We start from the raw sequence: 491,493 nt of genomic DNA on the forward strand, positions 1-491,493 counted from the left end.
TAACCTTGGTTGACAGTTGTTATTTTTCAGGACTTGGAATACATCACTCCATGCTTTTAAAATTCATGTTGAGTAATCTGCTGTAATCCTGATGGGCTTGCCTTTGTAGGTAACTTGATTGTTTTCTCTGACTGCTTTCAATATTTTGTCTTTGGTTTGTGTGTTTGGTAGTTTGATTATAATATGGCAAGGAGAGGTTCTTTCCAGGTTTTGTCTGGCTGGTGTTCTAAAGGATTCCTGTATCTGCATCAGCACCTCTTTCACAATTTGGGGGAAGTTTTCTTCTAGGATTTTTTTTTTTAATTCCTACTATGCCTTTGATGTGAAATTCTTCTCCTTCTACTATGCCCTGAATTCTTATGTTTGATCTTTTCATTGTGTCCCAAATATCTTGAAATTCCCACTCATACTTTTCTATTAGTTTGTCTTTCTCTTTGTTGGCTTGTATTAGATCTGCCAGCTGGTCTTCTAGCTTAGATATTCTGTCCTCTCCTTCATCCATTCTACTGGTGAGATTTTCTACAGAGTTTTTTATTTCATTAACTGTGTTCTTCATTGCTAGTAATTCTGACTGGTTTTTCTTTATTATTTCTATTTCCTTATTTATGTCTAGTATTGACCTCTTTATTTCATTAAGTTGGTTTCCTGTGTTTTCTTTGGTTCCTTTGATTTCCTCTTTCATTCCTTTAATTTCTTCTTTGACTTCTTTGAACATATTTATAATCATTCTTTTGAAATCTTTCTCAGGGATTTCCTCTAACTCATTCTCACTGGAGGTCATTTCTGATGTATTGATACTTTTTGCTGGATTTATGTTGTCTTGATTTTTGGCGTTTCTTGTGTTATAATGTATATATTTTTGCATCCTGGCTTATGTAATGATTGGATTTTCTAGTTAGCTGGGTATTATTAGATGTATCAGACAATGTGATGTTATATAACTTCAGGGTAGGAGCTTAAGGTGTTAGGTGTGGCTCTCAAGATTCTCAATGTATTTATCCAAGAGCAGGTATTATGACAACCAGATCCTTTAACTGTCCCTTAGGGTGTGTGGTGCCCCATCCACACCCTTAATCCTGACAACAAGGATTCTGATCTGTTGAGGGTTCCAAGTAAGCTTGTGACCGGGTGAGACCCTTCCCTGGTGTAATCCCAGTTACCTCTGCTCCTCCTTAGGTCCCGCTATCAGCTCAAGTTGGCATGGCCGGTTTCCGGACCGCTGCTCTGTTCGCTGGAGCTGGACACTGGTGGGGGGGGGGAGGGGAAGCTGCCACAGCTGCTCTGGTTCTCTCGCTGCTCCACGTGTTCTTCTACCTTGTGGTCTGCTCCTTCGTTGTTCACTGCCGCTCTCCCTTCACATTTCCTGAGTTGCGGAGAGCGCCGGTGTGAGTGGAAAATCCCGCACCTGGCTTTTCCTGAGGCTCAAGCCGAGCCTGGCGGCTTTCTGGTGCGCCGCCGCCGCCGCCATGGTTGGCGGATCTGCTGGAGCTGCTTCGGCCGGCCTGGGCGGGCTCTGGATGCTCTGGATCTCTTCTACTTCTCCACTGCTGTTTCAATTTCCTATACACCTCACTTTTTAGTAAAAGTGTGTATTTTGCTGAGGGTTTTTCTGGCTTTTTCTCCCCTAGGCTGCTTTGGCATGGTACCTACGCCGCCATCTTAATCGGAAGTCTCCTCCTTATTTATTTGAGAGCCAGAAAGAAATAGAGGCAGATAGGAAGAGAGAGAGAATGGCCTTGCCGGGGCCCCTATCCGCTGCAAATGAATTGCATGAACTCCAGATGCATGCATCACCTTGTGCATCTGGCTTACATGGGTCCTGGAGAATCAAACCTGGGTTCTTTGGCTTTGTAGGCAAGCACCTTAACCTCATTTCTCCAGTCTGCATCTGGCTTTATGTGAGTGAGTACTGGAAGACCCTACCTTGAAAAAAAAAAAAAAAACCCTACCTCGGGAAAAAAAAAAATCTCTTTAACCTGATTCAAAATCACCAGTCTATTGTTTATTACCAGAGACCCAGTTTTATTGCACCCTTGCCAATGTTCAGGGTCAGTTTTATTTTTTGGTTTTTCGAGGTAGGGTCTCACTCTAGCTCAGGCTGACCTGGAATTCACTATGTAGTCTCAGGGTGGCCTTGAACTCACGACAATCCTCCTACCTCTGCCTCCCGAGTGCTGGGATTAAAGGCGTGCGCCACCACGCCCAGCTTTCAATGTTGGTTTTTACTTCTGGTGAATCTGACCAAAAGGTCTCTGTGTGGATGTAAATTGGTTTTCCTCAGAACTGGTGTGATGTTGAACACCTGTTCATGGTCCTACTTGCATGTGTTTATCTCAACCCTTTGGGAAGTGTCCTGTTTTGCTCTTGTTTTAATTACAGTACTTACTTTAATAATAATCTGTTTAGAAGATTCTTTATGGTGTAGATACTGCCTGTAGGCTTTCTCACATACACACACAAATAATCGTCAAAATAAATTTGCATACTCCCTTTAACCCAAGCTGCTCTCACTCTTGTTTAGAAAATTTGCTTTATTTTACAGATAGCAGAGAAAAATAAAGGAGAACCAAGATCCATAAAAAAAAAAAAAAATACAAGAAGATAGCCTGTTGCCCACCAGGAGATGTGCCACCTCTTCTACATCTGCCAGGGCCCAGGAGAAATTGCAGGGAAGTGTGACATGAACACTGCTCTTAAGGCTAGCCTGACCACCAGTTTGTTGTGCTTTGATTCAGGTGTTCCCCATAAACTTAGGTGGTCTGAATACTAGGTTCCCAGCTGATGGAGATTTGGGAATTAACACCTCCTGGAAGGAGTGTATTGTTGGGGGCGGGCTTATGGGTGTTATAGCCAGTCTCCCCATGCCAGTGTTAAGCACACTCTCCTGTTGTTATTGTCTACCATATGTTGGCCAGGGGGTGATGTCCACCCTCTGCTCATGCCAGCGTTTACCCCTGTCATCATGGAGCTTCCCCTCAAGCCTGTAAGTCAAAATAAACCTCTTTTTCCCACAAGCTGCTCTTGGTTGGGCAAAAAGCACTGGACTGCAACAGTAAAGTGGTACTGAGGAGTGGGATTGCTGCTAGATACCTAACTGTGTGGCTTTGGCCTTTTGGAGCTGATTTTCAAGAGGATTTGAAACCTTGGCCTAAGAGATGTCTTGCAGTGCTGTAAGTACAGCTTGATGGACTATTCTGGTCAAAGTCGAAAGACCTGCATGTAGTAAGAACTATGCACTGTGAGGTTTGGCTTATGAGAGTGAGAAAGAGCTTTGCCTGGCCTGGGCTAGCAGCTTGTGTGGGAAGCTTGCTGTTATGCCCGTGTCCTGAGAAGTTGTGCAGGGTTGTTTTGTGTAGAAATGAACTGGTATGAGCAGAGGGATATGGCACAGAAAAAATGAAGTCTTTGGGCCTAAACTGATGCCCATTCACATGCAAATTGTTTGAGAGATTACAACCTTTGAGACTGGGCCAACTGACCTGCACTGAGGCAACAGGAAGAATTTAGGCTCTTTTGAAGTGGCCTGAGTGCTCAAGGAGTGTCCTGTTCTTCAAAGTCGGCTTTATTCCCCCCCCCCCATTAACAAATTGGCACCCTACCTGGTATTGTGGAGTATAAGAAATGCAGGAAAGAGTGGGTCATTGAGTTTTCAACATGGTCTTGTGTTTTGGAAATGGCCATGAGCAGTGTAAAGCAGGTTTGCTGGATGCCTTCATGGTGACCCCATGGGGCCATGAGGATGAACCGTGGCTTGCAGTGGAGACCCAGTGGAGATGCCGGGACCATGAGATGGCTGCTAAGGAAAGCTGCTGGCCCCGATGAAGTTTTCCAGGACTGTGAGTAGCCTAGCTGGAGGGGTGGAATTGGAATGCCAGAGACTTGTTGTTGGTTAGAATTATCAGATGAACTTGGAGGTTTGTCACTGGCTAGAGCTGTTGGACTTGGAGTTACAGTGTGATGTTTGCCCTGGTTGTTTTAAATCTTGTGTTGGCTGAGTGTTTCTTTGCTATGCCCAATGTCATCTTCTGCAATGTGAATGTTTATTTTGTGCCATTATGGTTTTTTTGAGGTTATTTTTTGGTATTATGGCTCAGTTAAAAGACCTTGGACAGTGGGGATGTTTGAACATCATTGGAACTGATAAAAAGTATGGGGACTTTTAAAGTTGGACTGAATGCATTGTATTTTACATCATGTATGGACATAAGTTTATGGGGGCCTAGGGCGGAATGCGGTTTGATCCAGGTGTCCCCCATAAACTTAGATGTTCTGAATGCTAGGTTCCCAGCTGATGGAGATTTGGGAATTAACACCTTGAGGGAGTGTATTGTTGGGGGCGGGCTTACGGGTGTTAGAGCCAGCCTCCCCATGCCAGTGTTTGGCACACTCTCCTGTTGCTATTGTCCACCTTATGTTGGCCAGGGGGTGATGTCCACCCTCTGCTCATGCCATCATTTTCCCCTGCCATCATGGAGCTTCCCCTCAAGCCTGTAAGCCAAAATAAACCTCTTTTTCCCACAAGCTGCTCTTGGTTGGGTGATTTCTACCAGCAATGCAAACCTGACTGCAACACAGTTCCAGGTGACAGATATGGTGATCACTCAAAACCTATCAAAGTAGAAATCCAGAGGCTACTAAGAACTCAATGGTAAATCAGACTGCCATCAGGCCTGCCATGGCTCAAGAAACACTGTGGAAGAGGCAGAAAGATTCTAAGAGCCACAGAGTGGGTAGGACTACCCTGAGGCACTACCCTACAGGGACTGACTAAGGCCTTCATGACCCCACAGTGAATACCAAAACCCTCCTGAGGGTCTCCAGGGTAAGAGGAGCTGGGGCAAGGGAATAGAAGAGTATAGAAAAAAAAAATAAATTAAGAGCCAGGCGTGGTGGCACACGCCTTTAATCCCAGCACTCAGGAGGCACAGGTAGGAAGATCACTGTGAGTTCAAGGCCAGCCTAAGACTACATAGTGAATTCCAGGTTAGCCTGGGCTATAGTGAGACGCTACCTCAAAAAACTGAAAAATAAATTAATTAATCTTAAAAAAGAATACTATAGCAGGGGTGGAGAAATGGGTCAGCAGCCTTAATCACTGAGCCATCTCTCCAGCCCTAGTTTATCTTTCTACCTCACAAAGTGAATTTAAAAGAATCAAAACTTTAATTTTTTCTGACTTATTTTTATTTATTCATTAGAGACAGCAAGAAGGAGAGAGAGGGAGGAAGAGGAAGAGAGAGAGAGCGGGTACACCAGGGCCTCTAGCCACTGCAAACTCCAGACACATGTGCCACCTTGTGCATCTGGCTTGCATGGATCCTGGAGAATTGAACCTGGGTCCTTAGACTTCACAGGCAAGCGCCTTAACCTCTAAACCACCTCTCCAGCCCACAAAACTTTTATTTATTTATTTATTTATTTATTTATTTATTTATTTATTTATTTATTTTGAGACAGGATCTTCCTGTGTAACCTAGGATAGCTTCAAACTTGGGTTCCTCCTGCCTTGGCCTCATAAGTGCTGGGACTACGGGCATGAGTCACCACACTTCATGAAACCTAATTTACTCATCTGTTACTTTATGGCCAATGCTTTTCATGTCATGATCACAAGCTGTTGACCTAGCTCCAGGTCATGATGATTTCCTTCTCCTAAAGCCTTTATAGTATCATGTTACACATTTAGATCTATGATCCATTTTGAGGTAACCTTAGTATACGACATGAGGTTTAGTTGAAGGTTCTTTTTCTTTCTTTCTTTTCTATTTTTATTTTATTTTATTTTTTTTTGGTTTTACAAGGTAGGGTCTCACTCTGGTCCAGGCTGACCTGGAATTAACTCTGTAGTCTCAGGGTGGCCTTGAACTCATGGTGATCCTCCTACCACTGCCTCTGGAGTACTGGAATTAAAGGCATGTACCACCACACCTGGCTTGGAGGTTCACTTTTTAAATTTTGCATATGGATGACCCATTGACAACATGAATTCCTAAGCACCTTTGTATAAGGCTAAGCAGGCAGATTAGTTAGTGTGTATTTTTAATTAAAAAAATATATTTTATTTATTTAAGAGGGATAAAGAGGAATATGGATGTGCCAGGGCCTCTTACCACTGCAAGTGAACTCCAGATGCATGTGCCACTTTGTGCATCTGGCTTTCTGTGGCTACTAGGAAATCAAACTCAGACTGTCAGGCTTTGCAAACAAGTGCCTTTAACCACTGAGTCATCTCCCCCACCCCAGTGTGAGTCTTTGTCCAGAATCTATTGCATTTATCTTCTCCCTACCCTGTCCTGACTTAGAATTGTGTGGGATGGTCTTCTGGGTTGTCATTCTTCAAAATTGTCTTCACTGTTCCATTTCCTCTGTCCTTCTATGTAAACATCATATCTAACCTCTCACAGCTATAAAATTTTTCCCTGAATCTTTTTTTCTCTTCCTTTCTTTTTTTTTTTTTAATTTTTTAGGTAGGTTGTCACTCTGGCCCAGGCTGACCTGGAATTCACTATGTAGTCTCAGAGTGGCCTCAAACTCACAGCGATCCTCCTACCTCTACCTCTCAAATGCTGGGATTAAAGGTGTGAGCCACCATGCCCAGCTCTGAAAAAAATTCTTTGTGTGTGTGAGAGAGACAAAGCTGGCGCACCAGGGCCTCCAGCCACTGTAATCAAACTCCAGGTGTGTGCGCCACCTTGTGCACATGTGCAGCCTTATGCATGCACCACCTTGTGCATCTGGCTTACATGGGATCTGGGGAGTTGAACATGGGTCTTTATGCTTTGTAGGCAAGCACCTTAGCCACTAAGCCATCTCTCCAGCCCCAGCCCTGGAATTTTGATTAGTGTTATGCTGCACCCAGTGAGTTTGATGCTAAGTGTCTGCAAAGAAAAATGAGTCCATGTCCATCCCGTGAGCCTTGTCCTGTATCTCTTCATCTCTGTCCCTTGTAATGTCCAACAAGTAAGTGTTTCCTGAGTCCTGATTGCTGCTCTAGCAAATTAACCAAACCAAGGCAGGGTCATAGGAGCCTCAGTTTATAACCAGTTACTCAGAAGCTCAGGGAAAAACAACCCAGGGCATTCAAAGTTGGAAGGGGGCAGCCCACCGCAGCCAAGCAGGCCCATGTACACTGTCGCTGTACTGCTAGACCCCACCTCAGGGCTCAGTGTCATTTCTTTCTGGTTGCTTTGTGATTTCATGTTTGCTTGTAGTTATCAGCAGTTTTATTTATTTATTTATTTATTTTTTGTTTTTTTGAGGTAGGGTCTCACTCTGGCCCAGGCTGACCTGGAATTCACTATGTAGTCTCAGGGTGGCCTCAAACTCATGGCGATCCTCCTACCTCTGCCTCCTAAGTGCTGGGATTAAAGGTGCGCACCACCACGCCTGGTTCAGCAGCTTGATTATTATGTATCTAGGTGTGGATTTATTTTACTTTACCCTGTTTAAGGTTGCCTAGCCTCTTGAATCTGGAAGTTCCTCTCTTTCAGTAAACTTAAGATGTTTCAATCTTGATATTTTTAAACTATTCTATTTTTGTTTTTATAAACAAATAAAAAATAAATATTTTTAAAATATTTTTTAAAATATAAAATAAAATATTTATTTGAGAGGGGGAAAGAGGCAGAGTAAGTGAAAGAGAGACAGAGAATGGGTACCCCAGGGCCTCTAGCCACTGCAAACAAACTCCAGATGCATGCATCACCTTGTGCATCTGGTTTATGTGGTTACAGATGAATCAAACTGAGATCCTTTGATTTTGCAGGCAAGCGCCTTAACTGCTAAGCCATCTCTCCAGCCTTTGATTATTTTTTTTTATGATAAAGAGAGAGAGAGAACTGGTGCATCAGGGCCTCCAGCCACTGCAATCGAACTCTAGATGCGTGCACCACCTTCTGCATGTTATCTCGTGCGTCTGGCTTACACGGGACCTGGAGAGTAGAACATAGGTCCTTAGGCTTTGCAGGCAAGCACCTTAACCCCTAAGCTGTCTCTTCAGCCCTCAAATATATATGTTTTTAGTTTTTTGAAGTAGGATCTTGCCCTAGCCCACGCTGACCTGGAATTCACTATGTAGTCTCAGGGTGGCCTCAAACTCTGGGTAATCCTCCTACCTCTGCCTCCCAAATGTTGGGATTAAAGGCGTGCACCACCACACCCAGCCTTTGATTTCAAATATTTTTTGCAATATCACTTTTCCCTTCTGCTGTGATGTCTACAACAACACAATTCTACTGCCCCAAGGCTCCACAGGCTGGACTCATTTACTTTGAAGCCTGTTTCAGTTGTTCAAATGAAAGCATTCCCCCACTCCCACCCCTGGGCTCATCTCCAATCTCATGGCTCCTCTCTCTGTGCATCTAGATTCTTCTGTTGAGTCTGTCTAGTGAGACTCTTACACTTTACTTGATTTTCCAATTTTAGTTATTTTTTCAGCTCTATGCACTTTTTTTTCCCCCAAGGTAGGGTCTCCCTGTAGCTCAGGCTGACCTGAAATTCACTACTCAGTCTCAGGCTGGCCTTGAACTCACAACGATCCTCCTACCTCTGCCAACCAAGTGCTGGGATGTGTACACTACCATACCTGGCTGTTATTTATGTTTGTTTTTTTTTTTAATTTATGCTGGGTGTGGTGGTGCATGCCTTTAATCCCAACACTCAGGAGGCAGAGGTAGGAGAATCACCATGAGCTCGAGGCTACCCTGAGACTACGTAGGCAATTCCAGTTCAGCCTGAGCTGCAGTGAGATCCTACCTTGAGAAAAAAAAAATTCTTGGATTGGAAGAATCAATATTGTGAAAATGGCAATCTTACCAAAGCAATCTACACATTTAATGCAATCCCTATCAAAATTCCAAAAGCATTCTTCATGGAAATAGAAAAAAAATCCAAAAATTCATTTGGAATCACAAAAAATCCTCGAATATCTAAAATCATACTGAGCAACAAAAAAGAGGCTGGTGGCATCACCATACCTGATTTTAACCTATACTACAGAGCCATAGTAACAAAAACAGCATGGTACTGGCACAAAAACAGACATGTAGATCAGTGGAACAGAATAGAGGACCCAGATGTAAGCCCAAGTAGCTATAGCCACCTGATATTCGATAAAAATACCAAAAATACTCATTGGAGAAAAGACAGCCTCTTCAACAAATGGTGTTTTGAAAACTGGATATATATCTGCTGAAGGATGAAAATAGATTCTTCTCTCTCACCATGCACAACAATTAAGTCCAGATGGATTAAAGACCTTAACATCAGACCTGAAACTCTGAAATTGTTGGAGGAAAAAGTAGGGGAAACCCTCCAACATATTGGTCTTGGCAGAGACTTTCTGAATACAACCCCAATTGCTCAGGCAATAAAACCACAGATTAATCACTGGGACCTCATGAAATTACAAAGATTTTGTACTGCAAAGGACACAGTGAAAAAAGCAAAGAGGCAACCTACAGAATGGGAAAAAATATTCGCCAGCTATATATCTGATAGAGGATTAATATCTAGGATATACAAAGAACTCAAAAAGTTAACTAATAAGGAATCAAACAAGCCAATCAAAAAATGGGCTATGGAGCTAAATAGAGCATTCTCAAAGGAAGAAATACAAATGGCATATAAGCATCTAAAAAAAGTTCTAGTCATCAGGGAAATGCAGATTAAAACTACATTGAGATTCCATCTCACTCCTGTCAGATTGGCCACCATCATGAAAACAAATGATCATAAATGTTGGTGGGGATGTGGAAAAAGAGGAACCCTTCTGCACTGCTGGTGGGAATGCAATCTGGTCCAGCCGTTGTGGAAATCAGTGTGGAGGTTCCTAAAACAGCTAAAGATTGATCTACCATATGACCCAGCTATAGCACTCCTAGGCATATATCCTAAGGAATCATCTCCTTAGAAGTGCGTGCTCAACCATGTTTATTGCTGCTCAATTTATAATAGCTGGGAAATGGAACCAGCCTAAATGTACCTCAACTGATGAGTGGATAATGAAGATGTGGCACATTTATACAATGGAGTTCTACTCAGCAGTAAAGAAAAATGAAGTTATGAAATTTGCAGAAAAATGGATGGACCTGGAAAGGATTATACTAAGTGAGGTAACCCAGGCCCAGAAAGCCAAGCGCCACATGTTCTCTCTCATATGTGGATCCTAGCTACAGATGACTGGGCTTCTGCGTGAGAATGAAAATACTTAGTAGAAGAGGCCAGTAAGTTATAAAGGAGACATAAAGGGAAGAGAAAGGAAGGGAGGAGGGTACTTAATAGGTTGATATTGTATATATGTAAGTACAATGATTGTGATGGGGAGGTAATATGATGGAGAATGGAATTTCAAAGGGGAAAGTGTGGGGGTGGGGAGGGAGGGAATTAACATGGGATTTTTTTTATAATCATGGAAAGTGCTAATAAAAATTAATATATATATATATAATTAGAGAGAGAGGGAGTGAGGAAGAGAGAGAGAGGGAGGGAGAGAGAATGGGCACATCAGGATCTCTAGCATCTACAAACGAACTCTAAATGCATACATCACTGTGGAGGTTTGATCCAGGTGTCCCCCATAAACTTAGGTGTTCTGAATGCTAGGTTCCAGATGATAGAGATTTAAGTATTAATGTCTCCTGGAGTTAGAGTATTGTTGGGGGGTGGGCTTATGGGTATTATAGCCAGTTTTCCCTTGCCAGTGTTTGGCACACTCTCCTTTTTTTTTTTGTACACCTGATGTTGGCCAGGAGGTGATGTCCGCCCTCTGCTTGTGCCATCGTTTTCCCTGCCATCATGGAGCTTCCTCTTGAGTCTGTAAGCCAAAATAAACCATTCCCTCCACCCCAATAAGCTGTTCTTGGTTGGGTGTTTTCTGCCAGCAATGTGAACCTGACTGCAACAACCACCTTGTGTATCTGGCTTACGTTCTACTGGAGAATCAAACTCGGGTCCTTAGGCTTCGCAGGCAAGCACCTTAATTGCTAAGTCATCTCTCCAGCCCCTTGTTTTTGCTTTTATTATTATTTTATTTTTGAAAGAGGGAGAGAGAGAAAGAGACAGGGAGAGAGAGAAAGAGACAGGGAGAGAGAGAGTGGGCACACCAGGGCCTTTCAGCCACCATGAATGAACTCCAGGTACATACACCCCTTGTGCAACATTGTTTGCCTGCATCACTATGGATCTGGCTACATGGGTCCTAGAGATTCACACACGTGTTCTTAGGCTTAGCAGGCAAACACTTTAACCGCTAAGCCACCTCCAGCCCCGATTTTGTTTTTTAAAAATACTTTCATTGGTTTATTTGCAAGCAAAAGGGGGGAGGGTGAAGAGAGAGAGAATGGGCACACCAGGGCCTCTTTTTGCTGCAAGCAGACTCCAGATGTATGTGCATCTTTGTGCATCTGGCTTTACGTGAGTACTGGGGAACTGAACCCAGGCAGGCATTCTATATGCAAGTGCTTTTAACACCGAGCCATCTCTCTAGCCCTCCATGTGGTTTTTGTATCATCTATTTCTTTTAAAATCTTTTTATTATTTGTAGGTGTGTATATGTATTGGGGGGGGCGGGTGGCACACCAGGGTCTTTTGCTACTGCAAACAAATGCCAGATGCTTGTGCCATGATTTTTGCATATGGTTTTATATGGGTGCTAGGGAATTGAACCCAGGCTGGCAGGACTTCAGCCATTGAGCCATGAAGTCCATGTCTAATTTCATCACTGGTATGTCTATTCCAGTATTTTGAACATTTCTGTAATACCTGCTTAGCAGCTTTGGTTGAATGAGCCCCCATACCCGTGTTTTCTTGGTGTCTTAGCCTTTCCCCTATCAGTCAAGACTTTTCACCATTCTTTTCTCATCTTCACTTTGGGCTTGTTTTGAGGCAAGGTCTCACTCTAACCAAGGCCGACCTTTAACTCCCTCTGTAGTACAGGCTAGCCTTGAACTCCCCGTGATCCTCTAACCTCAGCCTCCTGCAGTGCCAGATTCTAGGTGTGAGCCACCACACCCGCCTGGCCTTCTCATGGTCTTAGTCTTAAAATCTATTTGAGCTGGAATGCAAACTCCAGATGCATGTGCCACTTTGTGCATCTGGCTTCATGTGGGCACTGGGACATTGAACCTGGGCTGATAGGCTTTGCAAGCACCTTTAACCACTGAGCCACCTCCCCAACCTCACCCCTGTGATTCTCTAGAAATTGAATAATTCTGGTCTGCAGTTACTATGAATTTTACTTTTCAAGACTGTGGGTCTTGCTTCTGATGAAGAGAGAGAGAGAACACTAATGTTCAGTTTCAGTCCTCAGTGGGCTGTAGGTTGAAGGTATCTTTCTCCAATCTTCAGGGTCAGCCCCACAGTGGGGGTCTAGGGACCACAACTCAGATCAGGTGTGAGTTAGGGACATACACCTGGAAGAGGGGCAGATTAGCTTTTTTTTTTGATTTTTGAGGTAGGGTCTCACTTTAGCTCAGGCTGAATTCACTATGGAATTCACTATGTAGTCTCAGGGTGGCCTTGAACTCACAATGATCCTTCTACCTCTGCCTGCCAAGTGCTGGGATTACAGGCATGCGCCACCATGCCCGATATAGCTTTTTTTTTTTTAATCGACAACTTCCATAATTGTAAACAATATCCCACGGTAATTTCCTTCCTGCCTCCACTTTCCCCTTTGAAACTCCTCTCCACCTCTCAATCAGTCTTTTATTTTGATGTCACGATCTTTTCCTCCTATTATGATGGTCTTGTGTAGGTCAGGGTAGCTTTTTGATACCTTCCAGCTTCCCCATCCCGAGTCTCCGCCCTCATGTAAGCCAGTTGGAAGCAGCAAAGGACACAGAGGTGGCAGGTCCAGCAAGTGGAAGAGCTGCTGAACGGACCCCCTGGCCTGTGGGTGCTGGGACAGAGGCTGGAGTCACCTGGGCACATCTTGCCATCCATAGTAGTAAGTTCTCAGTCCTCTGTCCTGCCAAGTAAGAGCCTTCATGTAGGCAAGTCTTCACATTTATTTTAAGCACAGGGTAAGATAAGAGCCACACCTTATCATGGCCTCCATTCTTCCACCTGGGATGCCCCAGGTGGGTCCTCCCAAGGGTGCGGGCCCTGCTTGGGGGGAGCATGTCAAGCAAAGGGGATATCCACCTACAGAAGTGTGGATAAGCCTAGCAAAGATGGCTAGGGCGTCTGTCCAGACTTGAGAGTGTGAGGCCAGCATCAAGCAGCACCAAATGTGTGTGGGAGAGAAGGGGTGCTAGGCAACTTCTGCCCCGCGGTTCCAAACCCTTCTGGACGATTAGGAAGGCACACGCAACGTCACTTGCTCACTTCAAGCAGGTGGCGTTCAGGCCTCTGTCGGGCATGGCCATGCTTCCTCTGCATTGATAAGCCTTTTGAACAGTCCTTCACCTGTGAGACCTGGCTGCACCCTGCAGCTCTAGAGTGCCAGTTTTTCAAGCAGAACCACCTCGGCCACCATCGGACACAGCTGTGGCTACTTACAAGCGACTGGGCCTGTTGCCATTCCCTTATAGAAAGAGGGGGTGGGAGTTAATTGGACCCTCATCTGGGATCTCAGCGACTCCCTCCTGAGCCTCCCATCCAGCTGCACAGAGTTCTGCCCCCACAGCACATGATCTCAGGAGGCGACAGACGATGGTGTGTGGAGAGGAAACTGAACTCCATCCATCTATGCAGCTCTGGGGAGGTCACCATGCATGCTGGGGGGAGACTTTCCGTTGACAGGGCTGCCTGAGGGCTGTGCTCATGTAACCCCTCCCCCGTGCTCCTTAAGTAAGCCCATCAAACTCTTTGGCCCACCATGCTGCGACTCTGGCGTAATCATACTTGGGTGCCAATGGACCCATCTGGAGGGTGGAAGCAGATGTTTATTTTCAGGAAAAATTGACACCCCTGCCTACCGGGCCTTGCATGGACAGTGGAATAGTGGCCTCTCCTCGGGTGTCACAAGAAGGCAGCTAGCTGGCTTGGAACTGATCAACTGTATTTACACAGGTGTTAACAGATCACCCCAAGAAAGTCCTCACCAGCATAGGGGGGATGATGTCCTTCACCCTTGCCAAGCTGAGGTCACTCAGAGCCCCGCCCCCTGCTGCCTGTGTTAGCTTTCTTTCACAGGACTCAGCCGTCCCCCATGGCTTTACTAAAAGTTAACTTCCCCTGCATTGTCTCTTCGGGTCTTGGTTCATGTTTCTCTGTTGGATTGTCTTCCTCTTATAATCCTACACAAGAGCTGTACAAATTAAGGCTAATAAGATGGACCTGACAGTGCAGGCTCATTAGACAGGACTGTAATTTCAAGGCCAGTGTGGGTTACAAAATGAGTTCGAGGCCAGTTTGGACAGCCCAGTAAATAAGACCTTGTCTCAAAGTAGTTATTTATTTGTTTTTAAATGTTTAATTTATTTATTTGTTGATTTAAGAGAGAAAGAAGCAGAGAGAGGGGGATGTAGATAGAAGTGTGCGAGGGCCTCCAGCCACTGCAAATGAACTCCAGACACATGAGCCCCCTTGTGCATCTGGTCCTGGGGAATCAAACCTTGGTCCTTTGGCTTTGCAGGCAAGTGCCTTAACCACTAAGCCATCTCTCCAGCCCCTCCTTTTTTCTGAGGTAGGGTTTCACTCTAGTCCAGGTTGACCTGGAATTCACCATGTAGTTTCAGGGTGGCCTCAAACTCACCGTGATCCTCCTACCTCTGCCTCCTGAGTGCTGGGATTAAAAGCATACACCACCATGCCAGGATTCAAGGTAGTGTTTTTAAAAAGAGGCTGGCTTGGTGGCAGAGTGCTTACTTAGCATGTGCAAGGCCTTAGGTCCAATCCCACTTATACACACACAAACTTTTTTTTCCCTTTAGTTTTTTGAAGTAGGGTCTTGCTCTAGGTAAGGCTGACCTGAAATTCAATATGTAGTCTCAGGCTGGGCTTAAACTCACAGCAATCCTCCTACCTCAGCCTCCCAAATGCTGGGATTAAAAGCATGTGCCACTATGCCTGGCAGAGAGGGAGAAAATGGGCACACCAGGGCTTTTTGCTGCAAACAAACTCCAAATGCATGCACCACTTTGTGCATCTGGCTTTATGTGGGTACTGGAAAATTGAACTCAGGTCGTCAGGCTTTATGGGCAAGTGCCTTAACCACTGAGCAATCTCTCCAGCTCAAGACATTCTTAATCTTTTGCATATGTTGCAACTGTTTTTGGTGGCTGCCTGTTTTTTTGTTTATTTTTATTTTTTATTTTTAGTCAGAGTTTCACACTAGCCCAGGCTGACCTAAAACTCACCTGCACCTCCCCTCACCCCCATCTGGCTCATACTGAACACAGAGTGATCCTCCTACCTCAGCCTCCCAAGTGCTGGGACTAATGGAGTAAGCCACCATGCCTGGCTTACCTGTTTATTTTGGTTGAGGCAGTTGGGTGGATGAAGATGCTTCAGAGAGGCCCAAAGACATGGGCACCTATTTCCATGCCTTTGCCCAAACACAAGTCTGGCAATCTCTTCACTATCCTACACTTGGCCCAAATTAGGCCCTGGATGCCTTCTGGATTTTGGTCTCTCTCTCTCTCTCTCTCTTTTTTTTTTTTTTTTGGTTTTTCAAGGTAGGGTCTTACTCTACCTCAGGCTGACCTGAAATTCACTATGTAGTCTCAGGTAGGCCTCGAACTCACAGCGATCCTCCCCCCTCTGCTTCCTGAGTGCTGGGATTAAAGGCATGCGCCACAACGTCTGGCTTGGTGTCTCTTTGTTAACGCTTCACCTTGGTGACTGTGGGTGGGAGGAAGGAAACCCTGTGGAACGTTCTTGAGACCCTGTACTGCTCCAGTCAATCCTCAGGGCTATGGGCAGTAACCTTTGCTGCCATGGCCACCCCCAGCCGTAGCCCGCACAACCTCTCAGGCCAAGTGTCTGAGTGCTCCGGGGCTAAACTCAGTATTACGGATGACATCTAAATGGATCTTGTCAATGCTGCCCTGCTGTGGAGAGAGAGGACTGCCCCCGTGGCCTGCGCAGCAGCTGAGTCATGCAGACGCCAGGCAGCAGCCTCATCTCAAGAACCACGTGTACAGAAGAGAGGATCCCATGTGAGAGAGGGTGAGCGTGGGCAGCTGGAAAAGTGAAAGTATAGAGACATTTGATATCTAACCTAAACTTCTAAGACTGTTCACGTTGGCACCCAAACCTTGCCTCCCCCAAGGCCTTGTCTGGAGTGCCGTGGTGGCAGCTGCTCAGTAAGGCAGTTCCTAGTGTGGTAGAAAAGAAGCCAAAAGTTGAACTGATTCACTGAGTTACTGTAGGAGTTAATTACTGAGGAGCTAAAACTTATCTTGGTCAGTAGACTGAAAAATCCCAAAGAAGGAACTGTCCAGAAAGGGCACAAAGGGATGATAAGGACAGTTTAGGCTGAAACGAAGTAAAATGGAGTCCACTATTAGGGTGGCCTGACTATAGAAACGATTGATATGCAAATTGTCACATCTTTGTTCACTGACCTCCCCCTCACTTTGGCTATGAAAACTATGAAATGGAAATAAAATTTCCGCTCGCTCGGGGCCAAAGCTGCTTTGGAGGGCTACCTCAAGCTTTTGGTCCCTGGGTAATAAACTCTACTCTCATTCATACTGGTGATGGAGTGATCTTTCTAGAGAATTTCTACAGCACTAACCTGGCCTCAGGCCTGCCAGGCTTGGTCCATGTCATGCACTGTTCTCCCAGCCCTGGGCACTCGCAGGCACAAGCTGCCTTAACCACTGCCACTGAGCAGCCACCATGTAGCTAGGCCTGGCTGTAATTTGGACACTGGGGATGGCTGTGGACACACCTCAGGCCACCTGCACAGGGCGAGCTTAAAGGGGTGGACAACCTTCTTTCCCATGCTCATGGGTGAGGACAGAGATGGGGATGAAATCCTGCTCAGCCCTTTCCCAGGACCACAGTCCCTTGGTCCCCAGACTGTTGGGACGATAGACATTTGGAGAGTCTCTTGACTTATCCTCCCGTGGTATATGCCCTGAAGGGTAGTTGCTGGCTCACACCCTGCCCAGGCCCATGCGTTTGGGGCCATGCAGTAGTGACATCAGGCTGACATGTTCACACAGGGCACCAAGTGAGGAGACCCACGCAGCAGCCGCAGCAGAGGGTCAGGTTTAATGGTCACTTTAAGGGATATCGTACATTGTTGTGAGCCCAGTCCCCACTCCCCTTGGCCAGGGGCACAGCCAGGTGCCCTCAGACCTCAGGCTCTGCAAAAGGGGGACCTGCCCCCAAGCTCCAACTATATACAAGAGAGCCCACCAGGCTGGACCCTGGGCAAGGCTGTGAGGGCAATCATGGGGTCCTCACAGTTCACCAGCTACACGGCTCTTAGGCCTGGGAAAAGAGATCCAGGCCCCCACTGTAGTGCTGGCAAGGCTTTTGCTTTCCAGGACCCACCCCCCACTGGGCCCCCCTTCCCCCCGCCAAGCCCCTAGGCCTCTGCGCTGGGACACTGCCTCCAGGTTGAGGCTGGCAAAAGCTGAACTCAACAGCAGTAAGGGAGACGGGTAGGCTTGGAGAGGTGGGGAGCAGATGGCAACCCAGCGCCTCTTCTGGGAGGGAAGGCTAGGCCCTTCCCTCCTGCTGCCCAGGTTGCCCCTTGCCAGGCTGAGGTCAGAGTGAGCAAGGGGTGGCAAGAGGGGTAAAAGCTGACAGATTTGGCCGGTGCAGACTGGGCCAGGCTAGGCAGTCTGGCAGCTCCGGCCCCACACAGACAGGCCACCCTGGTGCTGGTGATCAAATACGGCAGGGCTGAGGGGCTGGGGGACAGAAGGACCTGAACATACACTGGGCCAGGTTGTCTACACTGTAACTAGTAGCATAGTGCTTAACTAGTCAACTAGTAATGCTGCTTCCCTTCAAATTGTTTCAGGGGTGTAAAAAAATTGCACTTATTTCTATGAACCCCGTGGAGGGGATTCCCAACGCTGCAGCCTCCAGGCGAGGCATGGCAGGTCAGTGCCTGGCCGCCAAGAGTCCACTGGCTATGGGGCGAGGCTCCTCCCAGGCCCCCAGGACTGTGGCCTCTGTGGCCCGTGGGTGCAGCGAGGACCAGACCCCACGAGAACCTGAGCAACGTCTGAGGGTCCCTGAAGTGGCTGTGGGCAAGACCAGGGCCATGTGGTCCTGGGTGCAAGAGGCAGCCCAGCCCCAGGTTCCTGGTCCAGAGGAAGTGGCCTGGTGGTGACTGGGCGTGGCCCATGCCCCTCACAGGACGTCGTCAAAGTCCAGCAGCTTCGAGTGCTGGCGGCTCTTCCACAGGCGGTACAGCCGGAAGTCAAAGTAGGTCTCGATCATCTGCTTCCCTGAGCAGGAGAGGGTGAAGCCAAGAGGCTCGGGCCTGAGTAGGCCCCTGAAAGGTCAAACCCACCTCAGCTCTCTTGTTATGAACCTTCTAACTCACCTTGAGCAGATAGCTCCAGGGGTGACTCAAAGGTAACCCTGTAAGGAGTCATGAGGGTCCTGAGGTTCTGGAACAGCTGCAAAAAGGGCAGGACCATGAGTCTGGGGTCAACAGCAGGGTTCACCCTCCTTGCTTAGGACCCCAGGTATAGGGATTTCCCTGGGAGGACTACATCAGAAGGAAGGGAAGAGGACAAGCAGAGGCCCCACCTTCCCATCTTGGAGGTCCAGGGTTCCATTACCTTCTCCCCATTGGGGTTCCCCAGAATGTAGCAGCCCATAATGTGGATGACATTCGGCTCTGGGTTTACTTTGCTCATTAGGCGGCTCAACCTCTTCCAGAAGCTGGTGAAGGGAGGGATAGATGACACATGACCTCAGACCCGACGGCTGAGCTCCACCGGGAGAAACGCGGTGGAGGAGGCTGGATGGGGGTGGGGAGGGGAAACTGGGCCCATGACTGCCTCCTCCCTAACCCAGGGTACCCTCCCCTCTCACTGGATCATGTCCTCTTCCTTCTCCACTTTGGCAAAGGTGGCCACCTTGTTCTTGAGCAAATAAAGATGTCCAGGACCACCCTGGAAGAGGCCACCGTCAAGTCTCAGGGTACCATGAGGCTGGCATGAGATGTCTATGTGCCACTCCACACACAGGCACACACCCACACTAACAGCCACATGTACATGTGCAGTAAACCTTGGGTTCTTCCGTCCCACTGCTCCAGCCTCCTCTGGGCAGGAAGGGAAGGGCTGGGCCCTACCTGGCAGAAAATCAGCATCTTCCAGATCTTGGCCCCCTTGTGATAGATATTCAGTTTCTTCTCGATCTCCTCTGTGGACAGAGGGCTGTGAGCACTGCCCTTGCCCATGCAGCGCCATCCTCCCTGCTAGCCACCAGAAGGGGTCAGCAGGATACATACCCAGGATGTCCTCAAATGTTGCATGCTCATGGTCCTAGGGACAGACAGACCACATATCAGAGTCCTCGCTGGCTCCCCACTAGGCTGAGCCGCGTGAAGTGAGAGGCGCACCCCTGGGATTCACTTGGATGCCAGGAGTTGATGGGGGCCACTCACATAGAGGATGGGGATGATGGATGGGTCGTCCCTGCGGATGATGGTGGGGATGTACTCAGCTTTCGGCACCTTGGAGGAGATCAGCTGGCAGTACAGGAGAGCCCCAGTGAGAAGTGCTCCCACAAAGAATGGTGGAGCACTTAGGATGCCCTTCCCACTCCCTTGAAGCCAAGGGTGGGCTTCCTAAAGCTCCTCCGGGTAGCTGAGGCTGAAGACCCTTTGACCTCCCCCCCCCTCGCCTCCCATAATTATAAAGCCTAGAGACTCCCCCCGTCCACCATGGCCAAGGGCAGATCCCAGGTACAGTAGAAGAGGGTCATAGGACAGGGCTGTGCTTCACCCAGGTGGCACGGAGGTGTACCCAGGGACAGGCCTTACCATGACCTTGGGTGGCAAGAAGCCCTCAGCGTCACAGGCCACCGCCTCCAGGCCCTTCTCTGTGTCCCAGTCCAGGTCCTCACAAACCTCATCCAGCGTGCAGTGCGAGCTCTGTAGGTCACTGCCTAGGAAGCAGGAGGTGTCACAAGGTCAGTGACCTGCCACCTGCAGAGCCCAAGTCATGTCCTGGAGGGTTTTGGGGTACACGGGAGGGCCATGTAAGGTCATGACCAACCCTGCAGAACAGGGCCACGGACACCAGTGGAAAGCAGGCTCCCGTGGGAAGAGGGGAGACTGATGCGAAGCTAAGACCCAGCAAGAGTGTCACCTGTGGGGCCAAGTATGCCCTGAGAGGCAGTGAGCACAGCCCTACACAGGTGCCCGGGCCAGGCACTGCTTAGCCATTAGTTAACCCCTCCTTAGAGATAGGAGATGCCAGGCACCCCCATCTCCTACACTGGTCAACTAAGGCTCGGAGAGCAAAGCGCAGAAGCCTAGCGGTGCTGGCATGGGACCCCTGGCAGGGATGTGGACCTAGGGCAGCCTATGGGGGTGGGGGGCCAGCCCTGCACCTGGACACCTACTGTCTCGGGAGTCGTGGGAGGTGTCGGCTTTCATGGGGGTGGGGTCGCTCCAGGACCGGCTGAAGCTCCGCTCACGCCGCTCAGCAAACGCTGCAGTGACAGCAAAACCCCCATTAGCCAGAGGGGGCAGGGACAGAGCGGACTGTGGACTCTCAGCCAGGGTGACTGAGGGGTGTGGCAAGAGGCTGAAATGAAGGTGGCCCGGCTGGGATCACATAAAGTAGACCAGGACACAGGATAGGGTGGGTGCAGGAGAACAGGACACCAAGAGCAGGATCTGGGAAGCTGGGGGACGCCAGGGAGGGGACAAGGGGAGCGATGGGGGTGGAGTCCAAAGACTGCTGAGTGATAGTCAGGGGCACTATCTGGGCTACGTGGTACACTGGGTTGGCAGGGAGAGCACTGGGGTGGGGCAAAACAAGGGGCAAAACACTGGGAAGAGATGGAGCCTGGGTGAGGCAGGGGTGGGGTCTGGACAAAGCAAGGGGGAGGTAGTGCCTATAGGTGGGGCTAGAGCGCAGCGAGAGAGGTAGGGCTTCCTGGCGCTGGCTGCACGCAAAGCCCCAGCCTGCCAAGCACAGAGCTGCCAACCTCCCCTGCACCAAGGTCTTACTCTGGGCCTTCACCCGCCGGCTGCCAACCATGCGCAGATGTTTGCGGAAGTTCCTAGAGAAGGAAGTGCGGGGCGGTGAGGACCCCGAGAGTGGTGGACTAGCAGCCCGTGCCCAGCTAGCGTGAGGCTGTCTGGACATAGTGGGTCCTCTTATGGCCCCTCATACAGACAAATCCTCCCCTACCTCCTTCCGAGACCCACCCAAATCTCCCTAGCAGAGGCATGCCGCACCACCCCTTTCATGCCAGTTTTGCTGCTCGCTGACGTCACACAAGCACCGTCTCTGCTGCAGAGCCTTCTGAATATCGTCTCCCTGAACCCACACCCACAAGTTCGTCCGGGGCCCAAGGGTACCCGGGGAAGGGGACGGTTTCCCTTTTCCTCAAAATTCTGTGCCTTGCCAAGGACCCACGTCCAGGATGGACAAACAAGTTTCCCAGGCACACCTCCAAGGTTGGTGGGAGTGAGGGAGGGTACGCGGTGCCACTGGCAGCAGCTCTGGACTTCAGGGCTAGACAGACGCGAATGGGCCAACTGGCTGCAGTCTGACTACCAATGTCCCCTCAAAGTACATATCTAGGGGCTGAAACTCAGCCTGGCCACATGGCTTCCCCTGCCTGCCACGTCCCCAGGGCAGGGCCAGGCCAGTGGTCGCCACCACCCTTCCCCCATCAGGTCTGCCAGGGCCAGAAGGGCCCTGGCCAGACCAGTGCAGACTAGAGACAGACCCTGGTGGCGAGTGGCTGGCAGGCCCTACCTCTGGATTACAGACGCGGAATCATTCTCCCGTTTCCGGCGCTTCCTCTCCGCGTAGCCCCTGAACACCCTGAGAAACCGCCGCAAGTCAGCACTGCTCTTGGCCACAGGCAGGAGGGACACTGACGTGGGGACAGAGGTGCAAGCACAGGGACCCAGTGGGGCATCCCAGGCCTGGCTCTTGGCAGGCCCTACTGAGGCCTGGCCGTCCACTGGGAAACTGGGCTTATGGGGGCTCAGCACTCCTCACTTTCCAGGCCCAAGGTCCCTGTCCTTCATCAGTCTACCTGGGGGTGGGAGGATTCCCCAGAACACCAGCTGTGCCCCTAGGTGCACACTGCATGGGGGGGGGGTACTTACGAGATGCTGAAGCCATAGCGGGAAAGGGCAGCGAGAAAGAGAAGACTCAGTGAGCACAGATTCCTGTCTCCCCTCAGCCCCGGAGGGCCCTTGAGGCTAGTTTCCCACCACCCCAAGCAGGAAGCTGGGGGCCAGCTCTCAAAAGAAACTGGAGTCTGAGTGGATGGTCCACATCACCAGGTGCGGAGCCCTGGGCAGGAGAGGCTGGGGGTCAGTACTACAGAGCCCCAACTGCCCTGCTCTCCTTGGTACAGCAGCCGGGGGTGGAGTGGAGCTGCTTTGGTGCGGGGACCTTGCTGTAACAGTACCTCCTTGGGAGGAGAACCCAGGTGCATATCAGGTAAAAAGGAATGGACCCCCAATAATCCTCTGGCAACACATCACCTGCCACACAAGAAGCAGAGGCTGCAGCTTGGGACTGCTTTGAGGACACGAACACCCCCACCCTAAAGTCCCTCCTCCCTGTGATGGTACCATCAGCTGCTGGGCTGGGCCCCCCAAAGATAGGAGAATAGACCACACGGACTGTGAGAGTTATGTGAGAGCCATTAAGGAAGGCAAGTAAGGAATAGGGCCCGGAGGGGTGGAGGTGGAGGTAGGACACAGACTGAGGGAGCAAGTGGTCTCCTGGGACTCACAGCCTCAGTCTGGCACAGTGTTACACACGAGGCTGTTCCGAAAAAGTCCCCAGCAGGGACCAGAGGTCAAGAAAGGGTTGTCAGTATTCCCGGAGCACCAGGAAGAGGCAGCCCAGCCCAGGGCCCTTGTGGTAGACACTTGACTCACGCTTGCATAGTTGTGGTAGCTGTTTGGAAGCTGAAAAGGTTCTCCTTGGGGAACCAGGTGCGGATGGGGACGTCATCTGGAAGAAAGGACAGGCTGTGGCTGACAAGGACAGAAGTCCTGAAGCCTGATCCCCCTCCCTCTTGAGAAGGGGCTGGCCCAAGTCCAGACAGCAGGGCGCCCAGCACACTCCAGGGGGAAGAAACTGACTGAGTATGGGGTCCCCAAGAAGAGCTCCACCTCAGAACATCCCTGACCCGAAGCTTTAATTCTCTCTTTAACTCTTTCTTTAGCCGTAGAAAGTAGGAGCAGCATTTTATGATCCCCTATGATCAACCTCTGTCTCTGGGCTGTTATAATGTGTTTCCTTTGGGCCCAAGGAAGCCCTACTCAGGTATTAGCTATCCATTCTCTTCCTTATTTCCCCCTAGGAAGGTGAGGTCAAGACCACCTTGTGAAGGGTTGTCCCTTTCCTCGGGTTCTGTACAGCCCTTCCCTAACGTGTAGCCCCGAGGCTGCTGGTATATCCCAAGAAGATAACTTTGTGAGGAGGCCTCTAGGGCTTTCCAGCCTGACAATCTCCAGGCCCAGACAGCTCCCTTTCCCTGTACTTCCTGAAGGCAGCCTGATCTTCCAATTAAGGTGTGATTTCTGCCTATATATCCTTCAAGCTCCTCCCAGGACCCCTCCCCTAGGAAGTGCTCCTTGATTCACTGGGTGTTGGGAAGGACAAAGCTGACTATGGGGCCTTGGTAGATTTGCTGAGGAACTTAGGGAGGGCACAGCTCACAAGATGGGAGAGTGGCAGCAGAAGCCCAAGGAATGTCACCCACAACTGCCTCATGCTATACCATGGGTACCCTCCACCTAGTCCCAGTCTCACGGTGCTTGCCACTGTGGGAGACCAGTATGCTAACCCAAACTTGCCCGCTGCCCAGACATACGGCTCCTCACCAGACACTCGATCAACGCTGTACATCCTTTCCAGCTTCTTGCGGTGTCCAGAGGCCTCAGGTAGAGGCGGCTGTTCCAGCCCAAAGGCCCGAGGGGAGGGCCCAGGGGCCAGCTGGGCACATCCAGGGCATTCCTTGGAGCCCTGGCGGCTACCTGCCCAACTCTGGCAGGGCCTGCTGATGTCTTCACGGCTGCTGCCTGGGCTGGCACGCAGGGGCTGGCTGTGGTGGTGAACATGCCTCTCCCTCTGCCGCCGCCCCTTTACCACCGCTAGCTCGATGGCCTCAGCTTCAGGACTGGGCAGCAGGGCTGGCTCTCCCGAGATGGTGTACACTCGGGGCTGGGGTCCCTCTGTAGCCGGTTTCCCACTGATGGCCTCATCGGAGAGGCTGCCCTCATAGCGGCCATTGGAGACAAGGGAGAGGCGGCGCTTGTTCTGGGGGGCGGGCTGCATCTCGGGGGACCCGTCGTGGCCAGAGTAGGCGTCAGCCAGCAGGTGGTCTGGGGGAGAGGGAACAGGTGAGCCTGCTGCCTGCTACTCTGCCCTCCCATTCTACTGGTACACAGAGGGTAACAAACAGTGGACACCCAGCCTGATGGGGGGGGGGGGGGCTCTGGTGGCCAGGAAAGGTGTTTCTAAGTCTCCCGCTCTTCTTCCTAGCTGGGCCTGAAGCCCTGTGTGAACGTGGGCTGGGGTGACAGGCCTTGCTACCTGTGTGCGATCCCGGGAGGTAAGAACACGCAGCCCCCCCCCCATCTGCAGATGCACCCATTTGCCTGGTGCCAACTTCTCCCTTCCCCCCCCCCACCAGCTGGTCCCCAGAGACAGTGGTGCCAGCCCTGGGGGGTGCCAGGAGGCCTGTTGCCATGCCAACAGCCCAGGCTGGGAGGGTACCATGGTGATGAGTGACTGGAGCCCCTCTTGGGGCTGGGCCCAGGAGGGTAGAGGGTGTGAGCAAGACAGCCTAGTAGGGCACCTGGGCTGAATCACTCCATCCCTGCTGCGTCTGGCTTGGGACTAGTGGACCTCGGACCCACCCGGCACCTCCCGACCATCTCTTGAGCTCCTACCTGCACCGTTGCTATTCTCAGGGTGACTCTGGGACAGGTACTCTCCAAACGCTCGAGCTGCTCTGCACGATGGCAAGAAGGCACCTTCAGTGCAGCGAGACCCTCCCCAGCCGCCCCACCACCACGCAGGCCCTGTGAACCAACAAGAGAGGGGGCGGGTGGTCCCCTCCCACCCGTGGGTCCTGGCGGATCTGGGCCCGTGCAGGCCACGGCCCCTCCGTCTTTTCTTTTCTTTCGGGGTGGCCCCCCCACACCGTCAGCCGGTGGGCGTCGGGTTGCGAGACCCGCCTTCCCCCTGGCCAGGCGGAGGCGCCCTCCCGCCGGGAGAGCAGGGCTGCAGGGGCCCGCCGCACTCACCGCACTTTGGCCGCCACCGAGGACATGGCCTCGCTCCTCAGCGCCCTCCTCCTGGAGGCGGCGGCACCCATGGTCGTGGAGGCCGCGCATCCCCCGGGCCTCAGAGCGCGCCCCGCGCCCGCCGCCTCCGCCGGGGGAGCCGCGCCGCGCCCGAGATCGCGCTGGCTCTCGGCTTCGGGGTCACGGTCAGGGTCAGGGTCGCGCTCGGACCCGGGCCCCGCATGGCCGCACCGGACGCCTCGCGCGTCCAGCCGCCCGAGCAGACCGCGGCTGGACCCGGGGGCGGCGCTCCGCCCCGTGACGCCACGCCTGGGGCGGGGCTCGCCACGGCACCGCCCCCAAGGCGACGGGCCTGGTGGGGGGGGATAGAGGGAGGCTCCGCCCCTTTGTCACGTGCCTGAGCGGGGCTGGGGCTCACGACTCTGGAGGCCAAGGAGGGGGGTGTTCCTCACTGCAACTCCTCTGGGAAGTGGCATGAAGGCTTCCCACTTGGGACAGCACCTACGTGTCTATGTCTGCCCAGGGGTGAGGAAGACCTGATGTATCCCAGGGGCTCGCCTTGGTCAGGAGAGGGGAGACCCCAGCAAAAAAGATTCTGAGAGAGAGGGAGGGAGGAAGGGAAGAGGAGAGGGGGAGGGGAAGGGGGAGGGGAAGAGGGGAGAGGGGAGAGAGGAGATTGAGGCGGTTAGGGTGACTACTCCCCCCCCCCCCCATTCACCGAAAGTAAAGGCAGGAATGTCTTTGGGTCTACCCTTGCAATCTCCACTTTACAAGAGATCAAAGAATGACCAGACTTCTCTTACCTAAAGGAGTCCCTAGACCTGTTTTTCCATGCATAACCTGAGCCCCTCCCTGGGAGGGAGGTCCCCTCTTCCTAGAATGTAAATCTGATCCTGACGTTGGGGTTGGTTAAATTCAGTCCCCCAATGTGGGGTCATGGCTGGCCTCTCCTTGAGCCAGCCCCCAGCCCAGATCAGTCAGCCCTCACTCTGGCTCACCTGAGCCTGAAGGTGAAGCCCACCACAGTAAGGTCATAAACAGACCCTTATGGGGGTGGGAGGGTGGGGAGCAAGGTCTCTAGACCTCCCACCTGTTCTTCACTTCTGAACCTCCAGGTCCTGGCAAGTCTTCCTCATCACCCCCTCGCCTACTCGCACAGCCTCCCTCAAGGTAGGCGCTCCCTGTACCTCCTCCTCTTTCCTGCTCTTAATCTAACAGTCTTTCTACACCTTACCTTCTGGTCAATGGATTTTAATTCTTTAATAAGACAAGACTCCGGGGTATCCTAAATTTATTGGTGCTTTGGCTATTGGTGTGTTGGCAAGGAACCCCAAAATTCCCTTTCAAGATCACCACGCCCCAGGGACCAGATGGACCTCAGATTATAGAGACTTCTACAAAGGACAAAGAATCCACACAATCAGGACTTTATTAACATGCCAATCCAGTGCTCCCACACTTTGCTGAGGCTTCAGAGCCTCCCAGTATTGCTATGGGGTACAAGGTGTACCAGCAAGGCAATGTGGCCCAAGGCTCTCCTGAACCAGCCTACACCAACCCACTGGCAGGCTGGCCACTTCCTCCTGGTCTTGCTCTCAGGCAGGAGTAACCTCCTAGAAGGGGGTGGAGCCTCAACCTCCAGGTCAGCCCAAGGGGAGAGGCTGAATTAAGAGGGTCAAGAGGGGCATTAAGGCTGAGGTCCCTGCTCATCCTGTTCAGGGAGCCTGGAGTAGGTATCCTGGGGTGATGGTTCTGGGGAAGCCAGGCTAGGGTGTCCACTCCATAGCGTGGGCTCATCCTCCTGGAAACAAACCATACATGGTCAAGATGCATGGAACTGCCAGACCCCAGTGGGCAGACCCCTGGGCTGCATTGCTTTAAATGCAACACCCACAGGTAGGAGAGCAGCCGGCCCAGAACCAGGGACCCTCAGGGTGGGCTCAGCCAAAGGGCATTGGTGGGACTTAGCCCAACATCTCACTGATTCAGAGTCCACTTCCGTCCCAGTGCTCTGGAAGTCAGCGTATGCGTCCTTGGGGACTTCTGGCAGTTCCTCCTCGTACTCAGTCTGGTAGTCAGATTCATCTGGAGCACAGGGGAAGACCACATCGGTTCCTTCTCCAAGGACAGTGGTCAGTGGTTGTGCCCAGCACAGCTAAAGCTGAGGCAGAATAGTCACAGACCCTCCATGCCTACCCCCATGGTTGTACAGGTTCCCACACATAGCCACCCACTCAGTCCCAGGGCTGACGAGAAGTCATAGATAACCTCGTTACACATCACATCTGACTTGTCCACCTCACCCCACAGTCCAACACAGGATGGATCTTCCACAGAGGTGTGGAGCAAGCTGACTTCCAGTTATGCACAAGGGGCCTGGGCTCCCTGACCATGTCTCCACAAGTAAAGGCCAGCACATAGGCAGCTCAGTGCCTGGGGCTCTTTGACTCTGGGCAGCCCAAGAGCATCTTCCTCCCTCTTTTTTTGTTCATTTTTTATTTATTTACTTATTTGAGAGCGACAGACACAGAGAGAAAGACAGATAGAGGGAGAGAGAGAGAATGGGCGCGCCAGGGCTTCCAGCCACTGCAAACGAACTCCAGACGTGTGCGCCCCCTTGTGCATCTGGCTAACGTGGGACCTGGGGAAGCGAGCCTCGAACCGGGGTCCTTAGGCTTCACAGGCAAGCGCTTAACCGCTAAGCCATCTCTCCAGCCCTTCCTCCCTCTTTTAAGATAGGGAATGTTGTTCTGTTGCAAGGAGGGCACTGGCCCCACCACAGGACCACATTACAGAAAGCACAGCTGGTTTGGGGTCTGTAGGTGGGTGGTCCTGCTAGCAGGTCATCTTCACTTATGTCTCTTGATGAGTTTGGTGGTCTGGGAGGCTAGTGAGGTGGTGTGGTTAGGGTATCATATGGGGTGAGGAAAGGAGAGGCCTGAATGACCTAAGAGATCATCCCATTGCCATGGGACTCTTCAGCTGGACTGAGGATCTTGGGGTCCTGATAGAATGGGGCAGCACTGGTTGAAGTTCCTGGCCAGTGGAGTCCAAGTGTGGGTGACCTCTCCAAGAACAAAGGTAAGGGCTTGTAGGAGGAGTTCTGGGGCTCAGCTCTCCAAACTCCTCTATGTGTTCCTGGGCATTCAACTCACCATCCACGGCAACCCCCTTGGCTGGCTCAATGCGTGACACCATCTCAGCAAGGTCCGTGAAGGAGGCATTGGGGCAGGTGAGGACCTGGAGCCAGGGGGCAGATGGCACAGCTGCTCAGCACAAAAGCCACCCCATGGGCAGGGTGAACACACAGAACACTACCAGTTCTCACCCCACAGGCCTTCCTCTTGCTTGTCCCCTGATGGTCCTGTAGCATCTTCTCCAGCACACCACTCCGAACCCAGATGTCAAACACTGTCCGCCCGTGCTGATATCCAACTTCCTGCACACACAGCAGAGCCCATCAGGAAATGTGGGAAGCCCCACCTCCTGAAATTCTCAGAAGGTTGGAGAGGAGGTAGCCACCAGAGCTGACCCCCAATTCCTCAGCCTCTGCGGCCAACGGCTAACACTCACACAGATCTCGTCAAACTTGCTGAATTCCAGGGTGCCGTAGTTGTCAATGGGGGGCCTCAGGTACTCACAGTAGTCGCTGTTCTTTACCATCTCTAGCTGCCGAACACAGCATACGTAGGCCAGGCGTGTCTGAATCTCAGCCATGTTCAACACCTGCCAAGACAAGCCTGAGTCTCCGGCCATGGCCCTCTCTTGCAATTTCTCCCAGTCTAGGAGCAGAACAGGCTCTGAGCCAGTGTCCTGAAGAAATGATCTGGTCCTGCCCACCCCTTGTCCAAGAGTTGGTCCCAGGGCTTGGGCAGCAGTGCGAGCAAGTGATTCATACCTGCTGGACTCATAGTCTGGGAGGCGCTGCAGGGCAGAGTGCATTGCGGCTGCAGGCATAAGCCCCAAGGAGGCCACCCAGTTCACCTGGTATCTCTCTCACCTTGACTTTTGTGGCCAAGGGGTTCCAGCGTTTCCAAAGCAGCCACCACCCAGACAGGGCATCACCATAGTTGGTAAGGTCTGTCTCGTCCCGGCTGCCCACGTCAATGGCGATCACCACCTTTGCCCCCATGGATCTGGCCACATCCGCTGTGGAGAAGGAGGCAGTCTGGTCACTACACGGGTCAGGAATGCAAAACAAGGATCTGGGGTAGCACCCCAAGATAGCTGAGTGGAACTCAGGTGGGGGTGCAGATCCTCCCTCATTAAGCTTTAAGGGGACCCTGCTCTTCCTGAGGCTCAGTCTGAGGGTCATGATGGAATGGATACCCCAGCTGGTGGCCAGCCATGTGTACAAGAACTGTGATCTTGGCCCTTCTGAGCATGGATCCAACAGGTAGAGGTGTGGCCTCACTCAGAGCACACCTAACACCTGCAGGCTGTTAGCTCCCGACTGTGGGCGCAGATGGAAATCAATTGCTCCTGGTTTGTCTCCTTGGCCTTTGTTCTGTCGCCGCTGTGCTCACAGGCAGAGCCATATGCTGGGAGCATGCTGTGCGCATGTGCACATGCATGTGTGCATTCTCTGTGCTCTGATGCCAGCCTGACATTTTCCTTGGCACACTCCAAGGAAAACGTGTACCACCCAGCCTTCCTGGTGTGGAGGCGGCCATGGCAGGCAGCCACAGGGCGGAATGACCAAAGAGCCACATACCAGCAGGCAGGCACTCTGCCACCCTCTATGGTACCTGGGAGATTGTTGATGTAACCTCCATCCATCAGCAGGTGTCCATCCTTGGGGTCACAGAGCGGGGGCATGTAGCCTGACAGGGACATGCTGGCACGAACATATCTCCACAGGGAGCCTAGGGGGTCCAGAGGGTCTGATAGAAGAGGGACCAGCGAGGGGCCTTTCCTGCTCTCTATAGATCTCTGTCCTGAACTGGAAAATCAGGGTCTTGTCTCCGTCAGTCAAAGGATACCAGATTTAGCAGACAGACCACCACTGGACCCCTCATTCCTGAAGGAGCCTGTCCCCAAAAGGGAGGGCAATGAGGATTCTGGAGGTCTCTACACATCCCACTTTGCCCACACAAAGGCCCTTGTTCCAAAGTGTGCCTTTCACTCTATTCCTCCCCCAGGGGCCCTTCCATCCCCCTGGATATCTGTACTCTGGACTATCCCATTCTTCCTGGGGTGCTTGTGACAAAGATCCCATCTGCCCTCCCTATGCACACATGCCTGTGACTCTGCTTCCTCTGTGAGACCCTCAGTGCCCTCAACAACTCATGGAGCCATCTGCCCATGCCCCCATGCCTGGTGAGCCACCCCCGTGATGCTTTTGGCTCTTACCATCTGTGTGGACCCGCATGGCAGAGGCTGTGATGTCAGTGGTGATGGCAAAGTAGGGGAGCCAGAGGTCCTGTGGGGAGGCCAGGGCTCAGAGGGACTTCCTCCTGCACTGTTCCCTGTCCTGCACTGGCAGGGCCAACCTAGGGCCAGATGAGCAGGGAGAGAGCAGGAGGATGACCATAGATCCTGAGGCTATGCCTGAGGGGACGCACCTCAATCTGCCGGTCTCCAAAGACGCTGCTGATGCCATTGTTGAAGCCAGCTCCGGAGAACATGGATGTGATTGGGTAGGTCAAGTCCAGCATGGTTTTTACCATCGAGGTCATATTCTGGAGACATGGGAGACCTCTACTGAGGGACTCACACTCTAGCCTGTGGGACCCTGCTGGAGCAGGACAGAGGCACACCCATACTTTCTACCACAGGTCACAGGTATCTAGGAGCACTGCAGGCCCAACTGCCTGGAGCCTCAGGAGAAGATATTGTGGGCTTGAGCCTCAGCATACACACAGAGGCCACCAGAAGGCCCCTGAGCCTGGAAACTGGGGCATGGTGTCACACATCTCAGGCTAGCCTGGCCAATTGAGCCACTGGAGGCTCTAGGGCACCCTTGTGCCCTGGACTCCAGATTTGCCTCTGGGACAGGGAGTCCTGGGCTGGTAGAGCCACCAGCACTGGGAGCACAGACATTAAGAAGGGCCAAGGGCTGGGAAGTTTTGTGGCGTGAAGAACCTTCCTTGAGGGCTAGAGAGATGGCTTAGCGGTTAAGCGCTTGCCTGTGAAGCCTAAGGACCCCAGTTCGAGGCTTGATTCCCCAGGACCCACGTTAGCCAGATGCACAAGGGCACACACGTGTCTGGAGCTCGTTTGTAGTGGCTGGAGGTCCTGGAACACCCATTCTCTCTCTCTCTCTCTGTCACTTTCAAATAAATAAATAAAAATAAAAAATTTTTAAAAATTAAAAAAAAAAAAAGAATCTTCCTTGAGACAAGTGAGACGCAATAGGGAAAGGGATAGCTCGGGATTCTGCCCAGGCCCAGAGCTGCTCCAGAGGAAGTCACTGCCCACTATCAAATACCCCAATGCTACCCGGGTATCTCTTCAGCATGGCTGGTAGGTGGGTAAGTGCACCCATGGCTCCATCCCCAATATGCCTAGCAATAGTTCCTATAGGGTGACCACCCCAGCAGGGTCCTATAGCCCAGTACACACTCAGGATGACAAAAGAACCACCTCAAAGTGTCTTGACCCCTTCCTATGAATGGAGGGGGCCTCCCACAGTCCCTGGACTGGCCTCCTGTGACTGTACTAATACTAAGCTATCCTCTGTCTGATGGACACACTGTTCCCTGTGGTCACTGCCCTTAGAGGCACCCCTAGTGACTGCTGTCACGTCACTAAGGACACACTTTTTTGGTGGCCCCACTGAGAGGTGAGGGAGGACTCACATGGAAGGACTATTTCTGGACAAAGCCCTGCAGCCCTGTCCTCAGCTCTGTGAGCGCAGCCGATAGCCCACCCCTCAGCTTCTTCAGGCAGGAGCACTAATTTTCTTTACTTTTCAAAAGGAAAGCGCAGGGGCTTTTGATCCCACGCATGGCTTCGGCAGCTCCATTTGTTCCATGGGCACAAGGCAGCCCCGAGAGGGCCATGTGCCGCCCGCTGAGGAGCCGGCGTGCAGGAGCCTGTTCTCCTCCTCTGATGCTGTGTTTGATGTTTTGTTTCTTGTGTCCATTTGTGACAAGGCCAGACTAACAGCAGAGAAGTTTCATCTCCCGTGCGGCCTTGAGCCCATGCTGAGCCCCTCCCTGGTTTGAGTCACATCAAGCTAACACTCCCCTTCCCTAAATCACCTAGGGCTAGGTACCAGGCAACCAGGGATGCCCCCCCAGTCCTGTTGGAATGAACCATATTAACCAATCCAAGCTACGCTGCTTGTCTTGCCTCTGCTGAAGTAACCCCCCGGCACGTGCACCTTTCTGCTTGCGACTGGCCCTAGTCCGCTCCTGCCTCCCTGCACCCCTGTGGCTCTGGTGCAGCTATGCCTCTTATTCCCCGGGACTGTGGGTAACCTCCAGTTCTCACTCCAGTGACACTGGGCCTCCATGTTGTCACTCAGAAAACTCCAGACTGGAACACAAACCAGAACACAGACCTCAGACTATCCCTCACCAACAACCAGAACACATTCCACTACCTACCTCAGACCACCTCCCATCACCTACCTCAGGCCACAGATCACTCACCCAATCCTTTACTTCATGGTGTCCCCCTCTGCCCCACAGGCCATGCGCTGAGACCTGAAAGGCAGTCTCCTTAAGACCAGAGCCCTCCTGAGGGTGGAGGATGCCTGCTCACCTCTGCCCACTGCTTGGCCCGGATCCGCATCTGGCTGTAGCTCCGCTCCTCAGAGAACAGGGCACCCATGAAAGACCCGATGGATGTCCCTCCAACCATGTCCACGGGGATGCCGCACTCCGCCAAGGCCCTAAGAATACCTACTTGGGCACAGCCCCTATGCCAGCGGGAACAGAGAGGAAGGAAGCGCCACTGTCAGACATGCCCAGGAGCTGCACCCCAGAACACAGCCCCTTGCTCCCCCTCCTTAGTGTCAACTTCTGCATAGTCACAGATGACGAGACAAAGATACTGACTCAGGGTAGGGAGGTCTAGATGTAATTTCAGATCTCTCTCTGCAGATACTGAGGGACTCTGGGTCCTGAGGTGGGGGAGGAAGGAGGCTTACTGAGGAGAGCCAGTACGTGGCCTAGAAACACCAGAATCACGGAAGCTAGGAAGCTGAACAGGCTTTTGCCACACTTGTGAGTGGGAGAAAGAGGAAATAAGGGCCCTCTGGAAAAAGGAAGTCCTGGTAAACCCTGAGGGCCACCCTGAGGGTCAGTGAAATGGAAATGGACCACCCTCACACAAATCAGAAAGCCAGCACCCATGGCTTCAAACCCAGACTAAAGTTACTACCCACAGACTCAAAATATTGCTATCACTTTCATGCCAAATTTCAGACTACCAAAAATTTCTAGTCACATGAACAGAAAATACCAAATGACCCTAGGACAAGAGGAAAAAAAAAAAAAAACAGACAAGAAAAGTGGACCCACAAGCTACAGATGTAGTTCAGTGGTAAAGTGCTTGCCTAGCATGTACAAGGCCCTGGATGGGATGCCCAGACACATACATAAACCAGGTTGAAACAGAGGGGAGTCCAGGCAACGGACAGCAGACATGGGCTTTAGAATGACAACACGAAAAGTGCCTAAAGACCAAAAGGACTGTCAGCATCCAACAACAGAAGAACACGTGAACAAAGTGCTGAATGGACAGCCATAGTTTATGCATTAGTGTGCTCAGTCAAGAAGGCAGATATAGGCCAGGCGTGGTGGCACATGCCTTTAATGCCAGCACTTGGGAGGCAGAGGTAGGAGGATTTCTGTGAGTTTAAGGCCATCTTGAGGCTATATAGTCAAGTTTAGGTCAGCCTGGGCAAGACCTTATCTCAAAAAAAAAAAAAAAGAAAAAGAAAAAGAAAAAGAAAAAAGAAACAAAGACAGATATAAAAGGGCAAATATTTTATGATCCCAGTTATAGGAGGGACTTAAAATAGGCACATTCATGAGGATAGAAAGTATGCCAGGTGTGGTGGCACATGCCTTTAATCCCAGCACTCAGGAGGCAGAGGTAGGAGGAACACTGTGAGTTCGAAGCCACCCTGAGACTACACAGTGAATTCCAGGTCAGCGTGGGCTAGAATGTGACCCTACCTTGAAAAAAAAAAAATGAAAGAAAGAGTAAAATAATAAGCCAGGCGAGGTGGCACATGTCTTTAATCTCAGCAATCAGGGGACTGAGGTAGGAAGGTTGCTATTGAGCTCAAGGCCAGCCTGAGACCACAGAGTGAGTTCCAAGTCAGCCTGGGTTAAAATCACATCCTACCTCAAGAAAAAAAAGATAGATAAATACTTACCAGAGGTTGAGGAGCTGGGGAATGGGAGTTCATGTAGAATAGGTACAGAGCTTGTTTGGGATGATGAAAACTTAGTTGTACAATTAAAATTGTAATTAAATTAAGTAAATAGGGGCTGGAGATATAGCTTAGTAGTTAAGACGCTTGCATGCAAAGCCTAATGAGCCAGGTTCGATTCCCCAGTACCCACATAAAGCCAGATGTGCATGTGTCTGGAGTTTGTTTGCAGTAGCTACAGGCCCTGGCACACCCATTCTCTCTCTCAAATAAATTTAAAAAATTTAAGTAAGAGCCAATCATGGTGGCTCATGCCTTTAATCCCAGCACTCAGGAGGCAGAGGTAGGAGGATAGCTCAAGGCTGCCCTGAGACTACATAGTGAATTCCAGGTCAGCCTGGGCTAGCGTGAGACCCTCCCTCACAAAAAAAAAGTTAAGTAGTATAATGCTAAGTGTTGAAAGAATTTAAAACAGAGGGGTGGAGAGATGGCTCAGTGGTTAAAGCTATTTGCTTGAAAGCCTGACAGCCTGGTTTCAATTCCTCAGAACCCATGTAGTGCCCAGATGCACAAAGTGGTACTTGTATCTGGATTTGGTTTCCAGGGGCAAGAGGCCCTGACGTACTCATTCTCACTATCTCCCCCCTTGCAAATGAATGAAATATTAAAACAACAACAACAAAAAGAATTCAAGGGGCTAGAGATGGCTTAGTGGCTTGCCTGCAAAACCAAAGAACCCAAGTTTGATTCCCCAGTACCTACAAAAAAGCCAGATGCACAATGTGGCACATGCGTCTGGAGTTCATTTCAGTGGCTGGAGGTCTTGGTGTGCCCATTCTCTCCCCCTCCCTTTCTCCTTCCCTCTTTCTCTCTCTCTCTCTCTTTTTTTTTTTTTTGAAATATAAGTTATTTATTAATCAATCCTCTCTCTCTCTTTCATAAATGAAAATAATTTTTTGAAAATTTTTTAAAAAGAATTCAAGACAGAATAAACAACTGTGGCATAGAATGGTAACAAAGCCTAATCAAGTAGAAATTGTAGAAATTAAAAATATAGCTGCAGGCTGGAGAGATTGCTTAGCAGTTAAGGTGCTTGCCTGTGAAGCCTAAGGACCCAGGTTTATTCCCCAGGACCCATATAAGCCAGATGTACAAAGTGGCACATGCATCTGGAGTTCATTTGCAGTGGCTAGAGGCCCTGGTGCACCCATTCTCTCTATCTGCCTCTTTCTCTCTGTCAAATAAATAAGTGAATGTAAAAAAATATATAATTGGGGGCTGGAGGGATGGCTTAGTGGTTAAGTGCTTGCCGGTGAAGCCTAAGGATCCCGGTTTGAGGCTCGATTCCCCAGGACCCACATTAGCCAGATGCACAAGGGGGCATACATGTCTGGAGTTCATTTGCAGTGGCTGGAGGCCCTGGCACACCTATTCTCTCTCTGTCTCTCTCTCTGCCTCTTTCTCCCTCTGTCTGTTGCTCTCAAATAAATAAATAAAATAAACAAAAAACATAGCTGGGATAAAGACGCCAATGAATAAATTAATAGGAGATTAGACACAGCTGAAGACAGATATGGTAAGATAGAAAACAGGATAGCAGATACTGTGGAACTCTGTCCTGCAGGCATAAATATGTCCATTGTCATCTTGAAATCGGAGCAGCTATGGTATGCTGATAAGCCAGCCTTACTAACACTCCCTCACGGGAAGGAAGGCTCTCAAGAGGCTGAGCAGAGAGCTCATAAGGCCCACAAGGCCCATCCCTCCCCAGCAGATATGGACGCTGCCAGCAAGTGCTAGGAGGCAGACTCTCTTCAGCTGTGCAGCCACCTGTCATTTAAACATGATCTTTTAGATAACCCCATTAAATCCATGGGTTCACCGTGCTGGACATGAGTGGAATTGTTCTTTGGTCTAGCATTGGTGCCCTGTCTGCACCATCTGAAGAGACACTTGTTCATTGTTCATTGTCCCAGGATATCATATGACAGAAGAAGCTCACTGAACTATAAAACATCAAAAGGATGGCATATGTAAAGTGTATTTTTATAAAATAGATTATGAACTTAGGAAACATGGGGTCTGATACAAAGGGTTAATTTACATATAACTAAAGCATAGGAAACAGAAGGGTGGGCAAGATCTGAAAAGAAAATTGCTTGATTTTTCTGAGACAAGGTCATATTCTATAGGTCAAGCTGACTTGGAACTCACTGTACAGTCCATGTGGGCCTCAAACTCAAGGCAATCTTCCTGCCTCACCAAACTAGCTTGGTATTTTTTAGAACTGATGACTAAAATTTAGATATACTCCTGTAATCCCAGCACTAAGGAGGTAGAGGTAGAAAGACCAGATGTTTAAGGTCATCCTCAGGTACATAGTGAGTTCAAAGCCAGCCTGGGATACATGAGACCTTTTTAAAAAATAGACCCAGGGACTGGAGAAATGGCTTTAGCGATTAAGGTGCTTACCTACAAAGCCTAAGGACCCAGGTTTGATTTCCAAGTACCCATGTAAGCCAAATGTCCAAGGTGGCACATGTGTCTGGAGTTTGTTTGCAATGGCTAGAGGCTCTGGTGTGCCCATTCTATCTCTCTCTCAAATTAAAAAAAAAAAATCATTTTTTTAAAAAAGAACTGATGACCAGTATCAAGCCTAAGATTCAAGAAACATCATAAACTCTTAAGTATGGATAAATAAACAAAACAAACATTTTTTAAGGTAGGGTCTCACTCTAGCCCAGTCTGACCAGGAATTCAGTATGTAGTCTCAGGGTAGCCATGAACTCATGGCAATCCTCCTACCTCTGCCTTCCAAGTGCTGGGATTAAAGGCATGTGCCACCATACCTAGCAAAAACAAAACAAAACAACAACAACAACAAAACACCTATTCTTGTACTGTGAAAATTCAAAGCAAAGATTTTTTTTTTAAAGGAAGGGCTGGAAAGATGGCTTAGTGGTTAAGGCACTTGCCTGTGAAGCCTAAGAACCTAGGCTTGATTCCCCATTAACCACATAAGTCAGATGCACAAGATAGCCCATGCGTCTAGAGTTCATTTGCAGTGGCTAGAGGCCCTGGTGTTCTCTCTCTTAAATAGATAAATTAATCAATTAAATATTTTAAAAAGCAGAAAGATGGGCTGGGGAGATGGCTTAGTGGTTAAGGGGTTTGCCTTCAAAGCCTAAGTAATCTGGTTCAATTCCTCAGGACCCACTGCAGGGGAGACCCCTACTGCACTACAGCAGAGACCCCTACCGCACTAGAGCGGAGACCCCTACCGCACTGCAGCGGAGGCCCCTACAGCACTGCAGCGGAGACCCCTACAGCACTACAGCGGAGACCCCTACAGCACTGCAGCGGAGACCCCTAGAGCACTGCAGCGGAGACCCCTACAGCACTACAGCGGAGACCCCTACAGCACTGCAGCGGAGACCCCTACAGCACTGCAGCGGAGACCCCTACAGCACTGCAGCGGAGACCCCTACAGCACTGCAGCGGAGACCCCTACAGCACTGCAGCGGAGACCCCTACTGCACTGCAGCGGAGACCCCTACAGCACTGCAGCGGAGACCCCTACAGCACTGCAGCGGAGACCCCTACAGCACTGCAGCGGAGACCCCTACAGCACTGCAGCGGAGACCCCTACAGCACTGCAGCGGAGACCCCTACTGCACTGCAGCGGAGACCCCTACAGCACTGCAGCGGAGACCCCTACAGCACTGCAGCGGAGACCCCTACTGCACTACAGCGGAGACCCCTACAGCACTGCAGCGGAGACCCCTACAGCACTGCAGCGGAGACCCCTACTGCACTGCAGCGGAGACCCCTACAGCACTACAGCGGAGACCCCTACAGCACTGCAGTGGAGACCCCTACAGCACTGCAGCGGAGACCCCTACTGCACTACAGCGGAGACGCCTACAGCACTGCAGCGGAGACCCCTACAGCACTGCAGCAGAGACCCCTACAGCACTGCAGCGGAGACCCCTACAGCACTGCAGCGGAGACCCCTACAGCACTGCATCGGAGGCCCCTACACACTGCTTCTACTCATGAGAAGGCAAGTGGGGGTAAAACCCACCAAGAGACCCAAATAGGGGTCATTTATAGGTTCTGAATGGGGGCTGAGCTAACCATCCCTAATGCTAAGTTTTGGGGCTGACCTAACCAACCACAATGCCAAGTTCAGGTTTAATTCTTCCAGGAATTTTTTTCTTTAATTATTTTTAATTAAACCAGTCATGGTGGAGCACACCTTTAATCCCAGCACTCAGGAGGCAGAGGTAGGAGGATTGTCATGAGTTTGAGGCCATTCTGAAACTACCTAGTGAATTCCAGGTCAGCCTGGGATACAGCGAGACCCTGCCTGGGAAAACCAAAAAATATATATTTTGTGTATATGTATGTGCATATTTATTTATTTATTGAGAGATAGAAAGAGGCAGGTGGGTGAGGGAGAGAGAGAATGGACGCACCAAGGCCTCTAGCACTGCAAACATACTCCAGATACACCAGCCACCTTATATATCTGGCTTACATGGGTCCTGGGGAATTGAACTTAGTCTCTTTGGCTTTGCAGACAAACACCTTAACTGCTAAGTCATCTCTCCAGCTCCTTACAGGAATCTTAATTCTAGGAAAGGGGAACTCTTTCCTAGGGGGGGACTCAGGTTGGTTATGGAAAAACAGATCTAGGAAACCTTTTAGGCAAGAGATAATGAGAAGTCAGATCCTTCTCCAACCTCTAGCAAAATGAATGGTGCAAGGACATGCTCAAGGACATTTCCTGCTTTTACTTTTGGGGTCCAGTTACCCTAGATGGCCTCAATCCCTCCTCTGAAGAAGCAGCCCTAAGTGCCACAGAGACTGATCTGTCTTCTTCGAGCTGTCCCACTCATCTCTTAAGGACATTTCTAGACAGAGGAATGCATGAGATTCAGGAACTGGACTCAGGAGAGAAACAAAAGCAGTTTCCAGGACAACACTGAACAAAATTCCAACATAGCATCCCAGAAGCAGGCTGGAGAGCAATGAGCAGCAGCGATGAGGGGACTGGCAGCCTGGTGACCGCACAACCTGGTCTACCTGAACCTGCTAAGAGGACACAATGTTTCCAGCAGTGTCTGTGGGCGCACTGATGTCATCTAGAAACTAAGCATCTGCAAACCAAACAGTAACTCCAGGGAAGCAATTGTGACCATGGAGCCCCATGCAATGGGACTTAGTCCTGAGTCTCATCACAGTGAGCTCTGGCTGTGCTAGTGATGGGACTTCATGAGGATCATGAGAGGGAGGGAGGGACACACAGTGACTGTCAGAGAGCTAGGAAGTCAATAAGTGACCAATGAAGAAACCATACAATTAGTTGAACAGGAATACTACTTAGAATACAAACAGCCAAAAAAAAAAAAAAAGTAGTTATATCTAGCATATCTCTGGCTTTGTTGTCTACCTTACAGAACCACATGGTCTCTAAGTCGCCTTATAAACAGAGGTGAGTTCACTGAGAACGCCTGCCTGCTCTAAGCCTCCACTATCCAGACCCACAGGAGGACCCAGGCCTCTCCCCTGGCTGACAAATGCAAACCATCACCACACTGCTCTGGGCCACTTCCCCAGGATCTCCAATAAAAATGAGCACAGTGCTGCGTGTGGTGGCACATGCCTTTAATCCCAGCACTCAGGAGCCAGAGGTAGGAGGATTGCCATGAGTTCAAGGCCACCCTGACACTACATAGTTAATTCCAGGTCGGCCTGGGCTAGAGTGAGACCCTACCTCGAAAAACCAAAAAGAGAGAGAGAGAGAGAGAGAGAGAGAGAGTCCAGTGCTGTCACCTTACCAGTAGGTCAAGCAGGGACAGCACAGAGAGGGCTACCCACTGGCTGCCCCTCTTCCTGGGGAGGTGTGGGCTCTGGCCCTGTTCCTTCATAGACATCTGGGTCACTGGAAGAAGAGCCTCCGTTCCTCTTTCAGCTCAGGAGGGTCAGGTGACAACTCAGGGCAGGGATTATTTGGGCTAAAAATCCTCTAAGGACCCCAGAGCCCAAAGAACTAAAGAATTCTTCTCTAGTTCGTGAGCAGCTCAGGTCATTACTCCACAGAGTGGATATTAAACTGGAAAGAACCACACAGGGAGCCCATAGCATTGGCACAGGACAAGAGCAGAGAATTTTCAAAGAGAAGACACATGGCTAACTGAGCAAATGCTTCAAAGCAGAGACAATCAGACGATATCTTCTATGAAAATGGCAGCAGTGAAACCCAGCCAGTCTGACCTACACACGCCCATGAACCAGGCACTTTGACATGCCAGTCACACCCTTGCTGTCCACGGGGACATGCCCTCCTGAGAATGGTTGAGGGTCTCTTCATCTGGGGCATTACACCACACTCCTCCCACCACCCTGCACAGAGCTGTGGGCGTGACTACTATCCACACATGAGGCACACACCTGGGTGAGGGCTTACCTTGCTCCACCCCCTCCAAGCACTAAGGCAATGGCATTGCCTGTCAGCACTCGTGCCAGGCGTGAGAAGTCTGAGTGCCGGTCAGGAGGCCGCTGGAAAACGCGCGTGTACATCTCCACCTGAGAGGAGCCAATGGAAGACAGGCTAGTGCGTGACACCAGCTGGCAGGATGTAGGCTCACCTGGGGGGTGCCGTCAGAGGGCAAGTGAACCCAGAGGAAGCTGCTGGGCTGCCCAAGACACAGAACTCCTAAGGCTATAATCACAGGAGTCCCCTCATTGGCCCTTTAGGCAGACAGTGCTAAAGCATGCAGGGTCCTGTGTGGAGATGCAGTTTTCACGCCACTGTCCACAAAGCTCTGGGGACTGAGTATGGCACGTGGGTAGCCTCAGTGCTTCCCACTCCTTGCTCCCCTGTGGGTTCAAAAGATCTAAGGATAGCCAGGCATGGTAGCACATGCCTTTAATCCCAGTACTTGGGCGGTAGAGGTAGGAAGATCACTATGAGTTCAAGGCCACCCTGAGACTACATAGTGAATTCCAGGACAGTCTGGGCCAGAATGAGACCCTACATTGGAAAACAAAACAACAACAACAACAAAAAAAAAAGAGCTAATGATCCTGGAGGAAGATATATGTCAGAACTTATGTCTGCTTCTACCCAGAGGTGGGAGTAGTGAGACTTGGCCATGAGAGCTCTTTGGGGCCTCAGCTGAATGTGAGACTCTCAGGCTTGGTCCTTGGGTGCCCTTTCCCCATCAGGCCCATCTTCGTGGGTTCACTGGTCCCCAGTTCCCAGTGGCCTCTCTTGTGCCTTCACCATGCTGAGCCTCCCTTTAACTACAAGCCAGGGGTACTGCATGGTGGACCAAGAATCTCAAAAGCCAGAGTTGAGAAGAAGCGGCAATTCTAACCGGGGCTCATGAGCCCTGACACTGTACACAGTGAGGAGACAGCTCTGCGTGCGTAGGAGCAGGTCAGGGGAGGCTGAGATCAGGGCTCCCAAGTCGCGCTAGGCCAGACTGCCAGGCCTCACCAGCTTGGGTAAGCTCCTCTTGGAGAAGACGCGACGTGGGCAGCAGAGGTGCAGGTGGCCGGAGCACCAGCTCCGCATGTTGAGCCACTCTACAGTGCGGGCCGGCCCTGGGCCGTCCTCCCTGTGCAGTAAGATCAGTTGTTTCTGGGCACGTACGGCTGTGTTCTCCAGCATCCGCTCCAGCTGGGGAGGGAAGGGCCTAGTCAGCAAGCTCAGGTAAGCCTGAGTGCCGACAGCAGGACAAACCAAGGATGAGAACAGGGCTGCCACCAAAATCTGCAATGGAAACTGACCTGATAAGGGCTCCACATGACAGAAGGCTGTGACGGCCTGACAAATTGCCTGTCCTGGGACTACTAACATGCTAACCACCTGTTCTATCCAGGTATGCATTCCGGGTGGTTAGCATGGCTATCAGGCAAGAGAGCAGTGTCTCCTCCTGTATCTTTTATTTAATATTATTTATTAATTTGAGAGAGAGAGAAAGAGGCAGGGAGAGAGGGCTCCAGTACTGCAAATGAACTCTAGACTCAGGTGCCACCTTATGCCTCTGGCTTACATAGGTACTGTGGAACTGAACCTAGGTTCTCAAGCTCAGCAGGCAAGGACCTTAACTGCTATACCATCCCTTCAGTCTTCCTCCTGTGTCTTCAACACTGCCTCATGAATGCACACTGTGATCTTTGCAAATGATGCATTTTGTAGGTAATCACCCTTGTGGGATAGCATTGCAGAGTGGGAACACACACCAAAGAGGGTGAATTTCAGCTGCCCTAGGATTAGACAGACCAGGCAGAAACTTGAGACGAGAACACAGCTGTGGAGCAGAGCCAGGAGGTGGAAGCACTAGTTGGAATGAAGAGAATGCTGGAATGTGTCGACACCATGGCATAGTGCATCTCAGGACCATATCTAGACCAGCTAAGTGAGGGGGTGAAGGTTGGTTAGACTTCTTCACTTGGGACTGCAAGGGGGCTGGAGGTATACATACTCTCGCACTACAATGTTAAGCGAAGCAAACAGACTGACAGTGCCCAGTGCAGAAAAGGACATGGAGCCCTTTGGCCCAACTTGTAGCTATGTACAAAGGAAAACTGTGGGAGCAACCAGGAAATCAATTTGGCAACATCTGGTAAGCCTGCAGATACATCCTCTGGCATCAACAATTGTAGATACCTGAAGGCACCTTGCACGTGGCTGCTCCCTATGAAGTAGCTTCATAGTCCACTGGCCGAGAAAGAATGCGCAGGTGTGAAGATCACAAATGGACAGTCAAAAGCCATAAAAAATGGGGGAAACAAATCTGGGCATGGCTCACACCCTTAACCCTAGTACTCAGGAGGCTGAGGTGGAAGGGTCATCATGAGTTTGAGGCCAGCCTGGTCTACAGAGTGAGTTCCTACGTCAACATGAGACCCTGCCCCAAAAATAAACAAACAAGGGCTGGAGAGATGGCTTAATGGTTAAGCACTTGCCTGTGAAGCCTAAGGACCCTGGTTCTAGGCTCCATTCCCCAGGACTCACATAAGCCAGATGCACATGGGGCACACACATCTGGAGTTCGTCAGCAGTGGCTGGAGGCCTTGGTGCACCCATTCTCTCCTTCTCCCTCTCTCTCTCTCACTCTTTCTCTCTCTGTCACTCTCAACTAAATAAATGAACAAGATAAATAAATAAATAAACAAACAAAAGAATAGGGTGGGAGAAATAGCTTGGCAGTTAAAGGCACTTGCTTACAAAGCCTGCCAGCCTGGGTTCTATTCCCCAGTACCCATGTAAAGCTAGATGCACAAAGTGGCACATGTGTTGAGTTCATTTGCAGTGGCAGAAGGCCCTGGTGTGCCCATACATACACACACACACACTCTCTCTCTCTCTCAAATACATACGAGATATATATATATATATATATATATATATATATATATATATATATACACACACACACACACACACACACATATACACATACCTATATATACATATGTGTATATATATATACATATATATATAAATAAATAGTAAATATATATATGTGGGTTTTTTTTGGTTTTTAGAGATAGGGTCTCACTCTAGCCAAGGTTGATCTGGAATTCACTATGTAGTCTCAGGGTGGCCTCAAACTCATGGTGATCCTCCTACCTCTTCCTCCCAAGTGCTGGGATTAAAGGCGTGCGCCACCACGCCCAGCTCCATATGCAATATTTTTAATGAAAAATTTACGTTATTTACTTATTTGAGAGAGAAAAAGACAAAGAGGTAGAGAGAGAGAGAGAAAGAAAATGGAGAATGGGCACACCAGGGTCTCTAGCCATTGCAAATGAACTCCAGACGCATGTGACACCTTGTGCATGCAGCTTTACATGAGTACTAGGGAATCAGACCTGGGTCCTTTGGCTTTGCTGGCAAATGCTTTAACTGCTAATCCATCTCCCCAGCCCAATAATACTAAAAAAAAAAGCTAGCCGGGTGTGGTGGCGCATGCTTTTAATCCCAGCACTTGGGAGGCAGAGGTAGAAGGATCACCGTGAGTTCAAGGCCACCCTGAGACTACAAAGTTAATTCCAGGTCAGCCTGGACCAGAGTGAGACCCTACCTCAAAAAACCAAAAAAAAAAAAAGCTAAAATTACCTGGGCCTGGAGAGATGGCTTAGCAATTAAAGCATTTGCCAGCAAAGCCAAAGGACCCAGGTCCGATTCCCCAGAACCCATGTTAAGACAGATGCACATGGTGTCACATGCTTCTGGAGTTCATTTGTAGTGGCTAGAGGCCCTGGCGTGCCCATTCTCTCTCTAGTAAATAAATGTTTTGTGCTGGAGAGATTGCTTATTGGTTAAGGTGCTTGCCTGAAAAGCCTTAAAGACCACATTCAACTCTCCAGATCCCATGTAAGCCAGACACACAAGGTGACAAAAGCGCAAGGTCACATATGTGTACAAGGTAGGGCACACGTCTTGAGTTCAACTGCATTGGCTGGAGGCCCTGGCATGCCAATTCTCATTTTCTGTCTCTCTCCACAAGTAATTGTTTTTTTAAAAAAAACCTCAAACCCTAACTATAGAGGAGAAAGGAAATTTCAGAATGATATAAAATAGAGCACTATTTCTACACAATCTCCACCAGAAATGAACACAGCAAAAGGTATCCAAAGAATGGATGACAGATATCTGGGTCCTCTTCTGAGTTCTTAAAATGTTTCACAGGAGATAAAAATAGGATTCAGAGGAGGAGGGCTCCCCTGAACACTCACCTCGCCCACTGTTGGCTCTTGCTCACCCAGGCCCACGATAAGGATGCAGTCAGCCTGGCGGATACAGCGCTGGGTCCAGGGCGTGAGTGTGCTATCTGCTTGGTAGAGCACAATCCGGTGGATATCCTCCTGCTGCCCCAGCCAGCTGGACAGCCGGTACTCATGGATACTGTGAACCAGAAGGTGTACCTCACCTTCTGTTGAGGCTCCCAAAGGCCCCTCCTCAGAGTGTTGGCATTTTTATAGCATCCCCCTCCCAGAGTAACACAGAGGGCTGAGGCCTGGGCAGCTGAGCAGAGTCTATGGCTAGGTCTAGAGGTTGGAGGCCCAAGAGGGTAGGGTGCAGAGCTGCCTGCATGATAAGCAGGGGTCTGGTGATACCCTGGGAGCTATGATGGTGCCTCATGTGTGTTGAGTGCGGAGTGGTTGGACAAGGAGCATGCTGGAATGTGTCGACACCATGGCATAGTGCATCTCAGGACCATATCTAGACCAGCTAAGTGAGGGGGTGAAGGTTGGTTAGACTTCTTCACTTGGGACTGCAAGGGGGCTGGAGGTATACATACCTGTCCAGGGCAGCAGAGCCAAGGCGCTGTTTGATGTTGTCACTAGTCAGCAGCAGGACAGGACCTGAGGGACAATCATCAGGTTCAGAAGTCTGTCCTGGCAGCCACCTCTAAGGATAATCAAGGGACCAGAGTGTTCAGTGTTGAGGTCAGCTCCCTGAAAGGAACTGCTAGCTGGGCTGTGTCAAGCTGAGGCTGCCTCTCCAAACCTCCCGCTGACACGGGAGCTGAGTCTTTGTAATCCTACCTGGTGTGTAGGCACACATGCTAAGGTGAAAAGGGACCTAGCAGGTATATGCCAACTGTGGACAAGCCAGTGATTATGTATAAGGAGGCTGATCGTTTTAAACAAGTTCTTCAAAGATCATGTAATTAAGAGGTAATAATCCAGGGCTGGAGAGATGGCTTAGCAGTTAAGGTACTTGCCTGTGAAACCAAAGGACCCAGGTTCAATTCCCTAGTACCCATGTAAAGCCAGATGTGCAAGGTGGTGCATGCATATGGAGTTGTTTGCAGTGGCTAGAGGCCCCGGTGCTCCCATTCTCTCTCTGTGTCTACCTCTTTCTTGCTCTCTCCCCTACCTCAGCCTCATGAGGGCTGGGATGCCTGGCTCAAATTAACTACTTTTCAAAAAGCTAATCCATATGGAATCTCTCCTTTTTTTTTTTTTTTTTTGCAGTAGGGTCTTGCTGTGTTGCCTAGGTTGGCTTTGAACTCCTGGGCTCAAGCAGTCCATCTGCTTCTGTTTTCTTGGTAGATGGGACTATAGGCAAGCACCACTGTGCCTGGCAATTGAATGACATTTTAAAAAACTATTTTTCTTAGCTGGGTGTGGTGGCGCACGCCTTTAATTCCAGCACTTCGGAGGCAGAGGTAGGAGGATCGCCATGAGTTTGAGGCCACCCTGAGACTACATAGTGAATTCCCGGTCAGCCTGGACTAGAGTGAAACCCTACCTTGACCCCCCCCCCAAAAAAAAAGCCTTTATTTATTTGCAAGCAGAGAGGTACAAACACAGAGAGAGAGGCAGAGAGAAGAAGATAGTATGGGAGCACCAGGGCTTCCAGCCACTGCAAATGAACTCCATATACATGTACCACCTTGAGCAATGGGCTTATGTGGATACTGGGGAATCAAACCCAGGTTGTTAGGCTCTGGAGGCAAGCACCTTAACCACTGAGCAATCTCTCCAGCCCCTGAATCACATTTTAACTGGCAGCTGTTTCGCAGGGTCACACCATATAAGGGTATCATTAGAGTTGGGAGGGCCACTGGAATATAGCTATCGTAGCTCCACGTTAAATTGACATAACAGGCTAAGCAAGTATATAATTATGTCCCTCTAAGGAGGTAAATGGCATAGGGCAATAGGTTTTCTAGGCACCTCCAGACTGGTGCTTCTTCAACCTGGACAGTAGCAGGAGGGGGATAGCACATCTTCTCCACCTCTTCATGCTAGGAGGCCATCCGGCCAAGACAGAGAGACGGTGTCTGGTTTCAGAAACATGTAGATGCTGACCCTGGCTGCAATCCCAGGCTGGACCCCCACCCCTCAAGGTATACTCATTGCTCTAGGCTCCTCTGCTTAGATTTGAGGATTATGAGAGAGAAGTCAGGGGAGTGCAGAGGACCCCAGGGGAAGTACTCTAGGATGGACAGCCCAGGCTCCATCTGCTGCCATCAAAACTATGCTAACTAGGGCTGGAGGGATTGCTTAGCGGTTAAGGCACTTGTCCACAAAGCCAAAGGTCTCAGGTTCGATTCTCCAGGACCCACGTAAGCCAGATGCACAACGGGGCACACACATCTGGAGTTCGTTTACAGTGGCTGGAGGCCCTGGCACGCCCATTCTCTCCCTCCCTCCCCCCCACCCGCCTCTGTGTCTTTCAAATAAGTAAATAATAAAAAATACAAATTTTTAAAAAAAAATTTTAAAAACTATGCTACCTACCTGTCAGTCTTCCAGAGGATCTGAGTTCTGTATGCAGAGAATGGGGTGAGCAGAGGGTGATCTGCCCTCCACTGAGTCTAGGCTTCCAAAAGACAGGATGGCTCTCAGGTACTACCTATCTATACTCTGTGGGGTATGGCAGAAGCCAGCAAACAGCCAGGCTGTTGTCTGGGTCTGCTGATCTGGACAGTACTGCCACCTGGCTGCCTAACAACTTCTTTCTCAGATAATGAGGACCAGAGAAGCTAGAGGACAAGAGACTGACTATACCTTCAGCCCTGGAAGACCTCACAGCCCAGAATCTTCACAAGCAAAGACCCTCTTGAAAGCTGGGCACAGTGGTGCATGTCTTTAATCCCAGCACTCAGGAAGCTGAGGTAGGAGGATTGCTATGAATTCCTGGCTAGCCTGGGACTATAGAGTGAGTTCCAGGTCAGTCTGAGCTGGAGAGAGACCCTGCCTTGAAAATAAAAACAAACAAACAAACAAACAAAAACACTTCTGGGGCTGAAGAGATTGCTTAGTAGTTACAGAACTTGCCAGCAAAGCCAAAGGACCCAGGTTTAATTTCCTAGTACACATGCATGGCTGGATGCACAAGGTGACACATGTGTCTGGAGTTTGCAGTGGCTAGAGGCCCTGGCGTGCCCATTCTCTCTCCCCCTCCCTCTCTGCTTCTTTATATCAAATAAATAAGTAAAATATTAAAATAAAACTACTTCTAGATGTGGAAGGGACATACCAAAGTAGCCACCTGACTCAAGGCAAAGGTGGGCACAGCATGGCCTTTCTAAATGAGGGTGCTGAGTCAGATGAATACTGAATAACTACTCTCCAGGTGGCCTTGGGCTCACCTGATCTTCCTTTCCTACTCATCATGAGATGCGCTGGCGCCTGAGACAGAGAAGAACCATTTGGAAGAACCGCTTGACTCCTGCCCCTAGACATAGGATGTCCTCCAATACTTTGGCCCAATGAGTCATGTTCTCTGGGGTATAAGACCCAAGACAGTCTGCTTTCCAGGTTCCTAAACAGCCTTTCTAAGACCTGGGGACAGGCCGACAATGAGTCCAATGCTCCTATTGTCTCTTGATGCCCACTCCAAGTAATAAACCTGCTTTGTGTTCCATGTAAGTGTTCTCTTTCACCAGATTCAGACCAGCTGGTAACCAGAACACAGTGAATCTGCTCTACACCTGTCTCTAAGACAAAACCGAATCTGCAAGCCGGGCGTGGTGGCGCACGCCTTTAATCCCAGCACTCGGGAGGCAGAGGTAAGAGGATCACCGTGAGTTCAAGGCCACCCTGAAACTACACAGAGAACTCCAGGTCAGCCTGGGCTAGAATAAGACTCTACCTTGAAAAAAAAAAAAAAACACCAAACAAAAAACAAAAATGAAGCTGGGTATGGTGGTGCATGCCTTTAATCCCAGCACTCGGGAGGCAGAGGTAGGAGGATTGCCGTGAGTTCAAGGCCACCCTGAGATGACATAGTGAATTCCAGGTCAGGGCTACAGTGAGACCCTACCTTGAAAAACCAAAAAAAAAAAAATCTTCTACCTACCTTATATTATAACCAACATCAATCCCAGGAGACCATAAATTTAAAATGAAATGTAGGACTGGAGAGATGGCTCAGTGGTTAAGATGCTTGCCTTCAGAGTCATTTGCAGTGGCTGGAGGCCCTGGCACACACATTCTCTCTGCTTGCAAATAAATAAATATAAATACTTTTTAAAGGAAATGTAAAAAAACAAAGTTTTCCTAGAAGATCTTCATGATTTCTAGGCAAGATGACATTGCTTTAAGAAAACACAAAAACAGGGCTGGAGAGATGGCTCAGTGGTTAAGGTGCTTGCCTGCAAAGCTAAACGACCCAGGTTCAACTCCCCAGGACCCACAAAAGCCAGATGTGCAAAGTGGCACATACATCTGGAGTTCATTTTCAGTGGCTGGAGGCCCTGACACGCCCATTCTCTCTCTCTCTTCCTCCCTCTTTCTCTTTCTCACCCTCCCTCTCTCAAATAAACAAATAAAAATATTAAAATAATAAAACACAAAAACATTAACTATATAGGAAGAAGTTGGTCTATATGAAACAGAACCTCTGCTTATCAAATGACTGGATTAAAAGACTAAAAATGTAAAAAACACATCCAGAAATAAACCCATATAAATACATTCACTGGATCTGCGACAACAGAGCAAAAGAATAGGATACAGAAGAGATATGGACACAGACCTCTAACCTTCATCAAAATGAGCTCAGATGGACCACAAAGCTAAACATAAAACACTGAATTGGGGGCTAAGTAGATGGTTCAGTGGTTAAAAGTGCTTGCTCTACAAGCCTGCACATCAGAGTTCTGATTCCCAGATGGATGCATAGAGGTTCATGGGTGTGTGATCCCAATGGGAGGTGGAGTCAGGAGAGCCCTGAAGCCTGTAGACCAGCTAGTCTGGTGTCTAAGTGGCAAGCAACAGCAAGAGAGACCCTACCTTAAACCAGGTGAAAGGAGAGGACAATATTTATAGGACATATCTAATAAAGGATTGTTACCCAATATATAAAAAGAACTCTTATTGAATTTTTTTTTGAGACAAAGACTCATGTATCCTGGGCTTGATATGTAGCTGAGAATGACCCTGAACTTCTGTTCTTCCTGCATCCACCTCCCAACTGCTGGGATTACAGGTGTGCAGTATCACGTCCAGTTTACGTGGTGGTAGAGGTTGAACTAGGGCTTTGTATATGCTACATAAAAACTCTGCCAAATAGCTGGGAGTGGTGGCACATGTTTTTAGTCCCAGCATTCAGGAGAAAGAGGTAGGAGGAGCACCATGAGTTCAAGGCCACACTGAGACTACAGAGTGAATTCCAGGTTAGCCTGAGCTAGAGTGAGACCCTACCTAACAAAAAAAAAAAAAAAAAAAAGAAAAAAAAAAAAGAAAAACCACCTCTGCCAACTGAACTACTACATCCCCAACCCCCAAAAGAACTATTTTTTTTTTTTTTTGGTCTTGCTGTAGCCCAGGCTGGCCTTGAACTCACAGTGATCCACCTACCTCTGCCTCCCAAGTGCTGGGATTAAAGGTATGTGCCACCATGCCTGGCCTAAAAGAACTCTTACTGAAACAATTAGAAGACAACTGAACTAAGGTGAAAAGACAACTAGCCAAAGTTGAGATACAGATGGAAAATAAAGACATGAAAAAATGTCTCACATCTTATGTCATTAAGAAAAGCAACTTAAAACAAGATACCACTACACACTACTAGAATGGCCCAATTGGAACAGCACATGACCAAACACTAGGGAGGGGGAAGGGAGGGGCGGGGACATAAAATAACAGGAACGCTCAGTTTCTGGTGGCTAACTGGCATAGCCACTTAAAATATGCCAGATACCATATGCCATATGATCCAGCAACCACATTCCTTGGTATTTATTCCAAGGAGCTGAAAACAAGTCCACATAAAAACTCGCTCACAGTTGTCCATAGCTGCTTTAGTTAACACTGCCAAAACTGGAAGAGACCAATATGTCCTTTGGGAGTTGGACAGATAAGCAAACCATGATCTATCCAGACAACCAAATACTATTCATCTCTAAAAATAAAGTAAAAAGGGGAAAAAGTGAGCCATCAAAAGATTTAACTTTCCGTTGGCAAAACCTCAATGTCTTATTCACTCAAATCTTTCTAGTTCAACAACAAACATCATCTTTTCTGAGCTCTGAAGTTTGTTTTGCCTGGGGGTATATACTAGATATCCAGATTAAGATTCTGATTTTTTTTTAAAAAAAGCATTATGCCAAGGGTACCCTAATTTCAAAATATTGAATCCTAAAAGGTGAGCAGATTTAAGAAGCCCTTCCTTCCTTCCTTCCTTCCTTCCTTCCTTCCTTCCTTCCTTCCTTCCTTCCTTCCTTCCTTCCTTCCTTCCTTCCTGATACAGGGTGTCATTCTTACTATGTAGCTATGGCTGTCCTGGAACTCTCTCTGCAGACCAAGCTGGCCGTGATCTTGCAGCAATCTTCCCACTTCTGCCTACTGAAAGTTGGGGTTACGTATATGAACTACCACACCTAGCTTTATTTATTTATTTATTTATTTGCAAGGAGAAAGAGAGAATGGACACACCAGAAGCTCTTGCCATTGCAAATGAACTCCAGATACATGTGCCATTTTGTGCATCTGGCTTCACAAGGGTACTGGAGAATTAAACCTGGGCAGGCCAATTTTGCAAGCAAGCACCTTTGACCACTGTTCCACCTCCTCAGACCCCACACCTGGCTTTTTAAAAAAGCATTTTTTAGGGCTGGAGGGATGGCTTAAAGGTTAAGGCATTTGCCTACAAAGCCAAAGGACCCAGGTTCAATTCCCCAGGACCCACATTAGCCAGATGCACAAGCGGGTGCATGCATCTGGAGTTCGTTTGCAGTGGCTCTCACTCTCTCTCTCTCTGTAGCCCTCTTTCTCTGTCAAATAAATAAAAATAAAATATTTAAAAAAGCAGCATTTTTTAACTGGGCATGGTGGTACATGCCTCCAATCCCAACACTAGGGAGGCAGAGGTAGGAGGATTGCAACGAGTTCAAGGCCAGCATGAGACTAAAGTGAATTTCAGTTCAGCCTGGGCTATAGTGAGACCCTACCTCAAAAAGGGGGAATCAAGCCAGACTTCATGGCACACGCCTTTAATCCCAGTACTCAGGAGGCAGAGGTAGGAGGATTGCTGTGAGTTCGAGGCCACCCTGAGACTCCATAGTGAATTCCAGATCAGCCTGGGCTAGAGTGAGACCCTACCTCAAAAAAAAGGGGGGGAGGGGAGCAAGTTAAAATTAGGACATGCTATCTCTATACACCTATTAGAATGGGTAAAATAAAAAGTAGTGACAATACAGAATACTAGCCTGGAAAAATGGGTCCTCTACATATTGCTGTGGGGAAAAATAGATTAGCTACCATGGCAATAGCTTGGCAGTTTCCAATTAGGCTGAATAGAGTCTCACCATACTTAGAAAAACGAAAACTTACCTGTAAAGTGTACAAATACCACATTCTTGGTCTTTTTTTGTTTTATTATTTTTTATTTTTTGTTTTTTTGAGGTAGAGCCTCACTGTAGCCCAGGATGACTTAAAATTCACTGTGTAGTCTCAGAGTGGCCTCAAACTCTCAGCGATCCTCCTACCTCTGCCTCTTGAGTGCTGGGCTTAAAGGTGTGTGCCACCATGCCTGGCTATATTCTTTTTAAAAAATTTTTTTTAATTAATTAATTTATTTATTTGAGAGTGGCAGACACAGACAGAAAGACTGATAGAGGGAGAGAGAGAATGGGCGCGCCAGGGCTTCCAGCCTCTGCAAACGAACTTCAGACGCGTGCGCCCCCTTGTGCATCTGGCTAACGTGGGACCTGGGGGGACCTCGAACCAGGGTCCTTAGGCTTCACAGGCAAGCGCTTAACCGCTAAGCCATCTCTCCAGCCCTGGCTATATTTTTGGTCTTAATAAGATAACATAGTGTTACCAATGGTATTTTGGGGGAAGGGTACAGGGGTTCCTAATATTTTGCAATTTCCTGTGATCTTATAATTATTTTAGAATAAAAACATTTTAACCACAGAACTTGATACTGTCCCTATATGCAACCTAAGTGATCTGACCAATGTCACTACACATTCTTGCAATACAGGTTGTAAAGACTATCTTACAAGGCTGTTCACGTTTTATGTAATTAGAAATTAATTTAAGGGGCTGAAGAGATGTATGTAAAAGTATGTAAAAGTGCTTGTCATACAAGTTCATGCTGACCTGGAATTCACTATGTAGTCTGAGGGTGGTCTTGAACTCGGTGATCCTCCTACCTCTGCCTCCCAGGTGCTGGGATTAAAGGCATGTGCCTCTACGCCTGGCTTGAGTTGGGAATCTTTAAGGGTTTTCATTTCCTGTTCTTGAACACCAAAATTTAACAGCTGTCAAGAATTTGCTTTTTTCTGATGGCCAATCAGCCATGAGCTCTTCTGGGAATGGTGTCCTCTCACTGCTGGCCCAGAAGTGGATTCATCCTAACCCCTGCTGCCTAGCCCACCTGGTTCTCACTGAGGGCATTCTCCATCAGGTCAGTCAGCTCCCTGGTGACCCACTGCAGCACCCCTTCCAGGCCCTGCAGGAGGTCTGTGACCCACCAACAATCCCTGCGTACTCCCCACCCTAAGGCTTTCCAGCACATCAGCTGCTCCTACACTGAGGTGCCCATGTAGACCGTAGAGTCTGAGAGTTCTCCAGTGTGAAGGGATCCCTTGCAGCAAGGCCTCTCCACCTCAAGATCTGTCCTCAGGGTAAAAGGCGGCCCCCGATTCCTGGGAAGCCCATGAGGATCTGTCACTCATGCCCACAGGCCCTCTGTGCAGACTTACCGATGGCACTGAGGGCATGCTGGAGCTCCAGGGCGAAAGCAGTGAGGGGCACATCTTCAGACACAGGCATTGCTGCCACCGTGGATAAGTTGCTGGCTGTATTCCCCGAGTCCCACTTGCTGTTTGCTGCATGAAGCCCAAGTTGGTGACCTGCGGAGCAGACACAGAGCCAGGCGTGAGGCTGGGAGGTTGAGGCCACACGGCCAGGAAAGCTTCTCCATTTCCAGATGACACAGGGTACCAGCCAGTGGGACCAGGGCCTGCTATTGGTCTCAAAATGGTGAGAACACCACCTCTGCCTCCTCCATGCCAAGATGAGGTAGGTGTTCCCAGTACTGGCCCAGGCATGAACTCCCCCTGTCCCCTCTGGAGCTTCATGATTCACATTACAATGAAAGCTGGAAAAAATTTTGCCCTATGAGAAGCCTCACCTTTTGACCCAAATCTTCACAGAGTTTTCTACCACTCACTCCAGAAATAGTCTAAGCTTAGATCAACCGACATGTCTTTATCACCTCTTCTCTCCAGAAATGAAGAATGGGTACACAGCTAAGAAAGAGCATGCTGGATTGGGGGCCTTCCTGGGGAGATACCAGCAGAGCTGCCTTTGGGAGAGACTGGGGCAGGTACAGCCTCCCTCTCCTTAAGACCATGGGCACCATGGGTACCACAAAGCCTCATCTAGACCTTCTCCTTGGGCCCCATTTGACTGCAAGGGCTGAGAGGCCAAGCGCCAGGCCAGAGACACCTGGGTCCACAGTTTGCCAGCCTGTAACAGAGGATACTGGCACAGTCTTCCAACCAAGTCCCTTCTTGGTCAGTGCTTCCTGCTTCCATGTAGGTGGCTGAGCATTGCTGACTATACCTGCCAGGCCTGCTCCCTCTCGGCCAGGGTCTCTCATGGTACTGGTGTGCCATGGCTTCGACCTCCGGTGCCCTCTGCTGTCTTCAGTCAGAAGGCTCAGCTTTCCTGTGTAGTGCCCTCCCCCGCTGGCTCAGTGCTGCCAGCACAGCTTCGCCTCCACTTTGACACAGACAGAGCCGTACTCTGACCTGGGCCCGCATCTCCCTGAAGGGCAGGACCAAAGGTTTGACTCCTTTAATGGCTTCTTGCTCCTGAAGAGATAGTTTCCAGAAACTACCAGGCAGATGGTTCCACTTGGTTTGGGGGAGGCAGTACATACCAAACCACACATTCACATAGATGTTCTTTGCAACATTGTTTATGAGAGCACAGGGCAATCTAGGTGCCTGGCAATGAGAAAACAGCTAAACAAATAAACACATAGTGATAAGAAGCACAACACGTCTTTATGTATTGAGGGCTGGAGCGCGGGCCTAGCAGTTAAGCACTTGCCTGTGAAGCCTAAGGACCCCAGTTCAAGGCTCAGTTCCCCAGGACCCACATAAGCCAGATGCACAAAGGGGTACATGCATCTGGAGTTCGTTTGCAGTGGCTGGAGGCCCTGGTGTGCCCATTCTTTCTCTCTCTGCCTCTTTCTCTATTGCTCTCAAATAAACAAATAAAAATAAACAAAAGAAGAAGAGAATGACATAGTGAAAGGAAGATATAACTGGCCAGGGATGGTAGCTCACACCTTTAATCTCAGCAGTTGGGAGGAGGATTCCTGACAGTTCAAGGCCAGCCTGGGACTACAGAGTGAGTTCCAGGTCAGCCTGTGCTACAGTAAGACCCTACCTTAAAAAAAAAACCCTATGGGCTGGAGAGATGGCTTAGCGGTTAAGCGCTTGCCTATGAAGCCTAAGGACCCCGGTTCGAGGCTCGGTTCCCCAGGTCCCACGTTAGCCAGATGCACAAGGGGGCGCACGCGTCTGGAGTTCGTTTGCAGAGGCTGGAAGCCCTGGCGCGCCCATTCTCTCTCTCTCCCTCTATCTGTCTTTCTCTCTGTGTCTGTCTCTCTCAAATAAATAAATAAATAAATAAATAAATTTAAAAAAAAACCCTATAATTTATAAAAATAATTCCATTATGAAATAAACATCCAAAACTTTCCAAAACAAAAGTACTTGTATCTCTACAGAAATAAATAGATGTGGCCTTCTCAGCATGTCTACTCGATGTCCCCCCCAAACATTTGCTCTGGACTTGGCCCTCAGTATTCTCTGCTTGAGCTCCTTGGTGCTCCTGACACCACACCCTGCTCACACTCCTCTTAGTCCCATGAAATGGCCCTGGGCCTCCAGCACCCAGCCTCCATTTCTTCAGTCCGACCGGAGGATGAACCAGGCTCCTCTTTGGTGCTAAGTCCTCCAGCGCCCTCTTCTGGCTCAAGATGAGCCAATGTTCTCAAGTGCCTGTGAGGCCCAACAACCTGTGTAGATCTGTGGTCCCAAGAGCCTCAAGCATTCCACAAGACACCCCTCCTCACCTGGCTCCCTGTTTGTCCCCCCAGATCATAACCTCCTCGCAGGCCTGCAAGGGGACTTCTTTCCTCATTTCACATATGTCCTGGATTCAACCCAGGAGAGGGTGCTCGGCTTCTACCTGAGCACGGTGTTCAGCTGGCAGCAACTGCTTCCCATCAAAGTCAAGAATGGAGGCTACAAAAGGATCACTGACATCTGAGGGGTGTGGTGGCGCACACCTTTAGTCCCAGCACTTGGGAGGCAGAGGTAGGAGGATCACCATGAGTTCAAGACCACCCTGAGACTATACAGTGAATTCCAGGTCAGCCTGGGTGTAGTGGTTTGATTCAGGTGTCTCCCATAAACTTAGGTGTTCTGTATGCTAGGTTCCCAGTTGATGGAGATTTGGGAATTAACGCCTCCTGGAGGGAGTGTACTGTTGGGGGTGAGCTTATGGGTGTTATAGCTACTTTCCCCTTGCTAATGTTTGGCACACTCTCCTGTTCCCATTGTATGACCATGGTATATTATCTATATGTATAGAAGTTGTTAATAAACAGTTTAAAAGAAGGGCAGAACTCAAGCTGTGGATAGAAGATTTAAACAGAAACATCACATTTCAAATATACAGTATAGTCTGAATTACCAAGTGCACTGAGAGCAAGAAAAATCTTATTTAGAGTGGGAAAAGTCAGTCACTCGACAAAATCGACAAGATGGCACAGAGGCCAGAATTCCTTTACAGGAAGCAACGAATGAAGCAGCTGCCACACCCAGCCACAAGCAGCAATCATGAACATTCCTGACTCAAATGAAGAACAGAAGCTTTAGCAAAGACAAAGAACCAAAACATGACAGCAAATTAAAACAGCTCTGGGGCTGGGCGTAGTGGCACTTTAATCCCAGCAGAGATAGGAGAATCACCAAAACCCCACTGAGGGTCTCCAGGGTAACAGGAGCTAGGGCAAGGGAATAAAAGAGTATACAAAAAATAATTTAAGAGCCGGGCTTGGTGGCACACGCCTTAATCCCAGCACTTGGGAGGCAGAGGTAGAAGGTTGGCTGAGTTTGAGGCCACTCTGAGACTACAGAGTGAATTCCAGGTCAGGCTGAGCTGGAGTGAGACCCTACCTCGAAAAAACAAATATATATATATATCAAGGCAGGGCCTGCTGGTACAAGCTTGCCAGCCTAGCACTGAGGAGGGTGAGAATGGCAACTTCCGGGGCAGCTTGGGCTACATAGCAAGACCCTGTCTCAAAAAAATAATAACAAAAAACTCTCTGGATGGCCCTAATAGGAGAATCAGGTGACAGGAAAGGGGAAGTAATACTGAACACAGATCAAATGAAACTATTATATTTAAACATCAGAGAGAGGAAAAGATATAAAAATGAAAAGTGTCCCAGATACCTTTAGGACAATAACAAAAGGTCTTGTGTTTGTGTCATTTTGTTTCCAAAAGAAAAGAATACAATGTTGAAAGAGTATGTGAATAAAGAAATTTTTGCAATTTGTTAAAAGATATAAACCTCCAGATTTAAACTGAACTAACCCCAAACCACACAAATCCAAAGAATTTGTGCTAAGATATTTTGAAATAAAATTTCTTACAACTAAATATGAAGAAAAAAAATAGTCACAATCAGGAGTGATGGTTCACACTTTTAATCCCACCACTTGGGAGATTGAAGTAGGAGGACTGCCATGAGTTTGAGATAGCTTGAATGTAACAGTTTATATGGACCCATAGACTCAGGCGTTTTTTTTTTTTAAGACTCACACAGTTTTAAAATATTTTATTTGTTTATTTGAGAGAGAAAATTGGGCATATCATGGCCTCTACCACTGCAAACAAACTCCAGATACACGTTCCATCTTGTGCATTTGTCTTTACCTGGATACTGGGGGAATCTAATCCAGGTCCTTAGGCTTTGCAGGAAAGTGCCTTAACTGCTGAACTTCTTTCTAGCCATACACTTGGGCTTTTTTTTTTAACTTTATTTTTATTTATGTATTAGAGAGAGAGAGAGAATGGGCACCCCAGGGCCTTCAGCCTCTGCAAACGAACTCCAGATGCATGCGCCCCTTTGTGCATCTGGCTTGTATGGGTCCTGGAGAGTCGAACAGAGATCCTTTGGCTTTGCAGGCAAATGCCTTTAACCGCTGAGACATCTCTCCAGCCCCACTCAGGCACTTTTGATTAACTTATTACTTGAGCCCCTAGCAGGCAATTTCCTGCTGGGGGGGGGCATGTCTCTGGGGTAAATCTTATTGTCCATCCCCACAGTGTGTTTGGGGGTGGATCTGAATTCCAGCCCAAAGGTATGGAGGAGAGAGCAGTTTGAGCTCTGGCGGTTCATACTAGCTTATGGTGCTGGCTGTTTGGTGGTTTCGGTCTGCTTGGATCTATGAAAGGCATTCAGGGCAGAAAGAATGTAAGAGCCAAAGGAAGAGTAGGACTCCTTATAACATGCTCCTCCAGACACAAATGGCCTGAATGTCCATGACCTCACAGTGCCTGACACTACCTACACAAGACCATCATAATAGGAGGAAAAGATGATGACATCAAAATAAAAGAGAGACTGATTGAGAGGGGAAGAGGATATGATAGAGAATGGAATTTCAAGGGAAAAGTGGGGAGGAGGGAATTACCATGGTATATTATTTACAATCATGGAAGTTGTCAATAAAAATATTCCAATAAATGAATAAATAAATGAAAGAAGGAAAGAAAGAAAGGAAGAAAGAGAGAAAGGCATTCAGCTTCTTCCACCATTGATGGAACTTCTCCTGGATCTGTAAACCTGAAATAAATTGTTTCTCCCATAAACTGCATCTGCTTAGATGTTCATTCCAGCAATGTGGAGCTTACTACAACCCCAAGGCTAGCCTGGAACTTACTCTGTAGCCCAGGCTGGCTACAATAGATGTTAATGGTCTAACCAGATGATGAAATAAAAGGTAAAGATTGTCATAAGAGATGATAAAAACATGACCCAGATGCTTTAAGAAACCAAACATGGGCTGGACAGAAGGCTCAGCAGTTAAGGAATTTGCCTAAAAGCCTAAAGATCTGGGTTCACTTTCCCAGTATTCATGTAAAGCCAGATGCACAAAGTGGCACATGTATCTAGAGTTCATCCAGAGTGTAGAAGGAAGCCCTGGTGAACCTATTCTTTCTGTCTCCTCTTCTCTTCTCTCCTTTCCTCTCCTCTCCAGTGATTCCCCAGTACCCACGTAAAGCCAGATGCACAAAGTGGTACATGCATCTGAAGTCATTTGCAGCTGCTGGAAGCCCTGGTGCACCCATTCCTTCTGTCTCCTATCTCTTTGTCTGCTTGCAGATAAATAATTTTTTTAAGGGGGCTAGAGAAAGGGCTTATAGGTTAAGGCACTTGCCTGAATAGCCTAACAACTTGGGTTTAATTCCCCAGTATCCACGTAAAGCCAGGTGCACAAAGTGACATATGCATCTGGAGTTCATTTGCAGGGACTGTAGGCCCTGGTGCACCCATTCTGTCTGTCTCTCTTCTATCTCTCTCTGCTTGCAAATAAATAAATTTTAAAAAGAAAAAGATATCAAAGATAATGATACAGATAGGTCAAAAGCAAAATAAAAAGGGTATAATGTGTCAAACAGTGTGGTGTCTCCCCTAAAGTTCATGTCCACTCAGAACTTCAGAATGTGACCTTCTGGGGAAATAAGAGCCTTGCAGAAGCTCAGTCTCCACCTAGCTGTATCCACAACCCAAACACATTGGCATTCTGCTGGAGTACAAGACTTTTTTATAAGAGAAGGAGAGAAAGAGAGAGAGAAAATTAGCGCACCAGGGCCTCCAGCCACTATAATCAAACTCCAGATGCTTGTGCCACCTTGTGCGCATGTCATGTGTGACCTTGCGCACTTGCATCACCTTGGACATCTGACTTATTTGGGACCTGGAGAGTCCAGAATAGGTCCTTAGGCTTTGCAGATAAGCGCCTTAATCACTAAGCCATCTGTCCAGCCCTAGAGTAAAAGATTTAAGAGGGAACACAATACTCAAAAGAAAGATTGTGACCAGGTGTACTGAGAACCAAGAGCCAGACAACAGCATAGCTGCCCAGGGAGCCATCACTTCAGTAAGCATGTAGCACAGGGCACCAGTGTCAGCTGTGAAAACACACAGACTCCTGTCCTGGCACAGATCACATGTCAGTTCAGAGACAGGCCACAAATATGCTAGGGAGAACTGATGGGAAATGAAGCAAAAGATGAAATTGGGGCTGAGATCACCAGGGTGGATGGGAAGGTTATGGAGGTTGCGCTGAGAAGGGGACACAGGCATGTGGAAGGGTGGTGCAGGCAGGGGGTAGGAAAGAGCCGTGGGCATGGTTGGCCACAGAAAAGCAAAGAGCCAAGCTCCAACAGCACAGTTGTTATAAATCTGGGATCCAGAAAAAGAGGACAGCCCTACAACACAGAGCTCCCAAAGAAGGGACACACTCTGAGCTAAAAGAAAACAAATATGCTGGGAGAGATTTTTAATTCCTGAAACCCTAGAATGTTTCTTCGTCTTTTCACACTTGGCACAGGACAGACAACAGCAGCCTCCAACTATCCCACTCTCCGGGAGCTTCAGCCTCTCAGCCTCTGCTTCCTTTTGCTAATCACTTGACAAAAATAGGAGGGAGCTATATCACATTTCTTTTCTCACATAGTAGAGCTTGTCTTGGTACTGCCCACATTGAGACATATCTTAGCAAAATCTTCTGGCACTGCCAAAATCTAAGCTGTCCCTTAACCCTATCCTGCCAAGAGTTTCCCCTGGTGGGAGCTCTGGGTTGTAGTCAAGTGTCAGGCAGTCCAGCACCCAATACTGCCCAGAGGCTGGGGCTGGCCTCTGTACCTTCTCTTCCCTCCCATCCAAGAGGGGTACAGGCAGGGTTCCAATGTAAAGGTAAGACTCACCTGTCGCGGATCCCTGCTGTAGGCTGCCCAGGATCTTTTCACCCAAAAGGTGAATCAACCGAGTCACCACCTTGGGGCAGAGAAAGAAGAGAAACACAAAACCACAGATTTATTCATTCATTCATCTATTTTGCTTTTTCAAGATAGGGCCTCACTACTCTAGCTCAGGCTGACCTGGAATTCACTACATAGTCTCAGGGTAGGCTCAAACTCACAGTGATCCTCCTACCTCTGTCTCCCAAGTACTGGGATTAAAGGCATGTGCCACCACGCCTGTGACAGGTACCAAAGGCCTCATAGTGATGCTCAAACAGGACATTTGGGCCACTTTTTTCAAATCCGCCAGTGAGTGGAAAACACTGTAGGTTACAAATGACAAGGGCCTGTATACAACCTTCTGGTTGACAGGGAAATGAAACGACTCTGAAGGGTGAGGTGGTTGTTCAGTCCCAGGGGGTGGCTATGGTGGACAGCAGGCATGGAAGTGCACACACTGTGATCAAGTCTGCTGTAAGCTATCATACTTACTCCAAGGCAGGTGACCATGAAAGCTGCTCACAATACCTAAGTAGGGCAAAGATAGTCTCACAGGGCCAAGGCCTCATCTCTACTAGAGGTCCCCTACCCATGAGTAGCATCATCTAAGGGGTACCTGGGCCACTTCCAGCAAGCTAACTTAGGGATCTTTACTTGCCCCAGGATGTTGCAGTCAGAGACCCACTAAAGACTTAATTGAAACATTCCAATTTTTGGATATAAGACAAAAAAAAAAAAATAGTCTCAGCAGAGAAGTCTTAAAGAGAAGCTAGAAAGCATAGTGTTTTAAGATGCAGCCAATCCAGCACCAACTGTTAATTAAGCTATTTTTTGTATTTTTAATATTTTATTTATTATATGTTTAATTAATTTATTTGAGAAACAGTGTGTGAGAGAAAGAGAAAGAGGAAGAGGCACATAGAGACAGAGAGAGAGAATGGGCATACCAGGGCCTCCATCCAGTGCAAACAAACTCCAGAAGAATGTGCCACCTTGTACATTGGGATTATGTGGGTACTGGGGAAATTGAACCTAGGTCCTTAAGTTTCTTAGGCAAACACTTAACTGCTTAAACCATCTCTCCACAGCCATAAAAATATTTTATTATTTATTTATTAGAGAAAGAGAGAGAGAATGGGTACACCAGGACCTCTGGACACTACAAATGGACTCCAGACACACGTGACACATGCAAGTGGGGTACTAGGGAGTTAAACCTTGGTCCTAGGCTTTGCAGGTAAGCACCTTAACCATTAAGCCAACGCTCCTTTTTGTATTTTTTTTAAAGAATTTTTTAAAATTAATTTATTTATTTGAGAGCGACAGACACAGAGAGAAAGACAGATAGAGGGAGAGAGAGAGAATGGGCGCGCCAGGGCTTCCAGCCTCTGCAAACAAACTCCAGACGCGTGCGCCCCCTTGTGCATCTGGCTAACGTGGGACCTGGGGAACCGAGCCTCGAACCGGGGTCCTTAGGCTTCACAGGCAAGCGCTTAACCGCTAAGCCATCTCTCCAGCCCTCCTTTTTGTATTTTTTAAATTTATTTTTATTTTTATTTAATTATTTGAGAGAGGGAAAGAGCCAGAGAGAGAATGGGTGCACCAGGGCTTTCAGCCACCACAAACAGACCCTAGTTGGATGCACCACCTTGAGCATCTGGCTTACGTGGGTCCTGGGGAATCGAACTGAGGTCCTTTGGCTTTGTAGGCAAGCACTTTAACCACTAAGCCATCTCTCCAGCACCCCTCCTTTTTGTATTTTTTTGGGGGGATTCTAAGGTAGGGTCTCACTCTAGCTCAGGCTGACCTGGAATTCACTATGTATTCTCAGGGTGGCCTCAAACTCTCAGCGATCCTCCTACCTCTGCCTCCCAAGTGCTGGGATTAAAGGCGTGTGCCACCACGCCCGGTTTCCTTTTTGTATTTTTTCAAAGTGGGGTCTCACACTAGGCCAGAATGACTTAGAACTCACTCTGTAGTCCCAGGCTAGACTCAATCCATGACAATTCTCCTACCTCTACCTTAAGCTATTTTTAAAATATTTTATTTATTTGCACATACACACACCCCAGAAAGAAGAGACAGAGAGAAAGGCACTCATCAGGGCCTCTAGCCACCACAAATGAACTCCAGATGCATGCAGCACTTTGTGCATCTGGCTTTACATAGGTACTGGAACCCAGAATGTTAGGCTTTACAGGCAAGCACCTTAACACTGATCCATCTCCCTTATGCTATTGTTAGTTAGTTAGTTAGTTAGTTGGTTAGTTTTTTGAGGAAGGGTCTCACTCTAGCCCAGGCTGACCTGGAATTCACTATGTAGTCTCAGGGTGGCCTCAAACTCATGATGATTCTCTTACCTCTGCCTCTTGAGTGCTGGGATTAAAGGAGTGTGTCACTATGCCTAGCTTATTTTTTATTCTATTTATTTGAAAGAGGAAGAAAGATAAAGATAAGAGAGAATGGGCATGCCAGGGCCTCTAGCCACTGCAAATGAACTCCAGATACATGTGCCACCTTGTGCAACTGGCTTTATGTGGGTACTAGGGAATGGAACCTTGGCCCTTTGGCTTTTCAGACAAGTGCCTGAACTGCTAAGCCATCTCTCCATCCAAGCATTTTTTGTAGTTTTTTAAAATATATTTTTCATTTTTTCTTTAGGCTTCACAGGCAAGTTCCTTAATTGCTAGGCCACCTATCCAGCCCTCCATCTTACTTTTTTAAGACAAGGTCTTGCACTGAATCTAGAGGTCACCAATTTGACCATCTCCCTAGCCACATGCTTACTAATGTATAATTGTGACAAATTTACTTATTTATTTATTTAATTTGAGGCATTGGAAACTCAATCCAGGGCCTTGTATATGCTAGCTAATCACTCTACTCTGAACTATATCCCTAGCCCTTTTACATTTTATTTGCGACAGGGTCTTGCTTAATTCCCTAGGCAGGCCTGGACTCACCATGTAGACCAAGTGAGCCTCAAACTTGAGATCCTTATGCATCAGTCTCCCAGTGCTGGGATTAAAAGTGTACAGTAACACACCTGGCTAATTACTGTTACTTTTAAAGGCCATTATTCTTTAGAGAAATATTCAGATTTTAATGGATAGAACACAGTGTTTGGCTTTATAACTTTCAGGGTGTGTGTGTGAAATGATACAACCCAGGTGAATGGAGGCCATAGAATTCCCTATCTCTGCTTTTTATGTGCTTTCCATAATAGAATGCATTATTAAAAAAAAGCTTGAGGGGTGGAGAGATGGCTTAGCAGTTAAGATGCCTGCCTGCAAAGCCTAAAGACTCATGTTCTACTCTCCAGATCCCCCATAGCTACATACACAAAGGTGAGGCAAGCACAGGTTGCACATGCCCACTAGGTGGCGCAAGTGTCTGGAGTTTTATTGGAGTGGCTGAGGCCCTGGTGTGGATTCTCTCTCTCTCCTTCTCTCTAAAATAAAAAAAGTAAGGTGGAGAGCAGCTGAGGACAACATCTCCCATTGACTTCTGGCTTCTACGTGCACCTGCACACACATGCACCTCCACATGTGTGCTCATACACACTACACACACATATATATGCAAAACAAATGAATTTAAAGTGAAGGGTAATTTAAAAAATATTTCTACATCAAGAGGCAAAGGTTTGAAATTGTACAATACGTGAATAAAAAGGTACCTGATAGCTTTCAAAATTGGGAAAACACAAATTTACTGTGAGCATGGCTGATGTTGAGAGGCTGCTGTGTGCTGGCCTTGTGTGGACCGTGGCCTTGAGGAGCACGTCACACGGCATGAAACAGTATAGCTGCTTTGGAGACCTGTCTGCAGTTTCTAAATCACACATGACCCAGCAACTTGACAAGGGAAGTACATCATTTGTCTGTAACACCACTTGTCAAAAATGTGCTCACCAGCCAATTCCCAAGAGTCCCAAACTGAAAATCACCAGAACACCACCCAGAGAACAGACAGATGGACTGTGGTGCACAGTGGGACACAGCTCGTCAATGAAACAAGTCACACACAAAATGCCACATTCTGTACTAGTTCACTTACACACAATGAAATAACAGCTGGTGTCTAGCTCAGGGTAAGTAAGTAAATAAATGACAGAAACTGGAAAGCAAGGGCAGGGTGCTGACTGGGAGCACCCACCATGGGGCTCCCTGGGGAACTCCTCCAGATGAAGCAAGTGCTCCTTGCTCCGCAGCCGCAGGCCTCTGGCCCCCATTGCTCTCTTTGAGTTGCTGTCCTGTGCTGCATAAGTTGAAGAGCTCCTCCCCGAAGTCTTGGCTTCATGCCTCACTTTTCTCACTCCATGCTAGCTGACTGCTCCACACTGTGTCCATCTGCACTTGACTGAACCATCACCTGCCCCAGAGGTGCAGCTGGGAAAGGGGCCCTTCGTCACCCTTACCTTACCTGTGGGTACCTGCGCTTGATGGATGTCAGGGCTCCTGCTGGCAGCTTGGCTAGTTCTGAATCCCGGACAGCATGCACTGTGGTCGCCCTGCCCTGGTGGGTCAGTGTCTCCACCTGAGGAAGAGGATCAAAATGCTGGGACTGCACAGATCAGCTCAGGGGCCCAGGTAGGCCAGGTTGGCCATACCTGGAGCCCAGCCCAGCACAAGTGCTGATCAGGTAGATAGCAGGCTACAGGAGAGCCACTCTCAACACTCCCTTAGACACAAGTGCCTTTAGAAGAGCCACACCATCCACAAGGGGCCCACATCAGATATATCCCTCAGAACCTGCAGAAGCCCTGTGAGAAACATAAATGCACCTGCTCCAACATCTGGCCAGCTGCGCAAGCTCCTACCTGGAGAATGGTGGCTGGACCAACACACCACACAGTGCGGCCACCCTAAGGCCAGGGCCAGATGAACATCAAGAAACCCCAGACTCTGACAAGGAAGACCCACAGCCAGGCAGAGCTCAGAAAGAACAAGGCAGGGGCTATGCTGACATGGGGGCTATGCAGCAAAAAATGACCACTAGCACATCTGCCTAGTCATCATGAGCATCTGGGAGAATGCCCCAGAACCCTGTCTCCAGATAATAAAGAGCTCCTGGACTACTTCTTGGGCTTTCTCATACATGGTTTAAAAGCAGAAGACAGCCAGGCAGGGTGGCACACACCTTTAATCCCAGCACTCGGGAGGCAGAGGTAGGAGGATCACCATGAGTTCGAGGCCACCCTGAGACTACATATAGAGAATTCCAAGTCAGCCTGGGCTGAAGTGAGACCCTACCTCGAAAAATAAAAAAATAAATAAAAAGCAGGCATGGTGGCTCACACCTGTTACCTCAGCACTTGGGAAGCTGAGGCAAGCGGATTACTAGTGAGAGTCCAGCATGGGGTACACAGTGAAACGCTGCCTCAAAAAAAAAAAAAACGACAGACAGACTCAGTCAACTGAGGTGGCTCACACCTGTAATCTCAGTACTTGGGAGGCTGAAGCAGGAGTATCGCCAAGTCCAGCCTGGGGTGAATAGTGAGACTTCTGCAAATTTTTAAAAGGCAGACCCAGCTGGATGTGGTGGCTCATTGTAATCCCAGCACTCAAGAGGCTGAGGCAAGAAGACTGCCACAAATTCAAGGCCAGCTTGGACTACATTGTGCATTTCAGGACTGCTTGGGCTATAGGGAGACTGTTTCAAAGAAAAGGCAGCAGAAACACCAAGAAACCCAGATTGGAATGGGAGCTCCACAAACCCAGCATCACGAAGTCCTGGGTCGATCAGTGCAGCTCAGAACAAAGAAGCGACTGGTGCCAGGCAGCACCGAGAGGCCTGGGCGGGCTGCCAGTCACCCTCACTAGAGGCTATCAGGCCACTACTTACCAGTACCCCAGCACTTGTTAGGGACAAGTGAGCAGCCAGAAAGAAGAAATGAGTACACTGGGCTTCCCAGGAGGCCTAGTAGCTCACCCAAGATGAGTCACCTGACAGAAGGCAGGGCCTCTGTGACTCAGCTTAGGAGGGTCACCTTCCTGCCAGTCACTCATGCCCTCTCCCCCATTCCAGGTAACTAGCCAAGCCAGTTACAGTGTGTCACAAAAATCATAGGAGGAGGCAGCACCTACCACACCAACAAGGTCCCCACGGCCATATTCCCCTGCCAGGCGCTTTTTCCCATCGTCCTTCCGGATCACAGAACGCAGCCGGCCGCTAAGGACGATATATGTGCAATCGGACTTGTCTCCCTGCCTGTAGAGACACACAGGCCCTCAGCTTATCCGTCTTGGTGGACCTCAAGGTCAGCTTCTCAACAGCAAACCATACACCAGAACACAAATAAACAAAATAAGTGTGTGTGTATATATACATATATATATATGTGTGTGTGTGTGTGTGTGTGCGTGCGCGCGCGTCTGTGTGTGTGTATATACACACATACATACATACAGTCTTCTCAGTAAGGCTTTTTGTTTGGAAAGTAGTTCTTTTCATTTATAAAATACTTGTTCTGGGGGCTGGGGTAAGGCTTAGTTGGTAAAGCGCTTGCTGCACAAGCATGAGGTCCTGAGTTCAGAGGTGAACACCTATGGAAAAGCTGAGTGTGGCAGCGTGTACAGGGAATTCCAGCACTGGGAAGGCTGAGACAAGAGGATCCCAGGAACTTGCTAGCTAGCTAGTCTAGCCAAATCAGTGAGCTCCAGGGTCAGTGTGAGATCCTGTCTCAAAAAATTGGGTGAAAGCCGGGTATGGTGGTGCATGCCTTTAATCCCAGCACTTGGGAGGCAGAGGTAGGAGGATTGCCGTGAGTTCGAGGCCACCCTGAGACTCCATAGTGAATTCCAGGTCAGCCTGGGCTAGAGTAAGACCCTACCTCAAAAAAAAAAAAAAAATTGGGTGAGGGGCTGGAGTAATGGCTTAGCTGTTAAAGCACTTGCCTGCAAAGCCTAAAAACCTGAGTTTGATTCCCCAGTACCCATGTAAGCCAGCTGCTCTAGGGGGCGCATGTGTCTGGAGTTCATTTGCAGTGGCTGGAGGCATGCCCATTCTCTCTCTCAAATAAGCAAATAAATAAAATATATTTTTAAAAATAGATAAAATATCCAGGCATGGTGGCACATGCCTTTAATCCCAGCACTCAGGAGTCAGAGGTAGGAGGATTACTGTGAGTTCAAGGCCACCCTAAGACGACATGGTAAATTCCAGGTCAGCCTGGGCTAGAGTGAGATCATGCCTTGAAAAAACGGGAAAAAAAAAAAAAGATAAAATAAAAAATAAGGTGGAGAATGACTGAGAAGACACTGATGTCAACCTCTGGCCACCACACCCATATCCATACATGGGCACCTTCACATGCACGTGTGTCCAGCCCCTTTAGCAATTTCCGCAAGAATGGAACTTTGTCTATCAGCTATATGGAGGACAATAGGGACACTCAGATATGGAGACACTGCAGGCCTCTCTACAAGCAATCTTTAACAGCTGAGCCATCTTCCTATCTGTTGTCCTCTCTGGTGCACACTTGTCGGTCTCTCTGTATGCTGCACACCTGCAGACCTTCCTGATTGTTACACACTTGTGAGCCTCACCTGTATATGGCACGCCCGGCCTCCACCTCCATCCAGTCTAACGCGAAGTCAATCTGCCTCACGAAGGATGACATTCTCTTCACAACAGTGTGGGCCACACCCAGGACGATGGCTGGCTGTTTCCGCATGATCCTGCCATGCAACCTCAAGTCACTACCCTCCCGTTCCCCCACCTCCCTGTCTTAACCCCGACCCCTCCAGATCCCCCCCACCCGCCTTCACTCAGTGTCATAGCAATTGAGAACAGGCAGGACCTACCTATACCCCACCTACCAAATAGGAGTCTTGATACCTTCTTTGAGGCAACCAGATGCTGAGGGTTAAGATAGGATGGTGTTTGGGGGCTATCTGCTCTCAACTGCACAGGGCCAGTGACTTTAGGGAGGAAGAAAAGCCCACCCCCAGGACTATCCACTCCATGAAGGCCCCTTGAACACAGGCCACACGTGACGCTCAGGTCCTGCAAGTGAGATCACACGCACCACACTCAGCTCACAAGTGTGGGAGGCAGCAGGTACTGTGAGGTGTGCCAGTTGTCTTAAGGGACTTGAGTCTGAAGGGCATGAAGTCGGCCCCGTGTGGGTGCAGAGTGTCCGGGACTCTAGGACTCTGACCTAGAAACACCATCATCTCCCTGATGGTTCCAGAAGCGGGGGGGGGGGGGGGGGGGAGGGGTTCTGTTCATGGGCAGCTACTCCTATGTACTGGGTAGGGGGAACCAAGGCTGAGGGACTCCAGGCCTTGGCTAAGAGGAAATGGAGCTGCTTCTTGCTAAGGAACAAGAAATCAGAGCCCTGCCTTGTACAGCAGAATTGGTGGAAACCTCTTCACCACCCCAGTGCAATAAGACAGCCACTAGTTGGATGCTTCTGTCCCTGGGTTGGATGAGACCTCCCAGGGCACTGGCTGGACCATGAGTATAGTGTGAAGTGCCTGTATCAGAGGCCCTTACACCACGCACAGACATGTGCATTCAAACAGACAATGAAACTCACACACACACACATGTGGACAAACACAAACAAAGATATGTAGACACATGCACACACAAAGACTAAGAGTAACAGAGAAACACGTGAGCAATGATACACAGACACACACGGGACACAGATATGGACACATACAGAAACACACAAACGTGTAGATAAGGACACACGCAGATAGCACAGATACCTGGACATGCAGTATCACAGACAGACATGTGCATTGGCACAGAGGGATCAGACCATGTCAAGGCCAAGCGATGAAAAAGAAAACAGGGTTGCTGGGCGTGGTGGCGCACACCTTTAATCCCAGCACTCGGGAGGCAGAGGTAGGAAGATTTCCATGAGTTTGAGGCCACCCTGAGACTCCTTAGTGAATTCCAGGTCAGCCTGGGCTACTGTGAGACCCTACCTCGAAAAACCAAAAAGAAAAAGAAAACAGGGCCATGGATCCTGATGATCACAGTGGGCACTTCCTGCTCAAACTCCTGACTATCCTTCCTGAGCCTCCCCTGTGGAAAAGGGCAGGAGATGGGGCTAGGAGCACGTTCTGCATCTCTGAGATGGACAGGTCCATACAGCTCAGAAGGAAGATGAACCCACGTCAGCATACTGAAGACAGCAAAGAGTGCATCAGTGGATGCCAGGCCATGGGCATTTAGGCTAGTCTTAGGGGAGGGAAGCCACACAGGAAAGAGGAGCCCTTTTTTCACTACTCCAAGGCTCTGGCACTGCACTCCTGTAAGGCAGGAGCAGAGCACATATTGCTCAGCTGAGACTGCCACCTCCTAGACAGCTGGCACGTGACTCAGGAAGGCCTGGCTGGAACACGGTGTGTAAGCAGTCGTGCTTCCACTGCCTTTGGACCCTCTCAGTCTCATCATCCACCCAGCCCTCAGACAGGAGAGCTCCAAGATCACTGTGAGCTCCAAGCCTGGGGGAGGAAGAGTACGGAGAGGTGGATGCCAACTGGCATGGACGGATATGGGTAGAGGAGGCTGAATGGCACTTTAGGCTCAGGAAAATTCTGGATCCTGATGGACCAAAGGCCCCTGCAAAGAGTAAATGATAGCAGTTTTTAATCTGGTACCCTGGGACCCTCAGAGACAAAAAGGAGACCAAAGAAGGCTACAGCCGGGGGTCTCTAAAGCAGGCAGAGGACATCTCTAGGGCTGAAGGACATAATTGGCAGAGAGGGAGACAAAAGTGTCCAGTCCGATGGTGGCCTGACACCAGCCCACAATGACCTAAGGAGGAAGGGGAGTAAGCAGTGATCCTCCTCATCTAGCACCCTGCCTTTCTATCCAAAACTAACTGAAGAACACGTGAACCAATCCCTGACACCAGCTCTGTCCTGCAATATGTGTGGTCATAGCAGGGACCCAAAGAGGCACAACTGAGTCAGTGGTATATGCCCACCTAGCAGTGGCAGGCACTCAAAGAACCAGGTGAGTACAGCAGAGGGCCTGTACCTGAGAGTCGTCAGGGAAAGAGGACTCGGGACATAGACAGACAGGCAGGAGAAATAGCAGGATCCCAAGAAGTGACCCCAGACCACAGAGTGGGTCGGGGCGGAGCAGCATGACTTACTCATAGAAGTGGGCCTTGGAGATGGATAAGAAGCTGCATTCCCTGTTGGCTCTGATGGTGAACATGAGTGGCTCACCAGTGAGCACTGCCAGCTGGCCCACCATTTCCCCAGGGTGGGTGAGGAACAGGCAGGTATCCTCCTGGCTGTCAATCTTCCGCTGGTACACGTGCAGCAGCCCCGAGACCACAAACAAGATGTTGACGTCCTGACAAAACCAGACGAGGTCGGCCTCAGGGAGATGCATGTGGCGGTGGCTTGGAATGTCTCACGAGCTCAGAACCCAAGGAGGATGCCCACTGGGGCTTGGCCAAGTCCCAGAGAGCCGCACATGCTCCAAGCAGCAGCTTCTTTATGCATAACCTCACTCTGGGCACAAACTCCTGCTAACACTATTATAACTGTCCCATGGCTTTATTATTTAGTTGAACAGTACCTGTAAGTTTTTATTTTTATTTATCATACACACAAAATCTACTCATTTAGGGGCTGGGGAAATGGCTTAGAGGTTAAGGTGTTTGCCTGCGAAGCCTAAGGACCCTGGTTTGATTCCCCAGGACTCATGTAAGCCAGATGCACAAGGTGATGCATGCGTCTGAAGTTCATCTGCAGTGATTAGAGGCTCTGGCATGCCCTTTCTCTCTTTCTATCTACCTTTTCTTCTTTCTCTCTCTCAAATAAATAAATAAAATATTAAAAGAACAAAAATATTTTAATCTACTTATTCAAATCTCAGATGCATACACGTTCTCTCTCCCTCCCCTTCCCCTACTCTTCCACATAAACAAGAACATGTCAGGCCGGCCTTTCAACAGAAGTGAAGGCGAAGCTAATTCCTTGGAAGTCCATGGTGAGGCCTGTAAAGCCACATCTTTGTCACCCTGCGCATGTTCAAATGCTGCGTGAAATCATCTGGGGTCCAATCCCATCTTCTTTGTATCTACCATGGGGCACTTCTCAAACATGCTCTCACCTTGCGCCAGACTCTCAGATTCCATAAAAAGGGCCACACATGGGGTAGCCTGGCACCTGGTTCTGGACTGCCCAGACAGCCACCTTCGGAGACAGTGTCCACAGACCCAGCAGTCTGGTGCTTGAACAACTCCCCAACCACTGTGTCCAATTGCCCTCATCCTGATCTGCCAGGCTGGGCAGTCCCTGCGACCACAGCCCTTCACTCACCTGATCTCCCTGTTTTGACACTACGGTGCCTGCAGGGACGTGGAGCAATGTCACCCGGCCATCCAACAGAGATGGGTCCTAAAATATAGAACAGTTTTCAAGAAGGGACAAGAAGAAGTGATTAAGTGGAGGCACGATGAATGTGACCATACAGGACAGGCCAGAGGCACCCAGCAACATGGGTATGGCTATAGCATATGGTCCTCCAAGGACTGGTCCACTAACGAGGACATCAGAGCACTATGCACAGAGGATCAGTGGAATACAGCAGAAAAAAAAAAACAAACAAACAGAGATAGAGAGCAATATGTTTGTGAACTTATGTAAGACAGAAAGGGGATTTCATCTCACTAAGAAAGGGGAGGATCATGAGGAAACAGCCAGCCATCGTCCTGGATGTGGCACACACTGTTGTGAAGAGAATGTCATCCTTCGTGAGGCAGACTGATTTCGCATTACACTGGATGGAGGTGGAGGCCGGGCGTGCCATATACAGGTGAGGCTCATAGGTGTGTGACAATCAGGAAGGTCTGCAGGTGTGCAGCATACAGAGAGACCAACAGTAATACGAAGGGATGACAACTAGCTGGACAGCCTTCTGCTCTCCATGTGGTGCACATGTGCAATACTTCAGAGGCAGAAGCAAGAGAAGACAGAAGACTGACAAACAGAGAGAATGGGCGCTCCAGGGCCTCCAGCTGCTGAAAACAAATTCCAGGTGCATGTGCCCCTTTGTGCATCTGGCTTTATGTGGGTAGTGAGGAATCAAACCCTGGTTGTTAGGCTTTGCAGGCCAGCGCCTTAACTCCTAAGCCATCTCTCAAGCCCTAAATATATATTTTTTTAATTTTCTAAAACTACCGGGTGTGGTGGCACACGCTTTTAATCCCAGCACTTGGGAGGCTGAGGATCGCCATGAGTTCGTAACCACCCTGAGATTACATAGTGAATTCCAGGTCAGCTTGAGCTACAGCGAGACCCTGCCTTGAAAACCAAAAAAAAATTCTGGGGCTGGAGGGATGGCTTGGCAGTTAAGGCGTTTGCCTACAGAGCCAAAGGACCTTGGTTCAATTCCCTAGGACCCATATAAACCAGATGCACAAGGGGGTGCATGCGTCTGGAGTTCTCTCTCCCTCTCTCTGCCTCTTTCTCTCTCTCAAATAATAAAAATAAAGTAAAAACAAAATTCTAAAACTATGGGATAAGTTGGGTATGCTGGAACATTCCTGTTAATTCCAGTACTTGGAAGGCTAAGGCATGAGGCAAGAGTTCTAGGACAGCCTGGGCTATATGCAAGACTCTGTCTCAAAAAATTAAATAAATAAATAAATTGGGACAAAAAAAATCTAAATAAAAACACGTATGTGAGGAAGACTTAGTCCTGAGTGCCCAGATGATTCTAACAATCCATAGACACATTGGTCTTGACCAAGAACAACCCCGCAGGACTCAAGGAGGAAGGGAACCATGTGCAGGTCACAGATAGGCCAAGACTCACTGACCAGAGGGACGTACTGAGCAAGCAGATGGAAGGCTGAAGCAGGTACAGGGGGTTTCTCACTCACATCCAGCTGCATCAGGGTTAGCAGGTCCTTCTTGGCAGCTCTGAAGATGGCATCCGTCTTACTGCTGGCCCCAGACTCATCCCAGGGACTCTCCGAATAATGGAAGACAACAGAGGGGATCTCTGCAACTACCACATTTTTCTTGGACTTGAGAAGAACAAAGATACCAGCCATCAGATGAGATATTAAGGAGAATGTGAGCTCAGCCCAATGACTCAGTGCAAGCCACAACCCTCAAAGCAATAGCAGGTGGGGGAGCAGACAGGGACCCCCATGGAGAAGGTACAGAGGAGAGGCAGGGACCAACCTTACTGGCCACAAAGCTCCCAGAGTGCTCGTCTGAGTATGGCAAGACTCTGGCGCGATCATATGCCATTCCCAGGTCTGAGGGGGCTGCCCCTTGGGTTTCTATGAACAAAGAGGAGATTCCGCTCACTGACCACCCTGCCGCCCACACGGAGAACAGGCTGAGTGAAAACATAATGGTACAAATTTCATAAATGTGACTTACATCTCTAGATAGCAAGGCTACTTTGCCAGTGTTCCTCAGTCTACTTTGTGTTGGTAAGCAGAATACCTCACGCTGAAGCTTTATGAAGCAAGGAAGGTTATTCAGCTCACTGTTTCAGAAAGTGAAAGACCAAGACTGGCTGGCCCTATGAGGTTAGCCTTCTGTAAGCGCTCTCTGGTTACAACTCAGCAAGGCAAGGCAGCAGAAAAGGGAACAGTCCCAAGCAGACAGAACCAAATGCATGGAGTGGCCTTGTTTCATAACAGCCTGCTCTCGTGAAAGCAAGTTCAGTTACATGAGACCTGCACTACTCCAGGAGATGGGCATCAATCCATTCATGAATGTGGAAGACTCATGACCTAAACACCTAAACATTAGGCCGTGTGTGTGTGTGTGTGTGTGTGTGTGTGTACACACTCATGCATGCGCATGTATGCACTACTAGGGACTGAGTCCAGGTTAAACTTCTCATATACTTAGCAAGCATTCTGTCACTGAGCTAAACTCGAGCCCCAAGCCCCCGCTGCTTAAAGCTTCCACTATTTAGCTAGGCATGGTGGCACATGCCTTTAATGCCCCCAGTCTGGAGGCAGAAGTAGATATGAGGCCCTTTGAGACTACATAGTGAATTCCAGGTCAGCCTGGGATAGAGCAAGACTCTACCTTGAAAAACAAACAAAAGAAAAAACACCCGAGTTGTTCTCTGACCTTCACACACCTGAATTCACACACACACACTTAAAATTTTTTTAGAAAAGAACATTCATGGGGCTAGAGAGATGGCTTAGTGGTTAAAGTGCTTGTCTGAAAAGCCTAAGGACCCAGGTTTGATTCCCCAGAGCCCATGTAAATCAGATGCACAAGGTGGCACATAAGTCTGGAGTTTATTTGCAGTGGCTGGAGGCCCTAGCACATGCCTGGCAGTAAAATATTTTTAATAAAAAGAATGTTGAAACATTTTGCTGGAGAGATGACTTAGAAGTTGAGGTGCATGCCTGCAAAGCCAAAAGACCCAGGTTTGATTCCCCAGGACCCAAGTAAGCCAGATGCACAATGTGGCGCATGAATCTAGAGTTCGTTTGCAGCAGCTGAAAGTCCTGGAATGCCTACTCTTTGTTTATCTGCCTCTTTCTCCCTCCCTGTCTCAAATAAATAAAGTAAAATTTTAAAAAATAAAATAGTTTAAAAAAAAATGTTGGAGCTGGGCATAGTGGCACATGTCTTTAATCCCAGCCCTCAGGAGGCAGAGGTAGGAAAATCACCGAGAGTTCAAGGCCACCCTGAGACTACATACTGAGTTCCAGGTCAGCCTGAGCTAGAGCGAAACCCTACCTCAAACAAACAAAAAAAAAATATTATTTTATTTTTAAATTTTTAAATTTTAATTTTAATTTTTAATTTTTAGTCAGGTATGGTGGCACACACCTTTAATCCCAGCACTCGGGAGTCAGAGGTAGGAGGATCACCATAAGTTTGAGGCCACCCTGAGACTGAAACTACATAGTTAATTCCAGGTCAGCCTGGGCCAGAGTGAGACCCAACCTCAAACAAAACAAAGACAAAACAATAACAACAACAAAAACCCACAACAAACAAGCAAAAAAAGTTAACAGGGCTGGAGAGATGGCTTAGCGGTTAAGCGCTTGCCTGTGAAGCCTAAGGACCCTGGTTCGAGGCTCAATTCCCCAGGTCCCACGTTAGCCAGATGCACAAGGGGGCACATGCGTCTGGAGTTCGTTTGCAGAGGCTGGAAGCCCTGGCGCGCCCATTCTCTCTCTCTCCCTCTATCTGTCTTTCTCTCTGTGTCTGTCGCTCACAAATAAATAAATTAAAAAAAAAAAAAGTTAACAGTTACGTCAAGAACTGGACCAGGAACCAGGAAGTGTGAACAGAACAGTGGGTAGAAAGGGGTCAGACAGGACTGACGGTGCTATCACATGCACTTCATGAACAGAGCTCTGACACAAACATGCATGTGCATTTTCAGTAGATGAGAATGTGTGAACACTGCCACACACAATGAAGCTCCCATACATGATGCTGTATAATCCAAAACTAAATAAACAACTTGGCATGGTGGTGCATACCTTTAATACCAGCACTTGGGAGGCAGAGGTAGGAAGATCCCCATGAGTTAGTTCAAGGCCAGCCTAGGACTAGAGTGAATTTCAGGTCAGCTTAGGATAGAGCAAAACCCTACCTGAAAAAATAAATAAAAAAGTGTAAAACTGGGGCTGGAGAGATGGCTTAGCGGTTAAGCACTTGCCTGTGAGGCCTACGGACCCCGGTTCGAGGCTCGGTTCCCCAGGTCCCACGTTAGCCAGATGCACAATGGGGCGCACGCGTCTGGAGTTCGTTTGCAGAGGCTAGAAGCCCTGGCGCGCCCATTCTCTATCTCTCCCTCTATCTGTCTTTCTCTCTGTGTCTGTCTCTCTCAAATAAATAAATAAATATTAAAAAAAAAAAAGTGTAAAACTGATGCTGCACAAGAGGAACCAATTCAAACAGGTACATACCACATGGCACTAGCCCAGGCCAACCTGGATTCACTATGTCATCTCAGGGTTCCCTTATACTAACAGTGATCCTGCCTCCACCTCCCAAGAGCTGGTATTAAAGGTGCGCGCCACCACGCCCAACTTGTTTTGTTTTTGAGATGGGCATCTCACTCTGTAGCCTAGGTAGCCTAGAACTCATGGCAATTCTCCTGCCTCAGTCTCGCAAGTGCTGGGATTACTGGTGTGTACTACTGCACCCAGAAAATGGCTGATTTTCAATAGAAGAACATCAAGATTCCTATTGAGACTCAGGAGCCATAGATTGTTGCTAGAAAATTTTCAGTGCCAGGGATGGGACACCATCCAGTGAGTTGTTGGCCAGAGAGGTCCCTGATGCCCCTAAAACATTATAGGCCATTGCCGAGGTCCTTGGTTTCCCACCAGGAATCGATGGTAAGACCCTATTGCTGAAGGCTCCATATACTTGGGCTGCAAGGCCACTGAGAAATCCTGCTGGAACTGAACTGATAAACTTCTCCCTGTAGACCAGCTGGCAGAAGCCATTCTACATACAGTTCAATGGAAGAAAGAGATACCACCAGTGAAGATGCTCAACAGTGGACACTGCAAGCCTTATAATTAGTCAGCCAGGCCAAATGAGCCAACAGGTGCAATAATGGCATGTCTGTCATGGTGGAAACCATTTGACCTCTAATTGGACTAGAGGCCCACTCCATGGGAGGGAATACATCCCTGATACTGAAAACTTAAAACAGGGGAAGTCATGAGCCCTAGAGGTATAACATCCGCTGCTGTCTGGCTAAAAGTATACACTATGCTTATCAAACTGCCCAGTAAGCGCTTCTCTTAATATTCATACCCTTATATTAATGGTACTCTCACTTTTGGTAGAGAATCTTCTCTTTTCAGATGGAAGTAACCTTAGGATGACTCAAAAGGTATCATGGTGTTGGGAAGAAGTGACCTCAGTGCTCAGTACTCTAATATCTCTATCACACCTTCCAGGGCTCAGGGTTTAATGTGGAAGAGGTGGCAGAAAGAATGTAAGGGCCAAAAGAAGGGTAGGACTCCTTCCAGACGTAAAATGGCCTGGATATCCATGACCTCACAGTGCCTGACACTACCTACACAAGACCATCATAAGAGGAGGAAAAGATCATGACATCAAAATAAAACAGAGCCTGATTGAGATGGGGAGGGGATATGAAGGAGAATGGAGTTTCAAAGGGGAAAGTGGGGGGGGGGGTTATTACCATGGGATATTTCTTATAATCATGGACATTGTTAATAAAAATTTGAAAAAAAAAAAAAAGGTTCCTGTTGAGTGCAGAGAGGACCTGGGCTGAGTTTTCTGAAAGATGGAGACAAGAAAGGATCTGTGGCAATTAAGACTAAAAAGAGGAAATGGGGGCTGGAGCAATGGCTCAGCAGTTAAGGTGCTTGCCTTTAGAGCCTAATGATCCAAGTATGATTTCCCAGTACTCACATAAAGCCAGATGCACAAAGTGGCACATGCATCTGGGGTTCATTTGCAGTGGCTGGAGGCACTAGTGTACCCATTATCTCTGTCTCTCTTCTATCTCTCTGAGCTTACAAATAAATAAAAATATATTTTGAAAAATACTAAAAAGGGGGCTGGATAGATTGCTCAGTGGTTAAAGGCACTGGCTTGCAAAGCCTAACATACTTTAAACATTCTGACATCCATGTAAAGTCAGAAGCAGGATAGCATCTGGAGTTTGTCTACAGCGGCAGGAGACTTGTCTCACCCATACTCCCTCTCTCTGTCTAACAATTTCTCTGTCTCTCTCAAATAAATGAATAAAAACATCCAAAAAATACTTAAAAGGGATGGAGAGATGACTTAGCTGTTAAGATGCTTGCCTACAAAGCCAAAGGACCCAGGTCCCAAGAACCCATGTAAGCCAGAAGCACAACATGGTACATGTGTCTGGAGTACATTTGCAGTGGCTAGATGCCCTGGCACACACATATATCCCCCCCCCCAGATAAATAAAAATAAAATCTTTTTAAAAATACTAAAAAGAAGCCAGATGTAGCGGTGCATGCCTTTAATCCCAGCACTCGGGAGGCAAAGGTAAGAGGATTGCTGTGAGTTCGAGGCCACTCTGAGGCTACACAATGAATTCCAAGTCAGCCTGGACTAGAAAGAAAAACCCTACCTCAAAGAAAATATGCTAAAAAAGGAAACCATGCATGGTGATGTACACCTATAATTCCAGCATGCAGAAGGCCACCAGCTTGGGTTACACAGCAAGACACTGTCTTTAAAAAAAAAAAAAGGAAAGACAGACAGACTGACTGATTTAGGAGGGATCTTCAACAGTACACATCAAGAACCAATGCTTGGGCTGTAGAGATGGCTTGGTGGTGAAAGCACTTGCCTGAGAAGCCTACAGACCCATGTTCAATCTCTCTCCAGATCCCACATAAGGCAGACGCACAAAAGTGACACAAGCACAAGGTTACACACGTGCACTATGTGGCACAAGTGTCTGGAGTTTGCTTGCAGTGGCTTAGGCCCTGGCACACCAATCTAAAAAAATAAAATAACATAAAATAAACCTATGCAAATCAACAAACAAGCTCCAAAAACCCTGCACAACACAAATGCCATCAGCCAGTTTTGACAACAGGTCATCTGACTGCTTTACTTACCTATCTATGTATGTTAGAGAGAGAAGGGAATACAAAGAGTATGTGCATGCCAGTGCCTCTTGCTGCTACAAACTCCAGACACATGTGCCACTTCTAGCTTTACACAGGTACTGAGGAACTGAATCCCAGGCCAGCAAACTTTGCAAGCAAGCACCTTCAACCGCTGAGCCCTCTCCCCAGCCCTTGAGTGCTTTGAAACTAGCCACGAGGCCATGGAGCTGTCCATTATCCATGAATAACAAACAAAAAATTAGAGAGGAGCCAGCTGGGGCAGGAGAGTGGCTGCAGTGCACTGTGTGGCTGGACAGACTGCCCTCAGGCTGGCAGCACAACTATGGTCTGTACACCTGTGTGCTGGGTGTAGGCCACAAAAAGCAAAGGTTTTGGACTCCACCGCTCTGCTCCGCTGTTTTTTCTGGCTCTGCTCCTCAGCTCGACCTCTCTTCTCTGGGCCACAGGAACACACGTGGGTCTAGCTTCCCCCTCACACAGCCTGGCTGGGTGGGTGGGAGGAGAACATAAAACTGTTTCTTGGTCTGGGAGAACTTTTCTGCTTGCCTCTGCTTTATAGTTTGGGGTGATTTTCTCATTTTGATTACATGCATGATTTTCCTCTGGTTTATGAATCTATGGTGTGTATTTTTCTTACACTCCAGATCGACCATGTGGGTGCTCTCACCAACTCTAGGCTGCTACCTGTGTAAAATTTCTTTAAACTCGGGGTAACCATAGGTGTAACTCTTTTTGGTGGGGGAGGTTTTTGAGGTAGGGTCTCACTCTAACTCAGGCTGACTTGGAATTCACTATGTAGTCTCAGGGTGGCCTCGAACTCATGGCGATCCTCCTACCTCTGCCTCCTGAGTGCTGGGATGTACCACCTCACCTGGATCCAGATTTTTTTTTTTCATTCATTTATTTGAAAGAGAGAGAGAATAAATGTGCCAGGGCTTCTAGCCACTGCAAATGAACTCCAGATTCATGTGCTACCTTGTGCATCTGGCTTACATGGGTACTGGGGAATCAAACCTGGGTCCTTAGGCTTCACAGGTAAGTGTCTTAACTGCTAAGCCATCTTTCCAACCTACCCTCCACCTTCTGTGGTTCTTCAAGGTAGGGTCCCGTCTAGCCCAGACTAACCTAGAGTTCAATATGTAGTTTCAGGGTGGCCCATGGCCATCCTCCTACCTCTGCCTCGTGAGTGCAGGGATTAAAGGCATGTGCCACAATGCCCAGCCCCAGGCCCTTTTTAAAAATATTTTATTTATTTATTTGAGATAGACTAACTCTGTTTATTACTCATTTCTCCTCTGAATCTCTTGGTCTCTGCTTTGATATTTCCCCTCTCATTTTTTTTCCTTGAGCCTCACCGTTTGTCCTAACTTCTGTAAAAACATAGCAGATGCCATGCCAATTTCTCCTAAGTCTCCCAACACAAACTCCGAGGTTCCTACATCCCACACGTTTATGACTCTGTGGACTGCATGAGATCCAACACGCCAAACAGATCAAGGTGGAAAACAGCAGGAGCAGGAGACTGCGCACAGGAGAGGACCAATGGGACGCTGAGCGAGCACGTTAGTTTGCGGTAGGAACCCCGGTGGAGGTGAGTCTGATACTGAAGAAGGGGTCAGGAGTGGTGGCAGAAGGGAGGGGTGAGAGGATGCAGGGCTGCAGCAGCAGAAGTGTAATGCCCAGGGCTGGCGGAAGGGGGCAGTATGCAGCACTCAGTAGGCACAACCAAAGCAGCAAGATACAAACCCCCAGGGAGAGGGCAGGCACAGACTGCGCAGAGCTTCAGCCTCCTGTTCAACTAGGTCACCAAACTCAGGGTGCCCACCTCTTGGGCCTAGACAACATGACACTAGGGTAGGTGGTAACTTGTCACATCCCTATGATACACAGAGCTTATCAGCAGAGCCAGGTACAGCAGTGGGGGACCTTTACCTTGGGGGAATGAAGGGTCAGGGCCACCCATCTGGGACTGCCCAAGTTCATCTGCGATCTCCCTGTGGATGGAAGGCAGAGGGACGGAGCAGCTCCTCTTCAGCAGAGGCCCAGAGACTGCCAGGCGGCTGCCCCCATGATCTGGGGGAGATAGGAATGAGCTACCCAGTCCCACATGGTCCCAGTGTCTGGCTCCAGCTCTTGCAGACAGCTCAGGGAGCAGGGGCCCCCAATAGTACACAACCCAGGAACGCCCTCCTCAGTACCCTGTGCACCTGCAGATAAAACTCAACAGGGCCCTCAGGCTACCTCACTGTTGGGACTTGCCTGGGGAGTGACTCTGGGCTGGTCTTACTCGGCTCTCTTCAACCCCATATCCCTCCTGACCCCCGCCCCTCCACAGGCCTCCTGAACTGACTGAGTTCTGCTGCTGCCCAAGTGCCTTAAAGGTAAACCTTGTGCCAGAGGAAGCTGCCAGTCACCCGTTCCCCATGGCCTTCTTCTGCAGAAGTGACCATAAGCACGTGGGACAAACCACTGCTTCAAGGTTCCATCTGAGCTTCAGCAGACCCTGATCTTCCCCACTGCAGAAGATGTTGTTTGCATCAGGCTCTGCTTCTAAAGAGGCCTGTGCACCTCCTCAACCCCGGTCTCTGCTGTGACCCAACCCAGGACAGGTGCTCTAAATCAAGCACCCTCAGGAGGACAAGCCACAAGGCTCCATCACTTAATACCAACCAAAAAAGACTTAAATGACACACATTCTCAAGTATGTTTCTGGAGACTGTATCAGCCAGAGATGTTTCAAGGTCATGCAAGTCCAAAGCCTCATCCTAGGTGTGATCAAATGGGCAGAGGAATGAGGACAGGCCCTGGCCTCATGGAGTTCCTATAGTGCATGTGAGGGAACATCGATGTTCTGGTCCACTTTTACCCCAAGGTTGTTTCAGTTAATTTCATACACTTTGGATAGCCTAGAATCCTTTTCAGAATGATGGGCTATGGAGACTCTGAGGGCCTATCTTCTACCTCTCAGGGGAGTGCTATGGGAATAATGCAGCATGGATCGCCTGCAGGTGACTGATGTGGCTCAATGTTATTGTGGTTATTCCCCTATCTAAGCTACTCTTCTTTTTTGTTGTTGTTGTTTTTCTAGAGTATCACTCTAGTACAGGCTGACCTGAATTCACTATGTGGTCTCAGGGTGGCCTTGAACTCATGGTGATCCTCCTACCTCTGTCTCCCGAGTGTGGGGATTAAAGGCGTGCGCCACCACACTTTTTTTTATGGTAGGGTCTTCTTGCTTTAGCCCAGGCTGACCTGGAATTCACTGTGTAGTCCCAGAGCCTCAGGGTGGCCTCATACTCATGCTGACCCTCCCACGTGCTGTAACTAAAGGTGTGCGCCACCACGCCCAGCTAAGCTACTCTTGATAGGTTTCAGCTAACAAGAAGCAGTATAGTTGGAGGACAAGAGCTGAAAAACTGAACAGGATTTCCCTTGGGCAAGTCCCTTACCAGGAAGCACAGGGCATCCACCAAAACACAGCAAGGAGATTCCTGGACAGAGGCAACATGACCTGGGCACATTAGGTGACCTAAGGGCAGATGGGGTAACCTAGGGCCATGTGTGGAAACATGGGAGCATGTGAGGGGACCTGAGGGCAAGTGAGCATAAATGGGGCCATGTGAGGAGGTCTGGGAGCACAAGGAGAGCCAGGGGGCAGGTAAGAAGATTGGAACCACATAAGGAGACCTAGGAGCAGCTGAGGAGACCAGGTCTCCTACCTGAAGAGTGGGGGAGAGAAGGATCTGCGCTGGGACAGTACCTGAGTCACTGGACTCTGAAGGCCGGGGGAGCCTCTCAAGCCGCTCCTCTGGGCCACTGGACATCAGCCTCTTGGCCCGTCCAGCTGCCACACTGGCTACTGACAAGAGAGGGATGGCTTGGCTCTCCTGGGGGATGAAAATAAATATCAGATATGTTCCAGGAGTTCCCTGGATCCCCTGAAGGACATTATCAGGAGACTTCAACTGAGTTTCAAATAGTAAGAGGCCACAAGGCTGCAGAGACGACTTAGCCATTAAGGTGTTTACCTATAAAGCCAAAAGACCAAGGTTAAATTCCCCAGAACCCATGTAAGCCAGATGCATAAAGTGGCGTATGCTTCTGGAATTCATTTGCAATGGCTAGAGGCCCTGGCACACCCATTCTCTGTCTCTCTTTCTCTCTCTCCCTCCCTCTTTCCCTCTCTCATTCTCTCAAATAAATATTTTTTAAAAAAAAATAAAACTAAAAAAAGAGGCCAATAATGGCTATAAAGTCCAGGAGGACCAATGAGGCTTTTAAGGCTCAGCCTGCTCTTCTGTTAAGCTCTGGCCTCCAAATCTTCATCTAGCTGAAATAATGGCCCCTGTGGTCAGAAACCATGAAACTCTTCATTATGAGGAAAAAAATAATGTAAAACACAGAGACAGTCCCTGCTAGCAACTGGGGATGACAAGCCCTAAAATATCAAAACTAGGAAAGATCTTGCTCACAGTTTGGGGGCACTGAGCACTTACCACATCAGGAGCTCTGTGGAGACTTCATTCATTCACCACTGCTCCACAGTAACTTCCTATGCCCTCTACCTTTTAAGTATTGAGCCTTGTTTTAGGTACAGGGACCAGGCAGACAGTGAAGCCATCGGTTCAGTTCTCAAAGAGCCCACCTATGTGAGAACTAGTCTTATCCAATTTCATAGAGTGTGTGTGGCCAGGGTCACATCACAAGGAGTGAAAGGCGGGACTTGAGGCCCTTGCACCCTTGGCAATGTCCCACTCCCTCCCAATAGGTCACAGCTTGGTATCAGCTCAGTGTTTAGTCAAGGCCAGGACACAAGAGCCTGAGGAAGCTGAGAGAGAAAGGAGTAATGGCCCTGCCCATGACTGCAGTTCCTAGGCAAGGGGAGAGTCCCAGGGCACCAGCCTCAAAGGCACAACAGGGCTACTGGTAAACAACTAGCAGGATGAGCTCTAATTCACAAGCTCATTTACCACCCCCCACCCCCGGCGCTGACTCCCAGGAGAGTTCCTCACCACCCCACCATGTGTCTGATGAAGCAGAAAAATAAAACCAGCCCACCATCGCCTCCCAATGTCCTGACAAGCAACAACTATGGCAGTTGCAGAGCAGCTGGGCACAGACAGACAAGGGTGGCCGGGAGAAAACTGATGCCACCCTGAAGGCTGAGACAGGGTCAGCTATGTGGGTGGCCTGCACTCACAGGGTTGAAGAGCTCAGTGGTCAGACCTAGGTAGTTGTGCAGAGCCATGAAGGTCACGCGTTGCAGCCTCACCATGATTATCTGCAAGAGATGGCAAAGCACAGCTCAGGCCTCCACCAGCAAGGCCTCCGGGAATACCCACCCTCTTCAGAGACCCACACGGGCCATGTGGGAACTCTGCGGTGTTTTTTCTATAAATCTAAACTTACTGAAATAATGGGCTGGAAAGATGGTTTAGTGGTTAAAGGCAACTGCTTGCAAAGCCTGCAAGTTCAGGTTCAATTCCCAAGTACCCAAGTAAAGGCAGATGCACAAAATGGATTTGTTTTGGATAATCATCTAGGGTTCATGTGCAGTAGCCAGAGGCTCTGGTACACCCATGATCTTTCTGTCTCTGTCACTTAAATAAATGTCAGGGCCTCTGGCCACTGCAAACAAACTTCAGACACATGCTCCACATTGTGTATCTTCAGGCTTTATGTGGGTACTGAGGAGTCAAACCTAAGCCTTCAAGCTTTGCAAGCAAGTGCCTTTAACTACTGAACCATCTCCCCACCCTGGAAATTTTTTGTTGTTTTTCTTTCTTTATTTTTCTTTTTGTTTTTTGTTTTTCAAGGTAGGGTCTCACTCTGGTCCAGGCTGACCTGGAATTCACTATGTAGTCTCAGGATGGCCTTGAACTCATGGCGATCCTCCTACCTCTGCCTCCCGAGTGCTGGGATTAAAGTCATGTGCCACCATGCCCGGCACTCTTTCTTTTTAAATTTATTTATTTATTTATGAGAGAGAGGAGGAATAGGCACTCCAGGGCCTCTATCCACTGCAAACTTCAGATGCATATGCTACCTTATGCATCTGGCTTACATGGGTCCTGGGGACTCAAACCTGGGTCCTTTGGCTTTGCAGGAAAGTGCCCTAACTGCTAAGCCATCTCTCTCTTCCAAGGCTATCTTAAAAAGAGACAAAGAGGGCTGGAGAGATGGTTTAGCAATTAAGGCACTTGTCTGCAAAACCAAAGGACCCAGGTTTGATTCCCCACATAAACCAGATGCACAAGGTGGCGCAGGTGTTTAGAGTTTGTTTGCAATGGTTAGAGGCCCTGGCGCGCCAATTCTCATCCCCAATCTCTCTCACTCTTGCTCTCTCTTCCTCTTTATCTCTCTCAAATAAATAAATAAAAATAAAATATTTTTTAATTTTTTTTGTTCATTTTTTATTTATTTATTTGAGAGCGACAGACATAGAGAGAAAGACAGATAGAGGGAGAGAGAGAGAATGGGCGCGCCAGGGCCTCCAGCCACTGCAAACGAACTCCAGACGCGTGCGCCCCCTTGTGCATCTGGCTAACGTGGGACCTGGGGAACCGAGCCTCGAACTGGGATCCTTAGGCTTCACAGGCAAGCGCTTAACCACTAAGCCATCTCTCCAGCCCAAAAATAAAATATTTTTAAAAAGAGACGGTCTTGTTTTGTAGCTCTAGTTGGCTATCACCCACTAAGTAGCCTAGGCTGGCCTTGGACTCAAAGCAATCCTCCTGTCTCTGCCTACCAAGTGCTGGGATTACAGGCATGTGCTACCACACCCAGGTTAATATTAATTTCTATTGTAAAATATAAGATTAAAAAAATTAGCTGAGCATTGTGGCTCATGCCTGTAATCCCAGCACTCGGGAGGCAGAGGGAGGAGGATCGCCATGAGTTCAAGGCTACCCTGACACTACAGAGTGAATTTCAGGTCAGCCTGGGCTACAGTGAGACCGTACCTCACAAAACAAACAAGGGCTGGAGGGATGGCTTAGTGGTTAAGTGCTTGCCTGTGAAGCCTAAGGACACCAGTTCAAGGCTCAATTCCCCAGGACCCATGTTAGCCAGATGTATAAGGAGGCCCACACGTCTGGAGTTCGTTTGCAGTGGCTGGACGCCCTGGCATACCCATTCTCTCTCTCTTTCTCTCTCTCTCTCTCTCTCTCTCTCTCTCTCTCTCTCTCTCTGCCTCTTTTTCTCTCTGTCTCTCAAATAAGTAAATAAAAATAAACAAAACAAATTTTTTTAAAAATTAAAATAGCATAGAATCCCAGAATCCACATCCTTAGCAGGAAGACCTGCCAGCTAAGCCAGTTCCATATTCCCTGGGTTACCCTCAAGGCTGAGTTCACCAGGTGATCCCTAATGGGCTCCCATATCAGTTCCCAGACCTGGTGCTGACAGTGGCTCATGGCAGCAGAAAAGCTGACTAAAATGCAACTCACCTGCACTACCCTCACAAGGGTTTCAGGGTACTTCTCAAAAACTCCTTCAAAAGCAGCTGCAGGAAGCCGAAGGATGGTGGACGAAGCAGCTGCGCGGGCGGAGACGGTTTTATAGGGTGCAGTATGACCCTATAACAACAACAATTTGGTCAGTCCCGTGCCAAGGACCCATGAAGTTCCCAGATCATTGGCATAGCCTATAGAGCCCTCAGGAGACCATACTTGGCTCCCACTCACACAGCCATGTTGTGGGCTGGTAAGACTGGTGCGACCATGTTCCTGGATTGTCGCAGCAAAGGTCTGGCTTGAGTGTCAGGCCCAGACATCACCAGTCCCCAGGTGATCTCGGAGATTCAAGCCTGTCTCTCCAAAGTCTCACCCTAGTCTCTGTCAAAGCTGTCTGTAGCCTCTTGCCAAAAGGGTGCATAAGACCCAACCCATGTGGGCTTCCTGAAAAGGTTAATGAGAGCAGAAGTCACCAACATCAAATCACCAAATAACAGTGTGTCCAGCCCTCAGCAGGTCCACAGTGTGCATACCTGGTCCCTAATGAGGGGCTAGGCTGTTTCCAGGATGTGGCAATCATAAAGCTGCTATAAATACACATGTATATGGATGGAGAGATGGCTTAACAGTGAAGACACTTACCTGTGAAGTCTAAAGACCCAGGTTCAATTCCCAGTACCAATATAAGCCAGATGCACAAGGTGACACATGCATCTGGAGTTCCTTTGTAGTGGCTGGAGGCCCTGGCATGCCTATGCTCTCTATCTAGCTCTCTCTCTCAAAATAAGTAAATAAATAAAATATTTAAATATACATATATAGTTTTCACATTTCTCTTGCTAAGTACCTGGGGATAAGATTCCTAGATTACATGGTATATGTATCCTTAACTTTGTAAGCACAGATGCATGCACACACCACACTGTCTTCCACTGTGGCTGCACCTTTCTGCCTTTTTTTTTTTTTTTTTTTTTTTTTGGTTTTTTGAGGTAGGTTCTCACTCTGGTCCAGGCTGACCTGGAATTAACTATGTAGACTTGGGGTGGTGGCCTCAAACTCACGACAATCCTCCTACCTCTGCCTCCCAAGTGCTGGAATTAAAGGCGTGCGCCACCACGTCCAGTTCCTTTCTGCCTTTTCAGCAGCATTGCATGTGAGTTCCTTCTGCTCCATGCCCTCACCCACGCTTGCTACTGTCAGGGTTATACAGTTCAGTTGTCTCTGTTCCTGGTTCCTGGGGACTCAGCATTTCCGGTATGACTGAAGTCTGCTCCACATGGTAGTAAACCACATTTGAATTTGTACTAGCAGGCAACATGACAGTGGGACCCAAAATAGTGTCAGGATGGGGTGGCTACTCTGGGGAGACCCCCATTTGAGTAGAGCAAAGGACATTAGGCCAAACCTCTACCTCCAGGAGGGAGGGAAGCTGGAGGTTAGGCTCTACCATGAAGCCAAAGTTAACCAATTGTAGCCGGGTATGCTAGTGCACACCTTGAATCTCAGCATCCAGGAGGTAGAGATAGGAGGATCACTGTGAGTTGGAGGCCAGCTTGAGACTACATAGTGAATTCTAGCACAGCCTGGGCTAGAGTGAGACCCTTCTTGGAAAAAAAAGAGGAAGGAAAGAAGGGAGGGGGGAAAGGAAGAAGAGAGGAAGAGAGGGGACTGGAGAGATGGATTAGCAGTTGAGGCATTTGCCTGTAAAGCCTAATGACCCAGTTCGATTTCCTAGTGCCCACGTAAAGCCAGATGCACAAGGTGGCACATGCAACAATTCATCAATTCATTTACTTGTCAAACTAGACTGGGTAGAGCATATTGGCTCACACCTATAATCCCAGCTAAGGTAGTAGGATCACCATGAGTTTGAGGCCAGCCTGGGCTACAGAGTAAAGTCTAGGTCAACCTGGGCTAAAGACAGACACTATCTCAATTTTAAAAATATTAAAAATAAAAAAAAAATTAAGCCCGGCATGGTAGTGCACACCTTTAATCTCATCACTCAAGAGGCAGAGGTAGGAGGATCATCATGAGTTTGAGGCCATCCTGAGACTACATAGTAAATTCCAGGTCAACCTGAGCTAGAGAGAGACCCTACTTCAAAAAAAAAAAAGGAAAGAAAAGAAAATTAAAAGTCAGAGATTTCCCTGTTGACTGGAGATATAAGATGGAAAAGTCCTACAATGTCATAAGCAGAGTGTAGCAGACAGCTTCAGGTTTGCTGAGATGAACTTCCAGACCAGACACAGTTATGGAGGAAGAGATATTTATTGAAGCTTACAGATCCAGATGAAGTTCCATAAATGGCAGAAGAAGCTGGCCTGCCTTCACAGGTCCAAGCAGAGAGAGAGAAGCACAAGCCAAAAAGCCAAAAGCCACACAGCACAGCACACTTCAGCAACTCCAGCTAGGCACACTTTGCATATCTTCAGATTGAAATCTGAAACTCACCACCACACCTTAAGATCCCCCCAGTGACACCGCCTCCAGGTGGTGCAGGTGCAAACTAGAAAGTAATGAAACACTGAATATATTGGGGGCCATCTATTCAAAAACTACCACACAGAGCTTGTTGGACAATTCTGGTGGGAGCTCAGGAGACTATAATACCAACAGGAATACACATAAAAAAGATTGGTCAGGAAGTTTTAGATAGGATCAAGGACTGTTGGGAGTTAGACTAGTGGATATTCTGTTACCTTTTGTCAGAAACTCACATATATTTTGTTTGTTTCTTGAAGCTAAGTTTAAAGGTGATGGACTAAGTAATATGTTGGAGAAAATTTCAAGGTATTATGATGGTTAATACTGTCAACAGATCTAGAATCACCTACAAGACAGATCCCTAAGCATATCTATGGAGGAGTTTCTAGATTAGGCTAAATGAAGCAGGAAGAAATACCCTAACTGTGGGGACAGCACTCCATGGGCTGGGGCCCCAGGCTAAGCGAAATGGAGAGAACAAGCTGGGCAGCAGCCGTCACCGTCCCCTGCTTCCTCACTGTGGACTGAATACAGCCTGTTTCATGCTCCTGCCACCAATCCTTCATGCCTGCCATGACGATCTGTAGCCCTTGAACTGCAAGTCAGAATAACCCTCCCTTCTTACGCTGCTTCTTGTCAGGTATCCTGTCACAACAAGGAAAGTAACTAACACATGAAATATATACACTCAGGATTATACAATCTTCTTGATGAGTGATGCTCTTTTAAAAAATATTTTTTATTAGCCAGGCATGGTGGTGCACGCCTTTAATCCCAGCACTCGGGAGGCAGAGGTAGGAGGATCACTGTGAGTTCGAGGCCACCCTGAGACTACATAGTGAATTCCAGGTCAGCCTGAGCTAGGGAGACCCTACCTCAAAAAAAAAAAAAAATTATTTATGAGAGACAGAGAGAGGGAGAATGGGTATACCAGTTCTTCTAGCCACTGCAAACGAACTCCAGACACAAGTGCCACCTTGTGCATCTGGTTTTACATGGGTTAAGGAACTAAACTCAGATCCTTAGGTTTTGCAGGCAAGTACTTTAACTGCTAAGCAATCTCTCCAGCCAATGATGGCTATTTTATTTAAAAAAATATATTTTATTTATTTATTTGAAAGAAAGGAGGAGAGAGAGAGAGAATGGGCACTCCAGGGCCTCCAGCCACTGCAACTGAACTACAGATGCATGTGCCACCTTGTGCATCTGGTTTACATTATATGGGTCCTGGGGAATCGAACCGAGGTCCTTTGGCTTTACAGGCAAGTGCCTTAACTGCTAAGCCATCTCTCCAGCCCTCTTTTGTTTTTTTTTAAGGCAAGCTCTACAGATTTTAAATATTTTAAAATATTTATTATTTGACAGAGAAAGAGGGAGAGAGAGACAATGGGCACACCAGAGCCTCCAGCCACCGCAAACAAACTCCAGATGCATGCACCCCATTATGCATCTGGCTAACATGGGTCCTGGGGAATTGAACCTGGGTCCTTTGGCTTTGCAGACAAATATCTTAACCACTAAACCATCCCTCCAGCCCCCTTTATTTTTATTTATTTATTTTGTTTTTGTTTTTGAAGGTAAGGTCTCACCCTATCCCAGGCTGACCTAGAATTCACTATGTAGTCTCAGGCTGGCCTCAAACTCAAGTGATCCTACTACCTCTGCCTCCCAAGTGCTGGGATGAAAAGTATAGGCCACAAGGGCTCAGCAAATTAGCCTTTTTATGCAAATGAATGAGGCAGAGAGAGAGAGAATTGTGGGCCAGGGCCTCCAGCCACTGTAATCAAACTCCGGACATGTGCTTCTTCGTGCACATGTGTGACCTTGCATGCTTGCATCATCTTGTGCATCTGGCTCACGTGACACCTGGAAAGTTGAACATGGGTACTTAGGCTTCGCAGGCAAGCACTTTAACTACTAAGTCATGTCTCCAGACCCCATGATGCCTCTTTTTATCCCAGGTGATATACCTTGATGTCCTTGACACTAATACAGCCACTACAGTTTTCTTTTGATTGGGGTTTTCATGATATCTTCTTCAAGTCCTTTGTTTTTATACTTAGTCTTTTTAGATTTACAGTGGGATTCCAGGTAGCAAATAATTCAATCTTTTTGTTGTTTTTTTTTTGTTTTGTTTTATTTTCTGAGGTAGGGTCTCACTCTAGCTCAGGCTGACTGGGAATTCACTATGTAGTCTCAGGGTGGCCTCAAACTCTCAGTGATCCTCCTACCTCTGCCTCCCAAGTTCTGGGATTAAAAGCATGTGCCACCACACCCAGCTTAATATTTCAGTCTTGGGCTGGAGAGATGGCTTAGTGGTTAAGCGCTTGCCTGTGAAGCCTAAGGACCCCAGTTCAAGGCTCCATGCCCCAGGACCCACATTAGCCAGATGCACAAGGAGGCACACGCATCTGGACTTCGTTGCAGTGGCTGGAGGCCCTGGTGCACCCATTTTCTCTCCCTCTCTCTCTCTCTCTCTCCCTCTCTCTCTCTCTCTCTCTCTCTCTCTCCCTTTCTCTTGCCTCTTTTTCTCTCTCCGTCTGTCGCTCTCAAATAAATAAATAAATAAATAAACAAAATATTTCAGTCTTGAATCTCTATCCAGTCTATTGTGGAATGCTGCCCTCCAAATAGAACAGTCATTATCATCTTAATGAGAGATATGGTCACCTCTAAGACACTCTCAACAAGGTCAGGCCTGTTGACATTCCCTCATAAAACTGGGGATGGGCATGTGAAGAGATGGATTAGTGGTTAAGACGCTTGCCTGCAAAACCTAAGGACCCAGGTTTGAATCCCCAGGAACCACATAAGCCAGATGCACAAGGGGGCGACTGTGTCTGGAGTTCATTTGAAGTGTCTAGAGGCCTAGTGAGCCCATCCTGTCTCTATCTGCCTCTTTCTCTCTAATAAATAACTAAAAAAAATTTTTTTAAAAGGGGGGGATGGAGAGTGTCCTTAGAGCCTCACCTGAGATTCTAGCCACTCCCTTTCCTCCACACTCCTCCTAGCTGTATGTAAACTCTGCCCCAGCTGCCCACGGTCTTGGGAGGAGCTACAGCACAGAGGTGACAGGCTAACTGAAGGAGTCTCCATTTACGCAACTCTTGGGAAACTGTCATCAATGTTAGAATAGGAATTTTTAGTGATGTAGCCGTTTCAGGGTGATTCATGTTCCTAAAAATAAGCTCAATAAACTCATTAGCTCACCAGGTTAGATTTGGGTGCAATCTTTACTTTGTCATTGGTGCCCTATTTTTGTTCGCATCTCCCTAGGAAAACTTAACACAGTGTTGATAATCTATATTTATGAATTTTTCTAACTACTTGAGAGGGAGGGAGGGAGACTGGCTGACTGAGAAAAAGAGGGAAGGAGGGAAGAAGGAAGAGTGGGCACACCAGGGCCCTGCAAATGAATTCCAGATGCAAGAACTTCTTGTGCATCTTGACGTATGTGAGTACTGGGGAATTGAACCCAGGCCAACAAGCTTTTCAAGCAAGAACCTTGTTTATTTCTTTTGAGGTAGGGTCTCACTCTAGGCCAGGATGACCTGAAATTCACTATATATAGTCTCAGGGTGGCCTTGAACTCACAGCAATCCTCCTACCCCTGCCTCCCAAGTGCTGGAATTAAAAGCATGCACCACCACACCTAGCTCAAGCAAGCACCTTTAACTGCTGAGCCATCTCTCCAGTCCAAATTTAGAGCTTTCATGTCCAATGTTATCACTGATATGGCTAGGTATGGGTGCAATTTTCTGAGAAAGGTATTTTTGGTGGTGGTGTAGAATATCAACCTGGATAGGTTCAGACCACAGTATGTGCCTATGGAAGTGGACTTCAATGCCTCCATTTCCAAAGCCTGATCCTGCCCACTTTGCTCTGCCCTGAACATACCACTCAGGGGTTAAATTGGAGAATCTTAATCCAGCTTTGCAGTGCTGCTTGGGGCTCACCCTGAGACTTAATACCAGTTCATGGCCAGGACCAGTTGGATCCACTTGTCCAGCACTCTCCCTAATGAGCCACCCAACCACCAAGGCCTAGTCCTCTTTGCAGGACTCAACCGGGGCACAATGAGCTCCGTGCCTCGTCTGTGGTCAAGGTAGAGCCACAGATGAAAGGAAAAGGCAAGAGCTCATCCCCTGGTGGTGGTGGTGCTTGTTCGCCTGTTGCAGCCAGCTGGATTTATTTCCAGAATCTTCAGTAACTGCTTTTTGAATTTCATCTCGTTTCTAACAGTGACAACAGGACAAAGGCCGTGGTGGCAAGTTTTCTGCAGTATAACTGGGGTTTTCCTGCTTTGTTGGTATTAGAATCTTTTTTTATTTTTGGTTTTTCAAGTTGGGTCTCATTCTAGCTCAGGCTGACCTGGAATTCACTCTGCATTCCCAGGGTGGCCTTGAACTCACGGCGATCCTCCTACCTCTGCCTCCCGAGTGCTGGGATTAAAGGCGTGAGCCACCACGCCCGGTTTGTATTAGAATCTTAATTTCCTTCTTTGTCAGAATACAGAAACCTGGCCAGTGGCCACAGACGTTAGTCACCTGTAGTCACCTTCATGGGTGATGTCATGTGGTTGCTGCTGTTGCTCAATGTAGCGGCTCACTTTTTTTTTTCCTTAAAAATATTTTATTTATTTATTTGCAAGCAGAAAGAGAGAAAAACAGAGACATAGAGGGCACAAGGGCCTCTTGCCACTGCAAACAAACTCCAGACACATGCACCACTTTGTGCATGTGGCTTTACAGGGGTCCTGGGGAATCAAATTCTGGTCCTTAGGCTTTGCAGGCAAGTGCCTTAACTGCTGCTGGCTTACTTTTTATGCTTTCCACAAACACAAGGACTTGAGCAAGATGAAGCCCAACAATATTGTATTATATAAGACAAAACTGGGTAGTATGTTACTCCCATGCCCACATCAAGAGCACAGCTTTTGGGGATTGGAAAGATGGTTCAGTGGTTAAAGGCACTTGTTTGCAAAGTTCTGATGGCCCCGGTTTGATTCCCCAGGACCCATGTAGAGCCAAACACAAAGTGGCATATATGTCTGGAGTTTGTTTGCAGCATCAAGAGACCCTGGCACACACATACCAGCATGTATGCACAAATGTATATGTACATACACACACACACACACACACACACACACACACACATGCACACACAAAATAAATAAGTAAGCCAGGTGTGGTGGCGCACGCCTTTAATCCCAACACTTGGAAAGCAAAAGTAGGAGGATCACGATGAGTTCAAGGCCACTTGAGACTCATGATGAATTCCAGGTCAGTCTGGGCTAGAGTGAGACCCTACCTTGAAAAACCAAAAATAAATAAATAAAAATTTAAAAAATAACATAGCTTTCAGATTTTAGGGATTTCTGGTTGAGCTTTGAAACTCAGCATATGTTTTCACATGTAACTCTGTTCGACTCATCTTAAAACCCTCTATGTAGAGAAAGGTAACCTCTTAGACCTACAACAACACCTTAAGAAACATAAGCAGTTAGTCACCCACCAACCCCCGCATTCAGGTGGAAGAATCAAAATCATAGCCCGCTCCAGACCTGCTCAGGGGCCCATGTGGCCACTTGCCAGCAAGTTGAGCAGACAGGGTATACAAAGGAGATTCTGGTAGAAAAACGGGAAGGTGATCAAGAAATCCCAGCAAATGGGCAGTTTCCATCTCTGCTCTGGAACCAACCTGAAAAGCATGTGTGGGGGCGGGGGAGCAAGTGAGGAAAGGGAATTTGCAGGGAATTGGGGAGATAGCTCATTGGGTAAACTGCCTGCCACATAAGCATGAGGACCTGAGTTCAGATTCCCAGCACCCACAAACACCTGGATGCAAAGTGGCATACATGTCTGAAATCCCAGTGTATCTATGGCAATGGGAGAAGAATCTGGAAGCTCACAAGCAAAATGAAGTTAAAAAAAATATTTTATTTACAGGGTTGAGACATGGCCCAATAGTTAAGGTACTTGACGGCAAAGGCTAACAACCCAAGTTTAATTCCCCAGTGCCCAAGTAAAGCCAGATGTGCAAAGTTGAACATCTACCTGGAGTCCGTTTGCAGTGGTTAGAGGCCCTGGCATGACCAATCTCTCTGTCTCTCTTCTATCTTTCTCTGAGTGCAAATAAATAAATAAATACAACATTTAAAAAATATATATTTTTATGTATTTGAGAGAGAGAGATACAGAAATAGGCAGAGAGAGAGAGATAATGGGCATTCCAGGACCTCCAGCCACTGCAAACGAACTCCAGATGCGTGTGCCCCCTTGGGCATCTAGGTGGGTCCTGGGTAGTAGAACCTGGGTCCTTTGGCTTTGCAGGCAAGCGCCATAACCGCTAAGCAATCTCTCCAGCCCCATAAATACAATATTTTTAAAAATATTTTTAAAGGACTGGGGAGATTGCTTAGTGGTTAAGGCCCTTGTCTATAAAGCCTAAGGACCCATGTTCAATCTCTCTCCAGATCCCACATAAGCCAGATGCACAAAAGGTGAGGCAAAAAAAAAAAATAGGTCACACATGCCCACTAGGTGGCACAAGTGTCTGGAGTTTGAATGCAGCAGCTGAGGCCATGGCACAGAAATTCTCTCTCATGTTCTCTAAAAAATATATAATTTAAAAAAATTAAAAAGGGTGCAAGAGGAGAAAAATCACTCAAGGTTGTCCTCTGACCTCCACACTCTTACACCCTGGCAAGCACATGCCATACACACATATACATGCTCATATACATACACGTCAATAATAACAATAGAAAAAAGGGAATAGAGCCGGACGTGGTGGCACACACCTTTAATCCCAGCACCTGGGAGGCAGAGGTGGGAGGATTTCCATGAGTCCAAGGCCATCCTGAGAGTACATAGTAAATTCCAGGTCAGCCCAGGAAGATGTTCAGTGGTTAAAGGTGCTTACTTGCAAAGCCTGCTGACTCAGATACAATTCCCCAAGTCCTACATAAAGCCAGATGCAGAGCCAGGCATGGTGGTGCACGCCTTTAATCCCAGCACTCGGGAGGCAGAGGTAGGAAGATGACTGTGTGTTCGAGGCTACTCTGAGAATACATAGTGAATTCTAGGTCAGCCTGGGCTAGAGTGAGACCTTACCTCAAAACAAAACAAAACAAAACAAAACAAAAAATAATAATAAAGCCAGATGCACAAAGCAGTGCATGCATTTGCAGTTCCTTTGCAATAACAAGAGGCCCTGATGCACCCATTCTCATTCATTCTCTCTCTCCCCCCTCACAGATAAAAATGTTTTTTTAAGTCAGTAGAAGATTTAGAAAACTAACCCAAAGATACAAAGATAATGTAAGTTGAGGGAAACTCCTAGTAACTGCAGTAATCGCAAAAAGAAAAAGTAGTAAAATTCTAGATTTGTAAGGTTTGAAAAGGATACCTTCCTTTCAACTTCTTTGGGACACTAATAGAAAATTTGCTCCAACAAAACAAGAAAAGAGACTAGGAGGGGGAAACAAGAGCCTCGCACCCTGAGTGCAGGGAGCACAGGACACGAGAGAATGGCAGGCTGGAGAAGGTCAGATTGGGACAAGAGGGTAAGGCTCCAAGTGGGAGGTTTTCCCAGATAAAAGTCCCACTCATGCAGTCCAGGCCAGGGTAAACATCAGTAATGGGTGTACAGAGAAGAAAAGACACTAAGCAGGCTAAAAGTGAAGGAACTGTTAGTTCCAAGAAAAAAAAAAAGTTTTTTGACAAGAAAGAGAATGTAGTTCTAGGACATTACATGACTCAGCCATGAATAAAATTAGCATTAATTTGTCTTGGGTTTGACACCCTCCCCATGGGTGAAAACGTGGAGCTTGGGAGCAGAACCACGGGCAGTCACAAGAGGCTTGTCTCCATCCTCCAGACAGGAAGCCAATGCATGTACAATGCAGAAATTATAAAACAAGGCAAACAGGTGCTTAGAAAGAATCTGAGAGTTGGAAGGCTAGAGCAGAACAGACAACTGCCATTTATAAAAACATCAAGTACATCTTAAAAATCTGTACACATGGGGTCGGGCATGGTGCTGCATGCTTTTAATCCCAGCACTTGAGAGACAGAGATAGGAGAATCAATCGCCATGAGTTTGAGGCTATCTTGAGACTACATAGTGAATTCCAGGTCAGCCTGGGCTAGAGTGAGACCCTACCTCAAAAAAAAAAACAACAGAGCCGTGGTAGCGCATGCCTTTAATCCCAGCACTCGGGAGGCAGAGGTAGGAGGATCGCTGTGAGTTCAAGGCCACCCTGAGACTACAGAGTTAATTCTAGGTCAGCCTGGACCTAAGTGAGACCCTACCTTGAAAAAAAAAAACAAAAAACAAAAAACATCTGGGCATGGTGGCTCATACCTTTAATCCCAGCACTTGGGAGGCAGAGGTAAGAGGATCACTGTGAGTTCAAGGCCACCCTGAGACTACCTAGTGAATTCCAGGTCAGCCTGGACCAGAGTAAGACCCTACCTCAAAAAAACCAAAAACAAAGCCAGGAGTGATGGTGCATGCCTTTAATCCCAGCACTTGGGAGGCAGAGGTAGGATGATTACCGTGAGTTCTAGGCCACCCTGAGACTCCATAGTGAATTCCAGGTCAGCCTGGGCTAGAGTGAGACTCTACCTTGAAAAATCAAAAAAAAAAAAAACAACAAACAACTAAAAAATATAAACAAATAAACAAACAACAACAAAAAATCTGTACCTGCCATTTTGTAAAAAATTTAAATTTAAGTATATAATAAACATAAATGTTTAGAATTGTTTGTTCTCAAATGTTATTCCTCATTTTCTTTTTTGTTTTTTTTTAATTTTTTGTTTATTTTTATTTATTTGAGAGCGACAGACAGAGAGAGAAAGAGAGAATGGGTGGGCCAGGGCCTCCAGCTACTACAAGCAAAACTCCAGGCACATGCGCCCCCTTGTGCATCTGGCTAATGTGGGTCCTGGGAAACTGAACTTTGAACCAGGGTCCTCAGGCTTCATGGGCAAGCGCTTAACCACTAAGCCATCTCTCCAGCCCTTGTTTTTTGTTTCTCCAGGTAGGGTCTCACTGAATCCCAGGCAGACCTGGAATTCACTACGTAGTCTCAGGATAGCTTTGAACATAGGTAGGCAATCCTCTCACCTCTGCCTTCTGAGTGCTGGGATTTAAAGCCCAGCTCATTCACCACCATGCCCAGCTCATTCCTCATTTTCTATCCCCATCAAATAAAGGACATGCTATCCAGCAAGACAGGAAGAACAAGCCTCAAGGGCTAACCCAGAGATGCCCAGCACCTGTGGTGGGTAGGGGTGGATACTCACAGTGATCACGTCCAGAATGCTGAGGAGGCTGTGGACACTGTCTCCTGGCAGAACCTCTTTGACCACCACCTCGGTGCCATCCTGTGCTTGGAGAACAGAGCAAACAGTCAGATCTGGGGTGTCTACTGCTAAGGAGGCCCAGGCAGCACCCAAGACAGTTGGACACACAAGCCTCCATCTCCAAGTTGCCATCAACAAAATGGGCACCTCAGATGAGAAGAAGAGGACTGGCTGGAGTCAGTAGGATTAAGAGATACTATAAGCTTGGAACAAGAGGACAGAGAAAAAATGAAGAGGAGAGAGACAAATGAAGAAGCCATACGTAACCTAATTGTAGTCCCTAATCCCACGATTCATCCAGACTGGGGGAGTCAGGGTAAAATTTTACAAAACCTAACCTGACTTACTGGACTAACTCCAAGGGTTCTGAGGTCAAAATTTAATTGCTATCAGTAAAAATTTACAGTTTTGGTGTTTTGAGACCAGGTTTCATGTAGCACAGGCTGACCTCAAACTGTGTGGCAGAGGCTGGCCTTCAACTCCTGATCCTCCTGCTTCTAACTCCAAATGCTGGGATTATAGAATAACTGTAATGTAATTTATTAGATGAAATGAGAAAGAAAACCAGGAAATTTGGTGAGCTAATATAGTCTCATTTTGACCCAGGAAATCCCTTTTGAAGTTGTCCAAATCCTGTCCTTGTCACCTTCCATGAGCCCCTCCCACCCAAGTCAGAGGTTAGAGACACTGGGCTGGAGAGATGCGAAGCCTAAGGACCCATGTTCAACTCTCCAGATCCCATGTAAGCCAGACACACAAAGGTGAGGCAAACGCAAGGTCACACATGCCTACTAGGTAGCACAAGCATCTGGAGTTCAACTTCAGTAACTGAGGCCCTGGTGTACCAATTCTCTGTCTAAAAAATAAAAAAGTAAAAATATTTTTAAAAAGGAGATTAGATAAGCAGCTCCAGACCTTCCAGGAGATGGTTCACATGCCAGACTAAGAGTCTATTTACCAACTGTGTAGCCACATGCCCTAGATACTGCTGGCTCTGAATGCTCAACACCTGATGAACTAAAGTCCTATCCTGTCTTAGCCATCGACCAAGCTACAAGCGTGAGAATCGACAAGTCCACCCAGAGATACCTTTGGTCTAGAAACCTGGCAAAACATTGCAGGAACCATCTTGGTATGATCAGCCCATTCTCAAGATAAGCACAAACAGAAACTTCTGAGGTTGCAAGATTAGGGGCAGCTATCATGTAAGTACTAGTAAGTACTGCTCTGAACAGTGCAATAGGAAGCCTAGGTCACACACTGCCAGGAGAGATAAACTGGTAAAACCCTTCAGAAAGCAATGTTCCACCAAAAAGAGCCTGGTAGGGTTTAACCCAGCAGTTCCACCTCAATTACACTGTAAGCCAAAAGGCATATCCTAATGTAAGCAGGAAGCATGTTTAGCTCTTCAGTAAATTAACATTTTCTTTACTTTTCTTACTTTCTTCCTTTCCTTCCTTCTTTTCATTCCTTCCCTCCTTCCCTTCCTTCCTTCATTTTTGGTTTTTCTAGGTAGGGTCTTGCTCTCCAGCCTAGGCTGACCTGGAATTCACTTTGTAGTCTCAGGGTAGCCTCAAACTCACAGTGATCTACCTACCTCTGCCTCTGAGTGCTGGGGTTAAAGGCATGCACCACCATGCCTGGATTAACACTTTATTGTCTTAAAATTAAAATTACTTATGGCGGGGGGGATGGAGAGATGGTTCAGCAGTTAAGATGCTTGCCTATGGAGCCTAATGACCTGAGTTTGATTTCCTAGTGCTTACGTAAAGCCAAATGCATATGATGCATGTCTCAAGTTTGTGTGAAGCAGCTAGAGACCCTGACACACCCATTCTCTCTCTCTCCTATCTCTTTCTGCTCTCAAATAAATAAATAAAAATATTTTAAAAAATTATTTATAGAGGCTGGGAAGTTGGCTCAGCAGTTAAAAGCACTTGCCTATAAAACCTGACAAGCCAGGTTCAATTCCCAAGCCACCCATGTAAGCTGGATGCAAAAAGTAGGCAAGGGGCTGAGGAGATGACTCAGCAGTTAAAGACACTTAGTTAAATTCCTCAGCCACCCACACAGAGCTGAAAAGGCATTTGCAGTGGTAAGAGATCCTGGTGCTTGCATACACACCAGGGGGAAGGGGGGACATGCATGCACACACAAATCAATAAATTTTAAAAATAAAATTACTTGTAATCATAAACATTAAAATAGGGAAGAGTTCAACTGATTATGACAAATCACACTTAACAAGACTGAGGACTTTTGTTTTTTTTCTTTTGCTAATACAAGCTGACCTGGAATTCACTATGTAGTTCCAGACTGGCCTCGAACTCATGGCAATCCTACCTCTGCCTCCCAAGTGCTGGAATTAAAGGCATGCACCACCACACCAGGCTCCAAGGACTTCTTTATTTGCACGTGTGTATGGGGTGTGCCAAGGTCTCTTGCCACTGCCACTGCAAAGGAATGCCAGATGCTTGTGTCACTTTTTGAGTCTGACTGGGAAATTGGACCCAGGTAGGTAAGCTTTGCAAGCAAGCACCTTTTACCACTGAGCCATCTCTCCTACTCCTGAACACTTCTAAGCAACATTTTGAGCATATGGATGTGGCATGCATGCAGGTGTGCACACACAAATATATGCATGTAAAGGCCAGAAATTGACATCAGATGTCTTTTTTTATATTTTTTAAATATTTAATTAATTTATTTACAAGCAGAGAGAGACAGAGAGAGAGAATGGACATGCCAGGCCCTCTAGCTGCTGCAAATGAACTGCAGATGCATGTACCACTTTGTGCATCAGGCTTTATGTAGGTACTAGGAAATCAAACCTGGGTCATTAGGTTTTGCAGGCAAATGCCTTAACTGCTGAGCTATCATCTCTCCAACCCTCAGATGTCTTTATTTTTTTCTTTTCTTTTTTTGCTTTGAATTTCAAGGTAGGGCCTCACTCTAGCCCAGGCTGACCTAGAATTCATTATGTAGTCTCAAGATGGCCTCAAACTCATGGCAATCCTCCTACCTCTTTCTCCAGTGTCCTGAGATTAAAGGTGTGCGCCACAACACTCACCATGCTCTCTATTTTTTTTTTTTTTTTTTTTGTGACAGGGTCTCTCAATTAATCTAAAGCTCAGCAAATGAGCTAGCCTAGTTAACCCCAGTGAGCCCCAGGGATTATCTTTCTCCACCTCCACATACTACCATGCCTGGCATTTTCCATTGGTACTGGGGATCCAAACTCAGATCTTCATACTTATGCAGCAAGCACTTTACCCATTGAGCCATCTCCAATGAAGAAATGCTTTTAAGCTGAGCGTGGTGATGCACACCTATAATCCCAGCATTCAGGAGGCCAAGGTAGGAGAATCACCATAAATTCAAGGCCAATCTAAGACTGCACAGTGAATTCAAGGATCTGCCTGGGCTAGAACAAGATCCTTCCTTGAACCACCCCCCAAAGAAAATATTTTTTAAAGTTTAAAATAACAGAGGCAGGGCTGGAGAGATGGCTTAGCAGTTAAGGTGCTTGCCTGCAAAGCCTAAGAACTCATGTTCAAATCTCCACATCTCATGTAAGACAGATGCACAGTGACGCAAGCACACAATGTCACACATATACACGGGGGTTCACAGGTCTAGAGTTCGTTTGCAGTGGCTGAAGGCCCTGGAACAACCATTTCTCTCTCTCCCAAATTAAAAAACAAAATTAAGGGCTGGAGAGATGGCTTAGCGGTTAAGCGCTTGCCTGTGAAGCCTAAGGACCCCGGTTCGAGGCTCGGTTCCCCAGGTCCCACGTTAGCCAGATGCACAAGGGGGCGCACGCGTCTGGAGTTCGTTTGCAGAGGCTGGAAGCCCTGGCACGCCCATTCTCTCTCTCTTCCTCTATCTGTCTTTCTCTCTGTGTCTGTCGCTCTCAAATAAATTAAAAAAAAAAAAAAAAATTAAGTCGGGCATGATGGCACACACCTTTAATCCCAGCACTTGGGAGGCAGACTTAGAAGGATTAGTGTGAGTTCAAGGCCACCTTGAGACTACATAGTGAATTCCAGATCAGCCTGGGCTACAGCAAGACCCTACCTCAGAAAACAAAACAAGACAAAAATTTAAAACATAATAAATAAACAAAATAACAAGGACAGGGACTGGAGAGATGTCTCAGAGGTTAAGGTATTGTCTGCAAAGCTTAATGACCCAGGTTTAATTCCCCAGTACCCACATAAAGCCAGATGCACAAAGTGGCACATGCATCTGGAGTTTGTCTGCAGTGGCTAAAGACCCTGGACTGTCCATTCTCTCGTGCCCTCTCCTGCCCCCAATAAATAAAAGAATAAAATAAATAACAGGGGCAGCTGCATGTGGTGGTACAGTCCTTTAATCCCAGCACTCAAGAGGCAGACATAGGAGGATCACTGTTAATTCAAGGGCACCTTGAGACTACATAGAGAATTCCACGTTAACCTGTGCTAGAGGGAGATCCTCCCTTGAAACAAAATATAATAAAATTACAAGGGCCTAAGAGGATGGTTCAGTGGGAAGAGGTGCTTGCTTGAAAGCCTGCCTGCTCAAGCTCAACTCCTTAACACCCATGTAAAGCCAGACACAAAGTGGTCCATGTGTCTGAGATCCCAACTTGACCAAAACAGAGGGGGTTGGGCCAGAAGAATTCAAAGCTAGCTAGAAGAGGAGCAAGGCACTTCAGGGTTGTCCTCTGATCTCCACACACACGCTGTCGCATGTATGAGCCCAGATACATTCATACATATGCAGACACAGACACAAGGCCAGCCTGAAACTACATAGTGAATTCTAGGTCAACCTGGACAAGAACGAGACCCTACCTTGAAAAAAAAAAGGTTAAAATAATAGGTTAGAGATATAGCTCAGTGTCAAGACTGCTTGGCCTCACATGACGCTGGGTTTAAAGTCCCCAATACTGTCAAAAGAAAGTAAAACAAAACAAAAACAAAGTTAAAAATAGGGGCTGGAAACAGGGAGTCTTAGCAGACTCCTTTAATTCCAACACTCAGGAGGCAGAAGGATCACCATAAATTCGTGGCTATCCTGAGGCTACACAGTGAATTCCACATCAGCTTGGGCTACAGCCAAACCCTACCTCAAAAAATAAAAAAATAAAATAGGGGCTGGAGAGATGTCTTACCAGTTAAGGCGTTGGGTGGAAAAGCCAAAGGACCCAGGTTAGATTCCCCAGGACCCACATAAAGCCAAATACACAAGGTGACTCATGCATCTGAGTGTGTTTGCAGTGGCTAAAGGCCCTGGCATGCCCATTCTTCTCTTTCTCTATCTGCCACTTTCTCTCAAATAAATAAATTAAAGAAACATTTTTTTATTATTTTATTTTATTTTTATTTATTTATCTATTTGAGAGACAGAAAGAAGCAGGGAATGGGTGTGCCAGGACCTCTAGCCACTGCAAACAAATTCCAGATGCATGTGCTATCTTGTGCATCTGGCTTACATGGGTCCTGGGGAATTGAACCTGGGTCCTTTGGCTTTGCAGGTAAATGCCTTAACTACTAAGACATCTCTCCAGCCCTAAAACATTTTTTGTTTTTGTGTTTTTTTGAGGTAGGGGTCTCACTCTAGCCCAGGCTGACCTGGAATTCATTCTGTATTCTCAGGGTGGCTTCGAACACATGGCAATCCTCCTACTTCTGCCTCCTAAGTGCTGGGATTAAAGGTGTGTGCCATCATGGCCAGCTAAATATTGTTTAAGTTTAAGATATATCAGGGGACAGGAGGTGGAGGTAGGAGGATCAGGATTAAGCTGGCCTCAGCCACATAATTGAGTACCAGGCCATCCTGGGTTATGTGAGACCCGATTTCCAAAAAAATAATAATAACAACAACAAAACAAAGAAAGTGAGGTATAAAATAAGTGTCACTTTTAAACCCACCTTAAACAACAGGTATACATGTGCCTAACAGTAAAGATAATGTGCCAGCCAGATATGTTGGCTCATGTCTATAATCCCAGCACTGAGAAGGCTGAAGCAGGACTGACATCAATTCAAAGACAGCCTAAGCTACAGAATAATGCAGTGTCTAAAAAGAAAAATGTGTCTTATCGCCTGGCGTGGTGGCGCACACCTTTAATCGGGAGGCAGAGGTAGGAGGATCGCTGTGAGTTCAAGGCCACCCTGAGACTACAGAGTTAATTCCAGGTCAGCCTGGACCAGAGTGAGACCCTACCTTGAAAAAAAAAATGTGTCAAAGGGCTGGAGAGATGGCTTAGCCGTTAAGGCACTTGCCTGCCAAGCCTAATGATAAGAGTTCAATTCCCCAGAATCCACATAAAGCCATTTGCACAAAGTGGCGTAGGTGTCTGGACTTCATTTGCAGAAGTTAGAGGCCCTGGTGCACCCGTTCTCATCCTCTTATTCTCTCATATTCTCTCTTCCACCACCCCCCCTTAAAAATAAATAAATACAAATATTTTTCAAAGCTTTAAAAAAAAGTGTTAAAATCAAACCAGCAGTTGAACACTGAGATAAGGGTGGTCTTTTTCCCTGAACAACTGTTTAAAATTCTGCACTAACTTTTTTTTTTTTTTTTTGGTTTTTTTAAAGGTAGTTGTTTTCACTCTACCTCAGGCTGACCTGGAATTCACTAAGTAGTCTCAGTGTGGCCTTGAATTTACGGCGATCCTCCTACCTCTGCCTCATGAGTGCTGGGATGTGCCACCATGCCCGGCTCTGCACTAACATTTTTTTTAAATATTTTATTTTTATTTATTTATTTGAGAGTGACTGAGAGAGAAAGAGGGAGAGTGAGAGAGAGAGAGAATGTGCGCGCCAGGGCCTATCTCCAGCCCTGCACTAACATTTTGATGAAAAGTTTTTCAAAGCTTTAAGATGACAAATGAGCAAGTGAGAACATGGTCGCCCCAACCCTTGTCCCACCCAGGCCTCTGGACCCTGACTCACAGTGTCCTGGATGCAGACCTCCAGTCGCCCATCCTGTACCACATAGATGCTGGTGTCTGGCTCACCAGGCCGGAAGACATGCTCCCCCTCCTGCAGCTGCACAAAGACCATGTGTTTGCAAAGCTCCAGAAACAGTGGCTTCTCAAAGTGGCCCAGGACCCTGCAACAACAGAATATATTCTAGGACAGGTTCCCAACTAAGGAAGCATGAGGAACATGAGTCCCATCAGTACCACAGCCTGGGCAGCAGATCCATATGGCAGACTCATTTGCCATCACCATCACATTTTTTTTTTTTTAAAGATGGCATGAAAGCTTTTATTTTGGCTGACACTCTCCAGGGTAGTTCGTTGACAGCAGGGGACAGTATGGCATGAGCAAGAGGTTGGTCATCACCTTCTTGCCCTAGAAAGTGGAAAATTTTAGCAGGACAGTGAGCCAAATTCTAGCAAGGAGGAGCTGACTATACCACTATAATCCCATTCCCCCAACAACACCCATCCTCCAGGAAGGATCCACCTCCCAAATTGCCATCACCTGGGAATCAAGCGTTCAGAACACACGAGTTTATGAGGGACATCTGAGTCAAACCGCCACGTGCCATCAAGTCTAGCTCTAGTAGTCCAGTAGGATTTTTGAGTGGGTGTGAACAGAAGAGCAAGTTATGAAATGACTGAAGTTTATGGGATGACTGCACCATTAGAACAGGATAGGAGATGGACGGTAGGTGGAAGATATGACTTGTTTTTAAAATAAAGTTGGAGATAATGGCCTGCAGACCTAGCTATAGCTGAGTATAGCTTCTATCTGAAATGGTAACATAGCAGGACCAGGTCTCGAGAAAACACACAGGGGCTGGGGAGATGGCTCAGGGAGTAAAGCACTTCCACACAAATGTGAGGACCTGAGTTTGGAGCTCCAGAACCCTTCTTAGTGCATGTCTGTAATGCCATTTTGCCATTGAAAATGGGAGTTGGAGAAGCCCCAGAAGCTCCCATGCAAACTAGCATGGTTGTATGCAGCCATGGACAAAAGACTGTCTCAAAACAAGGTGGAAGGCAAGGATCCTCTTGAGTTAGAGGCTGCTCTGTACTACAGTATTGAGACCCTGTCTCAAACAAGTCCAGCTGGGCATGGTGGCTCAAACCTTTAATCCCAGCACTCAAGAGGCAGAGGTAGAAGGATTGCTATGAGTCTGAGGCCACCCTGAGACTGCACAGTAAATTCCAGGTCAGCCTACCTCAAAAAACAACAGCAATAAACAAGCCCAGGGCTACCATCACATTTTTTTGAGACAAGGTTCTGTGGCCCAGGCTAGCCTCAAACTCACTGTGTACCCAAGGATGACCTTGAATTTCTGATCCTTCTGCCTCCACCACCCTGATACTGTCGCTACTCCAGTTCATGTGACATTGGGAATGGAATCCAGGGTGGGCAATCTACCCACTGAACTATATCCCAGGCCCCAGAAATCTTTTCACATATGTATATGTGTGTGTGCATATTAATACAGGCATAGGCACATGTGTCAGTGCATTTGCACACATGTGCATATGCATATGGAGGCCAGAGATCAATGTTGGGAATCTTTCTCAATGCTCTCTAGTTTATTGACACAGGTTCTCACAGTGAACCCAGAGCTCACCAACTTGGCTAGTCTAGCTGGACAACTTGTCCTGGAGATCTGCCTGTCTCTCCCTCCCAAGTGTTGAGATCACACAGAATTCTATGTGGGTGCTGGGTATCTGAGCTCAGGCTCTCACACTTGCATAGCAAGTGCTTTACTTACTAAGCCACCATTCCAGCCCCTCAATCAGAATATCGAACTTCTGAGACAGTCACATGGTAAGTCAGACACAAAAATGGCAACAGGCCACAGTGCCCTGGGATGACTCACTGGTATCAGAAAAAGAAAATAGGGAGCCGGGCGTGGTGACACACGCCTTTAATCCCAGCACTTGGGATGCGGAGGTAAAAGGATCATGGTGAGTTCAAGGCCGCCCTGAGACTACATAGCGAATTCCAGGAGAGCTTGAACTACAGTGAAACCCTACCTTGAAAAAAATGAAAAGAAAAGAAAAAGGAAAGGGGGGGCTGGTGAGATGGCTTAGCAGTTAAGGCATTTGTCTATGACGCCTAACAACCCATGTTTAACTCTCCAGATCCCATATAAGCCAGACACTCAAGGTGACATAAGCATGCAAGATTGCACATATGTACAAGGTGGCACACACATCTAGAGTTTGATCACAGTGGCTGTAGGCACTGATGTGCCAATTCTCTCTCACACTAAAATAAAGGCAGGGTTGGAGAGATGACTTAGTGATTAAAGTGCATGCCTATGAAGCCTAAGGACCCAAGTTCGATTCCCCAGTACCCACATAAGCCAGATGCACAAGGTGGTGCATGCATCTGGAGTTTGTTTGCAGTGGCTAGAGAGCCTGGCGTGCCCATTCTCTCCCATCCCCCCCCCTCCTTCTCTCTTTCACTAATAAATAAAAAATAAATCCTTTGTTTTAGAGGAAAAAAAAAAAAAGGCCAGTCTATTGGGCTTGCCTCAGTAAAGTTCCACAGCCAGGTGTGGTGGCGCACACCTTATATCCCAGCACTCGGGAGGCAGAGGTAGGAGGATCACTGTGAGTTCAATGGCTCCCTGAGAATACAGAGTGAATTACAGGTCAGCCTGGGTGAGAGTGAGAGCCTACCTTGAAAAACCAAAAAAAAGGGCTCCACAAGCCAGACATTGTGGCACATGCCTTCAATTCCAGCACTTGCACTTGCGAGGCAGAGGAAGGAGGATCGCTGTGAGTTCAAGGCCATCCTGAGACTACGTAGTGAATTCCAGGTCAATCTGGGCTGGAATGATACCCTCCCTCAAAAAAGAAGAAGAAAAGCTCCACAGAACTTGAAGCATCCTGACCCTGCCAAGCACTCCAGCCACCACAGAGCAAAGGCCGGCAGTCCCGAGGTGGAAAAACACGGGCCTTGCCACCACCCGCCACCCAAGCCACAAATGGTCCAGGCGCTGAGACACCTCCCCCTACACACACCCTCGCCCATCCACTCACTACTTTACCGAACATTTTTCAGCATGTACAAAACTTCTGAAGGCAAGTGAGAATTCTTCACATCAAACTCCGTGAGGTCAGCTTCCAACAGGGAGGGTGGGGGCTCTTTCGGCTGCAGGGTGGGGTATTCTTTCTTGAAACGCAGAATCCTACAAAGCAAGAACAACCAAAACCCTTGCTGTGGGCTGCAAAGAATAGCTCAGTGATTAAGTGAGTTCTTGAGCAAGCATGAGGGCTTGACAGGGTTTGAGACAGTCTGAGTTCAAATCTCCAAATCCCACATAAGACAGCTGGAACCCCAATCCAGCAGGGGAGCTCTAGAATCAGTAAAAGGAAACTCCAGTTCAAACACAAACAACCAGGAGGGTGATGAAACAGGACACTTCCGGCAGTGACCTCCACAGTAAGCAAGCATGTGGGGCACAGCAAGGGCACATAGAAATGCATACACCACACACACACATAAACAAAATCAAAAGTAATAATAGTTGGGCGTGGTGGCACACACATGACTTTAATCCCAGCATTTGGGAGGCAGAGGTAGGAGGTCACCCTGAAATTACACAGTGAAATCCAGGTCAGCGTGGACTAGAGCGAGACCTTACCTTAAAAATCAAAAAAAAAAAGCCAGGCATGGTAGTGCATGTCTTTAATCCCAGCACTCAGGAGGCAGAGGTAGGAGAATCACTTACAGTTCAAGGCCACCCTGAGATTACATAGTGAACTCCAGGTCAACTGGGGCTAGAGTGAGACCCTACCTTGAAAAACCAAAATAATAATAATAATAATAATAATAATAATAATAATAATAATAGTAGTAGTAGTAGTAGTAGTAGTAACAGTAGCAGCAAAATATATATATATAAATGAATGAATAAGTAAACCGCTAGCCAGGTGTGGTGGCGCATTCCTTTAGTCCCAGCACTCAGGAGGCAGAGGTAGGAGGATCACCGTGAGTTCAAGGTCACCCTGAGAATACATAGTCAGCCTGGGCTAGAGTGGGACTCTACCTCAAAAAAACAAATAATAATAATAAATAAAACACTGCTGTGAGTATTCCAAAGCCCCAGGAAGCCCTATCCTTGGTGTACCCTGAGATTGAAGGAGCTATAGCAGTGGCCAGGACCTTTTGACCTCAGGATGCCCACCGAGGAAGAAACTCTGAGTACCTCTTGGCCAAAGATAGCACCTTGGTCCTCTTCCTGACCCGCTGCCGGGGTGCAGCTGTGTTTCCAACAAGCGTGTGAGGGAGTGTGGTCACCTGCAGACCCAAGGGGGAAGCTGAGTTACTCACTGTTACAGTCTAGTTCACATTGCTGGCAGAAATCACCCAACTAAGAGCAGCTTGTGGGAAAAAGAGGTTTATTTTGGTTTACAGGCTTGAGGGGAAGCTCCATGATGGCAGGGGAAATGATGCCATGAGCAGAGAGTGGACATCACCTCCTGGTCAACACAGGTAGACAATAGCAACAGAAGAGTGTGCCAAACACTCTCCAAACACTGGCAAGGGGACACTGGCTATAATACCCATAAGCCCTCCCCCAACAGTACACTGCCTCCAGGAAGCATTAATTCCCAAATCTCCATTGGCTAGGAACCTAGCATTCAGAACGCCTAAGTTTATGGGGGACACCTGAATCAAACCACCTCACTAATCCTGTCACTGACAAGCCCAAGGTCTCAGCCTTAGGGTCTGTCCCAGCTACTACCTTCCTGACCTCAACTCTCAGGGGCTGGCCACACCCACCCACATCTGCTTGACTCCTTAAAGAGAATGTTGCTGCCAAGGACACGGGGCACACCAGAGAGCCCCCACATCCACAGTATGATCCTCACTGTCCTCAAGTACACAAACCTGTGGCGCTCTGTGGCTCCATGCCTGAGGGGAGTAGGATAAGACAGGAGCGACTTGCTGTCGAATAGCCTCCAATTCCTGAACCTCGATGCAGGAGGATCAGGGATTTAGGATCCACAAGAACCACCAACAGAAAAGTTGGCTATACAAAGCCGGGCGTGGTGGTGCACACCTTTAATCCCAGCACTTGGGAGCCAGAGGTAGGAGGATTGCTGTGAGTTCGAGGCCAACCTAAGACTACATGATGAATTCCAGGTCAGCCTGGGCTAGAGTGAGACCCTACCTCCAAAAACAAAAACAACAAACAGAAAAGTTGGCCAGACAGCTTTTACCTCAGGATGAACACATGGTCATCAGGGAGCAGCAATCTTCCCCCCAACCCCCCCCCTCACGGACAGGCTCCATCCTTGGCTCAGCCTTCTAAAACTGACAGTGACCACGCATCTCTGATACCTGGCCCATCACCAAAGACGTATCTGGAAAGTGGTTGCTTGTCCTATTTTCTTGTCAACACAAACCTGCATGTCAGAGAGCCAGAAGCCCCTGTCATTGCAACTGCCAAAGCAGTTCAGGTGCTTCAAGCCAGACCCCCACCCTCCTGATGGACCTGCACCATGTCCTCTCTAGCCACCCTACAGGCCAGGGAAAGTATTTCCAGGTAAAATGAACTGAGTTCAGCTGCATGCCCCATAACTCACACATCCCATAAACCCTGTACCGTTGGCAGGGACCAAGAAGCCGAGAAGAGGGCAGCTCACACCTGGAGCCTCGTGGACCAGGGACTTGGGAGCCTGACAAGCAGTAGGCCCCTATCCCACAGGGACCTGCTCAGGAGTGCAAAGCAGGACCTGCACACAAGTTACCTTCCTCATGATCTTCCGGCCATAAAACATCACTTTGTCCCTCTTCCGGAACCTGTACTGAGGAGTAGGCTCTGCTTGTCCTGTGAGAAGACAAGGGGGGACTGTGAGATAGCAAGGTTCTGGGGCACAGTCCTGAGTATCTGGGCTGTGAATGTACCTGGAGCTAAAATAAAGTACAAGCATGGCCAGTCCTTGAAATTGTAGATACAGACAATAAACCATACTCCTGGCTGTCCTGTCTCTAGCTACTCATCAGACAGCAAGGGAAAGCAGCAGTGTAGGAGACTCATCTAAAAGAGACAGGAATCTCATCTCTTCTCACTGGATCCTTGCTTGGCAAAGGGGCAGAAAAAGATATGGGCAGGGTATGGTGGCATGTGTCTTTAATCTCAGCAGAGGTAAAAGGATTGCTATGAGTTCAAGGCCACCCTGAGACTACCTAGTAAATTCCAAGTCAGCCTAGATTAGAGTGAGACCCTTTCTTGAAAAACCAAAAAAGAAAAAGAAAAGAAAAAAAAAAAGGCTATGGGCCAGGCGTGGTTGCGCACACCTTTAATCCCAGTACTTGGGAGGCAGAGGTAAGAGGATCGCTGTGAGTTTGAGGCCAGCCTGAGACGACATAGCAAATTCCAAATCAACCTGGGCTAGAGTGAGACTCTACTTAAAAAAAAAAAAAAAAAAAAAACTTCACTTTGGGCTGGAGAGATTGCTTAGTGGTTAAGGCCTAAGGACCCAGGTTTGATTCTCCAGGTCCCAAGTTAGCCAGATGCACATCATGGTGCTTGCATCTGGAGTTTGTTTGCAGGGACTAGAGGCCCTGGTACGTACATTCTCTCTCTCTCTCCTTCTCTAACAAATGAAAAAATAATTTTTAAAGGCTGGGGAAATGGCTTAACGGTTAAAGGCATTGCCTGGGAAGCCTACGGACCTTGGTTGGATTCTCCAGGACCCACATAAGCCAGATGTACAAGGGGGTGCACGCGTCTAGAGTTCATTTGCAGTGGCTGGAGGCGCTGGTGTGCCCATTCTCTCTTTTTCTCTGCCTCTTCCTCTCTCTCTCAAAATAAATAAATAAATAAACAAAAATTTTAAAAAAAAAAAAACTTTTTTTGAGGTATGGCTTCACTCTAGCTCAGGCTGACCTGGAATTTACTATGGTAAAATATAATTAAAAAAAATTTTTTTTGTTCATTTTTATTTATTTATTTGAGAGCAACAGACAGAGAGAGAAAGAGGCAGTTAGAGAGAGAGAGAGAATGGGCGCGCCAGTGCTTCCAGACACTGCAGACGAATTCCAGATGCATGCGCCCCCTTGTGCATCTGGCTAACGTGGGTCCTGGGGAATCGAGCCTCAAACCGGGGTCCTTAGGCTTCACAGGCAAGCGCTTAACCGCTAAGCCATCTCTCCAGCCCAAATAAAAAAAAAATGTTAAAGGCTATGGGCAGACTGGGAACTTTAGCCTAAGTCTGGACAGGGCAGCAGAATCCAACAAGACTTTGAGGGAAGTGCTCAGGAGCTCCAAATGCCTCAGAAGACATAAACGCAACAACCCCACCACCCCTTAGCCAGCCAGCCAAAGTCCAAAACAAGATACTCACTCAATGCGTTAAACCTTCTGTACACAAAAAAGATGGCAATACCAACAAAGGTCAGTGCTGGGAGGACTCCAATTGCAATTCCCATTAGCTGGGGAGGACAGGAGACAGCAGGCATGTCAGCAAGGCAAAACACAGATATAGGCCCACTGGGGCCCCCACCCTGAGGGAAGCCCATGGTGGTTACCATAGTGGACTGTGAATGCTCCTCCATGAAAGGAAGCCGCCAAGAGCTCAGGGTAGAGCCCAGACAGAAACCAGCCTGAGGAGAGAGCAACAGACAGGGTGGGCAGGTGGGGTGCCCAGTTTTCAATCTCAAATTTCGTTAGGGAACAAGAGTGAAGTCACGAGGCAAGGAGAATGTCAATGGTCCTGAGGATTTCAAACAAGTGATCATTCCAGGGGTGTGGAGGTCCTTTGAGCTCACATGCAAGGACATGCAAACAATAACCTGTCTTCCTCTGGCACTGTCATATGCAAACATAGTGGTCGTGCTGCAGCCAAATGCCACGCACATCATTAAAGAACGAGTCCTGGACACTCCAGTCCTTGGGATGCAAACCTAGGGGAGACCAAGGCCATCTCTTGGTGTCCTCTAGACACCAACAGAATCAGGGTTGCCAACCCCAGGGTCCACACAAGTCCACCCAGAAGCAGTACTCAGCAACACTCAGGAGTGTGTGAGGTTACTGAATCTGCATTCAATTTAGTCCCAGCTGCCTGCAACGATGAAGCAGGAGGGTCACTTGAACTCAAAAGTTTAAGGCCAGCCTGGGGTACTAATGAGACATGCTTAAAAAACAAAAACAGGGTAAAAGAGAGACTGATTGAGATGGGGAGGGGGTATAATGGAGAGTGGCGTTTCAAAGGGGTAAGTGGGGGGGGAGGGTATCACCATGGGGTATTTTTTTTTCTCTTTTCTTTTTTTTTTTTAAAGCTTTTTTTTATTGACAACTTCCATAAGTATAAGCAATATACCATAATCAAAATCCCTTCACCATGAGGTATTTTTTATAATCATAGAAGTTGTTAATAAAAAAAAACAAAAAAAACAGGGGTGTGGGCTGGTAGGAATTCCCTGAGGAAGTGGAGGCGGGAGGATCATAAGTTCCGCGTGCTGCTGGGACCCGTCAGCAGTGACCAGCAGACGCCGGAACCGCCCACAGCCCGGCCATGGTCTTGCTGTGTGTAAGCCATACCTGGCTACATTTTTGGAGCAATCAAAACAGCCCTGGAGTGTGAGGAGAAAAGAGCCTGGAATAATATACTCAGCAAACTTTGGCAAATATAGCAAATCTGCAAAAGACTTGCAATCTCCAAAAGCATCCAAAAATGTTGGCATCCATATTCAAGAGATGCCTTACAAATATAAAGAATGTAGAAAAGATTTTATCAGTGACTCATTCTCAAACCAACATCAGCAGGCTGATAAAACAGATAAGTCCTACAGATGTAAAGAATGTGGCGAAGATTTTAAATATCACTCAGTCTTAAATATATACCAAGTGGTTCATACTGGAGCAAAACCATACAAATGTGAAGAATGTGGCAAAAGCTTCAAAACTGATGGGAACCTTAAACACCACCTAATTCATACAGGAGAGAGACCGTACAAATGTGACCAGTGTGGCAAAGGCTTTAGTAGGCCTATAAAACTTAAAGAACATCACCTCATTCACACCGGAGAGAGACCGCACAAATGCCAGGAATGTGACAAAGCTTTCAGGAGTAACATAAAACTTAATCAACATCATAACACTTACTAGACACCTAACAGTCCATAGTGGAGAGGGACCTACAATCCAGTCATGCCTCCTCTCCCAGAACAGCCAAAGGATATACATGAAGTCCTTTTACACAGTACAGAAGTTTGAAAAGTTGAAACTCCGCTCTTAATATATATGAAATAATTTGTTCACAAGTGAAACCCCATAGCTACATACAGAATGTCAAAGCACTGAACTGCTTATAATATACACATCATTAGTTAATAAGGTTGAAAGAACTAGAATGTGATAGTTCTTAGATATCTCTTGAAGGATCCTCCTACTGTTTTCTTAACAGATCATAGAATACATTTTAAAATACTGTGCATATTTTGTGTGAACTTTCTTTAATTAATAAAAGAGAATAAGTTTAACAAAAAAAAAAAAAAAAAGCAGGACTAGAGAGATGGCTTAGCAGCTAAGGTTCTTGTCTGCAAAGCCTAAGGACCCAGGTTTGATTGCCCAGAACCCATGTAAGCCAGATGCACAAGGTGGTGCATATGTCTGGAGTTCATTTGCAATGGCTGGAGGCCCTGGAACACCCATCTTCCCTCCCTCTTTCCTTCTCTCCCTCCCTCCCTCCCTCTCTCTCTTTCTCTGCCTATTTGTGTATCTCTCAAATAAATTCCCCCCCCCTCTACCTGCCTATTTCTGTATCTCTATCAAATAAATAAATAAAAATTTTAAAAGGGGGGAAGGGCAACAGGGGAGGAGAAAACCAAAACTTCCGAGGTCCTGCTTTTTTTCTTAAAAGTACTTTAAGAGGAAAATTTATTTGTATTTTTTATTTACATTTTATATTTTTGTACATATTGTTAGGGGTCAGCCATTTTTCATGATAACGGATGACTAGACCAGCCTTCAGAGCGTTCTCTGTCCTACTTCTGACTTTACTTGTGGTGTGACCATATTCATTATAATCTCAAAGGAGAAAAAAAAAACAACCTTGTAAAAAAAAAACAATCTTATTCCAAGCATTCCAGTAACTTTTTTTGTGTATGTACCTAGCTGTACTATAAGTAGTTGGTTTGTATGAGATGATTAAAAAGGCCAAAGATAAAAGGTTTCTTTTTTTCCTTTTTTGTCTATGAAGTTGCTGTTTATTTTTTTTGGCCTGTTTGATGTATGTGTGAAACAATGTCCAACAATAAACCGGAATTTTATTTTGCTGAGTTGTTCTAAAAAAAAGGGGGGGGGGAAGGGGCTGGAGAGATGGCTTAGCAATTAAGGCAGTTGCCTGAAAAGCCAAAGGACCTCGGTTTGATTCCCCAGTACCCATGTCAGTCAGAGGCACAAGGTGCTGCATGCATCTGGAGTTTGATTGCAGTGGCTGGGAGCTCTGGTGCACCCATTCTCATTCTCTCTCTCTCTCTCTCTTTTTTCTCTCTGCCTCTTTCCCTCTCTCAAATGAATAAATTAAAATATTTAAGAAAGAAAGAAAAATAAACGAAAAAACAAAACTTCAAGGGAAGATCCATCTGGAGTTAAAAATATCCAATATCAGTTCACATGCCAAAGAAGAAATAGCAGAGAAGGCTCTGTCCCTGCCCACCGCTGTTCCAGGAAGACACTGGCAGGACTTCAGCAGTCCATGGACAAGATCCATAGGAGAGAAGGAGGAAGGGGAGGGCTCAGGGCAAAAAGGCGAGTGCGTGACCACCAAGGGAAGCCAGCCTATTCCCTAGAAACTAAAGACAAAAAAGAAACCATCCGGAGCTGCAGCTGTTCTCCACTCCCCCCACATCCATCCTTTCTCCCAAGCAATGGAGAACTGGATGGAGCAATGGAGAACACTTGCTAACCCTTTGCAATTTCTATGCAAATACCAAACTTTATAGGCAACAATCTATGCCAGAAAACCCAAGGAGAGCTGAAGGGCACTTGGGAAAGAACTGTAACACAGATACAGTTCTGCATTGTGATAGTGAGTCTCTCCCCCCACCACCATCACCAAAAAAACTCAAACCTGTAAACTTAGCTCTGGGGGCAAACAGAGTTAAACAAGCCCTTAAGGATGAGGCGCACGCTCTGAGAAGTGTGTTCTCAGGTGATTTCAACATTGTGTGTCACAAGGTACACTCACACAAACCCTAGTACCTCACCACCAGGAGTTACTATCTATGGGCCCACTGTTGCCCGTGTGGTCTGTTGGCAGTGCATGGTGTGGCTATACAACGTGTGGGCTTTTTGCTTCAGAACCTAGGAACTCAGCCTCCTTCCATCTCCCCGGTGGCTCAGCTCTCAAGATGGTATCAGTTGAGGCACACAGAACTACTCCAACCACACCCTCCATTTTCCCTGAACTAGTGAAGAGTCACCTTACCCAGAGAAAAATCTACTTGCACGGGTCTTCAAGCCATTTTAGCCATTTCTCTGTTCTAATGGCTCCACCCTTCTGGTTTAGAAACAAAGGCCTTTTGCATGTGGCTACAGTGCTGGACTGAGAAAAAGGCTCTTAGCAAAGAAAACACCAAAGTCCTGAGAAAACAGGAAGTAACAACTGTGACATCAAGGGATGAAAGAAGGCCTCAAACAACACTCTACAGTCAGGTCCCACTGTCCAGTCCCATTGTCTACACTGAGAAGCAGAGCTGTCTAGCAACAAGTGTCAAGAGCTCTGACAAGGGTCTCCCTGGGGTTTCAAGAAGCCCTGGTAGAGAGGGAAGGCAGAGGATCCTTCTCTTCGTCCACAAATGCCCAGCGCAGGAGTTGAACGTACCTCCGGGCAGACATCTTCCTCTTCCTGCATGACTGAAAGCAGACAGAGCTCAGTCTGAAAAGATAACAGACTGAGGCAAACTGCTCTGGCAGGACCGTTCACAGCAGGACAGCTGTGGTTCCCGCCTGGCCAGTTCCTGTCCCAGTTAAACGCTCTTAACGGAAAGGGACTCCCGCAGAACCGTGCGCTCTGGGAGAAGCTGTCGTGCAGAAGTGTCAGCTCCGGTCTCCAGTAAACAGCCCTCACGTGGTCCGAGGGGAACCCGCGACAGCAGCCCGGCCACTCACTGGCTCCTCGCCCAGCAGGTCAGCGGAGGGGAGGGCAGCGCAGCCACAGCTGCAGTGGTCCAGACTGCAAACTGGAGTGTAAGGGGGGGGGGGGGCAAGTTCAGGAAAGGTCACCGCTGGAGCGGGGCTAAGGGTGGCTCAGGGGAAGCTAAGGGGGTAGCAGGGAAAGGGGGTGCAGTGAGGAAAGGTGGGATGACTGACGTGCGGGGTGGAGGGAGGCCTCGGCCCGGAGGGGAGAGGCGGGGAGGAAAGTGTTGAGAATGGGTCACAGCCAGGAAGGGGTCGAGGAAGGAGAGGGGTGGGGATGAGGAGGGGGTTCACAGAGGGCGGGGGGGTCTCGGCAAGGAGGGTGTGCCGGTCTGGGAGGGGTCTCAGCGAGGAGGGGGTAAACGGCAAGGAGAAAGTGTCGGGTGGAGAAAGGTCACGGAGGGGACGGAGGGAGGTGTCTCAGAGAAGGAAAGGTGAGGTTTGGGGGTGACGGCTGGAAGGAAGAAGAGGGGTCACGGCTGCTAGGCGTGTAGATAGGCAGAGAGCACGAGCACGGTGGGAGTGTTGGGACCAAAGATAAACTTGGGGACCATGAGCTGCCCAGTGTCCCCCACCAAAAAAAAAAAAAAAACAAAAAACCCACACCAAGTCTGGGCGTGGCGTAAACTCCCCAGCGCTGCACGACAGTCCCCGAAGCTACGGTTCGGCAGAGATCGAGATGGTACGCCAGCCCTGGGCCCTCTGAGGTCTCCGGGCGACCGTGCCCTCCCCTCGGGGCGGAGCCGGTGACGGCCGCGGCTGGCCCCCGCAGCCTCCCTTTAGGGCGCAGCGGTTGTGCACGTCCCGCCGCGAGCTGTGCGGGGCAGACCTCTCCTCCGGCCCGACACACACCGCCACCTAGCGGCGCGCGGCGGCACTCCGCCCGCTCCCGCGCTCCCGACGCCCCGCCCTGGGGCTGCGCGGTTGGCTGGGTATTATCTGACCACGCCCCCGCCGCGGGGCTGAGGCTGCGCATTGGACGCAGTGGCGACCAATCGGAGCGGCTCTTGCTGCGGCGTGTCCTGCCCGCGACCGGCCGGAAACGCGGCTAGGTTCCACCCCGGGTCGTGGGACGGCGGCCTGGTGTTGCTTCGGGCGGTGGGATATAGGTAAGGGATCGGCGCCCGAGCTGTTGCACGCAGAAAGGGGCGCACCGGGCTGCGGACCGAGCTCGGGAGCTATCGGCCCATATCGGTTGGTGTGTTTCCAGTTGGTGCCGTCGGGGCGGGGTACTCGGGGCTCCTCCCCACCTGTGGGATCCAGGGTCATCCTTGTCCGCGTCGGCCCGGGGTCCCCAGTGTCGAGTACGTCAAGCCCCGATAGGTCCCTTTTCAAACATCTTCCTCTCGCAGGGTGCAGTATGGGCTTCTTGACTGCAGTAACTCACGGCCTGGTGCGGGGAGCGGACCGGATGAGCAAGTGGACAAGTAAGCGGGGACCCCGCACTTTCTACAAGAGCCGGGGTGCCAAGAGAACGGGCGTCTACGCCCCTGGTCGGAGATTCGTGCAGATCAAGGAAATGGTCCCAGAATTTGTCGTCCCGGATTTGACTGGCTTCAAGCTCAAACCCTACGTGAATTACCGAGTCCCCGAAGGCGTAGACACGCCCCTGACGGCCAAGGCACTCTTCCTGGAAGCGGTTGCACCGGCTATTGAGAAGGACTTTAAAGAAGGTACGTTCAAAGCTGACAACCTGGAGAAGTATGGCTTCGAACCCACGCAGGAAGGCAAGCTCTTCCAGTTGTATCCCAAGAACTTCCCACGCTAGAAAAGTTGAGTGGCCACAGACCTACCTACAAACTGGACCACCCCGCCGACCCAACCTCACATCGTAAGGGTGGCTTCCTTATGCACATCTATTAAAGGCCTTTGCTTTCCTGTAATGTGTTTGGAATCAGGTCATTGAAGGCGTGCAGCAGAACACGGCAGTAGCTAAGCTGAGGCCCAACCAGATTCTGACCACAAACGCACCTTTCAGCGCATACAAACCAAAGAACAGTGATAGTTCATTACCCAAAGCAACAATCACTATGGCCCCTATGGGCTCGAGGCTGAGGCCGAGATGGTTTTGGTCAGGTGAAAGTAAGTACCCCCTGGGAAAACTATATGAAGCCACAAGGGCAGTTAGTGCCAAACTTTTTGACCAGTCTGCTTTTCCGTAGTCCCTCTGACCTTGTGGTCCCTTCTTAGCTGGCTCATATATTTTCCCTTAACTAACTGGTTAACATGTTTTAATTTATTTGCAAGGAGAGAGAAGGGGTATGCCAGGGCTTCCTGCCACAGCAAATGAACTCGATGTATACATCACCTTGTACATCTGGCCTTATGTGGGTATTGGGGAATCAAACCTGAGCCTTTAGGCTTTGTGAGCAAAGTGCCTAAACCACTGAGCCATCTCTCCAGCCCTAACATGTACTTTTTTATTTTTATGAATGAGAGAGTGAGCGTATCAGGGCCTCTAGCCACTGCAAGTGAGCTGCAGACACATGGCTTACAGGGACTCTGGGGAATCAAACCTGGGTCCTTAGGCTTCTCAGGCAAGGACCTCAATCACTAAATCATCTCTCTGGCCCCCTAACATGTTTTATTTTGGAGTAAATGGCATTTGACCTGCAGTGTCATGTTGTATCATCATTAGAAGATAACAGGGCATCAAAGTGGAAGTGTGCACCTATGAGCCCAACACTTGGGATGCTGAGGATTGTAAGTCCAGGCCAGCCTGGACTACATAGCAAGACCCTGCCTTTATATGTAATTTTATTTGAGAGAATCAGAGAGCAAATGGGCATGGTAGGGCCTTCAGCTGCTGCAAACAAAATTTAGACACATGCTCCACCTTGTGCATCTCTCTTGTGTTGTGTCCTGGGGAATGGAACCTGGGCCCTTTGGCTTTACAGGCAAGTACATTAACCACTAAGTCATTTCTCCAGCCCTAGATCCTGCTTTTTTAATTTTATTTTGTTGTTGTTGTTGTTTGGGTTTTTTCATTGTTTTGTTTTGGTTTTTGAGGTAGGGTCTCTAATTCAGGCTTAGAATTCATCTTGTAATGCTAGGCTGGTGAGCCTCCTACCTCTGCCTCCCAAGTGATGGGATTAAAGGCATGTGTCAACATGCTCAGTTTAAGACCCTGCTTTTTTAAAATTTTTTTTTAATTTTTATTTGTTTATTTGATAGTGACAGAGAAAGAGGCAGCAGGGAGAGGAGAGAGAATGGGCGCGCCAGGGCCTGCAGCCACTGCAAATGAACTCCAGACCCGTGCGCCCCCTTGTGCATCTGGCTAAGGTGGGTCCTGGGGAATGGAGCCTCAAACCGGGGTCCTTAGGCTTCACAGGCAAGCGCTTAACCGCTAAGCCATCTCTCCAGCCCAAGACCCTGCTTTTTATTTACATGTGTACATGTGTCACAGTATACACGTGAAGTTCAGAGGCTTACCAGTGAGGTATGGTCCTCTCCTACCTTCAGACAGGGTGTCTAGCCACTAGGAAGGTCAGTCTAGCTGGGCCTTTTAGGACTTAACTGTATCTCATTGCTGTAGGCATGTGTGCCATTTTGCATCTGGCTTTATGTGGGTGCTAGATCTGAACTCTGATTTGCAGGCTTGCACAGCTGAGCCATCCCCTTGAAATGGGAATTTTGAGGTTCCTTGCCAATACAGTAACACACCAATTAAAGAGTACCCCAATTCTTGTCTTAGGAATTTAAAGAATTAAAATCCATAGACCCGAGGGTAAGATTTAGAAAAACTTTATTAGATTAAGAGGAAGAAAGTGCAGAGAGAGCTTCTGCCATGGGGCAGAAGGAGGTAGAGAGCCTAAGTGGGGGTAAGGAGGGGGTCTCCCCTCATCTCACCCAAGTGGGCCAAGATAAAGAACCAGCCAAGACAGCATGTCCCCTGGTGCACATCTACTTGTAATCCTAATTGTAGTGGGCTTCGCCTTCAGGCTCAGGTGAACCTGAGAGATTGGTCTGAGCTAGAGGCCACGTCAGGAAAAGGCCAGCCATGATACCAAATTCTGGGGGCCAAGCTTGATCAACCATGTCAGGATTAGATTTAAATTCTAGGAGAGGGAGCTTCAGGTTGTTTGTGGAAAATACACCTCGGGAACTTCTTTAGGCAAGAGATAAGATGTCATATCATTCTTTGATCACTAACAAAGTGGGCAGGCTCAAAAACATTCCTGCCTTCACTTTTGGGTGCCCAGTCACCCTAACTGCCTCATTAGACCTCACCTCTCTCTTTCCCTAGAAGGCTACAACCAACCCTTCTCAGCAGGAAGTCAACCCCCCACAGCCTTCGTCTCTTTCCCTTCTGGCCCAATTTCCTATATCCCTTCAGAGTCTGAATATGAAGGACTCTCCTCTGGCCACAAAAGAAAAACAGAGTCTCCTTGAATTCAGATTCATGAACAAACACTGACTTAAGCCATCCATCAATCACAGAGAATCAATCCATATCCTGACCCACAAACAACTCCTAACCGCATTGAAACCTACAGGGCGTTACACCTCAGAAATCTTACACCCCAAATCACTTCTTAGGAAATACCTGCAATAGCCCCCTAGACTCCCACCCATACTTGTTCCTTTGATTTCTTCGTAAGTTTCACTTCAGCTCAAGTGAGACATAGAGAGGGTACAGAGGTCTCTGGCCCTCACTGTTTATCATGTCTGCAATAAATGGTTTCCTTCTGTGGCAGTTTGAGTCTTGTCTTTCTCTTCAACTTTCCTTACAAGGTCCATTCTCAATAGCTAGCAGAAAGGGCCAACATTCCCCAAGTCACACCTCATGTGGCTGGGAAGATGTTGCAGCGTCAGCTTAGTTCGCCCCCCACTTCCAGAGATGGAGAACATGGTCATAAAAAGAGCAGGTGGCCAGGAGGATATTGTCAGAGTCTGTCCCTCCTGGATAGAGGATGGGGTCACAGGCCTTGGCTGTGGGGGGCAACTGGCTTCTCATGTCCTCTGTGAGTGGCAGGAAAGAAGCCTTCAGTTCCACTCTGTTGCGCTCTTCAGCAGGGCCCTCCTCACTGTGGTCCGATATTCGTTCAAGAGAGGGTGCTGGTGACTCCTCTGCAACCTTCAGATGATACTGGTCTGCTGTGGGAGCTTCCACACCATTTGGAGCAAAGGACCAGGAGGAGCTGGGCCTCGTGGGACTGTACCAGGACCAGTCAGCACCATATACTAGTGAGTGAGGCAATGTTTGGGATGCTAAGACTGTCACTTCCTGCTTCTCTAGAAAGACAGAGAACAGAAACCAGCATTAAAGTTGATCACCCCTACTCAGAACCTCTGTCCACCTCCAACAGCAGCACCAGCTTGCACTCACTGAGCAGCTAACACATCTGTAGAGGAGTCATGAGGCTATGAACAGGTGGGAACTGAAGAAACCAGATCTTAGAGTGTGTACCACCATGTCTCAAAAAATCGTCAAAGTAACAAAACCACAAGGAAGGCATGCTTAAAGCGGGAAGACTTGACAAAAGCTTCTCATATATCTTAGTTACGACTAGAAAACAAAGGACGCAGGAGTCAGCCAGATAGGAGAAAAAGGACAGAAAACTGAGACCAAATGCACTGTATAGGAGCTAAGCGTGGGCTGGAGAGAGAGCTCAGCAGTTAGAGGCACTGGATCACAAAGCCTGACAGCCCAGGTTTGATTCCCCAGTTCCTAAGTATAGGCAGATAAGACATACTAAGTAGCACATACAGCTAGAATTTGTCTGCAGTGGCAGGAGGCCCTGGCACCCCCAGACTCTCTCTCAGATGAATAAAACATTTAAAAGAAAAAAAAAAAAAGGAGCTAAAGAGATGGCTTAGCTGTTAAGGCACGTGCCTGAAAAGCCAAACATCCTGCGTTTGATTCCCCAGTACCCACTAAAACAGATGCAGAAAGTGGTACAGGCATCTGGAGTGCCTTTGCAGCAGCTGGAGACCCTGGTGCACCCATTCTCTGTCTCTCTTCTATGCCTTTCTGCTTGCTAATAAAAATACATTAAAAAAAGGAGGGGGGGGCAGAAGTCAACTGGGCATGGTGGCGCACACCTTTAATCCCAGAACTGAGGAGGATCACTATGAATTTGAGGCCAGCCTGAAATACAGAGTGAGTGAGTTGTAGGTCAGCCAGGGCTAGAGTTAACACCCTGCTTCAAAACACACACACACACAGAAGAATGGGCAGAAGACTGATGGAGGGGAACACTAGACATTCCTCCCTGGCCACCACAGGCGAGTGCACAGGGTGCCACGTGGGTACATACATGCACCTACGAGTGCAAACAAAAAACCTGTAACCAGAGTGGACATAGTGGCACACACCTATAATTCCAGAATTTCAGCACTCAGAGACTGAAGCAAAAGGATCTGCCTGTGCTTCATAGTGAGATATATCACAATGGGGGGGGAGGGGGGGCTGGAGAGATGGCTCAGCAGTTAAGATGCTTGTCTGCAAAACCTAAAGACCAGAGTTCAGTGCCCCAGTACCCATGTAAAGCAAGATGCACAAAGTGGCACATGCATCTGAAGTTCATTTTTATTAGCTAGAGGCCCTGGTGCACCCAATCTCCTCCCCCCCCCCACACACACACCGTCTCTCTCTCTCTCTTCCTTTCTGTCTCTGCTTGAAAATAAAATCGAAACCTTTAGAACATGGGCTGGAGAGATGACTCAGTGGTTAAGAGCACTTCCTGTGCAACATGAAGGCCTGAGGTTTGCAACCTGACAGACCGCTTGTGCTCTATCCCAACGAGCTGGGTGTGGAAAAGCCGGGTTGGCGTGGTGGCACGCCTTTAATCCCAGCACTCAGGAGGCAGAGGTGGTAGGATCACTAGAATACAGAGTGTATTACAGGTCAGTCTAGACTAGAGTGAAACCCTACCTCAAAAACCAAAAAACAAATAAATAAACAGGGCTGAAGAGATGGCTTAGCAGTTAAGGTGCTTGCCTGCAAAGCCAAAGGACCTAGATCTGCTCCCCCAGGACCCACATAAACTCTCTCTGCTTCTTTCTCTCTCTCTCTCAAATAAATAAATATTAAAAACAAAGCTGGGCATGGTAGTATACACCTTTAATCCCAGCACTTAGGAGGCAGAGGTATGAGGACTGCGAGCTCAAGGCCAGCCTGAGAGTACAGAGTAAATTATAAATCAGCCTGGGCTAAAGCAAGACCCTACCTAGGAAAAAAAAAAAAAAAAAAAAAACCAGGCATGGTGGTATATGCTCCCTCAAAAAAAAGAAAAAAAAATTAAAATGCCAGAACCAAAAAGGTATAAGGAAATATATAGACACAAAGGAAAAACTGATGAGGTAGGAAAAGAAAGCATCACAGCTGTAGTCAAAACAGAATTCTAGCTGGGCATGGTGGCGCACACTCTTAATCCCCAGCACTTGAGAGGCGGAGGTGGGAGGATCTCTGTAAATTCAAGGCCACCCTGAGACTTCATAGAGAATTCCAGGTCAGTCTGAGCTAGAGTGAGACCCTACCTCGAACAACCAAAATAATAAAAAATAAAATAAATTATACATTTTATAAAATAAATATTTTTTTATTTTTTATAATTGTTTTCAAATATTTTATTTGTATTTACTTCTTTATTTATTTGACAGAGAAAGAGGGAAGAAGGAAGGGGGAGAGAATGGGTGTGCCAGGGCCTCCAGCCACTGCAGGCAAACTCCAGATGCATGCACCCTCTTGTGCATCTGGCTAACCAGGGTCCTGGGGAATCAAACCTGGGTCCTTTGGCTTTGCAGGCAAACACCTTAACACCTAAGCCATCCCTCCAGCCCAATTCTTTTTCTTTCAGTACACCAAGGCTTTGCAACATGCCAGGCAAGTGCTATATGACTAAGCTACCTCCTCAACCCTGAAATGTACTTCTTGAAACCAAGAGACAAGCCTAATGAAGGAAATCAAGAGAATACAAACATACAAAATTAAACATAAGGAACCACAGACCAAATCTTTTTTTTTAATTAATTTATTTACTGGGGTGGGGGGCTGATAGAATAGGCACACCAGGGCCTCCAGCCACTGCATATAAACTCCAGATGGCATGTGCCACTTTGTGCATCTGGCTAACATGAGTACTGGGGAATCAAACCTGTGTCCTTAATCTTAGCCATCTCACCAGCCCCCAAATCTTCTAAAGAAATCATAAGCAGGGCTGGAGAGATAACTAGTGGTTAAAGATACTTACTTGCAAAGTCTCACTCCTCTTATTGCACATAAAAAAATAGATAAAGAGGTCAAATACTGTGGCAGTGCAAACCTTTAATGCCAGCACTCAGGAAGCAGAGGTAGGAGGATCGCTGCCTGAGTTCAACACCAGCCTGAGACTATATAGGAAATTCCAGGTCAGCTTGGGCTACAGTGAGACCCTACCTCAAAAAAAAAACAAAATAAAGAAAGGAAGGAAGGAAGGTAGGTAGGTACGTAGGTCTGGGGATGTAGCTCAGTGCCAGAGTGCCTGCCTAATCCAAGGCCCTGGATACAAGTTCTTTTTGTTTTGTTTTGTGGAGGTAGGCTCTGCCTCAAGAATGTAAGAGAGCAAGGGGGCAACAGTACACATGGACACATGGGAGATGGAGCCATCAGAGCCCAAGGTATTCATAGACAACAATAACAGAGAAGGGAGTTACAAAGGACAGCCATGAGCAACAAATGGCAACCTTCCATGACAGGGTTGCAGTGGGGTCAGGGAACTACCAAAATGTAGGAGGAACCATTCTGACTAAGCCAGGCAGAGAAAATGAGAAGAGAGTAGGTTCATGAAACTGAGCTCCAATGCTGTAGAAAGGGGCAGAAGCAAAGTCAGTGTGGCCTGGGAGTATGCAGGCTGGGGAGAAGCTTCACTGACTCACGGTCCTGAGGCTGGCTGTGTGCCCCCACTTACCAGTGGCCTTCTGACAGTTAAGGATCTTGAAGCCACCATGCATGCAGGCTGCCAGGAGTAGGTGGTGGTAGACCGGGTGCCACTTGAGCCTCCACACACCGCCCTGTGCTGGTGTGTCTGCGAATGGTTGCTTCATGTTCCGAGTGTCCCACAGCAGTACATGCTCATCATAGCTGGAACCATTCAACCATTAGCATGCAGGAACGCCCATGTTCACTCCTTCCCCAAGACCCCTCGGTGGCAGCGGATACTTCAAAGGAGACCTGTTCTACTACCCACCCTTAGGACACTGGTAGGACTTCTCTGGACAGATACCTGCATTATGGGTGAAAAGCTGTAGACATTATCCAAATCCACTGGGAGACAGGATGAGAGATACACAGATTGGTAGCAAACCCACTTCAGGGACTCACCTTCCAGTAGCCAGGACGTGCTCCTGATGGGGGCTGCTCTGGATGCTGCACACACCCATGGTGTGTCTGTAGGAAGAGGACAGCTTCTGAGCACAAGCCAGACAGGACACGGGAGGTCCTGGGGCATCAAGGGTCCATGCTCAAGCTGTCCCCAGGGCTCATTACCTCTTGCTGGTGAAGATAGCTGTGCCAAGCATCCTGGTGTCCCAGCCTTTGAGAAGCCCATCATCTCCCCCTGTGGGAACACACAGCAATGACACTGACAATAGGAATCTCGATGGCTAAAATTCTGCGACTTTTAGGTTGCCATCTGTCAGGAGAGCCCCAGAGAGAACATCAGAAAGAGCCACTATTGTACACTATCTTCTGACTAAGGGGGCCTGGAGAAAATGGAAGACCAGTGAGCTACATATGAAGAAATAAAAGGAGGGGAAAAAGAAGAAAAAACAAAAAAGAAACAGCTGGATATGTCAGGTGTCTTAATTGTGACAGGGATTGCTAAGTCACGCCTGAACACACTGTCCTTTAGGAGTGTTCCAGTATCAGAGTTCCTTAGTTGCCCAGGGCCAGAGTGGTCACATCCAAGATCCCTAGGAGGAACAATTGGCAGGAAGCAACAGACATGAGGACCGGAAGGTTCTGGAACCTTTAGCATAGTCCCATGGTCTATAAAGGGAATAAAGGGAAATACTCTTTTTTTTAAAAACATTCATCCTGAAGTTATTATTTTTTTATTATTTTTATTTTTGTAGTCAGTGAATACAGAAAAATATGGAACTTTTCATGAATTTGCATGTCATCCTTGCATAGGGGCCATGCTAATCTTCTCTGTATTGTTCCAATTTTAGTATATGTGCTGCTGAAGCAAGCACGGGAAATACTCTTTTTTAAAAAAAATTATTGGGCTGGAGAGATGGCTTAGTGGTTAAGGCATTTGCCTGCAAAGCCAAAGAACCCAGGTTCAATTCCTCAGGACCCATATAAGCCAGATAAGCAAGGTGGCACATGCATCTGGAGCTCATTTGCAGTGGCTGGAGATCCTAGCACACCCATTTTCTCTCTCTTTCTCACTCAAATAAAAATAAATTTTAAAAATATATACATATAAATTTATTTATTTGTAAGCAGGGGGAGGGGGAGAATGGGCACACTAGGCTCCTGAGGCTGCAAATGAACTTCATACTACACATGTGCTTGCTTTTTTTTTTTTTTTTTTGGTTTTTCAAGGTAGGGTTTCAATCTAGCCCAGGCTGAATTCACTATGTAGTATCAGGGTGACCTTAAACTCACAGCAGTCCTAACTCTGCCTCCCAAGTGCACCACCACACCAGGCTTGGAGTTCCTTTTTATATATATTTTTAATTGGGGGGGGGGATTTTCAAGGTAGGTTTTCCTCTAGCCCAGGCTAACCTAGAATTCACTATGTAGTCTCAAGATGGCCTTGAACTCACAGCAATCCTCCTACCTCTGCCTCGCAAGTGCTAGGAATTAAAATCATGCAACACCACACCCAGCTCACATAGGCTATTTTTTAAATTATTTTAAATTTGTTTTTATTTATTTATTTGAGAGCAATAGAGTGAGAAAGAGGCAGAGATAGGAAGAGAGAGAGAATGGGCGCATCAGGGCCTCCAGCCACTGCAAACAAACTCCAGACACATGTGCCCCCTTGTGCATCTGGCTTACGTGGGTACTACAGAATCGAGCCTCAAACCAGGATCCTTAGGCTTCACAGGCATGCACTTAACCGCTAGGCCATCTCTCCAGCTCCTCACATGTGATATTTTGTGCATTTGGCTTTATGTGGACACTGGGGAATCAAACCCAGGACAGCAGGCTTTGATAGCAAGTGCCTTTATCTGCTGAACTAGCTCCCCAGCCCAGGAAATTCTCTTTGTAACCTCACCATAAAATAGACCCGTGATGGCTCAGTGGTTAAGGTGCTTGCGTGCAAAGCCTAACAACCCAGGTTTGATTCCCCAGTATCCACATAAAGCCAGATGCATAAAGTGGCGTGTGCATCTGGGGTTTGTTTGCAAATGCGCTCGCTTGCTCTCTTTCTCTCTCTGATTGCAAATGCACAAGTGAGTGCATGCACGTGGAGTTTGCACTGGCTAGAGGCCCTGATGCACCCATTCTCTTTTTCTGCCTCTCTCTCTCTCACTCTCAAATAAATAAATTAAATATAAAGCCAGGTGTGGTGGTGCATGCCTTTAATCCTAGCACTTAGGAGGCAGAGGCAGGATTGCCATGAGTTCAAGGCTACCCTGAGACTACATAGTGAATTCCAGGTCAGCCTGGGCTAGAGTGAGACCCTACCTTGAAAAACCAAAAAAATAAAATAAATAAACAGCTGAAGTCCTGAGCCACAACTAGTCTTCAAAGAAAAGCGACACCAAGACATAGAGTAGTGACGGGGGCAGACAAGGCTCACATGGAGGGTGACGAAGGGCAAAGGGAAAACGCCAACTGTCCTCTACCGCACGCACCTACCATCTCCCATCTACCCATCTAGCATCCATCCAACATCTATCCGTCCATCTGCCATCTCACATCTATCCACAACTTTTCCATCACTCACTCATCACTTACCATCCCACCCACCCACAATCCATCTACCCAGCCAATAGGTATTTACTAAATAAACACTATGAACTCCTATAGTAGACATAAGGGATGTGGGGTAAGCACTTATAATAAAGGAGGTCGTCTGAGCTAGACATGGAGTACACAGAACAGGAGCTGAGACTCCACACTGACAGCACCATGGATACAGGGCAGCTTGGCAGGGACCCTGCTCCTTGCGGCCTTCATTAGCCCCACCAAAAACTTTAGGTGAGGCCAATTGTGCCCACTTCCTGAGGAATGGGGAGTGCTGCTACCAGCTGATGGCCAAAGGAAGTACCCTGCACCAAAAGTCCTCAGGCTCTCACACACCCTGTAGTGGCTTGATTCAGGTGATCCCCATAAGCTTAGGTATACTTGGACTGGAGGGATGACTTAGCAGTTAAGACATTTGCCGGCAAAGCCAAAGGATCCAGGTTCAATTCCCCAGGACCCACATTAGCCAGATGCACAAGGTGGCGCATGTGTCTGGAGTTCATTTGCAGTAGCTGGAGGCCCTGGCGCACCCATGCTCTCTCTTTCTCTCTCCCTCTCTTTCTCTCCCCCTCCCCTTCTCTTTGTCAAATAAATAAATAAATAAATAAATAAATAAATAAATAAATAAATAAATAAATAAATAAATAAATAAAAACAGGTATACTGAATGCTAGTCTCCACAGCTGATGGCAACTGAAAATTAACACCTCCTGGAGACAGTATTGTTAGGGGCAGACTTATGGGTACTGTAGCCAGTATCCCCTTACCACTGTTTGGCACACTCTCCTATTCCTGTTGTCCATCTGATGTTGGCCAGGGGATGATGTCCACCCTCTGCTCATGCCATCATTTTCCCCTGCCATCATGAAGCTTCTCCCTTGAGTCTGTAAGCCAAAATAAACCCTTTTTTTCCAACAAAGCTGCACTTGGGTGATTTCTGCCAGCAATGCGAACCTGACTGCAACACTCCCTTAATCAAGCCTTGGCCCAGTTCCATTCTCTCCTCCCTCCATCCCTTGCAAGTCCATTGGAAGTGACTATGCAGACATACAGGAATACTAACCTGAATATAGTAGTTCAGTTTGCCAGTAATTGAAAGCAGTAATCCAGGCCTCATAGTGATGGGCTGGCCATGAAGCCACTGGCTGCAGTTCAGCTGTCGTCTCATTCACCATCAGGAGGTGCAACTGTCCCTTAGAGTCACTGCTAATGATTTTCAAGGGCTGGTTTCTGGCCCTAGAAAAAGGGAGCCAATGGAGAACATGTTGAACTCTATTCGTTCCTCTCATTTTTTTTTTTTTTTTTTTTTTGGTAAGGTCTCACTCTAGCCCAAGCTGACCTGGAATGCACTCTGTAGTCCCGGGCTGGCCTCAAGCTCACAGTGATCCTCCCACCTCTGCTTCCCAGGTGCTGGGATTAAACGTATGCACCACCACAGCTAGACGTTTTTGGCTTTTTAAAAAAAAAACTGTTACATTGATTTATTTAATAGAGAGAAAGAAAAGGACAGGTAGAGCGAGAATGGGTACACTAGAGCCTCTAGCCACTGCAAACAAACTTCAGACACGTGCTACTTAGTGCACCTGGCTTTAGGTGGGTACTGGGTAATCAAACCTAGGTCATTTGGCTTTGTAGGCAAGTGCCTTAACCACTAAGCCATCTCTCCAGCCCTTTTTTTTTTTTTTTGAGACAGCATCTCAGTAACCCAGGCTGGCTCTGAAATCTCTGTCTTAGCCTCCAGGACCTGGCAAAGGATGAACCTACCCCTTACTCTGTCACAGACACAAATGTTGGCTTCTCTGACTCTCCTTTCTTTTTATTTTAAGGCGTACACCACCACACCTGGCCTTTTTATTTATTTGAGAGAGAGACACATGGAGAGAATGGGCATGCCAGGGCCTCCAGCTACTGCAAAAGAACTTGATACATGCACCACATTGTGCATCTGGCCTACATGGGTACTGGGAAATAGAACCTAGGTCTTTATACTTTGCAGACAAGTACCTTAACAACTAAGCCATCTCTCCAGCCCTTGTTTTTTTGAAGCAAGGACTCACTGTAGCCCAGGCTGACCTGGAACTCACTCTGTAGTCCAAGCTAACCTCAAACTCACAGTGATCCTCCTATGTCAGCCTCTAGGGTGCTTGGATTAAAGGCATGCAGCCACACCTGGCCAGTGCTAGTTTCTCTTGATGAAAAAAATCACTAAGGACTAGCAGCACTGGTGGCTTTAATCCTCTCTAGTGTGAAAACACGAACTGGTTGTCAGAGGCGACATAGCCCCCAAAAACCCTGGCCCTTACCTTTCAGGTTTCCCAGTAGACCAATCCAAGGACAAGGACAGACAATTCTCCTCCAGGGTAAGGCTGGATATTGGCTGCAGTATGTAACTGCTCTTCTAGTGGAGAGAAGGGATTCCCTTATCCAAGCAAGCCTGTTTCCTCAGCTGCTCCCCACATGAGCAAAGCGCACTAGCCACTGACTCACTTTTGTTTAATTTTTTTATTATTATTTTTGAGGTAGGGTCTCACTCTAGCACAAGCTGGAATTCACTATGTAGTCTCAAGATGGCCTTGAACATAGGTAGACAATCCTCCTACCTCTGCCTCCCAAGTGCTGGGATTAAAGGCATGTGCCACCACACCAGGCCTATTTTATTTATTAATTTTTTTTTTTTTTTTAAGTAGGGTCTCGCTCTAGCCCAGGCTGACCTGGAATTTACTACGTAGTTTCAGGCTAGCCTTGAACTCACAGCGATTCTCCTACCTCTTGAGTACTGGGACTCAAGGCACGTGCCACAATATCTATTTGGTTTATATTTTGAAATAGAGTCTTGCTATGCTGCCCAAGCCATCTTTAATTTTTATATTTACTTTTAAATTTTATTTATTTATTTGAGAGCAACAGACAGAGAAAGGCACCAGGACACACCAGGGCCTCCAGCCACTGCAACAAACTCCAGATGCATGGGTCCTAGGGAATCAAACCGAGGTCCTTTGGCTTTGCAGGCAAATGCCTTAACCGTTAAGCCATCTCTCCAGCTCCCTATCTTTAACTTTTAAGTTTAAGAAGTTCCTCTCACCTCAACCTCATGAGTAGGTGAAAGTACAGACACATACTAGCTCATCTAGCTTTTTATTTTTTATGTATGTATGTATTTAGTACTGGAGATGGAACTCAAACTTCCTGCATGCTCTTCCAGTGGACTGCACCCTTGAATTTCTCAACTTTGCCTCCATGCCCTCCTAGCCACATCAGCTACCAATGCAGGCTACATAAACTTCTGCTGGCACCTGTTCTGTACCACCTTAGGCCTCCAGGGTCTTGGCACATTGGGGACAGTAGGAATTTTCCACTAGTTTCCATTTCAGCAGCCACAATCACCATTAAAATGCTACTGCTCTTGACTAGGATCTGAAGGTTGTTTTTTTTTCCCCCTAATATTTCTATTTATTTATTTGTGAGCAAAGAAAGAGTGAGTATGGGCATACCAGGGTCCCTTGCCTCTGCAAAGGAACTGCAGATGCATGAGCCACTCTGTGCATCTGGCTTTACATGGGCACTAAGGAATCAAACCCATTATGGCAAGCTTTGCAAGCAAGTGCCTTTAATGAGCATCTCTCCAGTCCCCAAACATGTTCTTTCTTTCTTTTTATCTTTGTTTGGGTTTTGTTGTTGTTGTTGTTGTTTTGTTTTGTTTTGTTTTTCATGGTAGGGTCTCACTCTAGCCCAGGCTGACCTGGAATTCACTATGTCGTCTCAGGGTGGCCTTGAACTCACGGTGATCCTACCTCTTGCCTCCCAAGTGCTGGGATTAAAGGCATGCACCACCATGTCTGGCTGATTTTGGTTTTTTGAGATAGGTCTTGCTCTAGCCTGGAATTAGGGCCACATTAGCCTTGAGCTCAGAGATCCTCCTACCTCAGCCTCCAGTGCTGGGATTAAAGGTGTGCACCACCACACCTCGCCCCAAAGTCATTTCTTGAATATCTGTGCTCCTGCCTTGAAACCTGGTCCTTGCACTCAGTCCTTTATTTCCACATTTCTAGAATAGGGCTACCACTTTGAGCAGGCCCAGGCCTGAAGCAAAACTCTTTCCACACAGGATCCAGCTACCATGTATCACCACCTATTGTACCTATGTTCTGGCCCCACTACAGACCTCCTCGACGGGGCCATCTGTGGGCTGTTAAGTCAGTCTACCACAAGACACACTTGCACTCTTCCCTCCCACAACAATCATATGAAGTTGTTTTACAGAAGCTTAGCTCTAGCACTTGGGAGGTAGAGGTAGGTAGATCTCCAAGAGTTTGAGGATAGCCTGGGCCTACAGTGAGTCTTGGTCTAGAGTGAGACCCTATCTTGAAAATAACCCAAAAAAGGGGCTGGAGAGATTGCTTAGTGGTTAAGGTGTTTGCCTGCAAAGCCAAAGGGTCCCAGTTCAACTCTCCAGGACCCACGTAAGCCAGATGCACAAAGGGGCATATGCATCTGGAGTTCGTTTGCAGTGGCTGGAGGCCCTGGCGTGTCCATATTCTCTCTCTCTCTCTGCCTCTTTCTCATAAATAAATACATAAAAATATTTTTAAAAGGCGGGCATGGTGGCGCATACCTTTAATCCCAGCACTTGGGAGGCAGAGGTAGGAGGATGGCTGTAAGTTCAAGCCCATCCTGAGACCACATAGTTAATTCCTGGTTAACCTGAGCTAGAGTGATACCCTACCTGGAAAAACAAAAACAAAAAGTCAATGCAATTACAAGACAAACACCCTGAGGTTGTCCTCTGATCTAACACAACACAGTACATGTACCCATATACACAAACATATAAATTAAAAAAGGGGGGAGTGCTGGAGAGATGGCTTGGTAAGGAGTTTGCCTACAAAGCCAAAGGAGCTCGGTTCAGTGTCCCAAGACCCATGTAAGCCAGGTATACAAGGTGGTACAAGGGTCTGCAGTGGCTGGAAGTCCTGCCACGCCCATTCTTTCTCTCTCTCTCTGTCTGCTTCTTTCTCTCTCCCTCTCTCTCAACATTAAAAAAAAAAAAGATCAGGTGTGGCAGCACACACCTTTCATCCCAGCACAAGTACTACAGAGTTCCAGGTCAGCCTGTACTAGAGTGAGACCCTACCTCAAAAAATGAAATATAATAAGGGAGGAGAATAGACTAGTTCTGTGGAAAGGGATAAAGATCAGGGTTCACTGTACTTATTGAATGGAAGTTGTGAATAAAAAGTTCAAAGCAAAAAAAAATTTTTTTTTAAATGGGCTGGCGAGATGGCTTAGCAGTTAAATGTTTGCCTGTTAAGCCTAAGGACCCCAGTTCAAGGCTTGACTCCCCAGGACCCACGTTAGCCAGATGAACAAGGAAGCCCTGGCACACCCATTCTCTCTCTCTCTGCCTCTTTCCCGCCCCCCTCTTTCTGTCACTCTCAAATAAATAAATAAAAAAAGAGCAACAAAAAAAATTTTTTTAAATAAGATAAAAAGTTAAAAGGGGGGACTGGAAAGACAGCTCAGTGGTTAAGGTGCTTGCCTGCAAAGCCTAACGACTAGGGTTCAACTTCCTAGTACCTATGTAAAGCCAGATGCACAGTGGCACAGCATCTGGAGTTCATTTGCAGCGTGTGGAGGCCCTGGTATACCTATTCTCTCTCTCTCTCTCTCTCTGTCTGCAAATAAATAAATCATTTTTTTAAAAAGCCATTTCACAGAATCACTGTGAAACACTTGGAAAAAAAAAGAAATCACATAGAAATCATCTGCTCTCTCAATTCTCATGGGAAATAACATTTTATTTATTTGCTTGCATGCATAGAGAGAAACAGAAAGAAAAAGAGAACGAGAATGGGTGCACCAGGGCCTCCTGCTATTGCAAACAAACTCCAGTTGTATGTGCCACTTTATGCATCTGGCTCTTGTGGGTAATGGGGAATCAAACCAGAGTCCTTGGGCTTTGCAGGTAAGCACCTTAACCGTGGAGCCGTCTTATCATCCCAGAAATAATATTTTCATGTGAGAATATACTGCTAATTCCTACAATCAGTATCAGCCCAAGACATGCTTGTCCTGCTTTCTTTACAGAGCCCTCAGGTCTACCAACAGATTATGACTGAACAGCCTGGCACTTCATCCCTTCTGCTGGGACTGCAAAATGTCCTCTTCTCACCAATTCAACATAAAACAGACTCAGTGTTTTCATAGAACATGAAATAATATGACAAGGTCTATCACTGAAGAGACCATTCTAGGAATATGTCTGGGTCAGCACACTCAGGTCCTTTTCGCACTAGGGCCTGGCCCATCACTGACCTCAGATTGCACCAGGCGGAGCAGCTCTATAGATCCACTGGCATTTGCCAAGCCTAAAAGAGCATGGCTAGCCACTGGGATGTGGCACCTGAGGAGAGAACACACATCAGAACACAGTATGCTCCTGAATATAGTATCTCAGTGAATTATTAAATTTCAATTCCAAAACCAGGTTAGAGCCCTCAGTTTTGTTCTCAAACAAAGGGACCTCCAGCTTAAAGGTCTGCTTCCCTGACTAATCCAGACTCAGGCTGGGAAACTGACCAGGGACAGGTGAACCGCCCTCCACCTGCTAACAGATGGGACCCAGACTTCAGGTTTTTTTCCCCGTCTTATAGGGATTCAGAATATCAAACCACGTTAGGTTATTAAAGCCATACCATTTCATGTCCAGGATGGCATCAGTATCTCTTCTTTGGACCTCGGCCAGAGGATCAGCAGCGTTGTCACTGAAACTGTACAGGTAGAGACGACCTAGTCGAACTTGAGGCCCATCAGCATTCAGTCCAGCCTACAAAAGGCCCATATTCCCTGATTACCTTAGCAGAAGCTGCAGAGTGGTTCTTTGCCTGGACGCAGAACCCTTCGGTGTCTAAGCACTTAAAACATCAATGAGCAGGTGAGCTCTCCCAGACCCAGCAAGGCTTCTAAACGGCCAACAGGGCCAGCACGGTGCCTGAGCGGTCCTGAGCTGACCCCGGTTCCTGGATCCAAGCTCCGTCTTAAGTATCCGGCTTCGGATGCGCACCGATGCCTTTCCAGAGGACGGGTGTGGCCCTGAGAGGTCCCACTCTGCCCTCACGGTACACCCACACATTCTGGGCTGTAACCCCGGAGCCAGCGACCTATCTGCGCCCGCCCGGGCCTCACCCTCCTCAACGCGCACCTGGTCCTCGGCTGCACGTAGCTGGTAGGTACCGCAAGCCAGCAGACGCCGGCAGCCCTCCAGCGGGCACCACTCCACGGAGTCCACGGTGAGCTCCGTGTCCACAGCCTGCAGGCCGCACAGCACCCGCGAGCAGTTGCCCGCCATCTGCCCTGATGCGAAGGACGCTTGCAGCACACTCAAACCGCCACCTCTAGACCACCAACCCCGACGCAGCGGCAGGACTTCCGGTTGAGTCAGGATGCAGCGTTGCTGCGCCCCCTGTCGGCAAGCGGACTGCATAAGGCACTACTTACCTAAGTGATTGCTAAGAAATGAGAACGTGATCCTCCTGTCAGTGGACACAGGGACCCTCAAAAAACTCTGCGTGCCTGGATGGCAAGGTCACTGAGAAATCAAGCTGGGGCTGAGCTGAAAACCTCCTCCCTGTAGACCAGCCAACTGAAAGCTGGAAAAAGCTGCACTGCATGCAGCCCTATGGGAGGCACAAGTCATCAACGTTGAAAACAGTGGGCACTGGAAGCCTCAAATTTGGCCAGATAGGCCAAATGACAGAACGGGTGCAATAGAGGAATGTCTGCTCTGCGGAAAACCAACTGCTCTCTAATTGGAGTGGAGGCCCGTTCTATGAGAGGGAATACATGCCTGGTACTGAAAGCCTAACCAAAAGCCTATGGCAGGGGAAGTCATGAGCCTTAGGGGTGTAAAGCCTGCCCTCATCTGGCTAAATGCATATTATGCTCACTGGACGGCCCTGAAAACACTACACTTAATGTTCATATTCATATAATAATGCTACTTTCACTTCTGGTTAGAGAAGCTCTTTTCAGATGGCAGTGACCACTGGGATGATCCAAAAGGCAACATAGTGCTAAGTGACAAAGGAGTGTCCAGCACTGAAACATCCCTATCACACCCTCCAAGGCTCAGGGTCCACTGCAGAAGAGATGGTGGAAAGAATGTAAGAGCCAAAGGAAGTTGTAGGACTCCTTAAAATGCAACTGTCGAGTCGGGCGTGGTGGAGCACGCCTTTAATCCCAGCACTCGGGAGGCAAAGGTAGGAGGATCACCGTGAGTTTGAGGAGACCCTAAGACTACGTAGTGAATTCCAGGTCAGCATGAGCTAGAGTGAGACCCTACCTGGGAAAAAAAAAAAACAAAAAACTGTCTAGATAGAAATTGGCCTTGATACCCACGACTTCACAGTGCCTAGCAATACCTTCACAAGACCCTCATAAGAGAAAGACAATGACACCAAAGTAAGAGATACATCAAACTGCCCACTAAGCACTTCTCAATGCTCATACCCTTATATTAATGCTACTCTCACTTTTGGTAGGAAACCTTCTCTTATCAGATGGCAGTGATCTTGGGATGACTCAGAAGGCATCATGATGCTGGGAAGAAGTGACCGCAGTGCTCAACACTGCAATATGTATATCGCACCTTCCAAGGATCAGGGACCACTATGGAAGAGGTGGCAGAAAAAATGTAAGAGCCAAAGGAAGGGTAGGACTCCTTACAATGTGCTCCTTCAGACACAAAATGGCCTGGATATCCATGACCTCACATGCTTGACACTACCCACACAAGACTATTATAGTAGAAGGGAAAAAATAAAAAGAAAAAAATAGGAGGAAAAGATACCAAAATAAAAGACTGATTGAGAGGGGGAGGGGATATGATGGAAAGTGGAGTTTCAAAGGGGAGAGTGGGGGAGGGAGGGCATTACCATGGGGTATTGCTTATAATCATGGAAGCTGTTAGTGAAAAATAATTAAAAATAAGAGACAAATGGAGGGGATATGACAGAAAGTGGAGTTGTGAAGGTGAAAGTGGGGGAAGCCATGGTTTATTGTCTAGAAGTATAGAAGTTGTCAATAAAAATATATATACATTAAAAGAAGGACTGGAATCTTACCAAAAGCAATCTACACATTTAATGCAATCGCCATCAAAATTCCAAAGGCATTCTTCATGGAAATAGAAAAACAATCCAAAAATTCATTTGGAATCACAAAAAAACCTCAAATATCTAAAATAATACTGAGCAACAAAAATAAGTCTGGTGATATCACCATACCTGATTTTAACCTATACTACAGAGCCATAGTAACAAAAACTGTGTGGTACTGGCACAAAAGCAGACATGTAGATCAATGGAACAGAATAGAGGACCCAGATGTAAGTCCAGGTAGCTACAGCACCTGATATTCGATAAAAATGCCAAAAAAATACTCATTGGAGAAAAGACAGCCACCTCAGCAAATGGTGTTGGGAAAACTGAATATGTATCTGTAGAAGGATGAAAATAGATCCTTTTATCTCTCCATGCACAAGAATTAAGTCCAGATGGATTAAAGACCTTAACATCAGACCGGAAACTCTAAAACTGCTAGAGGAAAAAGTAGGGGAAACCCTTCGACATATTGGTCTTGGCAAAGACTTTCTGAATACAACCCCAATTGCTCAGGCAATAAAACCACAGATTAACCACTGGGACCTCATGAAATTACAAAGATTTTGCACTGCAAAGGGCACAGTGAAAAAAGCAAAGAGGCAACCTACAGAATGGAAAAAAATCTTCGCCAGCTCTATATCTGATAGAGGATTAATATCTAGGATATACAAAGAACTCAAAAAGTTAACTAATAAGGAATCAAACAGGCCAATCAAAAAATGGGGGCTGGAGAGATGGCTTAGCGGTTAAGCGCTTGCCTGTGAAGCCTAAGGACCCCGGTTCGAGGCTCGGTTCCCCAGGTCCCACGTTAGCCAGATGCACAAGGGGGCGCACGTGTCTGGAGTTCGTTTGCAGGGGCTGGAAGCCCTGGCGCGCCCATTCTCTCCCTCTTCCTCTTTCTTTCTCTGTCTGTCGCTCTCAAATAAATAAATAAAAAATGAACAAAAAAAAATTTTTAAAAATGGGCTATGGAGCTAAACAGAGTTCTCAAAGGAAGAAATACGAATGGCATATAAGCATCTAAGAAAATGTTCTACATCACTAGTCATCAGGGAAATGCAGATTAAAACTACATTGAGATTCCATCTCACTCCTGTCAGATTGGCTACCATCATGAAAACAAATGATCATAAAATGTTGGCAGGAATGTGGAAAAAGAGGAACCCTTCTATACTGTTGGTGGGAATGCAATCTGGTCCAGCCATGTGGAAATTAGTGTGGAGGTTCTTCAAACAGCTAAAGATTGATCTACCATATGACCCAGCTATAGCACTCCTAGGCATATATCCTAAGGACTCATCTCATTCCCTTAGATGTGCTCAACCATGTTTATTGCTGCTCAATTTATAATAGCTGGGAAATGGAACCAGCCTAGATGTCCCTCAACTGATGAGTGGATAATGAAGATGTGGCACATTTATACAATGGAGTTCTACTCAGCGGTAAAGAAAAATGAAGTGATGAAATTTGCAGAACAATGGATGGATGTGGGAAGGATTATACTAAGTAACCCAGGCCCAGAAAGCCAAGTGACACATGTTCTCCCTCATTTGTGGATCCTAGCTACAGATGATTTGGCTTCTGCATGAGAAGGAAAAAAACTCAGTAGCAGAGGCCAGTAAGTTAAAAAGTAGATATAAAGGGAAGAGCAAGGAAGGGAGGAGGGTACTTAATAGGTTGGTATTTTATATATGTAACTACAATGATTGAGATGGGGAGGTAATAGGATGGAGAATGGAATTTCAAAGGGGAAATTGGGTTGGGAGGGTATTACCATGGGATATTTTTTATAATCATAGAAAATGTTAATAAAAATTGAGGAAAAAAAATAAATGGGCTGGAGAGATGGCTTAGCAGTTAAGGTGCATTCCTGTGAAGCCACTACTTGGCAAGGTAGCAACAGGTGTCACATTGAACCTTCTAAATATTTTTCTCAACCAGGCATGTTAGTGCAGCAGAAGTAGGAAGATTGATGATTTCGAGGCTATCCTGAGACTGCATAGTAAATTCACAGCACAGCCTAAAGCCAAAACCCTTAAAAAAAAAAAAAAAAAAAAAAAAAAAAAAACTTGTTGGGCATGGTGGCATACACCTTTAATCCTGACACTTGAGAAACAGAGGTAGGAGGGTCACCATGTGTTCAAGGCCATCCTGAGACTACATAGTGAATATTAGGTCAGCCTGGGTTACAGCAAGACCCTACCTAGGAAAAACCAAAAGAAAAACTCATAGAGGTAAGGATTATGAGAAAGGGAGATCTTAAAATGGTATCAGGTGTGGGAGCAGGGAAGCAAATGAAAAGTGGCCCACGGGGTGCTCTTGCCTGCACAGCAGCATCTGTACCAGCCAGGAAGGAAACTTGGCAGAACTGAGATAGGGAACCCATAGGCAAGCCTAGAACCTTTATCTTCATTAACACAGACCTCATTGATCCTGGGAGCTTCTCTTTAAGTGTGACACTAATGAAAGGTTAGTGGCAGTGTAAATTAATCCCTAATGGTCAGGACACAAGCTCAAATGCCAAACTTCTGGTAACTCCCCTAATGATACAAGCAAACGTTAGCCAGGCAGGGAGGTACATGCCTTTAATCCCAGCATTTGGGAGACACGGAGGTATCATCATGAGTTTGAGACCAGCCTGGGCTAGGTCAAGACCTTGCCAAAAAATTACATATATATATAAATATGACTGCAGTCTATTTGCCTCATCCCCAGTGCCTGTTTGAAAGCAGGCCACCTAGAGGAAGTACCCAGACCCATACCTGAAGACTAACAAAAGAACCAAAATGCCAACACCACCTCTTCCATCCCCACCAGCCTGGCCACAACTATACACTGAAAGCCAGGTTACTGGAGTCCTGGTTCAAACAAGAGCTTGACCCACTGCTATCTGTAGTAACCATATCACAAGACACAAATATCTCCCCTCCCCAATAGGTTCCTGAGCCTTCCCTGCTAGACTTGGAGATCCCATCTACCCCTCTCCAAAATAACTGTGGCCTTCAGAACCACCAAGGGGAAGAGGGCTTCTTGGTACAGGCCTGATGTGGCCATGTGATCTCCAAGCTCTAGGAAGTCACTCAGGAGTCAGTGCTGCCCTGACAGCTCCAACTGTCTCTTTTCTAGGCCACAGCAGTTCTGCCAAGGATAGCAGCAAGCACAAATAAGAACTTCTGGCAGAATGCTTCAAGTCAGTGCAGCAGGAGCCTGATGACAAATAGCAGGTCAGAGGTAGCCCAAGCCAGTCAGGCAGGAGGGCCTACTAAGGCTAGAGAATAGGCAAGATCCCATTCATAGATGGCCAATTTCCCCCATGATGCTGACAGGTCCTCAGGCACTTGTAGCTTCCAAAGACAGGGCTGCTCTGGGGGAGACGAGAGAAGGCACACCAATGGAATGGATAAGGGGCATTTGTCCCATTCTGGTTGCCCAGCACTCATTCCCATCTACTCCAAACTACAAGTGAGACCTTAGTTGCCTACTGGATATATCCTAATTCTCTTGAGCAGAGGCTCTCACTGCTCTGTGTCTGTGCTTAAAATGAGATTTCACCAATGCACTTTAGCCACTCAACCGTGGTCAGCTCTCTTGCATTCTTGTCCACTGTTCCTCAGTGGACATTCTGTAGTGAGAGTAAGTCATCCTACTCCACAGCAGGTTCCTCTTAAAAATAAGGTTGAGGAGACTGGAGAGATGTAAGTGGTTATTACCTGCAAAGCCAAAGGACCTCGGTTCAATTCCCCAGGACCCGCGAAAGCCAGATGCACAAGGAGGCACACGAGTCTGGAGTTTGTTTGCAGTAGCTGGAGTCCCTGGTGCACCCATTCTCTCTCAAATAAATAAATAAAAATAAAACAAGGCTGAGGGGCTGGAGAGATGGCTTAGCAGTTAAAGTGCTTTTCTGGGAAGCCTAAGGACCCAGGTTTGATTCTCCAGGACCCACATTAGCCAGATGTAGAAGATAGCACATGCACATGGAGTTCATTTGCAGTGGCTAGAAGCCCTGGCATACCCATTCTCTCTTATCTACTTCTTCCTCCCTCTCTCTCAAATAAAATATATTTTTTAATTGGGCTAAGGGGCTGGAGAGATGGCTTAGTGGTTAAGACGTTTGCCTTCAAAGCCAAAGGATCCAGGTTCCACTCTCCAGGACCCACATAAGCCAGATGCACAAGGGGGCACATGCATCTGGAGTTCTATTGCAGTATTTGGACGCCCTGACGCACCCATTCTCATCTCTCTCAAGTAAATAAAATGTATTTAAAAAAAAAATAGGGCTAAGGGTCTGGAGATGGCTCAGAAGCACTTGCCTGCAAAGCCTAAAGACTCCAGTTCGATTCCTCAATACTCTCAAAGCCAGATGCACAAAGTGGTGTATATGTCTAGCGTTCATTTGTAGCAGCTAGAGGCCCTGGTGTGACCATTCTCTCTTCTATCTCTCTGCTTGCAAAGAAGTAAAACTATGTATGTGTTATGTGTTTATAATGTTTTTAAGGCTGAGGCCAGGCATGGTGGTGCATCCCTTTAATCCCAGCACTCAGGAAACAGAGGCAGGATTGCTGTGAATTTGAGACCAGCCTGAGATTACATAAGGAATTCCAGGTCTGCCTGGGCTACAGCAAGATCCTACCTCAAAAAACTAAAAGGCGGGCTGGAGAGATGGCTTAGCAGTTGAGCGCTTGCCTGTGAAGCCTAAGGACCCCGGTTCGGGGCTCGGTTCCCCAGGTCCCACGTTAGCCAGATGCACAAGGGGGCGCACGCGTCTGGAGTTCGTTTGCAGAGGCTGGAAGCCCTGGCGCGCCCATTCTCTCTCTCTCTCTCTCTCCCTCTATCTGTCTTTCTCTCTGTGTCTGTCGCTGTCAAATAAATAAATAAATTAAAAAAAAAAAAAGTAAGTGTTTAAAAAAAAAAAAACTAAAAGGCTGGGCTAGAGAGATGGTTTAGCAGTTAAGGTACTTGCCTGAAAAGGCAAAGGACCCAGGTTCAATTCCCTAGGACCCATTTAAGCCATATGTACAAAGTGGCATGTTTCTGGTGTCTGGAGTTTGTTTGCAGCAGTTTAAGACCCTGGTACACCCATTCTCTCTCTCTCAAATAAATAAATATTAAAATTTACAAAGGCTAAACAGCAGTGATTGAGGAGCATAGACTGGCCACAACAAGGATGATTCCACCCTTTTACTCTGCCCTTTCAGACATGACTCTGTGCAGGGCTCTCCATGGGGCCCCACAATTGGCTACATGAGTCTCTAGCCATGTGGTCAACCCGTTGCCATTTGAGGAATACAACAAATGATTCTATTTTAAGTTTCTAACCCTCCCCTTGCCTCCCAGCCACCCCCCCCAAAAAAAAAAAACTGTACATGAGTTTACAAACATATTAACATATAAATAATGAGAAAGGTCCTGGGGAGCCTCCCCATTGTCTCTGCTGGAGATGAACACTGGAGGGGCACTGTCCCCACAAGCTGCATGTGCTATGGGGTCTCATGGCAGCTGTTCGGGATCCACCACTGGCTTCTTTGGCACCTCCAGGTTCAACTGCCAGTCTATCTTCCGCTGTGCCCATGGAAGAGCTGGAATCCTTGAACCTGCAGCAGTGGCAGCAATTCTGCCCGTCATCGCTCTGGCTCAAGCTCATGCTGGAAGGGACGCTTCCTCTCCCGACAGTGCTTCTTGTGGGCAGGCCAGTCCTTCTGCTGACACTGGGAGCCACAGTACCGGGCCACCTGGCAGCGCCCACAGATATTGAATTCCCGAAGCTGAAACACAGAACATTGGCTTCAGTATCACACTGGAAAAGCATTGTGTGGCAGAAGCCTTATTTCAGTACTTGAAAGGACCCAAAAAGACCCTATGCATCATGCTGTGGGTATTGCTCAGTAGTGGGTACCTTTGTCTTACATGTACTGGACTTGATCCCCAATCACTGTAAAAAATTAATAAAAAGCCAGACTTACTTCGGTAATCCCGGCATTTAGGAAGAATGAGGAAGAACTGTAGGATTACAGGCCTGCCTGGGATACACAGTGAATTCCAGGCCTCACATATACACAAAAAAGAAAAAAAAAAAACAAAAAAACTAGGCACTGTGGTGACTGAAGAGCCTTAGGCTTGAGCCTGGGCAGGTACAAAGCAAAGTAAGAACTACTCTGATTGGTACCCAATAGCTTCCAGGCCACACTCAAGACTTCTGGGCAGAGGTGGCCAGGAGCCAATGCCTCAGTGCAGCATACCATACCTGCTTCTCGATCACCGTACAGGGAGGATAGTGACACTCATAGTAGGTGCAGGAATTCTCCTCCTCTTCTACCACATCCCCATTGGCATTATAGTACCGGGTCACATTCAGGACAGGAAACTGCTCTTCTATGGGGTCTGTGGGAAGCTGCTGGATTGCAAGCCAGTATAAGCTTTGCTCCCTAAAAGAAAGCAGAGGCTTCAGTACACTATGTATGGCCCGACTAAGTCAGCACAAGACGGTATGTGACTCCAGGACTAGGGTGCCCTGCCCAAGACATCCTGTCCCAGTTTTGTTCTAATTAACTTGAGTTTTGTTTACCATCTTCACTGAGTGGACTTATTACTCTGTGATATTCAAAATTCAGCATACCACTAAAAACAAGCCTCCTGTGTCATTCTGACACCTGGGGTTGACAGGCACATAGCAGCATGGAGCTTGGCAAACCTGGACCCTGGGTGGGGCAAGAAGCCAACAATCATTCCTTTCCCTTGACCCTGAGAAGCACCCACTACAACCCTGCCAGCCTACTTCCCTTTGATGCTGTGAGCTAACCAGCCCTTCTGAAAGGCCCTCCTACAGAAGTGAGCCAAAAGAATTTGAATTACACTGTGGCGTAAGGCACCTGCTGTGCAAAAAAGGCCCCAACAGGTCTGCTGACTGTTCAGAAGTGAGTGCAGCAGACCCAGCAATTAAGGCCTAGCAGAAGCCAGTGTCCTGCTCCTAACCTGACAAAGACAGGGTGAACACACCATAAATATAATGTACCAATCCAGCAGAGTGTGGTGGCACATGACTTTAAACCCAGAACTTGGGACAGAGGTAGAAGGACTGCTATGAGTTCAAGGCCAAAATGACACTACACAGTGAAATCCAGGTCAGCCTGGCACACACCTTTAATCCCAGCACACAGGAGGCAGAGGTAGGAGGATCACCATGAGTTCAAGGTCACCCTGGACCAGAGAGAGACCCTACCTCGAAAAACAACAAACAAAAAAAAAAAGAGATAGAGAAGAGGGGAGGGTGGCTGCAGAGATGGTTCAGTAGTTAAGGAGCTTGTCTATAAAGCCTAACAACCCAGGTTAGATTCCTCAGTACACATGTAAGCCAGATACACAAAGTGGTGCATCCACCTGGGTCAATCCCTGCCCACTTGCACAAGAAAGAGCCTGTAGAGCTGTCTTAGCCAGGCTCATCCTACAAGCAGCCTTAGACAACTGGCTGAGGAAAGGCCAACAGGCCAGCTGACCAAAAATCTCAACTCTCTGCCTCCAGGGTTTTAACTATCCTTTTCCAACTGCTGTTATCTCATCACCACGTAGTGAGCAGGTTTGGCATTGGTGGCCACTCCATCACCCCAGAGAAGCCTCCAGGGACAACACACTCCTCTGGCTCTTCCCATTCCAGTCAGGGGCAATAAGCACCCTATTTTTACATCAGCCAAACTGAGCTAATTTCTTTCACTTGCAACCAAGTCCAAACCAACACAATCCCCAAAAGGAAACATATTGAACAGAATATTCTGAGCCCTGTCCTGTCTCACAAACCACCTATGTGTATAGGAAGAGGCATTAGCTTGCAACTCACTCCATCGTATCAGCTCAAATGCTCCTAGAGCCAATTATTGAAAGATCAACTCCAAAAAATAACCAATATTCTTCCTCTCCCATTGGAGGGCTGGAGAGATAGCTCAGCTGTCAAAGCACTTGCCTGCAAAGCCAAAGGACCCAGGTTCAATTCTCCAGAACCCACATAAGCCAGCTGCCCAAGGTGGTGCACAAATCTGGAATTTGTTTATAGCAGCTGGAAGCCCTGGCAACCCCCCCCCCAAAAAAAAACCACATTGGAACCAGGAGTGATGTGCACATCTTTAATCCCAACATTCAGAAGGCAGAGAAAGGAGGACTGCTGTGAGTTCAAGGTCACCCTGAAACTATATAGTGAATTCCAGTTCAGTCTGGATTAGAGTGAAACCCTACCTTGAAAAATCAAACACATTAGGGAAAAATGATCCAGGTCCCCAACCCAGTGGATTGAGCAGGAATATGGATGGTCCTTTAGATACCTGGAACCTGGGGCAGATCCAGGATAGGGAATACCCACCTCTGTTTGCTAGAGGTCTCTTCGGCTTTGGGACGCCAGCCCCATGGCACCAGCTGCAGGTTGTCTAGGCGATTGTCCACAGTCACAGCATTGAGATGTACCACCTGAAAGCCAGGAGCTACACCTCCCCTGTGCCGCTCCCTAAGGAAAGAAAACTTTCTCAATTGCTGCCTCCAACCCCACCACAGGTACTTTTTGCTTTAAGCATGCAAGTCCAACCAGACTGAAAAATCATCCACATGAATTGAATTGGGCTCTCATTCTGTTAAGGGGCATACGCAGGGAAGGCTGGAGAGGAAGCCAAGCACATCATCATCAATCTGCAGCATATACAGATAGGTACCACAAGTAATGATTCTGCCCCTGGAGCTTAACAGGCTTGACTCAAAAGAGACAGAACCAAGTTGGAGAGATGCCTTAACAGTTAAGGCACTTGCCTGCAAAGCCAAAGGATCCAGGTTCAATTCTCCAGGACCCACATAAGTCAGATGCAAAGGTGGTACATGTGTCTGGAGTTCATTTGCAGCAACTAGAGGCCCTGGCGCACCCATTCTCTCTCAAATAAACGAAAATTTTAAAGAGAGAGAGAGACAGAACTCTAAAGCCACCAAAACAGCCTACCTAAAGAAAAGATCCCTATCTGGATGGTCCCAACATTTCAGTCTCCACCTTATACAATGAGGAGCAATGGTCTATTTCCCAAAAAGATATCATAGGCTAAGAAAACAGGACTTTTCCCTTCCTCTAGGTGGCCCTGCCCCAACAGAATCTCACTAGGTGTTTTAAAGTAAATGACATGCATATTTGTTAGGGTTAGTGACAAAGATTAATTCCCACCAGAAGTGCTGATGCGTGCCTTTAATCCCAGCACTTGGGAGGCTGAGGTAGGGGGATCACTGTGAGTTGAAGACAAGCCTGAGACTACATAGTGAATTCCAGGTCAGCCTGGGCTTGAGTGAGACCTGACCTTAAAAAAACAAAAAATAGTAAGAATTATTCCCAGATTCTGGGAAGGTAAAAATGAACCTGACTCCACTGGACTCTCCTGCCACTGGGCATCCTGTGTACCTTACAGTTCACACAGGACTCAGCTGGGAGACAAGCCTGACGTAAAATACCCACCACAGCAGCTCATGAAGAAGCCTGCCTGAGCCCCTTCCTCGGTTTTTGTCGAAGGCATATGCAAATATCTTAGCACCATTTCCATCAGCATCTACTTCCATTCGAGCCTGAGAAGGAACACAGATCTGTTAGAAAGATTCCAATACCCAGCAGCACTTCAAATCTCACTTAGAAAATACCCAAGGAAGCCAGGCATGGTGCACACCTTTAATTCCAGCACTGGGGAGGCTGAAGTAGAAGGATCACTTTGAATTCCTCGTCAGCCTGGACTACAGCAAGACCTTACCTCAAAAAAGAGAGTAGCAAAGTGTGATGGTGCACACCTTTAATTCCAGCACTCCAGTGGAAGAGGTAAGAGGATCACTATGACTCCAAAGCCAGGCTGAGACTACAAAGTGAGTTCCAGGTCAGCCTGGACTAGAATGAGATCCTAACTCAAAAAAATAAGAATAAAATAAAGTCAGGCACAGTGGTGCAAGTCTTTATTCCCAGCACTCAGAAGGCAGAGGTAGGAAGACCCCATGAATCTGAGGCCACTTTGAGGCTACATAGTGAATTCCAGGTCAGCCTGTGCTAAAGTGAGATGTTACCTTGAAAAACTAAAATAAATATCCCACAAGAGGCTGGGGAGATGGTTTAGCAGTCAAAGGCATTTGCTTGCAAACCCTGCTGGCTCAACTCCCCAGTACCCACATAAAACCAGATGCACGAAGTAGTGAAAGAATCTGGAGTTTACTTGCACTGGCAAGAGGCCCTAGTATGTCCATTATTTATATTCTCTCTCCCCACCTCAAATAAATATTTAAAAAAAAAAAAAAAGAAGAACTGGAGAGATGGCTTAAAGGTTAAGGTGCTTGCCTGCAAAACCAAGGGACCCAGGTTCAATTCCCCAGGACACAGTTAAGTTAAATGCACAAGGTAGCACAGGTGTCTGCAGTTCATTTGCAGTGGCTGGAGGCCTTAGCATGCCTATTCTCTGCCTCTTTATCTCTCTCAAATAAACGAATAATAATTTTTTTAAAACTTTAGCTGGGTGTGGTGACACAAGCCTTTAATCCCAGCACTTGGAAGGCAGAGGTAGAAAAATCCTATGAGTTCAAAAAGAATAAAAAAACAAAACAAACAAATAAATAAATAAATCCTATGAGTTTGAGGCCACCCTGAGACTACATAGTGAATTCCAGGTCAGCCTGGGGTAGAGTGAAACCCTACCTCAAAAAAAAAAAAAAAAAAATTAGGGCTAGAGAGATGGCTTAGCAGTTAAGGTACTTGCCTGCAAAGCCTAAGGACCCAGGTTCAATTCCCCAGTACCCATGTAAACCAGATGCACAAGGTGGCATATGCGTCTGGAGTTTGTTTGCAGTGGCTTAGAAGCCCTGGCATGCCCATTCTCTCTCTCTACCTCTTTCTCCTTTAAAGAAATAAAAATAAATTTTAAAACTTGTTTTAATTAATAAGTAAAAATTTAAATACCCATAAAACCAGGGGTTGTAGGACATACCTGTAATCCCAGCTATCAGGAGAGACAGGAAATGAGTGTTCATAGTCAGTGTAAGCTACATAGTGAGACCACATTTTTAAAAATATTTTATTTATTTATTATTTATTTGAGGGAAAGGGGAGGAAGAGAGATATGGAGGAAAAAGTAGATAGCCTTTAGCCACTGGAAATGAACTCCAGACACATGTGCCTACCTTGGGCATCTGACCTTACACAGGTCCTGGGGAATCAAACCTGGGTCATTTGGCTTCTCAGGCAAGTACCCTAACAGCTAAGCCATCTCTCCAGCCCCAAGACAGTTTTTTTTCCTGTTTATTCTAACTTATTTATTTGAGAGTGACGGAGAGAGAGAGAAAGAGGCAGATAGAAAGAGAATGGGCGCGCCAGGGCCTCTAGCCACTGCAAACGAACTCGATGTGTACGCCCTCTTGTGCATCTGGCTAACGTGGGTCCTGGGGAATCGTGCCTTGAACCGGGGTCCTTAGCTTCACAGGCAAGCATTTAACAGCCCCCAAGACCGACCACATTTTAAGGGGAAGGAAGGAACTGGGGAAAAGGCTCAGTTGGAGGGCATCTATGACCAGCCACACTAACCTAATTGGCTGGCTCCAGGCCAGTGAGAGATGCTGTCTCAAAAAAAAAAAAAAGGATGCAGACTGGGAAATAGCTTAGTGGTTAAGGTATTTGCCTGCCAAAGCCAAAGGATCCCAGTTGGATTCTCCAGGACTCACATAAGCCAGCTGCACAAGGGGGTGCATGCATCTGGAGTTTGGTTGCAGTGGCTGGAGGCCCTGCCACACCCATTCTCTCCCCCTATCTCTCTGCTTCTTTCTCTCAAATAAATTAATTTTATGTGTGTGTGTGTGTGTGTGTATTTTTTTTTTAAAGTCATGAAGTTAAAACGATGGCTTTAAAAGGAGGGGCTGGAGAGATGGCTTAGCTGTAAAGGTGCTTGCCTGCAAAGCCGAAGGACCCAGGTGTGATTCTCCAGGACCCAGATAAGCCAGATGCACAAGGTGGCACATGCGTCTGGAGTTTGACTGCAGTGGCTGTATGCTCTAGTGTGCCCATTCTCCCTATCTCTGTCTAATAATAAACAAACAAACAAGCAAATAAATATGCAAGCCAGATGACACCCATTCTCTCTATATATAGTGTACACACACACACATATCTTCCCCACTCTCTCAAATAAATAAAAATATTTTTTTTAAAAAAGTTGGATGACATTCCTGAGGGAGACACCAGAAGGTGTCTCCAGTGCTCCACATACACACCCATATAAACATCCACCAGTACTCACACAGAAACACATGCACCCACAAACATATTTTTAATTATTACTTTTTTATTTTTTGGTTTTTCAAGGTAGGATCTTACTAGCTCAGGCTGACTTGGAATTCACTATGTAGTCTCAGGGTGGCTTCAAACTCATGGCAATCTGCCTATCTCTGCTTCACGAGTGCTGGAATTTTATAAAGGCATATGCCACCATGCCCAGCTGCACACATTTTTTTTTTCTTTATTTATTTGAGAGTGACAGACAGAGAGAGAAAGAGGCAGAGGGAGAGAGAGAATGGGCACGCCAGGGCTTCCAGCCACTGCAAATGAACTCCAGATGTGTGCCCCCCCCCCCCCGGGCAACTGGCTAACGTGAGCCCTGGGGAATCAAGCCTTGAACCGGGGTCCTCAGGCTTCAAAGGCAAGCGCTTAACAGCTAAGCCATCTCTCCAGCCCTGCACACATTTTTTAAAATGTATTTTATTTACTTAATTGAGAGAAAGAGGCAGAGAGAAAGAAAGAATGGGCACACCAGGGCCTCCAGCCACTGCAAACGAACTCCAGATGCATGTGCCCCCTTGTGCATCTGGCTTAGGTGGGTCCTGGAGAGTAGAGGAGGAGTCCTTTGGCTTTACAGGCAAAGGCCTTAACTACTAAGCCATCTCTCCAGTCCTGCACACATTTTTTTAATGCCACAATCAGTACTGGGGAGAAGGCTCAGTAGTTAAAGGTGCTTGCTTACAGACCAGGTTTAATTCCCCAGTGCCCACATGAAGTCAGATAACAAAGTTGCACATGCATGTGGACTTCATTTACAGTGACAACAGGCCCTGGGTCACCCATTCTCTCCCTTCCTCCTTTCTGCATGCAAATAAATTTAAAAAAAAAAAAAAAGCTGGGGCAAGAAAGATGGCTTAGCAGTTAAGGCACTTGCCTGCAAAGCCTAAGGACCCAGGTTCAATTCCCCAGTACCCATGTAAGCCACAAGCACAAGGTAGCATGTGTGTCTGGACTTCATTTGTCCTAGCATGCCCATCTGCTCTCTATCTACCTGACCCCTTCCCTCTCTGAAATATTTTTTGTTAAAAAGCCAATCCAGGTAGGCATATTGATGCACATCTTTAATCCCAACACTGAGAAGACAGAGGTAGAAGGATCACCTCAAGTTTGAGGCCAGCCTAGGACTACATAGTGAATTCTAGGTCAGGTCACCCTGAGCTACAGTAAGACCCTACCTTGGAGGGGAGGGAGAGCCAATCCACGGAAGACAACTTCCTGAACATGTACCAGCTATGGAAGTACAAGGTGCCCAAGATGGAGGTATGGGGTGGTGGAACTGTCTGCTGGAGAGGAGACAGCAGCAGATGAACAGCAGGAACTTAAGTTCCTCACTGAGAATGCTGGAAGGCAGGATGGTCTCCCATCAGAGTACAGAGGCTAGATAAGATCTACTCATTTAATTTTTTAACAGACATTCTATCATAAACACACGTGGTGTATTTAGAAGATGAGGCAGCTGTCAAGCTGAAGACAGATAAGACTCCTGTCAGAGGTCTCACAGGGCTTCTGGGCTACACTGGGCAGTAGTGGCTAGGTTTGTAAAACCTAGTTTTGGACATGGGGATGCAGAAAGCTGACAGACAGCAGTAGTCATCCCAGTGCCAGAAGAGAAATTTATTCCTCATGACACTTCCCAGACACTGTCCGAAAAGCAAAGTGGGAGGACTTACCTCAAAGGAGTAGCTCTCCACCAATGGGATGTCTTGCTCATCTATCAGTGTGTATTTGGTCTGAAAATTAACCACAGTATACTCATAAGAACAGTTCCATCATATGCAGTAACAATGGAAACCAGCAGTGAGGTAGTGAGATAGAAAGTAACCACATGGCTTTTCAGACTGACATTAGTAAGTGAGGGACCTTGCTAAACCTCCTTTGGCAGAGCCTGTGCCAAAAGTGCAGTTGGAGACACGCCTTTAATCCCAGCACTTAGGAGGTAGAGGTAGGAGGATCGCCCTGAGTTTGAGGCCACCCTGGGCCTACATAGTGAACTCCAGGTCAGCCTGAGCTAGATCAAGACCCTACCTCAAAAAGAGGGGGGGGGGGAGAGAGAGAAAGAAAGTGAGCAAGCAGTTGGAGGGCTGGAGAGATGTCTTAGAGGTTAAGGTGCTTCCCTGCAAAGCCAAACAACCCAGGTTCCATTGCCTAAGACCCACGTAAGCCAGATGCACCAACTGGCACATGGAGTTCATTTGCAGCAGCTGAAAGCCCTGTCACACCAATATTCTCTCTCTCTCTCTCTCTCTCTCTCAAATAAATTAAATAAAATAAAATGGACAGGTTCACATTGTTTTGCACTGAAGGGGCTGTTATGAGGTTTCAGTGCCATCCACATAAGACCAACCCTGACCAAGGACCGTGAGTTTGTAATGTACCAAGAAACCTATTCCCAAGAGTTTCAGCAGAATGAGGGAGTGGGACTGAGGACACTCAAGTCCCAACTAATGCAAGCTGGGCAGTAAGCGCAAGTGCTAGATGACCCTCCCCAACCTTCTGTCTTAAAGTTTCTGAAGCTGGGCATGGTGGCACATGCCTTTAATCCCAGCATTAGGGAGGCAGAGGTAGGAGGATCGCCGTTGAGTTCGAGGCCACCCTGAGCCTACATAGTGAATTTCAGGTCAGCCTGGGCTAGAGTGAAACCCTACCTCGAAAAACAAAAACAAACCAAAAAAAGGAGTTTCTGAAGCCAGGTGTGGCACACGCCTTTAATCCCAGCACTCGGGAGGCCACCCTGAGACTCCATAGTGAATTCCCGGTCAGCCTGGACTACAGCGAGACCCTACCTCGAAAATCCCCACCCCCCCCAAAAGAAAAAAGTTTCTTCAATCAATGACTGAGTTGGAAAGGGTCTGACTCCCTAGTCAGAAAACGCCGACAGTCCCTGCCTGAACTGATGCAAAAAAAAAGTCCTCAAGATGGGCAGTCTTGCTCTCCTAAACGTTTCTACGACCTGAGCTAGCTTACCTGCCTCGGATTTCTTACGGCCCGTTCCCCTCTCCCACCATCAACGGCAGCCAGTAGTGGGAGGGGAGTAAGACTAGGTCCCCGGCCGGAACTTGGCCTCCAACACGCGGTGGGCGGGGGCCGGGCCAAGGAGGGTAGCGGGAGCCCGGAGCGTAGTAGCAGCATCAGGGCCCCGGCTCCTAGTCCTGCTCCAGGGAAGCCTGAGGCTCGAGTGGACGAACGTGGACGGCCCAGGGCAGTGTTAAACCGCACCTCTGCGCAGCCCTCGTGCGGACCGGCGGGCACCGAGCAGCCCGTCGCGGTGGGAGGCCGCGGTTAGGGCGCCGGGTTTAAAACCGTGTGGCCGCAGGTGCAGCCGCGTCGCCAGGCCCGCCGGAGTGAACGGTGCTGGCCGCCTCCGCCCCGCCGCCCGCCTAGCACGAGAGTCCCGAGCTCGAGGGGCGCGTCCCCGGCCACGGGGAGGGCTGCGCGGGGAAGGCGGCGCCCAGACCGAGCCGGCCCGCGCGCGCACCCGCCCGACCCGCTGCCCCACCGTCCCGGCCCGCGCAGGCCTGACCGCGGTCGGCTCCGCGCCACTCACCTTGCCGGCCACCCGGCCGAGCCGCACGATGCCCAATTTGAAGTCGGTCATGGCCGGGCCTGCGCTCTCGGCCGGCGGCGCCGCTCCCTCGAGAGGCGCCGGGCCAAGCCGGACAGGGACGTAGACCGGCCGCGCTTCGGAGCGGACCGGGGCCGGGGTCTGGAGATCGGGGTCAGGCCGGGCGGGCCCCAGGCGGACGAGGCTGGGCCGGGCTCGGGCCGCCGCCACCGTCGCCTCGCGCCCGCCGGACCTGCCACGCGCCGCCGCCACCACCACACCACCACCACCGCCGCCGCCGCCGCCGCCACCGCCGCCGCGCGCACCTCAGCGAGCGGAGCCGAGGGCGGAGCGCGGCCAGGGACACACACACCCCCCCACCGCCGCCGCCGGCCGACCTATCGAGGGGCGCGCCCTCCGTCGGTCAGCGCGCGCCGCGGCCCGACGGCCAATGAGAGTAGGAAGAGGGCGCAGGCGCGTCAGGAGCCGGCCGAGAGCGGGGGAGGGGCGAGCCGGGGGCGGCGCCTGCGCGGCGGCCGGCGCAACGTCAGTTTCGCGGGAAGCTTTGTGCGCGCGGCAGCGGCGGGAGTCGGCCCACGGGGTGCCCGGCTTCCCGCGGCCTGCCTAGGCGGGGACCTGGAACGTCCGTCCTTGCCCAGTGGCCACTGGCAAGCAGGACCTCCCTACACACGGGGCGCACGTCCCAGATCTCCGAACCAAAGTGGTCGTCCTGTGAGGCGGCGTTAGGTGCCCTGAGAAGGCTGAGACATGCCCGGGAAGGAGCTAGGCGGTCGGGATGGGCGTGTGTCTGACAGGAAAGCCGGGAAGGCCTTGTGCTCAAGATTTCCAGGGGCAGGCGCCACTTGCTTCAAGGTGACCCCAGGCACCTGAGGTTCTGCACAGGTTTCTGGCTCTCTTGGTTCTGTTTTATTTCTTTTCTTTTTTTGGGGGGGGGGGAATTGTCGAAGTACGGTCTCACTCTAGCCCAGGCTGACCTGGAGTTCACTATGGAGTCTCAGGGTGGCCTCGCACTCACGGTGATCCACCTACTTCTGCTTCCCGAGTGCTGGGATTAAAGGTGTGCGCCACCACACCCAGCACCTTTGGTTCCGTTTTGGAGACGATGACCAAGAGGAGGAAATCTGTGAAGGGTTGTTACAAGGGAGGCCGGGAAGTCTTACCTCTCAGCCTCTGGGACTTATCCCCAAACGCAGACGTAGACAGAGACATTCGCTGGCCTGCGAATCGTGACGAAACAGGTTCGATTCCCCAGTACCCCCATAAGCCAGATGCACAAACTGGTGCATGCGCCTGAATTTAGTTTGTAGAGGCTGAAGGCCCTGTCAAGCCCATTCTCTCTGACTTTGTTTTGTTTTTTTTTTTTAAATATTTTTTGTTCATTTTTTAGTTATTTATTTATTTGAGAGCGACAGACACAGGGAGAAAGACAGATAGAGGGAGAGAGAGAGAATGGGCGTGCCAGGGCTTCCAGCCACTGCAAACGAACTCCAGACGCGTGCGCCCTCTTGTGCATCTGGCTAACGTGAGACCTGGGGAACCCAGCCTTGAACTGGGGTCCTTAGGCTTCACAGGCAAGCCCTTAACCGCTAAGCCATCTCTCCAGCCCTGTTTTGGTTTTTTGAGGTAAAGTCTCACTCTAGCCCAGGCTGACCTGGGATTCACTATGTAGTCTCAGGCTGGCCTTGAACTTTTTTTTTTTTTCTTTTTAATGCGACAGTGAGAGAGAGAATTGCCAGGCCAGGGCCTCCAGTCACTGGAAGCAAACTCTAGGCTCATGCACCTTGGACCCATGTGCAACCTTGTGTGCTTGCGTCACTGTGTGTCTGGTTTATATGCGACTTGGAGAAGTCAATCATGAGTCCTTAGGCTTTTCAGGCAACTAAACTGCTAAGCCATATATCTTCATCCCTAAATAAATTTAAAAAAAGGGAAGGGGGGCTGCATCAGGCAAAGCTAAATGTGTGCTCTTATAGGCAATAAAAGCCCTTCATGTAGGAGCTGGAGAAAGGGCTTAACAATTAAGGCCTTTGCATGCAAAGCCAAAGAACCCAGGTTCAATTCCCCAGAACCTATGTAAACCAGAAGCACAAGGTGGCTCATGGGTCTGGAGTTTATTTATAGCTGCTGAAGGCCCTGGCACACCCATTCTCTTTCTCTCTCCTTTCTTTCTCTCTCTCACATATTTAAAATTAAAATTTTACAAAAGCTCTTCATGCATGTTCTCTCAGAAATGGTGATTCAAGCCACATGCCTTCAAAGAAGAACCCAGGAAAACAATCAGTTGACGTGGCAGCATACAACAGAGAAAGGAGTTGCTATGCCAGAGACAGTATAGAGGTAGTCAAGACACTTTCCTAAGAGTCTGGAGAGCTAACCACTCACACCCTCCCCACCCTGCTGTCTGTCATCTGCGTGAGAGAGACAGTGCCTGGGAAGTCTGCTTTTCTTGTCTCCTCAGCCACAAAAGCCTGCAGGTGGTGAAGAGCAAGACAAGATGCTATGCAGCTGGTTTGGATTGAGGCACCTGTTTTGCGTTCCATTCTTCCTTAAAGACCTAATTTAAACCAAGCACACTCTCAGGGTCCTTTGGGGGAAATCAAGACTATGATCAGTGCTTTCTCTCCAATATATACGCTTCCATTCACAAAGGTCATGGTAATACCTCTAATTCCACTCTGCAGGTTGTGGCAAGCTTTCCTACAAAGCTTTGTACTACCGTCAGGATACCATCACACTAAGAAGCTAGCTGAAACAGGTGCCTTTTGAGGATTCGAAGCCAGCCTGGACTACATAGTGAGATTCTGTCTCCAAAACAGAAACAAAAAAAAATCTACCAAAATAAATAAATAAAAACTGGGTGTGGTGGCCCATTCCTTTAATCCCAGCACTCAGGAGGTAAAGGTAGGAGGATTGCCCTGAGTTCAAGGCCACCCTAAGACTACATAGTGAATTCCAGGTCAGCCTGAAATAGAGCAAGACCCTACCTCGAAAAAAAAAAAAAAATCCCTTGACTTCAGCTGCCTTCCAGCTACTGCCTCACCTTCTTTCTGCTACCTACCATCAAGTTCTTGAGAGCTGTCTGTATGTGCCTGCTTGTCTCCTCTTCCTACCTAGAAAACTAGTGCAGTTTGTTTACTATTAATTCTTACTACTCTACTACAAATATATAACATAAAAATACAAACTTAAGCTGGGCATAGCGGCACACGCCTTTAATCCCAGCACTCAGGAGACAGATGTATGATGATCGCTGTGAGTTCAAGGCCAATCTAAAACTACATAGTGAATTCCAGGACTAGAGGGAGACCCTAGCTCAAAAAAACCACCAAAAATTTATTTCATGGCTCTGTGGGTTAGAAGTTCAGGTCACAAGGCTGAAATCAAGTAATTGACAGGCCTGAGCTCTTAACACAAAGAGCCATCAGTAGGCTCAACTGGGACTGTTTTCTGGCACTCAGCCAGGGATCATTCTCAGCTTCTGGAAGTCACCTGCATTTTCCATCTCTGGCCTCTTCATGACAAGCCAACAAGTGGGGCTGAAGAGATGGCTCCAGATAAGCCAGATGTGTAAGGAGCACAGGCATCTGGAGTTCATTTGCAGTGGCTAGAGGCTCTGGTGTGCCCATTCTCTGTCTGTCTGCAGCAAGTCCTTCTTGCATACTCTTTTTTCCCATCCTAAGGATCAAAACCGTGGCCTTCATCCTGAGAGTACATAGTAAACTCCAGGTCAGCCTGGGCTAGAGTGAGACCCTACCTCAAAGAACCAAAAAAAAAAAAAAAAAAAATTTAAATTTATAATCTTAAATGGGTTTTTTGTTGTTGTTAACGTAAACACTACACAAAGTGAAAAACATTTTTTCATAAGCGGCACAAATTTATTAACTTTTTCATTTGCTCAGTATTTTTAATATATTGCACTACAGAATCACTCCTCTGGGGAAAAATAATCATTTATTTATCATACTAGAGATAATTTCTATAGTAATCTTTAAAACACAACACCAAGCAAAATGCCATTTATAAGATACTATTTGAAACAAAGGTTTTTGTAAGTAATTTGTTTCATTTTTATAATAAAGACAACTAAAAAAATTTTTTTAATGTGGCCTTGTGCTTGTGAGGAGACCATTCTACCATTCAGCCACATCCTCAGCTTTTGGACTTGTTTTGTGTTGTTTTTCAAGGTAGGATCTCACTAGCCCAGGCTGCCCTGGAATTCACTATGAGTCTCAGGGTGACCTAGAACTCATTATGGACCTCCTACTCTAGCTCAGGCTGGCCTGGAACTCACTCCATAGTCCAAAGTGGCCTTGATCTCACAATCCTGTCTTAGCTTCTCAAGCGCTGGGGTTGCAGATGTGTAGTACTGTGCCTGGCTCCTCATAGTTCTGATCTTTCTGGCCTATATTTCCCCCTTATTTCTACCATCTTCAGCTGGAGAAAGTTTTCTGGTTTTTGTTGTTGCTGTTGTTTGTTGTTGTTGTTATTTTAACTTATTTGCCAGCACAAGAATTAAGTCTAAATGGATTAAAGACCTTAACATCAGATTTGAATCTCTGAAACTGCTAGAGGAAAATTTAGGGGAAACCCTTCAACATATTGGTCTTGGCAAAGACTTTCTGAATATAACCCCAATTGCTCAGGCAATAAAATCACAGATTAATCACTGGGACCTCATGAAATTACAAAGATTTTGCACTGCAAAGGACACAATGGAAAAAGCTAAGAGGCAACCTACAGAATGGGAAAAAATCTTCGCCAGTGATATATCTGATAGAGCATTAATATCTAGGATATACAAAGAACTCAAAAAGTTAAATAATAAAGAATCAAACAAGCCAATCAAAAAATGGGCTATGGAGCTAAACAGAGCATTCTCAAAGGAAGAAATACAAATGGCATATAAGCATCTAAAAAATGTTCTACGTCACTAGTCATCAGGGAAATGCAGATTAAAACTACACTGAGATTCCATCTCACTCCTGTCAGATTGGCTACCATCATGAAAACAAATGATCATAAATGCTGGCGGGGAAGTGGAAAAAGAGGAACCCTTTTACACTGCTGGTGGGAATGCAATCTGGTTCAGCCATTGTGGAAATCAGTGTGGAGGTTCCTAAGACAGCTAAAGATTGATCTACCATATGACCCAGCTATAGCACTCCTAGGCATATATCCTAAGGACTCATCTCATCTCCTTAGAAGTACGTGCTCAACCATGTTTATTGCTGCTCAATTTATAACAGCTAAGAAATGGAACCAGCCTAGATGTCCCTCAACTGATGAGTGGATAATGAAGATGTGGCATATTTATACAATGGAGTTCTACTCAGTAAAGAAAAGTGAAGTTATGAAATTTGCAGAAAAGTGGATGGATCTGGAAAGGATTATACTAAGTGAGGTAACCCAGGCCCAGAAAGCCAAGCGCCACATGTTCTCCCTCATATGTGGATCCTAGCTACAGATGATTGGGCTTCTGTGTGAGAAGGAAAATACTTAGTAGCAGAGGCCAGTAAGTTAAAAAGGAGATATAAAGGGAAGAGCAAGGAAGGGAGGAGGGTACTTAATAAGTTGGTATTTTATATATGTAACTACAATGATTGAGATGGGGAGGTAATAGGATGGAGAATGGAATTTCAAAGGGGAAAGTGCAGGAGGGAGGGGCGGAGGGAGGGTATTACCATGGGATATTTTTTATAATCATGGAAAATGTTAATAAAAATTGTGAAAAGAAAAAAAAAGAAAGACTTGGGCTGGAGAGATGGCTTAATGGTTAAGGTGTTTGCCTGCAAAGCCTAAAAAATAAAAATAAAAAAAATAATGGCAGGGGGGCTGGAGGGATGGCTTAGCCATTAAGGTGCTTGCCTGCAAAGCCTAAGGACCTAGGTTTGACTCTCCAGATCCCATGTAAGTCAGATGCACATGGTGACGCATGTGTTTTTTAGTTCGTTTGCAGTGGTTAGAGGCCCTGGTGAGCCTATTCCCTCTCTGTCTCAAATAAAAATAAATTTTTAAAAAATGGCAGGACTGGAGAGATGGCTTAGTGGTTAAAGTGCTTGCCTTCAAAGCCTAAAGACCCATGTTCAATTCCTCAGTACGCATGTAGGCCAGATGCACAAGGTGGTACATGCATCTGGAGTTTGTTTGCAGTGGCTGGAGGCCCTGGTGTGCCCATCCTCCCTCCCTCCCTCCCTCCCTCCCTCTCTCTCTCTGCCTCTTTCTCTTTCTCAAATAAATAAATAAATAAATCATCTAAAAAAAATTATTTGCAAGCAGAGAGAGAGAGAGGAGAGAGAGAGCAGAAAGTAGGTGCACCAGGGCTTCTAGCCACTACAAACTTCAGATGCATGAGCCACTTTGTGCGTCTAGCTTTAGGTGAGTATTGGAAAATGGGACCTGGGTCCTTTGACTTTTCAGACAAGTGCCTTAACCACTAAGCTATCTCTCTAGCCCTCTGTTGGTTTTGCTTGCTTGTTTGTTTACAAGCAGAGAGAGATAGACAAGATACAGAAGAATAGGTGCACCAAGGCCTCCAGCCACTGCAAACGAGCTCCAGATGCATGTGCCACTTTGTGCATCTGGCTTTATGTAGGTACTGGGGAACTGAACTCTAATTCTTAGGCTTTGCATCTCCCCAGCCCTTTAAAGAAAAATTATGTTCAAGCAAAGAAAGATAGAAGAGAAAGAGAAAGAAAGAATGGGTACACCAGGGCCTCCAACCCCTACAAACAAACTCCAGGAGCATGTGCCACCTTGTGCATCTGGATACTAGAGAATTGATCCCAAGTTGTTAGCTTTGCAGGCAAGCACGTTAACTGCTGAGCCATCTCTCCAGCCCAGTTTTATGTTTTTAAAGATTCCTGGAATTGCCAGGTCTGGATGCACATTCCTTTAATGCCAGCACTTGGTAGGCTAAGGTAGGAGGAACACCATGAGTTTGAAGCCAGCCTAAGCTACAGAGTGAGTTCCATGTTAGCCTGGGATAGAGTAAGAACCAGATTCAAAAACAACAGGACTAGAGAGACTGCTTAGCAGTTTAGGCACTTGCCTGCAAAGCACAGGACCCCAGTTAAATTCCTCAGTACCCACATAAAGCCAGATGCACAAAGTGGTACATGAACCTAGAGTCCCTTTGCAGTGGCTAGAAGCCCTGGTGCACCTATTCTTTGTCTCTTTTCTATCTCTCTCTGCTTGCAAATAAATAAATAAAGTATGTTTAAAAAAAAAAAAAGGGCTGGAGAGATGGCTTAGCGATTAAGCGCTTGCCTGTGAAGCCTAAGGACTCCAGTTCGAGGCTCGGTTCCCCAGGTCCCACGTTAGCCAGATGCACAAGGGGGCGCACGCGTCTGGAGTTCGTTTGCAGAGGCTGGAAGCCCTGGCGCGCCCATTCCCTCTCTCTCCCTCTATCTGTCTTTCTCTCTGTGTCTGTCGCTCTCAAATAAATAAATAAATAATTAATTAAAAAAAAAAGTTTCCTGGGTTGCCGGACATGGTGGTGCATGCCTTTAATCCCAGCACTTGGAAGGCAGAGGTAGGAGAATCGCCATGAGTTCAAGTCTACCATGAGACTACATAGTGAATTCCAGGAATTACAGGTCAGCCTGAGCTAAAGTGAGGCCTTACCTCAGAAAGCCAAAAAAGAAAAAAAAAAAAGAAAAAGGTTCCTGGGGTTGCCATGTGTGATGGTACATGCCTGTAATCAAGGAGGTAGAGACAGGAAGGTAAGGATTTCAACTTAGACTACAGAAGACTCTGTCTTAAAAAAATAAAGTGTTGGGGGAGGGTGTATGGACTAGAGAGATGGCTTTAGCTGTTAAGCCCTTGCCTGTGAAGCCTAAGGATCCCCGTTCAAGGCTCAATTCTTCAGTACCCATGTAAGCCAGATGCACTCATGCATCTGGAGTTCGTTTGCAGTGGCTGGAGGACCTGATGTGTCCATTCTCTGCCTCTCTCTCTGGCTGTATGTCACTCTCAAGTAAGTAATTTTTTTAACAAAAAGGTGGGGGGATGTGGTGGCACACGCCTTTAATCCCCACACTTGGGAGGCAGAGGTAGGAGGATTGCTGTGAATTTGAAATCACCCTGAGACTAGGTCAGCCTGAGCTCAAGCAAGACCCTACCTCAAAAAACTAAAATAAAAAAAAATAAAAAAAAAAAAAGATATCTGGAATTAGATTGGGTCCACCCAAATATCTCAGTACAATTTCTCCATTTTAAGGTTAATAATTAGTAACCTATTTGTCCCAGCAAAGTCCTTTTTGTCATGTAAAGCAATTATGGGTTACAGTAATGAAAGTGTGACATCTTTGGGGTATTCTGTTTACTACCCAAGCCTCCCACCAACCCATTCAGGCTATATTTTACCCATCCCACATTCTGAAACTGCTTTATACCAGTAAACAAGACATTAAAACCCTGCTCACAGCCGGGCATGGTGGCACACACCTTTAATCCCAGAACTCAGGAGGCAGAGGTAGGAAAATATATAATGAATTCCAGGTCAACTTGATCCTACCTTGAAAAACAAACAAAAAAACAAAAAACCTCGGGCTGGAGAGATGGCTTAGTGGTTAAGCACTTGTCTGTGAAACCTAAGGACCCCAGTTTGAGGCTCGATTCTCCAGGACCCACGTTAGCCAGATGCACAAGGGGGCACATGCGTGTGGAGTTTGTTTGCAGTGGCTGGAAGCCCTGGCGCGTCCATTTTCTCTCTTTATCTACCTCTTTCTCTGTTACTCTCAAATAAATAAAAATGAACAAAAAAAATTTAAAAACCTCACATTCCTAAGAGAGACATAAAATATGCAAATACACCGATCAATAAACATATGCCACATTAGGAAATGATATAGGGAATACTATGGGAAATGCCATAGGGAAAATAAGCAAATTTACATGGGAGAGGTTGAGGATTCTAGTGAAGAAATTTGAATAAACACTGGAACAAGGTAAGGGAGTGAGCCCTGTGGGTATACAGGTAAAGGATGTTCTTGCAGAGGACACAGACAGTGCAAAGGATGTAAACTGGTAATGCATCTGACCTGGGAATACTAGCTTGTAGGAGGCAAGTGAAAGTCTTTTTAGGCAATGATAAACTACTTTCCCTGTGACTAGTTTGCTCTCAAGCTGCATGTTAAGGTGACAAGGTAGACGAATCTGTGCTTATAAACTAAGGAGTAAGGCTGAAGAGATGGCTTAGCAGTTAAGGTGCTCGACAGTGAAGCCAAAGGACCCAGGTTCAATTCTCCAGGACCCACATAAGCCAGATACACTAAGTGGTACATGCAGCTGGAGTTTGTTTGCAGTGGCTAGAGGCCCTGGTGTGACCATTCTCTATCTGCCCCCCCATCTCAAATAAATAAATAAACTAGTACTTGGGATGCAGAGGTAGGAAAATTGCTATGAGTTCAAGGCCTACCTGAGACTACATAATGAAGTCCAGGTCAGCCTGGACTAAAGCAAAACCCTACCTCAAAAAAAAAAAAAAAAAGGCAAAGCATGGTGGCGCACGCCTTTAATCCCAGCTCTCAGGAGGCAGAGGCAGGAGGATTGCCTTGAGTTCGAGGCCACCCTGAGACTCCATAGTGAATTTCAGGTAAGCCTGGGATAGAGCAAGTCCCTACTGCAACAAACCAAAAAAAAGAAAAAAAAATGGCTGGGCATTGTGGTGCATTCCTTTAATCCCAGCAGTTGGGAGACAGAGGTAGGAAGATTACAGTGAGTTCAAGGCTACCCTGAGACTCTATAGTGAGTTCCAGGTCAGCCTGGGCTATAGCAAGACCCTACCTTGAAAAAAAATTGTGTGTATGTATATATATATAGATAGATAGATATAATTTATATATATAATTTATTAAAATACTATATATACACACATATATGGGGGGCAAAGAGATGGCTCAGTGGTTAAAGGCACTTGCTTATAAAACCTGTTGACCTGAGAGCAATTCCCCAGAACCCATATAAACACAAATGCACAAAATGGTGTATGCATCTGGAGTTCATTTGCAGTGACAAGAGGCCTTGGTGTCCTCTCTCTGTCTCAGATAAATAAAAAATGTATACGTGTGTGTGTGTGTGTGTGTGTGTGTGTGTGTGTGTATATATGTGTATATATATATATGTATGTATGTATGTATGTATGTATGTATGTATATTCAAAAAGGAGACTAGCATCCTATGGTCAATAATACATAGCAGTTTTAAAAATCCAGTCAGAATGGAACACTCAGGAGCCATAGATCATTGTTAGAAAGTTTTCAGTACCAGGGATGGGATACCTCCAGTGAGTTGTTGGCCAGGGAGGTCTCTGATGCCCCCAAATCATTATAGGCCATTGCCGAGGCCCTTGGTTTCCCACTAGGAATAGATGGTAAGACCCTATTGCTGAAGACTCCACATAGTTGGGCTGCAAGGCCACTGAGAAATCCTGCTGGAACTGAGCTGATAACCTCCTCCATGTAGACAAGCTGACAGAAAGCTGGAAGAAGCCATTCTACATGTAGTTCAATGGGAGAAAGATACCACCAGTGAAGATACTCAACAGTGGACACTGCAAGCCTTATCATTGGCCAGCCTGGCCAAATGAGCCAACGGGTGCAATAGTAGCACATCTGTCATGGTGGAAACCAACTGCCCTCCAATTGGACTGGAGGCCCACTCCTTGGCGGGGGGTGGGGGGGTGAACACATCCTTGATACTGAAAACCTACAACAGGGGTAGTCATGAGCCCCAGGGGTGTAACATCTGCTGATGTCTGGCCAAATGTATATACTATGCTTATCAAACTGCTCAATAAGCACTTCTCTTAATATTTATACCCTTATATTAATGCTATTCTCACTTTGGGTAGAGAATCTTCTCTTTTCAGATGGCAGTGACCTTGGGATGACTCAGAAGGTATCACAGTGCTGGAAAGAAGTGACTGGAGTACTGAGTAACATCTCGATCATACCATCTGAGGCTCAGGGTCTAATGCGGAAGAGGTGATGGAAAGAATGTAAGAGCCAAAGAAAGGGTAAGACTCCTTACAACATGCTCCCTCCAGACATAAAATGGCCTGGATATCCCTGACCTCATAGTGCCTGACGCTACCTACACAAGACCATCATAAGAGGAGGAAAAGATCATAACATCAAAATAAAAGAGAGACTGATTGAGATAGGGAGGGGATATGATGGAGAATGGAATTTCAAAGGGGAAAGTGGGGGGGAGGGTATTACCATGGGATATTTTTTATAATCATGGAAAATATTAATAAAAATTGAGAAAAAAAATAAAAAAGAAGAAAAAATAATAAAATTGAAATCCAGTCAGGGCTGGAGAGATGGCTTAGCATTTGTGGTAGTTTGTATAGCTGTCCCCCAATATATTCAGTGTTTTATTACTTTGTAGTTTACATCTGCTGTCACCTGGCTGGAGGTAGTGTCACTAGGCGGATCTTAAGGTGTGGTGGGGGGGTTGAGGTTTCAATCTAAAGATATGCAAAGTGTGCCTAGCTGGAGTTCCTGGAGTGTGCTGTGCTGTGTGGCTTTTGGCTTTTAGACTTGTGCTTCTCCCTCTGTGTTTGGTTCTGTGAAACCAGGCCAGCTTCTTCTGCCATTATGGAATTTCCCCTGGATCTGTAAGTTTCAATAAATCCCTTCCTCCATAATTGTGCCTGGTCTGGAAGTCATCTCACCGAACCTGAGGCTGCTGGCTACAGAGGTTAAGGTGCTTGTCTGCAAAGCCAAAGGACCTTGGTTCCATTTCCCAGGACCCATGTAAGCCAGATGCACAGGGTGGCATATGCATCTGGAGTTTGTTTACAAGTGTTTGGAGGCCCTGGAGTGCCCATTCTCTATCTCTCTCTCCCTCTCAAATAAATAAAACTAAGGTTGGGCATGGTGGCACTGACCTTTAATCCTACCATTTGGGAGGCAGAGGCAAAGGTTAGGAGGATCACTGTGAGTTCAAGGACAGCCTGGGACTACACAATGGGTCCCAGGTCAGCCTGGGGTAGAATGATATCCTACCTTGAAAAAAAAAAAACAGCACAAAAAAATAATTGGCCTGGTATGGTAGCGCACACCTTTAATCCCAGCACTGGAGAGGCAGAGATGGGAGGATCACTGTAAATTTGAGGCCACCTTGAGACTACATGGTGAATTCCAGATCAGTCTGAGCTAGAGTGAGACCGTACCTCAGAAAAACAAAAAACAAAAGTAGGGAGCTGTTGAGATGGTTCAGTAGTTAAAGGCACTTGCCTGGAAAGCCTGCTGGTCTGGGTTCAATTCCCAGGAACCACAGAGAGTCAGATGCAAAGTGGCACATGGACTGTGTGTGGAAGCGTATGCTTATAGTCTTAGCACTGGATCACTGTGAGTTTGAGGCCAGCCTGACACTACATAGTGAATTCCATGTCAGCCTGGGCTACAGTAAGACCTTATGTCAAAAAAAAAAAAAAAAAAAAAAAGTGGCACACAGGCTAAAGAGATGGCTCGACGGTTAAAGACACTTGCTTGCAAAGCCTGGCAACCAGGGATTGATTTCCCAGTGCCCATATAAAGCCAAATGCACAAAGCGGCACATGTACCTAGAGTTCTTTTGCAGTGGTAGAGGGCATCTGTGCCCATTCCCTCCCTATTTCTCTCTCTCTCTCTTTCTCACTCTCTCTGCTTGCAAATAAATATATAAATAGGGCAGGAGAGATGGCTTAGAGATTAAGGCACTTGCCTGTGAAGCCTAAGGACCCAGGTTCGATTTCCCATAACCCAGGCAAGCCAGATGCACATGGTAGAACATGTATCTGGAGTTCGTTTGCAGTGGCTAGAGACCCTGACACGCCCATTCTCATTCTCTTACTCTCTGTTTCATCATAAATAAATAATTTTAAATTATTTTATTTTATTTTATTTATTTGAGAGAGAAAAAGAGGCAGAGAGAATGGGCACACCAGGGCCTTCAGCCACTGAAGACAAACTCCAGATGCATGTACCACTTTATGAATCTGGCTTATATGGGTACTGAGGAATTGAACTTGGGTCTTTAGGCTTCAAAAGGCAAGCACCTTAACGACTAATCCATCTCTCTAGCCAAAATTTAATTTTTTTAAAAAAGTGGCACATGTATCTGGAGTTTGCAGTGTCAAGAGTACCTGGCATGGCTGCACTCAAGCTATCTATCTCCCTGTATGTATGTATGTGTGTGTATGTGTGTGTGTGTGCCTATATGTATGTGTATGTGTATATATATATACATATATATACACATACACACATATATACATATATATATAAAATGTGTGTGTATATATATATATACACACACATATATATAAAAAATGTGTGTATGTTTTATATATATATATATATAAAGTGTGTATACATACACACACATATATGGAGAGAGAGAGAGACAGAGAAATAGAGAAAAGTGGGGGGGAGCACCAGGCATGGTGGCTCACGCCTTTAATCCTAGCACTCAGGAGGCAGATATAGGATTGCTGTGAGTGCAAGGTCAGCCTGGGACTACAGAGTGAGAGTGAGTGCCAGGTCAGCCTGGTCTTGAGTAAGACGATACCTGGAAAAAAAAAAAAAACAAGGGAGGGAGAGATGGTTCAGCAGTTAAAGTGCTTGCCTACAAAGCCTAAGGACCCAGGTTCAATTCCCCAGGACCCATATAAGCCAGGTGCACAAGGTGGCCCATGTGTCTGGAATTCCTTTACAAGGGCTGGAAGCCCCAGAGTACCAATCTCTCTCTCTCAAATAAATATTAAAAAAAATAAAACAAGATATTAAGCCGGATGTAGTGGTACATGCTTTTAATCCCAGCACTTGGGAGGCAGAGGTAGGAGGACTGCTGAGAATTTGAGTATACCCCGAGACTACATTACAGTGAATTCCAGGTCAGCCTGAGCTAAGTGAGACCCTACCTTGAAACCCCCTCAAAAAAACTATTATACACACACACACACACACACACACACACACACACACACATGTATGTACATATATTTGTATGTTTTGAAATTTTTTATTTATCTACTTGCAAGTAGCGAGAGAGAGAGCGTGCGTATGGGCATGCCAGGGCTTCCTGCTGCTGCAAAGGAACTCCAGACACATGTGCCACTTTGTGCATCTGGATTTACTTGAGTACTGAGGGAATGAAACCCAGGTTGTCAAGATTTTCAACCAAGTGCCTTTAAACTCTGAGCCATCTCCCCAGCCCTGTCTGTTTGTGTTTTGAGTCAGGGTCTCACTCTAGCCCATGCTTACCTGAAACTAGCTTTGTAGCCCCAAGATTGCCTCCAACTCACTGTTGTCCTCCTACCTTACCCTGAATGCTAGAATTACAAATTTGAGCCACACCATGTCTGGCTAATGTCACATCTTTTCTTTCTTTCTTTCTTTTTTTTTTTTTTTTTTTTTTTTTTTGAGTTAGGGTCTCCTCTAGCCCAGGCTGACCTGGAGCTCACTCTGTAGCCCCAGGCTGGCCTTGAACTCACAATGACCCTCCTATCTCTGCCTCCCAAGTGCTGAGATTAAATGTGTACACCACCATGCCTGGCAAATGCCACTTCTTTTGGGATCATTTGCTGGGTAGAGAAGCTGGGAGTAAGAAAAATTATCATTTAATTTATTTCATTATTTAAAATATTTATTTAACAGAGAGAGATTGGGGTCACCAGGGCCTCCTGCTTCTGTAAATGAACTCGACATTTCCCACTTCCTGGGGAATTGAACCTAGGCCAAGTGCCTTTAACCACTGAGCCATCTTTCCTGCCCCCTTTCTATTTATTTACATATGTGCACAAGAGAAAGAGAGAGAATGAACATGGGAATGCCAAGGCCTCTAACCACTGTCAACAAACTCCAGATGTACATGCACTTTTTTGGGCGTTACTTTGTACTGGGGAATAGACCTTGGCTCACAGGCTTTGTAAGCAAGCACTTTTAACAACTGAGCCATCTCTCCAGCCTGAAAAATATGTTTATTTTCCACCTCATCAAAGCCTAGGTTCTCTACTATTGTAGTCAGGTTTGTATTGCTGGCAGAAATCACCCAACCAAGAACAGCTTTTGAAAAAAAAGGGGGGGGGTTATTTTGGCTTACAGACTTGAGGGGATGCTCCATGATGGCAGGGAAAACGATGGCATGAACAGAGGGTGGACATCACCTCCTGGCCAACATAAGGTGGACAATGGCAACAGCAGTGTGTGCCCAACACTGGCAAGGAGACACTGGGCTATAATAACCATAAGCCCGCCCCAGCAATACATTGCCTCCAGGAGGCATTAATTCCCAAATCTCCACCAACTGGGAGCCTAAATTTATGGGGGACACCTGAATCAACCTTCTTCTTGAAAATAGAATGGCCTTCTCTAATTAATCTCTCCCTACCCCTCCCTTTTTTTTCTTTTGGTTTTTCAAGGGAGGGTCTCACTCTCTAGCTCAGACTGACTTGGAATTCTGTATGTAGTCTCAGGCTGGCCTCGAATTCACAGCAATCCTTTTACCTCTGCCTCCCAAGTGCTGAAATCAAAGGCGTGCACCACCACACCAGGCTCCTTTTCCTTTCTTTCTTTCTTTTTTTTTTTTTTTTTGATTTTTCGAGGTGGGGTTTCACTCTAGTCTAGGCTGACCTGAAATTCACTCTGTAGTCTCAGGGTGGCCTTGAACTCCTGGCGATCCTTGGGAGGCATAATTATAAAAAATATCCCTCCATGGGATATTTATAATTATGGAAAATGTTAATAAAAATTAAATTAAAAATAGAAAGAAAGAATGTAAGAGCCAAAGGAAGGGCAGGACTCCTTACAACGTGCTCCCTCAAGACATAAAATGGCCTGGATATCCATGACCTCACAGTGCCTGACACTACCTGCATAAGACCATCATAAGAGGAGGAAAAGATCATGATATCAAAATAAAAGAGAGACTGATTGAGATGGGGAGAGGATATGATGGAGAATGGAGTTTCAAAGGGGAGAGCGGGGGGAGGGAGGGTATTACCATGAGATATTTTTTATAGTCATGGAATGTTAATAAAAAATAATAATTGAGAAAAAAAAAGGGCTGGGGAGATGGCTTAGTGTTTAAACGCTTGTCTGTGAAGCCTAAAGACCCTGGTTCGAGGCTTGATTCCCCAGGACCCACGTTAGCCAGATGCACAAGGGAGTGCACACGTCTGGAGTTCATTTGCAGTGGCTGGAAGCCCTGGAGTGCCCATTCTCTCTCTCTCTCTCTCTCTCTCTGTCTCTTCCTCTCTCAAATAAATAAATAAAATGATTTTTAAAAGTTGAGAAAAAAAAGAGGGGGAAAAGATCAAGACAACAAAAGTAAAAGAGAGACTGATGGAGATGGGAGGGGTATGATGGAGAGTGGAGTTTCAAAGAGGTAAGTGGGGGAAGGGAGTGTATTACCATGGGGTATTTTTTATAATCATGGAAGTTGTTAATAAAAAATTATTTACTTACTTATTTCACAAGAGAGACAGACACAGAGAGAATGGGCATGGCAGGGCCTCTAGCCACTGCAAACTAACTGTATTCACTGCTTTGTACATCTGGCTTTTTACATAGGTGCTTAGGAACTGAACTGTGGTTTAGGCATTTCAGGCAAGAGTGTTAATGCTGAACCATCTCTCTAGTCACATTTATTATTATTATTATTATTATTATTATTATTATTATTTATTTCAGAGAGAAAGAGAGAGAGGGGCATACAGACAGAAAGAATAGGCACGCACAGGCCTCCAGCCACTGCGAACGAACTGCAGATGCATGTACCCCCTAGAGTATCTGACTTATGTGGGTCCTGAGGAATCAAACCAGAGTTCTGAGCCTTTGCAAGTAAACACCTTAACAGCTAAGCCATTTTTCCAGGCCCCAATTTTTTAAAAAAAAAAAACTTATTTGTTTATTTGAGAGCAACAGACAGAGAAAGAGGCAGATAGAGAGAATGGGGACACCAGGGCCTCTAGCCACTGCAAACGAACTCTAGATGAGTGCACCCCTTGTGCATCTGGCTAACGTGGGTCCTGGGGAAGTGAGCCTCGAACCGGGGTCCTTAGGCTTTACAGGAAAGCACTTAACCACTAAGCCATCTCTCTAGCCCTCTATTCCCCCAATTGTTTAAAGGTAGAGTCACTATGAGGTCCCAGGTTGGCCTTGAATTCACAGCAACCGTACCTCTGTTTCTGGATAGCTGGAACTAAAGGCATAAGCCACCACACATGCCTTTCTTTTCTTTTCTTTTCTTTTTTTTTTTTTTTTTTTTGGTTTTTCGAGGTAGGGTCTCACTCTAGCCCAGGCTGATCTGGAATTCACTATGGAGTCTCAGGGTGGTCTCGAACTCACAGTGATCCTCCTACCTCTGCCTCACGAGTGCTGGGATTAAAGGCATGCGTCCCCACGCCTGGTGTGCCTTTCATTTGTCTTTTTCTTGTTTTTTTGAGACCAGGTTTATAGCCCAGGCTGGCCTGAATTTTTGGAGATCCTCCTGCCTCAACCTGGAGTACTGGGATTATGGCTGTACACCACCACCAGCCCAGGCTGAGCTGGAACTCACTCTGTAGTTCCCAGGCTGGCGCCCAGCTCATGACAATCTCTGCCTCCTGAGTGCTGAGATTAAAGGCAAGCAACACCATGCCCCACCCAGCAGGGTTTGCCCCCTCCCCCCCACCCAAGGTATCACTATGTAATCTCAGGATAGCCTCACGTCCTACCTCTGCCTCCCAAGTGTTGGGATTAAAGGCATGCGCCACCACGCCCAGCCCAGCAGGTTTTGTTTTGTTTTTATTTTTTAAATATTATTTGCAAAGAGAGAGAGAATGAATGGGTGCACCAGGGCTTTCAGCCACTGCAAACAGACTCCAGATGCATGTACCACTGTGCATCTAGCTTTTATGTGGGTGCTGAGAAGCTGAACCTCGGTCATTAGGCTTTGTAGGCAAGCACCTTAACCAGTGAGCAATCTCTCCATTCCTTCATTCCTTTTTTTTTTATTCCTCTAGGTTATTCTGTAGCTCCATGCTTGCCTCAAATTCATGGTGATTCTCCTACCTCAGACTCCTGAGTGCTTGGAATAAAGGCATTAGTCACAACACTTGGTTTTGACTCATCAATTTTTTTTTGTTTCTTTTGTTTTTTGAAGGTAGGGTCTCACTCTAGCCCAGGATAAGGTAGAATTCACTATGTAGTCTCAGGTTGGTCTCGAACTCATAGTGATCCTTCTACCTCTGCCTCCCAAGTGCTGGAATGAAAGGCTTGTGCCACCACGCCCTGCTCACCCAGCAGTTGTATGACTAGTAGACAACATTCTTGGAATGTGTATTAATTTTGAAGTCCTGGGCTTCCACCAGCCCTAAAGCTAAAACTGTGATAACATCTGAACTCTGTAAAAAGCTTCCTCAACCTTGTTAAAGATAACATCAGAATAGTATGAACATTTCCTGCCACCTGTGATGTCTATGCTTATAATCCCAGCACTCTAGAATACTGAGGCAGGTGGTCCACCACAAATCTAGCCTGTTCTTCATAGTGAGTACAGGACAGTCTGAGCTAGGGTGAGACCCTATCTCAAAAAACAACAGCTAGAGACCAGGCATGGTGATGCATGCCTTTAATCCCAGCACTCAGGAGGCAGAGGTAGGAGGATTGCCAGTGGCAAGAGGCCCTGCTGTGCCTATTCTTTCACGTGTGTGTTCTCTCTCTCTCTCTCTCTCTTTCTCCCTCCCTCCCTCTCTCCCTCTCTCTCTCTCTCTCAAATAAATATAATAAAAATATTAAAACATGGGCTGGAGAGATGGCTTAGTGGTTAAGCGCTTGCCTGTGAAGCCTAAGGATCCCAGTTTAAGGCTCAATTCCCCAGGTCCCATGTTAGCCAGATGCACAAGGGGACGCACGCATCTGGAGTTTGTTCGCAGTAGCTAGAAGCCCTAGGGCACCCATTCTCTCTCTCTTGCTTTTCCTCTCTCTCTCTCTCACTCTCTCTGTCGCTCTCAAATAAAAATGAAACAAAAAATATTAAAACAAAGCCAGGCGTGGTGGCGCACGCCTTTAATCCCAGCACTCGGGAGGCAGAGGTAGGAGGATCTTCATGAGTTCAAGGACAGCCTGAGACTACATAGTGATTTCCAGGTCAGCCTGAGCTACAGTGAGACCCTACATCAAAAAACAAATTTATATATATACATACATACATACATACATACATACACATATATATATATATGTGTATGTGTGTGTGTATATATATATATTTGTGTGTGAGTGTGTGTGCGCGCACTACCATGTCCGGCTATTTTATTTTTTTATATGAGAGAGAGAAAGGAGAAAGAGAGAGCATGAGCAAGCCACAGCCTCTTGTCCCTGCGAATGAACTCCAGACACATGCACCACTTTGTGCATCTGGCCTTATGTGGGTACTGGGGAACTGAACTAAGGCTGGTAAGCTTTGCAGTTAAAGCATTTTGCTGAGCTGTCTCTCCAGCCCTGTAACCCTTTCTTTGTTTTGTTTTGTTTTTTGAGGTAGGGTCTCTAGCCCAGTCTGACCTGGAATTCACTATGTAGTCTCAGGGTGGCCTTGCCTCTGCCTCCCGAGTGCTGGGATTAAAGGCGTGCGCCACCACGCCCGGCCCTGTAACCTCTCTTAAAGAGGAGCTCCTGATAAATTAAGTTTGTTCATGGAGCATGGCTAAAATTGGCTCAGAATAAACTTTTCTCCTCCTCCTCTTCTTTTTGTGTTTTATTTTTCTCAAGATAGGGTCTCATTCTAACCCAGGCTGACCTGGCACTCACTCTATAGTCCCGCCTGGACTCACAGCTATTCTCCTCCTACCTCTGCCTACCAAATGCTGGGATTAAAGGTGTGCATACCATGCCAGACTTTTCTTTCTTTCTTTCTTTTTGATTTTTCTAGGTAGGGTCTTTCTCTAGTCTAAACTAACCTGGAATTTACTCTGTAGTCCCAGGGAGGCTTCACACTCATGGCAATTCCGTTACCTCTGCTGGAATTCACTATATAGTCTCAGGGTGGCCTGGAACTTATGGCAATCTTCCTACCTCTGCCTCCCCAGTGCTGGGATTAAAGTTGTGTGCCACCATGCCAGGCTTGGTTTTTATTCTTTTTTTTTTTTTTTTTTTTTTTTGAGAGGGAAGGAGGAAGATAAATGTAGACAGAATGGTGTACGAAGGCCTCTAGTTACTGCAAATGAACTCCAGATGCATGTACCACAGTGTGCACCTGGATTTATGTGGCCCCTGGGGAATTAAACCCAGGCCCTTTGGCTTTGCACTTAAGCACCTTAACCACTAAGTCACCACTTTTTATTTATTTTATTTTTGTTCATTTTTATTTATTTAGTTGAGAGCAACAGAGAGACAGAGAGGCAGATAGAGAGAGAATGGGCACACCAGGGCCTCCAGCCTCTGCAAATGAATTCCAGACATTTGTGCCCCCGTGTGCATCTGGCTAACGTGGGTCCTGGGGAATCGAGCCTTGAACCCGGGTCTTTAGGCTTCACAGGGAAACACTTAACTGCTAAGCCATTTCTCCAGCCCTGCCACACATATTTAAATGGTTTTTATTTATTTATTTTTGTTTATTTATTAGAGACAGAGAGAGGGAGAGAAAGTGAGAGAATGGGTGCGCCAGGGCCTCTAACCACTGAAAATGAACTCCAGAGGCATGTGCCAATATGTGCATCTGGCTTACATGGGACTTGGAGAACCGAACCTGAGTCCTTAGGCTTTGAAGCCAAGTGCCTTAACTGCTAAGCCATCTCTCCAGACCCCCCCTTTTTTTTTCAAGGTAGGGTCTTGCTCTGGCCCAAGCTGACTTGGAATTCACTATGTAGTCTCAGGGTAGCCTTGAACTCACGGTGATCCTCCTACCTCTGCCTTCCAAGTGTCGGGATTAAAGGCGTGCGCCACCATGCCCAGCAGTCCTCCAACTTTTTCAATCAGCCTCCTGGGATTACAGATGTGTGCCAATGGGTCTGGAGAGATGGCTCAGCAATTAAGGCACTTGCCTGCAAAACCTAATGACATAACTTGTTGGCTACCACACTGTAGGAGTTAACTACTGAGGTTAGGTAGAACAGATTCTCTTTTTTTTTTTTTTTTTGGTTTTTCGAAGTAGGGTCTCACACTAGCCCAGGCTGATCTGGAATTCACTATGTAGTCTCTGGGTTGCCTTGAACTCACAGAGATCCTCCTACCTCTGCCTCCTGAGTGCTGGGATTAAAGGCATGCGCCACCACACCTGACTTAAACTTTTTTTTATGAGAGAGAATTGGTATGCCAGGGCCTCCAGCCACTGCACTCAAACTTCAGACACGTGTGCCATCTTCTGTATGTGTGTGCAACCTTGCATACTTTTGTCACCTTGTGAGTCTGGCTTACATGGGACCTGGAGAGTACAGCATAGGTCCATAGGCTTTGCAGGCAAGTGCCTTAACTGTTAAGCCATCTCTCTAACCCTCTGGGTTTTTTTCCTCAATTTTTATTAACATTTTCCATGATTAGAAAAAATATCCTATGATAATACCCTCCCCCCACTTTTCCCTTTGAAATTCCATTCTCCATTGATATCCCCTCCCCATCTCAATCAGTCTTTTATTTTGATGTCATGATCTTTTCCTCCCCTTATGATAGTCTTGTGCAGGTTTTGTTGTTGTTGTTGTTGTTGTTGTTGTTGTTTGTTTTTCGAGATAGGGTCTCACTCTAGCCCAGGCTGTTCTGGAATTCACTATGGAGTCTCAGGGTGGCCTCAAACTCATTGCGATCCTCCTACCTCTGCCTCCCAAGTGCTGGGATTAAAGGCATGAACCACCACACCCAGCTTGGTTTTTTTTTTTTTAATTATTTATTTATTTATTTGAGAGCGACAGACACAGAGAGAAAGACAGATAGAGGGAGAGAGAGGGAATGGGCGCGCCAGGCTTCCAGCCTCTGCAAACGAACTCCAGATGCGTGCGCCCCCTTGTGCATCTGGCTAATGTGGGACCTGGGGAACCGAGCCTCGAACTGGGGTCCTTAGGCTTCACAGGCAAGCGCTTAACCACTAAGCCATCTCTCCAGCCTTTTTTTCTTTTTTTGAGATAGGATCTCATGCTAGCCCAGGCTGATCTGGCACTCACTCTGTAGTGCCAGGCTGATCTTGAACTCATGGGAGTCCTGCTCCTTCTGCCTACCGAGTGCTGGAAAGAAAGAGAGAGAATGATGCTGAATGAGGTGCTAAACACCAGGAATTGGGAGGCTTGACCAGAGTTTGGAACTGAACAGCAACAGAAATGGTAGGTCAATATTCCTAGATCACAAGAAATAGAGCTGAGAGCTGCATGTAGTAATAAGGACCCAACATGCCTCCAGTCCCAGGTACAGAGGCTGGGAAAGGAAACATCTATCCTTTTAAAGCTATCCCTGATGGAAGCCAGGGTTCCATAGATGGAGGAACAGAGAGGAGACTGAAGACAGGGCAGTTTTGCTGAGGCAGGATACAAAAGAGCATGGCATGGCTGGAGGTAGGATCAGAATAAACAATGTGGGAGGCCTGTAGTGAAGTTCACCTAGGTCTGCCCTGTTATTCTACCTCAGCACTGTCCAACACAACCAACACAACCCTTCTTCCCCTGGAATTACTATGTAGTTCCAGACTGGCCTTGAATTCACAGTGATCCTCCTACCTCTGCCTCCCCATTGCTGGGATTAAAGGCATGCACCACCAAGCTCAGCTCTTATTTTTAATTTTTGTTGACAGTTTCTATAAGCATGGACAATAAACCATGATAATTCCCTCCCTGCACTCCCATTCTCCCCCTCAAATCTACCCACCATCGAATTCCTTCCCTTTTCCAATTAGTGTCTCTCTCTCTCTCTCTCTTTGGTTTTTCAAGGTAGGGTCTTGCTCTAGCCCAGGTTGACCTAGAATTCGCTGTGTAGTCTCAGGGTGACCTCAGACTCATGGCGGGTCTCCTACCCTCTGCTTCCCCAATGCTAAGACTCAAGGCATGTGCTGCCACCACCGCTTAGTCTCTCTTATTTTGATGTCATCCTCTTTTTCCTTCTATTATGAAGGTCTTATGTAGGTAGTTGCAGGCACTGTGAAGTCATGAATATCCAGACCATTTTGTGTCTGGAATATGACATTATAAGCAGTCCTACCCTTCCTCTGGCTCTTAAATTCTTTCTGCCACCTCTTTTGCAATGGACCCTGAGCCCTTGGAAAGGTGTAATAGAGATGTCTTAGTGCTGACTACCACTTAAATAGACCTATAACAAGTATGGAGATCCAAGCAGTTATCAAAAATATCCCAAGTAAAAACAGTCCAGGCACAGAGCTGGGCGTGGTGGCGCACGCCTTTAATCCCAGCACTTGGGAGGCAGAGGTAGGAGGATTGCCATGAGTTCGAGGCCACCCTGAGACTCCATAGTGAATTCCAGGTCAGCCTGGGCTAGAGTGAAACCCTACGTCGAAAAACCAAAAAAAAAAAAAAAAAAAAGTCCAGGCCCAGATGGATTCACTGGTGAATTTTACCAGACTTTCATGGAAGACCTAACACCACTGCTTCTCAAACTTTTCCATAAAGTACAAAAGGAAGGAATACTACCAAATTCCTTCTATGAAGCTAGCATCACCCTGATACCAAAGCCAGGCAAAGATAGAACAAAAAAAATAAAATTACAGGCTAATCTCCCTCATGAACATAGTTGTAAAAATTCTCAACAAAATTGGTTGTGGTGGTGCACCCTTTAATCCCAGCACTCGGGAAGCAGAGGTAGGAGGATTGCTGAGAGTTCAAGGGCACCCTGAGACTGCATAGTGAATTCCAGGTCAGCCTGAGCTACAGTGTGACCCTACCTTGAAAAACAAAAACAAACAAACAAACAAAAATTCTCAACAAAATATTGGCAAACAGAATACAAGAACATATCAGAAAGATCTTTCTCCCTGACCAAGTAGGCTTTATCCCAGAGATGCAGGGATGGTTCAAAATATACAATTCAATAAATGTAATACATTATATAAATGGACTGAAGAACAAAAGTCACATGATCATCTCTTTAGATGCAGAAAAAGCATTTGACAAAATCCAACATCCCTTCATGATAAAAGTCCTACAGAAACTGGGAATAGAAGGAACATATCTCAACATAATAAAGGCTATTTATGACAAACCTACAGCCAACATAATACTAAGTGGAGAAAAACTTGAAGCTTTTCCACTAAAATCAGGAACAAGATAAGGGTGTCCACTGTCCCCGCTTTTATTTATATAGTACTGGAAGTATTAGACATAGCAATAAGGCAAGAGATGCACATAAAAGGGATACAGATTGGAAAGGAAGGGATCAAGTTATCATTATTTGCATATGATATGATTCTATACATAATAGACCCTAAAAACTCTACCAGAGAACTGTTAGAGTTGATAAACACATATAACAATGTAGCAGGATACAAACTAAACACACAGAAATCAGTAGCCTTCCTATATACTAACAACAAACACACAGAGGATGAAATCAGAGAATCATTCCCATTCACAATTGCATAAAATAAAATAACCTTGGAATAAACCTAACCAAGGAAGTGAAGGATCTCTACGATGAAAACTTTAAAACACTCAAGACAAAAAATACATAAGACACTAGAAAGGGGAAGACATCACTTGTTCTTTTTATTACTTATTTTTATTTTTATTTATTTGACAGAGAAAGTGGGAGGAAGAGAGAGAGAGAAAGTTGGCATGCCAGGCCCTCCAACCACTGCAGATGAAGTCCAGATGTGTGCACCCCCTGTACATTTGGCTAATATGGGTCCTGGGGAATCAAACCTGGGTACTTTCGCTTTGCAGGCAAATGCCTTAACCACTAAGCCATCCCTCCAGCCCAACATCCTTTATCTTGGATTGAAAGAATCAAAACTGTGAAAATGACAATCTTACCAAAAGCAATCTACAAATTCAATGAAATTTCCCTCAAAATTCCAATGGCAAAGTTGGGCATGGTGGCACATGCCTTTAATCCCAGCACTCCAGAGGCAGAAGTAGGAGAATCGCCATGTGTTTGAGGCTACCCTGAGACTACCTAGTGAATTCCAGGTCAGCCTGAGCTAGAGTGAGACCCTACATCGAAAAATCAAAAAAACAAAACAAACAAAAACTTCCAATGGCATTCTTCAAGGAAATAGAAAAAAAAAATCCTAAAATTCATTTGGAAGCACAAAAAAACCTCAAACATCTAAAACAATTTCGAGCAACAAAAATAAGGCTGGTGGTATCACCATACCTAATTTTAACCTATATCACACAGCCATAGTAACAAAAACAGCATGGTAGTGGCACAAAAACAGACATGCAGATCAATGGAACAAAATAGAGGACACATTTAAGTCCAGGTAGCTACAGCCACCTGATCATTGACAAAAAATAGTCACTGGAGAAAACACAGCCTCTTCAGCAAATGGTACTGGGAAAACTGGATATGTATCTGTAGAAGAATGAAAATAGATCCTTATCTCCCTCCCCGCACAAGAATTAAATCCAAGCAGGGTGTGGTGGTGCACGCCTTTAATCCCAGCATTCAGGAGGCAGAGGTAGGAGGATCACTGTGAATTCAAGGCCATCCTAAGACTACATAGTGAATTCTAGGTCAGCCTGGGCCAGAGTGAGGCCCTACCTCGAAAAACAAAAACAAAACAACAAAAAAAAATTAAATCCAAATGGATCAATATCAGATCCGAAACTCTGAAACTGCTAGAGGAAAAAGTAGGGGAAATTCTTCAACATATTGGTATTGGCAAAGACTTTTCTGAATATAACTCCATTTGCTCAGGAAATAGAACCACTGATCAACCCCGGGACCTCATGAAATTACAAAGCTTTTGTATGGCAAAGGACACTGTGAATAGAGGAAAAAGGCAGCCTACAGATTGGCAGAAAATCTTTGCCAACTATTCATCTGACAGAGGATTAATATCCAGGATATACAAAGAACTCAAAAAAAAAAAAAAACAAACTAGAGCCGGGCGTGGTGGCGCATGCCTTTAATCCCAGCACTCGGGAGGCAGAGGTGGGATTGTGAGTTCGAGGCCACCCTGAGACTCCATAGTGAATTCCAGGTCAGCCTGGGCTACAGTGAGACCCTACCTTGAAAAACCAAAAAAAAAAAAAAAAAAAAAAAACCTAACTAAATAATAAGAAATAAAACAACCCAACTAAAAAATGGGCTATGGAACTAAATAGAGAGTTTTCAAAAGAAGACTAAAGATGGCATATAAGCATCTAAAGAAAAGTTCTACATCTCTAGCCATTAGGGAATTGCAAATTAAAACTACTTTGAGATTCCATCTCACTCCTGTCAGAATGGCTATCATCATGAAAACAAATGCCAATAAATGCTAGTGAGGATGTGAAAAAAGAAGAACCCTTCTACATTGCTGGTAGGAATGCAATCTGGTCCAGCCATTGTGGAAACCAGTGTGGAGGTTCCTGAGACAGCTAAAAATAGATTTACCATATGACCCAGGTATACCACTCCTAGGCATATATCCTGAGGACCCACCTCATTACCTTAGAGATACCTGCTCAACCAGGTTTACTGCCACTCTATTCATAATAGCTAGGAAATGGAACCAGCCTAGGTGTCCTTCAACTGATAAGTGGATAATGAAGATGTGGTACATTTATGCAGTGGAGTTCTACTCAGCAGTAAATAAAAATGAAATTGGGCTGGAGAGATGGCTTAGCATTTAAGCACTTGCCTATCAAGCCTAAGGACCCTGGTTTGAGGCTTGATTCCCCAGTAGCTACATAAGCCATATGCACAAGGTGGCGCATGCATCTGGAGTTCGCTTGCAATGGCTGTAGGCCCTGGTGCGCCCATATACTTTCTCTCAGTCTATCTCTCACTCTCCCTCTTTCTCTCTCTTAAAGAAATTAATTTAAAAAAGAAAATTGAAATTATAAAATTTGTAGGAAAATGAATGGATCTGGAAAGGATTGTCCTTAGTGAGGTAACCCAGGCCTAGAAAGCCAAACATCACATGTACTCTCTCATATGTGGATCCCAGCTAGAAATGATTGGACTTCTATGTGAATTGGAATAAAACTCAGTAGCAGAGGCCAGTGAGCTAGAAAGGAGATATAAAGGAAATAGAAAAGGAGGGTGGGGAGAGGACTTAATAGGATGGTATTGTATATAAGTAAGTAGAATAGATAAATGGGGGTGGAAAGGCCTAAGTGAGAACAGGGGCAGAGACTGAGTAAAGGAAAGGTGGGGGGAGGGCTAATCAAAATCTAAAAGGGTAAGAATAAGTCATAATGAAACCCACTTTTTTAGACAATAGAATAACCCGAAGTTGTAGATTGTTACTAGAAAATTTTCAGTGCTAGGGATGGGATACTTTCCAGTAAGTTGTTGGCCAGGGAGGTCCCTGATACCCCCAAAACATTACAGGTTATTGCTGAGGCCCTTGGTTTCCCACCAGGAATAGATGGTAAGACCCTGTTGCTGAAGACTCCACATACTTGGGCTGCAGGGTCACTGAGAAACCCTGCTGGAGCTGAGCTGAAAACCTCTTCCATGTAGACCAGCTGACAGAAAGCTGGAAAAAGCCATGCTGCATGCAGTTCAATGGGAGAGAGAGAGAAATCACCAGTGAAGATACCCAACAGTGGACACTGCAAGCCTTAAATTTGGCCAGCCAGGCCAAATGAGCCAGTGGGTGCAATAGTGGCATATCTGTTATGGGGGAAACCAACTGCCCTCTAATTTGACTGGAGGCCCGCTCCATGGGAGGTAATACATCCCTGATATTGAAAACCTACAACAGGGGTAGTCATGAGTCCTAGGAGTGTAACATCTACTGCTATCTGGCTAAATGTATATCCTATGCTCACCAAGCTGTCCAGTAAGCACTTTTCTTTTCTTTTTTTGGGGGGGGGCGGGGTGGTGGAGAAAGGGTTTATTTTGGCTCATAGACTTGAGGGGAAGCTCCATGATGGCAGGGAAAATGACAACATAAGCAGAGGGTGGGCATCACCCCCCAGCCAACATAAGGTGGACAATAACAACAGGAGAGTGTGCTATAATACCCACAAGTTTGCCCGCAACAGTACATTGCCTCCAGGAGGCATTAATTCCCAAATCTCCATCATCTGGGAACCTAGCATTCAGAACACCTAAGTTTATGGGGGATACCTGAATCAAACCACATTTTGCCCCACAAACTGATAACCATACATGACATAAAATACAATGCATTCATTTCAACTTTAGAAGTCCTCATAATTTTATCAATCCCAATGATGTTCAAACATCCCCACAATCCAAGGTCTTTTATTTTCTTCTCAATTTTTATTAACATTTTCCATGATTATAAAAAGTATCCCATTGTAAAACCCTCCCACTCCCCCCGCCCACTTTCCATTTGAAATTCCATTCTCCATCATATCCCCTCCCCATCTCAATCAGTCTCTTTTATTTTGATGTCATGGTCTTTTCCTCCTCTTGTGATGGTCTTGTGTTGGTAGTGTCAGGCACTATGAGTCATGGATATCCTGGCCATTTTATGCAGTAAGCACTTTTCTTAATGTTCATACCCATATATTAGTGCTACTCTCACTTTTGGTTACAGAAGCTTCTCTTTTCAGATGATGGTGACCTTGGGATGACTCAGAAGGCACCATGGTGCTGAGAAGAAGTGACAGAGGAGTGCTCAGCACTGAAATACTTATATCACAGATTCCAAGGCCCAGGGCCCATTGTGAAAGAGGTGGAAGAAAGAACGTAAGAGCCAAAGGAAAGGTGTGGTGGTTTGACTCAGGTGTCCCCCATAAACTTAGGTGTTCTAAATGCTAGGTTCCCAGCTGATGGCTATTTGGGAACTAACACCTCCTCAAGGTAGTGTATTGTTGGGGGCATGCTTATGGGCATTATAGTCAGCTTCCCCTTGCCAGTGCTTGGCACACTCTCCTGTTGCTATTGTCCACCCAATGTTGTCCAGGAAGTGATGTCCACCCTCTGCTCATGTCATCATTTTCCCCTACCATCATGGAGCTTCCCCTCAAGTCTGTAAGCCAACATACTTTTTTTTAAATTAGAGTCAGAGAGGGAAGGAGGAAGGGAGAGAGAGAGAATGGACATACCAGTGCTTTCAGCCACTTCAAATGAATTCCAGACATGTGCACCCTGTTGTGCATCTGGCTAAAGTGAGTCCTGGGGAATTGAACCTGGGTCCTTTGGCTTTGCAGGCAAGTTCCTTAACTGCTAATCCACCCCTCCAGCCCCCAAATAAGCATTTTTTTCCCACAAGCTGTTCTTTGTTAGGTGATTCTGCCAGCAATGCGAACCTGACTGCAACAGCAAGTTTGGTACCAAGAGTGGGGTTACTGCTAGACACCTGACTGTGTGGCTTTGGCCTTTTGGATTTTCAAGAGGAATGACTTTAAACCTTGCCCTAAGACAAACCTTGCAGTGCTATAAGTACAGCTTGATGGACTATTATTGTTAGAGTTGAAAGACCTGAATGCTGTAAGAACTATGGACTGTGAGATTTGGCTTGTGAGGGTGAGAAAGAGCTTTGCCTGGTCTGGGATAGAAGCAGTTTATGTGAGAGGCTTGCTGTTATGTTTGGGTCCTGAGAACTTATGCAGGGTTGCTTTGTGTAGAAACAGACTGATGTGAGCACAGGGATCTGGCAAAGATGAAATCTTTGGGCTGAAACTTTTGCTCATTCGGGTGCAATTATATGAGAGATTATAAGCTTTGAGATTTAGCCAGTTGACCTGCAATAGGAAGAATGTAGACTCTTTTGAAGGGGCCTGAGTGTTCAAGGATTGTCCTATTCTTCAAAGTCTGTTTTATTCCCACCTGAATAAACAAATTGGCACCCTACTGGTATTATGAAGTATCAGAAATGGAGGAAAGAGAGGGTCATTGAATTTGCAACACAGTCTTGTGTTTTTGGAAATAGCCATAGGCAGTGTGAAGCAGGTTTGCTGGATGCCTGCAGGGAGACCAGAAGAAGCCATGGGATGGACCATGGTTTGCAGTGGAGACCCAGTGGAGATGCTGGAACCACAAGTTGGCTGCTAAGGAGAGCTTCCAACCCCAAGAGAAGTTTTCCAGGACTCTGAGTAGCCTAGCTGGAGGAGTAGAATTGGAATTCCATAGACTTGTTTCTGGTTAGAATTATTGGAGTTGGAGATTTGTCAGTGGCTATAGTTGTTGGACTTGGAGCTACAGAGTTTGACATTTGCCCTGGTTGTTTCAAATTTTGTATTGGTTGAATACTTCTTTGCTATGCCCAATGCCATCTTTTGCAGTGTATTTACTCTGTGCCATTAAGGTTTTTTTGTTTGTTTGTTTGTTTTGTTTTTTTAGTTTTTTATTTTGGTATTATGGCTCAGTTAAAAGATCTTGAACTATGGGAACATTTGAACATCATTAGAATTGATAAAAATTATGGGGACTTTTTGGGCTGGAGAGATGGCTTAGCGGTTAAAGTGTTTACCTGTGAAGCCAAAGGACCCAGGTTTGATTCCCCAGGACCCATGTAAGCAACACATGCATCTGGAGTTCATTTTCAGTGGCTAGAGGCCTTGGTGTGCCCATTCTTTTCCTATCTCTCTCCTCTCTCTCTCTCTCTCTCTCTCTCTCTCTCTCTCTCTCTCTCTCTCTGCTTGCAAGTAAATGAAATTATGGGGACTTTTAGCCAGGCATGGTGGGGCACGCTTTTAATCCCAGCACTCAGGAGGCAGAGGTAGGAGGACCACCATGATTTTGAGGCCACTCTGAGACTGCATAGTGAATTCCAGGTCAGCCTGCATTCGAGTGAAACCCTACCTTGCAAAACAAAAACAAACAAAAATTATGGGGACTTTTAAAGATGGATTGAATGCATTGCATTTCACATCATGATGGTTATCAGGTTATGGGGGCCAGTGGTGGTTTGATTCAGGTGTCCCTCATAAACTTAGGTGTTCTGAATGTTAGGTTCCCAGCTGACAGAGATTTGGGAATTAATGCCTCTTGAAGACAGTGTATTGTTGGGTGGGCTTATGGGTAGTATAGTTTTCCCTTGCCAGTGTTTGGCACACTCTCCTGTTGCTATTGTCCTCCTAATGTTGGCCAGGAAGCGATGTCCACCCTCTGTTTATGCCATCATTTTCCCCTGCCATGGAGCTTCCCCTCCAGTCTATAAGCCAAAACAAACCTCCTCCCGCCCCACAAGTTGCTCTTGTTTGGGTGATTTCTGCCAGCAGTGCAAACCTGACTACAACAAAAGGACAGGACTCCTTATAATGCACTCCCAGACACAAAACGTCCTGGTATTCATGACCTTGCAGTGCCTGACACTATGTACATAAGACCATCATAAAAGGAGGAAAAGATGGGCTGGAGAGATGGCTTAGCGGTTAAGTGTTTGCCTGTGAAGCCTAAGGACCCCGGTTCAAGGCTCAGTTCCCCAGGTCCCACGTTAGCCAGATGCACAAGGGGGCGCACGCGTCTGGAGTTCATTTGCAGAGGCTGGAAGCCCTGGCGCGCCCATTCTCTCTCTCCCCCTCTATCTGTCTTTCTCTCTGTGTCTGTCGCTCTCAAATAAATAAATAAATAAATAATTTTAAAAAAAGGAGGAAAAGATGATGACATCAAAATAAAAGAGTGAGGCTGGAGAGATGGTTTAGTGGTTAAGGCACATGTATGTAAAGCCTAAGTACCCAGGTTCAATTCTCCAGGTCCCATGATGCTGCATGTGACTGGAGTTCATTTGCGGTGGCTAGAGGCCCTGGTACACTCCCTCTCACTTACCCTCTATCTCTCTCTCCCTTTCTCTGTCTCCAATAAATAAATAAAAATAAATCTTTAAAAAAAAATACAGTGATTGGGAGGGGGAAATATATGATGGAGAGTGAAATTGCAAAGGGGAAAAGGGAGGAGGGAAGGAATTACCATGGTTCATTGTCTGTAATTATGGAAACCGTCAATAAAAAAAGAAAAATAAATAAATAAATAGATATCTTTATTTCTTCTTTCACTTCTTTTCAGCTCTGTGGTAATTTCATTTATTCATTTATTTGCAAGCAGAAAAAGAGAGAGAAAGGGAGGGATGGAGGGAGAGAAATTGGGCATGCTAGGGCCTCTAACCACTGAAAACTCCAGAAATATACATCACTTTGAGCATCAGGCTTTATGTGGGTACTGGGGATTTGAATCTCAGGCCATCAGGCTTTGTAGGCAATCGCCTTAACCATGGAGGCCTCTCTCCAGCCCCCTATAGTATCTTTTCTTTTTTTCTCAATGTAGGGTCTTGCTGTAGCCCAGGCTGATATGGAATTAGTTTCACAGTGGTCTTGAACTCTCTGTGATCCTACCTTTGCCTCCCAAGTGCAGGGATTAAAGGCGTCTGCCACCCCGCCTGGCTATGGTTACTTTTGAGTTACCCCAGTGGCCACTGCCACCTGAAAAGAGAGACTTCTCTAACCAAAAGTGAGAGTGGCATTAATATATGGGTATAAACATTTAAAAAATGCTTACAGGGCAATTTGCTGGGCATAAGAAGTGCATTTAGCCAGACAACAGTAGGTGTTACTCCTCTAGGGCTCATGACCTCCCCAGCCATAGGCTTTTGGCTAAATTTTCAGTACCAGGTATTTATTCCCTCCCATAGAGTGGGCCTCCAGTCCAATTAGAGACCAGTTAGTTTCCCCCATAACATATTGTGCCACTTGTTACATTTCCCCGGGCTGGCCAATCTTTTTTTCTTTTCCAAGGTAGGGTCTCACTCTAGCCCAGGCTGACCCTGGAATTCACTATGGAGTCTCAGGATGGCCTTGAGCTCATGGCGATCCTCCTACCTCTGCCTCCCGAGTCCTGGGATTAAAGGTGTGCGCCACCACGCCCGGCCTAGGGCTGGCCAATCTTAAGGCTTGCAGGGTCTACTGCTGTTTAACAACGTTGATGACTTCCCTCCCAAAGCGCTGCATGCTACATAGCTCTTTCCAGCATCCTGGCAGTTAGTCAACAGGGAGGAGGTTTCCAGTCCAGCCTCAGCTTGATTTCTTAGTGACCTGCAGCCCAAGCATGTGGACTCTTCAGCAACAGGGTCTTACCATCTATTCCTGGTGGGAAGCCAAGAGCCTTGGCAATGGCCTATAATGTTTTGAAGGACTCAGTGACCTCCATGGCCAACAACTCACTGGAAGGTATCCCACCCCTGGCACTGAAATTTTTCTAGTGGCAATCTATGTCTTCTGGGTACACCATCATCCAAAGAAGTAGGTTTCCATATAGCTTATTCATAACATCCTCCTCCTTATTTTGTATGTTTTTGTTGTTGTTGTTTTCCAAGTACAGTCTCATTCTAGTCCAGGCTACCCAGAATTCATTATGTAGTCCTAGGCTGTCATCGAATTCACAGTGATCCTCCTACCTCTGCCTTCTGAGTGTGCCACCTCACCGGGCTTATTGAAGCACTCCCCTCCTTTTTTTTTAAACTTTTTTTTTTTTCCAAGTCTCCTTCTAGCCCAGGTTGACTTGGAATTCACTATGTAGTCTCAGGGTGGCCTCAAATTCTTGGCCACCCTCTAACCTCTGCCTCCCAAGTACTAGGATTAAAGGTGTGTGCCACCATGCCTGGCTCAAAACATTTTTTTTTTTTAATGCATGTGCAAGAGAAAATTAGCATGCCAGGGCCTCCAGCCACTGCAATCAAACTCCAGACACGTGAGCCACCTTGAACACATATGTGCTTTTGTCACCGTGTGTATCTGGAGAGTTGAACATGGGTCCTTAGGCTTTGCAGGCAAGTGCCTTAACTGCTACACCATCTCTCCAGCAAAAAAAAACATTTTTTTTTTTTTTTTTTTTGGTTTTGGTTTTTGTTTTTCGAGGAAGGGTTTCATTCTAGCTCAGGCTGCCCTGGAATTCACTATGCAGTCTCAGGGTAGCCTCAAGCTCATGGCGATCCTCTTACCTTTGCCTCTCAAGTGCTGGGAGTGTGCCACCATGCCTGGCTCAAAACTTTTTTTTTTTTTTAATGCGAGTGAGACAGCACACGTGTGTGGGAGGTAGAATTGGCATGCTAGGACTTCCAGCCACTGCAATCAAACTGCAGACATGTGTGCCACCTTGTGCACATGCGAGACCTTGTGTGCTTGCATCACCTTGTGCATCTGGCTTACATAGGATCTGGAGAGTTGAACATGGGTCCTTAGGCTTTGCAGGCAAGTGCCTTAACTGTTGCATCTCTCCAGCACAAAATTTTTTATTTTTTATTTTTTCAAGGTAGGGTTTCATTCTAATCCAGGCTGACCTAGAATTCACTATGTAGTCTCAGGGTAGCCTCAAGTAGCCTCAAACACGGTGATCCTCCTACCTCTGCTTCCCCCTAGTGCTGGGATTAAAGACATGTGCCACCTTGCCCCACCTAAAACATTTTTTTAATAACTCTACTTTGCAAATAGTAAGTCAGGGCTAATAGGTGTCAGAGTTGGGAATATGATCCAGAACTTAATCTGATTCTCTTCAACAAAAGGAGGGGGGGGCTGGAGAGATGGCTTAACGGTTAAAACACTTGTCTACAAAGTCTAACTACCAGAGTTCAATTCCCTCATACTCACCTAAAGCCAGATGCACAAAGTGGTAAATGCATCTGGAGTCAGTCTTGAGTGGCAAGAGTCCCTGGCACGCCCATTCTGTCTGTAGCCAGAGGTGGTGGTACATGCCTTCAATCCCAGCATTTGGAGGCAGAGGTAGGAGGATCACTGTGAGTTCAAGGCCAGTTTGAGACTACAGAGTGACACTTGCCTGCAAAGCCTTAGGATTGGGGTTCCATTCCCCAGTACCCATGTAAAGCCAGATGAACAAGGTGGTGCATACCTCTGAAGTTCGTTCCTTGCCATGGCAAAAGGCCTTGACATGCCCATTTTCTCTCTCCCCCTACCATATATATCTGCCTTTTTCACTCTCAAATAAAATATTTCTTTTAAAAAGTTTTTTTTTTTTTTTAAAAAAAGGTCTTAGTGGCTAAGGCTCTTGCCTGCAGAGCCTAATAACCCAGGTTTGATTCCCTCATAACCAAATAAAGCCAGCTGCACAAAGTGACACACGTGTCTGGAGTTCATTTGTAGTGGCTATAGGTGCATCCATCCATTCTCTCAAATAAATAAAATAAGAATCATATTTTTAAAAAAGCCAGGCATAGTGGAAAAGGTAGGAAGAATGTCCTGAGTTCGAGGCCACTCTGAGAATACATAATGAATTCCTGGTCAGCTTGGGCTAGAGGGAGACCCTACCTCATTTAAAAGAAAAAAAAAGAAAAGGAAAAGAGTTGGTGACATTAGTATTTAAGCCCCTCCCCCACGGCTCACAGTCCATAAAAGGACCATTTAAAAGAAGGTGATTCTTTGCCGGGCATGGAAGCGCACACCTTTAATCCCAGCATTCGGAAGGCAAAGGTAGGAGGATCGCTGTGAGTTCGAGGCCACTCTGAGAATACGTAGTGATTTCCTGGTTGGCCTGGGCTACAGTGAGACCCTACCTCGAAAAAATAAATAAATAAAAGAAAGTGAATCAGAATTTGTTCGTTCCCCTTGGCTGTTGGCGTAGTCTCTCTCCAGCCCTGCCATGCGCCCCACGCCGACCTCAGTCTACCTGCATCCTGGAATAGCGGTGCGCTCCGCAGAGCTGGGCTGGGGATGGGCAGCACCTGCGCGCCGAGCACCGCGCCCGCTCTCCAGGCCCCACGTGACATTTTTTCCTAGAGGTCACCGAGGTGCTTGAGCCCTAGGGTGGGACAGAGGTAAGGGAAGGGACCCCGCCAGGCAGAGCCCAGTGAGGAAGGCGCTTGTTTGGGTGCACTGGGCGCGTCCTCACCGGTGGAAGCGAGGCGCCCGAGCTTCCTCCCTGCCGACACGACAGGTGAGCGGACTTCATCCCTAAGCCGCAGCGACCTCGGGGTCCGCGGGTTATTGGGCACAGCGCAGCCTACCGTCTCCAGCGGGACCGGCTCCGGAGGGTCCTCGTTGGCTTCGAACCCCGGGGGAGGCGGCTCTTGGGGCAGGGGCATGCTGTATGGGCGGGTCCTTGGGTGCGAGTGAACGGTCCGGGCTGTGCTCTAGGGGCGGGTCCTCGGGCCAGGAACCAGTCCTGGGGAGAGTGGGTCTATGGAAAGAGGCGTGTCCTCGGCCTGGTGGGTGGGCCTTTGTGTAGGGGGCGGGCCTCGAACCGGGCACCAGTTCCAGTGAGGGTGGGTCTTTGGGAAGAGGCGTGTCTTTGGCTAGAGGGAGGGCACTGAGTAGGGGGCGGGCCTCGAACCGGGCACCAGTTCCAGTGAGGGTGGGTCTTTGGGAAGAGGCGTGTCTTTGGCTGGAGGGAGGGCACTGAGTAGGGGGCGGGCCTCGAACCGGGCACCAGTCTCACGGGGGCGTGCCTTGCAAAGGGGGCGTGTCCCAGGGCTCTGGCTGATTCTCAAGCACAGGCGGGTCCTGCGGTCGGGGCGGGTCCTTGAGCCGGAGGCGGGCCTGGGAGCAGCTGCCTGGGCAGGCGTCAGTGCGCGGCTCGCGAGGCCGCGGTATGGGGCGGGTGCAGCTCTTCGAGATCCGTCTGAGCCACGGCCGCGTCGTCTACAGCCCGGGCGAACCGCTGTCCGGTGCGGTGTACGTGCGCCTGGGAGCGCCGCTGCCCTTCCGAGGTGGGTGGCGAGTCTGCCTAGTGGGAGAGGGTGGCCGCGTCGCGTCAGCACCTGAGATGGGGTCGGGTTCCCGGAAGCTGAGAGACAGATCGATGGGCTCCCGGCCTGGGTCCGCAGTCTCTCGGGAGCCCCCAGATCGCGGGAGGGCTGGGCGGGGCCGCGGGCGCTGCAGACTTGCGGTGGCGGTGGGAAGCCAGCGGAGGCCCCGGGCGCGGCGGGCAGCTCGGTGGTGGCCCAGTCCTTCCGCATCTACCCCATCCTGTCTTCTCCGCCTAGGGGCGGTCAGAGTACCGACGAGGGCCTAGGCGCCTGAACATCATGCCCAGGCGACCCTGACGTGAGCACACGCAGGCCTCCGACTTTCCCTGTCCAGGTGTCCACCAGCTCCGCTGCGCTCCGCACCTGCTGGTCCCTCACCTGGAACTTAACTCGCGTTAGGTCACTTCTTTTTCGCCACCTGGCTCCTGAGCAGGGGCCTCCTGATTCAAAGAAAGTCCTTGCCCGGGCGTGCAGGTTCCCAGCGGTGTACACCCAGGCACCTCCTCGCTTTTCCGCCTAACGTTTATGGTTGCCGCTGGCAGTAGGGTGGCTTGTCCCAGCATCCACTCGCTCCCACACAGGGGGGCCTCCGGGAGTTGAACTGAGCCCTCTGCTGATGCAGACTTCTGGCACTCTGGATCCTAGGATCAGGTTGCTGTCTTGCCATCGACAGGACACTTGTGGGTGCAGCCTACTCTGTGCTGGGTGTGACTGTCTCCCATGAATAGAGAGCTCTGTGTGCTATTTAGTAGCCAAGACCCCATGGTCGGGTGGGCACTTCGGTAACCTCTGCTGGCCCTTGGCTTTAAGGGGAATAGTGTGTAAATATCCCTGCTGGGTTCTCCTCCACTTTTGCCTCCTGTGAGAGCTCCCTGGCTGCTTGCCCAAAACCACAGTTGCCCACTTCCGTTGGACCTGACCCTTGGACCTTAGCGTTGTTGGGTTGGTAACTCTGATGTCTCCTGAGGATGAATAGCCATCATTATCCTCTTAGCCACCCTGTGCTCTGTAGAGGTTCTGATTCTGGCCCCAGGGCAGTTAGAGGTTATCCAGGTCTAGGAGAAAGCTCAGTTGTTGGTACCTCCATCAGGTGCTGATACTGTTGAGGCTCCTAATATCTCATTGCCTCATTTCCTGTGTCCCCACTTGGGGTTTGGTGTTTGGGTGGGGGTGTGCCATGAAACATTTTCTCTGGGGAAATTCAGGCTCGCATCTATTCATCCTGGATAGCCACAGACTACAATCGAAGCACAATTGCCACCAAAATCCAATTTTGATGAACTAATGAGTTTATTGGAGTTACTTACACTATATGGGGTCACTGAAAGGCAGCTGAATCATTGCAGAGTCCCATCCCAACCTGGAGATGATAACCTCATGGAAACTGCTCTAAGGGCTCCCTCTTCTAGCTAACTTTCTAACTCCTTTATAATCTAGCTTTCTCCAAGCTTTGGGAAAGGCGCAGGAGGGGACAAATGCTATAATTCAAAATGAAGGTCTTGGCCAGGTGCGGTGGCACACACCTTTAATCCCAGCACTTGGGAGGTACAGTTAGGAGGATTGCTATGAATTTGAAGTCACCCTGAGATGACTACATAATGAATTCCAGGTCAACCTGGGCTAGACCTTACCTTAAAAAAAACCAAAGCAGGGATGGAGAGATGGCTTAGCAGTTAAGGTGCTTGCTTGCAAAGCCCAAAGACCCATGTTCTACTCTCCAGATCCCACATAAGCCAAATGCACAAAGGTGAGGCAAGTGCAAGGTTGCACATGCCCACTAGGTGGCGCAAGTGTCTGGAGTTCAATAGCAGTGACAGAGGCCCTGATATTCTCTCTCTGTCTCTGTCTCTGTCTCTGTCTCTCTCTTTCTCTGTCTCTCTCTGACACACACACACACACACCACACACTCACTCTCTCTAAAACAAAACAAAACAAGATGAGGGTTTTCTGACCTTCCCCTCCATTTACTAGGGAATTGCCAAAAACTCCATTACCATCATTATAGACCTTGTATCGCAGTACTGTTGTGCTCCAAAGTTGCCAAAGCTATCAGGCCAAAACATCCTTTACCTCAAGATGGCATCATATTATGCCTGGAGGAAAACACCACACAACAGGTATGTCTATTGCAGGAGCTACAGCAGTGATAAGTCAGCTCCCCATGGACCTAAGGAAAATATGAGTGATGAGAGAACATCCATACTTGGCTGAGGGGCGAATGTGATGCCCATCTCAGCCATAAGGGTTGGGGGGAGCACACAGAGAGGAGAGACTCTATGTAGCGTTGTCCACCTGGCTCTTCCTTTCTGTCACTCCTTTTTTTTTTTTTTTGGAGGGGGGCATTTCGAGGTAGGGTCTTGCTCTAGCCCAGGCTGACCTGAAATTCACTATGTAGTCTCAGGGTAGCCTCGAACTCATGGTGATCCTCCTACCTTTGCCTCCCAAGTGCCAGGATGAAAGGCGTGTGCCACCATGCCCAGCCTGTCCACTCCTATTCTGGATGGGCTGGTGAACAGGCTGTTGCTTACCAGGGTCACAGTATGGGCCAAATCCTCTGGCCTCCTGAGGCAGGTAGGGGGTGAGTGAATGGACAGTTTGACCTACAGTGGAAAAAGGAACTCCAGTTAATGGTCCCAATTATAAAAAAGCTGAGAGATCATGGGCTGAGCTGGAGGGTGGATTATTCAGGTTGCCTGTGTATAGGTGTGTGTGTAAGGGAGGGGCACTCAACAAGCTTCCACCATCTCTACCTGGATGGAAAAGAAGGAAGAAAGGACCATGGTTCTTTTTTTTCCCCTCCGTTCAAGGGATGCTAGGAGGTGCAGCAGAGAAGTCACTGCACTGTACAAAAGGACTGCTCTGGAGTTCCCAGTCTTGCTCACTGAACACTTGTCTGATGTTTGACAGTCATGGTCAGCATCCAGCCATGAGGATATTAGCTGCCTCAGAGGTGATATGGAGGAAAGTTGAAGAAGACAATTTTCTGACCTTGGGGGACAACAGACTATATTCTGCTCTTATGGCTTGCTCTGCTCTATTGTGGGTCAGATGGCAGTTTCCCCACTTGCTTTTCTCTTTTCTCTCTCTGTCTTTTATTTATTTATTTATTTGAAAGCGACAGCGACAAAGAGAGAGAGAGAGAGAATGGGTGCACCAGGGCCTCCAGCCACTGCAAATGAACTCTAGACGCGTGCGTTCCCTTGTGCATCTGGCTAACTGGGTCCTGAGGAATCGAGCCTTGAACCACAGTCTTTTGGCTTCACAGGCAAGCATTTAACCACTAAGCCATCTCTCCAGCACCCCCTTTTCTAAAGATTTATTTGTTTGCAAGCAGAGAGACAGACAGGGACAGAGAAAGGGAGAGGCAAAGAGACATACTCTAGATGTATGCACCATTTTGTGAAACTGTTTTTTTTTTCTATATTTTGTTTTTATTTATTTATTTATTTGATAGAGAAAGAGGGAGAGAAAGAGAGAGAGAGAACAGGCATATCAGGGCCTCCAGCCACTGCAAGCAAACTCCAGATGCTGTGGCCCCTTGTGCATCTGGCTAACCTGGGTCCTGGGGAATTGAACCAGGATCCTTTGGCTTTGCAGGAAAACACCTTAACCAATAAGCCATCCCTCCAGCCCCCGCATCTGGTTTTTTATGTGGGTACACAGAAATAGAACTAGGGTCGTTAGACTTTGCAAGCAAGTGCCTTAACCACTGAGCAATCTCTCCAGCCCCTCTTTGTCTTTTTTGTTGTTGTTGTTTGCTAGTTAGTTTGAAAGAACATCTCACTATGTAGCCCAGGCTGGCCTCAAACATAAGATCTTTCTGCCTCAACCTCAGAAGTGCTGAGAGGATATTGTGTCCCACCACTCCCAACTAGGTCTCCTCACTTTGTGTTGACCTGTTCTGTTCTCATAGCATCCTGAGAAGTAGCCACTCCTGTTACACTCATGATACATTTGGAAGTAGGACAAGCAAAAATTTAGTGGGGGTGTGTAGTAAAGGCTGCCTCCCTTCCTGTTTTGTGGGAAATGGTGGGAGTGGGTCAGGTTCAAGACCTTTGGGGGATCAGGAAAGGAATGAGTAAAGAGGTCTCCATCATCTTGGTGCAAGGGAGGAACCTGGTAGACAGATGAGAGTGTCCATGTGAGAAGAAAGTTCCAGATGTCTCTGTAGAACACAGGATGATTCTCTTTTAGAGAACCAGAGCAGCCCCAACCTCCAGTGTCCAATGTCATTAGGCACCTGTCATTTTGGTGCCTACCTTTTTAAACGGGTGTGTACGCTGTTAGGAGATTCTTTGTCTTAAACCTGGATACATTATTCTCCAGGCTGCCACTGCAGTGGAGGTCTTGCTAGAACACACCAGTCCTTGCCCCATGTCCTTGCTTCAGGATACATGCTGGTGGGAAAAGAAAGGGAGTAATGTCCACAGTGCCTCTCCAACATCAAGGAGATCTCCTAGCTGTGCACAGCTCCCTCATTCTCTGGCAGAACTACATCATGCCATATCCAGTGAATTTGTTTGTTTTGTTTTGTTTGCGGTAAGGTCTCTAGCTCAGGCTAACCTGGATTTCACTATGTAGTTTCAGGGTGACCTCGAACTCATTGTGATCCTCCTACCTCTGCCTCCTGAGTGCTGGGATTAAAGGAATGTACCACCATACCTGTCTCGAATTTTTAAAAATTAATGAATTTATCTGAGAGAGCAAGAAAGAGAAAGAGGATGGCCTCCATCAGGGCCTCCAGCCACTGCAAACAAACTCCAAACACATTTGCCACCTTGTGCATCTGGTTTACGTGGGTCCTGGGGAGTTGAACCGAGGTCCTTTGGCTTTGCAGGAGAATGCCTAACCACTAAGGCATCTCTCCAGCCTTTTTTTTTTTTTTGGTCTTTCAAGGGAGGGTCTCATTCTTGCCCAGGCTGACCTGGAATTCACTCTTTAGTCTCAGAGTGGCCTTGAATTCATGGTGATCCTCCACCTCTGCCTCTGTTGGGATTAAAGTTCTGTGTCACCACACTCAGCATGATAGTAATTTGAGAAGGAAATACCTCAGCCATTGTCACTGGTCTTGATCATTGAACATGAGCTCCTTGGGGAATTCTCACCTGCAACCCTACTGAAGCCAAGGAGCAGCTTTAGGTGTTTTTCTTTTTTATATTATTTATTTATTTTGTATTTATTTATTTGACAGAGAAAGAAGGAAAGAGAGAGAGAATATGAGTGCTTCAGGGCTTCCAGCCACTGTAAAGAACTCCAGACGCTTGCACCCCCTTGTGCATCTGGCTAACGTGGGTCCTGGAGAATCAAACCTGGGTCCTTTGGCTTTGCAGGCAAATGCCTTAACCACTAAGCCATCTCTCCAGCCCTTATTTATTTATTTATTTGAGAGAGAAAGGGGCAGATAGAAGAGAGAGAATGGATGCACCAGGGTCTCCAGCCACTGCAAATGAACTTTAGACACATGTGCCAACTTATGCATCTGGCTTATGTGGGTACTGGGGAATCCAACCTGGGTCCTTAGAGTTCGCAGGCAAGTGCCTTAACCACTAAACCATCTCTCCAGTGCTCAGCTTCAGGTATTTTGACAAGGAAGCAGCAGACACACTGCAAACCCTTTGCCTCCGTTACCTGTGATGAGAGTAGGTGGCTCAAGGCACCTTTGCCTCTGATGTTGGGTGGAGGCTGTGCACACTGGCAGGGTCCTCACAGGATACCTGGTGTTGGCAACATCACAGAGCCTGAGCCACTTGGCTTGGATGCTGTTTGTTTTTTTTGGGGGGGAGGGGTCTGGTGACCCCGTGTTCTTTTGCCTGAGTTAGTGTTGCTGCCACAAGCAGTGCAATGAGAGATTCCTCATAAAATAGTGTGAGGAACTTTGAGGAGAGGCACTGGGTGTCCTGGTACGTGGAAGTGCAAACAGTGGGTCTGCCCTGTGTCAGCCTGCGATTGGCAGTATAAGGCGTGTCCGATTTGCCATCTCCCCAACACAGGTCAAAGTACTTAATATTTGCCAGTCTGACAAACTAACATGTAAGTCATCTGGGGTTTTCCTGGTTTCTAGTGAGGCTGGGTATCTGTTCTATATCTGTTTGATTTACCGATTTACCACTCTGCTACAGCAGGGTCAGTCGGGTAACTACCCCTAAACTGAATTCACAGCTAAAGCAGTCATGTTGTTACAGCTTTACGACATCGAGGGTTAGGAATTTAGCTAGCATTTTGCCATCAACGGGGGGGGGGGGGGGGGGGGGCGGGGGGAGGGCGGGGGCGGGGGGAGGGCGGGGGGGTGGCTGGCAGCGCTCAGGCAGCACCCGCACCAGGCGGGGAGCCCCGCGCTCCTTGTACTCTAGCTGGGGCCCGGCATCCTCAGGTGTTTCCTCTCCACAGCACCTTGAGTCGACCAGTGAATCTCTGCTCTAACTTTGCCCCTACCACCTTGAGGGCTATCTGTTGACCTGTAGGTGCCATTGGTGTCCAGATCCCAGGGTAGGAATAGTTCGTGGTCTGGTCTAAGAGGGCATGGCGAAACCAGGATGAAAGGTAGTGTGGTGATGCCGGGCGTGGTGGCGCACGCCTTTAATCCCAGCACTTCGGAGGCAGAGGTAGGAGGATTGCCGTAAGTTCAAGGCCACCCTGAGACTCCATAGTGAATTCCAGGTCAGCCTGGAGCAGAGTGAGACCCTACCTCAAAAAAAAAAAAAAAAAAAAAGTAGTGTGATGAGGTTGGGCTGCCATGGACGTTGAGGGCTATCCCTGGCAGTGCCAAGGGGAAGAGAGAGAGGTACAGCAGGAAGTCATGGCCCTCTGAAGGGTGGCGGACTGGCATCAGTCATGGGAGGGCAATGCATGTGGAGAACCACTTGGATTGAGGATGAGTCAGAAATTTATAAGAGGAAGCACTGTGTTTTCTGGGTGACTAACAGGAGGCCTGAGCCATGAAGTGGGGAGACTATAGGTGAACCAGGTATGACCACCCCCTAGATACTTGGGATAGCTTTGTTCCTCCTGCCTGGTGGCTTCATCACAAAGATGTTAGAGTCTTGAGTAATTTTCCCCTCACATGACCCTGTCGTGTTTGGGAGAAGTCAGGAAGCCATGACCAGGACTACAGGGACAAGGACGGAGGTGGAAGTGCAGGTCTCTTCCTCTAGTGTGATTCTCTTGGGTCTCCTCCCTTGTGATATACTTGCTTCATGCAGCTGGGCTTCCTTGTCCAGCCATAATTACTCAACCACATTGGGCCCAGGAAAGCCTGTTGGATTAAGGAATTTGAGCTCTTCCTCTGGTGGTTCCTGTTCTGGGTACTTCGCCCTGTTGGAGGAGGACCAGCTTTCTTATGGTGCAGAAAGTCAGCCTCCCAGGGCACTGTTGCCCAGGAAGTCAGGGCTGGACTTCCAGTGCCAGACTTTTGATGTGCTCAGACAGGTCTGACCACATTCTTGGCTGGCAGTTAGCTTCCTGGAGACTGCAGGGGCACCTACAGGCCTCACTGACTTGCATGGTGAAGGTAGGGGGCTGGGTTTTCATAGGTCTGACTAGGGGCCAAGGTAACCAATTTGTGGAGTGACCCATTGTCCTCGCTGCACTGTGTCTGCAAGACAGATGAAACACTGTCAGTTTCCTTGCCAGCATGGCTCCCTAGGGGAACCCCAAGACCAAGGATGGCTAGGGAGGTGTTCTTGGTGAGGTGACAGGCTGCTTGCTCCTTGGCCTTCCCAAGACCCTTGGCCTGTGGGTTCTGTCAGCGCTGCCTGAATCTCTGTGTTGGGGACAAGGAAGAGCCTAGGCTATTGGTTGTCTGGGGCTCATGCCACCTTTCCCTTTGCAGCTATCCGGGTGACCTGCACAGGATCCTGTGGGGTCTCCAACAAGGCCAATTATGGGGCATGGGTGGTGGAGGAGAGCTACTTCAACAGCTCCCTGTCACTGGCTGACAAGGGTAAGTCTGGGAGCTAGTGGTAATTGCTGGGACTACCCTTGCCTGTAATGGAATAATGGAACCTGACTGTCCATGTCCCTCCCAACAACTCTAGCTTGGTTTCTTGCACTGTCCTACCTTCTGGTATTGGGTCTGGGTGGCCCTGACCCTTGCTGTGGCTGTTACACTTCTATCCCCCAACCCCCAAACATACTCCTGTATGTGTGTGTGTGTGTGTGTGTGTGTGTGTGTGTGTGTGTATGTATGTGTATATATATATAATATAATAATATATATTAATATAATAGAATAATTAATATATTAATATAATATATATTAATGTAATATATTATATATAATATATTCTATATATATAAATATATATAACTAATTTATTTGAGAGAAAGGCAGAGAGATAAAGAGAGGGAATGGGCACGCCAGGGTCTCCAGCCACTGTGAATAAACTCCAGATGCATGTGCCACCTGTGCATCTGGCTTGTGTGGGTCCTGGGGAATCGAACCTGAGTCCTTTGGCTTTGCAGAAAAACACCTTAACTGCTAAGCCATCTCTCCAGCCCCACCCTCCTTGTTTAAGCGAGCTCCTCTCTGCAATCCTCAGCTCCCACCATGGCCATGCTGCTGGGAAACAGGCAATGTGGGCTAGTGACTTTAGTGCCCATTGCTGCCTGTCCTGGTGCTGTGGCCACCATGGGTTTCCTCAGGCTTGCCCCCGCCTCCTTATCTCTGCAGGGAGTCTGCCAGCTGGAGAACACAACTTTCCCTTCCAGTTCCTGCTTCCTGGTGAGTAGAAAGCTTATGGCCCTGGGACCACGGGCTGCATAGGTGGCCAATGCCAGGGACCAATCCCTGCTTTCTCCCCAGCCACAGCACCTACATCCTTCGAGGGACCTTTTGGGAAGATTGTGCACCAGGTGCAGGCAACCATCGACACCCCGCGTTTTTCCAAGGATCATAAGTGCAGCCTTGTGTTCTATATTCTGAGCCCCCTGAACCTGAATAGCATCCCAGACATTGAGGTAAGGATGGAGCTGGGGCCTCCTTGATGAACCGTCAGCCCTCTGGGGTAAGGGGAGCTGGGCCTCAGTGCCCTTTCCCCATGCCATGGGAACGTAGCCTATGCTCACTTGCTGAGTCCCTCCTCCTCCACCCCTCAAGCAACCCAACGTGGCCTCTGCCACCAAGAAGTTCTCCTACAAGCTGGTGAAGACGGGCAGTGTGGTCCTCACGGCTAGCACCGACCTCCGTGGCTATGTGGTGGGGCAAGTTCTGAGGCTGCAGGCTGACATCGACAATCAGTCAGGCAAGGACACCAGCCCCGTGGTGGCGAGCCTGCTGCAGGTCAGAACCCTCCAGCTGCCTGGGCCTGTCCCCAATGGGAAAGAAGGGATGGTGGGTTGATGGCCTGCCCGTGCCCACAGGGCTGATCTTTTCACAGAAAGTGTCGTACAAGGCCAAGCGCTGGATCTATGATGTGCGCACCATTGCAGAAGTGGAGGGCGCGGGTGTCAAGGCCTGGAAGCGCGCTCAGTGGCAAGAGCAGATCCTGGTGCCTGCCCTGCCCCAGTCAGCCCTGCCTGGCTGCAGCCTCATCCACATCGACTATTACCTGCAGGTTTGGTGTGGCCTGGGGCTGGGTACCCTGAGGCAGGGTGGCCTTAACCCCGGACCCTCACCACCTGCATTCTCCCCAGGTCTCCATGAAGGCACCTGAAGCCACCGTGACCCTCCCACTGTTCGTTGGCAATATTGCTGTGAACCATGCCCCACTGAGCCCCTGTCTAGGCCCAGGGTCTCCTTTTGCGGCCTTGCCCCCCGTGGTACCTTCTGCGCCACCCCAGGAAGAGGCTATGGCTAGTGGTCCCCACTTCTCCGACCCGGTCTCCCTCTCTACCAAGAGCCACTCCCAGCAACAGCTACCATCTGCCACCTTGGGCTCAACGCCTGTCGCCACAGAGTCATGTGCTCAGGACAGCAGCTCGGCCCCAGACTCTCTGCACCCTCCCTTGTGTGTCTCTATAGGTGCCACTGTCCCCTACTTTTCAGAGGGCTCCGGGGGTCCAGTGCCCACCACTAGCGCCTTGATTCTCCCCCCAGAGTATAGTTCATGGGGCTACCCCTATGGTAAGTGGAAAGGACAGGGACTGGTTGCCAGGGGAGGGGGGTTTGTGTGGATGTCTGGAGACCCTTGTAGATCCTGCTCTCTCCCTGCAGAGGCCCCGCCATCCTATGAGCAGAGCTGCAGTGGTACTGACCCTGGCCTGACCCCTGGGAGCTGACCCTGGAATGCTAACCCTCTGCTGCCTTCTCCGGCTGGCCTGGTTTCTGCCCTGGGATGGGGTACCCAGGACCTTGTGCCTTTGCTCTCTGCCCAGCCCAGCCACTCAGGACCTGCGGCTGCCTACCTCTTGCAGACCAGACTCTGCCTGGCTCCCCTTGAAGTCAGTCAGCCCTTTTCTCCTGGGGCTGGGGTGGGGCGGCTGGAAACTTAAGACCTGGAGAAACTGTAAATAAAAGCGCTTTATTTGTAGAGCTGGGTAGACCTGGCCTTCACGCCCTGCAGCCTTACCTCAAGGTGGACCCATTCCGCCCACACTCAGGTTTGGCCCACTGTCCTGGTCCTGCCCCAACAGATGCAGTCTGGCGACCTCCTCCCTCTGCCCTGCCCCAACCTGGCACAGGCTCTTACTTCATGGCTGTTTCTTCCTCACACATTTGGTACCTCACCCTTGGGCTCTTTTCTTGCATTCTGGGACACCGCAGCTCAGATAGAGCTGCACCGGCCTCTCTTCGGACTGCAATCTGTTGTTGGGAACACACTCCTCTCCCATTTGATAGTACACTCTGGCCAGCACCCTAACCATTGTTCCTTGTGGCGCAGTTTGGACACCTAGCCACAGAAGAAACTTGTGGGGCAGATTCATAGCTACTGTAAACCTCCCTGCCCTTTGGCTGTGAGTATTGTGCCCCTTCATACCCTAGCTGGGCACACAAGCCCTCAGGACTGCCCTCTAGGCCCTGTTGGCAAGCTTAAAAGGCAGGTTTTGTTTGTTTGTTTTGGTTTTCCTGAGGTAAGGCCCAGGCTGACCTGGAATTCACTATGGAGTCTCAGGGTGGCCTCGAACACATGCTGATCTGCCTACCTCTCCCTCCTGAGTGCTGGGATTAAAGGCATGTGCCACCATGCCTGGCTAAGGCAGGGTTTTGTGAGGTGGTATTTCTTGGAGAGGTACCTTACAGGCAGGCAGGCATCTTGGTTGAGAGGAAAGCACTCGCCCTGCTAGCCATGAGGAGATACACACTGGAAGTGATTATGGTGGACTTGGCCAAATTCTAGCCCCGATGAGTGGGGGGAGGCTTTGCTAAATATGATAGTCACCTTGATTGTGTGTATATAACCGGATCACAGACTTACTAAAGGAGAACAGATTCCAAGCTGTGCAAACATGCCAAAACTGTGGCTTCCACCTTGAGCCCAAGGTGGTTGTCCAGTTTCCACATCAGCCAGCCAATTAGACCTGCACACCAGTGGCAAACAGGCAGAGAAAGCTGGGCTTAGTGGCACACGCCTTTAATCCCGGCACTTGGGAGGGAGGCAGAGGTAGGAGGATCACCATGAGTTCAAGGCCATCCTGAAGTCTACATAGCCTGAGCTAGGCTGAGACCCTACCTCTATAACCCCTCACCCCCCCCAAAAAAAATGAAGAGAAGGTCAGGAGAGATGGCTTAGCAGTTAAGGTGCTTGTCTATGAAGCCAAAGGACCCAGGTTCAATTTCCCAAGAGCCACATAAGGTGGCACACACATCTGAAGTTCATTTGCAGCAGCTGGAGGCCCTGGCATATCTCTCTTGCTCTCTCTCACTCTCTCTCTCCCCCTCCCTCCCTCTTTCTCAAATAAATAAATAAAATTTTAAAAAACGAACAGAGAAGTGGGTGATGTCTCTTGCACACGTGCCATTTTCTACTCCTTGTTGGCAACATGCTCTTGCATGGACAGCCATATACCTGTATAGGAGGAAGGTGGGTCCTGGAGAAAAACAGAAAGTGGGCCAAGGGTACAATTGTGTAAACCAATGCTGGAAGCAGTGCATCCTTGGAATCCCACCTCTGTCTCTAGCTGGTTGCATATGCTTGCAGGCATTCAACTCCCTCACTTTGGTTCACTCATGTGAATGTGGACGGGAACAGCGCCTGCCTGTAGAACTGATGTGAATGTGAACACACCTCACCTGCGGGTAGGCAGACACCTCAGCCGCTGGCTGCGGGGAAGGGGGTTGTGGGTCAGTGGCAATTCAAGTGTAGAACCGTTCAGGTCAGCAGGTCTGGCTGGCTGCAAAGTGGAAATGGAAGGCCCTCCTGTAGCCTACTTCTGGAAATTTTTTTTTCAAGGTAAGGGTCTCTAGCCCAGGCTGGTCTGAAACTCACAGCGATCCTCCTACTGCTGCCTCCTGAGTGCTGGGATTAGAGGTGTGTGCCACCATGCCGGGTTTACTTATGACATTTTTTTATTTATCGAGGTAGGGTCTCACTAACCCAGGCTGAGCAGGAATTCACTATGTAGTCTCAGGGTGGCCTTGAACTCATGCAATACTCCTACCTCTGCCTCTCAAGTACTGGAATTAAAGGCATGTGCCACCACACCTGGCTACTTCTGACTTTTTTTTTTTTTTTCAAAGATGGAAGTTTTTATTCAGGAAAACATGAGCTGCCAGGACTGACTCTCAAGAGAGGAGCAGTCAATTTGGGATTACAGATAGTGGGCTTTATAGAGCTCTTCAGCTGGGGGAAGGTGAGGAAGGGGGAAATGAAAGGTTTCTTTAGGGGAAATCTAAGATAGCCAGGGTATGACACCAGAACAGTAACCTGGTATCCTGAGAGAGAAGGGGGAGGACACCTAGACCTGGGGCATTGTTAGGCAAGGAAGGGATAATGGCTGGGCAGTTTTTTGAGGAATGTGGATGACCCACTTCCTTGTATCTGTTGCCATCTTGCTGTCATTGGTGATTCCATTTTGGGGAAGCCCATCTTGACCTAACATTCCAACTTTTTGTTAATGATAAGAGTCACAGATTAATTTTTTTTATGTTGACCCTAAGGGGCGATGAGTTCTTATGCTCAGAGAGACTGGATAATGCAGTCGATGGGTCTCTTTTCAGGGCAGGTGATGAGGACGCAGTTTCATGGTGGCTAGAGGTGGCAGAGTGGTGAGATCAACAGCGCCAGTGTAGAATGTTGCTGTCTTCTCTCATACCATCCCTGTATTGAGTTGCCCTCATGGCAGTCGCTGGCAGACACCTGTTATAGAGAAGGTGAGGGAGATGGACTCTGTGAACCCGTGAGAAGACAGAAGGGAGAATAAAGGAGCTTGTTATTTTTGTCAAAATGCCAGATGTAAAGGGAGGATGAGCATTCAGAGGCTAGAGGTGGAGGGCTTCTGGCAAGAGAGAGGAGGCAAAGGGGCATTTTGGGATCAGGGGAAGATACGAGGATGATAAGCAGGCAAGCTATGCAGATCTCTGGAATAAAAGATTTCAGGGAAGGGATAAAGGAGGCTCCATCCAGGTTAGGAGTTGAGATGGAGATGTGGTTATGGGGGAAGTTGGCTTGGGTTGGGCCACAGGCCACAGGACAGTAGACTGCTTTCTGGGCTTTCTAGGAGGGATCAGGTTGCTAGGGTGTCATAAGCTGCCTTGGGCGCTGACAGACAGTTGAGCTGTCTAAATAAACCTGGGATGGTGCTGAGGGCTGTCCATTTCCTTCTCTGTGTGTATGCACCCCCTAGCGCCAGACAGTCATTTTCCACCACTGTCTGTCTTCTTATGAGACTGAGCAGGGACTGGCTTTTAAGATTCGGGAGTGACTTTTTGATCAATGAGACCTCATTTTCACTCCTGCTTCTTTCTCAAGTCCTAGGGATAAGAGAGACAGGATTGGCAAAAGAGATCAAATAACCTAAAATGGATCACCTGGTGCCAGGTTTGCTGGCCAGTTCAGGCTGCTTAGTCTGCAGAAAAAGGCTTTTTACCATGTACATGGCAAGTGTGTACCTAGCAGAGCATGGGAAAATAGGGACAACCCACCTCCCAAATGGAGTGCCTCTAGTTAGCATCTACCTAGGGAGCCTTCCCAGTCAGGACAAATTTTTTTTCTTTATATTTTTGAGGTTGATGTGTTTATTTATTTTTTTTATTATTTTTTTTTAAATTTATTTATTTGAGAGCAACAGATGCAGAGAGAAAGACAGTAGAGGGAGAGAGAGAGAATGGGCGCGCCAGGGCTTCCACCCACTGCAAACGAACTCCAGACGCGTGTGCCCCCTTGTGCATCTGGCTAACGTGGGACCTGGGGAACCGAGCCTCGAACAGGGGTCCTTAGGCTTCACAGGCAAGCGCTTAACCGCTAAGCCATCTCTCCAGCCCTGATGTGTTTATTTTTTATTAATTTTTTTTATTAGCAACTTCCCCACTTACTCCTTTGAAACTCCACTCTCCATCATATTCCCTCTCCATCTCAATCAGTCTCTCTTTTACTTGTGATGTCTTGATCTTTTCCTCCTCTTATGATGGTCTTATGCAGGTAGTTTCAGGCACTGTGAGGCCATGGACATCCAGGCCATTTTGTGTCTGGAGGGAGCATGTTGTATGGAGTCCTGCCCTTCCTTTGCCTCTTACATTCTTTCTTTCTATTTTTAATTTAATTTTTATTAACATTTTCCATAATTATAAAAAATATCCCATGGTAGTACCTCCCCCCCACATTTTCCCCTTTGAAATTCCATTCTCCATCATATTACCTCCCCATCTCATTCTACTTACATATATACCATACCAACCTATTAAGTTCCCTCCTCCCTTCCTTTCTCTTCCCTTTATATCTCCGTTTTAGCTTACTGGCCTCTGCTACTAAGTATTTTCCTACTCACGCAGAAGCCTAATCATCTGTAGCTAGGATCCACATAAGAGGAAGAACATGTGGTGCTTGGCTTTCTGGGCCTGGGTTACCTCACTTAGTATAATACTTTCCAGGTCCATCCATTTTTCTGCAAATTTCATAAGTTCATTTTTCTTTACCGCTGAGTAGAACTCCATTGTATAAATGTGCTATCCATTCATCAGTTGAGGGACATCTAGGCTGGTTCCATTTCCCAGCTATTATAAATTGAGCAGCAATAAACATGATTGAGCACGTACTTCTAAAGAAATGACATGAGTCCTTAGGATATATGCCTAGGAGTGCTATAGCTGGGTCATATGGCAGATCAATCTTTAGCTGTTTTAGGAACCTCCACACTGATTTCCACATGGCTGGACCAGATTGCATTCCCACAAGCAGTGTAGAAGGGTTTCTCTTTTTCCACATTCCTGCCAACATTTATGATCATTTGTTTTCATGATGGTGGCCAATCTGACAGGAGTAAGATGGAATCTCAATGTAGTTTTAATCTGCATTTCTCTGATGACTAGTGACGTAGAACATTTTTTTAGATGCTTATATGCCATTCGTATTTCTTCCTTTGAGAATGCTCTATTTAGCTCCAAAGCCCATTTTTTGATTGGCTTGTTTGATTCCTTATTATTTAACTTTTTGAGTTCTTTGTATATCCTAGATACTAATCCTCTATCAGATATATAGCAGGTGAAGATTTTTTTCCCATTCCGTAGGTTGCCTTTTTGCTTTTTTCACTGTGCCCTTTGCAGTGCAAAATCTTTGTAATTTCATGAGGTCCCAGTGATTAATCTGTGGTTTTATTGCCTGAGCAATTGGGGTTGTATTCAGAAAGTCTTTGCCAAGACCAATATGTTGAAGGGTTTCCCCTACTTTTTCCTCTAGGAGTTTCAGAGTTTTAGGTCTGTTGTTAAGGTCTTTAATCCATTTGGACTTGATTCTTATGCATGGTGGGAGAGAAGAATCTATTTTCAACCTTCTGCAGATATATATCCAGTTTTCCCAACACCATTTACTGAAGAGGCTGTCTTTTCTCCAATGAATATTTTTGGTATTTTTATCGAATATCAGGTGGCTATAGCTACCAGGGCTTACATATGGGTCCTCTATTCTGTTCCACTGATCTACATGTCTGTTTTTGTGCCAGTACCACACTGTTTTTGTTACTATGGCTCTGTAGTATAGGTTAAAATCAGGTATGGTGATATCACCAGCCTTATTTTTGTTGCTCAGTATTATTTTAGATATTCGAGGTATTTTATGATTCCAAATGAATTTTTGGATTGTTTTTTCTATTTCTGTGAAGAATGCCTTTGGAATTTTGATGGGGATTGCATTAAATGTGTAGCTTGCTTTTGGTGAGATTGCCATTTTCACAATATTGATTCTTCCAATCCAGGAACAAGGGATGTTTCTCCGCTTTCTAGTGTCTTCTGCAATTTCTCACTTGAGTGTTTTAAAGTTCTCATTGTAGAGATTCTTTACTTCCTTGGTTAGGTTTAATCCAAGGTACTTTATTTATTTATTTATTTTTGATGCAATTGTGAATGGGAGTGATTCTCTGATTTCATCCTCTGTGTGTTGTTAGCATATATGAAAGCTACTGATTTCTGTGTCTTTATTTTGTATCCTGCTACATGGTTACAGGTTTTGATCAGCTCTAACAGTTTGCTAGTAGAGTCTTTAGGGTCCTTTATGTGTAGAATCATGTCATCTGCAAATAATGATAACTTGATCTCTTCCTTTCCAATTTGTACCCCTTTTATGTGTGTCTCTTGCCTTATTGCTATGGCTAAGACTCCAAAACTATGTTAAATAAAAGTGGGGACGGTGGACACCCTTGTCTTGTTCCTGATTTTAGTGGAAAACCTTCCAGTTTTTCCCCATTTAGTAATATGTTGGCTGTAGGCTTGTCATAAATAGCCTTTATTATATTGAGATATGTTCCTTCTATTCCCAGTCTCTGTAGGACTTTTATCATGAAGGGATGTTGGATTTTGTCAAATGCTTTCTCTGTGTCTAATGAGATGATCATGTGATTTTTGTCCTTCAACCCATTTATATAATGTATTACATTTATAGATTTGTGTATATTGAACCATCCCTGCATCTCTGGGATAAAGCCTACTTGGTCTGGGTGAATGATCTTTCTGATATATTTTTGTATTGTTTGCCAATATTTTGTTGAGAATTTTTGCATCTATGTTCATGAGGGAGATTGGTCTGTAATTTTCTTTTTTTGTTCTATCTTTGCCTGGTTTTGGTATCAGGGTGATGCTGGCCTCATAGAAGGAGTTTGGTAGAATTCCTTCCTTTTCTATTTCCTGGAAAAGCTTAAGAAACAATGGTGTTAGCTCTTCCTTAAAGGTCTGGTAAAATTCAGCAGTGAATCCATCTGGGCCTGGGCTTTTTTTAGTTGGGAGATTTTTGATAACTGTATGGATATCCATGTTTGTTATAGGTGTATTTAAGTGATTAATCTCATTTTGATTTAATTTAGGTAGGTCATATAAATCAAGGAAATCTTCCATTTCTTTCAGATTTTCATACTTCGTGGAGTATATGCTTTTATAATATGTCCCTATGATTTTTTAAATTTCTCTGGAATCTGTTGTGATGTTACCTTTTTCATCTCTGATTTTAATAATTTGTGTCTCTTCTCTCTTTTGGTCAGAGTTGCTAAGGGTTTATTAATCTTGTTTATCCTTTCAAAGAACCAACTCTTTGTTTCATTAATTCTTTGGATTTTTTTTGTTTCTATTTCATTAATTCCTGCCCTAATCTTTATTATTTCTTCCCGTCTACTGATTTTTGATTTGCCTTGTTCTTCTTTTTCCAAGGCTTTAAGGTGAAGCATTAGGTTGTTTACTTGCGACCTTTCTAATTTCTTAATATAGGCACTTAAGGCTATAAATTTACCCCTTAGAACTGCCTTCATTGTGTCCCAGAGATTTTGGCATGTTGTATTCTCATTATTGTTTGACTCTATAAATTTTTTGATTTACTTCTTGATTTCTTCATTGACCCATTCATCATTAAGTAGTGTATAGTTTCATTTCCATGATTTTGTGTATGCTCTATAGACTTTCTTGCTACTGATTTGTAGTTTAATTCCATTGTGGTCAGATAGACTGCAAGGAATTATTTCAATTTTCCTGTATTTGTTAAGATTTGCTTGGTGTCCTAATATATGGTCTATTTTAGAGAATGTTCCATGTGCTGCTGAAAAGAATGTATATTCTGCAGCCTTTGGATGAAATGTCCTTTATATATCTGTTAGGTCCATTCCTTCTATGACCTCATTTAGTCCAGATGCCTCTCTGTTTATTTTTTCCCAGGATGACCTGTCAATTGATGAGAGTGGGGTGTTAAAGTCACCCACTACCACTGTGTTTGGTGTTATCTGTGACATTAGTTCTAATAGTGTTTGTTTGATGAATTTGGGAGCCCCCATGTTAGGTGCATACATGTTTAGGATTGTAATGTCCTCCTGTTGGAGTGTGCCCTTAATCAATATAGTGACCTTCCTTATCTTTCTTGACCAACGTTGGACTGAAGTCTACCTTGTCAGATATTAGGATAGCAACCCCTGCTTGTTTCTAGGCCCATTTGCTTGAAACACCGTTTTCCAACCTTTCACCCTAAGATAATGTCTATCCTTTGTAGAAAGGTGAGTTTCTTGGAGACAACAAATTGTAGGATCCTGCTTTTTAACCCAGTCTGCAAACCTTTGTCTTTTGGTTGGGGAATTGAAGTTGTTGATATTAAGAGATATTATTGAGGGCTGGAGAGATGGCTTAATGGTTAAGCGCTTGCCTGTGAAGCCTAAGAACCCCGGTTCGAGGCTCGGTTCCCCAGGTCCCACATTAGCCAGATGCACAAGGGGGTGCACGCGTCTGGAGTTCGTTTGCAGAGGCTGGAAGCCCTGGCGCGCCCGCCCATTCTCTCTCTCTCTCTCCCTCTATCTGTCTTTCTGTCTGTGTCTGTCGCTCTCAAATAAATAAATAAATAAATAAATAAATAAATAAATAAAAAGTCCTCCTTATTCTGTGGACACTAAGCTCCTGGAACGGTCTGCCGTCTAGGTGCCCACACTGTACTCAGACACCAACATTAAAAAAAAAAGAGATATTATTGAAAGGTGTGTATTTATGTTTGCTTTTTTTTTTTTTTTTTTTGTGGTTCTGGTTCTACCTTTGCTTTCTTGTGTTAACTAGTATTTCAGTGTTTCTTGTTTTTTCCAGGTTCCTTATATGTGTGCTTTTCCTTTTCTTCAGCATGGAGGATCCTATCAAGTATTTTCTGTAGAGCTGGTTTTGTCTTCAAATACTTCTTTAGCCTGCTTTTGTCATGGAATGTCCTTATTTCTCCGTTTATTTGAATGCATAGCTTTGCAGGATAAAGTAACTATGGTTGACAGTTGTTATCCTTCAGAACTTGGAATACGAACTCTCCAAGCCCTTCTGGCTTTTAAAGTTTGTGTTGAATAATCTGCTGTAATCCTGATGAGCTTGCCTTTGTAGGTAACCTGATTTTTCTCTCTAACTGCTTTCAATATTTTTTCCTTGGTTTGTGTGTTTGGTAGTTTGACTATAATATGACGAGGAGAGCTTTTTCCAGGTTTTGTCTGGCTGGGGTTCTAAAGGCTTCCTGTATCTGCATTGGCACATCTTTCCCAATTTGGGGGAAGTTTTCTTGTATGATTTTGTTGATGATGCCTACTATGCCTTTGGAGTGGAATTCTTCTCTTTCTACTATGCCCTGAATTCTTATATTTGATCTTTTCATAGTGTCCCGAATATCTTGAAATTCCCACTCATACTTTTCTATAAGTTTGTCTTTCTCTTTGTTGGCCTGTATTAGTTCTGCCACCTGGTCTTCTAGCTTAGATATTCTGTCCTCTCCTTCATCCATCCTACTGGTGAGATTTTCTACAGAGTTTTTTATTTCATTAACTGTGTTCTTCATTGCTAGTAATTCTGACTGGTTTTTCTTTATTATTTGTATTTCCTTATTTATGTCTTGTATTACCTTCTTTATTTCATGAAATTGGTGTCCTGTGTCTTCTTCATTTCCTTTGATTTCCTCTTTGAGTTCCTCTTTGACTCCTTTGATTTGTTCTCTGACTTCTTTGAACATATTTACAATCATTCTTTTGAAACCTTCTCAGGCATTTCCTCTAACTCATTCTCACTGGAGGTCATTTCTGATGCATTAATACTGTTAGGTGGATTTATATTGTCTTGATTTTTAGTGTTTCTTGTGTTACAATGTATATATTTTTGCATCTTGGATTAAGTTAATGCTTGGATTTTCTAGCTAGCTATGTATTCTTAGCTGTATCAATGGATTTGATGTTATATATCTTCAGGAAAGGAGCTTAGGTGTGGCTCTTAAGGCTCTCAGAGTATCTACAAAGGTGTTCCTAGGGGTTGAGTTTCCCTGCTATGGGAGTATTCAAGTAGGCTGAATGGAATAAAATACAGGTAGATTCTAAAATTTAACTAAGCTGGGCTGGAGAGATGGCTTAGCGGTTAAGCACTTGCCTGTGAAGCCTAAGGACCCTGGTTTGAGGCTCGGTTCCCCAGGTCCCACGTTAGCCAGATGCACAAGGGGGTGCACACATCTGGAGTTCGTTTGCAGAGGCTGGAGGCCCTGGCGCGCCCCCTTCTCTCTCTCTCCCTTTATCTGTCTTTCTCTCTGTGTCTGTCGCTCTCAAATAAATAAATAAAAAATGAACAAAAAAAATTAAAAAAAAATAAAATTTAACTAAGCACTGTACATATTTAATCAAAAACAGCACCGAATATTTATGCAAGAGTAGTTATTATTACAACCAGATCCTCTAGTAATATAGAGGTTAAGATTTCTGGTCTGTTGAGGGATCCAGGTCAGCTTTGACCAAGTGAGACCCTTCCCTGGTGCAATTAATCCCAGTTACCTTTGTGGATGATTTTGGTCTCAGTCAAGTTGCTGGCTGGGTTGTTGGGCTGCTGTTCTGATTTCTGGAGCTGGGCACTGGCTTTTCCTGCGGGGCAAACCGAGCCTGGCAACTGTGGCCCTGCAGATCGGCATCCCCGCTGCTGGAACTGCCACTGTGCTGCCCCTGAAGCTGCCGCTGCTGGATCTGTCGCCGCTGCTGCTAAAGCTGCAGCTGTTGGGTCTGTCACCTTTGCTGGGTCCACCGCTGCTGCTGCCGCTGCTGCTGCTGCTTTAGCTGCCACTGTTGGATCCTCTGCTGCTGCTACTGGATCTGCCGCTGCTGGGGCCGCTGCTGCTGGGGCCGGAGCCGCTGATGTTGCTGCGGGTCCCTGCTCCTGCTTGGGTCCCACTGTTTGCTCAAGTTGGTGTGGCCAGGTCCTGGGACCACTGCTCTGTTTGCTGGAGCTGGGCACAGGCAGTGGGGGGGAGGGGAGGGAGTCGCAGCTGCTCTCATTCTCTCACTGTTCCACATGTACTTCTACCTTGTGATCTGCTCCTCCGTTGCTCACTGCCGCTCTTCCTTCACATTTCCTGAACTGTGGAGAGCTCCGGTGTGAGTGGAAGTTTCCCCTACCTGGCTTTTCCTGCAGCTCGAGCTGAGCCTGGCAGGATTCCAGTGCGCTGCTGCCGCTGTGGTCGGTGGACCTGCCGGGGCCGCTTTTGCCGGCTTGTGTGGGCTCTGGATCTCTTCTACTTCTCCATTGCCATTTCAATTTCCTATACACCTCACTTTTTAGTAAAAGTGTGTATTTTGCTGAGTTTTTTGGTCTTTCCCCCTGCCCCCAGGGTGCTTTGGTGTGGTACCTAAGCCGCCATCTTAACCAGAAGTTCTCTTACATTCTTTCCACCACCTCTTCCACATTAGACCCTGAGCCTTGGAAGGTATGATAGAGGTTGTAGTACTGAGCACTACGGTCATTTCTTTCCATCACCATGATACCTTCTGAGTCATCCCAAGGTCACTGCCATCTGAAAAGAGAAGATTCTCTACCAAAAGTGAGAATAGCATTAATATAAGGGTGTGAACATGAACAGAAGTGCTTACTGGGCAGTTTGATAAGCATAGTATATACATTTGGCCAGACAACAGCAGATGTTACACCTCTAGGGCTCATGACTACCCCTGTTTTAAGTTTTCAGTATCAGGGATGTATTCTCTTCACATGGAGCCTCCTGAGTGCTGGGATTAAAGGCATGCGCCACCACACCTGGCTTTTTCTTTTTAATCAGAGAGAGAGCAAGAGAGAGAGAATTGGTGTACCAGGTCCTCCAGCCACAGTAATCGAACTACAGACTTGTGTTCCATTTCATGTATATGTGTGATCTTGTACACTGGTGTCACCTTGGGTTTTGGACTTACTTGGGGCATGGAGAGTCAAACATGGATCCTTAGGCTTCACAGGCAAGCACCTACCACTAAGCTGTCTCTCCAGCCCTGGAGCACCTTTCTTTAAATCAGGTATATCCCATCCCATTAGCAAAGCAAGCCCTCCAAGGACTTTCCCCTGTTGAAGCAGTCTCAGAGATGCAGCTCAGAGTGTCTACTTGCTTTCAAAACCAAGAAAGTCAAAATATGTCTCAGAGGGGCTGGAGGTTAAGCACTTGCCTGTGAAGCCTCAGGACCCTGGTTTGAGGCTTGATCACCCAGGATCCACGTAAGCCAGATGCCGCAAGGTACCACATGCATCTGGAGTTCATTTGCAATGGCTAGAGGCCCTAGGATGCCCATTCTCTATTTGTCTGCCTCTTTCTCTCTCTCTATCTGTCAGTCTCAAATAAAAATGAACAAAAAGGGCTGGAGCGATGGCTTAGTGGTTAAGCGCTTGCCTGTGAAGCCTAAGGACCCCGGTTCGAGGCTCGGTTCCCCAGGTCCCACGTAAGCCAGATGCACAAGGGGGCGCACGTGTCTGGAGTTCGTTTGCAGAGGCTGGAAGCCCTGGCGCTCCCACTCTCTCTCTCCCCCTCTATCTGTCTTTCTCTCTGTGTCTGTCGCTCTCAAATAAATAAATAAATAATTTTAAAAAATGAACATAAAATTGTTCACTTTTATTTATTTATTTGAGAGCAACAGAAAGAGAAAGAGGCAGAGAGAGAGAGAGAGTGGGCATGCCAGGGCTTCCAGCCACTGCAAACAAACTCCAGACGTGTGTGCCCCCTTGTGCATCTGGCTTACGTGGATCTTGGGGAATCAAGCCTTGAACTGGGGTCCTTAGGCTTCACAGGCAAGTGCTTAACTGCTAAGCCATCTCTCCAGCCCAAACAAACAAACAAACAAAATTAAATATGTCTGAAATTAGAGGTCAGGACTCAAAGCCTTGGGTTCTTCACATCTCAGGCTGACTAGAACCCCAGTTTCAAACAAGAAGTTACAGTAGTTCCCCTCATCAGCAGGAGTTATATTCTAAGACCTTCACCAGAGGCCTGAAACTGCACACAGCGCAGAGTTCCGTACGTGTTTTTTCTTGCACGTATGATAAAATTTACAAATTAGGCATAAGAAGCAATTAGCAAAACCGACAACAGAAAAATAATACTATGCTGGAATTAGATGAATGTGGTGTCTCACTCTCAAACTAGCCTCACTATTCTGTGCTCACCCGTGTGATGATGTGAGGTCTATGTGAGGACATGAAGAAAGGTGAATGGCATAGACATTGTGATGTGACACAATACTAGTTTATTATTGACCTAGCAATATGTCAGGAGGATCAGCTGCTCTGAATGACTGAGTCATGACTGTTCATGGTTATAACAGATGACACAAATGGCTTGGGTTTCTCCCTCACCCTTTAATCTGAGCACTTAGAAGGCTGGGGTAGAAGATCACTGTGAGCTCAAGGCCAGCCTACACTCCAGTGAGTTCCAAGTTAGCCTGGGCTCTACCTTGAAAAAAGGAAACAAAAAATATTGTAATTCGAAGTTGTCTCTCTCTCTCTCCCCCTCCTGCCCCTAAGGTAGGATTTCACTGTAGCCCAGGCTAACTTTGAATTCGCTATGTAGTTTCAGGGTGGCCTTGAACTTGTGGCTATTTGGCAATCCTCCAACCTCTGCCTTCCAAGTGCTGGGATTAAAAGTTTGTGCTACCACGCCAGCTTGAGCCTCTTTAAAAATAAATAAATATGGGCTGGAGAGATGGCTTAGCGGTTAAGCGCTTTCCTGTGAAGCCTAAGGACCCCGGTTCGAGGCTCGGTTCCCCAGGTCCCACGTTAGCCAGATGCACAAGGGGGCGCACGCATCTGGAGTTCTTTTGCAGAGGCTGGAAGCCCTGGCGCGCCCATTCCCTCTCTCTCCCTCTATCTGCCTTTCTCTCTGTGTCTGTCGCTCTCAAATAAATAAATAAAAAATTAAAAAAAAAATAAATATAAAAAAAACATAAAACCAAAAAAAAAAAATCCCTTATTTTATTTGACAGAGAGAAGCAAAGAAGCAAATTGAGGGAGGAAGGAAGAGAGAATGGGAGCACCAGGGCCTCCAGCCATTGCAAATAAGTTCCAGAAGTATGTATCGCCTCGTGCAGCTCGCTTACATGAGTACTGGGGAATTGAACCTGGGTCCTTAGGTTTCACAGGCAACCCCCTTAACCACTAAGCCATCTCTCTAGCCCAAAAGAATGTAGGTGCTTTTCCTCTACCACCCTCACCCCGCCAGCTGACCTGGCACTCACTCTGTAGTCCCAGGCTGGTCTTGAATTTATAGTGATCCTCCTCTCTCTGCCTCTAGCGTGCTAGGATTAAAGGCGTGTGCCACCAAGCCCGGCCCAGCCCAGATTTTTCATTTTTTAAAATTCGGCTTGGGGAGAAGTCAGACACATGCTGGGTCAGGCTGACCCTGCCGATGCTCTCAACTGCTGCCAGATGAACTGTTCTGACTTAGGTGGCTGCTGTTCACTTGTTTGTGGTTTGGGGGACAGTCGGAGAAGGCTGTAGAGCTCCTGTAAGTAACCCCTACCTCATCTCATCTGTGCTCTGTAACTAACCGAAATCAACTCATTGCTGTTTTGCAAAACTGGGAAACAAAAATTCAGCTTGGGGACTGGAGAGATGGCTCAGTAAGTAAGAGGGCTTGCCATGCAAGCATGAGAAGGTTTGAGACTCCCTGAGTTTGATCCCTAGCACCCATAGGTCCTGTAAACCCAGTACTGTGTGTGTGGGGGGGTAGAGACTGGAGTATCGCTGGAGCTCTCTGGTCAATGAATCTGACAGATGAAATGGCAGCTTTGGGTTCAGTGAAGCACACAGTTGAGCAATAGAAGAGGACAGCTGGTATTTTCTGGGCTCCACACCCGTGTGCATGAGGCATGTGCATCTCACAAACATGTGCATCTGCTCATACATGTGAACACTACACATGCACACATACAAAAAAAAAAAATTCAGCTGGGGGCTTGAGAGATGACTTACCAGTTAAGGCACTTATGTGCAAAGCCTAATGTACCGGGTTCGATTCCCCAGTACCCATATAAAGCTACATGCTCAGAGTGATGCATGCATCTGGAGTTCATTTGGAGTGGCTGGATGCCCTGGCGTGCCCATTCTCTCTTTCTCTCAAAGAAATAAAAATATTTTTTTAGCTGGGTGTGGTGGCACATGCCTTTAATCCCAACACCCAGGAGGCAGAGGTAGGAGGATTGCTGTGAGTTTCAGGCCAGCCTGGAACTACAGAATGAGTTATGAGTTCCAGGTCAGTTTGGGTTAGAAGGAGACTACCTCAAAAAAAAAAAAAAAAAAAAGTGTAAAAAGAGCTGAGGAGGGGCTGGAGAGATGGCTCAGCAGTTTAAGATAATTGCTTGCAAAGTCTGACAGCCTGGGAAAGATTCTCCAGTACCCCTGTACAGCCAGATGCACAAAGTGGTGCAGGTATCTGGAGTTCATTTGCAGTGGCAAGAAAGCTTGGTGCACTCAGACTCATTCTCTCTGCCTGTCTGCCTGTTTCTCTCCTAAATAAACAAATAAACATTTTTTGGTTTTTCAAAGTAGGGTCTCACTCTAGCTCAGGCTGACCTGGAATTCACTATGTAGTCTCAGGGTGGCCTCGAACTCACACCAATCCTCCTACCTCTGCCTCCCAAGTGCTGGGATTAAAGGTGTGCTCCACCATACCTGTAAATTTTTTTTTTTTTTAATCGCCAAGGATGTAGTTTACTGGCAAAGTACTTGCCTAGTTTGTGAGGTATTGGGTTTAATTCTTAGTATTAAGGGTTAGTACTTAGTTTCATAGCTAGTGCTGGGATTAGAGTTGTGTGCCACTATGCCTGGCTATACAGATAACTAATGCTTTGTTCCATCTGAGGATCATATCTATTAATTTTGTTTTGTTTTGTTTTTGGTTTTTGAGGCAGGGTTTCACTCTAGCTCAGACTCTCCTGGAATTCACTATGTAGTCTCAGGGTGGCCTCGAACTCGCTGTGATTCTCCTACCTCTGCCTCCTGAGTGCTGGGATTAAAGGCATGTGCCACCACACAGGGCTGCTCTTTTTTTTTTTTTTAATTTTTTTATTATTTATTTATTTGAGAGCGACAGACACAAAGAAAAAGACAGATAGAGGGAGAGAGAGAGAATGGGCGCGCCAGGGCTTCCAGCCTCTGCAAACGAACTCCAGACGCGTGCGCCCCCTTGTGCATCTGGCTAACGTGGGACCTGGGGAACCGAGCCTCGAACCGGGGTCCTTAGGCTTCACAGGCAAGCGCTTAACCGCTAAGCCATCTCTCCAGCCCAGGGCTGCTCTTTTTTAAAATTAAATTTTATTTATATATTTAATTGAGAGAGAGAGAGAGAATGGGTGCGTCAAGGCCTCTAGCCACTGCAAATGAACTCCAGATACATGCGCCCCCCTTGTGCATCTGGTTTATGTAAGTCCTGGAAAATTGAACTAGGATCCTTTGGCTTTGCAGGCAAAATGCCTTCATTGCTAAGCCATCTTTCCAGCCCCAAATTTTTTCTTTTTCTTTCTTTTTTTCTTTTTCTTTCTTTCTTTCTTTCTTTCTTTCTTTTTTTTTTCAAGGTAGGGTCTCACTCTGGTCCAGGCTGACCTGGAATTAACTATGTAGTCTCAGGGTGGCCTCAAACTCATGGAGATCCTCCTATCTCTGCCTCCCACACCTGGCTCTTTTCTTTCTTTTTAACATTTGTTTTCACTTATTTTTTTATTTGACAGAGAAAGAGGGAGAGAGAGAGAGAATGGGCGCGCCATGGCCTACAGCCACTGCAAACGAACTCCAGATGCATGCACCACCTTGTGCACCTGGCTTATGTGTGTCCTGGGGTATCGAACCTGGGTCCTTTGGCTTTTCAGACAAACACCTTAACCGCTAAGGGTCTCACTTTGGCCCAGGCTGACCTGGAATTCACTATGTAGTCTCAGGGTGGCCTCAAATTCATGGTGATCCTCCTACCTCTGCCGCCTGAGTGCGTGTGCCACCACGTCCGCTCCTTTTTTTCTTTTTAAAAATTTTTTATTTTTATTTATTTGAGAGTGACAGACACAGAGAGAAAGACAGATAGAGGGAAAGAGAGAATGGGCGCGCCAGGGTTTCCAGCCTCTGCAAACGAACTCCAGATGTGTGCGCCCCCTTGTGCATCTGGCTTACGCAGGTACTGGGGAACCGAGCCTCGAACCGGGGTCCTTAGGCTTCACAGGCAAGTGCTTAACCGCTAAGCCATCTCTCCAGCCCCCCCTTTTTTTTTCTTTTTATAGATTTTATTTATTTATTTGAAAGAGGAAGATTGAGAGAGAGAGAGAGAGAGAGAGAATGGGTGAAGTAGGACTGCTAGCCACTGCAAATGAATGAACTCCAGATGCATGCGCCATCTTGTGTATCTGGCTTTACCTGGGCCCTAGGGAATTGAACCTGAGTCCTTTGGCTTTGCAGGCAAGTAACTTAACCACTAAGCCATCTCTCCAGCCCCTATCCCCTCCAGTAATTCTTGTTTTTATTTATTTGGTTTTTCAAGGTAGGGTCTCACTGTAGCCCAGGCTGACCTGGAATTCACTATATAATCCCAGAAAGGCCTCAAACTCCCAGCAACACTTTCACCTCTGCCTTGCCCTGGCTAAAGCTAACTTCTTTCCATGTTAACTAAGCACTTATGCCCTGTTGCAGTCAGGTTTGCATTGCTGGCAGAAATCACCCATCTAAGAGCAGCTTGTGTGGAAAAAAAAGGTTTATTTTAGCTTACAGGCTTGAGGGGAAAGCTCCATGATGGCAGGAGAAAATGACGACATGAGCAGAGGTTGGACATCACCCCCTGGCCAATGTAAGGTGGACAATAGCAACAGGAGAGTGTGCCAAACACTGGCTTAGGGAAATTGGCTGTAACACCCATAAGCCCACTCCCAACAATATATATATATATATATACACTCCCTCCAGGAGGCGTTAATTCCCAAATCTCCATCAGCTGGGAACCTAGCATTTCAGAATACCTGTTTATGGGGGATACCTGAATCAAATCACCACATACCCTAAGGCAGTATTTTTTGTAGAACTAGCACACAATTCTTTTTCTTTTCCCAAGGTAGTGTCTTTCTCTAGCCCAGTCTGACCTGGAATTTACTCTGTAGTCTCAGGGTGGCCATGAATTTACTGAGATCCTTGCATCTTTGCTTCCCAACTGCTGGGATTAAAGCTGCCACCATGGCTGGCTTTTTATTTTTATTTATTTATTTGAGAGAGAGACAGAGATAGAGAAAGAGAGAGACAGAGAGAGAGAATAGGTGCATCAGAGCTTCTAGTCTCTGCAAACAATTCCAGATGCATGTGCTACTATGTGCATTTGGTTTATATTGGTACTAGGACAAATCAAACCTGGTAAGTGCCTTAACCATAAGCCATCTTTCCAGCCCTCTTTAAATAAAAAGTCTAGTTATTTATTTATTATTATTATTTATTTATTTAACTGAGAGAGAAAAAGAAGCAGAAAGAGAGAGAGAGAGAATGGGCATGCCAGGGCCTCCAGCCACCGCAAAAGAATTCCAGACTTATGTGCCCCCTTGTGCATCTGGCTTATGCAGGTACTGGAGAATCTAACCAGGATCCTTTGGCTTTGCAGGCAAATGCCTTAACTGCTAAGCCATCTCACCAGCCCCCTCTTTAATTTTTTTTTGGTTTTGCAAGGTAGGGTTTCACTCTAGCTCAGGCTGATCTTGAATTCTCTATGGAGTGGCCTTGAACTCACAATTCTCAGGGTGGCCTTGAACTCACAGCGGTCCTCCTACCTCTGCCTCCTGAGTGCTAGGATTAAAGGCCTGCGCCATGCCCAGCTTCTCTTTAAAATTTATAAAAATATTTTTATTGCTTGCAAAGCTAAAGGACCCAGGTTCAATTCTCCCTTCTTTTTTTTTTTTTTTTTTTTTCTCGAGGTAGGGTCTCACTCTAGCTTAGGCTGACCTGGATTTCACTATGTATTCTCAGGCTGGCATTGAAGGCATCAAACTAAGCAATCCTCCTACCTCTGCCTCCCCAGTGCTGGGATTAAAGATGTGCATCACCATGCCCAGCTATTTAATTCTTTTGTTTATGTATTTGCAAACAGAAATAGAAAAGAGAATGAGAATGGGCATGCCTTCCCACTTTCTTTTATTGCTTTTCTCTTTTTAAAATTTAATTACTTTATTATTTATTTATATGACAGAGAAAGAGGAAGGGAGGAAGAGAGAGAGAGAATGGGTCCACTAAGGCCTCCAGTTACTGCAAACGAACTCCAGACGAATATGCCTCCTGGTGCATCTGGCTAACGTGGGTCCTGAGGAATCAAACCTGGCTTTGCAGGCAAACACCTTAACTGCTAAGCCATAACTTAACTTATTTATTTGAGAGATGGAGAGACAGAAGAAGAGGCAGAGAGAGAGAATGGGCGTACCAGGGCATCCAGCCACTGTAAATGAACTCCAGACATATGTGCCACCTTGTGCATCTGGGTTATGTGGGTCCTGGAGAATTGAACCTGGGTCCTTTGGCTTTGCAGACAAGCACCTTAATGGCTAAGCCATCTCTCCAGCCTTTTTTTTTTTCTCTTTGGTTTTTCAATGTAGGGTCTCTGACCTGAAATTCACCATGTAGTTTCAATCTGGCCTAGAACATCCTCCTACCTCTGCCTCCTGAGTGCTGGGATTAAAGGCCTGTATCAACCCACACACACTGCTTTTTTTTTTTGTTGTTGTTCTAGCTCAGGCTGACCTGTAATTCACTATGTAGTCTCAGGATGGCCTTGAACTCACCATCCTCCTACCTGTTTCCCAAGTGCTGGGATTAAAGGTGTGAGCCACCATGCTCAGATTTTCTAAGAATTTATTTATTTATTTATTAGGGAGAGATAGAGAAGCAGGTAGAGAGAGAGAATGGGTGCACCAGGGCCTCTAGTCACTGCAAATGAACTCCAGACATGTACCATCTGTGTGTTTCTTTTTTTATTTATTTAATTTTAATTTTTTATTTTTTGGTTTTTCGAGGTAGGGTTTCACTTATTTAATTTTAAGATTTTTATTTACTTTTATTTATTTATCTCAGAGCGACAGAGAGAGAAAGAGGCAGAGAGAAAAAGAAAGAGAGAGAGAGAGAAAATGGACATACCAATGACTCCAGCCACTGCAAATGAACTCCAGATGCATGTGCCACCTTGTGCATCTGGTTTACATGGGTACTGGGGAATCAAGCCTTGAAATGGTGTCCTTAGGCTTCATAGGCAAGTACTTAATTGCTGTTGGTGATCCTCCTACCTCTGCCTCCTGCGTGCTGGGATTCTCTCTTTTGTTTTAAAATTATATATATGTGTGTGTGTGTGTGCATGTATGTGTGTGTGCACGCATGCCAAGGTCTCTTGCCACTGGAAATGAACTCCAAACACCATGATCCACTTTGCATCTAGTACTGTGGACTAAATCCTGGCTGGCAGGCTTTGCAAGAAAGTGCTTTTAGCCTCTGAGCCATCTCCCAGCCCTCCTCCATACTTTCATGGAATGTGGGTTATTAATGTTGGTCTTCACAGCTTCCTCACATGTCTTTTTTGGTGGTGCAGGAGGAGTGTTCAGGCAGTGTATTACTCTTGCCCAGCCTGAGTGTAGCCCTGGTTGGTCTACCTTTGACTCCTGAGTGCTGTAATTATAGGCCTGAAGCACTATGGCCAGTTAACAGTATTTTTACTGTTTTTTTTTTTTTTTGGTTTTTCGAGGTAGGGTCTCACTTTAGCCCAGTATGACCTGGAATTCACTGTGTAGTCTCAGGGTGGTCTTGAACTCAGGACAATCCTCCTACCTCTGTGTCCTGAGTGAGTGCTGAGATTAAAGGCATGCACCACCATGCTCGGCTTACTTATTATTGTTAATTTTTTTTTAAAAGTATGTTCCTGCCAGGACCTCCTGCCAATGTAAAGGAACTTCAAATGCATGTGCCACTTTGTGCATCTGGCTTTACGAGGTAACTGGGGAATCGACCAGAGGCCTCAGGCTCTGCAGGGATGTTCCTTTACTGGCTCAGCTATCTCTGCAGCCCCTCCCCCTTCTGTTTTTGGTTATTTTTGTTTTTCTTAGGTAGTGTCTCTGTCTAGTCCAGGCTGACCTAGGTTTTCTTTTTTAATTATTAGTGAAAGAGAGAGAGAGAGAGAATGGGTGTGCCAGGGCCTCTAGCTGCTGCAAACGAACTCTAGACTCATGTGCCACTTTGTGCATGTGATTTACATGGGTACTGGGAAATCAAACCTTGGTCCTTTGGCTTTGCAGGCAAAGTACCTCAATAGCTAAGCCCCCCTTCCTCCCTCCCCCCTCTCCCTCTCTCTCTCTCTCTCTCTATATATATATGTATATATATATTTTTTAAATATATTTTATTTTTATTTATTTGTCAGAGAAAGAAAGAGAGAGAGGGAGGGAGAGAATGGGCGCAACAGGGTCTCCAACCATTGCGAACGAACTCCAGACGCATGTGCCCCAATGTGCATCTGGCTGACATGGGTTCTGGGGAATCGAACCTGGGTCCTCTGGTTTTGCAGGCAAGCGCCTTAACCGCTAAGCCATCCCAACAGCCCCCCCCTTTTTTTTGAGGTAGGGTCTCACTCTGGCCCAGGCTGACCTGGAATTCCCTGTGTAGTCTCCGGGTGGCCTCGAACTCACGGCGCTCCTCCTACCTCTGCTTCCTGATCCTACTTCTGCTTCCCGAGTGCTGGGATTAAAGGCATGCGCCACCATGCCTGGTATGTATTTTCTTTCTTTCTTTCTTTCTTTCTTTCTTTCTTTCTTTCTTTCTTTCTTTCTTTCTTTCTTTCTTTCTTTTTTTTTTTTGGTTTTGCAAGGTAGGGTCTCACTCTGGTCCAGGCTGACCTGGAATTAACTGTCATCTCAGGGTGGCCTTGAACTCATGGCGATCCTCCTACCTCTGCCTCCCGAGTGCTGGTATTAAAGGCGTGTGCCACCACGCCCGGCTTTATTTCTTAATTACTTATTTTAACTCATGAACTCTTTGGTTTCACTTTTATTTATTTATTTAGGCTTTTCGAGGTAGGGTCTCTCCTCCCAAGCGCTGGGATTAAAAGCGTGCGCCAACAAGCCTGGCTTCTATTACTTCCTCTTTTTTCTTTTCTTTTTTTTTTTTTTTTTTGAGGTAGGGTTTCACTCTAGCTCAGGCTCACTATGTAGTCTCAGGGTGGCCTCGAACTCACTGTGATCCTCCTACTTCTGCCTCCCAAGTGCTGGGATTAAAGGCGTGCGCCACCACGCCCGGCTTTCTATTACTTTCTCAAAAGTCACGAACTCAGCGTTTCAATGGAATCCCTTTATAGATCTCTAGAATTTCGGAGTCACATCCCGGTGCCTTGGGGCGCTAAAGCAGGAGGGTTACTGGAACTTCAGAAGTGGGCCAGAGTGAAAACCCAGCTGGCTGCTGATATGCAACAAGCCCCGAGCGTGTACAGCGCGGACACGTTGGACAATGGGGTGATTGACAACCCAAGCAGAGCCAAGCAAGACGCTGATTTCATCGGCTACTCAGAACGACACGACCTCCCACTGAAAACCTGATATTAGTTTGTTTCTGGAAGTTCCCAGATTAAAATTTGTGAGACACGCGGGTAACTCAGAGGAAGACAACACTATGGAAAAGATGAGAAGTTACACTCCCTAACCCAGGGTCGAATTCTGTTGGTCCACTCATTGCTACTTCTCTACCCACCCAGCGGGGAGTTTTTTTTTTTTAACCCTAAATTGTACTCCAGTGCGCATGCACTCCCCGGCCCCGCCCCAGTGCGCAGGCGCCGCACGGCCCCGTCTTGAAGCGCAGCCGCGGATTCGCGCGCAGGCGCACGTGCGGGCGGAGCCAGCCCCGCCCCGGTCTTAGGCCGCGAGGCGCGGGCGGGGCGATGGCGCGCGGGAGGGGCGGGGCCACGCTGCGGGCCCGGGCCATGGCCGCCGCGGATGCTGAGGTGAGGCGCGGGTCTGGCGGGCGGCGAGGGGACTGAGAGCGGTGGCAGGGACGACGGCGGGCAGTACGGGGGCGGAGAAACCAGGCTTGCAGCGGGCTGGGTGCGAGCGCGCGGTCCTCGTCGTGTCAGTCTATTGCCGGGCCGAGGGCCCCGGCGTCCGGCCCGCGCGCTCCGCCGGCGCGCTTTGTGCACGAAAGGGCCCCGGGCGGCGGTGTCGGCGGCGTCGGAGACTCGGCGGGCGGTGGGCGGCCGCCGACCCGAACCCAGAAGCCGCGTGCTTCACCGCCGGCGTGGGGCCGACGAGACAAAAGGGAAAGTGGAACCGGCCAAGTTGGCGCGCGGCGGAGAGGCGAGGCCGGCCTGCGCCCGCTGCCCCGCGCCGTGACCTTTCACTCGCCGCGAGAGCGTGGCACCATCTTTAAGGAAAAGTTGGCCGGTCCCGCGTGCCTCCCGCGCACAAAGCCGCGGCCGCGGGGCTGGCGGCGGGGCAGCCCGCTCGGCGGCCCACGGGCGCCTGCCTTACCCAAGTTTCTGTGTGTACACCTACGGCGGGCGGTGGACCGGGCGACGGCGACTTCGGGTTCTTTTGTTCGCGTGCAGTGGCCTTTCCCCGGGCTCTTTTCTGTGGGATAGTTTGCTTCCTGGTTTGTGGCGCCGTAGATGTTACACCCCCTCCTTCCCCTCGAGAAGGTGGGGGGGGGGTTCCGATCGCTTCGCCAGCAGGTCGGGTCGGAGGCCCGTAAGAATGTTCAGGCAGTGTGCTGCGAATGCTGAAGTAGGGGGTACTGATACGGGGTAAGGGGAGGGGGAACTGTAACCTAGCAGTTTTCTTCCGAATTTAGCCGCGGGAGTAGTTGAGCTGTTGGGACTTCCAGACCTCACAAAGTGAAGATGTATCGAGGAGCTCATACATGCCCTGGTGCATACGCTTTACAGGTTCAGCAGTATATTTACCTTAGGTAATGTGTGGTCGTTAGGTTATTGTAGTTGCTATTTTTCTTGCATTTTCGATGAGTGTTGTTGATGTTAGTAAGCTGGGAGTTTTCAAATGAAGAGTTTTCAAAACGAGTGTAGTCTTCGTAGAATATCCGCATCATTCAGGGACTGAGTTCGGCGCTGGGAACAAAAATATACATGAGAAAAATTCCATTTCACTTAGACGCTCGGAGCAGAGAAGATGAGTAGTGATTATAAGATGTTTTGAGTACTTGCTGTGCACCAGGAGTTGTTCAGAGAAGTTACCTCGTACGGATTTCTTCTTTCTCCTTCTCCTCCTCGTCTTTTTTTTTTTTTTTTTAACCCGTCTGGTCCAGCAGATACTGTTATTTCCTATTTATCAGGTGAGGAAAAGAAGACTGGGCAAAGGTTAAGTAATTTAGTCTGGTCATTTGTGAGCCTAACTTTTATTCAGTGTTAGGCTCATAGTAGTTGTTTAATAAATGATGGAGGTAACTGGGTGTGTTGATACATGCCTACAATCCTAGCTCAAGTTGAGGCAGGAGGATTGCATGTTCAGAAGCTAGCCAGGGTTACATAGTAAGACTTAATTTCGCACTTCTCCTTCCCACCAAAAAACATTGTGGTAAAATGAATGGCTTTCAATATCTTTGATTCCACAGGCAGCTTATTACATATGATGGCCTGTGTTCATTGAGGATGTTCTAGGGCCTAGACTCTTTGAAGAGCTTTGTGCACAATTTCTTATATAAGCTGATAGCAGTTTTCTTTAATAGATTATGTTGTAACCCATTTACAGGTGTGGCAGCAGACACAGTGAGGCCCAGATTGCAGAGCTTGTGTGGAAAAGCAGATACATGTGGATGTTATGGAGCCCATGCTTCCTAAATATCTAAACATCCTTTTTTTGGGTTTCTGCAGGTAGGGTCTCACCTTAGCCCAGGATGACCTGGAATTCACTATGTAGTCTCAGGCCTCAGGCTGGCCTCCAATTTAGGGCTGTCCTCCTACCTCTGCCTACCAAATGCTAGGATTAAAGGCATGCACCACCATGCCTATCTTAAAATGTGTTGCCCAGGCTGCCTCTGTCTCTTCAGCAATTTCCGACTGCTGTACACCAACACAACCTGGGCTAAACATCTTGTACTGATGGTAGATCTCTCTTTAGGTTTATGATTCTAGGTGTTTGTCATGGAGGTACACTGTTGGCCTCTTGGAATCTGGAAAGCATGGACTCATCCTCATGGAATCTAGGTAGTGGTTTCTAGTGAGTGTTCACTGATTGCCAAGTGACTAACTTATCACAGCTGATACTTGAAACTTATCTAACTGCATATTTGTATCCTGCCTCCCCCCAAATAGTCAACACATCTTCACACACTGAGGTAGTGCAATAATACATCTCCTATCCCCTATTTTATAGATTGGTGTGAGCTCCTCCCTTGGGTTTAAATGTATATCCAGATCTTTGAGGAGCAGAGGCCAGTGTGCACAAGGGTTTTGTCCAAACAAAATGTCCCTTTTTAGCTGGTGAGTGCCTGCTTTATATTTCATCCTTTTTTTTGGGGGGGGATGCTTTTGTGTTCTTATGTGTGTGTATGGTACACACATGCATTCATGCATGTGTAGATCAGAGGTTGTCCTTTACCTCGTTCCACTTTTATTCTTCCTTCCTTTTTTGTTTCTTCAAGGAAGGGTCTCACTCTAGCCTAGGCTGATGTGGAATTCACTGTGTAGTCTCAGGGTGGTCTCAAACTCATTGTGATCCTCCTACCCCTCTGCCTCCCAAGTGCTGGGATTAAAGGTGTGCGCCACCACACCTGACTTTTTTTTTTTTTTTTTTTTTTTTGAGGTAGGGTCTTACTGTAACCCCAAGCTGACCTAGAATTCACTATGTAGTCTCAGTCTGTCTTCAAACTCACAGTGCCTACTACCTTGGCCTCCTGAGTGCTGGGACTAAAGGTGTGTGCCGCCACATCCAGCTCTAACCTTCATTTGATATTCTATCCTTTCATTGATTATTTTATCTTTAAATTATTCATTAATTTATTTGCATGCAGAGAGAGACAGAGACAGTGAATGGTTGTGCCAGAGCCTCCAGCCACTTCAAACAAACTCCAGATGCATGTGCCACTTTGGGCATCTGGCTTATGAGATTACTGGGCAATTGAACCCAGGTCCTTAGGCTTTGCAGGCCAGTGCCTTAACTGCAGAGCCTTCTCCAGCCTATTTTATTTTTTGAAAAATGTTTAGCTGTTGGGGCTGAAGAGATGGCTTAGTGGTTAAGGTGTTTGCCTCTGATGCTTAAGGACCTGGGTTCGATTTCCCAGTAACCCCTTAAGCTAGATGCATAAGGTGGCACATGTGTCTGGAGTTTGTTTTCAGCAGCTGGAGGCCCTGGTGTGCCCATTTTCACTCTTACCTGCTTCTTTCTCTTTCTCTCAAATTAAATAAATAATATAAACTTAAAAAGTTAGTTTTTCTTTCTTTATTTATTTGAGAGAGAAGGAGGCTGAGAGAACAGGTGCGCCAGACCTTCCATCCACTGCAAACAAACTCCAGACACATGCGCCCCCTTGTGTATCTGGCTTACTTGGGTCCTGGGGAATGGAACCAGGGTCCTTAGGCTTCGCAGGCAAACACTTTAACCACTAAGTCATTTCCCCAGCCCTAGTTTTTCTTTTTTCAATGTAGGGTCTCACTCTGCCTTGTTCAAGTTGACCTGAAGCTAATTCTTAGCTTCAGGCTGGCCTCAAACTCATGGCAATCCTCCTACCTAAGTGCTGGGATTAAACCATACCAAGCAGGGCAGAGAGGGAGAGAGAGAAGGGGAGGAAGGGAGGGAGGAAAGTAAGTAGGAAATAGGGTCGGACCAGGGCCTCTAGCTGATGCAAACAAACTCCAGACACATGCGCCACTTTGTATATCTGGATTTACATGGGTACTGAAGAATCAAACTAGGGTTGTTGGGCTTTACTGTCAAGCACCTTAACTGCTGAGCCATCTTTCCAGCTCCCAGTTTATCCTTTGTGTGATGTGTTGAATGTCAAATGTTCTCCATAGCCTTATGTATGAATACTTAAAACCTATTTGTTGGTGCTATTCTGGAAGGTTGTGGAACCTTTAGTCATGGAGCATTACTGGAGGAAGTGTCACTGCGGGAGGAGGGCTTTGAAGTGTTACAATCTAGTCTTACCTGTAGTTTTCCCCACCCCTTTTCCTTCTCCTTCCTTTCCCCTTGTAGATATAAGACATGTAACACTGGTTTCCTGCTCCTGCCATGCCTTCCCCTCCTTGAAACTGTAAGATGGTAATAAATTCTTTCTTTTTTAAAAAAATACTTGAGAGAGAAAGAGATAGTGAGAGAGAGTGCGTGGGGCCTCTAGTTATTGCAGATTAACTCCAGATGCATGCGCCCCCTTGTGCAGCTCTCCTACATGGGTCCTGGAGAATTGAACCGGGATCCTTTGGCTTTGCAGGCAAATGCCTTAACCAATAAGCCATCTCTCTAGCCCAATTTTTTCTCTTTTAATTTTAATTTAATTTATTTTATTTTTGGTTTTTCGAGATAGGGTCTCGTTCTAGCCGAGGCTGACCTAGATGTCACCTTGTAGTCTCAAGGTGGCCTTGAAATCTCAGCAGTCCTTCCACCTCTGCCTCCCAGGTGCTGGGATTAAAGGTGTGTGCCACCACGTCTGGCTAATTTTTATTTTTATTTTATTTTATTTTATGTTTTTGGTTTATTTTTATTTATTTACTTGAAAGTGACAGAGAAAGAAAGAGGCATATATATATATAGAGAGAATGAAAATGGGCATGCCAGGGCCTCCAGCCACTGCAAACGAATCGAGCCTTGAACTGGGGTCTGTAGTCTTCACAGTCAAGCACTTAACCGCTAAGCCATCTCTCCAGCCCTAATTTTTATTTTTAAAATATTCATTTGAGAGAAAAAAAAAACCGATTAAAAAAAGAGAGAAAGAGAAAGGGAGATAGAACGGATATACCAGGGCCTCTAGCCACTGCAAATGAACTCCAGACATATGTGTCACCTTGTGCATTTGCTTTACGTGGGTACTGGGAATTGAACCTAGCTAGGTCTTTAGGCTTTGCTTGCACATGCCTTTAAGCACTGAAGGGTTCTTGCTATTGTAAACAAACTCTAGATGCATGTGCCACTTTGTGCATCTGGCTTTATATGGGTAGTGGAAAATTGAACCAAAACCATCAGGCTTGTTTGCAAGTGCCTTTAACCGCTGAGCCATCTCCCCAATCCCAATTTTCTTTTTTTTTTCTTTTCCCCAGCTCCATTTTTTTTCCTCACTTCCCACTTCCTCCTTCCCCTCCCCCTTCATCTTACACTAGTCCAGGCTGGCTTTGAACTTGTGGCACTCCTGCTGTCGCAAATGCTGAGATTGATTATAGGAGTGAGCTATCACACCTATCTCAACATTGAAAAATTACGAATTGAAACATTGTAGTTTGGGTACCTTCTGAATAACCCAGTTAAAATGGTAGGAGAAGAGGTGGGGGAAGAACCTTTTATTTATTTATTTATTTGGATTTTCAAGGTAGGGTCTCACTCTAGCTCAGGCTAACCTGGAATTCACTATGTACTCTCAGGGTGTCCTTGAACTCCAGGTGATCCTCCTACCTGTGCCTCCCGAGTGCTGGGATTAAAAGTATGCACCACCATGGCTAGCAGAACTATTTATTTATTTAGGAGGTAGGGCTTCACTCTAGCCCAGGCTGACATGGAATTAGTCTCAGGGTGGCCTTGAATTCAGGACGATCCTCCTACCTCTGCCTCCCAAGTGCTGGAATTAAAGGTGTGTGCCACCATGCCCTGCTTAGAACCTTTTATTTAGAATGTACGTTTTGCCTGATATGCTAGTTTCTCACGGAGGGGCTGACTCCGGCTTTTGTGCTTTTCTGTCTCGAAGTCAGGTGCATTTTTGGTGAAATTTTCTTTTTTAAAAATACTTATTTGAGAGGAAGAGAGACACACAGATAGAGAATGGGTGCACCAGCATCTCCAGCCATTGCACACTCCTGATGCATGTGCCACCTTGTGCATCTGGCTTTATGTGGGTACGTGGCAATCAAACTTGGGTTTTTAGGTTTTGCAGGCAAGCACTGTAACTGCTGAGCCATCACTCCTGTCCTAAATATTATTTATTTAATAGTGGAAGACTGGGGCTGGAGAAAATGAATGGATGAATGAGTGTTCCAGGACCAATTGCTGCTATAGACAAACTCCATATGTATGTTTATCTGGCTTTATGTGGGTACTGGGGAAATAAAACCTGGGCTGACAGGCTTTGTAGGCAATTACAATTAAAAGCTAAGCCATTTCTTTAGCTGCTTCCCCCTTTTGTTATTTATTTATTTTATGAGGGAGAAAGGCAGATAGAGAAAAGGATTTGTCAAGGCCTCTAGCCATTGCAAATGATCACCAGACATGTGCATCACCATGTGCATCTGGCTTATGTAGGTACTGGAGAATTGAACATGGGTCCTTAGGCTTCACAGGCAAGTGCTTTACTAAGCCACTTCTCCAGTCCCCTCTATTTTATTTTATTTTTAATTTTTACTTATTTATTTATTAGAGACAGGGAGAGAGTGTGCGTGAGTGAGAATGGGTACGCCAGGGCCTCTAGCCACTGCAAATGAACTCCAGACTTGCGCCACATGTGCATTTACTTGGGACCTGGAGAATTGAGCCTGGGTTCTTTGTTTTTTGTAGGCAAGCACCTTAACCACTAAGCCATCTCTCCAGCCCTTTTTTTTTTTTTTAATTTTTAAAGATTTTATTTTTATTTATTAATTAGAGACAGAGAGAGGAAGAGAGAGAGAGTATGTGTGAGAATGGAAATGTCAGGCCTCTAGGCACTGCAAATGAACTCCAGATGCACGCGCCATCATGTGCACCTGGCTTACATGGGACCTGGAGAATCGAACCGGGGCCCTTAGGCTTCACAGGCATGTGCCTTAACCACTAAGCCATCTCTCCAGCCCTCTCCAGCCCTTTTTTAAAAAAATCTATTGATAAGTTCCATAAATACAATATAACATGATCACTATTCCCTTTCACAACTTTCCCTTTTTTCCCTCCCAATCCCCCTCTTCAGTGAATCCCTTCTTTCCAGCCAGTCCCCCTTTCACCTTGGTGCCATTCATTTTTTCTCTCCTATTATGCAGGTCTTGCATAGGTAGCATCAGCCGCTGCAAGATTGTAAATATCAAAGCCACTTTGTGTGTGGAAGAGAGTATTATAAGCACTCCTTCCCTTCCATTCTTCCACCACCTCTAAAGCAATGACTGCTGAGTCTTGAAATGTTTGCTCAATAAAGTTAGTGCTGATAACTCTTAATATTCTACTGCTACTTAGAAGTTTGGTGAGTCCTTCCCCCCTGAATTTTTTCAAGGTACGGTCTCACTCTAGCCCAGATTGACCTGGAACTCATTATGTAATCTTAGGGTTGTCTTAAAACTCATGGCGATCCTTTTACCTTTTACCTCTGCCTCCCAAGTGCCAGGATTAAAGGCATGCGCCATCACACCTGGCTTGTGGTCACTGCCATCTGAAAAGAGAAGCTTCTTTAGCTCAAAGTAAGAGTAGCATTAATAATGGGCACAGCCGGGCGTCGTGGTGCTCAACTTTAATCCCAGCACTTGGGAGGCAGAGGTAGGAGGATCACCATGAATGCAAGGCCACCCTGAGACTACATAGTTAATTCCAGGTCAGCCTGAGCTAGAGTGAGACCCTACCTCGGGGGGCGGGGGGGGGGGAGGGCATAAACATGAATATTTGATAGAGGGCATAATATAATATTTGCATTTAGCCAGACAACAGCAGGTGTTATTCCCCTAGGGCTTATGACTTCCCCAGTCATAGGCTTTTTGACTAGATTTTTCAGTACCAGGCTTGTATTCTATCCCATGGTACAGGCCCCCAGTCCAATCAGAGAGCAGTTAGTTTGCCTAATAACAGACATGACACTATTCTATCACTTGGCACATTTGGCCTGGCTGGCCAACTGTAAGGCTTGCAGGCTCCACTGCTGTTTAATGCAGATGACTTCTCTCTCCCAGAAGGCTTGCATGCTGCATAGCTCTTTCCAGCATTCTGATAGCTAGTCAACAGGGAGGAGGTTTCCAACTTTGGTCCAGCTTGATTTCTCAGTGACCTGTAGCCCAAGCATGTGGTATCTTAGTAATAGGGTCTTACCATCTAGTTCTGGTGGGCAACGAAGAGTCTTAGCAGCTTGCAATGTTTTGGGGGCATCAGGAATTTCCCTTGGTCAACAACTCACTGGAATATATTCACCTTCTGGCCCTGAAAAATTTCTAACAATCTATGACCAGATCCCAACACTTGGGAGGCAGAGGATTGCTGTGAGTTCAAGGTCACCCTGAGACAACATAGTGAATTCCAGGTCAGCCTGGGCTAGAGTAAGACCCAACCTTGAAAAATCAAAACCAAAAAATATCAGACTGGAGAGATGGCTTAGTGGTTTGGTGCTTGCCTGAGAACCCTAAGGACTCATGTTTGACTCTACATTTTCCATGTAAGCCAGACGTGCACAAAGTGATGCACACAAGGGCATACATGCGCACAAAGTGGTGTGCCCATCTGGTGTTTGCATGCAGTTGGCTGAAGGAACTGGCATTCCAATTCTCTCACTCTTGCATAAAAAAAGGCCAGTCTTTTGTGTTTGCCAAAAAAAAAAAATTATTAAAGAAATAAACAAAAAACAATTGGTGGGTGTGGTGGCACAGGCCTTTGATCTCAGCATGCTGGAGGCAGAGGTAGGGGGATTTGGGCCACCCTGAGACTACTTAGTGAATTCCAGGTCAGCCTGAGCTAGAGTGAAACCCTACCCCCCAAAAAAACCTAAAACAACAAGAAGAATCCAATCTATGGCTTATGGGCATACCATTATCCACGATCATAGTTCTCACTAGCACAGCAGAGTGTACAGGGCTGCTTGTCTGGGGAGGGGTTTACTGTGTCTTCTGTGATGTGAATGTTTGGAGACCTAAGAAAAGCCAGCGGGGCTGCTTGTTCCTTGTCCTTTATGCCATAGGAAATAGGAGGGTAGTTTAATTGTCTGAGTCCACATGTGGTCATTGCTAGAATTGGGGTTAGTATCCTGGTTTCCTGCTTCTGCCTCTTGTCATTCGTTTTACTTGACCACATTTTATTGAGTTTGCCTTTGGTTTAAAACAATTTAGATTAAAAGAAAATTTTTGTTAATTTATATATTTGAGAGAGAGAAAAAGAGGCATAGACAGAATGGGCACACAAGGGACTTGAGACACTGCAAATGAACTCCAGGTGGATCACCTTGTACATCTCGTTTACTGGGAATCAAACCTGTGTTCTTAGGCTTTGCAGGCAAGTGCTTTAGCTGCTAAGCCATCTCTCCAACCCCTGACAATTTAGCTTTTAAGAGCTCTTTTTTTTTTTTTTTTAATGGGGAGGGGTTTGAGATACTTGTTGTGTTTTAGCTTTTTGTTTTGTTTTGCTTTTTTTTTGTGTTAGGGTCTTGCTCTAGCCCTGACCTGGGATTTACTATGTAGTCTTGGTGTCCTCCAACTCAAAGTGATTCTCCTACCTCCGCATCCTAAGTGCTGGGGTTAAAAGCGTGTGTCACCATGCCTGCCTAAAACTATTTTCACTTGGTTATTTGCAAGCAGAGGGAGAGACACATAGAAAGAGAGAGAATATTAATGTGTGTGTGCCAGGACCTCTAACTGCTGCAAATGAACTCCAGATGCATTCACCACTTTTTGACCTGGCTTTATGTGGGTACTAGGGACTTGAATCAGTTTATAGGCTTTGTAGGCATGCCCGTTAACCACTGAATCATCTATTGCTGAGCCAGCTATTGCTGTGTTTTCCTGCTTGTCCTTTGAACTCATTATATAGACAAGGCTATCTTGAATTTACAGTGATACTTTTGCCTCTGCCTCCCAAGTGCTGGGATTTCACATGTGCTGCCTGTCTAATCTTGGCATTATTATTATTATTACTTTTTTGTTGTTGTTTTTTCGAGGTAGGGTTTCACTGTAGTCCAGGCCGATCTGGAATTAATTTCGTATTCTCAGGGTGACCTCTAACTCATAGTGATCCTCCTACTTCTGCCTTCCAATTGCTAGGATTAAAGGCGTGTGCCACCACGCCAGGAGTTTTTATTATTACTTTTTTTTTTCCCGAGGTAGGGTCTCACTCTAGCCCAGGCTGACCTGGAATTCACTATGGAGTCTCAGGGTGGCCTCAAACTCACGGCAATCCTCCTTCCTCTGCCTCCTGAGTGCTGGGATTAAAGGAGTGCTGGGATTACAGGTGTGCACCACCACACCCAGCTATTATTACTTTTTTTTTGAAGTAGGGTCTCACTCTGGTCCAGGCCGACCTGGAATTCACTATGGAGTCTCAGGGTGGCCTCGAACTCACGGCAATCCTCCTACCTCTGCCTCCCGAGTGCTAGGATTAAAGGCGTGCTGGGATTATAGGCGTGCACCACCACACCCAGCTATTACTACTATTTTTTTTTTTGAGGTAGGGTCTCACTCTGCTCCAGGCTGACCTGGAATTCACTAGGTAGTCTCAGGGTGGCCTCGAACTCATGGCTATCCTCCTACCTCTGCCTCCTGAGTGCTGGGATTAAAGGTGTGCGCCACCACGCCCAGTTTATTATTACTTTTGAAAGGAACTTTATATTCTTTGTCATTTCATTGTTTGATGGCTGCTTCACCCTAAGATGAATCTGCAATCTGGTCTGTGCTTAGTTGATCTCTGAGCCAGCCCCATAGAGTGAAGCTAATTTGGCTTCTTGCAAATATATGAAAGGCATCAGTTCTAGAAGTGAGAAGTTCCCTGCTTACTGTTTTATTTTTCTTTCCCTCTTTCTGTTAAAATTTATTATTTCTTGAGACAAGGTGTTTCTTTGTAGTTTAGGATGGCCTATAATTGCTTATTGCCAAGCTTGGCTTCAAGTGTACAATTCTTCCTCAACTTTCCAAGTATTGGGATTGTAAGCATGTACCACTGTATAACTTTTTGTTGTATTGTGTGGTATTGTATTAATATTGAATTTTTCCGAGTTGGGGGTCTCATGTAGCCCAGGTTAACCTCAGATTGGTTATGTAGCTTCAGATGACCTTGAACTCCCCCCCCCCCCCCAGGTACACTCACAAGCTGACCTGGAATGCATTCTATAATCCCAAGGTAGCCTCACACTCACAGTGATCTTCCTACCTCAGCCTCCCCCAATGCTGGGATTAAAGGCTTGTGCCACAAGGCCCAGACTGACCTTGAACTTTTGATCCTGTCATGCCTCAGTCTCCTAAATGCTGGGATTACTGGTATTAGCCACCTCATCTGTTTTTTTTTTTTTTTTCCCCCAAGGTAGGGTCTTGCAGTAGCCCAGGCTAAACCTGGATTCACTACAGTAGTCTCAGGCTGGCCTTGAACTCACGGCCATCCTCCTGCCTCTTCCTTCGGAGTGCTGGGAGTAAAGGCATGGGCCACCACGCCCAGCAAATATTTTTATTTATTTGAGAGAGACAGAGAAGGAAGGAGAGAGAATATGAGAATGAGCATGCTAGGGCCTCCAGCTGCTGCAAATGAACTCCAGAAGCATGCATCACCTTTGTGCATTTGGCTTATGTGGGTCCTGAGGAATTGAACCTAGGTCCTTTGGCTTTTCAGGCAAGCACCTTAACCACTAAGCAATTTCTCCAGCCATAGTCTGGCTTTGTTTGTTTGTTTCCTCCTTCCTTCTTTTTGTTTATTTGAGAGAGAGAATTGGCCTGCCAGGGCCACTGCAAATGAACTTAAGATGCATGGGCCACCTTGTGAATCTGGCATGATGTGAGTACTGGAGAATTGAATTTGGTTCCTTTGGCTTTGCAGGCAAGTAGCTTAACTGCTAAGCCATCTCTCTCTCCAAACCCCATATCTGTTCATTTATTTTTATTTTAAATATTTTATTTATTTTTATTAACAACTTTCATGATTATAAACAATATCCCGTGGTAATGCCCTCCCTGAAACTTCATTCTTCATCATATCCCCTCCCCCCTCAATCAGTCTTGCTTTTATTTTGATGTCATGATCTTTTCCTCCTATTATGATAGTCTTGTGTAGGTAGTGTCAGGCACTGGATATCCAGGCCATTTTGTGTCTGAGGGGATTACCATGTCTGTGTTTTGAGGTAAGGTCCTACTCTTGCCCAGGCTGACCTGGAATTCACTATGTATATAGTCTCAGGGTGGATTCAAACTCATGGCAATCCTTCTACTTCTGCTTCCTGAATGCTGGGGTTAAAAGTATGCACCATAACACCTGGCTGTAGCATTTGGTTTAATAAATTTTTTAAAAATTTTGACTTTAAAAATATTTATTTATTTGAGAGAGGGAGGGGAGGAGGGAGGGAGGAAGAGAATGAATGAGAATGGATACGCCAGGGCCTCCAGCACTGCAAACAAGCTCCAAACACACCTACCACCTTGTGCATCTGGCTTATGTAGGTCCTGGGGAATTGAACCTTGGTCCTTTGGCTTTGCAGGCAAGCACTTTAACCACTAAGCCATCTCCAGCCCATTTTGGCTTTTCTATCTTTTAATTTTTTTTTTTTTTTTTGGTTTTCGAGGTAGGGTTTCACTCTGGCCAGGGCTGACTTGGAATTCACTATGTAGTCTCAAGGTGGCTTCCAACTCACAGTGATCCTCCCACCTCTGACTTCTGAGTGCTGAGATTAAAGGCGTGTGTCACCATGCCAGGTTTATTTTGGCTTTTTAGGGTAGTGTCTCACTAGACTGGCTTGTTTGGAATTCACTGTAGTCTCAAGCTGGTCTTCAACTCAGAGCTATCCTCCTACTTTAGCCTCCCAAGTGCTGGGATTAATGTTATATACCACCATACCTGGCTTTAATTTTTTTTTTTTTTTTGTATTTGAGATAGGGTCTCACTCTAGTCCAGGCTGACCTGAAATTCACTCAGACTGTCCTCGAACTCACAATGATCCTTCTGTCTCTGCCTCCTGAGTGTTAAGATTAAAGGCGTGCACCACCATGTCTGGGTTTAATTAATTTTTAAAAATATTTATTTGAAAATAGAGAGAACAAACTGAGTTCCAAGTAATCCTGTATAAGAACGAGATCCTTCCTTGGAAAAACAACAACAACAAAATTTACTGGGCTGGAGATATGGCTAAATAGTTAAGGTGCTCGTATGTAAAGCCTAGTGACCTGGCCAGGTTCAGTTTCCCAGTACCCACGTAAAGCCACTTGCACAAAGTGGCATGTGCATCTGGAATTCAGTTGCAGTGACTGGAGGCCCATTCTCTGTCTCTCTCATAGTGAATTCTAGGTCAGCCTGGGCTGGAATGAGACCCTACCTCGAAAAACCAAGGAAAAAAAATTATTTAACTGGGCATGGTGGCTCATGCTTTTAATCCCAGCCCTTAGGAGGCTGAGGAGGAAGAATGCCATTAGTTCGAGGCCATCCTGGGGCTACAGAGTTTGTTCAAGGACAGCTGGGTTAGAGTGAGATCCTGCCTCATTAAACAACAAAAAAATTGTGTTTATTTACGTGTATGTATATGGATGTGCCAGGTCTCTTTTTGCTGCAGTTGAATGCTTATCTGGCCTTATGTGAGTGGTTAAGAATTGAACCCAGGCAGACAGGCTTTGCAAGGAAGTACTTTTAACTGCTGAGCCATCTCCCCTAATCCCCCTTTTTGAAGCAGTGTCTCTAGCCAAGGTTGACCTGGAACTCACTCTGCAGCTCCAGGCAGGCCTAGAAAGCACGGTGACCCTCCCTCCTACTTACACCACCCAAGTGCTGGGTTTATAGCATGAGGCAGTATATGTTTGGAAGTTCATTTTTTTTTTAAATTGTTGGTTACATGTTGAAATACAATATTTTGGCTATATTGGGTAAAATAAGTATTAAATACAATTTTATGTGTTTCTAGTCACTCTCATTTGTTTCAGACAGAATCTTGTCACTTAGTTCAGGTTAGCCTTTAATTTTTCAAGCTTACAAACTCAGCCTCCCCTTTGGTGATCACATCTGGCTGAATCATTCAGCACTCCTCCCTTCCCCCCAAAAAACAAACACACATTGTCTTACTCTTGCCCTGGCTGACTGTGAACTCACTTTGTAGCTTCAGTGACCTGGAATTCATTGCAATGGATCTTCCTACCTTAGCTTCCCAAATTCTAGGATTAAAGTGTCACCACTCCTGCCTTAATCATTCTTTTAATGTAGTTCCTAGAAAATTTAAAATTGCATGTATGGAGCTGGGGGAGATAGCTCAGTTGTAGTCATAGGTGTAGGGAAGGACAGATGCTTGGTATTATATGGAAATCAATGGAGTTTTTTTTCAAGTTAGGGTCTCACTCTAGCTTAGGCTGACCTGGACTTCACTATGTAGTCTCAGGATGGCCTCAAACTCACGGTGATCCTCCTACCTCTGCCTACCCTACCATGCCCAGCTTTTTTTTTTTTTTTGAAAAATTAGAATTTTAAGAAAAAGAAAGAAATAAAAAATTCCATTGAGCCAGGTATGGTGACGCATGCCTTTAATCCCAGCACTCAGAAGGCAGAGGTAGGATCACCGAGTTCGAGGCCACCCTGAGACTGCATAGTCCAGGTCAGCCTGAGCTAGAGTGAGACCCTACATTGGAAAACAAAAACAAAAACAAACAAACAAAAAAATTAATGAGAGAAGGAATTGGCATGCCAGGGTCTCTAGCCACTACAGTCCATATCCAGATGCATGGGCCACCTTGTGCATATGTGGGCCTTGTGCACATGCTTATGTGGGTTCTGAGGAGTAGAATCTGAGTCCTTAGGCATTGCATGCAAGCCCCTTAACTGCTAAGCCATTTCTGCAGCACATAAATTTTTTATTATTTATTTATTTATTTTTAGAAAAAGAGAGGCAGATAGAGAGAATGGGTGCGCCAGAGCCTCTAGCTAATGCAAATGAACTCCGGGCGTGTGCGCCCCCTTGTGTATCTGGCTAATGTGGGTCCTGGGGAATTGAACTTGGGTCCTTTGGCTTTGCAGGCAAATGCCTTAACCACTAAGTCATTCCTCTAGCCATCTCTCTCTCTCTCTCTTTTTTTAGGTAGGGTTTTACTCTAGTCCAGGCTGACCTAGAATTTACTATGAAGTCTCAGGGTGGTCTTGAATTCACAGCAGTTATGCATCTGGCTTATGTAGGTCCTGGGGGATCGAACCCGAGTCATTACGCTTTGCAGGCAGAGGCCCTAACCACTAAGCAATCGCTCCACTCCTTCCTTCTTTCCTTCCTTCCTTATTTTTTTGCTTATTCTTTTGAGATAGAGGAGGCAGATAGAAGATTGGGTGTGCGAGGACCTGTAGCCTATGCAAACAAACTTCAGAAGCAGCCCTCTTTTTTATTTTTATTTATTTATTTGAGAGAGAGGGGAAATGGGCATCCTAGGGCCTTCAGCTGCAGCAGATGAACTCCATACACATGCAGCACACTGTACATGTGGTTTATGTGGGTCCTGGGGAATCTGACCTGGGTCCTTTGGCCTTGCAGGCAAACACCTTAACTGCTAAGCCATCTCTCCAGCCCCTTCTTTTCTTTCTTTCTTTCTTTTTTTTTTTTAAGGTAGGTTCTCATTCTAGCCCAGGCTGACCTGGGATTCACTATTGAGTCTCAGGGTGACCTCAAACTCATGGCAGTCCTCCTACCTCTGCCTCCCACATACTGGGATTAAAGGCGTGTGCCACCACGCCCGGTTCTCCTTTTCTTTTTTGAGAGAGGATCTCAAACTGGATAGGTATCTGAGGATGGTTTAGAACTTCTTTGATTTTTTTTGAGGTAGGGTCTCACTAGCCCAGGCTGACCTGGAATTCACTATTAGTCTCAGGGTGGCCTCAATCTCATGGTGATCCTCCTACCTCTGCCTCCTGAGTGCTGAGATTAAAGGCATGCTCCATCACACCCAGCTGCTGCTGCTGCTGCTTTTTTTTTTTTTAAAGATTTTATTTTTATTTATTTATTAAAGACAGACAGTGAAAGAGTGAGAATGACTGCAGGGCTTCCAGCTACTGCAAACGAACTCCAGATGCAGATGCTACTGTGTGCATGTGGCTTATATGGGACCTGGAGAATCAAACCTGGATTCTTAGGTTTCACAGGCATGCACTTTCCTGCCCCTACCTCCTGAGTGCTGGGACCAAAGGCATGTGCCACCATGTCTGATTTTATGCAATGCTGAGAATTGAATCAAGGGTTCTGTGTATGACAGGCATTCTGCCAACCAGCCACATGTCCAGCTCCTTATAACTGATTAAAAAAAAATTTGTTTTTAAAGGTAGGCTTTCTCTTTAGCCCAGGCTCACCTAGAACTCTTGTAGCCCTGGCTGACTCCTATCTCAGCTTCCCTAGTGCTGAGATTAAAGGTGTATACCACTATAGCTGGCTGTACATTGAGTTTGTATCTTGTAGCTTTTCATTGTTTGTTTATGAGCCCTAGTACTGTATATTTGTGGACTCCTTGGGATTTTCATTATTAAAGATTGGGCTGGAGAGATGGCTTAGCTGTTAAGGCACATGCCTGCAAAGTCTAAGGACCCTGGTTTGATTCTCCAGGTCCCATGTAAGCCAGGTACTACCTGTTTGCAGTGGCTAGAGGCCCTGGCATGCCCATTCTCTCTCTCCCTCTAACAAATAAAATAAAAATTAAAAAAATTATGGTATCTGGTAATAAAAAAGCTTTATTTTTCTTTTGAAATTTGAGCATTTTGTATTATTTTTTCTCCTTCTAAATGGCCCTGGCTGGAGCCTCTAGCAAAATGTCAGATGGGCCAGGCTTGGTGGCATACACCTTTAGTCTCAGCACTTAGGAGGCAAAGGTAGGAAGGAGGATTGAGACCACCCTGAGAGCACATAGTGAATTCCAGGTCATCCTGGGCTAGAGAGAGAGAGACCCTAAAAAAAAAGAAAAAAGTCTGGAGGGATGGCTTAGCGGTTAAGGCGTTTGCCTGCAAAACCAAAGGACCCTAGTTCAGTTCCCCAAGACCCTTGTTAGCCAGATGCACAAGGGCATGCATGTATCTGGAATTTGTTTGCAGTGCTGGAGGCCCTGGCACACCTCTCTCCCTCCCTCCTCTCTCGCTCCCTCTTCTCTGTCTCCCTCTTTCTCTGTCAAGTAAATAAAATATTAAAAAAAAAAGATGTGAAAAATTCTTTTCTTAGGAGAAAGTCTTCACCCTTAAGTATGCTATAGGTTTTTCATCACTTACACTATCAGGTTAGGGAAATCCCCTCACACCCCATTATTTCTTAAATTGATGTATTTTGTGTGTGTGTTTTGGGGAGGGTTGCACCAGGGCTTCTTGTTACTTCATCTTTGTGCATCTGTCTCACTTGGGTACTGGGACTTGAACCCAGGTTGTTATGCTTTGCAGGCAAGCACCTTAACTGCTGAGCCATCTCTCCAGACCCATGATTTTTTTTTTTAACCCCTTTCCACCTCCTCCTTTTTTTTGAATTTTTTGCAGTGGGTTTCACTCTAGCCCAGGCTGACCTGTAATTCACTATATAGTCTGAGGTTGGCCTTGAACTCACAGAGATCTTCTAATCTCAACCTCCTCAGTATTGGGATTAAAGGTGTTCACCACCATGCTCTGCTTCCTCACCCCCCGTTTGTGGTGCTCAGGACTAAACTAGGGCTTCATGCTTGCTGAGCTTGTGCTTTGCCATTGAATTCCATCCCTTGCCTCCTCTTTGGTAATGTGGTGTGTCACGTTGGCTTTCTTATGTTGAAACAGCTCTGCATTTCTGCAGTAAATCCGAGACAGGATAGAATGATAGAGAAAATTAAGGAAAGGAAATAAGCCCCTCACTCAGAATGTTAAAATAACAAGGAAAAATACTTAAAACCTAAGCATAGGGATTGGAGAGATGGCTCAGCAGTTAAAGGTGCTGGCTTGCTAAACCTGATGGCCCACATAAGCTAGTACCTACATAAAGCTAGATGCACAAAGTGGCACATGAGTCTGAAGTTTGCAGTGGAAGGAGGCCTTGATACGTCCCTACTCACTCACTCAACTCTCTCTTTCTGCCTTTCTATATCTCAACTATGTAAATAAAATTAATAAAAAAGGAATTAAGCATATATGGCTTTCCTCCTTTCCTACATGGGAACCTGAAATTTTCTCAGATTGTGTTACAACCAGGATTATTAGCTTTTGTTTATTATAAAACATCTTGTAGTGTTCCCTCAGGAACAGCCCTATAATCTCATTAAATTCCTTAAGAATTCTTTGGTTTGTAACTTGAGAAGCTGGCAAAGCCCAGCATATGGACTTAAGAACCCATACTTTGGTGTGTCTTATTGTTTCCCTGAGTACTTCTTCTTTGGGGGGTTTTCTCACATTAAAAAAAATATATTTTATTTTTATTTATTTGAGAGAGAAAGAATGGGCGTAACAGGCCCTCCAGCCACTGCAAATGAACTCCAGATATGTGCATCCCTTGTGCATCTGGCTTTCATGGGTCCTGAGGAGTCGAACCAGGGTCCTTTGGCTTTGCAGGCAAGCATCGAAACTGCTAAGCTATCTCTCTAGCCCCTTTCTCACATTTTTGTGTGCTTAGACTTGTTAACTTCCACTTTTTTTTTTTTTTTTTCAAGGTAGGGTCTCACTGCAGCCCAGTCTGACCTGAAATTCACTTTGTAGTCTCAAGGTGGCCTTGAGCTGTTGGTGATCCTACCTCTGCCTCCCGAGTGTTGAGACTAAAGGCATGCACTACCACCACAAGGTAAGGTTTCACTCTAGCTGAGGCTGATCTGGAACTCACTATGTAATCTTAGGGTGGCCTCAAATTCATGGTGAATACCTCTGCCACCAAAGTGCTGGGATTAAAGGCATGAACCACCATGTCTGGCTTTTTAATATTTTTATGTATTTATTTGAGAGAGGCAGGCAGACAGAAAGAAAATAAGTGTGGGGGTGCCAGGGCCTCTTGTCACTGCAAAGGAGCTCTAGACTTGTGCTCCCCCTTGTGCATTGGCTTTATGTGGTTACGCCCGGCTTGTCCCCCACCCTTAAAAAAATATTTTTAGCCGGGTGTGGTGGTGCACGCCTTCAATCCCAGCACTCGGGAGGCAGAGGTAGGAGGATTGCCGAGAGTTCGAGGCCATCCTGAGACTACATAGTGAATTCCAGGTCAGCCTGAGCCAGAGTGAGACCCTACCTTAGAAAACAAAAAAAAAAAAAAAAAAAAAAAAATTATTTATGAGAGAGAGAGAGGAGGGGGGAACTCCAGCTGCTGCAGACGTACTCCAGACGCATGTAGCTTACATGGATCCTGGGTACTCTAACTTAGGTCCTTTGGCTGTGCAGACAAGTGCTTTAACCGCCCTCATCTGTCTATCATCTATCTATCTATCTATCTATCTATCTATCTATCTATCTATCTATCTGTCATCTATCTATCTGTCTGTCTATCTCCCTCCCTCCCTCCCTCTCTCTATCTCTCTATCTCTGTCTCTCTCTGGTGTTTCAAGGTAGGGTCTCACTCTAGCTCAGGCTGACCTGGAATTCAATATGTAGTCTCAGGGTGGCCTTGAACTCATGGTGATCCTCCTACCTCTGCCTCCCAAGTGCTGGGATTAAAGACGTACTTTCATGCCCAGCTTCCTTGTCTCCTTTTTTTGAGATATGGTGTCATGTAGTCTGGGTTGGTCTGGAAGTCAGGATTGCAGGAGTTGTATACCACCACACTTGGTTTATATGATGGTGGAGATGAGCCCAGGGTCTCATACATGCTAGGCTAACATTTTGTGAACTGAGGCAATTTCCTGTTCCTTAATATACCTGTGTGTGTGGTGTATGCATGTGTGTGTATAGATGTGCTTGTGTGGAAGCTAGTGGAGAATGTCAGGTGTCCCCCCTCCATTGATATTTGTATATATTTTTTTGTTTTTGAGGTAGGGTATCACTCTAGTTCAGGCTGACCTGGAATTCACTATGTAATCTCAGAGTAGGCTTGAATTCACAGGGATCCTCTTTAATTCTGCCTCTGTGCCCCAATGCCTGGCTTTGTTTTCTTCATCTTTTTTTTTTTTTAATGTATGTTTTCTTGAGAAAGAGTCTTGCTTATTTTTCATACTTACTATTTTCAAGAATCACAGCAATTCTCTGGTCTCTGCTCCTCATAAGAGTGGGGCTACAAGCCTGGTGTGGTGGTGCATGCCTTTAATCCCAGGCAGAGGTAGGAGGATCACTGAGTTTGAGAGCAACCCTAGACTATGTAGTGAATTCCAGGTCAGCCTGGGCTAGAGTGAAACTCTATCTTGGAATCTGCCCCCCAAAAGTGGGGCTATAGATAGTCATGGCTAACTACATACACGTAGTTACTTAGATGGTTGCTGGAGAATGGAACTCAAGTGGTTTCAGGCTCTCATGCTCTCATGTTTGCATGGGAATCACTTTTACCTGTTGAGCCATCAGTCCAGGGCTTACTATCTCTTCTTCATAAACCCCAGCTTTTTCATACTGACTAATCCTGAGATTCCTTTCTGCAGTGAAATGAAGAATCCAGTTTTTGGGCTGGAGAAATGGTTTAGCAGTTAAGATGCTTGCCTATGAAGCCTAAGGACCCAGGTTCACTGCTCCAGAACCCATGTAAATCAGATGTTCATGGTGGCCCAACCATATTGTTTGCAATGATTAGAGGCCCTTGTATGTATACCTAGTCTCTCTCTCATGAAGGAAGGAATCCAATTTTCCTCCAAATAGGTGTCTCTGAAAAGAACTCATGCTATTCTGGGTAGCAGTGGGGAGCTATGTCTCCAGCTCCCTTTTATATTTTGCTTAATTTAGTTAGCTAATATTTTTTCTTCTTAAAATTTTATTATTATTATTATTTTGTTTGTTTATTTTTGAGGTAGGGTCTCACTCTAGCCCAGGCTTACCAGTAATTCACTATATCATCTCAGGGTGGCCTCGAACTCATGGTGATCCTCCTACCTCTGCCTCCAAAAGTGCTGGGATTAAAGGCATGCACCACCATGCCTGGCTTTCTTTTTTTTTTTTTAATTTTTATTTTTATTTCTTAATTTTTTAATTTTTATTAGCATTTTCCATGATTACAAAAAAAGTCCCATGTTAATTCCCTCCCTTCCCCCCACACTTTCGCCTTTGAAATTCCATTCTCCATCATATTACCTCCACATCACAATCATTGTACTTACATATATACAATATCAACCTATTAAGTACCCTCCTCCCTTCCTTTCTCTTCCCTTTATGTCTCCATTTTAACTTACTGGCCTCTGCTACTAAGTATTTTCATTCTCACGCAGAAGCCCAGTCATCTGTAGCTAGGATCCACATATGAGAGAGAACATGTGGCGCTTGGCTTTCTGGGCCTGAGTTACCTCACTTGGTATAATCCTTTCCAGGTCCATCCATTTTTCTGCAAATTTCATCACTTCAGTTTTCTTTACCATTGAGTAGAACTCCATTGTATAAATGTGCCACATCTTCATTATCCACTCATCTGTTGAGGGACATCTAGGCTGGTTCCATTTCCCAGCTATTATAAATTGAGCAGCAATAAACATGGTTGAGCACGTACTTCTAAGGAAATGTGATGAGTCTTTTGGATATATGCCTAGGAGTGCTATAGCTGGGTCATATGGTAGATCAATCTCTAGCTGTTTTAGGAACCTCCACACTGTTTTCCACAATGGCTGGACCAGATTGCATTCCCACCAGCAGTGCAGAAGGGTTCCTTTTTTTCCACATCCCCGCCAACATTTATGATCATTTGTTTTCATGATGGTGGCCAATCTGACAGGAGTGAGATGGAATCTCAATGTAGTTTTAATCTGCATTTCCCTGATGACTAGTGACGTAGAACATTTTTTTAGATGCTTATATGCCATTCGTATTTCTTCCTTTGAGAACTCTATGTTTAGCTCCATAGCCCATTTTTTGATTGGCTTGTTTGATTCCTTATTATTTAACTTTTTGAGTTCTTTGTATATCCTAGATATTAATCCTGTATCAGATATATAGCTGGCAAAGATTTTTTCCCATTCTGTAGGTTGCCTCTTTGCTTTTTCCACTGTGTCCTTTGCAGTGCAAAATCTTTGTAATTTCATGAGGTCCTAGTGATTAATCTGTGGTTTTATTGCCTGAGCAATTGGGGTTGTATTCAGAAAGTCTTTGCCAAGACCAATATGTTGAAGGGTTTCCCCTACTTTTTCCTCTAGCAGTTTCAGAGTTTCAGGTCTGATTAAGTAAGGTCTTTAATCCATTTGGACTTAATTCTTGAGCATGGAGAGAGAGAAGAATCTATTTTCATCCTTCAGCAGATATATGTCCAGTTTTCCCAACACCATTTGCTGAAGAGGCTGTCTTTTCTCCAATGAGTATTTTTTGGCATTTTTATCGAATATCAGGTGGCTATAGCTACTTGGGCTAACATCGGGGTCTTCTGTTCTGTTCCACTGATCTACATGTCTGTTTTTGTGCCAGTACCATGCTGTTTTTGTTACTATGGCTCTGTAGTATAGGTTAAAATCAGGTATGGTGATACCACCAGCCTTATTTTTGTTGCTCAGTATTATTTTAGATATTCGAGGTTTTTTGTGATTCCAAATGAATTTTTGGATTTTTTTTTCTATTTCCATGAAGAATGCTTTTGGAATTTTGATAGGGATTGCATTAAATGTGTAGATTGCTTTAGGTAAGATTGCCATTTTCACAATATTGATTCTTCCAATCCAGGAACAAGGGATGTTTCTCCACTTTCTAGTGTCTTCTGCAAATCTCGCTTGAGTGTTTTAAAGTTCTCATTGTAGAGATTCTTTACTTCCTTGGTTAGGTTTATTCCAAGGTACTTTATTTTTTTTTTGATGCAACTGTGAATGGGAGCGATTCTTTGATTTCATCCTCTGTGTGTTTGTTGTTAGCATATATGAAGGCTAATGATTCTAATGATTATTTATATTGTATCCTGCTACATGGCTGTAGGTTTTGATCAGCTCTAACAGTTTGCTAGTAGAGTTTTTAGGGTCCTTTATGTATAGCATCATGTCATCTGCAAATAATGATAACTTGATTTCTTCCTTTCCAATTTGTATCCCTTTTATGTGTGTCTCTTGCCTTATTGCTATGGCTAAGACTTGCAAAACTGTATTAAACAAGACAGTGGACACCCTTGTCTTGTTCCTGATTTTAGTAGAAAAGCTTCCAGTTTTTCCCCATTTAGTAATATGTTGGCTGTAGGCTTGTCATAAATAGCTTTTATTATATTGAGATATTTTCCTTCTATTCCCAGTCTCTGTAGGACTTTTATCATGAAGGGATGTTGGATTTTGTCAAATGCTTTCTCTTGTCCAATGAGATGATCATGTGATTTTTGTCCTTCAACCCATTTATATAATGTGTTACATTAATAGATTTGCGTATATTGAACCATCCCTGCATCTCTGGTTTAAAGCCTACTTGGTCAGGGTGAATGATCTTTTTGATATACTCTTGTATTCTGTTTGCCAGTATTTTGTTGAGAATTTTTGCATCTATGTTCATGAGGGAGATTGGTCTGTAATTTTCTTTTTTTGTTCTATGTTTGCCTGGTTTTGGTATCAGGGTGCTGCTGGCTTCATAGAAGGAGTTTGGTAGAATTCCTTCCTTTTCTATTTCCTGGAAAAGCTTAAGAAGCAATGGTGTTAGCTCTTCTTTAAAGGACTGGTAAAATTCAGCAGTGATTCTTTTTTTTTTTTAATATTATTATTATATTTAATTTTTATTAGCATTTTCCATGATTATAAAAAAATATCCCATGGTAATTCCCTCCCTCATCCCCAAAATATTATTTTTTATATGAGACAGTCAGAAGGGGAAGGGAGTGAGAGGGGGAAGAAGGGAGGGGGGAGGGAATGAATGGGCTCGTCAGGGCCCCTAGCCACTGCAAATGAACTCCAGATACATGTACCACTTTGTGTATCTGGCTTACGTGGTACCTGGAGAATTGAACTTGGGTCCTTAGGTTTTACAGGCAAATACCTTAATCATTAAGTCATCTATCTCTCCAGCCCTGTTCTTTCTTTTTTTCTTTTTTTTTTAAAGTTAATTCATTTTTAAAAAGTTTTTATTAGCATTTTCCATGATTATAAGAAAAAAACCATGTTAATCCCCCCCCACATTTTCCCCTTTGAAATTCCATTCTCCATCATATTACCTCCACATCACAATCATTGTACTTACATATATGCAATATCAACCTATTACGTACCCTCCTCCCTTCCTTTCTCTTCCCTTTATGTCTCCTTTTTAACTTACTGGCCTCTGCTACTAAGTATTTTCATTCTCACGCAAAAGCCCAGTCATCTGTAGCTAGGATCCACATATGAGAGAGAACATGTGGCGCTTGGTTTCCTGGGCCTGGGTTACCTCACTTGGTATAATCCTTTCCAGGTCCATCCATTTTTCTGCAAATTTCATATAAGTTAATTAATTTTTTTTAAAAATTTTTATTAACATTTTCCATGATTACAAAATATATCCCATGGTAATTCCCTCCCCCCACACACACTTTCCCATTTGAAATTCCATTCTCCATCATATTGCCTCCCCATTATAATCATTGTAATTACATATATACAATATCAGTCTATTAAGTATCCTCCTCCCTTCCTTTCTCTTCCCTTTATGTCTCCTTTTCAACTTACTGGCCTCTGCTACTAAGTATTTTCATTCTCAAACACAGAAGCCCAATCATCTGTAGCTAGGATCCACATATGAGAGAGAACATGTGGCGCTTGGCTTTCTGGGCCTGGGTTACCTCACTTAGTATAATCCTTTCCAGGTCCATCCATTTTTCTGGAAATTTCATATAATTTAATTAATTTTTTATTAACAAGTTCCATGATTGTAAACAATATCCTTCTGGTAATGCCCCCCTCCACTTCCCCCTTTGAAACTCCAGTCTATATCATACCCCTCCTCTTCTCAAATCAGTCTCTCTCTCTCTCTCTCTTTTTTTTTTTTTAATGTCATGATCTTTTCCTCCTATTATGATGGTCTTGTGTAGATAGTGCAAGGTGCTGTGAGGTCATGGATATCCAGGCCATTTTGTGACTGGAGGAGCACATTGTAAGGAGTCCTACCCTTCCTTTGGCTCTTACATTCTTTCTACCACCTCTTCCACAATGGACCCTGAGCCTTGAAAGATGTGATAGAGATATTGCAGTGCTGAGCACTCTTTTGTCATTTCTTCCCAGCACCATGATGCCTTCTGAGTCATCCCAAGGTCACTGCCATCTGAAAATAAGGTTTTTCTAATGAAAAAGTGAGGGTAGCATTAATATATGGATATGAACATTAAGAGAAGTGCTTACTGGGCAGTTTGATGACCATAGTATATATAGTTAGCCAGACAGGAGCAGATGTTACACCCCTAGGGCTCAAGACTAGCCTGTTGTAGGTTTTCTGTATCAGGGATGTATTTCCTCCCATGGAGTGGGCCTCCAGTCCTATTAGAGGGCAGTTGGTTTCCACCATGAGAGATGTGCCTCCATTGTACCTGTTGGCTCATTTGTCTTGGCTGGCCAAATACAAGGCTTGCTGTGTCTACTGTTTAGTATCTTCACTGGTGATTTCTCTCCCATGGAACTGCATGCAGAATGGCTTCTTCCAGCTTTCTGTCAGCTCCTTCCTTTCTTCCTTTCGTCCCTCCCCTGGGTCTTCCCTACTGCCCTTGAATTTGATTCGTAACTGAGGCTCCTATACCTTACCCTCTTCTTTATCTCCCAAGTGCCGGGGTTAAAGTCGTGCATCACCATGCCTGGCTACTTGAATTTAGTTTTTAAAATACTTTATTTATTTGTAAGGACAGAGAGAGAGAGAGAGAGAGAGAGAGAGAGAGAGAGAGAAAGAGAGAGACAGATACAGAGACAGAGACAGAGACACAGAGAGGAGGAGAGAGAATGGGTGTTCCAGGGCCTTTTGCCATTGCAAATGAACTCCAGATGCATGTGCCACCTTGTCCATCTGGCTTACATGGGTACTGGGGAATCAAAACTGGATGCTTAGGCTTCACAGGAAGCACTTTAATTGCTAATCTATCTCTCTAGCTCACTGCCTAGCCTTCCATGTCTTCTCCAGAGGTAGTGTCTCTCTCTAGCCCAGACTGACCTGGAATTCACTATGTAGTCTCAGGCTGACCTAAAACTCTTTTTTTTTCCCTCAATTTTTATTAACATTTTCCATGATTATAAAAATTATCCCATGGTAATGCCCTGCCCCCCCCCCCACTTTCGCCTTTGAAATTCCATTCTCCATCATATCCCCTCCTCATCTCAATCAGTCTGTCTTTTATTTTGGTGTCATGATCTTTTCCTCCTCTTATGATGGTTTTGTGCAGGTAGTGTCAGGCACTATGAGGTCATGGATATCCAGGCCATTTTATGTCTGGAGGGAGCATATTTTAAGGAGTCCTGCCCTTCTTTTGGCTCTTAAATTCTTTCCGCCACCTCTTCCGCATTAGACCCTGAGCTTTGGAAGGTGTGATAGAGATGTTACTCAGTACTCCAGTCACTTCTTTACAGCACTATGTTACCTTCGGGGTCATCCCAAGGTCACTGCCATCTGAAAAGAGAAGATTCTCTACCCAAAGTGAGAGTAGCATTAATATAAGGGTATGAATATTAAGAGAAGTGCTTACTGGGCAGTTTGATGAGCATAGTATATACATTTTTCCAGACATCAGCAGATGTTACACCCCTAGGGCTCATGACTATACCTGTTTTATTTATTTATTATTTTCTCAATTTTTATTAACATTTCCCATGATTATAAAAGGTATCCCATGGTAATACCCCCCCCCCCACTTTCGCCTTTGAAATTCCATTCTCCATCATATCCCCTCCCCCTCTCAATCAGTCTCTCTTTAATTTTGATGTCATGGTGTTTTCCTCCTCTTATGATGGTCTTGTGTAGGTAGTGTCAGGCACTATGAGGTCATGGATATCCAGGCCATTTTTTGTCTGGAGGGAGCACGTTGTAAGGAGTCCTACCCTTCTTTTGGCTCTTACATTCTTTCTACCACCTCTTCCCCATTAGACCCTGAGCCTTGGAAGGTTTGTTCGAGATGTTACTCAGTACTCCAGTCACTTCTTTCCAGCACTGTGATACCTTCTGAGTCATCTCAAAGTCACTGCCATCTGAAAAGAGAAGATTCTCTACCCAAAGTGAGAGTAGCGTTAATATAAGGGTATAAATATTAAGAGAAGTGCTGTCTGGGCAGCTTGATAAGCATAGTATATACATTTTTCCAGATATCAGCAGATGTTACACCTCTAGGGCTCATGACTACCCCTGTTTTAAGTTTTCAGTATCAGGGATGTGTTTTCCCCCATGGAGTGGGCCTCCAGTCTAATTGGAAGGCAGTTGGTTTCCACCATGACAGACATGCCACTATTGCATCCATTGGCTCATTTGGGATGGCTGGCCAATTATAAGGCTTGCAGTGTCAAGTGTTGAGTATCTTCACTGGTGGTATCTTTCTCCCCTGACCTCAAACTCTTGGCGATCCTCTTACCTCAGCCTTCTGAGTGTTGGGAGTAAAGGCCTGTGTCACCATGCCCAGCTTTTTTTTTTTTTTTGTAATTTTATTTATTTGAGAGAGAGGGAGGGAGAATATGGGCATGCCATGCCTCTGTCCACTGCAAATGAACTCCAGACACATGTGCCAGCTTGTGTATCTGGCTTTATTGGGTACTGGGGAATTGAACCTGGTTCCTTAGGCTTTGCAGGCAAGCAGTTTAACTACTGAGCCATCTCTTCAGTCCTCTGCCGAGCTTCATATGTGGATGCTACAGGTCCTTATTCTTGTCTAGCAAGTGCTCTTACTCATTGAGCCATCTCCCCAGCACTTCCCTTTGTTTTCTTTTTTTCATTTATTTATTTGAGAGAGAGGGAGAGAAGGAAAGAGAAAAAAGGATGGAGAGAGAGTGGCCCTGCCAGGGTCTCTAGCCACTGCAAACAAACTCCAGATACACGCACCACTTTGTGCACTGGCTTACGTGGGCCCTGAGGAATTGGACCTGGGTGTTTTGGCTTTTCAGGCAAGTCCTTTAACCGCTAAGCTGTTTTTCTAGTCCTTCCCTCCCCTTTCTTCTCCTTTCTTCCCCTTTACCCCTTCTCTCCTCCCTCCCTTCATAGGGTCTCGCTCTAGCCCAGGCTGACCTGGAATTCACTATATACCTCAAATTATCGATGATCTTCCTACCTCTGCCTCCCGAGTGCTGGGATTAAAGGTGTGTGCCACCACATCCAGCATGAACACTTAAAAAATATTTTAGGGCTGGAGAGAGATGGCTTAGTGGTTAAGCGCCTGCCTGTGAAGCCTAAGGACCTTGGTTTGAGGCTCGGTTCCCCAGGTCCCACGTTAGCCGGATGCACAAGGGGGTGCATGCATCTGGAGTTCGTTTGCAGTGGCTGGAAGCCCTGGTGCACCCATTCTCTCTGTGTCTGTCGCTCTCAAATAAAAAAAAAATAAATAAAATGTGAACAAAAAAAATATTTTAAAACTATTTGCCTTTTACCCAATCTAGAATGCCACTGCAGGTAAATGCAAAGCTTTGTCTATGATCCAGTGGAAGTAGTCACAGAGTGATTAACTGGATTGGAGTTGGTTTTGGAAAGCCACCTTTTCTTCTTTGCCTACTTTGACCAGATGAGTGTACCTTACCCACAGTAATAATCAGGGTTTCTGCTGCAGTATGGTGATTTTAGTGCAGTGGACTGTGTCTGCATGTTGACAATTCCACACATGGATAGTGCAGTTTCTTGGCTGTCTTGTAGCACAGAAGCAGCTGTGGATACTACATTAAGACATCAAAACAAAGTACATTGGTATGACACAATAGGCACATGCCAATCGGTAGACTGTAATCCACCACAGATTTCTTTTTTCTTTTAATTATTTTATTAATTTATTTGAGAGAGACAGAAACAATTGACACACCACGGCCTTCAGCCACTTCAGATAAACTCCAGACAGATATTACCTTGTGCATCTGGCTTATGCGGGTCCTGGGGAATTGAACCTGGGTCCTTTGGCTTTGCAGGCAAATGTCTTAATTGCTAAGCCCTCTCTCCAGCCAGAATTACCATATTTTCTTTCTGTCTTTTTTATTTTTTATTTGTGTTCATTCATTATTCATTTATTTGAGAGCGACAGAGAGAAAGAGGCACATAGAGAGAGAGAGAGAGAATGGGTGTGCCAGGGCCTCCAGCCATTGCAAACGAACTTCAGATGCATGTGCTCCCATATGCATCTGCCAACGTGGGTCCTGGGGAATTGAGCCTCGAACCGGCATCCCCAGGCTTCACAGGCAAGTGTTTAACCTCTAAGCCATCTCTCCAGCCTCACATTGTCTTTTCTTTTCTTTTTTTTTTAAGATAGGTCTCACTCTAGCCAAGGCTAACTTGGAATTTACTATGTAGTCTCAGGGTGACCTCGAATTTACAGCGATCCTTCTACCTCTGTGTCCTGAGTGCTGGGATTAAATGCGTGTGCCACCACATCTGGGCTTCTGTTTTGTTGTGTGTGTGTGTGTGTGTGTGTGTGTGTGTGTGTGTGTATATATATATATTTTTTTTTTTTTTGATATAATCTGGTTGTAGCCCAGGATGATCTGGCATTCCGAATACTATGTAGTTTTAGGCTGGCCTTGAACTCACAGCGGTCCTCCTACTTCTGCCTCCTAAGTGCTAGGATTAAAGGAGTATACCACCACACCCAGCCCACCACTAAACAGTTTGGAAACAAAGCATTTTTTTTTCTTTTGAGCAAGGTTTTATATAAGATGCTATGCTAATAAAATTTCATGTGTGGTTATTGGAGCTTAAACTTCTTATAAATAACTTATTTGTGTGTGTGTGTATGTGTGTGTGTGTATATACACACACACACACACACACACACACACACATATATATATATATATATATATATATATATATATATTTATTTATTTGAGAGAGAGAGAGATGAAGAGTCAGATAGAGTGAGAATGGCCATGCCAGGGCCACTAGCTGCTGCAAATGAACTCCTGGCACATGTGCCATCTTGTGCATCTGGCTTTTTGTGTGGGTACTAGGGAATTGAACCTGTATATATGCTCTGTATATATGTATCTTAAAATTAGTTAATTAGGGCTGAAGAGCTGGCTCAGCAGTTAAGGCACTTGCCTGCAAAGCCAAAGACCCAGGTTCATTTCCGGTTCAATTCTCCAGTACCCATGTAAGCCAGATACACAAGGTGGCACATATGTCTGGAGTTCATTTGCAGCCACTGGAGGCCCTGGCAGGCTCATTCTCTTTCTGTCTGCCTCTCTGTCTTGCTTCCTTCCTTCCCCTCTCTCTCTCTCTCTCTCTCTCTCTCTCTCTCTCTCTCTCTCTCTCAAGTAAATAAATAAAAGCATTAAAAAAATAAAATTAGTTAAATTTATTTGAGAGAGAGATTGTGAATGGGTGCACCTGGGCCTTGTGCTTCTGCAAATGAACTTGAGACTCAACTGCCACTTTGTGCATCTGTCTTTACGTCGGTACTGGCAGTAGAACCCAGGCCACCAAGCTTTGTAAGTAAGTGCCTTTAATTGCTTTAATTGGGGTTTTTCTACCCCAAGGTAGTGTCTCACTGTAGCCTAGGCTGACCTGAAACTTACTGTTCTCCTAAACTGGCCTGGAAGTAATAGTGGTCCTCCTATCTCACACTCCTGACATGCAGGGATTGAAGGCCTGATGCACCACATCTGTCTAGAATTATTTATTTAGTTTTCTTATGTCCTTAGTTGTCCAGGGGTTATTTGTTTGGAATTAACTTGCTTTTCAATGTAGACAAACTGCTTGTGTCATGTGTTTCTTATCTATTTCTGTACTTCTCATCAGAATTTGGCATACAGTTCAGGAAAATAGGCATAGTTGGTTTTCTTCATTGCTTCTACCATACCTCACTCTTCTTGTTTTACCTATCCCATTAAAACTCCATCCTATTTATTGGGACCATGCTGTTCTTGATCTCACCGTAGTTAAATACTCCTATTTATGGGACTGTGCTACTACTTCTATCTCAATAGTTAAATACTCCAGGGCCAAGTCTCCCTGTCTCTCTGTCTTTAGTTCAAGTGATCCAATGCTTTGTGAATCTCATCCTTGTGCTCCACCCTGATTTTTGCCCTGACCTCCATGTATGGGGGACATTTTGATTGAATGCTAGACCAGTAGGTCCTTTGGCCCAGTAGGACACATGAGCACTTTTTCTTAACCTGAGCCCGTTCCTGTTATTTGGGGCAGAGACTGATGCTGTTGCTGATGATGTTTCCAGAAGATGGAGTTGATCTGCCTTTGCAGTGCATCTTCTGCCCTGCTAGTGTTGCGGTGGTCAGATCCACCTGCTTTCTAATGTCTACTGGGCACTCTGCCTTGTGAGCCACTTTCTTGTACAGCCTCTGGTCTTTGCCTGCCTCGGATCGCTTTTCTGTCTCCTCTTGGCTTACTCAGTTTCTAGTAAGGTAGCCACCTTCCTGTTTCAGATGATCCTAACTGCTGTCTTGGAAGACTCCTAGTACTTCAGTAGCCCAGACCTTTCTGTTCAGGTTTGCTTATCTCTGGGGCCACTTTAGGTTGCATCTATGATGTCACCTTTTCTGCACCCCCCCACTTTGCATTTGCTGTGTGCTGGGAAACTAAGTCACTGAGCTTGGTAAACCTGTTCATGTGCTAGTATTGCTGGAGACTTCAGCCTGTCCCTGGGGACTTTGCTCTTGGGTCCTGCCAGTGAATCTTATTTGCCTAGGACCTTGACATGTTTGCCTTTTGGCTGGAGGCTGTATCCTAAGGCTCACTGCTGTGCTAGTTTTACACTCTGGTTTTGTGTATTGTTTTCATTAAAAATTTCTTTAAAGTGGGCTGGAAAGATGGCTTAGCTGTTAAGCGCTTGCCTGTGAAGTAAGTCTAAGGATCCCGGTTTGAGGCTCGACTCCCCAGGACCCATGTTAGCCAGATGCACAAGGGGGCACACGCGTCTGGAGTTCCTTTGCAGTGGCTGGAGGCCCTGGCGCGCCCATTCTCTCTCTGTCTGCCTCTTTCTTTCGTTGCCACTCTCAAGTAAATAAAAAAAAAATAAAAAAAAATTTCTTTAAAGTTACATATATGTTTTTTGGTTTGTAGAGTTTCACTCTAGCTCAGGCTGACCTGGAATTCACTATGTATTCTCAGGGTGGCCTCAAACTCATGATGATCCTTGAACCTCTGCCTCCCGAGTACTAGCTTTAAAGGTGTGCATCACCATGCCTGGCTTTAAAAATTTTTATTTTACTATTATTTATTTATTTATTTGAGAGACAGAGGGAGAGGTAAAGAATGGGCACCCCAGAGCTTCCAGCTGTTGAAAACAAACTCCAGATGCATGTGCCGCCTTGTGCCTTGGTCCTGGGGCATTGAATCTTTTGGCTTTGCTGGCAAGTGCCTAAACTGCTAAACCAGTCCTCCAGCCCTTCTTTTAAACATTTCTGGCCTGATTCCTACATAACAGAGAAAGATTAAAGGCTGCTTGCCTTTAACCCCAGTATTCATGAGACAGAGGTAGGAAGATCGTAGTGAGAAGAGGGTCACAGTGAGTTAGTTCAAGGCCACCCTGAGACTACTAGTGAATTCCAGGTTAGGTGGGCTAGAGTGAAACCCTACCTTGAAAAACTAAAAGAAAAACAAAAACAAAAACCCCAAACAACAACAACAACAACAAAAACCCAGAAACCTCAGAAAGATATAATTAATCCTCCCCCCCCCCCCATTGGGAGTATGGAGTGTATTAGTTACATTCTCATTGTTGAGAGAAAATACTTGACAAAAATCAGTTTACATTTTCAGGTTGTAGTCCATTTTGGTGAGGAAGGCACAGCAGCAGGATCTTGAGGCACTTGGTCAAAATCAGCACAGTGAGGAAGCAGGGGAGAACAATGAATGTTTGTGCTCAGCCCGCTTTCTTTTTATCCAGCCCAGGACCCCCAGCAGCTCATGGAATGACATCACTTACAGTTAAGATGGTTTGTTTTTTCACCTCAGTTTATCTAATGTAGAAAATATGTGGCCTCATATTTACGTGCTACAAGATTAGTTTTCAAAGTATCAGTGCCCTGTCCTTGCTCTTAAATTTTTTGGGTTTTTTTGGGTTTTGGCTTTTCAAGATATGGTCTTGCTCTAGTCTAGGGTGACCTGGAACTCACTCTGTAGTCCCAGGATGGCCTCAAATTCCTGGCAATCCTTCTACCTCTGCCTCCCAAGTGCCATGATTAAAGATGTGTGACATCACACCAGTCTTTTAACACACACTTTAAAATAGATTCCTATGGGCTGGAGAAATAGCTTAGTGGTTAAGTGCTTGCCTGTGAAGCCTAAGGACCGTGGTTCGAGGCTCGATTCCCCAGGACCCATGTTAGCCATATGCACAAGGGGGCGCACCCATCTGGAGTTTGTTTGCAGTGGCTGGAGGCCCTGGTGCGCCCATTCTTTATCTGCTTCTTCCTCTCTCTGTCTGTCACTCTCAAATAAGTAAATAATAAAAAAAAATTAAAAAAATATTTCTGTCAGCAGTATTTAAAAAAAATAGATTCCTGGGCTGGAGAGATGGCTTAGCGGTTAAGCGCTCGCCTGTGAAGCCTAAGGACCCCGGTTCGAGGCTCGGTTCCCCAGGTCCCATGTTAGCCAGATGCACAAGGGGGCGCACGCGTCTGGAGTTCATTTGCAGAGGCTGGAAGCCCTGGCGCGCCCATTCTCTCTCTCTCTCTTTCTCTATCTGTCTTTCTCTCTGTGTCTGTCGCTCTCAAATAAATAAATAAAAATTTAAAAAAAAGATAAAAAAAATAGATTCCTAGGGGCTGGAGAGATGGTTTTGTGGTTAAAGTGTTTGCCTACAGAGCCTAACAACTGAAGTTTGATTCCCCAGTACGCTTATAAAGCCAGGTAGATGTACTTAGTGATGCATTGATCTGTAGTGCATTTGGACAGGTTGGAGGCCCTAGCACACATGTTTTGTGTCTCTCTCTGCTTACAAATATAAATACAAATATATATATATAAATTTTTATTTTTTAAATTTTTATTAGCATTTTCCATGATTATAAAAAAATCCCATGTTAATTCCCTCCCCCCCCCACACTTTCTCCTTTGTATATATATATTTTTAATTGCAGGGCATGGTGTTATACACCTTTCATCCCAGCACTCTGGAGGCAGAGGTAGGAGGATCCCAGTGAATTCGAGGCCAGTCTGAGATTACATAGTAAATTCCAGGTCATCCTGGGACCCTACCTTGAAAAACAAAAAACAAACCAAAAAAAAAAAAAAAAAAAAAAAATTCAATTAAAAAAATAGATTTCTATGGCTGGAGATAAGTGTTTAAGGTGCTTGCCTGCAAAGCCAGGTTTAATTCCCCAGGTCCCATGTTAAGCCAGGTGCACAAGTTGGTGCATGTGTCTGGAGTTTGTTTGCAGCAGAGGCCCAGGCATACTCCCCTGCCTCTTTCTCTCTCTCTCAAATAAATCAAAACAAAACAAGAAAATAGATTTCTAAAGATATCGCCAGGTCACAGAGATGCTAATTTTGAGCTTCAGTAGATGTGGAATCACTGCATCAGGAAGGTAGATTCCAACTATAGTATAGTGGTTACTTAGGAAAAGAGTAAGAAAAAGTGGCTTTGAGCCTGGTGCAAGCTTTTAATCCCAGCACTCAGGAGGCGGAGGTAGGGGATCGCCCGTGAGTTCCAGGCCACCCTGAGACTACAGAGTGAATTCCAGGTCAGCCTGAGCTAGAGTGAGACCCTACCTCGAAAAATAAAAGAGAGAAAGAAAGAAAGAAAGAAAGAAAGAAAGAAAGAAAGAAAGAAAGAAAAGTGGCTTTGAGGCCTGAATGATGGCCCAGAGTTTAAGATGTGTGCTTGTAAAGCCCAATGGCCTGGGTTTGATTTCCCAGTGCCCTCATAAAGCCAGACACACAAGTTGATATGTGCACCTGAAGTTCGTTTGCAGCTGCAAGAGTCCATTCTGTCTTCCTTTCTTTGCAAATAAATAAATAAATAAATAAGTAAATAAAGCTTTGAATTTATTTATTGATTTGAGAGGAGGAGGCATGTGGGGGGTGGGGAGGAATGGGTGCGGTGTGCCCAGGGCCTCCAGCCATTGCAAATGAACTCCAGACGCATGTGTCCCTTGTGCATCTATGGCTTATGTGTGTCCTGGGGAATCAAAATGGGATCCTTTCGTTTTGCAGGCAAATGCCTTAACCACTAAGCCATTTCTCCACACCTTTTAAATTTTTTCCCCGTATTTTGTATATTTTAAAAATATTTGCCAGGCTGGACATGGTAGCACGTCTTTAATCTCAGTACTCGGAGGCAGAGATAGGAGGATTACCATGAATTTGAGGCCACCTGAGACTACATAGTGAATTCCCGGTCAGCCTGGATTGCAGTGAGACCCTACCTTAAAAAACAAAAACAAACAAACAAAGCCAGGTGTAGTGGCATATATTTTTAATCCCAGCACTGGAGAGGCAGAGGTAGTAGTATTGCTGTGAGTTGGAGGCCAACCTGAGACTACAGAGTAAAATCCAGGTCAACCTGGATAGAGGAAACTACATAGAAAAAGCTAAAAATAAAAAAATTATTTATGGGGCTGGAGAGATGGCTTAGCGGTTAAGTGCTTGCCTGTGAAGCCTAAGGACCCCGGTTTGAGGCTTGATTCCCCAGGACCCACATTAGCCAGATGCACAAGGGGGTGCACTCGTCTGGAGTTCGTTTGCATTGGCTGCAGGCCCTAGAGTGCCCATTCTCTTTCTCTCTCTCTCTGCCTCTTTCTCTCTGTGTGTCCGTTGCTTTCAAATAAATAAAAAATAAAAAGCAAAAAAAAATTACAAAAATTATTTATGTTTACACATACACACACTGTAAATTTTTTTTAGCTGGGCATGGTGGTGCATGCCTTTAGTTACAGCAGTCAGAAGGCAAAGGTAGGTGGATCGCCATGAGTTTGAGGCCACCCTGAGACTATATCATGAATTCCAGGTCAGTTTGAGCTAGTGTGAGATCCTACCTCACCCCCTCCCAATAAATAATGTATTTTGAGGGGGAGAGAATGGGTGTTCCAGGGTCTTCAGCCACTGCAAATAAACTTCAGACATGTGTGCCACCTGTGCATCTGGCTAATGTGGGTCCTGGGGAATCGAAGCTGGGTTCCTTGGCTTTGTAAGCAAGGGTCTTAACTGCTTTTTATTTTTGTTTATTTTTAGTTATTTATTTCAGAGCAACAGGGGGGGGGGGAGAGGGAAGAGGCAGATAGAGAATGGGCACGCCAGGGCCTCCAGCCACTGCAAACGAACTCCAGACGCATGTGCCTCCTTGTGCATCTGACTTACGTCGGTTCTGGGGAATCAAGCCTCGAACTGAGGTCCTTAGGCTTCACAGGAAAATGCTTTATCACAAAGCCATCTCCCCAGCCTATTAACTGTTTTTGGTTTGTTTGTTTTCCGAGGTCAGGTCTCGCTCTGGCTCAGGCTGACCTGGAATTCACTATGTAGTCTCAGGGTGGCCTCCAACTCACAGCAGTCCTCCTACCTCTGCCTCTCAAGTGCTGGGATTAAAGACATGGGTCACCATGCCCGCCCTGGGCCTTAACTGTTAAGCCATGTCTCCTCCAGCCCTAAATTGGTGTTTAAACAGCTATTCTGAGTAACCCAAAGAAGAGCAGTTGCTTTGTTATCTCAGCTGAATTGATGGATTCCATGTAGTGACCCTTCTTCCTATTGAGGGTGAAAATAATACATACAGGTCCAGTCAGAGGGCTTGGTAATGCTGGTTAGCCTGAGGCTGAGGAGGCCTGAACTGCCTGGACTGTCCACATGCATGACTGCCTGGGCAGCCTCCATTTCAGGGAAGGACTGAGATGCAGAGCATGGTTTGAGCATGCCCAGTGAGGAAGGAGCTTTGCAGGGAGGCATAGTTGAGCTAACTGTAATTTCTCTGCAGTTGGCCGCAGTAAACAGCTGTGCTAAGACAGGAGAAGGGAGGAGATTGGTAGAGGTATATGGTATGGACCATTCTTTTTCTCCTCTTCATGACTCTTAAGTTTCGGCTGATGTCAGAGCCCTTAGATAAGGGATGTAATTTTGAGGTCACCTTCTTGTCCCTTTTGCCTTCTCCCTCTTAACAGTATTTTGATGTCTGGCCTCCTGATGTATGTACTTTCTTGGGAGTAGAGTGGGAGATTACTCCCAGCTGAGCAGTTTGAAAGACCCTTGGAACTGATTGTATTTTCTGTATGTCAGAAAGAAGCTCATGATTTTGTTACTTATGCCTATGACAAGCCAGTGGTTTCTCTTGTTCAAATGAATCCCTTTGCTTAAATAGTGACTTCTGTTTCCTTCTGTGTTTCCATGGCAGCCTCTGTGGTGAGTGAGGCTGATTTGACAGGTAAACTAGCCTCAGGGACTGGGCTGGGTATGGTTTGTGTAGTGGCTCCTTTCAGGTCAAGCTGCTGGGGGGAGCATCTGTTTGCTTTTGGCATAGGAATGGCACTGATCACTCATAGGAGCTGTAGGGTCAGCAGCCCAGAGCCCATTCAGTCCATGTGTTTATGCCTCCAGTTTCCTTAGAGTGACGCAGAAGGCATGATGTGGCGAGATCAGAAACCCAATGCAGCAGGGTTACCTGGATTTTTTTAAGCAATTCCATGGAAGTCAGCTGACACAGTCAAGCACTGGAAGTTTCTTGGGAAGACTGGGATTTTATCCTGTATATTGTTTTATTGCATTTCATAGTCTGTCTATTCTAGAGCATATTCTTGGAACAAAAGAGTGGGGGAGGGCAGGTTGCTCTCCCACATCTGAGGAAACTCCAATCTAGCACATAGCTCAGTAATGAGGAAGCTGGACAATAGGGATGATTCTTTTGTGTCTGCCCTTGAAAAGAAGTGTGGAGGCCATTGGTAAGCCACCACATGTGTTCCCAGCAGTGGTAATGTCTAGGGAATACTGTGCACTGGAAAATGAGTTTTGGGTAGCAGTTTTGAGAAGGACAGTTCAATGATGTGTGCAGATATGCCAATGCTAGAACTTTAAAAAAATACCCACGTCATAAAATTTACAGGTTGTTAGTGCGAGCAGTGAAATCATTAAGGGGTAATACATTCTAATATTTTCTGAGTCAAGAATGTTGTACTTCTTGGAGAGACATTTTCCTAGGCATAGTGAAGCTGCGCTTTCTGTACTTGGTTCTGCTCCTTCCATATCTAGGGGAATTCCTCTGTGGGGAGGTGGCTCAAAGGAGTAGCAGGTGCATGAGTATAGTTTTGGAAGTATAGAGGTTGGGCACATGACGAAGCAGGCTGGGCAGTCTGCATTTCAGGCAGAGATGTGCTTTCTGTTTCAAGAGAATTACAAATATGGAGGGATCCTGACAGGTTTTGATGTTAGAGATCCTTCTGGTTTAAGCACTATGACTCAACCGTAGATCATGGCGTCACGACAAAAGCACATCTTATGAAAGTGAAAAACTTCTTTTCAGCAAAAATTGTAGTGATATTAAAAAATTTGAGCTGGAGGGATGGCTTAGTGGTTAAGGTGCCTGTAAAGCCAAAGAACCCAGGTTCAATTCCCCAGGACCCACGGAAGCCAGATGCACAATGTGGCACATGCTTCTGTAGTTTGTTGCAGCGGCTGGGTGCACCTATTCTGTCTGTGTCTGCCCCCCCCCCATAAATAAGAATGAAAAAAATATTGCTGTCAAACAGTTACACTTTCTCTTTAGAGGAACAGGTAAGGTAGGAAAGGTATATAGCTATGCAATAGTCTGAGCCTTTTGGTATCTGAAATCTTGTAGGAATTTGTCTTATTTAAAGTGTATGTAGCTTAATTGATTTCATAGAATCTAGAATCCAGAAAAGAGCCTTCAGGATAGGTCATCTTTTGAAATTGCAATATGGGATCTACTAGAAAGCATGTGCTTTTTTCTTTAAAAACATCTTTTAAGAATTTTATTTATTATTACAGAGACAGGGAGGGAGAGAGTGAGAGAGAGAGAATGGGTATGCATGAGCCACCATGTGCATCTGGCTTATTTGGGTTCCGGGGTGTTTAACCTAGGTCCTTAGGCTTTGCAGGCAAGTGCTTTAGCTGCTAAGCCATCTCTCCAACCCCTTTAAAAATATTTTATTTATATACTTTTTTTTTTTTCAAGGTAGGGTCTCACTCTAGGCAGACCTGGAATTCACTTATGTAGTCTCAGGGTGGCCTCGAACTCATGACGATCCTCTTACCTCTGCCTCCCAAGTGCTGGGATTAAAGGTGTGTGCCACCATGCTCAGCTTTTTTATTATTTACTTTTTTTTTGTTTATTTTTATTTATTTGAGAGTGTCAGAGAGAGAGGCAGAGAGGGTGTGTGTGTGAGAGAATGAATGAGTGGTCACATCAGGACCGCCAGCAGCTGCAAACAAACTCCAGCTTATGCATCTGGCTTACATGGGTTATAGGGAATTGGGCCTCAAACCAGGGTTCTTAGGCTTCACAGACAAATGCTTAAATGCTAAGCCATCCCTCCAGACCTATTTACTTAAAAATTATTATCATTATTATTATTGTTTTTTTTTTTTGAGGTAGGGTTTCACTGCAACCCAGGCTGACCGGGAATTCACTATGTAGTCTCAGGGTGGCCTCGAACTCATAGCAATCCTCCTACCTCTGCCTCCTGAGTGCTAGGATTAAAGGCATGTGATACCACACCCAGCTTTTTATTTATTTAGTTGACAGAAAGAAAGAGGAAAAGGAGGGAGTTAGGAAGGGAGGGAGGGAGGGAAAGAAAGAAAGGAAATAAGGAAGGAAGGAAGGAAGGGTAGGTGGGCGGGTGGGCAGGCATGCATTCCAGGGCCTCTAGTCACTATAAAGGAACTCCAGACGCATGCTCCATCTTGTGCATCTGGCTAACATGGGTCCTGGGGAATTGAACCTGGGTCCTTTGGCTTTGCAGGCAAATGCTATAACCACTAAGCTGTCCCTCCAGCCCTATTTATTTACTTTTTTTGGAGCGACAGGCAGATAGAATGGACATGCCAGGGCCTCTAGCCGCTGCAGACGAGTATCTGGTTTACATGAGTACTGGGGAATTGAACCTGGGTCCTTTGGCTTTGCTGGCAAGTGCCTTAACTGCTAAACCATTTTTCTAGCCCTTTAAAATTTTTTTTGGTTTCTTTTTATTTATTCATTGATTTGAGAGTGACAGACACACAGAGAGAAAGAGAGAGAGAGGAGAGGGAGGGAGAGAAAATGGGTGCACCAGGGCTTCTAGCCGCTGCAAATGAACTCCAGATGTGTGTGCCTCCTTGTACATCTGGCTAATGTGGCTCCTGGGGGATCAAGTCTCAAACTGGGGTCCTTAGGCTTCACAGGCAAGTGCTTAACCACTAAGCCATTTCTCCAGCCCATCCTTTTTTAATGAGTATTACATGGTAGAGCTCATGTCTACTTACTTTATTTATTTATTTACTTACTAACTTTTGGCTTATTTATTTATTTTTCTCAATTTTTATTAACATTTTCCATGATTATAAAAAATATCCCATGGTGATACCCTCTCCCTCCCCACTTTCCCCTTTGAAATTCCATTCTCCATCATATTCCCTCCCCATCTCAATCATTCTACTTACATATATACAGTACCAACCTATTAAGTACCCTTTTCCCTTCCTTTCTCTTCCCTTTATATCTCCTTTTTAACTTTCTGGCCTCTGCTACTGAGTTTTTTCTTTCTCATGCAGAAGCCCAATCATCTGTAGCTAGGATCCACATATGAGAGAGAACATGTGGCACTTGGCTTTCTGGGCCTGGGTTACCTCACTTAGTATAATCCTTTCCAGATCCATCCATTTTTCTGCAAATTTCATAACTTCATTTTTCTTTACCACTGAGTAGAACTCCATTGTATAAATGTGCCACATCTTCATTATCCACTTGTCAGTTGAGGGACATCTAGGCTGGTTCCATTTCCCAGATATTATAAATTGAGCAGCAGTTAACATGGTTGAGCACATACTTGTAAGGGAATGAGATGAGTCCTTAGGATATATGCCTAAGAGTGCTATAGCTGGGTCATATGGCAGATCAATCTTTAGCTGTTTTAGGAACTTCCACACTGATTTCCACAATGGCTGGACCAGATTGCATTCCCACTAGCAGTGTAGAAGGGTTCCTCTTTTTCCACATCCCCGCCAACATTTATGATCATTTGTTTTCATGATGGTGGCCAATCTGACAGGAGTGAGATGGAATCTCAATGTAGTTTTTTTTAAAAATTTTTTTTTTTTTATTTATTTGAGAGCGACAGACAGAGAGAAAGACAGACAGAGGGAGAGAGAGAGAATGGGCGCGCCAGGGCTTCCAGCCTCTGCAAACGAACTCCAGACGCGTGCGCCCCCTTGTGCATCTGGCTAACGTGGGACCTGGGGAACCGAGCCTCAAACCGGGGTCCTTAGGCTTCACAGGCAAGCGCTTAACCGCTAAGCCATCTCTTCAGCCCTCAATGTAGTTTTAATCTGCATTTCCCTGATGACTAGAGACGTAGAACTTTTTTTTAGATGCTTATATGCCATTCGTATTTCTTCCATTGAGAACCTTTCTTTAGCTCCATAGCCCATTTTTTTGTCCCTTTTTTTTCCTTTGGTTTTCTAAGGTAGGGTCTCACTCTAGCTCAGGCTGACCTGGAATTCACTATGTATTCTCAGGGTGGCCTCAAACTCTCGGCGATCCTCCTACCTCTGCCTCCCAGTGCTGGGATTAAAGGCATGCGCCACCACACCCGGCTTCTTCTTATTTAACTTTTTGAGTTCTTTGTATATCCTATATACTAATCCTCTATCAGATATATAGCTGGCAAAGATTTTTTTTTCCCATTCTGTAGGTTGCCTCTTTGCTTTATTCACATTGTCCTTTGCAGTGCAAAATCTTTGTAATTTCATGAGGTCCCAGTGGTTAATCTGTGGTTTTATTGCCTGAGCAATTGGGGTTGTATTCAGAAAGTCTTTGCCAAGACACTTTTGGCTTTTTGAGGTAGTGTATCACTCTGGCTCAGGCCGACCTGGAATCTTGAATTCACTAAGTAATCTAGGGTGGTCTTGAACTCACAGCTATCCTCCTACTGTAAGGTTCAGCAATGACCAAGACCATACAGACCACTCTGAGGCAAACATGGAAGCTTTTATTGCAGGGGGTCAGAGAGGACAGGAGCTGCCAGGACACTCAAGAGCAGAGCAGTCAGTTTGGGGTTACAGATAAGTGGGCTTTATCGGCTCTTCAGTTGGCGGATGGTGAGGAAGGGAGGGAACTCTTGTTCTTTACATTTGCTGTAGGGTGTGAGACCAGAAGTGACCAGGTGGGAGGGGCAGGGAACCTAGACCCCTGAGCCATTGTTATAGGCAAGGAAGGGATAATGGCTGGGTGTTTCCTTGAGGAATGTGGATGTCCCAGCCCCTGGTATCTGTCACTCTTCTGTCCTTGGTGACTTCATTTTGTCCTGGGATTAAAGGTTCCACCACCACACCTGGTTTCACATGTCTGCTTTATAGAACTTTGCAGAATACGTCTATTTTGCAGAACTATTGGGAAGACAACAAAGAAAGAAAGGGAATGATAGTGTTTTTGGGTGCCATCCCTAAGGAGACTGATTGATCTTGGGACTTCCAGACTCCTTCCTCAAGAGGATTGTGTCCCTCCTTTTATCCTTCTTTCCTTCCCTGTATTTTCCTTCTTTCTCCTTCCTCCTTCCACACACCCTGTCTTTGAGAAGGTCTTGCTCTAACCCAGGCTGCCTTGGAAATCGCTATGTAGTCTCAGGCTGTCCTGGAACTCACAGTGATCCTTCTACCTCTGCCTCCCAAGTGCTAGGATTAAAGGCATGTGTTACTACGCCTGGCTGTCTTCCTTCCCTCCTTCCCATTATCAATTTATTTGAGAGAGGCAGAGAGAGTGGGTATGGGCACGCTAGGGCCTCCTGGCACTGAATATAAACTCCAGACACACGTGTCACTTTGTGCATATGGTTTTACGTGCGTACTGGGGAGTAGAATCCAGGCCATCAAGCTTTGCAAGCAAGTACCAACATGTTTGCACATACATATGGAACCAAGAGGTCAAAATCAGGTGTCTTTCTCAATTATTATATACCTTATTACTATTATTTTTTTCCATGTTGTTTATCTGCCTTACCTAGGTACTAGGGAATTGAAAACATTACCCTATCATTTTTTCATATTTATTTATTTGCAAGCAGAGAGGCAGGGGAGGGAGTTGTATCAGAGCCTCTTGCTATTGTAAATGAACTCCAGGTGTGTCTGCCACTTTGTGCATCTGGCTTTACATGGATATTGGCAAATTGAACCTGGGTCATCAGGCCTTTTATTTTATTTTTATTTTTTGGTTTTTCTAGGTAGGGTCTTGTAGCCTAGGCTGACCTGGAATTCACTGTGTAGTCTCAGGGTAGCCTTGAACTCATGGGAATCCTTCTACCTCTGCTTCTTGATTGGTGGGATTAATGGAGTGAGCCATCATGCCTGGTTCACACCTTACTTTCTGATACAATGTCTCATTATAATTGGAACTCACAGGTTTGGCTACTCTAGCTGTCTATTAAGCCCCAAGGAATCCACCTGCCTCCATCTTTTTTTTTTCGAAGGTAGGGTCTCACTGTAATCCAGGCTGATGTGTATTTCACTATGTAGTCTCAGGATGGTCTCAAATTCTCAGTGATTCTCCTACCTCTGTCTCCCTAGTGCTGAAATTAAAGTCGTGCACCACTACACCTGACTAATAAAGCCTTTTTTTTTTTAAAGTTTTTTTTAATTAACATCTTCCATGATTATAAACAATATGCCATGGTAATGCCCTCCCTCCCCCGACTTTTCCCTTGAAACTCCATTCTGCATCATGTCCTCTCTTCCTCTCAATCAGTCTTTTATTTTGATGTCATCATCTTTTCCTCCTATTATGATGGTATTGTGTAGGTGGTGCCAAGCACTGTGAGGTCATGGATATCCAGGTCATTTTGTGTGTGGAGGAGCATGTTGTAAGGAGTCCTAACCTTCCTTTGGCTCTTACATTCTGTCTGCCATCTCTTCTACAATGGACCCTAAGCCTTGGAAGATATGATAGAGATATTGCAGTACTGAGCACTCCTGTCACTTCTTCCAACACCATGATGCCTTCTGAGTCATCCCAAGGTCACTGCCATCTGAAAAGAGAAGATTTTCTACCAAAAGTGAGAATAGCATTAATATATAGAAAGTCTGTCTTAAAAATAAATTATTTGGGGCTGGAGAGATGGCTTAGCGGTTAAGCACTTGCCTGTGAAGCCTAAGGACCCCGGTTTGAGGCTCGGTTCCCCAGGTCCCACGTTAGCCAGATGCACAAGGGGGCGCACGCGTCTGGAGTTCGTTTGCAGAGGCTGGAAGCCCTGGCGCGCCCATTCTCTCTCTCTCCCTCTATCTGTCTTTCTCTCTGTGTCTGTCGCTCTCAAATAAATAAATAAAAAATTAAAAAAAAATAAAAAAATAATAAATTATTTACTTATTTTGTGAGAGGAGACATAGAGAGAAAATGAGCATCTGGCTGCTGCAGATAAACTCAAGACACATGTGCATCTGGCTTTACATGGATACTAGGGAATTGAGCCCAGACTGGCATGCTTTGCAAGTGCCTTTAACCACTGAGCCATCTTCCCAGCCTGATTTCTGTGGTTTTTTTTTTGTTACTGTTGTTGTTTTGGTTTTGGATTTTTGTTGTCTGAGGGTTGCCTTGTTGTCATTGTGATCCTACCTCTGCTTCCCAAGTGCTGAGATTAAAGGTGTGTGCCAACATGCTTTGCTTTTTCTGTTTCTTGCAGTGCCTGTGTTGTAATCGGAGATAAGTTTCATGTTTTTGTGTAACAAGCTTCAAAATGTCCAGCTGCTTTTGTTTTACCTCCTTTTCTATGCTCAGTCTGTTTTTCTTTTTTCTTGAGGTAAAGGCCTTACTGTAGTCCACGCTGACCTAGAACTCAATCTAGTCCTAACTTGACCTCTAATTTGCAGCAGTCCTCCTATCTTTGTCTCCCCATTGCTGGGATTAAGGGCATTCACTACCATGCCTGGCATGCTTGGACTTTTTTTTTTTCTTCAAGGTAAGGTCCCACTCTAGTCCAGGCTGACCTGGAATTTACTATGTAGTCTCAGGATGCCCTCAAACTCAACGGTGATCCTCCTACCTCTGCCTCCCAAGTGCTGGGATTAAAGGCATGTGCCACCATGCCCAGCTGCCTGGACTTTTTATAAGTATTAGACTGTGAATGAAATTGATCTAAAGTTATTTCTTCTTCTTTTTTTTTTTTTTCAAGGTAGGGTCTTGCTCTAGCCCAGGCTGACTAGGTATTCATTATGTTGTTTCATGGTGGCCTCAAACTCATGGCAACCCTCATTCATACCTCTGCCTTCTGAGTGCTGGGATTAAAGGCGTGTGCTACCACATCCAGTCTGTTTTTTTAATTAATTTATTCATTTATTTGTGAGAACAAAGGGCGGGGGAGGCAGACAGAATGGGCATGCCAGGGCCTCTAGCCACTGCAAATGAACTCCAGATGCATTTGTCACCTTGTGCATCTGGCTTTTGTGGGTATTGGGGAATCAAACTTGGGTCCTTATGCTTTGCAGGCAAGTTCCTTAACTGCTAAGCCATCTCTCCAGTCCTTTTTTTTTTTTTTTTTTTTTTTGAGGTGGGATCTCACTCTAGCCCAGCCTGATCTGGAATTCTCTATGTAGTCTCATGCTGGCCTTGAACTTTTACAGAGCCTCTTAAGTCAGCCAGCACACATGGCAAGAGTGGATACACCAGGTCCTCTAGACATTGCATACGTATTGCAGCCGTATATGCCACTTTATGCATCTGGGTTTTTGTGGGTTCTGGGGAATCAAACTCAGGTCATTAGGTTTTATGTGCAAGTGCTTTAGCTACTGAGTTACCTCTCCAGCCCTTTTCTTAGTTAATTGACATATTTCTGTGGTCTTGTGTAGCCTGCACTTGCAGATTTAACCACAAGATGGTGGCCTTGTTCCAGTAGGTAAGGCTGACTCAGTTTGGAGCTTTTACAGGAAACCGGGATTGCAGTTTCATGTGGACTGCCTTAAAACAAAAACAAAACAAAACAAAAACAACAACAACAAAAAAAAACAACATAAGATGGCTTGTTAATGATACAGTGCTCAGTAATGTACTCTTATCTTCCTTCCAGGTAAGTAAGACCTCATCTATATAGGGTTCTTTCTACAGATGTTTTGAGCCCCTGCTACTTGTTTGCTAGTGCCTGGATGGATGTTCTTTGGTGAACAGTGCAACTCTCTGGGGAATCACAGTTGATCATTCCTGAATTGCTGCCTCTATGTTCTTCTTTTGCTCTAGAAAGGGGAGAGTGGGCTTCTCTTTCTTCTTTGTGTGTAATTCATGTAGTTCTGATTTCTTTCTGTGTTTGGAAAACAGTGCCCTGGATGGAGATGGTGTGCACATGGCTACACTGCAATTGTGAGCATTGCTGGGGCTGTGCTAGTGGTGATCTTGTGTCCCTCCTGTAGACTGATGCTCATACCATGAGATCTCTTTACAAAACAAATTGTGCTGCTGCTGTGCCAGCAGCTAAAGGCTCCTCAGTTCAGATAAGCCCTGCTCTTTGGAAGGCTGTGCTTGGAGTTGCCAGTGTCATATCAAAAAAAGCAAAGGCTCTTCCTCTCCTGGGGTTTTCTCTCTCTCTTTCTCTCATCTATTTATATGAGGGTTGCAGTCAGGTTCACATTGCTGGTAGAAATCGCCCAACCAAGAGCAGCTTGTGGAAAAAAAGAGGATTAATTTGGCTTACAGGCTCAAGAGGGAAGCTCCATGATGGTAGGGAAAACGATGGCATGAGTAGAGGGTGGACATCACCCCTAGCCAACATAAGGTAGACAACAGCAACAGGAGAGTGTGCCAAGAACTGGCATGGGGAAACTGGCTATAACACCCATAGATACACTGACTGTAGGAGGTGTTAATTCTCAAATCTCTATCAGCTGGGAACCTAGCTTTCATTAGTGTTCACCTAAGTTTATGGGGGACACCTGAATCAATCCACCACATTCCACCCCTGGCCCCCATAAACTGATAAACACACATGATGTAAAATGCAATATATTCATTCAACTTTAAAAGTCCCCATAGTTTTGTGTTGTTTTTTTTTTTAAATCAATTTCAATGCTGTTCAAACATCCCCATAGTCCAAGATCTTTTAACTGAGCCATAATACCAAAAAATCCCCCAAACACCCGTAATGGCACAGAATAAAACATTCACACTACAAAAGATGGCATTGGGCATAGCAAAGAAATATTCAACCAATACAAGATTTAAAACAACCAGGGTAAACATCAAACTCTGTAGCTTTTTGTCTAACAACTCTAGTTAGTGACAAATCTCCAAGTCTGATAATTCTAACCAGCAACAAGTCTTTGGCATTCCAATTCTGTCCCTCTAACTAGGCTACTCACAGTCCTGGAAAATTTCACTGGGGCCAGCAGCTCTCCTTAGCAGCCGTCTCGTGGTCCTGGCGTCTCTACTGGGTCTGCACTGCAACCCAGGGTTCATCATGGCCCCATGGGGTCTCCATGCAGGCACCCAGCAAACCCGCTTCACACTGCCCATGGCCATTTCCAAAACACAAGACCATGTTGCAAACTCAATGACTCTTTTCTGCATTTCCTCTTTTTTTTTTTTTTTTTTTTTTTGGTTTTTTAAGGTAGGGTCTCACTCTAGCCCAGGCTGACCTGGAATTCACTATGTAGTCTCAGGGTGGCCTTGAACTCTTGGCAATCCTCCTACCTCTGCCTCCCAAGTGCTGGAATTAAAGGCGTGTGCCACCACACCTGGCTGTTTTCTGCATTTCTTATATTCCACAATACCAGGTAGAGTCCCAATTTCTTAATTCAGGGGGAAATAAAGCTTTGAAAACCAGGACACTCCTTGAGCACTCAGTCCCCTTCAAGAGAGTCTGCATTCTTCCTGTTGACTCAGTACAGGTCAGCTGGCCCAGTCTCAATGGTTGTAATCTCTCAAATAATTTGCAGGTGAATGGGCAGCAGTTTAGGCCCATAGATTTCATTTTTTTCTGTGCCATATCCCTCTGCTCACAGCAATTTGTTTCTATGCAAAGCAACCTTGCACAACTTCTTAGGACACAGGCATAACAGCAGGCATCATCTCACAAACTGCTAGCCCAGTCCAGGCAAAGCTCTTTCTCACACTCATAAGCCAAACCTCATAGACCATAGTTCTTAGTGCATTCAGGTCTTTCAACTCTGACCAGATTAGTCCATCAAGCTGTACTTACAGCACTGCAAGGCATTTCTTAGGCCAAGGTTTCAAATCCCTCTACTTTCCTCTTGAAAATCAGCTCCAAAAGGCTAGAGCCACACAGTTAGGTGTCAAGCAGCAATGCCACTCCTCAGTACCACTTTACTGTTGTAGTCTGTTGCTTTTTGCTGGTAGAAATCACCCAGCCAAGAGCAGCTTGTGGGATAAAGAGGTTTATTTTGGCTTACAGACTCAAGGGGAAGCTCCACGATGGCAGGGAAAAACAGTGGCATGAGCAGAGGGTAGACATCACCCCCTGACCAACATAAGGTGGACAATAGATAGCAACAGGAGAGTGTGCCAAATACTGGCATGGGCAAACTGGCTATAACACCCATAAGCCTGCACCCAACAATACACTGACTGCAGGAGGTGTTAATTCCCATATCTCTATGAGCTGGGAACCTAGCATTCAGAACACCTAAGTTTATCAAACCATCACAGTGAGAAAGAGGCAGTTAGATAGAGAATGGGTGTGCCAAGTCATTGCAAATGAACTCCAGATGCGTGTGCCACCTTGTGCTTACATGGGTACTGGAAATCAAACCTGGGTCCCTTAGGCTTTGCAGGCAAATGACTTGACTACTAATCCATCTCTCCAGCCCTTCTGAGAGTAATTGTGTGAAAGTAATGCACTGATTGGAAAGATAGGAAATGTCAAAAACTAACCATGAAGGCATGTATCATGGTATGCTCATAGCCCGAGTATTTAGGAGGCTGAGACTAGAAGATTGAATTTGAGGACAGCCTGTACTACATTAACAGCTGAATTTAGTGTTTTTTATTTATCTTATTTTTTGAGGTAGGATTTCATACTAGCTGTCAGGCTGGCTTCAAACTCACGATGATCCTCCTACCTCTGCCTCTCAAGTGCTGGGATTGGAGGCGGGTGTCACCATAGGTAAGCACCTTAACTGCTGAGCCATTTCTTCAGCCCCTCACATTATTATTATTTTTAATCTTTTTAATTAATTAATTAATTAATTTATTTGAGAGAGAAAGAGCCAGAGAGGAGAGACAGAGAGAGAATGGGCATGCCAGGGCCTCCAGACGCATGTGTCCCCTTGTGCATCTGGATAACATGGGTCCTGGGGAATTGAACCAGGGTCCTTGGTCTCTGCAGGCAAACACCTTAACTACTAAGCCATCTCTCCAGCCCCACATTATTAATATTTTTAATTGTTTATTTGAGAGAGGGGTAAAGAGGCAGATAGAGAGAATGGGCACACCATGGCCTCCTGCCCCTACAAACAAACTCCAGGTGCATATGCCACCTTATGTATCTGGCTTTATATGAGTATTGGAGAATCAAATCTGGGTCCTTAGGCTTTTCATGCAAACATTTAACTACTAAGCCATCACTCTAGCCCTCACATTATTGTTTGAGGCAGGATCTCTCACTGAACCTGGAGTTTACTACTAATTTGGCCATCAAATCTTGCCTCTGACTCCCGGCGCTGAGACTACTAGTGCATTCCTTTGCACCTAGCTTTTGATATTTACTGGAGAATTCCTATCTTTTTTAAAATTAATTTATTTTTTTTAAAAATTTTTTTCAATTATTTATTTATTTATTTGAGAGCAACAGACACAGAGAGAAAGACAGATAGAGGGAGAGAGAGAGGATGGGCGAGCCAGGGCTTCCAGCCTTTGCAAATGAACTCCAGACGCGTGCGCCCCCTTGTGCATCTGGCTAACGTGGGACCTGGGGAACCGAGCCTCAAACCGGGGTTCTTAGGCTTCACAGGCAAGCGCTTAACCGCTAAGCCATCTCTCCAGCCCCAGAGTTCCTATCTTAAGAATACTGTCTTTGCCACCGAGGTGGTGTACACCTTTAATCCCAGCACTTGGGAGGTAGAGGTAGGAGGATCACCATGAGTTCGAGGCCACCCTGAGACTACACAATGAATTCCAGATCAGCCTGGGCTAGATCGAGACCTTATCTTAAAAAGCAAACAACAGCAACAACAAAAAAAAACCCTGTCTTTGATTCTTCTTCTTAGAATGTATATTAGTTACTTTTTTGTTTTGTGAGGTGGGGGGGGGGGTCTCACTCTTGCTCAGGCTGACTTGGAATTCATCCTGTAGTCTCAGGGTGGCCTTGAACTCATGGTAATTCTCCTGCCTCTGCCTCATGAGTGCTGAGATTAAAGGCGTGGACCACCACACCTGGCTTTAGTTACTTTTTTTGTTGCTACGACAAAATACCTTACAAAGAGCAACTTATGGGAGAAGGGGTTTATTTCAAGGTTTGCAGTTTGAGGTAATATCATGGAAGTGAGGGAAGTGAAGGCATGGTATCAGGAGCATAGGACAGATAATCACATGCAGTCAGCTGTTGGGAAGCACAGTGTGTGCTCTCTCCCTCTCCCCCCCTCTTTTTTCTTACTATTTTATTTGTTTATTTTGAGAGAAAGAGAAAAAGAGGCCTATAGATAAAGAAAGAATGGGTATGCCAGTGCCTCTAGCCACTGCAAATGAACTCTAGACTCACACACCACCTTGTGTATCTGGCTTTATGTGGGTACTGGGGAATTGTACTTGGGTCCATTGGCTTTGTAGGGCAAGCACCTTAACTATTAACCTATCTCTCCAGCCCCACATTTTCTTTTTACAAAATCAATTAACTAATTTGCTTGAGAGATAGATAGACAGCATGGGTGTGCCAGGGCCTCTTGCCACTACAAGTGAACTCCAGAAGCATCCACCACTTTGTGCATTTTGAACAGCTAAGTCATCTCCCCAGCTGAACATTTTCTTTTTTTTTATAGTTATTTTATTATTTTTTTAATTAACAACTTCCATGATTATAAAAAATACCCCGTGGTAATACCCTCCCTCCCCCCACTTACCTCTTTGAAACTCCATTCTCCATCATACCCCCTCCCCATCTTAATCAGTCTCTCTTTTATTTTGATGTCATGATCTTTTCCTCCTCTTATGATGGTCTTATGCAGGTAGTGTCAGGCACTGTGAGGCCATGGATATCCAGGCCATTTTGTGTCTGAAGGGAGCATGTTGTATGGAGTCCTGCCCTTCCTTTGGCTCTTACATTCTTTCCGCCACCTCTTCCGCATTAGACCCTGAGCCTTGGAAGGTGTGATAGAGGTATTGCAGTACTGAGCACTGCGGTCATTTCTTTCCATCGCCATAATACCTTCTGAGTCGTCCCAAGGTCACTGCCATCTGAAAAGAGAGGATTCTCAACCAAAAGTGAGAGTAGCATTAATATAAGGGTGTGAACATTAACAGAAGTGCTTACTGGGCAGTTTGATAAGCATAGTGTATACATTTAGCCAGACAACAGCAAACGTTACACTACTAGGGCTCATTTTCTTTGTTACTGCATTCTGCCTCCAGATTTTCTCTTTCGTATCCCCTCTCCTCCCCTCCTATCCCCTCTCCTCCCCTCTCCTCCTCTTTCTTCTCTGTCCTTTCTTCAAGGTAAGCTCTTGGTCTAGCCTAAGCTGACCTGGAATTTTCTGTGTAGTCCCAGGGTGGTTTGTTAAAGTGAGTGCTAGGATCATGCAAGTATTTAGGGAGCAGCAACCCTGTGCAGAGAGGCTAAAATAGAAGAACATAATGTTTAATTTATTTAATATTTTCTTTTTATTTATTTATTTGAGAGCAAAAGAGAGGAATAGGCAGGTAGAGAATGTGCGCTATGGCCTCCAGCCACTGCAAATGAACTCCAGATGCATGTGCCATCTTTTGCATCTGGCTTACATGGGTACCTGGGAATCAAATCTGGGTCCTTGGCTTTTGCAGGCAAGTGCATTAACTTCTAAGTCATCTCTTCAGCACCACCCCCTCTTCCTTTTTTTCCTGAGGTAGGGTCTTTCTAGCCCAGGCTTATTTGGAATTCACCATGTTGTCTTAGGCTGGCATTGAACTCACAGTAATCCTCTTGCCTCTGCCTCCCAAGTGCTGGTATTAAAGGTGTGTGCCACCACGCCTAACTTGAAATACTTTATTATGAGCTTGCTATGTACCCTTCCAGAGTTTGTTTGTTTATTTATTTATTTCTGTGAGAGAGATGCATGTGCCACCTTGAGCATCTGGTTTATGTGGGTACTGGGGACTAGAACTTGGGTTTTTAGATTTTGCAGGCAAGCACCTTAACTACTAAGCTATCTGTCCAGCCCCCCCATATTACTTTTTTAAAAAAATATTTTTATTTATTTATTTTTGAGAGCGGGAAAGAGGCAGGCAGGCAGGCAGAGAGAGAGAGAGAGAGAGAGAGGGAGAGGGAGAGGGAGAGGGAGGAAGAGAGGGAGAGAGGGAGGGAGAATGAGTGTGCCAGGGCCTCCAGCCGCTGCAAACAAACTCCAGATGCAGGTGCCCCCTTGTGCATCTGGCTTACATGGGTACTGGGGAACCAAACCGGGATCCTTTGGCTTTGCAGGCAAGCACTTTAACCACTAAGCCATCTCTCCAGCCCCCATATTACCTTTTAATGTGATGAAATCATCCTGTGTACTTTGAAATTTCAATACAAAATGGGGAAGGTGAGAGCTGAACTACCCTGCACTTGGGGAAGTGCTTTAGGGAGGAACAACCCTAAGGCATGGGTCATAGTGCACCTAGGCACTTAGACAGGGTGGGGTAGGGGACCACTGCCATTTTAGAGTTATGGCAACCAGAAGAGGAACCAGAAGAGGGTAGGATTTTGCTGGCTCTTGGAAAGAGTTTGGCTTTTATCCAGAACAAGATGGGAAGCAATTAGAATGTTTTAAGCTGAGGAACAGCGTGTGACCTGACAGAATTTAATGGATTGCTATGGGTGTTGTGTTGAGACTGAAGGTGTCTGGGGAGAGTTGAGAATATATGAGGGCCATAGATGAGGCAGTATGGTGGTGAGAAGTGCTGGTGTCCTGTCGCAGTGCCTGGCTTTGCTGAGGTTGTGATGAATAATCTGGATGTATAGAACCAAAGGTGTTCTTGTGCAGTGCTCTTTGGTTTTATACTTAAGTATATCTTGGTTCTTCCTCGTCATTGTGTAGAAGATTGTATCAGTGACTATTGTGCTTGGAGTGGAAGACATTTTGGCATTCTGTGGTCAGTTGTCTGTTTTGTAGTTATAATAGTGTTACTGCAGGGTTGCCTTTGGTTTCTACGTGTATCTACTTATGAATTTTTCCAAGGGAACATTCTGAGGTAAAGTTGCTGTGTTATGCACCATGTGCTCAATTAAAAAATATTCCAGGGGGGTTTGGTGCTGGATGGATGGCTTAGTGGTTAAGGTGTTTGCCTGAAAAGCCACAGGACCCAAGTTTGATTCCCCAGGACCCATATTAGCCAGATGTACAAGGGGCTACAAGCATCTGGAGTTTGTTTGCAGTGGCTGGAGGCCCTGGTGCACCGATTTTCTCCCTCTGTCTTTCTACCACTTTCTCTGTTAAATTAAAAAAAATATATGTTCTAGGGGCTAGAGAAATGGCTTAGTGGTTAAGGTGAAGGCAAAGGACCCAGGTTCAATTCCCCAGTATCCACATGAATCAGATGCACAAGGTAGTGCCAGCATTTAGAGTTTGTTTGCAGTGGCTGAAGGCCCTGGCACATCCATTCTCTCTCTCTCTGCCAGTTTCTCTCTTTCAAATTAATAAATAAAAATGAACTATTAAAAATATTCTAGGGCTGGAGAGATAGCTTAGTGGTTAATGCACTTGCTTGCAAAGCCAAAGGACCTCAGATCTATTCCTCAGTGCCCACGTAAGCCAGATGCACAAGGTGGCACATGCATCTGGAGTTCTTTTGCAGTGTCTGGAAGCCCTGGTGCGCCCATTGTCTGTCTTTCTCTCTCTCTGCCTCTTTCCTTCTCTCAAATAAAATTAAAAATAAAATATTAAAAATATTCTAAGATGGGTGTGGTGGCACATTCCTAAAATCCTAGCACTCAAGATGGAAGCAGGAGCCGGTTATGGTGGTTCATGCATTTAATCCCAGCACTCAGGAGGCAGAGGAAGGAGAATTGCCCTTAGTTAGCGGCTGTTCTAAGACTACATAGTGAATTCCTGGTCAGCCTAGGCCAGGGTGAGACCCTATCCAGAAAAACTTAAAAAAATTTTTTTCCCCTTCCCAGATCTGCTTTTAGTTGCTGGATCTTTTGGCAATTCCTTTTTCCTCCAGTCTCCTACCTGCTCTAGCCCTAGCAGTCTGTTGGGTATAGAGGGCAGTCAGTGGCAGGGGGGCCACATTTTGCTTTCACATATGGCAGTGATAGGCCAGGGAATTTCTGGTAATTCTATATTTATTTATTTATTTTGAAGAACTGCCGAATTGTTTTGTGCATCAATTTCTGTTCTTATCAGCACTGGGCAAGAGCTCCAGCTTATACTTACTATTGTCCATCTTTGTAATTATAGCTCTCCTAATGGGTTTGAAGTGGTGTTGCATTGTGCTATGGGGATTGGCTTGCTCTTAGTTTCGGCCACCCTATCCTCTTTTGGACCACAACACTGTGCTTCCTGGCTCTCATTGTTTTTGTTCTCTTTCTTCTTGAATTCAGAAGCTTTAAAAATTGTTCTCTTCCCTAAAATATAAATGGACTGCAGTTTAATAAGCATTCACAGGAAGTTGCTGATTCTATTGAAGTGCAAAATAGGCAGAACTAATTGAAAATTGTTTAGTCTCTAAAAAATTGGAAATGGCATAAAATGAGAATCATACCAAGCACTAGTGATACTGCTCCAGGTGCCATGGTATAGTCAGGGAAGGGGCTCTACTAGCATTTGGGAAGTATATTTACATGAACCTTTGAGTATTTGTAGGGCTTTTTTTTTTTTTTTTTTTTTGTCATTACATTGTCCCGTCTCTTCCAGTCATCTTATTCTTTTTATTCTTTCTCCTTGATAAAAGTTCTTAAAATTGTCAAAGTGAAGAAACATTCTTCTCAGTAAAAGCAAATGTTACTCACTGGGAGGAACCAGGAAAGACTAGGGTGGTCTCAGTAAAAGCAAATGTTACTCACTGGGAGGAACCAGGAAAGACTAGGGTGGTGTCTTTTTTTATTCCACTAGCTTATGTCTGTTAGAGAGCATTGAGTAATACTCAGGCTTGTTTTGGGGTTTTGGCCAAGTGGCCAAGACCCAGTGTACTATGTTCACTGCTCCTAAGGCCTTTGTGAAATTCGACCACACCAGACCACACTGAGGCTGCAGTGTGTGGGGCTGACATCAGAGGTGGCTGATGAGAGAACACACACAGGTAGGCAAGGCCACCTTTCAGGAAAAAGGGACCTGGTATGTTTAGAAACATGTAAAGCCTTAACAAAAGCCACAATCTGAGGGTCTCAGATGGATGTGTCCAGAGAAATTGTCCTTTGTCTTTGGTATTAGAATTGACTGGGTCTATCTCTCAATCTGCCCACCTGCCCAGGTATACCTTTAGGGTACAGGAATCCAACAACTTAAAAAAAATAATATTTTATTTATTTGCAAGGAGGGAGAGAGAGAGAGAAAGAGAGAGAGAGAGAGTGTGTGTGTGTGTGTAAGGGAGCAGTATGAACATGCCCCAGCGGCCTCTTGCCACTGTGAAAGAACTCCAGATACATGCACTACTTTGTGCATCTGGCTCATGGGATAAATGAGCCCAGGTCTTTGGTTTTGCAGGCAAGGACTTTAACTGCTGAACATTCTCTCCAGCCTCAGCACATCCAACGGATTTTAAAAAAATTTTTCCCCTTCTAGGTAGGCTCTCCCTTTTGCCCAGGTTGACCTGAAATTCACTATGTAGTCTCAGGCTGTCCTCAGACTCAGAACGATCCTCCTACTTCAGCCTCCTGAGTGCTGGGATTAAAGGTGTGTGCCACCAAGCCCAGCGCCAACAGCTTTTTTTTGTTGTTGTTTTTGTTTTTCCAAGGTAGGGTCTCACTCTAGTTTATGCTGACCTGGAATTCACTATGCAGTCTCTCAGGGTGACTTTGAACTCACTGCCTACCTCTGCCTCCTTGAGTGCTGGGATTAAAGGCGTTTGTCACCACGTCTGGTGTAATATAGCACTTACAGATTTTTTCCCCCCTTCCTTCCCTTTCTTTCCTTCTTAGAAGGAAACAGTGGCTGGGCCTGGTGGTGTATTACTGTAGTACCACAATTGGGGAAGCTGAGGTGGGAGGATTGTTTTAGTTTATGAGTTTGAGACCAGCCTGAGCATCATAGTGAGAATACCATCTCAATAAATAAATACAAATGAAAGGAATATAGTGAAGAAGATACATGGAAAGAAGAATTTAATGGTAGAGAGAGTCTATCTGTTCTATTCATTTTGGGGAAATAATGATGAGGATCACATTGCAAAGTGAGGCCAGACTCCAGAGATGACTTGTTTTTAGATGGCAGCCTATTGACACCTGTGTATCACACACTGGCGGTAGGAGCTGACCTCGTGCTGACATGGTGACTAGGCAGAATGCCCCAAGCCATGATAACATAGTGGCTCTGTTGGGAAGAAAGCTTCAGTTTGGCAGGTCCAGAAACTTGGAGTTTGTCCGTAAACCACATCTGGTCATTGTAGTATTTTGACCCAAAAGTTTTTTACTTGGTGGAATAGGCCTGTAATTACAGCTATTCAGGAGGCTGAGGCAGGGGGATCACAAATTTAAGGCAAGCCTGGACAACTTGGTGTGAGTGCCTCAAAAATTAAAATAGAGCTAGGCGTGGTACACACCTTTAATCCCAACACTTGAGAGGCAGAGGTAGGAGGATTGCTGTGAGTTCAAGGTCATCCTGAGACCAAGTGAATTCCAGGTCAGCTTGGACTAGAGTGAGAACATACCTCAAAAAACCAAAATGAAGTAAAATAAAAAAAAGTAAAAAGAAGCCAGGCTAAACTCTTGATCCTCTTGGTTCAGCTTCTTTCCCTGCTGGGAATTACAGGCCTGCATCACCACATCCATGTTACTTGTTTTTATTCTCCCATAGAAGACCTGCAAGGATCTGGGGAGTGGAAACTAGAGGATTACAGTGGGTAGGGCTGCAGCCTGTGCTCTCTTGCCTTGCTTGTCTTTCCCCTCCTCATTTTTTTTTGGGGGGGGGGGGATTGACGTAGGTTCTTCTATTCCAGGCTGACCAGGAATTGATTCTTTCAGGGTGGCCATGATGAACTCATCCCAGTCTTTCTTCCTTGGCCTTCCGAGTGCTGGGAATAAAGGTGTGCACCACACATCCAGCATGTGCCTGCCCTTTTTAGCATGTGGTTTGTTTGTAGTGGCCAGTGTGAATGCTCACATTCTCGGTTGGCTCATCCTTTCTGTAGGTTGTATTCCTTGTGAGTATAATCCAGGACTGTTTATCCAGGGCATTAGTGGCTGGTATACATGGCATTTGGATTTCTGAGTGAGTTCTGAGTGCTAGACCTTTTCTAGCAGCACAGATAGCTGCCCTCTTCTGTAGTAGCATCCGATAGGCTTAGATAAAGAAGGTAGAAAAGGAAGGTTGTTCTGTAATATCCTATTCTGTGATTTATTTAGTGTCTGAAACAATAATTATCAGAGAGAAGTGTATGAGTGGCAAATGTTGGGCCGAGCTTACCTGAAGTCTTACATATATATCTGTGGTGCAGCTTTGCTGTTGGGTGGAGCACTGTGTCCTTCTGTGTAGTCTGGGCTTCTCACATGTGGTCGCCAGACAGTATTGAGGGTGTCAGTATTGGCCAAGCATTTCTTAGGCCATGATTTGTCTCTGGTGTCATGGAGTATCATCTCACCATGCTCTGTCAGGGTAGACAGTCATGAAGCCTACCCATATAAAGGTGAGAGAACATAAGACCCTGCCTGGGTGGAGGAGTGTTGGCATCAGCATTGCTAGGGCACAACAATAGGTGGGCTTATTTCAGTCCTGCCTTCTTTGGGAAAACGCAGTGGCTGAAGGTGCTCTTGGGAGAGGCAGCAGTGTTGGAGAGTTCTCTATTTTCTTTGCAGAGAGCCCTGGTGAAGGGTTAAGTAGCAGATGGAAAAGGAATCTGTTCTGAATTTTGAAATCCCTTTAATGTAATTTCTGAGCTACTTTTGGATATTAATTGTATTTTCCAAATTTAGGAATGAAGTATTTTTCTACCAAGAGAAAAAACAAAAAGACAAAAGAGGGAAAAGAAAATCTCTGTGATATTGAAAGTATTCATGTTTTTTTTTTTTCTCTCTACCTCTTTGATAGTTAGCTGGTGAAGCTGGAATATGAAGACTTAGGTATAGGTAGATAAGGCTGTATGTCTCTGTGGCTGCAGGGTGGAGTGCTCCTGTCTTTGAAAACTGTTTACATTTTGTGTTTTCTTGGCACCCTCATAGTTCCTGAGAAGGAGGTCACTTTTCCTCTGGGGTCCATCTTTCCTTAAGCAGGAAGGAGTCAGGCAGACTAGACTTTTTTTTTTTTTTTCTTATTTTGGCTAGAACCAGAGAGTGTATTTTTAAGTAGAAAAGGTGATCTTTACCCCTGTGTGTGGATGCTGAGGGATGAAAGAAAGCCAGTTGGCCACATATTCCATGTTTCTGTTTTATTTTAGGCTCAGCCATGGAGACCTGAGATTAAGTTTAGAGTGCAGGGAGATTCCCTTCATTTACTTAAAGTCTTGTCACCCTGGGGACAGTCTTTGCAAGCAAGTACCTTTAACTGCTGAATTTCTCTCTCCAGTCCCCAACTGGACTTCTTTTAAACAAGGCTTAAGGCTCAAGGCTGTATTTGCATGAGCCATGAGTTCTGTAACTAGATGTGGTAGAGGTGGTAAGGCTTCTTCTGCACCTAGGGCTAGAGGGTCTAGCTTGTCACAGGTCACAGTGTCAGAAGGGAACATGGAGTCTATGATCTTGTCCAGACTTGTCTGCGAGTTCTACCACTTACTGGAAAGCTCTAGTCATTGGCATTAGATTCCAGTGCAAATACTGGAGTTGGCTCCATGTAAACAACAGAATTGATAGCTCATGTGCCAACTCATCTATCTCTATGGGTTTACAGGACAGACACTCCTGGTGAATGCTTGTTTTGAAGGGGTCTGTGTCTTCCCTTTGGGCTGAGCTGGCTTATCTTTTTTAAAAAATATATTTTATTTATTTGAGAGAAAAAGGGGGTGAGGGAAGGAGGGAGAAGGAGAGAATGGGCGCACCAGGGCCTCCAGCCCTGCCAAAATATGGACTCAGTTCATAGGCAGGGAATACAGTAGAAAATTTAAACATTGACTAGAACTAAAATGACTGCTTGTGAGGTAACTCTTCAGATGTGTTGCTGCAGGTGTTATAAACTGCCACATAGTCTTTGGCTCCTGCAGACTGGTGATGACAGATTATAAACTTCCATGGCTATCTTCAGTAAACTGGGATCATTCTATCTTTTCAGCCAGCCTTGAAGGAGTTTCAAAGCTGGTGGAGGTGGAGTTCAGTAATGTTATTCCAAGGTTGGGCAGCCAGGGCGGTGCTGTCTTGAGGGGACAGGTACAATTGGGCAGGGTCCTTTCACCTACCTGGCTTGCCCCATTTTGGTGTCAGGTTCTCTAGAAGCTGTGGAGCAGTTGTCTTTGGGACATACAGAAGGCCAGTGTTCTGCCCAGTTTAGAGCTGAAACAGTTCCATTGATCCTTTCATGAGTCTTTAACATTTCAGTTTAGAAATTAACCAGGTATGGTAGGATTCACCTATAAATGTAGCACTTGGCAAACTGAGGCAATAGGCTTGCAACTTCAAACCAGCTTAGACTACTTAGTGAGACTGTCTCAAACAAAAGGGGCAAAACGTTATTTAAAAATTAAATGCTAAGCCAGGTGGTGGCGTATGCCTTTAATCTCAGCACCTGGGAGGTGGAGGTAGGAGGATCATCACGAGTTTGGGGCCACCCTGAGACTACATAGTGAATTCCAGGTCAGCCTGAGCTAGAGTGAGATCCTAACTCGAAAAACAAAACAACAACAAAAAAAAAAAAAAACCAAAAAAATTTTTAATACTTTCATGCACTTGTCTTTAAATAATATGTTTTTGCACATATGTGTATTCATATATATGGGGATGCACGTGTGCATGGTCAGAAGTTGATGTTGGGTGTTTTCTCTAATTGCTGTCTACCTTATTTTATTTTTACTTATTTTTTTTGGGTTTTCAAGGTAGGCTGACCTGGAATTCACTATGTAGTGTTGGGGTAGCCTTGAACAGCTAGTTGCTGTAAATGGACTTCAGGGACATGTGCCACTTTGTGTATCTGGCTTTATGTGGGTCCTGGGATATCAAATTCAGGTTGTTCGGCTTTGTAGGCAAGCATTTTAACAGCTGAGCCATCTCTCTAGCCCTACCTTATATTTTATTTTGAGTAAGGCAAAGGAGATTTATTGAGGCAAAGGTGGAAACCTCCCCTAAGTGTTAGGGTAAGCATATTTAGGATTTCAGCCAGCATGCAAAGAAGGGCGGGGGGGGGGGGGCAGTAGCTACGCTTTTGGAGTTACAACTCAAAAAGCAGAATGGTTTAGCAGTGAGTCTGAGCAGTTGTCTCTACTTTATTATTATTTTGGTTGTTTTGAGGTAGGGTTTCACTCTAGCCCAGGAAGACCTGGAATTCTTTGTAGTCTCAGGGTGGCCTTGAACTCATGGAGATCCTCCTACCCCAGCCTCCCAAGTGCTGGGATTAAAGGCTTGAGCCACTACTCCTGGCTCTACATTATTTTTTTTTCTTTCAAATTTTTATTAACAACTTCCATGATTATAAAAAATACCCCATGGTAATACCCTCCCGACCCCACACTTTCCTCTTTGAAACTCCATTCGTCATCATGTCCCCTCCCCATCTCAATCAGTCTCTCTTTTAATGTTGATGTCATGATCTTTTCTTCCTCTTATGATGGTTTTGCACAGGTGGTGTCAGGCACTGTGAGGCTAAGGGTATCCAGGCAATTTTGTGTCTGGAGGGAGCATGTTTTATGGAGTCCTGCCCTTCCTTTGGCTCTTCCATTCTTTGTGCCACCTCTTCTGCATTAGATCCTGAGCCTTGGAAGGTGTGATAGAGATATTGCAGTACTAAGCACTGTGTCTACCTCATTTTTTGAGACAAACACTGATTTAGCTAGACTAGCTGCTTACTCAACCCCAGGGATTCTCCTGTCTTCCACAGTTCTGGGATCACAGGTGAATACTGATACCATGCCTGGCTTCTGTGTGAGTTTTGGGGATCTGAACTCAGATCCTTATGTTGTTGTAGCAGGTGTTTTACTGATTGAGCCATCTCTTTGACCCCTTGCATACTTATGTATGCTTATTATATATGTTTGTGTTTAAGGGGAAGGACATACTAGTAAAGCAATGGTACTGTAAAAACTTGTGGATAGATGGGTATGGTGGCACACACCCTAATCCCAGCATTTGGGAGTTAGGAGGATTGCCATGAGTTTGAGGCTACCTTGAGACTACATAGTGAATTCCAGGTCAGTCTGGGCTAGAGTGAAACCTTTCCTTGAAAAACCAAAAAAAAAAAAAAAACAAAAACAAAAAAACAAAACAAAAAAAAAAAGACTTGTGGATTTTAAAAAAATCTTAGTTATTATGAAAATTTAGGGGCTGGAGTGATGGCTCAGTGGTTAAGATGCTTGCCTGCAAAGCCTATGGACACATGTTCAACTCTCCAGATCCCACTTAAGTCAGATGCACAAGGTGATGCAAGCACATAAGGTCACACATGTGCACAAGGTGGCACACACATCTGGAAGTCAACTGCAGTGGGTGGAGGTCCTAGTGTGGCAATTCTCTTGCAAGCTCTCATTTAAAAACAAAAACAAAACCAAGCCAGGCGTGGTAGCGCACACCTTTAATGTCAGCACTCAGGGAGGCAGAGGTAGGAGGATTGCCATGAGTTTGAGGCCACCCTGAGACTCCACAGTGAATTCCAGGTCAGCCTGGGCTAGAGTAAGACCCTACCTTGAAAAACCAAAAAAAAGAAAGAAAGAAAGAAATTTTAGATTAGAAAATAGAATGGATGCTGTGTGGCAGAAAAATTTTATGAGCTCCCTCAAGTGGATGTACACTTGCCAGCACTCACCTAGAGAAGTTGTGCTATGCCCATGGGTTCTTTGCTTATTATGTCCTGTGTCTTGTGACAGTTTGCCTCATGTTTGCCCTAGGAACTGGATACCTTTGATCTCATTTATCCAGCTCAGTGTCACCTTCTAGAAAACTTTATAGCTGAGTTTTCATGTAGATTTATACCTACCAATTTGCCTCAAAGGAAGAATGCTTCTTGAATTCAAGCCGCCTCAGTATCTCAATGTGTTAAAATGGATGTTCAAAGAAGAGAATTTTGTTCCCTAGGAGAACTTTGGAGTGTACCTCTGGCATGTTAAGTGTGCAGAAGTGAGCTCTATTATTCTGTTCTTTTCTCAAAGGGTTTGTTACTGTCATTTATAACTCATGCTCATCATGTACTGGATGGATTTTGTGATTGCATTGGCATGGCCCTCCCCCATCCTGTCAGTTACATACTGTTGTGACTGGAAGTATATGTAGGCTATGAAGCTGACTGAGACTGAACAGGCTAGCTAAAGAGGTGCTACTGCCACCATTCAGGAATGACAGATCTGTTTTGTTTTCTCTGTCTACAGTGGCTAGAATGGCAGTGCCTGAGCCTCGCTGCAAAGGAGGCAGGAAAGATCTACCCCACTCAGGACTTGTAAAAAAGGACTGGGTCTCTATTTCGGAGATATTTACAAAGAAACATGGACACATAAATAGCTTATTGTTCCCTTCCCCTCCCCTCCCCTTCTTTCCCCTCTCCTTCTGGATCTCACTCTAGTTCCACACTAGCCTCAAACTCACAGCGATCCTCCTTCCTCTGCCTTCTAAATGCTAGGATTAAAGGCATACACCACCACACCTATCCTTTTTTTTTCTCTTCTTTTTGAAAATCCTATTTAAGAAAAAAAAAAAGTTTTGGGCTGGAGAGATGGCTTAGCAGTTAAGGCACTTGCTAGCAAAGCCAAAGGACCAGGTTCCATTCCCCAGTGCCCACATAAAGTCAGATATACAAGATGGTACATGTGTTTGGAGTTCATTTTCAGTGACCGGAGGCCCTGGTGTGCCCCTCCCTCTATTCCTCCCTCCAATAAATAAATAAATAAATATATTTTTTAAAAATAGAAAAACAGTTTTAGGACTAGGATGATCTCTTTTTTCTTAAAAAAAAATTTATTTATTTGTGGGAGGGAGAGAGAGAGAGAGAGAGAATGGGTGTGCCAGGGCTTCTAGCCACTGCAGATGAACTCCAGACACATGTACCCCCTTGTGCATCTGGCTTATGTGGGTCTTGGAGAATCGAACCAGGATCCTTTGGCTTTGCAGGCAAATGCCTTAACCACAAAGCCATCTCTCCAGTCCTGATCTCTCTCTCTTTTTTTAATATGTTTATTTATTTGAGAGAGAGAGGGAGAGAATGGGCATGCCAGGGTCTCCAGCCACTGCATACAAACTCCAGATGCATGTGCCCTCTTGTACATTTGGCTTATTTGGGTCCTGGAGAGTCGAGCCAGGATCCTTTGGCTTTGTAGGCAAATACCTTAACTGCTAAGCCATCTCTCCAGCCCTAGAATGATCTCTTTTTCTACTAGGAGAAGGGTGTCCTTGTACATTTCTGGCTGGCTGCCCCAGTGCCAATCTTTCAGTTTACAAAAACATTTGTGTTAGTGTATTTTGTAAGGAGAGAGAGAAAAAAAATATATATGTATATGAATGACTGGGTATATACCAGGACCTCCTGCCATTGCAAATGAACTCCAGATGCAGGCTTTATGTAGGTACTGGGGAATTGAACCTGCGCCAGCAGGCTTTGCAAAGAAGCATCTTTAACCACAGAGCCATCTCTCTAGAACCTACAAAAATCTTTCTTATTGCTGCTTGCTGACCTCACTCCTTTTACATGCTCACTTTTCCCCTTCTTTTTTCTTTCTTAGCGCTTAGTGTGTAAAAGGCTTTGATTGACAGATACTTCTGAGTTTCTTGAAATTTCAGGCTTTTGGCTGGCTTTGCATTTACAATATAGCTGAGAATGACTTGAACTTCTGATCCTCCTGTATGCACCTAGATACTGATTATTTTTATTTATTTATTTATTTAAGAGAGAGAGAATATGGGCATAGTAGGGCCTCCAGCCACTGCAAATGAACTCCAGATGCATGTACCAACTTGTGCATCTGGTTTACGTAAGTCCTGGGGAATTGAACTTGGGTCCTTTGGCTTTTCAGGAAAGTGCCTTAACTTCTAAGCCATTTATCCAGCCCTGGATACCGATTTTAAGTATGCATCACCATCCCTGGTTTTTGGGAATTCTTTTTTTCACCTTGGGTTTAGAAGGCCTTGGGATTGTATGACATTTGTGTACATGTGTATGGAGACTAGAGTTCAATGTTGGTGTCCTCAATCATTTTCCACTTTTTTTTTTTTTTTTTTTTCCTGAGGTAAGGTCTCAGTCTAGTCCAGGCTGATCTGGAATTCCCAGTGTAGTCTCAGGGTGGCCTTAACTCATGGTGATCCTCCTACCTCTACCTCCCAAGTGCTGGGATTAAAGTAGACTTAGTTATGGATTGCCTAGAAAGGCATAGATACATGCTATCTAGCATGAGAGGGTCTTTGTAATGTCAAGATTTGATTTATCCATCCTGAGCTGGCAACATCAAGGCTCAAAATCTCTGCCAACAGGTTGGTCTGGTTCTGCCTGTGAGTACACGTTTGAAAAACATGTATAATGACAAAGACTGGGGTGGGGTTTTAGTTTGGGTTCACATCCATCCATGAGCCTTTCCTGGCTTCATACCCACCAACAGCAGGAGTTGTAATCATTTTATCCATCTCTGGTTTGTCTGTCTCTTTTCTGTCCTCTCCCCTCCCTCCCTCCCTCCCTTCCTCCCTCTCTTTCTTTTGTTTTTTCAAGGTTGGGTCTTATTGTAGCTCAGGCTGACCTGGAATTCACTATGTAGTCTCAGGGTGGCCTTGAACTCACAGTGATCCTCCTACCTCTGCCTCCAGAGTGCTAGGATTAAAGGCGTGCACTACCATGCCTGGCCCGTCACTGGTCTTTCTACACAGCCAATGAGAGCCATGTTCCCTCTTAGTATATAACATGAGTTCAGCTATAGCACATTAGAATTTTGAAATCAACAGGGTTTCTGTTCTAACTCTGGTCTTGGGCTAAGCTTAGTCACTTGACTTTCCTTTGATATTCCTGACATTGGCCTCTTGTGTGTCCTCCCCCACAAGGATCCCAGAATTACTGTAGCTTGACCTTCCTTGACCATTAATGGGCAGTGATCTGAGGTATTTCTAGAATGGCCATTGGATCCATCCCATGAAACACATGTAAGTTGAGATAGAAGCTTATGGGGCACTTCTGCTGACTCTTGGGATGGCTTGCCTGTTGCTTTCTCTTCTTCCATATTGGCACTGTGGATATGCTTGGTGTCATGACTTGAATGTAAGTGTATATCTGCCATAACCTGAGGCATTTAAAAATATTTATTTAAGAGTCAAAAAGAGACAGAGTGAGAATGTATGGGTACACTAAGGTTTCCTGCCATTACAAACTTCAGTTGCATGTGCTACTGTGTGCATCTGGTTTTACATGGGTACTGGGGAATTGAACCTGGGCTGTAAGGCGTTGCATGCAAATGTCTTAACCACTGAGCCATCTCTCCAGCCCAAGGTTCTTAATAAGAATGTGTTCATGGGCTGGAGAGATGGCTTAGTGGTTAAGGTACTTGGCTGCAAAGCCAAAGGACCCAGGCTCGATTCCCCAGGACCTACGTAAGTCAGATGCACATGCTGGTGCATGCTTCTGGAATTTGTTTGCTGTGGCTGGAGGCCCTGGCGTGCCCATTCTCTCTCCCTCCCTATCTCCCTGTACCCCCTCAAATAAATAAGTAAAAAACACAAAAAAAGAGCCTTGCCAAGAGCTGTACATTAGGCATGTGACTCTGGACCTTTCTCTGAGTTCCATTCCTTCTTCCTATGTGTTACTGTGTTGTCCACCAGTGAATAAACCCTATGTGAATATATATGATAATGAGTTTTTTAAGTTTTATTTTATTGTATTTTTATTTGTTTATTTGAGAGCAACAGACAGAGAAAGAGGGAGGGAGGGAGGATATGAATGGGTGCGCCAGGGCTTCCAGCCACTGCAAACGAACTCCAGATATGTGCGGCCCCTTGTGCATCTGGCTAACGTGGGTCCTGGGGAATCAAGCCTCAAATCGGGGTCCTTAGGCTTCATAGGCACACGCTTAACTGCTAAGCCATCTCTCCAGCCCAAGTTTTATTTTTATTTATTTATTTATTTATTTGAGAGAGAGAGAGAGAGGGAGGGAGATAGGGAGAGAGAATGGGCACACCAGGGCCTCCAGCCACTGCAAACAAACCCCAGATGCATGCACCACCTTGTGCATCTGGCTTATGTGAGTCCTAGGGAATCAAACTGGGGTCCTTTGGCTTTGTAGGCAAATGCCTTAACTGCTAGGCCATCTCTCTAGCCCAATTGTGAATTTTTAAAACTAATTTAGTTTGGAGAAGTCTGTTCCTGATGTTCATCTTGATCATTTTTTCCCCCCACGCAGTCAGTTCCGGCCAAGGGGGAGACCAAGCAGGATTGCTGCATGAAAACCGAGCTGCTGAGGGAAGGTAAGTGCTGGTTCACTGGTTGGGATGAAGGACTTGGTTGCCTGCATTCTTCCTGTCAGCTGTCCCAGGCCTCTGACTTTCTTGGTTTTACCTAGAGTTACAGAGTAATGTTTAATTTCTCCCGTTCCCAGACAGACACGTGTGCACACACATTCACACAGAAGCACACAAAAAAGATCTTCTAGAGAAGGAAAAAACCAAGTATGAAAAGCAAACACCCAGCATGCCCTTGTGTTAGAGTGCACCCAGAAAATGAAAAGTGAGTAATCACGTAAATGTATGTATTATGAAAGCTGGAACCTACCCAGGCTTGTTTGATAATACAGAATAAACAAACTGTGATACACATGTGTGGTGGATGGTAGATAAAACAGCACAATTTATGAAACAATAGAGATGAAGATTAAATGTGTTTTGGCAAATGGAAAAAGCCAGACCTAAAGGCCATGTGCTTTGTGATTCCATTTATATGGCATTCTGGACAAAGTGAACTGTAAACTTGTAGGACATAAAAGAGGTGCCAGGAGCCTGAGGGACATGTTGAATGGCCAATGTGAGAGATTTGAGAAGGCACGTGACTTTGTAATAAATGGGAGTGAATACAACTTCATGTGACTCAGGTATATTAATACATAATTTTATTCCCAACATATTGGTAACAGGAGTGGCTCAGGTCCAGAGCCTATGGGAAGATTCTCTACAGGTCTGTTTTCCATCAGAAAACTAGGCTGTGGTCCCTGCTTGCATCCTGCCCTCATCCTGGATGACCTCTGTGTTCCTATGGGGACCTCAGCTAGCCCTCTGGCCTTGTTGATTACTTGTTCCTGAGGCTATTTACAGTGACTCCTGTTTGTGGGACTTTTTTTGAGGCCTCATCTGTTTACTTTTCTTTCTTTTATTTTTTAAAATATATTTTATTTATTTATTTATTTATGAATGAGAGGTGGGGGTGAGAGAGAGAGAATGGGCGCGCTAGGGCCTCCAGCCACTGCAAACGAACAGCAGATGCATGAGATCCTTATGCATCTGGCTTACGTGGGTCCTGGTGCTTGCCTGCGAAGCCTAAAGAGGTTCAATTCCCCAGGACCTACATAAGCCAGATGCACAATGTGGCACATGCATATGGAGTTAGTTTTCAGTGTTTGGAGGCCCTGGTGTGTCCATTCTCTCTTTCTTTGGCAAACAAATAAGTAACTACATACATACATACATACAAACATACAATTTAATTTATTTATTTGAGAGAGGGAGAGAGAAAAAGGGAGATCGAATGAGATAGATAGAGAGAGAGAGAGAGAGAGAATGGGCTTTCCAGAGCTTCCAGTAGCTGCAGAAGAACTCAAGATGTATGCGCCACCTTGTGCATCTGGCTTATATGGGTCCTGGAGAATTGAAACTGGGTCCTTTGGCTTTGTAGGCAAGCACTTTGACTGATAAGCCATCTTTCCAGCTCAAGATTTTTTTAAAAATAAATTTAATTATTTATTTGCAAGCAGGAGATAGAAGAGAGACAAAGAATGGGCAGTGTCCTAGGGTCTGTAGCCACTGCAAATGAACTCCATATGCACATGTCATTTTGTGCATCTGGTTTTATGTGGGTTCCAGTCCTTAACTACTGAACCATCTCTCCAGCCCTCCTTACAGGATTTAATTTTTTTTTTGTTTGTTTGTTTTTCGAGGTAGGATCTCGCTCTAGCCCATGCTGATCTGGAATTCATTATGTAGTCTCAGGGTGGTCTTGAACTCATGGCGATCCTCCTACCTTTGCCTCCTGAGTGCTGGGATTAAAAGCGTGCACCACCCCGCCCAGCTAATAATTTATAATTCTGATTCGTTCAGATTTTCCATTTTCTTGCTGTGATTTATTCTTTAAAAACAGTGATCCTCCTACCTCTGCCTTTCAAGTGCTGGGATTTAAGGCGTATTACAGTACCCAGCACCTTACAGGATTTTTAATTCTAGAAAAGGGGACTCATTTCTAGGGAGAGACTCAGGTTGAGGTTAAGGAAAACAGATCTAGGGAGCTCCTTTAAGCACCAGGAGATAAGGAGAAGCCATTAGTTTTAATACTCTTATTTTTCTTTTTTCAAGGTTTTTTGAGATAGGGTCTCACTCTATCCCAGGCTGACCTGGAATTCACTATGTAGCCTCAGGGTAGCCTTGAACTCATGGTGATCCTCCTACCTTTGCCTCCCAAGTGCTGGGATTAAAAGTGTGCACCACCTTGTCCAGCTAATAATTTATAAGTTTGATATATTCAGATTTTCCATTTTCTTGCTGTGATTTGTTCTTTAAAAATTTTATTATTTGTTTATTTGCAAGCATAGGGGAGAAGGGAGGGGGATAGGAAGAGGCCAAGGAAACAAGCTCCTGCAACAGAGAATGATAGAGAAAGAGAAACAGAAAAAGAAAGAGAAAGGAAGAAAATGGGTACATTAGGGCCTCTAGCCACTGCAAGTGAACTCCAGCTGTATGCTCCAATTTGTGCTTCTGGGTTCACATGGGTACTAGGGTACCCAACTCAGGTTGTTAGGCTCTGAAGGCAAGCACCGTAACTGCTGAGCTATCTCTCCATCCTTGATTCATTCTTTTTGATATTTTATGAATTTCCTGTTTTTGGACCACAAGTTGGTTCTAATTTTTTTTCTCTCTCAACTGTGTGGTTCAGATCACCCAGGACAGTATTTCTCAACACTTAACAGGCTTACTGAGACCTGCCTGTATGGACTGTAGCCTTGAGCTGCATCCAGCAAGTCTATGGGGTAACATCCTTAGCACTCATCCTCGACCATCTGCCTTCCCCCTGTCCCCAGGCAGGGTTTCAATTTAGCCCAGACTGACCAGGAACTCACTCTGTAGCCCAGGCTCTTCTCTAAATTCATAGCCATACTCCTATGTCAGGGTGGAGTGCTGGACCGTTTTGTTTTTTAATTTTCTTTCTTGCCCCTCCCTCCCTCCTCTTCCTCCTCTCCCCCTTTTTTGTCATTTCCTTTCCCCTCCCACTACCCTCCCCTCTTCTCCCTTCTCTTCCCTTCCCCTTCCCTCCTTTCTTCTCTTCTTTCTGGGGGGCAGGGCAGATCATCAGGGTTTCTTGCCACTTGAGATGAACTCTGGACACATGCCACTTTTTTGTGTATCTAGATTTACATGGGTACTGGGAAATTGAACCCAGGCCAATAAGCTTGAAACCAAGCACTTTAAAACACTCAGCTGAGATCTCTGCAGCCCTCAAAGTCTTGTTTCTGACTATCCTGGACAAGACTGTTTGAGTGGCTAATGGATTCGATAAGAGAAGCATGCAAAGGATGTACTAAGTCTGATCCTCTCTACAACCAGTTTCTGTTTTGCTTTGTGGCTTTTCTAGGTAAGGTCCCTCTGTAGCCCAAACTGACCTGGACCTCTGTGTCCTCAGGGTGTCCTCAAACCCATGGTGATCCTCCCAAGTGCTGAGACTAAAGGTGTGCTCCATATGCCCAGTTCACAACAGGTTTCTTGTTGGCTCCTGTGAAGCTGCTTGTAGTCCTTGTTTTATTTCTTTAAAAAATTTATTTATTTATTTATTTATTTGAGAAAGGGTACACCAGGGTTGCTAGCCATTGCAAACGGGCTTCAGATCATGTGCTACCTTGTATATCTGGCTTACGTGGGTCCTGGGGAATTGAACCTAGGTTCTTTTTTTATTTTTATTTTTTGTTTATTTTTATTGACAGTGACAAAGAGAGAAAGAGGCAGAGAGAGAAGAGAGAGATAAAGAATGGGCATGCTAGGGCCTCTAGCCACTACAAACGAACTCCTTACGTGCGCCCCCTTGTGCATCTGGCTAATGTGGGTCCTGGAGAATCGAGCCTAGAACCAGGGTCCTTAGGCTTCACAGGCAAGCACTTAACTGCTAAGCCATCTCTCCAGCCCGAACCTAGGTTCTTTGGCTTTGCAGGCAAGTGCCTTAACTGCTAAGCCATCTTTCTAGGCCCCCTCCCTTGTTTTATTTATAACCACACTTAGGCTTTTTTTTTTTTTTTTTTTTGACAGGGTGACTTCTCAAACCATTGCTTAAAAAAGTATTTAGGGCTGAAGAGATGGCTTAGCAGTTAAGGACCCACGTAAGCCAGATGCACAAGGTGGCGCATGCACCTGGAGTTTGTTAGCAGTGGCTGGATGCCCTGGTGCACCCATTCTCCCTCTCTCTGCTCCCCTTACTCAGATAAATAAATAAGTAAATAAAGTATTAAAAACTAATTTATTTGAACTTAAGTGTTGGTTTTTAGACTTAAAATTTTTTTAATTTATTTATTTTTTTGGTTTTCTGAGGTAGGGTCTTACTCTAGTTCAGGTGACCAGAAATTCATTATGTAGTTTCAGGGTGGCCTTGAACTCAAGGTGATCTCCCTACCTCTGCCTCTTGAGTGCTGGGATAAAAGGTTTGCACCACCACACCTGGCTCCTTTTTTAAGATTTTTATTTATTTACTTATTATTTTGGTGCTGGGATGGAACCTGGTGCCTTGAACATGCTAGCCAAGTGCTTTACCACTGAACTAGACTCTAGCCCTGTAGATAGCTGTATATATGTATTCTAGCCAAAGGAATTATAACTTGTGGTCATGGGAGAGGTTGCTTGGAACAGTGGGTGACAGCAGCTTGTGACATACCTTTCTCTGTTCACAGATATACCTATGGCTGCTGATGAAGGTTCCACAGAGAAACAGTCAGGAGATACCCCTGTGGCTACAGATGGTGAAACCAATGGGTCTTGTGAAAAGAGTGTTGACACAAGTCACCCAAACACAGCCAAACATACTCAGGAGAGCACAAGAGCCAGCCCACAGGAAAGTACCAACAGAGCATCCCGGGTGGCAGAAAACGGGGTTTCAGAAAGAGACACAGAGTTGGGGAAGCAAAATCATGTCACAGCTGACGACTTCATTCAGACTTCTGTCATCGGCAGCAATGGATACTTCTTAAATAAAACAACCCTGCAGGGGCAACCTTTGAGAACTCCTAACACGTTGGCCTCTTCGCTTCCTGGCCATGCTGCAAAAACCCTTCCTGGTGGGGCCAGTAAAGGCAGGACTCCAAGTGCGCTTCCTCAGACGCCAGCCACAGCACCTGCTGTGCCTGGGGAAGGGAGTATGGACACTGAGGACAGGAAGCCTGCAGCCTCTGGCACTGATGTCAGGGTTCACAGGGCTCGCAAGACCATGCCGAAGTCCATCCTGGGCCTGGTAATTTTGTGTCTTCTTTTCTATCCTTCTTTTATATTGTTTTAATTAAAGCAATAAAGAAATATCCAGTGAATGTCAGCGGTCATCTGATAGGTGGTTTCTTTTAGTGCATAAGTAACAAAGCGAGGTGACAGTATATTGGACTTCTTTCTCTTGCTCTGTGAAGACAGATAAGGCTCTGTAAGTGAGACTACTTTATCTTTTGCCATGGCTCAAAGGCTGCATTCCAGTTCACTGAGAAGGACATGGACATGAAGTTGGTCAGGGCCATGGTATAACAATATGGGAACCAGGAACTGACTATATCAGCATGCCAGGCATAGTGTTACTACAAGGAGAATGAGTCCTGCACCCTAGCCTTGAGTTGAGGCAGTGCATCCCTTTATCACATGGCCCTGTGCTTTTGTGTCTCATATGGTTTGTACATGATGTGTGCTTTGAAAATGTCTAGTGCAGTTACGTTGTTTTCTGATGCGAATTTGGCATTCTGTATACAGTATATGATTATCCATCTTTTCCCCATATAGCTACTTATAGGTGGGCACTGGATCTCCTATCTCCTTGGTTCCACTTTCTCCTGTTTAGCCTTTCATATTCTGTTTATTCTATATATTGACATCCTTTATTTTAACATTTTTTCATACTCACTATCTCAGTTCTATATCAAATTTCTTTTTTAAAGTTTGTAATATTTTATTTATTTATTTGAGAAAGGAGAGAGAGAGAGAATGAATAAATGAATGAATATGGGCATGCTAGACCCTCTAGCCACTGCACACTCCAGATGCATGCACCACCTTGTGCATCTAGCTTATGTGAGTAATGGGGAATTGAACCTGGGTTCTTAGGCTTCGCAGGCAAGCACCTTAACTGTTAAGCTATCATTCTAGCACTCTCTTTTTCTTTTTTACAAAGATTTTATGTATCCCCTCCCCCCAAATTTTTATTCTATTTATTTGGGAGAAAGAGTAAAATAAAGGCAGATAAAAAGAATGAACATGTAGGGCCTTTAGCTACTGCAAATGAACTTCAGAAGCATAGCCACCCTGTGCATCTGGCCCACTTGGGTTCCTTGGCCCCACAGGCCAGCGCTCCAACCACCAAGCTATCCCTCTAGCCCTTCTCTCTCTCTTTTTTTAAATTTTATTTTATAAAATTTTTATCTAGGGCTGGAGAGATGGCTTAGTGGTTAAGGCATATGCCTGTGAAGACTAAGGACCCCGGTTTGATTCTCCAGGTCCCATGTAAGCCAGATGCACATGGTGGTGCATGCATCTGGGGTTCATTTGCAGTACCTAGAGGCCCTGACATGTCCATTCTCAATACACACACTCTCTCTCTTCCTCTCTCTGCCTCTAATTAATAAATAAAAATAAAATCTTTAAAAAAATTCTATTTATTTATTTATTTGATGGGGGAGGGTTAATATGAATGAGAATGGGCGTGCTAGGGCCTCTAGCCACTGTAAACAAACTCCAGACATATGTACAACTTTGTGCATCAAGCTAACATGGGTCCTTGGGAATTGAGTCTGGGTTCTTTGGCTTTGCAGGCAAATGCCTTAAGTGCTAAGCCATCCCTCCAGCCCTCTTTTGTTTTGATATCATCTTTTTCTCCTATTGTAAAGGTCTTGTGTAGGTAGGGTAGTGTCAGGTCATGAATATCAAGGGCATTATGTGTGTGGAAGATTGCATTGTAAGCAGTCTTTTGGCTCTTACATTCTTTCTACCACCTCACAATGGACCCTGAGCCTTGAAGGGTGTGATAGAGATGTCTCAGTGCTGTATAGATAGTTCTCGTTCATTCCATGGTTGGTTCTTCTCATCACCATGGTCACTTTGTCACCCTGTTGATCACCACCATCTGAAAAGATAAGCTTTTCTCACTTAGTATAATCCAGATCCATTCATTTGCCTGCAAATTTCATTTTTGTTTACCTCTGAATAGAACTCTGTTGTATAAATGTACCACATTTTCTTTATCCATTCATCAGTTGAAAGGTATCTGGGCTGTTCCATTTCAGTTTTCCACCCCCTCTTTCACAACAGTCCCTGAGCCTTGGCAGATGTATTATCAGTTGGTGTTGACTTCTCTGTAGCCTTTGTATTTCTGTTATGGATCTATTTTGGTTTACCACAGTGTTTATTGCTGTTTTCCTGGATCTGTATGTTGGGATACTATTGGGAACAATATTCATGTTGCTGCTTCCTCTCCAGTTTCTTGTGGACCCTGGTAAAAGTGGTAGAAGTGGCACATCTTGTTGCTAGCATTGAGTAGTCTTCTTCCCAGGCTGACAAGGAATTCATTATGTAGTCTCAGGGTGGTCTCAAACTCTTGGCAATCCTACCTCTGCCTCCCGAGTGCTGGGTTTAAAGGCGTAAGCCACCATGTCAGGGCAGGTGTCTTTTTGTATTGCTGAATCTTGGATCTTCCCAGGCCTCTTTGCCATCTTTAAGATAAAATAGATTCTCCAGCCAAGGATGAGAGCACCTTCGATTAAAGGGGATATACCGAGGAGCTTGAGAGACATTTTGATGTGGTTTTCCACTCGACTTATGCAGGAAACACTGGTGGCTTCTCCCTGGGCAATGTGATTTTCCTGACCATGGGATGCTGACTTAGTTCCCTGTACCAGTTATGTGTTCTCTCCCACTGAACGGGCCTCACGTCCAATCAGAGGGCAGTTGGTTACCCATAAAGTCTATGTGCCACTGTTGCACAAGTGTGTACTTCTTTTCTACCTGGTAAATTGCATGGCTTGCAGAATCTGCTACTTGTTCGTTCATGCAGTGGCTCCCATAGCACTTTCTAGCACCATGATTGTCCTGTCATGGCTGTCTTCAGTTCCCATGTTCTCTCTCAGTGTTCAGAGATGGCAGCCTGTGGTGTCTTTAGCAATAGTGTCTTACCTTTTAGCTCTATTGGTAACCAAGTGCTTTGGAAAGGACTGCATTTTTTTTTCCTTTTTTGGAATCACACAAATCACCCTACCCCACTATTTATGTGGGGGTTAACCCAGAGCTGACCTTGGGATTAAGCTTTCTCAACCTTCTAATGGGCATTATGGTCTGGTCCTTTTACCTCCCTTAATATGGGGTTCTGTCTCATACTGATTTCTAGGAGGAAGGTTCCTATTGTACCAGTCTTTGGATTTGTATAGTTCCCTTCCCTTCTCTGCCCTCCCACCCTATTCTTCCCCTGTACTTGTTTGTCTGATAACCCCTCCTCTCCTCTGTCCTTGATTCCTCTTTTTCTTGGTCTCATTCTAATTCGCATAGTCTTAATGTTTACTTCCTTTTAGGCTTCTCTTCCATTGATCCAGGTTAGAGCCAGAGCCACATAAGAGAAAACATGCCGCATTTGTCTTTCTTAGACTGTGTGATCTCGCGTAGGATCATATTTTCCAAGACCATCCATTTTCCTGTGAATTTCATTATTTCATTTGTGTAGATGTACCACATCTTCAATATCCATTCTTCAGGTAACTGGGTTGATTCCAATTCCTTAGGTATTATGAATAGTGTGTCAAACCCAAAAGACTGGACTTTTTTTTTTTTTTTTTAATGCATGCTTATGTGTGTGGGTGTGTGTGGGGGGGGCAGAGATTATTGGTGTGCCTGGGCCTCCAGCCCTGCATTCAAACTCCAGACATGTGTACCTCCTTGTGTGCATGTGTGGCATTACACACTTGTGTCACTGTGTGTCTGGCTTACGTGGGACCCAGAGAGTGAGAACATGAATCTTTAGACTTCACAGGCAAGTGCCTTAACTGCTAAGCCAGCTCTACAGTTTGTCTTTCAATTTGTTGATGATTGTCATACTGACTGGAGTAAGATGGAACATTAAAGTTGTTTTAATTTGTATTTTTCTTATGGGTAGGGATGTTGAGTATTTCTTTAAAATGAATGGCCATTTGTATTTCTTTGAGAATTCTCTGTTCAGTTCTCTGCTCCATTTTTTTGAGTGGATTATTTGATTTTTTTTTTTTTTTTTTGGTTTTTCGAGGTAGGGTTTCACTCTGGTCCAGGGTGACCTGGAATTAACTCTGTCATCTCAGGGTGGCTTTGAACTCATGGCAATCCTCCTACCTCTGCCTCCCGAATGCTGGGATTAAAGGCGTGCGCCACCACGCCCGGCTGATTGTTTGATTTTTTAAAAATATTTTTTTTTTTATTTAATAGTTTTTTTTTTTTAAAAGCAGGTTTCTTTTTTTTTAAATTTAATTTTTATTTATTTATTTGAGAGCGACAGACAGAGAGAAAGACAGATAGAGGGAGAGAGAGAATGGGCGCTCCAGGGCTTTCAGCCTCTGCAAACGAACTCCAGACGCGTGTGCCCCCTTGTGCATCTGGCTAACATGGGACCTGGGGAACCAAGCCTCGAACCAGGGTCCTTAGGCTTCACAGGCAAGCGCTTAACCGCTAAGCCATCTCTCCAGCCCGACTTTCTTTTTTGTTTGATTAAATTGGCCAGGGGTTTATCAATCTGATTTATTTATTTATTTATTATTATTACTACTTTTTGAGGTAGGGTCTCACTCTGGCCCAGGCTGACCTGGAGTTAACTATGTAGTCTCAGGGTGGCCTCAAACTCACTGTGATCCTCTTACCTCTGCCTCCTGAGTGCTGGGATTAAAGGCATGAACAACTATGTACGGCTTTATTTATTTATTTATTTGGTTTTTTGAGGCTTTGTCTCACTCTACCCGAGACTGACAAGGAATTCACTATCATGGATCCACCTACCTCTGCCTCCCAATTGCTGGGATTAGAGCCTGCACCACCTTGCCTAGCTTTTTTTTATTCATTTTTTAAAATTATTTTTTCTTTACTTGAGCAAGAGAAAGTGGCATACACAAACACACACTGGGAGAGATAGTGTGTTAGTGTGTTTGTGCGTGTGTGTGTGTGACAGGAAGACAGACTGAGAATGGGATAGCCATGGCAAAAAAAACTATGAAACCTAAAGACCTATGTTTGACTCTCCAGATCCCATGTTTGCCAGATACACAAAGGTGAGGCAAGCACAAGGTCGCATATAACCACTAGTGGCACAAGCTTCTGGAGTTTAATTGCAGTGGCTGAAGCCCTGGCATGCCAGTTGTCTATCTCTCCTCTCTCTATTTTTCTTTCACTCTCTCTAAAAAAATAAATACACACACACACACACACACACACATTTATCATTTATTTATTAGAGAGAGAGAAAGAAGGAGAATGGGCATGCTAAGGCCAATAGCCACTGCAAATGGAACTCCAGACACATGTGTCATCTTGTGCATCTGGCTTACGTGGGTCCTGGGGAATTGAACCTGGTTCCTTAGGCAAGTGCCTTAACTACTAAGCAATCTCTGCAGCTCCAACTCTTTTTTAATTGCAACTCCCATAATTATAAGCAATAACAATAAACCATGATAATTTCCTCTCCCCTTTCCCCATCACAAATCTACCATTCATATCTCCCCCAAATTGGTCTCTTTTTTATTTTGATATCATCATCTTTTTCTCCTATTATGATGGTCAGTCATACCAGACACTATGAAGTCATGAATATCCAGGTTATTTTGTGCCAGTAGAGTGCATTGTAAGGAGTCCTGTCCTTTCTTTGGCTCATAATTTCTTTCTGCCACCTCTTCCACAATGGACCCTGAGCCTTGGAAGGTAAGATAGAGATATTGTAGTGCTGAGCACTCCTGTCACCACTTCTCAGTACCATGGTGCCTTCTGAGTCATCCCAAGGTCACTGCCATCTGAAAAGAGAAAGTTCTCTTAACGAAAAAGTGAGAGTAGCATTAATATATGGGTATGAACAACGAGAAGGGCTTACTGGGCAGTTTGATGAGCATAGTATATATATTTAGCCAGATAGCAGCAGACGTTATACCCCTAGGGCTCATGACTACCCCTGTTTTAAGCTTTCAGGTTATCAGGGATTTATTCCCTCCACGGAGTGGGCCTCCAGTCCAATTAGAGGGCAGTTGGTTTCCACCATGACAGATGTGTCACTATTACATCCGTTGGCTTATTTGTCCTGGTTGGCCAAATATAAGGCTTGCAGTGTCTACTGTTGAGTATCTTCACTGGTGATTTCTCTTTCCCATTGGATTGCATGCACAGTGGCTTCTTCCACCTTTCTGTCAGCTGGCCTACATGAAGGAAGTTACTAGCTCAGTTCCAGCCGGATTTCTCAGTGGCCTTGCAGCCCAAGTATGTAGAGTGTTCATCAATAGTGTCTTACCATCTCTTCCTGGTGGGAAACCAAGGGCCTTGGCAGTTGCCTGTAATGTTTTGCGGTCATCAGGGAACTTCCTGGCCAACAACTTCCTGTTTGGTATCCCCACTGTGGCTCTGAAAATTTTCTAGTAATAATCTATGGCTCCTGAGTGTTCCACTGTCCAAAAAAGTAGGCTTCCATATGATTTATTTATATCCTCTTAGATTTTGATTAGCCCTCCCTCCACTTTTGCTTTACTCAGTCTATTTCCCCTGATCTCACTTAAGCCTTTTCACCCTCATTAATCTATTCTTTTTTTTTTTTTTGGTTTTTCGAGGTAGGGTCTCACTCTAGCCCAGGCTGACCTGGAATTCACTATGGAGTCTCAGGGTGGCCTTGAACTCACGGCGCTCCTCCTACCTTTGCCTCCTGAGTGTTGGGATTAAAGGCATACGCCACCATGCCCGGCTTCATTAATCTGTTCTTTTACTTACAATACAATACCATCCTATTAAATACCACCTTCCCTTCATTTCATATCTTTTTTCTTGCTTATTGTCCTCTGCTACTGAGTTTTCTTCCTACTCACTCCAAAGTCTAATCATCTAGAGGTAGGATCCACATATGAGAGGACATGTGACATTTGACTTTCTGGGTCTCACTTAGTATAATCCTTTTCAGATCCATTCATTTTCCTGCAAATTTCATAACTTTATTTTTCTTTTCCGCTGAGTAGAACTCCATTGTGTAAATGTGCCATATCTTAATTATCCACACATCAGTTGAGGGACATCTAGGCTGGTTCCATTTCCTAGCTGTTATCAATTGAGTGGCAGTAAACATGGTTGAGCAGTATCTCTGAGGTAATGATATGAGTTCGTAGGATATATGCCTAGGAGTGTTATAGCTGGGTCATATGGTAGATCTGTTTTCAGGTATCTTACGAACCTCCACAATGACTTCCACAAGGGCTGGACCAGATTGCATTCCCACAAACAGTGTAAAAGGGTTCCTCTTTTTCGACATCCTCACCAACATTTATGGTCATTTGTTTTCATGATGGTGGCCAATTTGACAGGAGTGAGATGGAATCTCAACGTAGTTTTAATCTGTATTTCCCTGATGACTAGGGATGTAGGACTTCTTTTTAGTTGTTTATATGCCATCTGTTTTCTTCTTTTGAGATCTATTTAGTTCTGTGGTCTTTTTTTTTTTTTTTTTTTTTTTTTTTTTAATTTTCCACCGAGGTAGGGTTTTACTCAACTCAGGCTGACCTGGAATTCACTGTGCAGTCTCAGGTTGGCCTCAAACTCATGACGATCCTCCTACCTCTGCCTCCTGAGTGCTGGGATTAAAGGCGTGTGCCACCCTGCCTGGCCCCATAGTCCATTTTTAAACTGGCTTGTTTGATTTCTTATTTAAAATTTTTTTTCAGTTCTTTGTATATCCTAGACATTAATCCTCTATCAGGTGTATAGGGGGCAAAAGTTTTTCCCCATTCTGTAGGTTGTGTCTTTGCTTTATTCACAGTGCCCTTTGCTGTGCAAAATCTTTGTAATTTCATGAGGTCCCAGCGGTCAGCCTGTGGTTTTATTGCCTGAGCATTTGGGGTTATATTCAGAAAGTCTTTGCCAAGACCAATATGTTGAAGGTTTTCCCCTAGCAACTCCCAAGTTTCAGGTCTGATATTAAAGTCTTTAATCCATTTGGACTTAATTCTCTTGTGCATGGAGAGAAACATCTATTTTCATCCTTCTACAAATATATGCCCAGCTTTCCCACCACCATTTGCTGAAGAGGCTGTCTTTTCTCCAATGAGTATTTTTGTGATTTTTGTTGACTATCAGGTGGCTATAGTGACCTGGACTTACATCTGGGTCCTCTATTCTGTTCCATTGATTTACATGACTCTTTTTTGCCAGTACCATGCTGTTTTTGTTACTGTGACTCTGTAATATAGTTTAAAAATCAGGTATGGCAATAACCACTAGCCTTATTTTTGTTGCTCAGTATTGATTTAGATATTTGAGATTTTTTTGTGCTTACAAATGAATTTTTGGATTGTTTTTTCTATTTCCGTGCAGAATGCCATCAGAATTTTGATGGGGATTGCATTAAATGTGTAGGTTGCTTTTGGTAAGATTGCCATTTTTACAATATTGATTCTTTTGATCCAAGAAGAAGGGATGTCTTTCCACTTCCTAGTGTCTTCTGCAGTTGCTCAATTGAGTGTTTTAAAGTTTTTATTGTAGAGTTCCTTCACTTCCTTAGTTAGGTTTGTTCCAAGGTACTTTTTTCTTTCTTTCTTTCTTTCTTTATTTATTTGGGGGGGGAGGGGAGAGAGAGAGAGAATATGGGTGTGCCAGGTCCTCCAGCCACTGTAAATGAACACCAGCTGCGTGCACCACCTTGTGCATCTGGTTTACGTAGTTCTTCCATGGGTCCTGGGGAATCAACCCTCATACCTGGGTCCTTAGGCTTCACAGGCAAGTGCTCAACCGCCAAGCCCTCTCTCCAGTCTGCAAGGTATTTTAATTTTTTTTGATCCTATTGTGAATGGGAGTGCTTCTCTTGATTTCATCCTCTGTGTGTTTTTTGTTAGCATATAGGGAGGCTACTGATTTCTATGTATTTATTTTGTATCCTGCTACATGGCTATAGGTGTTTATCAGCTCTACCAGTTTGCTGGTAGAGTCTTTAGGATCTTTTATGTGTAGAATCATGTCATCTGCAAATAATGATAACTTGATCTCTTCCTTTCCAATTTGTACCCATTTTATGTGCATCCCTTGCCTTATTGCTATGGTTAAGACTTCCAGTACTATATTAAATAAAAGTGGGGACAGTGGACACTCTTGTCTTGTTCCTGATTTTAGTGAAAAAGCTTCCAGTTTTTCCCCATTTAGCATTATGTTGGCTGTAGACTTGTCATAAATAGCCTTTATTATATTGAGATATGTTCCTTCTATTCCCAATCTCTGTAGGACTTTTCTCATGATGGATTTTGTCAAATGCTTTTTCTGCAGCTAATGAAATGTTCATGTGATTTTTGTCTTTAAGTCCATTTATACAATGTATTACATTTATTGATTTTTGTATGTTGAACCATCTCTGCATCTCTGGGATAAAGCCTACTTGGTCAGGGTGAGTGATCTTTCTGATATATTTTTGTATTCTGTTTGCCAATATTTTGTTGAGAATTTTTGCATCTATGTTCATGAGGGAGATTGGTCTGTAATTTTCTTTTTTTGTTCTATGTTTGCCTGGTTTTGGTATCAGGTTGATGCTGGCTTTGTAGAAGGAGTTTGGTAGGATTCCTTCTTTTTCTATTTTATGGAAAAGCTTAATAAGCAATGGTGTTATTTTTTCCCTGAAGGTCTGGTAAAATTCAGCAGTGAATCTCTCTGGGCATGGCCTTTTTTTTTAGTTGGGAGATTTTTGATAACTGCTTGGATCTCCATACTTGTTATAGGTCTGCTTAACTGATTAGTCTCATCTTGATTTAATTTAGGTTAGGTAGGTCATATAAATCAAGGAAATCATCCATTTCTTTCAGATGTTCATACTTAGTGGAATATATGTTTTTATAGTATGTCCCTATGATTTTTTGAATTTCTCAGGTATCTGTTGTGATGGTGCCTTTTTCATCTCTAATTTTATTGTGTCTCTTATCTCTTTCTTTTGATCAGATTTGCCAAGGGTTTATCAATCTTGTTTATCCTTTCAAGTAACCAACTCTTTGTTTCATTGATTCTTTGGATTTTTTTTTTTTCCGAGGAAGGGTCTCACTCTGGCCCAGGCTGACCTGAAATTCACTCTGTAGTCTCAGGGTGGCCTCGAACACACGGTGATCCTCCTACCTCTGCCTCCCAAGTGCTGGGATTAAAGGCATGTGCCACCACACCTGGCAGGATTGGTTTTTTTGTTTGTTTGTTTCTAGTTCATTAATTTCTGCCCTAATCTTTATTATTTCTTCCCGTCTATTGATTTTTGGTGTGCCTTGTTCTTCTTTTTCTAAGGCTTTAAGGTGAAGTGCTAGGTCATTTACTTGCGACCTTTCTAATTTCTTAATATAGGCACTTAAAGTTATAAATTTACCTCTTAGGACTGCCTTCATTGTGTCCCAAAGGTTTTGGTATGTTGTATTCTCATTATCATTTGACCCCATGAATTTATTGATTTCCTTCTTGATTTCTTCATTGACCTGTTCAACATTTATTAGTGTATTGTTTAGTTTCCATGATTTTGTGTATGCTCTGTAGCTTTTTTTTTTTTTTTTTCCTCTGTAGCTTTTCTTGCTATTGATTTGTAGTTTGATTCCATTGTGGTCGGGTAGAATGCAAGGAATTATTTCAATTTTCCTGTACTTGTTAAGATTTGGTTTGTGTCCTAACATGTGGTCTATTTTTGAGAATGATTCATGTGCTGCTGAAAAGAATGTATATTTTGCAGCATTTAATGAAATGTCCTGTATATATCTGTTAGTCCATTTCCTCTATGACATCCTTTAATCCAGATGTCTCTCTGATTATTTTTTCCCAGGATGATTTTTCAATTGATGAGAGTGGGGTGTTGAAGTCACCCACTATAACTGTGTTTGGTTTTACCTGTGACCGTAGTTCTAATAACATTTGTTTGATGAATTTGGGAGCCCCCATGTTAGGTGCATATATGTTTAGGATTGTAATGTCCTCCTGTTGGAGTGTGCCTTTAATCAATAGAAAGTGACTTTCCTTACCTTTGTTTTCTTTTTTCTTTTTTTTGGTTTTTCGAGGTAGGGTCTCTGTCGCAGGCTGACCTGGAATTCGCTATGTAGTCTCAGGGTGGCCTCAAACTCACAGTCCTACCTCTGCCTCCCAAATGCTGGGATTAAAGGCTTCCTTATCTTTCTTAACTAATAATGGACTGAAGTCTACCTTGTCAGATATTAGGATAGCGATCCCTGCTTGTTTTCTATGCCCATTTTCTTAAAACACCATTTTCCAACCTTTCACCCTAAGATAGTGCCCATCCTTTGTAGAAAGGTGAGTTTCTTGGAGGCAACAAATTGAAGGATTCTGCTTTTTAACCCAGTCTGCAAACCTGTCTTCTGGTTGGGGCATTGAGGTCATTGATGTTAAAGGATAGTATTGAAAGGCGTGTATTTATTTTTACCATTTTTTTTTTTGTCGTTCTTTCCGTTTTTACCTTTGCTCTCTTTTGTTAATTGGTATTTGAATATTGTTTGTTTTTTTCCAGGTTCCTTATATGTGTGCTTTTCCTTCTCTTTAGCATGGAGGATTCTTTCAAGTATTTTCTGTAGAGCTGTTTTTGTCTTCAAATATTCCTTTAGCCTGCTTTTGTTGTGTAATGTCCTTATTTCTCTATTTCTATTTGAATGGATAGCTTTGCAGGATAAAGTAACCTTGATTGACAGTTGTTGTCTTCCTGATCCTGGAATACATCACTCCAAGCCCTTCTGGCATTTAAATTTTTTGTTGAGTAATCTGCTGTTATTCTGAGTGGCTTGCCTTTGTAGTAACTTGATTTTTATTTCTAACCACTTTCAATACTTTTTCTTTGGTTTGTATGTTTGGTAGTTTAATTATAATATGGCAAGGAGAGGTTCTTTCCAGGTTTTGTCTGGTGGTCCAAAGGATTCATATATCTGCATTGGCACCTCTTTCCCAATTTGGGGGAAGTTGTCTTCTGTGATTTTGTTGAAAACACTTTCTGTGTCTTTGGAGTGAAATTCTTGTCCTTCTGTTATACCCTGAATTCTTACGTTTGATCTTTTCGTAGTGTCCCGAGTATCTTGAAATTCCCATTTATATTTTCCTATTAGTTTTTCTTTCTCTTTGTTGTACTGTATTAGATCTGCCACCTGGTCTTCTAATTTAGATATTCTGTCCTCTCCTTCATCCATTGTACTGGTGAGATTTTCTGAAGAGTTTTTATTTCATTGAGTGTGTTCTTCATTGCTAGTAATTCTGACTGCTTTTTCTTTGTTATTTCTATTTCCATATTTATGTCTTGTATTGACTTCTTTATTTCATTAAGTTGGTTTCCTGTGTTTTCTTTGATTCCTTTTTGATTTCCTCTTTGACTTCTTTGATCATATTTATAATCATTCTGTTGACATCTTTCTCAGGTGTTTTCTCTAACTCATTCTCACTGGAGGTAATTTCTGATTCATTAGTACTTTTTGGTGAATTTATGTTGTTTTGATTTTTGGTGTTTCTTGTGTTATAATGTACATATTTTTGCATCTTGGATTAATTTAATGCTTGGGTTTTATAGTTAGCTGCAGTATTATTAGATATATCAATAAATGTGATGTTATATATCTTCAGGGTAGGAGCTTAAGGTGCTAGGTGTGGCTCTTAAGACATTCAGAGTATCTATAAAAGTGACCCTAGATGTTGGGTTTGCTTGCTATGTGAGTATAAAATACAGGCAGATTCTAAAATTTAGCTAAACAGTGTACATATTCAATGAAAAACAGCATAGAGTATTTATGGAAGTGTTAAGTATTATGACATCCAGATCCTGTAATAAAGTCACAGTCCCTTAGGATGTGTGTTGCCCCACACCCTTAATCCTGTGAACATGGAGGTTAAGATTTCTGGTCTGTTGAGTGTTTCAAGTCAGCTTTTTACCAAGTGAGACCCATCCCTTTTTGTTTGATTTTGGTCTTAGTCATGCTGTCTTCCTGGTTGGGTCCCGTTTTGCTGCACTATGGGTTCAGGTAGGCTGACTGGGTTGCTGGATTCCTACTCAGATGGCTGATGCTGGTTGCTCTGAGTTCCTTTACCCAGGTCTCTGATGCTTGCTGGTGCTTGGCTTGTGCTTGTGCTGCTGCCATAGGCTTTTGATTAGATTTTTAGTATGAGGCATTCATTCCCTCCAGTGGAGCAGGCCTCCATTCCAAGTAGAAAGTAGATTTCCCTGTAATAGACATGTAATTATTGCACCCATTAATTTCTTCCACTACCTCTGCCTCTTGTGTGCTGGGACTGAAGGCATACGCCATCATGCCCAGCTTCCACAACCCATTCATTATTTAATAGTCTTCAGGTGCTGGTGTATTTTCTGTTGTTTCTCTTACTGTTCATTTCTTGCTTCAACTCATTGTGATCCAATATGATGCAGCAGGTTATGTTAATTTCCCTGAATTTATGGAGACATGATTTATGCCTTAATATATGATCTGTTTTGGAGAGGGTTCCATGGCCTGCCGAGAAAGAGTATGTATTCTGTAGAATTGGGGTTGAATGTTTTGTGGGTGTCTATTAGATGTAGTTGGTCTGTGGTGTTGTTAGGCCCTATTATTTGTCTGTGGATTTTCTGTTAGGATGATCTGTTATTAAAGACAGTGTTTTTTTTCCTTCCTTCCTTCCTTCCTTCCTTCCTTCCTTCCTTCCTTCCTTCCTTCCTTCCTTCCTTCCTTCCTTCCCTCCTTCCCTCCTTCCCTCCTTCCCTCCTTCCCTCCTTCCCTCCCTCCCTCCCTCCCTCCCTCCCTCCCTCCCTCCCACTTTCCTTTCTCTTTCTCCTCCTTGTTTTTTCTCCTCTTTCTCCTCCCTCTTCCTCTCTTTCTCCCTTTTCCTCCACCTCATGTTCCTCCCTCTTCCTCCTCCTCCCTCCTTCCTCTTCCTCCTCTTCCTTCCTTCTTTCCTCCTTCCTTCCTCCTCCTCTTCTTCCTTCTTCCTTCCTCTTTCTTCTTCTTCCCCCTCCTTCCTCCTCCTCTTTATTCCTCTTCCTTCCTCCTCCATCTTCCTCCTTCTCTTCCTTCTTCCTCCTCCTTCTTCATGCTCCTTCTTTCTTCCTCCTTCCTTCTTCCTCCTCTTCCTTCTTCTTCTTCCTCTTTCCTTTTTCCTCCTTCTTCTCCTCTTCCTCCCACCTCCTTCTTCCCCCTCCTTCTTTCTCCTCCCTTCTCCTCCTTACTCCTCCTCTTCCTTCTTCTCCCCCACACCCCAAGGTCAGGTCTCTTGCTCTAGCCCAGGCTGACCTGGAATTCCCTGTGTATTGTCATGGTGGCCATGAACTCATGGTGATCCTCCTACCTCTGCCTTCCAAGTGCCGGGATTAAAGGCATATGCCACCATGCCTGGTGATAGTGGGATTTATTTCTGGTTTGTTGTCAAGTAAGTTTTTGTAATATAAAATGTGGTGCACCTGTATTTGGCGCATATAGATTTATGAATGTGATGACCTTTTGTTAGTTTGTTCTCTTGATTAGTAAAAAAGTAGCCTTCTTTGACCTTTTTGATTACTTTTGGCTTGAAGTCAGATATTAATATAGCCATACCTGCTTGTTTCTTATTTCCCTTTGCTTGGAAAATAATTTCTATCCTTTGGAGGAGTTGTCTGTCCTTAGTGGTGAGGTGGGTTTCTTGAAGATAGTAGATAGAAGAGTCCCTTTTTCTGATCCCCCTTGTTAACTTGTGTCTCTGGCTAGGTGAGTTAAGACCATTCATATTTAACGTTATAGTTGTGAAGTTTTATTCAATCTCTGATGTGTTGGAATCTATATGGGGTTTGGTGCTTTCTTGGCCTTTGTACTTTTTTGTGCCTCTTCTAGTTTTGGTTATTGTGGTCTTCCTCTTGTAGGCTCTTGAGATTGGTTGAGCTCATCAGTGTGGCATATTCCATGAAGTATTATCTGTAGGTTTAGCTTTGTTTTACTATAATTATTGAGCTGGCTTTTATCATAGAAAGTTTTTCTTTCACCATCGATTATGAGGTATTCTTTTACTGGGTATTGTTTTCGTTGGAAGCCATACTTCTTTTTTCAGACTTTGAAGAGTTCTATTCCAGGTCCTTCATGCTTTCAGAGTTTCCATTGAGAAATCTGGGGTAGTACTGTTGGGAGTGCCTTTGTATGTTGTGAGTTGTTTCTGTCTTTGGTGCTTTTATCACTGTCTTTGTTTTCCTTGTTTAGAGTTTGACCTATGAAGTGCCTTTGAGAGTTCCTTCTTTGGCTTAGTCTTTTTGGTGTTTGTGAGCTTCTTGTGTCTTGATAAGTCACTCTTTTGAGAGGGTAGAAATGTTTTCTTCACTTATTTTGTTCTCCATGCCTTTGGCCTGAATTTCTTTCCCTTATGGTATACCCATGATCTGTAGGTTTGTTTATTTTGGGGTATCCTATAATTCATTCATACTCTGTTCACATGATTGTTGTATGAATTTATGAGCATTTTTGGACTTCCAACCAATTTCTTGTATCTTATCTTCCAGATCTGAGGTTCTGTCCTCCACATGATTAATTATATTATAGAGTTTATCTAGAGAGGTTTATACAAGCTCTACTTGATTTTTATTTTCTCTTGCTTTTTTCTGCATTGTATCCATCCCTCTGTCTAATTCCAATTTCAGTTCATGGTTTGATTTTCTTTAAAAATTTTTTTTATTTTTTATTATTTTTTTAAATTTTGTTGTTCACTTTTATTTATTCGAGAGTGACAGAGAGAGAAAGAGGCAGATAGAGAGAGAGAGAGAATGGGCACACCAGGGCTTCCAGCCACTGCAAAGGAACTCCAGACACGTGTGTCCCCTTGTGCATCTGGCTAACGTGGGTCCTGGAGAATCAAGCCTTGAACCGGGGTCCTTAGGCTTCACAGGCAAGCGCTTAACCGCTAAGCCATATCTCCAGCCCCTTGTTTATTTTTACTTATTTATTTGAGAGCGATAGAGAGAGAGAGAGAGAGGGAGGGAGAGAGAGAGAGAGGGAGGGGGAGAGGGAGAGAGAATGGGCACGCCAGGGCCTCCAGCCACACTGCAAATAAACTCCAGACATGTGCGCCCCCTTGTTCATCTGGCTAACATGAGTCCTGGGGAATCGAGCCTCAAACCGGGGTCTTTAGGCTTCACAGGCAAGCACTTAACTGCTAAGCCATCTCTCCAGCCCTGGTTTGATTTTCTTGATGCTTCTTGGAATTCATTCTTGGATTTAATCTTGTCTTCATTAAGATTAACCAGGTAATCACCTGGCTATCCTCTATTTTGTGACTCAACTTCAGTTCATTTAATCTCTCTTTCGAAGTCTTTCTGGTTTTCCTCAGGTGAGTTAAGCCTAGTGACAACAACTATGTGCTGTAAGAGATGATTATGTTACATTACATTTTACTTAACGCAGGGTCCACTGCTATTTTAACACCATTGATGACTACTCTCTCCCAAAAGGCCACATGCTACATAGCTCTTTCCAGCATTCTGACAGCTAGTCAACAAGGAGCTTACAAGTATAGCACCAGTTTGATTTTTCAGTGACCTGCAGTACCAAGCAAGTCTTTACCAACAAGGTATTACTATCCAGTTCTGGTGGATAACCATGAGCCTTTGCAATGTCCTATAATGTTTTGGGGGCATCAGGAACCTCCCTGGCCCCTAACATTATCCTGACCGTGACACTGAAATTTTTCCTTTTTAAAAATTACTATTATTATTTTATTTATTTTTATTTTTTTGTTCATTTTAATTTATTTATTGAGAGCGACCGAGAGAGAAAGAGGTATGGGGGGATGGTGGTGAGAGAATGGGCACGCCAGGGCCTCCAGCCAGTGCAAATGAACTCCTGATGCGTGCGCCCCCTTGTGCATCTGGCTAACATGGGTACTGGAGAATTGAGCCTCGAACCGTGGTCTTTAGGTTTCACAGGCAAGCGCTTAACTGCCCTATTATTTTATTTTCGAGAGAGAATGAGAATGGGCACATCAGGGCCTTTCAGCCGCTGTGATGGATGCACCCCTTTGTGTGCATTTGTAGCATTGCACACTTGTGTCACTGTGAGTCTGGCAATGTGGGACCTGGAAACTCAAATGTGCATTCTCAGGCATAATAGGCAAGCACTTTAACTGCTAAGCCATCTCTCCATCCTGACACTGAAATTTTTCTAACAATCTATGTCTTCTGGGCAAACCATTATCTGCATTGATAGGATACTTCTGCCCATTTTTATTCTTTCTCTCTAATTATTTTAGTTGTTTTGAGGTAGGGTCTCCTGCTAGCCTAGGCTGACCTGGATCTCACTCTGTAGTCCCAGGCTCCAACCATGGCGATAACTCCTAACACTTCCTTGAGTGCTGGGATTAAAGGTGTGTACCACCACACCTTTTTTTTTCCTTCAATATTTTATTTATTTTTGAAATTTATTTGAGAGAGAGAAAGAAAGAATTGCATGCCAGGGCCTCCAGCCACTGCAAATGAACCCCAGATGCATGTGCCACTGTGGGCATCTGGCTTTTGTGTGTCCTGAGGAATTGAACGGAGGTTCTTTGGCTTTGCAGGCAAATGCATTAACTGCTAAACCATCTCTCCAGCCTGACACACCTGACTTTTTTTATTTTAACATATAGTTTTGGCTAGCAAGGAAGTAGATTTCCATGTAACTTATTTGTATATCTTATCTTATTATTATTTTTTTTTTTCGAGGTAGGGTCTCACTCTGGCCCAGGCTGACCTGGAATTCACTATGTAGTCTCAGGGTGGCTTTGAACTCACAGTGATCCTCCTACCTCTGCCTTCCGAGTGCTAGGATTAAAGGCATGTGCCACCACGCCCGGCTATCTTAAATTTTTATTAAGCCTCCTCTCACTCTTCCTTTCCCACCCATCCCAGATCCCACAGACCATATGACTCCTCAGTAATCTGACCCTCTACTTACATATTCATAATATCCTTTCTTTAAGCCCTTTCTTCCCTTTTCTCCCTCATGGCCCATTTCCAGCTTTCTGGCCTCTACTACTGATTTTACTACAGTTCACATATAAATCTAAACATTTATAGCCACGATTCACATATGAGAGAGAACTTGTGGCATTTGACTTTCTGAACCTGGATTACCTCAGTATAATTCTTTCCAGCTCCATTCATTTTCCTACAAGCTTTCTTTTTCTTTTTCTTTTTTTTAGCTTTATTTTTCTTGATTGCTGAATATCTTCTTTATCTATTCATCAGTTGAAGGGAATCTAGATTGGTTTCATTTCCTAGCTATTATGCATAGAGCAGCAATAAGTATGAATGAGCAAGTATCTCTAATGAGTAGAGTCCTTAGGATATATGCCAAGGAGTGATATAACTGGATCATAGGGTAAATCTATTTTGGCTCAGTAACCTCCATACTGGAAAAACTGGCACTGCCAGTTTACATTCTCAACAACAATGCACAGGGGTTTATCTTTTTCCACATCCTCTGTAAAATTTATTGTCATATGTTTTTGTTTTTTTTTAAATTAAAAATTTTTATTAACATTTTCCATGACTGTAAAATATATCCCATGGTAATTCCCTCCCTCCCCACCCCCACACTTTCCCATTTGAAATTCCATTCTCCATCATATTACCTCCCCATTACAATCATTGTAATTACATATATACAATATCAACCTATTAAGTATCCTCCTCCCTTCCTTTCTCTACCCTTATGTCTCCTTTTTACCTTATTGGCCTATGCTACTAAGTATTTTCATTCTCACGCAGAAGCCAAATCATCTGTAGCTAGGATCCACATATGAGAGAGAACATGTGGCACTTGGCTTTCTGGGCCTGGGTTACCTCACTTAGTATAATACTTTCCAGGTCCATCCATTTTTCTGCAAATTTCATAACTTCATTTTTCTTTACCGCTGAGTAGAACTCCATTGTATAAATGTGCCACATCTTCATTATCCACTCATCTGTTGAGGGACATCTAGGCTGGTTCCATTTCCCAGCTATTATAAATTGAGCAGCAATAAACATGGTTGAGCATGTACTTCTAAGGAAATGAGATGAGTCCTTTGGATATATGCCTAGGAGTGCTATAGCTGGGTCATATGGTAGATCAATATTTAGCTGTTTTAGGAACCTCCACACTGTTTTCCACAATGGCTGGACCAGATTGCATTCCCACCAGCAGTGTAGAAGGGTTCCTTTTTTTCCACATCCCTGCCAACATTTATGATCATTTGTTTTCATGATGGTGGCCAATCTGACAGGAGTGAGATGGAATCTCAGTGTAGTTTTAATCTGCATTTCCCTGATGACTAGTGACGTAGAACATTCTTTTAGATGCTTATATGCCATTTGTATTTCTTCCTTTGAGAATGGTCTATTTAGCTCCAAAGCCCATTTTTTGATTGGCTTGTTTGATTCCTTATTATTTAACTTTTTGAGTTCTTTGTATATCTTAGATATTAATCCTCTATCAGATATATAGCTGGCGAAGATTTTTTCCCATTCTGTGGGTTGCCTCTTTGCTTTTTTCACTGTGTCTTTTGCAGTGCAAAATCTTTGTAATTTCATGAGGTCCCAGTGATTAATCTGTGGTTTTATTGCCTGAGCAATTGGGGTTGTATTCAGAAAGTCTTTGCCAAGACCAATATGTTGAAGGGTTTCCCCTACTTTTTCCTCTAGCAGTTTCAGGTCTGATATTAAGGTCTTTAATCCATTTGGACTTAATTCTTGTGCATGGCGAGAGAGAAGAATCTATTTTCATCCTTCTGCAGATATATATCCAGTTTTCAAAACACCATTTGCTGAAGAGGCTGTCTTTTCTCCAATGAGTATTTTTGGCATTTTTATCGAATATCAGGTGGCTATAGCTACTTGGGCTTACATCTGGGTCCTCTATTCTGTTCCACTGATCTACATGTCTGTTTTTGTGCCAGTACCATGCTGTTTTTGTTACTATGGCTCTGTAGTATAGGTTAAAATCAGGTATGGTGATACCACCAGCCTCTTTTTTTGTTGCTCAGTATTATTTTAGATATTCGAGGTTTTTTGTGATTCCAAATGAATTTTTGGATTGATTTTCTATTTCCATGAAGAAAGCCTTTGGAATTTTGATAGGGATTGCATTAAATGTGTAGATTGCTTTAGGTGTCATTTGTTTTTAATTTTAAGTTTTAATTTTAATTTTAATTTTTTGGTTCTTGGAGGTAGGGTCTCACTCTGGTCCAGGCTGACCTGGAATTAACTCTGTAGTCTCAGGGTGGCCTTGAACTCATGGCGATTCTCCTACCTCTGCCTCCCGAGTGCTGGGATTAAAGGCGTGTGCCACCACGCCCGGCTTATTTTTACTTTTAAGAGAGAGAGAATTGGCATGCCAGGGCCTCACCCACTACAGTTGAACTCCAGATGCTTGCACCACCTGGTGGGCATGTGTAATCTTGCACTTGCCTCACCTTTGTGTGTCTGGCTTATGTGGGATCTGGAGAGTTAAACATGGGTCCTTAGGCTTTGCAGGTAAGTGCCCTAACCACTAAGCCATCTCTCCAACCCTCATTTGTTTTCTCTTTCTCTCTTTCTCTCTCTCTCTCTCTCTCTCCCTCTCCCTTTCCCCCTCCCTCCCTCTCTCCCTCCGTCCCTCTGTCCGTCCGTCACTCCCTCCCTCTCTCCCTCCCTCCCCCCCCCCCCCCTTTCTTTCTTTCTTTTCACCCAGGCTGACCTGAATTTCACTATGTAGTCTCAGGGTGGCCTTGAACTCACAGTGATCCTTCTACCTCTGCCTCTCAAGTGCTAGGATTAAAGGCATGTACCACCACATCCAGCTTGTTTTCTTTTCTTTTAAAAAATATTTTTATTTATTTGATAAAGAGAAAGAAGCACAGAGAGGGAGGGAGGGAAGGAAAGGGAATGCACGCCACCAGGGCCTCCAGTCATTGCAAACAAACTGACACATGGGCCCTTTGTGCATCTGGCTTATGTGGGTCCTGAGGCCTGCAGAATTGAACCTAGGTCCTTTGGCTTTGCAGACAAGTTTCTTAACTGCTTAGCCATCCCTCCAACCCTCATTCTTTTCTTTTTTTTTTAAAAATTATTTATTTATTTATTTGAGAGCGACAGACACAGAGAGAAAGACAGATAGAGGGAGAGAGAGAGAATGGGTGCGCCAGGGCTTCCAGCCTCTGCAAATGAACTCCAGACGCATGCGTCCCCTTGTGCATCTGGCTAATGTGGGACCTGGGGAACCGAGCCTCGAACCGGGGTCCTTAGGCTTCACAGGCAAGCGCATAACCGCTAAGCCATCTCTCCAGCCCTCTATTTCTTTTTTGAGAACTGTTTACTGTTCCACAACCCACACACGTGTGTGTGTGTGTGTATGTGTGTGTGTGTGGTATATATTAAAAGGCTACTGATTTCTCTGTGTTAATTTTGTGTCCTGCTACTTTGCTCAAAGTGTTTATGAGCTCTAACAATTTTCTGGTAGACTCTTTAGGATCCCTAATATATAGAATGGTATCATCTGTAAATAATGATATTTTGACCTCTTCCTGTCCAACTTGTATCCCCCTTTAAAAATTTTATTTATTTGAGAGAGAGAGCGGGAGAGAGAGACCGACTGGGTGTGCCAGGGCCACCAGCCATTGCAAATGAACTCCAGATGCATGTGCCACCTTATGAATCTGGCTTATATGGATCCTGGGGTGTCAAACCTAGGTCCTTTGGCTTTGCAGGGAAGCACCTTAAACCACTATGCCTTTTATTTGCTGCCCTGGCCAGTGGGGAGTTAAACAAGGACCCAAGGGGAAATTAACCTGGATGAGAGACAAGAGATACAAAGAAGGAGACCAAGTATAGAGTCTGATCAAGGTCTCAAATTTATTCAGGCAAGCACAAGCTTATATACAGAAAATAAAACTTTCTAGACATTGTCTACGTGCCTAAAGTCTGCTCCACAAATGCCTCTGTGACTGCAGACTGTTTACCAAGGCCATATGATAAGGCCTCTGTGCCTGGAGATCCAAGACCAGCTGCAGTTCTCATGGTCAAAGTGCAGCTACAACTCCCAACAATTTGCACCTCTTGTCTTACTGCTATACCTTAAGACTTCCATAAGTATATTAAATAAAAGTGTGGGCAGTGTACACCCTTGTCTTATTCCTGATTTTAGTGGAAATGCTTTTTAGTGGACTTTTCCCCCATTTATTATAATATTTTCTGTAGGTTTGTCAGAAATAACCTTTATTATGTTAAATTATGTTCCTTCTCTTCCCAGTTTCTTTAAGACATTTTTAATGAGTGGATGCTCTGTTCTTTTTCCAATTCTTTTCTTTTCTTTTTTTTTTTTTAAATTTTTTATTTATTTATTTGAGAGCAACAGACACAGAGAGAAAGACAGAGGGAGTGAGAGAGAATGGGCGTGCCAGGGCTTCCAGCCTCTGCAAACGAACTCCAGACGCGTGCGCCCCCTTGTGCATCTGGCTAACATGGGACCTGGGGAACCGAGCCTTGAACCGGCGTCCTTAGGCTTCACAGGCAAGCGCTTAACTGCTAAGCCATCTCTCCAGCCCTCCAATTCTTTTCTTTAACTATTGATATGAACATGTGACTTTTATCCTTCAGTCCATTTATATTGTGTATTGCATTTATTGATTTGAATGTATTGAACCATCCCTGCATCTCTGGCATAAAACCTACCTGGTTGGCCAGTGTTTTTTTTTTTTTTAAAGAATTTTTTTCAATCTATATTCATGAGGGTGATTGGTGTATGATCTCCTTTCTTCCTCCAGTTTAATTCTGGCCTAGCAAAAGAAGTTTGGTAGTATTCCTTTTCTATTTTGAGAAGCATTGGTGTTAATTCTTCTGTGAAGGTTTGGTAAAATTTGCCAGTGAATCTATCTGGGCCTGGACTTTATTTGAGAGATTTTTTTTAAAATAACTGTTTTCCTCTTAGTGCTTGTCTTCCCATCCCTCTGCCCCCTAAGGTGGGGTCTCACTCTAGCTTAGCCTGACCTGGAACTCCCTTTGTAGTCCTAAGTTGGCTTAGAATTCACAGTTGATCCTCCTACGTCTACCTCACAAGTGCTGGGATAAAGGGTTCTGCCATCAGGTCTGGCTTCAGTGCTTTTATTGGTATGTTTAAATAGTTTACCTCATCTTGCTTTAATTTAGGTTAGTCATATATATCTAGAAAATCATTCATTTCTTTCAGATTTTCAAACTTAGTAGAGCATACATTCTTAAGGTATGTCCCTATGATGTTTTGAATTTCATTGGTATCTGTTGTAATGGTGTCCTTTTCACCTCTAATTTTATTAATTTGGTTCTCTTCTCACTTTTTGGTTTTTCGAGGTAGGGTCTGGTTCTAGCCCAGGTCCTGGACTTCACTATGCAGTGTCAGGGTGACCTCAAACTCATGGCAATCCTACCACTGCCTCCTGAGTGCTGTGATTAAAGGTGTGTGCCACCACACCTAGCTCTTCTCACTTTCTAAAAGTTATTTTTATTTATTTATTGGAGAGAGAGAGGCAGATAGAGAGTGGGTATGTCAGGATCTCCAGTCATAGCAAACAAACTCCCGACCCATGTGCCATCTGTGTATCTGGCTTATATGGGTCCTGGGGAATCGAACCTGGGTTCTTGGGTTTCCCGATGAAGTACCTTAACCATTAAGCTATCTCTCCAGCCCTCTCTCCTCACTTTCTTATGGTCAGTTGTTGTAAGGGTTTATCAATCTTGTTTATCCTTTTAAAAAACTGACTCTTGAGCTGGGCATGGTGGCCCACAGCTTTAATCTCAGCACTTGAGAGGCAGAAGTAGGAGGATGGCTGTGAGTTAGAGGCCACCCTGAGACTACATGCCAAGGCTTAGTGTCACTACAAATGAACTCCAGATGCATCTACCACTTTATGCATCTGACTTTATGTGAGTACTGAGGAATCAAACCCAGGTGTTTATACTTTGTAGGCAAGTGCCTTAACTACTGAGCCATCTCTCTAACCCCTAGCCTGTTTATATCATGGAAAGTTCTTGTTTCTCCTTAAATTATGATGGATAGCTTTGATGGATTTATAATCTTGGTTGACAGTTGTCTTTCATAACTTGGAATACATCATTCCCAGCATTTCTCGCTTTTAATGTTTGTTTTGAGTAATCTGCAGTTATCCTGATGGACTTGGTTTTATATGTGACCAGGTGCTTCTCTCTCTTCCTGTTTTCAAAGGTCTTTGTTTTCAGTATTTTAATTACAATATGGTGAGGAGAAGTTTTCTGATCTTGTTTGTTTGGTGTTCTAAATGTCTCTCCTGTATCTTTTTTTTTTTTTTTTTGAGGTAGGGTCTCACTCTAGCCCAGGCTGACCTGGAATTCACTATGGGGTCTCAGGGTGGTCTCGAACTCATGGCAAGCCTCCTACCTCTACCTCCCGAGTGCTGGGATTAAAGGTGTGCACCACCACCCCCGGCTTTCTCCTGTATCTTTATTGGCATATCCTCTCCCATTTTGGGGAAATTTTCTTCTATGAGTTTGTTGAGCCATACCTTTAGAGTGAAATTCTACTTCTCTACCCTGAATTCATAAGTTTGATTTCTTCATAGTGTCCTGAATGTCTTGAAATTCCTTCTTATAACCTCCTATTAGTTTGTCTTTCTCTTTGAATGTTCTAGATCTTCCATCTTGTCTTCTAGCTCAAATATTCTGTCTTCTCTAATCAATTCTGTTGATGAGGCTTTTTACAGAATTTTTTTTTAAATTTTTTATTTATTTATTTGAGAGCGACAGACACAGAGAGAAAGACAGATAGAGGGAGAGAGAGAGAATGGGCACGCCAGGGCTTCCAGCCTCTGCAAACGAACTCCAGATGCGTGTGCCCCCTTGTGCATCTGGCTAACGTGGGACCTGGGGAACCGAGCCTCGAACCGGGGTCCTTAGGCTTCACAGGCAAGCGCTTAACCACTAAGCCATCTCTCCAGCCCTTTTTACAGAATTTTTTATTTGACTTACTGCATTTTCTCTTCTTTTAAAAATGATTTGCTTATTTGAGAGCAATAGGAGAGGTACAACAGGGCCTCTAGCCATGCAAATGAACTGCAGACACCTGTACTACCATGTGCATCTGACTTATGTAGGTACTGGGGAATCGAACATGGGTCCTTCTGCTTCACAGGTAAGCATGCCTTATCCACTAAGCCTTCTCTCTAGTCCTTTTTTCCCTTCATTTCTGGTAATTATGAATGATACTTTTTAAATATTTCTATTTCTTTACTCATCTCTTGTATCAACCGCCTAATTTTGTTAAATTGGTTTCCTGTGTTCCCCTTTAGGAGTTCATTTCTTGTTTGATTCCTTTGATTTCTTCAAACATACTTACAATCATTATTTTGCCTGGCATTTAATCTAATGCAGTGTCACTGAACGTTATATCTGTGCCAGATGCACAAAGTGATGCATGAATCTGGAGTTTGTTTGCAGTGGCAGGAGGCTCTGGTGTACTCATATTCATTCATTCCCTCCCCCTCCCCCTCCCTTCCCCTCCCCTCCCTCCCCCCTCCCCCTCCCCTCCCTCCCCCTCCCTCCTCCCCCTCCCTCCTCCCTCCTTCCCTTCCCCCCTCCCTCCTTCCCCTCCCCCCTCCCCCTCCCTCCCCCCCTCTCTCTATACACACACACACACACACACACACACACACACACACACACACACACACGGTAGGTATATAGTTTGTTTTTGTTTTTGTTTTTGTTTTTCGAGGCAGGGTTTCACTGTAGTTCAGGCTGATCTAGAATTCACTATGTAGTCTCAGGGTGGCCTCGAACTCACAGTGATCCTCCTACCTCTGCCTCCCAAGTGCTGGGATTAAAGGCATGCACCACCATTATATTTTATTTATGTATATATATGAAAAAATGGAAAACTGAGAGGGATAATTATTAAATTACTTTATTTATTGAGGGAAGGAGAGCCAAGGAAAGGCACCTGTGTGGCTAGAGACCCCACTAGAAGGCCTGGGGGAAAAAGCGTGGAAAGAAAAAAGAAAGTTCAAGGAGCTCCTGCCATGTGGGTAGCTGGAGGAGATAAAGAACCCATGTGAGGGCTAGGGGTCCTCCTCGCTGGGCCTGGGCCAAACCAGCCCAGGTCCAGACGAGGGAAAAACTCACCTGTAGCTGGAAATTCCCAAGAGATGAGGGAGGGAGGGAGGAGAGGGAGGGAGGGAGAGGAGAGAGAGAGAGAGGGAGGGAGAGGGAGAGAGGGAGGGAGGGAGGGAGGGAGGGAGGGAGGGAACATGAACGTGAGCCTGCACTCTCCTTGCAAAGGTATTTATAACCTTAGGGTGGTGGGCTGTCTTCTGATCCAGGTGAACCAGAAGGCCACCTGGTTGGTTAGGGCTAGGGGCTATCTCAGGAAGAGATTAGCTCTGGCACCAAGTACTGGGGACTGCTGAACTTGACGAACCACAATGTTTAAATTCTATGAATGACCTCCCTCCCAAGAGGGGTTCAAAATAGGTCTGGGGCACTAGGCAAGAGATAAGAAGTCAGATCATCTTGGATTTCTAGTAAGTGCAAACTTTGCTGCACTTTTCACCTCCAGAGTCACTCTAACTCTATCCTCATCTCAATATCCTATGGCTTTGATTACTTTGAATTAGGAGCAGTGTAGGATGAATTTGTTGAGGGCCACTATTAACCTTGTAAAATGATAGAGGTTGGGTACTGTACATTTCTACAGATAGTAGAAGTTGTTGAGTCTATGGAAGGTTTTAGTTATGGAAAATAAGGAAAGGAAAAGGAGGACAGGATATGGAAAAAGGGGTTGGGAAAAGAGGGAAAGTAAACAAGTTGTGAATTGTAATAGTTGTAGAAAGATTACACTAATGACCTGGGTGGAGCAAAATACAGAACAATTGTAAAATCCAATTGAGCAATTAGCACATATACACAAAACAAACAGGCAGACTAATAAAGTCAAATGCCCCAACCTGACAGCAGGTGTTGGATCACACCCTTAATGCTGTCAACTTGGGAGGATGAGGTTCTTGATCTTCAAGGGATTCTAGGTCAAACTGGGTCCAAGTAAAACTCTACCCTAAGAAAGACAAAAGAAAAAAAAAAAAGGCACCATAGAAATATGAAAAGCTCTGGGTGTGGTGGTACATTCCTTTAATCTCAGCCCCTGGGAGGTAAAGGTAGGAGGATCACTATGTATTCAAGGCTAGCCTGGAATTACAGACAAATCAACAAACAGATATATCAAAAGTGACAAATATTAACTCCAAAAACCCTACTTATTTAAGAATGGCAAAGTCAACTAAAAAGTATGTCAATTAAATCTAACATATCAGTATTTTTGTCTTAGTGGGCTGGGTTTTAAAATCTTTTCCCTCTCTGGGATTCTTATTTAGCAACCTGCTCTGATGCAGTTAGCCCTTTCAGTGCAGGTCTGTATATACCAGCTTTAACACCTGCTTCCAGCTGGGGACTAGGATTCAGAACACATAAGTTTATGGGGGACACTTGAATCAAACCATTTCATTCCGCCCTGGCCCCCATAAACTGATAACCATACATGATGTAAAATGCAGTGTATTCAGTCCAACTTTAAAAGTCCCCATAGCTTTTATCAATCCCAATGATGTTCAAACATCCCCATAGTCCAAGGCCTTTTAACTGAGCCACAGCCAAAATACCAGTCAGGATGGAGGAATGGCTTAGTGGTCAAGGCACTTGCCTGCAAAGCCAAAGGACCCAGGTTTGATTCCACAGGACCCATGTAAGCCAGATGCACAAGGTGGCTCATGTATCTGGAGTTCGTTTATAGTGGCTGGAGGCCTTGGCATGCCAATTCTCTCCCTCCCTCCCCCCTCCCCCCCCTCTCTTTCTCTCATAAATAAGTAAAAAATAATTTAAAAAAAAAAACAACCCATAATGGCACAGAATAAACATTCACACTATAAAAGATGGCATTGGGCACAGGAAAGAAATATTCAACCAGTACAAAATTTAAAACAGGGCCAGGTGTGGTGGCACACATCTTTAATCTCAGCACTTGGGAGTCAGAGGTAGGAGGATCACAATGAGTTTGAGGCCAGCCTGATACAACAGAGTGAATTCCAGGTCAGCCTAGGCTAGAGTGAGACCCTACCTCAGGGGGAAGAAAAAATCCAAAACAAACAAACAAAACATCAAAATAAAATATCAAAATACTTAAAACAAACAGAGCAACATCCAACTCTGTAGCTACAAGTCTGACAACTCTAACTAGTGACAAGTTTCCAAGTCTGATAATAAGTCTCTGGAGTTCTAATTCCACTTTTCCATCTAAGCTACTCACAGTCCTGATAAACTTCATCCAGTGCCGCAGCTCTCTTTGGAAGCCATCCCATAGTCCTGGCATCTCCATTAGGTTTCCATTGCAACCCTTGCTTCATTCTCATAGCTCCATTGGGCCTTTACACAGGTTATCCAATAAGCCTGCTTCGCTTTGCACATGATTATTTCCAGAAACAAGACCAAGTTGCAAATTCAGTGTCCTCTCTTTCCTGCATTTGCTGTACTCCATAGTACCAGGTGGGCTACCAGTTTGTTAATACAGGGTTGTGTGTGGTGGGAGGGATAAAGCAGACTTTGAAGAGCAGGACACCCCTTCAGCATTCAGGCCCCTTACTTCAAAAGACTCTCTATTCTTCCTGTTGTCCCAATGCAGATCAGCTGGCCCAATCTCAGTGGTTGTAATCTCTCAAATGATTGCAGCTGAATGGGCAGCATTTTCCACCCAAAGATTTTATTTCTTTCTGTGTCATATCCCTGTGCTCACACAGTCCATTTCTATGCAATATAACCCTGCACAAGTTCTCAGGGCATGGGCATAACAGCCAGCCTCTTATACAAATGCTTCTAGCCCAGTCCAGGCAAAGCTCTTTCTTCTTCATATAAGCCAAACCTCATAGTCTGTAATTCTTACTGTGCTCAGGTTTTTCAACTCTAATCAGAATAGTCCACCAAGCTGTACTTAACATGCCCTGCAAGGTGTTTTTTAGGCCAATATTTCACATTCATCCACATTCCTCCTACAAAGCAGTTTGAAAAGATTAAAGCTACAGAATCAGGTTTCTAGCAGCAATGACCGCACTCTCATTACCAATTTTATACTGTTAACAGTCAGCTTAATGTTGCTGGCAGAAAACACCTGACCAAGAGCAGCTTATGGGAGGAGAAGGATTATTTTGGCTTATAGACTCGAAGCTAAGCTCCATGATGGCAGGGGAAAATGATAGCATGAACAGAGGGTGGCCATCATCATTTGGCCAACATTAGATGGGCAAAATCAACAGGAGAATATGTCAAACACTGGCAAGGGGAAGCTGGCTATATCACTCATGACCCACCCCCCAACGATACACTGCCTCCAGGAGGCTCCAGTTGCCAAGTTGCTTCCAGCTTGGGACTTAGCATCCAGAACACATAACTATGGGAGATACCTGAATCAAGCTACCATAGTTGGACTACATAAGGTTCTAGATTCTGCATGTCTGAGGGACTCACCAAATGCCCTTGTTACTGTTTTTCCATTGTTAATCCTCTTCAGTGTAACACTAGCAAATACAAGCCTGGCATGGTGGCACATTCTTAATAATACCATAACATATACTCAGGGGACTTAGGCAGGAGCGGTGCAAATTGAGGCCTGCCTGGGCTATAGAGTGAGTTCAATGTCAGCTTGTTACCTTGAACAACTAACTTAGTGAGACCTTGTCTCAGTGAGGGTAGTGGGTGTGGGGAAGTCTAACATTATCATTCAGTGGTGTATAGCATTTGTTTAGTGTGCATGAGGCCCTAGGTTCAATCCCAGATACCACCGAAAAAGTAGATCTTCTGTCTAATGAGTTAGTATATGCATGTAAATTTTTATCATTCTAGGTTATGCATTAAAGAGTGTAATTGCTGTTTATATGACTCTTGGCCTCTGCCTACTGAGTGTTGATATTACAGTTGTTTGTCATTGTAGATGGCCCTGATTTTTCTTTTTTGCTTCATTTGACGAAGTCAAGTTAATCACTTTTCTTTTCTCAGCAGTATTCGTGGTTAAATTTTGTTATAACTATTTCTTCAATTTCTTTTTTGTTAGTGTAGTGTGTACTTTAGGGGTTGTCAGCAGTGACCTCAACTCTCTCCTCTAGGCCTGTTTCTGCACCCCACTCCTTCTACATGTGCCAGCTGCTCTAGGAGCAGGTTGGGAGATGGCTCTGCCATTCTGCTATGTGGGAGAGGATAGCTGTTATCAGTGCTGAGTTGTTTCTTCAGTGTATTTAGTTCTCAGAGCTCACACTGCTGACCAGGGTTTGTCCAGGCAGAGGCTTCCCAGTGACTGCCGGGAAGAACAGCAGGGAGAGTGCAGAGGGTTCTATTCTATTTCATTCTTTTATATATGAATATTCTGTTTTCTCAGTACTGAATGTCAAAGGAATTCTGGTCTTTAACACTTTTCATTATGTATGATAATTATTTGTGTACACAGTGAAATTTCATTTGGTTTTTCAAGGTAGGATCTCACTTTAGCTCAAGTTGACCTGGAATTCACTATGTAGTCTCAGGGTAGCATTGAACTCAAGGCAATCCTCCTACCTTTGCCTCCCGAGTGCTGGGATTAAAGGTGTGCGCCACCACGCCTGGTGTAAAATTTCATTTTAACTGGCTTGTATGTGCTTTAAACTGAAGAGGAAATGTTTAAGGTATAGGTGAGTTTATGGATGCAGACAGAGGAAGCATTTAGTTAGGTTCAGTGTTATCCCGGTAGTATTGAATGAAGGCTAGGGTGTTGTTGTGTCTTTTGAGGGTTTGTTAATATCACTGATAACTCCTTTTCAGGAAGGTGGCATCTTGGAAGGCTGAGACTGAAATGAGGTTTAAGAGATCAGTAAGACTGACCATGAGGATGTACTGTGTGATGCTTTGATGACAGGCATGCTCTACAGACTTGTGAACTTTCTACCCTTCTCCATCATAGCTTATCTTCCAGTTGATAGAATTAACTGGGAAAAGAGCCATGATTTTGGTTGGATGTAATTTTGGTGACCATCTGCCTGTGCATAGTCATCATTATTGTCTTTGTTTTGAAGCATGCGGCCAGCAAAGACCACAGAGAAGTTCGAGACCATAAGGAACCAAAAGAGGAAATCAACAGAAACATTTCTGAATGTGGACGACAGCAGCTTTTACCCCCTTTCCCAGCCCTCCACCAGTCGCTACCTCAGAACCAATGCTACATGGCCACCACAAAGTCACAGACAGGTAAAGGTAGACCAGCAACTGTTTTTCGTTTTGAACATATATCTTAAACCTGTGGCTTACAGATGGCACTTGATGGTATTAGAGGACACTGCTGGATATGTGACAATTCTGCAACACTAGGCAGGTCTCTGCTCTAAAGCCTTTGTGATAATTAGCTTTGCTCTCATAGTTGAACTTCAGTCTCTAGGTAAACATTGTTTTCTATTGAGGTATGAGTGGAGGGCTCTGACTTTGAGACACTTCCAGCTCTATTTGGTGCTGCTACAAGCATTTCAGGGTGCAGAGTACTGTCCTTGGGCTCGAATTTTGTCATCAGGTCCTTTTTCTGTTAACATCTCTCCTTATTCTTTTTTCCTCATTTTATTTTATTATTTATTTTTAAAACAAGCCCAACAAGCTGCCTCCCCCCCTTTAATGCATGAGAGGGAGGGAAGGGAAGAGGGAGAGAAAGACAATATATATGAACTGGTGCTCCAGGGCCTCCAGTCACTGTAATTGAACTTCAGACGTGTGTTCCACCTTGTGTACATGTGCAGCCTTGCAACTTGTGTCACCTTGTGCATCTGGCTTACGTGGATCCTGGGGAATCAAACCTGGGTCCTTTGACTTTGCAGGCAAGCGCCTTAACTGCTAAGCCATCTCTCCAGCCCTTTTCTTTTCAATTTTTTTTTTAAATTAACAACTTCCATGATTATAAAAAATATCCCATATGCCCTCCCTTCCCCCACCTTTGCCTTTGAAACTCCATTCTCCATCATATTTCCTTCCCATCTCAATCAGTCTCTCTTTTATTTTGATGTCATCATCTTTTCCTATTAGATGGTCTTGTGTAGGTAGTGTCAGGCATTGTGAGGTCATGTTTATCCAGGCCATTTTGTGTCTCGGGCGAGCATGTTGTAAGGAGTCCTACCGTTCCTTTGGCTGTTACATTCTTTCTGCCACCTCTTCCGCACTAGACCCTGAGCCTTGGAAGGTGTGATAGAGATATTGCAGTACTGAGCATGCCTGTCACTTCTTTCAGCACCATGATGCCTTCTGAGTCATCTCAGGGTCACTGCCATCTGAAAAGACAAGATTCTCAACCAAAAGTGAGAGTAGCGTTAATATAAGGGTGTGAACATTAACAGAAGTGCTTACTGGGCAGTTTGATAAGCATAGTGTATACATTTAGCCAGATAACAGCAGACGTTACACTGCTAGGGCTCAATTTCTTTGTTACTGCATTTGCCTCCAGATTTTCTCTTTCGTATCCCCTCCCTTTCCCTTCCCTTCCCCTCCCTTCTTCTTTCTTCTCTGTCCTTTCTTCAAGGTAAGCTCTTGGTCTAGCCTAAGCTGACCTGGAATTTACTGTGTAGTCCCAGGGTGGCCTGTAAAAGTGAGTGCTAGGATCATGCAGCAAGTATTTATTTTATATATATATATATATTTAGGTTTTTCGAGGTAGGGTCTCACTCTGGTCCAGGCTGACCTGGAATTAATTCTGTAGGCTCAGGGTGGCCTTGAACTCATGGCAATCCTCCTACCTCTGCCTCTCAAGTGCTGGGATTAAAGGAGTGCACCACCATGACCGGCTATATTTTATATATTTTATATTTATATTTTATTTATATATATACCTATTTTTAGTCCAACTCACACACAAGTTGGAACATTTGTAACTAGGATCCACATAGGAGAGCAACCATGATATTTGGCTTTCTGGGCTTGGGTTACCTTACTTAGTATAATCCTTTCCAGATCCATCCATTTCCCTGCAAATTTCATTTCATTTTTCTTTATTGCTCAAAAGAACTCCATTGTGTAAATGTACCACATCTTTATTATCCATCTGGTGAGGAATTTCTAGGCTGGTTACATTTCCTAGCTATTATGAATAGATCAGCATTAAACATTGCTGTGCAAGTATCTCTAAAGTAGTGAGAAAAGTCCTTAGGATAGATGCCTAGGAGTACTATAGCATAGCTATATGGTCATATGGTAAATCTACTTTTAGCTGTCTCAGGATCCTCCACACTGATTTCCACAATGGCTGTACCAGACAGCATTCCCACCAATAGTGTAGAAGGGTTCCCCTTTTTCTGCATCCTCACCAACATTTATTGTCATTTTTTTCCTTGATAGCCATTTTGACAGGAATCAGATAAAGTCTCAAATTAGTTTTAATTTGCATTTTCCTCTTGGCTAAGGATGTAGAACACTTTTTTTTTTTTTTTTGGTTTTTCAAGGTAGGGTTTCCCTTTAGCCCAGGCTGACATGAGATTCACCATGGAGTCTCAGGGTGGCCTTGAACTCACGGCAATCCTCTTACCTCTGCCTCCTGAGTGCTGGGATTAAAGGTGTGCACCACCACGCCCGGCCCTAGAACACTTTTTTAGATGTTTATATGTCATCTATAGTTCTTTTGAGACCTCTCTATTTAGTTCTATAGTCTAATTTTTTTTTTTTTGTTTATTTTTTAAGGTAGGGTATCTCTCTAGCCCAGACTGACCTGGAATTCACTATGGAGTCGCAGGGTGGCCTTGAACTCACAGCGCTCCTCCTACTCCTGCCTCCCAAGTACTGGGATTAAAGGTGTTTGCCACCGTGCCCGGCTGCCCAATTTTTAATTGGGTGGTTTGATTTCTTTTATTTTTCAAATTTTCTTTTATTTAAATATTCCATTTTTATTTATTCATTTTTTTCTTTTCAATTTTTTTTTGTTTTTGTTTTTTGAGTTATGGTTTCACTCTAGCCCAGGCTGACCTGGAATTTACTATGTAGTCTCAGGGTGGCCTTGAACTCAAGGCGATCCTCCTACCTCTGCCTCCCAAGTGCTGGGATTAAAGGTGTGCGTCACCACGCCTGGCTATCTTTTTAATTTTTTTATTAACAACTTCTATGATTATAAAAATATCCCATGGTAATACCCTCCCTCCCCCCACTTTCTCCTTTGAAACTCCATTCTCCATCATATCTCCTCCCCTCTCAATCAGTCTCTCTTATTTTGATTTCATGATTTTCTCCTCCTATTATGATGGTCTTGTGTAGGTAGTGTTAGGCACTGTGAGGTCATGAATATCCAGGCCATTTTGTGTCTGGGGGGGTTGTTTGATTTCTTATTGTTTTGTTTTTTGAGTTTTTTGTATATTCTGGATATTAATCCTCTGTCAGAGAGGTAGCTGGCAAAGATTTTCTCCCATTCTCTAGTTTGTCTCTTTGCTCTATTCACAGTGTCCTTTGCTAAAGAAAAGCTTTGGAATTTTATGAGACCTCAGTGGTTGATTAGTGGTTTTATTTCTGAGCAACTAGGGTTATATTCAGAAAGGCATTGCCTATGCCAATATGTTGAAGGGTTTCTCCATACTTTTTTCTCTAGGAATGTCAGCATTTCAGGTTTACTGTTAAGGTCCCTGATCAATTTGGACTTGATTCTTATTCATGGTGAGAGACAGGAGTCAATTTCTTCCTTCTGTATATAGATAGCCAGTTTTCCCAGCACTACTTGTTGAAGAGGCTGCCTTTTCTCGATGAACATTTTTGCCATTTTTGTCGAAAATTAGATGGCTATAGTTGCTTGGATTAACATCTGGGTCCTCTGTTCTGTTCCATTTGTCTATGTGTCTGTTTTTATGCCAGTACCATGCTGTTTTTGTTAGTATGTTTTTGTAATATAGCTTAAAATTGGGTATGGTGATACCACTGGCCTTATTTTTGTTGGTCAAAGTTGTTTTGGCTATTCGATGTTTTTTGTGCTTCCAAATGAATTTTAGGATTGTTTTTTTCTATTTCTGTGAAGAATGCCTTTGGAATTTTAATGGGAGTTGTATTTAAATGTATAGCTTATTTTTGGTAAGATTGACATTTTCAGAATATTGATTCTTCCAATCCAAGAACATGGGATGTCTTTGCATTTCCTAGTGTCTTCTACAATTTCTTGTTTGAGTGTTTTAAAGTTTTCATTGTAGAGATTCTTCACTTCCTTGGTTAGATTTATTCCAAGGTCCTTTATTGATTTATTTTTTTTGAGGCAGTTATGAATGGGGTGATTTCCATATTTCATCCTCCATATGTTTGTTAGTATATAGGAAAGCTACTGATTTCTGTGTATTTATTTTGTATCCTGCTACATTGCTGTGTTTACCAGTGCTAATAGTTTGCTGTTGGTAGAGTCTTTAGGGTCCTTTATGTATAGAATCATATCATCTGGAAATAATGATATTTTGATATCTTCCTTTCCACTTTGTATCCATTTCATGAGTGTCTCTTGTCTTATTGCTATAGCTAAGAATTCCAGTACTATTTTAAATAAGAGTGGGGACAGTCTCCAGCCCATCTTTACACTGTTGCTGAGTTAAGAGTTTCTAAGATTGCACAATTTTGGGGGCATAAAACAGAAAATTCTTAGCTGGGTGTGGTGGATCATGCCTTTAATTCCAGCACTTGGGAGGTAGGAGGATCGTCGCGAGTTCAAGGTCACCCTGAGACTACATAGTGAGTTCCAGGTCAGCCTGGGCTGTGCTAGAGTGAGACCCTACCTCAAAAAGCAAAAACAAAAACAACCAAAAATACCCCAGAAAATTCTTTAATAATCAGTCAGTGAAAACAAAATGCAAATGTAGAACAGAAAGCTGTGTGTTCAGGGGTGCTTTTACCCATTGTTTGGTCTTATAAGATATCTGATTGATCCAAGATGTGACAGTTGTGCTGGGTCCTGACAAGAATAGGACAAAGTTGTTTACATCCTTTTCAGCTTAGAATCTGACGTATTTATAAAACACTGCTCAGCACAGAAAAGGGGAGCTTTAGTTTGATGGAAATCTGTACCACATAGATAGATAGACAGACAGACAACACACATACACACGCATGCACGTGCGCGTGCACACACACATGTATATATATGTGTATGTGTGTGTGTGTGTGTGTGTGTGTGTGTGTGTATGGTATCACTACAGATGTTAACCCTTTGATATCCTGGGAGGAATGTTTGGAATTTTACTTGGCTATCATATTGACAATATATGCTCCAAACAGAAGTGTCATAATGAACATCAGGATGGGGCCAGCAAATGGAAGAAGCCAGGATCCTTACACCAACAGCACCTGCAACATCAGCAAGCATGAAAAGCCAGAGTTCCAAATTATTTTTAAAAGTTTTTATTATTGAAAACTTCCATTATATAGACAATAAACCATGATAATTCCAATCCTCACTTTCTCCTTCTCTCCATCATATCCTTTCAATTAGTCTTTTATTTTGATGTCATCATCTTTTCCTTCTTTTATACTGGTCTTGTGTAGGTAGTGCCAGGAACTGCAAGGTCATGAATATCCAGGCTATTTTGTGTCTGGAGGAGTGCATTGTAAAGGAGTCCTGTCCTTCCTTTGGCTCTTATATTCTTCCTGCCACCTCTTCCATAAGGGACCCTGAGGCTTGGAAGGTGTGATGGAGATGTTTTAATGCTGAACACTCCTCTGTCATTTCTCAGTACTATGGTGCCTTTTGAGTCATCCCAGAGGTCACTGCCATCTGAAAAGAGAAGTTTCTCTAGCAAAAACTGAGAGTACCAATAATATATGGGTATGAACATTAAGGGAAGTGCTTACTGGGCAGTTTTGTGAGCATAATGAATGCATTTAGCCATATACCAGCATGCGTTACACCCGTAGGGCTCGTAACTTCCCTTGTCATAGGTTTTGAGTATCAGGCATGTATTCCCTCCTGTGGAACAGACCTCCAGTCTAATTGGAGTGTGTTTGTGGTTGGTTTCTTCCATAATAGACTTGCCACTGTTGTGCACCTGTTGGCTCATTTGGTCTGGCTGGCCCACCTTAAGGCTGCTGTGTCCACTATCATTTATCTCTACTGATGACATTTCTTCCCTATGGAGCTGCATGCAGCATAGCTTTTTTTTTTTTTTTTTTTTTTTTTCCCTGTCACCTGGTCTACTGGGAGGAGGTTTTCATCTCAGATCCAGTAGGATTTCTCAGTGACCTTGAAGCCTAAGCATGTGGTGTCTTTTGCAGTAGGGTCTTACCATCTATTCCTTGTGGGAAACCAAGATCCTTAGCAATGGCCTGTAATGTTTTGGGGGCATCAGAGACTTCCCTGGTCAAAAACTTACTGGAAGGTATCCCATCCCTGGCACTGAAAAATTTCTAGTAACAATCTATGGCTTCTGGATGTGCCATTTTCCAACAAAGAAGGTTTCTATATGATTTATCCCCCTACTCTCTTAAATTTTGATTAACTCTGCCCCTACCCTTCCTTTACTCAATCTCTTCCCCTGACCTCACTTAGGCCTTTCCACCAGGAGTAGGTCCGTCCAAATTATTTTTATACATCTTAGGGCTGGCTTCCAGATTTACCCCAACTACAACTTAGGGTTGGACTCTAAGATCTGTCTGCAGTGATAACACCTCCTCCTTGGTAGGGCTTTATCCATTAGAAAAGATTTAAGCCTGATTTTGTGGGGCCACACATGTAAATTATTACATTTTGTTGTATGGCACCAATAGACTCAATGACCACCTCATAATGTAAATTGTATTTGTTCAAACTGCCTCATAACCTTTACCAACTGTAATATTATTTTCAATCCCAAGTTTTATCTGAGATTTATAACTGTAAGCCTTGTAAAATTAAAACAAGATATATATATTTTCGAGGTAGGGTCTCGCTCTAGCCCAGGCTGACCTGGGATTCACTCTGTATTCTCAGGGTGGCCTTGAACTCACAGCGATCCTCCTACCTCTGCCTCCCAAGTGCTGGGATTAAAAGCGTGCAGCACCACACCCAGCTCAGAGTAAACATTTCTATTGTAATAAGATATAACAAGGTGACTGTGGACCAGTATACATCATTAACCATTAGTTAAACATAACCAGTGAGGACAATTTCTGGATTTTTTTTTCTTTTTTAGAGGTAGGGTCTTTCTGTAGCCCAGGCTGATTTGGAATTCACTATACAGTCTCAGGGTGGCCTCAAACTCACAGCAATCCTCCTATTTCTGCCTCCCAAGTGCTGGGACTAAAGTCATGTGCTATACCATGTCTGGCTTGGACTCAGAAATTTTATTCATTCATTTGTTCATTTATTTATGTGCAAAGTGAGAGAGAATATGATTGAGAATGAGAATGTGCATGCCAGGACCTTTAGCCACTGTAAACAAATTACATATGCATGTGATACTTTGTGCATCTGGATTTATGTGGTACAGGGAAATCAAACTGGGGTTGTTACGTTTTTCAGGCAAATGCCTTTACTTCTGAGTCATCTTTCTAGTCCTTGGATTTTATTTATTTATTTATTTCTGAGAGAGAAAGGCAGAGAGAGGGAGAGAGAGAATTGGCATGCCAGGGAATTCAGCTACTGCAAATGAACTCCAGAAGCATGTGCCGCCTTGTGCATCTGGCTTATGTAGATCCTAGGAAATTGAACCTGAGTCCTTTAGCTTTGCAGGCAAGTACCTTAATCGCTAAGCTACCCTTCTAGCCACCTCCAACCATGGATTTTTTTTTTTTTTTAATAATTTAAAGGCAAACAGTGGCTGACTAATCAGTTCCAGGCAGAGGCAGAAGAATGCATGAGTTAATGTAAGAGCTTAATAATGTATGCCAGCATTAGACAGAGGGACCTATTAGCTTTAATCTTTGTTTATATTGTAATATTTTGTGGTTATATTCTCTTACTGTGTATGTTAAGTCCATGCAGGCAGCTAAAATTAATAATGCATTGTGTTTTTAGGGGTCAGTAATGGCTCTGTAGGAGAGACGTTTTGGGGGCCTGTGAAGAGCTCTCTGACTTCAGCATTGTGTCATCTGCTAGGATAAGTCAAGGCTGTGTTGACCATATAGCTTCTTTTAGAAGCATTTGTTGTGACTCTCCCTTTTTAGATACAATGACTTGGAGTCCGTCTTTCCATCTCTGTGTCCCCTGTGATTAAGAAGGCAAGTAACTTATCAGAGGTTAGAAGCTAGAAGTGCCTTTTTTTAAAAAAATATTTGTTTGTATATTTTTTTGATAAACAAAAGAGGGAGGAAGGGAGAATGGATGCACCAGGGCCTCTCTAGTCACTGCAAACGAACTCCAGACATGTGTTCCACCTTGTCTATTTGGCTTTACGTGGATTCTAGGAAATTAAGCTCAGGTCCATAAGCTTTGCAGGCCAGTTCCTTAACTGCTGAGCCATCTTTTCAGCCCCATAAAAGTTGAAAATCATTCTAATTAACATTTTAAGTTTAGTTGTCAAGTGACAGTGTAAGCCATATCTGGAACATAGAAAGCAGATGCATGTTTATGCTTTAAGCATTTGTCAGTTTCAAGTACAGACAGAACATATCAGCAGCCCTGGAAACAATATTTTACCAACAAGTTCAAAAGATTAATTAATTCATTTATTTGAGAGACAGGGAGAGAGAGATAAGGGTGAGAATGGGTGTGCCACGGCTTCTAGCCACTGCAGAGGAACTGGAGACATATGTGCCACCTGTTCATCTGGCTTTATGTGGGTACTGGGGAATTGAACTAGGTCTTTAGGCTCTGTAGGCAAGCACCTTAACCACTGGGCCATCTCTCCAGTCCACCAACTACTTTAACTCACTTGATTTGGCCTAGCATTTGTATGTCAGGAAAAGACAAGACAGTATAATATCTTGGCATCTGCACTTGAAAACATATTGTGTTAGTCTGTATACCTATTACCCTGAGAAAGCTGGGGCAGCATAACAGCAGAGTTTTAAGGTCCTTTTTCTTCACTGCAGATCATTTGAACATTATTTTATATCCTAGAGCATGGAACATATCTTAAGAATCAATATTTCTCAATCAATCTTAAGAATCAATATTTCTCTAAGCAATAAACTTAAGTAACACCTTGACTGATACTAATTATATACAGTTTAAGAATAGAGCAAAACCTGGTCAGTGTTACATTAAACCAGCCTGATGTAATCATACATTAGAGACATTTTGACAGTCATAAAGTAATTTTGTAAGCAAGCACCTTTAACCATTGAGTCATTTTATAACAACATAAGGGAGTATTTGTGACTATTAGAATACATAAAGCTTAGATAAACTATACTACCATTATTTGTATATAGCAGATTTTCCTAGGACATTTCTTTCCTCAATTCCTCTAAGAGTCACAATGATTATATCACTTTAAAAAATATTTTATTTATTTGCAAGGAGAGAGAGAGAGAGAGAGAGAGAGAGAGACTATGAATGAATGAATATGGGTGCACCAGTGCTTCTAGCTGTTGCAAACAAACTCCAGGCAAGTGCTTTAACCTCTGAGCCATCTCTTCAGTCCGACTAAATTACTTTTTTTTGACTTAACATAACCTCAGTGATAATCACCCAGCAGAATCAGCATGAGGAAGACAGAAACCATTGCAAAGTTACAATATTTTTAGACACAATAACCTTATAATAGAATATTCAGTACTAGTGATTAAACCTTAATTGTAAGGCTCGGTTTTTTCAGTGGTTAATAGATTGACAGAGTAACATAACTAACTTGGTTGGGCACTTTAAAGTTAGTCATTTACAACAGTTATCATGAACAAATTAACATCAATGAGTTTAAAATTTTAATTTAACCTTGGTATTTTAAGGCATGGTTACATAGATTCACAGTCTGAATGCTACCACATCCTGTAACCAGCCAGGATCATCCTTTCTTTGCCTGAATTAAGCCCTAGGCAAGTCTAATAGTCAATTTACTTAACCCAAGGAGTCTGCAATCTAATCAAGCACTTTAATACTCAGTTTATCTATCTTTTACTTTTGTTTCTAAAGTAAAATGTTATCTGACAGAAGTGTCTCCAGGCTACACAAAATATAGATCTTTGTGTTTTTAAAGTCTTGTTACTGTTTAAATTTGTTCCTTTTTGTATTATTTGTATGTATCTTTAAACCTTCTGTTTAAACTTATTTCTAAAGCAGCACTCTTCCTGAACAGAATAAACATGGGGACTTTATTCTGGGGGCCTATATATATTTAAGGGTGTGCCAATTCCTAAGCATGCTATGTTTAAGGCCATAATTAATTAGCTTATTGATTCAGTAGAGAGAAAGAGGGAGAGAATGGGTACATCAGTGTCTCTGCTGGTAGCAAACACCAGCCTCATGTGCATCTGGATTTACATGGGTACTGTGGACTCAAGCCTGGGGCATCTATCTTTGCAACCAAGTACCTTTAAATCACTGAGCCATCTCTCCAGCCCATAAAATTATAATTTAAATAGTGAAGATAAAGCCGGGCGTGGTGGCGCACACCTTTAATCGGGAGGCAGAGGTAGGAGGATCGCCGTGAGTTCGAGGCCACCCTGAGACTCCATAGTGAATTCCAGGTCAGCCTGGGCTAGAGTGAGACCCTACCTCGAAAAATCAAAAAACCAAAAAAAAAAAAAATAAATAAAAAGTGAAGATAGTGTTTAGCTTAGAGTATACATGTAAAAAATTCAAGTGATGGAATTCCCTGTAGTCCTGTCCATCTTGTATGATGAAGTTTTAGCCGAAAATAAAGGAAAGCATATTTTAAGTGGTATTAACACAGCAGTGTGTCCCTGGATGTTCTTGCCTTGGTTAGTCACTAACTCTGTTGTCCTTTTGAAGGATTCGTCCTTAATGATCTCAAGTCTGCCCCCTGGGCCCCATAAAGGCTCACCACCTCTCAATAGAACCATGCTAGTGAACAAGCCTTTAACACATAGTCTGTGGATATTCGGATCTAAACTATAGCTGGGCGTGGTGGTGCAAACCTTTAATCCCAGCATATAGTGAATTCCAGGTCAGCCTGGACTAGACTGAAACCCTACTTAGAAAAAAACAATCCCGACTACAAGCTAGATGTGATAGTGCAAGTTCTCTGATCCCAGCACTCATGAGATTGAAGCGTGTTCTTGGCCATCTTGGTCAATATAATGAGGCATTATCTTAAAAACAGCGAAAATTAAAAAGAAAGATCAAACCATTGCAACTCAGAAACTCTTACTTGAGTCTTAGAGCCATAGTCTTACTATCATTATTTATTATTTCACTGTTTGAATCATCCCAGGTTTGGTCAATATGGGGTGGAGATGAGGAAGGGTTCAACTAGTGGACTTTGGGTATGCTTCTTCACTTCCTAAAGACCTTGTAGCTGGATTGGGTGGCCCAGGCTCATCTTGTTCTTTTTTGTCAATGGCTGGAATTGGCCATGTCTGGCCCTTTTAATTGGTATGTGGTGGTTGGTAAGCAAAGTCAGTTGTTATCTTTTAATGTTGTTTTTTTTTTTAAATTTTTATTTATTTATTTATTTATTTGAGAGCGACAGACACAGAGAGAAAGACCAATAGAGGGAGACAGAGAGAATGGGCGCGCCAGGGCTTCCAGCCTCTGCAAACGAACTCCAGACGCGTGCGCCCCCTTGTGCATCTGGCTAACGTGGGACCTGGGGAACCGAGCCTAGAACCGGGATCCTGAGGCTTCACAGGCAAGCGCTTAACCGCTAAGCCATCTCTCCAGCCCTCAGTTGTTATCTTTTTATCTCACACATCTACTTTGTGGCTGTTTTTCTGTATTACAGTCAGGTTCACATTGCTGAACACCTAGCCTAAAGCAGGTTATAGGAGGAAAGGGTTTATTTCAGGCTTACAAATTCTAGGGGAACACCCCATCAGTGGCAGAAGAAATTGGCTCACTTCCATAGATGCAAGCAGAGAGATACCACCAAACAGCCAGCACTCCAAACTGCTCTTTTCACACCTTAGGGCTGGACTACCAGATTTGCCCCCAGTGACATGCTTCTCCCCCAGAAGCTCTGTCCACTGGAGGCTCAAGTTGTAAGCTTAATCTTAATAAAAATACCTCAGTCTGGGCTGGAGGGGTGGCTTAGTGGTTAAGGCGTTTGCCTGCAAAGCCAAAGGACCCAGGTTTGATTCCGCAGAACCCACGTTAGCCAGATGCACAGGAGGTGCACATGTCTGGAGTTCGTTTTCAGTGGCTGGAGGCCCTGGCACACCCATTCCCTCTCACTTTCTGTGTTTCTCTCCCTCCCTTTTCCTCTGTTAAATAAATAAAGTATTAAAAAAAACCCTTAGTCTATGAGGCTACGTTCAAACAACTACACTCAGTATTATTTATTTCAAATAGTGAAATAATGAATTGCCATTTGTATACTCCTAGGTAAGCAGTAGTTTATCACCACTAGACTTGCCCTTCAAGAAATGCTTAAAGGCACATACCTTTAATCCCAGCACTCAGGAGGCACAGATAGGAGGATTGCCATGAATTTGAGGCTACATAGTGAGTTCCAGGTCAGCCTGGGGTAGAGTGAGACCCTACCTTGAACCACTCCCTCCCCCAAAAAAGAAAGAAATGCTTAAAGGGACCTGGGGAATTTAGATACAGAGCATGTGAAATCTCCTAAGTTGAACCTCAAGCATCCCCCCCCCATCCAAATTCTTAGTAAAGGTACACAAATGGCAATTATGAAAACCACTATTATTTTATTTATTCTTTGGTTTTATTTTTTAAGTTTTATTTATTTGAGAGAGTCAGAGAGAGAGAGAGGGAAGGAGGGAGGGAGGGGAGGGAGAGAATAGGTGCACCAGGGCCTCTAGCCACTGCAGATGAACTCTAGATACATGTGTCTCCTTGTGCATCTTGCTTACATGGGTCCTGGGGAATTGAACCAGGGTCCTTTGGCCTTGCAGGCAAGTGCCTTAACCGCTAAGCCATCCCTCCAGCTCTATTTTTTTTTTTTTTTCCTGAGGTAGGGTTTCACTCTAGCCCAGGCTGACCTGGAATTCACTATGTAGTCTCAGGCTGGCCTTGAACTCAGGCCAGTTTCCTTCCTCTGCCTCCTGAGTGCTGGGATTAAAAATATGTGCTACCATGCCTTGCTAAAAATCGACTATTATCTTAATTGGTTCATAATTCCATTTTTTGTTTTCTTCAAGATGTTAGCAGTATAGACAAGTTGTAATACAATTTTACTTTGTAAGTTCTGATTTATTTAACTTAAAAGACTAATTCATATAGAAGACTTATTAGTTGTTTGGGACCATACAGTATATAAGATAAAATTTTGTGACAACTGAAAGGGATAGTATGAGGACTGTCACTGAAGTTAATTTGGTATAATGAGTTGTTAATGGTGTCACAGTCCCAGCACTGAAGGCTGAGACAGGTTTTGCCTCTAATTTGAGGCCAGCCTGGGCTACAGAAGGGGAGACTATTCCTCCATCTTAAAAACAAAACCAATCTCTCTCTCTTCTTTTTTTGGGTGGGGGTGTTCTGATGTAGGGCTCTCTCTAGCTCAGGGTGGCCTTGAACCCTTGGTGATCCTCCTACCTCTGCCTCCCAAGTGTTGGGATTAAAGGCATGCATCACCATGCCCAGCTCTCACTCTCTTTTTAATATTATTTTATTTATTTACTTATTTGAGAGAGAGAGAGAGAGAGAGAATGAGAAAGAATGAATATGAATGGGCACGCCAGGTCCTCTAGCCACTGCAGATGAACTTCAGATGCATGCACCACTATATGCGTCTGGCTTACATGGGTACTGGGAAATTGAACCTGTCTTTTGGTTTTGCTGGTAGATGTCTGCTAAGTCATCTCTCTGTCCCTCCTACTCCCCCCACCCCCGTCATACTCACAAAAAGAACAAACAAATGCATAGAAAAAAAACAAACAAAAACCCAAAGAACCATCCAGAAAACAGGTTCTTGTTCCTTAAGTGTGAGCTGCACACAGTGACTATATTACTTATTTTTCTTGTTGCTGTGACCAAATACCTAACAGGAATTAGCTTCAGGAAAGAACTTATTTTGTCTTATAGCTCCAGGAAGTGTAGTCCATCATGGTCAGGAAGATGTGGTAGGAGTGGAAGGCCAGCTGGTCCTGTTGCATCTTTATTCATTTGTTTGCAAGTATGGAGGGAGGAATAGGAAGAAGGAGAAGAGAAGAAAGAGAATGGGTGCAGCAGGGCCTCCAGCTGCTGCAAATCTGTCTTTACATGGGTATTGAGGAATTTAACCCAGGTTGTTAGGCTTTGCATGCAAGCACCTTAGCCAGAGCCATCTCTCCGTCCCCATGTTGCATCTTTAGTCAGGAGGCAGAAGATCAGTAGAAAGTGAGTTGGGACATAAAACCTCAAGCCTCGGCTGGGCATGGTGGCACATGTCTTTAGTCCCAGCACTTGGGAGGCAAAGGTAGGAGGAGCTCCGGGAGTTCAAGGTCACCCTGAGACTACATAGTGAATTCCAGGTCAGCCTTCACTAGAGCGAGACCCTACCTCAAAAAACAAACAAACAAAAAACCCTCAAGCCTCACCTTATAGCTGTGCCTAGCTTCCAGTCTGCTCTCTGTTTCCTGGTCTGCCCAGATGTGAGCAAGCCACTGCATACTCTCACCACCATGGTATTGCCTGCTGATATGCCTTCTCAGCCCTGATGAATGTGTCTTCAAACTGTGAGCCAAAATAAACTCTTCTTTCCTTAAGCTGCTTCTTGTCAGATATTTGGTCACAGTGACAAGAAAAGTAACATACTGTATTTTAGTACAAGTTTTACTATAGAATGAAGATCAGGCAGTTATACACATTCATGTACCTAATGATATACCACCTGAATACATGAAGCAAAAATGGACAGTTGAGAAAGCAGTTTTACATTATTTGGTGGTGTTAGTGCTTGCTCTCAGTTATAGAGTGGTGGGCCAAAAATGAGCAAAGAAACAGGGTACTTAGCACTATAAACCAACTATGCAAACATATTACAGAGTATATGCTGCCAGCAGCAGCAGAAGCATACCATCCTCTCAGGTGCACACTGGACATTTTCCAGACTAGACTGTTTTAGACCACACGTTAAATCTCACTAGATTTGAGATGAAACTCAAAACATACTAAAAATTCATAGTAGTCAGAGCAGTGTGGTACTGGCATAAAGACACAAATGGACCAATAGAACAGACTAGGGAGCTCAAATATAAACTCTTACATGTGTGATCAGTTAATTTCTCTTTTGAGATAAATTAAACTTAAATTTCCCAGGTTGTATCAAACTCGTGATCCCCCAGCTTCAACCTCTTAAGTAGTTGGGATTATTGGTGTATGCCTCTTCACCTTGCCTGGCAAATTAAGTTATTTTTAAAATTCTTTTTTCTTATTTATTTGAGAGGACGTAGAGAATGGGCATGCCAAGGCCTCCAACCACTGCAGGTGAACTCCAGGTGCATGTGCCACCTTGTGCATCTGGCTTATGTGTGTATTGTGGGTTTTCTAAGCCATCTTTCTAGCTCTAAAGTAAGGTTGTTTTTTGTTTTGTTTTGTGTTTTTTTTTTTTGTTTTTTTTTAGGTAAGTTCTCACTCTAGCTCAGGCTGACCTGGAATTCACTATGTAGTCTCAGAGCATCCTTGAATTCATGGTGATCCTCCTGCCTCTTCCTCCCGAGTGCTGTGATTAATGGCATGTGCCACCACTCCCAGCCTAAATTAAGTTTTGACAAGATTGCTAAGACTCTTCTGTGTGAAAAAAGACACCTTAATAGCAAATAGTGTTGATGAAACTGGATGTCCACATACAGAAGATGGTATAGGATGCCAACGTCATACCATGTACAAAAGTTAATTCAAGATGGATCAGTGCTGTAAATTTAAGACCTAAAGCTAAAACTCTTTGAAGAAAATGGAAGGTGAAGTTTCACACCATTGGATTTGGCATCAAAAGCACAGGTAGCCCTTCTTCCCACTAAAATGAATTTTGAGACTCGAAAAGGTTTGTACATCAGGAAGCTGCGGATGAAACCTGGTTGCCAGAGTTTACTTAGCATACACAAAGCCCTGTGTTCCATTTCTAGCACTTCCTGGGCCTGTGGTGCTGATCTTTAATTCCAGTACTTAGGAGATGGAGGTAGGAGGTTCAAGAGGTCAAGGTCATTGTCTTCTACATAGTGAGTTTGAGGCCAGCTTGGAATACATGAGCCTTGTCTTGGGGTGGGAGGAGTCCACAGAATAGAACAAAAGTATTTGCAAATTGTTTCCCCCACCCCCAGAGTTTCTCTCTAGCTCAGACTGTCCTGGAACTCACTTTTAATTCCAGGCTGGCCTTGATTCCTCCTACCTCAGCTTTTTTATTTGGATTGAGGGTACCACCATGTCTAGCCTAGAAATGTTTTTTTTTACTTTTTTTTTTTTTAATTTGAAAGCAACAGAGAGAAAGAGGCAGAGAGAGAGAGGGAGGGAGAGAGAGAGAGAGGAGGAGGAAGGGAGGGAGGGAGGAAAGGAGGGAAGAAGAGGAAGAGGGAGAAAATGGGTGCACCAGGGCCTCCAGCCACTGCAAATAACCTCCAGATGCGTGCGACCCCTTGTGCATCTGGGTAACGTGGGTCCTGGGGAATCAAGCCTCAAACCGGGGTCCTTAGGCTTCACAGGCAAGCACTTAACTGCTAAGCCATCTCTCCAGCCCCCCCCCCCCTTTTTAAATTGAGATAGGGTCTCACTCTAGCCCAGGCTGACCTGGAATTCAGGGTGGCCTTGAACTCACTGTGATCTTACCCAAATGCTGGGATTAAAGGCATCCACCACCATACCCTGCGGAGGGAAGATCTTTTTGAGGTAGGGTCTTACTGTAGTCCAGGCTGACCTGGAACTCATTCCGTAGTTCCTGGTTGGCCTTCAGCGCACAGTGATCCTTCCACCTCTGCTTCCTAAGTTCTAGAAAACTGACACACACACACACACACACACTCTCTCTCTCTCTCTCTCTCTCTCTCTCTCTCTCTCTCTCTCTCTGTGTGTGTGTGTGTGTGTGTGTGTGTATGTGTGTGTGTAGGTTGTTTGAGGTATGGTCTTGCTCTAGCCTAGGCTGGCCTGAAATTCACTATGTGGTCTCAGGCTGTCCTTGATCTTCCTACCTCAGCCTCCCAAGTGCTGGGATTAAAGATGTACACCGCCACGCTGGGCTGGAAATCTTGTTTTTTTTATTTAACAAAAGATCAGCCTCTAGATCATTTAAAGAAATCCTAGAACACAACAAAAAGCAAAACAACCTGATTCAAAAATGGGCAAAGGATGTGAATAGAATTTTCTTAGATGCTATACAATCACCGAGATGAAAAGATGTCCACTATGACTAATAGTGAGGAAAATGCAATTCAAGACTAAAATGAGGGCTGGAAAGAAGCCTTAGTGGTTAAGGCACTGTGAAGCCTAAGGACCGAGGTTCAGTTCTCCAGGTCCCACATAAGCCAGATGCACAAGGTGGTGCAGGTGGTGCATGTGTGTGTCTGGAGTTCGTATGCATTGGCTTAGGTGCCTTAGTGTGCCCATTCTCTCTGTATCTTGCTCTCTCTTTCTCTCTTTCTGTCTCAAATAAATAAAAATAAAATTTAAAAAAAGGTGAAAATGAGATACCCTCTTATATCCATTACAATGTTGGAGAAGAGTCAACTGGTACTTGATAGAGATGCTGTGGTAAACAGGGTAATAAGTTCTCCTGTAATTTCCCTCTGTATATACCTAAAACAGTGGAAAACAGGGACTCAGTGATAGTTACATCCACAATTATAGCAGCATTATCACAGTAATCAAGAGGTGGAAGCAACCTGAGTGTTCACTGATGGATGGATGGGTGGTGTAGCAGACAGATTCAGGTTCGCTGAGATGAACTTTCAGACCAGACACAGTTATGGAGGAAGGGATTTATTGAAGCTTACAGATCCAGGGGAAGTTCCATAATGGCAGAAGAAGCTGGCCTGCCTTCACTGGACCAAGCAGAGAGAGAGAAGCACAAGCCTAAAAGCCAAAAGCCACAGCATACTTCAGGAACTCCAGCTAGGCACACTCTGCATAACTTTAGATTGAAATCTGAAACCCACCACCACACCTTAAGATCACCCAGTGACATTGCCTACAGCAGGTGGCTACAGATGCAAACTACAAACAAACAACTGAATGTATTGGGGGCCACCTATTCTATTAAAACCACCACAGGTGGGTAAGCAAATGCAGCCCATACATACAGTAGGAAATTCTGTAGTGTGGCACAGGGAAGATCTTCAGTATATTAAATTAAATAAGCCAGACATCACAGGACATGATTCTGTTTATGTGAAGTCTCTAGAGTGGTCAAACTCACAGAGACAGAATAGAATAGTGGTGCTATTGGCTGGGGGAATGAGGAATGGAGAATTAGTGTTTCATGGGGACAGTGAGTTTTGCAAGATGTGAAGAGCTGTGGAGATGGATATAGGTATGATTGTTCAACATTATGAGTACACTTAATATCAATGAATTGTATAGTTAATGACTAATGTAGTAAGTTATGTTACAGGCATTCTCACACAGAGACAGATAGCCAGGTACACACATAATTCAGAGATCAGCTTGAGTGAGCCTTATAGATTGCTGAATCCAGCCCTTAGGGTGGAACTCCCTATACCTTGTGGCCAGTTACCCCTGGTTACTCCTAGATGAGAGGCACTCTGCATTTAAGTGTCTGGACCCTGGAAGTCTCCTTGGGTTTGTCAAACAGGCAAGAAGGTGTCTCTTACAGGGTACTGGCTTGTAGATTCTATTCAATCAGCTTTGTCTGCTCTCTGGAGCCTGCTGCTTTTTTTCCTGAACTAAACAGAGTATACCTCAGTACCCTAACCTTTCTTTAGAGCAGCTGGAAGTTGTCTCTCCCCTCCCTTGGGCTGTTCTTACTGGCATGTACTTAAGACTTCTAGAACACTCTGGGGATGCTGGTAGTACCATGTGTTCTTTCCCGGGTTTCTTGTCTGCTTGGTTGGCCTTTTTTTTCTTTTGAGGTCTAGATGAGTCCTCGTCTCCAGGAGGGTCTTAAACTTCTAAACTGCTAGCCTTCCTTTAGCCTCCCCCCGGCCTGACCACTCTGGATTCCAGTCATCTGGCATGGGCCTGGATCCTCTATATGGATACTGTGGAGGACTCTCTCATAATTATGCTTCTTGTTCAATATTTGTATGCTTAATAGATCCTATATTTCCTCAAGTCACTCAGGCATTTCTTGGCTGTTCTGTCCCATGGTGAGTTGGTACTGCTATAGCATGGTGTTTCTGTTGTATAACTAGTTAACCTAATAAGAAAGACCATGAAAACATCCTACTGTGCATTATTTCTGCCAATTTACATACATACCCTACTCCCAGGTGCTTTGTTTTCACTCTGTAGGTCATTATGGGAGCCAGCAAATTCTGTTTTGAGACAGACAGGTAGGAAATAATCCCAGCCATTTCAAGCTATGAGGTCTTTGATCCAACTTTCCATGTTGTAGTAGGACAGTAGCCTCAAGACTGTTTGAAGAATGGCATGATTCTATAAGACAGAACTGTGGGCTGTGGAGATGATGCTGCACGCATAGTCACACAGCACACTTATTGTGAGTGGCCCATGCTTGTGCATGCTTTTCAAACTTTTTTCTTTATTGTAGAACAAAATATTACATATCTTTCCAGCCCTTTATTTACACTATTCATGTTAAAATAATGATATTAGATCTTTCATCCTAGAATAAATAAATAAATAAAAACACTGCAGAAAATCTTCACCCTGATGATGCTTTTGTTTCAATGGCTCTGGAGTTCCTCAGGCTCCCTCTTAATTGCTGCTCCTTGCTTGAAACCAGTGTACCAAGTCCCCAGAATTTTCTGTGATAGTGAGCTGGATGGTACTTCAAGGACCTTCTTTCTCCTGAGTGCTTGGATGGTTGGGGAAAAGGTCTCATTGGGTCACAGAGCTTTGGAAAATAGATAAACTGGTACTTACATCGTACTGTGGATGAGAGTTCCATATCCTACAAAGACTGCTTGGTCTGTCCCTAAAGTGGGTGACAAGGCTAGGCTCTTCTTTCTTAGGCTTGCATACTTCTTAATGTCCATGATGCTCCTTTTGAATGTGTGATGGAGGGAGAGAATGCCTTACCTCAGAGCTTTATTTATTCAAGGCCATAGAGGCTCTTAAGTGTCTGCAGAACTTGTATCTGAGGGCTTGTGCTTCCTGCCTGCAAAGTGGGATAATGATGTTGGCTTAAACAAAATATGATGTGATGTTTTTCAGCTTTCTTTTCAATTTGTACCAAATAGGGATTGCTTGCCACCCTTGTGTTGATTTATGGTCACAGAAGGGTGTCTTTTGAGTTGGGGATTGGTGATCGGATTTTATAAACTATCTTCTGCCTCTAAAAACATTTGAATGGTGTTTCTTTTCCTTTCTTGTCCCCCTTTGAATTTTTTTTTTTTTTAGCTTGCTTGCCTTTTGTTTTAGCAGCTGCAGTATCTCGGAAGAAAAAACGAAGAATGGGAACCTATAGCCTAGTTCCCAAGAAAAAGACCAAAGTATTAAAGCAGAGGACGGTGATTGAGATGTTTAAGAGCATAACTCATTCCACTGTGGGCCCCAAGGTAAGAGGTGTTGGGTGTTGTTTCCCATGTGTGCTTGGAAGCATGGTTTCTGGTTCCAGGATCTCTTTGGCCTGAAGAATATCCTGTTGAGGCCATTAGTAATTTGGATGACCTTGATCCTTGTGGAAGGAAGCACAGCTATAGAGTTTTTCTGCTTTCGGGCATAGTCTTCTTGTCCAGGTGGCTTGTTGGCTACCTTTTGCTCTCACCCCAGCAACCCTTCGTGCTGGGCTCTTTTCCAGGTGGTGGGTGCTGTCATTGTGCCCTTTGCACTGGCAGACCCTTATACCTTCTATTGTTTGAGCTCACAGTGAGTTCATAGGTTTCTTGATGCCAGACACTGGTCTTTCTGAGAGCTGTGCACTGCCATGTTCTAGGGTGAGAAGGCCTTGGGTGACAGCACTCTGCATGTGAATGGGGAGAGCTTGGAGATGGACTCAGAAGAGGATGATTCAGATGAGCTGGAGGAGGATGAGGACCATGGCACTGAGCAGGCTGCTGCATTTCCCACTGAGGACAGCAGGACTTCTAAAGAGAGCATGTCTGAAACTGATCATGCCACAAAGGTAGGATCATGCTTTCCCAAGATGTTGGCCTCCTTGATGAAATCATGAAGTTGACTATGGGTCCTGGGAGGTAGTGCTTTTTTAAACAAGATGAGCCAGTGAAGTTAGAGAAGGTAGAATAGTTAGCCACTACCATGACCTTCCAAACTCCAGTGAAAGGATTACACAGGAAGGAACAAGGTTACTTGAAAAGGTAATGTCTGACAATTGTACATTTGACAGGGAGGAAGAAAACACTGGTTGAAATCCCAAGGAAAAGGGAGAACAATGCATAATAACCAACACATTACAAATGAGTAGAAAGCACTAGAGATTGATATAGCTGAACCTGTGAGAAGTAGGCAGAGGAAGCAGTTAAGGCCCTTGCCATACAAAGCCTAATGATCTGGGTTACCCGGTACCCACATAAAGCCAGATGCACAGTGCGGCATGCATCTGGGTTTTTTTTGGGGGGGGGGGGCAGCAACTGGAGGTCCTTGCACACCCATTCTCTCTGTCTGTCTTCTCTGTATCTCTCTTTGCTTGCAAAAATAAATAAATAAATAATCATTCTGAGAAGAGACAGAAAAAGTGCTCTGGGGTCTGGGGAGATGGCCTTGCCCCCAAAGTGTTTGCCTAGCAAGCATGAGGACCAGAGTTTGGTTCCCTAGCCCCCATATAAACAAGTCCACACACACAAACACACAATTCAAGAAGGGAAAGTACTGTGGGAGCTGGGGTAAGATAGCTCAGTAGGTAAGAACATTTGGTGTACAAGTATGGTGGCGTGTGAGGGCCTGATTTTCCTTGAGCTCATTCCCTAGCACCCATGTAAATAGTTGAGTGTGGCCATGCATGTCTGTAACTCCAGCCCTGCAGAGAGGGCCAGAGACCTGAGAAGCCCTGGGGCTCTTTGGTCAGTCATTCTGACCAAAAAGAGCAATTTCAGGTTGAGCAATAGAAGAAGACACTTAACTGTTCTTGGGTACGTGCACACGTGTGCATGGGGTTTATACATCTGCACGCACACACATCACCCACACATACTACACACAATGGAAAAATAGAAATTAAGGGCTGGGGAGATGGCTTAGTGGTTAAGGTGCTTGCCTAAGGGACCCAGGTTTGATTCTCCAGTTTCCACATAAGCCAGATGCACATGGTGGTGCATGCATCTGGAGTTCATTTGCAGTGGCTAGAGGCCCTAATGTGCCCATTCTCTCTTTCTCTCTCTCACATAAATAAAAATAAGAACTTCAAAAATATTTTTTATTTTTATTTATTTATTTGACAGAGAAAGAAGGAGGGAGAAACAGAGAGAGAGAGAGAGAAGGAGGGAGAGGGAGGGAGAGAGATAATGGGCGTGCCAGGGCATTCAGCCACTGCAAATGAACTCCAGATGCTTGCCCCTTCCCCCCTGCACATCTGGCTAACATAGGTCTTGAGGGATTGAACCTGGGTCCTTTGGCTTTGCAGGCAAACACCTTAACTGCTAATCTAATCCTCCAGCCCCCCCTCCCCCCCCCATATTTAAGGGCAGATGGCTTAATAGTTAAGGTACTTACCTACTATTTGGGGGAATGATCACTTGAACCCAGGGTTTTAAAACTAGCTAGAATAGCATATTGAGATTCCCTCTCAAACTAAGTAGGGGGCATCTTACAGAGTTTCTTTTTGCTCTTTAAATCTGGAGGACTGGGCTGGAGAGATGGCTTAGTGGTTAAGTGCTTGCTTGTGAAGCCTAAGGACCCTGGTTTGAGGCTTGATTCCCCAGGACCCACATTAGCCAGATGCACAAGGGGGCACATGCATCTGGAGTTTGTTTACAGTGGCTGGAGACCCTGTCGTGTCCATTCCCACCCTCCCTTCCTTCCTCACTCTTTCTCTGTCATTCTCAAATAAATAAAAATAAATAAATTTGGAAGACCACTTTATAGTGGTTCATATGACAGAATGTTGTCCTTGGGCTGGAGAGGTAGCTCAGTGGTTAAAGGTGTTAGCGTGTAAAGCCTGTTTGCCTACCTCTGTCTTCCAAGTGCTGAGATTAAAGGCATGTGCCACCACACCCAGCTCTCTTTCTAAGTTTTGTTTGTTTGAGGTAGGGTCTTACTCTAGCCCAGGCTGACCTAAAATTCACTGTGTAGTCTCAGGTTGGCCTCAAATTTACACAATCCTCATGAGTGGTGAGATTAAAGGCATGAGCCACCATGCCCAGCTAAAATATTGTTATTTATTTATTTACAAGGGAGGCAGGGTCTATGGGTGCCAGGGTCTCTTGCCACTTCACACGAACTCCAGACACATGTACCACTTTGTGTATCTAGCTTTACATGAGTACTGGGGAATTGAACTCAGGCTGTCAGGCTTTTCAAGCAAGCACCTTCAACTGCCAAGCCATCTCTCCAGCCCCTAGTTTTCATTCTTGAGGAAGTGAGGTGGGTTGGGAAATCTCTGACATACTTGAAAGAGATGTACAAAAACTGTCAATATAATATGCTAAGATGTTGTCTGTCTCTCACTCTCCTTTGTGGGAGTTGTCTGTGTTTTTATCTTTGCATTGGTGCCTAATTGATGGTACCCTTGTAATTTGAACATTGTTAGTGTGAAATACTGCTTCAGTAAATGTTAGTAGATAAATTAATAAAAGCTCTATAAAATTCTCGCTAATTCTTTTAGTGAGTATAGTATGTTTGTGAAATGCCTTGATACAGTGTTCCTTTGTGGGACCGTATCCCAAGTAAGGTGTCCTTCCACTCTGTGAGCATTTAGATTGTCCACAGGGCTGTTAGAGGGGACAATGCCAAAAGCATTCTGTGCATGGGCGATTCCTTGGCTGTTGGGAGTGGTTCATCATGTTTGTTAATTCACAAGATACTGCCAGTCAGGTTTGCAGGGGGCTCTATCAGTTTACATTTCTGCCAGCTGCCTCTGAGCATCCCATCTGCTATGCTGTCTAGCTAGTCTTGCCAGGCTTGCCACTGCCCATTCCACTGAGTGGAGAGTGCTACTACATGTTAGCTTAAGTTTGTATTTCTCTGTTTTCTAAGATTAGATACAGTTTTATGCATTTACTTTCCATTTTGTTACTTTTTTGTGACATGCCTGATAACAATTCTCAATCATCTATTGGGTTGCCCCTTTAGTATTCATTTTGCAGTTCTTTTTAAATTTTTCTTATTTTTTAAAAAAATATATATATATATATATATATATGTATGTATGTATGTATGTATGTATGTATATATATATATTTTTTTAAGAAAGAGAGAGAAAATGGACATGCCAGGGTCTTCAGAGACTGCAAATGAACTCCAGACACATGCACCACCCTGTACATCTGGCTTTACATGGGTACTGGGGAACTGTAGTTGTTTATTTTTGTAATATTTATTTATTTATTTGAGAGAGAAAGAGCATGTCAGGGCCTCTAGCCACTGCAAACACACTCCAGATGCATGTGCCCCTTGTGCATCTGGCTAATGTGGGTCCTGGGGAATTGAACCGGGGTTCTTAAGGCTTCACAGGCAAACACTTTAACCACTAAGCCATTTTCCCAGCCCCTGCAGTTCGTTTTTTTAAAGGAGTTCTTAAATCTAGAGATGAGCCTTATTGTATACATAGTTATCACAATGACATGGACTACTTATGGCTTGGTTTTTCATGAAAAACTGATGTCCTTGTCTAGACATGTAGATTAGAAGGTAATTGAGAGACTGTGATAGCTCACCACAGCTGCCATTCTGGGTCTTGGCTAGGGAAGAGCTTGGTCCTTACTACTTAGCTAGAAGCTGGGTCTGGTGACAAGTTAACTGGGTGTAGGTCTCTCAGATACTAGCTAACACTCAGGTGAGGACAGCTTTTCAATTTCCTGCCATCCACTCTTGTCCAAGACAGGTGCAGAAGCTGTTAGCTTCCTTTGCCTACTTTACACAGGTTCAGCTATATCCAAACTCCAGTGCATTCTTCTCATTTATAATGTGTTGGCTGTTACGCATTGCTCTCCCTTTTCCTTGGGATTTCAATTTGTGCTTTTTTCCTCATACCTGTCAGATGTACAGTTGTCAAACATCACCTTTTCAGGTAACCTTGTTCCTTCCTGTGTAGTCTTTTTTTACTGGAGTTTGGAACGAAATGGGGTTAACTATGTTGTTAATCTACCTTCTCTAACTCCATTGCCTCATCGTGTTTAAAAGAATTAAAAGAAAATTTGGGATTAAATAAAACTGACAGTGTCAGAGTCCTACAGTGAAAATTCAAAGCATTTCTATTATCAGACATAAAATGAGGGCGAGATTGCTGCTTTTATCTCTACATGACTGTTCTGGCTGATGTTGGAAGAGATGAGCCTGAAAGAAACATTAATACTTAAAAGGACAGGGGAGAAGAGTGCTGAGAATATATATAGTCATCCATCTGAAAATCAAGGAGAATCAGCCAAAAAACTTTTACTGCTATTGAATTGAACGTATGATCAAGAGACACATTAGTTGTTTTCTTGTGTAGCTACAGTAAGCAATTAGGTGAATATGCTCTCAGCCTCAGCAAATCTGTAATGCCTAGGAATTTCTTAAACTTTACATAGAAAAGTATGGCAGACAAATAACAGTATCCTGTGTCCAGTTCTGTCTATGCTCAGGTTATCTCAGGACAAATGTCATTGAGGATCTATAAAAGACTGGGAGTCTTAAAGACACATTGCCAATCAAATCTAAAATATGAGCTATACTTGTCAGTATCCCCAGAGCACCTACGAGTAAATTCAACAGAAATTTCTTGTAAGAAAAAAGTGGTAAAAATTTGCTGAAAGAGGTTGCAAAAAGACCCGTCGTTTGTCCTAATGATAAGATACATTGTTTGGTCCACAAGTAAGTTCAGAACAGTTTCCATCAAAATCCAGAAATAGAACTTTTGATAAAACTTCTGGTTCTGAAAGAATAGACTGTAGGGATATGAGAGCAGTTGTGGGAATCATGTGTGAGAATGCAAGGGACACATCAGTGGTGCTAGGAAGGAGCACTTTTGGGAGTTGGGCTCCTCGTCTGTCCGTGTCTGCCTTTTTTTTCTTGGAGGAACACAGCTTTACTTTGAACCCCATAGGTTTGTTGACCTGGAAGTGTAAAGAGAAGTGGGGTACCCTATAGTGTATTCCATAGGGAGTCAGACCACAATATAATGGATAGCATTTCCCTGCCTCTGGAATAGGTGAGTGTGGAACAAGTGAATACTCATGTCCATGCATTGCCAGTGTAGATAGAAAAAGATAAATTATAGCAGGGAAAACAAGGTGCCTTTGTTGTTGTGCTGTGGAGAGAATTCCAAAACATGTTTGCAACTAGAAGACAATAAATTCACAAGTGTGTCCAGTACCTTCCATTTGTACCAACAGGGAAGCAAGCTTAGATGTAGGCCCAGTGTGGCTGGACGTTTGCTGGAAGGGGCCAGGCAACACAGCAGTGATGGCTCTGGGGACTGGACTGTCTTGGGTGGGTAGGGGTAAGTTTGGTTGTGTATTATTTTGTAGCCTTTGAGAATATACTTGCTGTGTATTTGTTTTCACATTTTACTGATGTCTGTTATGCCGTGAGTGTACAGTAACTCCCAGGGTTCAGTTGGTAAATTTGAGTCAACAAAATGTTTACCTTCCTGTCATAGTATGGGATTGCCAAGAAGTGGGCCCATTTGGGATGGGAGGAAGTCTTCACAGGGAGTAGGATTGAAAACCCAGCGTGTCTTGTTCTCTGCTTGAGCATTTCCTGGCCAGAGCCAGGCAAACAGCTTCTCTGTACAAGAGGGCAGATGATAAAGAATCCCTCCTATATGCATCTACCCATGTGCTTTAAAACATTTGCTTGGGATCCATCCATCTTCCACTAAAGGATCTAATTATTTTTGGTTTTGATTTGATTTTTCTCTTGGCTGTGTGACTTGATCAGATGGATGGCGAGTCTGAGGAGGAGCAGGAGTCCGCTGACACAGGGGAGGACGAAGACTGCGGAGACGAGTCTGATCTGGTAATCTCACATGAATTCTCATGCCCTCACAGTGCAAGAGCTGCGGGTGATGCCAGTTACCCTACTCATGTGTTGAGAATCACAGGTGGGCAGGGATTCTGCCTGAGGAAGAGTGGTGAAGAGGCCATACAGAGTTGTGGCTCAGGCTAGGTAGGCCATGTTGACCTGATGTGAGGTAAGGGTGTGGTCTCACATTTTGTTTGTTGGTTACAAGTGGCAAGTGATGAGAGTGGAATTTGTAGTTCGGCTGTAGTAGGTGTTAAGAAGTAAGTGCTAAAGATGAGGAACTTTGAGGTGGATTGGAGGATGTATGGTCCTGCTCAATGCATGCCATCATCTGTAGTGCTGGCAGGTACCTGATGGACAGGGACAGAGCTTGATGGTCTGTGAGAGTCAGGGAGGTTAGAAATTGAAATAGTTACTGGAATAAAGCCTGAGGAATACCAGACATGTGATCATTGAGTAAAGGAGATGAGAAGCTTGTGAGCTTGAGGAGGAAGTTTTGGTGCTGTGGAGAGAAAACACAGGGTTTCAGGTTATGTGACCCACAAACTATTGAGGGAGACAATAGTTCATGGTGTCAAGCTGCTATGACAGAGAAGATGCTATGACAAGGGACCCTTGGGTTTGGTGAGGAAGCATTGTTTCCTGGGGCAGTGTAGATTGAGGCAATGGAAAACTCTACTTTAGTGCTTGCAGAGGCTTTTCTGTATGAAAGCTCAGGATGAAGGGAGGTGTTGTTCATAGGGAGCAATGTGTACAGTGCAGGTATGTGTGGTGAAGATGGTTCCTCCACACCATATGTCCTTGGGGTAACTGGCCCTGCCCCAGGCACCCAGTCCGCGGCTTGTGCAAGTAGCCATGGCAGGATATGCTTCAGTACATTGAGACGGCGCTCATGCTCTGCGGTGCAGCTGTTCCTGTGTATCAGTATATTGTCCTCAGTGTCTGCATAAGTTCTGAGGAATCAGAATTGAGAGACCTCTGTTCCTTTCCAGTGTTGCCAATGCTACAGTTGGTACTGTGATTTGTGGTAGTTAGATGCCCTTTCCACACCTGCATTGCAGGGACAAATGTGTGACATGTATTATTACTATACATTGATTATATCCTATTCTCCATGTAATGAGTTCATGCAGCATTGTTTATTCCTATTCTGATATGTGTGGTGAAAAGCAGATTACTTACTGAGATTACTTACTTAGTCTGAGTAGACTTTTCCTGTGTGCCAATTTCAAAGAGTTACAAATTCTTTTTTAATTTTCTTGTCTTTCTTGCCTATAAAAGGGCTGAGTTTAGAGAAATGTTTAGGGAACAGTATGGGTATCTTTAGAATGTAACCCAGAAAAATGTCTAAAAGTGAAATGACTTTTGAGAAAGAATCAAGAAATAGCAAGTATTTTATTTTGGAGGCCACAACTCCTAGTCTTTTTTGTTCTCAGGAGCTACTCCTGCTTTGCATCTCACATACCTGCCTGTTGGTCTTCCAGAGTTCTGAATCCAGTATCAAGAAGAAATTTCTCAAGAGGAGAGGGAAGACTGACAGCCCCTGGATCAAGCCTGCTCGGAAAAGGAGGCGGAGAAGTAGAAAGAAGCCAAGTGGTGGGCTTGGTGAGCAAAGTGGAGCCATGGCCTTTGCACATGGTGTGGGGTGTCTCAGCAGGAGGCTGGTCTGGCCCTGAGCTTCTGTATAGGATTTCACTTGAAAAGAGGGTCTCTGTTACCAAAAAAGTTTGAAAAAAATTTAGAGGAAATTGAATAATCTTCAAGTGTTTTCTTTCTCTTATGTCTTGTTAATCTGGTTCATTACTAAGAACTGAACTAAAGGTGAAATGTCTGTCACTTGCCCTGGGCAGGCAACTAGCAACCTGTGTATTTCCCGCCTGCATTGAAAGGAGGAGGCCTGTGATCATCTGGCTGCCTCTGTAACAGAGTAGTTTATGTATCATCCACAGGTCTTGATCTGGCAACTACTGTCACGTATTTTATTTTATTTTATTTTACTTTATTTTATTTTATTTTTTAGTTGACTGTAGGGAGGTGATGTCTCCTAGATCAGAGGGGGAGAACGTTAGTGAGCATTGGCATTAAGTGAAACATACAGACAAAATGTAGTCTGAAGATCTGACATATATAGCCAAGGTCCTCACTAGTCTCCCTACCCTGCTGCCATTCCTTTGTGGGAACTAAAGTGTTCAGTGTGTATTCTTTCTCCTCTGGCTTCTTTGGGGGTAATTGTTTAGAGTTTCCTTCTGTTGAAAGTGCCCATAGCAATTTGTCTTATCCGTTGTTGAGAAGTGCTCCACTCCACTGTATGGCATACATGATTATTCATCATTCTCCTGTGGCTAGACTCTGAGCTGTCAGAAAGGAAGCTGTTGCAGATGTCAGCATGTAGCCTTCATTGTACAGGTGTTCTATGTCTCTGTGGACAGCCAGGGGTTATATGGCTGAATCTTGTGCTATGGAAATGGCCAACATGTTCCAAAGCAAGGGTTCCATTTTACATCCCTGCCATAGCAGCCAGGGTTAAGATCCTCTTTGTCCTCTCCAGTGGGATTGATTCAGTGGTTCCATAAGATGTATAGTGGTGTAACTAGGTAGTTTCAGTTTGCTTTTACCTGATAAGTAATGCAGTTGAACCTCTTAGTTGGACTATTTCCATGTGTGAAGTGTATCTTTTGTTCCCTTATTCAGGCCATTTGTCTTCTCACTGAGTTATATTCTGGATGCATGTTTAATCAAGGGATGTTTTGCATATTTTTTAAAATTTAGTCTGCCTTGCTTTTTCTATTTTCCAAGCAGTATGTTTAGGTAAGAAAGAACAACAGTTAAGTTTCACTGGAGGCCAGTCATAGTGGCACACACCTTTAGTCCCAGCACTTGGGAGGCAAAGGTAGGAGTATCGCTATGAGTTGGAGGCCACCTGAGACTACAGAGTGAATTCCAGGTCAGCCTGGGCTAGAGTAAGACTCTACCTTTAAAAACAAAAAAGTTTCACTGAAGACTTTTTTTTTTAAATGATTTTTCTTTTTTATTTCATGGGGTATGTAGGTTTGTATTCTAAGAAATCTCTGGACAACTCAAGTGAACAGGGTTCCTTCACATTTTCTTTTGAAGTTTTATAGAGCTCCCAAGTGAACTTTGAGGCAATGTTTAATGTGTGAGGAAGAGCCTGCTCCCTATTGTCAGTGTACAGTTGATCCACCACCATGGGTTGGTCTGACTTCTTTCCTTGGGACTTTTGTTAACCGTCACTGTGTGGGCAGCTTCTGAGTTTGCTGGTATAGTCCATTTGCTTTTCCTCAGGAGACTAAGCTTGCTTTTCTTCCTTATTGCAGAGGTTCTTAGCTTTCTTGACAGAGGGAGGTGGCCTCTTGAGATGGGAGAGGCCACAGAGACTTCTGGGGGTTGGTTGATGTGGACTTGGACATCTCCCTGTTTGCCTCCTCTACCCATTCAGTCTTGCTTCCTTTTCTCTTCACCTCAGATTACCCTTTAAGATCAAAATGTCCATGTGGTTTTCATTATGGACACAGAAATGTTTGTAGATTCAAGACCAAAAGTTGTTTGAGGAGTAGTGATTTTGTTTATGTTATCTTGGCTTTAATGTGTTTCGATTGGATGCTTAAATATTTACTCAGGAGCCTGGATTTTAGTTTGTTTTTTTTTTAAGATTTTTTAATTTTTTTTATTTATTAATTAGAGACAGAGGGAGAAAAAAAACAGAGTGAGAATGGGCATGCCAGTGCCTCTAGCCACTGCAGATGAACTTCAGATACATGTGCCACCATGTGCATCTGGCTTATGTGGGACCTGGAGAATTGAACCTGGGTCCTTAGGTTTTGCATGCATGCACCTTAACTGCTAAACCATTTCTCCAGCCCTGGATTTTAGTTTTTTATGTAAAATACTTAAAATTCTACATAGGCTACCTCATGTTTTTGAAATTGTTGATGATTTTTTAAAGCTAGTTAACTGTTTTTTGGTTTTTTTTGTTAGTTTTTCTGTCCCGTCTCCCCCGCCCCCCCCCCCCCAAGGTAGGGTCTCGTCCCAAGCTGACCTGGAATTCACTGTGTAGTCTCACAGTAGCCTTGAAATCTTGGCAATCCTCCGACCTCTGCCTCCCAAGTGCTGGGATTAAAGGCATGTGCCACCACACCTGCCTGACTTTTCTTATCTAAGATCTAGATGCAGAATATGGTTTGAACTAAAAGATATGGTTACTGTACTTCTCTGTATCAATGGCTTATTTATTTCCAGGCATTGGCATAATACTAAATACCAATATTTAGAAGATTGGCCATAAAACACAGTCATTTGCCTTTTGCTGATATTGGATATTATATGATATAAATGCATTTTTTCATAGGCCTCTTTATGAAGTGCCTTTACAGTTGCAAATACTCAACTTTGTACACATCTCTCAGACTCACCTGTGAAATGTGGACATGCTGGCCTACTGCTACTGCTATCCTTTGTCCCTGAGGATGAGAGGCTGTAGAAGCCCACCTTGGAGCTAGCCTCAGCATATTTAAATTTTTTATTGCCCTTTAGTGAGTGGTGTACTGCATAGTTGAGGTGGATGCTGATCTTTTCCCACATGTGTGCCAGGTTAGTATCATGTTGGCCTCATTGCAGATGGGGATTTCCCAGCCATTCTGCATGTACAGGCCATAACTACTTTTTACTTTCTTGGTTATTTGACCCACTTTTATTTAACAAGTATAGTTATAGAGAAAGATACTTGCTCGTGCTGACTTTTTGTTGTTATTTGCTTCTTTTTTAATCTGTACCACAGGCTTGCCTGGAATTCACAATGTAGCCCAGGTTGGTCTTAAACTTGAGGCAGTCGTCATGCCTCAGCCTCCTCAGTGCTGACCATAGAAACATGAGCCACGTGCCTGGCTAGTTTTTCTTGATGCAGCCCCTTCCTATCATATTGGGCAGACAGGAAAACTGGAGAGGCCCAGGGAATTGCTTTTTCATTTAGCGTTTAGAATGGTTTATTAGAATTAGTCTCTTTCATGGGAACTGGCCTCCCTGGGGCGTTCTGGATGTATGTTCTGAACGCATGTGTCTGTCAGTCAGTTTTCATAGTGTGTGCATTCTGTGTGTAGGTTCCGAGGCTTGTAAGTCACCTCCAGGAAGCACCGAGCAGACAGCTCCAGGAGACAGCATGGGGTATATGGAAGTTTCTCTGGACTCATTGGATCTCCGTGTCAGAGGGATTCTGTCCTCCCAGGAGGAAAATGAAGGTTGGTGTTGGAGTTATGACCGCACCATTTTGCTGTTTGCTGGCTTATTCTTCCGTTAGCATGATGCCCCCTGGTGGATGTTAATAGAGTTTGATTAAGTGCATCACTTGAAGGTGACTGAACATGTATAACCCAAAATGCATTTGCTAGTCACTGAGATGGAGAAGCAGAAAGTATGGAAGCCCTGCAAGAGCACGGTAGCAGATGCTTCATGCCAAAACATGCTGCTAATTATTGTGTTCTCACAGAGTTTTCCCAACTGTGTGCAGATTCCCTGACAGAAAGATGCCATTCTTCTCTAGTATCTCAGGACCTAACGGGCTACGTATTTTGCATAGTGTACCTTGAGTGATTTCTGATTCTAGCTCTGATTGTTGCTGCATGGCTCCTGGCTGATGTAGAGCTGAGGGCTATCATGGGTGTTTGTAGTTGAGTAAAGCCCACATGCTACTCCCTTGGGTCTTCACAAGTGCACCAGCAACTCCAAACAGAAGTTCTATGCCTGAATCAAAGAGGCTTGTTCTATCTTCTCTGCTCTCTTTAAATCACTTAAGAACCTTCTAACAATGAAAAGTAACTGTTAGATGATTTTAGAAAACATATGAAACAAAACATAGAGGGGAAACATAAAACCTGGAACTATACCCACATGGATTTTCTAAGTGATGGTATGGATTACTGTAGGTGTTTAATGCACCATTAAAAAAATTTTTTTTGAGCAGGGCGTGGTGGTACACGCCTTTAATCCCAGCACTCGGGAGGCAGAGGTAGGAGGATGGCTATGAGTTTGAGGCCACCCTGAGACTCCATAGTGAATTCCAGGTCAGCCTGGGCTAGAGTGAGACCCTCCCTCAAATAACAAAAAAAAAAAAAAAAAAAAAATTTTTTTTTTTTTTGAAGCCCTGCATGGTAGGTAGTTCATGCCTTTAATCCCAGCACTCAGGAGGCAGAGGTAGGAGAATCACCATGAGTTGGAGGCCAGCCTGAGACTACATAGTGAATTCCAGGTCAGCGTGGGCTAGAGTGAGACCCTACCTTGAAAAACAAAACAAAACAAAACAAAAATAAAAATTAAAAAATTTTTTTAAATGAATTTTTTTGCAAGTTGGAAGGGTAGGGGGGATTCTAACCAAGCTTTTAGTCTTGGGAGGTAGAGATCTTGTTAAATATTTATTTCGAGAGAAGCAGATAGATGGGCATACCAGGGCCTCTAGCCACTGCAGATGAACATCAGATGCATGTGTCATCTTGTACATCTGGCATTAATTGGGTACTGGGGAATTGAACTTGGGTCGTTTGGCTTTGCAGGCAAGTGCCTTAACTGCTAAGCTGCTTCTCCAGCCTGGGAAAGATGTAAGCAGGAAATAGTACTGTGTTATGCAGCAGAAACCTGGCCTACTGCTGATGAGTGAATGAGAAATTGCTGTGATACATAGGGGCTGTGTATCACTTCTGTCTTTGATGGGATTAAGAGCCAGAAGTGGGCAAAGTAACTGCACAGACCCAAGAGTAGGAAAAACAGGGACAAGAATGGTGAGGGCCAGGTCTGAGAAGTGGGGAAAAAGTCAACTTAAGAGACTTCACTGGGTTCCATTGTACTTCATAAACTGGTTTCCCAAGATTTACCTATCTATGATTGATCAGTCAGATTGTTTTATATTGCTTTTGATTTAGAGAATTAAATCTTGTAGAAGCAAGCGTTGCTCATTTGTGTTGATGTTTAAGGTATGAAGTTGGGACATCTGAGGGGAGGTAATGGCAGAGCTGGTACTCAGGTAGGAAAATTTTGGGAATCTTCTGAGCCTGGTCAGTGTGTACAAGTGGCTCTTTCAGTCTTTTTTTTTCAAGGTAGTTGAGGCTTGTTGAGCTGTGTACCTAGGAGAATATTTGTTTTGTTTTTATTTTTTTTATTGTTTCTTTTAGGAGAATATTTGTGCTGAAGACAGAATTCTTGCTTGCAATATCTTTTTTCCCCTCCTGTTTCTTTGCTTGTTGATAGGAGGAGGTGAACTGAGTGATATGATCCTAGCTGATAATGGGAAGCAGAGGACTTGAGCTTGGGAGAAGTACAGTGGCCTTGGGGGTGGTCAGGAGAGGCCAAGCTCAGAGGAGAGGGTTTTTGAGAGAGGGGGCAGGGGCAGAAACAAATCACAGAGAGAGAGTGGGGAGGGAGGAGGGATGGAAAGAATAAGAATGGGCACACCAGGGCCCCCAGCCACTGCACATGAACTCCAGACGCTTGTGCTACCTTGTGTACCTGGCTTATATGAGTCCTTGGGAATCGAACCTGGGTCCTTTGGCTTTTTCCGCCCTTAACCACTAAAGTCATCTCTTCAGCCCCAGAGGAGAAATTTTGTGCTTGAGAATTGTGTCAGTCATTTCTCTTGATGTCCTTGCTATTGGGCTGCATTGTCAGGACACAGTCATGTAGAGTTCACTTTCTATTTCACCGCAGGTGTCTCAGCCACCTGTGGTAGGAGGACAATTTTATGACTGCTTAAGTTGCTGACACAACTTTCTCTAAGGCCTACACTTTTAAGCTTTCAGTGAAGCTTTGCTTCATACTGCCTGATCTTTTAAGATGTGGGTACTCCATGGAAGTCATATAGCTTAAGATGTGAGTTGCTTGTTTCACATAAATTCACCACCAAGCGGTCCCTATTTATTAACCCCGTGCAAGGACTAGATTCCGTTATGGCTAGGATTCAGATTGGCAACAGGCCAAAGGTGAAAAATTAATGTCTTTGTGGGGTAAAGGTGGATCCTTGGCTCAGTATGGCCTTACTGGAAGCCATCTGAGGCATCATGCATGTGTGGAGAGTTGGCCAGGGTGATTTGTGGATTGGGCACATCCAAACTAGAAGCAGTTCAGAGCCCCATGGGTGATCCCAGGGAAGAGTGGTATAGGGCAAACTGGAAGTCAGCAAGAAAATACTTGCTTGGTTCTAGTCTCCTGCTCTGTTCTCTTGGTAAGTCTCCCAGCAAATCAACTGGCTACTTCTGACTGGTTTAAGTATAGGTTCATTTTTCTGGAATTGAGACGTTCAGAAAAAATGGTACAAAGCTTCATTAGTATTTGTGAAATGGGCAAGAATGAAGTGTCCTCTGTAGCTACTCAGGGTTCTTTGAGCCTAGGCTCTTACTGGGTTTGCTTTATCTATTTTTAAATTTTTTTGTTTATTTTTATTTATTTATTTGAGAGCAACAGACAGAGAGAGAAAGAGGCCCGAAGGGGGGGGGGCACCAGGGCTTCTAGCCACTGCAAACGAACTCCAGATGTGTGTGCCCCCTTGGGCATCTGGCCAATGTGGGTCCTGGGGAATTGAGCCTCGAACGGAGGTCCTTAGGCTTCACAGGCAAGTGCTTAACCGCTAAGCCATCTCTCTAGCCCGCTTTGTCTATTTTTAGATGTGAAATGAGTTAATTGTTTTTAGATAGGTAATAATGTCTGAAACAGTGGTTCACCTGTCATTTGTGCTCTGTTTCACAAGAAAAGCGGATACGTTGGAGTTCTAGCTTTTCTTCTTTTGGAAGGAGCAGTCCCTATAGCCGTAGTCACATTCCAGTGTCTTGCTAGCAGCTGCTTCTCTCCATCCTGCCATTTTTTGGGGGGTGGGGGGGGGAGCTCAAGGTAGGGTATCACTCTAGCCCAGGCTGACCTATGCAGTCTCAGGGAGGCCTCGAACTCACAGTGATCCATCTTTGCCTCCTAAGTGCTGGGGTTAAAGGTGTGCACTCCCCTCCCCCAAATCCTGCCCGTTTTATAGTTGCTTGCCTAACAATGCTGGGCTCAGCCATGCTGTGCCGAGAGGCTATACCTTTACTTTTTTAGTATTTTATGATTTATTTATTTGTTTGGCAGAGAAAGAAAAGGGAGAGGGAGGGAGGGGGAGAGAGAGAGAATGAATATGGGTGTACCAGGGCCTCCAGCCACTGCAGACAAACTTCACATACATGTGTTGCCTTGTGCATCTGGCTAATGTGGGTCCTGGGAATTGACTTGGGTCTTTTGGTTTTGCAGCCAAACACCTTAACCGCTAAGCCATCCCTCCAGCCCATACCTTTTCATTTATTTATTTATTTGCTTGTTTATTTAAGAATGACAGAGAGAGAGAGAGAGAGAAAGAAAGAGGCAGATAGAGAGAGAGAGAGAGAGAGAGAGAATGGGTGCGCCAGGGAGAGAGAGAGAGAGAAAGAGAGAGAGAGAGGGAGAGAGAGAGGGAGAGAGAATGGGTGCGCCAGGGTCTCCAGTCACTACAAATGAACTCCAGACGCATGTGTCCCCTTGTGCTTCTGGCTAATGTGGGTCCTGGGGAATCAAGCCTCGAACCGGGGTCCTTAGGCTTCACAGGCAAGTGCTTAACCGCTAAGCCATCTCTCTAGCCCATCATACCTTTTCTTTACTGTGGTAACAGCACTCTGTGATTATGATCATTTCTTTTCCTGATTTTTTCCTTACTTTGTTTTCCTATTTCTTCTGCTCACCAGTCTGATATATGAACTATTTGGATGGTTGTGGTTGGTGAATCTAGGCAATAAATAACACATAACTAAAGCCTTCAAAATTGTTATAGGAGCAGTTTTTAGAACCAAGTATGGAAAACAAAGTCTTAACATGTAATGAATGCTTGTCTTTGTGAAAATCAGAAGACTTTGGAGTTGCTGATGAATGTGTAACCTTTCCCTCTGACATGGCGTGGATCTTGAGATTACAGATTAATAAGTAGTTCTTAGGACCTGGCAGGTGGCATGTTTGTGGGAGAGGCACAGCTTGCTCCCTCATGCCTCATTATGGTGGGTGATAATGGGTATGTGGATACCTCCCTCTGAGCAGTGCTGTTGTGTTATTTCCATGCATGTGAGGTTTCTAAACTGATTGCTCACTGGACGCTTTTTATAGGTTAGGGTTGCATGAGCTGATGTGTGTCTGTGTGACTTAGGGCTGGCCAATGGTCCGGACGTGCTGGAGACGGATGGCCTCCAGGAAGTGCCTCTCTGCAGCTGCCGCATGGAAACCCCCAAGAGCCGCGAGATCAGCACCCTGGCCAACAACCAGTGCATGGCCACCGAGAGCGTGGATCACGAAGTAAGCATGTTCATTTTCACTTAAAACAGCAATAAGAAATATAAAGCACAGCCCTTTCTGTTAACTACCAGTCAATAGGAGTACATGATCAAGAAGCAACAGAGACTTCACAGCACAGCACTAATAGAGCAGATAATAATAATAATAATAATAATAATGAGATACTCAGAGTTGATAGAGTAAAAATGTGACTCTAGAGCTTGTGAAAAAGGAATATAATATACAGTGTAAAAAAATGGCCTGTTTTGTTTCATGACCATGTATTTATAAAGGCCTTTAATACTCAAGACATGAATAAATTGAGTTAGGAAAGTCACTCCAGGTTGTGCTTGCTGCCAGAGACAGACCCATCCCAGCAGGCCACTTCATTTCCTTTAGCTGTTCTAATGTACACCTGGGAGGATTTCATGGCCCCTCTGATTTTGCTCCCTTATAGTAGAAGAAGAGCAGGCAGTGTGTCGAGAGAATGCTTTCTCTGAGAATTCCTCTCCCCCCCCCCCCCCCCCCCCCAGCTAGCTAGTTTTCATTCTAGCCCAGGCTGACCTGGAATTCACTGTGTAGTCTCAGGTGGCCTCGAACTCACAGTGATTCTCCTACCTGTGCCTCCTGAGTGCTGAGATTAAAGGTGTGTGCCACCATACCCAGCTTCCTACATTTCTTTTTGAAATGAGTTTTTTAGCCCTTGGAGCTACTTGGCTTCAATTGACCATGGGAGGAGACTGAACATCAAGTCTGGTCATATGACTTTGACAGAGGTGCCGCTCATACTTCCTGGCCTTTGATGTCCTCTGCCCGGTTGCACTGAGCTATGTGTCTCTGGAGGAAGGACTGGTCAGTATATGGTGCTTTGGTTTTGTTTATTGTCTGTTGAACCTCTGTGGTTGTCATTCCAGTGCTGTTTTATTAATTCATTTGATCTTTGGAACCTTCCTGATCACTAAAGTATCAAGTATTTAACAGCAGCAGCATGCAACATGCTGCCTTGAGATTTTACACATTGTCCTTATATAGTGTCCTTAAGTTTTACAGTTGAGGAAAAAGAGACCACGTTCTATAATCATGATGTCACTGGCTCCAGGGGAAGGGCAAAAACAGGCCTGTTTGCAGAGGTTAAACTCTGTATTATGTAGGGTCAGGAAGCTGGAACTGATGCTGTTAGAGACGTGCCTAGCCATACCTTTCTGCCCTATGGCTGTTAACACACAAAGTTTCTGGTTCAGCATAGTTGACCAGGTTGGAGGTTTGCTTTCTAAGAACTCCAGTTTCTCTTGCTGTAGGGACCACATGTTGAAAACCATTCCTTGTCATGGGTGGTAGGAAAGATCTAGTGAAAAATATCTCAGTTTTAAAGCTTTTCTTCTCTGTGAATTGAATGTACATATACCTACATCTCTATACTGGTGGAGGAAAATAAAAAAACACAGCACTTTGTTTTATCTCAGATTGTTGGGCATCTGAACTAGTAGATCACCAGAGACACTGGTCCGACCACTCAAAACAGTGATGCCTCATCTTCATTATACTCAGCCTTGTGAGAATATTGGCCTATCTTTTGAATGAAATTTTTTTTTTTAATTTATTTGAGAGCGACAAACACAGAGAGAAAGACAGATAGAGGAAGAGAGAATGGGCGCACCAGGGCTTCCAGCCTCTGCAAACGAACTCCAGATGTGTGCGCCCCCTTGTGCATCTGGCTAACGTGGCTCCTGGGGAACCGAGCCTCGAACCGGAGTCCTTAGGCTTCACAGGCAAGCACTTAACCGCTAAGCCATCTCTCCAGCCCTGGCCTATCTTTTGAAAAGGAACTTTTTGTTCAGTCCCTAGTACTGTGTTGCCTTGTTAGCCTCTCCTGGTGCTTCCTCTACCCCTTTACCATAAATCCCAGTTTTCACTAAATGTTTCAGTATTTATCTCCATTAGGAAGTAAAACAAGGGCTGGAGAGATGACTCAGCCATTATGTCACTTGCTTGCCAAGCCTAACATCCTGAGTTCAATTCCCCAGTACCCATGTAAGCCAGAAGCACAGAGTGGCACATGTGTTTGAAGTTCATTTTCTGTGGCTGGAGATGAGCACATGTGTGTGTGCATACCCCCCCCCCCATTCTGTCTGTATCTCTGCCTGTAAATAAATAAATAGAATAGAATATATATTTTTTAAAAAAAGACTTTTAAAGAACAAGAAAAAAATCAAAACCCCACTAGGATATTTTCTCAGGTAAAAGCAGTGCATATTACATGCAATGAAATAACAGGTTTCCATTGTTATGGAGTAATTCATCTACAGTCAAATGTCTGTCAAAAAAGAAAAATCTTAAGTAATCTTTTCTCTGACTGTAGCCAAACAGATTCCACTTACCATATTTATTGCAAAGTCTCTCAAAAGCTTTCTGTATCTCTGGAGTTGAGGATCCAGAACGTTTTCTCTATGACCCCTTCTTTAGTTGCCTATGCTGCTAACCTGTGGGAAAACTGGATCCCAGATTCTTTTTCTTTAATTTTCAATTTTTTTATTAACAACTTCCATGATTATAAAAAATATCCCATGGTAATGCCTTCCCCCCAATTTCCTCTTTGAAACTCCATTCTCTATCATACCCCCTTCCTCTCTCAATCAGTCTCTCGTTTATTTTGATGTCATCATCTTTTCCTATTAGATGGTCTTGTGTAGGTAGTATCAGGCACTGTGAGGTCATGGATATCCAGGCCATTTTGTGCCTGTGGCGAGCACGTTGTAAGGAGTCCTACTGTTCCTTTGGCTCTTACATTCTTTCTACCACCTCTTCCACAATAGACCCTGAACCTTGAAGGTGTGATAGAGATACTGCAGTGCTGAGCACTTTGGTCACTTCCAGCACCATGATGCCTTCTGAGTCATCCCGAGATCACTGCCATATGAAAAGTGGATTCTCTACCAAAAGTGAGAGTAGCACTAATGTAAGGGTATGAACATTAAGAGAAGTGTTTACTGGGCAATTTGATAAGCATAGTATATACATTTAGCCAGACACCAGCAAGTGTTACACCCCTAGGACTCATGACTACCCCTGTTGTAGGTTTTTAGTATCAGGGATATATTTCCTCCCAAGGAGCGGGACTCCCTTCCAGTTAGAGGGCAGTTGGTTTCTACCATGACAGACATGCCAGTATTGCACCCATTGGCTCATTTGGCCTTGCTAGCTAAATATAAGACTTGCAGTGTCCATTGTTGAGTATCTTCACTGGTGATTTCTCTCTCTCCCATTAACTGCATGCAGAATGGCTTCTTCTAGCTTTCTGGCAGCTGGTCTAACATGGAGGAGGTTATCTGCTTAGTTCCTGTAGCCTGATAATTAGATCTGAAGACATGGGTAGGTTGAAGGCTTAAGACTTGCATCATTTAATCTCGGCAAGGATGCTTTGGAGGGCATGGTATGAGGCAGGAGAGATGCTAAGTTGACAAATTTTTTCCTCATTAGCCTTTTGTATGAAGATTTTTAACTCCCAAATGACCATTGCCTGAGCATTGTTTCTTCTGCCATCAGTGGCCAGAATTCTTTGGTACAAATGAGTTTTCCTTTATCTCCGAGAGTGGTTTGTTGCACTTGAAGTGGGTTTCACACTGGCTGACAGAATATAGCTCTCTTTACTCAGAGCAGAGCGCTGGTCGTTGCTGTGTACTTGGTATGGTTTCTTTTCTCTTTCCCCTTCCCACCTCTTTCTTTGTAGCATTTTTAGAAAATCATGCTTCTAAAACAATATTTTATTTTATTTTATTTTTATTTTATTTTATTTATTTGAGAGAGAAAGAGGTAGAGGGAGAGAAAGTAAGAATGGGTGTGTCAGGGCCTCCAGCCACTGCAGATGAATTCCAAATGTATATACATATACCACTTTGTACATCTGGCTCATGTGGGTCCTAGGGAATCGAACCTGGGTCCTTTGGCTTTGTGGACAAGTGCCTTACCTGCTAAGCCATCTCTCCAGTCCACTCATGCTCCTTTCTGAATTATTTGTGTTATAAACTGTTTTGTTACAAAAATTAAACCTAGGTCCAGATGTCAGGCCTAATTAGTTCATTCATCTCAGGTGACCTCTGGTAGCACTGTTAAAGTCAAGAAATAGCGTTCTCACTCCTGCTTAGAACACCTCGCCCCAGGGATTCCTACTGTCTTAGATATTGTAAATCCTACACTTGAGTTGCGTCTCTCTTTCTTACAATTTTTATTTACTTATTTGAGAGCGACAGGCACAGAGAGAAAGAGGCAGATATAGAGAGAATGGGTGTGCCAGGACCTCCAGCCACTGCAAATGAACTCCAGACGCATATGCCACCTTGTGCATCTAGCTTACGTGGGTCCTGAGGAATCAAGCCTTGAACCAGGGTCCTTAGGCTTCACAGGCAAGCACTTAACCTCTAAGCCCTCTCTCCAGCCCTCTCTCTGTATTTCTTGGCAAAACTACAGGTTGAGCCGGGCACACAGAGGTACCACTGTGAGTTTGAGGCCTTCCTGAGGCTACATAGTAAATTTCAGGGCAGCGAGGCTAGAGTGAGACCCTACCTCGAAAAACAAAACAAAACAAAAGGCTGGAAAGATGGCCTAGTGGCTGAGTGCTTTCCTGTGAAGCCTACAGACCCCAGGTTTGAGGCTCGATTCCCCAGGACTCACGTAAGCCAGATGCACAAGGTGGCGCATGCATCTGGAGTTCCTTTGCAGTGGCTGAAGGCCCTGACACACCCATTCTCTCTCTCTCTCTCTCTCTCTCTCTCTCTCTCTCTCTCTCTCTCTCTCGTCTGTTGCTCTCAAATAAATAAATTTAAAAAAAAAATAAGAAAAAACCTAAGGTTGATTGGAGCCTAGGCCAGATCAGCCTAGTCCCTTTGTAAGGCTTGGGAAGGCTGCATCAAGATCTGGTAGAAGATTGACACTTTTTCTGATGATAGCAGCCTGATGCCTGCCTCTCTCATGCATTGGCATTTTCAAAATGGTGCTCTAGTTCTGGTATGAACTGTACATTTATTGCTTGGAATATCTCATCTGCCTTACTTCTCAGCTACACACTTATTAGAGACAAAATAGGACAGGTTTGCAATTCTTACCATACCTTAACTAGCTCTTAAGACACCAAAATGGTTCTCTATCAGCTTCTGAAGTTGAATAGTTCTTCCCTTTACAAAACCATTATGAATATACATATTCAACACATTTGGTTGGTTTCATCCTTTATGTTATTATTAAGCCTCAGATAGCTTTGCCCTTGGCTCATGGAACTTGTATTGTGTATGGTGGCACACGCCTTTAATCCCAGAACTCAATAAGCAGAGGGTAGGAAGATCACCTTGAGTTCATGAGACTACATAGTGAATTTCAGGCCAGTTTAAGCTAGAAAAACAAAACAAACAAAAGAGACAACAGAGGTTATGTGCATTCTTATCCTTGGACTTTCAGATACTGTGCACCATTAAGTAGTCTAGTTCAGAGCTGCCTAGCCTTTTTTTGTTTGTTTGTTTTGTTTTTGGCTTCTCTAGGCCACTTTGGATGCAGAAGAATTGTCTTGGTTCCTACACTTAAACACACAAACAGCAATATAAGCCGATGAGCAAACAGGGTCTGTGTATTAATTTTCATGATGCCAGCCACCAAAGAATTAAAAAAAAAAAATCCTCAGATACTCCTAACTAGATAATACTTTGTTGGGAGCATCATTAAGTAAAATTGTCAAGCCAGGTCCCAAGTTTGAGATCACTAAGAAACAATATCTAAGTATTAAACTTAACATTGTACTTAAGAATTGTTTCAGTGGAGGCAGTTGCAGCTCTTGAGTTCTCCAGGTGTTCATTAGGTACTTTGTTTCTCATTTTACTCTGTTTTTTTGTTTGTTTGTTTGAGGTAGGGTTTCACTCTAGCCCAGGCTGACCTGGAATTCACCATGTAGTCTCAGGGTGCCCTTGAGCTCACGGTGATCCTCGTACCTCTGCCTCCCAAGTGCTGGGATTAAAGATATGTGCCACGTGCCCGGCTTATTTCATTTTCTATAGTGTGATTCATTCTTGAAAATAATTGTTTGCAAATGTAGGTGCTGCCACAAAATGATGATATAGGTAAGATGTGATTGTGAGATTAGGGATATGTGTTCCTGGGAACAGAGGGCCTAGAAAAACCTAGAACAAGAAATGATCACACTTTTCTTTTTTATTTTCACGATTTTTATTAACATTTTCCATAATTATAAAAAATATCCCATGGTAAACTGGGCGTGGTGGCGCACACCTTTAATCCCAGCACTCGGGAGGCAGAGGTAGGAGGATCGCCGTGAGTTCAAGACCACCCTGAGACTCCATAGTGAATTCTAGGTCAGCCTGGGCTAGAGTGAGACCCTACCTTGGAAAAACAAAATCCCATGGTAATACCTCCACCACCACCCCTGCACTTTCCCCTTTGAAATTCCATTCTTCATCATATTACCTCCCCATCTCAATCATTGTACTTACATATATACAATACCAACCTATTAAGTTCCCTCCTCCCTTCCTTTCTCTTCCCTTTATATTGCCTTTTTAACTCTCTGGCCTCTGCTACTAAGTATTTTCCTTCTTATGCAGAAGCCCAGTCATTTGTAGCTAGGATCAGTTATCAGTAATCTCCCAACTAAAAAAAGCCCTGGCCCAGATGAATTTTACCAAACCTTCAAGGAAGAGCTAACACCATTTTTTCTTAAGCTTTTCCAAGAAATAGATAAAGAAGGAATTCTACCAAACTCCTATGAAGCCAGCATCATCCTGATACCAAAACCAGGCAAAGATAGAACAAAAAAAGAAAATTACAGACCAATCTCCCTCATGAACATAGATGCAAAAATTCTCAACACTTTTGAAGTTGAAAATCACATTGGTTCTCAATGCATTCATTTGAAAACTGGCTGGTGTGGTAGTTTGAATAGATGGCCGCCAATATATTCATTCTTTTTTTAAAGTTTGTAGTTTGTATCTGTAGCCACCTGGATGGAGGCAGTGTCACTGGGTGGATCTTAAAGTGTGGTGGTGGGCTTCAGATTTCAATCTAAAGATATGCAAAGTTTGCCTAGCTGGAGTTCCTGGATTGTGCTGTGCTGTGTTGCTTTTGGCTGGTGCTTGCTCTCTCTCTCTGATCCTGTGAAAGCAGGCCAGCTTCTTCTGACATTATGGAACTTCCCCTGGATCTGTAAGCTTCAATAATTATCCCTTTCTCCTTAATTGTGCCTGGTCTGGAAGTTTATCTCAGCAAACCTGAAGCTGTCTGGTACAGCAGGTAACATATTTATGTTGACTGAACAATGGAGTTGCAAATCCACCCACATAATACTTTCCTGAAAAACTTGAAATCAATTTTCAAATTCTTGTATCAAATTGAAAAGCAAGGCTACTTTTTTTTTTTTTTTTTTGCTGGTCAAAGGACCATGTTTAGCCAACAATTCAAAATGTTTTAACTTTTCTTTCATTTCAAATGCTATTATGATTTGATTATATTGGTAAATTGGTTTAATCTAGAAGATGCATTCAACAATTTTTTTAATGAGTAATTAAATCCACTGAAAAAGCTGAGTCTGTAAGCCAGTTTTCATTAAGTTCTGGTACAAATTTTGTTTTTGATGCCAAAATCAATTTCATAGCATGTCACAAATCATACAGTTTTTTCAACATCTGACTTTGATGTAATGTTTTTACTTCCAAAAAATTAATGATGTTTCCATAGTTAGCATCATCACAGTTAAAAGAAATTGTGTGTACGGGCATATGTATAGAGGTCCGAACACCACTTCAGATGTTGTTCTCTGCTTCTCATCTTTGTTTAAAGGAGGGTCTCTTTTTGTTCACTTCTGTGTTCATCAGCATAGCTTGTCTGAAAGCTTCTAGGGATTCTCCTGTCTCTGCCTCCCATCTTGTCTTAAGAGTGCTGGAATTATAGAAACACATTGCCACACCCAACTTTATGTGGGTTCTAGGGATCCAAAGTTAATCTTTCTGTTTATATGGCCAGTGCATTATCCAGTGAGCCATACCCCAGATATAGCCTCAGTATTTTCAAGGAATCTCTGAAATTGGTGAAGATTTAGTCCTTTTTCCTTAAGAAATTTAGTCTTTATGACAATTTGCATGGTATTATTCATTTTTAGTGCTTTCATACATGTTTTTTTTTTCCTTTCACCTTTCCTTTTATGCTTCATTAAGTGTGAATTTTGGGGGACAACTACATCCCTTTCTTTTTTTTTATTTTTTTTTTTATTTTAAAAAATTATTTATTTATTTATTTGAGAGCGACAGACACAGAGAGAAAGACAGATAGAGGGAGAGAGAGAGAATGGGCACGCCAGGGCTTCCAGCCTCTGCAAACGAACTCCAGACGCGTGCGCCCCCTTGTGCATCTGGCTAACGTGGGACCTGGGGAACCGAGCCTCGAACGGGGTCCTTAGGCTTCACAGGCAAGCGCTTAACCGCTAAGCCATCTCTCCAGCCCCTACATCCCTTTCTTTTACCTTTACATTGCCAGGACATCTTTGATAATATTGACATGTTGTCAATAGATAAGGAAGATCACTTTGTTTTTTATTGCTTTACCTAGCTCTGTTGATTTAATTGTATCTTTCACTTAATTATTTTTGTTTATTATTATTATTTTTTCATGTTAAATCTGATTTTTGTAGAAGGCAATTAAAAATTACAATTCCAATAGCCCACAAACCAAATAAAAAATTTTACAAAAAGAAATTAAAACTATGTTGTTTCCCCCCACAGCTCATTTTCATTATTTTTGAGGTAGGGTTTCACTGTAACCCAGGCTGACTTAGAGCTCACTCTGTAGCTCCATACTGGTCTCAAACTCACAGTGATCCTCCTTCTTCAGTCTCTCAAGTGCTGGGATTAAAGGTGTAAGCCACCATACCTGGCCTTAATTGTGTATGTTATTTTTATTATTTTTATTTATTTATTTGACAGAGAAAGAGGGAGAAAAAGAGGGGAAGGGATGGGGGAGAGAGAGAAAGAGAGAGAGAATAAGAGTGAATATGGGCATGCCAGGGCTCTGTCCACTGCAAACAAACTCCAGATGTATATTCCCCCTGTGCATCTGGCTAAGGAGGGTCCTGGGGAATTGAACCTGGGACCTTTGGCTTTGTAAACAAACACCTTAACTGCTAAGCCATCCCTCCAGCCCTTAGTTGTATATTTTAATGGCTGTAAAACCTGCTAGCTCTGATTCAGTTCCCCAAAACCAGTATAAAGCCCAGTGCAAAGGAGCACATACATCTGAGACCCTAAAGTGCCATCCACAAAGTGAGGTGGATCCACGACAATCCAAAGTTGCAGGGGCCATCATTTGTAGCCTGGCAATCTGTTTTCAGTGGAAAGAGACCCTGGCTCAAAAGAAGGTAGAGTAGGGCTGGAGAGATGGCTTAGCGGTTAAGCACTTGCCTGTGAAGCCTAAGGACCCCGGTTCGAGGCTCAACTCCCCAGGACCCACGTTAGCCAGATGCACAAGGGGGTGCAAGCATCTGGAGTTCGTTTGCAGTGGCTGGAAGCCCTGGCGCACCCATTCTCTCTGTCTACCTGCCTATTTCTGTATCTCTCTCTCAAATAAATAAATAAAAATAAAATATTTAAAAAAAAAAAGGTAGAGTACAGACACCCCAAGTTGTCCTCTAATCTCCACACACTCACTGTGGCACATGTACCCCTCTGAACATGTACACACACACACACACACACACACACACACACACACACACACACACGGTAATCTTTTTAAACAGTAGCACATTGAGCTGAATTTGAAGAATCAGGAATGTCATAATCACTAAAGGGTGGTATGCATGTATTCATTTGTTCGTTCATTCATTCATTCATTCATTCATTCATTCATTCATTCAGGAGAGACAAGAGAGAATTAGGTAGACAGAAAGAGAATGAGCATGGCTGTGCCAGGGCCTTCTGTCACTATAAACAAACTCCTGATGCATGTATCTCTGTGCATCTGGCTTTATGTGGGTACTAGGGTACTGAACTCAGGTGATCAGGCTTTGCAAGCATGTCCCTTTAACTGCTGAGCCATCTCTCTAGTCCCCCAAAGTGTAATATTTAAAATTAATGGCTCTTCTTTTCAAAGTTCTTTGGATTTATTTTCTATTTTCTTCAATTCACCTGACTGTAGTCTGGTGAGACAAGCTGAATTTTAGAAATGCCTCCCTTTTCAGGGCCTTTATATCTGTCATATCTCCATACATTGCTTAACAAATTCACCAGGAGTTAAAGGATTTGATTTTTTTTTTTTGTTACTAAATGTGCTATCTCATAACTAATTTTTATAAAAGAATTTGTGGCTGGAGAGATATCTTAGTGGTTAAGTTGTTTGCCTGTGAGGCCTAAGGACCCAGTTTTAAAAAAAATTTATTTATGTATTTGACAGAGAAAGCGGGAGAGAGAGAGAAAATGGACGTGCCAGGGCCTCTAGCCACTGCAGATGAACTCCAGACTTTTGTGCCCCCTTGTGCATCTGGCTAACGTGGGTCCTAAGGAATCAAGCCTGGGTCCTTTGGCTTTGCAGGCAAACGCCTTAACTGCTAAGCCATCCCTCCAGCCCAGGACCCAGGTTTGATTCCCCAGGACCCATGTAAGCCAGATGCACAAAGTGGTAGATATGTCTAGAGTTAGTTTGCAGTAGTTAAGAGGCCCTGGCACACCCATTCTCTCTTTCCATCAGCCACTTTCTCTCTCAAAATAAATAAATCAAACATTTTAAAAAGAATTTGTCTGAATTGTAACCTTTTTTGTTTGTTTGTTTGTTTTGGTTTTTGAGGTAAGGTTTCACTCTAGCTCAAGCTATCCTGGAATTCAGTCTCAGGGTGGCCTTGAACTCATGGCGATCCTCCTACCTTTGCCTTCAAGGGCTGGGATTAAAGGCGTATGTCACCACACCTGGATAAAAGTGTTTTTTTGTTTTGTTTTGGTTTTGCTTTTCTAGGTAGGGTCTCACTCTAGCCCAGGCTGACCTGGAATTCACTATGGAGTCTCAGGGTGACCTTGAACTCACTGCGATCCTCCTACTTTTGCCTCCCGAGTACTGGTATTAAAGGCATGCGCCACCACACCCAGCTTTGTTTTTTTAATTTTTAAATATATTTATTTATTTATTTATTTGAGAGAGAGAGGGAGAGAGAGAATATGAATATGGGTACACCAGGCCCTCCAACCACTGCAAACCAACTCCAGATGCATGTGTCACTTTGTGCATCTGGCTTATGTGGGTCCTGGGGAACTGAGCCTCGAACTGGGGTCTTTTGTCCACTTTTTATTGAGCAATCTTCTTTTATCTTTAATTTTCTTTCTCCCCTCCCCTCAGTAATAGGATTACAAATATGCCTACCCCCATCCCATTTCTCTTCATTTTTAAGGGGGGCGGTGTGATTTTCAAGGTAGGGTCTCACTCTAGCCCAGGCTGACCAGCCAAAGGACTGTGGTTCAATTCCCCACAACCCACATTTGCCAGATATACAAGGGAGCACACAGGTCGAGTTCATATGCAGTGGCTAGAGGCCCTGGTGCATCCATTTTCTCTCCCTCTCCCTCTCTCTCTTTCCCCTTCACCTTTCTCTGTCCAATAAATAAAATAAAATACCACCATTTGTTGAACTGACTATGGTACACATGTCAGTAATCCCAGTATTTGGGATGTTGAGGCAGGATGATTTTAAGTTCATGACCAGTCTTGGCTACAGAATGTGTTTCAGGACTGTCTGAGCTACAGTGTGAGATTCTGTCTTAAGCAGAAAAAGAGGGGCTGGAGAGATGGCTTAGCGTTTAAGGCGCTTGCCTGCAAAGCTTAAAGACCCACATTCAACTCCTCAGATCCCATGTAAGCCAGATGCACAAGGCCACACATGTGCACAAGGTGGCTCTCGTGTCTGGAGTTAAATTACAATGGCTGGAAGCCCTGGAGTGCCAGTTCTGCTCTCTTTCTTGCTCTCTTGCATAAAAAAAGACCAGAGCTGGAAGGATGGCTTAGCGGTTAAGGTGATTGCCTGCAAAGTCAAAGGACCCAGGTTTGATTCCCCAGAATCCACATAAACCAGATGCATAAGGTGGTGTATGCATCTGGAGTATGTTTGCAGTGGCTGGAGGCCCATTCTTTCTCTTTTTCTCAAAGAAATAAATAATTTTTTTTAAAAAGGTCAGTCTGTTGGACTTTCCATAAATGAATAGAAAATAAAAAGAAGCCGGGTATGGTGGCTTGCATCTTTAATCCCAGCACTTGGGAGGCAGAGATAGGTGAATTGCCATGAGTTTGAGGCCTCCATGAGATTGCATAGTGAATTCCAGGTCAGCTGGGCTCGAGTGAGACCCTAACTCAACAACAACAACAACAAATAAATAAACAATAACAAAAGAAAAAGAAAAGGCTGGATGTGGTATATACCTTTCCCAGCACTTGTTCAAGCCAGCCTGGGATTACAGAGTGAGTTCCAGATTACTTTAGGCTAAAGTGAGACCCTGTCTAAAAAAACCAAACCAAACAAACAAACCCTCACAAAGAATGCTGTAGGAGGAGGAGAGAAAGTAACAGTGGGGAAGGAGTTTTAGTCTCATGTGGCCTGTAAAACATTTTCTAGCTGATTTTTGGCAAAAACCATTAAAGGATCAGCCTGGGATCCATAATGAGACCCTGTTTAAAAAACAAAAACTTCCTGGGACTGGAAGATGGCTCAGTGGTTAAAGCTGCTTGTTTGCAAAGCTTGCTGGCCTGAGTTCAATTCCCTAGTTCCCATAGTTCATTTGCTACAGGAGACCATAGTGAGGCCTCCACCCCCACAAATTAAAAAAGAAAATAAAGCCTTTTGGGCTGGGAAGTTGGTTCAGGTGTTAGAGTCACTTGCTTGCAAAGTCTGCTGGCCTCGGTCGGCCCAGGTTCAATTCTCCAGCACCTGTGTAAAGCCACATGCACAAAGTGGCTCATGCATCTAGAGTTCTTTTACAGTGGCCAGAGGCCCTGGTGCCACCTATATTTAAATACTCTTTCTCTCCTTGAAAATAAAAAATATTTCTTTAGCTTGATGTGGTATTAGAAAATATTTAGTTATTAGTTGTTGACTGTTTAAACAGATGTGAGAATCCACTATCGTTTATTAAACTGAACATTAAAGAATGTTACAATAATAGTAAACAATGTCAGTTATTTGAAGTTTTATGTTTTGTGCCAGATGTGGTGGTGTATGCCTTTAGTGCCTTGCACTGGGGAGTCAGAAGTGGAAAGATCACTGTGACTTCAAGGCCAGCCTGAGATTACATAATAAATTCTAGGTCAGCTTGAGTTAGAGTGAGACCCTTACTCAAAAAAACCTCCATGATTATAATGGTGATAAGGAAAAAAAAAACTGACAATGATATTTGGAAAAAAAACCACACTCAACAATTGCCGTATGACATCATTACTGTGTGATTCTAAGATTCTAAATATCATGCTACTTTATCACTATATAGGCAAACAGTTCAAGCTGAGTAACAGAAGATGAGGCCTTAGGTTATTTAATTTTACCCTACAAAATGCTGTTACATACACAACATCCCCCCAAAAAAAAAGTAAGATAAAAAAATTTCATGTGAAAATCTAAGTTTCAAAATATTTATTGAAAAACAACTTACCATGACATTCCTACACCACAAGCACACCACAGGTCTCTCAGGAGCCAACAGAAGTACACAAAGCCTATCCTGAAAATGTCTTTAGAGGTATGAAATACACAGGCCCAAGAGAATAGAACTGAGTAACAAAAATGTCAGTCCTTGGTCACACAGACTACTTGCTAACAATGGTGCCTCTTGGCAGTAGACTGCAATAATTGAGAGAAGGACCAGCTTCATTAACTGCAGGTGTGCCAATTTGTTTTTTCCAGAATTTAAAAAGAGAGTAATCCAACTAGAGGAATAAATCCAGGCTTCTAAATTAAAGGCGTTATCTCAGTGTGTGAGCATGCCTCATCTCTGGGTACACCCCAGCAAGTCCCTCCAAGAACTGAAGTGCACTGGCTTATAACTGACAGGACTGCAAATAGCAGTTTCAAAGAAGGGTAAAGTTGGGCACTTCAAAAAAGTGCTGAAGTTAAATCCTGAAATGTCTTAATTCTTCTGTACGCTATATGCTGGATATGTTTTTCCCCATTCAACATGCACATTAAAAGAACACTAAAATCCAGCACACACCCACTCACCCACATAGCACTCCAAGAGTTCGCAAGAGCAGTATCTCCAACAGCCAAGTCACAGACCCCTGTGAAAATGAGGGGAAACCCAGATTCTTAACTAGAGAGTCACCAGATGGGCCACTAAGAATTGAGGCAACAGCAAAAGACCTTTTGTTTCTTGGTTTGCTTCCTGTCACAGCTTTTCAAATTTGAATATCACCCCAAAATTAAATACTTGACTAGTTTAAGAAAAAAAATAGGAGAAAATTAAAACCCAGTATCAAATTAGTGAAATAAACATATCATTAGAGGATCTTTCCGTCTGACTTCTGGGTTCCAAATAAAATGACTAGTTGTACTATTTATTAATCAAAAAGGGAAGGATTTTCTAGAAGGACTTATTTTTGTGCATTCATTTTTTTCTTAATCCCCATAAGCCAAATAGTACCAAAAACCTACCTGGAGATGAGCTGTGCCATGACTCTTAGCCAGTATACTTGTTAATTGTGCTGATTGTTAGGGTAACAATTAAAATGAGGGTGGCAGCTACAGCAGATCATTACAGACTTGTGTATGGGGCATTGCCATCTATGTACCTTGACTAAAGATTTGCCACAGAAGTTGCCAGATTTCTCCAGTTTGGTATCTATTACAGGAATATAACTTTTGTATCGTAGCTTTTCATTATATAGCTTAATGAAATCATTCTTTTGGTAAAGGTAAGTGCAGAGGCTACAATAATAATCTAAAGCCTCTGGTCCAAATAACTACCTTCTACATTTGGCTGGTCCTTTTTACACCTTCCTGGTCCTTGAGCTTTTACAGTCCAGTCCTGCTTGTCAGCTAGCCAACTCTTGCTGTGCCCTTCCTGCTGATAAGTGTCTGTGTGAGCTAGCTTCCTGCTCCTGGCATGCTCTTCCTATCATGACAAGACTTCGCTTCAAAGCTATAAGCCAGAATACATGCTTTCCTTCCATAAGTTTCTTCTGCTCCGGAGGTGTTTTTCTCAACAATGAAAAGGTAATAGCGGCTACAAGGTCTAGTTGTGATATAACATTTGTAACTTAAGACTGATAGTGAGTCAAATTTTAGTGTAGGACTTTTAAGCCTCAGCACAAGTTATCTTTTGGATCAAGTAATTACTTGCAGAGGTGTGTCTTGTTAGCTCTTGGATATTTAGCAGTATCTTTGGTCTCCATCCCTTAGATACTAGACTCTAGATGTTATCAAATGTCCCTGGGAGGCTTGAGGAGCCAAATCATTCCCCAACACAGATCATTACCACAGGATCCCTTTGCTCAGGTTGAGTGCTATGCTTTCTTGATATCTCTTTCACCCTGGTTTTTCTGTCTTGTGCCTCTGTGTCAATGAGGAAGTATTCTCTTTATGTCCCCTATCCTCTTGTTGTGGCTTGTGACTCAGTGTGAGGGTCTGAAGGTAGGCAATTTACCACCCTGGTTCCATTTAGACAACTCCTTATCTGGGCATAATTCCAGCCTCCCATTGCAAGGAAGATAAGCCCGTGTCCAGGAGGAAGAGTGACCAGGATCCTAGCCAGGACTATGTACAAGTTGGCCAGCCTTACCTTAGACACAGTGGGGTCTTTCCTGTATTCAGCCATAGGAATTCCCCCCCCCCCCCCCCCCCGCCCCACACACACAGCAAAGCAGAGTCTCAGTCTAGCCCAGGCTGACCTGGGACTCACAGCGATTCTCCTACCTCTGCCTCTCCTGTGCTGGGATTAAAGGCGTGCACCACTATGCCTGTGTTAGCCATGGGTTTTTATTCCCCTTTTGTTTATTAAGCAAGAAGTGTCCCTGTGGCTTTTCTGCCAACGTGTTATCTCTTAGTTTATTCTTGTCCCACATTCCTGAGCCCTACCAAGCTCTGGTTCCATAGTCTGTGACTTCCAGGGTTTATGCATGCCCTGAAAGACCACCTCAGCCTTAGTGAGATTTTTCTCTTCCCTTTGCTGTTGAGCTAGGTTTTGTATGCAGTGCCTGACTGGAGGGAGGGCAGTCCTATTCTTACGGCTTCTTGTGATGCAGGTGTTTGTTTTGTTTTTCTGAGGTAGGGTCTCATGCTAGCTCAGGCTGACCTGGAATTCACTATGTAGCCTCAGAGTGACCTCTAATTCTCAGCAATCCTTTTACCTCCTGAGGGTGATTAAAGGCTGTGTTTTGTTTTGTTTTGTTTTGTTTTGTTTTGTTTTGTTTTGTTTTGTTTTGTTTTTGAGAGAGGGAATGGGGTGGGGGGGAGGATTGGCATACCAGGGCCTGTAGCCACTGCAGTTAACTCCAGACATGTGTGCCACCTTGTGAGCATGTGTCATCTTGTATATCTGTCTTATGTAGGTTCTAGGGATTTGAACCAGGTCCATTCATTCCACTCCATTTGTAAACTAACAGATTCAATAGTTCTGGAGAGTCTACTGTTTTTATCTTCTTTCATGTCCTAGGCATACAAGGATTATAGACATCCTCACTATTGCCTCCAAGTTTACTTGGGTTCTGTGGACCTGGACTCCAGAACTTATACTTGTGTATCATCTCCCCAGCCCCTACCTTAACATCTGACCACAGAGATGGCCATTTCCTGCTTGCCCAGATCAACAGAGGGTGATCTCTTCTGTTTGTATCTCAGAATGGTTTTAAACATTATAATGACAACTTCCATGCATATAGATAGTTATCATGAACATAGTCCTATCTTATTACCATCCCCCACCCACTGAATTACTACTTTCCAACAAATTTTCCTTTTATTTTTATGTCATTTTCTTACTACTATTGTGCAAGTCTTGTGTAGGTAGCATCAGTCACTGTGAAGCAGTGAATATTATAAGCACTCCTCCCTTTTGGCTCTTACATTCTTTCTGCCACCTCTTTTGCAGTGGACCTTGAGCTTTGCCAACCCTCCTCCCCCCATCCTCTCTCTCTCATACCACTGTCCCTTCTCAGCACTTTGGTGTACATCTCAGAACCTTTAAGCAGGTGACATTTGCCTTATGTTGGCCCTTAGGCCATCCTCCTTGTATATCTGATTGCTTCTGCTTCCTTTGGGTATTTTATCCTTCCATTAAAGTGATTGCTTTCAACATTATTGTGTTTCCACATGAGACATCACTGATTTACATTCTGTTCTTCTGTTCTGCCCTGTAGGCCTCGTCCAGCACCTCCTTAGCTTGAGCCTGACTATGGTTCTGGTTTTGCACTGGCCTCAGTCCTTAGGACATGAATGAGCACAGTGATGCTGGCGTTGGTGTGGGGGGGTGTGTGTGGGGTGGGGTGCCATTTTATTTCTTATCTGAAGTCATTAATTTTTTTCCCCCTTGGAGTTAATAATACCTTACTTCCCAGTGTTCATTTTCTCTGTACTTACTTTAAGTTCTTCCCAAACTGATGTGATTGGCTTCTTTATGAGTCTCTTTAAATGCATTTTCTTTTCTTGATTATAGCTCTTTGTTATTGATGGGAGAAAAACTTCACTCCTTTCAAAAAAGTTTACTTGGCCTGGACCAGAGTGAGACCCTACCTTGAAGAAAAAAAAAAAAAAAAGTTTACTTGGAAAAAAAAATTTACTTGAGAACTTTTTCATATTTTTAATTAAATTAATTAATTTGCAAGCCGAGAAACACACACAAACACGGTAGGGGGGAGGAGAGGACAGAGAGAAAGAATGGGTATGCCAGGGCCATTAACTACTGCATATGAACTCTAGATGCATGTGCCATTTTCTGCATCTGGCTTTATGTGGATTCTAGGGAATCAAATCTGGATCATTAGGGTCTTGTTCTTAACTGCTGAACCATCTCTGCAGTCCTGAGAGAGAACTTTTTTTTTTTTTTAACAACAACAACAAAAAAATTACTTATTTGAGAGAGAGAGAGAAAGAAGCAGAGAGAAAGAGAGAGGCAGATAAAGAATGTGCACAGCAGGTCCTCCAGCCACTGCAAATGAACTCCAGATACGTGTACCACCTTGTATATCTGGCTTATGTGGGTCCTGGGGAATTGAACCTAGATCCTTTGGCTTTGAAGGCAAGTGCCTTAACCACTAAGCCATTTCTCCAGCATTTTAGCATATTCTTGTTCCTTTAATTTTGTCCTCCTGTTCTAACCTTAGAATGCCACAATATTGAGCCCAAGAATGTTTATTATTCTATTTTGTTTTTTTAAAGTAGGGCTTCACTCTACCCCAGGTTGTTCTGGGAGTCTTTATGTAGTAGTCTCAGGCTGGCCTTGAACTCACAGTGATCCTCCTACCTCTGCCCCTTGAGTGCTAGGATTAAAGTCATGCACCACTACATCTAGCTTGTTTCATTTCATTTTTTTTCTTTTCTTTTTTTTTAATTTTTAATTTATTTATTTGAGAGCGACAGACACAGAGAGAAAGACAGAGAGGGAGAGAGAGAGAATTGGGCGCGCCAGGGCTTCCAGCCTCTGCAAACGAACTCCAGACGCGTGCGCCCCCTTGTGCATCTGGCTAACGTGGGACCTGGGGAACCGAGCCTCGAACTGGGGTCCTTAGGCTTCACAGGCAAGCGCTTAACCGCTAAGCCATCTCTCCAGCCCTCATTTCATTTTTTAATATTTTATTTATTTGAGAGTTTGAGAGAAAGAGGCAGATAAAGAGAATGGGTGTGCCAGGGTCTCTAGCCACTGCAAACTAACAGCAGGTGCACGTGCCTCCTTGTGCTTGTGACATACATGGGTACTGGGGGATCAAACCTGGGTCTTTAGTCTTAGCAAGTAAGTGCCTTAACTTTAAAGCTATCTCTGTAGCCCTTATTTTTAAATCTTTTATTTATTTGAGAAAGATAAAGAAATAGGCAGAGAGAGGAGAGAGAGAGAGAGAATGAATGGGCATTCAGGGCCTCTAGCCACTGCAAACAAACTTCAGATGCATGTCCCCCCACCCCTTGTACATCTAGCTTACGTGGATCCTGGAGAATTGAATCTGGGTCCTTTAGCTTTTCAGGCAAGTGCATTAACCACTAAGCCATCTCTCCAGCCCTTTTATTTATTTGTTTTCTTTTTTTTTTAATTTTTATTTGTTTATTTATTTGAGAGCGACAGACACAGAGAGAAAGACAGATAGAGGGAGAGAGAGAGAATGGGCGTGCCAGGGCTTCCAGCCTCTGCAAACGAACTCCAGACGCGTGCGCCCCCTTGTGCATCTGGCTAACGTGGGACCTGGGGAACCGAGCCTCGAGCTGGGGTCCTTAGGCTTCACAGGCAAGCGCTTAACCGCTAAGCCATCTCTCCAGCCCTTTATTTGTTTTCTTAATGAGGGAAAGTGAGAGAATTGGTACTACAGGGCCTCTAGCCACTGCAGTCGAACTCCAGATGCTTGTGCCACCTTGTGGGAATGCGTCACTTCATACATCTGGCATGTGTGGGTTCTGTGGAGTCAAACGTGGGTCTTTAGGCTTCACAGGCAAGCACCTTAACTGCTAAGCCATCTTTCCTAGCCCCCTTATTTTATTTTTTTCAAGGCAGGGTCACACTGTAGCCCAGGCTGACTTGAGACTCATTCTGTAGTCCCATGCTGGCCTTGAATTGTGGTAATCTTCCTACTGCCTCTGCTTCTCGAGTACTGGGATTAGAGTTTTGTGCCACCATGCCCAGCAAGAATGTTTATTGATGGTGTTTCTTGTTCACAACCCTTCCTGCCATCACCTCTGTGCTGCTTGTTCTAATTTTGGCTGGTTCATTTTGTCATGGTGCTAAGTCTGAGCTTACAGTGGCAAGTACTGTGTTGGATGATGTAGTCTGAGAAGAGAGACCAGTTTACTTTCAAACTACCACAGTAGGTAATTTTTGAAATTTGATGTGAGCTTATGCAGTGTTCATTGTATCTTGGTCTCTATTCTTGGAATTTTCTTTTTTCAAATTCCATTTATTTGAGAGTGAGGGAAAGAGGCAGGTAGAGTGAGAAAAAATGGACGCCTTTAAACGATGAGCCATCTTCCCAGCCCAGCTCTCATAGCTGGATAAAATCCTACATTTTTATCATTTTTTATACTCACATAAATAATACATGCTCTTCTAAAACAATTCAAATATCAATACAGCATTAAGTGTTTCATTCTAAAGTTAAGGAATCATTCTTAATATCTTTTTTGTTTGTTTGTTTTTTGTGGTTGGATTTTGATCTAGTCCAGGCTGACCTGGAGTTCACTTTGTAGTCTCAGGATGTTCTTGAACTCAAGCCAGTCCTCCTACTTCTGCCTCCTGAGTTCTGGGATTAAAGGCTCATTCTTAATATCTTTATACATCCTTTTATTCTTTTCTATATCACATCACATTTCCCTTTTTAAAATAACTCATTCTTAACTGGGCATGGTGGTGCACCCCCTTAATCCCAGCACTTTGGAGGCACTGGTAGGAGGCTTGCCATGAGCTTGAGGCTACCCTGAGACTTCATAGTAAATTCCAGGTCACCCTGGGCCAGAGTGAGACCCATCTTGAAAAAACAACAACAACCACCAACTCATTTCCCCTTCTAAATATTTCTCAGGTCCTGAGTGAGGGTCCATAATAGACTCCCTTAATGGAGTGGGATAAGGGTAGCTATTTCAGGATTTACAACCCCCCCCCCCTTTCTATTCTGAGTTTTGTCCCATGAGTATTGGCCAGTATCACAACCATTTCTAAATACAACTTCTAGATGTTGCTAACATAGTCCTGGTGGGCATCATTGAAACTCTTGTTTGCCTGGCAGTACCTGTTGGTTATTTTTTTTTCAGTTTTTTTAAATTAATTAATTAATTAATTAATTAATTTGAGAGCGACAGACACAGAGAGAAAGACAGATAGAGGGAGAGAGAGAGAGAATGGGCGTGCCAGGGCTTCCAGCCTCTGCAAACGAACTCCAGATGCGGGCGCCCCCTTGTGCATCTGGCTAACGTGGGACCTGGGGAACCGAGCCTCGAACTGGAGTCCTTAGGCTTCACAGGCAAGCACTTAACCACTAAGCCATCTCTCCAGCCCCCTGTTGGTTATTTTTATTGCTGGTGCTGCAGTCTTTTGGAGTATACCCTGGCATACCTAGTCACATGTTCAGGTCGAATTGTAAGGGATGAGTATACATTTGAAAGCTTTTTGATTCATATTTCAGATGAGTTGCCAGAAACTTTGTTTTTTGCCAGAAACAGTGCTGTGTCCTTTTTGTATCCCATGGCTCCTGTGCTGAATGACAGTGTTGTACCTGCAGAGCCTGAGAGTACTAGAGGCTGGACCACGTTTGAGTGTTTGTCATTTGCTTTTGGAGCATCTGCTAAGTAGTTCTTTAGTGAATTGCCACTTAATTCTGTGCCTTTCTCCTGTTGATCTATTTTCTGTTTTCTTACTTGTCTCAGAGAGAAGCTTTACATAGTGAATGAGCACTCTTTTTTTTCTGTATAGCAAGTAGCCATTCTTTGTCCACCAAATTGTGGCTCATATGAGCATCTCACATGTCTTCACTCACAGCAGCTTCTGATTCCACACCAATTGTCCTTGAATCCTGCTCTTCTCTGGACTGTAGATTAGAGGTAGGGAACTTTCTTTCTCTGTTTCTAGCATCTCAGTTCTTAGCTGCCCCAGGTCACTTGGTAGCTTACTGCACTGTTCCCTGCTGTTCATCCATGGTGGCCCAGGCTTTACATTCTGTTGTATGTCCATTGTGCAGCTCTCCTCTCCGCTTTCTTGATTTATGCCTAACCTGAGCACTGGCTCTCCAAGTATGGTCTCCTGCTGTCTTCACCAGGCTGTGCAGCAGACAGTGAGGCCTTCTTCAGGTACTGGTGCTCTGTGCGGCAGGTACCTTATGCTCCTCGCTACTTCACGTGTGCACCTTGAGGCTCGCAGCTCCTTTGGTCAGCTCATGCTTGCTGAATACCTTTCTTGTGTGCACTTTACAGTGTCAGTGGGTGGGAAAGCTGTCCTCTCACAGCTCTGTCACTGACCCCTGGTCTTGTCTGCTTGCAGTTGGGCCGGTGCACAAACAGCGTGGTCAAGTATGAGCTGATGCGCCCATCCAACAAAGCACCACTCTTGGTGCTATGTGAAGACCATCGGGGCCGCATGGTGAAGCACCAGTGCTGCCCTGGCTGCGGCTACTTCTGCACAGCGGTAAGAGCCCAGTCCACCTGTCGGGCCCTAAGAGTCCTCTATAGAGACTCATCTCGGCATCACACCCCACTCTGCTCTGCCTATTCTGCAGACGTCTCCAGCACGTCACAAGGTCCTTTCCAAAGTTCTTGAGCTTTTTTGATGTAGACAAGTGGCCTAGTGTCCTCCACTCTGTTTGTTTTGTGCTGTGGGCTCCTGTCTTGAGTACAGAGGGACATTGCTCCCTTCTCTTCTGTACTTCGTCTATTGCTAGTGAGATCTTGTCTAGTGACTCCATTCATTAGATATATGTACTCACCAGGGAAGGCCTCTTCCATGGAGCACAGTGTCAGGCATTTAATGATGCTCTGCTGCTAGGAGCTTCCACTCTCAGGGTTTGTCTTTGGACTGCATCCATACCTTATGTTCTCCACAGTCTTCAAAGACCCCCCCCCCCTTTTTTTTTTTTTTTTTTTTGCTTCTACTGAGAAAGAGTACTTCTGAATCTTCTTGTCCCTCGTTCTCTGCAAGAGCAGCTGTTGTTTCTGAAGTTCCAACTTTGGGTTTGTCTGTTTGTCTATCAGCTGGTTGAGTTTGTGCTATCTGTGAGATCTTCCTCTACTTGGTTAGAGAGGCCAGACTTTGAGACCTTAGCTGTTTTAGTCACAGGGAATAGGAAGAGGTGGTCAGGTGACCTCTTCCAGCTTCTTTTCTTTCTGGAGCTCATTGCAAATTTAGTGTCCTTCTTGCTTCTCTTCTGCTGGTTTCTGGGACCAGGACAAGGCCCCCACTTGCTTCCCATGACATTCCCACTTTTGCACAGCCTCACCAGTTCAGTAGAGCTTTGTGTATTTGTCTGTCAGCCCAGTTTTAAAAAATGACTTTCATCTTCCTGTTTCTTAGGGTAACTTCATGGAATGTCAACCTGAAAGCAGCATCTCTCACCGCTTCCACAAGGACTGTGCCTCTCGAGTCAACAATGCCAGCTACTGTCCCCACTGTGGGGAAGAGACATCCAAGGCCAAAGAGGTGACCATAGCAAAAGCAGACACGACTTCTACAGTGACTCTGGCCCCAGGGCAGGAGAAGAGCTTGGTCGCCGAGGGCAGGGCTGACACAACTACGGGCAGGTACTTGGCAAAGTATCTCTAGCCAAGCTTTCCATACAATGTCCCTGAACAGGTGTCCTTTTTAGTTGGTACCAGCTTTTCCTGTTGTATCCAGAAGTGTCAGTGAACTCTGGTACTCCTTGTGGTTTCTAATGTCTAAGAAGCACTGATAGTTATTGCCATTTATACATAGCTTCCTTTCAGCTTCGTAGAGTCCCATGACACAGTTGAACCAGTTTTCATACTGCCCCAATGGATGTGACCTTTTGGGGTTTTGGTATTTTCAGGGTTGCCCAAGAGAAGAGAAGAATTTATACAGACACGTATAATTGCCTTTCTTAAAAGAACCCAATAGAGCTGGGCATGGTGGCACATTCCTTTAATCCCATCATTCAGAATAGGAGGATTGCTGTGAGTTTGAGGCTATCCTGAGACTGTATAGTGGATTTCAGGTCAGCCTAGACTAGAGTGAGAGACACTACCTCAAAAACCAAAAAGAAGAAGAAAAAAAAAAAAGCTGAAGAATTTGAGAGTTGATGAGGTTCTCTGACAAGACATGTCACTATTCAGCTCTTCTACCAGCTGTGTCTGACTAAGAAGGAAACAGTCAAGAATCTTTTCTGTTGTAATAAACCTTCATGTTGTTGAGACAAACCACCTGGCCAAAAGTAGCACATGAGAGGAAAGGGTTTATTTTGGTTTATAGTCCCAAGAGAAAACTTTACCATGGCAGGGAAATTATGGTGGATTCAAGGCTGAGCATCACTTCTTGCTACAGCAGCTGGGAGCGTGAGCTGAGCAACTACTGGCAAGTGGAACTGGGCTATCACACTCCTAAGCCCACCCCAGCAACATGTTTCGTCCCCAAATTACCACTAACTGAGGATCAAGTATTAAAAGCACATGAGGCCATGGGATGTTATACTTTTAAACCTCATATTCTGCCTCTGATCCCCACTGACTCACAATCATCTCATGCTATAAACTGCATCCAGCCCATTTTATTTTTATTTATTTATTTGACAGAGAAAGAGGGAGAGCGAGCAAGAGACTGGGCATGCCAGGGCTTCTTGCCACTGTAAATGAACTCCAGACATGTGTGCCCCCTTGTGCATCTGCCTAATGTGGGTCCTGGGGAATTGAACCTGGGCCCTTAAGTCCTAGTACTCAGGTGGCAGAGGTAGGAGGATCGCCATGAGTTTGAGGCCACCCTTACTACATATGGAATTCCAGGTCAGCCTGGGGTAGAGCAAGATCCTACCCTGGGTGTGTGTAGAGTACTACATCCCCAACCAGTAGATAGCCTTGGCATCTCCCAAATCCTTGGGTATCCCCTGCAACTCATGGTTCATCTTTATCACTCTATGCTGTGGTCTCCATGCAGGGACCCTTAACAGTCCTGCCTCACTTTGCCCAGGGGCCATCTGCAAAGACTGCATTGCAAATCTAGTAACCCTCTGTATCTGCTATACTTCCAAAACCAGTACCAGTGTCACATTTGTTAATTTGGAGGATAGAGCTGACTTTGAGGAGCAAAATGCTCCTTTAGAATTCTTTCTTTAGCCCCACCTTCTTTGAAAAGGGTCAACCTTCCTCCTACTGTTCCAATGCAGAACAGCTTGCCTAATCTCAATGGAGGTAATCCCTCAAACAATTTCAGCTGAACTAGGCTCCAATCTCTGACTGAAACTTTTTAATGCCAACTTTACATCTTTCATATTATTCTGCTGCTTTCCCTGCAAAACACACTAATCCATTACTTTTAAATTCAACTTTGCTCAAGTTCTTGGAACACAGGCAGAGTGTAATCATTCTCTCACATAAACTCTTTCTAGCCCAGTCCTGACAAAGTTCTTTTTCCCCTTATAAACTGAACCTATATATTCTACACTTGTTTGTGCATTTAGGTCTTCAAACTCTGACCAGAATGATTCTTTAAGCTCTGCTGTATTACTTCAAGGTTTTGTAGTCCATGATTTGAAATCCTTCCATATTCCTCCTCAAATCAGTTCTAAAAGTTTGTCATGTTGCTGGCATGAACCTCCTGACCAAAAGCAGCCGATGGAAGGAAAAAGGTTTATTTTGGCTTGTAGTCTTGAGTCTTGCTTTATAAGTAGGGGAAGGGGAACTGGGCTATAATAATACCTCCAAGTGCACCCCCAACAACACATCTCCTCTAGCTAGGCTCCACTTCCCAAACTACCAGCAGCTGGGGACCAACTACTGAAAACACAGGAAACTATGGGAGACAATTCACATTTAAACACAATGCTTTGTAAGCAGTGACAGAGGCCACAAGCTTCTTACAAAAAGGGGAAGTCAATTACATACCACAGTGATAGATAGAAAGAAAGCTAACACTTCACATGAAACATTTAAAGGGCTCATATTGTATACACCTCAAAACAAAAGATTTGACTTTTAATTTCTTCATATTATAATCTTCATATCATAATCTCTACACTCAATATATTTGGAGAGTCACTTCCAATGGATTTTGTTCTGCCAGGGAAGGCAGTAGAAGACCCAAAGTTTTTTCATAAAAGCAGGTTTATGTGGATGGCTCAAAGTCTTGATTTCTCAGTTCTCAGGGAACAGGGTTCTGCCTTGGGACTCACAGATAGTAAATTTTCTGGCCATTGCCTCCACTTAAACACAGTATGCGTGGGAAGGTTGGAGCAGGTCATGCTTTATGTTCTCCTTGATTTCTATGAGAAAGAGCTTTTCCAAATGCTAGAACTTAGCATGTCAATTATTTCCTCCTTGAAGCATTGCTGGAGTTCCAGAGGACGACAAGCCACAAAGCACAGCTCCCCAGGCACCCGAAGGCTTCGATCCTGCGGGGCCAGCTGGGTTCGTGAGACCAACCTCTGGTCTTTCCCAGGGCCCCGGAAAGGAAACCTTGGAGAGTGCGCTCATTGCTCTGGACTCAGAAAAGTAAGAGCTGGCCTGTCTTTGTAGGGACAACTCATGGTCATGTTCATTCCCAGGGGTACCTAGTGCTTTCCAGCCTTTTAAGTAACTCTGCTTGTGTGAAGTAGGCATGTGTTTTCACTCTGGAGAAATTACTTCATGTTACTATTTGCTTTTTTATGCCAAGAGCAAAGGGTGAGACTTTTCATCCTCAGTGAGGACAGTTTGTGAGCACTACTGGGGGAGCAAGCACTGCCATTTCACAAGTACCTACTTCCCCCACCAGTACTGTGTAGGAGCTAAGCCAGGTGACCTCTTAGGCTACTTGCTGGCCCCCATACCTGCACCTCTCTTATGGCCCAATAGGCAACCCCTGTCCTTTTTTCCTGGGGCTGCTTGACAATGTGAACACTAAGCTTACCCTGTCCTGAGAGAAAATGACTTGCACTCATCCTTCCCTAACAGAAAAGTCTTGGTGCTAACACATCCCTCTGCTTACTTTTCTCATTCTGGATGGCCTCTTACTGACTGTCTCAGTTTGGCCTCTGAGTAGTAAAGGTTCTGTCCACCTATTGCCCACTGACCATGTCCCAGACCTTCCTGGTCCCTGTACTCCTGTCCCCCTAGTTATCAACTGACTTACTATATATAAGCTTCATAGCAACGATATGTATCACAGCTGTTCTAGACCCAGGCTCCCTCATCGCTGGAGAATGACTGTCACTCCCCAACAGCTATAGTTACCTACTTGAGACTGAGCTGCACAGGCTACCATAGCCATCCTGGCTGGCTCCTTTATATGTCATGCTGAGTGGAGATGATGATTCTTTAGCCCTGCAAAGCAGCATCAGCAGCCTGTGCCCTGGGTAGGTTCTTGTCATGTTAAGCTGAAGCATTGTGGCATTTAACATTCTCATGCCATGTCAAGAAGACAAATTGTATTTTTGGAGTGGGGGGAGGAATATAGTGCTAGAGATTGAATTCAAGGTTCTATATATACTGAAAAATGGCAAATGCTCTACTATAGAGCTGTACTCTTGCCCCATTGTTTTGCAAGTGAGAAGCTCAAGACTATGGGGTTGCACTTTACCTTTCAGTCACCAGCTTTGCAGGTGCACCTGAGATGGTACTGACTGCTGTCCTTTATTTCTCACAGACCCAAGAAACTTCGCTTCCACCCGAAGCAACTATACTTCTCTGCCAGGCAGGGTGAGCTACAGAAAGTGCTTCTCATGCTGGGTGAGTTACTATGTCTGAAGGCCACAGAAGAAACCTCAGTCCCTAGTACAGTGTTTTGATGCTTAGAGTTCTCTGATGCCTTTAATTATAAATGTAGGAGTTCACTGATATCCAACCTGCTTGTAGTATTTGTATTTGCCTCTAGTGGGAATGTTCACTATACATTTTTAGGTTTTGGAACAGAATTAGATAATCCATAAATCAAGCAGAAATGCAGATTCGGGAGAAGCAACATTGTCACAGTTGGGTCCTGTGATATGTAGCTGTGAGGAAGCCCATACTTTAGTGCTACCAGGAGCAGCACTGGTACATAACTTGTGACTCAGTGGAACTGGACACATTTCTCCACTCTTACAGCAGATGAACCTCCTGGCTTAGCTCTGTCATGCCTGAAGCTATGCTTATCAGAGCCTGCCCAATGGCAACTTGATTTCTGAGCTGTCAGCTCTAGGCTTGATCTCTCTGAAGTTCATCTTCTTTGGATCAAAAGGTGATTAATTCTTTGCCTGACAGCAAATCATGAAAGAAGCTAGCATTTGCTGTTAAAAAAAGAAAAAGAATTCATTTTAACAAAAATGATCATTTTACTCATTTCTATTGTAGACTTCAGTTAGTGCTAAGTTGCTTCATTGCTGTTTGGTTGGTAACTTGATTAAATGTCCAGGTGATGGTACATTCCTGTAACCTAGTACTTGGGGAGGGTTTTGATTTCAAGGCCAGCCTGGGACATAGTTAGACCTTATCTCAAACAAAACAAACACCTCCCCCAGAACATGTTTATCCTTGGAGCTCTGTTTGCCCTTGACAAGGTTCTTCTAGGCTCACAGGAAGTCAAGACTGAAGAACATGGAATTTTGGAGCACAAAAGAACCCCAGAGTTAAGGACAGTAGGGATGCCCTCTGATGGAGATACTGCCTCTGAGGTTTCATGTGGAGCTGGTCCTCTCAAGTTCAGGAGCAGAAGTGGGCACTAGTCCGTCTCCTGAGAAGGGCAGAATGGCTCCAACATGGCTTCATGGCTGCATCTGATGTAATTGGCAAAAACTTTTTTTTGTTTTTAACAGTTGATGGAATCGATCCCAACTTCAAAATGGATCACCAGAGCAAGCGCTCCCCATTGCATGCTGCAGCAGAGGCTGGCCACGTAGACATCTGCCACATGCTGGTTCAGGTTCGGAGGGGTGGTTCCCCTAGGTTTCTTCCACTCTCTACTCTTATCAAGAGTCAAGTGATACTAGGTTCCCATTGCCTGGCTGAAACAGCAGTGGTGCAGTGGTGCTGCCAGGATGCCACAGAAAAGTACCTTCCCATCCCTCTCAGTCCTGTAGCTGTCAACCTGCTCCAGCTGTTTCTTCTGGCATTTATAGTACACTGCTGTCTGGCTATATTTCACCCTATTTTGTAGTTTTAGCTTAGTACTAGTGTTTACTATTTACTGACAATCTACTCATCTGATAGAAGATGAGGTTTATCAGACTCAGACCCTTTCTTCTTCTGTCTTCAGTACCAAGTTGTGTCCAGTATTTGCCTCAACATGTGGTCATATAAGTGCTTCACAATTCTGTCTACTGGTTACTCTGAAATATCCACTTAACCCTGTTTTACTTGAGAACATTAAAAGTTATTTCTCCTATTTAGCCACACTCTTGTACCCATTTTTTAAAATTATTTTGTTTATTTTTATTTATTTATTTGAAAGCGACAGACAAGAGAGAGGAAGAGGCAGATAGAGAGAGAGAAAATGGGTGCGCCAGGGCCTCTGACCACTGCAAATGAACTCCAGACGTGTGCACCCCCCTTGTGCATCTGGCTAACGTGGGACCTGGGGAACCGAGCCTCGAACCGGGGTCCTTAGGCTTCACAGGCAAGCGCTTAACCGCTAAGCCATCTCTGTAGCCCATTGTACCCATTCTTTCTCCCAGTATGTTTCCCAGTCTCTGGTAACTACTCTTCTACTCCTATTGCAGTCAGGTTCACATTGCTGGCAGAAATCACCTTGACCAAGAGCACCTTTTGGGAAAAAAAGATTTACTTTGGCTTACAGACTTGAGGGGAAAACAATGGCATGAGCAGAGGGTGGACATCACCCCCTGACCAACATAAAGTGGACAATAGCAACAGGAGAGTGTGCCCAACACTGGCAAGAGAAACTTGCTATAAAATCCATAAGCCCGCCCCCAACAATACACTGACTCCAGGAGGCTTTAATTCCCAAATCTCCATCAGCTGGAACCTAGCATTCAGAACACCTTAGTTTATGGGGGACACCTGAGTCAAACCACCACAACTCTTGACTTGGACATACAAATATGCAGTATTTCTTTTTCTGCATGTGATATTTCAGTTAGTATTCTACATTTCTGTCATGTGCTACAAATGACAAGATCTCAGTCTTCTTTATGGCTGAGTAATGCTATATTGGCCTATATCCCGTGCTTTCTTTATCCACTCATTTGTTGATAGACAGACACCTTGTTTGATTCCATATCTTGGCTCCAGTAAGCAGTGCTACAGTAGACATGCAAGTGCAGATGTCTCTGACATCTGAGGTGAAATGTTATCATTGTGGTTTTGATTTATATTTGCTTGATGAGTAGTGGTGTTAGGTTTTTCATATACTCTAAGCCCTTTGGCCCTGTGGCTTTTTGTTTTGTTTTGTTTTTTGTTTCTCGAGGTAGAGTTTCACTCTAGCCTAGGCTAACTTGGAATTCACTATGTAGTCTCAGGCTGTTCTTGAACTTATGGTGACCATACTACCTCTGCCTCCCGAGTGCTGGGATTAAAGACGTGCACCAGCACACCCAGCTCCTTTGTGACATTTTCTCTGAGAAATGTCTATTTAGCACATTTGTTCATTTTAAAAGTTGTGGTTTTTTTTTACTGTTGAGTTGTGTGAAGAGTTCCTTATATATTCTGGAAATGAATCCCCCATTGAATGAAAAAAAAAAGGTATCCTTTAACTGTTGATAGTTCCCCACGCTATGTAAAAACTTTGATGTAATTCCCCTTGTCAGTTTGGAAATCTGTTTGTGCTTTTGGGATGATATCTAAAATGATTTTTCCCAGACTAATCTTCTAAAGCATTTTTCCTGTTTTCTCTTGGTTGTTTCAAATTCTGCATTATTTAGTGAAGAGACCATCTGAATGTAACATACGGATTCTCTATTATTTCTATTGTATGTCACTTTTTATGCCAGTACCTTACTGTTTTGGTTACATTGACTTACTAGTATGTTTTGAAGTCAAGTAGTATTATGATGTCTCCAGTTTTTCTCCCCTCCCCTCATCTTCCCCCTTCTCTCTGTCTCTCTGCTTCTCTCCCTCTCTCTGTCATGTGTATGTTCATGTGTGTGAGTACAGTATATGTGTGTGTGCACCTATGGAAGTCAGAGAATAACTTTAAGGTGTCATTTCTTGCTTTCCACCTCCTTTGAGGCTGGCTCTCGTGTCACTGCTACCATGCTAGGTGTGGCTGGGATTTCAAACATGAGCCACATCATCCAGGTTTTACTTGGATGCTAGGGATCTAATAATCTAAGATACTCATGCTTGCACAGCAAGTACTTTATTCACTGCACCATCTTCCTAGCCCTCAGCTTACACCCACCCCCAGGACTTCTTTGGCTATTTAAAGTCTTTTTGTGGTTCTGTATGAATGTTTGTGTGTGTGTGTGTGTGTGTGTGTGTGCGCACACAATCTTGTGTGTACAGGTGCAAGTGCATGTAGAGACCAGAGGACAACTTTGAATGTTGTCTTTTGAAACACTGTCTGCCTTTTTTGAGATATGCTGTCTTAGGCTAGGCTGGTTGCCCAATAAGCATCAGGAACCCTTCTGTCTCTTGTCTCCCATGTACTGGTATTAGTGGTGCATGCCACCATGACCAGTATTTTTATTTACTGTGTGTGTGTACATGCATATGTATCCATGTGTGTACACATGTCTATGTGTGATCTTGTGTATGTTGGCTTCTTCCTTAGTTGTTCTCTGCTGGAACCCAGGGCTCGCTGATTCAGGTAGTGTAGCTATCCGGTTTGTCCCAGAGGTTCCCCGTCTCTGCCATCTGAAGTCTGGGATTATAAATGAGCTGCTGTACCCACCAGACATTTCTAACTGAGTTGTCGCCCAGATTTTTATAAGTGTATTTGACTTGTACACAGAATGTCATTGCTATTTGATAAGATTACCTTGAATTAGCAAATCTCTATTGGTTTAATTTATTTATGTGCGTGTGTGTGTGTGTGTGTGCGCGCGCGCGCGCGCGTGCGCGCATCTGGCTTCATGTTGTTGCTGGCCAATAGGTTTTGCAAGCAAGCACCTTTAACTGCTGAGCCATCTCCCCAGCTCTGGATTAATATTTTAACAGAATTAAAATTGGGATCTCTCCATTCTTTTGTGTGTGTGGTGAGTGGTATGTGTATGGGTATACATGTGTGTATACCCCCTGCATGTGTTTGAGGCCAGAGAAAAATGTTGGATATTCTGTTATCACTCATCTATATGCATTTCCTTGAGATGGGGTCTCTCCCTCAGTGCAGAGCTGTTGTCTGTCAGTGAGCACCAGTGATTCTCTGGACCACCTCCTACCATCCTGGCCTGGGTAACTTGTGTATGTGACCATGCCAGGGATTATACGTGGGTGCTGGGGAGTTGACTCTGACCTCCCACCTAAGAAATCCTCATGCTTAAGTGGCATATGCTGTTAAATGCTTAATCATTTCCCCAGCCTGATCTCTTAATTCTTTTGTGACTTATTTAGCTTCCTTCATAAGCATTTTACAATTTTGATTGTGGAGATTCTTTTTTAATATCAATTCATTTGGTTTATGAATGTGGGTGTACATGTGCCATAGTGTGCTCACAGAGATCAGAGGACAACTTTTTGGTCAGTTTTCTTGCCGCTGCAAATGAACAGACTGCTAATGAAAGTCAGAGTAGCTGGCCCACTAGTTTCAGATTCTCTTGGTTCTTCCATTATTACAGGTACATTGGAATAACAGATGTTTACACCACTTTGCATCCAGTTTTATGTGGTGCTGGGGCATTGCTTATGGCCATCAAGCAAGTCCCTTGAACAGTTGAGCCACCTCCCCAGACCTCCACCTTGTTTTATTGTTGTTACTATTTTTATTTAACCAATTTTTTTGTGTTTGTATGTGTTGTGTATGGGGGGGTGCACATGTGTCATGGATGTGTCACTTAATATCCAGTTGAACCTGGGCCAACAAGATTTATAGGCAAGTGCCTTTAGCCTCTAAGCCATCTCCTCAGCTCCCCTCCACCTTGTTTGTTTGTTTGTTTATTTATTTATTTTTGATTGGTGTTTTTTTGGGGGTGTTTTTTTTGAGGCAGGGTCTTACTCTAGCCCAAGGCTAATCTGGAATTCAGTATGTAGTCTCAGGTTGGCCTCCAAGTCACAGTGATCCTCCTACCTTAGCTTCCTGAGTGGTGGGATTAAAGGTGTGTGCCAACACACCTGGCCCACCTCCTTTTTTGAGACAGAGTGTGTTACTGAGCAGAGTCTCTCTGCTTTTTTAATCTTCTGGGGAATTCTGTTTCTGCACACTTTTTGCCATAGGTAGGCATATGCTAGGATTATAGAAGCCTGCTGTAGCTTCCAACTTTTATGGAAGGTTTGAAGGTCTGAACTCAGAGTTGCATAGCAAGCACTTTATTCACTGAGCTCTCCCCAGCTCTGATTGTGGAGATTCTTTACCTAGCTGGTTAACTTTATCACTGGCTGTCCTATTTTTAGTAGTGTCATTACTTTGCTGATTATTTCTCAGCAATTTTGTTTAGTGTGTTTTAGGACTGCTGACTTTGTATTTCAGTCTTTGGGCTTTTTTGTATGTAAAATCATGGCTAGGCTGGCTGTGGCGGCATACACTTTAGTTCCAGCACTCAGGAAGCTGAGATAGGAGGTTCACCGTGTGTTTGAAGTCATCTTGGGCTAGAAAGAATGCCTGCCTAGTAAAAAAACAAATCAGCAAAATGTCTTCAAACAGGGGTAATTTGGCTTCCTCCTTTCCTATTTGGATGCCTGTATTTATTTATTTTGGTGTACTACTCATGGCTTCCAGTACTGTTCTGCTGAATGTGAATATCCATGTGATTCTCAGTTTTATAGGAAAGATGGCTGCTTTCCCCACGCACTACAGTACTGGCTATGGGTTTGTAATATATTGCCCTTAATGTGCTGAAGTTCATTCCCTCTATATCTGTCTGAATTGTGGAATTTTTTAAATATGAAGGGATGACAAATTTCATTAAACATTTTTTGTATATATTGACATGATTATACTTAAAAAAATTTTTCTTTTGTTTATTTATTTGCAAGCAGAGAGAGAGAGAGAGAAGGGAGGGGGGATAGAGAGAGAGAGGACAGAGAGAGAGAGAGGGGAGAGACAGAAGAGAGAATGGATGCACTAGGGCCTCCAGCCAATACAAACTAACTCCAGACACATGCACCACCTAGTGCATCTGGCTTACGTGGGTACTGGGGAATTGAACCTGGGTCCTTTGGCTTCACAGGTGAGCACATTAACTGCTAAGCTATCTCTCCAGCCCCAGTTTTTTAATATTTATATGAGAGAAAGGATACCAGGGTCTCTAGCCATTGCAAATGATCACCTGATGCATGGGCCACCATGTGCATCTGGCTTACCTGTGTTCTGGGGAGTCAAACGTAGGTCCTTAGGCTTTGTAGGCAAGTGCCTTAACCACTAAACCATCTCTCTTGCCCATTCAGTTGGTTTTTAATACTCCATCCTGCGATATATATCCTTTGACTTTGGCTTATGTCAAGCCATCTTTGCATTTCTTAGATAATAACTACTTGATCCAGATGATCTTTTTGAAATATTGTTGGTTTCAGCTTGCTAGTATTTTGGTAAGTTTTACATGTGTATTCATCCAGGATCCTGGTCTGTAGACTCCTTTGTTATATCCTTGTCTGGTTTTGGTAGAACTAGCTTGAGAGGGTTTCTTTTCTTTTACTTCTTTGGAACAGTTTTAGGAGAGTTGTTATTACTCTTTGAAGAAATTCAGCAGTGAAACCATCACATGTTAATCTTTTCCTTGTTGGAAGACTTTTTTCTTTTATTGGCTCAGGTAAAACAAAAACCAAAACAAAAAAACGCATATAGGGCTGGAGAGATGGCTTAGCGGTTAAGCGCTTGCCTGTGAAGCCTAAGGACTCCAGTTTGAGGCTAAATTCTCCAGGACCCACATTAGCCAGATGCACAAGGGAGCGCACGCATCTGGAGTTCGTTTGCAGTGGCTGGAAGCCCTGGTGCGCCCATTCTTTCTCTCTCTCTCTCTCTCTCTCTCTAAAATAAATAAATAAAAATCAACAACAACAACAACAAAAAACCCGCAAATACACATGCAGAGAACATCACCTAGTTCTGGTTGGCATACAGGTGTTCATAATGGTGCCTAATGATCCTTTGTATTTCTGTGGCATCAGTTTGTATACATATTTGCTTTTCCATCTACAAATTTATTTATTTGAACCTTTTCCATTTTTTCCTGGTTCTAGCTAAAGGTTTGTTAGCTATGTTTATCTTTTCAAGTACAACAAATATGTTCTTTGATCTTTTCTGTTTTTCCTCTTTATGATAATCATCACCATTTCATTTTTTTGGTTTTGATCTTGTTGTTTACTTTCTTCTATTAGTTTTGAATTTGGTTCTTTTCTGCTTCCTTTTGTTGCATGATGAGATAGCATTCTAATTTTTAAAAATTTTGTTTATTTACACATATATGTGAGCACACTAGGGTCTCTTGCCACTATAGATAGAATACCAGCTGCTTGCACTACTTTTTGTATCCAACTTTACAGGGGTTGCTGGTGAATTGATCTTGGGCTGGTAGAGTTTACAAGCAACTGCCTTTAACCACTTAGCCATCTCCCTAGTCCTTCTAATTCTTTGTGTGTGTGTGTGTGTGTGGTTTTTCAAGGTAGGGTCCTACTGTAGCCCAGGCTGACCTGGAATTCACTCTGTAGTCTCAGGATGGTCTCAAAATCACAGTGATCCCTCCTACCTCTGCCTCTCGAGTGCTGGGATTAAAAGCATGCACCACCATGCCCAGCAAAAATTCTAATTTAAAAAAAGAATAATAATGGGTATTAAACATTTATAGACTTGAATATAAAAGAATTACACAAATACAGATTCCATTACATTGACTAAGGCAGTAACTCTACATAACAAAAGCCAAAACAAAACAAATTTATAAACTAAATGTACTGGCATTGAGCACACATTATACTTGATACCCAATTCAGGCTGCATATGCATAAAATGATCTGACAATATGCTTATGCAAAATAAATCATTTCCTAGAACACCATATGCCAGTTACTCTTTTAACTGTCCACTCACAGCCTTATTCCCTGGTGAGTATTTTGAGAGAGCTTTATATAAAAAGCACTGGCATGGCTGGGCGTGGTGGTGCACGCCTTTAATCCCAGCACTTGGGAGGCAGAGGTAGGAAGATTTCCGTGAGTTTGAGGCCACCCTGAGACACCTTAGTGAATTCCAGGTCAGCCTAGGCTAGAGTAAGACCCTACTTTGAAAAAAAAACACTGGCATGGCACTTATGGACTACCAAAAACACAAAAAGGAACACAATTAAAAACATTTGTGGGCTGGAGAGATGGCTTAGTGGTTAAGCGCCTGTCTGTGAAGCTTCCCCATTCTCTCTCTCTCTATCTGCCTCTTTCTCTGTCACTCTCAAATAAATACATAAAAATAAACAAAAATTTTTAAAAAATTGTATCCAGCCCCTGTCATGTAATTCTGTATAAAATATACACAGTAAATTTTATCAGTTTTTTTTTTTTTATAACAAAAGATCTTAGCTGGGTGTGGTCGCACACACCTTTAATCCCAGCACTTGGGAGGCAGAGGTAGTAGGATCGCTGTTTGAGGCCACCCTGAGACTACATAGTGAATTAATTCCAGGTCAGCCTGAGCTAAAGAAGACCCTACCTTTAAAAAAAAAAAAAAAAGGATTTAAGCTGGGCATTGGTGATGCATGCCTTTAATTCCAGGTCAGCCTGTACTACAGCTAGATCCTATCTTGAAAAACAAAACAAAACAAAGAAAAGATTTAATAACAAAAGACCGCCATTAATAATCATAGAAAAAATGCTTGTTATTTGTATTGGTAGAAAATGTGTAAGTTTTGCTGGGGGTAGAGGTCGGGAAAATATCGTACTGAAGTTATTCATTTAAAATTTATTTACAAATGTGGGTAAGATTATAGTTCACTGCTTAAGCAACTGAAAGATTCACTCTCCAGTAAGAAATTACAAGACCAAAAAAAATCACACTACAACTTACAACCCCTCTGTGAATAGTCCATATTCTAAAATGCCCTAGAGGAAACAGCACCACTTCAAAGGAAGGTCATGAGATTGTTCTGACATAAAATGCAGTAATTCTGTGTGCTTATTATGTGAACACTGCTTTTTGTTCATAAATTCCAGGTACCTCCCACACAAACATGCAAATGCATAGGAACACTTGCTTTCTGATATGCTGTACTGCTCCATTTAGCTTTTGTCACTGATGTTTTCATTACTATCAGACTTAGTCATGTGAAGGGAATACAGGACATAGACTTTGGAAACCTTACATTTCTAATGAAGTACAGCATCCTCAAAAAGGATAATTTTTTTAATTTAATTTTTAAATTTTTATTAACATTTTCCATGATTATAAAAAAATATCCCATGGTAATTCCCTCCCTCCCCACCCCCACACTTTCCATTTGAAATTCCATTCTCCATCATATTACCTCCCCATTACAATCATTGCACTTACATATATACAATATCAACCTATTAAGTATCCTCCTCCCTTCCTTTCTCTTCCCTTTATGTCTCCAAAAAGGGTAATTTTTAAAAAATATATTTTATTTATTTATTTGAGAGAGAAAAGGTAGGGGGACGAGGAGAGAGAGAAAAAATTGGTGTGCCGGGGCCTTCAGCCACTGCAAACGAATTCCAAATGCATGCACCCCCTACTGCATCTGGCTTATGTGAGTCCTGGAGAATCGAAGTGAGATCCTTTGGCTTTGTAGGCAAATACCTTAACTGCTAAGCCATCTCTCCAGCCCAAAAAGGATAATTTATTAAATGCTTACATCATTACAACTCTAAACCTAGATAACTTCCCTAAAGCTAATTTTTTATAATAAATAAATATATATATAAATGTTTAATGTGCGTGTTATACATATTTATTCATGTTTATTAATTTTCTTGGTAGACTTTATAAACAGCTCCAAAGTACAGAGAATGTACTTTGAGGGTAGAAATAAGAATAGTTAAGAATTCTACTTAGATAAATTATTTTTCTGTATGCTAAATAATAAAGAAATACACATTATGCTTCAACTAAATAAATGGAATATGTTTATAGGTATCATAGGAAGTGAGTGCCTCCTCATTCTTTAAGTCAGTAACAAAAAGCAACTGTAGGGGGCTGGCGGGATGGCTTAGCAGTTAAGATACTTGCCTGCAAAGCCAAAAGACCCAGGTTCAATTTCCCAGGACCCATGTTAGCCAGAGGCACAAAGGGGAACACATGTCTGGAGTTCATATATTTATTTATTTATTTATTTATTTGAGAAAGAGGCAGGCATAGAGATGGAATGGGCATGCCAGGGCCTCTAGCCACTACAGACAAACTCCAGACACATACACCACCTTGCACATCCATCTGGCTTACGTGTGTACTGGGGAATTGAACCTGGGTCCTTTGACTTTGCAGGCAAATGCCTTAACTGCTAAGCCATCCCTTTATTCTAAAGTAAGAAAAAAAAAATCATTTGTGCCAGGCTTTACAAACTAGCTAATAATTTGTTCTTAATAAAACAAGTCTATTTTATTAGCAGTTTAATAACTGTTGCCTTAAAAATCAAAAATTTAATTATCCAATGGTACTCTACACATTCGGAGAAACTTCTCTAGTAAGAAACTAGAGTAATGATCCCTGAAAGTATAGTCTCAAATTCTAATTTTTGATGCAGTTTCTTTGGCCATAAATATCTTTCTTGGTGCTATTTTTGCCATACCCCTAGGCTTTTCGTTTATTTATTTTAATGATTTTTAATTTTTTTAAATTTATTTGCAAGCAGAGAGCAAGAGAGATAAAGAGACAGAGAGAACGAGCACACCAGAGCCTGTAGCCATTGCAAACAAACTCCAGATGCATGTGCTCCTTGCGCATCTGGCTTACGTGGGTCCTGGGGGAATCGAACCTGGGTCCTTTGGCTTTGCAGGCAATGGCTTTAATTGCTAAGCCATCTCTCCAGCCCATTTATTTATTTAATAGAAGTGCAGGGCTTTCTGCCACTGTAAATGAACTTCAGACACATGTGGCACATCTAGCTTTACATGGATAATGAGAAATTCATCTCGAGGCAAGTCAGCCTTTGTAAACAAGCACCTTTAATTGCTAAGCCATCTCTCCAGCCTTCCATAGGGTCTTCTTAATGTTGTGTTTTCATGTGTTTCAGGATTTTTTTTTTTTTTTTTTTTGAGGTAGGGTCTCATGGCGATTCTCCTACCTCTGCTTCCTGTGTGCTGGGATTAAAGGCATGTGCTACCATCCCCGGCTCAAGAAATTTTTTTTTTCATTTTTATTTATTTATTTATTTATTTATTTATTTTTAAATTTTTATTAACATTTTCCATGATTATAAAATATATCCCATGGTAATTCCCTCCCTCCCCACCCCCACACTTTCCCGTTTGAAATTCCATTCTCAATCATATTACCTCCCCATTACAATCATTGTAATTACATATATACAATATCAACCTATTAAGTATCCTCCTCCCTTCCTTTCTCCACCGTTTCAAGAAATTTTTTAGTTTACCTTTTTTTTTTTTTCCATTGGCTCATTGATTGTTCGAGGGAATGCTGTTAAATTCTTTGTATTGGTACACTTTCTAAATTCCCCCTTGTTGATTTTCAGTTTTATTCCATTGAGATCAGAGAAGATACATGCTGTGATTTTCTTAAAACACTTACTGAGACTTGTTTGTAGCCTAACAAATGATCTGTTCTACAAAATGTTCCATGTACTAATGAGAAGTAGATAGATTCTGCAGCACTTAAGTGTTCTATAAATGTCTGCCAGGTCCATTTGCTGTATAATACATTTTATCTCCCGTGTTGTTATTTTGGGAGTTGTGGTGATGGAGAAGAGGCCCTGCTGTATGCCCGTTGATGAAAATGTATAGTTTTACCCAACTGTTAATGTGTTAGTCTTATCGCTTCCTTTATATCTCATGTTTGCGCTATATAATTGGGTGGTCTAGTATTTGGTTCATTTTGGCTTGTTAATTCCTCTTGCTGAATTGATTCCATTATCATGCAGTTAACCTTCTCTTTCTTTTGACAGTTTTGGCTTCAAGTCTGTCCTCAACCGTGTGTATGTGTGTGTGTGTTGCACACATGTGTGGCTTTCTGTAGTGATAGGGTTTTGTTATCTTCTCTCTTGTTTATATGTTCTTCTGATGAGTTTCTACTTTAGCCCCAGAACCCACATAAAAAGTTGAGCATTGCCAGGCATACCTGTAACCCCAGTGCATGGGTGGGAGATAGGATAGGACAGTCTGGGTTGAGGGAAAAACCTCATCTGAAGAAATGAAATAGGAGCCATGTGTGGTGGTATACACCTTTTAAGTCTGGAGTTTGTTTGCAGTGGCTGGAGGCCCTGGTGCACCCGTTTTCTCTCTCTCTGTTGCTCTCAAACAAATAAATAAAAATAAAACAAAAATTTAATGCAAGCGATAATGTTAACACAGAGAGGGTGTTCCTCTCAGTGCTGCCTGCAGAAAGCCATCAACCTGGAGTCCACTCCATCCTTTTGTCTGGAAGTTCCTGGTCTGTCTCATGCTGAAAAACTCCTCAGCATTGATCATACTAGCACCATCATGTTTGATTGTCCTGTCCACTAGCATGTGAGCTATGGGCTTCTCCTCATGGAGAAGACTCTTTTTTAACCCTGGAGAATACCTGGTGGGTTGGGAGAGGAGCTATGCCTTGGCCAGAGACCTGAACCCTCTGTTTGCTCTTCCTTCTTCTGGCATTCTTTCTTTTTGGTTCTCTCATTGTCATGCTCTTACCTCAACAATGAGGGATTGGGAGCATGTGGAGATGGATCATGCTAATTTCATGATGGTTTCAGCATGTTATATCTAAGATTGATTCTGCCCGTGTTCCCATGTCAGATATGTGATAGGACCCAGTACAAAGGGTACATTATTTGCTGCTTTGCCATTTTGGAAATCTGATGAGGCACCTGGCAGCTTCCCTTTGACTCTCTCCCATTTTGTTCTGTTTGTTTTCCTAGGCTCTGCTCATGTCTTCCTAGAGACTGGGCTGTTTTGTGTCTGTGGAGAGCTTCTGCTTGTCTGTATGTGGAGCTGGAGCTGGCAAGATCTAGGGTCACACCTGCATCCCAGTTCTGAGGAAAGACTTGGTCCTCCCACTTTAGAGGTTGTGCTGCAGATTCAGTTCGGTGCTGCTGCCCAGCTGTGTCTCACCCCTTTATGTGCTTTGGGTACTAAGTCTGTGGTTGGCCTGTGATGGGTGGGTGCTATTGCATCTGTCTCTGATGTGGGCATGCCCTTGTTTCTTCTTTTTTTTGGGGGGGGTCAAGAAGGAGCAGAACGGGCTGTACTCTGTGTGGGCAGAGCCTGTGTCCAACCTGCATGGTGCATTCCACACCCCATTCCTGTCCTCTACCTCTATGCCTCATTCTGTGTACTTCAAAAACACGGGTTTACTTATCAGAATTAATTGCTGTAGGATTCTGAATTTCCTTTGCCCACAGCTTTGGCATCCTGACCTTGGCTTTTAAGTTTTGTGTTTGAAGTCAGCCTTGTTTCCTCCATCTGTTTCTGTCTCGGTTCTCTGGTATTTGATCTCTGGCACCTTCCCTATGGGGCTTCAGTTTACCCTATTGAAGCACAGGTCTGGAAATAGGCACAATCTTTGTGTAGCTCATAGTCTTTAACTGCCTGCTCCCCACATATCCCCTTCTAGGCCAGTGTAAACATTCATCACCTTATTTCATTTCTTTTGTCTTCTGCTTGCTGACAGTAAAAATGCTATCTTCATTTTATTCCTTAGTGAATATTTATGTTATAAGCTGAGTATTGGCTCTTTGGTCCTTGATCAAAGTAGTTAGAATGTGTCCCCTGTTTAGTAGGCCCAGCTTCCAGCAATTAACTTGCTCTTGGCCATAGACAACATCAAGCATGAGCCTTACCTACATGTCTTGGTCAGTCCACTAGTCTTCTAGTTCTTTTTTTTAAAAAATTATTTGGGCTGGAGAGATGGCTTAGTGGTTAAGTGCTTACCTGTGAAGGCTAAGGACCCCAGTTCAAGGCTCGATTCCCCAGGACCTACGTAAGCCAGATGTACAAGGATGCACACACATCTAGAGTTCCTTTGCAGTGGCTGGAAGCCTTGGTGCACCCATTCTCTCTCTGCCCCCCGCCCCCCCGTCTCCCTCTCTCTCTCTGTCTACTTGTTGCTTTCAAATAAACAAAGAAAAAATATTTATTTATGTGTTTGTTGTGTGTACCAAGATATTTTTGCTGCTTCGAACGAACCCCAGACGCATGCACCACCTTTTGTATCTAGCTTTACATGGATAATAGGGAATTGAACCCTGGTTTGGGAGGCTATGCAAGCAAGTGCCTTTAGTCACTGAGCCATCTCCCCAGCTCTCCGAGTTCTTTATTGGATTGAGGAAATTATAATTGCTTCCAAATGTATGTCATTTGATGCTAGTTTTTGTTCTGTTTATTTTGAAAACATTAAAACACCTGGAGAAATGGGCTTAAGAGCCAGCTAGACCTAGTGTCCTTTGTCTTACCAAATGTCTTACCATCCTGGCACCTCTGTACTCAGTTTCTGTTTTAAAGGTTAACACTGTTCTTTTCTTTTGAATGAGTGGCGTGTACATTTGTGTGTGGTAATCAAGACAACTTTGGAGCATCAGTCCTCACTTTCCACCTCCTTGGAGGCAGGGTTATATGTTGTTCATTGCTGCCTTTTCACCATGCTAACTGGCCCCCAATCTTACAGTGGATTCTCCTGTTTGCCTTCCTTCTTTCCTGGAAGCCTGCCTAGGATTTCAAATGCTTGCCACAGTACCCAACTTTTTTTGTACATGGGAGTCTGGGGCTCTGAACTCATCAGGCATTTTATTCAGCCATCTCCCCAGCCCTGTCCTTTCCCTTTCTCTGTCTGCCTGTCTGTCTGTCTAAATACATTCACTTATTTGTTTGAAAGACCAAGAGGAAGAGGCTGACAGAGTATGAGTGTTCCCAGGTCTCCTGCTACTACAAATAAACTCAAGATACATGTGCCACTTTGTGCGTCAGGCTTTACGTGGGTCTGGGGAATGGAACCTGGGCTATTACACTTTGCAAGCCTATACTCTGTTTGCAAGCTTATACTCTGTTCAGCCCTCCTTTTCGTTTGTAAAGGTGTAGTTAAACATGTGATATGAATCTCTCTATCAGAGTAATGTAGAAGTTGTATCGAGCAAAAATAATCTTTCTGGTCTCAAACCTGATAGTAATGGAATGATTAATTTTTGTGTGTGTGGTTCTTAGGATTGACTCCACAGCCTTGCTTATGCACTCTACCATTGAACTATAGCTCCAGCTATAGTAATTGTTTCTTGGGTGTAATTTATGAAGAATTAGACGTATTTGATCAGTAAAATCAGTATTAAATGTCACTCTTCAAATGTCTTCTTTCAATTGCATCTCAACTCTCTACTTGTGGGGCAGGGTGAGTGCTCTCCACACATCTAAATTGTTCTTGATTTACTAGGCGGGCGCCAATATTGACACCTGCTCAGAAGATCAGAGGACCCCACTGATGGAGGCTGCAGAAAACAACCACTTGGATGCAGTGAAGTACCTTATCAAGGCTGGAGCACAGGTGGATCCGAAGGTACCCACTCAGTCAGGTTCATATTCCTATTTCATGTGTAGATGCTTTTTGGATGAGCAGGGGACAGTTCATTCCTGGAATGTTTCCAGGAACTGGTAGCCATCAGATGTTTAACCCATTGTCTAGAATAGCTTCATCACCTTATTGGGTGGCTTAATTACTTTTCTTGTTTTATAACAAAATGCTTGACAGAACAACTTAGGTAAGGAAAGATTTACTTTGGCCCATGGTTTTAGAATGATTTTACCCCATCATAGTACAGACAGCATGGTGGAGTGGCTCAGTCCATGGCATCCTGGGATTATAGTGAGTGTTTTTTCACATGGCAACAGACTGAAGCAAGACATAGGCCAGAACGAAGGGAAGGTATAGCCTACAGAGGCCCTCCCCTAATGACCTACTTCACTAGTCAGAGTCCATCTCTTACAGACTCCATAGCCTTCACAATGGTGCCATATATGGAGAACCAAGTGTTTGTTTAAAACATGAGCCTGTGGGGAAATATTTTAGATGAAAACCATAAACATGTGGTGACCTGGTTTATTAGTAAAGATCCATAGTGAGTGGTGGATCTACAGTGTCAACAATAGACAAATCAGCCAGTAAGGAACTGGCCATGCAGAAGCTTTTAGCTTCCTCCGTTCATTGCACTTTCCCTCTTCTGTCCAGGGCAGTTAGGCAAGAAGAGAAATAGAAGGCTTCCAAATTGGAAAGAGAGGAAGTAACTATCTCTCACTCACAGTTAATGTGATCTTATATGTAGAAAACCCTAAAACACTGTACAACAGCACCATTAGAGTTAGTAACCCAATTCAGCAAAGTGTAATACAAAACAGACACAAAACCACAAAACCAGCCTTCTCCTCTCCTCTCCTTCCCCTCCCTCCCCTCTCCTCTCTTCTCTCCTTCCCTTCATTCCCTTTCCTTCTCCTCTCCCTCCCTTTTTCTCCCTCCCTTTTTCTTGGAGTTTCACTATACGCCTTTGACCGGCATGGAATGTGTAATCCTCTACCAGAGGCTCTGAACTAATGGGGTTATAGATGTGTACCTCATACCTGTCTTACATTTTTGTATTCTTGCTGTTAATTATCCAAAAAAGAAAATTAAAATAATTCCATTTACAATAGCATAAAAAAATACTTAGAAATCTGTTTAATTAAAGAGTTAAAAAATATATGCACTGAGGGCTGGAAAGATGGCCTAGCAGTTAAGGCACTTGCCTGCAAGACCTAAGAACACATGTTCAGATCTCCAGGTTCCACATAGCCAGACACAAAATAATGCAACCATGCAATGTTGTACTTGTACCCACCAGGGCACATGCATCTGGAGTTTGTTCACAGTGGCTGAAAGGCCCTGGCACCCATTCTCTCTCCCTCCCTCCCTCTGCCCCCCCCCCCCCCGTTCTCTCTTGTGCGCATGTGCACACACATACATATACACACACACACTGAAAACTACAAACCATTGGTAAAAGTAGTTTTAAAATGGGCCTGGAGAAATGGCTTATTTGTTAAGGCACTTGCCTGTGAAACCTTAAGGACCTGGGTTCAATTCCCTGGTACCCAAGTAAACCAGATGCACAAGGTGGAACATGCATCTGGAGTTTGTTTGCAGTGGCTGGAGGTCCCGACACACCCATTCTAATCTATCTGCCTTTCTCTCTCATTCTCCCTCCCCCTGCCTTAAATAAATAAAATGTTTGAAAAAACAACAAAATGAAGTAATTAAAGAAGATGCAAATGGGGTTATAGCCCACTTGGTAAAGTACTTGCCTAGCAGGCATGAGCCCTGGGTTTAATCCCCAGTATTGTGTAATACTATATAAAACCAGGAATGTTGGTTCATGCCTGCAATTTTAGCACTTAAAAGGTGGAAACAGGAGGATCAGAATAAGTTTTAAGCCATCCTGGGACACAGTCAATCTTGTCTCAAAAAATAAAACGTAGAAGTACAATAAATTGAAGAACACCCCATGTTTTTACCAAAATCCTAACTAGATACAGAAAGATCCATCCTAAAATTCATAATGTAGACTTCTCACAGGACATGTAGTAGCCAAAATTTTTGAAAAAGCCATTACTGGAAAACTTAAGCTTTTTGATTTCATAACTTAGCACAAAGCTACAATAATAAAAATAGTGTGGTACTAGCATATAGAGGGAGCTACAGGCCAATGAAATAGAGGACAGATCTGAGAAATAAACCCTTGCTTCTGCAGCTTGTCAACAACTTGTGCTGGCAAAACTTAGTATCCACATGCTTAAGAATGTGATAACATCAAATACAACTTAATATAAAGTAAAACTGCATACCACAACCAAAAAAAGGGAAAGAAAACCTGCATACTGTGCATGGTGGTACACCTCTATAATCATAGCACTCTCAAAGACAGTTCTCAAAAATAAATAATAAATGAATAAACAAATGGCTGGGAATGTAGCTCAGTGGTAGAATATTTGTCTAACATGTGCAAAGTCCCAAGTTCAGTTTCCAGCATCATAAAAGTTTGTTTTTAAAAGAGAAAGCTAAAAAGTTCTTGGGGGCTGGAGAGATCGCTCAGTTGTAAAGGCTCTTGCTTGCAAAGCCTGATGGCCTAGATTTGATTCCCCAGTATCTATATAAAGCCAGATGCACAAAGTCGCACATGTGCCTGGAATTCATTTGCAATAGCAAGAGGCCCTGGCATGCCCATTCTCTCTCCTTGTGCTTGCAAATATTTTGAAGAAAAATAATTTTATTTTTAAAATTTATTTTTATGAAAAAGGAGAGAGAGGATGGGCGCGTCAGGGCCTCCAGCTGCTGCGAACGAACTCCAGACACATGTGCCCCCTAGTGCATCTGGCTTACATGGGCCCTAGAAAGTCGAACCGGGATCCTCTGGCTTTGCAGGCAAATGCCTTAACCACTAAGCCATCTCTCCAGCCCGAAAAAAATAGTTCTAAAAAGTTGTAGAAGGGTTGGAGAGATGGCTTAGCACTTAAGGCACTTGCCTGCAAAATGAAAGGACCCAGATTCAATTCTCCAGGACCCCGCAAGCCAGACGCACAAGGTGACACAAGCATGCAAAGTTGTGCACAAGATGGCACGCTTGTCTGGAGTTTGATTGTAGTGTCTGGAGGCCTTGGCACACCAATTCATCCCCCCCCTCCTTCTCTTATAAAAATAATAAAAAGAATGGGCTTGATATACACAAGACTAATTAATTATCGGGTAAAGAATACTAAACAATATTACTTATAAGGGAAGTGAATCAGAATCACAATTAAGATACTTCTTCTCACTTGCCAGAGTGGCTGTGTCCTGAAAACTGGAATCCTGCTATTGGTGGGTGGGGAGGTGGAGAAATTGGAACCCTTCTGCATTGCTGGTAGGACACAAAGTAGTGTGACCACTTTGATTCCCCAAAGAACTGAACACAGACTGACTATATGATCAGCAATTCCACTCCTAGGTATATACCAAAAGAAATATTAAACAAACATGAATAGATTGTTGAATTTCCCTGCTTATAACAGTTAAAATGATAGAAATGACTTGAGTGCCCATCAACAGATATATGACCATGTGGTCTGTCCATAAAATGGAATGTAATTCAGACATTGCAAGGAACAAAACACAGAGAGGCAACTGCATAGATGAACCTTGAAAACATCAAGTGTAAGGAGCCACAAACCAAAGCAAAGTACTACATGCTTTTACTTACAAGAGGTACCAAGAATGAGCACATCCAGAGATGGTATGTTTGCTACAGGTTCCTAGACGCAAAGAGGGTGGCTGTTGGTGCTTGTTGATTGTAGTCTTTGTTTGGAGTAGTGATGTTTTGAGCCAGAGACAATCATTGTTCATCCTTATTAACATCACTGATTATATGCTTGCAATAGGAAGGGTTTTTTTTTTGTTGTTGGTGGTGGTGGTTTTTCGAGGTAGGGTCTCACTGTAGCCCAGGCTGACCTGGAATTAACTGTGCAGTCTCAGGGTGGCCTTGAGCTCATGGTGTTCCTCCTACCTCTGCCTTCCAAGTGCTGGGATTAAAGGTGTGCACCACCACATCCGACTACAGTGGGAAGTTTTGTGTTATATTATATCACAGGAAATAACAAACAGGAGGTGGGAGTGTTGCTCAGTGGTAGAGTATGTACCCAGTGTTTATGTGGGAGGTTCTGGGTTCATTTCCTGTACTCTTCTCCATTGTAAAAACTGTTCTCTGCCTTTTACGTCAATATTCATTTTTTCATACCTCTATGCTAATTTATCAAATTAAATTTTCTCTTTCTCTGCCATTAAACGCTGTATTACTGCAAATGGCTACGTATTTTCTGATAATCTATGATTTCTACCCAAATTTGTATGTTAATGTTTATTTTTTATGTTTTTACTATGTGCAATACTTCAGTAGACATTTTTATAGATAAGTACATGTTTAATTCTTTTGGACAGATTTACATGTGTGGAATTACTACATGAAAATATATAAACTGCATATGGGTACATGTGTGGAGGCCAGAGGTTGACATCAGGCATCTTTCTCAATCACTCTCAACTTGAACTCAGAGCTCAACAATTAAACTAGTCTAGCATTTCCCAGGGTCCCCCATCTGGAGCACTGATATTATTACAGGCATTTTGCTTATACTCACCAACAGTTATGTGGGTGTTCGGAGTCCAAACTCAAGTCCTCATATTTGTTCAGCAAGTTCTTTGTCTAGTGAGCCATATCCCAGCCCAGTTTTTGTTTAAAAGTTTTTAATGCCTCTTTCTTTTTTTTTCCTGATGGAAGTCTCCCCTCACCCCCCAAAGTAGGGTCTTGCTCTAGCCCAGGCTGACCTGGAATTCATAATGTAGTCTCTGGGTGGCCTTGAACTCACAGCGATCCATATACCTCTGCCTCCCGATTGCTTAGGATTAAAGGAGTGTGCTACCGTGCCCAGCTTTTTTAGAAAATTTTTTTGTTTATTTTTATTTATTTATTTGAGAGCGACAGAGAGAGAGATAGAGGCAGAGAGAGAGTGAGCGAGCGAGAGAATGGGCACGCCAGGGCTTCCAGCCACTGCAAATGAACTCCAGACACATGCGCCCTCTTGTGCATCTGGCTAACATGGGTCTTGGGGAATGGAGCCTCCAACCGGGGTCCTTAGGCTTCACAGGCAAGTGCTTAACCGCTAAGCCATCTCTCCAGCCCCATGCCCAGCTTTTGATGCTTGTTTTTAACTTGCTTTACAAATGTATGAGCGCATCCTTGGTAATACTGCCCTGTTACAAGTGTTTTCAAGGTTAACAGTGTAAAAGAATTTCTTCATTTTTTACTATTTGAATTTGCTCTTGTTTAACATTTTTCAGATAATTATTCACATGTGTCACCATTTCTTTTTTGGTTAGGTTTATATGTAATCTTTTGGATTTTGAGATGCAAAAAAAACTAATTTGTACATAAATAACTAGATAACCATAAGGCCCTTGGATTGGGTCATTTTCCCATCCTTATGTGTGTTTATATCTGCCATGCAGTAGTGTGGCCAACTGCTGATGTCTCTGCCACGTGTGCCACTGCCATTTTTAGAATCTGCAAGTCTTCCAATGTCGACTCTGAACACCCAGTAACATGGGATCGGGTGTGTAGATACTCTCAAGATGGGCATCCTGGTTGACATCAGTTTGTGTTGTCACATGTTTAGTGATAAGAGTTAAAATCCAGTGTTTGGGCTCTGAGAAAATGGAGATAAAACTGATAAACAAGGTTGGGCATGGTGATGCACGCCTTTAATCCCAGCACTTGGGAGGCAGAGGTAAGAGGATACATGAGTTCGAGGCCACCCTGAGACTACATAGTGAATTCCATGTCAGCCTGGGCCAGAGTGAGACCCTACTTCAGTTATTAAAAAAACAACAACAACTAATAACAGGTCAGTAAGTGCAATAGCAAATGTGTCACATGACCCTTGTGGTCAGTACCAGTGGGAACAGTGCTGGCCACATAGGTACTGCTTTTGTCTTGTGGAACTGCTGGCTTGCCTGGAGTGTCTTGGTCAGCTATGCTCTGTGTTTGTGTGTCTCATTCTTTTGTGAGGTAGCTTGTTTAGTATGATGAGTGGAGTCTTGGAGGAAGTAGAGTAAAAGCTTTTGAGATGCTTAGCATCCTGAGGAAACAATGATCCAGTGGCCAAGATGGGTCTATGGGGCTACTCTTTTTTGCCTTGTTTTAAACTTTCCAGCATGTGGGTGGCTATTATTGAACTATATTTTCTGTTTTCTCTGTGAATATTACAGCTCTCAGAGGCCCAGAAGGAGCAGCTGTGGCCTGGACCAGGCCCCAGGTTCATATTACAACTGCTCCTGGCTGGGTTTGGCACTGCATGCTGATTGTGATGGGTGGCAATGGACAGGGTCTTCATTAAGGACACACAGTGCACAGGGGCTTCTTCCCACCTGAGGTTCTTCTATGTTGGGGTCAAAGGGTCTTTGCTGGACCATGGTGCCTTGGGACAAGACTTTTGTACTGTTTTGGCCTGGTTTCAGATGGATAGATTCAATGACAGCACCTCCTTTGTGCAGAAGCACACTTTCTCTGTGGCTTGCACTGAGAATTGAGGTATGAATGGTTTCTTTGGGCTGAATGATATTTATGTTGCAGGATGCAGAGGGTTCTACATGTTTGCACTTGGCTGCCAAAAAAGGCCACTATGATGTGGTTCAGTATCTGCTTTCCAATGGACAGATGGATGTCAACTGCCAGGTAAAGCCATTCCCCTGTTCAGTTAAACCAGACCACCTGTGGACAGAGATGCTGTTCCCTTTCTGCAGTTGTCCTGCCTCCTCTTCCATGGTGTCACTTTCACTGAGGGCTAGTTCAGATCCTTAAAGATCCACGAGCCCTGGGAAGCCTCATCCCCCTACTTCCCACCTGCTCTGCAGAGCATTTCTGCACTGCTTGGCTGATGACACTCTCAGTGTTCTACTGGGCCTCTCCATTTCTTTCAGGACTATGTCCTATATCACCACCGAAGTAAGGTATCTGTAGTTACTCATACCCAGGCAGATCCTCCTCCCCTTCAGAGCACCTAAGCTTCCTTCTCAGCCTGGGTTGTTCATTGTTCCACTGTGTGTTTACTTGCTGTCCACTCATCTGTCTCCCCCCACCATCAAAGGGTGTTGTTTTACCTGCATTATAACCTAAGCCCTTGGCAACACACACACACACACACAAACACACACACACACACACAGACTCAAATAAAGACAGTCTTGTAGTTGACTGTCAGTACCGCTCATGGCACTGGGAATATGGCAAGGACACAAGCTGCCTCAGAGGCCAGGCCCAAGGGCTGGCGTACTCACAGTAACCTTACTGGTGTTTAGCACACAGTAGGTATTCTTAGATACCTGTCAAGCCAGTAAAATGGCTTCCTTCTAGGCTTCTTGGCTGCTCAACACATACCCTGGTGGCACCCCTTGGCTTGGCTCTAGACTGCATCTTTATCTTCCTCAGAAGGCTCTATCCCTGCCTCAGCCCAGGCACTGCTTGCTTCTCTTGTTCATACTATCTTGACTGTGGTCCCCTCCCAAACAGACCAGAAAATAGCAGCTTGTGGCTAGACCCTTGCCTTTTTTTTGGGGGGGGGGTTGACTAAGCATCACCCTCTGTTTTACTATTCCCCCAATATTCATTCAGTTAGGTTACCATGAGTACCCCACCCCCTGAGTCTGGCCTCTGAGGCAGCCTGTGTCTCTGCCATGTTCCCAGTGCCATGAGTGGTACTGACAGTCAACTACAAGATCATCTTTATTTGAGGCTGTGTGTTGCCAAGAGCATGCAGATGCAGATTTGCAGGGCACCCCTCAGAGGTGTTGGGGAGGAGACTGTCTTCCACCTCCAGATTGGAATGTGACAACACTCAGTTCCTGCAGAGCACATTTTGGGCCTAAATGGAACTGTCCTACATGTAGTGGACTCAGGCATGGTGGTAAGAAGGCAACTCATGAGAACCCTGATCAACACAGTAGACCCTGCAGGCTCGGGTAGGCTTCCTATCCCTGGTCTTCCAGAAGAGGCAGTGACAGACACCTCTGGATCTGGTATCCTTGTTTACATTGGTCATGTGCTCCATCCAAGGGCCAAGAGAAAAGTGGAAAGGTTTTAACATGCTCCTCACCAGTCATACTGTTGATTTTCCCTTAGTTGGTTGAGACTAAACTGAGTGTTAAGTCCTGTCAACAGTGTTGGCTGGAGGAGAGAGGCTGCACTTCTGGTGGGAACTCAGGCCAGGGATGGCTTCCCCTCTTCTTGTGAGTTACGAGGGGCAACTCCCAGGCTCTTGAGAAGGCTGTGTGTGGTACGTAGGAATGGCATTCTCCCCTCTCTGTGGTAATGATAGTCTCGTCTCTTGCACTCAGGATGATGGCGGCTGGACACCCATGATCTGGGCCACTGAGTACAAGCATGTGGAGCTGGTGAAGTTGTTGCTGTCCAAAGGCTCTGACATCAACATCCGGGACAATGTGAGTCACATACTGGTTGAGCATCACAGGGACATTACCTCTTGGAGAAGGCTGGATGGACCAGGGCACTGAGCATCTTCCTCCTTGTTTTCTCAAGCAGAGCTCTGGTACTTGTGGCAGCTCTGACCTCTTGCCATTAGCCTGTCTGTGGCCCAGCATGAATTCCATAGTTAGCTAGTGCTGGGTCCCTACAGATGTGGCCTCTGTGCAGGAGTTATGTCTTCAAGGCTATATGGCTGATAGGACTCACTGCCTTGTCCTCTTCTGCTGACCTATGCCCCTTACCTGGAGGAAAAGCCTAGGGGGTGGTCACTGGGAGCCAGACCCCATAGAGAGGCAGTCCACTATGCTGGCTGTTCCTGTACTAGCTAGCTGCCTTGAAAGAAAAAAGTGAATGGACTGATTTAAATTATGCATGCTTAGTTTAGTGGGACCAGTTCAGTTGCCCAAAAACTAAGTCTGTAGTCAGGGAACTAAATTTTCCATCCCTTTATCTAGGTATTGTGTGACTTTCCCTGGAGAAATATGAACAAAGATCTATTTACCCCAATAGGCACTGATGTCAGACCAAAAAAACTAGTCTATCCAACTCTACCTTGGTGAACCAATGAGTTTATTAGGGGTAATTTATTTAACATGGGGGAGAGAATACTTACAGCAGCATCAGGAACATGGGTGACTTAAAAACAGTTGTATTAGGGTTGGAGAAATGGCTTAGAGGTAAAGGCATTTGTCTGAAGCCTAAGAACCCCGGTTTGAGTCCTCAGGACCCATGTAAGCCAGATGCATAAGGGGTCACATGTGTATGGAGTTTGTTTGCAGTGGCTGGAGGCCCTGCCGTGTCCATTCTGTCTTTCTGCCTCTTCCCTTCTCTCTCTCTAATAAATAAATTAATTAATTAATTAAAGGCATGAGCCACCATTCCTGCCTTTAAAAATAAAAGTAAAAAATAAAAAACAGTTGAATTGTCTGGGTGTGGTGGCACACACCTTTAATCCCAGTGTTCAGGAGGAAGAGGTAAGAGGATGTCTGTGAGTCCATGCTACCCTGAGGCTAAATAGTGAATTCCTGGTCGGCCTGGGCTAGAGCAAGACCCTGCCTTGAAAAACCAAAGCAAGCAAGCAAAAAACACCCAGCTGTATCACCAAATAAGCCTACCTTAGCATGGGTGATGACTCATTAAAGTTGCTTCCTACTTTATAATCAACTCTGCTAAAGAGAGTCCCTGCCTTATCCCCAAAGCCTCCTCTCTCCATACACTACAAAAAAAGAAGCTTCCCTCCATGACTGAGGCCGACAGCAGCAATATTCTGTGGGTATAAGCATGAATGTTTAGAAGGCAATTTGATAGGCGCATCATACTCATTTAACAAAACAGTAGCAGCTGTTTCCTCACGAGTGCCTATGACCTCTCCAGTCATGAGTTTTTTGCCTGAGCTTATAGTACTGGATGTGAATTTCCTCCTTTGGAATGGGCTTTACATCCAATCTGAAAACAGTCAGCTGTACCCAAAAGCTTTGTGCTTTATCTTGCCTAGCATGTTGGTAGTGTGGCACCAGGGTCTTTAATTGGGCAGGACTTTTGGCGGCAGTTCTTCCCCATCATCCCACCTAGAGCTTTTTGGCCCTACAAAAGGCAGCCTGGAGGGAGGGTGCTTCAATCTCAGTTCTAGCCTGGTTTCTTGATGTCTTGCATGCATGCGGTGTCTTCATCATCTATTTCTGCTATATAACCAACAGCAATGCCAGGGAGCCTAATGGTTTGTGGGATCTCAGGGACCTCCCTGGCCAACAATTCATGGGAGCAGTCCACCATTGACCCTGAGATCTTCATTCAACAACCTTCTGAGAATATCTTTTTGTATCCATTCAGGGTATTCTCATTAAAACTCATTTTAAAATACTTTATTTATTTGCACATAGAGGCAGATAGGGGCCCCAGGGGGATGGGTACGGCAAGTCTCCTGGAAATTAACTCCAGGTACTTGCACCGATTTATACATCTGGCTTTACATGGGTACTGGGGAATCAAACCCAGGCCATCAGGTTTTGCAAGCAAGCACCTTTTAAAACATATTCTATTTACGTATTTACTGAGGGGGGGGGGAGAATATGAGCATGAGCAGGTATGCTAGGACATCCAGCTGTTGTAGTCGGACTCCAGATGCATGCATCACTTTGTGCATCTGGCTTTACATGGGTACTGGGGAATCAAACCCAGGTTGTTAGGCTCTGCAGGCAAGAGCCTTAACCACTGAGAAATCTCTCCAATCCCTAACTTCTTTCTTAATTTTCCTTTGAATATAGTCCTATCAGGCTTGGTAAACTGGGCATCAGATACCATCTCTCATATAACCAGTTTCTTCAGTAATGACTGCCCTGCCTTTATTATCTTTCTTTCCCTGTTATCTGTTATGATCTTATCCAGTAATAACTGTCCCTATTGATTTGTGTGATCCAGTCCATCAGGGACTGATTTCATTTGTATCATCTCAGATTATGCAGCCTTTGCCTTAGGCAGGGATTGATAGTTACATTACTTAGTTTTCTGCTTCTGTGACACGCTTTCTGATATCATCTGTGCCCATGTCCTACAGCCTCATGATCTAGGCTTTGAGAAACACTTTCATTTCATTCCTTGTTGATAAGCCAGGCATGGTGGTGCAGTGCTTTTAATCCCAGCACTCGGGAGGCAGAGGTAGGAGGATCACCATGAGTTCGAGGCCACCCTGTGACTATATAGTGAATTCCAGGTTAACCTGGACCAGAGGGCAGGGGAAGTCTTCCCAATTCAAGCTTTCAGTTGCAGGATATTCTCTGGTTACCATCATTTCCTGTATTATTTTCCTTTTTCACTTGTATGCTGTATCACTTGCTCCTTATTTCACTCCTTTGATGAACTATTGCTCAAGTTCCCAGGTACAGCATTTGGTTTTCTGTCAGTTTTTCCTCTCCTAGGAACTGTGTTATTAAGGCCCCCATCTGCATGCTGAATCATGATTTTTTTCCTTTTAATTTAATTTATTTATAGAGAGAGAGGGAAAGAAAGAAAGAGAGAGAGAGAGAGAGAAAATTGGCATGCCAGGGCTTCTAGCTACTGTAAATGAACTCCAGTTGCATGCATCACTTTGTACATCTGGCTTTACATGGGTACTGGGGAATTGAACTTGGGTCCTTTTGGCTTTTCTGGCAAGTGCCTTAACTGCTGAACCTCTCTCCAGCCCTCCAGGTGTTCTTGCTTTTCAACTAACCTTAATCAAATACATGATATATAGATAGAGATAATAGATTCCTTTTTAGTGTTTTTATTATTATTATTAACAATGTATTTCATATGGATACATCATGTGTTGGTACCCTCTTTTCCCTTGGCCTTGCTCCCCATTGGGGACCCTCCTCACTGGGGTTGCAGGTATACCCTGTGGGGTTGTGGCTTATGCACTATGGGAGTAACAAGTCAGTTATTTTTATGGGGAGGGAATGCCTCTGAGCATGATGTCGCAACCTGTGGCTCTTACAGTATTTCCACTCCCTGAGCTGTGGTGGGTGAGTTTTAAGCCTACTTCAGTGATGAGCTCTTAGGAGCCTCTAGACTTCTGCTTTGGTATGAATCATGAATTTTTCCTTTAGATTTTAGGGTTATATTGTATCACTTCTTTTTGACATTTTCCTTCCTCCCAGTCCACTTCTTGGCATGATAGTTCCAAGGTTTTGGATTCAAGGAATGGCTCTTTAGCACAGATTTAATATATACTCTCATTCCCATAAGTCCAGCCAGAACTGTAAAGCGACTAGCCAACACCTTCATCTCATCCTCCCTCTTTTCTGCTTTTCCTGCCAGTTCAGAACCTTATAGAGAACAATATCTGCATGTCTTTTTGTCATTGTAATTCCTCCCTTGTGCAGTCAAGTTCTTCTGGGCAGACAGCTGGACCTCAGTTATATGACTAATTGTTCAAAGCAAAAACCACATACCTGTCACTGTCTGCCTACCATCTCATATGTGCTGTAATTCCATGCAGTATATCCTGTAGTCTTTCAGATGTTTGTCAGGTCATCCTAGCACTCTGATGGTAAATCTCACTCATCAAGGAGGATGCTCTCCCATATCACATAGAGGAAGATGCTACCATGAGACTCTCACCTCGGATGTTCCAGTCAAATGACCCAGCCTTAATTGCATGTATTATTACCCATTGCAGGGAGTGTGCAACTTCCAAAGAAGCAAAGAAGCAAGCCCTCTCATACCACATGGGGAAAGATAGCTTTATTGGAATTGCCACCACAGGCATCTAGCTCAGCCATCACCCACTGCAGTGGCCATGCAGCTTCTCATCTCTAGCTCATTTTTGGTCCTGTTGATCTTTGTTCTGGTGCCAGTTGTGTTGTGGCTTTTCCTGGACATACATGAGCAATTTCACTCCAGATAGGGCATGGATGACAGACCAAAGAAACCATACCACCCAGTATAGTTAGGTGAGTTGGGTAGAATCATTTCTTTTGTTTGTTGGTGCCCTATCTGAGGTGAATATAGATTTATGTTGTCCAAGAAAAGTCACACCACACTAGAGTCCCCCTCAGCCTGACAGCAGGTACTGATCACAAGAAAGGAGTCTTTTGGAGGACCCTAGGGGTGCAGAGCTTTAGGATCCAGAGGCCTGCATGGATGAGACCAGGTTGTAGGATGTGAGTAGGGGCCTGTGACATAGATACAGTTGGCCTACAATTTTTAGAAAGAATCACCTACAACTGCAAGTAGTAATCCTAGCCACAGATAAACTAAATTGGTAGTTTAGAAAGAAGCTCCGACATAGATGATTTCAGAAAGCACTGCTAAGTATTTTGCCTAGAGTTGTGGGCGTCCTCCTCAGCATGTGAGATTGCAGCAGCAGGGGTACTTGGCAGCCACTGTGAATTGCAGCAGCATTTTCTCCCCTCCAAGAACCCCTATGCCAAGCCTCATGTCAGCTCAAAGGCCTCTCCCTGGATGGTTGGTCCAAGGGCCACTGCTCTGCTAGAATCTGTACCCTGGTCTGCAGCCTTGACAGTTTGTCTGCCTCATTATACCAGTGCTCAGTCTTACTACTCTGTTGTGTAGGGTATGATGGGCATACACAGGAAGAGAGCATGAGCTGGAGGAGTGGGTGCCAGTTGGATGAGGAAGAAGGAGCAAAGCAGCAAGGCTGGCTTGGTCGTGTTACCCAAGGCTATAGAGATGTCCATGTGTCATTTCTATTACTGTGGCAAATACCTGAGATAATCAAATTAAAAAGAGGGACATTTGGGCTGGAGAGATGGCTTAGTGGTTAAGATGCTTGCCTGATAAGCCTAAGGATCCAGGTTCAACTCCCTAGAACACATATAAACCAGAGCGAATAAATAAATTAATTAAATAAAAAGTGAGAAGTTTATTTTGGCTTATGATTAGTTGGCCCTGTTGCTTTAGGCCTGGAAGATAGATATAGTGTAGCATATAGCAGGAGCAACAAGAGAGAAGAAAAGAAAGGGACTGAGGTCCTTCTGTCTCTCCAAGAGCATACACCAGTGATCTCCCACTAGGCACCAATTAGAAAAAGGTCCCCCTCTTTCAAAAAGGACCAAGCTGGAGACTAAAGGGCTTCAAGACATTCCAGGTCTACACTGCCCATCTCCTATAGTGTTCCCAGAGCAGTGCTCACTCATTAAGGATCCACTTGAAATCTGGAGTGTTGGTGGCTATTCCTATATAGACAGGTTGATTTTTCTAGAGCCATTTGTCAGGCTTTGTCTAGATGAAGGCTATACCCTCAGTTGGTGTGGCTGTTTTGTGTTACTGCACACTGTGACGATGATTCCTTTTGTTAGTCTGAACTGTCTGTGTTTTGTGGCCATTTGATGCCCTTCTGTTTGTTCACACATAGGCTGTTCCCTGACCTTCCTGAAATTAAATGAACTCTGGGAGTTGGCAGTGCATCTGCACTGTGTGAGGAACCTCCATGCTGCCTCTATAGTGTTGTACTGTTTCTGGCTTCTGAGGGTACTACTGTCAGAGCTCTCCAGCAACAGGCTTTTGAATTTTAGCCACCTTAGTGTAGTTCTCTATGGCCTGAAACTAGTTATAAAGAAAGTACAAAAGCTCTAAAATATTTGTAATATACTTTATCTTATTTTGTATATGTTGATCCTGCTTTAGTTACTGGTTATAGTTTTAATTGTTTTACTAGTTATTGTTTTATTGGGCATGTTGGCTTACACCTCTAATCCCAGCACTGAGGAGGCTGAAGCAGGCTACATAGATTACTGTAGGCCAGCCCGGGCTACAGAGAGAAACTCTGTCTCACAAAACAAAAGAAGAGCTGGAGGGAAGGCTTAGTGATTAAGGTGCTTGCCTACAAAGCCAACAGATCCAGGTTCGATTCCCCGGTGCACAAGGCAACACATGCATCTGGAGCTTATTTGCAGTGGCTGGAGGCCCTGGTATGCCCATTCTTTGTATCTGAATCTCCACCCCCCCCCCTATAAATAAATAAATAAAATATTTAAACAAAAATGGGCTGGGGAGATGGCTCACTGTGTAAATCCATGAAAGCATAAGTAACTTGAGTTCAGATTTCTACACCCAACACTAGCCATGGGAGGCTTCTATAATCTTAGCATGCCTGTGGGAGATAGAAGACAGGCAGGAAAAATTCCTGGAGACTCATTCACCAGCTAGCCTGGTGAATGCAGTGGTGAACAAGAATGAGATACCCTACTTCAAATGAAGTGGAAGGTAAGGACTGACACCCAAATTGTCCTCTGACTTCCACACGTGTGTGATGATTCGTTCTCATTCATTCACATGTACACACATAACAAAATAACAAGAAAATCATTGCTTAACTGGAAATTACACTTTTCCATGCTGTGTAGTTTTTTTGTTTTCCAGTGTAGGGTATCGCTCTAGCCCAGGCTGACCTGGAATTTACTATCTGGCCTCAGTCTGGCCTTGAACTCATGGTGATCCTCCTACCTCTGCCACCCAAGTGCTGGGATTAAAGGCCTGCATCACCACGCCTGGCTTCATGTTGTATGGTTTTAGGCTTTAGGTCTGTGAGCTGTTTTGGGTTAATTTTGCATGTGGTGTAAGGCATAGACAAACTTTTTGTCTTGCATGTGGGTATGTGTCATCATTGTAGTGGAGAAGGCTGTCCTTTCTTCATAGAGCTGATGATGCATCTTTCCAGACCTACATGGCACATGTGGCAAAGAACCTTGTTGTTTCTTCCCTTCTTCCCCTCTCCCCTCCCCAACTTCATTCCATTTTTCTCTATGTTCTCCATGTGTGAGTATAAAGCCTTGGTGGTGTATTGCCATTTTGCTGGAACAGTTCCATTGTTGCAGTTACCTTTTCATTGCTGGGACAAAATACTCCAGGAGAAGCAGCTTATGGGAGGAAAGGATTTATTTCAGCTTATGCTTTTGAAAGGAAGTTTCATCATGGCGTGAGTGGGAAAGAAGTAATCTGGGTGAGCTACTCCCTGCGTGGTAAGGGGGCTGGATTTTAAAGTCCCAAGGCTTGCCCCAGTGACACACCTCTTCCAGCACAGCTCCACCTCCCACCTATTCTACAGTTTTCCCAAATGGCCAACATTTGGGGACCACATGTTCCAAACACATGAGCCTGTTGGGGATGTTTTACACTCCAACTACCAGACTCATCTTCTGGGAAGATGATCTGCCATGTTTAGCTTAGGCCTTGGGTAGCTGCTCCTCCCTTGTTAGTCCTGTCTCCCGCTCCCAAGTGTGGCTTCCTCCTGTTGCTCATGCTGCGTTCCTCAGTTCTTTCATGCCTGCACAGTCCTTATCCTGCCTCATGTTTGAAAGGTGCTTTTGCTTGGTGTCGGCACTTCTGGTTGACAATCTTTTTCTCATGATGTGCATGTCACTTCCTGGAGTCTTCACTGGAACTGCTTTTCCTTTTCACCCCTTTATTTGTGTGACATACTTTCAAGCTATTCTTAAGATTTTATGATGTGTCTTCTTGATGCTATTTCTCTTGCTTTCTATAGGTTCATTAAGTTTCTTGGATCTGTGGAGTTGGAATTTTTGGCAAATTTGGAAACTTTTGTTTGTCATTTCTTCAGATGAGCCTTTAGGGACAGACTCTGGCTGCTTGTGAATTAGACTTTGAAAAGTTGTCCCACACTTACTTCTTGGATGCTCTTGTCAGCATCTGCCTTTTGGTTCATTGATTTTATTGAGTTCTAATTCATTGCTCTTGTGTGATGCTAGTTATGCTCTTTTATATTATTTTCATTGCAGACATGTTTTTCAGTTTTGAAAGTTCTGTAATGTGGCTTCCTCCCCAACCCCTTCCCACCTCCCCACCCCTCGTGTGTGTGTCTTTGTCTGTCTTGTCTTTTCAAGGCAGGGTCTCACTCTAGCCCAGGCTGATCTGGAACTCATTCTGGCCCCAGGCTGGTCTGAAACTTGACCAGTTTGACTTCCTTAGTTGCCTAAGTGCCGAGATTAAGGTGTGTGTTTACTGATTTGTTTTTGATATCTCTACCATGTCTACTTAGTTTCTGAGTATGTGGGACCTGGTTACAGTAGCTGCTTTAGTTGCTGGGTTTGCCAGCTCACTGTCAGTTCTGGTAGGTAGATGGTGGTGTTTCCTGCTTTTCTGTGTCAGGTGATCTGTGGCTTGAATCCACACATTGGTGAACTGGTCATTGCTGCCTTTCTGCCAGTACTCCTGAGTTATTTTCTAGGGTAGCTGCTGTTGTGGAATCTCCGATCATGCTGCATAGTGGTCTCAGGTCTGGGCCTGTGGGTCAGAAGCAGCTCTCAGTGCAGGTGATGACTGCCCCTTGCCAAGGTGCTTCCTTCCTGTGCCCTAGCCCATGGCCTGTGGATGGATCATGCTTCCCACTTGGCTCAGGGGATGAACTTGGGGTTTGGGGTATTTTCTTCCAGGCCTGATGGTGTCCCTGGTGGGAAGCCAGGTCTCCACAGCCTCTTTTTCAGTTCCATCCTCTGTTCTGGTCCCTCCTGAGTGTGATGAGTGGGCAACTCTGGCTCCCTTGCCTGTTTCCTCCCTTCCTGGGTGTGTGGATTTAGCACCATGGTTTCACACTGTTCTCTTTCACTTTTTCTCTGGTGGGGATGGTATGTCCAGCCTGGTACATGGAAGCAGAAGGTGCCTTTACCCTTGTGAAAGTACAACTGCTGAGAGTTGCAGGCCAGTGTCATAGCTCTGCAGACTGAACAATCCCCTGAGAAGGGTCTTGGAACTTTTTTTTTAAGTAGGCTGGGAAGATGGCTCAGTAATTAAAAGCAAAGCTGGCCCAGGTTCACTTCCTTAGCCACCTATGTAAAGCCAGATGGGTATTTGTTTTCAGTGGCAAGAGATCCTGGAATTCCCCACCCACACAAATAAATAATTTTTAAAATTTAATTCTGACTAAAACTCATGAATCTACAGAAAAGGGACCCTGAGGAAGCAAGATTTTGTCTTGAGCTCTTAGATGTGTAGGAGATGGAACCAGACAAGATGAGAAGGCTGAAAGCAACCAAGAATAGCAACCAGAAAAGAACTCCTGATAAACTAAGATTTTTCAGAGACTGCTAATGTCGACTAAAAGGAGTTTGCTTTTAGTATTTTCCCCTAGAAATAAAAGAAACAATAAAGCTTGTGCTTGGGGGCTGGCAGTTTATGGGTGAGGATGACAGATAGGACATTCCATCTCTGTTCTGTTTTTATCTTTTCAAATGTGCATTGAATTGAAAAGCCTTGACTGCATGTTACCATGTGGACATGGGGTCCAATGTGCAATTGTGAAAGAGCACCAGAGTGTATAAATCGTGTGACCCCTGAGGGCCTGCGGAATTGGTCCCTGGGATATGGCTAGGCACTACCACCTTGGCAGAGAGGCAGACCTTTTGTGGGGGGGGGGTCAGGGGTGGCTTGCAACAGGGCCTCCACCTTAAGAACTAAATGGTGGTCAGGCTTGAGTTCAAGTGGTTGTCTCTGGCTTTTGTGAAAATCACTACTTACTGAGGGAAAGGAAACTACTATAAGACAATCCAATAGCCAGCAATTCTACATCTGAGGGTTTAGCCTTGAAACACAATTCAAAAAAATATGGAGATATTCCTCATTAACATTGTATTCCAAAGGAGAAAGCAGAAGTGTTTATTAAAAGAAAAGATGGGCAAATTGTGACCATTCATTCAGTTCACTGGAAAGCCCTGAGGCTGTGTCACATAGAAGCTGTAGTTGCAGGGTCCAGTCTGGTGAGCCGTGACAGGATGGTGGAGGTTGGGAAGGTTCTGGGCCGCCTCTCCATCCATTGTTACTGTTGTGTCCTGGCACAAGAAGACATTAAATCTTCCCTTGCATTGTAATATCTGTTTCTTAGCCGTCTGGTAGGGCCAAACATTTCCTCATGTTTACTCTTCATCTTTTTCTTATGAAAGCTGTTTATTTTTGTGCTCTTTGCACATTATGTCCAAAATTGCAGTGTTCCAATAAACCTACTACATAATAGAATAATTTTAAAGTACAACACAAATATTTTTCCAATTAAAAGTTTTGATTGAGCTGGAGAGATGGCATAGTGGTTCAGGCACTTGCCTGCAAAGCTAAAGGATCCAGGTTCAATTCCCCAAGACACTCGTAAGCCAGATGCACAGGGGGCACAAGAATCTATAGTTTGTTTGCAGCCACTGGAGGCCTTGGCATGTCCATATCCATTCCTTCTTTCTCTCATAAATAAAAAAATAAATTATTTTTTTAAGTAGAAGAGAAGGGTCCCACTTGTTAGGTTAATAACTGTCCTCTTCAGGGTGATCCAATTCTCCCCCTCCCCCCAAAAAATACTCTTATCATGATTATATTACTTTTAAGATATAAAAAATTAATGCTGCAGCCGGTCATGGTGGCACATGCCTTGAATCCCAGCACTCAAGAGGCAGAGGTAGGAGTATTGCCATGAGTTCAAAGCCACCCTGAGACTACATAGTGAATTCTAGGTCAGCCTGAGCTAGAGTGAGACTCTACCTTGACAAACCAAAAAAAAAAAAAAAGAATGCTACAATTAGATAGGAAATTTGTTCTCCCTCTGGTGAACTGCAAGCCTTTCTTCACATGGCCTGTGCATGGAATGACTATAGCTACACTCTTAACAGAGCAGCTGCTTTCACCTCCTCCCCGTATCTTATACCGACCTAGATGGACCCCAGTATTCACTGAGCTCTCACTCTTAACTTTGTTCAGGAGGAGAACATTTGTCTGCACTGGGCTGCCTTCTCAGGCTGTGTGGACATAGCCGAGATATTGCTGGCTGCCAAGTGCGACCTTCACGCCGTGAACATCCATGGAGACTCACCCCTGCATATTGCAGCCCGAGAGAATCGCTACGACTGTGTTGTGTGAGTCTGGCCCTGCCTTTATATGACCCTGGCTGCTAGGTTGACTCTGACGTGGGTACCCAGAGAGGATGCAGCCCAGGTGGAGAAGTGTTGTTCCCAGTCCACATCAGAGACCAGCTGTGGCTCACTTGGAACTCATGGTTGTCATGAAAAATCCCAAATTCTTCGTTGAATCTTGATCTGAGTCTCAGACCAGCAGTCTTATCAGCAGGCAGTGTGTGGACTGTTGAGGTGCCAGGAGGCTCTGGGCACTGCTGGTACTACCCACTTAGGGCTGGAGATGTTGGTGATTCTGGTGCTGGCTGCTCGGGGTCAGCATAAACCCTTCTTTGCCCAAGTTCTTTATCCAATGCAGTAGTGAAACATCTCTGTTGTTTTCTGGAGAAGGACAAGGAGGGCTGTAGTTGTTGGGATTAGCAGATAACTCCCCACCTCACCTGGAAATGAGAAAGCAGATGGCTTTGTGACTACATGTAAGTGTCTAACCATGTATGGCGACCCCATTTGCTTGCCCTCAATAGATAGGCAAGACTGCTGGGTTGGCCCCCTACAGCCCCCAAACACACCTCTTCATGATCACTCCCCTTTATCTTCAAGATCAAATTTCAAAGCAAAATCTAAGAAAATTTAAATAAGTATCCCTAGTTCCTACAGGCACAACTGAGAAAACTGATGCCTGGCTGCAGGTGCTGGAGGAGCAGGTGTGCTCCTGGGAAGGCATAGTGTCCCAAGTCCCTGGGATGTGTAGGTTGATAAGCTTCTCAACAGATCGTGCTCTCTGTCCTCACAAGTATGATCACTTTATACATCTTAGCTGTGTCACTTCTAAATTAAGATCTGGATGTTTTTGTCAGCTTACGTTTTCCCTTTTAGCCTTTTTCTTTCTCGGGATTCAGATGTTACTTTGAAAAACAAAGAAGGAGAGACACCCCTGCAGTGTGCGAGCCTCAACTCCCAGGTGTGGAGTGCACTGCACATGAGCAAGGCATTGAGGGACTCAGCCCCCGACAAGCCTGTCTCCATGGAAAAGATGGTGAGCAGGTGAGAAGGATCTAGATAACTCTAGCAAACCATTGACAAGTGAGCTGGAAAAAATAGATTGGAGCTGACAAATCTGAAGCCAGATCCCCCAGGCTACAGTCTAATGTGGGTGCTGGTCAATAGTTGCATCCCTCCAAGGGGCAGTCTGCAACAGAAAGAATCATGGCCCTTCCCCCTCCCATCCAGAGACATTGCTCGTGGCTATGAGCGCATCCCCATCCCTTGCATCAATGCTGTGGACAATGAGCCGTGCCCCACCAACTACAAGTACGTCTCCCAGAACTGTGTGACATCCCCCATGAACATCGACAGAAACATCACTCATCTTCAGGTTAGTGGGAGGAAGGGCTGCTTGGCCAGGGCACAGTGGTGGGCCCCTGGAACTAGGTCTTGGGACTTACCAGTTTGGGAAGAAAGAAAATTGACTTGTGGGGCTTCCCTAGGAAACTTCATTCTCTTTGCAAATATTTCTCAAGAAAGAGGGCTATTGTAGATCTTACATCCCATATAATGCACACCACTTGGGCTCTCCTGTCCAGCTTGGATGCTGAGCATTCCCTGGTCAGTGGTTGCTCGGGGCCCTGGTGTTGCTTTGTCTTAAAGTAGTAAGCAAGAGGGGGTCCATGCAGGCCTGTGAGGCAACCTGGCTCTGATCCCTACTGCATGCCCCTCCGCCCCAGTAGTCCACTAAACAGCTTTCCTCCCACTTTGACTTTCTTCTTGGCTAAAATCAGATGTATTTTCAAGGGCTTATCCTATGGTTGTGTTTATGGGCAGCACCTCTAATCCTCATAGAGTAGACACTGTACATTCCTCTAATTGGGTTGTGGGGCTCCTCTTCCTCACCTTTCCTGTGGGGTACCTGGCCTTGGGTGCTGTGCTTAGCTGGCCTCCCACCTCCTTCCCACAAGCATGTTGCATTCTGCTCAGTGCCCCAAGCCTTTTTCCCTTCTCTTAAGAAAGCCAGTGTTAGATTAAGGTCAATTCTAAACGCTGCAGAGCATTTTGTTGTGACTGCAGGGAGGGAAGGGTAGCAGAAATGCTGCACCTGTCTGACACACTGTGTGCTCTGTTCCCAGTACTGCGTGTGCGTGGACGACTGCTCTTCCAGCACGTGCATGTGTGGCCAGCTCAGCATGCGCTGCTGGTACGATAAGGTGAGGATGTGCATTTGGTGCACATGTGCTTGTGGGGTAAATTCTGTGAAAGGAAGTCTATGAACATGAGTTGTTTCCCAATTCTAAGGCATCTTAAGTGACTCTGGGAGGAGTTGGAGGTAGGCTGGATGTGGAAAAAAGTAGGATTAGGGGACAGGCTGGAAGTGAGGGGCTGTTTGAAGCAGGCCATGGGCTACAGTGTAGGCTTCCCAATCCTGGCGCTAGAGCTGACATCTTTTGTAATCACGTGAACAGTGGTGGGGTAGGTGTCTTAGCACAGCCATGAAAGGAAACTTTTTGTTGTTTGCCATGTGCTTGTCACATGTGAGTGACCAGAGAACTAAATGAGAAGACAAGGCCAGGGCCTATACTGGAAGGAGCAAACATCTCCTTCATGGTGGCCTGGGGACCACAACTTAGAAGTGACTAAAATACTAGGAGAAGGCTGAAGGGATGGGGATGCAGCTTAGGGACAGAGCTTGCAGGGACAGGAGATAGCTTTAGTTCAGAGGTCACTGAAAGAGCAGATGCCAGAATGTCCTGAATGAAGAGGAAGCAAGCTGCAAGTGGGAACCACAACAGGTTCTTCCCAAAGGGATCTTAAAGGCGGGTGGAGATTGTGGAAGATGTAGGCTGTGTATCTGAGTTAGGACAGCCCTGGTAGCAGCAGGGTGGCCTCAGAGAGGGGGGCTTAACTCATTTGTGTCCTCGGAGTATAGTCCATATTTGGGTTTGGCAGGTAACGAACATTCAAGTGAAGCTGTGCAAAAGGTCCCTCACAGATTTGTCTGTGGCCTTGGGGTAAAGAAAATACACATGACTGGGCTCCCCAAACTTGGGAATTTGCAGGATCAAGTGTGCAAGAGGAACATCCAAAAGGTGCTGACTGCCCTGGAGTAGGTGGGAGGAACCCACATACTATTGTCCTCAACAGGGTTGAGAGAAGACAGGAAGGGCAGAAGGGTTATAATGACAGCACGAACAGACAGGAACCAGGAGGAGTGCTCCAAGAGGCCCCCACACCTGCATGGGACCTGGTGAAGCTCTCATTCAAACAACAAATGTACAGCCTAACCGTATTACTCCCTCAGCCATTAAAGTCCATCTGGAAACTACTATTTGTATCCATTTGAGGCCATAGACACTGAATAAAACTAAGTTAATATGGGCTGGAGAGATGGTTTAGTGGTTAAGGTGTCTGCCTGCTAAGCCAAAGAACCCAGGTTCGATTCTCCAGGACCCATGTAAGCCAGATGCTCAAGGTGGCGGATGCGTCTGGTGTTTGTTTATAGTGGCTAAAGGTCCTGGTGCACCCATTTTCTCTCTCAAATAAATAAAATAAAACAAATTTTATAAAACAAGTGAAGCTGGTCGTGGTGGCACACGCCTTTAATCCCAGCACTAGGGAGGCAGAAGTAGTAGGATCAACGTGAGTTTGAGGCCACCCTGAGACTACATAGTGCATTACAGGTCAGCCTAAGCCAGAGTGAGACCCTACCTTGGAAAAAAAAAAAAGTTAATATTAGAGTTCATGTTAAAAAAAAAAAAGGTTGCTTGACACCTACTGGACTTCATGGTCCATCTTTCCACAGGATGGCCGACTCCTACCTGAGTTCAACATGGCAGAGCCACCCTTGATCTTCGAATGCAATCATGCCTGCTCCTGCTGGAGGAATTGCCGTAATCGTGTGGTACAGAATGGTCTCAGGTGAGGGCTGTGTACACATGTAACCAGAGATGGCCATTGAGGTCATGCTGGCCCAGGCGCCTGTGTTTGTGGTTGGAGCCAAAGCCTTTTCCTCTGTGGTTGACGTGTGCATAAAAAAACCAGCCAAGCTCAACCAGCTTAGACGTGATTGAGAAAAGTGGGTGTTAGGTCATTGGAGCTAAACACAGAGAGATTCCTGTGGCTCAGGTCCAAACATACCTTTGTGTCATCCATCCTCTTTTAATACTTGAACCATTTTCAGTTCTGTCTTGGTTGGATTTCCCCAACAGTGAGAACAGTGGTATTTCGTGTATGTTTTTAGACTGCTGGGCTCCTTCCTGAGTCACCCACAGTGCTTGGTCCTTGCCTGCCTTGTGCCCTTTTGTGGCCAGAGTCAGATTTTAGTTTCAGTAGCTGTCCACACTACAGCCGAAGACAAAGCACCCCCATTTCTCTGCCTTGTGCGATGGAGTTCTGGTTGGAGCACAGACCTGCCTCTCCTCCCCCCATGAATGAACCAATGGGATGGGTATAACTCTGAGAGGGCCTTGAGTCTATGGAAGCCCCCAGATATGGTCTGTCCCAGCCTGGCTGCCTTTTGCTGCCACCTGGGTACTGGAATGGTGGTAGTCTGAGTTACAGTGGAAATGCTTCTCTGGCATGAATGCCGTTAAGTCCTTGGGGCAACCTGGTGATTGAGGAAACTGAAGCAGGAGAGGGATTCTGCTGTTAGCTGTTTGACAGAGTTCTATGCTGTCAGCTTCCTGTGTGTAGCAGTACATCTGACAGGTGATTAGAGCTGCTCTGTTTCCATTTGCTCATCTCCTTCATTCCAGAATGGATGCAAGCTGGTATACTGAGCCACCTTCCCTCTACCTGTTTTCCAGGGCAAGACTGCAGCTCTATAGGACACAGGACATGGGCTGGGGTGTGCGGTCCCTGCAGGATATCCCACTGGGCACCTTTGTCTGCGAGTAAGTGGCTTCCACGGTTTCTTGCTCTGTTGGCTGTATTTGTCATTTCTGGGAGAGATGCTCATACGTGTCTGTACTCTTAAGAAGCCCCTGGAAACAGGTATTTTGCTTATAGCAGTGGAGTACAGGACAGTGGAGGTGGTGACAATACTATCCCCTTTAGTTGCTCACTGACCTAGATGCCTGGGGCTGCTGCCCAGTTTTTCTGTCCTCAGTCACTCTCACCATTCTGTGATGCCTCTTAGAAGGTTCCTTACCTCAAGGTGTAGACACATGAGAAGCTTGTTTCCTTATTACTCGATGTTCTTGTCCTCTGGAGCCTCAGCTAGATTCCAGCTCAGTCCATAGAGCTGCGGCAGTGTTCTGGGGCTACATCATGGCTCCACGGCACTCCATTTCTCCACATGATGGCACAGAGTTGATAAAGGTCCTCCCTGTCCTCACTGCAGGTATGTTGGGGAACTGATTTCTGACTCTGAAGCTGATGTTCGGGAAGAGGACTCTTACCTCTTTGATCTTGACAACAAGGTAATGTGTTGTGAAGGACAGAAGTTTGTTCTGTAGGGATCTGAAAAGTGGCTGACACAGGTCTGAGGCTTGTTCTGAAGAGCCACTCTGATGGGTGTAGACTCATTGAAGACCTTATGAGTTTCACCACACGGTGTTGAGCTCATTTTGGGCTCAAGGCATAGGTACCAAACTTAGGAGTTTTCTGCCCTACCCACCTCCTGAAAGTAGCTGCCTAGGACACCCCATAGTGTCTCCAGAGCTCAGGCTGGTCCTTCTAGGCTAGAGCTCAGCACAGTGAGACAGACTGTGGGGCAAAGGTTGCATTGAGAGCAGATGGACCCATAAATGTCAGCAGGGGATGTCCCTTAAGTCTCAGATCTCAGAGCACTGGAATCATCCTGTGCTAGGAGAGAACAGGAGCTAGGGTTTGGTATACTATAGGAGTAAGGTTTCTGAAGCCAGAGGAAAAGAGTCTGAGACCCTCCATCACTACTAGATTGGGAATGGCTATTTTAAAACCTCCTAAACCTCAGCCAATGCTGATACGTTGGGAAAAAGAGGCTTACTTTCCAATAACAACCCAGTCAGGAAACAGTATTATCCCCTGAGAGCAGGGCTACCTGACCCCAGGCTCTGATGCCTGAAGTCAGTATTATTAAATGAGTTTGTGTGAAAACCTGGTGTGGCCGGACATGGTGACACATGCCTTTAATCCCTGTACTTGGGAGGCAGAGGTAGGAAGATCATCATGAGTTCGAGGCCAGCCTGAGACTACATAGTGAATTCCAAGTCAGCCTGAGCTAGAGTGAGACCCTACCTCAAAATACACACACACACACACACACACACACTCTCTCTCTCTCTCTCTCACACATCAAAAAAACCCAAAACTTGGTATGTTGACACATGCCCATGATCCTGGCACTAAGGAGGTAGAAGCAGAAGGATCAGAAGTTCAAGGTTGTCTTTCATTAGTTGGAGGCCAGTGTTGTATACGTGAGACCCAATCTAAACACCACCAACAAAAAATTTTGTGTTTCCCAGAGAGATGTTGAGTCTTGAAGGGTCTCAGCCCTCAGGTGTCTGTGCATATGCAGCTACACCAAGTCCCGACTGTTAACAGTAGTAGCTTTTGGCTTTTCCTTTATGTACCAGAGCACATATCTATGCATGAGAGGCAGAGTGCAGTGGCTGTGGGAGCTTCCCTCCTGCTGCTGGGGGCACATGTTCTGGTGAGCACATCCTTTCTGGGTACTGCAGGCTTCTTTATCTTTCTGGCATTCTGTGATGCCTTTTAGTGACAGACTTTTTATTGTAATCTGTTTTATGGGGAGTGGGAAGGGGGGAGAGAGAAGGAGGGTTGTGTGTGTCCCATTTAATTTTTTTTTTTTTTTTTTTTTTTCTTCTGAGGTAGGGTCTCTCTCTCTAGCCCAGGCTGACCTGGAATTCACTATGTAGTCTCCTACTGGTTTTGAGCTCAGCAATTCTCCTACCTCTGCTTCCCAAGTGCTGGGATTAAAGGCATACACCACCATGCCTGGTCAGTTAAAATTCTTAAAGACAATTATTTCCAGAAATTATGATTTGTCTTGAGGTTTGGAGTTGCACACATGGCCAACATCAAGCTAGTTTTTCCATACTGACACCTGCTTTTTCTTCTTGCTGCTCAGTAATATGACTCATCATGTGTCCTCAATGCCTGGACTGCCTCTTGCCCTAAGTCTCAGTTAACTGTAGTTCATGACTAACCTCGGAGTTCCTGGTCTCTGTACAAGTTTGAGATCAGTTGGATGAGCTCAACAGAACCTCCTGCAAGGATCTGATGAGCACTGCCTTGAGCGGACAGGTTTTGCTTCAGGCAGTCATGGCCACTTCATGCCACCATAGCATGCCACTTCATTTGACCTACTCTAATTAATGCTAATGGTTTTCTGGAGCATGATGTTGTATGTCTTATTTATTTATTTAGAGATGGTATCTCTCAATCTAGTGTGTGTTCACTATGTAGCTGAAGATGACCTTGAACTTCAGGTCCTCCTACCACTACCTCCCTAGTGCTGGGATCACAGGTGTGTGCCACCTCGCCTGGTTTTATGCAGTGCTGGGCTTTAACCCAGGACTTCATACATGATAGGCAAGCATTTCACTCACTGAGCTACATCCCTACCTTCTGATGTTGTATATCTTCTAGTGACTGTTTATCTTCTTTTTTTTTAAATTATTTATTTATTTATTTGAGAGTGACAGACAGAGAGAGAAAGACAGATAGAGGGAGAGAGAGAGAATGGGCGCGCCAGGGCTTCCAGCCTCTGCAAACGAACTCCAGATGCGTGCGCCCCCTTGTGCATCTGGCTAACGTGGGACCTGGGGAACCGAGCCTCGAACCGGGGTCCTTAGGCTTCACAGGCAAGCACTTAACCGCTAAGCCATCTCTCCAGCCCTGTTTTTCTTCTTTAGATGCATATTTAACAATATTTTTCCTGTGCTGGAAAGATGGCTCAGTGGTTAAGACACTTGCCTGCAAAGCTTAATAACCTGAGTTCAATTCCCCAGTATACATGTAAAACCAGAGTTCATTTTCAGTGGCTGGAGGGCCTGGCACACCCATACACACCGTCCCTTACCTCTCTGCTTACAAATAAATAAAGTAAAAGAAAGAGAGTTTTGAAGATATTTTTCCTTTGGGTCAAGGTTTTTTTTTTTGTTTTGTTTTGTTTTGTTTTTTTTGGCGAGGGTTGCATTTGTTTGTTTTGTTTTTCATGGTAGGGTCTCACTCTAGCCCACGCTAACATGGAATTTACTATGTAGTCTCAGGGTGGCCTCGAAATCACAGTGATCCTCCTACCTCAGCCTCTGGAGTGCTGGGACAAAAGGCACGTACCACCACACCTGGATTATTTATTTATTTGAACTCGTTTTTTATTGACAACTTCCTTACTTACCTCCCCTCCCCCACTTTGCTCTTCACAATTCTACATTCCATCATATCCCCTCCCTCTCTCCATTAGTCTCTTATTTTGATGTCGTCATTTTTTCCTCTTATTATGAGGGTCTTATGAAGGTCTTACTAGGCACTGCAAGGTATGGATATCAAGGCCAATTTCTGTCTGGACGATTGCATTGTATGCAGTCTTACCCTTCCTTTGGCTCTTTTATTCTTATTTTTAAATATTTTTATTCTTGCGTAACATTTTTAGAGAGAGAGAATTGGTACGCCAGGGCCTCTGCCTCTGCCACTGCCGTCGAACCCCATACATTTGTGCCACCTGGTGGGCATATGGAGAATTGAACTTGGGTCATTAGGTATCACAGGCAAGTGCCTTAACCACTGAGTGATATCTACCCCTGGCTCTTACATTCTTTCTGCCACTTCTTCCACAATGGATCCTGAGTCTTGGAGCATGTGATAGAGTTGTTTCAGTGCTGAACATTCCATCACTTCTCAGCACTATGGTTCCTTTTAAGTCATCCCAGTGGTCACCACCATCTGAACAGAGAAGCTTCTTTAACCAAAAGTGAGAATAGCAATATATGGGTGTGAACATTAAATGAAGTGCTTACAGGGCAGTTTGGTGGGCATAATATATGCATTTAGCCAAACAAGAGCAGGTGTTACACTCCTAAGGCTCATGGCCTCCCCCACCATAGGCTTTTGATTAGGTTTTCAGTAAGGGCATGTATTCCCTCCCCTAGAGCAGGCCTGCAGTCCAGTTAGAAAGCAGTTGGTTCCCCCCATAACAGACATGCCACTATTGTGCCCACTCAGTCTTTTGGCCTGGCTAGCCAAACTTCAGGCTTGCAGTGTCCACTGTTTTCACTGCTAATGACTTCTTTCTCCCATAGGGCTGCATGCAGTGCAGCTTTTTCCAGCTTTCAGTTGGCTGGTCTACAGGGAGAAGGTTTTCAGCTCAGTCTCAGCTTAATTTCCCCATGACCTGTGTTTCCTTGATTCTTTGTAATTGTTTTGGTTTCTATTTAATTAATTTCTGCCCTAATCTTTATTATTTCTTCCTGTCTACTGATTCTCGGTTTACCTTGTTCTTGTTTTTCTAAGGCCTTAAAGTGAAGAATTAAGTTATTTACTTGTGTCCTTTTTAATTTCTTTCTTTCTTTCTTTTTTTTTTTGGTTTTGTTTTGTTTTTTGATTTTTCAAGGTAGGATCTCACTCTAGCCCAGGCTGACCTGGAATTCACTATGGAGTCGCAGGGTGGCCTCGAACTCATGGCAATCCTACCTCAGCCTCCCGAGTGCTGGGATTAAAGGCATGAGCCACCACGCCCGGCTTCTAATTTCTTAATATAGGTAATTAAAGGTATAAATTTCTCTCTTAGTGCCTTCATTGTGTCCCAGAGGTTTTGGTATGTTGTGTTCTCATTATCATTTGATTCTATGAATTTTTTTATTTCCTTCTTGATTTCTTCAATGACCCATTTATCATTCAGTAGTATGCTATTTAGTCTCCATAATTTTGTGTATTTGTAGTTTAATCCCATTGTGCTCAGATAGTGTCTAAGGAATTATTTCAATTTTCCTATTATATTAAGATTTGCTTTTAAAAAAAAAGATTTGTTTTGTGTCCTAATATATGGTCTATTTTAGAGAATGTTCCATGTGCTACTGAGAAAAAATGTGTATTCTGCAGCATTTGGATGGAAATGTTCTATAGATATCTATTAGGTCTATTTGTTCTGATATCATTTAATCCAGATGTGTTTCTGTTTATTTTTTGCCAGATTGACCTGTCAATTGATGAGAGCAGGGTATTAAAGTTACCCTCTACAATTGTGCTTGGTGTTATCTGTGACCTTATGTCTAATAGTGTTTGATGAAATTGGAAGCACCCATGTTAGGGTGCATATATGTTTGTAATTGTAATACCTTCCTGTTGAATTTTTCCTCTAATCAATATAAAGTGACCTTCTTTATCTTTCCTCACTAATATTGGTTTGAAGTCTATCCTGTCAAATATTAGGATAGCAACCCCCTACTTGTTTTCTAGGTTTTCTAGGCCTGTTTGCTTGAAATACCATTTCCCATCCTTTCACCCTAAGATAGTGTCTGTCTTTTATGGAGAGAAGAGTTTCTTGGAGGCAACAAAAAGAAGGATCTTGCCTTTTGTTTGTTGATGTAGGGTCTCACTGTAGTCCAGGCTGACCTGAAATTCACTCTGTAGTCTCATAGTGGCTTCAAACTCACTGCGATCCTCCTACCTCTGCCTCCTGAGTGCTGGGATTAAAGGAATGTACTGCCATGCCCGGCTCAAGATTCTGCCTTTTAATCCATCCTGCAAGCCTGTGTTTTTCAGTTGGGTCATTGAAGCCATTGCTATTAAGAGTTATTATTGAAAGGTATATATTTGTTCTCACCATTTTTCTTGTTTTGTAGTGCTTTCTTTTTTTCCTTTACTTTCTTGTATTACCTGTTATTTGAGTATTCTTTATTTTTTTTTCTGTTATCTCATGTGTGTGCTTTGTCTTCTCTTTAGCATGGAGGACTCCTTCGAGTATTTTCTGTAGAGCTGACTTAGTGGTCATATATTCCTTCAGCCTGTTATTGTTGTGGAATGTCCTTATTTCTCCATCAATTTGGATGAGTAGCTTTGTTGAATAAAGTAATCTTGGTTGACAGTTGTTATCTTTTAGAACTTTGAATACATCATTTTCCAAGCCCTTCTGACTTTTAAAGTTTGTGTTGAGAAATCTGTGATCCTGATAGGCTTGCCTTTGTATGTGACTTGCTTTTTCTCTAACTGCTTTCAATATATTTTCTTTGGTTTGTGTATTTAATAGTTTAGTTATAAATATGGTGAGAAGAGGTTATTTCTAGGTTTTGTCTGTTTGGTGTTCTAAAAGCTTCCTGTATCTGCATTGGCATCTCTTTCTCATTTTTTTTTTCTTTTTGCTTTTTCGAGGTAGGGTCTCACTTCAGCTCAGGTCAACCTGGAATTCACTATGTAGTCTCATGGTGGCCTTGAACTCACAGCAGTCCTCCTACCTCTGCCTCCCAAGTGCTGGGATTAAAGGCATGTGTCACCATACCCAGCTTTTCTACAGAGTTTTTTTTATTTGATTTAACTGTGTTTTTCATTTCTAGTATTTCTGCCTGGTTTTTCCTCAGTATTTTTATTTCCTTACTCATGTCTTGCATTGACTTTCTTATTTCATTAAATTGATTTCCTGTGTCTTCTTTGATTCCTTTGATTACTTGGAACATAATCATTCTTTTGAAATCTTTCCCAGACATTTCATCTAAATCCATCTCACTGGAGGTCATTCTGATGGATTTATAATTTTTGGTGGAATTAAAATGTCTTGATATTTCATGTTTCTTGTACTATAATTTAGAGATTTTTGCATCTTGGGTTAATTTGATGCTTGGGTTTTCCAATAATCTGCACTGTTCTTAGATGTGTAAATATGACATTATTTATCTTCAGGATAGGAGCTTAAAGTGCCACGTGTGGCTCTTAAATGACTCTCAGAGTAACAGCAAAAGTGACCCTAGGTGTAGGTGTTGGGTTTGCCAGTTATGAGAGCCTTCTAGTAGGTTGAATGGAGCAAAGTACAGGCAAATTCTAAAATTCAATTGAACAACATGCACATTCAATCAAAACCAGCACAGAGTATTTATGTAAGAATGTGTGTTAAAACAAACAGATCCTCTAATAGAGTCATAGTCCCTAAGGATGTATGTTGCCCCACACCCTTAATCCTGTCAACTGGGAGGCTGAGATTTCCGGTCTGGGGATCCAGGTCAGCCTGTGGCTGAATGAGACCCTGTCTGCATAAATGACAGAGGAATAGACAAAGGCACTATGAATCAGGAAGCAATAAATGACAGACCCAAAATAGAGCTTATCTAAGCAGATCGATGTCTATCACATTTGACACCTTACCTGCCCTGGCACTTCAATACAGGCCTATCTACCAGCTCTGTGACAGGCACTGGCCTGGTATAAGCAGGCCCTATTACCTTTTGGGATGGCTTTGGTCTATGCTGTGTGTTTGCTTGGGTCCCTCTTTACTACTGCACTGTGGGCTGGGCTTGGCTGGCTGGGTCGGTGGATCCGCTGCTCTAATCACCTATGCTGGGTGCTGTGTGGCTGAGTTCCCCTCCCTAGGTCTTCAGTGGTTACCCATACTGGCAGTTGGGGGTTAGGAGGCAGTGGAGGATACCTAAAGTTTTACCAGAGCTGTGTAGCTGGTCTCCGCAATCCTCTTCATACAAGCTGCTCCGCTGCTCCGCTGCTCCCTACTGTCGTCTCCTTCAGGTTTCTTGACTTTGCAAGAAGGCTGGTGTGAGAGGAAAATCCCTTCACCTGGCTTTTCCTGCTACTCAGACAGAGCCTGGTGGCCTGCGGACCAGCATCACTGCTGGAGCCGCTTCTGCCTGCTTCTGTGGTCTCTAGGGGTTCTGGATCGCTCTCTCCTACTTTTCTGCTGTGGTTGACAGTTTTTTTGTATACCTTCAGTTTTGGGTAGAACAGTGTATTTTGCTGTTTTTCTACTTCCTCCCCTCCCCCCCCCCCCCCGGCTGCTTTGGCATGGCTCCTACACTGCCACCTTACCCAGAAGTCCTCTTTTCTGGATCAGCTTTTAAGTGAAAGTTTTAATTGTGTTGTGTACATGCCAGATTATCTCCACACTCAAGTGGGAATATTTCCGTTGTCTCAAAGTCTCCTGTCTGATCTCATGCTTCTTCTTTTATCACTCATCCTTGTTAGGTGAGTCTTAACTCCTGATGGCTTCCTGTAGTACCACACATATATAAATCAATAAAAACAGAAATAATACCTATAACTCTTAATTGCTCTTGGGGATATCAGGTGATCAAACCTGCTAAGTGAGAAAGGCAGAGTAGAGGAGCACACCATATCACTTGTTGTGTAAGCATGGAGAGGAAATAAGCCCTTTTATGTGTTTCAACGAACAGTCACTGTTGAGGTTACCAGTGTCATGGCTGAAGTATCTGTGCCTCTTCATGTCTACAGTTGAAATACTCCTCCCATTGTTATGGGGTCAGGTGAGGCCACAGGGAGGTGACCTTTCTCACTTAGCAGCATATTGCAGAAGTCATCAGCACCTGGAGTCTTTATCCATCTTTTGGGGATGTTAAGGTTGGTTTCATCTTTGCTACTTTTCCAAGTAGCATCTCAGTGACTGATCCCATACGGTTGTTTGTACCCAAGGTCGTGCTCATCCCTGCAGAGGTGGGTCCTTGTTAGAATCCCTGTGTGATTCTTCATTATTTCTCTCTCTCATGCCTGTCCTATACTTGACAAAGTCAGGTCATGGGAAACTTGGTCTCACACTGCATTCCAGTATACCTGGCTTTCCCCTCCACCCTTGCCCTTTTTTCCTGTGATTATGTAGCAGCCATATGGCCAGTTCTGGTATTACCTAGAAGCTTCAAGGAGACTCTGTCCATGCTGCATAGCTCTTTGCAGTCATAGTGGACAGTGTCCAGGTCCTTGTTGGCTCTTGGCCTGATCCTTGCCCTATAGCCCCCATCCTACCAAAGCAGCTTTTACAGTCAGTGTCTTGTCAGGGACACTGTTTAAAAGGGTTCATGAGTTGGTCCAGCCCAACTAGCTAATCTCTATTCTACAGTCCATGTGGCTTCCTCTGCCAAGAAACAACTATACTGAGATGCCGGGGCAAAGTTGTGGGCCACCTAAAGACCTGTACTTCTGTCTGTTTCCCTAGCCTAGCAAGATATCCCTGCCTCTAGCTCTACAGGATTCAGGGCACGGCCTGTGGGTAAGGATAAGATAGATGCCCTGTGAGCTCTAATGTACACTTTTACTCTCTTTCTTCCAGGATGGAGAGGTATACTGCATTGATGCTCGCTTCTATGGGAATGTCAGCCGGTTCATAAACCATCACTGCGAGCCCAACCTCGTGCCTGTGCGTGTGTTCATATCACACCAGGACCTGCGGTTTCCCAGGATTGCCTTCTTCAGCACCCGCCTCATCCAGGCTGGGGAACAGCTAGGGTATGTACGGCCCCAGGCACTGCGCATCCCGGGCTGGGCGGGCGTGGGCCCAGCCTTTCTGGCTATGCACATGATGCCAACATTTAGGGTCCTTGGCCTGAATGGGACAGCTTGGGGCAGGTGGGATGTCTCACCTCCCACCTATGTCCAGCAAACAGAAGTGCTGAGTTCTGCTCCCCCCAGGTTTGACTACGGGGAACGCTTCTGGGACATCAAGGGCAAGCTCTTCAGCTGCCGGTGTGGGTCCCCCAAGTGCCGGCACTCAAGCACTGCCCTGGCCCAGCGGCACACCAGCATGGCCCAGGAGGCCCAGGAGAATGGCTTGCCGGACACCAGCTCTGCGGCTGCTGCTGACCCCCTATGAGACGCCTGTGGGGCCAGTGGGACACTCAGGATCAGATTCTAATAGCTGCAGTTTAGAGAGAAGGAGGTTCTGCACAAGACAGCCAAGAGGAAACTGAGGTGTGGGCACTTACCAGGAAATGTTCTGGGCCTGAGGCCTCACAGCTGCCTATTGCTCAGGCTGCAGCATGCCTTGGGTCATGCCCCTCAGAGACCTGGGACTCCATGTTGGCATAACTGTGAGTTCCTGGTGGTGGTTGTCAAAGCGTTTCTCATTTCTCCCTCTGGTCTCTGAGGCCCTCGCTCCACCACCAGGTTTATTTGTGTCTTGTCTGGCCAGGCTCCTGTGTGACCTTGCCAAGACTGCCATCACCCACAAGCTGCTCCGTTAGACCCGCCGCCCACAGCCTGTGTGACTGGCGCTGGCTCCCTGGTGCCGCTGGAGGACGCCAGTTCCCTCATGGCCTTGGAGAGGTTGGATGACCTACCGTCCAGTTTGGAGAAAATGTGGGTTTGCTTTTTAAAGAAATCCTATATCTAGTCCTATATATCAAGCCTCTAACTGGTGTTTCTTTACAAGGAAGCAAGTTGGTGAGGCAGGAGGACCCTTTACCAGCCCTAGCCAATTCCGTTGATGCAGGCACCTTCTGTTGATTTCTAAGCCACATGCTATAATGATGAATAAACTGGTTTGTTTTCTACCATTACTGAACATTAGGACAAAGAATAAAAACACAACACAGACAACGGTGCTGAATCTGGTGTGATTTCTACTCACCACATGAAAAACTATCAACTGTAAAAAGAGAACAAAGTGATTTTAGAATAAAGCGCAGGAAAAACTTTTTTAAAATGTTAGTCTTGTAGTGTGAATAAATTTGCTGTCACCTTTTGTGTGATGGCCTGGCAGGTCATGTACTTTTTTTTGGCATATACCTTTCTAAATACTGTAATTAGTGCAGCAACAGTGGGTTTTCTGTGTGACTCTTCTAAACATTCATAATGCAGTCATGTTTATTTTTTTCTGTTAAAATGTTTTTGACAGTTTTAAGAGCAGTCTTTTGGCTCAGACCATTTCTTGTTCTGTTTTCAATGAAATCAATAAAAAAAAATGTACTTTAAGTGAAGTTTTTATTATGACACAATCTTTATCTTGGTCTCTGAAAATCTCAGGCACTTCCCAGGAGGTGCCACTCTGCCAAGCTCCGTGCTCCATCTCATGGGCAAGTGGGTGCCACCTCCCCCTCACCCTAGAGTTCCGGTGTGTGTGTGCATGTCTGAGAGTCCATCGTCATAGAGCACAGTGAGGTTGGAAGGAGCAATGTCGGAGCCCTTCCTGCTGGCAGGCATGGTCCACATTGTTCATAGGAATTCTAGACCAGAGCTTGCTATGCCCTCCATGTAGAGCTGGCCTTGTTCACCACAGGACACTCTGTAGATGCAATGAAAAATTGATCAAAAGCTACTCCTTTCAATGCAGACTTCATTCATTTAGGCATTTTCTAGAAGGAAGAGAACTATCCCACACTTCACAAATGACCAAGCAGGGTGCCCAGCTCACAGGCTACTCAGTCTGTGGCCATTGCATCACTACTGACAGCAGCTGTAGGAGGGACCAGAGCAAGTAGGGTACTGGTGGGTCAGAGGAGGGCCATTTTACTTCCTTCAGGAATGATTGAACCTCAGCCCTCATGGCCTTGAGGGACTGTGCCATTGCAGAGGATCCAAGCTGAACCCAGGCTTGGGAGGGCTCCAGATCATTGGGCAGGTCACCACTTTGAGGAGGCAGTGGTGGGTGATAGCAGAGGAAGTCACCTGGAGCCTGGATTTAAGATACTGATGACCCCCACCAGCCCAGCGGGAGGGGAGTTAATCCTGCAAGACTCCTGCACAGCACTGTTTACACCCTGATGGTCTGCTTGTTCTGGATCGAGTGTTGAATATATACAGCAAACAGGTATTTAATGAGTTGTACCAGGCCCCCTGTACACCTGAATATATGGAAAAGGCCACTGGTAGAAGAGGCAGGGATGATGGGATGGAAGGGAGTGTCTAGCCAGGCGTGGTGGCGCACGCCTTTAATCCCAGCACCAGGGAGGCACAGGTAGGAGTATCGCTGTGAGTTTGAGGCCACCCTGAGACTCCACAGTGAATTCCAGGTCAGCCTGGGCTAGAGTGAGACCCTACCTCAAAAACCTATAAATAAATAAAAAGTGTCTACCACAGGAACCTGATAGGGATGACTAAGGCTATATCCTGGGCCTGGACAGCTATAGTGGTCACCTTGGGCTCTCAGGTGAGGGCCAGGTAGGTAAGTGATCTCTGCTCTCATCTCATTTTTCCCTCTGTTTGTTTCTGATTCTTAAGTTTTCATAGTAATCAGAAGCCCTTCACCTATACCAGGTTATGAACTCTAGGTCATTTCCAAAAAGTGCCCATCTCATCAGAGAGTACCTTGAGTCCCCTTCCTAGGCCAGGCTAGGGTCCATAAGAGAATGGGTTGAGGGACAGGTGGAAATATCACTGAGCTCAGTGGAGGGAGTAGGTCTGCCGTGCACCCATAGCAAGTGGGACCCACTTTGGTAACTACTTTTGAGGACAGAGACCAACGTGTCACACAGGTCACCATTGTTTCTATAAATGGACTATTATTATTACCCAAAACTAAGCACATAGAAGAAAATCAAACCACCAGAAGCTGTCTTCCCCACCCTCCCCTGTCTGCTCTGGGGCAAGCACCAACCGCCCACAACACATCCTTCCCAGGACAGAGGTGTCCACATACTGTCCTCTCAGTGAAACCAGACTTGTGTGGTGATAGCCAGTCATCTGGCATCCATGAGAAAGTTAAGCTTCTGTTTCCTACCCAATAAAACCCTGTGAGAAAGAAGAGTCTTACACATAGTCTTTTTCCACGTGTGTGATCCCCTTAGGAAAGGGCTAAAGGGATACGTGTACTGTGAAAGGAAACAAAGCTGCAGAAGGCCAAGCTGCGTGACAGTGAGGCAGAAGCTCACCGCTGAAGCCCAGCCAGAGACTTGGCAGACAGCGATGCCTGGGTGCTCACCCTGACGTGTCTCATTTGGGAAGACCCCACTGACTATTCGGAACCGATTTGAAGGATTTCTGCCCAGCCAGTAAGCTGCCTCCACAAGCCCTGCACTGTCTACAGAAATAGCTCAGTACTGCCCTGGTCTTGAGACCCTGAATCTCAATTCTGTGTTTCCCAGATAAATGCTTCTTCCTTTGGCCTCCCTTGTCTTATTGTCAGTTAACAGCAACTAGGATCGGTTACTAAAATGTCATGAAATGGCCAGTGTTTGCTCCTACAGCTGGGTCCATTTTGCCGTGTTCCACATTAAGAGCACTTTCTCATTCTTGTTCTCTATAGAAAAAACTTAAGTTGTACTTAGATCGTCAGTAAGATCGAATGTCTATTTTATAGGTTGGTCTTTCCTTCCTGTGAGCTATCTCTGTGTAGTATTTCACTGTGCTATTCATGTCTTTTTTGCTGATTATAACATTTTTTACATGTTGCAGCTTTTATATTCATGCCAAATTTGTTCTAATTATTTGAAAATTTTTTTAATGTTTTTATTTGTGGGCTGGGGAAATGGCTTAGTGGTTAAGGCACTTGCCTGCAAAGCCAAAGAACCTAGGTTCGATTTCCCAGGACCCACATAAGCCAAGATGCACAAGATGGTGCATGTGCCTGGAGTTCGTTTGCAGCAGCTGGAGGCCCTGGCATGCCCATCCCCCCCCAATAAAATATTTTTATTTCTAAGATGAGACAGTGGGCATGCCAGGGACTCCTGCCATTGTAAACAAATTTCAGATGCATGTGTCTGGCTTTTCATAGGTACTGAGGAATCAAACCCAGGCCACCAGGCTTTGTAAGCAAGTGCCTTTAACCTCTGAGCCATCTCTCCAGCTCCTGAAAATATTTTTATTTGTGAGAAAGACACCAATAGGCACACTAGGGCCTCTTGCGCTGCACATGAACTCCACACGTATGTACCACTTTACATAAGTGCTAGGGAATTAAACCTGGACCAACAGACTTTGCAAGCAAGTGCCTTTAACTACTGGGCCATCTTCCTAGCCCCCAGATTTAAGTTTTCATGTGGCAAAATAAGTCTTTTTGACTTCTGATTGTGTATTCCATTTAGAAAGACCTGTGGGACGGAGGCTGGGACAATAGCTCAGTGGTTAAAGGGCACTTGCTTGCAAAGCTTGCTGTCCCAGGCTCAATTTCCAAACCACTCACTTATAAGCCAGATACAAAAAGTGATGCAAACATTGAGTGTTCTACTGCAGTGGTCGGAGGCCCTGTCATACCCATATACGAGCTAGTAAGTAAATTTTTTTGCCAAGCATAGTGGTGCACACCTTTAATCCCAGCACTCAGGAGGTCGAGGTAGGTGGATCACTTTGAGTTCAAGGACAGCCTGAAACTACATAGTGAATTCCAGGTCAGCCTGACCTAGAGAGCAGGACCCTACCTCGGGGGGGTATGGGGTGGGGGGAAGAAGCAATAAATAAATAATTTTTTTCAAAAAGACCTTGACCTCCAAATTGCTGTTTTGTGTCCCCTACCACCACCTAGTGTTGGGGATTAGATTAGAAAACCCAGGATCTTGCATTAGTCAAGTGCTCTTGATTAGTCATGTGCGGCCATACCTGGCTTTTAAAATTTTTTTTTTCAAGGTAGTCTCACTCTAGCCCAGGCTGACCTGGAATTCACTCTACTTAGGGTGGCCTCGAACTAATGGCGATCCTCCTACCTCTGCCTCCCAAGTGCTGGGATTAAAGGCATGTGCCACCATGCCCAGCCATGCCTGGCGCTTTACATCAGTGCTTGGGATCCAGCTTTGGTCCTCCTGCTTACACAAGTGTTCTTTCCTGCTAAACCATCATCCCAGCCTGGGAGTGCCTTGTGATTCTGTTAACACTGTCTTTTCCAGATGTTTATTTTTTGTTTCATGGGGTTGTATGTTCAAAAACTGTATGTAAAAATCTCATCACCAGCCGGGCGTAGTGGTGCACGCCTTTAATCCCAGCACTCGGGGAGGCAGAGGTAGGAGGATCACCATTAGTTAGAGGCCACCCTAAGAGTAGAGTGAATTCCAGGTTAGCCTGAGCTAGAGTGTGACCCTACCTCCAAAAAAAAAAAAATCTCACCACCAAAGCCGGGCGTGATGGCACACGCCTTTAATCCCAGCACTTGGGAGGCTGAGGTAGGAGGATCACTGAGTTTGAGGTCACCTTGAGGCTACATAGTGAATTCCAGGTCAGCCTGGGCTAGAATGAGACCCTACCTTGAAAAAAAAAAAAAAATCTTCTCACCAGGCTGGAGAAATGGCTCAGTGGTTAGAGGCATTTTCTTGAAAAACCTACCAGTCAGGGGTTCAGTTCCCCAGTATCCAGGTAAACCAGCTGCACAAAGTGGTGCATATGTCCATATTTCATATGGAGTGGTAGGAGGCCCTCTTGTACTTTTTTCTTCCTCTCTCTCTCTCTCTGTCTCTCAAATATATGATGTGTGTGTGTGTGTGTATGTATTTTAAATGTCATCACCAAGCCCAAAGTCTTAGGTGTTCTCTTTTAGAAGCTTTATACTTTTGCATTTTATATTTAGGCCTACAGTCTGTTGAGTTAATTTTTGTGGAAAGTAGAAAGCTTGTATCTAGATGGGTTTTTTTTCCTCTTGAGGTATAAATGTAATGGGGCACTAAGGGTCCAGGAGAGTCTTTGAACCCCAAATCCTAGGTTTGTTTGTAATTTTTTTAAAAATATTTTATTTATTTGAAAAAGGGAGAGAGAGAGACAGAATGGGTGTGCCCATGCACCCAGCCACTGCAAATGAACTCTAGATGCATGTGACCCCTTGTGCATCTGGCTAATGTGGGTCCTGAGGACTCAAGCCTGGGTCCTTTGGTTTTGTAGGTAAATGCCTTAACCACTAAGCCATCCCTCCAGCCCTTATTTCTAATTTTAATCAAAGAATCAAATAAAAAGGAAGACTGAGAGGGATAATTATTAAATTATTATATTTATTATTTATTTGAGAGTGACAGAGAAAGAAAGAGGCAGATAGAGGGAGAGAGAAAGGGAGAGAGAGAATGGGTGCGCCAGGGCCTCCAGCCACTGCAAACGAACTCCAGACATGTGGGCCCCCTTGTACACCGGCTAACGTGGGTCCTGGGGAATTGAGCCTCAAACTGGAGTCCTTAGGCTTCACAGGCAAGCACTTAACTGCTAAGCCATCACTCCAGCCCAAATTAGTATATTTATTGAGGGAAGTACAGAGCCAAGGAATGGCACTCAAGTGGGTAGAGATCCTACATGGAGGGCCTGGGGGAAAAGCGTGGAAAGAAAAAACAAAGTTCAAGGTGCTCCTGCCCTGTCGGACCTGGAGGGCATAAAGGAGCCCATGTGGAGAGTAAGGGCTAAGGGCCCAGCAGGGGGAAAAACCCATAGCTAGTTCCCAAGTGCTCAGAGAGCCTGCCCTCCCCTTGCCAAAGGTACTTATGACCTTATGGTGCTGGGCTGGCTTCCGGCTAAGGTGAACCAGAGGGACAGCTGGTTGATCAGGACTAGGGAGTGTCTCAGGAAGAGGTTAGCCCTTGACACCAAGTCCCGGGGGCAGAACTTGATCAACCACATTTAAATCCTATGAAAGACCTCCCTCCCAGGAGGGATCCTGGTTGTTTGTGGAAAAACAGTTCTAGGGAACTAGGTGTGGTAGAAGAATTCAGATCATCTTTGGTTTCTAGCAAGTGCAAACTTTCCTGCCTTTACCTTCAGGGATCCAGTTACCCTGATTGTACTCCTCTCTCGTAAAGAAACTTCTATTCAGAGCTGGGGAGATTGACTTAGTGGTTAAGGCCTTTGCTTGTGAAGCCTAAGGACCCATGCTCTACTCTCAGATTCCACGTAAGCCAGACACACAGGGTGACACAAGCATACAAGGTCAGACATGCACACAATGGAGTTCAGTTGCAATGGCTGGAGGCCCTAGCATGCTAATTCATTCTCTCTTGCTCGCTCACTCATTAAAAAAGAAAGAAAAAAAGGAAAGAAAAGAAACTTCTATTCAGTCCACTTAGAGTGCACTGATGCTTTCATCTGGGTTGACTAGAAAGGCTCTGTCCATATCCAGCCTGGTGAGCGAGCGACTTACTGGGAGGATGTGGGCACGGGCAGCTGCTTCACTGAGGCCACACCCGAGCTGGGGAGATGGTGCCACAGTTGAAGGGTAAACAGGACGCCCTAAGTGAATAGCTTTCTCTTGGCCAAATGTAAGTGTGCCTGGACCTGTGCAAGTCAGAATCTGGCTCTTACCTCACCAGAGGATAGATATCACTGTTCTTATCTCTTCCTTTCTTTGGACAGGAAGTAGTGTGAAAGACTAATCCCTTCCCCAGCACCAGACACCAGACACCTGTTATAATGAACAAACTAACCTCTCCAGCTCATTCATGAGGCTTCCCCACTTTCTGGAACCTCCTCTTGTCTCCTTGGGCAAGAGCCCTGCCTTTCTTCCTTCTCTTAAATTCTACCTATAATCTTGTATTTTTTCAATTTTTTTAAAACTTTTTTTTTTCCTTTGGTTTTTTGAAGTAAGGTCTCACTTTAGCACAAGCTGACCTGGAATTCACTATGTAGTTTCAGACTGGCCTCAAGCTCACAGTGATCCTCCTACCTTTGCCTCCTGAGTGTTGGGATTAAAGGCGTGCGTCACCACTCCCAGCTTCTATCTATAGTCTAATAAAATCTTTGTGAACTTTTTTCTGGTCTATGTATTTCAATTCTTAGAATTTGTAAGACAAACAGTGGAAGTTTTGTGTGACTGTTGAATTTTCTGACACCCTAACTCTTAGGTTATTGTTCACTTATGAATCATATGAAATCTGGGTGTTGTGGTGCATGCCTTTAATCTCAGCACTTGGGAAGGTGAAGTAGGTGGATCACTGAGTTCAAGGCCAGCCTGGGACTACAGAGTTCATTCCTGGTCAGCCTGGGCTAGAATGAGGCCCTACCTCAACAAACAACCAAATGGCCAGGTGTGGTGGCGCACTGGTGACAGAGGTAGGAGGCCATGAGGTCGAGGCCACTCTGAGATTACATAATGAATTCCTGGCCAGCCTGGGCTAGAGTGAGACCCACCTTGAAAAATCAAAACAAATAATCAAGAATCAAACCCTTAACCTCCTCCATGTAGACCAGCTGACAGAAAGCTGGAAGAAGCCATTCTACATGTAGTTCAATGGGAGAAAGAGAAATCACCAGTGAAGATACTCAACAGTGGACACTGCAAGCCTTATAATTGGCCAGCCAGGTCAAATGAGCCAACGGGTGCAATAGTGGCACATCTGTCATGGTGGAAGCCAACTGCCCTCCAATTGGACTGGAGGCCTGCTCCATGGGGGGAAACACATCCCTGAAACTGAAAACTTAAAACAGGGGTAGTCATGAGCCCTAGGGGTGTGACATCTACTGATGTCTGGAAAAATGTATATACTATGCTTATCAAGCTGCCCAGAAAGCACTTCTCTTAATATTTATACCCTTGTATTAACACTACGCTCACTTTGGGTAGAGAATCTCTTTTCAGATGGCAGTGACTTTGGGATGACTCAGAAGGTATCAGTGCTGGAAAGAAGTGACTGGAGTACTGAGTAACATCTCGATCACACCTTCTAAGGCTCAGGGTCTAATGCATAAGAGGTGGTGGAAAGAATGTAAGAGCCAAAGGAAGGGCAGGACTCCTTACAACATGCTCCTTCAGACACAAAATGGCCTGCATATCCATGACCTCATAGTGCCTGACACTACCTACACAAGACCATCATAAGAGGAGGAAAAGATCATGACACCAAAATAAAAGACAGACTGATTGAGATGAGGAGGGGATATGATGGAGAATGGAATTTCAAAGGGGAAAGTGGGGGGGGGGGCATTACCATGGGATACTTTTTATAATCATGGAAAATGTTAATAAAAATTGAGAAAAAAAAATCAAACCCTTGCATGGTGGCACACACCTTTCATCCCAGTACTTGGGAGGCAGAGGTAGGAGGATCGCTGTGAGTTCCAGGCCAGCTTGGAACTATAGAGTGAATTCCAGAGTCTGGGCTAGAGTGAGACCATACCTTGATAATAACAAAACAAAAAAGAATCAGACACCCCAAAATTCCTGGTAAAAGGTACTTTCTTGCAAAGCCTGCAGGCCTACATTTATTTTCCAGTAACAATGTAAAGCCAGACACCACAAAATAGCACTGCAAAGTTTGCAGTGGCAAGAGGTGCTGACATGTCCCAAATATACACATGTGCGCATGCATGCACACTCACACACACAAATAAAATAAATTTTAGGGCTGGAGAGATGGCTTAGTGGTTAAGCGCTTGCCTATGAAGCCTATGGACCCTGGTTCGAGGCTCGGTTCCCCAGGTCCCACGTTAGCCAGATGCACAAGGGGGCGCACGCGTCTGGAGTTCGTTTGCAGAGGCTGGAAGCCCTGGCGCGCCCATTCTCTCTGTCTCCCTCTATCTGTCTTTCTCTCTGTGTCTGTCACTCTCAAATAAATAAATTTTTAAAAATTAAAAATAAATTTTAATATTTTATTTATGTATTTGAGAGAGATAGAGGCAGATAGAGAGTGAATGGATGCACCAGGGTTTCTAGCCACTGGAAATAAAGGCACATGCGTCACCTTGTACATCTGGCTTACGTGGGTCCTGGGGAGTCAAATCTGGCTCCTCAGGCTTTGTAGGCAAGTGCCTTAACCACTAAGCCATCTCTCCAGCCCCCTAAAATGAATTTTTAAAAGCCACACCACTGAAGTGTCCCCACCTTTAGTCCACCTTCACACCTGTGAACTCTAGCCCTTCCAAGACCATATTCAGCAATTTCCAAAAGAAATGTTAACAGCTCCTTTAAGGTGGGTCTAGCTGTTGTGGTCTTGTTGTGCTTATTTCCTTGGAATGACTATGGGGAAAGCTTCTGTGCTGCACGACGGTGATGGTTGTGTCACGCCTAGAAGAGATAGCCACACTCCATTTGTATAGAATATGTGACTTTATGGATTTGTAGGGGTCTAATTTTGTGCTTTCTGTTGGGTCCCTTTGATCTGTACCCCACAGGGTCTTATTGCTGGAACTTTGCAGGAAGTCTTTTTAAATTTATTTATTTGAGAGAGAGAAAGGGTAGGGGACACTTTAGCATCCTGCCATTGCAAGCAAACTCCAGACACGTGCTAATTTGTGCATCGGGCTTTATGTAGATACTGGGGAATTGAACCCAGGCTGTCAGGCTTTACAAGCAAGTGCCTTTAGCCACTGAGCTGACTTTCCAGCCCTTTTGTGTGAAGTCTTTAAGGCAGGCAATGTCAGACCTTCTGCTTTCACAGGTTAACTTGAATCTGTTGATGTCCACAAAATACCTTTCTAGAATTTTGATGGGGATCATTTTGAATCTGTTGGTCAAATTGGAAAGAACTAGTATCTTACCTGTATCAAGTCTTACTACTACTTATGGACATGGTATCTTTCTGTATTTAAATTGTATAGAGACAAAAAGGTCCAAAAAGTAAGAGCATAAAAATCCCCCAAATTCAGACCCTAACTGCTTGGAACCTGACCCAGTGACTTGTGATGCCCTATATAAACTCTTAGAGCCTAACTCCTAATGTCCCATGGAGACTTACCCCAGTAAAATTTGCTACCTAATGAAATAGTGAACTGCCTACTTCTTATCTACTCAACTACCACTCCTCACTAATGGCTCAGAGACAAGGCCAGATAATTTAACTGCTATTAAAGGACCCCATTTTCCTCTCAGAAAGCAGCGGTAGAGGACAATAGAGTCCCTTAAAATCCCATTGAGCAATGAAATTCCAAAAGTTTCTAAAATTCTATATAGGACACTTGACTTTTTATTTATTTTTTATTTTTTTATTTTTTATTTATTTGAGAGCGACAGACACAGAGAGAAAGACAGATAGAGGGAGAGAGAGAGAATGGGCGCGCCAGGGCTTCCAGCCTCTGCAAACGAACTCCAGACGCGTGCGCCCCCTTGTGCATCTGGCTAATGTGGGTCCTGGGGAACCGAGCCTCGAACCGGGGTCCTTAGGCTTCACAGGCAAGCGCTTAACCACTAAGCCATCTCTCCAGCCCAGACTTTTTAAAATTATTGTGTTTGCAAGCAGAAAGAGACAGAGATTTGGCACACCAGGGCCTCTTGCTGCTACAAACAAATTCCAAGTGCATGTGCTACTTGGTGCATCTGGCTTTACATGGGTACTGGGGAATCAAACCTGGGACATCAAGCTTTGCAGGTAAATGCTTTTATCCAATGAGCCAGCTTTCCAGTGCCCAGACATAGCACTTTTCTTTAATAAACCCACATCCATGGTCTTAATGTGCTTTATTCTTTCCCTGAACATTTTCCATTTATTTAAAGAGAGAGAGAGAATGGGCACACCAGGGCCTCTTGCCACTGCAAATGACCTCCAGATGCATGTGTCACTCTGTGCATCTGGCCCTATGTGGGTACTGGGGAATTGAACCCATGCTGTCAAGTTTTGCAAGCAAGTGCCTTTAACCACTGAGCACTCTCTCCAACCCCACCTTTCTATTTTTAATAAAACCTCAATTCTGCTTGCTACTGGCTAGTCTTATTTTTTTCCCCAGTGGCAAAGCAATAAATCCTTGTTGTGGTCCCTGAAAGATTAAGGGAACTCTCCAGGGTGCTGAGGGTGACAGTGATGGAGCAGGACACCTGTTATTCCCTTCTGGCCTCTATAGGTAAGTACATGGGGAACCACATGGGCGCACATGTGCGTCATTTACCACACCTACCACCATTGCTCCGACACATACTATATCACACACATGCACAGAAACCAAAAAAAAAAAAAAAAATTGAAGCTGAGCATGATGGTGCACGCCTTTAATCCTAGTACTTGGGAGGCCAAGGTAGGAGGATTGCTGTGAGTTCAAGGCCAGCCTGACACTATATATATAGTGAATTCCAGGTCAGCCTGGGCTAGAGTGAGACACTACCTCAGAAAAAATAAAATTGAGAGCTGGGCATAGTGATACACATTTATTTATTTATTTGAAGTAGGGTTTCACTCTAGTCTAGGCTGACCTGGAATTCACTGTAGTCTCAGGATGGCCTCAAACTCACAGTGATCCTCCTACCTCAGCCTCCTGAGTACTGGGATTAAAGGTGTGCAAGGTGGGGCTGGAGAGATGGCTTAGTGGTTAAGCGCTTGCCTGTGAAGCCTAAGGACCCCGGTTCGAGGCTCGGTTCCCCAGGTCCCACGTTAGCCAGATGCACAAGGGGGCGCACGCGTCTGGAGTTCGTTTGCAGAGGCTGGAAGCCCTGGCACGCCCATTCTCTCTTTCTCCCTCTATCTGTCTTCCTCTCTGTGTCTGTTGCTATCAAATAAATAAATAAATAAAATTAAAAAAAAAAATAAAGGTGTGCAAGGTGTGCACTGACACACATTTATAATCACAGCACTTTGGAGGTGGAGGCAGGAGGAGTTCACAGCCAGTCCAGGTTACCAGAGTCCCTATCTCAGTATACCCCAGGGGCAATATGGAGAGGTAAGGAGAGCAGCAGCTGCACTTAGCTCTTCTGTCGGTCTAAAGCTCACAGTGTCCTTGCAGATCTCCTGGGCTTTACAAATACCAGTGCCTTTGGTTCTCAGAAACTGTCTTGTGGGCATTGTGCCCTACTAGCTGAGCAGCCAACGTGAAGGTTGTGCAGCTTGCAATAGCAAAGCTGTGATGTGTGTGGTGTCTCGCTCCAGAGCCCGGTGTCCCGGAGCCGCTGTTTTGGTTCACAACAGGTCCCAATGAGCACCAAGAAGTCACCTTCGGCATTCTGGTCCTTTGTGACTGAAAGTTCTTCTGGGACATTTTTCACATCCTTTGCCCATTTCTGGTAGAATTGTTAATGCTTTTGCTATTGATCTGAAAAGAGCTCTAGTAAATATCAAGAGAATTCATTTTCTGTTGTATAAATTGCTTACAATTCAGATGTTGTTTTTTTTACTGATGTTTTCTTTAAATCAGCTTGATGGCTTTTTTTGGTTCCTATTTATAAGCATTTCAAACCACTCTGCAATCTAAGTAGTCTTTTTCTGAGATTGGCAGCTTTCAACCCCAGACTAGACATACATTTTTTTGCATGTGTTTTAGGGTTAACATGTATGTGTCATGTTCATATGTGAGCGTATACATGCGTGTGAAGGCCAGAGGACACACTGAGCTGCCAATCCTCATGAATACCACTCACATTGCTCTCACTGGTGGGAGCTCACCGGCTAGGTTACATTGGCTGGACAGTGAGATGCACAGACCCTTCTGTGTCTGCCTCCTCAGCCCTGGGACTACACGCATGCACCATCATGCCCAGGTACCGGGAACTGAACCCAGGTCCTAATGCTTGTGAGGCAAGCACTTTACTGACTGAGCTATCTTTCCACACCCTGGACACAGCACTTCTGAGAGCTCCTGGCATTCACTTGTGGTAGTGGGAAAAGTCGGGTCCTGAGTGTCTTTACTTCAAGGTTATAAAATTTATTAGCCTTATGTACTTTTCTTGTTCCTGTAACAAAGCGCCTGGCAAAAATCAACTTAAGGAAGGAAGGATTTATTTTACCTCATGGTTTAAGATGAATACAGTCTGGGTGTCAGTCCATCGTGGCAGGACAGCCTGACGACAAGCGTGAGGGCAGCTGATCGCATTGTGTCCACAGTCAGGAAGCAGAGAGGGGAATTCTGTACTCAAATTGTTTTATCCATTTTTTTGTTTGTTTTAGTTTTCATTGTCCTTTTAATTTTTATTTATCTATTGCGGTAGAGTCTCATTCTAATACAGGCTGACCTGGAATTCACTGTGTAGTCTCTGGCTGGCTTTGAACTCACAGTGATCCTCCTATTTCGGGCTTCCTAGTGCTGGGATTAAAGGTGGGCGTGTGCCACCACACCTGGCTTTTTTTTTTTTTTTTTTTTTTTCAAGATAGAGTCTCCTGCAAACCCAGGCTGACCTGGAATTCACTATGTAGTCTCAGGGTGGCCTTGAACTCACAGCAATTCTCCTACCTCTGCCTCCCCAGTACTGGGATTAAAGGTGTGCGCCACCATGCCCTGCTATTTTGTCCTTTTGTTGTTGTTTTGTTTTGCTTTGTTTTTCAAGGTCGGGTCTTACTCTAGCTCAGGCTGACCTGGAAGTGACTCTGTAGTCCCATGCTGACCTCCAACTCAGGCAATCCTCCTACCTCTACCTCCTGAGTGCTGGGACTAAAGGCGTGCACCACCATGCCTGGCTTATTTTATCCTTTTCATTCAGCCCCCACTCTGGCCTATGGGATGGTGTCTTCCACATTGGGAATGAGTCTCCCTACCTCAGTTAAACCTTTCCAAAGACAGTTTCATAGACATACCCAAAGGTATGTTTCCATGGTGATTATAATTTTTATTTATTTGGGAGAAAGAGACAGAGATGAGTGAAGTGAGTATGGGTGCACCAGGGCCTCTGTAAACAAATTCCAGACACATATGCTACTCTGTGCTTCAAGTTCTACCTGGATCCTGGGTAACCGAACCCAGGCTGTCAGGCTTTGCAAGCAAGCACCTTTAACCACCGAACCAAATCTCCAGCCCTCCATGGGAATCCTAAATCCCATCAAGTTCATAACGAGGATTAATCATCCTACCCTTTTCTTCCCTCCCATATGTTCAGTTTGTATTTGAAGTGTCTACTCCACATGGCTTAAGTATCACTTTGAAGTGCAAGTTCATATTGTCCCTCTGTATTTCCTCTATTGTCCTCATTCCTTTCTTTTCCATATTAGTTTTGTTGTGAATCTGCCAGTCCCCTTTCACACTCGATGACATCCCATTTCTCCAGGGAAGAATGTCTGGAAGCTAATGGACTCCCAGGTCTGAGGATCAGGATGGATCTGTGGGTTTGAGGACTGAGCATCAGTTATCTACGGGGAGCAGTGCAGGGATGATAGAGCTCTGCATAAGCCCATCCTCCACCACAGGAATTGTCTACCCCAAATGCCAACATTGCTGAGGGGCCAGTAATGGAGAAACTAATTGATCCCAAGGTGCTGGGTGTGGTTGCCTGGAGCCATGCCTGGGAGAACATGGGTTAGCCAAGGGGAAGCCACACCCAATGGCACAGTGTTCCAGGGCAGTGCCAGCCATGAGCTCTATAAGAGACGGCAGAGGACACTGCCTGCCTATGCTTTCACCCACCTGTGAGAAGAGCTCAGATGCGAAGGCGGCAGGAAGGGGCTGTGGTTAAGGCTGTGCTCTGAAGGTTGAACAACAGAAGCCATTACTGGGGGTCCTGGGGCTCCTGATAGGGGTCTACAGGTGAAGCCAAGGTGACAGTGAGAGGAGAAGAAATTCTGGACTTGGAGAGGGCTGACCATGAGAGAGGCAGTGTAGCCAACAGGGTTCAGCATTTGGTAAAAAGGTTATGTTGCTCCTTCCGGCACTGTGCCACACAAAAAGCTGTGCAGACTGGCTCGTCCTCCAGTGTCCTTGCCAAGAAGTAACAGAAGTCAGCGGGCCATGTGGATAGGTACAGAACCAAACGTGTGTGCACCCTGGGCTGGGGTTGGAGTGTGTGAGAGGACGCACACGGAGGTTTCTCTGAGAGTTCAGACTTGGGCCAGCGTGGTCCATGCCAGGCCTGAACAGACATGTGGGCATCTGGGGATAAGTTTGTCTTTTAAAATACGTTTTTAGCCCAGCATGGTGGTGCACGCCTTTAATTCCAGCACTCAGGAGGCAGAGGTAGGAGGATTGCTGTGAATTCGAGGCCAGCCTGGGACTACAGAGTGAATTCCAGGTCAGCCTGCATTGGAGGGAGAGAAACCCTACCTCGAACTCCACTTCCAATATATGATTTTCAGTTCTCTTTTTTAAAAATTTGTTTTATCTTATTTATTTAAGCAGGGTGGGGGCTGGAGAGATGGCTTAGTAGTTAAGGAACTTGCCTGCAAAGCCAAAGAACCCAGATTCAGTTCCCCAAGACCCCCCCATAAGCCAGATGCACAAGGTGACGCATACATTTGGAGTTTGTTTGCAGAGGCTGAAGGTTCTGGCATGCCCATTCTCTCTCTAGACATGCCTCTCTCACACACAAATAAATAATAAAAAGAAAATACTGTCCATTAATTCTAAAAAAAAGAAAAGAGAAGAAAGAAGGACTGGAGAGATGGCTCAGTAGTTAAGTCACTTACCTGCAAAGAGTAAGGAGCAGAGTTCGAGTCCTTAGTACCCACATAAAGCCAAATGCACAAGGTGACATATGCATCTGGAGTTTGTTTGTAATGGATAGGGGGCCTGATGTACCCGTTCTCTCTCCCTTTTTCTATCTGCCTCTTTCTCTCCCTTATTCTCTCTCAAATAAGTAAATAAATTAAATATTTTAAAATATTTTTTATTTAATTTTAAAAATGTTTATTTATATGAGAGAGAGAGAGAGAGGAAGGGAGAGAATGGTCACACCAGGGCTTGGAGCCATTGCAAATGAACTCCAGATGCATGCGCATCTTGTGCAGCTGGCTTAAGTGGATCCTAGGAAATTGAACCAGGGTCCTTGGGCTTCTCAGGCAAACGCCTTAACTGCTAAGCCATTTCCCCAGCCCAATAAAATATCTTTTAAATGAAAGGAAACCGAAGGAAGGGTAGGACTCCTTACAAAGCACTCCACACACAAAATGGCCTGGATATCCATGACCTCACAGTGCCTGACACTACCTACACAAGACCATCATAAGAGGAGGAAAAGACCATGACATCAAAATAAAAGAGAGACTGATTGAGAGGGGGAGGGGATACAATGGAGAGTGGAGTTACAAAGGGGAAGTTTCCAATGATTAAAAAGAAAACAAGAAAAAGAAAAAAGAAAGGAGAAAGAAAGTGCAAGAGAAGGAGGAGGGGGATAAGAGAAGAATATGGGCGCACCAGGGCCTCTTGCTACTACAAACAACTCCAGATGCATGCGCCACTTTGTGCACCTGGCTTTATATGGAAACTGGAGAGTCAAATCTGGGCTGGCATGGTTTTTTTGTTTGTTTTTGAGGTAGGGTCTTGCTGTAGCCCAGGCTGACCTAGAATTCACTCTGTAGTCTTAGGGTAGCCTTGAACCCACAGTGATCCTCCTAAAGTTCTGCCTCCTGAATGCTGGGGCTACAGGTGTGTGCCACCATAATGGGCTGGCATGTTTTGAAGCAAGCACCTTTAGCTGCAGATCTATCTTCCTGACCCCAGTTATCTCCCTCTCTCTCTCTCTGCATTTATTTATTGTCTTTATTATTATTATTATTATTATTATTATTATTATTATTATTTGGTTTTTCAAGGTAGGGTTTAGCTCTAGTCCAGGCTGACCTGGAATTCACTATATAGTCTCAGGGTGGCCTCAAACTCAAGGTGATCCTCCTACCTCTGACTCCTGAGTACTGGGATTAAAGGTGTGCAGCACCACACACTGCTTTCTCTCTGACTTTAAGGAAAGAAAAACTTATTGGGCTGGAGAGATGGCTTAGCAGTTAAGGCGCTTGTCTATAAAAGACCCAGGTTCAATTCCCCAGAACTCATGAAGCCAGATGCACAAGGTGGCACATGCATCTGGAGTTTGTTTGCAGTGGCTGCATGCACTGGCCTGCCCATTCTCTCTCTCTCTCTCTCTCAAATAAATAAATAAAAATAATTTAAAAGAATAAAATAGCATTCATTTATTTGCATGTATGTGTGTATGTTTGTATGAGTGCACCAGGGTCCCTTGATGCTTCAAATGAACACCAGACATGTGCCATTTTTTGCATTCAACTTTATGTAGGGGAATTGAACCTGGGCCAGAGGCTTTGAAGGCAAGCACTTTAAACCACTGAGCCATCTTCCCAGCCTTTTTTTTTTTTTCTAGGTAGGGTCTTGCTTTAGTCCAGGCTAACCTGGAATTAGTCTCAAGCTGGCCTCAAACTCACAATGATCCTCTTACCTCTGTCTCCTGAGTGCCAGGATTAAAGGTGTATGCCACCACACCCAGCTCCAGCCCTTGTTTTTAGTTCTCTTAATTTTTATCAATTCCCACTCTTAAAAAATTTTTATTTGTTTATTTGCAAGCAGAGAGACAGAGATAGAAGACAGACAGAGAGAGAATGGGCACGCCAGGCCTGTAGCCACTGCAAATGAACTCCAGATGCATGTGCCCCTTGTGCATCTGCCCTACATGGGTCCTGGAGAATCGAGCCAGGGTCCTTTGGCTTCACAGGCAAACGCCTTAACGCTAAGCCGTTTCTCCAGCCAATTCCCACTTTTTATTAGTATACAAAGCCTTTGCTCCTGAAGATACAGCTGGCTCCTAGACCATTGTCAGAAATTGCATCTTTTATACTATGTGCTACCAAACAGGGTTGTAATTAGCACCATGAGCAGTTTTTAAATTGCATACATCTTTCAGAGGCATCTCAGACCAGTACCCTCCTATTACCCTGTGTAGGCCAAGCAGGTGTGTGTGTGTGTGGGGGGGGACAGGGCTAATTTACCCAGAATGCCAGCTCCCTCATCAGGCTGGTTGCTTCTTCTCATAGTGACTCCCAAACATGAAAACAGAGGCAGAGATCTTGACTTTGTCCTGGGCTCCTCCCCTCAATTTTATTCCTACATGCTCCTTGCCACCGTGTCAGCGCCTATTTGATGGGCATGTGCTCACTGGCCATCTCCAGCACCTCTCTGGCACAGCCCCTGGATGCCCCCAGTTTGTGGCCTCTAGGCCTCACATGCTTCACTGCCTCATCTTCCCTATGGGTATTTGAGAGCGCTCCTGCCATCAGCTTGGCCTACAGTATACACTGTACACTCCGTACCCAGCTTCCCAGCAATACGAGGGTTCTCCTAGGCACTTATGCATCGTTCCTGGGCACTACTTCTCTCTGCCTCTGTGGCTGCCAGGGCAGTGTGGTATTTCTACTCAGAAAGGTGGCTTCAATTTATCAAGTCCTTTAGGAGCCATCCAAGATCCATCTTGCTGGATTCTCCCCAGACCTGCATCTTGAGAGCGTGCACCTCTGACGCTCACCCGGCCCTGTTCCTACCCAGCTGAGGTCCAGCCCCACAATGCAATGTCCCCGTCTGGGGTAGCCATGCCTTCTCCAGCGGCGCTTCCCCCTTCCCCCTTAAGGAGGTGTGCTTTGTACCACGTGGAGCTGGGATTTAGCCATTGCCCCTGGCACATCCTGTGGGATCCCAGCATAGCAGGTGGTCCACTCTTCCTGGAGCTGGCCCCTTCTGTACCCCCAGGTTTCACTGCATTCGTGCAGATGTCTTGTTCCCAGGGCTCAAGACCCAGCTGGTCTTCCCACTACCCTGACCTTCACAGAACAGCCTGGCCTCCTCCACTGTCACTGCTGAGAGCTGCCATGAGGCACGCCAATGACCTGTTGAGCCATCAGCTGCCGAGACAACTGCCTTGCCACTCTCCCACAGGTTGTCGGGACACAGGAGTCAGCCAGCTTCCCAGTCTGGATGGGCTTGGCTCCACCAGGCTCATAGCTCTTCAGGGGGCTCATCAGCCACAGTGTCCTGCTTGGGAAGACTGAGCTACCTTTCTCGTAGATATCTATTCATGCCAGAGACACTGACCTCCAGCAGCTGAAATGGCCTCCTTCCCTTTACAGAGTGGTGCAGAAGCAAGCGCCAAGTTCTCTCCCAATGTTGTATGTATGGACTGGGTCTCCAAGACAGAGATACCACTCAATTAAGTGTTAGAATATGTCTCACTGGAGGGTGATGACTAGATATTATAATTTCGAGAGTGGAGCTGGAGAACACTGAGACAGCAACACAAGGAAGTGTAACCCCAACTTCAGTGAAGAAGGGCAGAGGGTGAGGGAGCCCTGGGCCAAAGCGGTGGAGTCTTAGCCCCGCGTGGACTGGATTAGAATACAGAGCTTGCCGCCACATGTTCTCTCTCATATGGGGATCCTAGCTACAGATGACTGGGCTTCTGTGTGAGAATGAAAATACTTAGTAGCAGAGGCCAGTAAGTTGAAAAGGAGACATAAAGGGTGGAGAAAGGAAGGGAGGAGGATACTTAATAGGTTGATATTGTATATATGTAATTACAATGATTGTAATGGGGAGGTAATATGATGGAGAATGGAATTTCAAACGGGAAAGTGTGGGAGGGAGTGGGGAGGGAGGGAATTACCATGGGATATATTTTATAATCATGGAAAATGTTAATAAAAATTAAAAAAAAAAAAAAGAATACAGAGCTTGCCTTTTACCCATGCTTCCTGTGGTGTCACCACACGGGAACAGTGACGCCCTAGGTAGCTTTCTTTTTTCTTTTTGTGTCTTTTCTCTCCTTCCCTCTCCTCTAGCTCCCTTCCTTTCTTTCTTCCCTCCCTCCCTTACTTCCTTCATTTTTCTTTTTCTTTTTTAAGAAAAACCAAAAGAGACAGCTTCTCCTCTTCCAGTTTGCTCATCACTTGGAACTCTGGCGGCTGGGATCTACAGTTGCAACAGGAAAGCATGAGGATACCCTTCCACTCTCTAAAGATGCAGATCATTTATTGCACCTCAAGACAAAGGAACCCTGAGAACATTATTTGCAGCTGTATCTCCCCATGTGGAAGTTGGATAGCCTATTCAACAGCATCCCGCTTTTTCCTCTACCGACTGAAGTATGAACAAGATAGCATAAGCCTCCAAAGGATTTCCAAAATGCCAGCATTCCTTCGTTCTGCCCTTCATATTTTATTTTCTGAAGATTCAACAAAGCTCTTTGTGGCATCAAATCAAGGACCTCTACATATCATTCAGCTCTTGGAAGGAAGCGTCAAACACCTGCATACTTTCCAGCCTCAGTCAGGGACAGTGGAGGCCATGTGTCTTCTAGCAGTCAGCCCAGATGGGAACTGGCTAGCCGCGTCAGGTACCGATGCCGGCGTTCACGTGTTCAACCTGAAGCGCCTAAAGCTTCATTGCACAGTACCTGCTTACAATTTTCCAGTGACTGCTCTTGCCATCGCCCCCAATACCAACAACCTTGTCATCGCTCACTCTGACCAGCAGTTATTTGAGTTCAGCATCCCAGAGAAGCAGTATACAGAGTGGAGCCGGACTGTCCAGAAGCAGGGGTTTCACCACTTGTGGCTACAGAGGGATACTCCCATCACACACAATAGTTTTCATCCCAAGAGACCAATGCACATCCTCCTCCATGATACCTATATGTTCTGCATCATTGACAAGTCATTGCCCCTTCCAAATGACAAAACTGTTCTCTACAATCCGCTTCCTCCAACAAATGAATCAGATGTCGTCCTGAGGCGCACCGCCCATGCTTTTAAAATTTCTAAAATATATAAGCCCTTACTCTTCATGGATCTTTTGGATGAAAGGACACTCGTGGCAGTTGAATGGCCTCTAGATGACATTATTGCTCAGCTCCCACCACCTATCAAAAAGAAGAAATTTGGAACTTAAAACTGGGCACTGCCTGTGTCCATCCTTGAACTGTCTTCCCTGGATTTTCTTTCCTCCTAATCATGATAATAAAAAAGTTATTCTTTTAAAAAAAAAAAGAAAGAAAGAAAAACCAAAAGTTCTGTAGGGCACTGACAAATCAAACTGGGAGACTTTGAGCTGGAAGCCTCCTCCCTGTTAACTAGCTGTCAGAATGCCAGGAAAAAACAACAACAACAACAAAAAACTATGCAGGCTGTTGAGAAAAGAAGCTATCAATTGTCTTAACCATCAGTGGACCCTGAAAGCTTTACAGCTGGTCAGCCAGGCCAAATGTACCAACCAGGGCAATGGTGACATGTCTGTTATGGAGAAAACTAACAGCTCTCTGATTGGACTTGAGACCAGTTCCAAGGGAGAGAATTCCTGTCTGGTGCTAAAAACCTAATCAAAAATGGCTGGGGCCAGAAAGATGGCTCAGCAGTTAAAGCGCTTGCCTGCAAAGCCTAAGGACCTAGCTTTGATTCCCCAGTACTCACGTCAGCCAGGTGCACAAGGTGGTGCATGGGTCTGGAGTTCATTTGCAGTGATTGTAGGTCCTGGCACACCCATTCTCTATCTGCCTCTCTCAAATAAATAAATAAATATTTTTTAAATATCTATGGCTGGGGAGGTCATAAGCTGTAGGGGTGAAACTACTACTGTACTCTGGCTAAATAGATATATTATGCCCACCAAACTGCTCTCTAAATACTTAATGTTTATGCCCATATATTAATACTACTCTCAATTTGGTTAGAGACGTTCCTCTTTTCAGATAGCGGTGAATACTGGGGACACTCAAAACTCACCAAAGTGCTAAGCAGAACTGACAGTGGAGTGCTCAGCGCCAAATAAGACATCTCTATTGTACCCTCCAAGGCTCAAATACCATTGTGAAAGAAGTAGTAGAAATAATGTACGAGTCAAAGGAAGGGAAAGAGTGTTTTTCAATATTGTCTTCCAGACACAAAGTGGCCATGGTATTCATGACCTCACAGTGGCTGATGCTACCTACACAGACGTGCATAAAGGAGGGAAAAATATGACATTCAAATAGGAGATTGGGGATATGGCTCAGCAGTTAAGGCATTTGCTTTCCAAGCCTAACCCAAGTTCAATTCCCCAGTACCCATGTAAATCCAAATGCATAAGTGGCACATGTATCTGGAATATGTTTGCAGTGGCTGGAAGCCCTGGTGCACCCATTCTCTCTATCTCTCTTCTATCTCTCTCTGCTTGAAAATAAATAGATAAATAAATGAAATATATTTTTAAAAAGAAGAGTGATTACTTGGAAAAAAAGAAGGGATTCAGTAGAGAGGAATTCTGGAGGAGGGAGAAGGGAAGGTGGGAAGGGATTATGATCATGGTATATTGTCTATATATATGGAAGCTGTCAATAAAAAGTTTAAAAAATAGATCATCTTCAGTCTCAGAAGAGACATTGCACTTTGGGTTTTTTGAATAGTGTTGGAACTCTTGTTTTTTTGAGGGGGTTATTTATTTATTTATTATTTTTACAGACAGCAAGCATGAGAGAGGAGAGAGAGAGAGAGAGAGAACTGGTGTGTGCCAGGGCCTCAGCCACTACAATTGAAATCCAGACACTTGTGCCACTTAGTAGATATGTGCAACCTTGTGCTTGTCTTCCCTTTGTGTGTCTGGCTAACATGGGATCTGGAGAGTCAAACATGGGTCCTTAGGTTTCACAGGCAAGTGCCTTAACCACTAAGCCACCTCTCCAGCTCTGGAACTATTTATTCATTTATGTAGTATTTTTATTTATTTATTTATGAGAGAAAAAGAGACAGATAGAGGGAAAGAGAGGATGGGCACACCAGGGCCTCTAGCCACGACATATGAACTCTAGACACATGTGCCCCCTTGTGCATCTGGCTTACATGGGTCCTGGGGAATTGAACCTTGGTCCTTAGGCTTTGCAAGCCATAGCCACTAAGTGATTTCCCCAGTCACCAGCTCTGGAACTCTTAAAGACACTGAAGATATTTAGAAATGGATTAAATACATGTTTCATTATAACATGAACATGAGACTTACTGTACAAGGGCCAGAATGTTATATGACTTAAAAGGTTGTATTTTGGTGTCAAGTTGACAAGGAATGAATGGTTAATCTTCATTGTCTAGTTGACTAGAATTAGGATCACCATTAAAACCACTTCTGGATGTGTCTGTGAAGGTGTTTCCAGAAAGGATTACCTGGGGAGAAAAGACCCACCCTGAATGTGACGGCACCATCATAAAGATTGGGGTTCCAGACTGAATAAAAAGGAGAAAGTGAGCTGAGCACCAGCATGCATCTCTGCTTCCTGACTGCAGACATAATGCGATCAGTGCCGCACACTCCGGTCACCATAGCATCCCTGCAAGTATGGATGGCACCTCTGCAAATTCTTAGCCAAAATAAATCCTTCCTACCTTGGATTGCTTCTTGTCACAGTAAGAAGGGCTGGAGAGATGGCTTAGCACTTAAGGCACTTGGCTACAAAGCCAAAGGACCCAGGTTCGATATCCCAGGACCCACATAAGCCAGATGAAAAAGGTGTTCATTTGCAGTGGAGTTCATTTTCAGTCGCTAGAAGTCCTGGCACCCTCATTCTCTCTCTTTCTCTCTTTGGAAATAAGTAAAAAATATTAAAAATACTAAGGCAAGGGCTGGAGGGATGGCTTAACAGTTAAGGTGTTTGCCTGCAAAGCCAAAGGACCCAGGTTCGGTTCCCCAGGACCCACGTTAGCCAGATGCACAAGGGGGAGCATGCTTCTGGAGTTTGTCTGCAGTGGCTGGAGGCCCTGGCACAACCATTCTCTCTCTCTCTTTCTCTCTTTTTTTCTCCCTCTTTCTCTGTCAAATAAATAAATAAATAAAAATAAACTATTTAAAAAAATACTAAGACAAGCCCTTTATTGTAGCATAGAAATAGCTAAAGCAACTAAGAATAAATGTGCCAGGCTTGTACAAAAAAAATTAAAAGGGGACTGGAGAGGTGGCTTAGCAGATAAGGCACTTTCCTGCAAAGCCTAAGGACCCATGTTCGACTCTCCAGATCCCACATAAGCCAGACGCACAAGGTGGCACATGCACAAGGTCGTGCATGAGTACAATGTGGCACACACATCTGGAGTTTGAGTGCAGTGGTTAGAATTAAAAGGCAAGGCTTAGTGGTTAAAGGCACTTGCTTGCAAAGTCTGACAGCCAGTGCTCATGTAAAGACAGATACACAAATTGGTACATGCATCTGGAGTTTGTTTGCAGTGGCACTAAGCCCTGGCTCGCCCATTCTTATACCCTCTCTCCTCTTGCAAATAAAATAAATAAATAAATAAATAAAGCTCAAAAATTGAGCCAGACATGGTGGTGCATGCCTTTAATCCCAGCACTTGGGAGGCAGAGGTAGGAGGATTCCTGTGAGTTCAAGGCTAACCCGAAACTACTGAGTGAATTCCAAGTCAGCCTGGGCAATAGTGAGACCCTACCTTGAAAAAGCAAAACAAAACAAAAGTTAAAAAATTGAAAGGCACTATGTGAAATAAGCCCAAAACACCCTAGTGAATGAACTGCTCATGAACTGGAAGCTCCAACTCACAAAGATATGTATTGGGACCCCAAATGACCTATTGGTTCTGCGCAATGTTGTTGGCCACTGTATATGCAAATAACCTGATAGACTGGTTATAAAAACTAACAGCAGAAACAAGGGTCAACCCTCTTCCACTGTTGGTGGGCGTGCCAACTAGAACAGCCTCTGGAAATCACAATGGAGGTTTATCAGAAAGTTAGAAAGAATGCTCCCGTATGACCTAGTCATTCCTCTCCTGGGCATACACCCTAGGGATTCCACACTCTATCACAGAGATACTAGCACATCTATGTTTATTGCAGCTCTGTTTAGCTAAGAATTGGAAACAGCCTAGATGCCCAGCGACTGGTGAATGGATGTGAAAATATGGTACATACACACAATGAAATTCTATTCAACTGTACGGAAAAATGAAATTTTCAGGAAATGGATGGATGTGAAAAAAATCACATTAAGTGAAGTAACTCAAACTCAGAAAGACTAAAATTGCATGCTCTCTCTGCTATGTGAGTTGTAGCTTGGAATAACTATAAGGATGTACATATGGGGGGCAAATGTGGATAAAACCTGTAGAGATAGAACCTTTACCAAAAGTGATCATAAAGAGATGAGCTGGTAGGAACTGTCAATAAAAAGTTAAAAAAGGGAGCCAGGCATGGTGGCACACGCCTTTGATCCCAGCACTTGGGTGGCAGAGGTAGTTTGAAGCCACTCTGAGACTACATAGTAAGTTCCTGGTCAGCTTGGGCTAGAGTGAAACCATACCTTGAAAACCCAAAAAATAAATAAATAAATAAATAAGTAAAAAAAAAAAGGCTGGAGAGATGGCTCCTCTGTGGTTAAAGGCACACGCTTGCAAAGTCTGATTGCCTGGGTTCAATTCCCTAGTACCTACGTAAATCCACAAGGTGGCACATATGTCTGGATTCATTTGCAGTGGCAAGAGGCCCTCATGTGCCCATTCTCTCCCTCCCTCCCTCCCTCCTCTCTCCTCCCTCCTCTCTCATCTCTCTCTCTCTCTCTCTCTTGTTCTCTGTCTGCCTCTTTCTCTCATGTATATCATATCCTTAGGCTTCACAGGCAACACCTTAATTGCTAAGCCATCACTCTCTCCCCGTAACTAAAATAATTTTTTAAAAAGTTAAAATCAAAAGAAATGAGTAAATCAAGACATTTCAAGCTGAAAAATAACTGGAAGATTCTACCAGTAGACCTGCCCTAGAAGAAGCAAAGGGAACTGTTCTAAACGTAATGACAAAAGAATGGACAAAGCAAAATTATGGGAAAGCACAATGTACTTATGCCTTCCTTCTTTTTTCTAAGTTAACCTAGCTGGCTGAACTGTAATATTACTTTGGTTCTCAATGAATTTAGGGAAAATATTTAAGAAAAACAGAGAAAATGTATTACAAATGATAAAGAGTAAGAGGATTTAAAAAAAGGAACAATTTCTAGGGGCTGGAGAGATGGTTTAGTGGTTAAGGTGCTTGCCTGCAAAGCCTAAGGATCCAGGTTTGATTCCCCAGGACCCATATAAGCCAGATGCACAAGGGGGTGCACACATCTGGAGTTCGTTTGTAGTGGCTACAAGCCCTGGCACACCTATTTCTCTCTCTCTACCTTCCTGTTTCTGTATCTCTCTCCCTCTCAAAGTAATAAATAAAAATTTTAAAATGAAGGAATGCTGGGCATGGTGGCACATGCCTTTAATCTCAGCACTTGGGAAGCAAAGGTAGGAGGATTGCTGTTAGTTTGAGGCCACCCTGAGACTACATAGTGAATTTCAGCTCAGCCTGGGCTAGAACAAGACCCTACCTCAGAAAACCAATAAACAAACAAACAAACAAATAAATAAAATAGAAGGAACAATTTCTTAACTTTAATTGGCAAAATGTTGGCACCAGTATGTTATAATATCATGTAACTATAAGGTAATGTTAAAAACAACCACTAAAAAAGTATCTTTACAAAGAGACTCACTATAGACCAAAAAACTAAATCAAAATGGAGTTCTAAAATATGCCTAGGGAAAACATAGAAATCAGGGAGCAAATAGATACAAGCTAGAGTCCGTGGCATACCCATTCTCTCTCTCTCTATCTCAAATAAATAAATAAATAAATATATTTTTAAAAAATCATATATAGCCAGGAGTGGTGCTGCACACCTTTAATCCCAGTACTTGGGAAGCAGAGGTAGGACAATTGCCATGATTTCAAAGCAGCCTGGGACTACAGAGTGAGTTTCAGGTCAGTTTGGGCTAGAGAGAGACCCTCCCTTGAAAAAAAATATTATAAATATTATATACTCTTAGATTCCATTTGTATGCCTTTTTTTTCTTATCTATTTTAGTTTTTATTGACTACTTCCATAATTAAGATAATAACCCATGGTAATTCCCTCCCTCCCCCAATTTTCCGCTTTGAAACTCCACTCTCCATCGTACCCCTTCCCCCTCTCAATCAGTCTTTCTTTTATTTTGATGTCGTCATCTTTTCCTCCTATTATGATGGTCTTGTGTAGGTAGTGTCAAGATATTCAGGCCATTTTGTGTCTGGAGGAGCACGTTGTAAGGAGTCCTACCCTTCCTTTGGCTCCTACATTCTTCCCACCACCTATTCCGCAATGGACACTGAGCATGATCAGCATGATAGAGATATTTCAGTGCCGAGCACTCCTCTGTCACTTCTTCTCAGCACCATGGTGTCTTTTGAGCCATCTCAAGGTCACCATCATCTGGAAAGAGAAGCTTCTCTCACCAGAAGTGAGAGTATCATTAATATATTTGTGTGAACATTAAGAGAAATGCTTACTGGGCAGTTTGGTGAACATAGTACATATATTTAGCCAGACACTAGCAGACGTTACAGCCCTAGGGCTCATGACTACCCCTGTAGTAGATTTTCAGTATAAGGGATGTATTCCCTCCCATGGAGAGGGCCTCCAGTCCAGTTAGAGAGTGGTTGGTTTTCCCCATAACAGACATGCCACTATTGCACCTGTTGGTTCATTTGGCCTGGCTGGCCAAATTTAAGGCTTGCAGTGTCCATGGTTGAGTATCTTCACTGGTGATTTCTCTCTCTCCCATTGAACTGCATGCAGTGTAGGTTTTTTTCCAGCTTTCTGTCAGCTGGTCTACATGGAGGTTTCAGCTCATCTCCAGCAGGATTTCTCAGTGGCCTTGCAGCCCAAGATTGTGGAGTCTTCAGCAGTAGAATCTTACTATCTATTCCTGGTGGGAAACCAAGAGCCTTGGCAATGGCCTGTGATGTTTTGGAGGCATCAGGGACCTTCCTAGCCAACAGTTCACTGGAAGGTATCCCATCCCTGGCACTGAACATTTTCTAGTAACAATGTATGGTTTCTGGGTGTTCCATTGTCCCAAAATGTGGTTTTTCATATGACTTATTTATACCCTCTTAGATTTTGATTAGCCCTCCCTCCACCTTTCCTTTACTCAACCTCTTCCCCTGACTTAATTTAGGCCTTTCTACCCATTTATATACCTTTCTTCCTCTGTGTGTGTGGGGGGGGGGGGTAGGGAGAGGGAGAGAGATGGAGAGAGAGAGAAGAAAGGTGAAAAGGGACTGGAGCGATGGCTTAGTGATTAAAGCACTTGCCTGAAAAGCCTGAGGACCCATGTTCGACTCTCCAGAGCCTATGTAAGCCAGACGCACAAAGGTGAGGCAAGAGCAAGGTTGTACATGCCCACTAGGTGATGCAAGTGACTGGAGTTCAATGGCAGTGGCTTAGGCCCTGACATGCCAATTCTTTCTCTCTCTAAAATAAAAAAAAATTAAAAAAGAAAAAGAAAAGAAAGAAGGAAGGAAGGTAGAGAGGGGCTGCTGAGAATCAAACCTAGGGCCTCACAGTCTGCGGGAAAAGTAGTGAGCTACATTTCTAGCCCTCATAATATTTTTGAAATGACAGTATTATAAATTTGGAGACAGAGGAAGGTTGCAAAGGATGAAGGCCCATGGTGGAGAGAGTAGGCCTATAAAGAGGCAGCATGAGTTAGAGCCATAAGAAGACGCAATAGCTCTCTATCTTTATAGTAATAGTGTTTATATCAATTTACACATGTTATAACTGATCTGTAGCTACATACAAACAATGTACCATTGTAAATTTCTGTAATCATTAACATGTAACTGTTGTATTAAGGGTATACAAGGCTCCACAGTGCTAGTTTTACAACTTCTTATAAAGGTATAATCTTTAAAAAAAAAAAAAAATAGCGGCCAGGCATGGTGGCACACACCTTTAATCCCAGCACCTGGGAGGCAGAGGTAAGAAGATCGCTGTGAGTTTGAGGCCACCCTGAGAATACATAGTGAATTCCAGGTCAGCCTGGGCTACAGTGTGATCCTACCTCGAAAAACCAAAAAAAGAAATAAAAAAATAAAAGCAATTTGCCATAGTTAAAAAAAAAAAGGGCAGGAAGAGTGTGGGGGTTGGGCAAAAAGATACACGTGACTGTGGGTTTCCTGGATTCTTCCTCTGGGGTCAGCCGTGGTGCCCCCCACCCAAGGCGCCCAGGCAACAGGGGTGGGTGCACGGGAAAGTAAAAGACTTTGGGGAGGCGTTTCGGTATGAACAGCTGTCTGGGTTTATAAGCATCTGAGGGTGGGGGGAGGGCCCTAAGGGGATGGGACATACAAGGTGCCTATGGGAACACGCAATGGCGGGGGTGGGGGGGGGGGAGGCTGAGTCAGGTGATCAGGGTCTCAGTGGGATGGGCTGTGAAGGTGCTGGCTGATAAGGAGTTTCCTAGGAAACTGGCCAAAGGTCACAGGGCTATGGGCAAAACCTAAGTTCAGGTGTGCTGGGCTTGGAGAGGAAGTGGCCTCCTGTAGCCCGGGGGTCCTTAGCCATGCCTGGCAGCTCAGGCCCCTCTCCTGAAGGCTCCAGCCTGTGTCGGCGGCGCCGTACATGTGACATATAGACAGAAGAAGGGACAATACAGTGGGGAGGGAAACTGGTAGAAATGTGGAAGGGGATGGGAATTGGCAAAAACAAATTGTATTTTATTTTATTTTTAAATTTTTATTAGCATTTTCCATAATTATAAAAAAATTCCCATGGTAATTCCCTCCCTCTCCCCACCACACTTTCCCCTTTGAAATTCCATTCTCCATCATATTACCTCCCCATCTCAATCATTGTACTTACATATACACAATATCAACCTATTCAGTACCCTCCTCCCTTCTTTTCTCTTCCCTTTATGTCTCCTTTTTAACTTACTGGCCTCTGCTACTAAGTCACATTGTATTTTAAAATGCCAAAATTTACAGACTGGGGAGAGGGCTCAGTAGTCAAGGACACTTGCTTGCAAACCCTGCCTGCCTGGATTTGACTCTACAGTACCGTGTAAAGCCAAATGCAAAAGTGGTGCACACATTAGTAGTTTATGTGCAGTGGTGGCAAGACGCCCTGGCACACCTAGTCCCTTCCCTGCCCCCCACACTCCCTGCTTGTAAATAAATAAATAATATTTTTAAAGGAAAAGGCCAAAATAAAGAAAAAATAGAAATAAGGTTCAAGGTAGCAAAAAGCTTCCTGAAGGGGGAAAAAAAAAAAAACATGTGGGACTATTTGCCTTTCCGTGACACTTTTATAGTGGATACCAGGTAATAATTAGATAAGTGGGATATTTGATCAGAAGGGAGCCCAGTTTTGGAATTCACTTTAAAAAATATTTTTGTTGCCGGGAGTGGTGGTGCACGCCTTTAATCTCAGCACTTGGGAGGCAGAAGTAAGGAGGATCGCCATGGGTTCGAGGCCATCCTGAGATTACATAGTGAATTCCAGATCAGCCTGAGCTAGAGTGAGACCCTACCTCGAAGGGTCTCTGGCTACTGCAAATGAAGTCTAGCTTCAGGTACCACTTTGTGTATCTGGCTGTATATGGGTATTGGGGCATTTAACCCAGGCTGGCAGGCTTTGCAAACAAGTGCCTTTAACCACTGAGCCATCTGCCCAGCCCCGAATTCCTTTTTCCCTGCTTTCTGATCTGTCTAGAGGTGAGCAAGCAGCCTTATGCACTGGCTGCCACAGCTGCAGCCAAGCTGTCCCTGTTATGGTGGACTGAACCCTCAAATCATGAGCCAAAATAAACCCCTCTTCCCTTTTGGAATGAATAACAGAGAGAAAATTGGGACTGAGAAGTAGAGACATTGATGTAAATAATCAGACCAAGTGGTTCATAGGCCATTGGAACTGGATTGTGGGAGGACTATGGAAGTTTGGAGCTGTGCACTAGGGAGATTCTAGAATCCTGTCAGCAGAACTCTAATTGCCTGGAATTCTGTGGCTAGAATAGCAGCAGAAATGTAGACATCAAAAACTGCATTTACTTCTGGCGGGGATGTGGAAAAAGAGGAACCTTCTACACTGCTGGTGGGAATGCAATCTGGTCCAGCCATTGTGGAAAACAGTGTGGAGGTTCCTAAAACAGCTAAAGATTGATCTACCATATGACCCAGCTATAGCACTCCTAATATATCCTAAGGACTCATCTCATTTCCTTAGAAGTACGTGCTCAACCATGTTTATTGCTGCTCAATTTATAATAGCTGGGAAATGGAACCAGCCTAGATGTCCCTCAACTGATGAGTGGATAATGAAGATGTGGCACATTTATACAATGGAGTTCTACTCAGTGGTAAAGAAAAATGAAGTTATGAAATTTGCAGAAAAATGGATGGATCTGGAAAAGATTATACTAAGTGAGGTAACCCAGGCCCAGAAAGCCAAGCGCCACATGTTCTCCCTCATATGTGGATCCTAGCTACAGATGATTGGGCTTCTGCGTGAGAAGGAAAATACTTAGTAGCAGAGGCCAGTAAGTTAAAAAGGAGATATAAAGGGAAGATCAAGGAAGGGAGGAGGGTACTTAATAGGTTGGTATTGTATATATGTAAGTACAATGATTGAGATGGGGAGGTAATATGATGGAGAATGGAATGTCAAAGGGGAAAGTGCAGGGGGAGGGAGGTATTACCATGGGATATTTTTTATAATTATGGAAAATGTTAATAAAAATTGTGAAAATAAAAAATAAAATAAAACTGTATTTACTAGGTTTCACAAAGGAACAAGCACTCTTTTGGATTAGAGGACATATACGTTACACGCTGTCCAAGGATCTGCTCGTGTCCTGAAATTTTGAGCGAGGCTAAATTCAAAAGTAATGGACTAAAATGTTTGTCAGAGGAAACTTCACGACAGCATAGTGTTCAAGCTGTGACATTTTTATTACTCTTAGCCAGATTTACAGCGAAAAAGCAGACGGCAGAGCAGAAAGATATGAAAAATATGTTTGCTAAGAAAAGATTGAATCTGGTTAAAGTTGCAGACACAATTTGTGAGGACAAAATATCTTTAATTGTTTAAAAGATTCATGTCGGTCTGGAGAGATGGGTTAGTGGTTAAGGCGCTTGCCTTCGAAGCCAAAGGACCCGTGTTCAACTCTTCGGGTTCCATGTAAGCCAGATGCACAAGTGACACAAGTGTGCAAAGTCACACATACACACAAGGTGGCACAGGCATCTGGAGTTCGATTACAGTGCTGGAGACCCTGGTGTGTCAGTTCTCTCCCTCTCTCGCTCTCTCTCTCTCTTGCTCTCTTGTATAAAAAGGCCAGGCTGCTGAGCTTGCCTCAAAAATTTTTTTTAAAAAGGTTCATATCATTAAAGTGAAACAGAAACTGTGCACTGGGACGATAGGAAAGGTGCCTTGAGGGAAAAACCTCAACTGAAGGCTCAGACTGGTCAAAATATAAACTCATTTGAAAAACTTTCATTTGAAAATAAAGTGAAGCCGGGTGTGGTGACACATGCCTTTAATCCCAGCACTCAGGAGGCAGAGGTAGGAGGAGCCATGAGTTCGAGGCCACCCTGAGACTCCATAGTGAATTCCAGGTCAGCCTGGGCTAGAGTGAGACCCTACCTTGAAAAAAAACAAAAATACCATACGTAAAATAAATAAGTAAAGTGCTTGGGGCTGGAGAGATGGCTCAGTGGTTAAAGACACTTGCTTGCAAAGCCTGGTTTTCCAATACCCACGTAAAGCCAGATGCACAAAGTGACACTTGTGTCTATAGTTTCTAGTGGTAGGAGACCCTGGCATGCCCATACTCTCTTTTTCTTCTTCTCTCTCATAAGTAAATAAAATATTTGAAAATAGGATGTTTGACCCAAGAGAGCCTCCATGGTTTCTGCTGAGCAGGGCTGCCTGGGAAGTGTTTCCCAGGTCCATCTACAAAGGGCTGCAGAGGCTGCTGCAGCCGTTATCCAGAGGTCAGGCTACATCTTGAACTGGGAGCTGCTGAGGCCAGACCGTATGAAGCATGAAAGGTTCACTGGAGAAAGCTGAAGGCACTGAATGGAACCAGCCCAAGACCGAGAGAGAGGGAGAGAGAGAGAGAGAGAGAGAGAGACTGCATGTGCCACAGGCAACAGAGCTGTAGGGGCCTATGGAACCCAGATGATGGCATCATGAGCCCCAATCTGTACATGAAGCTTTTGTGCTTGGTATTTACCCAGCTGGGGTGTTTTAGTCTTGCTTTGATCTTTCATTGCAATGCCCCTAGTCCTCTCTTTTGCACTAAGAATGTTTACTCTGTGTTATTGTATGTTGGAAGAATGTAATTTTTTTTTTTTTTTTACAGGCTCTTGTAGCTAAGCAATTCCATATCAGAAGAAACTTTGGACTTTGAATAGCACTTTGGTGCTGGTAAGATTGGCGATTTGCAGAGTTAGATTAAAATTTGCATTATTCATTTATTTTGCATTGTGAGGTGAACATGGGACTTTAGAGGCTAGAGGCGCAATGCTATTGTTTTAAGTGATATGTTTGGATGTCAACTTGACAAAGGATGGACTTGTCCTAGTTAATTTCAGTTTTCAATTTAGCTGTATTAGGAAACACCAAGGAGGTTAATGAGGCATGGCTTTTTCAGAGAGATTAACTGAGGAGGGGAAGACCCTTCCTGCCTGTGGGCAGCACTGTCCTGTATTGAGTAAAAGGAATACAGGAGAGGGCTGGAGAGATAGCTTAGCAGTTAAGGCACTTGCCTGTGATGCTTAAGGACTCATGTTCCTTCAGATCCCATGTAAGCCAGATGCACAAGATGATATAAGCATGCAAAGTCACACATGCGCACAAGTGGTGCACGCATCTGGAGTTCAATTACAGCAGCTGGAGGCCCTGGTGTGCCAATTCCCTCTCTTTCACTCTCTGTTTCTCTCGCATATACAAAGACCAGTATGTTGAAAGCCGGGCGTGGTGGCACACGCCTTTAATCCCAGCACTCAGGACGCAGAAGTAGGAGGGTCGCCATGAGTTTGAGGCCACCCTGAGACTACAGTGAATTCCAAGTCAACCTGAGCTAGAAGGAGACCCTACCTTGAAAACCAAAAAAAGAAAAAAGAAAACAGAAAAAAAAAAAGTAGGGGGAATACAGGAGAAATCGAGGAAAAGAGTGCTGACATTTTCTGCTTTCCCTTTCCTGATCTGCTTAGCTGTGATCAAGCAGCTTCATGTTCCAGCTGCCCCCGCTGTGAGCCACGCCCACGGCCCTGCCTCCATCCACTGTGATGGGCTGCTCTCACAAACTGGGAGTCAAAACTCCCTTAAGTTGCATTTTGCAGGCATTTGGTCACAGCAACTAGTAAAGTGCATTTAGATCATGAGAGAGCTATGAACTTCCATATATCAAAACAAGCATAGCCAGCCGTAGTGGCGCACACCTTTAATCCCTGCACTTGGGAGGCAGAGGTAGGAGGATCGCTGTGAGTTCCAGGCCACCCTGAGACTAGAGAGTGAATTCAAGGTCAGCCTGGACTAGAGAGAGACCCCATCTCAAAAAACAAAAATAAATAAATAAATAAACATAAAACAAGCAAGAGACAAATCAGGTCTGGCCCCAGTTCAATTTCCTAGAACCCACATAAACCCACATGTACAAAGTGGTGCATCTGTCTGGAGTTCATTTGCAGCAGCAAGAGGTCCTGGAGTACCCCAATATACGTTCTTTCTCTCTCTGCCCACACATTAGAAAAGGAGACAAATTGGAGTAAGGGAAGATACTGCAACCACACACACCAGGGAGAGAAGTAGATACAGAAACCCAAACAGCTCTTTGATCAAGGGGAAACTCAGATGTGTAGCACATATTAAGCAAAGATTCCCAACCTCATTAGTAATCAGGGAAATGCAGATTAAAAGCAAAGCATGATACTCAAAATACCAACCAGATTGGCTTTTAAAAGGATAAAGGCTGACAGAGTCTGGGGGAGGATGTGATGCGGCTGGAGCTGTGGGTGCTCTGGAGGGTCCCACCCTTAGCCGCCCTCAGCGGGGTCGAGACACGTGTACTATGGGCGAGTAATCCCTCTCCTGAGGTCAGATCGACAGGCTCTTGCCTCGTACTGGGAGAATCACATCAGCAGGAAGTATTCCAGTATGGAATGGAAGGGTAAATGATGACACCACAGAACAGATTAATGAGGTACTGACAACAAGCAATTCACGCTGTGTGTGGCCCAGGAAGCATGCACGCTGCTGGTTTTGCCAGCGTGAAGTTCGGGAGCACGTGGAGCCGAGTTCACACAGCACACGGGCGCACAGCCCAGGGGGCGGGGGAGGTTGAGCACTGTGATGGTGCTGAGAAGCACACTATAGGGCTGCAGAGCCGCGAGGACAGGGACACGTGGGAGACACGGGGATCCGTCTGCTTAAAAACAAAGCAAAACAAAGAATCTTTTTTTTAATGAGAGTGATAGCAAGAGAGAATGAGAGAGAGAGAGAGAATTGGTGCACCAGGGCCTGTAGCCACTGCAGACAAACTACAGGTGTGTATGCCAACTTGGGTGCATGTGTCACCCTGTGCATCTGACTTACCTGGGTTTTGGGAAATTGAACCTGGGGCCTTAGGCTTTGCAAATGCCTTAACCACTAAGCAATTTCTCCAGCAGCCCCCCAACCCTTTATTTTTAAATTTTATTTATTTAGTTGAGAGAGAAAGAGAATGGATGGGTGCACCAGGGGCTCCTGCAAACAAACTCCAGATACATGAACCACTTTGTGTATCTGGTTTTCTATGGGTATTGGGGAACCAAACCCAGTATATCAGGCTTTACAAGAAAGTGTCTTTAACTGCTGAGTCATCACTCTAACCCCTCCAGTGTTATGTTTTATTTTGTTTTAAATTTTGAGGTAGGGTTTCACTCTAGCCCAAGCTGACCTGGAATTCACTATGGAGTCTCAAGGTGGCCTCGAACTCACGGCAATCCTCTTACCTCTGCCTCCCAAGTGCTGGGATTAAAGGTGTGCACCACCACGCCCGGCTTTCTAGTGTTATTTAAAAATATATTTTATTTATTTATTTCAGGGGGGGATGAGCATGCCAGGGCCTCTATCCACTGTAAACAAACTCCAGGCACATGCACCGCCATGTGCATCTGGTTTACATGGGTTCATGGGTTCTGGGGAGTAAAACTTAGATCCTTGGGCTTCACAGGCAAGCACCTTAACCACTCAGCACCCTCTCCAGCCCTTTAGTGTTTATTTGTTGTTTTTAATTTTCCCCAAGGTAGGGTTTTGCTCTAGCTCAGGCTGACCTGGAATTCATTGTGTAGTCTCAGGGTGGCCTCGAACTCATGGTGATCCTCCTACCTCTGCCTCCCAAGTGCTGGGATTAAAGGTGTGCACCACCACGCCGGGCTTCTAGTCTTTTTTTTTTTTTTTTTGATGAACATTACATTACTTAAAAAAATTCCTTGTGGTCTCCCCTCCCCCCACTTACACAGAAGGATGGTGCAGGACAGAGGTAGAGTTAAAATGAGGACATGAAAGACAGCTGAGGAAAGCCTGGACTTATGAGAGTAATTAGCAGCCAGGGGATGCTCAACACCCCTAAGAGTGCGCTAGGAGGTCAGTGGAACATGGTCACAACCACCATCACCAAACACAGGACAGTCACCAACTCAAGGACTTTGGTCCTCCCAAGAGACACAGATGACACTAGTGTGCAGTGTGTGACTTTTAGTGACTGGAGCTTGGTAGATTTGTCACTGGGGGTTTGAGCATTTGGAGGGAACTGAACCAGGGATGCTGCGGGTGGGAGTAGGTATGAAGTCAAGAGAGGGAGACTGAGGCTTGGCATGGTTATTCTTACAACTACAGTACTCAGAAGACTGAGGAGGGAAGGGTTGTGACTTCAAGGCAAACCTGAGCCACATATAGCAAGATTCTGTCTCAAAAACCTAAAAAACAGGCTGGAGAGATGGTATGGCAATTAAGGCATTTGCCCGAGAAGCCTAAGGACCCATGTTTGACTCTCCAGAACCCATGTAAGTCAGATGCACAGGGTGGCACCAGCGCACAAGGTCGCACATGCACGCAAGATGGCGCACACACCTGGAGTTCGACTGCAGTGGTTGGAGGCCCTGACATGCCAATTGTATCTCTCTCTCATAAAAATAAATAAATAAATAAATAAAAACCCTTAAAAGTCATCTGGAGAGATTGCTCAGTGGTTAAGGCACTTGCCTTCAAAGTCTAATGACCCAGGTTTGATTCCCCAGTACTCATGTAAAGCCAGATGTACAAAGTGGTGCATGCATCTGGAGTTTGTTTACAGTGGCTGGAGGCCCTGGTGGGCCTATTCTCTCTGTCTGTCTTTCTTTTATCTCTTCCTCTGCTGGCAAATAAATAATTAAAAATTAAAAAATATAGCTGGGCGTGGTGGCGCACGCCTTTAATCCCAGCACTCGGGAGGCAGAGGTAGGAGGATTGCTGTGAGTTCGAGGCCACCCTGAGACTACATAGTGAATTCCAGGTCAGCCTCAGGTAGAGTGAAACCCTACCTCAAAAAAATATATATATTAAAAAATATTTTTTTTAGACTTCAAAAAAGAAGCAAGGGAACTGATCCTCCCAAGGACATGAAGAATCCCAGCTACACATTTCTGCTGCCACGGGGCCACCTGGTACCACACCTTACCTAGTATACTAAACTGTGTCCCCTCAAATAGTAAGCCCAAATAAACCTTTCCTCCTGTGTTCCCCCCCACACACACACACACAAAGAGGAGAAAGGAGAAAGGTGGGAGGGAAGGGTAGAGCGGAGGCAGTGAGCAAGCAAGCTGGAGGGCGTGGGAGGAAGAAGAGGCTTATGGAAGCCTTCCCTGGTCATTCTCATCCAGCCTGCCTCCCCCCCCAGCCTCTAACATTCCTCCAGTGAATTCTCTTCCTATAGCTTCAGACGAGTGTTTCAAACCCACTCTCCTTGTACTGACCTGCAGTGTGACCCTCTTATGCCCATCCTAATGCACTGAGAAAGAAAAACGCCACTCAAGATGAAATCATTGGCCACCCAAATTAATCTACCACCCATCAGCAGCCCAGATCTGTCCTCTGTTCCACAAAAGCAGGATTGCCCTGAGCCCTGGCTCTCTTGTCTAGATCAGGCAACATGTCTTCCTCTTGTACCGGCAATTTTTCTTTTACAGCTAACCCATCAGCACACAAACCCCAATAATGTTGCTTATCTTTAAAATACATTTTTAGGGCTGGAGAGATGGCTTAGTGGTTAAGCGCTTGCCTGTGAAGCCTAAGGACCCCGGTTCGAGGCTCGGTTCCCCAGGTCCCACGTTAGCCAGATGCACAAGGGGGCGCACGCATCTGGAGTTCGTTTGCAGTGGCTGGAAGCCCTGGAGCGCCCATTCTCTCTCTCTCCCTCTATCTGTCTTTCTCTCTGTCGCTCTCAAATAAATAGATAAAAAATAATTTTTAAATATTTTTTATTATTTATTTATTTATTTTTGTTCATTTTTATTTATTTATTTGAGAGCGACAGAGAGAGAAAGAGGCAGATAGAGAGAGAGAAAGAATGGGCTCACCAGGGCCTCCAGCCACTGCAAACGAACTCCAGACGTGTGCGCCCTCTTGTGCATCTGGCTAATGTGGGTCCTGGAGAATCGAGCCTCGAACCAGGGTCCTTTGGCTTCACAGGCAAGTGTTTAACCGCTAAGCCATCTCTCCAGCCCTAAAATATTTTTTTTAAATAAAATATTTTTTAAAGCCAGCCGTTGTGGTTCCTGCCTTTGTTTATTTGTTTATTTATTTATTTGACAGAGAGAGAGAATGGGTGTGCCAGGGCCTCCAGCCACTGCAAAGAACTCCATATGCATGCACTCCCTTGTGCATCTGGCTTATGTGGGTCCTGGGGAGTTGAACCTGGGTCCTTTGGCTTTGCAGGCAAGCACCTTAACTGCTAAGCCGTCTCTCCAGCCCTAAACTATTTTTAATATATTTTATTTATTTGAGAGAGAAAGAGAGAGAATGGGTGCACCAAGGCCTCCAGCCACTGCAAACGAACTCCAGATGCATGTGCCCCCTTGTGCATCTGACTTACGTGGGTCCTGGAGAATTGAACCAAGGTCCTTTGGCTTTGCAAGCAAACACCTTAGCCACTAAGCCATCTCTCCAGCCCAATGTTACTTATCTTTAAAGAAAGAGCTGCAAACTCCTTTTTGTTACATCTGTTTATTGTTCATTCCATGCCCTTTGAAAATACAGGACAAGTTGTTTGCCCTGTACTTCATTCATTACTGGGTAAGCTGTCTACACCTGCTGTGGGAAGTTCCTAACAGAACAAGCTGTCTACACTTGTTGTAGGTGCTTCCTTATAGGACATGCTGTTTATACATTTGTGATGGTTAATCTCAGATGTCAACTTGATAGGATTTGGAATCACCATGGAAACCAAATCTCTAGGCATGTCTGGAGGGATATTATAGACCAGGTTGAGTTGAAAAGACCCACTCTAAATGTTCACAGTGCCAGTCCGTGGGCTGGGGTCCTGGTCTGCATAAAAAAGAGAAAGCTATCTGAGCATGAGCATTCATATCTCTCTGCTTGTGACTGAATGTGACCAACTGCTTCATGCTCCTGCCACCATGCCTTTCCCATAAGGATAGACTGCATCCTCTCAAACTGTAAGATAAAATAAACCCTTCCTCCTTAACTTGTTTTTGCCAGATATATTGTCACAACAATGAAAAAAGTAACTAATATGCAAAATTGGTACCAGGAATGGGGTCACTGCTGTGATAAACCTGACAATATAGTTTATAGACTTTTGAAACTGTAATATAGTTTTGAAACTTTGGTTTATACAAGCCCTAGAATACTGTAAGCAGAGCTTAACGGGTCATTCTAGTGGGGGTTTGGAAGGTTAGAATGTCAAGAGAAATGCAACTGAAGAGGTTTGTCTCATAAGGTTTCAGAGAGAAGAAGGACTCTATCAGGAACTGGGACAGAGGCAATTCATCTTCTATGCTAGCAAAGAAACTGGCTGGCTGGGTGTAGTGGTGGATGTCTTCAATCCCAGCACTCAGGAGGCAGACGTAAGAGGATAGCAGTGAGTTTGAAGCCAATCTGAGATTACATAGTGAATTCCAGGTCAGCCTGGGCTAGAGTGAGATCCTACCTTAAAAAGCCACCAACAACAACTACAACAAAAATCTGACTTGTATTTCTAATAACTTGAATGAGGCCGAATTCAAAAGGACTGGATTAATTTATTTGGGGGAGGAAATCTCAAGACAGGACAATATTCATGTTGGTGCTGAGGAAGTAGCTATTATTGTTAGAAAGATCAGAACCTTGAGGGGAAGCCTCCTGTGCTGTACTGGAACAATAGGACAGGTACCTGAGGGCAAAACCCACTGGAGGGGCTGGAGAGATGGCTTAGCGGTTAAGCGCTTGCCTGTGAAGCCTAAGGACCCCGGTTCGAGGCTCGGTTCCCCAGGTCCCACGTTAGCCAGATGCACAAGAGGGCGCACGTGTCTGGAGTTCATTTGCAGAGGCTGGAAGCCCTGGCACGCCCATTCTCTCTCTCTCCCTCTATCTGTCTTTCTCTCTGTGTCTGTCGCTCTCAAATAAATAAATAATTAATTAAAAAAAAACCACTGGAGGCTCTATCTTGTGAAAATTCAAATTCACCTGAGGGAAGAGAGCCTAAATCGAAGGAGGACCCTGCTCAAATACAACCACCTAGGGAAGTGTTTTGCCAAGGACATCCTGGAAAGCACACAGAGGTTACTACAGCTGTGGTTTAAGAGAAGAGCTTGCCAGTCCCAGCACTCGGGAGGCAGAGGTAGGAGGATCGCCATGAGTTTGAGGCCACCCTGAGACTACATAGTGAATTCCAGGTTAGCCTGAGCCAGAGTGAGACCCTACCACGAAAAAAAAAAAAGAGAAAAGCAGAACTTGTCATCCACCTAGTACTAACTTCGTTTTTTCTTTATTTTTTATTTATTTTGAGAGAGAGAGGAAGGAGAGGCAGAGAGATGGAAGGAGAGAGAGAGAGAGAGAGAATGGGCACACCAGGACCTTCAGCTGCTCCAAACTCCAGATGCATGTGCCCCTTGTGCACATGTGTGACGTTGCATGCTTGCATCACTGTGTGTCTGGCTACGTGGGACCTGGAGATTCAAACATAAGTTCTTAGGCTTTGCAGGCAAATGCCTTAACCACTAAGCCATCTTTCCAGCCATATTTTTGTTATTTTTAATTAAAAATATTTTATTTCTTTGTTTGAGAGAGACAGAGACAGAGAGAGAGAGAGAGAGAGAGAGAGAGAGAGAGAGAGAGAGGAGAAGGCAGACACACAAAAAGAATAGGTGTGCCATGCCCTCTACTGCAAACGAACTCCAGATGCATGTGCCACCTTGTGCATCAAGGTTTTTGGGTACTAGCAAATTGTACCTAGGTCCTTAGGCTTTTCAAGCAAGCACCTTAATCACTAAGCCTTCTCTCCAGCCTCCATTTTCTTTCATTCTTCCTTCCTTCCTTCCTTCCTTCCTTCCTTCCTTCCTTCCTTCCTTCCTTCCTTCCCTCCCTCCCTCCCTCCCTCCCTCCCTCCCTCCCTCCCTCCCTCCTTCCTTCCTTCCTCTCTCTCTCTCTCTCTCTCTTTCTCTCTTTCTCTCTCTCTTTCTTTCTTTCTTTCTTTCTTTCTTTCTTTCTTTCTTTCTTTCTTCTTTTTGGTTTTTCAAGGTAGAGAATTTACATTCATTTATTTATTTTTGAGGTAGTGTCTCACTCTAAACCAGGTTGAAATGGAACTCACTCAAGTCTGACCTCAAATTCATGAATATCCTCCAACCTCAGCCCCAAGTGCTGGTATTAAAGGTGGACACTCCCACACCTGCCTCTGGGGTGCTGATTTTGGAGACGTTTAAGATTCAAGGTTGAAGGAGTCTTTCACCATGGTTCCAAAGAGCCCCTCAGACAAGGTAAGGTATGGCAAGTTCAGAGTTCCTCTAGGGATGCCCTGAGAGGCTACTGCATGAAGCTATGAAGATGTACCCTAAGTTTCAGTGGAGACCACAGGATGTTGGAGATTCTAGAACCATGGGACATCTGCTGAGGAAAACTGCAGGTGTGGAGTGGAACTAACTCATTAGAGGCTACAGCACTGGACAAGTGTGCTACAGTATCAGAGCTGGAGGGCAGGGCTATCCCAGCCCTTTGGAGCTTGGATGGTTCCATTATGAGTCTCAGATATGGACATGGACCTTCAAGATTGGGAATTTGACCTGCTGGGTTTTGGTCTTGTGTTGGCCTGATCTTTCCTTGCAATGTCCCTTTTGAAGCATGTACCTTGTTTTTTGATGTTACAGGAATTCTCAGTTGAGAGTTTGCCTGATTCTCAGAAGACTGTGCCTTACATAGTTGAAACTGTTGAAGACTATGAGGTACTTCTGAATTTGGATAGAATGTATTTTGGTGTCTATGAGTCTATGGGGACAAGGGATTATGGTTTAAAAGTGACATGTTTGAGTGTCAAGTTGACAAGGAGTAGACTTGTGATGGTTAATCTTGGTTGTCAGTTTGACAGAATTTAGAATCACCAGGAAAATCAATTCTGGTCTTGTGTATGAGGAACTTTTTAGATTAGGTTAATTGAGGTGGAAAGACCCACTGTCTACACATCCATGTGTGCACTTCTTCACAGGGCAACGGCCTAACCCTGTAGTAGGCGCTTCCTCACACAACCAACTCCACAAGTCCATGTGAGCACGTTTTCACAGAATATGTTGTCTACACCACTGTGAGCACTTGCTCACTAGACAAGCTGTCTACACCCCTGCCTAACTGGACAAGCTGGCTATATCTGGTGTGAGCACTTTTTCACAGAACAACCTGTCTACACCACTGTGGGCATTTCCTCACAGGACAAGGTGTCTATACCACTGTGGGCATTTCCTCACAGGACAAGCTGTCTGCACCACTGTGGGCATTTCCTCACAGGACAAGCTGTCTGCACCACTGTGGGCATTTCCTCACAGGACAAGGTGTCTACAGCACTGTGGGCATTTCCTCACAGGACAAGCTGCCTACACCACTGTGGGCATTTCCTCACAGGACAAGCTGCCTACACCACTGTGGGCATTTCCTCACAGGACAAGCTGTCTACACCACTGTGGACATTTCTTCACAGGACAAGCTGTCTGCACCACTGTGGGCATTTCCTCACAGGACAAGGTGTCTACACCACTGTGGGCATTTCCTCACAGGACAAGCTGTCTACACCACTGTGGGCATTTCCTCACAGGACAAGCTGTCTGCACCACTGTGGGCATTTCCTCACAGGACGAGGTGTCTACACCACTGTGGGCATTTCCTCACAGGACAAGCTGTCTACACCACTGTGGGCATTTCCTCACAGGACAAGGTGTCTACAGCACTGTGGGCATTTCCTCACAGGACAAGGTGTCTGCACCACTGTGGGCATTTCCTCACAGGACAAGCTGTCTGCACCACTGTGGGCATTTCCTCACAGGACAAGGTGTCTACACCACTGTGGGCATTTCCTCACAGGACAAGCTGTCTACACCACTGTGGGCATTTCCTCACAGGACAAGGTGTCTATACCACTGTGGGCATTTCCTCACAGGACAAGCTGTCTGCACCACTGTGGGCATTTCCTCACAGGACAAGCTGCCTACACCACTGTGGGCATTTCCTCACAGGACAAGGTGTCTATACCACTGTGGGCATTTCCTCACAGGACAAGCTGTCTACACCACTGTGGACATTTCTTCACAGGACAAGCTGTCTGCACCACTGTGGGCATTTCCTCACAGGTGAAGCTGTCTGCACCACTGTGGGCATTTCCTCATGGGACAAGCTGTCTGCACCACTGTGGGCATTTCCTCACGGGACAAGCTGTCTGCACCACTGTGGGAATTTCCTCACGGGACAAGCTGTCTGCACCACTGTGGACAGGTCTTCAAAGGAAACTCTGTCTATACCTGCTATGGGAACTCCTCCCTGGACAAGCTGTCAATATCTATTTAAGTATGTTATCATGTTTTGTGCATTTTGTCATTTCAGTTAGGTTATTTCCTACTACTCTGTGTCTCATGCTATGTGCGGATTACAGACACTCTGTTCATTCTTCTCTCAGGGTTACTTATTGGTCCACATCTTTTTGGGTTGCTGCCCACAGGACCACCTTCTACTCTTAGACTGCTCTGGATGCTCCTGTGTGCCCACTGGATGCTTAGATCCTATCTTCATGCACTTAGTCCCTTGGTGATGGCAATTCTGTGTCAAGTAGGCGCGGACTGACATAGCAGAAGGTATGACACACAAAGACATTCACAGGGTGCAGTGAAGCTTCAAGGATGTGGGAGGGTGGGCTGGAAGGATTTCTCCGTGGTTAAAGGCCCTTGCTTGCAAAGCCTGGTGGTCAGGATTTGATTTCCCAGTATTCATAAAGCCAGATGCAGAAAATAAGTGTTGCATGTGTTTGGAGTTCATTTGCAGCGGTAAGAGGCCCTGTAGTGCCCATATTCTCTCCCTCCCCCTCTCTCCATATATACGGTGGGCATGCAGGAGGAGGTGTGTGTGTGCTCATGTGTGTGTAAATGTGTGTACATGTGAATGCCTCGACTTTACCCCTCTTAGGTGCCTACTGGTGCTTCTATTGGCCAGCAGCACAGGGCAGCATAGCGACAAGAAGGGAACTGGGGGGGGGGGGAGGCAGGTATGAGATACAGCCCCTGGGTTGTCCTCTCTCAATATTTGTGCCAAACAGGTGACTCAGCTTCCACTCAGTGAGGAATGAGCTCTCTCTGGGTCACTGAAGAGCATAACCATCCACACAGTTGCTCAGATGAAAAGCCAGGAACCTATTCCTTCCTTCCTTCCTTCCTTCCTTCCTTCCTTCCTTCCTTCCTTCCTTCCTTCCTTCCTTCTTTCCTTTCTCTCTCTCTCTCTTTTTTGGTTTTATGAGGTGGGGCCTCACTCTATTCCAGACTGACCTGGAATTCACTATGTAGTCTCAGGTTGGCCTCAAACTCACGGCGATCCTCCTACCTCTGCCTCCCGAGTGCTGGGATTAAAGGTGTGCACACCACGCCCCTTTCTTTCACACTGCATCTAATACACCCATTGTTCGATTGGCTCTGCAATAGTCACAGACTGATTCCTGTTACCCAAACCATGGTGCCCAGCCTTGGTAGCAGCCAAAGCCCGGGCTTCTCTATTTCTCTCTCCAATAGACCAGTGGCAACCCTCATCCCTGTAGCCTTCCTTCCTACTTCCCAGAAAAGAGAATCAGCCATGTGCCAGCTCAGGAGATGGTGGCTGTTCTGTCTGTCTAATACACTTCAAGAAGTTTAAGTGTGACAGCAAGAACTCTTAATGTTGTGACCAAATTGTAACTGTCTACAGGATGCCATTCACACAATGGTGTCATGTTTTCCTGAGGAGATATGAAATTGGTGAGGTGGGAAAGTAAATGTTTCAAAGTTACAAAAAACTTTTCCCTCTTATATATTATAAGTTGATGCAAAAATGTCCCCCCCCCCCTTTGGCTTTTCAAGGTATAATTTCTAGCCCAGGCTGACCTGGAATTCACTATGTGGTCTGAGTGGCTTCAAACTCACAGTGATCCCCCTACCTCTGCCTTCTGAGTGCTGGGATTAAAGACATGCACCACCACTCCTGGCTTCAAAAATCTTTTTGTTTGTTTGTTTGTTTTTTGTTTTTCAAAGTAGGGTCTCACTCTGGCCCAGGCTGACCTGGAATTAACTATGTAGTTTCAGGGTGGCCTCAAACTCATGGTGATCCTCCTACCTCTGCCTCCTGAGTGCTGGGATTAAAGTTGTGTGCCACCACATCCAGCCTCAAAAATAATTTTAATACTTTATTTATTATGTATTTGAGAGAGAGTAAGAGAAAGAGGCAGATATATAGAGAGAATGGGCACACCAGGGCCTCTAGCCACTGCAAACAAACTCCCAATGCATGTGCCACCCTGTGTATTTGGTTTTATGTGGGTACTGGAGGATCAAATTCAGGTCCTTAGACTTTGCAGGTAAGTGCCTTAACCATTGAACCATCTCTCCAGCCCTTAAAAGTAGTTTTTTCTTTTATTAAAAATACAGCCATGATGATACCATCATTAGCCTTCTCCCTGTCATCCCCCATGAGGATTGTGGGTGTTGCATTATGTGGGTGGCCATCAGTTATGAGGGAGAGGCAATGTGCACAACGACCCAACTTATGGCTCTAACAATCTTTCTACCCCTCGAGTTTTTTTTATTTTTATTTTTTATTTTGAGGTAGG

The 491,493-nt window shown here is 45.1% G+C and overlaps 8 protein-coding genes and 1 non-coding gene across 32 annotated transcripts; 4 read left to right on the forward strand and 5 right to left on the reverse strand.

Annotated features, from left to right (window-relative positions):
- Positions 1-17,462: 17,462 nt before the first annotated feature.
- On the reverse strand, positions 17,463-25,515 carry Nsmf (NMDA receptor synaptonuclear signaling and neuronal migration factor). Of its 8 annotated transcripts, XM_004654138.3 has the most exons (16): positions 25,388-25,515; positions 25,031-25,092; positions 23,960-24,460; positions 23,009-23,084; positions 22,223-22,228; positions 21,864-21,932; positions 21,107-21,159; positions 20,494-20,583; positions 19,910-20,034; positions 19,532-19,615; positions 19,376-19,409; positions 19,217-19,287; positions 18,955-19,034; positions 18,699-18,801; positions 18,458-18,533; positions 17,463-18,359 (listed from the first exon to the last, which is right to left on the reverse strand). In XM_004654138.3, exons 1-16 carry the CDS (start codon positions 25,456-25,458, stop codon positions 18,262-18,264), a joined length of 1,599 nt encoding a protein of 532 aa, XP_004654195.2. In that variant the 5' UTR covers positions 25,459-25,515; the 3' UTR covers positions 17,463-18,261. The 8 variants fall into 8 exon arrangements, with proteins under 8 accessions (XP_004654195.2, XP_004654196.2, XP_004654199.2 ...); XM_004654139.2 differs by lacking the exon at positions 22,223-22,228 and having other exon boundaries at positions 25,388-25,483; XM_004654142.2 differs by lacking the exon at positions 21,864-21,932 and having other exon boundaries at positions 25,388-25,483.
- A 1,283-nt stretch (positions 25,516-26,798) lies between these two features.
- Positions 26,799-119,539, reverse strand: Pnpla7 (patatin like phospholipase domain containing 7). Of its 3 annotated transcripts, XM_004653882.2 has the most exons (36): positions 119,414-119,487; positions 118,494-118,851; positions 114,196-114,270; positions 114,012-114,099; positions 112,413-112,492; positions 110,864-110,955; positions 109,703-109,843; positions 106,627-106,786; positions 99,620-99,700; positions 87,810-87,938; positions 85,562-85,642; positions 84,122-84,248; positions 82,294-82,434; positions 74,948-75,048; positions 74,641-74,787; positions 73,076-73,153; positions 71,896-72,101; positions 69,323-69,454; positions 67,862-67,985; positions 66,198-66,311; positions 61,737-61,806; positions 54,413-54,562; positions 46,043-46,106; positions 45,477-45,645; positions 42,226-42,408; positions 41,191-41,309; positions 33,098-33,254; positions 30,952-31,068; positions 30,740-30,809; positions 30,136-30,252; positions 29,388-29,536; positions 28,961-29,113; positions 28,716-28,826; positions 28,543-28,627; positions 27,369-27,472; positions 26,799-27,188 (listed from the first exon to the last, which is right to left on the reverse strand). In XM_004653882.2, exons 2-36 carry the CDS (start codon positions 118,521-118,523, stop codon positions 27,075-27,077), a joined length of 4,059 nt encoding a protein of 1,352 aa, XP_004653939.1. In that variant the 5' UTR covers positions 118,524-118,851; positions 119,414-119,487; the 3' UTR covers positions 26,799-27,074. The 3 variants fall into 3 exon arrangements, with proteins under 3 accessions (XP_004653939.1, XP_045009423.1, XP_045009419.1); XM_045153488.1 differs by lacking the exon at positions 82,294-82,434 and having other exon boundaries at positions 119,412-119,539; XM_045153484.1 differs by lacking the exon at positions 30,952-31,068 and having other exon boundaries at positions 119,412-119,539.
- On the forward strand, positions 118,576-120,690 carry Mrpl41 (mitochondrial ribosomal protein L41). Of its 2 annotated transcripts, none has more exons than XM_045153497.1 (2): positions 118,576-118,798; positions 120,160-120,690. In XM_045153497.1, the coding sequence occupies exon 2, from the start codon at positions 120,168-120,170 to the stop codon at positions 120,573-120,575; it is 408 nt and encodes a 135-aa protein (XP_045009432.1). In that variant the 5' UTR covers positions 118,576-118,798; positions 120,160-120,167; the 3' UTR covers positions 120,576-120,690. The 2 variants fall into 2 exon arrangements, with proteins under 2 accessions (XP_045009432.1, XP_004654204.1); XM_004654147.2 differs by lacking the exon at positions 118,576-118,798 and adding an exon at positions 119,795-119,916.
- A 1,845-nt stretch (positions 120,691-122,535) lies between these two features.
- Dph7 (diphthamide biosynthesis 7) lies at positions 122,536-138,110 on the reverse strand. 5 transcript variants are annotated; one of them, XM_045137135.1, is made up of 9 exons: positions 137,911-138,110; positions 137,405-137,535; positions 137,025-137,112; positions 133,016-133,107; positions 131,776-131,948; positions 128,277-128,346; positions 128,112-128,177; positions 127,699-127,871; positions 122,536-124,042 (listed from the first exon to the last, which is right to left on the reverse strand). In XM_045137135.1, exons 1-9 carry the CDS (start codon positions 138,055-138,057, stop codon positions 123,624-123,626), a joined length of 1,359 nt encoding a protein of 452 aa, XP_044993070.1. In that variant the 5' UTR covers positions 138,058-138,110; the 3' UTR covers positions 122,536-123,623. The 5 variants fall into 5 exon arrangements, with proteins under 5 accessions (XP_044993070.1, XP_044993063.1, XP_044993081.1 ...); XM_045137128.1 differs by having other exon boundaries at positions 133,016-133,110; XM_045137146.1 differs by lacking the exon at positions 137,911-138,110 and adding an exon at positions 137,564-137,694 and having other exon boundaries at positions 133,016-133,110; positions 137,405-137,479.
- LOC123458138 lies at positions 128,877-128,983 on the reverse strand. Its single transcript, XR_006635436.1, has one exon. It is a non-coding gene; the product is annotated as a U6 spliceosomal RNA (small nuclear RNA).
- Positions 138,111-145,234: 7,124 nt separating the features above from the next.
- Zmynd19 (zinc finger MYND-type containing 19) lies at positions 145,235-155,864 on the reverse strand. The gene is made up of 6 exons (XM_045134272.1): positions 155,722-155,864; positions 153,848-153,907; positions 149,337-149,443; positions 148,215-148,355; positions 146,112-146,292; positions 145,235-145,632 (listed from the first exon to the last, which is right to left on the reverse strand). Exons 1-6 carry the CDS (start codon positions 155,770-155,772, stop codon positions 145,489-145,491), a joined length of 684 nt encoding a protein of 227 aa, XP_044990207.1. The 5' UTR covers positions 155,773-155,864; the 3' UTR covers positions 145,235-145,488.
- A 36,423-nt stretch (positions 155,865-192,287) lies between these two features.
- Positions 192,288-202,926, forward strand: Arrdc1 (arrestin domain containing 1). Of its 2 annotated transcripts, none has more exons than XM_045155652.1 (8): positions 192,288-192,420; positions 200,289-200,399; positions 201,129-201,179; positions 201,261-201,415; positions 201,555-201,737; positions 201,835-202,011; positions 202,091-202,520; positions 202,591-202,926. In XM_045155652.1, exons 1-8 carry the CDS (start codon positions 192,303-192,305, stop codon positions 202,659-202,661), a joined length of 1,296 nt encoding a protein of 431 aa, XP_045011587.1. In that variant the 5' UTR covers positions 192,288-192,302; the 3' UTR covers positions 202,662-202,926. The 2 variants fall into 2 exon arrangements, with proteins under 2 accessions (XP_045011587.1, XP_004654205.1); XM_004654148.3 differs by having other exon boundaries at positions 202,611-202,926.
- A 22,758-nt stretch (positions 202,927-225,684) lies between these two features.
- Ehmt1 (euchromatic histone lysine methyltransferase 1) lies at positions 225,685-445,801 on the forward strand. Of its 9 annotated transcripts, XM_045149966.1 has the most exons (28): positions 225,718-225,732; positions 292,764-292,827; positions 292,959-293,086; positions 297,492-298,048; positions 329,053-329,224; positions 349,464-349,621; positions 349,999-350,187; positions 356,100-356,177; positions 357,668-357,788; positions 361,298-361,435; positions 366,376-366,521; positions 388,679-388,822; positions 389,705-389,931; positions 392,680-392,847; positions 393,980-394,062; positions 395,127-395,233; positions 409,940-410,062; positions 416,694-416,795; positions 418,454-418,558; positions 429,798-429,952; positions 430,826-430,993; positions 431,180-431,324; positions 432,073-432,150; positions 433,743-433,858; positions 434,746-434,832; positions 435,282-435,360; positions 444,162-444,337; positions 444,521-445,801. In XM_045149966.1, exons 3-28 carry the CDS (start codon positions 293,080-293,082, stop codon positions 444,699-444,701), a joined length of 3,810 nt encoding a protein of 1,269 aa, XP_045005901.1. In that variant the 5' UTR covers positions 225,718-225,732; positions 292,764-292,827; positions 292,959-293,079; the 3' UTR covers positions 444,702-445,801. The 9 variants fall into 9 exon arrangements, with proteins under 9 accessions (XP_012803292.2, XP_012803293.2, XP_045005886.1 ...); XM_012947838.2 differs by lacking the exon at positions 292,959-293,086 and having other exon boundaries at positions 225,685-225,732; XM_012947839.2 differs by lacking the exon at positions 292,959-293,086 and having other exon boundaries at positions 225,685-225,732; positions 349,485-349,621.
- A 19,505-nt stretch (positions 445,802-465,306) lies between these two features.
- On the forward strand, positions 465,307-466,305 carry LOC123455498 (U3 small nucleolar RNA-associated protein 4 homolog). Its single transcript, XM_045136258.1, has one exon. It carries the CDS (start codon positions 465,455-465,457, stop codon positions 466,217-466,219), a length of 765 nt encoding a protein of 254 aa, XP_044992193.1. The 5' UTR covers positions 465,307-465,454; the 3' UTR covers positions 466,220-466,305.
- The last annotated feature ends 25,188 nt before the right edge of the window (positions 466,306-491,493 follow it).

Source organism: Jaculus jaculus, chromosome 1, assembly GCF_020740685.1.
Source record: "Jaculus jaculus isolate mJacJac1 chromosome 1, mJacJac1.mat.Y.cur, whole genome shotgun sequence".
Classification (NCBI taxonomy): domain Eukaryota; kingdom Metazoa; phylum Chordata; class Mammalia; order Rodentia; family Dipodidae; genus Jaculus; species Jaculus jaculus.

Coding starts and splice junctions, on each gene's coding strand:
- Nsmf (XM_004654138.3), bottom strand. CDS start 25,458: ATGGGTGCCGCCGCCTCCAGGAGGAGGGCGCTGAGGAGCGAGGCCATG. Junction 25,093..25,387: donor TCGGTGGCGGCCAAAGTGCG/GTGAGTGCGGCG, acceptor GCCATCGTGCAG/AGCAGCTCGAGCGTTTGGAG. Junction 20,584..21,106: donor CCGGCGGGTGAAGGCCCAGA/GTAAGACCTTGG, acceptor CTGTCACTGCAG/CGTTTGCTGAGCGGCGTGAG.
- Pnpla7 (XM_004653882.2), bottom strand. CDS start 118,523: ATGCAGGAAGAGGAAGATGTCTGCCCGGAG. Junction 99,701..106,626: donor AGGTCTGCATCCAGGACACT/GTGAGTCAGGGT, acceptor CTCCAAGCACAG/GATGGCACCGAGGTGGTGGT. Junction 29,114..29,387: donor CCTTGGCCACAAAAGTCAAG/GTGAGAGAGATA, acceptor TTGTCTTGGCAG/GTGTTGAACATGGCTGAGAT.
- Mrpl41 (XM_045153497.1), top strand. CDS start 120,168: ATGGGCTTCTTGACTGCAGTAACTCACGGCCTGGTGCGGGGAGCGGAC.
- Dph7 (XM_045137128.1), bottom strand. CDS start 138,057: ATGGCGGGCAACTGCTCGCGGGTGCTGTGCGGCCTGCAGGCTGTGGAC. Junction 137,536..137,910: donor TACGTGCAGCCGAGGACCAG/GTGCGCGTTGAG, acceptor GGCCTTTTGTAG/GCTGGACTGAATGCTGATGG. Junction 127,872..128,111: donor CACGTCCTGGCTACTGGAAG/GTGAGTCCCTGA, acceptor GAATGGTTCCAG/CTATGATGAGCATGTACTGC.
- Zmynd19 (XM_045134272.1), bottom strand. CDS start 155,772: ATGACCGACTTCAAATTGGGCATCGTGCGGCTCGGCCGGGTGGCCGGC. Junction 153,908..155,721: donor TCGGCCGGGTGGCCGGCAAG/GTGAGTGGCGCG, acceptor GTTAATTTTCAG/ACCAAATACACACTGATAGA. Junction 146,293..148,214: donor GAGACCTCTAGCAAACAGAG/GTGGGTATTCCC, acceptor GCTTTCTTTTAG/GGAGCAAAGCTTATACTGGC.
- Arrdc1 (XM_045155652.1), top strand. CDS start 192,303: ATGGGGCGGGTGCAGCTCTTCGAGATCCGTCTGAGCCACGGCCGCGTC. Junction 192,421..200,288: donor AGCGCCGCTGCCCTTCCGAG/GTGGGTGGCGAG, acceptor TTCCCTTTGCAG/CTATCCGGGTGACCTGCACA. Junction 200,400..201,128: donor CCTGTCACTGGCTGACAAGG/GTAAGTCTGGGA, acceptor TTATCTCTGCAG/GGAGTCTGCCAGCTGGAGAA.
- Ehmt1 (XM_012947838.2), top strand. CDS start 225,712: ATGGCCGCCGCGGATGCTGAG. Junction 432,151..433,742: donor TGCGCTGCTGGTACGATAAG/GTGAGGATGTGC, acceptor ATCTTTCCACAG/GATGGCCGACTCCTACCTGA. Junction 434,833..435,281: donor CTGGGCACCTTTGTCTGCGA/GTAAGTGGCTTC, acceptor TCCTCACTGCAG/GTATGTTGGGGAACTGATTT.
- LOC123455498 (XM_045136258.1), top strand. CDS start 465,455: ATGCCAGCATTCCTTCGTTCTGCCCTTCATATTTTATTTTCTGAAGAT.